This window comes from Colletotrichum abscissum, assembly GCF_030869225.1.
Source record: "Colletotrichum abscissum strain IMI 504890 chromosome Unknown Scaffold_24.1, whole genome shotgun sequence".
Taxonomy (NCBI): domain Eukaryota; kingdom Fungi; phylum Ascomycota; class Sordariomycetes; order Glomerellales; family Glomerellaceae; genus Colletotrichum; species Colletotrichum abscissum.
In genome coordinates this window covers 335,248-781,999 of record NW_026850143.1, presented here as the reverse complement: position 1 = coordinate 781,999, position 446,752 = coordinate 335,248, and the positions used below count along the sequence as shown (strand labels likewise).

General features: G+C 50.9%; 157 protein-coding genes across 157 annotated transcripts, besides 1 other annotated feature; 77 read left to right on the top strand and 80 right to left on the bottom strand.

The window, feature by feature from the left end:
* Positions 1-302: 302 nt before the first annotated feature.
* CABS01_09947 (proline dehydrogenase) lies at positions 303-1,816 on the bottom strand (the record flags this gene model as incomplete). The annotated part of the gene is made up of 2 exons (XM_060543303.1): positions 303-1,104; positions 1,161-1,816. 2 exons carry the CDS (start codon positions 1,814-1,816, stop codon positions 303-305), a joined length of 1,458 nt encoding a protein of 485 aa, XP_060400001.1.
* Positions 1,817-3,081: 1,265 nt separating this feature from the next.
* CABS01_09946 (amino-acid permease inda1) lies at positions 3,082-5,217 on the top strand (the record flags this gene model as incomplete). Its single annotated transcript, XM_060543302.1, has 8 exons — positions 3,082-3,223; positions 3,280-3,350; positions 3,410-3,537; positions 3,603-3,769; positions 3,852-4,034; positions 4,130-4,393; positions 4,501-4,916; positions 4,981-5,217. The coding sequence occupies 8 exons, from the start codon at positions 3,082-3,084 to the stop codon at positions 5,215-5,217; spliced, it is 1,608 nt and encodes a 535-aa protein (XP_060400000.1).
* A 587-nt stretch (positions 5,218-5,804) lies between these two features.
* On the bottom strand, positions 5,805-7,792 carry CABS01_09945 (Alg9-like mannosyltransferase; the record flags this gene model as incomplete). The annotated part of the gene is made up of 4 exons (XM_060543301.1): positions 5,805-6,860; positions 6,914-7,333; positions 7,449-7,650; positions 7,725-7,792. The coding sequence occupies 4 exons, from the start codon at positions 7,790-7,792 to the stop codon at positions 5,805-5,807; spliced, it is 1,746 nt and encodes a 581-aa protein (XP_060399999.1).
* Positions 7,793-9,317: 1,525 nt separating this feature from the next.
* CABS01_09944 (endoplasmic reticulum protein) lies at positions 9,318-10,459 on the top strand (the record flags this gene model as incomplete). The annotated part of the gene is made up of 4 exons (XM_060543300.1): positions 9,318-9,387; positions 9,460-9,475; positions 9,622-9,845; positions 9,906-10,459. The coding sequence occupies 4 exons, from the start codon at positions 9,318-9,320 to the stop codon at positions 10,457-10,459; spliced, it is 864 nt and encodes a 287-aa protein (XP_060399998.1).
* An 828-nt stretch (positions 10,460-11,287) lies between these two features.
* CABS01_09943 (dual specificity phosphatase) lies at positions 11,288-13,227 on the top strand (the record flags this gene model as incomplete). The annotated part of the gene is made up of 2 exons (XM_060543299.1): positions 11,288-11,385; positions 11,454-13,227. 2 exons carry the CDS (start codon positions 11,288-11,290, stop codon positions 13,225-13,227), a joined length of 1,872 nt encoding a protein of 623 aa, XP_060399997.1.
* Positions 13,228-14,223: 996 nt separating this feature from the next.
* On the top strand, positions 14,224-16,131 carry CABS01_09942 (uncharacterized protein; the record flags this gene model as incomplete). The annotated part of the gene is made up of 1 exon (XM_060543298.1): positions 14,224-16,131. One exon carries the CDS (start codon positions 14,224-14,226, stop codon positions 16,129-16,131), a length of 1,908 nt encoding a protein of 635 aa, XP_060399996.1.
* An 817-nt stretch (positions 16,132-16,948) lies between these two features.
* On the top strand, positions 16,949-20,202 carry CABS01_09941 (uncharacterized protein; the record flags this gene model as incomplete). The annotated part of the gene is made up of 2 exons (XM_060543297.1): positions 16,949-20,074; positions 20,155-20,202. The coding sequence occupies 2 exons, from the start codon at positions 16,949-16,951 to the stop codon at positions 20,200-20,202; spliced, it is 3,174 nt and encodes a 1,057-aa protein (XP_060399995.1).
* A 3,009-nt stretch (positions 20,203-23,211) lies between these two features.
* On the top strand, positions 23,212-24,215 carry CABS01_09940 (uncharacterized protein; the record flags this gene model as incomplete). The annotated part of the gene is made up of 2 exons (XM_060543296.1): positions 23,212-23,323; positions 23,413-24,215. 2 exons carry the CDS (start codon positions 23,212-23,214, stop codon positions 24,213-24,215), a joined length of 915 nt encoding a protein of 304 aa, XP_060399994.1.
* Positions 24,216-24,398: 183 nt separating this feature from the next.
* On the bottom strand, positions 24,399-28,581 carry CABS01_09939 (uncharacterized protein; the record flags this gene model as incomplete). The annotated part of the gene is made up of 12 exons (XM_060543295.1): positions 24,399-25,282; positions 25,342-25,466; positions 25,530-25,813; positions 25,867-26,445; positions 26,528-26,636; positions 26,705-27,014; positions 27,079-27,174; positions 27,235-27,387; positions 27,449-27,853; positions 27,941-28,137; positions 28,196-28,335; positions 28,402-28,581. The coding sequence occupies 12 exons, from the start codon at positions 28,579-28,581 to the stop codon at positions 24,399-24,401; spliced, it is 3,462 nt and encodes a 1,153-aa protein (XP_060399993.1).
* Positions 28,582-30,151: 1,570 nt separating this feature from the next.
* On the bottom strand, positions 30,152-31,099 carry CABS01_09938 (uncharacterized protein; the record flags this gene model as incomplete). The annotated part of the gene is made up of 1 exon (XM_060543294.1): positions 30,152-31,099. The coding sequence occupies one exon, from the start codon at positions 31,097-31,099 to the stop codon at positions 30,152-30,154; it is 948 nt and encodes a 315-aa protein (XP_060399992.1).
* A 2,029-nt stretch (positions 31,100-33,128) lies between these two features.
* On the top strand, positions 33,129-34,712 carry CABS01_09937 (uncharacterized protein; the record flags this gene model as incomplete). The annotated part of the gene is made up of 2 exons (XM_060543293.1): positions 33,129-33,747; positions 33,802-34,712. 2 exons carry the CDS (start codon positions 33,129-33,131, stop codon positions 34,710-34,712), a joined length of 1,530 nt encoding a protein of 509 aa, XP_060399991.1.
* Positions 34,713-36,117: 1,405 nt separating this feature from the next.
* On the bottom strand, positions 36,118-37,323 carry CABS01_09936 (uncharacterized protein; the record flags this gene model as incomplete). Its single annotated transcript, XM_060543292.1, has 2 exons — positions 36,118-37,036; positions 37,109-37,323. 2 exons carry the CDS (start codon positions 37,321-37,323, stop codon positions 36,118-36,120), a joined length of 1,134 nt encoding a protein of 377 aa, XP_060399990.1.
* A 1,440-nt stretch (positions 37,324-38,763) lies between these two features.
* CABS01_09935 (uncharacterized protein) lies at positions 38,764-39,632 on the top strand (the record flags this gene model as incomplete). The annotated part of the gene is made up of 2 exons (XM_060543291.1): positions 38,764-38,792; positions 38,849-39,632. The coding sequence occupies 2 exons, from the start codon at positions 38,764-38,766 to the stop codon at positions 39,630-39,632; spliced, it is 813 nt and encodes a 270-aa protein (XP_060399989.1).
* A 712-nt stretch (positions 39,633-40,344) lies between these two features.
* On the top strand, positions 40,345-41,459 carry CABS01_09934 (cytidine and deoxycytidylate deaminase zinc-binding region; the record flags this gene model as incomplete). Its single annotated transcript, XM_060543290.1, has 7 exons — positions 40,345-40,488; positions 40,552-40,583; positions 40,647-40,741; positions 40,797-40,863; positions 40,914-41,011; positions 41,120-41,187; positions 41,247-41,459. 7 exons carry the CDS (start codon positions 40,345-40,347, stop codon positions 41,457-41,459), a joined length of 717 nt encoding a protein of 238 aa, XP_060399988.1.
* A 535-nt stretch (positions 41,460-41,994) lies between these two features.
* On the top strand, positions 41,995-43,055 carry CABS01_09933 (uncharacterized protein; the record flags this gene model as incomplete). Its single annotated transcript, XM_060543289.1, has 2 exons — positions 41,995-42,113; positions 42,164-43,055. 2 exons carry the CDS (start codon positions 41,995-41,997, stop codon positions 43,053-43,055), a joined length of 1,011 nt encoding a protein of 336 aa, XP_060399987.1.
* Positions 43,056-43,734: 679 nt separating this feature from the next.
* CABS01_09932 (uncharacterized protein) lies at positions 43,735-44,704 on the bottom strand (the record flags this gene model as incomplete). The annotated part of the gene is made up of 2 exons (XM_060543288.1): positions 43,735-44,602; positions 44,673-44,704. 2 exons carry the CDS (start codon positions 44,702-44,704, stop codon positions 43,735-43,737), a joined length of 900 nt encoding a protein of 299 aa, XP_060399986.1.
* An 8,456-nt stretch (positions 44,705-53,160) lies between these two features.
* Positions 53,161-54,127, bottom strand: CABS01_09931 (uncharacterized protein; the record flags this gene model as incomplete). The annotated part of the gene is made up of 2 exons (XM_060543287.1): positions 53,161-54,031; positions 54,102-54,127. 2 exons carry the CDS (start codon positions 54,125-54,127, stop codon positions 53,161-53,163), a joined length of 897 nt encoding a protein of 298 aa, XP_060399985.1.
* A 749-nt stretch (positions 54,128-54,876) lies between these two features.
* CABS01_09930 (peptidase family M3) lies at positions 54,877-59,114 on the bottom strand (the record flags this gene model as incomplete). Its single annotated transcript, XM_060543286.1, has 7 exons — positions 54,877-55,147; positions 55,196-57,413; positions 57,612-57,676; positions 57,949-58,032; positions 58,479-58,500; positions 58,605-58,838; positions 58,934-59,114. The coding sequence occupies 7 exons, from the start codon at positions 59,112-59,114 to the stop codon at positions 54,877-54,879; spliced, it is 3,075 nt and encodes a 1,024-aa protein (XP_060399984.1).
* A 1,671-nt stretch (positions 59,115-60,785) lies between these two features.
* On the bottom strand, positions 60,786-61,807 carry CABS01_09929 (methyltransferase domain-containing protein; the record flags this gene model as incomplete). The annotated part of the gene is made up of 2 exons (XM_060543285.1): positions 60,786-61,722; positions 61,794-61,807. 2 exons carry the CDS (start codon positions 61,805-61,807, stop codon positions 60,786-60,788), a joined length of 951 nt encoding a protein of 316 aa, XP_060399983.1.
* Positions 61,808-62,434: 627 nt separating this feature from the next.
* CABS01_09928 (CoA binding domain-containing protein) lies at positions 62,435-63,100 on the top strand (the record flags this gene model as incomplete). Its single annotated transcript, XM_060543284.1, has 2 exons — positions 62,435-62,528; positions 62,727-63,100. The coding sequence occupies 2 exons, from the start codon at positions 62,435-62,437 to the stop codon at positions 63,098-63,100; spliced, it is 468 nt and encodes a 155-aa protein (XP_060399982.1).
* A 2,878-nt stretch (positions 63,101-65,978) lies between these two features.
* On the top strand, positions 65,979-67,204 carry CABS01_09927 (GPR1/FUN34/YaaH-class plasma membrane protein; the record flags this gene model as incomplete). Its single annotated transcript, XM_060543283.1, has 5 exons — positions 65,979-66,286; positions 66,352-66,441; positions 66,509-66,735; positions 66,809-66,993; positions 67,055-67,204. The coding sequence occupies 5 exons, from the start codon at positions 65,979-65,981 to the stop codon at positions 67,202-67,204; spliced, it is 960 nt and encodes a 319-aa protein (XP_060399981.1).
* Positions 67,205-67,618: 414 nt separating this feature from the next.
* CABS01_09926 (uncharacterized protein) lies at positions 67,619-68,584 on the bottom strand (the record flags this gene model as incomplete). The annotated part of the gene is made up of 2 exons (XM_060543282.1): positions 67,619-68,480; positions 68,538-68,584. 2 exons carry the CDS (start codon positions 68,582-68,584, stop codon positions 67,619-67,621), a joined length of 909 nt encoding a protein of 302 aa, XP_060399980.1.
* Positions 68,585-69,708: 1,124 nt separating this feature from the next.
* CABS01_09925 (axe1 cleaves acetyl side chain groups acetyl xylan) lies at positions 69,709-70,553 on the top strand (the record flags this gene model as incomplete). Its single annotated transcript, XM_060543281.1, has 3 exons — positions 69,709-70,159; positions 70,215-70,303; positions 70,365-70,553. The coding sequence occupies 3 exons, from the start codon at positions 69,709-69,711 to the stop codon at positions 70,551-70,553; spliced, it is 729 nt and encodes a 242-aa protein (XP_060399979.1).
* Positions 70,554-71,349: 796 nt separating this feature from the next.
* Positions 71,350-72,282, top strand: CABS01_09924 (uncharacterized protein; the record flags this gene model as incomplete). Its single annotated transcript, XM_060543280.1, has 1 exon — positions 71,350-72,282. The coding sequence occupies one exon, from the start codon at positions 71,350-71,352 to the stop codon at positions 72,280-72,282; it is 933 nt and encodes a 310-aa protein (XP_060399978.1).
* A 794-nt stretch (positions 72,283-73,076) lies between these two features.
* On the top strand, positions 73,077-75,924 carry CABS01_09923 (AT hook domain-containing protein; the record flags this gene model as incomplete). Its single annotated transcript, XM_060543279.1, has 4 exons — positions 73,077-73,250; positions 73,309-73,602; positions 73,652-73,761; positions 73,812-75,924. The coding sequence occupies 4 exons, from the start codon at positions 73,077-73,079 to the stop codon at positions 75,922-75,924; spliced, it is 2,691 nt and encodes an 896-aa protein (XP_060399977.1).
* A 513-nt stretch (positions 75,925-76,437) lies between these two features.
* Positions 76,438-77,349, bottom strand: CABS01_09922 (uncharacterized protein; the record flags this gene model as incomplete). The annotated part of the gene is made up of 1 exon (XM_060543278.1): positions 76,438-77,349. One exon carries the CDS (start codon positions 77,347-77,349, stop codon positions 76,438-76,440), a length of 912 nt encoding a protein of 303 aa, XP_060399976.1.
* Positions 77,350-78,543: 1,194 nt separating this feature from the next.
* CABS01_09921 (uncharacterized protein) lies at positions 78,544-81,269 on the bottom strand (the record flags this gene model as incomplete). Its single annotated transcript, XM_060543277.1, has 6 exons — positions 78,544-78,731; positions 78,821-78,959; positions 79,014-80,636; positions 80,700-80,851; positions 80,923-81,081; positions 81,137-81,269. 6 exons carry the CDS (start codon positions 81,267-81,269, stop codon positions 78,544-78,546), a joined length of 2,394 nt encoding a protein of 797 aa, XP_060399975.1.
* A 987-nt stretch (positions 81,270-82,256) lies between these two features.
* Positions 82,257-83,570, top strand: CABS01_09920 (uncharacterized protein; the record flags this gene model as incomplete). The annotated part of the gene is made up of 1 exon (XM_060543276.1): positions 82,257-83,570. The coding sequence occupies one exon, from the start codon at positions 82,257-82,259 to the stop codon at positions 83,568-83,570; it is 1,314 nt and encodes a 437-aa protein (XP_060399974.1).
* Positions 83,571-83,864: 294 nt separating this feature from the next.
* Positions 83,865-85,848, bottom strand: CABS01_09919 (uncharacterized protein; the record flags this gene model as incomplete). Its single annotated transcript, XM_060543275.1, has 4 exons — positions 83,865-85,290; positions 85,353-85,457; positions 85,522-85,620; positions 85,673-85,848. 4 exons carry the CDS (start codon positions 85,846-85,848, stop codon positions 83,865-83,867), a joined length of 1,806 nt encoding a protein of 601 aa, XP_060399973.1.
* Positions 85,849-87,899: 2,051 nt separating this feature from the next.
* On the top strand, positions 87,900-88,739 carry CABS01_09918 (uncharacterized protein; the record flags this gene model as incomplete). The annotated part of the gene is made up of 3 exons (XM_060543274.1): positions 87,900-88,403; positions 88,472-88,571; positions 88,639-88,739. The coding sequence occupies 3 exons, from the start codon at positions 87,900-87,902 to the stop codon at positions 88,737-88,739; spliced, it is 705 nt and encodes a 234-aa protein (XP_060399972.1).
* A 1,189-nt stretch (positions 88,740-89,928) lies between these two features.
* CABS01_09917 (uncharacterized protein) lies at positions 89,929-92,632 on the bottom strand (the record flags this gene model as incomplete). Its single annotated transcript, XM_060543273.1, has 2 exons — positions 89,929-92,473; positions 92,565-92,632. The coding sequence occupies 2 exons, from the start codon at positions 92,630-92,632 to the stop codon at positions 89,929-89,931; spliced, it is 2,613 nt and encodes an 870-aa protein (XP_060399971.1).
* Positions 92,633-93,515: 883 nt separating this feature from the next.
* CABS01_09916 (uncharacterized protein) lies at positions 93,516-95,014 on the top strand (the record flags this gene model as incomplete). Its single annotated transcript, XM_060543272.1, has 2 exons — positions 93,516-93,742; positions 93,811-95,014. The coding sequence occupies 2 exons, from the start codon at positions 93,516-93,518 to the stop codon at positions 95,012-95,014; spliced, it is 1,431 nt and encodes a 476-aa protein (XP_060399970.1).
* A 540-nt stretch (positions 95,015-95,554) lies between these two features.
* On the bottom strand, positions 95,555-96,730 carry CABS01_09915 (uncharacterized protein; the record flags this gene model as incomplete). The annotated part of the gene is made up of 1 exon (XM_060543271.1): positions 95,555-96,730. One exon carries the CDS (start codon positions 96,728-96,730, stop codon positions 95,555-95,557), a length of 1,176 nt encoding a protein of 391 aa, XP_060399969.1.
* Positions 96,731-97,911: 1,181 nt separating this feature from the next.
* On the bottom strand, positions 97,912-99,649 carry CABS01_09914 (prolyl-tRNA synthetase; the record flags this gene model as incomplete). The annotated part of the gene is made up of 2 exons (XM_060543270.1): positions 97,912-99,160; positions 99,219-99,649. 2 exons carry the CDS (start codon positions 99,647-99,649, stop codon positions 97,912-97,914), a joined length of 1,680 nt encoding a protein of 559 aa, XP_060399968.1.
* Positions 99,650-100,396: 747 nt separating this feature from the next.
* On the top strand, positions 100,397-102,220 carry CABS01_09913 (T-complex protein 1; the record flags this gene model as incomplete). Its single annotated transcript, XM_060543269.1, has 3 exons — positions 100,397-100,484; positions 100,556-100,641; positions 100,694-102,220. The coding sequence occupies 3 exons, from the start codon at positions 100,397-100,399 to the stop codon at positions 102,218-102,220; spliced, it is 1,701 nt and encodes a 566-aa protein (XP_060399967.1).
* Positions 102,221-102,438: 218 nt separating this feature from the next.
* On the bottom strand, positions 102,439-103,608 carry CABS01_09912 (lysine acetyltransferase; the record flags this gene model as incomplete). Its single annotated transcript, XM_060543268.1, has 1 exon — positions 102,439-103,608. One exon carries the CDS (start codon positions 103,606-103,608, stop codon positions 102,439-102,441), a length of 1,170 nt encoding a protein of 389 aa, XP_060399966.1.
* A 1,538-nt stretch (positions 103,609-105,146) lies between these two features.
* Positions 105,147-106,917, bottom strand: CABS01_09911 (uncharacterized protein; the record flags this gene model as incomplete). The annotated part of the gene is made up of 4 exons (XM_060543267.1): positions 105,147-106,119; positions 106,401-106,534; positions 106,619-106,677; positions 106,734-106,917. 4 exons carry the CDS (start codon positions 106,915-106,917, stop codon positions 105,147-105,149), a joined length of 1,350 nt encoding a protein of 449 aa, XP_060399965.1.
* A 2,110-nt stretch (positions 106,918-109,027) lies between these two features.
* Positions 109,028-109,438, bottom strand: CABS01_09910 (uncharacterized protein; the record flags this gene model as incomplete). The annotated part of the gene is made up of 1 exon (XM_060543266.1): positions 109,028-109,438. One exon carries the CDS (start codon positions 109,436-109,438, stop codon positions 109,028-109,030), a length of 411 nt encoding a protein of 136 aa, XP_060399964.1.
* A 354-nt stretch (positions 109,439-109,792) lies between these two features.
* On the top strand, positions 109,793-112,793 carry CABS01_09909 (uncharacterized protein; the record flags this gene model as incomplete). Its single annotated transcript, XM_060543265.1, has 5 exons — positions 109,793-110,072; positions 110,124-110,849; positions 112,447-112,547; positions 112,600-112,665; positions 112,722-112,793. The coding sequence occupies 5 exons, from the start codon at positions 109,793-109,795 to the stop codon at positions 112,791-112,793; spliced, it is 1,245 nt and encodes a 414-aa protein (XP_060399963.1).
* Positions 112,794-114,105: 1,312 nt separating this feature from the next.
* On the bottom strand, positions 114,106-116,247 carry CABS01_09908 (uncharacterized protein; the record flags this gene model as incomplete). Its single annotated transcript, XM_060543264.1, has 1 exon — positions 114,106-116,247. The coding sequence occupies one exon, from the start codon at positions 116,245-116,247 to the stop codon at positions 114,106-114,108; it is 2,142 nt and encodes a 713-aa protein (XP_060399962.1).
* A 606-nt stretch (positions 116,248-116,853) lies between these two features.
* Positions 116,854-118,387, bottom strand: CABS01_09907 (uncharacterized protein; the record flags this gene model as incomplete). Its single annotated transcript, XM_060543263.1, has 2 exons — positions 116,854-117,807; positions 117,869-118,387. The coding sequence occupies 2 exons, from the start codon at positions 118,385-118,387 to the stop codon at positions 116,854-116,856; spliced, it is 1,473 nt and encodes a 490-aa protein (XP_060399961.1).
* Positions 118,388-121,079: 2,692 nt separating this feature from the next.
* CABS01_09906 (cytochrome b-c1 complex subunit Rieske) lies at positions 121,080-122,167 on the bottom strand (the record flags this gene model as incomplete). Its single annotated transcript, XM_060543262.1, has 4 exons — positions 121,080-121,261; positions 121,430-121,580; positions 121,658-121,746; positions 121,888-122,167. 4 exons carry the CDS (start codon positions 122,165-122,167, stop codon positions 121,080-121,082), a joined length of 702 nt encoding a protein of 233 aa, XP_060399960.1.
* Positions 122,168-122,673: 506 nt separating this feature from the next.
* Positions 122,674-126,339, bottom strand: CABS01_09905 (CPSF A subunit region; the record flags this gene model as incomplete). The annotated part of the gene is made up of 3 exons (XM_060543261.1): positions 122,674-122,997; positions 123,049-126,118; positions 126,242-126,339. 3 exons carry the CDS (start codon positions 126,337-126,339, stop codon positions 122,674-122,676), a joined length of 3,492 nt encoding a protein of 1,163 aa, XP_060399959.1.
* Positions 126,340-127,039: 700 nt separating this feature from the next.
* On the bottom strand, positions 127,040-127,750 carry CABS01_09904 (acetyltransferase; the record flags this gene model as incomplete). The annotated part of the gene is made up of 2 exons (XM_060543260.1): positions 127,040-127,299; positions 127,369-127,750. 2 exons carry the CDS (start codon positions 127,748-127,750, stop codon positions 127,040-127,042), a joined length of 642 nt encoding a protein of 213 aa, XP_060399958.1.
* A 950-nt stretch (positions 127,751-128,700) lies between these two features.
* On the bottom strand, positions 128,701-129,343 carry CABS01_09903 (uncharacterized protein; the record flags this gene model as incomplete). The annotated part of the gene is made up of 3 exons (XM_060543259.1): positions 128,701-128,967; positions 129,141-129,227; positions 129,293-129,343. The coding sequence occupies 3 exons, from the start codon at positions 129,341-129,343 to the stop codon at positions 128,701-128,703; spliced, it is 405 nt and encodes a 134-aa protein (XP_060399957.1).
* Positions 129,344-129,545: 202 nt separating this feature from the next.
* CABS01_09902 (uncharacterized protein) lies at positions 129,546-130,616 on the top strand (the record flags this gene model as incomplete). Its single annotated transcript, XM_060543258.1, has 1 exon — positions 129,546-130,616. The coding sequence occupies one exon, from the start codon at positions 129,546-129,548 to the stop codon at positions 130,614-130,616; it is 1,071 nt and encodes a 356-aa protein (XP_060399956.1).
* Positions 130,617-131,072: 456 nt separating this feature from the next.
* Positions 131,073-131,738, bottom strand: CABS01_09901 (uridylate kinase; the record flags this gene model as incomplete). The annotated part of the gene is made up of 3 exons (XM_060543257.1): positions 131,073-131,356; positions 131,423-131,647; positions 131,678-131,738. The coding sequence occupies 3 exons, from the start codon at positions 131,736-131,738 to the stop codon at positions 131,073-131,075; spliced, it is 570 nt and encodes a 189-aa protein (XP_060399955.1).
* A 1,914-nt stretch (positions 131,739-133,652) lies between these two features.
* CABS01_09900 (cytochrome P450) lies at positions 133,653-135,486 on the top strand (the record flags this gene model as incomplete). Its single annotated transcript, XM_060543256.1, has 4 exons — positions 133,653-133,860; positions 134,018-134,217; positions 134,291-135,295; positions 135,361-135,486. 4 exons carry the CDS (start codon positions 133,653-133,655, stop codon positions 135,484-135,486), a joined length of 1,539 nt encoding a protein of 512 aa, XP_060399954.1.
* A 557-nt stretch (positions 135,487-136,043) lies between these two features.
* CABS01_09899 (uncharacterized protein) lies at positions 136,044-136,692 on the top strand (the record flags this gene model as incomplete). The annotated part of the gene is made up of 3 exons (XM_060543255.1): positions 136,044-136,112; positions 136,209-136,352; positions 136,447-136,692. The coding sequence occupies 3 exons, from the start codon at positions 136,044-136,046 to the stop codon at positions 136,690-136,692; spliced, it is 459 nt and encodes a 152-aa protein (XP_060399953.1).
* Positions 136,693-136,872: 180 nt separating this feature from the next.
* On the bottom strand, positions 136,873-138,225 carry CABS01_09898 (uncharacterized protein; the record flags this gene model as incomplete). The annotated part of the gene is made up of 2 exons (XM_060543254.1): positions 136,873-137,395; positions 137,468-138,225. The coding sequence occupies 2 exons, from the start codon at positions 138,223-138,225 to the stop codon at positions 136,873-136,875; spliced, it is 1,281 nt and encodes a 426-aa protein (XP_060399952.1).
* A 1,364-nt stretch (positions 138,226-139,589) lies between these two features.
* On the bottom strand, positions 139,590-141,487 carry CABS01_09897 (uncharacterized protein; the record flags this gene model as incomplete). The annotated part of the gene is made up of 5 exons (XM_060543253.1): positions 139,590-140,128; positions 140,185-140,272; positions 140,329-141,096; positions 141,153-141,287; positions 141,344-141,487. The coding sequence occupies 5 exons, from the start codon at positions 141,485-141,487 to the stop codon at positions 139,590-139,592; spliced, it is 1,674 nt and encodes a 557-aa protein (XP_060399951.1).
* Positions 141,488-144,420: 2,933 nt separating this feature from the next.
* CABS01_09896 (uncharacterized protein) lies at positions 144,421-144,585 on the top strand (the record flags this gene model as incomplete). The annotated part of the gene is made up of 1 exon (XM_060543252.1): positions 144,421-144,585. The coding sequence occupies one exon, from the start codon at positions 144,421-144,423 to the stop codon at positions 144,583-144,585; it is 165 nt and encodes a 54-aa protein (XP_060399950.1).
* Positions 144,586-145,643: 1,058 nt separating this feature from the next.
* Positions 145,644-146,381, top strand: CABS01_09895 (uncharacterized protein; the record flags this gene model as incomplete). The annotated part of the gene is made up of 2 exons (XM_060543251.1): positions 145,644-146,112; positions 146,227-146,381. The coding sequence occupies 2 exons, from the start codon at positions 145,644-145,646 to the stop codon at positions 146,379-146,381; spliced, it is 624 nt and encodes a 207-aa protein (XP_060399949.1).
* Positions 146,382-147,597: 1,216 nt separating this feature from the next.
* Positions 147,598-150,110, top strand: CABS01_09894 (fungal specific transcription factor; the record flags this gene model as incomplete). The annotated part of the gene is made up of 5 exons (XM_060543250.1): positions 147,598-147,743; positions 147,797-147,967; positions 148,036-148,759; positions 148,814-149,065; positions 149,118-150,110. 5 exons carry the CDS (start codon positions 147,598-147,600, stop codon positions 150,108-150,110), a joined length of 2,286 nt encoding a protein of 761 aa, XP_060399948.1.
* Positions 150,111-150,506: 396 nt separating this feature from the next.
* Positions 150,507-152,210, bottom strand: CABS01_09893 (cytochrome P450; the record flags this gene model as incomplete). The annotated part of the gene is made up of 3 exons (XM_060543249.1): positions 150,507-150,829; positions 150,889-151,765; positions 151,842-152,210. 3 exons carry the CDS (start codon positions 152,208-152,210, stop codon positions 150,507-150,509), a joined length of 1,569 nt encoding a protein of 522 aa, XP_060399947.1.
* A 1,262-nt stretch (positions 152,211-153,472) lies between these two features.
* On the top strand, positions 153,473-155,340 carry CABS01_09892 (amino acid permease; the record flags this gene model as incomplete). Its single annotated transcript, XM_060543248.1, has 5 exons — positions 153,473-153,735; positions 153,813-153,898; positions 153,956-154,231; positions 154,296-154,464; positions 154,536-155,340. The coding sequence occupies 5 exons, from the start codon at positions 153,473-153,475 to the stop codon at positions 155,338-155,340; spliced, it is 1,599 nt and encodes a 532-aa protein (XP_060399946.1).
* Positions 155,341-155,832: 492 nt separating this feature from the next.
* Positions 155,833-157,238, bottom strand: CABS01_09891 (homogentisate 1,2-dioxygenase; the record flags this gene model as incomplete). Its single annotated transcript, XM_060543247.1, has 2 exons — positions 155,833-157,090; positions 157,171-157,238. 2 exons carry the CDS (start codon positions 157,236-157,238, stop codon positions 155,833-155,835), a joined length of 1,326 nt encoding a protein of 441 aa, XP_060399945.1.
* An 858-nt stretch (positions 157,239-158,096) lies between these two features.
* CABS01_09890 (fumarylacetoacetase) lies at positions 158,097-159,481 on the bottom strand (the record flags this gene model as incomplete). The annotated part of the gene is made up of 2 exons (XM_060543246.1): positions 158,097-158,440; positions 158,539-159,481. 2 exons carry the CDS (start codon positions 159,479-159,481, stop codon positions 158,097-158,099), a joined length of 1,287 nt encoding a protein of 428 aa, XP_060399944.1.
* A 446-nt stretch (positions 159,482-159,927) lies between these two features.
* Positions 159,928-160,338, top strand: CABS01_09889 (stress responsive A/B barrel domain-containing protein; the record flags this gene model as incomplete). Its single annotated transcript, XM_060543245.1, has 2 exons — positions 159,928-160,032; positions 160,132-160,338. 2 exons carry the CDS (start codon positions 159,928-159,930, stop codon positions 160,336-160,338), a joined length of 312 nt encoding a protein of 103 aa, XP_060399943.1.
* Positions 160,339-161,884: 1,546 nt separating this feature from the next.
* Positions 161,885-163,104, top strand: CABS01_09888 (uncharacterized protein; the record flags this gene model as incomplete). The annotated part of the gene is made up of 3 exons (XM_060543244.1): positions 161,885-162,229; positions 162,389-162,571; positions 162,625-163,104. The coding sequence occupies 3 exons, from the start codon at positions 161,885-161,887 to the stop codon at positions 163,102-163,104; spliced, it is 1,008 nt and encodes a 335-aa protein (XP_060399942.1).
* Positions 163,105-163,858: 754 nt separating this feature from the next.
* On the top strand, positions 163,859-165,928 carry CABS01_09887 (uncharacterized protein; the record flags this gene model as incomplete). Its single annotated transcript, XM_060543243.1, has 1 exon — positions 163,859-165,928. One exon carries the CDS (start codon positions 163,859-163,861, stop codon positions 165,926-165,928), a length of 2,070 nt encoding a protein of 689 aa, XP_060399941.1.
* A 537-nt stretch (positions 165,929-166,465) lies between these two features.
* CABS01_09886 (cyclopropane-fatty-acyl-phospholipid synthase) lies at positions 166,466-168,137 on the bottom strand (the record flags this gene model as incomplete). Its single annotated transcript, XM_060543242.1, has 2 exons — positions 166,466-167,890; positions 168,015-168,137. The coding sequence occupies 2 exons, from the start codon at positions 168,135-168,137 to the stop codon at positions 166,466-166,468; spliced, it is 1,548 nt and encodes a 515-aa protein (XP_060399940.1).
* A 942-nt stretch (positions 168,138-169,079) lies between these two features.
* On the top strand, positions 169,080-169,319 carry CABS01_09885 (uncharacterized protein; the record flags this gene model as incomplete). Its single annotated transcript, XM_060543241.1, has 1 exon — positions 169,080-169,319. One exon carries the CDS (start codon positions 169,080-169,082, stop codon positions 169,317-169,319), a length of 240 nt encoding a protein of 79 aa, XP_060399939.1.
* A 309-nt stretch (positions 169,320-169,628) lies between these two features.
* On the top strand, positions 169,629-170,636 carry CABS01_09884 (threonine dehydratase catabolic; the record flags this gene model as incomplete). Its single annotated transcript, XM_060543240.1, has 1 exon — positions 169,629-170,636. The coding sequence occupies one exon, from the start codon at positions 169,629-169,631 to the stop codon at positions 170,634-170,636; it is 1,008 nt and encodes a 335-aa protein (XP_060399938.1).
* Positions 170,637-170,966: 330 nt separating this feature from the next.
* On the bottom strand, positions 170,967-172,407 carry CABS01_09883 (uncharacterized protein; the record flags this gene model as incomplete). Its single annotated transcript, XM_060543239.1, has 2 exons — positions 170,967-171,420; positions 171,482-172,407. The coding sequence occupies 2 exons, from the start codon at positions 172,405-172,407 to the stop codon at positions 170,967-170,969; spliced, it is 1,380 nt and encodes a 459-aa protein (XP_060399937.1).
* Positions 172,408-172,659: 252 nt separating this feature from the next.
* CABS01_09882 (uncharacterized protein) lies at positions 172,660-173,148 on the top strand (the record flags this gene model as incomplete). The annotated part of the gene is made up of 1 exon (XM_060543238.1): positions 172,660-173,148. The coding sequence occupies one exon, from the start codon at positions 172,660-172,662 to the stop codon at positions 173,146-173,148; it is 489 nt and encodes a 162-aa protein (XP_060399936.1).
* A 1,410-nt stretch (positions 173,149-174,558) lies between these two features.
* CABS01_09881 (RTA1 domain-containing protein) lies at positions 174,559-175,970 on the bottom strand (the record flags this gene model as incomplete). The annotated part of the gene is made up of 4 exons (XM_060543237.1): positions 174,559-174,969; positions 175,099-175,472; positions 175,553-175,688; positions 175,746-175,970. 4 exons carry the CDS (start codon positions 175,968-175,970, stop codon positions 174,559-174,561), a joined length of 1,146 nt encoding a protein of 381 aa, XP_060399935.1.
* A 1,483-nt stretch (positions 175,971-177,453) lies between these two features.
* On the top strand, positions 177,454-179,844 carry CABS01_09880 (ion transporter; the record flags this gene model as incomplete). The annotated part of the gene is made up of 4 exons (XM_060543236.1): positions 177,454-177,590; positions 177,720-177,854; positions 177,952-178,778; positions 178,838-179,844. 4 exons carry the CDS (start codon positions 177,454-177,456, stop codon positions 179,842-179,844), a joined length of 2,106 nt encoding a protein of 701 aa, XP_060399934.1.
* A 3,919-nt stretch (positions 179,845-183,763) lies between these two features.
* Positions 183,764-187,102, bottom strand: CABS01_09879 (importin-beta domain-containing protein; the record flags this gene model as incomplete). The annotated part of the gene is made up of 4 exons (XM_060543235.1): positions 183,764-184,155; positions 184,208-184,335; positions 184,384-186,624; positions 186,765-187,102. 4 exons carry the CDS (start codon positions 187,100-187,102, stop codon positions 183,764-183,766), a joined length of 3,099 nt encoding a protein of 1,032 aa, XP_060399933.1.
* A 2,298-nt stretch (positions 187,103-189,400) lies between these two features.
* CABS01_09878 (RhoGEF domain-containing protein) lies at positions 189,401-194,022 on the bottom strand (the record flags this gene model as incomplete). Its single annotated transcript, XM_060543234.1, has 2 exons — positions 189,401-191,709; positions 191,763-194,022. 2 exons carry the CDS (start codon positions 194,020-194,022, stop codon positions 189,401-189,403), a joined length of 4,569 nt encoding a protein of 1,522 aa, XP_060399932.1.
* Positions 194,023-196,265: 2,243 nt separating this feature from the next.
* On the top strand, positions 196,266-196,931 carry CABS01_09877 (uncharacterized protein; the record flags this gene model as incomplete). The annotated part of the gene is made up of 2 exons (XM_060543233.1): positions 196,266-196,381; positions 196,643-196,931. The coding sequence occupies 2 exons, from the start codon at positions 196,266-196,268 to the stop codon at positions 196,929-196,931; spliced, it is 405 nt and encodes a 134-aa protein (XP_060399931.1).
* Positions 196,932-197,511: 580 nt separating this feature from the next.
* On the bottom strand, positions 197,512-200,460 carry CABS01_09876 (ubiquitin-conjugating enzyme; the record flags this gene model as incomplete). Its single annotated transcript, XM_060543232.1, has 4 exons — positions 197,512-198,788; positions 198,865-199,294; positions 199,344-199,794; positions 199,910-200,460. The coding sequence occupies 4 exons, from the start codon at positions 200,458-200,460 to the stop codon at positions 197,512-197,514; spliced, it is 2,709 nt and encodes a 902-aa protein (XP_060399930.1).
* A 2,039-nt stretch (positions 200,461-202,499) lies between these two features.
* CABS01_09875 (Rad4 transglutaminase-like domain-containing protein) lies at positions 202,500-205,700 on the bottom strand (the record flags this gene model as incomplete). Its single annotated transcript, XM_060543231.1, has 2 exons — positions 202,500-203,346; positions 203,395-205,700. 2 exons carry the CDS (start codon positions 205,698-205,700, stop codon positions 202,500-202,502), a joined length of 3,153 nt encoding a protein of 1,050 aa, XP_060399929.1.
* A 713-nt stretch (positions 205,701-206,413) lies between these two features.
* CABS01_09874 (AN1-like Zinc finger) lies at positions 206,414-207,349 on the top strand (the record flags this gene model as incomplete). The annotated part of the gene is made up of 1 exon (XM_060543230.1): positions 206,414-207,349. One exon carries the CDS (start codon positions 206,414-206,416, stop codon positions 207,347-207,349), a length of 936 nt encoding a protein of 311 aa, XP_060399928.1.
* Positions 207,350-207,545: 196 nt separating this feature from the next.
* Positions 207,546-208,464, bottom strand: CABS01_09873 (uncharacterized protein; the record flags this gene model as incomplete). The annotated part of the gene is made up of 2 exons (XM_060543229.1): positions 207,546-208,230; positions 208,283-208,464. 2 exons carry the CDS (start codon positions 208,462-208,464, stop codon positions 207,546-207,548), a joined length of 867 nt encoding a protein of 288 aa, XP_060399927.1.
* A 129-nt stretch (positions 208,465-208,593) lies between these two features.
* Positions 208,594-208,944, bottom strand: CABS01_09872 (uncharacterized protein; the record flags this gene model as incomplete). Its single annotated transcript, XM_060543228.1, has 1 exon — positions 208,594-208,944. One exon carries the CDS (start codon positions 208,942-208,944, stop codon positions 208,594-208,596), a length of 351 nt encoding a protein of 116 aa, XP_060399926.1.
* Positions 208,945-208,992: 48 nt separating this feature from the next.
* On the top strand, positions 208,993-209,380 carry CABS01_09871 (uncharacterized protein; the record flags this gene model as incomplete). Its single annotated transcript, XM_060543227.1, has 3 exons — positions 208,993-209,040; positions 209,145-209,269; positions 209,335-209,380. 3 exons carry the CDS (start codon positions 208,993-208,995, stop codon positions 209,378-209,380), a joined length of 219 nt encoding a protein of 72 aa, XP_060399925.1.
* Positions 209,381-209,604: 224 nt separating this feature from the next.
* CABS01_09870 (uncharacterized protein) lies at positions 209,605-210,468 on the bottom strand (the record flags this gene model as incomplete). Its single annotated transcript, XM_060543226.1, has 3 exons — positions 209,605-209,892; positions 209,952-210,163; positions 210,228-210,468. The coding sequence occupies 3 exons, from the start codon at positions 210,466-210,468 to the stop codon at positions 209,605-209,607; spliced, it is 741 nt and encodes a 246-aa protein (XP_060399924.1).
* Positions 210,469-210,996: 528 nt separating this feature from the next.
* On the top strand, positions 210,997-212,389 carry CABS01_09869 (uncharacterized protein; the record flags this gene model as incomplete). Its single annotated transcript, XM_060543225.1, has 5 exons — positions 210,997-211,047; positions 211,120-211,170; positions 211,229-211,932; positions 211,997-212,166; positions 212,271-212,389. 5 exons carry the CDS (start codon positions 210,997-210,999, stop codon positions 212,387-212,389), a joined length of 1,095 nt encoding a protein of 364 aa, XP_060399923.1.
* A 712-nt stretch (positions 212,390-213,101) lies between these two features.
* Positions 213,102-213,561, bottom strand: CABS01_09868 (uncharacterized protein; the record flags this gene model as incomplete). Its single annotated transcript, XM_060543224.1, has 2 exons — positions 213,102-213,144; positions 213,356-213,561. The coding sequence occupies 2 exons, from the start codon at positions 213,559-213,561 to the stop codon at positions 213,102-213,104; spliced, it is 249 nt and encodes an 82-aa protein (XP_060399922.1).
* A 275-nt stretch (positions 213,562-213,836) lies between these two features.
* Positions 213,837-215,272, bottom strand: CABS01_09867 (uncharacterized protein; the record flags this gene model as incomplete). The annotated part of the gene is made up of 2 exons (XM_060543223.1): positions 213,837-214,800; positions 214,890-215,272. 2 exons carry the CDS (start codon positions 215,270-215,272, stop codon positions 213,837-213,839), a joined length of 1,347 nt encoding a protein of 448 aa, XP_060399921.1.
* Positions 215,273-215,994: 722 nt separating this feature from the next.
* On the top strand, positions 215,995-217,063 carry CABS01_09866 (thymidylate synthase; the record flags this gene model as incomplete). The annotated part of the gene is made up of 2 exons (XM_060543222.1): positions 215,995-216,146; positions 216,205-217,063. The coding sequence occupies 2 exons, from the start codon at positions 215,995-215,997 to the stop codon at positions 217,061-217,063; spliced, it is 1,011 nt and encodes a 336-aa protein (XP_060399920.1).
* A 1,053-nt stretch (positions 217,064-218,116) lies between these two features.
* CABS01_09865 (centromere binding protein B) lies at positions 218,117-219,358 on the top strand (the record flags this gene model as incomplete). Its single annotated transcript, XM_060543221.1, has 1 exon — positions 218,117-219,358. The coding sequence occupies one exon, from the start codon at positions 218,117-218,119 to the stop codon at positions 219,356-219,358; it is 1,242 nt and encodes a 413-aa protein (XP_060399919.1).
* A 1,618-nt stretch (positions 219,359-220,976) lies between these two features.
* CABS01_09864 (SH3 domain-containing protein) lies at positions 220,977-223,035 on the bottom strand (the record flags this gene model as incomplete). Its single annotated transcript, XM_060543220.1, has 3 exons — positions 220,977-221,903; positions 221,959-222,732; positions 222,877-223,035. The coding sequence occupies 3 exons, from the start codon at positions 223,033-223,035 to the stop codon at positions 220,977-220,979; spliced, it is 1,860 nt and encodes a 619-aa protein (XP_060399918.1).
* Positions 223,036-224,863: 1,828 nt separating this feature from the next.
* Positions 224,864-225,500, bottom strand: CABS01_09863 (uncharacterized protein; the record flags this gene model as incomplete). Its single annotated transcript, XM_060543219.1, has 2 exons — positions 224,864-224,967; positions 225,164-225,500. 2 exons carry the CDS (start codon positions 225,498-225,500, stop codon positions 224,864-224,866), a joined length of 441 nt encoding a protein of 146 aa, XP_060399917.1.
* Positions 225,397-225,716, top strand: CABS01_09862 (uncharacterized protein; the record flags this gene model as incomplete). The annotated part of the gene is made up of 2 exons (XM_060543218.1): positions 225,397-225,432; positions 225,576-225,716. 2 exons carry the CDS (start codon positions 225,397-225,399, stop codon positions 225,714-225,716), a joined length of 177 nt encoding a protein of 58 aa, XP_060399916.1.
* A 1,543-nt stretch (positions 225,717-227,259) lies between these two features.
* On the bottom strand, positions 227,260-227,571 carry CABS01_09861 (uncharacterized protein; the record flags this gene model as incomplete). Its single annotated transcript, XM_060543217.1, has 1 exon — positions 227,260-227,571. The coding sequence occupies one exon, from the start codon at positions 227,569-227,571 to the stop codon at positions 227,260-227,262; it is 312 nt and encodes a 103-aa protein (XP_060399915.1).
* A 4,958-nt stretch (positions 227,572-232,529) lies between these two features.
* Positions 232,530-232,976, top strand: CABS01_09860 (uncharacterized protein; the record flags this gene model as incomplete). The annotated part of the gene is made up of 2 exons (XM_060543216.1): positions 232,530-232,760; positions 232,911-232,976. The coding sequence occupies 2 exons, from the start codon at positions 232,530-232,532 to the stop codon at positions 232,974-232,976; spliced, it is 297 nt and encodes a 98-aa protein (XP_060399914.1).
* Positions 232,977-233,094: 118 nt separating this feature from the next.
* Positions 233,095-234,784, bottom strand: CABS01_09859 (GANP/Nin1/mts3/eIF-3 p25 family protein; the record flags this gene model as incomplete). Its single annotated transcript, XM_060543215.1, has 3 exons — positions 233,095-233,308; positions 233,362-234,631; positions 234,703-234,784. 3 exons carry the CDS (start codon positions 234,782-234,784, stop codon positions 233,095-233,097), a joined length of 1,566 nt encoding a protein of 521 aa, XP_060399913.1.
* Positions 234,785-235,591: 807 nt separating this feature from the next.
* Positions 235,592-237,606, top strand: CABS01_09858 (EAP30/Vps36 family protein; the record flags this gene model as incomplete). The annotated part of the gene is made up of 2 exons (XM_060543214.1): positions 235,592-235,692; positions 235,773-237,606. The coding sequence occupies 2 exons, from the start codon at positions 235,592-235,594 to the stop codon at positions 237,604-237,606; spliced, it is 1,935 nt and encodes a 644-aa protein (XP_060399912.1).
* Positions 237,607-238,047: 441 nt separating this feature from the next.
* On the bottom strand, positions 238,048-239,088 carry CABS01_09857 (uncharacterized protein; the record flags this gene model as incomplete). The annotated part of the gene is made up of 2 exons (XM_060543213.1): positions 238,048-238,759; positions 238,835-239,088. The coding sequence occupies 2 exons, from the start codon at positions 239,086-239,088 to the stop codon at positions 238,048-238,050; spliced, it is 966 nt and encodes a 321-aa protein (XP_060399911.1).
* Positions 239,089-241,440: 2,352 nt separating this feature from the next.
* Positions 241,441-243,638, top strand: CABS01_09856 (prolyl oligopeptidase; the record flags this gene model as incomplete). The annotated part of the gene is made up of 3 exons (XM_060543212.1): positions 241,441-241,932; positions 241,985-242,932; positions 242,991-243,638. The coding sequence occupies 3 exons, from the start codon at positions 241,441-241,443 to the stop codon at positions 243,636-243,638; spliced, it is 2,088 nt and encodes a 695-aa protein (XP_060399910.1).
* A 665-nt stretch (positions 243,639-244,303) lies between these two features.
* On the top strand, positions 244,304-247,100 carry CABS01_09855 (glycosyl hydrolase family 2; the record flags this gene model as incomplete). Its single annotated transcript, XM_060543211.1, has 3 exons — positions 244,304-244,437; positions 244,505-245,952; positions 246,025-247,100. The coding sequence occupies 3 exons, from the start codon at positions 244,304-244,306 to the stop codon at positions 247,098-247,100; spliced, it is 2,658 nt and encodes an 885-aa protein (XP_060399909.1).
* A 167-nt stretch (positions 247,101-247,267) lies between these two features.
* CABS01_09854 (PI31 proteasome regulator) lies at positions 247,268-248,464 on the bottom strand (the record flags this gene model as incomplete). Its single annotated transcript, XM_060543210.1, has 1 exon — positions 247,268-248,464. The coding sequence occupies one exon, from the start codon at positions 248,462-248,464 to the stop codon at positions 247,268-247,270; it is 1,197 nt and encodes a 398-aa protein (XP_060399908.1).
* A 589-nt stretch (positions 248,465-249,053) lies between these two features.
* CABS01_09853 (HORMA domain-containing protein) lies at positions 249,054-249,894 on the top strand (the record flags this gene model as incomplete). Its single annotated transcript, XM_060543209.1, has 2 exons — positions 249,054-249,635; positions 249,694-249,894. 2 exons carry the CDS (start codon positions 249,054-249,056, stop codon positions 249,892-249,894), a joined length of 783 nt encoding a protein of 260 aa, XP_060399907.1.
* Positions 249,895-250,965: 1,071 nt separating this feature from the next.
* On the top strand, positions 250,966-253,234 carry CABS01_09852 (major facilitator superfamily transporter; the record flags this gene model as incomplete). Its single annotated transcript, XM_060543208.1, has 13 exons — positions 250,966-251,115; positions 251,170-251,225; positions 251,281-251,302; positions 251,362-251,441; positions 251,502-251,583; positions 251,636-251,689; positions 251,748-251,978; positions 252,040-252,093; positions 252,165-252,324; positions 252,380-252,470; positions 252,525-252,648; positions 252,700-252,791; positions 252,844-253,234. 13 exons carry the CDS (start codon positions 250,966-250,968, stop codon positions 253,232-253,234), a joined length of 1,587 nt encoding a protein of 528 aa, XP_060399906.1.
* Positions 253,235-254,236: 1,002 nt separating this feature from the next.
* On the top strand, positions 254,237-255,175 carry CABS01_09851 (uncharacterized protein; the record flags this gene model as incomplete). Its single annotated transcript, XM_060543207.1, has 3 exons — positions 254,237-254,267; positions 254,336-254,440; positions 254,622-255,175. The coding sequence occupies 3 exons, from the start codon at positions 254,237-254,239 to the stop codon at positions 255,173-255,175; spliced, it is 690 nt and encodes a 229-aa protein (XP_060399905.1).
* Positions 255,176-255,785: 610 nt separating this feature from the next.
* CABS01_09850 (uncharacterized protein) lies at positions 255,786-257,018 on the bottom strand (the record flags this gene model as incomplete). Its single annotated transcript, XM_060543206.1, has 1 exon — positions 255,786-257,018. The coding sequence occupies one exon, from the start codon at positions 257,016-257,018 to the stop codon at positions 255,786-255,788; it is 1,233 nt and encodes a 410-aa protein (XP_060399904.1).
* A 1,153-nt stretch (positions 257,019-258,171) lies between these two features.
* Positions 258,172-259,442, top strand: CABS01_09849 (DNA-directed RNA polymerase III complex subunit Rpc37; the record flags this gene model as incomplete). The annotated part of the gene is made up of 2 exons (XM_060543205.1): positions 258,172-258,676; positions 258,739-259,442. The coding sequence occupies 2 exons, from the start codon at positions 258,172-258,174 to the stop codon at positions 259,440-259,442; spliced, it is 1,209 nt and encodes a 402-aa protein (XP_060399903.1).
* Positions 259,443-259,896: 454 nt separating this feature from the next.
* Positions 259,897-262,518, bottom strand: CABS01_09848 (topoisomerase II-associated protein PAT1; the record flags this gene model as incomplete). The annotated part of the gene is made up of 2 exons (XM_060543204.1): positions 259,897-260,185; positions 260,237-262,518. 2 exons carry the CDS (start codon positions 262,516-262,518, stop codon positions 259,897-259,899), a joined length of 2,571 nt encoding a protein of 856 aa, XP_060399902.1.
* Positions 262,519-266,315: 3,797 nt separating this feature from the next.
* Positions 266,316-267,871, top strand: CABS01_09847 (glycolipid 2-alpha-mannosyltransferase; the record flags this gene model as incomplete). The annotated part of the gene is made up of 4 exons (XM_060543203.1): positions 266,316-266,366; positions 266,521-267,408; positions 267,462-267,750; positions 267,804-267,871. 4 exons carry the CDS (start codon positions 266,316-266,318, stop codon positions 267,869-267,871), a joined length of 1,296 nt encoding a protein of 431 aa, XP_060399901.1.
* Positions 267,872-268,303: 432 nt separating this feature from the next.
* On the bottom strand, positions 268,304-268,908 carry CABS01_09846 (ribosomal protein S12; the record flags this gene model as incomplete). Its single annotated transcript, XM_060543202.1, has 2 exons — positions 268,304-268,675; positions 268,741-268,908. 2 exons carry the CDS (start codon positions 268,906-268,908, stop codon positions 268,304-268,306), a joined length of 540 nt encoding a protein of 179 aa, XP_060399900.1.
* A 904-nt stretch (positions 268,909-269,812) lies between these two features.
* On the top strand, positions 269,813-271,282 carry CABS01_09845 (acyl-CoA dehydrogenase; the record flags this gene model as incomplete). The annotated part of the gene is made up of 3 exons (XM_060543201.1): positions 269,813-269,925; positions 269,984-270,844; positions 270,916-271,282. The coding sequence occupies 3 exons, from the start codon at positions 269,813-269,815 to the stop codon at positions 271,280-271,282; spliced, it is 1,341 nt and encodes a 446-aa protein (XP_060399899.1).
* Positions 271,283-272,992: 1,710 nt separating this feature from the next.
* CABS01_09844 (uncharacterized protein) lies at positions 272,993-273,421 on the bottom strand (the record flags this gene model as incomplete). The annotated part of the gene is made up of 1 exon (XM_060543200.1): positions 272,993-273,421. One exon carries the CDS (start codon positions 273,419-273,421, stop codon positions 272,993-272,995), a length of 429 nt encoding a protein of 142 aa, XP_060399898.1.
* A 2,471-nt stretch (positions 273,422-275,892) lies between these two features.
* On the top strand, positions 275,893-278,932 carry CABS01_09843 (calcium-independent protein kinase C; the record flags this gene model as incomplete). Its single annotated transcript, XM_060543199.1, has 4 exons — positions 275,893-276,355; positions 276,414-276,680; positions 276,749-277,729; positions 277,788-278,932. 4 exons carry the CDS (start codon positions 275,893-275,895, stop codon positions 278,930-278,932), a joined length of 2,856 nt encoding a protein of 951 aa, XP_060399897.1.
* Positions 278,933-280,284: 1,352 nt separating this feature from the next.
* CABS01_09842 (She9/Mdm33 family protein) lies at positions 280,285-281,820 on the bottom strand (the record flags this gene model as incomplete). The annotated part of the gene is made up of 1 exon (XM_060543198.1): positions 280,285-281,820. The coding sequence occupies one exon, from the start codon at positions 281,818-281,820 to the stop codon at positions 280,285-280,287; it is 1,536 nt and encodes a 511-aa protein (XP_060399896.1).
* Positions 281,821-283,478: 1,658 nt separating this feature from the next.
* Positions 283,479-284,342, top strand: CABS01_09841 (2,3-diketo-5-methylthio-1-phosphopentane phosphatase; the record flags this gene model as incomplete). The annotated part of the gene is made up of 1 exon (XM_060543197.1): positions 283,479-284,342. The coding sequence occupies one exon, from the start codon at positions 283,479-283,481 to the stop codon at positions 284,340-284,342; it is 864 nt and encodes a 287-aa protein (XP_060399895.1).
* A 441-nt stretch (positions 284,343-284,783) lies between these two features.
* Positions 284,784-286,396, bottom strand: CABS01_09840 (major facilitator superfamily transporter; the record flags this gene model as incomplete). Its single annotated transcript, XM_060543196.1, has 2 exons — positions 284,784-285,900; positions 285,966-286,396. The coding sequence occupies 2 exons, from the start codon at positions 286,394-286,396 to the stop codon at positions 284,784-284,786; spliced, it is 1,548 nt and encodes a 515-aa protein (XP_060399894.1).
* A 1,406-nt stretch (positions 286,397-287,802) lies between these two features.
* Positions 287,803-288,277, top strand: CABS01_09839 (translation initiation factor 1A/IF-1; the record flags this gene model as incomplete). Its single annotated transcript, XM_060543195.1, has 2 exons — positions 287,803-288,107; positions 288,178-288,277. The coding sequence occupies 2 exons, from the start codon at positions 287,803-287,805 to the stop codon at positions 288,275-288,277; spliced, it is 405 nt and encodes a 134-aa protein (XP_060399893.1).
* Positions 288,278-288,347: 70 nt separating this feature from the next.
* Positions 288,348-289,769, bottom strand: CABS01_09838 (uncharacterized protein; the record flags this gene model as incomplete). Its single annotated transcript, XM_060543194.1, has 3 exons — positions 288,348-289,241; positions 289,317-289,561; positions 289,619-289,769. The coding sequence occupies 3 exons, from the start codon at positions 289,767-289,769 to the stop codon at positions 288,348-288,350; spliced, it is 1,290 nt and encodes a 429-aa protein (XP_060399892.1).
* Positions 289,770-290,077: 308 nt separating this feature from the next.
* CABS01_09837 (FAD dependent oxidoreductase) lies at positions 290,078-291,384 on the bottom strand (the record flags this gene model as incomplete). The annotated part of the gene is made up of 4 exons (XM_060543193.1): positions 290,078-290,946; positions 291,016-291,113; positions 291,172-291,309; positions 291,359-291,384. The coding sequence occupies 4 exons, from the start codon at positions 291,382-291,384 to the stop codon at positions 290,078-290,080; spliced, it is 1,131 nt and encodes a 376-aa protein (XP_060399891.1).
* An 835-nt stretch (positions 291,385-292,219) lies between these two features.
* On the bottom strand, positions 292,220-292,922 carry CABS01_09836 (thioredoxin; the record flags this gene model as incomplete). The annotated part of the gene is made up of 3 exons (XM_060543192.1): positions 292,220-292,514; positions 292,588-292,692; positions 292,810-292,922. 3 exons carry the CDS (start codon positions 292,920-292,922, stop codon positions 292,220-292,222), a joined length of 513 nt encoding a protein of 170 aa, XP_060399890.1.
* Positions 292,923-293,855: 933 nt separating this feature from the next.
* CABS01_09835 (ankyrin repeat protein) lies at positions 293,856-298,158 on the bottom strand (the record flags this gene model as incomplete). The annotated part of the gene is made up of 5 exons (XM_060543191.1): positions 293,856-296,808; positions 296,899-297,540; positions 297,595-297,852; positions 297,920-298,058; positions 298,122-298,158. 5 exons carry the CDS (start codon positions 298,156-298,158, stop codon positions 293,856-293,858), a joined length of 4,029 nt encoding a protein of 1,342 aa, XP_060399889.1.
* Positions 298,159-299,035: 877 nt separating this feature from the next.
* Positions 299,036-301,028, bottom strand: CABS01_09834 (uncharacterized protein; the record flags this gene model as incomplete). Its single annotated transcript, XM_060543190.1, has 4 exons — positions 299,036-299,821; positions 299,877-299,990; positions 300,048-300,875; positions 300,933-301,028. Coding segments are annotated over 4 exons (1,824 nt in total), but the record flags the coding sequence as incomplete, so codon positions are not given.
* A 1,375-nt stretch (positions 301,029-302,403) lies between these two features.
* On the top strand, positions 302,404-303,620 carry CABS01_09833 (uncharacterized protein; the record flags this gene model as incomplete). Its single annotated transcript, XM_060543189.1, has 3 exons — positions 302,404-302,640; positions 302,711-303,198; positions 303,254-303,620. 3 exons carry the CDS (start codon positions 302,404-302,406, stop codon positions 303,618-303,620), a joined length of 1,092 nt encoding a protein of 363 aa, XP_060399887.1.
* Positions 303,621-305,076: 1,456 nt separating this feature from the next.
* Positions 305,077-306,438, top strand: CABS01_09832 (uncharacterized protein; the record flags this gene model as incomplete). The annotated part of the gene is made up of 1 exon (XM_060543188.1): positions 305,077-306,438. The coding sequence occupies one exon, from the start codon at positions 305,077-305,079 to the stop codon at positions 306,436-306,438; it is 1,362 nt and encodes a 453-aa protein (XP_060399886.1).
* A 1,126-nt stretch (positions 306,439-307,564) lies between these two features.
* CABS01_09831 (endoglucanase B) lies at positions 307,565-309,520 on the top strand (the record flags this gene model as incomplete). Its single annotated transcript, XM_060543187.1, has 3 exons — positions 307,565-308,408; positions 308,486-309,331; positions 309,387-309,520. The coding sequence occupies 3 exons, from the start codon at positions 307,565-307,567 to the stop codon at positions 309,518-309,520; spliced, it is 1,824 nt and encodes a 607-aa protein (XP_060399885.1).
* A 2,593-nt stretch (positions 309,521-312,113) lies between these two features.
* CABS01_09830 (beta-glucosidase) lies at positions 312,114-314,891 on the top strand (the record flags this gene model as incomplete). The annotated part of the gene is made up of 6 exons (XM_060543186.1): positions 312,114-312,216; positions 312,300-312,356; positions 312,659-313,034; positions 313,228-313,301; positions 313,356-313,482; positions 313,610-314,891. The coding sequence occupies 6 exons, from the start codon at positions 312,114-312,116 to the stop codon at positions 314,889-314,891; spliced, it is 2,019 nt and encodes a 672-aa protein (XP_060399884.1).
* Positions 314,892-315,461: 570 nt separating this feature from the next.
* Positions 315,462-316,500, top strand: CABS01_09829 (uncharacterized protein; the record flags this gene model as incomplete). The annotated part of the gene is made up of 2 exons (XM_060543185.1): positions 315,462-315,654; positions 315,722-316,500. 2 exons carry the CDS (start codon positions 315,462-315,464, stop codon positions 316,498-316,500), a joined length of 972 nt encoding a protein of 323 aa, XP_060399883.1.
* Positions 316,501-316,623: 123 nt separating this feature from the next.
* Positions 316,624-318,465, bottom strand: CABS01_09828 (aromatic amino acid aminotransferase; the record flags this gene model as incomplete). Its single annotated transcript, XM_060543184.1, has 3 exons — positions 316,624-317,641; positions 317,696-318,263; positions 318,333-318,465. The coding sequence occupies 3 exons, from the start codon at positions 318,463-318,465 to the stop codon at positions 316,624-316,626; spliced, it is 1,719 nt and encodes a 572-aa protein (XP_060399882.1).
* A 918-nt stretch (positions 318,466-319,383) lies between these two features.
* On the top strand, positions 319,384-320,377 carry CABS01_09826 (L-fuculose-phosphate aldolase; the record flags this gene model as incomplete). The annotated part of the gene is made up of 3 exons (XM_060543182.1): positions 319,384-319,682; positions 319,735-319,816; positions 319,865-320,377. The coding sequence occupies 3 exons, from the start codon at positions 319,384-319,386 to the stop codon at positions 320,375-320,377; spliced, it is 894 nt and encodes a 297-aa protein (XP_060399880.1).
* On the bottom strand, positions 319,898-320,310 carry CABS01_09827 (uncharacterized protein; the record flags this gene model as incomplete). Its single annotated transcript, XM_060543183.1, has 2 exons — positions 319,898-320,185; positions 320,296-320,310. 2 exons carry the CDS (start codon positions 320,308-320,310, stop codon positions 319,898-319,900), a joined length of 303 nt encoding a protein of 100 aa, XP_060399881.1.
* Positions 320,378-323,485: 3,108 nt separating the features above from the next.
* Positions 323,486-325,999, bottom strand: CABS01_09825 (uncharacterized protein; the record flags this gene model as incomplete). The annotated part of the gene is made up of 3 exons (XM_060543181.1): positions 323,486-325,208; positions 325,327-325,636; positions 325,702-325,999. The coding sequence occupies 3 exons, from the start codon at positions 325,997-325,999 to the stop codon at positions 323,486-323,488; spliced, it is 2,331 nt and encodes a 776-aa protein (XP_060399879.1).
* A 1,986-nt stretch (positions 326,000-327,985) lies between these two features.
* On the top strand, positions 327,986-329,564 carry CABS01_09824 (uncharacterized protein; the record flags this gene model as incomplete). Its single annotated transcript, XM_060543180.1, has 3 exons — positions 327,986-328,034; positions 328,091-329,406; positions 329,469-329,564. 3 exons carry the CDS (start codon positions 327,986-327,988, stop codon positions 329,562-329,564), a joined length of 1,461 nt encoding a protein of 486 aa, XP_060399878.1.
* Positions 329,565-329,917: 353 nt separating this feature from the next.
* Positions 329,918-331,997, bottom strand: CABS01_09823 (uncharacterized protein; the record flags this gene model as incomplete). Its single annotated transcript, XM_060543179.1, has 4 exons — positions 329,918-330,784; positions 330,851-331,638; positions 331,709-331,893; positions 331,957-331,997. 4 exons carry the CDS (start codon positions 331,995-331,997, stop codon positions 329,918-329,920), a joined length of 1,881 nt encoding a protein of 626 aa, XP_060399877.1.
* Positions 331,998-332,799: 802 nt separating this feature from the next.
* CABS01_09822 (arginase) lies at positions 332,800-334,098 on the bottom strand (the record flags this gene model as incomplete). The annotated part of the gene is made up of 2 exons (XM_060543178.1): positions 332,800-333,891; positions 333,961-334,098. The coding sequence occupies 2 exons, from the start codon at positions 334,096-334,098 to the stop codon at positions 332,800-332,802; spliced, it is 1,230 nt and encodes a 409-aa protein (XP_060399876.1).
* Positions 334,099-334,871: 773 nt separating this feature from the next.
* CABS01_09821 (flavin containing amine oxidoreductase) lies at positions 334,872-336,372 on the bottom strand (the record flags this gene model as incomplete). The annotated part of the gene is made up of 2 exons (XM_060543177.1): positions 334,872-335,951; positions 336,025-336,372. 2 exons carry the CDS (start codon positions 336,370-336,372, stop codon positions 334,872-334,874), a joined length of 1,428 nt encoding a protein of 475 aa, XP_060399875.1.
* A 495-nt stretch (positions 336,373-336,867) lies between these two features.
* Positions 336,868-338,445, top strand: CABS01_09820 (uncharacterized protein; the record flags this gene model as incomplete). The annotated part of the gene is made up of 5 exons (XM_060543176.1): positions 336,868-337,050; positions 337,119-337,268; positions 337,366-337,440; positions 337,532-337,672; positions 338,416-338,445. 5 exons carry the CDS (start codon positions 336,868-336,870, stop codon positions 338,443-338,445), a joined length of 579 nt encoding a protein of 192 aa, XP_060399874.1.
* Positions 338,446-338,802: 357 nt separating this feature from the next.
* CABS01_09819 (2OG-Fe(II)oxygenase superfamily protein) lies at positions 338,803-340,180 on the top strand (the record flags this gene model as incomplete). The annotated part of the gene is made up of 4 exons (XM_060543175.1): positions 338,803-339,169; positions 339,263-339,586; positions 339,651-339,949; positions 340,088-340,180. The coding sequence occupies 4 exons, from the start codon at positions 338,803-338,805 to the stop codon at positions 340,178-340,180; spliced, it is 1,083 nt and encodes a 360-aa protein (XP_060399873.1).
* Positions 340,181-343,874: 3,694 nt separating this feature from the next.
* CABS01_09818 (pectin lyase) lies at positions 343,875-345,380 on the top strand (the record flags this gene model as incomplete). The annotated part of the gene is made up of 2 exons (XM_060543174.1): positions 343,875-344,399; positions 344,457-345,380. The coding sequence occupies 2 exons, from the start codon at positions 343,875-343,877 to the stop codon at positions 345,378-345,380; spliced, it is 1,449 nt and encodes a 482-aa protein (XP_060399872.1).
* A 1,732-nt stretch (positions 345,381-347,112) lies between these two features.
* CABS01_09817 (uncharacterized protein) lies at positions 347,113-347,506 on the bottom strand (the record flags this gene model as incomplete). The annotated part of the gene is made up of 3 exons (XM_060543173.1): positions 347,113-347,166; positions 347,224-347,385; positions 347,438-347,506. 3 exons carry the CDS (start codon positions 347,504-347,506, stop codon positions 347,113-347,115), a joined length of 285 nt encoding a protein of 94 aa, XP_060399871.1.
* A 4,198-nt stretch (positions 347,507-351,704) lies between these two features.
* Positions 351,705-353,816, bottom strand: CABS01_09816 (HET domain-containing protein; the record flags this gene model as incomplete). The annotated part of the gene is made up of 2 exons (XM_060543172.1): positions 351,705-352,884; positions 352,948-353,816. 2 exons carry the CDS (start codon positions 353,814-353,816, stop codon positions 351,705-351,707), a joined length of 2,049 nt encoding a protein of 682 aa, XP_060399870.1.
* An 814-nt stretch (positions 353,817-354,630) lies between these two features.
* On the top strand, positions 354,631-356,694 carry CABS01_09815 (heterokaryon incompatibility protein; the record flags this gene model as incomplete). The annotated part of the gene is made up of 1 exon (XM_060543171.1): positions 354,631-356,694. One exon carries the CDS (start codon positions 354,631-354,633, stop codon positions 356,692-356,694), a length of 2,064 nt encoding a protein of 687 aa, XP_060399869.1.
* Positions 356,695-356,894: 200 nt separating this feature from the next.
* Positions 356,895-359,898, bottom strand: CABS01_09814 (OPT oligopeptide transporter; the record flags this gene model as incomplete). Its single annotated transcript, XM_060543170.1, has 13 exons — positions 356,895-357,521; positions 357,577-357,686; positions 357,748-357,944; positions 358,016-358,051; positions 358,106-358,221; positions 358,274-358,374; positions 358,441-358,558; positions 358,606-358,854; positions 358,907-359,031; positions 359,083-359,119; positions 359,169-359,242; positions 359,306-359,511; positions 359,564-359,898. The coding sequence occupies 13 exons, from the start codon at positions 359,896-359,898 to the stop codon at positions 356,895-356,897; spliced, it is 2,331 nt and encodes a 776-aa protein (XP_060399868.1).
* Positions 359,899-361,303: 1,405 nt separating this feature from the next.
* CABS01_09813 (protocatechuate 3) lies at positions 361,304-362,476 on the bottom strand (the record flags this gene model as incomplete). Its single annotated transcript, XM_060543169.1, has 3 exons — positions 361,304-361,453; positions 361,515-362,106; positions 362,166-362,476. 3 exons carry the CDS (start codon positions 362,474-362,476, stop codon positions 361,304-361,306), a joined length of 1,053 nt encoding a protein of 350 aa, XP_060399867.1.
* Positions 362,477-365,171: 2,695 nt separating this feature from the next.
* CABS01_09812 (galactose oxidase) lies at positions 365,172-367,627 on the top strand (the record flags this gene model as incomplete). The annotated part of the gene is made up of 5 exons (XM_060543168.1): positions 365,172-366,058; positions 366,137-366,721; positions 366,777-367,059; positions 367,110-367,262; positions 367,313-367,627. The coding sequence occupies 5 exons, from the start codon at positions 365,172-365,174 to the stop codon at positions 367,625-367,627; spliced, it is 2,223 nt and encodes a 740-aa protein (XP_060399866.1).
* Positions 367,628-369,488: 1,861 nt separating this feature from the next.
* CABS01_09811 (uncharacterized protein) lies at positions 369,489-369,863 on the bottom strand (the record flags this gene model as incomplete). Its single annotated transcript, XM_060543167.1, has 1 exon — positions 369,489-369,863. One exon carries the CDS (start codon positions 369,861-369,863, stop codon positions 369,489-369,491), a length of 375 nt encoding a protein of 124 aa, XP_060399865.1.
* Positions 369,864-372,179: 2,316 nt separating this feature from the next.
* Positions 372,180-374,438, top strand: CABS01_09810 (uncharacterized protein; the record flags this gene model as incomplete). The annotated part of the gene is made up of 2 exons (XM_060543166.1): positions 372,180-372,956; positions 373,011-374,438. The coding sequence occupies 2 exons, from the start codon at positions 372,180-372,182 to the stop codon at positions 374,436-374,438; spliced, it is 2,205 nt and encodes a 734-aa protein (XP_060399864.1).
* Positions 374,439-376,421: 1,983 nt separating this feature from the next.
* On the top strand, positions 376,422-377,903 carry CABS01_09809 (uncharacterized protein; the record flags this gene model as incomplete). The annotated part of the gene is made up of 3 exons (XM_060543165.1): positions 376,422-376,839; positions 376,908-377,172; positions 377,255-377,903. The coding sequence occupies 3 exons, from the start codon at positions 376,422-376,424 to the stop codon at positions 377,901-377,903; spliced, it is 1,332 nt and encodes a 443-aa protein (XP_060399863.1).
* Positions 377,904-378,798: 895 nt separating this feature from the next.
* On the top strand, positions 378,799-379,671 carry CABS01_09808 (short-chain dehydrogenase/reductase SDR; the record flags this gene model as incomplete). Its single annotated transcript, XM_060543164.1, has 1 exon — positions 378,799-379,671. The coding sequence occupies one exon, from the start codon at positions 378,799-378,801 to the stop codon at positions 379,669-379,671; it is 873 nt and encodes a 290-aa protein (XP_060399862.1).
* Positions 379,672-380,005: 334 nt separating this feature from the next.
* CABS01_09807 (D-isomer specific 2-hydroxyacid dehydrogenase) lies at positions 380,006-381,147 on the bottom strand (the record flags this gene model as incomplete). The annotated part of the gene is made up of 2 exons (XM_060543163.1): positions 380,006-380,736; positions 380,841-381,147. 2 exons carry the CDS (start codon positions 381,145-381,147, stop codon positions 380,006-380,008), a joined length of 1,038 nt encoding a protein of 345 aa, XP_060399861.1.
* Positions 381,148-387,730: 6,583 nt separating this feature from the next.
* On the top strand, positions 387,731-390,033 carry CABS01_09806 (GMC oxidoreductase; the record flags this gene model as incomplete). Its single annotated transcript, XM_060543162.1, has 8 exons — positions 387,731-387,923; positions 387,982-388,015; positions 388,072-388,333; positions 388,409-388,535; positions 388,599-388,846; positions 388,904-389,117; positions 389,173-389,927; positions 390,001-390,033. 8 exons carry the CDS (start codon positions 387,731-387,733, stop codon positions 390,031-390,033), a joined length of 1,866 nt encoding a protein of 621 aa, XP_060399860.1.
* Positions 390,034-390,571: 538 nt separating this feature from the next.
* On the bottom strand, positions 390,572-390,884 carry CABS01_09805 (uncharacterized protein; the record flags this gene model as incomplete). The annotated part of the gene is made up of 2 exons (XM_060543161.1): positions 390,572-390,805; positions 390,882-390,884. 2 exons carry the CDS (start codon positions 390,882-390,884, stop codon positions 390,572-390,574), a joined length of 237 nt encoding a protein of 78 aa, XP_060399859.1.
* Positions 390,885-392,593: 1,709 nt separating this feature from the next.
* Positions 392,594-393,574, bottom strand: CABS01_09804 (U-box domain-containing protein; the record flags this gene model as incomplete). The annotated part of the gene is made up of 3 exons (XM_060543160.1): positions 392,594-392,767; positions 392,818-393,367; positions 393,486-393,574. The coding sequence occupies 3 exons, from the start codon at positions 393,572-393,574 to the stop codon at positions 392,594-392,596; spliced, it is 813 nt and encodes a 270-aa protein (XP_060399858.1).
* Positions 393,575-394,787: 1,213 nt separating this feature from the next.
* On the bottom strand, positions 394,788-395,945 carry CABS01_09803 (uncharacterized protein; the record flags this gene model as incomplete). The annotated part of the gene is made up of 1 exon (XM_060543159.1): positions 394,788-395,945. The coding sequence occupies one exon, from the start codon at positions 395,943-395,945 to the stop codon at positions 394,788-394,790; it is 1,158 nt and encodes a 385-aa protein (XP_060399857.1).
* Positions 395,946-398,255: 2,310 nt separating this feature from the next.
* On the top strand, positions 398,256-398,504 carry CABS01_09802 (uncharacterized protein; the record flags this gene model as incomplete). Its single annotated transcript, XM_060543158.1, has 1 exon — positions 398,256-398,504. The coding sequence occupies one exon, from the start codon at positions 398,256-398,258 to the stop codon at positions 398,502-398,504; it is 249 nt and encodes an 82-aa protein (XP_060399856.1).
* A 2,940-nt stretch (positions 398,505-401,444) lies between these two features.
* CABS01_09801 (uncharacterized protein) lies at positions 401,445-402,832 on the top strand (the record flags this gene model as incomplete). Its single annotated transcript, XM_060543157.1, has 3 exons — positions 401,445-401,548; positions 401,641-402,134; positions 402,318-402,832. The coding sequence occupies 3 exons, from the start codon at positions 401,445-401,447 to the stop codon at positions 402,830-402,832; spliced, it is 1,113 nt and encodes a 370-aa protein (XP_060399855.1).
* A 377-nt stretch (positions 402,833-403,209) lies between these two features.
* CABS01_09800 (DIE2/ALG10 family protein) lies at positions 403,210-405,665 on the bottom strand (the record flags this gene model as incomplete). Its single annotated transcript, XM_060543156.1, has 6 exons — positions 403,210-403,229; positions 403,280-404,425; positions 404,477-404,614; positions 404,663-405,237; positions 405,292-405,380; positions 405,441-405,665. 6 exons carry the CDS (start codon positions 405,663-405,665, stop codon positions 403,210-403,212), a joined length of 2,193 nt encoding a protein of 730 aa, XP_060399854.1.
* A 577-nt stretch (positions 405,666-406,242) lies between these two features.
* On the bottom strand, positions 406,243-406,975 carry CABS01_09799 (uncharacterized protein; the record flags this gene model as incomplete). The annotated part of the gene is made up of 5 exons (XM_060543155.1): positions 406,243-406,251; positions 406,310-406,366; positions 406,423-406,516; positions 406,727-406,780; positions 406,920-406,975. 5 exons carry the CDS (start codon positions 406,973-406,975, stop codon positions 406,243-406,245), a joined length of 270 nt encoding a protein of 89 aa, XP_060399853.1.
* Positions 406,976-407,380: 405 nt separating this feature from the next.
* Positions 407,381-408,441, top strand: CABS01_09798 (uncharacterized protein; the record flags this gene model as incomplete). Its single annotated transcript, XM_060543154.1, has 2 exons — positions 407,381-407,528; positions 407,585-408,441. The coding sequence occupies 2 exons, from the start codon at positions 407,381-407,383 to the stop codon at positions 408,439-408,441; spliced, it is 1,005 nt and encodes a 334-aa protein (XP_060399852.1).
* Positions 408,442-408,759: 318 nt separating this feature from the next.
* Positions 408,760-410,744, bottom strand: CABS01_09797 (endomembrane protein 70; the record flags this gene model as incomplete). Its single annotated transcript, XM_060543153.1, has 2 exons — positions 408,760-408,827; positions 408,881-410,744. 2 exons carry the CDS (start codon positions 410,742-410,744, stop codon positions 408,760-408,762), a joined length of 1,932 nt encoding a protein of 643 aa, XP_060399851.1.
* Positions 410,745-411,468: 724 nt separating this feature from the next.
* CABS01_09796 (Sas10/Utp3/C1D family protein) lies at positions 411,469-412,563 on the top strand (the record flags this gene model as incomplete). The annotated part of the gene is made up of 1 exon (XM_060543152.1): positions 411,469-412,563. The coding sequence occupies one exon, from the start codon at positions 411,469-411,471 to the stop codon at positions 412,561-412,563; it is 1,095 nt and encodes a 364-aa protein (XP_060399850.1).
* Positions 412,564-413,589: 1,026 nt separating this feature from the next.
* On the top strand, positions 413,590-415,396 carry CABS01_09795 (monooxygenase; the record flags this gene model as incomplete). Its single annotated transcript, XM_060543151.1, has 4 exons — positions 413,590-413,943; positions 414,000-414,337; positions 414,388-414,972; positions 415,027-415,396. Coding segments are annotated over 4 exons (1,647 nt in total), but the record flags the coding sequence as incomplete, so codon positions are not given.
* A 1,436-nt stretch (positions 415,397-416,832) lies between these two features.
* On the top strand, positions 416,833-423,431 carry CABS01_09794 (uncharacterized protein; the record flags this gene model as incomplete). Its single annotated transcript, XM_060543150.1, has 5 exons — positions 416,833-416,860; positions 416,939-417,498; positions 417,561-418,164; positions 418,227-422,713; positions 422,778-423,431. 5 exons carry the CDS (start codon positions 416,833-416,835, stop codon positions 423,429-423,431), a joined length of 6,333 nt encoding a protein of 2,110 aa, XP_060399848.1.
* A 290-nt stretch (positions 423,432-423,721) lies between these two features.
* CABS01_09793 (uncharacterized protein) lies at positions 423,722-424,474 on the bottom strand (the record flags this gene model as incomplete). The annotated part of the gene is made up of 1 exon (XM_060543149.1): positions 423,722-424,474. The coding sequence occupies one exon, from the start codon at positions 424,472-424,474 to the stop codon at positions 423,722-423,724; it is 753 nt and encodes a 250-aa protein (XP_060399847.1).
* Positions 424,475-425,943: 1,469 nt separating this feature from the next.
* CABS01_09792 (uncharacterized protein) lies at positions 425,944-426,747 on the top strand (the record flags this gene model as incomplete). The annotated part of the gene is made up of 1 exon (XM_060543148.1): positions 425,944-426,747. One exon carries the CDS (start codon positions 425,944-425,946, stop codon positions 426,745-426,747), a length of 804 nt encoding a protein of 267 aa, XP_060399846.1.
* Positions 426,748-427,361: 614 nt separating this feature from the next.
* CABS01_09791 (PhoD-like phosphatase) lies at positions 427,362-429,270 on the bottom strand (the record flags this gene model as incomplete). Its single annotated transcript, XM_060543147.1, has 6 exons — positions 427,362-428,251; positions 428,321-428,550; positions 428,612-428,783; positions 428,854-428,979; positions 429,027-429,063; positions 429,121-429,270. 6 exons carry the CDS (start codon positions 429,268-429,270, stop codon positions 427,362-427,364), a joined length of 1,605 nt encoding a protein of 534 aa, XP_060399845.1.
* A 13,299-nt stretch (positions 429,271-442,569) lies between these two features.
* Positions 442,570-442,650: a sequence feature (Short protein (CABS01_09790, KAK1501055.1) was converted to a misc_feature.).
* Positions 442,651-446,752: the final 4,102 nt, after the last annotated feature.

Below are 446,752 nucleotides of genomic sequence, written 5' to 3'. Positions count from 1 at the left end.
GGGGGGGGGCGGGAGGGCAGGACTTTGAGGATGGAAGTAGATATGATTTTACTAGAAGTAAACAGTGACATTCGAGCGGATAAGGCGAGCTCAGCTGTAGTTAGGTAGCTTGTAGAAACTACAAGGCAGCTCAGAAGGTTATGCAGTACTTGTTCACTACCTAGGCTGAGGACTGGTGACTGTAATGCCTGACGTGTTTATAGTGTCGTCAAGTCTTGGCTGGGAGACTTCAAGTATTCTAAATTCCATGCCGCTGCTATTCAATCCATTGGCCACACAGTAACTACTATTGGCAATTTATATCAAGCTGCAAAAACCGACTTCATCCGCCTCCAACATTCGCTCTTCACCGCGGTGTGCTCATCAGTCGTCCTCAACACCGCATCACGGTTCTCCACAGCCCTGCGCAGTAAGTACGCCAAGCATTCACTCATGGTGCCCCAAGTAGAGCACTTGTATACAGCAGGGCTCTCCATTCCTGCACTCTTGGTCTGCAGCAACGAGAAGCTGACTTGGTCCGACATACCGTGAAGCTGGCCAAAGGATATCGGGACGGTGGGCATACCATTCTCGACACGGTCTTGGTGCAGCTTTAGGGAGGCGAAGAGGCTCTCCTTGTTATGGCTGGCCAAGAACAGATCGACTGACGGGAAGACCTTTGATGTGCCAAACTCGCCAATGCTGCGCTTTACAGCCCCTTGGGAGATGTAGTTGTACGCATGATCAGTATCCTCCTTGGTGTCGTGGATCATTGACCTGTTATCGGAGAGGATGTAAGCTCCCCTGACCAGTTTGAGTCCGAGGGTGAACCCGTCCTTGGCAGCTTCGGCGAGGTGGTTCGTGACGTTGTCGGGTGTGTGCTTGAGGTAGGCCTGGTAAGTGTTGTAGATGGATGCAACGCCATCCGTGTTGAAGCGACGCATGAGTTCGAGTGTCACCCTGTCGATGGTCTTCTGGAAGTGTGTTGACTCGGCATCGACGATGATCTTGATACCCTTCTGCTTGCATATCGTCGCTATCTCAGTCAAAGCATCTTGCATCTGCTGTGGCGGTAGTTCATTGTTGGCGAACGAGGTGGTCACGGCACGGCCGGCACCAGTCAGCCTAAGACATGATTAGTATTTCTGACACAAGATTGCATGAGAATTGTCTTGTCTTACTTGATGGCGAGATAATCACCCTGCTCAATCTGCGCAGCAGTCTCAAGGGTACCCTTCTTCCACGACTCAATATCCTCATCAAACCCATCCGCCGACGCACCAACAAGCTTCCCATGCTCGACAGAAGACTGCGTCAAGTGGTCAAACACAGTCTCTTTAGCATACGTGAGAATCACCCCCCTGAACCCCAAATCCTTGAGACTCTGCACAGTCGCCTTGGTCTCCTGCGGCGTCTCGCCGGTACAAAACTGGTCATAAAACGTCTTTCGCAACATCTTGTGTAAGACGGGGTTGCGATCGACGTCGAACAAGATCGTCCGCCCCGGCTTAGCGAGGAAGGATAAGGTTTTGAGTGCGGGGATGAGGAGGAAGCGGTTGGAGGATATTGTGGTAACGAGGAGGGACCGCAGGAGCGTGCCTGTCGGCATGCCGGACAATGGGAACCCATCGACGGCCTTCCTCTTTGTCTTTGTTGGTGTTAGAGCCGGCTTCAACGTCAAAGGAGTTGTGTCATTTATTGCGGCGTGTGGTGAGTTGGCGGCGCCGAGTGACTGTCTTGGCTCTGTCGGTTTCCCGTAGGCGCGCTTATCCGATCTGACGGCTATCGTGGTACCCCACGGTCGCCTGGCGGCGAAGAGTCCCAAAGAGGACTTCATCTTTTGGCGTAGGGGCACGGCCGTGTCTCTGATTGTGGTGTGATGGAGGAGTTGATGGTTGCAGGGCTATGAAGAGAGTACTTTGAATTGTGAAGAGTTATACTCATGGACTTGGTATCTAAGTAGGAGGAAGCGGCACAAGGATTGCTCTAAATGCTCAATCTCTACCGCACCGGATCGTGCCGTTTCGGAGCTATGCCCTTCCAAACACCACCGCAATTAGCCTAGCATACGTCCGATCCCCGGAACCAGATGCATGGTGATCCCAGTGTACAAGCGGCCACGCTTCAGTCTTGGACGCCCATGGCGAAGAGAGTGATTCGCTGACAGTTGACAAACTCTATGCCAGTCCGCAAGTTCGGGCGTCCTCGACGCTCGACGGCCACAACGGCACCAAAGCCAACTGGCTATCGGATACGTGTGTCGTTGGCTGCAGCGAGCGGGCGTAGATAAGCTACGGCTCGTCCGTGAGGGGAAGCGCACGTGGCGTAGGTTACTATTACCCCATCCGGGCAGCACTCAGTACGAGGGACCGGAGACGACTCCGTATCGGACCCACTTACCGGGCACCCCTCCGATACGACCCCACCATCTTTTCAACATCACCCCGAGGGCTCTTATCAGGTCCCCCCGCCTTCCCCTTTTATCATCGGGGCATCGTACTTGATCTGCCGGTATGGCATCTTATCTTCGCTCCGGGCTAAAGACGGACCGAAATAGTTGCGACCTGCAAGTTGTTTTGACGAAGATACTACCCACCATCTTCTGTATTGGAGCAATAATGCTGAAGCAACTTCATGATGGAACTGGCATTTCGTATCAAGAGATTTGCCGGCAACCTCTGGTCTCGAAATGGAGTAGAAGAGACGAGCGATACGACTGCCAAGAAGATTGAGAAGGAGTAGTTCCATGCTCATTGCTCCCATTGATCGAGTTTCAACGCCCGGCGTAAACCCGCGCCCTCAGTGACGTCGATCCCAACTCACCAACAGTCGCTAAGTATCTGCGTAGCAACGCTCTGATACCAACATCCTGAACATTTCCTAGGATTCTGATAAGGATGGCCTTGCCGGTGCACCATTCGAGAATGGGGGGTTGACGCAGTTCAGGGGCACAAAATCGCGTGCAAAGATAAAGTTGCATTCACTCGGGCGAGGATTGAATTGCTTTAAACGGGCGAAAGCCGCGTAGGTTCTGGAGGGCTTTTTCGAGAATATACAGATTAATTGACTTTCAACACAAATACTTCGTAAACATTTTCTAGAATGACTGTAGAAGAGAAGAAGCTCGATGCCAGCGAAGCGGCCGTCCAGCCCACGTCTAGCAATGGCGAGGGCGAGAGCGAGCCACAGCATCGGCAGTTGTCGAGAGCGCTTAAGGGTCGGCATATGCAGATGATTGCGATCGGTATGTCACTCACCACGGAAGCCCTTCAGAGTTTAATCAGATCCCCCTCCTCGCAGGAGGTTCTATCGGTGCAGGTCTCTTCGTCGGGACAGGAGGAGCATTGAGAACGGGAGGACCGGCTGCTCTTGTAAGCATCGCGAGACCAATATTGTCAACCGACTCGAAGAGAAACTAAGTAGTCTGCAGCTCATAGGTTTCATCATCATTGGTTGTATGATGATGTGTACCGTCCAAGCTCTCGGAGAACTTGCAATCATCTACCCAGTCAACGGTGCTTTCTACGAATATGCTGTTCGCTTCATTGATCCGGCCTGGTGAGCTTCTCTTCGACTACATAACCAGATAGAGATCTCTAAGCCAATTTCTGACACCTTGCCAGGGGCTTTGCAATGGGATGGGAGTACTCCATCGGATGGATGGTCACCCTTCCCTTCGAAATCACCGCCGCTGGCATCACAATCGAGTTCTGGAAGAGCAGAGAAGAAGTCAACCCCGGCGTATGGTGCGCCGTCTTCATGTCACTCTTGATCATCATCCAAGTCTTTGGTGTGCGAGGATACGGCGAAGGCAAGGCTCACTTGACTTCATAAAATCTCCCAAATGATCTCTCCCTAACTCTAACTTTCAGTCGAATTCATCCTCGCTATCGTCAAGATCATAGCATGCATCGGCTTCATCATCCTCGGCATTATCATCAACGCCGGCGGCGTACCCACAGACCCTAGAGGCTACATCGGCGCGCAATACTGGCACAACCCAGGCGCCTTCAGGAACGGCTTCCAAGGATTCTGCTCCGTCTTCGTAACCGCCGGTGAGTTCCCCTCTTTCTATCACATCACCGACCCCCAGATCCATGTCAAGTTCTATGATAGTTCGGGCACTCTGAACTAAGCAAACGAATCTCAGCCTTCTCCTTTGGCGGGACCGAAATGGTGGGCCTCGCAGCCGCTGAAGCCAAGAACCCGCGCAAGACCCTCCCGAAAGCTACCCGCCAAGTCTTCTGGCGCATCGCCCTCTTCTACATCCTCAACATCTTCATCATGGGCCTCGTCGTCCCCTCGGACAGCGACGTTCTCCTCGGCGCCAGCGGCGCAAATACCAAGGCATCCCCCTTTGTCCTGGCCGTCCAGCTTGCCGGGATCCAGATCCTCCCTCACGTTATCAACGGCGGTACGTCTAGCATATGCCGCGTCTCTTCCTCATCTTCCTCCTCAACTACCTTTCCTCGTGCATGATCTTGACCCTCCGAGCTGCTGTCTGACACCTGCCAATCGAAGTAATCACCTGCGCCGTCATCTCCGTCGCAAACAGCTGCACCTACGGCTCAACCCGTGTCCTCCAAGCCCTCGCCCAATCCGGCCGCGCCCCCTCCATCTTTGCCAAGATCGACAAGTCCGGCCGGCCCATCTACTGCGTCGCGCTGCAAGTCGCCTTCGGCTTCGTCTCCTTCATCACCGTCGCCGCCGACAGCAAGACCGTCTTCAACTGGCTTCTCGCCGTCACGGGCCTCTCGGGCCAGTTCGCGTACGCGAGCATCATGATTGCGCACATTCGCTTCCGCAAGGCGTGGAGGGTGCAGGGGAGGAGTACCGAAGATATACCATGGAGGTCTGCGCTGGGTGTGGTGGGGAGTTATGTTGGTGTGTTTCTGGTTTGTTGTTCGCTTGCTGCGACGTTTTATTCTTCGCTTTTTGTAAGTCTGCAGATCCCGTTCCCTTTTTCAAGCGTTGTTGACCATGTTACTAATACTTGAATAGCCCGTCGGAGGGAAGCCGAGCGCCAAATCCTTCTTCCAGGGATACCTGGCTGCTCCCATCACCATCTCTCTCTTCTTGTTTTGGAAGGTCTACACCAAAGATTGGGGTTTCGGCGTCGACTTGCACAGCGTTGATCTCGACATGGGAAGGCGGCCCGAGGAGGAGCTTGATGATATCTACGAAGGGACCGAGAAGAAGAAGAGTGTTTGGAAGCGGGGCTTGTCGGTCATCTTTTAGACCAAGTCAATGGCTTCCCTTGATGACGCGCCCGAGATTTCATGTCCAATGTATGATCAGGACGCCTACTGATGCTCGAACTTTTGAAAGGTTGCACAAGAGTGAATGCATGCTTTTGCGCTCTCTATTGACGGGCAGAGGCCTTAGATCTTATTCTGTAAAGCTCTCTACCTAAGGGACCCCATGTGATTTTCTGATAAGGCAATGCCGGCGACCTCTTTGACTAACAACTTTAGACATCATTTGGCTTTGCTTCTCAAGTCTTTATGCTCACAGCATTATCCCGACTCCAAAGTCTGAGAGGCTATGATGTTCAGGCTGTCGCTGCGCCGAACGACAGCGCATGTAGACCATTGTCTTTCTCGATCATCATCAACCTCTAAGCATATCCGCTCTTGATATCTGAAGTAAGTCCTGTGACAAATGTGACTGCATCGCATTCAAGATAGTTGGTCGATGGGCCATATCATCCTTGGTCAAGATCCCTGGCCTGATTGCAAAGGCAGCTCTCCTAGACAGCCTTACGCTTCCCCAAAAGATGGCTTCAGCATCCGCCTTCAGAAGTACAGTCATGATGAAGGGTTACTTCATTTCTTGTGCTTAAGCAGACAGTGACGGCCCCATTTCCGCTTAAATTGCTCTGGGACGAACGGAAGGTTGGGCACGTAGAGTGCTCTGGCCAAAACATGGGTATTCTCCGCATCCAAGAAGGGGATACACTTGACAATCTCCCAGTTTTCTTGATCAGCGATGTAGTCGGGCTCGTTTGGAGGCAGGGGAGCGGTTCGTTCAGGATATTGTGTGTCCACCATGAAGCCACAGAATCTCTGGTCAACGTATTTGCCCATATCCTCTTGGTTTCTGTCGTTCATGCCATTCGTCGGCATCCAGGTACCGCTCCAGAAACCGAATCCAGTGCGAGCCTCGGAGAATTCACCTGGGAGCAAGCCGCTGAACTCTGAGCGAACGAACTTTGCGTGCATATCGCGAGGCAGGAAGTAGGATGACGGGAAGCGATACCATTCCTTGCCGAAGCAGACGTTGTCGCCACGCACACCAAGGCCTTGTTGACCGCTGACGCCAGCTCCGAGAGGCTTGTACAGACTCAACGGGGCAGAGTAGGCAGACCAAATGCCGTACACTCGGGAAAGACTGATATCGAATGACAGAAGCAGGGTGATGGTGACCAAGGACAGCTTGAGCTTGGCAGGGATCTTGCCAATGAGGGTCTTTGGATCGGAGTTGCCGAGCGCAGTAAGAACAATGTGCAATGACATGGCTGCGTTCAAGGCAAGGAAGGGGTACGCAGGGTACATGAAACGCTCCTCCTTGTGAGGTTGAAGAGTGAATATGCCGAGCCACAGATAGAAAGGCGAGATGAAAACCAGTGCACGAAGACCGGTCTGAAATCCCTGGCCAGAGGGAGAAAGGATCTTCTGCAGCAAGAACAGAGGCAGGCAGACGAGCGCAAGCGCGAACCAGATGTTGAAGTTCAGGGTCAGGTTGCGGAAGTAAAAGGTCCAAGGTTCTGTGCCGTACAGTTCAGGGCCGCCGGTCTCCGAGAAGATGTTATACTTGACAATGTTCCAAGCTGCGACCTCGATTTTCTTGTAGAAGAAGGTATTGATAACGCCGTCGAAGAACTAGCTGGTATTAGACAATGATTGATTACGAATGAATCAGTATGCCAACTTACAAGAACGATGAGGCCCGCAACGACACCCCTCACCACGCGCATGATAGCTTCAATCAAGCGGTCCGTATCACTCAAGGCAGCGAAGAGAGCTTCCTCAACGAGGAATGGCGCGCAGAGTGCCGCGGCAAAGGGCCAGCCCACCACCGCACCGACAGCAAACCAAAAGATGCCTTGAGCGGTCTTGAGACCACCCCGCCAGTTCATGAAGGACGAAGCGCCCAGCATAGCCATGTACATGGCAAAGCTGGAGGGCAGATAGGCAGTGCTTGCGTGGAAGTTTCCAGGGCTGAAGACGGTGGCCAGGATGAAGAACAGGCCGATGCGTGCATTGAGGGTGAGACTAATGACACGGAAGAGAAGGGTCTGGCACAAGGCGCAGCCGAAAGCGAGTACGTAGCGGATGAAGAAAAACTCTCCGACCTGGTCATGGTTAGCAATTGGTCGCAAGTAGTATTCTCTAGTACCGCAATGCACTTGCCTTGGTGGACTGTGGCATCAAGCGGCGGATGTTCCCAACAATGGCATGTAGACCAACGTATAGCCAGCTGCGAATCGCGTAGGTGGGGGAGTACTCCCACGTCTGCAGGCCATAGCCATGGGACAGGTAATGGGTCGGTTCATAGTAGTTGAATGTTTCATCGCAGTCTTGTATCGGGGCGAAGAGGGCGGAGATGATGTTGGCGATCAGGAAGCAGTAGAATGCCGAGATGGGCTCGATAGCGAAAGCGCTGGGGGGCCTGTTGAGAGTTTGCTGTTAGTGGAGGGGCATTTTCTAGATGAAAGAAGAGGCAAAGAAAGTCGGGTAACTCACTTCTTTCGAGCATGTCCAGCTTCGGGATGGACGAACTCCCTTGGTCGAGGAGCTGCTTTTGGAGGCATCGTGGCTGCTTGTGGTGTCGAGCAGTGCGCAAATCAACACGGCCGTCTGGTCGATGGACTGAGGTGAAGCCACGAAGCTGCAGCCCTCAACATTTCGAAAAGCTCAGGAGCTTGTGACGCCACAGCTTCCCCAATTGAGCAGGGGTTATGGGAGCAGTGAACGCCTATGAGATTCACACTGTCTAGATGACCGAAGGTTAGCCGGGAAGTACAGTGTGACTAAGCAGGCTAAATGCGGAGAATTCTCATTGGTCAAAGCTTTGTGGACTCGACGGAGCTATCGCCTGCAGCTGTCGCACAGACCAGGCGTGATGATGACGAAAAGAAACAAGCCGATGATTGTGGCTTGACACCAGGCCAGGAAAGTCCGGAGCTAGCGCCAGTGGTGATGAAAGAGTCTCGACTCTTGAGTCTCCTGTCCAAGGCACAGCTGCGTCCCGATATCGACACGTAGGTTAGGTATCTAGGGGATGAGCATTTCGTGCTGCTTTTGTCATAATACCCCTGCCAGATTCAATCGTCATTGGAGGGCGCTCTGGCCATATCATTCCATTTTCATATTATCGACTACACCCTTGAGCGCAGAGACATGCGTGTACCACCAAAATGGCTCTCCCTTCTGCATTGCATGCGCATACTTTCTAGTGGTCCTGGTGTTTGCTGATATTTCCCGTCCTGTTCGGGGCACGGATTTTCTGCCGTCGTCTCATCTTCACACTGACCTGACGGACGGTTGGGTTCTCGCGGTCAGATCTCCTTCCTGTGCCGCCGTTGAAGACGGGATTCCAAAACACTCGAGATAAAGGGAAACATTGAGCTTCTTTGCATATGAGTAGCAGCGCTGATTCGCCCAACACAGTACTCTGTGCGACGCTGGGATGAGACGGAAACAAAAGCCAGAGAGCCCTGTCCTGTCTGTCATTTAAAATCTGGAGCAAATCCCACTCCATCGCCCATGGTCGGAGTGCAGATCTGCCGCTTCTGTGTCCGGGACCCTAGACTGGAATTTGGGGAATTTTGGGTATGTACGAATACGTATTCAACCTGGAAGTTCAAAAATACCTGGTAGCCACACAGAAAATAAGAATAAAAAATAAAAACAAAAAAAGAGGGACCAGCGGCGGGAAGGAAGGAGGGAACCGACCAAAGGGAAGCACGAAGAAGGAAGCAGTGACGCACCGACGCACCGACCACCGCTTTCCTCAGCTGGTCCAGGCTCCATCTTCCCTCCACCCCCTCCGTCTCCTCTGCACTGGACACTTCCATGCACACTGGACCAGCCACTCGAGTCCCCGCCGCCGCATCACTTCAACTTCTTGCGCATTCTGGCCAGCTTTCCCCAAAGTCAACCCAGCATCTGCACCTCCGAGAAACTTCTCACACGACACAAAAACCACCAGCTTACCGTCGCAGCTTTCTCCTCAACTACGACATTGCTACAGAGTACCAATTTCGACTGCTGCATCGAATATTCCACATACATCTGTTCTGCCCTTGAGAGCCGCCGCACTCAGAACACATCACGATGGCTCCCCCTCCGCCTGCCAACGTCCCTTTGACCCAGAGGCTTTTGCTTCTGGCCCAGACCCTGCAATGTATGCTGATTCCCGTCTTTTCGCCTGCATGTCTCTGTCGCTCTAAACAGCTGCTAACATCTTCATCAACAGTCGCTTGGTTCGCCGGGTATGTACAGACCATCCTGATATGACGCCCTCCTCCCTCCCTGCAACCAGACGACCCGAGATATGCACGTGGAGATGACCGATGGGCTCACAATCGACGAAACCAACCTCTATTCTGCAAACGTTGGCTGACAACTCCTGCTGCAGACACTTGTCCCTTATTTTTGCCGTTATCCGTTATGGCTTCTCCTACATCTCCTTCAACTACTACAGCCGGATCGCCCGCTTCAGCTACAGACTCACATTCCTGTCTGCTGCCCTGACCTACGGCATCGTCGTCTACAAGACTCTCCGCGCACGCAGTAAGGCTGGAGCCAAGGCTCCCCAGAGCCCTTTGGCCCTGATTGCCGACGAGAATGTTCAGTATCTTGGTGAGTTTGCATCCTTGCCCTCTTATTGCGGGGGAATCGCTTCTAACCATGCGACCCCAGTCATGTCCCTGGTGTGGCTTCTGTCCCCCCAGTACCCCCTGGCCATGCTCCCTTACGCCATCTACTCGATCTTCCACGTCGCAACGTACACCCGCGCCAACGTGATCCCCACCATCACTCCTCCCAAGCCCATCACGCCTGCTGCTGGTGCTTCCCCCAGCGGCAAGGCCCAGTACGCGAACAACCCGATCGCCGACAAGATTGGCGCTTTCGTCAAGGAGTACTACGATGCCTCCATGTCTGTCGTGTCCTCGCTCGAGATTCTTCTCTGGGTTCGCCTCCTCCTCTCTGCCATCACCTTCCAGCGCCGCTCCTGGATCTTGATTGCCATTTACACCGCTTTCCTCCGTGCTCGCTTCACCCAGAGCACCCACGTCCAGAACTCGCTCGCCCTTCTCGAGTCCCGTGTTGACTCCGCTGTCGGCAACCAGGGCACTCCCCCCGCCGCCCGCCAGGCTTGGGAGACCGTCAAGGGAGGCGCTCGCCAGTTCTACGCCTACACTGACCCCAACCGCTACCTCAGCGGCACCGCTGTCCCCAAGAAGACTTCCTAAGCATTGGCGAAACACGCGAAATGATTTAAAGTCATGAGTTCCTTCAAGGGTGCAATGACAAAATCCTTATTCGAGATGAGGCTGATTGTCTAGCGGCTCCGCCGTTGCGAAGAGCCAGGTTGCAAGCCAACTAGGATGAGAGTATTTCTCGGCAGGGGACGATTACGCAAAGAGGTTTATAACGAGAGTATACGGTCGCAAAGGAAAAGAAATGAGCGGGAGGGTTCATGGCCGGCCAAGGTTCACACGGTGTTTCGCCGGTAATTCAGGTTATTATAGTGTAGGCGAGTTTGGGGCCTGATGGTTTACCGGGTTGCTCTCTGCATCGCACGATGATTTCAGGTTTCCCGTTTGCTCACTGGCTCCGGCCTTTGTTTGTTAGTTTTGATTGAGCAGTAAATCCAAATTCGCATGACTATACAATTTATCTTCATCCTTTCCTTAAATGTTTGTGGTTTGCGGAGCTTGCTAAAGATGCCAACAGCACAAGCTAGCCAAAGGGCTGAGCACATGTTGCCAAGAAGCCGGGGCGGACGACGACACTAGCCACACCCGAAGTGGCGTAGCTCGGCAGCTCTTCCCCGGCTCACCCCACTACGAATGACGTCGCCCTCCCCTGCTCGGAGGCCGACGTCAAGGCTCACTTCCCGCACGCGACCAAGGCGCAGCTACGACACAGTAGACCGTCATGAGGGAGGACGCCTTGGTTAGACTTCCTTCATCGCCCATTTATACTACACGCGCTGCAACAATCCCTATTTTCTTGGCGCCCGTTCGTCCTAAACCTTGCTCCGCTTTCCTGGGTGCATCAATAGATTTGTCTCCATTATGGCCTCTTTACTTCGACAGATCGTTGCGGGACCTCGAGCACGGCACGCCGAGTCGGACTTGGATCTTTGCTATGTTACCAACAACATCATCGCAACGTATGGGGGCACTTCTATACCACACACTATTGCAAAGGGAAAGAGCTAACTCTTTTTAATTTACCCAGATCCGGTCCTTCAGGCACATATCCCCAAAGAGCTTACCGAAACCCGCTCGATCGGCTCGTTACCTTTCTCGACTCGAAGCACAAAGACCAATGGGCGATATGGGAGTTCCGCGCAGAGGGAACGGGGTACCCTGACGAGGAGGTCTACGGCCGAGTACGACATTACCCGTGGCCTGATCACCACCCGCCCCCATTCCGTCTGATTCCTATGATCATGGCCAGCATGCGAAATTGGCTTCAGGGAGGCGATCTCGAGCCGGGTAATGTTGCCGTCAGCGCTTCTGACAAGGCTGCGGAAGGAAATGACAAGAGGGTCGTCGTCGTTCACTGCAAGGCTGGCAAGGGCAGGAGTGGCACAGTATCCTGCAGCTACCTTATCTCCGAGTGCGGCTGGAAGCCCGAAGAAGCTCTCACTAGGTTTACGGAGAGGAGAATGCGGCCCAAGTTTGGAGCGGGCATCTCGATTCCCAGCCAGCTGCGAACGATTACATACGTAGACAGGTGGACTCGAGGTGGGAAGAAGTACGTTGACCGGGCTATTGAGATCATGGAGATCCATGTCTGGGGTCTGCGAAGTGGCGTCAAGTTTGACGTTGAAGGATTTGCCGAGGAGGGAAAGAAGATCAAGGTCTTTCACACATTCAAGAAGAGCGAGAGGATCGTCGTTCAGGGCGATACACCAAGCGGGGGCGGAGTCGGCTCTATGGTATCCGATCTCGCCAGCGTCAGCGTCAAACCTACGGAGAAGGCGCCTGCTGCGGCGCCTTTGTCGGAACCTACCAACACCAACAATGCAAAGAAGAGCAGCTCAGACAAGGATGCTTCGGGGCCTGAGAAGGATGATACTACCCCTACCCGAAGCGAGTCAAAGAAGTTGCGCAATGCGGCGACGACATCCTTGATTCGTACACCCGAGCCGAGCGCGGCTCAGAAGAGAAGCGACACTGATGCTCCGTTGGCGGAGCAGTCACACGCCGAAGCCCAAGCGAAGTCAAATGGTGGCGAAGATGGCGAGCCCGGCGGTATGGCCGTTATTCTCAAGCCAACAGAGCCCATCCACATCCCCAACAGCGACGTCAACATCTCAGTAGAGCGCCGTAACCGTACCTCGTCTTCCATGGGCCTCACAATGGTCACCGCTGTTGCCCATGTCTGGTTCAACGTCTTCTTCGAGGGCAACGGCCCCGAGCAAGATGGCAAGGCTGACGCCAGCGGCGTCTTTGAGATTAGCTGGGATGCTATGGACGGCATCAAGGGGTCTAGCCGCAAAGGTTCCCGCGCCTTTGACAAGATCGCCGTTGTCTGGCGTGTGGCAGATTCGCAGCGGGCCGAAGACGGCGGCGACGAGGTGATTTCACCGACGGCCGGCGAGATCATCAACGAGCCATCGTCTGGGTCGCCCGTTCCGCAGATGCAGGCTGCTGATTGGAAGGGCCATAACAAAGAGGACCCCGTCGCGGAGAAGCACCTCGGGCTGAGGGATGAGAGCCCCGAGAGCGCGGACGTGAGCCGCGCGAGCAGCGTCAAAGACGATGCGGGGGTGTTGGGCGGCGGCAAGGATGGTAATGATACGGACTCAATGGAGGGCGTCAAGACGAGCGGGCCGTTTGGGGAGGAGCAGCTCGATGCTGAAAATGTCGATGTGAAGAAGGTGGAGAGGGAGGTTGGGGAGGGGAGTCTGAATAAGCAAGCGGATCCTGGGCCCGAGTTGCTTGATTCTCCTGACACCGCGAGCGGGACGACGGCGATTGGGAGCACCGAGGTGAAGAAGTGAGCATCTAGAGTGCGGGTTGCGGCGCTTGTGTAGAGCGTTGTTGTTTCATGTATGCATATTCCTGGGTTGTTGATACCATGATGAGGGAAAGGATGGCTATAGACGACTAATTCCATTCACGAACTTCTTCACCGGCCTTGTCCTTGCCATCAAGATTCAAACTCGCAGTGAAATACTAGTTATGCATCAGTCCTTTGTCACGAGGCGCTCTGAATGGAGAACTAAGCTATCAGCACTCATTTATATTACTTTCAATTTCATTTCAAAACTTTTCACTCGAGCGAAGGGCGGTACTCAGTTGGTCTGCCACCTTAAAGCAAATATATGGTACAAGTAAATACTCTAATTGTTTTGATAAACTCAATATTCTCTTTATCCAATGCATTGTGATTTTTCTCTTTTGTAAATTTAGTTTGTTGCTAGAGATGAAAACCTACAAATGCCTACTTGCAGGGATAGAGACTCCCGACTAGCACTTCATGCTTGATTTCTAAGACTGAACGGTCAGGTTGAAGTCTACCTTCGGCCTAGTATCAAGCTGTCAGCGCCGTTTATCTACATCCATTTGAACAGGACTAGATGTTCAACACTTCAGTGGGGATATGAGAGTATGGCACAGATATACTGATCTGACCTCTCTGTGGCGCGATGACAAGCTGGACTTGTATATATTTTCGTAAGGCGACCCGGACTTGAGCTATTTTCACTTCTCAACGAGCTTTGGGGCTGTCACCATGTTGCATGCTCGATGTGCACATTTGCCCCTCCTTTGAAACCAATGAGCGTTCTTTTCCCATCACCACACTTTCGAACGCATCTGCAAACCCCGCCCCAGGCGAGGCTGAGCACAACAGGGGTGTAACAGAGGACTCGGTCGCATCTGATTTCTGCCTAATAATTCCCGTTATCTAACCAAAGTTTCCTGATCCTATCTTCAATAAAGCTAGAGCAGACTTCTCAGTATTCTGCTTTGTCTACCTTACACCAAAGACAGCCATGGACGAAAACACTCGATATACCTATAAGCCTCTTAGAGATGACCAAATTCGTCTGATCAGGTTCCTCGCAGACGAAAGCACCACTGCCATTGACCTGTCAATATTTTCAATCAATCAGTCATTACCTGCGTACCAATCCTTATCGTACTCATGGATGACTGATGGCCTCGCGAGCGACCATGCTCTCATGATAGGAGACCGAAAACTGCCAATCCTCGGTTCAGTGTACTCATTTACGCAGGCGTTACGATCCAAAGGCATTCTTCTTGATGGCACTTGGTGGTGGATCGACTCTATTTGTATCGACCAAAGGAATCTCGAGGAACGAAACCAGCAGGTGCGGCTTATGCAGGAAATCTACCGCCGTGCCCGAAGAGCCATCGTCTGGCTCGGCGAAAAGTCACATGATAGCAATGAGGCCATCAAGTTCATCCGACTTTTGAACAAGGTCAATCTTCAAGGCCACAGCGATGCCGGAATTCGGCCGATCTTGGAACAATATCGAAACCATTACGCATATTGGACTGCACTGAAGAGCTTCTTCCTCCGGAAATGGTGGACGAGAATATGGACGATCCAAGAGTTCGTGATCCCGGAAAGGGTTTCCATGTGGTGTGGAACACAGAGCATCAGCAGAACCGTGATATGCCGGGCTTTGTGGACTGCAGATAAATGTCCCTGGAGCGGCTTCAAGGAGACTCTTGGGTTTAGCTATGGATTCAACCGGAGAAGATTATGGATGCTGTACAAAATCAGCAAGAAGTCGAACAAAGACATCACCATGTCCCTCCCAGCATTGGCTGCTTATTTTTCCCAGTGCGACGCTACCGACGACCGAGACCGATTATACGGGCTGAGGGCCTTGTCTACTGATGGGTTTCTGTTGGAAGTCAGCTATGCACGCAGCGTCGAGGAAGTCTACTTACATTACACACAGGCTTTCATTGACCATCACAAGTCATTGGACATCATATGCTTCGCCTCTGTGTACAGTAGCTCCTTCAGTAACGGCTATTCATCCATGTCTTGGGTGCCCGACTGGCGGCTCGAGATGCATAGCTTGGTAACCCCTCTGATGGCCAGCCAGGGTTCGAGGACTCACATCGGAAACATGAGACCTCCTCTGAGTTTGGAATACAGCGGAGTTCCGGCCGTCTACTCTGCTTCTCGGGACAGAGAGGCTGAGTATAGCTTTCACGAACGAACGCTTACTACAAAAGGAACCTTGATTGACACCATCGATGGGCTAGCTGGGTCCAGGAAGTTTCCCTTTATCCAAAGCTCTCACCAAAACAACTTAAGGTCATCAACAGAGAATTCTGTAGGCTTCAGTAGGCCGATCGAGGTACTTCGAAGAATCTGTAAAACACTCGTCCTGGATCGCAAGAACCGCTATCTGCAATACGCCATGCCTGATGAGGATTTCTTCTACGACTTCATACGACTTTGCAGCCTCCGCATGGAAGATTCACCAGACCTCATAGCACAGGAGTTCCAGGAATGGTTCGACTGGACCCGCCCTCTTCTTATCTGCGGACACACTTTCGAGAGTATCGTGCGCGATACCCTCAACAATGACCCTGAGTTCATCAGCATGGCAGGGCCCCCGCCTAATCAGGCCGAGTTCATTCACGATTCATTTTTTGGAAGGCTTGTAGATACGATTGGGAGAATGTCTTCGCGTCTGATGGTCAGTTGTGATGGACATGTCGGCCTTGTACCGCAAAGGGCGATGAAAGGAGACTTTCTCTGCGTGCTGTTCGGGTGCAGTGTTCCTGTTGTGCTGCGGAGGTTTGACGACACAGATAGTTTTGTTGTTATAGGAGAGTGCTTCGTCGATGGGTACATGGAGGGAGCTGGTGCAGAGCCGGGCTTGGCGTCGGAGAGAACATTCTTGTTGACTTAGGAGTCCATGAGCCTGCGAAAATCAGGTAAGATCTTCATCACATTGTTGCGACCCACAGTTACAAGACACTCAGGGGTCTCGTTGACAAGTAGGCATGCTTCATTGGGGTTTGCTTGAACAAGGTCGACACGAAAGTGTTACTATATTCAGATGTTCGAGCGTGCCTCGCCCGAGTTGCACGAAGAAATGAGTCAACATCCATGATAAGCACAGAATGTGAGCTGCATGTGTTGCGACAAATCGCAGGGAATAGAAGACACACAGCAACCGCAATGGCTGGCCTGTGACCATGATATTTCCAGCACATTTCGGTGAGAATCGTGATGGGGCTGCGTGGTGCGCACTTCGAGGCAGGATTTCCACCACTAACGAACAATTGCAGCGTACATCCTGCATTCTATTGGTCCATTATGCGCCGTGGCTGCTTCTCCAAGGCTGCCACCATGCGAGCGTGGAGAGCCATGTAACAAAGTGGCTGCATCCCGGATCATATGGGTCGATCAGGCTGGCGCTTCAAAGTGTAAAAAGTCCGTCAGGCGAGAGAAGCAGGTTGCCCGATGATACATACAGTCCTCGCTTTGGAAGACTCACCGAAAAGTGATGACTTGGATCGGCAGCCTTGTGTCAAGGATCGATCTGAGTCAAGGCTGTGCGATGTTCACAAGCATAAGAGGCCTATAAAATATGGATACAACCGTCTCTGAAGTCTCGGTGTTCACTCTCAACGTACTTCCATTCAATGTTTCTAGCCAGTCAATCTTTCTTATGATTAGAGACTCGACAACATTATTCTTAAACCAATTCAATTAGTCGCAAAATGAGCAGCATGAGCCCAAACCCTTCGGCTGTCATGGCCAATCCCGGGTCCACAGCCAGAGTCTTCCAGCATCGCCGAGAGCGGCCTTCACTGCCTGATGGTTACATATGGGAAACACAGGGGAAAAAGTTCAGTCCGCGAGACTTACTGCTCAATCCAGTCACTGAAGGGTCTCTACGCTCCGAGTTTGGTCTTGTGTTTTGCCATCGCGGACTCTACGAGCGGGCCTCCAGAATCGTTGAAAACTCATTTGCCGCCATCGACAACGGCATCAGCGAAGGACTGTTCCTCCACGAGATTGACGGATTCGTACCGGAAACCCTCAAGACGGCGGTAGTAGCACATGACAAGATTGCAAGGCGCGTCACGCGCTACGACAAGCCGTGGGGTCATATCTCTCTGCTTGAGAGATACAAGACAGCTCTCGTGACGAGGAACATCGAAAACCTCATTCTTGACCCAAGCAAACCTGGTCAGCCAGAAATGCCAGGCCAGCCAGGCTTGGGACCACCAGACCTTGCTAGCTCATACCTGGACACCAACGAGAAGGTGCTAGCGTTGTTCGACGTGCTCTGGAGAGAAAAGTTTGGCAAAAGAGGCCATACCCTCCAATACGATCTTCGGGACAACGATCTGGCCAATGCGATACCCTATTACTCCTTCCACATCTCCAAGCACGCAAATGGGAGAACGACCACGCCACCACTGGTTCATAGCATGTTTCAATCAGTGATGCTCAAAGGTTATAATGTGGTCTACCGGTCATTTGATCATCTCATCAGGATGGTTGAAGCGGCTTCCTGCGCACAATACGGATACAACTACTTCGAGAAGAAGCAGCTGCCTATGTTTCCCGCGATGGTCATGGTGTTCCACGCTCAGCCGATCATTGACCTTGCAATGGAGTCTGAGCCGATCAACGCCCTTTGGGACAAAAGAAGCTATGAGCACATCTACGACATTGCGATGAAGCAAATAATGTCCTACGTTGGAATAGGGGAGAAGGACAGGCCGTATAATTTCATCCTCGAGATTACGCACAGCGGCCTAGGGCTGGGCTACAAGCGGGAAACAGATGAGGCGAAGAACCCTCTCAACGGTGAGCTGATCAGAGACGAAAAAGTCAAGTTCGAGAGTCGAGTCGATCGAGTCTTGATAGATGTTGCCTTGAAGCTGCGGGACGAGAACTCCAAGCTACTATTCAGCTCGTGCACAAGGCTGCCCGACTACATCAAAGACCAGAAAAACTACAAGGCAAACTGGCAAACGTCACATCTAGAAGCATGGAAAGATCCCAAAGACGAAAGCGGACTCTCAGCGGTCTTGCGAGCTGTCCATGGCGGCCTATATCCACAGTCTGATATTGTAGTTGCCGATGATCCCTTCGCTGAAATTGCCGCACGGTCTTGGATTGATCAAGAGTTTGCGTTGGATCGACGCGAACTACTCAGCGGTATCCCCTATTGCGACTGGCTGAAGAAATCTCGCGGGCGCGGAACCTTTGGTACCGAATATCGGAAGAGAATGGTCGAGTCCGTGAAGAAGCTTAATGCAAGTTTCAAAGCAAATACATACGGAGGAGACTTTCCCGACATGGTCTCAAGTCCCGTACGCCCCGATATTCCCGAAGGTCCACGCGTCACAAATGAAAGCATCGACCAATGGTTGGCAGCGATGAAGGATTCAAGACATACCATGGACACCCAAAGCGCCTATCCAAATTCTAGCATTGGGGAAGAAGGGAACATGAGGGACGACCGCAACGAGGGAGATGACTGGAGTACGAGGGACGACCGGAGTATAAGAGACGGGCAAGACGAGCAGAATGGGTTCGCGATTCAGATTGAAGGCAAAGCAGGCCTTGTATTCAATTTCCCCGGTGATGCAAACCGCGCATTGTCCAAGCTGCGCGAGCAAGGAGTCTCTGGCAGCGCCGACGCCACCACCGCCCAAGACACCTTCACTACCATCACGATAGGTTCCGCTAAATTCAGATTCATCAGCAGGAGCACATCCATCCAACCAATCTTCACGAGAGCAGAGAAAGCAGCATACGAAGGCAACGTTATGCTTCTCAAGAAAATCATCGCCGAAGCTAGGGATATTGAGAGAATGCCCGAGCGTCTGGCGACCGAGCTGGGACTCGCATGCGAGCAGGGCCATCTCGAGGTGATCGAACTGCTTCTGAGTTACATGCCGGACATCAATGTAGAAGGCCGCGATGGCCTTCCTCTGGCCTTGGCTTGCTCCGCAGGACGCGAAAATGCTGTCCGAAAGCTCCTGGATCGTGGTGGCGATGTCAACTTTGCCGTACGACTTTGTGAAGCACCTCTTAGTGCGGCTTGTAGAAGTGGCAACAAAGATATTGTCGAGCTTCTACTCAGGAAAGGTGCCGATCCAACGATTCAGACATTGTTCAACCCGATGGCTCAAGCGGCGAGCAACGGCCATACGCATATCGTCAAGATATTGCTTTCTCACGAAAAACGACGTTCAAAGTCACGTTCTGTGGCAGAGTTCGCCAAGAATGCACTCCATGATGCGTGTTTTTACGGCGAAAGTGGCATTGTCAAGCTGCTTCTTCAAGAAGGTGCAGACATCAACCTCCAAGGTGGTCACGAGGGTAGCCCCCTCCATGCGGCATGTTCCCAGGGTCACATGAAAACCGTCTGCGTTTTACTCGAGAATAAGGCCAATATTGATCTGGAGAGAAACGGTGAGACTGCATTAGGGGTAGCATGTGCTCGGGGTCATTACGCAGTTGCAGAGCTGTTGCTGGCGAGGGGTGCAAGCATTAAAGCCCCAATCAGAAGGTCAGGCATGGTTTACGAACGTCCACTGGAACGAGCATACAAAGCTGGTAACACAAGCATTGTGAAGCTACTGCTAGCGAGAGGGGCCCTGATAGATTTCACCGTGGACACAGAGACAAGGAATACGGAAGTGGCCTTGCTACTGTTACCGACGTGGCGTCCGGCTCAGCCCAGACTTGTTGATTCAAGCCTCTTCGCGTTTCGTCGAAAGCCATTCGAGGTCGGAGTTCCTAAGAAGAAGCCCGTGGCACCGCACCGCGCCGTCAAAAAGCTGCCCGACTGTGGCTGTCTGATATGCTGGATGGATGCTTATGTTGATCCAAGGCAATTTCCTAGGACCCGCCCGATCGATGCAGTTTCTAGACGTGTATTACCGCATCCAACTTTTGACAGGGGAGTAACTCGGACTACTCCTATGACGAGGATAATACCAACTGGTAAGTGTGATATCCCCATATCGGGCCTGCGAACACTTCAAAAGCCATGCACCAAGAAGCTGGCCTTAGAAGTCATCTTATTGCAACAGGCAAGCTATCAGCTATAAGCTGATGCATAATGGCAGGCCAGGAAGTGAGAGGTCCCCCGCGCTTAGCATATCGAAAAGTAGCTGCGGATCCAGCGTCAGAACAAAGACTATCAGAAATGCTATCGGCATCAGGGCCCAGAATTGGGGCACATGAAATTCCCGGACCAAGCCAGGCAAGAACCACGATTCAACAAGGAACGTCAAATGACGTCGTGAGTACTATAAACGAACGAACAACTGCAGAGCACTATTCGACTCATGATCAGAGGCTGCCATTCTATCAAAGTTCAGATAGGAAAACTTTGTCAGGTCCCAGCACTATCCAGGTTCCAAATCGGCCTTTGCATTCGACCCATTCCTCCAACGCAAACAAACCGCTGACTATGAGCGAACAACAATCATCCACAAGCCAACGACATAGAGGGCTAGAGCAGGAATCAGTCAAACAACAGCCATCAAAGCGGATAGGGGGTTTACAAAAGCTATTTGGAAAGAAGGATAAAGACAGATAAGCTCTGGGAATGGTTGAGAAGTCGTTATTCCAACAACATAGCCTCATGTTGAAGTGTTGCCCCCCAAATCCATTTTCCAGTGATTAGTCCTCTATAGATTATTGATAGTACCCCCAAAATGCAATAGAACCTGGCCGCGCAAATACCTAGCAAATACGGCTTACCTAAAGAATAGCTGCGACGAGACTACGCGCTTCAAGGATGGGTTGATTGGGCACACTCGACATTCTTTAGCGTCGGATCTTCTGAATCATCACACTCTACATGTAACGGCCCCAAAATTAGAGACACAAAGGCTTCATCGGCCACGTTCTCGACAACGAGGTTCAAAGCCGCGGTCGGCACGGCCGTGGATCTATGTTGATCGCCTTCCTCAGCTGAGCATTAGGTTTACTTGAAATGATCTGGTATCTTGACGAGACTTTTCGTAATTTTGACAGAAGTCTGGAAGGCGGCGTGACTCCCCAACGAGCCAAACAAGGGCCGTAGAGATGGCTGATGAAAATGAAGGAGTCTGCCCACGGCTCGACCTTGGGAGATAGTTAGATCTATCGGCATGTAAGCCTTTTCCGCTCTCTACTAGCTCTTTTTCATTATTCTTATTATTCTTATTATTCTTATTATTCTTATTATTCTTATTATTCTTATTATTCTTATTATTCTTATTATTCTTATTATTCTTATTATTCTTATTATTCTTATTATTCTTATTATTCTTATTATTCTTATTATTCTTATTATTCTTATTATTCTTATTATTCTTGAATTATATTCTGTGTGGAACTCCTTAGAGCAAAGCAATGGTAAGGCAGGTAGATTGAATATTAGTTGTTAGCCAGTATCCTATTCTATTAACCACCCGGGAAGTTTGCTAGAGAAGTGGTATGCGGCAGCCGTCTCCGGCTTCGCTACCCTTTTGGCCTCTTCGATGACCGTGATAGTCGACACGCAGCCGCTATCCCGAAAGGTCTTATGGATTGTATATGTATCGACGGCCCTCTCGATGCGACGATTCCCTCCCGAGATGGTCACAACATGCTCTCAAGGCTTAAACTGTTTACCCTTCCCCTTCTTCTGCATCGGTACATCGATAACAATGTCGCCCGCAATCATAACACCAAACATCATTATCCTCGCTATACGTTCAATCAATAGGTGCGATGTAGCGAAAACCTGCGATAGATGGCTGTTGTCAGACTTCTATGCTTTAATTACCTCTTCAAGGGACTCGGCCAGTCTCAAACTTGGATCAACCAAACTGTAGGTCGATACTACTCATGAAGACCTCATTCCCATATATCTAAAATCTTCTTTTAGCACATTTGCTGACTAGATGGATTCAGGATCTCAAACATCTGCTACAACAAGGCGAGCAATTACTCAGGGACGCAATTGCGACGCGGAAAGAGCCCCGGTCTTCTCACCATGCTCAAGCAAGAAATGCACGGCCATGATCCCAGCGACCGCTGTTACGGGCATAGCGACGTTATTGATTTCATTGACTATCGATGGGAGCTAGCACAGTTGACCGATTTGATCCTGGCCAGGTTCAGGCTAGCCTTGGGGTCAGCCTTGTCTTTTATGGACGCGTGACAGCTGGCAAACATTTGCAAGTAAGAGAGACAAGGGGTATTACGAGCGGTACTACAACGCGTTCCGACTTCTTGTGGACATGAAGTTCCTACCCGAGCCCACCGAAAGCCAGGGACCCTCTGTTGCCCGTTTCATTCACTACTTGGCCGCAGCCATTGCATGGACACCGAATCTCTCTAACTGTTGGTATCCCTATTACAGGGTAATTAGTTCGAACCGTGGGTTGACGAAGAGATCAATTGAACTATATGAATTTCTGCGTAGGTGTAAAACGGAGGTTCCAACCGTAGGTTGGGCAGGCCGCGATAATCGGAAGTAGGGGCCGTAATTGGCCCCTGCGCGGTCGGCCGTACGCCGAGGTCGAATTGGACTTCCAATCCGACACTAACGCACAAAGAGACGAAGTTGTTAAACGTTTGGTAGACGAGATGCAGAGGTACAAGGGTTTCTACCGGAATGTATGCCTCAATGACAAGGGGATCATCAGCAGGAGAAAAGAGTGGCTGGACAAGATTGGCCGATAGGTTCGTTGGTATATAGCCATATCCGGGGGGATAACCCCTTCATTGGGGCCGTTTTAATCTTAGTTCAGAAATATTCAAACGAGTTGTAACTAACAAAAGAGTGCCTTTGAGACGTTTAACATAGCTTGATTTCTGCAAAGCAAGTTTAGTCGGGCTCGTTCAAATAATTCCCGAGGTCAGGCAAGCGAGCCACCAACAGGTTTCCATGAAAGCTTGATTTTATGGTTCGAAACTTGGGATGTAGATTCAACCAACAAAAGAATTATTTGCAGAAATTATCTGTGCTACGGCCATTATGGTATCGACTGGAGTCCAATTGTGGAAGGTATCACAGGCTCAACCGACTGTCAGAGAAAGTCTGAGAAGCCCGTTGGAGACATTTGTGAGAGTTCAAGCTCTGTTTGGCAGTACGTACCTACCTAGCTTGGTCCCTTGAATGTTATCTTTGTCATTATCCATTGTCTATTGCAAGTGATCAACTGACTGATTGTTCTAGTTTCTTTGGCTATCGCAACACTTATCATGCGGCCCGATGAGATCGACCCATTGAACGGATATGCCCTAATCTTGACAGCTATCATGGGTTTCCTCCCACCAGTGTTCACCCTTATGTTGCTTCATAGCCACGGAGTACGATCGCGTTTCTCGACCGCATTGGTATGTGCAAGCTATTTGCTCAACACCGTGACCTTTTTCGTACTCGTTCGGAACCTCTCGATTTCTACACATGACAGGCTCTTTTTGGATAAAGCCATAGACAGCCTCTTCAGTGCCGAAGCATGTGGCGGTGGCTCGGCTATATCACTTTGCTACCAGCTGACTGGTACGGACCCCGTCGGTTTCCTCTCCGGCTTTTACGACAACAGTTCGTTCGCAAATATCAAGACTGTACCACTCCTATGGATATGGACAACGCTGGTGCTACTCGTGTTGATCACCAGACACCTTGTGGCTACCACACAAAAGAGAAGCGACGCAGTGGGTCAGTTACCGCCTGCCAAGCCCCAAGGTCTTCATCGGAGCAAGCGACCTTCCGGATTTCATGCATTCTTGAGTAAACCGCTGTTCACATGTTTTATACTATCTTTGGCGATAATTCTATTCTTCTTATGCCTTCTGTATCAATACCTGTTGGTAAAAGCTAATGCTCTGATGGATGTGATTGATCAGAAAGGTTGGTCCTTTGGACAAGCCGTAGCCTTGTTGTTCTGGGTGCCACCATTCCTTGATATTCTCCGGTCAATGTATGAGAAGGAAAAGTATGAAAAGGTTCAGAATGCGCATGAAAGCCAGAGCTAGTGGAAAGATCAGGTCAAAGCACTCTTCAATTTAGTACGCTGAGATTCTATTTGCATTTATAAGAGTGATGGAGCTTGTAGCTCAAATTCAATCAAATTTTGTGGACAACCTTTGCGTACAAGTTTAATCGTGGAAAAATTTTCACCTTCAAAAGACAACAACTGCTCAAATATCATCAGTCGTCTAGTCCAACTCCTTGCCAATCTTGTCAAACTCCCGACGCCACTCAGCGACCTTCTCGACCTTCTTGTAGGGGTCAAGGTTCATGGCCTCGCTGTCCACGTACACGCTCTCCCCAAGAGTGAGTTCGCCTCGCCCAACGAAATTGCCCAGTTCAAAGCTCGCATACTTGGAGCTGGCATTAGAACGGCCACCGTCTTCCCAAACTCCAACCTTGAAGGTCGCACCCGGCCGGAAGAAAAAGTTGGACCCTTTGGCGGCGCCACTCCGCGTTCCACTGTTGACAATCTTTGCCGAAGTGTGAGGCTTGTTGGACTCATCCTCTTTGTGAATCTGGGAAGCGTTGTTTCCGTTGCCGCCACTTGGTTTGCTGTTGCTCGAGGTTACCTTCCCGCCGCTGTTGTTGCTGCCGTTCCCGTTGCCACGATCGCGGCAGTCGGCATCCTTCGCGGAACCGTACCCTTGAGATCCGTAGCCCTGAGAGCCATAGCCCTGTGAGCCATAGCCTTGGGAACCATACCCTTTGGGCTGGGAACTGTTGTCCTTGGTTGACACTGAGAAAGACATCCCAGGAACACCAATCTTGAAGCCTTCTTTGGAAGAAGTGGTCTTATCGTTCTGAGGCTCGGGGTTCCTTTCACCTTCTTTGGTAGTGTTCCCACGATAGAAACCGTCTTGGGGAATGATGGCAGCATTCTTGCTACCAATTTCAATGTTCGACGGGAATGGCTGCATGCGCGCCTCGCGAACATCCTCAATGAGAAGGACCAAATGTTTCTTCCAGATCGAGTCGTCCACCTTCTTGTAGAAGTTGAGCTTGCAGCGGCCCGCGGAAAGTTGCGTGTTCGGCACACGAGTAATGACGTGATCAATGTTGGCTTCGTTTGCTGTATGAACTTGGTAAGCCGAATGTCAGAGGTAAGACTAGCAGCATGAATGCACTTACGAGTTCCGTAGAGGTAGAATGGCATGAAAGTATCCGGGTACTTATCGAGGCGATACTTAGAGTTCAATGGGCGGCTAACAACGGTCTTCCCCAACTGAACACAAACGTCTTGGAGGATGATGCCGCTAAAATCGTTAGTGGGATCCATTCCTAACACATAACGGGCCACGAGTTGACATGCTACTTACGACTCTTTTGTCATAATCTGACCATCGAAGTGGCCCTTCTGCTCAATGACATCCTTGGCCATGACCTTGCGCTGAGTCACGAGCAGCATCGGCTCGGTAGGGTTCGACTTCTTCAAAGCAATATACTTGGCCTTCGACTTCTCGTCAAAGCTCACGTTGACTATGAGTTGTTGTCGATGGTTCGCCACATGGAACATAGGCAGGTGGATCAGGAAGATCTCCTCTGTGCCCTGAATGAGGAAGCTGTGGAGATCCGGCGCCGGTGTGTTGCGCTTGCGGACGATCTGCAGATGCAGGTCAGCTACTGACACAAAATGATAGACTTTCAAGAACAAACCTCAGTCTCCTTCGCGACGACATCATAGAAGATGTCGGCGAGTTGATTTGTGAAGTTGCCGTCAGTAGGGAATGGGGACATGACGACGTTTCGCAACACCATCAAGTCTTGTGAACTCTGCTCTAGGCCGAGCCGCTTGACATAGTTTGCCTTACACTCTCCGTACAGTTCGTCTGAGAATTCGGTGGAAGTCAAGAAGAGAGGAATTTTGGTAGGATCGTCGTCTGGGCTGTCAACAGAAAGGGCCTCAATGACTCTCTGCATGAGGTAGTTGGCCTCTTCGATATCATCGTTCAAGCGTCCGTCTTCGTAGCGGAAGTTCAGCGCGAAGGCGTTGATGTTGAGGTCTGAACCCAGACTTCTCAGGAGTTTCATGACCTTTTCGTCGTCCGGTCTGGCTTCGTCTTCGGCAATAATGGAAGCGTTCGTCTTTTTGACAATCTCATCCCTGATACGCTTCTTCTCGGCCTCGATCTTCTCCTCGGTTGCATTCGGCTCAAGCTCAGATGGGAGCATGTTGAAAGGCACACAGACGAAAGGACTTTCAGAGTCTGTCAACGCTGCCCACTCTGCTGACAGCTTCATCGAGTGTGTTAGCATGGAACATGAAAAGACAGCACAACCAATCCTGAGAATGATGGAGAAAGTGACTGAGACATACCCTGCTGCAAGTCCAAGTAACCTCTCCAAGTAAGGCACCATAGCCTTCGGCATCAAGACCAATTGTCCTATTTGACAACCACGTCGAAACTGCAGAGGCACCGGGTTTACTGCAGTGAATATGCATAGTTAGTTTCTTCTCCATTACTGATAGATCTCTTCCAATAGGTAGACTGACCTTCCTTCGACACCGTAGATGCCAATGCTGGTGACCGAGCCTCGCGATAAGTAAGGACTCGTCCAGGTGACCAAGAACCGCATACGATTGTCACGGTAGCAAAGGCCACCAGCGGGATAAGGGATGTAGCCTGCTTTGTGGGGGTCAACAGTAATGGAGTCGGCAAAGCGCATGGCGAACAAATCATCCTGAGTCTGGGCACGAAGTGTCGCATCCGGCACAAAGCCATCGGCCGCACCCATGTCAGTGGGAAGATTCATGACATCTCCTGGCCGATAGTCCTTTGGCAACATGGAGCAGAAATATCCACCTGAAATGAAGTTAGCGCATTCAGTTGCAAACGGAGTCGATTCTCAAAGGCTCGGAACACTTACCCCAGGCAGCGTCGGCATGAACAACGAAAGATAATCCTTTCGCTTGGAATTGCTTGCGCAGGGCTAGAACACCGCTGAGAGAGTCCACGGCACCCTCTTTGAAAGTAAGGTCAGATTTTTATCAACTCAGTGCGTTCCGTTGTCTCTCTCTCTTACCTTCCGTGGAACCTATGATAGCAACCACCGCATAAACGGGCTGTCCTTTGTCAAGATTCTCCTGCAATTTCTTCTCCAACGCGCCCAAATCCAGGCGAGCTCCTGCATCAACTGGAATGCCGATGACATTATCGGAGCCCAAGCCGCTAATTGCTATATTGTTTGAATGCGATCAGTCTCAAATCATTACATTGAAAGAAAGGCAACTACTTACCAGCACCCTTGGGCCAAGAGTAGTGCCTGGTATTCGACAACATGTATTGGCCTGGTAGTTCAAGCCCGAACTCTCGCTCCAACTCATCCTTTCCAGTGGACTGGATGGTGAACTTCTTCATTATATCTGAAAGGAATGCATTGGACACCCCGTGCTCCTGATATAGTCGATCAGGTAGATCAAGAATATCGGATGGCTTCAAGTTGAGCAGATCCCAGGTCGATAGATCAGTGAACAACTTTGTTTCACCCTTGCAAGTCTCAACTTTGAAAGCCTCCGACAGGAAGTTGAGTGCCTCACCATTCCCAAAGGCCTTGCGAAGCGATAGGGGATAGAACTTCAGGTTTCGAGCTGGGAAGGTATGAGTAACCGATATTGTAAGGCGATAGTTGATACATACCGACCCTAGAAATCAGTTGTTAGCGTCTGACAGTGTTGCAGAGACTAAAGGATCTTACCACATGGATTCCAGATTGGCAACGGTGCCGTCACAAGTCACATGGCCCCAGGAAGTAGGCGCTTCAGTGTTGTCCTCCTTAATGTTGTAACCAAAGAGATCGCACAGCTGCTCGCCCACTTCGATCTCTGCCAAGGTCGACAGTGGACTTGCTTCGAACGCGACGTTGTTTGGATTGTAGAGCATCGTCATGAAGTATCCCAGCATTGAAGGCATGGTAAGGTCAGTGCACCTAACTCAATCAGTTCAAGAATGGCGCACTAAGAAGAGGCTAAGCGAAAAGCACTGACATATGAGCTTCATAACGAGGGGACCAGAATGGTATGCTTGACTTGCCCAGGATGTTGGAGGCCTTTCGAACGGCATTCTGGAGTTTGTCCATGGAATTGCGGAAAGCAGGCGTGTTCTGTGTCTTCTCATCGATGAAATTCTGCTTTCATGTTAGCATCATGACCGTTTTGTACTTATCAAGCAGTTGAGTATCTTGGTAACGTACTCCATCTTCAGGGTAGTAACTCTTTCGCGCACTCTCAAGTTCATCTAAAATGATGTTGATGTTCTTCTTGAAGTATGGAAGGTTCTCGGCTTGTGGCCCAATGAAGTACGACGAGATGATCTGATGAGACTCATCCTCGTAGGTGGCCGTGGTATTGTACGCCGTGTTCTTGGAAGTCATGATGGAAGAAGAAGTAAGGTGGTGTTCGATGAGTTTTAGCGGTAAGCTGGGCGCCGTTGTTCACAACTGAAAGCGAAAGCAGAAGCCTTATAAATACATGTACAACTCGGTCTAATAATTCTCCAGTTGCCGCCTTCTGAATCTCGTTGAAACTTCTTTCGACCCTTTTGTGGTTGTACCAATGGGTAGATGGCACTGCATTTCGCAGTTTCGTGATGACGAAACGATATTATGCAGGCTGGCGATCAACGACCGCTTCCGCCTTCTAGGACCTTCATGTATTCACCCATAGCCATGCAAGGTCTTCATCAAATGACTTGACCGGTCAGGCCTTGCATCTCGTATGATGCCACTTTCAATGACCCCTCACGGGAATGCCTTCCACATACTCACCGGTGTTATCTTAGCGAGGTTCCGATCAACTGGAAATTGCCTTTCCGTGAACAAAGCCAACGAAAGACTGTCTGAAATATCGAAGATGTTCGATTCTCATGCATACCGTGCTGCCGTAGAAGGTTAGATTCAGGCGGGTTTTGCTTGAACTCGCAGCGGGAGCATGCGTGTCTCACATAGCCGCCGCCTATCATGGAAGAGACAGGCGACGACGGCAACCCGCTGTATGAGTGAATGATTGCACGACACTGACATGAGCCACTGTATCACTGCCATATTTCTGTGATGAGGAGAATGGTAAGAGATTGTCAATTTATTTTACTTAGACTGAAAAGGGTGGACAGACACCCAATATGGAATACCATTAGCCAAACCTTTATTTTGAGCTCAAAACAGACCAATAAACACGACGAATGAGGAAGCTCTAATATCTCTGGAATGGCCGGCACACTAGACCTGACGAGGGGCGAAAAACGAAGAGACTTTGTTGACTGTACTACTCAGAAGTTAACAAATTCGCAGGGAGTGGTGATAGGTCTGGTCCGATCGGGTATGATCCGGAACTATCACCGTCGGCCCGGGGAGATCGCTCCTAGAGTAGCACTGGGCACACAAACTGCTCGGCTACACCCGCGCACATTAGACCAGATCGAGGTGGTTGCAGCAGAGGAGGGGTTTCAGGCTTGGCAGTCCACCTGTCGACTTTCATCGAGCTTGAGCCTCTCGAATGGAGTTGTACGATTCTGAGACAGCGTAACAGGCCCAGTAGGTATTCCGACGGAAACCGACTGAGCTGCACAAGTGAGGGGTTTGTGATTCACCGGTCGTTTTGCCAATCATGCATCTCATGTATGCACGACTCGTGACGTGGATATCGACCATTGTGCGGGGCAACAATACCAATTAGGTGTCGTGATGATCTCATTCCAGCAGCTTGAACTCCGAATGCTTGCTCGCTTACACGGCTTCTTTGGTACCTGAACGCACATCAGACTGGTTCAGAAAGCGGACATCGGAATGGTACTTATGTGAAAAGTAAACCAGACTATGATTTTGGCTCTATCTATAGGACAGAAGCTATGTACGAAATATCTCTTCGACTCGCTGGCTCAGGTGTAGATTGCAGTTGCGAACTCTAGCCCTTCGAAGGGCACATTCAATTTCGATCAAAGTATTCTTAGTTTGCAGACAGGAAGGCTTTCCACGCATCGATGACTGAACGGTTGGGCGCGGCTATTTCGATGACTTCTTTGCTTGTGGTCGACGCCGGGCATTTGCCTTCCCACAGAGTAACTGGAGCAGCTTTGATCGAGGAGATCACGTTCTTGGACTCTTTTGTTGCTAATACCATAGCGTCCACAAGAGACACATCCCTGTACTCGACGTTGTCCACGGGCTCACCAATTGCCTCCTCCACCCACTGAACAATGTCTCGACCAGTCACATCCGTAGGCCCATTCAGAACATACTTTGCTCCATTATGCCGAGAAGGATCTTGTTTCCACAGCAAATGAGCAGCAAAAGTACCAATGTCGTCAGGGTCTATTGCGCCTACGGGTGCGTCCTTGTCGGCGATGAGCTTCAGGATTCCCTGCTTCTTCGTTTGACGGTATTCTTTGACAAACTCAACCGCACTGTATAGGTGTGCCGCGAAGAAAATGTTTGGCTGTAGGGACGTCCACTTGAGTTCTCTGAATTCTGGCGAACTCAACATGGTCTCAATAGCCCAATGAGTCCGCGGGTAGTAAGCCTCGAAGTCTGGACGAACGTTGGCAGCCGTTGTGGAGATGCGCACAACGTACTGTACGCCGGCCTTTAGTGCGGCGTGGTGGAAGGTCGATTCCTCGGCGAATTGGCTCGGACCGTTGTGTGATGCGATGAAAGCCTTGATGACCTTCTGTTCGCGCAGCCAAGAGGCATTGATATCGACCCAGTTCTTCTCGATCATTGTAACACTAGGGAGACTTGCGAGATGCTGAGCGGCTGACGAATTGATGGAACGTGTAAGAGCAAGGATGCGAGTATCAGGCGAAACATCGCTATTACTCAGAAAACGGGAGAGAGTCTCAACGACACTTCGGCCAGTGTTGCCCGTCGCGCCGGCAATGAGGATTGTAGGAGTCATGATGGTTGTGGATAAAACCTCGAAATATTGCAATTCTCGAAGTTTGCTAGAAAAGAATTTGAGACGAGCTCCTTGACTTGTCCTTTGAATCGATAATTGTAGTTTGTAACGTCACGACACCTGTTAATCATTATACGGCCTTTATATCTAAATTATTGTGAAAAATCCTTGCGGAGATCTGCGCCGCTGCGGAGTTTGCGGACAACCCACCGGGACGTACACAAATCGCCCTTTGTAGAAACCAGACTTTGTCACTAGTCCGCAATCAATTAGTAAGCTCTGCAACGTTATGTCGGCGTCGTGATGGCATCTTTCACCCCAGGCCACGCCTTTGATCGCGTAATTTCAATTATACAATTCCTAAAATCAACTCATTGGTGTTGTGGATAGGGCTGTCAGCAAGACTTTCGTCCCTACCCCCCATTCCCAGGAACACTGCATCTCTATTGCATATGTCGATGCCCAAATTGTGACCAGGAGACTGTCCGCCAGAAGAGCAAGTACTTACTGTAATTTTCAGTTCTGCGAACAAAAATTCGGGTTTCTAGTACCGTAAGCTTAAGTTGATTAGTTCGACAAAAAATAGGACTAGCATCAGCACTCCACGAGAGGCCTGTTACGAGCGTTGCCACATGCTACTCACATAAGCTCCTTTGATAGATCCTTCTGTACTTCTCGCTCGCTTGGTTTCAAGAAGGAACACTCCCTTTCTATGCCCATTTTTGCATGCCATAAATTGTGAGATATCTGAACAAGTAAATGAGGCCGCAGGCGTTGCTGGGAAAGCTACCATGCAGTCTTCCTTTCCTTGAACGAATTGCATGTCTTGATCATATTATATGTTGCGCAGCATGGTGAAATGAATTGAGAAAAAAACTTTTGAAGTCACATTGCTCGCCTAGAGACGAAATCACATATCATTGTTTATATGTTCTGTTGGTTGATTGCGGCGCGCTGAGATGCTCCCGCATTTCCGCGTCTATTTCGCCTTTCCGGCGTGATGCTACAATAGCTTTGCCTGATCATTCCTGCTCTCAAAGGCTCTTCTAAAGGAAGCCGAAGCCGCATAAGTTTGGGCTCTGGTGGTCACCTGATGGCATCGTCCAGGTAGACGTTAGGGGGATCAACATGGCGGGGCTGGTAAACTTACAGCTGTAACGTCGAAATAGCTACGCCACGTTGTGCTACTTGCATCGCGCTCTCCGGTGGCCAATGAGTAGACCATGCTAATGCCCGAGGCAATAAGCTCACGCCCTTTTCTAATGAAAATACCCACTTGTTGTCTGCTTTAACGGACAGGGACAATGCGAGGCAAACAAACAAGCGTGCACGGTGCATCGCAATTGGTAGTCTTAAACTCAACCACGCAGGTTCCAACAGCTTGGTAACCATGCCACAAATCTGACCGTTCAATCTTTGATAGTATAGTGCAGGATTAGGCGTTCGTTGCTGCCCGCAATCAACTCGTCTCCGCGACGACTCTTTCCAAGGAGGTCGCAGATACACTACTCCGTACCGCGTACATAGACAGATCAATTACTGTAACTGGCCTGCCTGGCACCGCTGCTAGCTTCTTACGATTTCCATACAGCCGGCGGGATGGTTGCCGTAATAAGCTTTTTTCGGAAGCTTACACAAACTCTAATCGGTCCCGATTCCTTGCATGCCAGTTTCAACCTTCCTACGGCAACTTTCTCATGGGCAGCAAGGCAGACGTTGACACAGGCGCGAGACACTTCGGCCACAAACAAAAAGCGAAAATTAGTGTCGTCGCAAGGCCGATACACTAACAAGCAGCACTTCCAGGGGGTGGTTCATGATTCAAGGGTGCCTGCCAGGGGCACATCAAAAGCATGTTTCCCGACGAACCCAATCTGATGGGGAAACGAACTCAACCCTTAAGAATGTTCTCGTCCGTACCCTCCCCTCTCTGTCGCGTCCGTGGACGATCACTTCAACCTACGATACGGCAACCTTCCCTGGGGAGTTCGGGATCTCAACACTGTCAAACGTCCCCAAGTAGCTCATGATGAAGGACTCACAGGTTTCCCGCCTGCTCTTTGGCGTCGTGGCATTCGTCATCGCTGCGACGGCCGTCAATATTCCTCAACCTGTCGGACCAGCCCATCAGGAAATCCAGGGACCGATAGTATGGGCAGCTTGTCCCGGGGACATTCGACCTTTCAAAGGCAATAACGCCACATCGGCTCTCCAATGTACAAACTTCTCGGTTCCATTGAACTACAATGACCTTGGGGGTCCTCAAGTTCAGTTGGGAATAGTCAAACTTCCGGCACAGGGGAAGCGCATCGGGAATCTCTTTGTGAATCCCGGCGGGCCTGGAGGGGCAGCGTCGAGCATGGTCGCTCGAATGGCTTCGAAAGGGATTTATATCAGCGACGCGGTACGCCAGTCATTCGACATCATTGGAATGGACCCCAGAGGCGTTGGCTTGAGTACACCGCAGAAGTGTGATACGAATCTGGCTAATCAGCCAAGCGAGTTTGATGCGACTACGCCGGAGGGCTTCCAGAAGCTGTTCAATTACAACAAAGCTGTGGGTGAGTCTTGCCGGGCAATGACCGGTCCACTGTTCGACAACATGGACACGACGTTCGTCGCCAAGGACATGGAGGCTGTCCGTGTGGGTAAGATCTATGGCCTACTAACTTGTCCTGGCTGGAGGAGCTGACAATAGACAGCTACTGGCGGAGAACCCATGAACTATTTCGGAGTGTCATATGGAACACAGCTTGGGGCTCAGTATGCAGCACTGTTCCCCAAGGCAATTCGTGCCATGGCGCTTGATGGGATGTTGCAGCACACTGGATCTTTCGCATCGAACATCATGACACAAGCCACGTCCTTGGACGCCACCATCCAGGCATTCTTCCGGTTCTGCGAAGCTAACGCGACTAATTGCGGAGAGGGAGGACAGGACATCCGACAGACATGGAACAGGATCCTCGAAGTCGCGGGCGCGGGGAACCTCAAGGCGGCCGAGTGCGACGGGACCATCAAAACCGGCTGCTTGCCTGTTGCCACACCAAACAACGTGATAGGCTCTGCACGGTCGACTCTGGAGTTCCCTCAAGACCGGAGAGCATTTGCCGAAATGCTTAAGCTCGGGGCCACCGGGAATGGCTCCTTCTTCACTCCAGGCCTACTTTCCGGTGACATTTTTACCGACTCTCGCTCTTTATCCATTACAAACGTGCAGTGCCAGGACGGACATTTCTTCGCTGCCAAGGATCATGTCGAAGTACAGCGAGTGGCTGATATGACCCGGACTTTCACGACTACACCAGGCATGGGAGAGTTTTGGCATCGGGTGATTGACTGCACCGGGTACCCGGTCAAGATCACGAATCCTCGGACGGCGTTGAATATTAAGGACACGCCGCCCATCTTGCTCGTACATTCGAGATTTGATCCGGCGACGAGCCTGGTGTATGCGGCTGGTATGATGGAGGAGTTTCAAAACGCTACTTTACTTCTCAGAGAAGGATATGGGCATACAAGCTATCTGCTGAAGGGTGATGCCTCACGCGTTGTAGACGACTATTTGATCAATCTCAAGATGCCGGCGCCTGGTACGGTGGTTTCGAGTTAGCTAAGCTGAGTAAAGGGGTAACTAGAAAGTAAATCAAGTTCGACTTAAACAAACAACACCAGTTCCGTCGTGATTTCTTTCGTTGTCAACAAATTTGTTACGCAACTGTAAGAACCTTCTTCCAAGTTTCGATTCATGCGCGAGATTACCTCTACCCTTCATGGAGCATGAATTCTTCGTGCTACAAGAACTGTCCTCTCGGCTGACTACTTTATACTGTTGTAGAAGGGGATGTCATTACCTCAATATTCTCGTGTATCAAGGAGCGCGTGATATGTGGGGCCATGTCAATAACTCTCTTGGCTGGGGAGTAGACTACCGCATTCTGCATAAGATGAACTTTGAGCCAGGTATCACCTCAACTCACTATAGACCCTCATGGGTAACAGATTTCTCGAAGACTTGAGATCATCAAGATAGGCTCATTGTGAAAGGTTCTCGTCTCCAAAGCTCTAGCAGCCTTCGAGATATGCAAAGTGATATATCGAAGTCGAGGGGAAACAACTAGATCTTGATTGCTTCCTTGTGGATAAGATTCGGGTTGTCGCGCGTCGTTACAGTTGATTAGAGCTAAGTCATGAGGAGTTGAGCAAGTCACAAAATGACAAAAAGAGCACGACCTGGATTCGAACCAGGGACTCATGCAACCACCCTGCATCGCTCTGGCCTACGAGCGCTCGTACCTATGGATATCTTCGGAACACATGCAAGAGGAATAGACCATATACTTTCTGCGTGGTATGAGAAGACTCTGTGAGTCACCCATAAAGGACAGACTGATACCTTGGAAGACCGTCTTGACTATCAGGGTTCGCACATCGGCGTGGCACACCTAACTACCTATACGGAAGAGAATGATGTTTTATTACCAAGGCCTATGGAGTAGCGAAAAATCTCTCAACTATATTGCCCCGCTTGCATAGTTTTTGTCTTCGAGTCTCATGGGAAATGCCAGCATCGTTACACCTATGGTGGCCAGAGTCTTCTAGAATTTTGGTAGGTTCATCACGAGGGAAGCCAAGCATTTGTATCTCACAGCCATAGAAGTAAGTAAGAATAGGCTTGTCGAACGATGCAACACACCAAGAGATCCTAGCCTCTCATCCTTGCTGGTCCTGCGGACTCAAACGATTGATATTGTCAACATGTGGTTGCTGATGTATAGCGCACATCTGTTTGATACAATCAACAAGCTAATGGCAATAACTGCCAAATAAAGCAAGTAAATACGTTGTAATATTAATATCAACATAGTCGCAAGTACATAATATACAGAGTATCGTTCAAAGCAGATAGCAAATAGGAAAGGCCTCGCAGCTGATATCCTTCCACGGTCATATCGAATTCTTCGACGCCAGCACCGCCATATAAACAAGTCCCGCACCTGTCTCGTCCAACTTATACATCAAGCTTCACTGATAGGAGGAGCTTGAAGAATCCATTCCCCGATAATCTTGATGGTCTTTTGCGTCTTGATTTTGGCATCCTCAAGCAAAACCGGATCACGTACAATACCGTCCAGGTGCTGATCAAACCCATGGACTGTATCAGGAACCAGAAGCCACCGGTAGCGGCTTCCGTCAGCTCCAGACACCTCGAAGTGGTAAACTTCGTCGTCTAGCACAAGCTCGCCATCACCGACGACTTCAGGCTTTCCAACCTTTGCTGGTGGAGGCGGACGACCCGCAAGCCTGTGAATGAGCCTCTGGCCTTCCTGGGCAAGCATATCCAGCTCGCAGCCGATCATAAAGACTTGCTTGGGCAGAGCCTCCTTGGGCGCGAAAGTAGGACTGAGTAGCGGGTTGCGGCTGTCTTCGCCGGGAATCTTGTAAGCCCAGTCAAACACGGGTGCAATCCCTTGCAAGAAGTCCTTCTCCTTTGCACGGAAGCCTCCGAGCTCAGGCTTGTACTGTCGCGTCGGGGCCTTCTCTTCTCCCGTGATGGAGAGATCAGCCGCCGGGTACAACGGGACGATGCAAGTGAGATGCTTCCTGACTGTCTCGAGTTGCGCGACAGCCAGAGTCAGGTTGCCGCCCGCGGACCAGCCGGCCAGCGATACTCTGGTACGATCCAACGGAAGCGAGTCATCATTGAGCGCGGCGAGGAAGAGCTCCTCGCAATCATGAATCGGCTTGGGGAACGGGTTACCCGGAGCTTTGGCGTAGTTGAGACCAATGACAATTGAGTGGTGCTGCGAAGCATACGTCTGATTCCAATCGTCGTTGTCATTTGGCGTACCGAGCACGAATCCACCCCCATGGATCGTGAAGAGAACTGGCAGCTTGTCTTTGGACGTTTTGTCAAAGCATTTCGGGAAGAAGACCCTGGAACGTGTCAATCTCTACGCCAAAGGCGATGAGGTTTCTCAAAAATTGGGGCGAAATAAAGAAACGCACCTGACGGGTAAGTACGGCCTGCATTCGTACGTCTTCACGATCTCTGGACGGTTCTCAGGCGGGATGACATGTGCTTTGACATCGCGAACGAAGAGCGCGGGCTTCACCAAGAGATTTTGGATCGCAAAGGCCGTAGCGCCGTACCTGACCTTGGAGAGGAGCGGCAGCTCTGGGACGCGATGTGAGTCGTCCGTGGTATTCTGATCTTCGGCCATCGTTGAAGCCAGGCGCGCGGCGACGGGTTGAGTTGAGTTGAGTTGCTTTGGGTGCTCGAGTGTTGCAGCGGATGTTGCGTTGGAAGAAACAGGCGGGGTTGGGATGAGAAGCGTCGCTGGCTGGTGGGAACGGCTCGGTAGTTGTAGTCGCATGCACCTCGGTTTCGCGTTTAGAGGGCCATAGCGAGGTGCAAGCCGAGTACGAAACAAGATACGAAACCTTGTACAACGGTCAACATGATCGGATAATGGGTGCTTAGAGACGTCATGTCTCTAGTTGGTAATGGTTCATAAAATGTAAGCATGTCCCTCAAGTTTGAATTGAGGCGCAATTTGCAGTCAAATCTCATAACGCCTTCAATTGCTGACGGCATCACAAAGCGTCGGGGACATGTGAATAAGTGCCGGCCTTAGTAGCCGAACCCGCACCGCCGGCGGGTCTCCACTTTAGACCGGTAACTCGGGAAACTTCATGAGAGCGACAACAGCACAGTCCTCGACTTATCATGCATTGCCACAACGCACAAACCGTCCCGCATTCAATTTCCAACCAAGTGACACCTCGAACACCCAAAGTCATGATGGCGCAGCTGCGCTCATTCGAACAGCAACTGCATTTTGTGGCAAACCCCTGAAGATTGCAGAATGTCCATCGCCACGAAACAGCAAAAAAGAAAAGAAGAATGAGGCAAAAGGTGAGCTTAGGGGCACTACTATCATGAAGATGGAACAATCTGGAACTTACGGCACGTGATCAAACAGTGGGAATAACCTAGGTGCGGCTGATTGACATACGCACCTCACGCCTCCTTAGGTGAAGTCTAACTGAGTGACAACTTAGCCATCTCAGATCTCTGTGATACCTCGGTAGGTACGCTGGTAGATGGCCTACCAAATTAGTACACTTCTAGTGAGCTACTGTAATGCTTGTTTTCCTGAGATTCAGAGGTTGTGTTGTGAGTTTGGTCTTACAGACCATGGAAGACATGAAACGTGCTGCGTGCAATAGTTTCGGCATTTTAACACCTCAGCCGGAAATAAGAAAGTCCAATAGAAAATTAAGAAATATTTTCATGTTCCGATCTTGCAAGAGGAAATACGGTCTTGTTGGCTCTTTCCCTTTGACGAACGCAAATATTGAGTTGGTCGAACCTCAGGTGTCAAATTCCCAGGCTTCTACCGGGATTTCTCAGTGACCGACTCTTTCTGTTATTCTTCCGGTGCTTATCCCTTCAACAACAGCTCTTTCTTTCATTACATGCAGCTTTGCATCTGACTCATCTTGAGTTTTCTGTGTTCAGAGGCTGCCGAGGGCTGTCAACGAGGTCGGCAAATTCACGCCAGATCCCTGGAACACAGTGGTCCCTTTACCACACCGTCAGCAACATTCTGAGAGACCACCAGAATTTCTCTCACACTTTAGGGAACACAGTGGTCACCATGGTTCGACCTATGCTTGACATGAGAAAGTAAGTGATCTTATCAATTGCCGTAAAGGGTATGGCCATTGATTGTCTGCATACAGAATTCTCAATTCGCCGCAAATCGAATATCATGTCGGCGAAAGCGGCAAGTCATTCTCGGTTCCCAAAGCTGTGATGGAATTCCTCTCTCCAAAGCTTGTGCGTATGCCGCCTTCTGGACAAGGACAGCCCAATTCCGCTTCAATCACTCTGAGAGATATCGACGAGGCTACATTCACTCGACTGGTGGAGTACGCATATCGCCAAGACTACACGGTCCAAGGTCTCAAAGCCCGCTCCTTTGCCTCCGACGAAGTCAGCGTTTTGCCTTCACTCTATGATAAGCTCGAGCGGGGAGATGAGTATTCAGAGAGCAACCCCTTCATCCACGATTCTGGCATGGATTTCCTTCGCGAACTCAAGGGTAGCTACATAATGCTCGACAAATCGATCCACAAAGAAGCTCTCGAGGCAAAGAAACTCCCTGGCCGCTATGTTCGCTTTGACACCCTCAACGCCCACATCGCCCTTTTGAACGTGGCGCACACATACGATATCCATCCTTTGAAGGATCTCTGCAAAGCGCACTTCCGCGAGTGTCTGCTTTTCATGCCTCTCAATAGGTACACCGTGGCTGATCTGCTCACTGTCTGGGATTCTGTTGAGCACATCGCTGACTGCGCTCCCGGCAATGCGATTTGCAACATTATCCTGGATTACTTCGTCGCCACTCTCCCCACTTCGAGACATCATCCGAGATTTCGGGATACACTCGTGCAGGACGAAGCCTTCACCCGCCAACTGCTCGACAAGTTGCCGAATGTAGCTCCTCCAATTGACGACTAAGGGTCATGTGTGTTACAGACTGGAGTCTATGGGGAAAGCTTTGGGACAGCGGGAAATTGTCTTCATCGCGGAGAGGGCTCGACGGATTATTAAGGCTTTTGCTTCGGAGTTTGAGTCGTGGATGACGTCCATAGCGAAATCAAAAAGACAACGAGGTCACAAAATTATTGTCCGGAAGCGTGATGCCGGTTCGTTAACATTTTCCTTTCGGGCCCATCATTTCATTTTGCATCCCTTCGTAGCCTCGGTCCGTGATGTTCTTTGACAGATTGCCTAGTATACGATAATACCAGGAAAGAAGGCACCTCATACCACTCGAAGCCTATATCCGGCGCAAAGCAGCCGACACCGGTATCTCTGGCCGATATCTTCGCCATGTAAGGCAATGCCAAGGAGGTCACCGCAAATCATCAGTGATAAGAAATGGCACTAGCACATATCCATGTCAACGGGGTGGGGTTACTGCGGGGTTGCTCATGGTGATAGCTTCAATGTCCGGCGCGATGTGATCCATGGTTCCAAAATGTCGGGATGATACCGCGTGGCTCTCCACTTTTCCCCGACCACCCTTATCTTTTGAGGGAATTCGCCGACAATGGCACTTTCAAGACTTATGAACGGTGTCGCTATAAAAAGGTGCTGAGCATGTGGGAGTTGATCAGCTTTGCCATCTCATTCCTTGTTGGGCCGCTATCACCTGTCATACCACCAGATGCTCATCTCACAAGTACTATTGGCGCTGGGTGGAGTGAGTTTTGGCTCGGCGCATTTCATAGTTCCCAACGATGACCAGGATATGTCCGGTCTCACGGTCAACTCGATCCCAGCAGCGAAACGAGTCGAGTACATGCAAAAGGTTGAACCGTCTGGGCGCTAGGTTCTTGTCATATGCCGCCGTCCGTTTGCTAATGTTTTCCAGGCGAACGAGGCGCTCTTCCGGCAAAGCGGACCGTAAGTGTCTATTTTCCATGTCGGTTTCAAGTACAGTCCTAGATCTGACTTACATCCTCTCAGTTGCCCCTTTGCCGCATTTGGAACCATCATCGTCAACCACACCAGCGACGAAGTTGTCTGCGAGGGAGCAAATTTCCGAACTGGCGACCCTACTAGTACGTATTGAGAACTATGGTAATTGTAGCTACGACCTACTAAGAAAACTTCCAGTTCACGGAGAGATCTCAGCCATCAACGCATGCACAGCCAAGTTTGCTGAACAGGGCATGACGCCAACGTAAGGCCTGCAATTGACTGTTCATGAACAAGAGCTCACATTTTCGACAGGCAGATCTATGCCGCATGGGGAGAGCTATCAATCTACACGAACGCCGAGTCGTGTCCAATAGTATGTGCTTCAAGTTACCAGGAAGCTGGCATCATCGGTAACTAAAAGGTTCCAGTGCGCGAGTGCAATCCGGTGGGCGGGTTTCAAAGGCAAGTTGACCCCCCATGACTGTTATTCCCGCCGAAAACTAACACCGACTTGTCAGAATACGTTTATGGGACCACCATCCAACACAACTACAACGTCGGCTGGGGTGTCATGACTCTCAGCAGTGTAAGAGCCCCTGGAACAGAAACATATTAGGGGCATTCTTGCTAAACTGACTCATCCAGTACGACGTTTTCCAGCAATCTCGCCAGCTGCCTGGCTGTCAAACGTCCATGATCGGACAGATCCTCACAAACGAGACGGACCCTCTCTTCTCATGGCAGTACAACGCAAGCGCGCCTTGCCCGAACGATTGTTTTCGTGTCCCAAGCGCGACTCGAGGCGGAACGACCTGCTCCAACGTTACTATCTCCCGAAGGGACTATGAGGCGCTGTAGATAGGCAGCGGCTTAAGGACTACAAATAGAGACTCGGAACTTTCATTGGCGATCCGACCTCAGCCACGCTAACAATGATTTCGGTGTCATGGAATCACTTTAATATAGCTCATCAAGTGGGTGGAGAAAAGAAATGTCACTGCTGTTCCTATTCTTCGTTTGGAAAGTATTCTCTACTGAATATATGGAGAATGTTTCTTAGAGATAATGGAGATTACGGATATAATAAGGATGAGAACTAATTATATAGTAGGAATAATAAGTAGTAATAATAAGTAGGTAAGTGAGCATTACAAAACTTTATTGACTAGCAATTGCGAAATATACGTGTATTAGAAGGAAAACAGGCGGAATTTAGTAAGTAAATATCATTACGTGATAAGAGGGACTGAAGCTCTTGACCACGTTCAAATCAGGGAAGAACTTCCGGATACCTCCTTCCACTAATCCACCTATTAGCAGCTCTGCGAGTTCTTAAATCCAGAAAGACTCTTCAAAGTCGACTTGAAACTCCTCCACTTCACCTCCAGCAGTCATGGAACTACCAAAGGCGACTCCCAGTCGGGTTCCGTATTCTCTAGCACAACGATGTGGTCGTCTCCCTAGCCGTTCTACAGCGGCTTCGTTCAACAGAGGTATACCTGATCTTGAAGGGTACGTGACATTCAGTTTCGGTTCTGAACATACCACTGACCATTGGCCAGCGTACTCACCTCACGAGTGGTCACCTTTCGGATCGGTCCAGACCGAAAGCCATTCCAGATCCACGAGAAGCTCGTAGCTTCCCGATCAGTAATCTTCGACCGCATGCTGGCCAATAATATGCGCGAGTCCCTCGAGGGCATTGTCGATATTGAAGACGTTAAGCCAGAGGTATTTACGAGTTTCATCAACTTTGCCTTCTACGGAAACTACGACGTGCCGACGTCGCACAAATTCCGAAAGGCTAAAGACCCAGAGCCCGACAACGCCAAATTGATTCCAGGAGAGACCTACGACTCCCTTCTCGAGCACGTCCTAAAACATGACTTCAGACTATCCAAAAAGCAACCGTATCTACGATATCTGACGCTTTTCATCAACCAAGGAACCCCCGGAAAGCTGTACGGCATGCCGCCCGGGTTGCCGTGGAATAAGGACGAGGAACTCGAGGCAAATTTTGACCTCATGGTCGCGAATCGCCTTTTTGGGGAGATTTGCATGCATCACGTTCAACTCTACATATTCGCCGACAGATACGACATTGCGCAGCTGAGGCAGGTGTGCCTTCACCGTCTCCACAGCTCTCTGACGCGCGCGAGACTCAGCGACGCTGGGTACCAGCTTCTCTTCGGCGTCATCGAGTTCGCGTTCACCAACACAATGCCGGGAGACAAGATCCGAAAGCTGCTGGTTCAGACGTGTGTTGCCGACTTTAGCATGGTGCGCGCGATGCCCACCTTCACCGATCTGCTGCATCGCGTACCTGAGCTGGGGGTTGAAATCATGACTGAGCTCCCCACGTATTGGGAGGAAAGGAAGAAGGCGATCAATGATGTCAATGCAAAGTTTGCATCGGCACAATCGGACGCTACAACGAGCAAAGAAAAATCTTGAAGAGATAGGAACAAGCGCTTCATCGAGTTATACGACTCAACTTGCTTGGAAGAAGGGAAGCAATGGGCAATCGAGGAATGGCGCAATGGTCATTGCAAGTGCTGGGCAGGAGAGGATCTTGCTTTCTAGAAGTTCATCACAGGGAAGAAGGGAAGGCGTTCTTGGGCAGTCGCCTGTTTTTAGAAGCAAGCAAGTTACGAAGCGGCATTCGTTCGAGCAACGACTCGAATATTGAACGTGGATTCTAGATCAAAACAGCCAACTACTCTATTCAACACATCATGGTAGTTCTGAACCATTTACATAGGCAAAATGCATGTTTCTTTTCAGAAGCTCCTTTTATTTGACGGCTCTCCTGTATTCCAGCGTCAAAGGACTCTTCGTGAAAGAATTCTTATGAAATTCGTTCATCCCTTGACCAACTATTTTGATTAAGGAAAAGAATTAATCAAGTTCGTTGAAAGGGAGACTATCTGAGAAATAGGAAACTTCCAAGTCCTTATCCTTACGAAGGACCTCTCTGATCTCATGTTTCCATGGGACGTGTCCGGTGAATGACAACGGCAGTCCCCTCTGAACCGATCTTGCCGCTCTAACGAAGTGTCCGCCGAAATTGCATTGCTTCCCTCTTGATAAAACCCCTTGAATGATTTATGATGTAACCTGGCCCCAAACAGCTCTAGGCGCCTGGTGCCCTTGGCACTAGACCTTGAAGTTCCTCCCAGTAGCTATGGGGAATCTCAAGTAGCAATTCCACAGCGTAGTCCGCGAAGTCGCAGATCAGTTTTCGAACTCCATTTTTCATTGCGAAAATCATATCGCCAATGAGGATTCGTAGAAGTAGCTTGCGAAGTTTGTCCTGTGGTAATGTCTGTGGATGCAAAAAGCGAAGTACAGAGCACACATGATCAACAACCATGCCGTCTCCAACCGCGTTGCACAGCTTTCGGCCAACATCGTTGACGCATAGTTCCTTGAGGTCATCTAGGAGATACCTGTCGGCAAGAATGTAGAGTTCTGCTGGCTCCATGAGGTGGCTCAGTGCGATGTTGACTTTGGAATCCAGTCCCTCCTTTCGGAGGGCCTCCTTTCGGAGGGCCTCCTTCCGGAGGGATCGGCGTCTGCTTGTTGAAGTCATCTCGTTGACGCCATACTTGCAGAAGTGCTTCTTGCAAAATTCAAATACTGAGATGTGTTTCTCCCCTCTCACTGTTATCCAGGACTCTACCCAAGTTCGTAGTGAGGGAGGCTGTTCAACTTTTGCGCCGGCGTCTCCTTCTTCCTCTGAGCCACATTTGGCGTTGGATATGTTGTCAGGATAGGGTATAGGGTAGCGGCCACTGTAGGCATACTCCAAAAGGAGGACAAAGGTGGCAGGTTTGACGTCGTCCCAAACGATCTTGCCCTCGAGGGATTCTTGCATACCGCCAGTAAGCAAGGCTCGAAGAGGCTCTGACAGGTGGACCAAAGCTCCTTCGTGAACACGGAATTCGCGCTTCGAATCGCCATTGCCGATGACGAAAGTAACGACCCGGGAGTCGACGATTCTACAAAATGTTATTAAATATTCAATCTGAAATGGTTTTTTTTTTCGGGCGGAAGGAGATAAGAACTTACTCGTCGATCCTTCTCTTTCGTTTGAGAGACATCAGGACGTTGGGGACCGAAGGTGTGTGTGGATGTAGAGGTGAGAGTCAGGCTGGCCGCGAAAAAGGCCCGTAGATATAGGAGGGAGAGGACAGGGAAAGCAGGAAGTCGCGACTCCCGTATTCAATTACGGATGGAAGGAACTCATTTCAAGCTCTCCATTCTTTCCAAAAGAAATTAGGAGCTGATTCCAGATGCAGATGTACGGTCTAATCCTAACAAGTAACATTCTTCACCTTTGTTGACTTCAATGGTCGATCCTGTAGGACCGGCGCTCCAAGTCTTCTCCGCTCTTCATAGGATTTTTGTGTCTAGAGTAAGTCTGTAACTATCACGGCTTCCAGTAGCGTTGAAAAGTATCATTCACTGGTTAGTGGTAGGAGTGAAACAATGTGAAATAGCTCTAAGGTATCATACCTACACATAAGGTACCTTGCAAGAGAGCCGTCTATAATTATCCACATGAGATGGCAGCTCTTTGTCGGTAGATTCTCAGGTGCGAGGCTACGCTGTTTCACGTCATGACAAAGTCTAGTCACACACTATCACGTAATAGGGATAGTAATCGCACCTCACGAAGTACCCGTCACGTACTAAATCACGTATCTATCTCAGATATCGTATATATAGACCTTTTCTTTTTATCTATTTCTACTTTAATAGTTAAGCCACTTTTACTATACTCTATATACCTATTACTACGTACTATAACTCATAATAATTATAAGCTTAGCTCTTAGTTAAGACCCTATATTATAATAACGTACTTATTAATACGATTCCTATAATCTCTTTAAAATAACCGACTTACTTATACCTACTTTAGCCTAAGCTAAATTAACTAGCTATAATAATTAAATTAAATAGTTTAACGTACTTCGCGCTATAAGTAAGAGCGTCGGGGTCTAAAAATACGTCGACCTAAACGCTCTAAACTCTAACGCATTCCTCGACCCCTCTATAATACTTACTTTACCCTCTAAATTCGGATAATTAATTATAACTTATAATAAAAAAAAACTACGAGCCTACTAAGCCCATTATAAAGCGTTTAAAAACGACTAAAAAAACTAAGAAATCCTCTATTAATAGCTTCTAAATATAACTCTTAGTACGAACTTTTTAACTTTTTTAAATACGAATAACCTATAGGACTAAGTTAGGTTTCTTTTTATAAAACTAGCTATACTACTTACTTTACATAAACAAATCTATCCTTATACTATACCCATAAAAAAGATTTATATACTTAAGAGTATTTAAAAATAATAAGAGCTTAATACTAAATATAAGTAACTTATAGTTTATAAACGTAATATTATTAATACGTATATTAAAGTCCTTACTTAGTAATTAATAAAATTAATTAATGCTATATTATATAAATACGTATTTTAAAAAGTTACTAAGAACGGCGCTAAGTTTAGTATATAGTAAATCGTTAAATATTTAAAATAAGAATTTACGCCCCCCGAACTAGTAATAAGGAATATAGTTCGAGAGGAATATTAATAAGCCCTTAATAAAACGAGGACTAGAATTAACCCCTAACGCTAATATAAAAAGTAATAATTTACTTACTTCTAAGCTAAAACATATAATATTTTAAAAATTAATAAAGAGATCGCTATACTCGACTTCTTAGTTATAGTTAAGTCTAAACTTAACCCTATATAGGGCTAACGTATATATAAGACTTTTAGCAAATTAATAGCTTTTAGAACGTACATAAAGATACTTAAGGAAATTACGTATATATTTAGCTTAGTAACCTAGGATATATATACTAAACGACTTTTAAATTAAAGAGGGGCTTATTTTATTTTTATTAAACGCTCTAACTTAGTTAATAACGTAAATAATAAGGGTAATATTATATACCCTTATAATCGCATATACCCGTAGCGCCTTACGGCGTACTAAAAATTAAAATAAGTACTTATAAACCGAAACGCTAATAAGTTACTAATACGAATACTAAGGAGCTATATAAAGGAAGTCCTCGCTATTATTAAATTAAATAAATAGAAATTACTTTATAATAAACTTAAAAAAGCTAGTTAGTTAAGGAACAATAAAACCCCTAAGAAACCTAGATTTCTAAAAAGATCCTCTAACTAACCTATAACGAGCTTATTAATAAACTAGGACGAGGGCTACGTAGTTACTATACTTATAAAAAGTTAGGACTTAGAGATAAATATAATCTTTAGTACCCCTATAAGTAGCACTTACCCCCTTTCTTAGAGCACGGTAATAAATAGCTATAAAGTAATATATTTAGTTAACGATAAGAGCCTATTTAAACCCGAGAATTACGTATTATTAAGTAATAATAACTACGTTAAATTAAGAACTATTATACTACTTATTACCGCACGCGGTATTCGTATTATAAAAGGCGTTTTAAATAGACCTAAAGGAAAAGGAACCTACGATCTAAAACTTTAGAACGTTACTTATATTAAGGGATTTTATATTAATATAGTCTTAGAAACTTTACTAAATAGAAGCGTACTCTAATACTACGGTTTAGATTATACTTTACGATAGGGAACGTTTTATAAAAGTACTATTAAAAAGTAGCTTATCTAAAAAAATAATCTAGTTTTCTTCAAATATAAGCTCCTCTAATCTTATCCTTCTTTTACAAACCTTAAGCATATCCTATAAAGCCTAGTTAATATTATACTACTAGTTAGCTATAAAAAATTCTAATACTTATATTAACGTACCCGTAAAAGGTTTAATAGCGCGCTCCTTTAGTACTTTAAAATAGGTTATCTCGGACTTAATACTCTTTATTAATTACTATATAAAACTCGAAGTGTGCGTATTAAACCTCTATTATAAGTTAAGTATAAAGTATATATATTATCTAAAACTAAGATAGTAATCTCAAGAGGACTACCCTCGAGAAGAGCCTCACGGCTATAATACTATATATACTAAGATCTCTTCTACTTCGAACTATCTCTAAGTAAATAATAATATATACTTATAGCTTTTAACGAATATAGTAAGTAGCTTAAGAGGTTCCCTTTAAGGACTAAAATAGAAAAAAAAGTGCTTTTTATATTATAAAGCCTCGAGGTAGCGATTCGTTATTAAAAAGGGACTCTAATCTACTTTTTTAAAAATAATAATAAGACCGCCCTCTTAATTATAAACATTAGATATATATATAAGACGTAGTATAGCGAGCTAAGAATCGGAATAGAACTTCTACCTCTATATATAAAAGAACCCGTAAGTAACGCTAAAAAAGTAAGTTAACTCGTAATCGCTAAAGCCTATAAAATGCGCCTTTTTATAAACCTCTTTACGAATTTATAGGATAAAATAGTACTAATAATAATTTTTATTTATAATATTACCCTACGGGAGGCTAATAAAGGAGATTTGCTTATTATAATAGAAATTAATTAGTAAAAGCGGTATTAATACTAGTAATAAACGGGTTACTAAGTACGGGATTCTAAACCGGTTACCCCATATCTCGGTAGTCTCTACGTATATAGCTACTAAGTATACCCTCTTTATAGGGATCGTAAGAGGGGTATATATTAAAAAGAGTTTAAAGTACTTCCCCGCGGGTATATAGGATACTTAATTAGATATATACTAAAAATATATAACTTATATAGGGTCTGGGTGCCCGCGCTTAAGTAGGTGTTTATTATAAAGAATATTAAGTTTAATAAAAAAGTTTTTTATAATTCCGTATACGAGGAGTAAGCTATTGTAGGCGAGTAAATAGATTTAGTAATTTAAGAGATATAAGAACTTTTTAATATTAACAATAAGCTAGTTCGAGTACTCAGGGAAGTAAATTTAGACTTTAGAAATACTAATACTTAAAATAACTCTATAATTAAGGATAGTATTATTATTAAATTTTTAACTATTTAAGACGCTAAGTAACTAATAAACGTACTCTAAGGTGCGGTTAATAAGGCTAAAGAGGCTAATATAGTTTTATTATTATTATTAACCCCTAAGATAACCCCTTTATATAAGCTTAGGGGTAGGGGTAAAAAAGGGGATATAATAATTAGGTTATAAACGGCTCTGCGCAGTCTATAATCCTCTTTATAAGCGCTTATATATACTATAAAGGTTCTCGAGCTTTTAATTCTTAATAGCTCTTAATAAAATACTAAAGTACGCAGTAAACGAGGTACTAATTATAAAAAAGTAATTCTTAACGCTAAAGTCGACGTTAATAAGGAACCCTTATAATAAACTTTTACTATTATATAAGAATAGAGTTTATAAAAACCGCTTTATTAAGTACTAAGTAAAGCTCCGTTAGGTCCTAGATATTTAAACCGGGCCCGTAGACCTTTATAATACTTCGATAGTAATATTTTCGTAACGCTCTTATATTTAAATATAAGGGACAGTAATTACTATAACCGTCTCTAGGACTACTTTTTCTCTATTTTTATACTTAATTAATAAAAAGCTATAGAGGAAAGTAATATAAGATATATAATACTCTATTAAATAGTAAAAGGAGTAGTTTATAGGACTTACTTAGAGCGCTCCGGAGGAGTTTAGAAACTACGACTTATTAAAGTTAATTTCTAAAACTTATTAAAAAAGTTTAGTAATATTAAATATCTCCTACTATAACTATAAAAGCTACTTAAGGATACTATAAATATAGAAATAAAAAAGCTAAGGGATATTAGTATATAAAAAGAGGTTAACCGTAATCCTAAATAAAGGATCTTATTTTTATTAAAATAAGTATATATTTATAAATACGACGTTAATAACGAGGTTAGTAAGGTAAAGGTACGTATATATATAAGGGGGGATATATAACTACTTAACCCTTTATAAAATACGTATACTTCGACGCTTATTATAAAAGCCTTTAGGCTTATAATAATAATAACTACTTAATTCGACCTTAAAATAGACTAGTATAATACTATTAACGTATTCCTTAACGCGCTTTTTAAGAGCGAGAAGCTAATAATTATTAAACTCCTAGAGGGATATAAAGTTATTAATAAAATAAGTAAGCTCTAACGCGCTCTATATAGCCTCTAAAACTTACTAATTCTTTAGTTCTAAACTTTTATTTCTATACTTCGTAATATAAATATAATATATAGTTACGAGGAGATCTATATTTACTAAACCGTAAATAGGAAGGTAATACTAGTGTTTTACGTTAACGACTTTATTATTTTATACTATCGAGACGACTAAAAAGCGGCTTAGGGGATCGTTAATAGTATAAAAAAATATATTAACCTTAAAGAGAATAGACCGATTAATTACTTTCTTAAAGTACGGATTTTATAAAACTATATTACTTATAAAGTTTACCTTATTTATAACGTATATATCGAGCGAGTTACTAAGCGCTTCGACCTTATAGATTTATTATATTTAGTTACCCCTCTTCTTTAAGAAGAGTTTAAACTAAACGAGGGGTAGGTAATAAAAGAAAAAATAAAGAGCTACTAAGAAAAGGTTGGGAGTATACTTTATATAGCTATTATAATTAGACTAGACGTTGCTTTTACTTACTTATAATTATTATGGTTCTTAACTAACCTAAACGTAACTTATATTAAAGTAATTAACTACTATATCTAATATCTTTATATAACGAGATATCTTACGCTTTATTACGGTAGTATATTAAGTACGTAATTATTACTTCTAGCTAGAGATACTAGCTTCGTAAATAATAAGGTAATACAACGATTATCTTAAGGATATATAATATTCCTTTTTAGTAGCCTAATTTAATAAAAATTAGTACGCTAAGTAACGGTTACGACGTTAACTACCGAAGCTAAGCTTCTTTACCTTAAGGAAACCGTAAAAGAGACTATAGCTCTAAAGCGCTTTTTTAAAGATATTACCCTTAACCTAGGAAAAGTATAGTTAGTTAACTATAATAATTAGTAAACGATTCGACTTATTATGGGGAAAGGAAAAAGAATAGCTACTTAACTTTATTATATTAATATATAAAATATATAGCTAAGATAAGAGTACGCTAGAGGTAGCTTCGAGGTTACTTATATATTAATAGAAAATATATTAATAAATAGACTTATTAAAAACCTTTTACGAGCTAAGTTCGAATATTTCTATATACTTCTTAACTTCTACGATATATAAGAAGCTATTATAAATAGCTAAAATAGTTAAAAATAATTAATTTAGGCTACGCTTAAAAAAACTTAATACCCGAAAGTAAACGATAGACGGAACCTAGAGTACGGCCTAGAGGCCTAAAATAAATAAAATAAAAACCTCTTATAGCCCGAAGGCCTAAATTCCTAAAATAACCTTATTTTATAGGGTATACGTATATAAAAATAAGACCTGGGCTTATGCTTACTATTTAAACTCCTAGTTTACGAAATATGCGATTATTAGGAGTATAGCGTTATTAAGGAGGAGGGTTAGTACGCGTACTAAGAAACGTATTTTACGTATTTCGAAGTTTATAAAACTAAGAGTAGCGGGGGTAGCGGGGGGCGCGGGAGCTAGAACGACTATTAAGTTAACGACTTAAAATATAAAAGCGGGCGGCGTAATAAGAGGTTAGTTATAAATAATTACGATAAATATAAAAGAGGACCGGGGGTATAGGTTAAAAAAGTCCTCTATATAAAAGCTAATATAGTTCTTATATAGCTTTTAGTTTTTATTTATTTAGTAAACGATACTACGGAGCTTAGTAATATCTTACTAAAACTATAATTAAAAGTACGCTTCTTAATAATAAAAAAGGATAATATACTTATAAGAGAGGGAGCGCTATTTATAATAGCCTTGGTAAGGGCCTAGGTTATTAGCTATAAAATAACTAGTATATTAATATACCCCTTAGCCAAACGGCTATTAAAATAGCGCGTATACTAGCTACTATTTTTTATAAAATAACGACTATTATCCTTAGGATCGGTATACTAAAGGGCTACTTTAAAATAGGGTAAGTACTAGATCTCCCGTTCTTTAGGAGCCTCTCCCTTAAGCTTTTTAAGGACTAAGTATACGTTAAATAAGCCTAGAATAATAAAAAAAACTATACTTATTACGGGGGGTACTTTTACCTCTCGGTATTCTTTTTTACTTTTTACTACCCTTCTAAAAAGAGCTAGCCTTACGTTTTTTAAACCTTAGAATAATATTAAATATAAACTCCTAAAATAATAAGTATATAATATACCCTTTTTAGAGGGCTTATTATCTAAACTAGTCTTATTTTTATTCTTAAACTCCGAGGGGGGGATAGGTAAAAGCTCGTTAGAGCTCTTATTACTATTATTTACCTTATTATCGCCCTTATTACGGCCGCTAAAAAGAGCCTCGAACTTAATAAAGTCCTTAGTATCTTAATAAATAGCCTCAATATTCTCTTAACTAGGGAAAAAGAGCTTAGTAGCCGGGCCTTAATAAGTAGGTAAGAGGTTACGGGGGGGGGAGACGACTTAGAGGGGCTCGTTAATATTATTACTTATCTAAACTTTTAAAAAACTATATAATACGTATATAAGAAGTATTATAAAAATTATATAAAACTTATTATTATTTCTAAATATATTAAATATTTATATTTAAAATAAAATTAATAAACGATTTAATAGTATAGGCGCGCGCGCGTAGTAAATAGGGGTACTTATAATAATTACGAGAGGTTAAAAAAAAAAAAAATAATAACTAAGTAATATTACGAGAATTTAGATATACGTAAGGTAGCTAAGTAGCCTCGCCCTTAATAATTTATATACTAAAAGTAGTATAATACGCGCTATTCTAAGTTAGGATTTTATTTATTTTAAATAAAGGGATATATTTATAATAAACGCAGTTTAAAAAATACGTATCCCTTGCGCTTATTTTTCCTTTGTTTATATTTAACTAAATTAGGCCTTTATAAGAGTATTTAGAGATTCTATCTTAAGTATAATAGCTCCCTAGCAGTAGTAATTAGGGGGTATATTACGTAATAGGGATAGTAATCGTACCTTACGAAGTGCCCGTTACGTACTAAATCACGTATCTATCTTAGACATCGTGTATATAGACCTTTTCCTTTTGTCTATTTCTACTTTAATAATTAAGCCACTTTTACTACACTCCGTATGCCCATTGCTGCGTGCCATAACTCGTGACACACACACTGCACTGGCGGATGATGAAAAGTGTGAACATTCTTTGATGGACGGTCTGTCTCTTTGGGTTCTTTCCAGTAGAGAAAAGCATTCTTCCTCTGATTACTAGAAGACGACTCAAGGCGTCGCAAGAGAGCTAGTATCGTGATGCAATGATACCCAAGTTGTAGACCCAAATAGCAGTTCGCATCGTGCTAGACCCTCTCTGTAGTGAAGTCGCGACCGCCCTCCGGTAGGATCCTCATCCAGCAAGTTTCCTGGCCTCAAAGACCACATGCATTATCCTTTGCGCCGTCCCCTCACTAGAATCGCAGCAAGCGTTTTCTCTGTTCTCTCTCTGGCTGAGCAGATGCGGAATCTCTAAGCGATGAACTGGGTTTTTGATATAGCGGCTTGCGGTTTCTAGGCTCTAAATGCATGGCCATGAAACGATCACACTCAACCAGGTCCTCTTGAACTTTGGGTGAGCGATTGAGAACCTCAGTATAGATCTCAGGAACTTCTTCCGAGACTTTGATGATGCAGGGAAATTCGAAGGCTCTGTCGAACTCAATGCGCAGGTAGTCAATGAGTACCTCTCGAAATTGGCCATTTGGCAATGTTTTTGGCCAGATGAAGACGATGAGGTCGCAGATGATCTGCGCGAATTCGTCGGTAAATGGATGGCGAACAATCACACGACGTAACTTCTTGATGCATGCATCCATCAGACTGTGAATGATGTACTGATCGCCCAAGATGTAGACTCGAGCATGCAACATGAAGTACTCTCTCGAGTGAATGTGTATAATTTGCAAATCGTCATAGTGCCAGTCATGCATGACGCGATGCCAAGCCGGATCAAGGTCCCCTGGTATGCTCTCTCCATTCTCCGAGTGCCATGCGTAGTAGATTAGGCGATCTTGAAGCGACTCAGCCTTTTCGAACTGGCGCACTCTCTCCTCCTTCTCATCGGCGATGATGAGCTTCTTGGTGTAGGCGAACTCCATCAAGATAGCGAAAATGTCGGAGTCGACGTCAGCCCAGACAACAACGCCCTCCACAGACTCTCTCATTCCATTGGTAACGAGGGCTCGGAGTGGCTTGGAGAGGCGACCGATGACTGCCTCATGAACGTTGTGTTCGACCTTGTCCCAACCGACGATGAACTTGATGATGCGAGACTTGGTGATCCTGTATCATGTTAGCAAATATCTCACTACTGAGCGAAGGGGAAATGAAGTGGCATTTTGGGTCTGCGTACTCGTAATTGGCTTTCTTCTTAGCCATCGTGAGGAGCTTGGTCGCGATGACCAGCTTGTTCAGGTGGTGAGGAATCTCAGGGTGAGAAAAAAAGAGAGAGTGAGATGGGGAAGGTCTATTGGAGATGAGGGACAGGCCCTGAGAGTGGGATTGATTAGAACGCGAAGCAGGTGTAGAGGAAGAACTGGTAGACCCGGAAGGTCTGGAATCGGAAGGATGTGACTCGACCCTCCTTGCCTTCCTCTTCTGGTGCCAGCTCAATTCTTAGCAGCAACGGAAGGAGCACCTTGGGCATGTTGAACGCGTTTTTCTCGTTGAAAGGGGTGACTAAGTGAATTCTCTGAATATTTGTGAGTGAGTACCTATTCACTCGAGACACGAAGCCGCCTACTAACCTGTGATGTATTCAGTACCAAAGGCAAAGAAATGTGCCTACCTACCTCATCTTGTGTGGCAACTGATACATCGCATCAGACACGATATCTGACCTCTCACTCCTAGGCTGTAATGAGGCCAAACTGTCCTTTAAGAAGCCATTTACAGGCAGTTTCCCACCTTGCTTACACATACTTTTGTTTGAACTGACTAGGAAGGTACGAGAATGGGAGGCTAACATCATTGAGGAAAGGTCATCACGCTAGCTTGTGGCTTCAGAATCTTGAAAAGGTATTTTATTTCAGGAGGCGAGCGTCCTCGGGGTGATCACAGTCGCGATCTGGTGCTATTAGATACAATTCTGGCGTCGTCTCGTTATCGTGGCATTACGATCAGGGCCCTTACTGAGGGATGCCCAACTCCTTGTAGAAGGCTTCGGTGCTAGGCTTGCGTCCAAGGAACTGCTCCAGGGTCAACATCTCCTCCTGGCTTCCGCCCTTCTCCAAGACAGTGTGTCTGTAGCGGCGGCCCTCCTTGCCGTTCATGGGATCGGCCTTGAAGACGGAGTAGAACATGTCGGTCGAGTAGACCTCGGATGAGAGATAGCCGTAGTAGCCGGCATCGTAGCCGCCAATCAAATGACCGAAGCAGGCTTGTCCGTTGCCCCAGGTGCTGTATCTGTTAGTATTGTGTACTTTGGAATCTAATGGGGTTTCATACCTCTTCTCTCCCTGAGCTTCTGGGCCCTTGATACCAGCGATCTGGCCGCGAAGCTCGTTGTAGGTTGCTGACAAGTCCAACTTCTTGATGGCCTCGTGGCTCTCAGGGGTATGGACAGTCATGTCAAAGGTACCGAAGTGAAGCTGGCGGAGGTTGAATAGAGCAGCGTTGACGTGCTTGGTGGAGATTTGCTTCTCGATGAGGTCATCGGGAATCTTCTCGCCCGTCTCGTAGTGTTGGGACAGCGCCTTGATAACACTAGGGGTCCAGCACCAGTTCTCCAACATCTGCGATGGTGCCTCGACGAAGTCTCTGACGGTGCTGGTGCCGTGGAACCGGCTGTATGTGCAGCGGCCGGCAAGGTCGTGGATACCATGTCCAAGCTCGTGGAAGAGGGTGACGACCTCGTCGTGCTTGAGAAGTGAGGGCTTCTTGGGCGTGGGCTTGCTGAAGTTGCAGACCAGAGCGGTGGCGGGGTATCTGCGTGAGCCGTTGGCTTGCAAGTAGCCGGGCTGCAAATTGAAGTTGGCGGCGTGACCGTACTTGCCCTGGCGAGGGTGTAGGTCAAGGTACAGGTAGCCAACGAATCCTTCTCCCTCGGAAGCATCATCCCAGACACTGAAAATGATGACATCCTCGTGCCATGCGATATCCTCACCCTTGCCAGTGGGGCTCAAGGCCTTGCGGTCCTCAGGCTTCAGCTCAACAAAGACGAAGCCCAGGAGCTCCTCGAAGATCTTGAGCATGCCAGCAATCGTCGAGGTGATGGGGAAGTACTCAGCGATCTTATTCTCGTCGATACTGTACTCCTTCTCAATCATCAATCGGTCGTAAAACTTGTGATCCCACAGGTAGTAGTTGCCGTCGTTCTCAACGCCGCGGGCGTCAGTGTCGGCCTTCTTGAGCTCCTGGAGGTGCTCGACTTCCTTGGCGCCGCCGGCAGTCAGACGAGAGCGAAGGTCGCCCAAGAAGTCGTTCACAGTCTTGGTGGTCTTGGCCATCTTGTCCTCAATGCGCAGGGCAGCGTGGTTGGGGTAGCCGAGCATGCGGGCAGCCTCATCACGGAGAATGATGGCCTCCTGGAAGAGAGGAACGTTTTGGTTGCACTTATTCTCGTTCTGGATGAAGACCTTGCGTCTCGTCTCGGGGTTCTTGGCGAACTTGAGAGTCGGGAAGAGGTCGGGGTACTTGAAGGAGAGCTTGAGCTTGCCCTCGTTCTCGCCGGTGCCCTTCTCGAGACCATCAAGAACGTCATCTGAAACACCATCGAGCTCCTCCTTTGTGAACCAGATGCCGCCGTTCTCCTCGTTGAGGTTCTTTGTAAACTCGATTTGGATTTGACTGAGACGCTTCTTGATCTCCTTGAAGCGGTCACGCTGGGGCCCAGCGGGGATACCCAGACCCATCTTGATGTAGTTCTTGTAGTCCTTCTCCAGCAACCTCAAGCTCTCGGGGTCCAGGCCCTCCGAGTCTTTGCGCTGGTGGAGAGCCTCAATGAGCTTGTAGACATCCTCCCTCATGTTCACCTCGATCGAGAACTCGTCCATGATGGTATCGGCCTGGGTCGAAGCCTCGCGCAGGGCGGCGTCACTCGAAACATATTGGTAGAAGCCAAGGATACGGGTCGACAGTCCGCTCTCGTTCTCGTCTTTGGCGATGGGCTTCATAACATTCTCAAAGGTGGCCTTGTCGGCGGAGTAGTCGGCAACGAGCTTGTCGAGAAGGGCGCGAGTCTGGTCGCAAATCTTCTTGGAGTCGCCGACGATGGATTCCTTGGTGCCGGTGAAGACGGGGGGCGCCTGGGGCGGCGACTTGTACTTGTCGGGGACAGTCATGGCGGCAGTCACCAAGGGCCGGTATGTCGATAGAGATGGAGTGGCAACGAGGGGTAGCTGGACTGGTTTGAAGCGCAGCTGTGCAAAGAGAGAAGTAATTCTCGGGACTGCTCTTGGGGCCGCCAGGATGAGAGCTGTGAGGAGGAATATGAGGAAGAAGGTAAGGGAAAGGAGGGGACGCTTGGAGGACGCCACGGCTACTGGACGAAACACGGTTCGATCAGTCGGTGAGTTGGGTGCGTCGGGGCGGGGGAGGGGGAGGAGGAGGAGCAGCTGCAGGACCAGGTCTTGGACACGGGGCAGACGCGGATGGATGCAGGTGGAGGTGTCGATGCCGTAAGTTGGTAGGTGACAAGCGAGGTTAAGCGCGAAGGTACATGTAGCTACGCAAAGAGTGGACTGAGAGCGGTGACTTGCAGCAAGCTTCTGGTAGTTGCGGGATGATTTGTGTATGTGTATGTAAGTGGATGAAGGTTAACGTTAATCCTGACGAGTACGGAATGCGACGGGGTCCCCTTCTCTTTCACCTTCCAGTTGGAGATTTCCTGAGCGGGCAGTCGCGGCCTGCCAGGGGAGCTCACGTCGAGCTCCCGGCGCTACGACGTTCCGGGCTGTAACGCCCCACGCTGAAGCAAGCGGGGTCTCGCTGATGTACCAGTACCAACAGGAGCCATGTTCTGCACCTACTATCGCAATTTGATACCAGTCTTCGCATGTGTTTTTGATAAGAACATTAGTACATTCAGGGACTCTGCAGCAATTCTAACATCAAAGGATAGAGGACTTTGGCAAGTGTTGGGACGATTAACTTGAAGGATCTCTACCGGCTGGAACCATTCGGTACCGTAATCCTGCAGGTCCAGGATGCAGGCCACATCGCCTGACTAAAGCGAGCTTACATAAGACGACTGCACCTACCAGATTGTGCGGGGTCCTTTGTTGCTGGGCAGACGGGCCAAGGCCTGGTGCGACATCATGGCTGAGGCCGATGGATCAACATGACTAGATCGCGGAGGCCGTAGCATAGCCGTAAAGCCGCAAGAAATTGTGCTTTGCATTCAGTCTTTTTGGTTCAAAAACACGAGGCAGTGGATGCATCGCGATGTCTGGTCCTTTCGTCCCATCATACGCTTCCAAACAGACACAACCCCTGACCACCTCATAAACATCCATCTTCTGGAAGGTCGCACGCGCGATGATGTTGGTATCATGGTATTTATTTCTTTTGGTATCGGTTCTATTCAGTCCCGTACATGTGTCGTGTGGTCCGGAGCAACGCCTCTGAGGAGGCGGGGGTGAACTCCAGAATACCCAAATTTCCTACAATAGCGAACAACGCAATCGCAACGCAAAAGCAAACGCCATTTCCCATCGTGCCAGCCATGCAAGTATCTCTTTCTTCTCTTTTCGTAAACTGCCTCCGCCTCGTTCCTCTGATCTGTTCGTACAATGCTCGCTCGCTGGATGAATCTAGTTGGCGAGAATGGTTCGGACAAGCTCTGTTGCGCGGGTATCAGTAAACACAGTCTTGGATGCTTGCTATGCAACGAGTTTGCTGAAAGGTGGTGGCTTACCGGTGTAGTTGACCTGGCCAGAACTGGTGTCAACAGCCTTGAGAAGCTCGTCGACCTCCTCGTCGGACATCTTCTCGCCGAGGTTGGTCAGGATGTACTTGAGCTGGCCGACGCCGATGAAGCCCGTCATGTCCTTGTCAAAGACCTGGAAACCGCGGCAGTACTCCTCGGGTTCACCGGGGTCGCGGAAGCCGCCGGGGCGGTTGAGAATGCGCTGGAAGGTCTCAAAGTCGACTGCTCGCGCAAACATCGCTGATCAGTATCGTGTCTCTATGCTGGTGGCATACATCGGTTTTCGATACGCGGGGGACGCAAGGAACAAAACTCACAGTCGCCGCCGACATTCTTCTCGAGGTCGCGAATCTCGGTCAGGGTAGGGTTCTGGCCGCAGGCGCGGAGGAGGTCGCCCAAGCTGTCGATGGCAACACGGCCGTTACCGCGCTTGTCGAACAGGGAGAAGGCCTCCTTGTAGTTGGTAGAAGCCTGAGCGTCGTACTGGTTAGAAGACATTGTGATATGTTTGTGTGGTTGTGTTTTGCGCAAAATTGAAAGGTCGCGGTGTGTGGCAGAGAGCAAGTGACGTTTCGCGGGGTGGTTGTGGAATTATCAAGAATGGGATGTAGAGGTGGAAGATCGGAAAGAAGAACGGTTGCAGGATGAGGAATGTCGTGATGCAGCAGTATGTCGAACGGTCCAGTAGTTTGCCCGGGAAAATTGGCGCTGATCTTCTTTCCTTGGCTAGCTGCGCTGGCAATTGGTGTCCGATCCGTTGTTTGGGTTGCTCCTGTTGGCTGGTGGATGGCGCTGCTGCTGCGCTGGTGGTGGTGGTGGTACTGCTGCTGCCAGCGTCGGGTGCTAGTAGTACTGCGCTGCTGTGTGTTGCCCTTTGCTGCAAGGTTCGCCGCTGAACCAAACCGGCGCTAAGGCTGTTTTTCGTCGGCCATCAAAGGGGTCGAAAGGGGTCGCAAGACTCGAGAGGGGGGTAGGGAAGCCGCTGAATGGCTGGATCGATTTCCTTTGTTTACATTCCGGCTGATGGTGGGAGGGGTGCCGCCGTCCGCGGGGGGAAAACACAACAAAAAAAAAAGCAACAGAGGGGAGGGGGCCCGGATTGGAGGGATAGAGACTCACCATTTTGGTCTGTGTGAGGTGGTATGTGGTATGTACGTGGGGGAAGAGAAAGTAAACAACAGATCAAAAAGCTATTTGCCTTGGGATATCGAACAGGACGAAAAAAGAGACAGAGAAGAGTCGTGATGATGTTTCTTGGAGGTTGCTGTCTGCCAGTCGAAACACTTTATGCTTGCACTTTCCCTTTTCTTCGTCTCCTTCCCCCAGTCTGTCAGTCGGTCACCACCTTCCGCTATCTGTCATGTACCCTCAGGCTCAGTATTATTTTTATCCAATGCATCGAGGGCACACGCACCCAATTGGCCTCGGGTTAGAAGTGTCATGGGCCATGGGCATTCCCAGTCTCCGTTATTCATGCGTTTTGGGCTGGCGGTGGCAGCAGCGGTGTGCACCGGCACCCAAAACTATCGATCGAGGGCCCCTGGAGGCGGTCTACCTATCTTACCGTCTAGGTAGGTAGGTAGGTACGGAGTACGGCAGGAACGACTAAGTGACTGTAAGTGGGTGGTACCTTCCTCCTAAGCACAGTGCGCCTCTGCAACACAAGGCCAAAACTCCTGAAACCTGACGGGGCAACCACCGTCGGGGGCTCCTCTTTCCCAATCTTGCCGGGTTACCACAGCCAATCACGGCTCTCAGATGAGTTGCTGGCCCCCTTGCCCTTTTTGCCCAGTCCCAATGTCCACCTGCCCAATGGTCCACGACTCCATCTTTCAATATTCTGTCATGGTTGGAGACTTGCACAAACGCTATCGACATCTTTCATTGCGGTGAGCCGACACAATCTACAACACCTTACGTCAATATACGGATACGGATATGTCTTTGCACTAAATTCGAATTGTGCCGAACCACGACTACCCAGTCCGTCTAAACTCTCAATCGCCCGAAACTTGCACGTTGCGGTTCGTCTCGACTCTTCAGACTGCCATATCAGGCTCGACCTGCGAGTCAATCCACTTCTGCTTCGGTACAAACAGAGCATTCCTCCATGATCTCTCTCTCTCCTGCGACCTCGTCACATCCTCTCTCTGTAGAGTCCGGAAGCCGTCACTTTCTCTTGGCCAGGATGATAGTCGTTCCCCACACGGCCTCAACCTCAATATCCCGCCACTTATCCCCCGCAGCTTTCCACTCCGGCACCGCTTCCAGCAACCGATCGAACAACAGATCCGCAATGTCCCCTTCCGCCCCGCCCTCCGCTCGGCTCTTCAGCTCCGGGTGCGCGTCTTTCCACCCACGGTACGCGCTGAAAGTGTGCACATAACCTTCAAACTCGCCCAGCTTCATCGTCTTACGTTGCTGCCACGCCGCCCGCGGGTCTTCCGGCTCCATCGCCTCCGTATTCGCATCAGCCCGGGAGGTCTTCCTGTCCGGGTCGTACACGATGCGCTTGACTTTCTCCCACTCCGACTCGGGGGGCACAACCGCCGCCAGGTTATCCCGCAGGATCTGCCGCCCGGGCTTCTCCCAATACGGCCCCATCGTCTCCACCCCGCTGCCGGGTGACGACTCTCCTTCGCCGTAGCAAAAGTGCATAAAGATATCGTTGACAGCCGGGAATCCGACGAGGATGTTGTCCTTGTACCCCCAAAAGGCCAGCGTACCGCCGCTTTTGACCACTCGCGCCAGCTCCGGCCACACTTTATCGTAGTTGAACCAGTGCGCTGCCTGGCCAGCCACCACAAGGTCTACCGAGGCGTCAGCCACGAATGACAGATCCTCAGAGCTGGCCTGACGAAAGGTGATTTTTGAGTCCGAGGTTGAGTCTGCTGCTTGCTTCACCATGCCCGCACTAGGGTCAATGGCGATGACGCGAGCGAAGCTCGGGCTGAGCTCTCGCGAGATGAGACCGTGACCGCAGCCCAGGTCCAGCGCCGTGCCGCTTGTCGACTGAGTGTTGTGATACGCCAGCACCGTCCTGAAGAGTGATGCAGGGTAGGATGGGCGGAAGGCCGCATAGCCTGCGGCCGAAAAGGTTGAACGTCTGCAATCACATGTCAGCTTGAGACCGATGGCATTTGGAATTCTGCTGCCAAGATGAGTTCGCCCACGTACGCAAAAACAGACATCGTTAGCCGTGTAAGGAAGGTAAGCTGTTATAGTGAGGCTGCAAGGTTGCAGTTGCTAGCCCTGGCGAGATTGGTGGGTTGGTTGATGGTCCAATAAAGGCTCAATGATGTGTAATGCGTGTAGTCGCACCCGTCTTCTTTGACCGAAAAGACGGCGGCCATCCTCCATTTTATTTCCATGCTTCTTTCGGGCGGGATCCTCCCGACAATTCAGGGACCACGGCTATTCGGAACAAGACCGTCAAAGAAAACCTGCTATGGTATAATGCCACGAGGGCATTTGAAAGCCTCACAGACTCAATCTCACATATCGAAACCCAAGCCCTGACTAAGATCCCAGAATAAGGCAGGTAGTAGCCGCGGTTCCATGGTATGCATGGCAGACTTACAGTGGCAGGTCGCGTCATCAGCCGTGGCCCGCACGCCTCGGCCGCTCCCCCAAGGGTCCCACTGACGTGCTCGGAGGTCGGAGCTCTCAGCCTGGCCCCTCGAAACTCCATTTGAAGGTCCGAGTCGCCCGCCCGAGGAACCCCTCCATCTCCGTCCCCCTCGCTCTTCAACAACTCCCGTTGCCGCACCTCGAATACACTTTCCACAACTTGGCCCGTCCCGAAACTAGTGCCCGACATGTCGACCGAAGCTACGGCCCGTGTTTTCTTTTCGCAAAAGTTCATTGCGGTGGTGGGTGCCAGCTCGAACCCTGCCAAGTTCGGCAATAAGAGTACGTTGTGTCACCCGCTGCTTATTCCCGCTGGACACTTGCCTCAAGCTTGGTCTAAGCTCAAGGAGCTGCCACTTACTCATTCACTCACTCACACTCATCTCACTTGAATACTCTCACCCTCACTCACACTCTCACTCTCACTCACATCTCTCTCCTGAGATCTCCAACTTCAACCGTCACTAACATCCCTTGTAGTCTTCGCCTGGTACCTGAACCACTCCATCCCCGCCACCCCCATAAACCCGACCGCAAGCACCGTCAACGCCCTCGGGAAAGACCATCCGGCCCTCCCCAACCTCACGGCCCTGCCTCACCCCAAGGACACCGCCGTCTCCATCATCACCCCGCCGCCCGCGACCCTCAAGGTCCTGCAAGAGGCGAAAGAGCTGGGCGTGCCTGCCGTCTGGCTGCAGCCGGGCACCTTTGACGACGCGGTGCTCGAATACGCGCGCGGCGAGGGCGGCTTCGAGGCCGTCGTTGCCGGGTTCGGGGGCGGGACCCGCGGCGGGGAAGGATGGTGTGTTCTCGTTGACGGTGAGAGGGCGATGAAGGCTGCGGGGAAGCTATGATCGGCCTGGAGGTTTGTCCGGTTGACTCGTGATATAAACCGTGGACCGTTCTAGAGTATGGGAATGGAGGGCCTGCTGAACGAGGGGTTCCTGAGATTAGATGCTGTTACGAGATGAATGAATACTAGTTTCCTACCCCAAAAGGGTCACCAGCGACCCCAATGCGAGACTATGGAAGCAAACTACACTTGGGTTCTGTTGATCCATGTACTAGACTCTGCGCTCCAACGAGCCCTTCGTTCATCCTCCATGGATCCCCCATCGTGAGAGATGCCGCGTTGGCGATCTCGTGCCGAGATAGCTCCGTCCTGGTCCGTCTTTAAAGTTGTGACGGGCGCATCTTCTGCATCGTTTGGACCGGCATTCGCTGAAGGTCACACCACCCCTCCATCAACCGTCCAAATTCAAATCTCCAACCCTTCTGATGCATCGACAGGACGATCGCTCTTGGGATATTGGGTTGCTTCATGGTACGGACACAACTGGGCTCGAGATCGAGTCGAGGGCTGTGCTGCCAAGTCTGGGGTAACGGGTAGCGTATAATGCCGGGGCCGCCGCATCTGCCGCCCTCCCCCTCCTTCTCTGCCCCCCGACAACGCCTCCCAATTGAGCCTCAAGTGATTCCATCATGACATGTACATTTATCGACTCTAAGCCTCCACGCCAAGTTCTGTGTCTGGCCGGGTTGCATGGAGCACCAGCCAAGTCCAACTGTCAGGTCTCGGGGTGTTGAACAGTCTTCTCCTCAGACCAACTCAACCCATCTTTTCAGGTCCAGCATCCCATCTCTCCTCGACTCCCAACTTGACTTCTCAAACCCCTTTGTTCATTCTTACTGTCCTTTTCCGTCGCGCCGTGAGTTATGGGGCATCTCAACGAAGTAGGCAATAACTCTGAACATGCAATGATGGAACGCACACGCCTCATCCGCTACCCCGACGCTCCCCATCCCATTGACCCGTCACACCCCCTAGTCCATAGTAAGATAGCGACAAAGTGTGGTGAGGTGTAGAGCTTTCCCCGCAATACCTCTAGCCTGCCCCACACGAGCTGAAGCTTCCCTTCCCCCCTCGTCCTCCATCATAGGTCTCTTCCCCCAAAACTCAAACCAACCAAGCCCAGCTTCCCCTTTTCGGAATACTGAACGACTAACGTACGCTCTTGAGTCTTGACTCTTGACGTGGTAGATCATGGATAGTACTGGACCGGGGGAGGAAAGCAAACGACGGACGTAATTGCCAGGCGCTACTGCAAGACCGGTCAAATAAAACTGTTGTTCGCTCCCGTCAAGCCAAGGAGACTCGCGGCTATCATTCCTTATTCCCAGACTACATCCATGTGCCGCTCAATGCCGGAGTAGGTTGTGTGGTTGTCGCCCATCCACGCTATTCTGCATACCAGAGTCAGAAAACTTCCGTTCCCCCATGTCGTTCATTCGTCCGCCCGTTGATTCGTTGGTCTCCGTTGATATTTGCGGTTCCGCATCCTTACCCCAGCTTTTGCCCAGGTCCTGCCATTGACGAACTCGTTCCGTTCCCACCCCCAACTTCCAACAAGCGCCGCCGCCGGTGGTTCTCCCTTGCCTCCACGCGAGATTGTTCGAGTAAGCCTCAACTGGGGCAAGGTAAGGTATTGACTCGGTCAGAGCCTTAGACATACATGCCCCAGAGGATGCTCCATCCGTCCAGCAGTGGAAACGCCCCAAACCTCAAACTCTCAGTTCTGCATCCGCGCGAACCCTTGACGACTCACCAGTGTGATGTGACGGGAGCTCTGGCAGGCGTGGCAGGCGTGGCAGGTCTTGCCGTTTCCTCTTCTCCTCAGCCCCAAATGTGTTCAACTGAGACATTGACGGGTTGACTCTTCCCATACCGCGTGCCTTCACACCCTCACCTGGGGAAAGGAGACGGAAAGAAAGAGAGACGTTGTTGGTCCAAGACAGGACGCAACGCTCCATGGAAAGCAAGCAAACAAGCATCTTGCCTTCTGCCCCCAGCTTTCTGCCAAAACCATGTTCAAAACCCCAAACGTGCTGTCCCCCCCAATCCGATATTCTCCCCAATGGTCTACCTCCGTACGGATACCTCGTTCGAACCATGCTTCCTGCGGCAGCGAGCTTCCAACGAATCATCCTCGTAGATCCTGCACTATGCCCACCCTCTAGATTGCAGCCAACCCATCCATCCCTTGTCCCGAATCCTGGGGTATCCGTCTGCCGGTCGTCCTAGCCCCAAAGTGGGTTCGGTCGATGTGGAGGAGCCTCTTGCCTTCTTACCCACTTGGCCTCCTCACGGGCGCGTTTGTGTCGTCGGTCGTCGGGCGTTGAGAAAGATCTACCACTAAATAACCCAGTCGTGGTCCTCGCAAGCCCCGGTATTCCGTTTTGACGTGTGGATGATCAGGAAGGTTGGGGGGAGGGGAGGGGAGGGGGCGTGTGAGAGTGGTGATGATGGGAAAAGACTATCCGACTCAACCGTCCTGCCAGCAGGGCTCCCAAGGTGCCAAGATGGCCCCGGTCCGTTGCTAAACCCCCCCAGTCTTTGCTTTTTTACGTCTTGGAAACGCTCTTTAGGGTGTGGATGAGAGACACTGAGAGAGAACGCGAGAGATTGAAAGGAGATGTGTGTGGAGGACTAGACCCGTTACGGCCGGGCTGGACCTTTATACATCTAATGGCCCAGTTCCCTCCTCTCGAAACATCATCTGCGTTCAGTCTTGGTTGTCATTCTTGTCGTCTCTTATTTCCTCCGTTCATCCAAAGAACATAGTGTACCGTTTGTATCATTATCCCTCTCCTCAATCGCTCAGTCAATTCCTTTGATACCCATCTACCTACCTAATCAACCACCACATACGGAAACAAAGCACCACCTTCGCGATGGATAACAAGGAAGACATCCACGAAGTCAACTCCCACTCCCACCACAACGAGCACCGCCGTCCCTCGGACCCCCACCAGCGTGTCGACAGCCACCACCGTCGTGTGCCTAACGGCGGCGGCTACAATGGCGAGTACCCAGAGGACGAGTACATGGCGCCCCATGTGAGCCGCGACGACGCGCTCAGGAGGATGAAGACGGCCGGATCAATCTCCATGTCGCCTGAGCTATTCGAGAAGCTGTATCTGTCGCCGCAGAATAACGTAAAGGGGGATCTGCGCAAGACCTTTGGTAACCCGACTCCGATGTAAGATAATCTAATACCTTGGTCCATGAAGATTGATGAAGGCGTGTTGGCTAACGCCTATACAGCGCCATTGTCGGATTCCTCATCTCATTGACGCCTCTTGCTTGTGACTTGATGGGTTGGAGAGGAGCAGGCGGAAGCGGTGCGGCAGGCATGTAAGTCATCCCACAACACTCCCTTCTCATCAAGACGCCTCTCAAACTCACACGTCTTCCTTCACAGCGGCTCATACTTCTTCTTCGGCGGTCTCCTCATGTTCGTAGGCGGCCTCCTCGAATGGGTCCTCGGCAACACCTTCCCCTCCGTCGTCTTCCTTACCTTCTCCTCGTTCTGGTTCACCTTTGGTGCGACGCTGAACCCTTCCTTTGCCGCCTTCTCGTCATATGCTCCCGCGAACGCGACGTCTGGGGCCGAGGGGCTGACGACGCAAGGTTTCAATGCTAGTTTCGGTCAGTCACTGACTACCTCTTACCCTTCTCCCATATCACTTTGGATTCAAACTGACACGGTGTCAATGAATAGGCTTCATCACCCTCGCGATGGGTATGATCTGCGTTGTCTTCCTCATCTGCTCGCTCCGCACCAACATCGTCTTCTTCCTCATCTTCTTGACGCTCGTTGCTGCTTTCGGGTTGATTACGGCCGCGTATTGGTTCCTTGCCATGGATTATACTAGCAATGCTGCTTACGCCGCAAAATTGCTCCAGGTACGTCTTGAGAGCGTGAGAGGTGTTGAGAAGTAAGACAGTACTGACACCATCTTTTCAGGCTGCCGGTGCTTGCGCCTTCGTGACTTGCGCCGCTGGTTGGTGGCTCATCTTCGCCATCCTCTTGGCTTCGCTCGACTTCCCCTTGGAGCTTCCTGTTGGAGACCTGAGCAGAGTGATTCGGGGCAAGAGTGAAAAGAGCCAAGTTTGAAGGATCTTGCGCAAAATTATGGCAAGAATCGTTTCAGAATGTATGGGTGCTGGCGTAGAAGAGCAAGTTGTGTTAGTCCATGAAGTTATCTTGTCGTCAATATCTAAGCATGGAGGATGACAAAGGCCACACTCTGATGTTTTGAGTCACATGTGATACAATTTTCACGCGTGGAACAGCTGTAGTAATGCATACCAAATATTGTATTGGTGCTAGAAATCCACTTTGTCAGTTTCCAGTGCCCTGGTCTTGAGTTTATGCGAAATGAAGACTGTAATTTACGTCTAGCCCTCTCCGCATTCTTCAGCAAGACCCAGAAATGAATTCAAAAGCAACATCAGGGATTTTCTTAATGGCCGTAAGCAAATCTCCGTTTCATGTAATCCTCGTCCTCCTCGTTGCTTGATGCTGAGCTTAGTCTTCCCATCCCTCAGCTGCCAGTTCGTTAGGACCCTCACTCAACTCTCTCCAGTAGCTGTGGGGAATCTCGTCGAGCAAGTCCAGTCCGAATTCAGGCGTGCTTCTTCGTAGTGCCTTGAACCTCGTACCGGTATCGATCCAAGTCATGTTGGCGAGGAAGTACTGTGAGATAAGCCTCCGTAATGAGTCCCCATGGACTGTCCATGCATAGATGATAGGCACGGATTCGAAAAGTATGGTCTTTAGTTGGAAGGTCCCGGGACACTCCGATAGGAAATTTCGGATCCTAGCCAGGCATATCTCCTTGAGATCTTCGATGGTGTACTTGTCAGCGAGAAAGTAAAGCTGGACGTGGTGCATGTACATTGGCCTCAGGTGTTCAACATCCCGGCAAGCCTTCTCGAACGCCTCAATGCCGGTAAACTTCCTCAGAATAGACTGAGTCTGGTCCATAGGCGATGGCTTCTCATCGCGGCCCTCCCCATAGAAAAACTTGTCATTTACAAAGTGGTGTTGTGAGCCTCTGTGTTCGGTAGCCCAGAAGTATCCCTGCATTGAACGGGGCAAGTTCTTGGGGGCGTCGCCTTCTTCAGGAGCCTCATTCTCCTCAGAAAATGTAGGCGTAGCTTTGGATTCCGGCAGTGTGTAGTCACCTCGGTAGGCGTATTGTGTCAGCAGGACGAAAGTGATAGGGTCAGTATCGTCCCAGATGACCTTGCCCTCCCTGGACTCTTGAAAGCCTCCCGTCAGGAGGGCGCTTAGGGGCGGCGAAAGATTGGCGAAGGGGGCTTCATGAACGGTGTATTCTTTCTTCTCCGGACCGACGATGAACTTGATGTCCCTGGACTGCATTACTCTTGGTCATATGTTAGCAAGACTAGATTGAAGCGGGCAATGGTGGGGTTGCATGTACTCATCCAAGTTCTCGAACGTGTCGAATCGTTTCCGTTTGCCAAGCATATCTGCGATGCGAGGTGTACTTCGCAATTCTGATTGGCGTTTGCGAAGGATACTTGATAAATTTGGCGAGTATGAGATAGGAATAGTAGCAATCTATTTTTGCTCAAGAAGCCTCCTGCTGCACAAAGGTTGCTGGCCGGGAGTTCAGGTTGGCGAGTGGAGGTTTGCAATAGGAGGGTGCAGTGTGGGCGTGGCTGAACGATTTAAAATCTTGATTCCGGCTCCTTCTCTTTTGAGAGGCAAAAAAAGATGACTGGGTCAATAGGAGCTACCGTGGGTGAAAACCTCAGTAGCTCCTTCTCAGATGTCTTCCATTGCAGAATACAACTAATAACATCAAGTTACCAAGCAAGGCAGTACGATACCCAGGTGGACTTAATCCACTCCTGTCGATAACACTGGTAACATCCAAAAATCTTTTCAAGGCCCAAGATCTCAGAATTCAAACTACTGTTACTACTTAAGACCTTTGACTTTCAAGATGCGTAGCTTTACCTTGCCTTGGCCCTTCAAAGAGGAAGTACTCGATTGTTCGATTGTCAAGGACATGGCTCGCTTTGCCCCGAGCGATCAGAAAAAGAAGAGTCTTGTAGCTGGTGTTTGTGATAATGATTTTGGCAAAAGAATATTCCATAAAAGGCTCCCTTCAAGGAGTTATCTTTTTCTTGTTTTGCTACTCCAATAAATGCAACGGGCCGGCCCGCATAAGTCTTTGTTGTTGAACGCTCTCCTGAGCGAATACCTATTACTGTACAAATACTGCCTGAACCTCTTACTCGGATGATTACTGAACATTTTCGACGCCGCAGGTAAGACTCGGCCGAGAAGTTTCGATTTCCAGAGCCGATTCAGGTAAACGTCCGTGCCTGCGGCGACATGCCGGCGTTCGGATCTGCCCCACAGATCTACGAACGGTGGAAGCCAAGTCCGTTAATATAGAATGGCGGGGGGAGTGCGTGGCATCGCCGAGAGCCGGAAAATGTCGACGTTCCCACATGGCCGACTTGCCGGAAAGTCAGGAGAACCCCCTGATTCATCATGTATATAAATCGTCTTCGTCGCCAAGGATTCATGACCCGGCAGCTCACTACTGATGACACTTATTCTTGGCCATACCTTCAGCTATGTCTCTCCTCGCTAAGGCCGTCGTCATTGCTAGCACCTTGCCTGCTCTCGTGCAAGGCAGCAAGATCTCCCTCGCTAGCCGGCAGACCCTCAACACTACTTGCGCTGACATCCACTACTTTGAAGCCCGAGGCACAACTTTGTCATATCCCGGAAGCTTGATCACGGTCATTGACCCGCTCATGGAGACTTTCCCTAACAGCAATTACGAGGATATTGTTTACCCAGCCACGGACGAGTCTGGGAGTGACAGCTACTTTGTTGGAGTTCGCGATGGCGCCAAGCAGATCATCTCTTATGCAGAGGCTTGCCCCGAATCCAAGATCGTCTTGATGGGATATTCTCAGGGCGCCATGGTTATTGGAGATATCCTGGCTGGCGGTGGTGATGGCAATGTCTTGGGCAACTACACCAAGCCTCTGGTTGATGCTCGCACTGTTGGATACCACAGTAAGGCCAACTATAGATTTTGGGTCAAGAGTTACCTGCTGACATCGTTGTCCAGTCGCGGCGATCTTGCTGTACGGCAACCCCCGACACATGCCGAATCAGACCTACAATGTTGGCAACGCTTCTACGTTTGGTGCCACCGGCGTAAGTTTCAACCTTGTTGGGGAAAACCTTGAATGGTTATCGTGACTAACGCTGTCCGCAGAAATATCCTCGTACCGCTGGACAACTTGCTTCCTTCAACGTTTACGCCGACAGAGTCCACGACTACTGTAACTACCGGGACGGAGTATGTGATGCCAGCGGGAGTAATCTCACCGCGCACATGGCTTATCCTTCAGATTACGACACCCAGGCAATTGCTTGGCTGGATTCTAAACTCAAGGCAAACTGAATATTATCTTGGATATTGCAGAAATCTCCTCGCACAGGTGGTTGGCGCGGTGGATGCCTAAAGTAAGCCGTCAATTACTAAAAGAAGAAATCTGCCAGTAATGGTTCCGATCCTTGGAACATGAACACAAGACCATCAATGATCCGCGTTTGGCTATAGGCAGTGACAAACTAGAGTTCTAGAGACTACGTGGATACCTTGCCTTGTCCAACATGGCACAGTGCCCCAAATGCCTACCTTAAGTATTACCTATATTACCTTATGGTCAAGGCACTTTCGTCCCTCCTGTTCTGTTCTTTGAACTACTGGTCTACGTTGTGCAAAGCTCAACCGAGGTCCTCCTAGTTTGCCTGTCTTCTATGGTCTATGAAATAGCGTGAATTCCCTGAATTTTGGAGAATCCCCCTTGGAAGGAAGGCAGACCCCAGAGAGCCTTACGTTCCTTCCATACCTGGACATGGAATCTCAACCATCACCGCCTTCCATAGAAAATTTTCCTCTCCCACTTTACTTAGGTACCTTCGTTCTCCGACTCAACATACACCATCAGGCACCTTGGAATTGATCAATCACGAACTTTCAAAAATTATTTCCCCCCTTCATCTCCACGCCTCCCACAGTTCTTTCACTCCAGCGATTTCGCAGCAAAGCTTTACCTCTGCAGCAACACTATTCTTCGCGATGTCTCTGAAGCGCAAGCGAGACATGAGTCAGTAAGAACCCCTTCAATCCACGTCTCTATTAAGTCAAACTCACGTGAGACTGCAGGATCTTTCGGTCTGGGGCCCTTACATTCATGATCGGCAAAGATCGGGTCAGACATACAGGCCACGAAGTTGTCTTCCTTGGCTTATCCCCATCTTTCGACAACTTCATCAGACAGGGAACCATTGTCCGAGTTGTCCGATTCAACCGCGTCGTCAACAGAAAAATCTCATCCCTCGTGACCTGGCCTCACATTGAGCCAGCTACTTTTGTCAACTTGACGGAGTATGCCTATTCCCGCGACTACACGGCGCCTGCCCTGTCGCAGTCCAATCAGAACGTCACTTCCAACGCCGTCGAGGGAAAGCATGGGAGTAATGATATGCCTGGTCCCGGGAGCGATGCCGGCACCATATACGCAACCGGGATTGCGAGAACCTCGACAGCGAAGAACAGTTCCCAAGTCGAATTGCAGCGCCGCAAACCAAGTGATGGACAGAACACGCAGCAGGCTGAGATTCCGTCATTGTATATGTGGATGAGGAGTGTTTCGCGAGATTCACAGTCTCAGCAGCCTACAAGTGCTCGGTACAAATTCTGCGAGGAGCTTTTCCCCATTCCCTCCGAAGCCGCCCAAGCGACAACTGAAGACTGGCTAGATGACGTCAAGCAACAACATCGGACCGGCTATAAGGAAGTATTCCTCGCATACGCCAAGCTTTATCTGGTTGCAAACAAGTTCTCCATTACTGAACTCAAGAGACTTTGCCTGCACAAACTTCGCCAAAGCCTGCTACATGCTCCCCGCACCGACGAGATGCTGCGGGCCACAACCGACACTATCCGGCACGTTTACTTGAATGTCCAATCTCGAGACGACGATCTCAGAAAATTACTTGTGCATTTCTGCCTGACCGACATGCAGTGGATGATGAGAAACAACAACCTGGACCCAGTGCTGGAGAGTGTCCCAGGCTTCGCCATTGATCTATTCCGCGAGATCTCCCATACTTACTGGACATAGCTCAGAGATGGAGGACCTGCCTGAGATATGGGTGCATGAAGAAGGTAAATTGGGTGATACATTGGTACAATGGCGACAAATGCGTTGTCGATGGTCTCCTGCTGTCCTAATGAGATTTTCTTCATTGGCCATGGCCGGAAACCTGCGAGGCGAAATCAGTCACCCTGGACAAAGCTCGTTTTCCGGGCGAGGGTATCTTGGGAAAAAATACGGGATGAAGATTAATACGGAGAATTTCCAGATCCGAACGACACATCCAATACAAATCGTACTTCGCTACTAGTAAGCTTTCTGGTGCAACGTCTAAAGTGCAACAGTGATGTGGGAGTTGATGACTAACACAGTGTGGCTGAGGGGCAAGTCACAAACCTGACAGGGCAAGATTGAGCCACACCCCGCCGGACCCACCAGCTAGCAACGGAAACAGAGGTTGAATGTAAACAAACGCGATCGGGATGGCCAATACGGTTTGGTGTCTGCCGCACCAAACTCCAAGCTTTTGGTTTGCTCAACTCCGATTCTGTTGCTACACTCCCGCAACCGACAATTGAAAAACATTGCTCCCCTCCATATTTTCTTTCGACCATTCCTACTTTTCGAAGACCGACGCGACCACAGCTCAATCTCTTGTGACCTGATGCATTCTAGTCGCGAATAATATTTCCTCCCTGCGATCGACGCGCCCGTCCTGTACCTCTCTCTTGCGCAGCAGTTCGCGCTCCGGATCGCGACCAGCTTTACCTTGCACAATTCCTGAGCTTCACAGGTGCTACACCGCCCAGAGATAGCCCAGCATGACAGAAAACTTGGCCTTTGAGGGTCTAGTCCCGAATGAATACTTCACACTGGATGGCCGATTGGGCTCCTTTCATCAAGTCTACCCTGCACCAAAGCGTCGTCAATCAGGCGCGACCAAAGGCGGCAAAAACCTTACATGGCCGCACATGAAATACTTGCTGCCAGAAGATGTATGTCTGCAGCCAGAAGAGCTTAGCAAAAGACGACGCGTGTGCTAACTTGCCGCAGCTCGCGAAAGCAGGTTTCGTCTGGCGGCCGTTCCCCGAAAACCCCGATAACGTCGCATGTTTCCTCTGCAACAAATCTCTTGATGGCTGGGAAGAGGGTGATAAGCCCCTCGAAGAGCACTTGAAGCACTCTCCCGAATGCGGGTGGGCCATTGTCGCGGGTATCGAAGCCAACCTCAACGGTCTGTCGTCAGAGGACCCTTCTAGTACTCGAATGATCGCGGCCAGAAAGGCGACTTTTGATGGACGTTGGCCACACGAGGGAAAAAGGGGCTGGAAGAACAAGATCAAACAGGTCAGTCATGGAACTTCGACCTTACCTTCCTCTACTAACTAGTTCTTAGCTTGCCGAAGCAGGATGGAAATACACGCCTTCCCTCGAGTACAATGATATGGCAACCTGCACCTACTGCGAGCTTGCTCTGGACGGTTGGGAACAAAACGACAAGCCCATGTACATCCCCTGAGTGTTGCGTTCGCAAGCATTATCTGACCCAATTACAGGGACGAACACTTCAACCGATCCCCCAACTGCCCGTACTTCGCGTTAGTAAATCAATACGCTTCCACGAGAAAGCCGAAGGGCAAGGCCGCCCGAGGCTCAAAGAACACGTCGAGACTATCCGTACAGTCAGTCGCGACATCGATTTCCGATATCACATCCATAACAGACGTCCCTGCGGAGTTTGATGACAGTGTCTTGACAACGGCCTCCACAATGGGCGGCAAGAAAGGCACCCGTGCCAAAAAGGCCACCACGACAAAAGGCAGAAAGACCAAGGCAAAGAAGGATGAGCCTGTAGAAGTTGTCGAGGATGAGGCCATGCCGGAAGAAGACATTGGGCTACCCCCATCGAAACCTACCCGAGGGCGCAAGCGCACGAGCGACGACGTGGATGATTCGGCGCTCACAGTCTCTGAGGCACCTGCACCAAAGAAGCGTGGAGGACGCGGTCGGCCCAAAGCTGCCGCTGACAGCTCGACCATCGATCAATCACAACAGGACATCAGCATTGCGGATGCGCCGCCGCCGACGAAGGCACCAAAAGGCCGCAAGACTGCACGTGCGTCTGGAACGAAGGGAACACGGAAAGCCTCGGGGACCTCACAAAGGTCAAACGCATCAATGGCGTCCCTGCGAACTGCACCCGGCGCATTCCCCGAGGATGACGATGAGATTACCAGGCAGCTTGAGGCTGACCTGGAGCGTCCGCTGACGGACGATGAAGATATCATGCAAGATTCCGATTCGGAACGAAAGAAAGCTCCTGCCCCCAAGGCAAAGTCAAAGAAGAACCAGTCGGACATGGAGTCTGGTGTCAGCCCTGAGCCGTCAGACAACCACGAGATGTTCGACGCGGAACCGTACGTGGCAGACGAAAAGGATGTTGACGACGAATTGAAGCAACTGGAGGCCGAAATGACTATCGATGAGCCTGAGGTTCTGGAAGTTCCCAAAAAGGGGCGCAAGGCTGCAGCTCCCCGCAAGGTGTCTAAGCAGACCAAGGCTCAGAAGGCCAAGGCCGCGAAAGTGGTCGTCGAAGAAGACGAGCTAGTGGTTCCAGCAGAGCCCAGCCGCCTCGAACAGCCTGCTGATATTGAAGAGGATGAGATCAGCACTGCCACGGTGATCACGACAAAGCCTGCTCGCGCAAGCACTGGGAGGAAACGGGGACGCCCTTCAAAGGCGTCATTGGCGGCGCGTGCATCTATGGAAAGCGCTGGCAAGGTTGAAGAGATAGAAGCTATCGCGCCGGAGCCTGCAGCCGCTGCTGCTGAAGTCGAGCCGGAACCTGAAGCCCAGGCTGAGCCTGAAGCTGAGATCGAGACTGAAGCCGAGGACACGTCAGCGCGTCAGTCTTTTGCTTCGGCACGGCAAACGCCCGCACCAGTGGAGCCTCAAGACGAGCCTGAAGAGGAACACGAGGAGCTGGAGGAACCAGAGCAAGAGCTCCCCGATGAGCTTGCAGACGAGCCGGAAGAGGAAGAAGAGTCCGAGTTGGAGCAAGTAGACGAGCTTGGGCCTGAGCCTGAGTCTGAGGCACCTGAGCCCACACCAAGGAGCGCACTGAAGACGAGCTCCCCGCCACTGCTATCATCGCCTGTTCTCACCTCATCTGCTCGCCGGAGTGTGCAACATCAATCAGGTACTCCACGTATCTCTCCTGCCCAGTCAGCTCGCCAAGCGGCTGTTTCGCCCTCGCCATCTCCGCAGTCCTCAGATGCCGAGAACCAGCCTCCGTCTTCAAGACCTTCCACAACTCAAAAGCGGGTGACACATGCGCCTATTTCATCAACCCCAGCAAGACCTAACTCGCCAACCAAGCGCAAAGCTTTGGCAAGTCTCCAAAGCACCACGCCCTGGAACCCCGTCGATATTGACCTCGTCTTCGGATCCCCTGAAAAGTCGGACAAGAGGAACCCAGTCGACAGGCTCCTTCATAAAGGCAGCGAGCTGACAAGCCCTGAGATGCGCATGACAGTGGAGGAGTGGATTCACCACAACGCCAACCAGGCTGAGTCGAAGCTGCGACAAGAGTGCGAGGCTATGGTTAGCAGGTTCGAGAGCGAGGGGAGCAAGGCAATGAACGTCTTGGAGGGCTTGATTGTAGACTGAGTGTTTGCATAGCGTAGTTTCGTTGGGAGCACCATTCAAGGGTTAATGATTGGACTATGATCATGATACAACAACAGACAACTAGTGTGTGCGCTTATCAACAGGCCCAGTCGGCCGTTGGTAATTGGATTTGTGCAAGGCAGCAAGGTTGAATAATGACACTTTCGACCGCGTTGGGAACAGAAGAGGCAATGATTGGCTCTTGAGCATTTGCACACAAAAGGAGAACTGCAAAGGGGAAGCGTATTGTTCTGACAGGCAATTGTCATTATTATTATTGATTTTTAAATAATGAGGGTGTTTGATCTAATCTATGTTCATTAAGAAATCCCCTCTTGAAAATTGTTGTTTGGAATGTTTCCTCATTCGTCTAATTCATGATCCCAGTGGTATCGTTTCCGGCATGTCAATGTTTCATTACTTGCTCGCTGCACCCACTACTGTCCTTCACTTCATTTTGATGTTGTTTCTTCTTCAACACTATCATGTCGTCATCTCCATGATGAGCATGATCTAGGTGCAGTGCTGAACGCCGTCAGCGTGAGTGTGGCACTCCTGAGGAGCGCTGGAGGTCACAGCGGCAGTGGTGGTAGCGGCGCCAGCGGCAGCGGTAGTCGTAGGCGTGGCCTCGTGGTCGTGGTCCTCCTCCTCAAGTTCGCCGGGGCATCCGACGCCAGGGGCAGCGATGTCGTAGGCCCAGACGTCAATGGCGAAGTACTGCAGCGCGTCGCTGTCGAAGACGGAGTAGGTGGCGTTGTTCTTTGCGAGCTCGAGGGCCTCAGCGAAGTCTTCGGCGTAGTGCTCGACGGCGCCCTCGGAGATGAGGGGAACGTGGAAGACGCGGTGGAGGAGGTCGGTGGCCCAGAAGGTGTTGAGTTTGGAGTTGGCGACGTTGTAGCCCAGGCCGCAGACGGAAGTCAGGGGGCGGCGGATTTCAAAGGAGAGAGGGCAGATGACGGTCTCCTGGGAGGCGTTGGCGCCGCGCCAGTGGCCCGCCCAGCCGGACTGGGTGGCGCAGTTGCGGTCCGGGTCGTCGCAGCGGAAGGTCATGCCGTTCTTGTCGGCGTTGACGACGCGGTCGTACCAGCCTACGGGGGTGGCGGTGGACGAGTTGCCAAAGTACTTGCGGACGTGCTCGGAGCTGTTGCCGAAGCGGAGGATGTGGTCGCGGGCGTGGGCGGCGAGCTGCTGGGCCTCGGCGAGGCCGACCTCGAGCTGTGCGCGGAGGGTCGAGTTGCAGGACTGGTGGATGGGGAAGGTCTTTTGCCAGCCGGCGGACCAGTCGTAGGGGGCTTGCGGAGTGGAGGCCGGGGCCGCGGGGACGGAGACGGTCTCGGAGGTGGAGGTGGCCTGGCGGCGCGCGAGGGGAGTCGCGTCCGCGAGGGCGGAGAGCAGCAGGGCTGCGGAGGCGAGGCTGTACTTCATCTTGACTGGTGTATTTTGAGGCTGAAAAGCTTGAAGATGCTCTGGTGGACGGACTGCTGAAAGCCTTGTTGAATATGAGCTCGAGCTTTGGACTTGGAGCTTAGGAAACAGCTTGAAGATAGGAGCTTGACATTGAAGAATGCGAGGTATGTGATGGTCTTTTATATCTGCAAGCTCGCCATGTGGATGAGAATTTTCTCTGTCGGTCCCATCGCCTCGGGTCTCCAATGGTGCTCGAGAGGCTCTTCGAGATGTCGAGCCAAGACCAGCTAGCCATGCTATGCTTGCTTTATGGGTAGATTCGTTGCTCACGTCCACAAGTAGGCAAAACCTTCCATCCTAGCCAGGTTGCAAAGTCCGTTGGGCATGCGCTACCCCGTCTGGTCCCCCTTCCTCCGAAATCTGCGTTCGTCGCCAGCCATCTCTGCCGCTCGTTGCAGTTGGGTAATCCCTCCATCTTTCCCGGTTCCCCTCTCGTCGTGTGCTCGTCAACAAGCTCCTTTGATGAAAAGGATCCAATATTACGCCAGTGGAGCCCATGTCGTCGGTCACGATTGCCTTCTTAGAACACTCTTGGCCATGCGTGAGGTATTAGTTGGGTGTCGCCAAGACGTGGGCAGCTCTGTGCCAAGCTTACGATCACCTTGATGTTCTCGAGGTCGATTGGCCAATGGACCACACGGCGAATGGCAAGTCTCGGTAGTAGAGACTCGACTCCACGGCTAAGAAGTGCTAAGTCGTGTTGGCTCGTGAATTCGGTGACGTTGGGGCGGACTTTTACAGCTGGAAGCTGAGTCGCCCGGTGGCCATCCGGGTTCTCGGACCCCCGCTCGACTCGGAGGACATCAAGGTGTCGGAACCGGGGTCCGGCATAGACCCGCTTTTTGTTTTGTTTTCGTTCTCTGGTTTCCCGCCCCGCCTCGGTCGTCTGCCCTTCTTGTTTGCCATTGTTGGGCTTTTATTCAGCTTGTGGGCTGCATGCTTGACAACTTTGTCTAACAACTGACAAGTGTAACCCTACATGTTCCTTTCCCCTCCCTCTACACAAGACCAGCCACGCGATGTGATTAAGACACCACTCTCATGGACCGCGGAGACCCCGAGACAGTCCATTGGCACTTCCAGGCGCTTGGTAATACTAGTATTTAAATGGCTACGTTGTGGCATGCGCGAATAGCGTTGGCGGATGTAACTCTATTGCGTAAAGTAGGCGTCAAACACCTGCAGGACCTTGCTTCCGTCGCGGGGGTTCCCGTTGTTCTGTCGTTGGTCGTAGTCCAGGAGCGCGTTTTTCGCCTTCAAAACTTCATGGCTGCGACCGGTCCTTGCCTTGAGGGATTTATGGATTCCTTGAGCAGGGTATGCGACGAGTCCGAACATTGCTAGGCAGGCAGCCGGGTTAGCTTAGACCGAAGACTCTTGCCAAACATGATCTGCTTTAGGTGATATCAGTCAAATTTTCGTTACTTACCAGCTCCTGGCTTGAGAATAAGGCCGAAGGACCCCGTGGCAACTCCCTTTGCTAGACCAAGAGCACCTCCTTCCTTCGCGCCTTTGTAGGGATCGGTGAAGACACCCGTCAGTCCGTCATAGAATCCGGTTCCAAAGGTCTAAGTTCACGTCAGCTGTAGGCTCGGATGATCTCATCTGATAACCAGCTTTACCTTTGCGGCTACAACTCCTCCGCTCTTCCAGTCTTCTACCTTGCCATTGTCTCGTACCTTGTCGCCGTACAGATTGGGAGCGTTGTGAAGGCCTTCTGTGATGGCGAGGGGCATGCTCACAAGGCCGCCCTTGACGATCGCTCCAGACATGGAGGCAAATCCCTTACCCACAGCCATTGCGGCTGCACCACTCGCCGAGCCGGCCTCATTACCAGAAGCCCGAGAACGCTTGTATTCCTTCCATGGATCGATGAAGGTGCCGCCCAGAGCGACGGTGAAGTCGGTGACGGTGCCTAGGAGTGAAGAGGCACCACCGGTGATGGGATCCCATCGTTTCACATCGGTGTCGTATTCCTTCGTTCGCAGAGGCTTCAAGTCAGACATCTTTATCTTCTTCGCAACAATCAGAGACGATGCTGCTTGATTCGACAGTCTCATCCGCTTGACGCCCGTTTTGGACTGCTTCTCAAATAGCCAGGCGGCGCGCTGACCAGAAAGTAGATCGCAGCCGAGATCGCTGGCAGGAATGTTACGATGGAACGATGCTGTGGCGGTATCGACGCCGCGTTCTCGACGCATGACGCTGGCTACTTCTTGGACCGCACGATTTGCTTCGGGCGAAAGACAATACTGAATAGCCTCCACGAGCTTCTGCGTGTGGAGCTCCTTTTGAGGAATCGGTAAGGGTCCTGCTCCTGACTTTGCAATGACCCGGCCCCAAAACGGCTGGTCGCCGAAGAACGGCACGATGATAGTCGGTCTCGCGTTGATCAGGCCACAAGCTGTCGTTCCAGCTCCTCCATGATGCACCACGGCTGACACTCGTTTGAACAGCCACTCGTGTGGGCAATCTCCGAGATAGAACACGCTGTCTGTGTTTGACTTTCCCTCGCCGAGCTTGCTCCATCCTCGCGAGATGATGACACGGATGCCGCAAATACCTGCGGCCTCGAGGATGACGTCTGTCAAACGCCCTGGGTCGTCGATAACGATACTACCGAACCCAACATACAATGGAGGCGGACCGGCTGAAAGAAAGGCGTTCAAGTCGGCAGGTGGCTTGTAGGACGGCTCGTCGCGCATGAAGAAGCCGCAAACGTCAATTTCTGGACCCCAGTCTGCAGGCTTGGGAACCACGGCCGGTGACCAGCAGTATGTGTGCGGGATCTTGAGAAACGTTGTCACGCCTGGACCCATGCTGGCAGGAATCGGCGCGAGCTGGAGATCCTTCCTTCGCCAGTTGTTGATAACATCGCCCAGACCCTGCCAGGTCATCAATTCGACGACTCCATACGACAGCCAATTGGTGACCTGTAGCTCCAGGTCCTTGCTGCGTTGGATGTTTGCTAGTGGGTGAGGGAAAGCACGAGTCGCTGTCCAGGGCATGGTGAACATGATGTGGGCTGGAATGCCGAGGGCTTGCGCACAATGCACATGGGCGAAGCTTGGGGGGTTCGCGATGATGGCGTCGGCTACGAACGGTCGGTTGCTGATGGGATCAGGATCAATGCAGGAACGCCAGCATCCGTGGAGCATTTCACGTATCATTCGTCGTTTCTTCCCCACATCGCCGCCCTTAAGAGACTCCATGGAAGGAATCAGACCAGGATTTCGGACCATGTACTTGGTATTCGTTAGTGGCAAGCGCAGGACATGGAAGATTCAAGGGGAAAACACAAGACTTACCGACATCAAGTCGGCGGGATCTCCGCCAATCGGGAAGAACTCTAAGCCAGAGTCGGTCACGAATTTGGAAAAGGTGTCATGCGTGGCTAGGCGAACCCGATGGCCGTAACGACGGAGAGCTGTGCCAAGTGCTATGAATGGCTGAACGTCACCTGGTTACACTGACATTAGTAGGCAACATCCACAAGTCAAGCTTCACGGTCATTTCCCGTGAGGAACTCACCCCGGCTACCTACAACCTGTATCACGACGTTAAGGAAGGGTACGGGCTTGAGGTTGATGTTCGGCAACGCAGTATCCTCGGCTGCGGGGAAAGGGGGAAGCTGCTCCCACAGTTCCCCTGGGTTCTGCGACTGGAAGTTGATGTTCACATGGCCGTCAGCTGCTTAAAGGTCAGTCTCAAGTACGGAGTATGCAAAGGGGCATGCTATTCTGACACTGTATCGCAGCCTCGCTAGATAACAGCGCACCGGTGGAGTGCAGCTCGTATGGAGGAGGGACGTTGCAGAGAGATTCGGCGTCCTCCATCTCGGCAGTCGCCAAAATTCTTTTCGAGTCCACAATAGACATGTTTTCCGTAATTGGCAAAGTGGCAGTTGCAGCAATGGACAATCAGAGTATGATGCGAAAGGGCGTCGATGAATTTATACGACATCATTGAAGATTCGCGCCGAAAACAGTAGATTTGACGATGGACTTAGGTTTGCGTAAGCGGCGCTGGAGCGGAGTTTTCTCTACATCGCCGGAACGCCGTTTGAGGCTGATGCCGGACCGCAGCATGTTAGTGGCTCGCATTGTACGCGTGTTCGCTCTTTCTCGTTCTTTACAAGCAAAGCTGGTATTGGAATTCCACCGTTTCGGCATTGCCGTTGTTGAGAACCCATCGCGCTGCGAATAATGCGGATAGTGACACGGGTTTCCGAGTTTACGAGGTCCTCGCAATGCTCGGGTTCTAATGATGAATGAGACGAAGTTGCGATGCTTTCGTACTAGTTTCGGGTGACGAATCCCTACTTGGAGACGAACAGCCACATTTTCATCAGCCACATATCGAGAAGAATCAGCCGCCATACAGCAAGTGGCTCGTGCATTGGCCGAGCTCACGTGATGATTCGATGACTGATCATGGATGAGGATGATGCTTAATTCTTTTCTCTCCTTTTGAGGACCTCGGAAGTAATTATCATTGTGCAAGAACCACTAGGTAGAATTCGTGTATCCATAGTACGGAGACCCCACGGACGCGGCTTGGCATGGCATTGACAGCATGACTGACATGACATGACTGACCCTTGGCACGCCAAGTTGGCGTGTAAGACGTTAATCGACAGGGCTGTTTAAGGTTTCGCGGACCAAAACTCTAGGGAATGAGCCGCTAAATATAATCAGACGAAGCAACGCAGGTACCACTCGGGCGGGACGAACACGTCGTTGAGAACCACTTTCACCGTGGTTTCCACGTTGAATAAGGACAATCTCCCAATCTCTCCGCTGGACTGATTGATCAACACACAAACGGTTTATTCGATCTCACTGAATCAGCAAGGCAATCCCATCATGGCCAACGAAGCAACACCAACCGCCATTTTGTGGGACTGGGATCAGTCAGATCTCACACCAGCCGTCGAGGACATGCGACGACTATTGGGCAACGTATCAAATCTTGCCGCCATCAGAGACGTCACACTGCGCGGTGTCAGGGCTGCGAAGGATTCTCAGACCGCGTTACTTGCGAAACGTCTCACTTCAAGCGATAAGGCTACCATCCAATCGTGGATCACTGAGTCCCGCCTGCCGGCTGAACGAACTGAGGCACTCTTACAAGAATCAGAGCTTTCGCTTGCACAAACCACCGCCATTCTGTTATCGCGGCCCCCAGCCCTCAAGACGCTTGAAGTGCAGACGTACGACCGGAACGATCACGACGAATGGACACAATCTCGCCCATCCGGGGATGAGTTCTTGACTCTTTTCAGCCAATTGGTCGCTTCGAACTCTGTTGCTGGCTCTTCTTTCAGCAATGTGGAATCAGTCAAGGTTCTAGTTCCAACCCCTGACGAAGATTCGGCAAACGAGTTCAACTTCTACGTGTACGCTGAGAATATTCTCCCCTTCTTTTACCTTCCGCAAATTCGAACTCTTGAGCTTCATCGAGTGGAAGATGGAGGGAAATCAATTATCTGGCCAACTCCTCATCCGAAGCCATCAGCAGCTACACTAGAAGAGCTGGTTCTAAGCAGATGCCAGCTCTCCGAGGGTAATGTTGGCCAACTCTTGCGAGCTTCCCCGAATCTCAAGACATTCCGTTGCGGATACGTTATCGACGCTGAGTACGCGTCCGACTGGGTAGACTTAGAGGTGCTGAGGAGTTCGCTCGACCCATTGAAGGCATCACTCGAAGAGCTCTCTTTTGCGCTGACGCTCTGGACGTCCACGGCCATCGATTGCGGCGAGGTCGGGCCCTGGGGAATCCGCGGCTCATTCGGGTCACTCAAGGACTTCACGCGACTAACTCGTCTCTCCATCTCTCTGCCGGTACTCCTCGGCTGGGAAACAAAAGGCTCGTCGAAGCTGGCGGATGTGCTCCCCGAGGGCCTCCAGGCTTTGACCATCACTAACGAAATGTTCTTCTGGTGGCACTATCGATGGGACGACCTCGATTGGGAGGAGGATGACCCGGTGGTTCCCATGTGGCAGTCACTTGAGGCCAAAATTGTCGAGTACCTAGAGAGCCGGCCCCGGCACTTGAAGGAACTGAGGTTGGAGATTTCAATGGTTGGCGAAGAGCAACGGGCAGAGGAGCTGAAGGCCAACTTGATCGCCAGGGGATCGGAAGCTGGAGTAACAATTACAGTGGAGTTGAAGCCATAGATATGCAAGCTATTAGAGACCTGTCACTATGAGACTATGATTCTGATACCCAGCTACCTTAAGAGGTTTACGCGTCTGCCTTTTCTTTCTGCATCGACATTCACAAGGGTGTGCCTGAAGCCAACACCACCGGGAATATCACAAGATGGGACAAGTGTTTGAACTAATGAAGTATTTTGGCTGTAGACTAAGTGATATCTCTGGACCAACGAGAAGAAAGAAAGGCTCAAGTTCGCTGGTCATATCTCCCCCGCAACAACCATCGTTATTATTCACGCAACCTCCGCGACACGTCTAGCACGGGCATCCATCACCGCCGCCACAAGCATTGCAATCAGAGTGGTGCTGGAAGTTACAAACAAACACACCAAGACCGCTCGCGCCACCCAAGCAGTTCAAGCACTTGAGCGCAGCAGCCTGGCAATTCGGCAGCACGCCGGGAATCGTCTCAGGCATAGACGGCGTGCTCGGCACAGGAACAGCGCAACCAGCAGCCTCCGTGGCACCAAACTCCTTGTCGCCGACCGTCGCGGCGTTATCCTCTGCCAGACGCCACATGACGAGGTTCGCAATCACGGCGTGGCCGCCGGGACGCGGGTGAAACACCCTTTTGATCTCGTCGCCGATGAAGTCAGAGACCTCAATGTTGTTGCGGCCCCTGAAGGCTGGGTCCGCGGCGCTGTTGTCAGCGAGAGATATGACGAGGCTTGAGTTGCGTTTGCGCGCTTCCGCGATTTGGTCGGCAATGTACTGCTCCATTGATGGCGACGCAGCCGTGCCCTGGCGGACTTCCAGGACGGGTGTCTTTGTGTTAGACTTGGTGGTTTGTCTGCGAGGGAAAGAGCTCCAGATTTGTCCGGCGCGCTTGGAGAGGATGGACAAGAGGCCCAGCTTGCTACTGCGCATCTCCAGAGACGAATCAACGTCGCCAATAGTGGGGGTCGCACGAGGAAGCATCTGGTCGTTGTTGAAAGATGCGACCTCGGGCTCACGTCTCGCGAGGGTGGTATCGTCGTTCTTGCTAGACCACTCGAAGAAGAGAAGACCATCGCGGTTTCCGTTGGGCTCCTTGGTGGCGCCCTCACAGAAACGGCCCTGAAGCACGGAGAAGTACTGGTTGTAGTCGACAAACTCGAACGAGGCACCGGCTCTCCTGACCGCGGCCTCGATGACGTTGTTGACCGCAGTAGTGAGCTCGTTCATCAGCGTCCTGCGCTCAGTGGTGAGCTTCTGCTTGTTGGCGCTGTTGAACCAGAACGACCAGCTGACGTCGTCGCAGGCAGTCGTGGTGTTATCGAAGAAGTTAGCGTAGCCCGTAACGTAAATCTTGCGGCCCGGGTTGATCTTGTTCTTGAGACCAGCGTACAGCTTGTCCAAGTTACCCGGCAGAGTATCGCGGATGAGGTTCAGCGTGGCCTGCATCTCGTCGGGGCAGTTGGCAAATGGGTTCCACTGGAAGATGCAGGCGTTGAGAATGCTGGTGAGGCCGACGTCGTTGCCACCAGCGCTGACGGTGATGATGTCGTAGCCGGTGCCCAGCGCGGAGACCTGGTTGGCAAGGATCTCGGGGGCGGTGGCGCCGGAGCAGGCAAGAAACTCGAATTGAGCAGACTCGGGCATAAGTTCGTGGGATTGCATGTAGGCTGGGTACGACTGGTCGTAACGAGCGCAGGTGGTTGAGCTGTTAGGGTACGGCGAGCCGGAGCCAATGCCAGCGGAGCTATCAAGAACATTGAAGTCAGAATGATGAGTCTCGGTCACACCATTTTGAGGAGAACTCACTAGGAATCGCCAATGGCAGCCCACTTCTTCACCCATGAGAGGTCATAAGGGTCTGCGGGAGCAGGCTGAGCGGTATCCCAGCCCTGATCGCAGAAGCAGGTACCTCTGTTAGATAGGCAGGTTAGTTATCATTGACATTGTTAAATCATATAAAGAGACTTCAACTTACCCTTCACCACACCATGCGCCACCACGATCGGTGCCACATTTTGTGAGGCAAGGTGACTGATCAGGGCAGCTGAAAACACATGTGTCTTGAACAATCTCCCTGGAACAATGTTAGGACTTGTAGAAGACGTGTTATAATATGATGTACTCACTCAGCAAACTTCTGGACCTTGAGGCAACGATGAGGTGCAGTAGAATCTTTCAGGCACTGGTCAAAATTGGCCGTGCTGCACTGATCGATAGCTCCAAAGACCTCCTCGGCCGTTGAGTCGCTCTGAGCAAGTGCGAGCCCGGCAAGGAGCCCGAGGCTCAATGTGTAAGCCTTCATGTTTGGCTAAGAACAAAAAAGAGTGACTTTGAAATCAGAAGCACAGGTTGATGCTGAATGAGTGGAATGGTTTGCTCAAAACCCCAAACAAACCCATCAACGACACGGTGGTGGTTGCATGACTATAACTGCTGTTGCGACATGAACCATTCGCAACTTGTCTCCGCGCCAAGCGGGCTGCAATGTATGATGAATCTGGAACATCTCAAAGTGCCTTAGTCTCTATTCCCTTAATTAACTCTAAGCGTCTTGTCGTGGCGGTGCGTACCGGTGCTCGGGCCGAAGAGCGAGTCAGTGTCGTCAGGTATCGTACGGACAGTCGCCGACTACATACGGAATACGGACATCATAAATGAAGCAAAGGCCCTCGGCAGCCCCGGGCGTATCATATTTCTGCTCGTTATTTCCTTTTACTTTGCTGCCCGCAACAGCGCCGCGGTGGTTGAGATTGACTTTGAGTTTTACGGTTTTACCGCCTTGCCGGCAACCGCGCGCGCCAAGACAAAGGCTGTCACAACATGAGACGAAACTCCTCCGCCCCAAGAGCCAAGGCCACCAAGATACCCGGGCATACCGTCGTTATTACCTGCCCACTGATATGTATACTCGTATATCTAATAAGCTATACTCTTCTTGTCAATCGCTCTGCCCACACGTGGGTTTCGCTCCCAGCGTCGCCTACAACCGCCGCGGGCGCCGACTCTAATTAGCCTTACTGTTCCTTAAACTCTATCTCCCTTAACGTACTAGATCGGTTCCGTCGGGCAAGTATTGCCACTCCGACGCCGGTTTTGGGGGCTATTATTAGTATGGGTTTGACTTCGACCTTTAATCAACCACTGTTTAACTCTATCGTTTTGCATTACTAGAGGATTGCCGCAGTATATATAGACGCTACCCTACCCTCGAATTCCGTACTATTTAACCTTAACCCTTTTTATAAATTACTTATCCTTTCCTCTATTCTACCCTCTCCCTCATTAAAAAATCGCTAAAATCGTAGTTTTTATAATTTATTAATAAGCTAATATTACTATTTAGAAATAAGTAACCTACTTTTATATATAAGTACTAAGAGTCTTATTATTACGGAAATAGTAATAAATATACTAAAGTACTTAAAAAAGCTTTTTAATAAATTTTTAATACTATTTAAAGTAATTATTTTCGAGCTATAAAAAGAAGTTAAGGTACTATATTAATACGGCCCTATTTATTTTACTAATATTAATAATACCTTTTTTAATATAAAATATATTAATAATACTCTATAGCTACGTTATTATATTTTATAAATCGTACTTAATATTAATAAGGATTTTAATATTATTTATTAAATATTTTATTAAAATTATTATTATAAAGTTAGTTTAGTTATTAATATTTTAATAAGTATTTTAACTTAATTTAGAAGCTCTTATAGCTCTTAATTAGAGGTTTTCAAAGAACTTATAATTAAACTTTTCGTTTATTATAAATAAAACTATTATAATTAAAGCTATAATACTACTTATAGATCTTAATAATAAGTAGTTAATAATATAGTTATTTTTTTTTTATAATAAGCTTAAAAAATATTTTAATTTAAATACTAGGTAGGTACTATATTATTTTATTAAAACTATATTCTTATACTTATAACTTAGAAAGAATTAACTTTCTTTAATAATAAGGTACTCAGACCTTTAATCAACGTCAGGCGAACTAATGGCCCTGGCCAACTCTTGCTGGGATTTTGAGAAAGCTGTCAAATTACTGCCAAGAGACAGTTTAGTTTACAAGTCAGTCACAGAGTTCGGAGCAGTCGTTCGTAAGTCCATCTGACAAATAACTTAACTATGTCATGGGCAACTCAGCCCGGTTTCTGAAAGTACCGTGTGTCTCTCTCATGATGCTATAACCATCGTCGCATCATATTGTCACTCTCTTGAACTCCCCCGCGGTTTCGCGTCCATTCATTCCTTACTCGGCCCTCCGCCCTCACACTCTTTTGCTAGTCTATCACTTGAAGTCCTGCTCCAGAATCTGAAGTAGTCTCAAAGTAATCCACGATGTGGTTCAACGCCGGTGGTAGCTGGGGAGCCAGCCTCTCATCACTCTTTTTGCTCTTCACCCTCATCCTCAACGTCGCTGCTCAGACGTTTGGAATTACCCTCGACAAGGCCGCGCGCGACGATGCACAACGTTTCGTTTACTCCGCCAAGCTCACCTTTGAGCAAGACACCGGAACGCTCTTCAGCGACGGTCAGCTTTACGGGCTCGCTCGCGCAGCCTTCAACGAAATGCAGACAAAGTTCAATGCGGATAAAGTCCGCTTCAACAGACAACCCGTCATGATGGCCGCCATGGCCCTCGGCAAAGACGTCTATCTGTCTTCCAACCTGAAGGGTGGGCCCTTCTTGTATACCTATGCGGACTCGCGTCTTAAGCCTCAGGTTGTCGTTGCGCTTGAGCGATGCCAGACTAGTTTGCAGGACGCGGCAAGGCGTGGCACCACCGTTGACAAGCAGCACCGAACCCAGGCCAGCTGCGCCGAAGTTGCTGCTGTCCATCAGGTTAGTCCTACTCTGTCTAGACATGATATCCAATCACCCCGATCAATAACATACTGACGCTTCCTCAGTACTACTTGGACGACGCCGTTACTGAAGCTGCTCGCAACGACCCTCCTCCAACACGCATTGTCGCCTATGGCAAGGCTGGTCAAGACGGTCCCATTGGACGTAAGTCGACTTGTTGACGGAATATGTGAGAGTGGGAAAAAAGATTACTGACTTTCTTCCCTTACAGCTCAAAATGCATGCGGTGGTGGCGATGTTGTGAAGAACGGAGTCCTCACTTGGGGATGTAAACAGTTCATGGCCGATGAGCAGATTACTGTGCCGCGGTAACCGACCAACAACCTCAACTTGAACCTCCCCAATCCCTTCCCTAAGTTTACCACGACTCAAGTCAGCGTCATGTGCCCTGGGCATAAGAAGCCTTGAGAGTCATACAGACCAATCATGGGAGGGAATGGAAGAGATTAGTGTGGTCGCAGCCATTCTGATTGGCTCTGCCATATTCAATAGGCATTAAAGACTTTTCATGCTATCAAGATGTCAGCATAATGTTATTGCAAACATTAATTAGTCTCTGTATAATGTGATTGATCTGAGTTGCATGCGAGAGAAGGGCAATGCCTACAATGCATCAATCGCACTCAACCAAACCAAGTCATGTTGCTTTCAGTGACATCACCTGGCATCACTCAATTTAGAACGCTGTGCTTGTAAAAGCTTGGCTTGGAACGGTCTCCTGCTTGATGTAAACCCCCCCCCCCCCCCCGGCCGGCCCGATAGACCTGCCCACGTGCCGCCCCATGTGCCTATGCATCTTCTCGCCTCCGCCCTACAGTGAACTATCTCCCAGCCACTCTGATTTCTTTGGCTTGCAATTGGCTGCGCTGCATTCCCGCAGATACATTCATTCGCATGACCGAGCCCTCTTCTCCTCCGATCGGGCATACCTCAACGAGGCCAGCATTCACAGCCGTTCCATGCTTCTCCTTTTGCCGTACGTTGAATCACAACAACCCAGAAAAGAGTCTAACATATGTCTAAAAACCGGATTGATCATTTGTATCGCCATTGCAAAACATCGTGGAGTCCAGTACAAGAACGTGATAGCAGCTGACGAAGAGACAAGGTTTGGCGCCCGACTCTTGGAGGGGCAAGCCTTTTGGGCATCCTCACTGGCATCTTGGGCAGATTCGCATGCTGCAATGTGATAAATAAGCAGTCGTGGCAGCTTCGAGTGCTGTTGTTGAAGCGTCGTACGCATTGCTGGCTATGCTGATACATCACCTGGGCCCTTCCATGAATGCACTAGTCAACACCCTCAGCGCCACTCAAGGAGCCGAATCCGTTTCCTTGGAGGCTTCAGCTGCCCTCTCAATCTCTATTTGCACATATGGTCCTCCGTCAACTTGTTACATGTCGATTTCTGCTCTTTTTCAGGCGTTCTTCTTGTTATCTCTGATCTGTGTCGCAAAGCCTTCGATCAAAGTTGTTAACTTCCTAACCTGGCCGCATCTTTCTTTTAGAAGCGGGCTTGACGCGCTTCGTCCAGAGAACGAATGCAGAGCTTCACCCAGCTCGTAGGTCTTGCGTCAGCCAAGACACTCGAAGGCATTCTGACGACGGCTTCCTTGTAGAGGCAATCGTTCCGGAAGCTCCAGCTACACAGGACAGCTCTAAGCATCCCCCCCTCTCTGCCAGTAAGAAGGGCTACCGAAGGGGGTCTCTCGGCCGCGAAGACGATGACTGAAAGAGTCCCTAAGTCGACAAGCGTAAACACCCGCTGCCCTTTCTTGAGAAGTTTGACGATCTCTTCAGAGTCACCCTTGCCCTCGATCCAAGAGGGTTTACCTTCCTGATACCATCTCTTCTCAGGGTCCAAATCTCGTTCATCCGTGAAGAGATGCGAGGCGGATGAGGCGTATCTCAGTCTCCCAATGTGAATGCCAAGAATACGCTCTTCGACCTCCCTGATTGGCATGACGCCTTCGAACCCAACGAGACAGGGGCTGCAACCAAGGAAGGTCCCTGATAGGAAACGATGGACGATGAAAGGTATCCCGACAGCGATGAGGTAGGCAGAAACCGAGCAAATGATAGCCAAAGCTAGCATTGCGGTTGAGATGTTGTTGCTGTCCCCGAGGTCCCGGCGTCCAAATCTGTCGATGGCTTGCCCAAGCCCCACCCAAGGTCTAAAGGAAGATTCATTTCCGGAGTCTGCTACTCGTCTAAACCCTCTGGAGTAATAGGAGTTGAGATTCTCTGAGGCAGCATGGCCTGCTCCCGCAAATACAGCGAAAGGAATCATCAGACCCATGAGTGCGGCACTGCCGAGAACCATGACGCGTATAACAATTTTCTTGGCTCCGCCTTGACCGCCATGTACCTTGATACGCGGGAAGTCTTTCCACCGTATGTTGATTGCATGGCAGCCATCAAGAAAGACAGTTTGATCCTCTTCAGCTACACCCACGACCTCGCATAGGGGTGTGATGTGGTGAACAAGGGTACCGAAGCTATCCTTTTCGCAAAGGCTTGTCCAGATCATGTCGTCCGATGAGTGTCTTGGGATATCACTGGAGAGTCTTTGACGAGGAAGAAGGCTGATGATGCGGTCGATAATCTTGTCGCTGTCATTTTTGAGTGACAGATGGGCCAGCGTTTGGAAGAGGGTGGGCTCGAAGCTCGCATCGCGGTCTCGCTCGATTCGGTAGCGGAGAAGTCCCATTGCAGCGTAGGCCATGTCGGATAGGGAATTTTGGTTCCCGGCGTTCCGCGAACTGAGAGCATGCATTGACAACGGGAGAAGCTCAAGGGGTGTCAGAGTGAGCAGCCCAGCAAAGTGCTCAGCCAGGATTCTGGTGGAATTACCGCCCTCCTTGTCCGTCTGACCTTGGGCTATTCCCCAGCATCTTGATGCCAGTTCAACTTTCCGAAAAGTCTGACGTGAATGTTCTGATGAAGGATTAGTGTTCTCATAGTCCCAGGGGCAAAATAAGATTGAGTTTCCAGGGGCGAGAAGGCCTTCAAGAAAAGTCCACATGCGTTTGCCCCATTCTTCCCGGAAATCCATCGGAGTAGAAGGGTTCGGATAGATGAAAGCTACTTTGCTCGAGCCTCGCACAACGTCACAAAGAGTGTAGATATCGTAGTCGGTGATTCTTTGTCCTTCTATCTCTGATATTTGCCCTGCTTGGACGCGACGTCTGATTCCTCGAATGAAGCATGACTCGTCAAGAAAGATTGCGGCGAAGCCTTCAGTCTCTGCAAGTGCTTGAGCAGCTTTGCGATAGTGTGGTTCTTCTCCCTTGTCCCGCGAACCAATGTGGCTGATGAAGAGATACTTAGGACGCTCAAGTAGGTGATTAGTCTCTATCACTTTCCACACACCATCTGGACTTCTAATGAGGAGCTTTTTGGGGTACTCGAGTCGATTTCGAACGTCCAACTCCCGCCGTCTCTCTTGTCGCGAGCACACGCCTGGAGGACCAGGCTTCATGTCGAGTTCGTTGATAGTGAATTTGGGCCAGTTCCAGTGGTGGCCAACAAATCCCTCATAGCCATCCAGAGGGTTTGAGGTGTGCCAGATCATATTACCTGGCCAGAGCATCAGGATCAAGATGGGCAGTGCGACGAGGAGAGCTCGAAGCAAGGCCACGACATGTCGCCCCTGTGACGTCGACATCAAAGGCTTGATTGCCCACCGAGACAGCTGTACAACCAGCGGCGCATGTCCCCTAAGGGGCTGAGAGAGCCAGTCCCTAGGTGCCGCGTCATTGTCTAGTCGATGGCTGGATGTTTGAACCTCCATCTTCCGTGGGCTGAAGCGTGCAGCGCTGAGGTAATTCACCCATTCTTCTTCTCTGACAGTGGATTGCCGGAGGAAGTTTATGTACTCGTACAAAGGAATCTCAACGGATCCACCACCGTTGGTATCCGCATCATCTTTTGGATTTCCTGGGTCGATTCGCGTCTCCTTGAGGTACGGGTAACGGCAAGCAGGCCGGCGCCCATGAGGGCCCCGAATTCCCAATCGAGTATACCATTTCATCTTCACGCTTGCCAATCTGAGAGGATTACTCTGTCAGCGCCAACGTCACAGAACTTTTTCTCATGAACACTATCAGAACATATGATACGGGATCAGCATCAACTCACGAGTGGGTATCTCCTTCACCATTCTGCTGCTTAATCGCAGAAGCCAAAGCTGTGCCGTTGCTCTCCATATTTGTTGATGTGGCAGTCGACCGTAGTTTTTCGCGTCGAGAGTAAGGAGTTGAGAGCTGAGCCAAACTCCGCCGAGTGAGATTGTCAAGGCCAAATGAGTTTAGACAATGTATACCGAGGAGAAGTTGGTATAGTGATCGAATCTTTCGGGGTAATAGCAGATTCAGAATTCTCTTCGGATGGTCTCGAGCGCCAACCTTTAAATTGTCAGGGATGTAACTGGCAGCGCGTTGCTAATTTTGCCTCGTAGCCTGATCTGAGCCTCAAGGTCTTACCTGCAAGCCGCCTCTGTAGGTACTTAATTAGCATTGCCTCCTCAACCAATTAGTATCGCGATTCCTTGACTCATTCGAATCATTGTATCACTAAAGCGCCATCGAAAAGCGGCAAGCTGCATTTGTGATCGGACACGCCGACCCTAAGCCCAGACATTTTCATCATGGTCTGAGAAGCCGCAGGCGGCAGCACAAGGCGGACGAATCGCTTCGTCGTCTTTGGACAGGTCGCACAGACTGTTGACCTCCCATGCCCGTTCTATTGGGCAGGAGTTTTGGTTATTGGAATGTTTGGCTGATATATCATGCAGGGAGCCTTTCTCGGTCTGCCTTATCTCTTGGCTGGGTGACGGGAGGAGGCACACCGGCCAGACTTCTGACAGATTGATGGCAGACAGAAGCCGGAAGAAATATTGGACTTGCTGGAGGCAGAAATCACTGACCGGCTTTGAAGCAAATCATGCTGTGCGTTTCTGTACAACTCACCGACGGTCTTAAATGGTCCGCCATTGCCCCAGTCCTGTCACTAGATCCTGCCTCAGTGTTCTTTTCCAGATGATTCCATTTACACATTTCCAGTGTCATACCTCCATCAATTTTGCCCCTGATGTCCGTACACGACAAACAAGCGGGGAGCTTCCTGAACTTGGTTCCCACCCACCAAGAACCTACTCCAGCCCCAACAAGCGATGCCGAGGCAAGGCAAACATTATCAGCTGGGCCATCTGAGGCCCAGTGGTTATTCCATAAGGATATCATCATAGGTCTCTATAGGCACACAAACATGAAACAGTTGCAAAAGGAGATGGAGAGCCAGTACATGTTTAAGGCAACGTTAGTCTGCCCGCAGATCCCAGCCGGCCGCTCCTTGGTGCTCAGCTAATTCCACTCTTGGTCTACAGCAAGCGGATGTACGACCGTAGGTTCCGCAAGTGGAATGTCGCCAAGAACCTCAAGCGGCCCGAAAAAGTCAAGATGCTTCGAAATCTGGAAGACAACCCATCGGCCGGGTCTGCGGTATCTCTACTTAGTCAACATGATTGGAACAAGGTTGCGAGATTTCAGAGATTGGAGGTACAGAAGATTCAAAGGATGAAAGAAGTACTGGCAGCAAGTATTGATGCACGCCGTTCTTCAATTACTTCCCCGACACCAGTGCTCATGAAGAGTCCGAGGGATGGTATCCAGCCGAGAACGACGTATCGAATACTCAGAAACGTCGAGATCTGCTGCCAGATTCAACTAGAAGACACAGCCAAACTTGGCTCGTATGGTAACCTCGGTTCCGAAAGCCTTTCGGGGAGAACGCCGAGACTATTCTGGGACAAAGTCAAGCACTCAATCTATTCGAGCAAGAAGGGCACATCTCAACCCTCAACCGACGTAGTCGAGAGTCAAGTTCCAATGACGAATACTTCATACGAGTCGTTTGACTTTGTTTGGGAACTCCTCGCCACACTCTCACCGGTCAACACGGCGTGCTGCATCGAACTTCGACAAACTCTGCTTTCCCAGCTATGGATCACTATTGCCAGCACATTGCACGTCTCTCACCCAGTAGCTGAGCTATGCGGCCTCCTCTATCAATGCACAGAAGCCATCGAGGTAACAGACTCGGCTCTTCTCAAGGCTTGGAACCATTTCGGTCGGAAACTGGGTTATCTTCACCCAACTACCTGCCGGCTCCGCCGATCCATAATCGATATAGCTCGGCGCGGAAGGAGACTTGACGCCGCTGAGAGCATGGCGCAAGACCTATTTGACAAGACATGTTCGAACGGCCTGAATTCATACCTTGCCCGTTCATGCGCTCGCAGCCTGTCCCATGTCCTCATGGCCTTGGGGAGATTCGACGACGCTAGGGTTGTCTGCCAGGCCATTGTCCACTCTACAACCCCAGTCATGGATCCATGTATGTATGATGAGCGTGCGACTCAGGCTATGGAGGACTTGGCCGAGATCGAACTACTGTCTGGTAATGTGCTAGCGAGTCTCTGGAGCCTTCAGTTAGCCAGGACTGCTGCTGAGAGACTTTGGCCGGGAAGTGTGGCATTACAGACAATGGACGAGAAGCTGTCTTTGGGGTGTTACGCCCTCCTTTTGTGAATAAGCTTATTTTACTGGTACCTTGATGGATTGGGCATGGGCCGACCCGCAATTCAATCTACTCAAACACTCGAAAATGTCCCAACTTGCGACTTAATGATTTATGTTCCTAGTCATGTTATTGTTGACTATTCTCTTTTCTCAGAACATCACTCTAAGTTCGTTTTCCCGCGTAATTCTTGACCTTGAAACTATTGCCTCTATCACTATTTTAACCTTTTCTTATCTAGTTTTTGAAATGAGTAATATCTCTAAGGGATGTAGAAATATAGTGATAGAGACATATAGAGGTGGGTACTTTGTAGAGAAGAGAACTACAAATGATAAATAGATTCTCGACTAACATTCTAGTTGAGATCTAGGCTAGGCTTCCCACGTGAAAACGAGGCGCAAGTGAGTCACTGGTTGAACATTTGCAACGAAAACCGATAACAAGCAATATTGAGTGACGTATCCTTTGTATGAGTGGTCCAGCTCGCGGTCTCAAGAAAGAATAGCCTTATACAAGACCTGATGTAAAGCTGTGTCCTGCTATATCGATCAACCATTCTTCCGTCCAGGAACATCATTCACAAAGTTCCCCTGCCCAGTCTTGTTCGCCTTCATCTCCAACCTAGTCTGAAGCCTCCTAGCAGCCTTCTCCGCCTTGTCCAACTGCTTCTGCTTCGTCGATAAGACACTTCGCTGCTCAGCCGACGACAGATGCGCAAGCGCAGAGCGATCGTTGATGCTCAACCGGGAAAGCTGCGTCTCAAAGATAACGTCGCGTTTCTCGGCGCGCGTCAGAGCTTTCGTATCAAACTTTTTGCCGGGCCCGGATGGTGCTGTCAGCTGGAAGCTTGCTTCCGACTCGTCGATACCCGAGGAGCCTTCAGTGACGAGGTTCTCCGAGCTAATAGTGTGGGCGTTGGCGCCGACCCTGTTGCGAGGTCTCGAGGACCCCGGGGCAGAACGGTGGGAGAGCTGTTTGCCAGACGGTAGATGGATCGATCCGCGTTCTTCCAATGCATCTGTAATGGCCCTCTGGGTGTCCTTCCGTCCTTCTGAGGTCTCCTCCTCGTTGTCTGAAAATTGCTCGTAAAAGTCCCTAAACTCTGAATCCTCCGTCGTGACGTCGAAGCGGCAGTGGCCTTTTCCTAGCATATGCTGCTGTACCGCAGTAGCCGTCCGTCGCTGTGTACCGCACTGCAGACACTCGCGATATCCGAAAACGACGAGGTGGAGATACTTCACCAACGCCTCAACGTCGACGATGAGCTTCTCCCTATCTGGGATGAACATTCCATGCGCTTTATGCATGTGCGTAACGTTATCGTCAAGCGACTTCGATGTGGTGTTGCAGAAAATGCATTCTTCCGGGATGAACTCATCATCATCATCGTCATCGACATCGCTCATATCGCCATCAGATGCAGACGAAGACGATGAATCAGATTCCGCTGTGGGGCCGACCTTGTCCGGAGCGGCGGCCGATTGTGTGGAGACGACGACGGCGTGCTGCTCCGCGGTGAGGGGCTCGAGGTCAGCCATGCGCCGTTTGAGATTCGTGACGTGCCATTGGCTTTTTGAGTGGGCGCGACGGGTATCGGGGTTGTCAAAATGGACGGCGCAGGTGCCGCACGAAGTTGCTGAGAGCTTGAAGTGGGAGGAAGCGTTTGAGTGCTCCATGGTGGCGGTTGTGACGTTGGTGGTTGAGGTTGTGGTCGTGCTCTGCATGAGATTCAGATGAGGGTGATGAACAGAGATTTCTTGTTCGTCAAGTAGGTACCTCAGGTCGTGGGGGATGCTTGGTTAAGTAGCTTGATGAGAGACGTTTACTAGAAGTGCTTCGGTAGTGCGACTCTTATGTATCAAAGATGGACCGTCACTTCATAGTTGTCAAAGTAAGGGTATGAACCATTAGGCAAATGGAGCTCATTGTGGCAACGGCCGAGGCTTCTCAATCCATAGCGATATCTCAAACACAATTGGCGAATCAGTGACAGATTACCAAACTACTGCCATCATAATGCCATTCATCAGTCGATGCCGTATAGCCGCGACAAATCCCTTGAGTCAAATTGTGGAGTCCATTAGCTAGCACGTCTCAACTGCAACATCGAAACAACCTGGAATGGTCTTCACCCTGGACGAAGGATTTGCAGCCTGTGCAATTCCTTCGCAAGTAACCGAAGACTGCTGGAGATCTTGGAGGCGGCGTGACTCCCCAACGCTGCAAGAGGAAAGCGATTGGAGGAAGGGGACGAATATGAGTCATACCCCGGGGCCGAGACCTTCCCTGTCGGGATGCGTCGTCGCTGGCAATTGAATGAGCCATCATGAATCGACTCCACTGCGGTCCGAGTTACAGGGGTGAGCTGCTGCCGTGACCGTGCCGAAGTCAATTCCGTGACGCGGCGGACTTGACCTCCGACAATGAGAACACAGTCTTTCGAGGAGCAAATACGTAATTCGAATCGACTTTGTGTTTGCTCACATCTTTGGAGCTACTGACGCACTCAAAGTGAAGTATCGTGGTGAAATGCCAACGAACTGCTCACCACCTAGACTAGACTCCTATTCCTCGCCAAGTTGAAAGCACGGCAAACCTCGTCGCTCTTCAGAGGAGTCTTGTATCGGACGTGATTGCCCGTCTAGAGGCAGGTCGATAGAACGCGGACAACAAGGCTTGAGTACGTGGATTTGTTTCATAAGTTGGTATCGAATCACTTTTCAGCCGTAGCTATCTAACCCCCCTCACGCCCTTTGCTCAGAGAAATCGTCAAATGATCTCTTGCTCTACCCCATCTCTCTAGCAACACATGACATGAATCGAACCTGCCGTATAGGTCTCGTTATTCCGGCCCAAAAAAGCTCAACCTCCCACAACTCCTCTTGATATCATCGCCGCTATTTCTCTAGTAGCTGCGGCCGAACATGGTCCACTTCTGGGCCTTGGCCTCGCACTCGGGGTTGAGGCACTTGGTCTCGCCGGGGACGAGACCGCTCTCGGGCTGCTCAAAGGGAATGCAGAGGGACTTCATGCCCATGCTGGGCTGCTTCTTGCCCTCGGGGAGGGTGGCATTCTCGGGGGGCTCGCTGGTGGTGAGCTCCTTGATGCGGTCCTCGCACTTCATGCCGAGGCAGAAGGGGATGACGACGACGTTCTTGGTGTCGAGGGCAGGAATGACCTTGTCCCACTCAGTCAGGACGAGGCGGTGCTCGCGGAATGACTTCTCGGCCTTGTTGTACATGTCGGACTGGATGGTCTCGAGAAGCTCGGGGACCTTGGTGGAGATCTCGGCAAGGGGGAGGGAGCCCTTCTCGCCAGTGTCACGGCGGGCAGTGGCGACAACCTCGTTAGCGGCATCCTTGGGGCCGAACTCGAGTCTCAGGGGAACACCGCGGAGCTCCCATTCGTTGAACTTCCAGGCGGGAGTGTAACCGTCTCTCAAATCGGACTCGGCGCGAACACCGGCCTTGCGCAGCTCGTTGCGGAGGTCGTCGACCTTGTCCTCCAGCTTCTTTCTGTCCTCGGGGCTGGTCTTGGCAGTGATACCGACAGCGATGAGAACGACCTGGGTCTTGGCGATACGAGGGGGAAGGACGAGACCCTTGTCGTCACCGTGGATCATGACCATGACACCGATAACACGGGTGGACAGACCCCAAGAGTTCTGCCAGACGTGGATCTTCTCACCCTTCTTGTCGGGGTTCTCGACGGTAATGTCGAACATCTTGGAGAAGTTCTGACCCAGGCAGTGGGAAGTAGCACCCTGGATACCACGGCCGTTGGAGGGGATGTAACCTTCGACAGTGGTAGTGTAGTAACCACCGGCGAACTTTTCGTTCTCGGTCTTGGTGCCGCGAACGACCGGGACGGCGAGAAGCTGCTCATAGACACCAGCGTAAAGCTCGAGAATCTCGAGAACCTCCTTGCCGGCAAGCTCCTCGGTAAGATGAGCGGTGTGACCCTCCTGCCACAAGAACTCTCTTGTGCGGAGGAAAGGGGTGGTCTGCTTGGCCTCCCAACGGACGACTGAGTTCCACTGGTTCAGGCGGAAGGGGAGATCGCGATGGCTGCGAATCCACTTGGAGTAGTAAGGGTACATGACGGCCTCGGAGGTAGGACGAACTGCGACGGGGACCTCGAGGTCCTTGTCACCACTGTATATGGGATATCAGTATTGGCCTTGGTGCAATTATCAAGGGAGGGACGACTTACGCCTTGGTGACCCAGGCCAATTCAGGGGCGAAACCCTCGACGTGGTCCTTCTCCTTCTCGAGAGACTTGGAGGAAAGGAACATGGGGAAGCTGGTCTCATCGACACCCATCTCCTCGATTCTCTCGGAGAACCACTTGCGGATAACGGTCCAGATGTACATGGACGCAGGGCGCAGGATAAAGAAACCGGAGATCTCGTTGTAGTACTCGACCATCTCAGCCTTGAGAACAATCTCCTGGTACCAGGCAGAGAAATCCTCGTGCTTCTTGACGGTGATACCCGTGATGTCCTCCTTCTTCTTGCCTCCGACAACGGGGAGAGCAGCCTGCTTGGCGGCCTTTGCAGCCTTTTCAGCAGCCATCTTTGCCTGCTTCTCGGCCTTCTTCAAGGCGCTCTTGGACGGCTCAGCTGGGGCGGTAGCGTCGGCCATGTTTGCGATATTGACTGCAGGTCGCAGAGTCGTCTCGTAAAGCTAGGTAGGGTCTCGTCTTATGGAATTGGCGACGCGTTGACCAGATCGGCCTGAGTCACTGGGAGATTTTGGGCAGAGAAGGCGGTGCGATGCAGCGGAAAAAGTGCCCCGCACTAAAAGTGAGTCGTGTGTCGAGCTGTTGGGTGGGAGCGCAGTGAGGGGTCAATTGGGCTCCAGCCACGGGGTCGGAAGGTGGCCCGGGCTTCTAATCAATTGTGGAGTAGGTATCCCCGGTCTTGTATCCTGAGTCAAGCCACACTGGATGTCACTGCACGGATTTAGAGACGCATGGTGTTATAAATAGATAATTGATGTTGTAGTAAGAGGAAAATGAAGAATGCTGGGGATCATTTCAAAAGCTTTAGTTTTGTTGAATATTCATGAAGCATCAATACTCCACGGATGGGCATGGGCTACCGACTGTACAGATCGTGAGGTAAGGAAGGTATCTTCAAGACCTGAGGTGAGTTGGGGTGGCAGGGGCCCTGCAGACGCGATAAGATAACAAGCACCAGCCACATCCCCGGTTCCTGGAACAACCCCGGCTCCGATAAAAAAGTTGCGTCGAGGGGAGACAAGGCAGGCACAGCACAGAAGCTTCTATTGCTGTCCAGGCACACACCGACCGAAGCTCCTTAAACCACCCCCATACACTACCTCCAAAACCCGCGATCCAACCACAACCGCTGGCAGTGAGGCGCAAAAATGGCTTCCATGTTCGAGCAGTCAGGGAGCGGCACGCTTTTCCTCGGTGGCCAGAAGATTTCCGGCGCCGACATTAGAGACCAGAACGGTATGTCAATATCCCACTCCCCCCCACCGGCCAAATCACAACGAAGCTTCATTTTGCTGACAAACTTGCAGTTCTCGCGACCCAAGCTATCGCAAATGTCGTCAAGAGCTCTTTCGGCCCCAGTGGTCTCGACAAGATGATGGTGGATGATATTGGTGTATGTTAGGTGGCCCCCCTCCCCCCTGGACCCCGCTCACCCCCCGGCGCAGGATGTCACGGTCACGAACGACGGCGCTACCATTCTCAGCTTGTTGGATGTCGAGCACCCGGCGGGCAAGATCTTGGTCGATCTGGCACAACAACAAGACAAGGAGGTCGGCGATGGCACAACCTCTGTTGTCCTCATCGCGGCCGAGTTGCTTCGCCGAGGAAACGAGCTCATGAAGAACCGCATACACCCCACTACTATCATCACCGGTTACCGACTTGCCCTGCGCGAGGCCGTCAAGTACATGAACGAGAACATCAGCATCAAGGTCGAGAACCTCGGACGCGAATCCCTCGTCAACATTGGCAAGACGTCCATGTCCAGCAAGATTATTGGAGCCGACTCTGATTTCTTCGCCAACATGGTCGTCGATGCCATGCTGGCAGTCAAGTCGACAAACGGTCGTAACGAGACGAAATACCCCGTCAAGGCCGTCAACATTCTCAAGGCACACGGCAAGGGCTCCCTCGAGTCCCAGCTGATCAAGGGTTACGCTCTGAACTGCACAGTCGCCTCGCAGGCCATGCCGACAAGAATACAAGATGCCAAGATTGCGGTGTTGGATATGAACCTGCAAAAGGAGCGCATGAAGTTGGGTGTCCAGATCACGGTGGATGACCCTCAACAGTTGGAGCAGATTCGCCAGCGAGAGTCGGGCATGATCCTGGAGAGAGTAGAGATGATCCTCAAGGCGGGTGCCAATGTCATCCTTACCACCAAGGGTATCGATGACATGGTTCTCAAGACCTTTGTCGAGAAGGGTGCCATGGGTGTTCGCAGGTGCAAGAAGGAGGACCTCCGCAGAATCGCCAAGGCGACGGGCGCTACTATGCTCAGCACACTGTCGGACCTCAACGGTGACGAGAAGTTCGAACCCTCATACCTCGGACACGCCGAGGAGGTTGTTCAGGAGCGCATTTCCGACGACGAGTGCATCCTTGTCAAGGGCACTAAGAGCCACTCCTCAGCATCCATCATTCTCCGCGGACCCAACGACTTCACCCTGGACGAGATGGAGCGGTCCATCCACGATTCCCTCAACGCCGTCAAGAGGACGCTCGAGAGCGGCAGCATCGTTCCCGGCGGTGGTTCCGTCGAGACAGCCCTCCACATTTACCTTGAGGAGTTTGCTGGCACCGTCGGCTCCCGCGAGCAGTTGGCCATTGGCGAGTTCGCCCAGTCGCTTCTTGTCATTCCCAAGACTCTGGCCGTCAACGCCGCCAAGGACGCATCAGAGCTTGTCGCCCAGCTGCGTTCCCGGCACGCGCTGTCTCAGCGCATCCAGGAGGGGGAGGCCAACGATGACGAGAAGACGGTCGCGCGCAAAAAGGCCTACAAGAACTACGGTCTCGATCTGGTGCGCGGCAAGGTGATTGACGAGATCAAGGCCGGTGTCCTGGAGCCCACTATCAGCAAGATCAGGCAGCTGAAGAGTGCCGTGGAGGCCTGCATCAGCATCATGCGTATTGATACCCTGATCAAGTTGGACCCCGAGCAGCAGGCCGAGGACGACGGACACGGTCACTGAGGAACGTGAGTGATGATTGGAAAAAAGAATTAAAAGCAAAAATGGGCTGATTGCGGGAGTGTTCAAGGTTAGACGGTTCATAGATGACTTTGCTAATGATACCTCGTCATGCCGGCCTGGATGTCCAGACCTGTGAATATTTTTGAAGTTCCTATTGAATCAACATGTTGCCACTTGTATGAGCCTGCTAATGATATGCAAAATATGTGACCAATCGGTCAGCACCAGCCAAACTTCTCATTGAGCACCCACTCAACCTCTCCTTGGCCATACCACATGAGGCTGGCGATGCTATCATTCTCCCTCTCAATAAACTCATGCGGAATGCCCGCCTTCTCGATCAGCCCCCTCACCCGGGGCTCAGGATTCCACATCTCGACACCGTTCACCTTCCACTCCGACGCCTGCGCCCTCGCCAATCTAAGGAGTGCCTCAATAGCCCCCTGCACATACTCATCTCCGCTCCCTTGCTCGTCCTCAATCGCCAGCCGCAGGATATGCATCGTGTTCCCCTCAGGCTTCTTTAATCCGCCGTAGTAACCCCTTGTCCAGACGGCCCATACCCGCGACCCGTGCTCGCCTACGACCCCGCCACGGACCGTGGGCGTCTGGCCAAAGATGTGCTTGGTCATGTAGTCCTCGCGCATGAGATGCCAGAGCATGGCGTCCAGGTCAGGGATGAGCGAGACGCGGGTCTTGGTGCTCTTCTTCGCGAGCTTCGCGCGAATGAGGCCCTCGTCGACGGAGCACAGCTCTGCCAGTTCGTGATACCCCAACGGCGAGGCCTCAACTTGCACCGCTCCCACCGCTCCCTCTCCCGCTTCCGAGGGCGGCGGCGATGCCTGCGGCGGGAACTCGAGGTGCGTGCTCTCGTACGGATGCCACCCGTGCTTTGCATAAAACTTCTTCCCGATATCAGAATACAGCACCGAGCACGCGACCTCCCCGTCCCGGATATCCCCCCACCGCTCACCGCTCTTCATCTCGGCGCCCTGCCAGCGCGCGAGCTGCGCGCCCACGAGGTTCATCATGACGGAGGCGTACCCGTTGCCGCGGTACGCCGGGTCCGTGAAGACGGAGCCGACGGCGTGGGTGATTGCGTCGACGACGGTGCCGTCCGGCTTCGCGACGAGGACGGTCTTGCGGATGCTCTCGCAGGACGAGAGGATGGGGCGGGCGTCGGGGGGCAGGGTCGGGTCGGTGAGGATCCATTGGGTGATGCCGCCGTTGCGGGAGACGGGGACGGTGGTCATGTAGGATTCGCGGCGGATGTACTCTTGGAGCTCGAGGGCGGCGCCCCAGTTTGCGTAGGTTGAGGTGTAGGTCTTTAGGCGCTCTGCTGGGGTTGGTTGGGTGAGGACCAGGTCTGTTTCGTGGGTTGAGCCCATGATGCCTGTCGTCTCTCTTCTTGATTTTTGGGATTGCCTCGGTGTGGTTTTGTGTCGATTTGTCTCTTTTTCTTCTTGTCTACGGGGCCGAGGTAGGCAAGACAGCTTCTGGGTGTATTATGGTGGGTGGTGTCTTGTTTGTTTCTGGTCAATCACGTCACACCACTCATGAACAAACATGAGAGAGGCAGAAGCAGGCAAGGTAGTTGGAGAATGTGAAAATGGGAGGAAGAGAGTCAGATTCAGCTTCCAGAAGCTGGGGTCGGGAATGGATAAAGTACAAAAGGGACAAAGCGCCGTCTCCTTATCAATTCGGTTCGTGTTCCAGACGGCTTCAGGAAGTACCTTGAGTTTGGCTTGTACTGGCGCGGGCGTTGCGCACAAGACGTGCCCCACCAGACGATGGGAAGCGTTGGCGGGGAAGACCCAGTCAAACCCCAGGTATTCCAGGATCACAGCGCCTCGTTCGAAAGATGTGAGATACGGTACGGATTGGAGGGGGCGTGAGGTCAAGAGCAAGGGGGCTGGATTGGCAAAGACGGCCTAGTGTGAGAGTGAGCTGATGTACAGATAGCCTCGATCGATACACAACGAGCATCCAAAAGCACAAAAAGGACTTCGAAGCCCCCTCTTCTTCCTCTCGTCTTTCCCCTCCGTCTCACCAGGCGCACAGGAATCAGGATACCAAAGATGGTCAGCAGGTCCACAATGCGAAGCGGCTCATTGTGGTAAAAGCCAAGTCTTACGTCACGGGGTAGCGTCTTAGCGGATGTGCTGTGAAGGTGATACAACTGTTGAGAAGTACGGACGAAGGATAGTCGAGGATTAGGGAAATGTACCAGGGAAATCTGGGACACATTTTTAGGTAATTGTTTGTGGCTACGTGCCTATTTAGTCTTCCGCCTGGGCCGGGGAGTGCGCAACGGGCAGGTCTCGCCGGCGGGGTGAAGCAGTCACGGAGGCCGGTGGAAGCCGATGGTAGGCGGGGCCGGAATTGCCCCGGTTGAACGCGGCCGAGACGCCCGCACCTTCCTTTTACCATTTACTAAGTGAACTGTAGATACTTATGCTACATAGTATACTACGACACCGCTAGGGTTGTGAACCGGCTCAGGGCGAGGGATTCCCTTGTCTTGGGAGAGTCGGCTGACTTGGCTGATGTTCTGACAGATGGGTTGTGCGGCCTGTGTCATTGTGGGAAAGTTTGGTGTGTGAGGTGTGAGGTGTATGGTGTTGGTTGCGGTGTTCATGCGCCACCAATGATTGCAGTTTAGTACACAGTAGGCACCCAGCCAGAAGAGTTCCCTTTTCTCTTTTTTTGGGCCACGTTGCAGTCTGATTTGTCCATCTCTCGATCTCTTGCAGAGACTCTGATGTTGTATCTTGTTCCTCTCACAACTCATATCTTCCAATTGACCGGCATCAGCTTCTCATCCTGAACACCCGTATCTTTAGAACATGGCCTTATCTCCCAATCCACGCTCTTAATTAACCTGTATGCACAATAGTTCCTCCCACCGGTGCTCGACATGATAAACTCAACCAAACAAAGTCACCCCTCCACCTTCCAATCCCGTCGCCCCCCTGCTCCGTAACAACCTCACAACCTCACCATGCCCCCTTGCAGCAGCGCACTGCAACGCAGTCTGCCCTCTACCCCCCCATCCAGCCCCAGCCCCAGCCTCGATCTCGGCCCCGGCGCCCAGCAGCGTCTCGCACACCCGCACGTGGCCCCCCTCAGCAGCAGCATGCAGCGCCCTCCCCCCCTTGAACCTGCTCCCTTCGGCGTTGACATCCGCCCCCGCACCTGCAGCGCCTGCAGCTGGCCCCGCCGTAAGGAGCAGCTCGACAAGCCCCGCCCCTCCGCCGTAGCTCGCCGCCTGCAGCGCCGTGAACCCTCGATTCCGACACGCCGGCGCGTTCACCTCTGCCCCCCGCCGCTGAATCAGCATCGCTGCCATCTCCTCGAACCCGCCCTCGCACGCTGCCTGGAGCGCCGTCCGACCTGCCGTCGACGCCGGCGGCGCGTTCACGTCCGCGCCGTGGTCTAGCAGCAGCGCGACGGTGTCGTCTAGCCCCGCGGCACAAGCGCTCTGCAGCGCCGTCATGCCAAAGTACCGCGACGCGGGGACATTGACCTCGGCGCCGTGGGATAGCAGGAGTTTGACGATGGCCAGGTCCGGTTTCCCTGCCGCGATCTGCAGCGCGTTCTTGGCGCCGTTGTTGCCGGGCGTGTCGTTGACTTCCGCGCCGGCTGCGAGGAGCGCCGAGACCACGGCGCCGTGGGAGGCTTCGCAGGCGGCTTGGAGGGCTGTGCGGCCGTAGTAGCCCCGCGGCGGGGCGTTGACGTCTGCTCCTGAGGCGAGGGCTGCGTGGACGGCGGCGAGGTCGCCTTCGCGGGCGGCGACTTGGAGGGGGGTCCAGCAGTCGTCTTCGTCTTGGGAGTCGGTGTCTTCTGTGGGATGCTGCATTTCTGCGGTGATGTCCTTCACTCTATACCTAGCAGGTAGACTAGCTCTCCCCGATTAAGCTGGTGAGGCTGCGGGAAATTGAAGAGAAGCAAGAAGAGTGAGCTCTGTGGGCGAGGGAATCCTTCGACATCTCACCTTCCCCATCAGATAGCTTACGGAAATGCGGCACAATCACGCCCTTCCGCTCATGTCATCGTCAAAAACAGCGATGAACAGCAACCTCTTCAGCATCACTGAATCAAAAGAAATCGACCAAAATAAAAGCTTGCGAAACATCAACGGTGGCTCACATTAATAAACACTATGAAAATGTTGACTAACTAGTCATCAGTCTCAGCCTTCTTCTTGCTCTCACTCTTCTTCTCGGGTTCGCCCTTTTTCGGCTCATTCTTGGACCCCGCCTCGTTCTCATAGCCGCCTCCCTGCTTCTCATATTCCTTTGCTAATTTCGCGCCCTGAGGAATCAGTCAGTTGAACGCTCAAGCCGAAAGTACGGTCAAACCTAGAGCCATGAGGGTTGAGAAAGAGGGGTGATGTACCTTCCACGCGGCCCATTGTCCCTCTCCTCCGCCCGACTTATTAGGTTCTTGCTTGATTTCTGGTCATGGTGTGAGTATTGGCAACTTTCCATGAACTTCTCTCATCCGCTCATACCTTCCTTGATCTCCTCTCTCAACTCAGGGTCAGTGGGCTTTCCCTTGGATGAAGGCATCTTGTGTGATGAGTATGACAGAAATCTCCGAGCCGGGTACAAGTATGAAAGTGAGGTAGTATCACGTAAAACTGGGTAGGATTTCGAGTAAGCAGGAGTGCATGTGCGAGTAAAAGCCTGAAGCATTTCCAACTTTAAATGATATTGAAACTCAATAGCACTTTGAGAACCATGCGAAACAGGGATGAACTAGATGATGCTGCGAACAACCATCGATGACGCCTACAACGCCAGCCACCCGTACGCTCGGTCGGCCCCGTTAGCGGGATCGGGCGACCCACACATAACCTCACGTCCGCGCCGTCCCGAATACTTAACCAAGATTTGCTGTTCCCACCTAAGTACGTATCCCAGGCATACAACTAAAGCTGTTGAGATATTAGTTAGAAGTTCGACGATGGCTTTCTCTCCTATCATTCTCGACGGTACAGTTGTTCAAAGTGCCTCATCAACAATGCAAAAGCTGCCGAGACTGGGATCGTCTTGACTCTATCAAGCGACTTTATGTTTTCGGACTTGCATATTGGAGCTTGTAGCTGATTTCGTTTGACATATCTACTTTAAAACATGTATTGTTGCCTCTGTGATAATCCTTCAAACGCGAGCAATACAAAATATATTGTCTAACGCCTGGACGATGATCGTTTACAGTGACTGAGGCATTACTAGCGTGCCTGGGGTGATTGAATTATTTAGAGTACAGGTACAAGGTCTTGACCGTTCGATGGTGTCAAACCATCACTTCGGGCCATATCTTAGCGTATGATGCCAAAGGGTTAATGACTCCTTCGTAAATCGACTCTCTAAACCGTACGTCTGAGAATACCGGCCTTGGGCCAAATGAACAGTCTAGACAACGCCTAACAACATCCGCAATATTCGGTCCACTTTCACCTAGCACCTTCTTCGCCCAACGCTGGGCAGTAAGCATATCTGTGAGCTCATTAGGTCTGTTGTCCTGGAGATAATCTTTTCGGAAGCGGCAATGGCTGATGTCATGCCCAAATATCAACTCCAAAACTATTACGCCGACAGTAAACAGGTAGTTGCGGGCTGCCTGTTCCGAAATGTTCTTGGTTAACATCGATTCTTCGGAGGGCGAGCTCTCTTCCTTGTCGAGCTCAAATGTGTTTGACAAAAATGGATGGCAGCTCAAGAGCGTCTCATCGTCAACAAGGAAGTAGAAGCTGCTCTTCGTCCAGGAAGAAGGCATCCAAGGCGAGGGGTACGTGTTGAGTAGGGCCGCCGAGATATGGGCTGCTATCTCGAACCGTGACTGCCTCGAAAGGGTTATGTCCGCTTGGTGGTGTGCTTCTAGCAACTCGGTGAGAGACAAAAGCCTCAATTTGCCGGGAACGACACGTCGTAAGTCTGATGAATCTTTATTGAAGACGAGGTGCCTGTCGAATTCGTCATGCAGCACGCCCTCGTTCCATGATGTCTCCTCCAAAAAGGCGCAAAGGTTTTCGATTTTCTGCCTGCTGGACCGTTCGTCATTAGTCCGACAGGGAAGGGAAACCCCGCCATTCTTCATAGCAGCTTCGTTTTCGGACGGTGTGATACATATAGCTGGACTTGGCTCCAAAAACTTGACATTCTTCGTGGGGGTTGATTGGTTTGAGCCAGTAGTTGCAGCCGGTTTAGGTTGAAATCTGTGAGAAACCCTATCAAGGAATGACGGCCTCGATTTGATATATTGTGTCTTTTGCTCCGTAATGCTTTGGATGTGAGATAAAGTCGCCGATCCATGAACAGCTCTGATGTCTGTCGATGTTGTTGGGTTCCGGTCTTTAGTATTTTGAATCATTACCTCATACGCCTTGGGCTTAAGTGAGGAATCCGTGTTGTCCCCAGTTCCCCAAACGAGAACCATGGACAACGTCTCTGGAGAAGAGTCGCCGCATAATCTCAAGTGTGCTTTGTGGCAATTGCAACCTTGATGGCATCTCCAGTGATCTCTCAGTGTTTCATACACCCGGCAAGCGTGTTGTCGAGCGCTCTCCAGACGGCGTACTGGGCTGGAACTCTTTCTCCGATCAGATATCGGCAGAGTGCGCTCACTGAATCCCACCATATCTCGCAGGGTCTGGTTGAGTTGATCAAGCTTTTGCACCTTTCTATGTTTGCCTTTGGATAAGCTCAACTGCAGCCGCTTGCAATACCACTGCATTGGGTTGTGTTGTGCCGTTCCTAGCCAAGGAGCCTGTTCAACGAGGGATCAGTCACAACTATAGAGCTAACGGAATTTGGAAAGAATAACCTTTCCATCTTGAATTTGAAGAATCTTATAGAGCTCCAACATCACCTCGTGCATCCTCTCGATGGTTCGAAGGAAGCGGTCCAGCTCACTTGGGAAACGGTCCTTCAAATGGTCCTCAAGGCTACCGTCCTTCCATCGCACATCGGTGGGGTCTCCTATCAAGGTCATAAGACTCTCATTTTCAGGAATGATAGGGTCGAGAAGTCGAATGAGATTATCATGATATTTCATTCTTTGGTGCCTGATATCGTCGACAAAGTGGATGAAATAATCTCGGAAGTGCCACCAATTGTCCATCGGCTCAAGGGCTGTGTGATAATAATCTATGCAGTTGAGAAGAATTGGGAAGCCACCTAGAACAGCGCCAGCAATCTCGAATCCTGACATGGCGGCGATAAGTGTGCGCTTCTCGCGACAATCATTCCCGTTGGTCACAGGCTTTCAAAACGAGTGGCATCGTAACACTGAGAGATTTATCTTCAATCATCTACTGCGGGGTAATCTGAGTCATCATAAGGCTCTGGAAATGAATACCGAGGAAACGTTGGTCTGGACAAATCAGAATGAAGATGTGCATGGAATCTTGCATACGCGCCCTGATGCACGTTGGTTCCCCTGACTACTCCGGTCCCAACGAAAAGCCCCCTCATGACCTCAATCAACCTTCAATCGTTTCGCAAGTAACGTCTTGAGAACTTAGATCAGTCGGGAAGATTACGAAACTCGAACGCGATTTTGAGAATGGCGGGCCCTGAGATTTCCCAAGCCGCACGCCGCTGCCACGATAGTCTCTCGAGTCTTGCCCAGGAGTTCGAAACGAGCAGAAACACATGGGAGCATGAACTCACAGAAAGAGACTTCGCGCAACTGCTTGAAAGATTCGAGCAATGGGCTGGGAACCTGGGCGCTCTTCGACAGCCGAGCTCCAAGCTATCGCTCGACCATCGCCTACGCGATAGTCTCACAGTCAGAGCCTCCATTTTCAGCATGCTTGAGGACCTGAACGAGTCTGCCAAAATGGGTACGTTCCAGCTTTGTTGTCGTTTCTCAAATGCTAATGCGTGATTTGTAGCTACAGAGATCGTCTCGGGCCGTCGACCTAACAGAGTTATGCCGAAATTGGACATTACTGAGGAAGAACTGGAGGAATTCGATATTTCCTCCAGCAGTTCTGAGTCAGGCGCATCTAATACTTCAAACGGCACTCGGGATAGTCGACACGACAAACCCTCAGAGATACAGAAGCTTCTATCAGCAATCAGGACAAGCCTCAACAGCCTATTCAAAGCTTCTGTGTTCATTCGCAAATTCGCGCCCGAGGACAGACGCCAACGAGCCTCCAGAACGAAGCCTTTCGTAAATACTGCAGATTTGATGTATATCAAAGATAAGTACAGTCTCCTTTGGGAAACCAACGAACCTTTGGCAATACGTCTAGCGGAGGCAAACGCTCGGCGAAGACAATACTTCAGATACCGTCAGCAACATCAAGAAAAGTTGTCTTCCCAGCTAGACGAAAGTCTCATTGGAAGAAGACACGCCCACTTATCGACCGAGCCCAAGCCACTTGACGGAGAACCCCTACGACAAGGGTCAATCGTGTCTGGTTTATCCAAGCCCAGCATTCTAGCGGAGACTGAAGCAACAGAATTTGTGAGAAACAAAGCGTCAGAGGCTCAATTCTTCGCGCTCTCAAGCCCAGAGCCTGCTTTGTCGGTCTTCTCGATGGCGACCACAGTTGTGGAAGCTTCTGATACAGAGCTTCAATTTCCGCCGATACCCGATGAGGGGCAGAAGAGTGATTCGTTCTTGTGTCCATACTGCTTAGAAGTTGTTCTCTGGCAAACGAAAAACAAAGAAGTGCAATGGCGGCAAGTGCACGGAGCCCGATCCGTTAAAATCGTTACTGATGTTCAAATAGAAAACACATTATCCATGACTTGGAGCCATACCTGTGTCTTGACCAAAACTGTACCTTGGATACCTTCAATTCGGCCCATACCTGGTTTGAGCACGAGCTATTGGCCCATCGTACGATTTGGGAATGTCCATTGTGCGCCAACACGGTTCAAAACTCCGAGGATATGCAAAAACACATGCATAACTGTCATGAAAGCGATGTAGTGGCCAGTCAACTTTCGTCGCTTATTAGCCAATGCAAGCGACCAGCGAGGCAAATTTTGGCCAGCGATTGCCCATTCTGTGACGAGGAGTGGGCTATCGCCGAGCCGCATGCCGAGTCGCTTACGCAGACTGACATTGAGGACGAAATTGAGAATGCTGACGTTTATGTCGATGCAGATTCATTTCGAAAACATGTTGGTCATCATCTTGTACAGCTTTCTCTTTTTTCTCTCCCACGACTTTACCTAGGCGAAGTCGAAGGTTTGAACAGTGCAGGCGCTGTCCCTGACGGTGAGAGATATTCCCAAGAGAATAACCCGTTTCGACTAGGCCAAGATCGTCCATCGCGCGGGTGGCAAGTCCTGATCAAGAGAATGGGCACCCTGGCTGTTATCTCCTTATTTCTCGGTCTACATCACAAGCAAAGGCGTGGCAATGTTTACCCCGATGAGTTGGCTTTCGTCACCTTCGAGTCATTACCGCCCAGCCACAAAGACAAAGGAGATGGATGGTTCATTGTCCACAACCCTACCATCCCGAAGATGTTTGACCTCACTCTCCTACACACGGCTGAATTGGATCACGCAATTGCCAATGTGTGTTTTAGTCTGCAAGGACATTACGTCGGAATATGCAGCAATCATATGTTTCAAGTTCTCAATATTGGAACCGAAGAAGTCGTCTGCAGCCTGCACTCTGAAGACATAAGAGAGCTGAGCATTAAGGGTGATGATTGGTATACGTATTACTGGGACGCCTGTTTCCATCCGAACGACAATTTCTTCATTACGTGCTCAGACGACAGACTGATCCGGGTTAGTCCGTTCGAACGTCCATAAGTGCGCCTTCCCCATCACGACGCTTATCTAACGCCTTATAGGTACTTGACATTGAGTCAAGAAGTGTCATCCAAACACTTGGCGGGCATGGAAAAAGGGTCTACAAGGTAGAAATTTCAAAAAATGGCAAGATTCTTGCTTCTGGGAGTGTAGATTGTACGGTTCGACTCTGGAGCACCACTACCTGGGAATGTCTACACATTCTTGAATTATCAGGGAGTGTGACAGGGGTAGCATTCTCAAACCAAAGTGACTTTCTCGTTGCTTCCGCTCTCGGAGACTTCGCGCGAGTATGGAAAACGGACACGGTAATAAACGTTGAAGAACCTTTTGAACAAGGCCAGACCCAAGCCAACACTTGGACGTGCTACGGCCATTCGGACCCTATCTATGACGTTAGATTCTCTTCTGACGACAGATACGTGATTACAGCATCGTCGGATCAATCTGCCAAGACTTTTCCGGCTGTAAGCCAACAATGCGACGACTCGTCAAAATCCCTGAAGTGTCTCAACACATTAGAGGGCCACTCGGTATGTTAAACCGTTGGCATTCGACTTGATTGGAAATTGACCACGTATTTAGGACATTGTATTTGGCGTAGAAGTTATGTCCAATGGATGGGTTGTGACTGCCAGCAAGGATAGGAGCGTACGATTCTGGGACATAGAAACGGGCAGATCAATTGCCAGACTGACCGCGCATAGCGACGCGGTCATCGCAACGGCTATAGGACCGAGCACGGCGACTGGCTTTATGTTTGCTACTGCTTCGAGTGATTACAAATGGCGCTTATGGTCTCTTTCTCTCACTAGACCTGTCGCCTCAATGTTACCAGGTTAAACTTGGACAGGCCTAGAGTATGACGTTCTTGGATGATTTTCTCCAATGCACCATTATGCTGTCATCTATAAACCAGTCTTGTTGAATATGGGCCATTTCTTGAAACAAAATCATTCGTAGCTATTACTCAAACTACAGTTTGCCAACACCATGACCCATCAGACAAACAGTCCAGGATTCAGCGATGCGGCGATTATATCGAAGTGTCATTCCACCAATCTGTCTACGTCACTTCAACTATTTCATAGTTTTGTTTGTTTATGCACGCAAAAATACAGATAGTTGGTGCTTGCTGTCCTCTGTTCCATTTTGTAACACATTGTCCTGGACAGACCAGGCAGGAACGACGTTAATGAGAACTTGCAACAGATGATTTCCCTATGCCAGACGATCACTGTTAATTTTAGCGGGACACCAGATCATGAGTCTGTAAGAATATTCTGTTCATATTATTAGGAAGGTTTCGAGGGCTGGAGGCTAATCCTTCGGCAATGTTTAACACAAGCTTGCATATGACATCACGAGGATGAGAACTCGTTGAGACGTATACAGCATGTGCTGTCGCATCTACACTCCCTTCCATTAGCCCATGTCATCTCCCCGAAATGCCGCACCATATGGCTTGAAACTTACTTGTCATGCCTCCTGCACACCTGGACCCAAGTGATTCTTCTCGAAGCCAAGTAAAGCGTTCAGCTGCCGTTGAGTGTCAGTGCCGTTCTACGGGGGCGCTGAGTAGACATGTACCATTTTAGAGCCCGGACGCTCACCAACATTTTCGATGGTCACTGTGATGAGCCCCTCAACTTTGTCATCCTTTGTGTTTTGATAGCCTGCCAAAGAGTATTGGAAAATTACGGACGTTGCGGACAAATTTCCAGTAGACGGCTGAGCCTTACGTAGCCTAAACATATTCCAGTACAACAAATAAGTTTGAGCAAAATATGCTGATTTTCATGTGCTTTTCAGTATGTTCAGCTTTAATATACTGTATGCCTCAAGTTTTCCGGGATGAGTCCCTGCCGAGGCCATCAAGGTATCACTCATGACGGGAAAAGATTACGTACAAATGGTGAGGTCTTCACCTCAAGCTACTGCTTCTTTTCTCCTACCAAGTTGTTTCATAGCATCTATGTACGGCATTATACCAATTCCCCAAGTCCCTTTCCTGTTTCCGAGTCCGAGCCCCCTTTGTACCATCATGAAGCCCACCACCAGCAACCATCATAATCGATCCTTACATCCCTCTCAATGAATGGAAACAGCCGCAAACTCCTCAATCCCTTCAACAGCCTCCCCGTCCATGATACCATACACGTACGCCGCACCCACAATCCTCCTCATCCCCTCCCTCTCACCACTCTTCCTCAACACGAACGGCGCGTTGCACCCCTTCATAACCCACACCTCGTCGCCCGCCTCGCTCCCCTCCGGCACCATGGCAACATACTTGCCGCCCTTGGCCAACACCAAATCCAGCGCCGCACGCATCGGGAAGATGCGGTTAATCAGCACCTGCGCCGCTGCCTCCAGAGCCTCGTTGGCTTCCTGCGCGGTGCAGCCGGACATCATGATCTCCTTTCGCAGGATATCCCGCTCCGGCCGCGCGGCGTCGAGGTCGTCCTCCTCAACGGCGGTGCAGAAGCGCCACGCCAGCTTCAGCGTCGTGGCCGGGATCTCGTCCTCTTCGCTTCCCTCTCCCTCCGTGCGGAAGAAAGTCAGCGCGCGGAGGATGGCCTCGAGGCCGGTCTCGCCTGTCGGGTACTTTGAGTCCTCGAAGCCGGGGATGTTGGACAGCAATTGCGAGAGCGTCACCATGTCGCGCTTCACCCACAGGGACGGGTGATCAGCATGCAAATGCGCCGCGCGTGGGACGCCGCTCATGTGCTCAATTGTGTCGACCTTGATACCCTTGAGAAGCAACTCGTCCTCCTCGGCATTCGGATCGAACCCGAAATCAAAGTCTGTCTCGCCCGCGGCCTCGGACTCAGCTGCGTCCGCGACCGTCATGCGCCGCCAGGGTCGACGGAAGTCAGGCAGCCAAGAAGGGAAGTTCGCCGTCGCGCCGTTGTGCTTCTCGGCGATGCCGGCGTGGTCGAGGAGTTCTTCGCTGAAGGGCTCGTGGAGCAGGGTGCGGCCGAAGCGGAGGGCCGTCTGCTCAAAGGTGGCGGAGTAATCCGGGCGGAACTCTTCTCTGTCGCCGTCGAGGGCGAGACCAAGGAGCGCGAAGTAGAGGTCGCGCGGGTCCGTTGCGTCGACTTCGCGGAAAGACATGAGGAGGTTGAGGAGGTCTGTTGAGCGCTTCCCGCCGTCGTCTTCGTCGTCATCTTCTGATTCCCATTCGCCTTCGTCGCCATCGGCTCCCTCTTCGTGGTCGTGGTCGTGGTCGTGGTCGCAGTCATCGCCGTGTTCATGGCCATGATCGTGATCGTGGTGGTCATCATCATCATGTCCATCACCACCACAACATCCACCACCATGCTCGTGCCCCCCCTCATGCTCATGAGACCTTGTGTTTCCCCTCATAGCACCAAGCTGATAAAACCGTAACCTCTGCGCCATATTCGCCATCAACTCCGCCGCGCTCTCAATCTCCTCCCCCTTGGCATCCACCAACGGCCAGGGCGGGTTCTCCGGCTCCTCGAGCGCAATCGTTCCAGGCCACAGCTGCGACCAGTTCACCGTCTTCTCACCACACATCATCATCACGTCCCGTGCCAGGATAAACTCCTGCACGATCCATACCCTGCGGAACCAAGCGCGGTTCCAGAACCGCGAGACGCTCAACCACTTGTCGGCGCCTACCGGAGGCAGCTCCGCACCAGCACCAGTCGGCGCATCGGGGATCGGTGCACCTAAAAGGTCCTCTGCGAATGCGCGCGCGCCGGCGTTCAGCGGATCGGGGATGTGGACGCGCCAGTACCGCTCGATAAGCTCCATTGCCTCGCTGCTGCCGTCGGCTTCTTCACCGAGGTAGGCGAGCACCCTCTGCGCGCTGAGATAGATGTCGTGCATGAGCATGATCTGCGTCTCCTTCTCCTTGCCGTCGGCTTGGTTGATGCACAGCGCATCCGCCCAGACGAGGCGGGTTCGGTCTTCGAGGCGCACGCGCTTCAGGCAGAGGTACAGGCTTTCCGTGATGGGAATCTTTGCGCCGGCAGAGGTGGTGATGTGGTGGGGTTTCTCGTTGGAACCCCAGACGTAGGAGATGGCTTCATATGAGTCGGCTGATTCGGGCAGCTCGTGCTCGTGTTTGCTTGCCTCTTCGACGTAGCTGTCGATGGGGCGGGTGATGAGATCGCCTTGGAGGGCGTCGTCGAAGCGGCCTGCTGCAAGGGAGAGGAGGCGGAAGTCCCGCTCCCCGAGGGGAGTGTATTTATACTCGGACATCATGAAGCAGGGGGGCGCAAATTTGTGACGCGCTCTCTTTCTTCAAGTTTGGTGAGTACGAATGTGTGGGTGTTGAAATACAAAGTTTTGGTGGTGACTTGGTGAATGAGAAAAAATCAGAGTTTGGCGGCGTTTTTGGGGATTGTGGAGTGAGATTGGAGCTGAGATCCAGGAAAACGCCTGCATGAAAATGTCCACATCTGAAAGATTGGATTCTCATTGGCAGCGACCGCTGATCCAGGAACCACGATCGAGAATGGGTTTTAATTTGGCATTGTTGCTTTGCACTGACACATGAATTTGGCGAATTTCATTACAATAATGGCGCTCTTCAAGCTTGACTACAGCTTTATCACTCTCCAGCTAGAACGGTTGAACTTGAAATCAACTTCTTGGCTTCACATTCTCGAGTATTAGAGTAACTCGATGAATTTGACAGAGTGAACATAATTATCTCACGGATTTTGAAACAAAGCAAATTGATTCATCAGTCATCTTACGTCTAACAACCCGGAGCTGTCATCCCAACATCGATAGCATTCTCGTCTTCTTCAACACATTCACATCTTCCCTCTCACTAGCCAACACCATCCTTTGCTCAACCCCTCAAAGTCCCAAAGCAGAGTTGAAAGCATCAGCAGCAGCCTGCCCCTTCAGCCCCTTAGAAGCCGCCTCGCCCTGCTGACAAGCCGCAACAGCAGCCTCATCCGCTTGACACCGGCTCTCCAACTGCCCGCAAATGAACCCCGAAATCACACCAATGTTCAACGCACTGCCGTGCTCAAAGTCGCCAGCGGGGGCAAACGAAGCCTCCTTGCGCCCATCAAGACCCTCAGCAAACTCAATACTCGGGTCCTGGCACTCGCCAAACTCAAACGCCTGGCGACCCTTCAACAGCGCCGTCGTCGCGATCCTCATCCTCCTCGCACCGCGCGCGTTCAGACCCGACGCGCGGCGGAGCTTCGTCTGCGACGAGGCCGCGAGGCAGTCGTCTTCCTGCGCGTCGCAGTCTGAGACGGAGATGTCACCTGATCCAGAGTTCGCGGCGTTTGCGCAGGCGTTGTGCTGGACTGCGCAGGAGCGCTGGAGGGCCGCGCCGGCGTTGAGGAAGGTTGCGCCGTTGACGGAGAAGGGCTTGTCTGCCGACGGATCCGAGGTCACAGGCGGGGCGGGGCCGCCGAGGGTGCCGGTGAAGGTTTGGACGTTTGTCGTGCCTGTGGCTGCGTCGGCGGTGCTGTTGTTGGCGTTGGCGTCGGCATTGTTGTTGTTCTTGTTCTTGTTCTTGGACTGGCGACGGGTCATCTCGGAAGCGGAGGCGCCGGTGCCCTTAAAATCGCGCTGGGAGAGGATGGTACGGCTCAGGACGCTTTTGTTGCGCGAGCGGCTTGCTTTACCGGTTGAGTTGGCTCCGCCGGATTTGGCGTTGCCGGCACCTCCAGCAACAGCGGCATCAATCTCCTCTGGGGTGGCGTCCTTGACAATGAGGTTCTGGCTAAAGATGCATCCCTCCGTATCATTGGCATCGTCGCAGGTGTTACCGGCTCCGGTGTTATCGTTGACCTGTCTACACATTAATCTTCTTATCCTATGAGCTTGCACCGTATCGTTGGAAACGACTTACATCACCAGGCTCGAAGGTACCAGCATCAAGCGCAAGCTGCGGATCAGCCCCGATAGCAGAAAGCTGCTTAGCAAGCTCAAGTGTAATAGCCTTATTCGTCTTAGCTGCCCCATCCGAAGCCGGATCCTGATGCTGGCTCAGCGCCGCAATCTCGGGGTTCGCGGCCGTCTCGCTGCACAGCACGCTCTTGAGCCCGACTTTGCCCGTGTTACGCTCCACGGCGCGGAAGACGAGCGCGCTCGCCATGCCGTCGACGTCGCCCGCCGCCTTGGCCGTGGTGAAGGCCGAGTCGGCCGTCGTCTGGTGCAGGCAGTCGAGGTTGGTCACGTCGCCCGCGCCCGCGGCGGCGGCGGCGTTGCCGAGGAGCCCAAAGACTGCGTCTTGGATGTTGTTTGGGTTGTCTTGTTTGAGGAGGGCGTTGACGGCGCGGAGGTACTTCTCGTGGGAGTGTTCTTGGGGCACTTCTGCGGAGGCGAACGCGACGAGGGCCGCGAGGGCGGTGGAGGTTTGGAACTTCATTGTTACGAAAGGTTTCGAAAGTAGACTCTCGTTTTCAGGTTTTGTTCGAGAAGGTAGAGTGTATACTAAAGATCTAAAATGTTCAAAAGAAGGGCCGGCCCAAGAGAACACTAAATGGACAAAGAGCCTAGAAGAAATGAAAAGAATGAAGATTTGATAGAGATACAGAAAGTTTCCAGAACTGAAACGAAAGAGAAGGAAAACGGTGATGGCTTGAAAGACAGAAAACAATATCTCTCTTCAACCGTTGAGCAAGAAGGACATGCGCCGAGTTATATACAACATACTCGCGGCAACCCCATCATCTACACCAGGGGAGGGGTGGACAAGTCTCAGAGCCCACCAACATCTTGGGTTCGTCTCATGGCCGCGACGTTGAATCCTTCCCCTGAGGAACCCGCTTGGGAAAACCAACGCGTCGATCAACGCAACGTTGGTACGGTTGACTCTGCCGGGCTCGATGATGCGGCCTTGCTTGGCAGAATCGTCAACAAGAGAACCCAGAACGGAGGCGCTGGGGTGGAGTAAGGGGAACCGTCGGCTGGACTGCCCTCCGATATGGTTTGGCCACGACAGTGAATAGACTGGGGATAGGAGACGTGGCGACCGTTCGACGTGTGCGAGCCAAGAGTTCATCCCGTTCCGGAGAGACGGGGCGGCGTGCCATGCGGCTCATGGTCCATGGTAGTGTACGGCTCGATCTGTTTCGGGAACTGGGCCGAGACTCGAGTAGGACTGTTGCGTAGAGATGACGGGACTGTCGAAGAGAATTGGCAAGGGTAGAGGAGATAAGAATAACCGGGCCTCATTCTCTGCGACGGTCTTGGTGGAGGCAACTCAACGAATGCTATTGATATTGCTGACCAGGTCTCGATCCGACTCAAGCTGGAGGATGCGCTCGAGCACATCGGCCGTCGTGATAGAATTTCTCCCTCTGCCGAAAACCGCATGACCAAATCCATCACTCGATGAATTTCGGTACCGCACTTCCGAACAACCTCACTCGGCATCTGCCTCTGCCATAACCAATATCAAACTCAAAAGGAGCCTCATCGCCAGATCGTCGTCCAAGAGATGGTCCCGGCTGCCCCCAATCGGCCTCCACCGACCCCCTGTCCTTGGAGGGGGATGCTGAAGTTGAGCAGAGTTTGAGGATCTTGCAAATCAGACGGCACCCGTCGCGGAACAGCGTCTCATCCACTCTTTTCCTGCCGTCTTTCTGCGTGGCCTCATTGGCTCGACCACGTTCTGTTTGGCAGAGGTGTGGGGACTCGGAGCCACAGGGGCATGGGCCGGGGGTAACGGGCCCCCTCCTCCAACTTCAACCTGCCAACTTCTTCAACTTCTGTTGTTGTGAACCTTGCTCGCTTGCCAAGGTGATGAATTGTTATTGTTCTCTCGTCCAAGTCGGACTTTGCGACACCAAGATCGATCAACCACCTGCCGTCCCATGTTTTATCGTGGCCTGAACTTTGGCCGGCGCCTAGATCTGCCTTAGCTTAGTACTCTTTGCTATTAGACGGCATCATTGCCGGATGTTCTGTCCGATTAATGCCCAGCGAAAAGTGTCATCTCATCAAGCCGGCAAAATACGTCGATCTGTTTATGCCACCTGCTCTCAAGGTTCAACCGGACCAGAGTCAATGACCGATGGCGGCACCCGTGCCTTTGAAAGTTCGAATATGAAGCGGCCTTCCCTTTGCCTCGATTTCTAACTCCTGGGCTGTATACGACTTTAAGCGTCTGGCGAGAGAACCACCTCGTCGTATCTACCTCTTGAGCCATGATGCAAAACATGAATGCAGACGAATTTCCCTCTCCGCCGTCATGCCTTGTCAGTCCTTGCCGTGGTCACCGCATACCACAATAAAAGCCCAGCGTGAGCTTCCAGGTCAATGATCAGACAGTCATCCCACCCTCAACTGAGGGCAAGGCATTATTTATTATGCGCCGTACGATTTCCCGTCTCCGAAAATGCCCAGACCGCTATCTGCCGAAAAGGTGTGGCACCCATCCACGCGGGAACCGACTGTGCTATGTGATAACAGTCTCGATAGTGGGATGCCGGCTCTCAAACCAGTCACACCCGGGATCCTCGCTCCGAACCAACGCTGACTTGTCACATGAACACGGCCCAGTCTGATCGACCCCCCGTCACATTTGTTCCGAACCGTAAAATATCCAAACTCTCATAAGAAGAAGACCTCCGGGCTCCGGCCGGTCATTTGACGACTGCGACGTCGTCCACTTGATGCCGTCTCTGAATTTCGGTGCCGGGATATTGGTATTTCGAATCATGGTTTCGTGATTATTTCGGTGCCTCGGCTTCTTCTCTGATATCAGTTACCTGCAACATCACATTTACCTGGCCAACACCTGCATGTTGTAAAGTTGCGAAGACTTGCTTGTTCCTGGACGCTCATTGACTTTTGTACATTTGGCATTATTGCCCTAGGGACACGTCTAAGAAAAAAGAAAATGGACACCTCTCTCTCGTCTTGTAGGAACCCAAACCAGCACCAGCTCGGTCTCCGATGCAAAAGAAAATGTTGTTCTAGTAGTTTGTTGTTGCCATCATTTCGGCCAAAAGCCCTCCCGCTTCCCTCGAAGGAGTGGAGGGGGGTTTCTGACCTCCTTTCGTACTCTCTCTCCCGCTGCCGTTCGTCTTAAATACTCATACAGGTGATCCCGCTTAACCAATGACCAGCTTGCCCTCCTCGGGGAAGTCGTACTCGGGGATCTCGAGGTTGAGGGGAGCGGGTCCCTTTCTGATACGGCCGGAAATATCGTAGTGGGAGCCGTGGCAGGGGCAGAACCAACCGCCAAAGTCACCGGCCTCGCCAATGGGGACACATCCCAAGTGTGTGCAGACACCTAGGAGACGAATTATTAGCTCACGTGCGCCGATTCGGGGGTTGTGTTTTGGTATGCGGTTGCTGAAGAGACTTTCGATCCTTCATCTCCAGCACTAACTGGCTGCCGAAAGGCCGCAATATCTCGCCACCAAAACAATTGAATCGATTGTCGTCAAAAGATACGTACCCAACATGATGAGCCATTCGGGGGTCTTGACACGGTCGTCGTCCTTCTGGGGGTCACGGAGGGAGGAAACGGAGACCTTGTTGGCCTCGTCGATCTCGGACTGGGTGCGGTGGCGGATGAAGACGGGCTTGCCTCTCCACTTGATAATGACCTGTCGTCCAGAAATATCAGTACGGCCGTCTCAATGTTGCGTGCCGCCGCTCGGCTTTTTCAATCGGGCCAACTCACGTTCTTGCCCTCGGGGATGGTGCTGAGGTCAACCTCAACCTTGGCCATGGCCAAAACGTCGGCGGAAGCGGACATGTTGACGAGGAATTCTGCAATTGACACCGGTCCGTCAGCCATTGTTTCTTTTTGGTACTGTTTCCCGTCCATTCCGTGATCCCATGCCGTATTTCGAAATCTCGATTTCGGTGTCTGTGGTTTTCCTCGGGGCTACGGATGGAAGTATTCCCTACCCTGGACGGTGGACTTCGCGCCGGCGGCGGTGATGGCGCCCATGGTGCCGACCATGAAGTATCCGAAAAGCTGGTTGGTGCCGGCAGAGCCCTTGCTCATGTACTTGCTGAAGTCGGGGATGCTGCTGCCCTTCTGGGCGCCCTTGAAGGGGCTCGAGTAGCTCGTGGCGGTCGAGTCGTTCCGGGCGGCCGAGGTGCTGAGCGCGCGCGCAGCCGTCGACGGGCTGGTGCGCGCGATTTGCCGCAGGCAGGTGCGGGAAACGTGTGCGAGGGGCGCCATCTCGTAAATCGGAGGAGGAGAGGAGAGGGTTTGCGGCGGCAAGAGGTTGTTGCGAAATGCAATTGGGGAGAGGGATGACGTTTAGTAGGAGAGCGTCTTTTTTCGTGATGCCCGTGGTTTGAGGATTGCCGAAAGCTTTCTGGCTGGTCGCCTCAGGCAGAAGGTTCTGAAATTGGTGCTTGTTGATTGGTTGGTGGGTGCAGCTGGGACCCGGCCCTTTCCGGAGTGGCACGAGTGATGACTGCGACGATGTGGATAGATGCAAATCCCCCATTAGGAAGATCAACATGGAGACAAATTTCTATCTTGTTCATCCCCAGATAGTGGATTACGATTTGTATGTCTTCCACAACATCAATTTGTGAGGCAAGAGGATAGAACCTCTGCCACCACCCAGGAAATGTCTTGCTTTGCACTGTCTTTACTTTTAGCCGTGGGCGTCATTCATTTCAGGTCCATTCGCCCAACTCCATGTTTCTAAATATCCTACATCATCCTATGCTGCTTTAATGCATGCGCTTCAACTCTTCTACCAAGTTGCGCATATTCTCAACCGTCGGCCCAAGTCCTGCAACGACGGCCTCCTGTTTAGCCTCATCCAAGTCTAAAAACCGCTCAATCAGCTCCCCATCGACAAAGCGGAAGGGCGCATCTGCCGCGCGCTTTGCGTTCCGGAAACCTCGCCATGACATAAATGAGAGCCCGGCACCCGGCGCATTGTCAGCTTGACCCAGTGTCTTGACCACTCCGGCCAAGTTCTCTTGAAATTGCAATAGTAGACTTTGGTGCTCTGGCCTGATGTCGGCAAAGACATACACCGATCCTTCAACCTAGGCAAATGTTAGCAACCGTTTAGCATGGCCGGGTGAAAGTCCACTTACTGTTGCGAGGAACGCCTTTGGCACGATCGGGTCGTTCCCATTCGGAACAATGTCGAGTGATCGAATCTTGTTCACTTGCTCTCCGAGGTGGAATTCACTAATGACTTCCATCTGCTTCTGGTCATGCTCTGTCGGCGCGTTGGGGTTCCTCCGTAGTACCATGAGATTGCCTTGCGCATCGGACTCGAGCCACGAATGCTCTTCCAAGTGACATACTGACGTGGCCCAAATGTACTGAAAGTGACGAGCGCGCTCTACAAGCTTGGCTTTGTCCCCATCTTGTGCCGGGATGAACTCGACTAGGGTCATCGACTGCATGAGATCGGCGACCCCAATCATGTTGCCATTGACATCAATGTCAACCGGGAATGTTGAAGGGCGGAAAGTAGCCAGCTTGCGGAGTGCTCCAGATGTGCTCGACTCTTCGGCGTAGTCGTAGACCACTACCGTCTTGCTTAATCCAGCGACAATCTTGTCGCCCATCACTCCAAGACTGCGACACGCGCCCTTAAGCGCGTGGCTGACTATCAAATAGGGGTTCTTGTCAGAATCAACGCCTAACACCAGAATCCGACCCTTGATATCGCTGTTCTCATCAACCTCCGGGTCTGCCAGATAACTTGTTCCGATAATGAATCGTTCGGCAGGCTGCCCCATACTGTCGGGCAACTCTGCTCTGATGACGCTTTCGACCATTTCGGCTGATGTGGAGCCATCCAGGTGGAATGCCTTGCCAACAACGCCAAGAACCACCTCGTCGACCAGCTGGAATGAGCTTGATACCGCCTCTTCATTGTTGATGAGTTCTCTTCGAATGGTGCCTATGCCAAAAGCACGGAGTGCTGGCGAATAAGCCACTCTTCGAACCGTCTCGCGTAGAGGAAGGGGGTTGACATGCGTTCTCCTTTCCGCATCGATGTGGGCGATCCGTACGTTACGATCCGTGGCGAGGAAGATGGCATCTGGGAAGGCTTCAGAGTCGAAGGGGGCGATATAGGTCACGTCTTCTGCAGTTGCCGCCGAGTAGATGATTCTTCCTTCTGAGCTGTAGATCAGACTAGAGTGCTCGGTCGTAGCAAATACATTGTTGATGCCTTCGTCGTCTGGTCTTGGAAGAACGTGTAGCCCAGCTTGTTTGCTACCCAAGGTGACGCTTTTGCGACTTGACAAGGAGAAGTCATCTTTCGACACGTTGAACGACACAACCTGACCATCTTCCATAGCGACGAACAGCGTTGGGCCGAGAAGGTGTGGTGGGTGCAATTGCACAAGAACCATGTCTCTAGGAACCGAGACGCTGTCATCGGTTTGCTTGATGGTTTCACCCTGAAGGGCGTTGAGCGTGCGGAGGTCAATTATGGACACAGAACCCGTTGCCCAGAAACCTACCACGCCAACATGGTCGAGATCGCTGGCTGCATGTACGCAAGAAATTTGGTCTTCCTCGCCCCCAACGCCGCGGCCCAAGATTTGCTCTTGAGCTGCCAAGTTATCGACCAAGTTCAATGATACCAGAGAGGTGCCGTTGATAGACAGCAAAACCCATTTGCTGTTGGCAGAGGCATTGACAATGGTCTTGCCATCTGGTACCGACCAACTGTTCAGAGTAACGCCGCTCTCCAGATCGAGCAGAGTCACGATTGCTGCGGTGACCTGAAGTAATTGACCACTGGGCAATGTTTTTGCGATTAGAGTAGGCTGGTCCAGATTGAGCCCGTGAAACTCAAACACTTCTTCAATACCACCCTCGGCATCAAAGCTGAAAACTCTGGTTTCCGTCATGAAGGAAACCACGAGAGTGTCAACTTTTTCAGAGCCGTGCGACTGTAGACTGAAGAGACCTCGGGCATCCTGCAGGTCTTCCAGAACACCAATATCTTCCAGTCCGACACTGCTTCGAATACTCCGTAGACTGCCGTTTTGATGGACACCACAGCCGGCGACGATGCGAGCTTGGCCTGACGAGAAGGCGTTGCCAATCTGGCTGTCTCCAGCGTTTCCCAAATCCATGATGGCGAAGTCGAGAATAGGTGCAATGTTGGGAATGGTCTGCACAAGCTTCGTCGACAATTCTTCGAGATTCACCTGTAGTAGTTGCGAGTCGCCGTAGTGAGAGCCCAGGAAAAGCATGCCGTCTCCCATATACACTAGACACGATGCGCGAGACGTTACTCCAAGTGTTCTGACAGTCATTCCGAGAACAACAACACCCTCGGTCTCAATCGTCAGAAGGTGAAGATTGCCATAGTCATCAGAAAGGAAAAAGTTTGTGTCATCATAGGCAGCCCATGCCACGAATATGGCGGGACTTGCCATTGGACTTTCCACGACAGACTGCGTCAAGGTATCGACGTAAACCAGTAGAGTTTCGCCAACTACAATCAAGCCACCCAGTTGTGCCTTGGCCGCTGAAGTGTCCCTTTTGTGGTATCGCTTAACTTCATCCTCGATGATGTTCACAGGAATGAGGATACGGGCATAAGGATCCTTGATCTCGATGTCGAGGTCTCTATTGCGTTCTGGATCGAACCTCGAGACAGCTGTGTTCTTATCGTCCGTCATAAGTCTGTATATGGCGAGTCGCGCGTCCTCTTTATCGATCTTGGACTGGTACAAGAAGGCAACGGTGGGATGACCAGTCTCGGTGGGCACAAAGATGCTCGCCTTCATGAAGAGCTCGGAGAGGCGGACTTGTTCCCATGCATCGTCAAGGCGAGCGAGCTGTCCTTTCCTAGTTCCCAAGCGCATGACGTTCATGACACCCTCCCATAAGTGCATAGCCATGAACCTGCCTGTCGGATCGACTAGGCACTTGTCCTGGCTCTGAGCTTCGCGCATGTGAGGCTCGGCGGTATCCTCGACGACCTGCTCCGTGTGTAGCCTCTGTGTGGCAGAGTCCCATCTCGCCGTAAAGTATTGAAATCGATCGGTACCGACGAAGAGCAGGTCAGCTTTACTGTCCCTGGGTCGCAGGCGCTGGAGGAGGAGGATGGTGCCGTAGACTGCGGCAGAGCCGAGCAAGTACATATCGGTGGGCGTGATGCGCCATACTTCGAGTCTGTTTGATCGTCTTGGAGCTTGTCAGTATGAGGCGATAAAAGTCCAAGTTCGCCTCTCTTCTTGGGTACGGCAAGCTGAAAATGGGTAAAAGGTGAAGGTAGGGAGGGGCAGTACGGCAGGGGAGCAGACTCACGCTACCACCAAGCTCTCGCTTTCATCTTCCTCAGACAGGCGTATCCTGATGGCCTGGCGTATGCTGCTTGGTCTATGGATGGGCGCGATATACGACATGGTGCCGGTCTGTGAGGTGTGAGCTGCAGCTATGTCAGGTAGGAGCTCTGATCCCACGCGATGGCAGCCATGGACAAAAGAGACGTCGTGGGGGAAGAGTTTCGATTCAGTCGGTGCTCTTCCTGACGTCGGAGTTTAGCAGTGCAGGTCCGGGCCCCTCCAAAGCAGCAGTGAACGGCAGGTTCGATTTCATCATCAATTCCAGCGCTGACAGCGAGAGGGAGGTGGGGCCGTGAGCTTCGGCAGCCCGTAGGTGCAGGGGCCACATGCCGCCCGACCTTCCAATGTCTGTCACCGCAGTCCTGCACCTCACTAAAAAGAACTTTGGGCAACCTGAGATGGAAGACGGGAGTCTGGCGAGGTGTTTCTTATGTAATCCACACTGTCCGGCTACCCGGACAAAGTATCGAGCCGGACAGTGAACTTCACAGTGTTTCCGCCGACGAGAGGTCCCTGCACGTTCTATCGGGGAGGCCCAGCAGGGCTGCAGTGTGCATTTGTTTCTTCAGAACAGCAAATTAATACCTTAAACTACGGATGTGTCGCTCTCCGGCCAACCTTGCCTATCAAACGACCCTCTTCGGACTTTATCATAATTCCATAAGATCACAATCAGGAAGAACTCAATCTCGAGCCGCCGTTGGTTCATCCCCTCCATCTGAGATGTCCAATATCGGATATTCACCGTTCGACCGGCCGCTCATGGACATCGTCGATTGGGAAGCTCCCAGAGCATCGCCCAGTTGATGTGAGGCTGCTCCAAGCCATACTGGCTAAAGTCAATCAGGTACTCATCGATATCCTTGAACCCAACCTTTTGGTACAGATGATGGCCAGCTCTTGAAGACTCGAGATAGGCCGGAACGCCCAATCGAACAGCTTCCTGCACTATGGGTGTCATCAACTGCCACCCTGCTCCACGTCTTTGGTGCTTTGGGTCCGTCACCAAGATATGCAGATCTGTCGTCTGCGTTAGCTGTCATTCACAACCGCCACACACGCATCAAACGTGCCATATCCACCACTTACAGACGACCTTCTTGCCACCCATCAAACGCTGGCGCATCTCGTCCAAGCCATGGAACAGTTTGTTACACGCCTCCTCGTTACAGCCAGGTCCCCAGACACGTGGTTTTGGCACCGGCAACCCCTCCGCGTACGCATTCCACTTGCTCCAAGCAATGATCGCCTCGTCGCCAGAGAGATCCGTGTCCACCGCTTTGTGGAAGCGCACGGTTGTGTCCTCTCGAAACTGTTTGGCCAGTTCTTCAGCTCGAATCCCCATGATATCCTCCGGCATGGGTCCGGGGAATAGGACTGGATCAAGTGGGCTCCCCGAGAACGCCAGTTTCTCGATCTCGGCGCACCGCCGAAGATCACTCTCCAACACCGGCTGAATTTCGATTGGCATGTTTTCTGAATGTGCTGCGCTTCCGAATAGTCTTTATTGAAGGTTGAGCGACGTACTCGAACTTTTTGTCGCGGAGAAGACTTCACCTTTACTTGTACACCTGTACAGACCATGCCGGGTGCCTATTATGCGGGGTTCTTCGGCGTGGGGTCCCTATCCAGGTCTCGGCTCGGAAACCAATCGGTCTGACTCATCAAAGGATTCGTGTTGTTTTTCGTCACCCTATAGATCAGTCTCTCGGTGACCGTCTAGGAAGCTCGTCATCGAGGGATCGTTTCCTGCATGCATCATGCGCAAAATGGGACATCTCAACAAGAATACGCAAGGTGGCAAACTGTCAGAATTTGTCATTTCTGGCAGCTGCAGAAGGGATATGCAACGCTTATATGCAACTCCATTTTAGCCTCAAGGTTTGTCCTTAGCACCCTTGAAGACTTATTTCACCGGGGAAATGTTGAAGCCATGATCGCTCATGTGACAGTGAGAGGCTATTAGATGGGACCGGCGGCGTGCTATTTCTCACCAGAAGGACAGCACATGGTCTGATTAAACACTGGATTCATGGTTCGTCGTTTATGGATCATGGATGACGGTTGACATGTTCATGCTAAGCTAATGAAGCTTTGATTCTTAGGCAGGGACCGGAAAGCTATGTCCATCAAGCAGCTATGTCGTTTTCGTGTCGTGGACCCAGACGTTGACCACCAAATTTACGTACGGAGCTATCCAGCCATGATAGTAGAGCCTCATTCAAGGAGTTTGCGGGGACGTCCCGCCGACGTCAAAAAGTTCGGATATTCTTGATGCACAACCAATGGGCTTGGAAAGCGGAGAGATCTTGTCGGCCGGGGATGAGGAGGCGCAGCGATACATGCGCCCATCACCAGATTCATCGGCAGCATTCGTCAAAATCGTTCAAAATCGTATGTCCACGAAACACGTCCGAGCATTCACCTTGCGTCCCCGGTCGACTGGCATTGGCCACATTTCGACAACAGCTTGGTGTCTCTTGTCGTTCGTCTCAAGTATGTGGCACTTGACGGCTGCGTCCCGGAGTGTCTCCTCTTGAGGCCCTTGAGAGCCTCCCCGAGCTCCACAGGCCTCGATGTCGTCGCCGCTGTCGACATGGTGCGGTCCGTTTCATGGCTCCTGCAGCCCAGCTGTCGCCGCGGCGCCAGGACCTCATCCCTGTTGCATCGGGACCTTGCCTTCCCTTCCTGCACCGAGTTGCGCGCACGGGTCAGGGGTTTCTTAGCCACAGAAGCTTAATCCTCCTTTCGGCCGCCGGTTCACGATCGTTTAGCTGTCTTGTACCTGTCAGACTGTCAAAAGTGGGTAATGGCTGCAGACCAGTACTTCCCGGCCGAGAATCACGGACGTCAACACAGACCTTTGTGGTCTGTATCCAGAGGATCCTTGCGTCGGGGACGCAGATGCTGGAGTCGCGAAGGCTGCTTCCCAGCCTGGAGACAGCGTTCTCAGGTTGTGAGCTACTGCAAGCTCAAGGATCGTTAACTTCCTCACGGTACGGATGTGTCTCACGGTTTCACGTTCCAGGCGCAGACGGGAGCCAACGAAGGTCCATCCTCCCATCTTGGTCCTGGATGTGATCTGGGCTTCAATCACCACAGACTGGTTGACCAAAGCTTATAAAACTGTTCGGTATCCCACCGGAAGAGAACGTCTTTTTGGAGCATCAGACAAGGATCTTAAGAACAATAGCTTGGTTATTCCCAAAGCCTCAATACTTTCTTCGAAAACCTTCAGACCCTTCGTCTGTTATCTTCACATCAAAATGGTTACCATGCGCCTGACCCTTGCTCTCTTCGCCCAGGCGGCCATCATTACTGCCGTACCTCTCCAGCCTATCCGAATCATCCAGATCGAGGAGAGAGCTGCAGGTGATCTTGACACCATTGAGCGTGCTCTGGCTCCCGTCTCCGAATCACTTGCCAACGTCGATGCTGCAGTCCTCTCTTTGGATGGAGGCCCAGTCACGGCAAACAACCTCCTCATCTTCTCTCAGCAAGCTCAGGTGGCTACCGACCAGGCCACAGTCGACATACAGTCTGCGGGTGACCTTAGTGCCTTCAGAGCTGCCAGGCTTCGCCGCACTACCGACGCTCTCATCGATCAGACGACTGTCACTGTCAACGACCTAGTCTCCCGCAAGCCTGTTCTTGACAACCTTGGCGTCAGTGGTGTTGCATTGGAGTCCCTCCAGAGGCAGAAGATTTCCAGCATGGCATTGACTGCCGCGCTTGAGGAAAAGGTTCCCAGAGTCGGGCAGAGAATCGCAGCTGAGGGCAGGGCTCAGATCGAGTCCGTGATGGATCAGGCAATCGCAATCTACTCTGAGCCCGCCGTCGCTGCTGTCCCGGCTGTTGCTCCTCCTCCTGCTACGCCTGCCAACCCCAACGCCATCCCTATCGCAGTTCCTCCTGCCGCTGCTCCTCCTGCCGCTGCTGTTCCTGCACCCCCGGCCGCTGTCCCTGCTCCTCCTGCAGCTGCTCCGGCCCCTCCTGCAGCTGCTCCGGCCCCTCCTGCTGCCGCGCCAGCATGGCCCGATCAAGCTCCTCAACCTCCTGCCGCCGCCGTCCCGGCTGCTGACCCCAACGGTGCTGTTCCTCAGGCTGGAACTCCTGCTCCCGTTGCGGCTCCTCAGCCGGCGCCCGCAGTCGCTGCTCCTCCCGCTGTTGCCCCCGCTCCTGCTCCTGCGGTCCCCGTCGCTACAGTTCCCCTGGTAGCCCCCGTTCCGCCTCCCCAGATCACACCTGTTTCCGGCCGCAAGGCCCTCAAGGACAAGAAGAAGAAGGCGTCAAGAATCAACGCGGTTGAGGTCGAGGGCGAGACTGCTGAGCAGTAAGCGCATCTATCAGTGATGATTATGAATTGGAGTTTCAAGGTACCACAGGCGCAGGAATTGGATTGAATGGGTTTACTTCAGAATGCTATAATATCATCAAAAATAGAATGATCTAATGCATATTAATGCACATCACAAATGTTTGCTTGAGAAAGCATATTCATCACTCAGTGAAAGCCTCATAGAGTCATAGACCAATTGCGCGTGGTCTCGACTCTCCCAGCCCTGCCACCCTAGACAAACTAGCTATACGTGAAAGTAAGCTAAGAGCGCAGGGAAGTGCAAGATTGAGACTGAGCGTACATAAAGTTCGATGCCATTGACTGGGCAGATGCTACCCTGCTGCAAAACACGACTCTGCAGATCACAACAGCGCCATACATAAAACACACAAACAATTTCAATTGTGCAGCAGCAGAAGCAGCAGCGCGGCGCTAATGCAGGAGCTCAGCGACGCTAGAGATTATCGTGACTAGTTCCTCGCGGATTTTCGCGACGGATGGCTCCGCGTCGACGACGGTCAGCTTTTTTGCGTTTGCGGAAGTCGTCTACCACAAGGGAGGTTGTGGTTTCGAAGGTGAGGAAGCGGTTTCGGATTGCTTGCACCTGGTCGTCGAATCGGCCGCGGGGGAGGAGACGATGGAAGCTTGTTTCTGGAGAGCATTGCAGTGCGAGGAGGGGGGTTATGGGGCCGATGAGGGCTTGGAGTTGCGTTGATTGTTCTATTGATCTTGGGAGTCCTTTTGGTTTGGGTTTGGGTCACCTTCTGTGTTGGAGATTCCCGGGGGGTTGCAGAAGCAGCTTACCATCTAAAATGAACACTCTTGTGCCACCCTCCATCAACTTTGTGATTCGGTCTTTGAGAATAGCCATTGTGATTTCAATCGGACCTATTGTGCCTGCAAGCATGTTTGCTCTGATGATGTCTGCGTCGGGGCCTTCTTCCCCGCGTTCCATCTCCTCGCGGAGGACGTCGCCGATGCTGATGTGCGAGAGGTTGAATTTCTGAGAGAGGAGGCGGCATTGCGTGGCTTTGCCTGAGCAAGGTCGGCCTAGTATGCTGATCACGACAGGCACTGGGTTATTTGGTTCCGGTTGATGTTTTTCATGTGGTTCTTCCATAGTGTAGGTATCGTATGGGTTGGAGTTTCAGGGTAACATATTATTGATATTGAAAAGCTGAGAAAGCATCATCGCATCGAAAAAAAGACTACGAAAATTTGCAATTTGACGAATTGAAATCATCAAGGTTGTGGGGTTAATTCTTGATCAAAGAGGTTCAATTAAGGTTGTGTTGGTTTTCGTTTCTGTTGGTTTGGTGTTTTGTTGGTTCTCTCGTTTCGCGTGATGCAAATACCCATGCTTGCCACCTCTGGCCGGGCAGAACACGATTGAATATCATCTGGTTCAAGTCATATTCAATTTGGAGATGTGGCCCAAGCTATTTTGTCATTTCTTGTTGTCTCTTTCACGAGTTCCTTGATTTGTGTGGTTCAATGTCACCACACAGGAGGGTAGATGTTTGCTGGTGCAACCTCAAGTGAGGTTCGGGAGTTGACAAGATGACGGGGGTTTCCTAGGCGAACAACTGGGATGTCCGCTGCTCGCAGTGGTTGATGCAACGTGGGGGTTCGAATATTTCCCCTTCTGGGATCCCGCGGGCCCTCGGTTCCTCCTCGAACCACGGGAACCTCAAAACAACGGGCAGTCAAAAACTCGAGTCCCCTCTTATCGCCAACCACGCATGAACCGGCCCATAATTAAGGCTTGTGTTAAGTGCAGGTTAGGCGCCAGTTGAATATGTGTTTCAACGACGAATAATCGTGATGGGTAAACGGCATCAGGCTCTGTTGCGTTGATGCCTAGGGAGGGATGATTACTTAAGCTCTAAGGTGACGGTCGGGAGAAATCCGAAGGCCCGGGAGCAGGCTAGCGCACGGATACAACATTCACAATAGTGTCGTTTTTTGTTTTTTTCATAAAAGATATCACCGACAGAACATTGCTTTTGTACGCCCCGGGAATGAAACTCGAACGTTGGAAACCGAGCACGATCAGCTGAGTGAGATCGAGCCCAATCAACCATTTTCCTGGACAAATACCCCTCAAATGAACAATGGGATTACCCAGTGGTCACAATACCAAGCATGTAATCTGGCCTGAGGTCCACGTCATCTGGACTTTTGAACTCCAAAGTCCCCTTTCCTTGGCCGGAGATCCATCTTGGACGGAGTTCCAGACCTCGTCATAACGCCGGTCCACGATGCTTTACATATGCAACAGGACTAGATGGGAATAAGTTCGAACTCTTGGCTACACACACCAACTCCAAAGTACTCCAAAGTTCTCCAAATCACTTCAATATCATTGGAGATGAGTACGCAGCCCCGTTTGCCCCCGTATCCTCCTCACCGGTTGAAAAAGGGGGCAAAAGGAAAGGAAGGAAAAAGCAAACCAGATTGTACGGTTTACCAGAAACGAACAATATGACGCCGAGTGGCTTTTTCCCGACACTTTTGCTGAATCCCCGATGGGGCCCTTGGCTGTCGTGACCCTTGACTGCATCCGGGGTCCCGGTCCAACGAGGGTCCCTTTCACTCCTTATCAATTATCTCATCGTCAAAGCTCAACGCTCAACTGCCGTTCAGCCCCTTTCCCGAGAACAGCCAGCTGAGCTCCCAGCCCAGGGAAAAAATTAACGGGATACGGGATCGGCACGCACGACTCGACCTGACATTTCCCTTTCCCTCCCTTCCCACCCCAGTTCTTCAAAGCGCCACTGCCCACTATGAGGCCCTCGCGCCCAAGCGAGATGATGGCATGCCATCAGATTCATAAAATCCCACGAGGACCGTAGGCCCCGGTACCGAAGCTAGACAGGCCCCCTTCGAAGCGCTCTTTAAAGTTCCTGAGCCGCCGTCCCGGGACTACTACATCTCAGGGCCAGTTCCCAATCCCACATGTTGATCACCTTCCCTTTTACTCCTTCATACATCGCACTCTTCTCATACTAAGAAGGACTTGCGACTGACAAAGATGGGTCTCATTTCACAACTGTACAGCCTTCGTTGGCTCTTTGCGGCGATCTTGGTAGCTGTGTACGTCGGCCAGAAGATCAGGACGTATAATCGACTCCGAGCGTTCAAGGGCCCGGTCCTGTGCGGCTGGACGGAGGCGTGGCATGCCTGGGCGATTCTGACTTTCAAGTCTCACCTGAAGTACGATGAAGTATGCAGGAAATACGGTGAGCCTCTCTTCCTTCCCATCCGTTAGGGTTTCTACCCCAAGTCCTCTTCACCGTCTTCTTCCTTACAAGCGTCGTGATCGGCCATGCTGCCAAGTTCACGACATGGCCCGAGCTGAACATGAAGGAAAGCCCAATGCTGAACCCATCCTCTTAGGGACGATCGCTCGCGTCGGGCCGAACGACCTGATCACTTCTTCGCCCGAGCTTCTCGTCTACATGAGCGGCATCCGGTCGCCGTACACGCGAACGGAGTGGTACTACCGCGCGTGCCGGCACATGTCAGAGAACGATCATGTCTTTAGTGAGATGGACGAAGAGAAGCACAGGGTGCTGAGGCAACGGATGGGAGCCGGGGTACGTTTTTGACGATCTTCACTTACCTAGTCTGATACGGACCATGCCAGTACTGACGAAACCACCATCAAAGTATTCTGGAAAAGAGAACTTGGCGCTGGAGGACTCGGTCGACACACACGTGTCGGAGCTGGTTCAGCTCATCCGGTCAAAGTACATGTCCACAGAGTTCGCGGCGCGACCCATGGACCTGGCCATGAAGATGCAGTACCTCACGCTCGACGTCATCAGCAACATCAGCTACGGCAAGCCCTTTGGCGACCTGCGCGCCGACGAAGACATGTTCGGCGTCGCCGAGTCAGCCGAAGTCGGCATGACAATCTTTACGTACAAGATCGGCCTCGGCCTCTACAAGATCCTGCAGAAGCCCATCGTGGCACGCCTCCTCGGCCCCAAGGAGACGGACGCCTCGGGTTTCGGCCGCATGTTCGCCAATGGCCGCGCCATCATTAAGGAGCGCCTGGCGCGCGACACGGAGAAGCGGTCCGATATGATTGCGTCGTTCATTCGGCACGGCCTCAGCGAGGACGAGATCCTCTCCGAGACGACGCTGCAGATGATTGCCGGGTCCGACACCACCGCCGCGTCGCTGCGCATCATCATGCTCTACCTCCTCACCCATGCCCGCGTCTACGCGAAGCTCCAGGCTGAGATTGACGCGTACGTCAGGGACGGGCAGGTTGGGTCTCGGCCGTCGGGCATCGTCTCGGACACGGAGAACAGGCGGATGCCGTACCTGCAGGCCGTTATCAAGGAGGGCATGCGTGTGCATCCGCCCGTGACGAACATGGATCCCAAGCGGGTGCCGGACGGAGGCGACACGGTTGTCGTGAACGGCGAGTCGGTGTTCTTGCCCGGCGGGACAAACATCAATGCCGCGGCGTGGCCGATGCACCTAAGCAAGGAGATTTTTGGCGAGGACGCGGACGAGTTCCGGCCTGAGCGGTGGTTGCTGGAGGAGGACGAGAGGCGGTTGGTGAATATGCATCGGGTGCATGAGCTCATCTTTGGATATGGAAAGTATCAGTGCCTCGGCCGGCCCATTGCGATGATGGAGATTGGCAAGACCATTTTTGAGGTAAGCCGAGCATGGCATCCCTTCGCGCACCTTCTGAATGACCTGTGAGCTAACATATCGAACAGCTAATGCGCAACTTTGACTGGTGTCTTGCGAGGCCTGACACACCTTGGAAGGAAGCGAACCACGCCGGCGTCTTCACCCACAACGATATGTGGGTGCTCGCTTCCGAACGTCCACAGTTTCAATGAGTCAATCTCGTGTTCAATGGGTATTGGGGTGACGGAGTCTAGGAGTAGGTCAAAGAGATCCAAATAAACGGACTCGGTAATGGGAACATTGGGATTCGGGGAAACAGAACCCTAGATGGCTGGCTAAGTCTATTGTCGTTTGGCTGGCGCGCGTTTGGGGTTTGGAGCTGTGTGTTTCCGGACTAATTGACGGCCGGCGGAATTCAGTTTGATAGATCGTAGCTGCGGTGCAGCCCGGGGTTCAGTGCCCAGCCTAGCCGATCGCGGTCTGACAGCCGCCGGGTGGCTTAAGCGATGGTGAGGGATGTTTATGCAGTCAGCAGATAACCACCAATGGGCATTTATCTGTTAACCCACATGAAATCGTATATAAGCCTAGGCATTCCCCTCAATGATTACAGATATCCATCTTACGATACTATCTTCAAGAGACTTGATAGTGTCAGGCTCAACTATCCATACAAGAATTCCCAGCACGAGAGGGCCCCTTTCGACCAAAAGCGCCAAATCTGTCAAATTCCACCACGGAACCTATATTTAGCTCAAGAACCGTAGCCATGGGTCAAACACAAAGTATCTCGGCAGAGATTGAAATCCAGGCCCCGCCGTCGGCCGTGAGATCAGTGGTAAGGAACCTGTGAGATAGAGCGGACCCGAAGCGCGTTTCGGACAAATGATGGAAACTTCCATGAAAGCTCTGTGCTGACTTTGCGTCTAATTAGTTTCTGGAGTTCAGCAAATACAAGCAGTGGAGCCAGAAGTGGACTATCGAGCCGACTGAGCCGGGCAAGGATCCCTCGGAGCTCAAGGATGGCGATAAGATCAAGGTTGGCATGGGAGGCATGGCGTTCAGTCCAGTCATTGTGGTAAGGAGTTCTCAGTTCTTCTCCGCTAGATGGGTTTTGCTATCTACAGTATGGTAGTTGTGATTGAGTTAACCGACTTTCTTTGAATAACTAGGAAAACACAAGTGAGACGCTCCATTGGGTGGGGTCAGTTCCGCTCTTGTTCACTGGCAAACATGAGTTTTGGTTCAATCCGAGTGAGCAAAACTCTGGAGGCACCAGGTTCATCCAGGTCGAGGAGATTCGTGGCCTTTTGGCGTTTATTATGGCACCAATATGGGGGTTCAGACAGAAAGTTCTTTTCGGATGGAACCAGTTCAATGAAGATCTGAAGAAAGAAGTCGAGAGTCGCCCGTTCTGAGATGTCACCTGTCTCGATCGCTGACTTTCATTAAGTACTTGAAGAGGCATGAGAGGGACAAGTTCAAGGTTGGCCAGAAGCTCTAAACATGACTGAAATGAACTTTTGGTAAATGAAAGGCTATTTTCTCAAAGCAATTCACATCCAAGCTTGAGTAAGAAGGCGCATTTTCTACACCAATCAAACTCTTTGTCGCCAACTGTAGTGCTCCTTCGGATCTCTCAGTAAGTCCCTCATATCCTGCACCTGCTTCGCTCGTGGACCCTTCTCCAGCAGGAATTGCTCCTTAGCAAGCCTAGCATACTCGAGAGCCTCCTTTTCCATTCCCAAGGAGTTATAATTCAACGCAGCAAGTCTGAAAGCATCCGACCCGTGAGACTGGTCAAGCTGCTCTTGCCGGTAGAGCGAAATGAGCTCCTCAATCATCTCCTCGTCGACCTTTGCACCGTTCCAGTGACTCATTTGCTGCTCGATTTGCCACATTTTACCGAGACGTTGATCAGAAGAGCGGATGAAGGCCTCGGAGAGACTGCATTGCTGACAGGTACAGCCGAAGCCCCAGTTGCGCTGAGCTCGATCTTGTCGGACGGCGCGGGAGCTGAGGGAGTCGACGTAGGAAATTGTGAGTTCCTCGCCGGGCTGAATGTCTTTTATGGCGTGTGTGTAGTGCCGCATATCTGAGTCGTCGATGTAGAAGGCAACGCTGGGCTGTGTTAGCTACATGGAATGACATAATATGTAGCTCATGAGCCACAAGGGGATTTGGGTCACTCACTTTGGCCTACAATCGTGATTGTAACGCGAGACTTCTGGGTAGTTCCCAAAGTGATGACCATCTCTGATCCCAAGGCCAAGCTCAAATGAGTTGGTGTGCATGATATCGTGCACCTTGTGTCCCGTAGATTGATGCTCGCGAGACTGACCCATCTGTGCCATGAAAGCCTTTCGAGTATCCCGCGGAAGCTTTCCGGCGGCAACATCAAGCAGACGGTACTGATTCTCCAGATCAATATCATCAACGAACCTGCGGTGCACAACAACAGCCGGCGGATGAGCCATGATCCGCTGCCCGCGCCGAATGTGCTGGTTCGCAATAACACCCAGCCCCTTGCCGGGCATCTCCACCACGCGGAACAGCTCGCTGTCGCCCTCACCCTTGATCGACTCCTTTGCAAAAGCCGCTAGATGAGACGCCTCTTCGGCGTTGTACGCCGTGCTCACGAGGACGATGCCGCGGCCATTGGCGAAGGATGGCCGCGAGTAGGCGCAGTACGCTCCCGCGCAGGAGTGAGGGCCTTGCCAGCCTTCATCCGAACGCCAAATGTCCTTCTTGGGCGGCTTCGCTGTCCGATTTCCGGCGAGATTGTCCAGGGCAGGCGACCCTCCAGAGGTCAAGATTGTGGGTTTGCTGCAGGCGAGTTGGGAGTCTGGGAGAAGCGGGCTTGCGGCGCATGATTCGAATAAGGGGACTTGGGTCTTGAAGCCTAGTGTTTGGCCAAAGGCCAGGCCTGCGAGAAGCATGCGTATACTCATTTTGATAGTCGTTGGTTTTGTTTTTGATGATTTTGGTAAGAAGAGAAAGTTCGGTCTGATGTATTTTCGCATCACTGTAGAGTAGAAAGCTCGGGAGGACCCTCGATGGCCGTTTTTGATGTTTCAAGGGCGCGTTTCAAGATCGCCGCACCAAGGTCCGTGGGTCGCATGCAAGTTCTGAGCTTGTTGCACACCTTAAACGCGAAGAACTCCTGGGGATGTGGGGCCTAATTGATTATTTTCCTCATTTGTTATAGCTAAATCAGTGATTTTGCTCTTACTTGCTGCCGATGTTCATGTAAGTTGATGGAGGCATCTTACATGCGCGGCTACGTTGACAAGTTTGTATACATCATCAAGTTGAGGTACGAAGTAATGTTGGGGAGGAAACACAATTTGGGCATGGTCGCTACAGTAATCAGAAGTTCCAATAAATTACCTGGTAGAACTTGTCAAGTTGTCGTCAAGAAGAAATAAGCGGCCTTTTCCAGAAGTGTTTTGCTGACCGCTCTGTAAGTGGCCGTCAACCGTCATCACCAAGTGGTCTAGAAATGGGACGTGCCGTAGCTCAGACTCCGTGCTATCAGTCATATTCATTGCAGCACGGGTACTAACCATCATCTTCTTCTAAATTTACTAAGTTTTTGATGAAGATTTCATTGAATTTGTCTGAACAGAAGCAGTCTGTAACACAGAGAAGCTCATCCGCGTCATCTCGAATCTGGGCCTTGATTTCGACAACATAGTAACTGCCAGTTCTGCTTCTATAAGATTGAGTACGTTGCAACTTAATCTTCCCGCACTCACTATATGGTGTATAGGCGGGAGTGATAATCATATCGCCGGCTTGGGAGATGGACAACATGTTGAGACTTAGGTACTTAGTCAGAAAAGACACGGAGAAGATAAAAAGTTTGAAGGTTGAGGGAAGTTATGGGTTGGGAGTTCTTACTGTTGAGGTCCACGAGCCCGGCACACGGTTTCGGAACAGTATTGGTCGGGTTCTTACGCTTGACGAATATGGGTTGATACCTGGTCGACAATCACTTCCTGAGACATCCAGAGAGATGATTCCCGAAGTAGCATTGTAACAACTGCATCGATTGGACCACTAATATACCACATCTGGATACACGAATCTCCAAGTTGGATCCGGTTCTGTGGCTTCACGGACGGCATGCATACTTCAATATCGTGTGAGGTCAGGTTGATGTATTCATCAATTGTTGCTAACAAACTCTCAGAAGCCACGAGTCGTGGGCAACCAACTGAGAGGGTAAACTAGGTACTAAGAATTATTTACGTCGCATCACGCATTATCATCCAACGTTTTCATGCCTCTCCTCCCGTTTCATTATCCAACTTCAAGGAGCGGGGGTGGCAGCAGGCAAGCAGGCGCAAGCACTGCTAGCCTGAGCAACCTTATCCTCCTTGGCGCAGTTCTGCACCGCGTGCGCGGGAAGAACGCTAGCATCCTTGACAGGCTTGCTCAGAAACGACTTGCAGAAAGCCTGCGACTCCTCGAGACGGCCAGGGACGGAAGTGGCGCGGAACGAGCGCAGGCAGTTGTCGGCGTTGCAGACGGGGGCCTTGGGGCAGTCCTTGCCGGTCAGCTTGACAACGAAGGCGCCGCGCTCGATGGTGTTGATGAAGATGTAGCCCGAGGGGAAGTAGGCGTACGAGGACCAGGTGCCGACGAAGCCGACGTAGCCGCCGCCCTCGAAGTCGTCGTCCTCGGGGTAGATGTCGAAGTAGGCAGCCTCGCAGACGCCGGCGCCGGTGGGGTCGGTGGGGATGGAGGTGCCGTCGAGGACGCGGAGGCCGGCGCCGTAGTGGGATTGGTAGATGTAGTTGTCGATGACGTACTGGTTGTGGTCGATGGCCTTGGTGGGGTGCTTGAACTCTGTAATATTGTTAGTCTTCCGTTGTGCGCTGGGATAGGTTGTTTGTGATACGCACCTCCGGTCTGCTTGGGGTTCTCAAGGTCTCTGATGTCCCAGATGAAAGTGACGGGGTATCCGTCTCCGCCAGGGCCGTTGCCACGAACCTGTAGGATCAAAGTTTAGCTTTTGCTGATATTTAGTATGATGCAATTTAACGTACCTCATCGAGCTCGTCGTCGAGGACAAGGAACTCCTGGTTGTTCACATCAAGGACCCAACCCTGGTGAGTGTAGGAAGCACCCTCGTACGAGATGCGGGAGATGATGTTAGTGACGTTGGCCTTGTCGGTAACGTCGTAGATGGTGAGAGTATCCTCGTTGTAGCCGTAGCAGATGTCACGGCCCTGGTAGCGCTTATCGGGCCCACGGTAGACCAAGCACTGAGCGTCGTGGACGTATCCATCGTCCTTGGCGCAACCCAGAGAGACAGGGTTAGAAGGGTCCGTCAGGTCGAAGAAGTTTAGACCGGCGGCGCAAAGAGGGTCGGTACGGGGCGCGGCACCAACGGCGACACCGTAGTTGAGCTCCTCGTTGATGACAACGTTGTGAGCACGGCCCAGGGGCAGGAGGGCGTTGAAGTGACCGGTCAAGTCAGCCTTGGCGTCAAAGACAACGGGGTTGGCGGGGTCAATGTTCAAGAGCTTCTTCATGTCGAAGATCTGAATGCCGTGGCCAACGGCCTCGGAGCCAATGACCATGTAGTGCTTGTAGGAGCGAATCTCGCGCCACTCGGAGGGCGCCGAGTATTGGGGCAAGCGGCCGAGATAGACGAGCTTGCCGTCCGAGAGGATCTCGGCGAAAGCGGTACCCTCATACTGGCCGATGGCGACGAACTCACGACCATCGTCGTTGGTCCATCCCCACGAGGAAGAGCCCTCAGCAAGGGGTCCACCGAGGGCAGCGTGGCTGACAAAGGAGTACAAGTCGGCCTAGAATGTGTTACTCGAACGTCGATGCAAGAGCCATGTTTCTGGTGGGAACTTACGTTGTGACACCTGAAGGTGTTGTTCCTGTCTCCAACGACAGCCTCGGCCCAACCGTTTACACAGGGGGTGTAGCCCAGCTCGGGCCAGACCTCACTGTTGTAGGCACCAGCTTCTCTCTGGCGAGCGAACTCGGCCTGGTGTTCTTCATCAGTCCCAGTTCCTGTCGTGATCGTTAGAGTTTTGAGCTTACCTTCTTAGCAGCGATGACTTGTTCGTGGACCTTGCCAGAGTCGTAGAACTCAGCCGAGATGGCATCGTTCATCTGGATCTCCTTGGCCATCGCCGAGGCGGCGAGGACGGCAAGGGAGCCGAGGTAGGATGAAGCGCGGACCATGGTGCCTGATGTCCAACGCAAACACTCTGAGCGTGTTTTGCGTAATTGAAAGGGAGGATTGGACTGAGATGAGCGAGGGAGGTGGATTGGAGGCTAGATTCCCTTGGAGATCAAGACGAACTGTTTCGATGAGAGGTGGGCATGGTTCTGGATTTATATCCTGACCCATTAGTATGGACGGACCATAGTAACCAAAGTACCAATTGTGTCTGCTAGTCATTACTTCCTGTCATGGAAGCTTGATATGCAGTCATGTCGGGATGCCTGCTCGCGCCTGGGACTGCTGGAGTCCATCGATCTGGGCATTGTCTCGGCAGTACCAGGGGGACGTGAGTTGGTTCAGCAAATGTTCCTCGTGGAATTGCAACCATGGGAAAGTCGGATGCGACCAAGACATGCCAGGCTCACTGCACCGCAACATGTACTAGGCCATGTTGCCGGATGCAAGACAGACGGGCGGTGCAAACAACAGCAACGGTTGCCGGCCAGTCACAAACGGCGGCAGGGTAACATCGCACAGTGGGGAGCACTCCGTACAAGTGAGGTACCCAACTATCCACAGACGTAGCAGTGAGCGATAATTAACAAGTAATTCCGGACAACGGTTCTGCTCAATTGGCCACCCGCTGGAGTGTTCTTGGAGGCTCTTGGCGGGGATCCCGAAAGGGCAGGTCCCGGGATTAGTATGGCCTTGGCGGACAACGGTCCGGGGAAGCTTCGCAGTCACGGCGCAGGAATAGCGGGACTTGGAAGTCCACTTCTCCGGGATGGCCTCCTTTTCCTTGGGCCGCTTCATTTTGGTCTCTCTTGATGTCCTTCGGAGCTGGCAGCGTATACGAGGTACGCAATTACTTGTCTGCGCGATAAATGTCGCAAGTTGTCTCTTGGCCATCCAGAGATAGGAGTCTTTCCATCCCCACGCGCGTTGTTCTTGCCAGTGGCAGTTTCAACCAAACGGAGGGATTGAGCGCAGTCAGACTCAAGTTGAATATCTAATGTCATGACTGACTGTTCTGTTGCGACCAACATTGAGCTTCCACTCCGGATCTACGGATGAGTTGGGGTCTGGGGGCATGCTCAACTGCATGCGACCTCACCTCATCAAGCCCATGACGACAGCTCCCGCGTGGAGCCCCTAGGTGGCCGAGGCGTCCGAAGACTCTCCTTACGAAGCGCAGGACGGCACAAGAATGAAAGCGGTGATGAGGCTCGCGGCAGCAAAAGTTCTTTTGGTGCGCGATGCATCGGTGCCAAGACTGATAGAAGTGGACCAAGTACCTGAATCAAACAGGACGTCAGCACCTATTGGTTGGATAGAGACATGTTGATAGGCAACTGCCAAGCAAACAAGCGGCCGGTCCGTCTTGTCTCTCAGGCTGCCTTGTCCAGCAAAGAAGTTGGATACGATGGAAGGCCAGAGCTAGCCGTCGATGGCGTTGCTTTTCCTGACATGGGGCGCGATGGTTTCCCTGTCGTAGAACGGCTTTCGAGACAAAATGTCTAGGTCACAGCCCGTGGGAGATTACCAGGAAGCGCGCCAAAGTGTTAGTTAGAGGTAACCCGTATTAACTTTCTTTGATCGTCGACTGCCGTCTACGGATAGAAGCTCGGTGGGAATAAGCGACGACACCCGAACTCTATCTAAAAGTTAAAAGAGTTTATTTCCCCTTCAGGTACCTCCTGGCGCCTGCATCTGCAAAGTCAACAGGGATCGTATCAAGCCCCAGTGTGAATGGTTCCCCAAATCTCCACCTCCAAATTGGCTTCCATCGGCTCTTTTGCCTCACCTCCATCCATAATTGCCATTTTCTTACTCGGACTCGGGTCAGCAATGCAATGTTTACCCGTTTGATAGCTGCATGGAATGACGGGCTGGGAACGAGGCTAGGGAGCGTTGGGTTGAATCGACAGAGCCTGAATAAGAATGACTGAATCGACAGCTGAAGCGCACAGGCGAGGAAGACTTTACCCACTGGTCTGACTAAGAATACCTACGAGACAGTCAAACAAGCTGTCAGAACTGTCAGCATATGATCGTTACGCATTTGAGTCTTGACTATTTCCCATGCAGTTAACCATTGGTGCTGCTAGATTGCCACTGCCCCGATTGCTTCCCTTGAGCTGCTTCCCTGCGATTAAAAGAGGGCAACTTCTCGCTCGCTCGATTCGTAATGACTGACCCGACATCCTCACTATCTCCCCCGCTTTAACTGTCCAAGCCTCGCTAGACTTGAAATGGCAGGAGACCAGAACCATTACTTTGGACCAACATCACCAAGCCTACAGCCGATTCGATGTCTCCACCTCCACAAGTCATCCAACATCCATGATTCTCGTTTTATTTTTGAAGGTACTTTCGTATTCACAATCATACCCTATCAGCCAAGACTTCAGTCTCCAATTGTTGCGTTGGTCCATCCAGGTTCCTTTCTCTCGGGTCTGCTGTTGGAGTCCTCTTGAGCCAGCTAACAATGAGGGAATGCAACCTCCCGAAATTGACGTTAGTGCTCGTTGTCTTCACGACAGTCGAGCGTGCCGAGGTGGGCAGAATACCTGATCAAAGCCAAGAGTCTAGCAGCTCTCCAAAACAGCAATTCTCCCGCCGGCCCACACGTTGACCAGACGAAGAAAGCTGGTCGATGACGATAGATGAGAACGGCAAGACGTGATCAGTCTACGTTTCCCAGAATTTTCTGTGCGCAAAATGTTGTCTTCAGATCCAAAAGATTCTAAAGAATTCACTCTTCTTACAGGACTCGGGCTTACTCGACCGTTTTGCGTACTCGTGCTTGTGCATGGTAAATATCAGCGAGTGGCATTTGACATAGTCCACATTGGAGTCTTCCCGACTTGAGCCGCTCAGGAACTGTTGTACTCTGTACTCTGTAGGTAGCTTCCTCTCCTGATCAGCAACTCGCAATGATTCGCACTAGATGCCTGTTCGTTCTGTTGCATCCATGCACATGTGCATCTCGCGTGGCTGCACATGGTCAGTCTACAGACGCATGGGTATGCGGGACGGGAACAGCATGAACGTCTCCTCATTCCGCGCGGCTTCCGTCGCTTCAGCTCCATTCTCCCCCCTTGGGCTGATGTAACTGCAGCATTCTGCCTAGACCGTCGTTCTTAGACCTAGAAGCAGAGGGTGGACTCATGGGCCCAAAGAACGGATGATCGATCGGCATGGATGCGATTCGGTCCCTTGGCAGGGGCTGATCTGGGAGCTTTGAACGCAGATTTGACCGCCTGTCATCAGGTGCTCGAGGTGTATGACCCGGGCTTTGATCCAAACAGACGGAATGGAGGAATTGTGAGAAAACCAATGTTGGTTGGCGATTATTGCCGGGTTTGCTGTTTTTGAAGCCATTCCTTGGTACTTGCAACGTAGAGCCTTGCGATCCAGTAAGTAGATGTTGGTATTGTGATGATCACACGTCCCTTCAAGGCAACCAGCGACTCCCTGTGTACCTACCGTAAATAAACTGCAACAAAGACCAACGTCATCGCAAGAGACAACTCCGGAGCTGAATTCGCACTAAGTACTGGGAGGCGCAGAAATGGTTGCTTGCATACCTGTGCCATGTCAGGAAGTTGAGAGAAAAAATGCCTTAGTTCTGATGGGGCTATCACATCACTACAAACACAATACGATCTCGTATTCGAAGGTTGAATGCTTGTTATTACTTCTTGAACTTGTGCTCGAGGTCACACTCATAGATGTCCCGACTCCCGAGCGTTATCATTCCATGATTGCTTGCTCGATACGAGATCCATTACGGCGGCTGAGATTCGAGGGAGCGAAGAAGATGGGAACTTCTGATCTTTAAGTGCCAAAACCGGTTGATGCGATCAATTGAGCTCTTTGTCTCTTTGTGGTATTCAATGATCGTGAGCACCGACCTCGCCGCGTCGTCTTTGCAAACAGTTTCTGAATAACACTGGCAGCAGAGTGGTCTGATGACTCTGGTCCCATTTTCCTTTGTACGATCTTTTCGTGCTACCACTGAGCCAGTCATCTAGATGGGCAGAGGAAAGACTCATAAACAAGACTCACGACCCATTGGAACCAGTCTTAGTTTCATGCTTCATCGAGAACACGCTCTCTTCCATATTTTAATCCCTCGAGTCGGTACACCTTTTTGCACGTAATAACACAATGTACGGCTCTACTCTCCCCCTGATCATCTGCGCCCTTGCCGTAGGCCTAGCCACAGCCCACGCAGTCCCAATTGATACGACCATTGATCCGAGATCTCTCGATGAGCAAGGAAGAGAGAAACAGCCCTGGGCAGCCCACGACGTCCAATGTCACAACGAAGCCGACTTCCCGGGCCACGCCGATATCAACCCCAGCATGCAATGGGAAGCTTCGTTGAGTTTCTGCGCCAGCGACCAGGGCAAACGGATCTTCACGACGTACCATGACCCGGCGGAGAACCATTATCCGGTTGTTTTCAGGTCGCGCTACAGGTGGAAGGATAGCTGGAAAATCAACTACGACTTTTACGTTCAGTGGGTGGCTGGCTGCAGAACCGCGTTCGGTGCGCAGAGGGTCGATGATCCTTTGCTTAGCAAAGACGGAAAGCCGTCCTGTGCATCCATCATGAATGACAATTTCAAGAAGTGTAAGTCAACTCAGGCTACGACGCTATTGGATTTCAACCGTTTTAAGCAAACGAGCAAAGTCGAAATCAATCGCTACAATATCTGGCACTGAGCTAATCTTGCGCAATGTTCAGGCAACAACGGCGGCGTTGGCGGTGCAACCCAAGTCGGCTGTCTTCTCTACACTTTTAACGGTGGGAAAGGCGATAATCTACTCACGGTGGCCGAACTTGAACAACGCAAGATCTACGACAACAAGTACAGCATTACGAGGGGACCAGAACCCTGAGTCAGACGTAGATTTTCTCATCACCTGAAGACTTGGCACGGTTTGTGCTGGAGAGGGAACAGTTAGGACAGGTGTCGTGGTCGTGGGATGATATGGCGCTACTTGCAGGCTCTGCGCTACAGATGTGGTGTCTCTTATTCTATAATTCTCAAGTCAGTCTAATCCCAGGCAGCTATGTTGAGGCTCTTCATCAATTGCATAGCTTTTATGTTTCAATTCGTTCCAGGACGGTCAATACTTCTGTGGTTTGTTACAACTTCTCCCTCCCCAAGAGGATGCATCTTCACGTGAGGTAGAAATCCACCGCCCTTGGAACAAACCTGAGGCGTGCGTTGCATTTCAGATGATTCCATGCCCTGAAGACATTAGATAGTGCAGGCTAAAATTTGCTTTCGTTTCCTGGCCCCCTCTGACGCTCAATTTAAGAGTTTCACTCATCTATTATTACTGCGTCCTTTTCTAAACGTGGGCCACAGAAGTTCCGAGTATGAGTCTCGATCAGCGACATTGAAATCGGCTTTTTGGATCAGGTAATCTTGACCTGTTGATGGGATTAGACTAGACATTGCTCGATTTTCCGTTCTTGCGACACGCTTTGAGTTTACTCAATTGAGCTCAATATAGCTGATCACAGTTGTTGAGGAATTTACGTAATATCTCAATTGTGGCTTGAAGTCCTGAAGTTATAGAAATTGCGTCGTTGTGAAGAACCAAGACCAAATGCGATTGGTAGCCTGCAGCTTATGACTTCGGAACCGTTCCGTGGCAACTCGATAGGTGAGTGAAACCACTGGAGTAAGTAGTGTGGTGTGCAACAGTGTAAAGTAACTGTGAGCCCCTCAGCCCAAACTCGCTGTCCAATTCATACACGCCTATTCAATTATTCTCATTGAAAAACAAAATTTCCTAAGTCTCTAAAGTCTCTGGAGTCGCGCACAACAGACGGAGGATGTCACTGAGTAATTGCTGCAATATTGGTGGCTCATCAAACCCCACGAAGCAAGGCGGGTGCGGGTAGCACATGCGGGGAAATGTGCCGGAGGCCGGATCCCAGTCGGTATTCGGGGGTAGCACACTTCGTACTTAACCCCCACTCTTCCCCAGCCTGTCGAGTCGCGGTGCAGCGCAACTTCTTTGAACTCTAACGGTGGCCAACCTCCTGGCCAGATATTCTGTCGTTTCTACGACTCGTCTCGCACTCCACAAACTCTTCAAGATGACAGTAGAAGACGAGGACTTTGACCTGTCAGGTAATGAAGAAGCGCAGTCTCCCAAGGCAACATCGGGGGCGCGCAGGAGGTCGGTGGCTGGCTCGACACATCCCACGAGGTCTAAGCGTGCCAAATATGCAGCCGCTGCTTGGTGAGTGAAACCAAGTCTCAGGATTTCATAAGTGGAAGCTCACCATGAAATAGCACCGAGTGCAAGAAACGGAAACTCAAGTGCATCAGATTAGAAAATGAGGAAGAATGCCAGAGATGCATGTCAGGCGGCGTTTCATGCACCTTCGGCCCAGCTCCTTCGCAAGATGGCGCGACTGGTGTCAGGGAAAGGGTCAGAAGTAGGAGAAAGTCGAGGCAAAATAGGTCAGTACGCCCTCTTGTTCAAGTATGCTTGAAATGCCTTGTTTTAAGTGCTAATTCGCACCCAACAGCCAGCCAAGTACTGATCTCCGGAGCGAGCTCTCCATGCTCAGAGAGCAGGTGGCTACCCTCGCAAATACCGTAGGAAAGCTGGCCTCGGACAAGAGCCGTCAGGGAATGTCAGCCTCCCCAGGATCCCAGCAACAAATGTCTCTTCACGACAACTCTTCTGTACAGGGAGAACAAGAACCGAAGCAACCACAATTTGTGGGACCCACCAGATCAGCGTTTAGTCTCAAGGTTGCCGAAACGTCATTAACGAGGATGGGGATCTCAGCCCAGGATCCGGTCACGGCAGCGGTCAGCGAGTCTCTTGCACCGACCCGATACCCGACCCCCGAACAATCTGAACCCCCGCAGTGGGCACCTGGAACAGATATCCTTCTCACTATGCCACTTGAGGAATTCGTGAGACTTCTTGAAGTTTTTGAGGAAGAGGTTGAGATAGTCTACCCCTTTATCGACACGCGTGAGATGATTTCGAAAGCAGCAGATATTCGTGCGTACGTGGAAGCAAATACAGATTGCATGGCACCTGGCACCATGACAGGCGGGAGTGTAGACATCAAAGATGTCATACTCGCAAAAGTAGCTATAGCCATAAGCATGGTGGTCGAGGCGCATGGCAAGAACTTATCAAGCAGCAAGCTGGTTGAACCTGTCAAACATCTGATCTACCAGCTTACGCTCGATGCGGAGGCTGACCTCAAAGTCATTCAAATAATGGCTATGATTGTAAGTCCGACAGACCCGTGGTTTTGGTAGTCGAAGCGGCTGACACTATGAAAGAGTATCTACTACTTCTTCTCAGACGAGGAGTTACTCGCATGGAGAAACATTGGCATCGCAGCGCGAGCATCTCTGGAGATGGGCTTACATCAGAATCTGAGTCTCACAGACAATTTTCCAGACCCCAAGACGCGGAGTCTCGCAGTGCGGGTGTTCTGGTGCGTTTATGTATTGGATCGTCGCTGGAGTTTCGGAACCAGTCTATCATTTGCCCTGTTTGACCGAGATATCGATCCAAACTTGCCTGAGCCAGTGAGTAACCCTACAATTTCGTAAGAAGCTACTTTGCTAACCTGAGTTCCAGTCTGAAGATTTCCAATACCTTCGTTGTTTGATAGGTTACGGGCGTTTATGCTCCAAGGCATGGGACGCTCTGCCTCCATTCAGCGCACCATCTCAGTCTATTCCAAAAGACACGGTTGCGTTCCTTGACTTTACAGCGCAAACTTGGCTCAACTCAATACCCCCTGATCTTCAACTACGACATCCGCAACATGGCAGTATACCGACAGCTCAGCCCCGATCCATCCGCCGGCTACGAGCCCTCTTGTACCTGCGGGGCAATCACATAAGAACTCTGATACACCGACATCATGTCATCAGCTCTGCAAGCATCGAAGCTGATGTCGAGAAGGCACGTCTTGTCGTGGATATTGCTATCGATAGTATATCCGTCTTGGTTCATCTGAGCGAAACGAGCGATATCTACGAACGGCAGCAGAGCGCGTTCAACTATTTCCTGTTGAGTTCTCTGGCGGTCATCTTTCTTGCCGTCTGTCATGGCACCAGAATATTTGCCGAGCCATGCAGAGACAGCTTCCTCGCCGCGGTGGAGCTCGTCAAGTGTTTCTCTCGCCAGGGAACAGCCAGTCGCAGACTTTGGAAGAGCATACGGGGTCTCTTGCCCCTAGCTCATCGCATCGGGCTCCGCGGTGATGAAATCGCTGGTGGCCGACGTGCTGATGCAGGCGCGCAACAATCTTTGAACATCATCTCCAGTTCTTCTCACCCCATGGACACTGTGATTGAGGAAGAAAATCCCACGTCGGCTGTTGGTTTGGACTCGGAGTTTGCCCCGATGCCATCGGTACAACCCACGGGTATGAGTGCAGAGTTCGGTGCTGGAGCTCCAGATGCATTTGCTCTCAGCAACGACTTGATGTTCCTCTTCGACGCGTTTGGGCAGACGGAGGATATATGGGCAAATGGGATGCAGGACTGCGTGGGTGGCAACGAGCAGCAGCAACCATTGTCTGGAGAGGAGGAGATTTCACGTCACTTTTGGGGTTTGATTTAGACTGCTCTTATGGAATCGACCAAGGACATTTTTCAGCACAAGTCTTTGTAAATGTAAAATTACGGCTACTCGTCGCAACCTCTGGCAAAAATGGGTCGCAAGATTGCATTATCAGTGAGCAGGACAGCAAGGAACGAAAGCGTTGAGCCTTGGAATTTCGGGGTCTTCTAACGTATGGTAAAGCGTCCTCAACTGAGTCAAGTCACCCTTCGCTCACATTAGGGTGCCAAGGATGTAGAAATATATCTTGATCTTGAAATAAATCTTGCATTTGGTATTCATCCCCTGTTTAATTGGAAACTTCCTGTCAAGCTCACCTCCTCTAACCTCCCCTCCCATTCACATCAAGTACTTTCATCTACACCATCGCCCATCAACAATCCAAAAGCGCACCCATTAGACCTTCTCTTCGGTCGCCTTTAGCACATCACTCAATGTGCTAGTATCGCGAGGCACAAATCTCGCCTTGTACGGCCTAGGCATCGCTACAAGGGAAGTAGGATCGGCGTTGCCAGAAACGGGATGGTGGTCCACATCGTCGTGCTTCTCAATCTTGAAGCTATTGAGAAGTCTCATGTAGACGAGGTAGAGCTCGCGGTTGGCTAACAAAGAGCCAGCGCACATGCGGTAGCCGACGCCGTATGTGAACAACGGCGCGTCAGGTTGCTCGAACCACCGCTCGGGGCGGAAGACCTCGGGGTCGGTCCACACTTCAGAGTCTATGGGGTGTTAGTGGAGTACTTGAAAATTGAGGCTCAAGGTGAAGTATATGTCTTACCCATGTTGCAAGCCCACGCGTTGAGGAAGATGACTGATCCTTTGGGGATGACGGTCTGTCCGTAAGGAACATCACGAACCGAAGCTCGGGGAAGAGCAAGGCGAAGGACAGTGTAGTATCTCAAGGATTCTCGCACCAAGGCCACGATGTACTTGCACTGTTGGTCGTCCTCGGCGTCGCAGAGAGGTTGCTTCTCGCTGTAGAATTCTCTAATTGCGGCCGCAGCCTTGTCTTGGATGTCTGGGCGCTGAGAAAGCATGGCGATGAACCAAGCCACCTGGGTCGTGATGGTGTCGAGTCCTCCTGACAGCATTGTCAAGCTGATGGAGGTCAGCTCCGCCTGGTTCAGCTTCGCATCCTTATCCATGATGACGTTGGCCTGGATACAGGGCTTGTGAGTGCCGTTCGCCATGCGCTCATCCAGACCTCTGTTCAGGGCGGTCAAGTAGACATCGCGTCTACTACGCATCTCTCGTGCCTTGGCGGAGTGCATGTTGATGGGGTTAATGCGCAGGAGAGGGATGTAGTCCTGAAGGTTGCCCGTAGTTGAACGGAAGCGGCTAATCTCCTCTTCGACGTGAGTGATCTCCTTGAAGAGGTTGTCCTTCTGACTGCTCATGCGAGTACCCCAGTTTAGAGTCAAGGCAAGGGACAATGACAGGCGTTGAATCATTGGCATGGGATCAACGGGAGCCTGTCCAGCCTTTCCATATTCGTAAAGCTCCTTAATGAAGTCTCGCGATTCGACATCGAGATGCGGCACATAGGTGGCTACTGAGGGTCGGTTCAAGGCTGAAGCAGCGCCTTTGCGGCGACGCTTAAGAGAGTCGCTGTAGGGAGATGTACCGATGGTCGTTCCAGCCGTATCTGAGAGAACCTGAAGTCCTTCAATCAGCCTCATTGCCAAGATATTGGTCTAAAACACCATGCTATGTCATCATCTGCTTACATACCTTGTGGAAAGTGTAAAACTCTGGGCGAGAACTGAGTGCCTGAGCATTCTGTCCGAAGAGAGCCCTGGCCGCAGAAGCAGAGTTCACGACAACAACAGGAACATTGCCCAGTTGGATCTGGTAGACAGAGCCAAACTTCTTGGCCCATTTACGGTACTGCTCAGCCGCGTTGACTCGGATATCCCACAAGTTGCCGATGAGTGGCAGCCCTCCAGGACCGTCTAGCTTTGCTATCCTGGCCTTGGAGCGAATAAATTCATTTGCAATGACGTAGATGAGGGGTAGGAGGAGAATTGAGATGGCAGTCGACTGTAGAGCATGGTCGAATATTCTTTGCTTCAAAGCAAAGATGGCGGTTGAGATGGCCATGGCGTCGAATCAAGATGTTTCTGTGCTCCAACGTGTTGTAGACGATGAATTGTGTTGTAAATCTGATCCATTACTCGAATTCGCTAGCTAACCACCACCTCCATGATATACGGACAGACCCAGCTCGCCGTGCTTACCCGGCTTCAGAGCCGCTCTCTGAGAATCAGAAGCTTTCCTGCCGGGTCCCGTCGGTACTGTCCTTCCTGGCAAACCACCATCTGGAAACAGACCTCTCGGAACTGGTTTATTACGAAGTACACTAATTCCCCGCGTTCCCCACCCCCAGGTCGCTTTGCAGATGCAGCCAAGGGTATGACCCCCGCACGGAACGTCGGGATGGCTTGCAGAGAATGCGGGGTGCGTTCCGAGCGGAAGCTATGGGGTTCCGAGTAGCAAGCAGTGTCGTTCCCGAACCTTTCCCTGGACTTTGAGACCTCTCCAGGCCCGATAATATGGCATGAGCAGGCATTGCCTTGCTTGAAAGTTGAATGCCAAACGTGGCTTGGACTTATTCCCCTATTTTCTCAACTACAACTAGATACGGCAGACAGACGTGTCAAAGGTAAGAGTAAAGATATCGCAGCGGTTCCTTATCTTTCGCCATGAGTCAGACAGTGAACAAAGACACGTTCAGCAGATATGGTGATTCTCTCTACAAGGATGGCCGGCATCATCACAAATGACCAATCAGGTGACCAAGTACACCTACCTTACTCCTCATAGGTGTCCAACACTTCTGCAACATCAGGACCTTGCCTCTCGTCGATCACGGAGGGGGCTGCTTATTGTTGTTTACTGAGTCTGTGAGGCGTGTTGCATTTGGTGACCCCCAAACTCCCAACTGCCCTCTCTCGGAATGCGGAAATCGCCCATGCTCCAGTATCTCGCTTCTCGACGAGAACGGTCAAGCGCCGCCACCGGGCATTGTCACCAATTCCTCAGCCCTGAACGCGATTCCCATCCAACTAGAAACACCAAGAGCCTGTTAAGATCAAAGCATTAGCAATAGTTATTCTGCTAGGCATTGTGCCGCTGCTGCCGCATCATCAAAGCCAGACTGGCGCTGATAGTTCGCGCTGGGTAATCCCAATCCCCGACATACCCGCGTGACTATCAGTTTGTCACATCCCCTTACTCCTCAAAATTCTGCATCCGCCGTGCCCGGTACCCCAATTCCGTGTTCCGGACTCGAAAAGAAATAAGAAAGAAAGCAAACAAAGTTGTGTAGGAAACACTCAACAACAAGAAGCGATTCAGACAGAATGGCTCGAAACTCCATCATGGATCAGAACGAAACAAAGACCGACGACCAGCTCAAGGCAGTTGAGAGCATCCCCGGCTATCTAGTCCTTTCCGATGAAGAACGGCTCGCGCAACTCGGCCATCAGCAGGAGCTGAAGCGGCAATTCTCTCTGACAACCTTGGGGGCATTATGCCTATGTCTTATGGCAACATGGGAAGCACTTTCCACTGTCATTGCTCAAGCACTCGTGAATGGCGGTGCGCCATGCCTATTCTACAACTTGTGAGTTTATTTAGCCACTCTATTCTGTGTCTGTCACGCAGTGGAGAACTTCCAAGTCGTCGAACATGGGTTGACAGTCTGCTCAGTGTTCTTTCCTTTCTGTGCTCTGTGTGCATAGCATCATCTCTTGGCGAGATTGCGTCCATCTATCCTACTGCAGGAGGTAAGCTTCTCTGAAACCCTGGCCTCTACCTTCTCAAAGCTAATTACTCCATTCTAGGTCAGTATCATTGGGTCGCCGCCTTGTGTCCCCCTCGTAGCCGATCACTCGCAGCCTTCACGACCGGCTGGATCTCCGTGGGCGGCCTCATTGTCTTCTGTGCATCAGCGGCGTTTGCAGCTGGCCTGCAGACCCAGTCCTTGATCGTCATCAACGACGACTCTTACATACCGGCACGATGGCAGGGCATGTTGTTCTACTGGGCTGTGCTCCTATACTCAGCGGCGCTCAACATCTGGGGATCAAAGATGCTGCCCCACGCAAACATGATCTCAGGTGAGGAAGACAAGAAGAATAAACCTTAAATCAATTTACGCGAACCTTCGCTAACAATGCCAAGGTATTCTCCACGTTGTGGGCTTCATAGTCATACTGGTGGTTCTTGGCGTTATGGCTCCCAAAAATACCGCGTCCTTCGTCTTCACCGAAGTCGTCAATAGTAGCGGCTGGGAAAATGATGGAGTGTCGTGGCTCGTGGGCTTGATTAGCGCGGTGTATCCTTTCCTTGGGTAAGTTTCCTCTATAAACTATCTTTCCATCTAAGATCCCCTCAATGGGTTGCTGACTTGGTTCACAAAAGGTACGATGCTGCTTGTCATATGGCCGAGGAGATCCCCAACGCCCCACGTAATGTCCCCATTGCTATGGTCGGAAGCGTAACTGTGAATGGCCTGATGGGCTTCATTTACTGCACAGTCCTCCTGTTCTCGACAGGGTCACTGGAGTCCCTCTTGACTACACCAACCGGCTTCCCCTTCATGCAGATTTACCTCGATGTCACCAGATCTCGGGCTGGGGCGACAGTGCTCTCGCTCCTGGTGATCTTGATCGCAATTGCTGCAACAGTAGGCGGCATTACCTCCGCTTCCCGCACGCTCTGGGCCTTCGCTAGAGACAGAGCTGTTCCATTCGACTCGCATTTCAGTTACGTCAACAAGAAACTTCAGGTCCCAGTAACTTCAATAGTCTTTGTTACTGTGGCCCAGATCCTTCTCGGCTTTCTCTACTTGGCCAACACTACTGCTTTCAATGCAGTCTTATCTATGGCGATTATCGGCATCTATCTTTCCTACAGTATTCCTATTGCTTATATGTTGTTCGTCGGCAGGGGCAAGCTCACTCGCAAGGAGTACGGGCCTTTCAGGTTGGGCCCGGTTTTGGGTCCGGTCTTGAATGCGATCAGTCTTGTCTGGATGACTGTTGTCATCATTTTCAGCACGTTCCCTTCATCACAACCGGTCACTGCCCAAAACATGAACTATTCTACTGTTGTCATGGCAGGCTGGTTAGTCTTCGGTCTTGCTTATTATTTCATCCGAGGCCGGGCAAAGTTTGAGGTTCCAATTGTAGTATCGGATATTGTGGAAGGAGTTCGGGACAATTGAGCGTTAAGGTCGGTCCAGGGAGCTGTCACCTCATGATTAATTACTGTCTTTTATACGGCCAATTTGTTCCAACCTTCTGCGCTACTATCAAAGCATCGTCGGGAGGATTGGCTTGGAGACCTCTGTAGTGCCGTACGTCCTTGGCCAACGTATATGTGTGTTCAATTGAGATTGGATTCTAGCCATGTACTCCCTTATCTGGTTGTAAGTATGGTGAAATACATGCGCTTTCAGCCAGTATTATACGAAGCATAAGTGAATACGTCACATCATCTTAGTGTTGAACAACTTCCAATCTGTTTCTCCGAAGAAAAGAAACTTAGAGCTCATGCGAACTAATAAAGGCACAAACAAGTGACGAGATCGCTTGAAAACACTTGCCTTACACAACGTATCGATGCAAGGTGCTATCTCCTCAACCTCTTGATACAATATGTTTCATATATAGTTGCCCTAATGATACGAATTCCAACCCGCTTATGACAGTACACATTACTCCGGCCTTTTGAAGTGGGACACCAGTCCCGTCCAACTATCTTCGCTGTATCCTTTCTGAACCTTCTGGCATGTCTCCAAGCCCCAATCCGTCACTCCAATCATCAGAGAGCTCTCAAACATGAAAGCCATACTTCCCTCGCCGATCTTCTGCGGCTTTAACTCGGCATGTGACGCCCTCTCAAACGTGCTAGCATCAGGGCCATGGGCAGACATGACGTTATGCAGACTTGCTCCAGCAGGCTGAAAGCCGCCACCAGTCTTTGCGTCATAGTCGCCGCAGATGAGGCCCATGAACTCAGACATGGTGTTTCGGTGGTACCATGGAGGGCGGAAGGTGTCTTCCTGCACAAGCCAACGAGGCGGGAAGATGACAAAGTCGGCCACAGCCGTGCCTGGGTGGTCTGACGGGCCAGTGAGAACCGTATAGATGGATGGATCCGGGTGGTCAAATGAGATGCTGCCTATGACGGAGAAGCGCCCAAGATCGTACTTGTATGGGTAATATTGTCCATGCCAGGCCACAACATCGAATGGCGTGTGGTTCTGTGTTGCGATAAAGAAATCTCCGTTGAACTTATTGACAATGGACCACTGACTTGCGTCCTCATCAAAGGCTGCCGTCGGAACTTGGAAGTCCCGTGCGTTGGCCAAACAGTTGGAACCGATAGGGCCTAATTCCGGGAGTACAAAATGACCTTGGTAGAGCTCAAGGATGTATCCTCGGACTGGTCCGTTAGGTAGGTTGACTTGGTATCTGATACCGCGTGGAATGACGGCAATTTCGTTGGGACGAACTAGCAGGTTGCCCAGCTCGGTCTTGATGTCAAGCACACCATGCTGGAGGACAATCAACATATCTCCGTCAGAAGAGTACATGGCCATGTTGGAATCCATGCTTCGACCAGCAGCAAAAATGAAGATCCCGAGACCCGTCTTCATGCTGGGATCCCCGGCGCCACCGACTGGTCTGAGGCCGCTGATCCAATCTGTCTCATGGTTGATGTCAAACGGATCCCAGCGCAACTGATTCGGGATTTGGTGAAGTTTGCCTCCGGAGTCAGGTCTGTTCTGCCTCAACGGCTCGAACGTAGAGTGTGCGGCCGCTGGAATGATACGATAAAGCCAAGTCTGAAGGTTTTCATGACGAGGTGCTGTGAACGCAGTGCCGGATAGCTTCTCGGCATACAAGCCGTATGGCGCTTTTTGTGGAGAATTGGCACCGATAGGAAGAGCCCCTTTGATCGCTTCTGATCTAGATGATTGTTGGTCAACACCAGGTTGACGAAATAATGGAGTTCGGCACTAGTACTAATTCAAGAAGCCTGAACTTACTCATGAAGAGACCCAAATCCATTGAGATACTCGTACTTCTCCTCAGTGGAGAAATTGGTCACAGGCATGGTTGTATGCTGGATGAGGAACGTAGTCCCGAAACACAGTTATAGTCGTGAAGATTGATAAGGTAGGCAATGAACGTATCCTGAAAGCATGCCTCAATTGTTTGGTATGAAACAGCGCTTATCATCTCCCTCGAATGCAAATCTTATGTAGTATAAGAAGCCTTGGTTATCTAAATGTTTGGGGTGGCACGTGTGATTGGGATGCGCACATTGGGACAGCACCGCTGCAGTCGAAGCGACCAACCCCGCGTTGCAGTGATCCGAAGGGAAAGGCAAATGAGACATGATGGAACCAATGCTACGGAACTAACTGTCACGGAAAATTACTTTCACTGCAAGATGCAGTGTTTGAAGTCAATTCGTGCGTCCACTCGGAACTGCGGAACACAAACAGTTCCGAATAAGTTGCGGCTCATGAACACGGCAACGTTCAGGGCGTGGACATCTAGAGGAGGGGAGATACGATTACATCAGATCTCAGCTAGACCTTGAGCTTCTATCAGCTAAGTGACTCAGCTGTTGCATAACGCCAAGGAAGCCCCAAGCCCGCCAAATGTCTGCAGTTGTGGAATAATGCAATAGCTCATTGGCCACCTTCTCGGAATGGACTCGTCATGCAGCCATAATTTTCGAAGTTCAGTTTCCCTTGATGACCAGTTTTGAAGAAAATACATCCAGTATTAGAATCTGCAAAATACCAGTTGGTTGTGCCTGTCCATCACTGTTCGATAAAAATGAGCAAGATATAGCATCTTAAACAGCCGCACTTCCCAGCTGTGGTATTATGTGACTTTGATGGCATGATTTATTGACTATGTAACTCTAAAATCGCCAATTTTTCATAGGCCTCTCATTGCTTTACATTGCAATTGGAGGCAGTATTTGGCCAACACACTCTCCAAACCCAACTAATTGACCATCCTGTTCGCCAGCCCAGCCTCGAATAACTACCGTATCGCCGTCTTGGATGAATTTCCGCTCTTGCCCGCCATTCAGCTTGATTGGGACTTTGCCTCCTTGAGATTGCTCCAGCAAGCTTCCCTGCGTCCCTGCTTGGTCCCCTGAAATGGTACCAGATCCGAGAAGGTCTCCAGCACGAAGATTACAGCCAGAGATTGAGTGATGAGCCACCATCTGCGGCCAGGACCAGAGAAGATTCTTGGCAGATGTGCGAGTAACAGTTGTTTCCTCGCCTTCTGAAGCTGCATCGTGTAGAAAAGCGTGCTTAGATTAGCCTGGTTTTTTTTCTAACGCAGCACATTTGCCATATGTGTATGGTAGTCGGGAGGTTCCAACTTACGAGCAAGAGTCACTTCTAACTTGATGTCAAGAACGTTGTCAGACCGATCTTCTTGGAGATACTTCTGCAATTGGGTTTCGTTTTCTAGCCCTTTCGTTCTGAATGGCTCGAGTGCGTCCGCAAGCACGACCCAGGCGCTAATCGTGGTTCCGAAATTCTTCGCGTTGAACGGACCAAGGGGTACATATTCCCATTGCTGAATATCTCTTGCACTCCAGTCGTTCATCAAGACGTAGCCGAAGATGTGCTCGTCGGCATCTTTGACAGACACCGGGCTACCAAGGTCGTTCGGCTTGCTTATAAACATGCCCATCTCGAGTTCAATGTCGAGGCGCGCACATGGCCGGAAAACGGGCTCGGTTGCGCCAGGGGCCGGCAGCGCCTGCCCCCAAGGCCGTCTAAGAGGAGTTCCAGAGACAACGACTGAGCTTGCACGACCGTGGTAGGCAACGGGCAAATGGCTGTAATTCGGCTGAAGGGCGTTGGCTGGTCCACGGAACAGAACACCGACGTTGTGAGCGTGGTTTCTGCCCGCAAAAAAGTCTGTGTAGTCTCCAATGGCGAACGGGAGGTGCATAGACACCTCAGAAATGGGCCTCAAAGCCGCCTTTTTGAGGGGTTCATTGTCCTTCAACACGTCTGGATGAGCTGTGTCGTTGAGAAATATGTCCTGAAGGTATGAACGGACGGCGCGATGCACCGGTCGGCCAAGCTCGGCAAAGGCATTTAGGGTGGGCTGTGAGAACGTTTTTGCATGCTCGGCAGACACATTTGCTGCTTTACTGAAACCTCCGCCCGTAGCAAAAGCATCAAGGTCGAGGATGTGTTCTCCGATGGCGATAGCGGGTCTGTGTAATTGCTTATCTTTGCTCGAAATCACCCCGAAAGGAATGTTCAGCAGCGAAAAGTGCGACCGGGGTGGGATGGGGAGCCAAGACTTCATCTTGCGCAATTAGACGTGGAAAGTCTCCAGCAATTCTGTTGAATGAACACCTTAGTAATTCGAGCTTGTTTGATCCCGTGTATTAACATGCTTCTATTTACATTTCCATGATCGCCCTGACAGCCATCGAAATGGTGGGTTCCGAGAATCCGAAATTTGGTTCCGACGGCTCGGAATGCAAACAACCCCCTCATTCAATCACGAATCTGCCGCTGCCGGCGGTTCAGGGATCTTCGGCAATGGAAGTTTCTCGGCTTCTGTGTTATCTGTCCGAGTGTAAAAACACCCGACAAGAAAGTTGATCTGCGGGAAGGTTGGGTCTGCCAAGTTCCAGTCTTAACGTCAGCTATTGATCGAATTACACGATAGTTACCACAACACAACGACACCAAATTGCCTCGTGACTTTTGATACTCTAGAAAACCCAAGTCATTAACTTCACGGAAATGTCTGAACAAATTACGCGAATCACTCTTTTCAAGATCCCAGACGAGGAGAATCAAAATAAAGTATTGTCGCTCTATCAGCAGATGCCCCAAAAGGCCTTGAAAGTGAGTATAACCACCTGGGCTGTTGTTTACGGAGTCAATTTCCATCTGGCTAGCACTGTTTCGATATCGTATCATGAACTCTGAGCTCACAAGTTGTAGGATGGCAAGCCGTACATCATCTCAGTGAAGGCCGGCCTAGCTGTTGCTGATCAAAGGGCCCAAGGGTTCACGATTGCGGCTATCTCTACATTTTCATCAAAAGAAGACATGGACTACTATGACAACGGCTGCGCAGCACATCAAGAGCTGAAGGGAGTTGCTAAGGGTGCTCACCAGGGCTTTGCCATGGTATTTTTCAAGGGTTAAGTGACAAACAAACTCAGTTGCCATCAACTATAGCCTAGAAAATATTCAGTGATCCGAACTTTTAACATTGTGGCTGAGTTTCAAACAGATCAAAGGAGACCAATGACTTGTAGTCATATTCAGGTGTGATCTCAACCGAGAGTGTATTTCATGATCCCCTGCCTCCCGTCGTATGTGCAGTACATCTGATAGTACTATGTCACTTGAAGATGGAAGAGCACAATGTGCATAAAAAACTGAGAGCAACAATGCCATTCTTCTGATATTATAATTAGAAGTTCAACTCCAAACCCATACAATGCCGTATAAGGACGGTGCGGAAAATGGCGACTAGGCTTTGTATCCCATCGAGTGCTGCAAGGCGACAGTACATCCGAGTGCGGGAGAAGAACTAAACAGGCGTTATTCCGATTAATTTCCATTATATCCGCAAATCAAAAATTTCATATCTTAGAGAATTTGGAGAAAAGCTGGAGACCATTGTACTGTCGCCTTGTAGCACTCGATGGGATACGTCGAATGAGATTTCTTCGGGGACTTCGACAAAGTAAATCATAATTGAATGAAATATGCATAATAACTCCAGCGTATCACAAGAACTTAGAGTTCCGTCTCATTCAAATGAAACCTGCATCAAACTAAGATTCTCCGACAGTTACTCACTCACTCCTCATGCTTCCTCACTTCGATAGCCCAATGCACGCAAAGACATGCTCGGGTTGCTCCTGGAAGTCAATCTGCGTCATTTGTATTCGACTTTCTTAGAAAGTCATTAAGTACAGTTCCTTTGGACTGAAGGGAAGTTTCTCACTTACGCTTGAACAGCTGATGCCACTGGGTTCTCCATTGATGAGCGTCTTCTCTCAGCCGATCCAGAATGGAGGCCAAAGTTGAACCACTTCAGTTGGTATCTCACCAAAAGCTTCCGCCAGTGTTGTAATTGCAGGGTGCATTTGCAAACCTTCTCAAACAAGACACCAACAGCTTTTCAGAGTTCTTGTTAGTGGTAACCCACGGATCTTGAGACATAGTCTTGATTGCTAGATCTGGCTAATTTTAGAGGCCTTATGGTTGGTGTCGGGCATTTATCCCATTCCAACAATGACGGTAGCCCCCAAACAAACATGGCAAGGTGGCAAGCGCCTACGTGTTTCCAACAGTATGTTGGCTATCAGGATACGTGCCTCTCACTTTGCGCACGAATCACAGCCAGAACAAGATGTGGAGAACCTGAGGCCGCTCGTGCCTGCTCCCTCCAACGTCCATCTGCACAAAACGCCTCGCCATGGACATTGAAAGATTTGACCTAAGTTCTCCCAAGAGACATTACGACTCCTCGAGCATTACCTCCCGTCGCGTATCGATACACATACTTCTTGAGTTGTGTATACTTGGTTCGGCGCATCCCCTATTTTCCTCCTCACTCTGATATAGATAGAGCTTGCTCCTCAGCCCGGGCGTCTCGACATATTGATCATCGTTCCCCGGGTAGCCTCTCCGCCGTGTGTTCGGATGGCATGGACAAAACTCGATGGATCTGTCAAATATGCGCCTATCCATCTACGCGGTCTTATATGGAGGGCCAATGTTAGAGGACATCGAAACTGGCGAAGTCGTTAATCCTCCGGAATTGGAAGATTTCGGCGACTTGGAGGACAATTCGAGATGGCTCACAGAAGCCCGTTTACTTTGCGATCCTGACGACGAGTTTGGGAACCTCCTTCCAAACTACGCACAAAGGCTTATACATCAGTTGCCAGGATTTGACGATTTACCTCACACATGTGATATTCGGCCGAGATCTCAAGCTTCAGATATCGAGGTTCATGTTGCTGAAGCAAATGAAGCGCTCAAGCTCCTCAGAGTTGACCCTGACGGTGGCCGACAGCATGTCAGTCTTCATCTTAGCGAGGGGTAAACATGTGATGACCGGATCTACGCTGCTGTCCACGCCGAATGCTTGGACATCGCTGAGCGAGTATTCGCGTCCTCAACGCTATCACATGTGCGAGATCTGCATGGTTTGTGGACAGCTCTAAGATGAAGACAGAGCATCAGTTCCAAATGCTCAAGCTCGTCGGGTTATTTTCCCCAAGTAAACTACACTCTCAGCCGCAACGACTATCATGTGCCTCAATCCACCGTGGCTGGTGAGCCAACCTGGGAGGAAGAAGACTTCTCCGGGCTGCATTGGCCTGGTCCTTATCCTTCTACTCTATCTACTCTATACTATGTAAGTGCATGTCGTGCTGTCTGCATCATCGCTGGTCATTGACATGTACATAGACTCTCACTAGTAGCCCCTTGGAAATCGAAGAACTGACGAGCTGCCTGCTCCAAAATCTACGCACCGGCCGATCCGAAGTCACTCGAACCAAAAAAGGTACCATGCTTACCGACAACCTTTCCAAGCTGCCGACCGAGATTCTCGATAACATTCTCGCGGCTATGGGGCGTGACATGCCTCCCGAGTCATCCCACCAGTTACCCCAGAGATTATGGAAGGATCAACTCAAGGCAGGTTCCCGCGGTCTTCTACCCTGGCTGTGGGATATTGACCCAGCTTGTGTCGACGCAAAAGACTCTGAGCTCTGTCCCGGTGGTGAGTCCTTCGAATGGGACTGGAGCTGTTGGTGCGGCAGCTCAGTCGGGGCGTCGACTAAGGGGTTCTCCCAAATGTACCTGACACTGTCAGGGCCACACCCGGTGTCAATGGTCCTCAAGGCAAACCAACTATGGCAGGGATTGGCTATCATATTGATTTAGCCCATGTACCTGGTGGTCTACACAACCGACGTCGCATATGGCAGCTGCTCGAAGAGATGTTCGTCGGTGATACACTACCATAGCCAGCTAGACAACGCTGCCGCTAAGCCTGCTGGTCGCGCATGGAGACGCAACAGCAGGGCGTTCCCTTGTGCTGGGACAAGACTGGAAACCTTCTGGCCCGTCCGATCTGGCTTCCTTCCATCGAATTTGGATACTCGGATAATCCAACAAGTGAGGGCCATCCCATGTTTTTGAAGAGGCTTGGGGGCGGGGTGTATAGGAGACGCGGCAAGGCGAGACCTCAGTACTGGCAGCGACGAGAAGTGGAATAGAAGCATGGTAACGAGACTGATGAGACTGAACAGCAAGGCGGTACTGGGACTCCGGCAGCGACTATTGAAGAAATCTATGCCGTCCTTCGAAAGTTGGGATACCCAGTCTGATATGCCAGAGCAGTACGAGCGGATGCCTTGCCCTCGGCAGACGAGTGCGTGTTGAAATCCTTTCCACGACAGATAGAGCCCGTCTATTACTGGCTGGAAGTGAACAACCAATGAAATCCCTCTTATGCGATCAACGTTCATGGTGCAGGCTGCCTCTCTGAACCACCTCTTCTTCAACACACTCATGCCCTTGGGAGCCTTTTAATCCTCGCTCAAACCTGTCCGTCGTACAAAAGTGTTTAGTTTCAAGCAAAAGCCTAGTAAAGACAGGAGTTTATGTCTTCATTACACCGCCGTATAGCGCAAACATGTTCACTCACGCCCCCCTCAATGAAAGTCGCCGAGAAATCAGGCTCGTCAGAATCCGCCCCCCGCCCAACGAACAAGTCAGCGCCAAGAAGACGATCGCACTTGAAATCAAACACGCCTCGCTAGACGAGCCGGGACTGTCATACGCGGCACTCTCGTACGTGTGGGGGAGCGCCACCGACACGGCGCCGATTGAGATCGAAGGTGCCTCTTTCAGCGTCACCTTGAACCTTCATGCCGCGCTCCAGCAACTGCAAATGAACTCGGTCGACTCCTGGTTCTGGATAGACGCGCTCTGCATTGAACAGGCCAACCTAGAGGAGAAGAGCTGGCAGATCGGTACTATGCGGGATATCTTCAGCGGCGCCGACATGGTCTACGTGTGGTTGGGCCCCGGAACCGAAAACAGTGATTTAGCTATGGACTTTATTTCCCGGACTGGAACCACACTCAATAAGTGCGACGCTGTAGACTTGAGGTCGAAATTCAGGGATAATCAAGAGGTCAAGTTATACATCCAAGAGCGCTTCTCTACCCAGGGCGAGGCAATCAATCCTACCGAGTCAATGACGACCATCGAGGAAGCTTATAGAACGACAGAAGACTCCACACCAAAGGAAAAATCAGAAATCGAGGAAAGAGAATGCCTGATAAGATTTAGGCTGGCCGTATACGACATCTTCTGTGACTTTTTCGGACACCGTTCACGACGAATAAGCGAGGCGATTCGTGATCTCCTTGACCGAGAGTACTGGCAACGCATCTGGATCATTCAAGAAGTAGTACTCGCGCGGAACACCTCTGTTGTAGTTGCTGGAAATAGAAGCGTCTTGTTGGATATTTTCGACGCTGCTCTCAGGATATTGTGGGATCATCGGGGTGCAGTCCATCTCGACCATCCATCCTGGACCAGGTTTACTTTACCGATATCAGGAGCGCTCAGAGGATTGAAGTCTCTGGGAGTGCGGTACCAACGTCGACGAGGTGTTCGCGTAAGGCTGGAGAACATCTTATGGGAGCTGACCGTCGCCCCGGAGCGGCCTCATTACTCTGCCACGGACCCGAGAGATATTCTTTTCGGATTACTTGGCATACTCGAAGAAAACGAGAAACAAAGCTCCCGAGTAGACTACTCGCTTTCCAAGGAGGATGTCTTTGTCAATATTACGACCACTATACTTGATTCTCCTGGTGGCGGGCCCTCCCGCTTTCGTCTCGATTCCACAGTCCCAGAAGACCGAAATGGCACGCTCCCGACATGGGTGCCAGACTGGCAAGTCATTGGCCAATACGGTGTGTCCACATGGCCGATTAGCTACAGCCATGAATTTGAAGCAGCGGCACAGAGAAAGCAGCGACGGAAAGCTTCCGACTGCCTGGTAATACACGACGGCAGAACTAGCATACTCCAGGAAGGATGTTACGTCGATAAAGTCACGGAAGTGATGGCTCCTCCCGTATGGGAGCAGGTCGATGTCTACACTGCGCCCACGTTGAAAAGGCCCGATGACTGGTTCCTTTCGGTCATTGAATTCGCCGGTCTTGGGCCGGAGCCTGACCCTGAAGAAGACCACATTTGGCGTATACTCAGGCGCGCCGATTACCGGAAGATCAAGGACAATCATCGCTACACAATCACTGCGGAAGTCACCGACCTTTGGCGGAGAATCATGCGAGTCCAGGCTCTAGATGCGGCGACGTTGACCACAGAAGAGACGGTGTTCATTATTGCAGACACTCGAAGCCGCAGCCCCTCGAGATCCCATGAATACATCAGTGTAACTGACGAGGATCTGAGCAGATTTGCGCAAGATGCGCGAAGATATTTGGGCGCGACCAATAGGAACCGCACGCTGTTCAAGACCGCAAAAGGGAGGGTTGGTCTCGGGCACGTTGGAGTCGAGGTAGACGATGTGGTGACGCTGATTTGGGGGGCATCTTGTCCCATTGTCTTGAAGGAACGGTCTGAAGGGCACTTTTACTTCGGGGGGGACGCATACCTAGACGGCATGATGTTCGGTGAATTCCTTCAGACTGAGCCCGCAGAGGTGGAGTTTAGGATATTTTGATGGGAGGTGCCAGCTGAGCGCATACATATCAACACTGACAACGCAACACGAGATAGGTAGCAACATCAGCTTGTAACTTTTTGTCTCATTAACATCAACAACATGTCGACATTCGTGAACACCTTTCCTCCCCTATATCTAGAAACCCGGTAACGAAACCGGGACTCTAGCACTGGAGCACTGTGGGAGGGTTCAGAACCATCCCGCGCGTCTCTTTCTCTCTCTCTCTCTCTCTCTCTATCTAGCCTGTGTATGGGATCAAAAACTTTTATAAGAAAGCCCCGACCTCCAAAATATGACAACGTAAAAGCCCGTTCTCCTCCACCCCGCCCCATCTTCTTGTTTTGCCATCCCCCGGCCCCAGGAGCCAGATGAGAGAAAAGATAGAAAAACCTTGGTCGGGTCGCCGCGGGAGGACAAAAGGGGAGGGGGAGGAAAATCATTCATTTCCATTCATGGACACATACAGCCATTTTCCTCACACTCTTACACCCTCGCACATAAAAAAGTGGAGGGTGCGTCGCGTGATTTCTACAATTACGTCGACCGGGGGAAGACAGCCTTGCCAGCAGCCTTGGCGGCGGCGAGGGCGCCAGACAGGCCAAACTGGGAAGAGAAGCCGTCGATGCGGTGGGTGGCGTTGAGGTTCTTGACGACGACCATCTGGAAGCAGGTGGCGCTGCCCTGGCGGGAGGCGATGACGGACCAGGCGAGGAAGAGCTCCCAGATGCGGTACCACTTCTGGCCGTACTTTGCGTGGACGGTCTCGGAGTTGCCGAGCCAGTTGCGGTACCAGCGCCAGAGGGTGCCAGAGTAGTGGACGCCGACGGTGTCGATGCTCTTGATCTCCCAGCCGGCGCTCTCGAGGCAGCCGACGTAGTTGGCGAGCGGGGTGGAGGCGTCGGCGCCAGGGAAGATGTGCTTGTTGAGGTAGAGACCCCAGATGAAGTCCTCGTACTGCCAGGCCTTGCGGAGACCGGAGAGCTGGACGTACATGGCGCCGTCGTCCTCGAGCATGTCGTAGCACTGGCGGAAGAAGGTGGTGAGTCTGCGGATACCGACGTGCTCGCCCATCTCGAGCTGGGAGATCTTGTTGAACTTCTTGGTGGGGATGTCGCGGTAGTCCATGCAGAGGATCTGGCTCTGGCTCTCGGGGATGCCGGCGCGGCGGAGGCCGTCGTTACCCCAGGCGGCCTGGTTGCTGGCGATGGTGGCACCGGTGACCTTGGCTCCGTAGTTGACACTGGCGAACTTGGCGAGGGTGCCCCATCCGCAGCCGATATCGAGCATGGTCTCGCCCTCCTTCAAGCCGAGCTTCTCGCAAACGACGGCCATCTTGTTGTCCTGCATCTCCTCGAGGGTCTCCTCGCGGCTGAGGTCGGAGAAGAGACCACTGGTGTAGACCATGCGGGGACCGAGGAAGTAGGAGTAGTGGTCGTTACCCTTGTCGTAGGTGGGCTTGATCTGGTCCTCATCCTGCTGGCGGGAGTGGAAGATGACATCGGGAGCGAACTCGAGGAAGATGAAGCGGAACAGGGAGTAGGTGAAGGCAAAGTTGGACCAGTCGTGGCGGTACTCGAGGGCGTCGAGGAGGTCGCCGTTGATGTCGACGAGGCCCTCGGTGTAGAGCTCAGCGAAATTCTGAATGGGGATCTTGTTGCGGCCGCTGTACTGCTTGCGGTCCTCCTCGTTCTTGAAGGTGAGGTAGTGCTCGACGGGGCGGCCGGGGAGCTTGGCCTTGTCGTTGATGCGGGGAGAGAACCTCGAGGAGACGGTCCAGAAGGCGATCAGGAGGGGGACGACGAAGAGGATGAAGAAGAAGATGAAGGTCTTGAGACCGCCGCCGAAGATGCGGGTGACCCAGAGAGGGACACCGGCGAGGACAGCTCCGAGGATCCAGTTGGAGAAGGATTCATTGCCAGGGCCCTCGGCAGGCAGAGGAGGGTTGTTGATGGTGGGGTACTGGACAGGAGAAGGTCAGCTTTGGGTCAGAGACGCAGGGAGGCAAGAAATTGAGCTTGTCTGTGATTGCTCGCAGTCGATTGAGTCAATCCGCGGGATAGGGGTTTTGGTAGAAAGTCCTTACGTTGGTGGTCTTGACACCGCAGTCCTCGCCAGTGCTGAACGTGGAGGGCTTCGCGGCAGGGGTCGCGATGAAGGTGATGTCACCCTCAAGCTGCGCGCCGTCCTTGCGCTTTTCGTCAGCCATGATGGACGATGTAAGCTGATGGTGCTTAAGTTAGAAGGGAAAGCTCCGCGGTTTCGATTTTTGTCGCGCGCAGCTTCGTTCTCTAACCGCGTATCGGGATACAAAGGAGGAAAGGTGGTTGGAGATGTAGTTGGAGACACCGCCTGTGGAAAAGGTGTGGACAGATTTAAAGCTGGAGCTGTTTCCGACGCGGGTCGCGACCACCAACAGAATTTGGGGGGGCCCTGGGCCCTTTTCGGGGGGGGCTACGGGGGCCTACGGGGGGTGGTAACGGGGTGGTTTACTTGGCTTCTAGCAGCGTTTCTGTCTTGGCCTAACCGCATTGTGTGTTTCTCGGACGCCGCTGGGTCCGCTTTTGTGGGCAATTTTATGCAGGGGCGCTGATAAAAGAGGGCAACGTCGCACACAACTGGCTGAAGTGGCCCTGGCAATCCCAAGGACCCCTGCGGGCAATGCACCGCCAAGTCAGTTGAGGCCACGAAGTCACCAACTGTCAGGAAAGAATTCACGAAAAAAAGTCTTCACCGCCCGGAGGCCGGAGGGGTATATCGTATCGGTGGCTCTTCTGGCCTTTCTAGACCGTCCAGTCCTCCAAGGTCTCGACATTCCCCAGATCTTGGTTGAGACTTTGATAGCCAGCCACACACAGCGTTGCACAGAACGGTAGACCGCAGAACCTAACCATCCAATTTCACCCTTCCGGGTTGTGGGTTTAGATAGCCCGGGCCTTAACAGGACCTATCCATGTTGCGTCTTGAAATGATGATGGCCACGTTGAGCCAATCAGACAATGTCAATTTGCGAAATCAGCCAGGCCAGAATGAGCGGTGATGGGATTCAATCATAAGGTAGCGAAATGACGCCTCATTGTAATTGTGCCGTTCAAATATGCATCTTGTTTTTTGCATGACAGTAAATGCTGAATCCGATTTCGGCCGAGTAATGGCACGAGCTCAGGGTCCAAGGAACCTTATCTCAAGGTGCCCTGCCTTATCAATAGCCCAGATTGCTCCGGATCCGATCCGGGGTTCATCCGGGTTCCCGGGTCCCGGGACGGCGTTAGTGGATACATCTAACGGCATTGTGGGCCCCGCCGTTGCCGACCCAAGTCGCACTCGAACAACAATAAGTCCGGCCCGGTTCCGAGCCATCGTTACACTGCAGACGGTGCTGGGACTTTAGTCGGAAGGATCCGGCGCCTTGCATCACTAAACGGTAAATGGTACTCAAGCCAATCAGGAATGCAGCCTTTTGAGTGGGTCGTCCGTCATCAACAGGGCGTACGGAGTACCTTAACAGATCCAAAGTACCATAGTCCCTGATTCGTACATCTCCAAGACGTCCTCAGAGTGTTCTATAAAGTACTTGCGTAGATACATCGTTTACAACCGGGTTTGGTTTTACATCTTCAGCTCGGTCTACAGTACCATACTACCGTGGTCCAACATTTCCAATCGCTCAAATTCGGAATCTCCATCACCACACACCACCATGTCCCTCTCAATCCACGAAGTAGCAGCCAGCGCAGTCCAAGCCAGGTCCCGCATCGCCTCCCACATCTACACAACCCCCCTCCTCCCAGCCCGCACAACAGGCCGCGACGCCAACGCCCGCGTCCTCTTCAAAGCAGAAAACTTCCAGCTCACAGGCTCCTTCAAGCTCCGCGGCGCAACCTCCAAAATCTCCGCATCCCAAGCCACCGGCTCCGACTCCCACAACAACACCGAAAAGCTCATCACAGCATCCTCGGGAAACCACGGCATCGGCGCCGCCCACGCAGCTCACGCCCTAAACCGCTCCCTCACCGTCGTCCTCCCAGAAACGGTCTTCCCCGCCAAACTCGCCAAAATCAAGTCCCTCGGCGCGACCGTCATCCTCCACGGCGCAGAAACAGGTCTCGCGGAGCAACACGCCCAACACCTCGCCGCCTCGGAGGGTTACACCTACATCTCGCCCTACAACGACCCCCTCGTCGTCGCAGGCCAGGGCACAATCGCTCTCGAGATCCTAGAACAGTGCGCCGCGCAGGGAATCCGCCCGCTCGACAACGTTTTCGTCGCCATGGGCGGCGGGGGACTCATCAGCGGCATCGGGTCCGTTCTCAAGGCATTCGCTCCGCACGTGAGGATCTACGGCGTCGCGGCGATGAATTCGCAGGCTCTTGCGGAGTCTATCCGTGCCGGGAAGGTTGTGGAGACGGAGCATTTGCCTACGCTTGCTGAGGCGGTGGCGGGCGGGATGGACGAGGACTCGATTACGCTGCCGCTTGCGAGGGAAGTGGTGGATCGAGTTGTTGGTTGTAGCGAGGAGGAAATTGCGGACGCGATGAGGAGAATCGCGGTGGAGGAGAACATGGTTGTCGAGGGGGCTGCTGCGTTGGCGTTGGCAGGGTTTGAGAAGGTTAAGGAGGATGTCGAAGGCCAGACGAGTGTTGTTTTGCTTTGTGGGGGAAACGTTGATCAGGGGGTTATGAAGAAGATTGTATATGGGCTGGACTAGCAAGGGTAATCTGGATCTGTGCTGTGTGGACTCTATCTCTTTATAGCTGCTGAACTGCTTCATAGGCATGGTAAGTGTCGAGAGTTTTATAGAACTGGGCTCAAGATAGCAGCCATGGGCTAGGCAGGACAGAGCTAACAGCATGTTAGATTTCCAGAAGAGAAATATCAAATGATGTGATACGAATTATTTACGTATTAGGAGCATCGCAACTCCGAGTCTACAAGGGCCAATTTTGTCCCTCCTTGATGATGTCAAGATATATCCAAAACTCCAAGACACCAGAGCCTGACCAACCAACCCACCCAAACCTCCTGACCTCATACCATCTTACATCCACATGAGATTCCGGCTCTGCCTCCGGTTCTGCTGCCACAACGGCCTCTCCTCAGATCCATCAGCCCGTTGGCCCGCATTCGTCGCCCCAGCGCCAGCGCCGTAAGGGCTCCCATCCGTACCCGAACTGGTCGCTCTGTGTCCCCCTTCACCCCCACGCCCAACAGCGTCATTATACCCTCTGGAAAACTCCTCCATCTCGCCGTGGTGCGTGAGCGGGGTGTCGTCCCCCGTCGACCGGGACGCGCCGGACGCAGAGGCGCCGCTGGCGGGGTTATATCCTCCGTGGGGGGCGGACGACGGCGGGCTGTTGGCGGATCGGCCTCCGCTGATGGAGGTGGTGTTGCCGTGGGCGCCTGGCATCATGGATGGGTGGCCGTAGCCTGCCTGGTCGAACATCACCTCGCCGCCGGGCACGGGTGTGAAGTCCTTTTGGTTGGTTTGGGGGCTGCGGAGAAGTTAGTTTCGTTGACTTGGTGATTATGGTCATGGACAGGTTTTGGACTTACACATAAGTGGGACCTTTGCCAGCGCCAGGACCGAGACGCTTGTTGCCACGCTTGCGCTTGCGCATCCAGAGTGCTACTGAGACGAGGGCGACGAATACAGCGCAGCCGCCGATAACACCACCGATAATGCCCCCGTTACGTCTCAGTCCTGCCGCGGCAGCCTCGGCGTTTACTGGAGGAGCGCTGCTAGTGGCTGCTGGCGCAGACGAGGTTGATGACTCTGATGACGTTGTGGAGGTCGTTGACGATGAGCTGGTCGTGGAGCTGGTGGTTGAGCTCGAAGAGCTTGAAGTCGTAGAAGAACTGCTCGACGAGCTTGAGCTGCTGGAGGAAGAGCTACTCGATGAAGCGGTCTCCTGTCTCGTGACGAGGCCTGAGATGTGCGTGATGGCCACCGTGGTGCTGAGTCCTGAAGCAGTAGCAGCAACAGTCGTACCCTGACTTGTCGTGCCGCATCCATACTGGTAAGCACCGCCATCGAAACTATTGCGGTAGCAGACATTAGAGCCCTGGCAAGTGAAGATGTACGGATCCGAAGCGGTTTGAGTGGGGCTGTTCTCGTCGACACAGCTCGTGTAGACACCCGTCGTACAGGCGGCGCCGTTCGGGCAGCAGCCGATGGCCGAGACGGAAGCGTCCATGGCGCAGTGGGAACCAGCAGAGCATGTCGCCGGCAGATTTGGGTCACCGCCGAGGTACCCGCAGACTGTATTGGTGCTGTCATCCTGCCTCCTCATGATACCCAGCCATGGCGCCGGTGTTGCCAGCGGCCAGCTACGGACGTCCAATGTGCGGTAGGCGATGTGAACTTGAGCATGTTCTGTTTGACGGGGGAGAGCGCCGGCTTCGGTCAGGGCGAAGATATTCGAGAGAAGCAGTATCGCGGCCGTGTGCGGTAGCCGCGCGAAGCAGTCGTTCAATAACATCTTGGTGTTGTAGGAAACTCTGCGAGACGACCTTTTTCTCCTAGCTCGGCCCTTCCTGGGACTTTCCTTCCTTTTCCCTGTTCCGAAAAATTACCTCCGCTGAAGACTAGGATGAGTTATGACGAGAGTTGTTGCTCAATGGTATCCATATAATTGATAACAGAGCAAAGAGACAAAAGAGACTAGGAGAAGAAGACGTGAAATCTAGAGTGATGAGTAAAAGGGTACTAGGATAGGCAAAAAAGGAAAGGAATGAGAAGGAAGAAACCGATGCTGGTGAGGGATTGGGCGACGGAGTGTAATTTAGATCGGAACAGGGACCTCTGGAGGGTGGAGGAGGGGGGTGTTCATCCTCCGGGCCCCCGGGGGGCGACGCCAACGAGGCTGACGTTGATTGGGGAGCTGTGTTTCAAGGATCCTCCGATCGTGAGCATACCAAGATTCGACTCTCTCACTGGAGAAAAGAAGGGAAGGGGGAGGGGCTGCCGGCCCCTCCTGGGCCCCAAATGCAACAAGAAAGCATGCCTTACCGTCGTACAACAGCCCGCAGATTCGCACCGCTCGGGGCGTTACCGGGGGTCTGAAGATCTCTTGGGATCATTCATACATTGGGGTCTTTGGAGGGGAACGTTTCTGCCGTGTACCGTGGCGATGAGAGACAAGCGCCCGCCCGGGACCAGTCCGTGCGGATCTGAGAACCGCGCAGGCAGCAGAAAGGCGAGGGAGGCTCGGTGCCGGTGAGAGTGCGAGGTGAGGCTAGTGAGTTCGAGCTACGGATGCTACGTAAGAAAAGAAGGATTGGCAGACGGAAGCTAAGAAGAAGGGAAGCCAGGAACAGGCGGAAAGCTTTGGGAACTTTTTTCGCTCGCAATTTGCTTCTACCCACCTACCGGCCGAGCGAGTCGCTCATGCTTTCGACTGGCCTGACCTGAGCTGGTCTGAGTATGATCCTGATTGCTTGATGGGGGGGAACAACAAGACATGACGAGAAGCCCGATTGTGATTCGTGAAAGAGTGATCGTCCCGTCGGGCTCGCTTGCCGCTCGCCGTGTCCGGCTGCAGACTTCTGTGCATGGCTCCCGTGGCCTCTGCAGGAGGTGATACAGATCATACAGACACCAGACAGCGGCTGGCCCCCAAGATGCCAAAGCTGTTGTTTCTCCTCTAGTGGAACTTTGAAGTTGTACCTCAGCCCGCCCCTCCCTCTCTCTTTCTCGTCACCATTGTCTGGAACGATCTTGGGGGCAGCCGTTGGTCTTCCTTCCACGGCCCTTTGTTCTCTCGAGGGTCGCCCAACTTGTCAAACTTGCATGTTGGTTTGGCCGTTCAAGTTCAAGTAGACAGGGATGAGAGAATAAATGATGGAAGAAGTCATTCGATGGGGGATATTGAAGGAGTTGGGGACCCAACGGGGGAAATGGAGCTGGATCGTTGGATCGTTGGAAGGAAGTGGGTTTGGGCCAGAGAGCAGGGGCCATTGAGGCGCGTTTGTCCTCGCTTGTTTGCGCTGCCTCCACCAAGCCAGATCCTCCGGACATTACATCGCTTATTTGCACTGTTTTGGATAATGATATATGCAGTATAATCACAGTAGCACAGTGTCTTGTGATCGCAGGCTGGCGGCAGTCATGGTGCTTTTTTTAACACGCGCTAATTCCCGCGCCAGGTGGATCCCCGTGGCGATGCTGTCGAATCGTCAAATCAGATAGCTTCCATATTACCTAATCAGGGTCTTACGGTACGTACACACACCACGACATTTGAACTTGCCGCAGCAGCATCATCATCCAAACCTGAAGTGCGATGAACTTATCACAATCCCCCAAAGTCTTCACCTGCGATTATTCGCGCAAGAACCAGAGAACAGATGTGCCGACATACTGCACACGCAGTCCATTCCATTCATGCATGCATGTCAGAAGCAACGCTGTGTTGTTTCATGACGACATTCCCAAGAGTCCGATTGGTGTCAGCACGAACTAGGCACCTGAGGTAAGGTAAGAAGCTTGTTCTCGGACACATCAAAGGTCCATCTAAACTGCCAAAACGCCCGAGCTATTCTACGCTACACTTATTTTACACATGATGCCACAATCCAGGGCAAGGCAAGCAGGTACCTTGGCTCGGAACAGTGGCAGTCATGTTCCCCCTCTAAACATGATGGCTTCCCCTAGCGCCAGTCCTGTCATTGCTGTCATATCCATCCGCCGCCAACGGCCTCTCCTCCATAGCAACATAGTCACCCTCATCACTATCCACCTCCAAGCCCGCCGCCTTTTCCTTCTTCTTCTTCTGCTCCCTCGCCGCCTTCTTGGCCAGCTTGGACTCCCTCTTGGCAGCCTTCCTCTCCAGCTTCACCTGCTTCTTCTCCTGCCTCGACAGCCGAGGGAACTCGCTGTTGTCGCCCCTGAGCACGATACCCGGATGCACAGCGTTGAGCAGCACGAGCGCGAGCACCATCGGCAGTGCGTCGAGCCCGAACGCGTAGTTCTCGTTTGTCAGAATCGGGTTGTCCATGTTCGCCCCCGGTCCGAACTCGACCAACCGAAAGATGATCCGGATCTCCGCGAAGAAAAAGTGTCAGCTCGGTCCGTTCATCCCGTCTTCTTGTCAAACATGTTCTGTCATACAGGGGTGGGGGGATAAGGAGGTGCAGGTTGCAAAGACAACTAAGAAAAGAAAAGAACTCACAATGATGAGAACCAACACCACAAACATCACCAACACCATGGCCCCGATCCGTTTCAAGTTGAGGTTGAATCTCTGTGCCCGCCTCATCTTGACGTAGAAGCGACCCATGAGCCCGCAAAAGACGATAATGAAAGCGAGCTGCAGCCCGCACCCAATCATATACACCTGCTTGCCGGTCCGCAGGATGGGGTCGTCCGATGCGACCTCCGTGTTGGACATCATCGCGCCGCCCGCCCCTTGCACCAGGAAGCAGACGACGTCCATGGTGACAAAGATTTTGGTGAGGGCCGTCGCTTTGATGCGGAACACGCGCTGGTCGGGCAGGACGAAGTAGACGAGTCTGGCGGAGAGCATGTAGGCGAATGCATTGATCCCTGGACGGCGTCAGCTTTCTAGCTTGGACTTTGGCTTCTCGTCACGCAGATGTGATACGGAGTCATGTAGTGAAACTAACATAGTGGAGCGAGTAGGAACAAGAGCTGCCCGCCAATCTGGTAACCAATCTGCTGTTGGTCCCTGGCGCCCAGGGACCGGAGAATGAAAGCTATCAGTTCCCACGACGCGCCGACGCAAAGAACCCAGCAGAATCTCTGTCTCGGCGTTAGTTTTGAAGCTATTTGGACTGAAGGACAAGCAGCATCGTGTACCTTTCTGTAAAGAATGGCTTGGGCAATGTGCGCTACAAACGACATGCCAAAGAGAACGGCAAACGCGACGTTGCCTCCAAAGCTGGGATCAAAGGCGTAGTACGAGTTGCAGGCGTCGATTGGGACGTGTCCATACTTGCCCGGGACTGCCGTTGTGCATGATGGCAACGATTCGGACGAAGTTACGCTCGCGGTAGACGCACTGGTAGATGTTGGTGTAGCCATGGATTGTCTACAGTGATTTGTGTGTGTTGAAGCTTGTCATCTGAATTCGTCCGAACTCACGTCCGAAGTCGTAGATGTTAAATCCAATTCCCCCAACAAAGCGTTTGCTCTCCGACATGGCAGACATTCATCAGGAAATGCAGGATGAGGCTCAGCTCTGGGACTTTGGTATTGGGTTTACTCGTCAAATACAGCGCCGCGCCGCGTCACTGGACGAAAAAAGCCCCCCGAATCCTTCGATAAGCTAGGCAGCCAGCCCATTGGATTCGGGTAGAGCACCAAAGTCCCGGTTCGATGGGGCGCAAATGCCAAAGTTCTTAAGCTCAGCCAGCCTTATGACTGATAGCGTTCCGCAAGTCGGCGGCTGGCTCATCCTCCACCGTGACGCGGCTCTGTTGAAGCTGCTGCATCTCTAGGGCTGAAGTAGGTACACGGCGAAGCTCAATACGTGCATAAGGCGTCTTGATAGATACTAGATGACGATCGATGTGTATGTAGATCGAAAGCAAAGACAAGCCTCTTTGGTGGGTACGTCTGAAAGCTCACTTGCCTATTCTGAAATTTCTCTGGCTCGCGAGTGGACGACCGGAAGCCAGGTGTGGCCTGGTGAGAGAAGGGTCCATCGTGAATGCCACGAAAACGTAACGTAAATGGAGGAATGGATGCCGTAATGAGCTTGGCATCGACTGCCGTTTGTGAATATGAGACATTCACTTGGCACTGTGAACTGCAGCAAGATCTTGGGTCATGTCCCCATTACGTGGGTTCGTATGAAGAAAAATCTCACTGTGAGACTCCAAAGAAATGAAGCCATTGACAAGCTCAAGCGGTTATCGTCACAAAATGTGTGATGTTCCTGGCGCATCTTTTGTATTCTTAACATGGAAGGAAGCCGCTGACCTAAGGGACAGAGGTACTATGTACTGACGCTAGACTCAAACAGACGGAAACACCTGCACGGGCCAATGGCTGTCGGTTGATCCGACCCCGCGCAGGTCTCCACCAAAGTTCCTCGTTTCCAGTAAAAACAGGGTCCACTTTACCCCTGTTCTGCGCCGCAAAGACCTCCCGTTGCACTCCACTTTGGCACTGGTTGGAGACGGGAAGCTCAGCTATCTTCGTCCTCGGCCGACCGCTTCTCAGCATCCTGTTTTTTCTCTCTCTCTCTGTTGACCGCCTCCGTCTCGCGCTTTGCACCGTGGCTGAGTTGGGATCTTCTACTTGCTGCTGCATGTCGTTGCCGTTGCTCGTTTGCTTCCGCAGCTGCAAGTGAGAAATCACGCGGCATATCTTCCCGAGTACCTGATAACCAGATCAATCAGAGCGTGCTGACCACTTGGCGACCCTGAATTGCTGACCACCGCAGAAAAGGAGGCATCTTTTCTCACGGCTACCCCCATTGGCCAATCCGAGTTGCGTTCCTCTGCTGCAGGATCGCGTTGCATACACACGAAAGAAAGGCACCGAGTAAGCACCAGCCAAGATGCCTATCCGCGTCAAGTCCAAGAAAATGCCAAAGTCCCGGGACATGAGCCCCGTGTCCATGCACTTTGACACGTTTGAGCTGCCCGACATTGACACGGACGATACCTTCCGCGAGGTCGTCAAGAAGCTCTCCGTGTAAGTTTTGCGCCCCTTCGTCTCATAGGCATTTCCCCCGTTGAGAGCCCCGATGCTCTCCCACCGCCCGCCGCCCCTGGACGCAAAACGGTTGACCGAGTTTTTGCTGACTTGACGGATCCGGTCTAGATACTTCACCGATGTCATTGTTCTGCCGAGCACCTTTGAGCAGCTACGTACCACCCAGGCCGGTGAGCCGTTGCGAGTCTTGGTCGATCATTTGAATGCGACCTGCACCAACCGGGCCATCGTCAACGCCCTGCTGTAAGTCAATCTCCCATGCCTCTCATTTACTGTATTCTCCCAAGAGGGTGAAGCGGTAAAACGACCGCACACCGGCTCAGTCTCTAACACATTCCAGCGCCCTAAAATGGCACTATGCCGTCGACGAGGCCGAGTCCAACAAAGGCCTCTGCGAAGCCCGCGCCAACGCCTGTGAGATTGTCGCTTGGCGCTTCCTCACCCGCCTCTCGGAGCGCGAGGCTGTCGATTTCTGCCTCTACGAGATCCCCGACCCCAAGGAGCCGGCCACACCGCCGCCCAACGCGGATCTCGAGAGCAATGAAAACTCCCCTCTGCTCTCCGGCGGCAGCTGGTCCAACCGCAGCGGCAGCCGCCGCGCCTCCGTCCGCCCGGGAAGCAGCGCCAAGCGCTACCAGCTCTTGTCCTCACTCTCCAGGCTCACCATGAGCATGCACGCCGACCAGGACGAGGAAGAGGAGGACGACCCGACCTCGCCCTTCACCAACCTCAACGCTCTCGAGATCGCCGCCGTCGCCGACGCCAAGCGCTTCCTCAGCCAGCACGTTGTGCAGAAGATTGTCACGGGCATCTGGAACGGCGACATCATCTTCTGGGACAGCCTCTCGGTCCACGCCGAGAAGAAGCCCCGCTTCTACAACGCCCACACGACTGACATCTTTTCCCGCCTGCGCGTGCCAAAGTACCTCAAGTTCTGGGAGGCCTTCTTCTTCTTCATCTTCCTGTGCCTGTACTACTCCGTCCTCGTCACCCAGAACACCGAACGCATCACCCACAACGAAATCGTCCTGTACGTCTGGCTCGCTGCCTTCCTCTACGATGAGCTCAGCGAGTGGGCCGATGCCGGAACCATCTTCTATGCCACGGACATTTGGAACCTGTTTGACATGATCATGATAGGCATCGGTATCACCTTTGCCGTTCTGCGTAAGCAAGCCCCTTCCCTCGTCATCTCCTCCCTACAACGAGCTAACACTTTATGACAGGCGTTATCGGTATTGCCAACCACGACATGAAGATGACCGACACTGCCTTCAACGTCTTTGCTCTGGAGGCTCTCTTCATGGTCCCGCGCGTGTTCTCTCTCCTCAGCTTGTCGCCCTACTGGGGAACCCTCATCCCGTGCCTGAAAGAAATGAGCAAGGATTTCATCAAGTTCATGGTCCTCGTCGTCATCATCTACCTCGGCTTCCTCACCACCTTCTCCCTCATCGGCCAGGACGCCTACACCTTTTCCCACATGACCATGATCCTCACAAAGATCTTCTTCGGCTCCTCCTACGTCGGCATCGAAATCATGGACGACATCGACAAGGTCTTTGGCCCCCCTCTCATGATCATGTTCATCATCCTCTCCTCCTTCCTCCTCATGGGCTCCCTGACCGGTATGCTCTCCAACTCCTTCTCCCGCGTAATCACCCACGCCCGCGAGGAGTACCTCTACGTCTACAGCGTCTACGTCCTCGAGGCCTCGACCAGCAACCGCCTCACCCACTTCTACCCGCCCTTCAACCTCATCGCCCTCGTCATCTTCCGCCCCCTCCGCCTCTTCCTCCCTTCAGACGACAAGTTTCGCCACAGCCGCATCATCCTCCTCAAGGCCACCCACCTCCCCATCGTCGGCATGATCCAGCTCTACGAGAGCATCCGCAGCCGCGTACACTCGGACGAGTACGCCGGCTTCAAGGGACCCCGAGGTCTCACCGGCGCCACGAAGCAGCGCTCCCTCGGCGTCTTCCAGGCGAACCGCCCGTCGTCGGGATACCGCGCGGGAGGAAGATCCCCGCGCCCCGCGGAGCGCGACAATCACCCCTCGTCGCACCACTCGTCGCGCCCGCAGACCCGCGCCGCGGAAGCCGACGACATGGACGCGCCGTCCGTGGTCGAGGTGCGCATCTCGGAGCTCACTGACAAGATTGATAAGCTCACTGCGCTCGTCGAGGCTCTGCAGTCGCAGACGCAGCCTGGTACCTCCCCCTCCGCCTCCTCTTGAAAGCTGGACTGCGATGGTCCATCCGTCTTGGTCTAGACAGGTAATGTTCGACCTTGCCCGAATTGGCCACTTTTCATCTTTGGCTTGATGTCAGGATGGTGTGTCTTACGCGCGCGTGTGCGTCTGTGTATGTGTGTATGTGTCTCGTCGATCAGTGAGAATCTTGGTTGGATATATCTGCATTGCCCGGTGCATCTTCGGTGCTTGTCTTTCTGTTTTTTGGTTTTTGTTTTCAGCTCGATGTGCATATGCATTTTGCTCTTTTCTGGATGAGATGAAAGTATGTGAGACTTGGATGTAGTCATGCTGATGCTAATGTTTTCTCGTGATCATTGGACGTCTTTTGAGTTGGTTGTTAGTTGGCCCTTGCAGTGATAAGCGAGCAACTTGTTAATTTTGGGTGAATCATGTTTTGAGTAGCGCTGGTGTTGTAGTACGTTAGCGAATCAAATTTGGTCTTGCTATGATTTTACATCAATAACATGCATCTTCTTCTTAGACGTGACGTGCCAGAATCTAAATCTGGTTGCACTCAACATTTGCGGTATTAGCTTGCCTGTAAGCGGAGGCACGAAGGGAATTGCAGACACATCTCCTTCGATTTTGAAGAAATGGGACCACTGGACACGATGAAGATAGACAGTAGTCCACCATGCAGAACCTTCCTCCCAGAGAAAAGCCTCGTTTTCCACCATTCCTGAAAAACCTCGAGTCCATGAATTCAAGAAGTGAGGTTCGAGAAAGGGTATAGCGAAGCCACCCCCACCATCCACAGCCACAACCCAAAAATTTACCCCGCCAACGCCACCCAAACCAGCACAGAAAAAGAAAGAACGAAAAAAGGGTTCCAAGCTGCGGTGTGCTCCATCAACCAAAAGGTTGGACTCAAAAAATGCAAAAATAGAGGTTTGCACCTCGTAATGTGACAAGAGTGGGATTCGAACCCACGCCAATTACTTGACTAGCACCTGAAGCTAGCGCCTTAGACCGCTCGGCCATCTTGCCTTGATGGATTGTTGTCATTCTCTATCCGGTGAGGGCTCAAGTTGTGTGGGCGGGTGGGTGGCCGGGCAAGAGGTAGTGGGGCGGGTGTGTCATGCGTGGGCGTCGTTGTCCCAGTCAGGAAGAGAGCCCTTGGGCAGGTATTGTAGACGTCGGATTTGCGGGCAGGAAAACGGTCTCTACCGAGTGGCACGAGCGTTTTGGATTCGAAGAAGTGAGCGTTTTTCCAATTGGAGTCGGTATCCGGCCGGGTTCAGTGCCGATCTTCGGGCCCCGCATCGCCGTTGGATCGGACCAAACTCCGACGTCCTTGGCACCTGGCTGACTTCAAGTCAATGCCAAATGTTGAAGTCTATGGCTGAGGTTAACATTCTTTATTTGCGCTTCGTTAATTTCATGTGTTTGTCGACGCCACAAGGTCATTCCTGCACCTTACTTAGAGTTTCAATAACGGCCAGGCGGTAGTGGGCGGTGATACCTCGACGGAAGATCTCGATCCTCGCAGCCATGAAGATGAGTAGGTATAGCAATTCAAATCTCTCAGAGGCCACCCTATACACCTTTGACTTCGTTTACTTGCTGATTTGCCTCTATGTGGCGCAAGAGCTTGTCAATGTCCGCGCAGCCATCCTGAACTTTGGAACACCTCAGAGAGCCCGACTCTGATCAAACCTCTCATGTGATGAGAATCGCCCCCGCCCTCATTTTAGACTTCCAAAACAATGTGTTTGTTCTTCGGAGAAATGCGTATATACACGAGTATCTTTCATATGCATTGCTTTCCTAGGCCGCAGGGTGCGATTGTGTCACTGAAGCCTCTACCCTCGTGATGTCAAATCATAAGGTGCGCTTGTTCAACCCGCGAGATCAATCCGGAACCATCTGAATCATGACCAACATGTAGAAACCACACAGCGTGATGACGGGAGATGCTTCTTCAATGTATCGAAGCTAGCGGACATACCGCCCCTCATGTTTGAGGCAGTTTCAAGCAAACGTTCCTCTTCAATCTATGTCCCGTGACATCTATTCTCGCATTTCTCTCTCTCATTGAGATAGCAAAACTCCATTCAGAACCGAGAATGGCCATGGAAATGCGTATATAGTATGGACAAGTGCACTAGAGCTCCTGTTAGGTAACCCACTCTATACCGGCAAGGACAAAGGAACCCAGGTCTGATATAATTCATCGTCGCCGATGCCGGCGTACCAGACATCGAAACGGGCCATCGTCATGTGCTTGGTCTCACTGTCAGATGGAAGGTAGGCCAAGCTGAGCATGTGAGGCGGCCAGTATGATCTAAGTCACCAACGATCGCTCCATGAGATATCGATAGCTTCGTCACCAGGGCAGTGCCAAGCTTACACCAACGGCAGTGCTGATCAAGTGCCTCCCTCGGTTCTGTCGATACAAGAGGTGTCGTCCAATACACCGATCCCACCTCCTCGGCAAGTCAATCTCATTTACAGAAGACGCATCTAATCCCCACGCCCGCCACCGCAATCTTAGTATAAGCGATAGAGTCTATACCTCCTTTATCTTTTTCCTATACGTATATACATGGTCGCAGTGCACCTTGAGCAGCGCCCACCTAAGATCGAGGCCAGCCATTGTTTCGGGCCCGGGGCAGAATCCGCCATCAAACAAAAGCCGAGCGGATTTGGTGCGAAGTCCTGCGTTGGCGTAAACACAGCTCTGCTATACATACTTCACTAAGAAGGTAAATCACCGACCCCCATTCAAGTACTTCATCATCCTGCGTCCCCTAGATATACGCATCTCAATACACCCAAACCAACAGCCAGAGACCAGGAAAACCCCGCAGAATCCGCCCTTGTAACGCCACAGTATAAATCTCAAGTCTGATCCCAGGCTCAGGCTGGGCCCCTCCCTCATCGGCACCAGCAACGTGCAACAACAAGCCGCCGGATACAGCATCTTTGGCTCTTGCCCTTCTTCCTCTCAGGACATTCCATTTATATACCTGCCCGAGTCGCCTATTGAAGTCTTTGTCTACCAAATTTTCAACCAATGCTCAAGTACCCAGATCTAAGACTAGAACCCAAGAGATGAAAGAATCACACTACAAACCTCAAGCGGGCAGACTGTATACGAAACCGAGGCAGTTGTACGAGGCGGAGTAAAGACGTAAGCCCGAAATCAGCTCAATGAAGTTCACTTCGCCAGATCCTACTCATCTTCGTTACCATTTCTCAACTGCCGTGCAGTTCCCTCTTCGCGATCCTTCAAAAATACAGCAAGACTAACTCACAGCCAGCCATCAGAAACGAGACACAAAGACACCAAGAATGGTATCAAATGCAATCAATACTTTGTCTAACATTATATCTACGACAGCGTTGCGCCATTACCCACCATGATCCTAAGCTAATCATGCCGGACTCGCACAGCGCCCACAGCCACTGACTGACAATAGCCACAGCCAAAACGTATCGCTAATCTTTTTTTCTTCGCCTTCCTCACGGCGACTTGCCATCCGTCTTCTAGTGGTTGTTGTGGCGTCTATCTACAAAGGGTGGTTTCGTTCCAATTCGTTTGTCCGTTCCGAGGCCTCCGTGTTTTCCCGTCTTTTTTTCTTTTTGGTGCAGTCTCCCTTCATCGCGCCAAACGCGGAGGTGCTTTCCATCCAACTATATAAAGTCGGTCTGCTATTTATATATCGCCGTGTTCAAAAGCCGACAACAAGAGGGTTTGGCAACTTTCCGCGGTTGAGAGCATTCGTCGCGCGCATTAAGAGTATAACTTTCTTCGCAAATACCGCTTCCGAGCGGATTTCGGCGGCAACCGCAGCAGAACCGATTCCGTGGTCCTCCATCCATGATCCTCAGGAGTAGGCGTCGTCTCATCTTCACTGTCCGTCTCGTCTTCGCTGTCCGGCTCGGCCGCAGCGCTTTCCTACTGGCCGGCAGCGCTAGCCAGCTCGTTAAGCTTTCCTCGCTCCTCCTCGGTGAGCATGCCGTACCACTCCTGGAAGTTGGCCACGTTCTCGCGCGCCGCGCGCATGAAGAACTCGGTCAGGTACGCCTGCGTCTCGTCGTCGCGTTGGCGGGCACCCGAGCCTTCGATGAAGGACATCAGATCCGCTTTGGTGCCGCCCAGGCTAAGGTCGAGCGTCTCGGGCTCATCCTCCCATCCGTCGTCTTCGTTCTCCTCATCGGCGAACTCTGCGGCGGCGGCTACTGCTGCAGCATTTGCGGCGGCGTTGGCTCCAGACGCGGAAAGAAGCTCCTCGATGAGAACCTTGAGAATCTTCAAGGAGGCAGGAATGACGGTGTATTGGTCAGGGTCTGCTTGTGATGTTAGCAATCAGGCATTCCACTCATTCAGCAGTCTACTCACTGGCTTTGGCGCGTGAGCGCGTCATGATTCTGCCATCGTTGTTGCTGTTCACGATGAGGTCGCCCTTCACCATTGTCTGGGCGAGACGGGGATCGTTCAGAGAGTAAAGCTTGGACAAAGCAATAACACTGCAGAACGTTAGTACTGGTTTACAAGGCTGATCTTGAGACACTTACTTTTGGCGAATCTCATCATAGCCTGCGAAGCTGACTGAATTCTCAAGCCATTTGCTCAGAACAACCTGCAAACCGGTGTTTCCATGGATCTGGATCTGGCTGAGAAATTCGACAACATCACTAGCGCCGACGAGGGACAGACGAGCAAAGACAAGGATCAGAGACTGGATGAAAGGAGCAGCCTCAGCCGACGCCAATCTGGTAGCGACAGCTTGCAACAGCTGAGGTAAAAAGGGGCCAAGACGCTCCTGTCCGGCCTTCTCGACGAGCTCTGCCGCGAGTCCGCCAACTTCGGAAGCAGAGTTGTCCTCGACAGAAGGTCCCAACAAGCGGTCAATGATATGGAGGCAGACTTCCAGACCCGAGCGGTTGTTCTCGTCGTGCCAGCCAAAGACTTGGTGGTGGTCATGCATCAGGAGGTACTTGACAGACTCAGCACCAGGACGAAGGACCTCGCCCTCATTCGACTCCATCAGCAGACGGTTCAGCTTAGGAAGCGTGGCGGCGACGAAACCAGCAGGCAGGGGCTCGGAGCCGTGCTCGACAAGCGCGGTAAGCAATTCGGTAGCAACGGTGACGAGGGGATCATCCTGGGTGACGTTGGCGGTGTTGAAGGCCGCAGTAAGTGTGGGCAGAATCTTGGCGCAAAGCGCAGTGTAGGAAGCGGTATCGGACAGGGCACGAACAATCTCCTCAAAGGCTTCGCAAATCAACATAGTAGCCTGGAAGTTGGAAGCGCCAAGCTTGGCAACCATGAAGAGAAGGTCGACGGAAGGGACATCCTGGGAGAGGACAATTCTGGTGTCCATGTTGATGGCTGCACGCAGAGACTCAGCAAGAGTAACAAGGAGCTCGTCGGCATCCTCCATCTCTTCGGGGTCCTTGTTCTGCATGTACTGCGCAATAGCGTTGATGATGGGAACTTGGCGGTCAGAAGTGACCCTGCCGGAGCGGATGAAGCCCTCGACGGCCTTGATGCAGGCGACTTGAACAACCTCGGACTCTTCGGAGGTGATGCATTGGATAATACGGTCGAAGAGAGCGGGAGGGGTCTGGAAACCACGGGCAAGGGTACCTCCAACGAGGTAGCCTCGGGCTCTCAGGAGGGGCTGCTCGTTTTGGTTGACAGCGTAATCGACCAGGCCGAGGTAGGCCTCGGACAACGCCTCGGGGATGGGCTTCTCCATATCCTGGAAGTCGCTCAGGAGCATGTTGAAAAGGTAAAGTGACGCCTCCTGGCTTCTCCACGTGGACCCATCGCCGGGGAAAAGAGTCTTGGTGTAGCCAAACAGGCCCTCGACTGCCTTTTCGCTATACCACTCGCCAAGCTTAATGAGCAGGTCGCCGGATGCCGTGCGCGCAGTGTAGTTTGCCGTAACGCTAGTCTCCTCGGCAAGGTACAGAGAGCAGTCGATATCCCACAACTCCTCCTCCTCGCGGCTGATGCGAGAGTATCCGACAACCATCTTCATGACGTCGACCATCCAGGGGGTCTCCCCTGCCGAAGCGTGGGCAGACAGCTGGGCCTCGAGCTCGGCCTGGACGGGCGGCGCGCGGAAACACTGGTTGAGGAAGTCCAGCTCCTCGAGAATCAAAAAGTCCAGAGTGTACGGCAGGCTGTCCGAGTCCTCGAGACGGCCCTGGGCCTCGTGTCCTATGTAGAGGTCCTCATGGGGCTTCTGCAAGAGGGAGAGCTCCTCCCAGACGGCAGTAAAGAGGCTCGTGCTGTGCGGCAGGAGCAGGTGCGGGAAGACAGACTTGACCTTCAATAGAGTCTTGACCACCTGCAGCTTGAGTGCAATAATGTGGTTCCAGCTCGGGGGCTGGCCGTTGCTCGTGAGCTCGCCAGCGGCTTCGGGGAGGCGGGACTTGAGCACCTGGGCGAAAAAGGGGTACCAGTCCTTGAGCGCCTCCTCGGCGAAGCCCCTGACTTCCTTCATATGGTCCTCCTTGATGATATCCATGAGGTCGAAGCACGATCGGAAGACTGAGATGGCGAGGGCGCGCAGATTGGGTTTCCGGTTCTCGTTGAGGGCGACTTCGGTGACTGCCTTGACAATATCCCGCGCCATGGTGAAGAATTGGTCCTCACTCAAGCTCTCATCAATAATGTCGCCCAGGACTCGCAGGGCGCCGTGAAGTTGGACGTCGGTGCTCGTGGGGATGACGCCCAGGACGGTAGGCAATAGGCTGGGCCATCGCTCGGGGAAGTCGGCCGACGCAATCTTGCCGATAGCATAGCTAGAGATGGGGAGAAAAGCACAAGTCAGCAAGGCGGTTGTTCTCTCTTTGGGGTTTCCTGTAGACGACGAGTGGGTTCGAGATGCTTCGGGCGATGTCGAATTGGGAACTCCTAGGCAGAGACGAGCGCACCACCATACCTAGCAGCAACCTTGACAGGTCTCTTGTCCTCATCGCTGAGGGCGATCTCGAGCAGAGTATTCCGCAGCTGCTCGCGTGACGCATCGGAAATGTCGACGGGGGGCTCAGCAAAGTCCCTGTCCTCTGTGTTCCAGTTCTTCTCAATAAAGAGGCGCAGAGTGCTGAGGGCGGCCTGGCGGATTGCCACGTCGATGGAGTTGTGGTTGGCGATGTTGGCCAGCGATGTAGGGAAGGCCGGGTTCGCGCGAGCGTGCTTGAGCTCGATCTCGGCCTGCTGGCGGGGACCCTGATCGGAGCTCTGGGTGTTGGCCAGCAGCGAAACCAGCTGGTCCTCCATGTTTTGGGCGCGGTTTCGAGGGTTCGTGACTGTATGTGTGTATGTGTGTTATAACCCGTGCTTCACACGCTCTTGGGTATGATGGTTGCGACGGTCGGGAGCGACGTGCGTGTGTCCGTCGTTGGACTGCGTCGGGCTTCTCGTTGTGGGTTGTTATGCGCCGGGTCGGTGGTCTTTCGTCCCCAGGAGATTCGGAGGCGAAAAGGAAAGCAGGTGAAATGCTTAGCGCGACCCCCACGGGATATTGTCCAGGAAGGAGAGAATGAAGAAAGAGAGGTGCGGTGTAGAGCAGGGGGTCCTGTGGCTGACTCAACCCAAGGTAGACGGGTAAGGGAAGAGAAGGCGGTGGGTTTGGGGAAAGAGACTAAAAAGTGGTGGTCGTGAGGAAGAGTGGACTCCGTGGGTTATGTGAGAGTGTGAGGAAGGAGAGGTGTCGTGGGAGTAGGTAGATTGTGTGTGTGCGATGGCGGGCGGTGGTGGCGGTGGTGGTGGTGGTTCTCTGGCGATGTTTCTTACTTTCTTTTTGGCGGGGTGGTTTGGTTTACCGTTGACCTTAGCTAGGAGTGGAGCCTTGGGACGTGCCACAGCCCACTTGCACGTTTCTCAGGCACTCTCACAGGCCAGACGTTTCTACAAAGTATCCGTACGTCCAGGGCAGTAAAGGTCCAGGGTGCCTGCCTGCCTTTGGAGGGGTTGTTTACAGGTACTTGGCGCAAAGTACCTCCTCACAGGCTTCTGTCTTGTTTGGTACCCAAGGTAGGCACGAATAGAAGAAAACAAGTGGTGAGAGCAGGACAGTCGGCCAGCAGCAGACGGAACAGCCCACCATTGAAACGAAACCCCCGACCAGCGCCAGAGCCAACGCCGCACCTCTTGCTCGCTACTGCTAGTGGAACCCGGTGCCCGCAAAAAGAGGGAGGCACCCGACGGAGAGAGAGAACTTGGAAGGAGGGGTTCGCTCGGCAATTTTCAGAATGGCAGGCACCACACCACACCACACCACGCTACAAGATACTTACCTTCCCATGGAACCAATCTTGCAAGTTCAAAGTGCGAAAAAAACACAGGTAAACATAATAAAGGGAAGGGCACGGGCCGTCTTGCGCCTTTAGCAAACCCTACTTTCCCCAACTCGAGCAGTGCTTAGGTAATTACACCGTAAGTAGGTGCAAACATTGGATGCCACCAAGCACTCGAAATGTCCCAATTCTTCACGAGGGATGCCACTAGGGTACCTCAAATGCACTCTAGGGAAGGTAGCGCGGGGTCGGACCGCAATGTAAGAGTATCTTTAGTCGGAGGTCTGGGCGGTGTACCACGTCTGGCCTTCTTTGTACCCAAGCACCTCAACTTATGGCATTTCAGCCAGCCCAATGTCTCAAAAGAGCAGACGGGAAAGAAACAAGAAACATCCGTTCACCGTCTTCCGATCCGTAACCTTGGGACAGCGGTTGGTACGACGGTGGAAAAAAAAAAAAAAAGGGTCCATCCTCTCAGCCCAAAGGACGATTCCACCCTAAGCTTGGGCTTCACAGCATTAGATTTTGCCAAGAATCATCATCTCCCCCTCTACTTGCCAAGAGGGCGTCACTTCTCACATTTCCTCCCCCTCAATCCTCACTCCTCACACTCCTCACGTAATGCTCACAAGTTTTTTGATCTTGATGCTTTCGATTCAACCCACTCGATCCGGGACACGCACTCACTCACACTTCTCTCAGTCTTCTCTCGATACCTACAACATCTAGACCGCTGCAGACCCCTATTCCCCTCCACACACCAACCAGAAAAAAAAGAACATCCCACATCCCACATTCCGTTCCTTCATTCAATCCCATCCAACCCATCCGCCAAAAAGCCCAAGAGTCCAGTGTCCCTATTCCATCCCGTTCCATTCAATCCCCATCCCCGTCCCTAAACTGTCCGTAATCTATCCCGTCCATCTTGCCTTGTCTGCCTGATGCCCACCTGCCTGCTCAGACGCAACTAGACGGGCAAAGGAAAAAAGAAATATAGAGGTCCGCATCAAACCCGTTTCTCAGGCTTGGTCTCGAATGTCGGGCCTCTTTTTTTGCATATACCAGTGAATTAAACCAGTAAGCAAGTTGTAGTAATGGTACACCCCGTACCTGTTAAAGAAAACCAAGGACTCGCTCGCAACGCAACTAATCCGCAAGAAAATGAACGCCGCAAGCCCCCTGTCCAGTCTTATACACACTCTTTTCTCGTTCTCTCTCTGTACCGTGAAGTACCGCATCGCAATTCTGACACCAATCTTGATCTCGGTCAGATGTTTCTTCAGTCGGCACCCTTCATGACCGTCCGCAGACTGACAATCTCCCTCTTCAGCCGCGCGTTCTCCTTCTTCACCCTCGCCGTCTCCTCGCTGTGTTCACGTAGGCTTCGGATGAGCTCTTCCTTGTCTTCTCGGCCCTTGCCCTTGAGCGCCTTGACAATCTTGCCCAACTCGCTGTTGAACTTTTCGTACATGAGCTCGTTCTCGGCCGTCGATTCTCTGTACAGCTGATCAATGCTCTTGACTTTTGTCTCGGATGCTCTCAGCGTGCTCTCCATGTCGCGTTGGATCGCCGTCTGTCGGTCCGTCAGCTCCGACATCATCGTCGGTATCCGTTCCTCGAGCGTCTTGACCGAAGCTGTCAGCTTGCGCAGGTCCAGCGTGTTGGTGCGTCCACCGAGACCAGAGTTGACTCGTGACATCTCTTCGGCAATCTTGGACAGCTCCGACTGAAGTGATGCGTCGACATCCTCAACCGCCTTCTTCTCCGTCTGCAGCCGCTCCCGGAGCTTCTGTGGCGACTGTAGGCGGAGCTTGCCGCTTCCCGGTGGCTTGCCAGGACTCGTAGATGGTCTGGGGATTGAGTCGGTCGATTGAGAGACTGGGCCTATCGGGCGAGTCGGTCTGAGTGTTGGGATATTGGAAGTGGACAGGCCTCTAGCATGTCCCTTTGGTGTACGGCTGGGAGTATTTTCGCGATCGGGGGGCGCTGGCGGTGACGAGAACAACGCTTCAGGCGACATGGGGTTCTCCTTTTGGCGCGGCGAGATCATGCGAGGAGACCGCAGGCTCTGGGATGTCGGGCTTATCGGTATCCTAGATGGCGAGGGTATCCGGGGCGTCGAGTTGAACTTTTCTGAAGTCTGCTTGTTGATGCGCAACGGCATCATCGCTTCCTCAATCTTCTCCCTGGGGTCCGTGATCGTTGCCGCCTCCATAAGGCTTCGCAGATCAGATAGAGAGCTACGCCGCTTCTTCTTTGATGACTTGACAGGAGGCGTTGACTCGACGTCGGGCTCACCGATCGTCTCCAGGCGCATGTCAGGCCGTTGCGAGCTGCTCGGTCTGGGAAGCTCGTCAAAAGCACCAGCAATCGGTGGTCTGTCTCTTGAGCCGGGTCTTCTCAGCTTGTTAGGCCCCGGTTGTGTCCCCGAGTCGATTGACCTTGCCCGTGACGATGTCATCTTGGATAGACTAGAACTCGAGGCTGCATCTGCAGAGGCAGGGTGCCGACCATGTTTGCTGAGCGTGCGCCAAACGGATGGCCGCTCCGAGTCGTTCTTGCTGTTCTGCCGCAGCAAAGTGTCGAACCCGAATTTGCGTCTGATTGAAGACGTATTTGAAGTCAGCGATCCCGAATGCGACTTGCCGCTACGAGAGTTCATAGACTCGAAGGCTTGTTGAACAGTCAGGTTGACGCCGAACCCGGCATCGTCAAAGATTCTATCGCAGTCTTCGACAAGACGGTCCAGCAGGTTGATGTAGGCTTGCGCTGTACCATCCGAAACGAGAAGTTCTGCAAACGAAACCGTCAGAATGCCTCTGTCGCCATCATTGCCACAGCCATCAAGCAAGTCGGCAAGCAACTTGATCAGAGCCGTGAACGCCCTTTGGTTTTGTGGCGCCATCTCCTTGAAGATGAAGTTGACAAAGTCGGCAAAGTTTCCTGGTACTTGTCGGTTCATACGCTCCAGCAATGTATCCAAGGTCTGCTTCGTCATAATTGGACCCATCTGCTCGCCCCAAGCGATGCGAATGAACTTCTCAAAGGCAACAAATATCACATCCGCGCTACACTCGGACGAGGCGTCGAGATCAAACGGACTCTCAATCAGCCGGTTGTAGAGATCATTGACCAGGAGTTCGTCGGCAAGGGATCGGTTCAGCAGCATCCGCCCGATGATACTACCTTTGCGGGCCTGGAGACTGGCGACGTATCCTGTAAAGGTCTGCTCGAGCCGTACGAGGGGGTTCTCGGGGCGGTCGTCGCCGCCCATTTTGATCCCGTCTTTGCCCCTGGCCGAGCCGTAGATGGACCCTGCTTCACTATTTGCTCGTGAAATTGGTGGAGGGAACACATTCGTCACGGGCGTTCTGCTGTGCTTAGGCGGGCTATGTGCTTCAGTGTTGGTTGAGCCACCCCAGATGCTGGAGAAGAGTCCCTTCACTGGGGAAGAAGCAAGGAACGACCTTGTCTTCTCTGCCCTCGTCATGAGCGGCAGGCCTTTAAGAATCTTGGTGTAGTATGATACCAACGCGGGTGCGAGTCGCATATTTGACACGCTGAACTGCGTGCCCAGTAATTGAATGACTGTGCTTCACGTTAGCGTTTCGCTTCTATCTGGCAGATATGAATCATCTTACTCCGTCGTGTAAGCGTCGGCAAGAAGTCGTCCAGCGCTACATCGTCTGTGAACTGTTTGCCGTTCAAGCCAGCAGTCACCATCTTCACTTTCTTCAGGTCGCCGCTGTTGACGTTGACCGTGATTTCAACGCCGTAATGTCCAATCGGCGCGCCCTTGGTGCCCTTTTCGTGGTCAATGACGATGCGAATGGGTGCAGGCTCCCTCCGGCCATCAATGAGCTGGTCGGCGCCCTCCTGGAAGACGGCAGCGAAAAAGCCGAGGTTATTATCCGACATTCTGATAGAACGAAGGGTCCACGAAGGGTCCTCGCGCTCCTTTTCCGAGAACCGACCCTCCACACGGGCCTTTACAATGTCTTCCGTCCACTTTGATGCTCTCGTAAAGGTCTCCTCCAGCAAGAAGCACCGCGACGTGACAGCGGTGCCCGTCACCCACTCTCCTGCATGCGCTCCCTTCATCTCCTGGGTTGAAGTCATCCAAATAAGCTTGCCATCTGTCGATTCAGTGAAGCGCACGTCTGCCAGATTATGCCAGCCTGTGAATGCAAGCTCGTAGGTCGGCTGGCCACCGGCGGCATTCGTCATGGACAAGAGAAGACCCGCTGCTGAAGGCTTGTCGATTTCGCGCAACAGGTCCTTGCCAATCATTGGCTTCGGGCCTAGCTTCTTCAAAATGACCAGGCAATCTGAAAACAAGACGAAAATACCGGCGCGCTCCGCCGCCTCCGGGGGATCAAGCACACGGTAGGGTGCGGGGAGCTCCACAAAGTCGGCTGCGAGGATGAGTCTTCCTTGGGGCTCGAGGTCGAGGGGCCAACTCTCAACCATGTTGCGCAGGCGGTTCGTCACTTGTGGCTTATCTGGGATAGGCTCATCCATGGAGCAGATGTTTGTAATGATGTCGCGGGCTTTGAGCATCGATTGCAGCGCGGGATGTGTCATGGGAAGACAGCTCACAATCTGGTCGATGAGCAGACTGTATCGGGGAAGACGCTGAACGGGTTCGATGAGAATTGAGCGAACAGTCTGCTCGCCCGTCTGCAGAACCCGTTGACGGAAGCTCGACTGCTGGTCCAGGAACGAGTTGAGAAGCGTGGGGAAGTGCTGGCTGGCGCGAATGTACTCCTGGTAGCAGTCTGTGAATTTTGGGAACCATTCGAGGAATACCCTCGCGATCGCCAGTGCGCCTGTGGGATCCTTCATCTTGGATGGCGACCCCAGCCTGGATCCCGTCAGTGCAACCGTCGTCACCTCCATATCCCTGACGGCCTCCTCCTCGGTGTCGTCCATAATCTTGCGCAGCTCCTCCATGAAGGCAGAGTTGACCTGTAATATCCTATCCGCCGACCGTGGGAAAAGCTTCTCGAGCTCTTCTTCGGAGGGGCTCAGGCTGCTCGGGTCACGCTGTTTCGCAGATTGTCTAAAGTCGTCGGCGATGTGCTTCACCAGCTCATTCAGCTTCAGCACGTATCTCTCCTCCGTGTCGACCAGCTCCCCGAGCTTCATTCTCAGATCCACCTTTTGATCCTTGGAGAAGGACTTGCTGCGATTCAGCGATGTCGGCTTGGAAGGCGCCCGCCGTAATCTGGAGGTGGGTAGGAAGAGAGGCTCGCCGAGCAGCTTCACCAGTGATGTGTATCCTCCATATTGCCGTAGAGTTGGGTCCAGGAACTCGTCGTCATCCTCGGGCGCGTCGTCGAGATCTTCGGGTTGCAGCGGCACAATGGAGCCGGGAGGCAGGACAAAGTCGACGTCCACGTTGCTCAGGTGTTGGGTCTGCAGGGCGGTCTGTAACGTCTCGAGAACTTCGACGGTGTTTTCGCTCTTGATCATGTTCTTGGCGAGGTCAGCAGCGTGCTGCTCGCCAAAGAGGGCCGGCCCACTCCCCGGGCGGCGCCCCCTTGTGGTCGGGTATGTGTTCTTGAGGTGGTTCTTGACGACCTCGGGCAGCTCCTGGAAGTACTTGTACAGGCCAAAGGCGAGGCCTCGGTAGATCTCGTCGCCCTGCCATTCGCGCGGCAGGTGGTTGACGACGGCGTAGAAGGGCGAGTTGGGTTGGATGGTCAGGCGCGGGAACGACTGATAGCCAGCGGGGCTGTAGACGTGGATCTGGACGCGGGAGCTGTTGAGGGTGTAGTTGGCAGTAGTAGAGGCGCCGTGGAAGATGAGGACAGGCAGGTGTCCGAGGAGGGGGTCGGAGGCATGGTATAGAGTGAGCTGCTCTGCGGACAGAGCCAGCTCCTCGGTGACACGAACCATTGTCGGGGCTGGCGATGCGGTCGATCGGTCGGTCGGTCGCGTGGGCTCGTTCAATGGGCCAAGGTCATTGCTGACTGGGCGCTGACCGAAAGACGCAAGGCAAAGGAAAGTTAAGAGCCGTAAGGGGTGTAGGAAGTCGGTAAACGAGTGTATCGGTTTCGGTGTCCTGTGGTGTGTGTGCGTGTAGTGTGTGTGCGTGTGTGTCGACCGCGTCAGGCGCAATGTGGTGGTGGTCGAGCCGAGTCGAGTGGCGGTCGAGTCGATGACTGAAGGCCAAGGGTAGCACCGGGCGTTCGCGATGCGACTGTCGACAAAATGGAAATAAGGCTTTCGACGTGCCGGCCAAGGGAAGAAAAAAAGAATCAGGGGGTAAAAGAGCGTGAGGAAAAAAGTTGGCAAATTGCCAGGTTGGCTAGCGCGGCCAAAGTTGGATAGATGAAGATTGCAAGCGCAGCGATAATTACCTATCGTGTGGTGGGAGTGGTGGTGGTGGTGCTGTCGGTGTCGGTGTGAGTTGGCTGGCGTTGAGCGCAGCCGGGGTCGAGTCGAGTCCGTGGGTTTGGTTGACCTTGGGACTTGGAGAAAGCAGCGGGCAGCAACGGGGGACCTCAGCAACGGCAGCAGCAACAGAGCCCCAGGTATACAGCGACAGCGACAGCGACAGCAGCGGTGGGGATCCGTCAGATAGGTAAAGTAGGCAATGTCAAGTAAGGTAAGGAACTCCGTAAGGTAGCAGTGTATCCGTAGTATGGAGGTTAAGGCCTGGATGAACCGGGCTGGGGGGCGGTCTGTAGTCCGTGGGGCGCTGTATGCTGTGTGTGTTGTTGTTTGTTGTGATTGCGATGGAGCTGCAAGCAAGAGAGGTGAAGCCCAATCCAAGGTTGATGGAGTGTAATACCGTAAGGCAGAGGGGTCCTGGTCGGGGTCAGGAAGAAGGCTCCATCAATGATTAAACAGCAGCACCGCAACGATGAGATCCTGGTTCAATCTGGCTGCCCTCTCTGGCAACTTTGTTGAACCCTTTGTTGACCCTCAACTTCTGAAGCAGGCCAAAGACGCAGTGAAACAAGAAAACCAGCCTCTTGTCCTCCGTCAGCTTCCTAGTGGTTGTGTCCTTTTTTTTTTCTCTTCCTGACTAGGTTTTCTTGGGCTGGCTTCCCTCTGTGCCTCTTCACCGACACTCCCATGCAGATGCAAGTAAGTGGACGAGAACAAAGAGGGTTAGAAATGTGACGGGGGGCGAGAGAGCGGGAGAGGGAGGATGACGAAAACGCCAGACAAGGGGAGGGAATTAAGCGACGAACGCCTCAGTCCTGGACTCGGGCTAGACTCTTTACCTTGTCGATGAGAGAACACACTGATAATTCCATGATCTCTATGGACAACAACAGTACATCAACAAACCATATAATATCCGGACTAAAAAGTCAAAAAAAGAAAAGAGTCCTAGACGACGGAATAAACACCCACTATTGACTGGGAGTCGCGTGCTATGCCGACCACCTTGGATCTATTGGCTGACTTAAATTAAGATGCCTATGGTACTTACTTCTACTGTCTATCTACATCTTGAATGTTCCAACATGCATCTTACCGCAAGTCCGTGATAGAGAATTTTTCATCAATTGCTTGTGTGACTGGATGCTCGCAAATCAGCAAGATGCAGGTGCAGGCAGGTTCGGACTTTCAGCATCGCATCGCTCCTCCCCTCTCTCGCTTTCCACCAGAAAAAAAGTGGTCTCGAAACGTCAACATAAACAGATCCAACGCGCCCCGCCCATCGCCCACGACGCGTCCACTCAGAGCTGTCAAAAGGTGCACTCAGGTTCCCCACCCGTAACCTTGCCGGACCAGCAACAGCCGCACTAAAACAAGGCACTCGGGCCCACGGTACGTACACGTAGGTATCGAAAAAGCTCGGATACTCGATTCTGCCCAATCATGCATCTTTCGATCTCTCAGCCCCACTAGATCCCCTGCCAAAGTCGATGCAGCCAATGACGAAAGCTCCCCATGAACCCCTCCTCCTTCCTCCCATGAATCCCGTCGCATTCCGTCCAATCTAATCGGCTCTCCGTCCCAAAATCTCCAAAAGACGTCTCTTTTCCCACCCCGCACCGATTACGCGACTGCTGATTCGACCTCACATCCTCATATCAAAGTTTCACCGGGCTTTCACATCTCACTCCATCAACAACGTCGTATTTCCCATAGAAACATCATACCTCGATACTCAAAAAAACATGTCTACCCAAGACCCCGGTATCCCCTTGACCCATGCCCCAGACGCCAGAGGCTACAAGCTCATGGAGCTGCCCCCCGACCTAGAAGCCCTGCTCACTGCCGAAGATGCTCCGGTGTAAGTCAACCCACTTCACCCTCCGTCCATCACTCAACCCCCCCGGCCGTGCCTCAGTCCACCTTGAGCCTCAACACGACATCTCACTTCACCTCACCTTACTTAAACCATATTTCCCTTCTCCATGTCTCACTTACCTTCATCGTATAACCATTCCCTTACATCCATCCCCTCATCTACAATCCACGTCACCTCTCTCACTCACTCATCACTCATTTACTGGCTATCTCACTCACTTGCTCACTCACTAACACACAACAGCATAACCCTCACCTCAACCCCAACAACAGCCCTCCTAAAAACCCCAGACAAAACCTACAAACTCCTCCAGAAAAACACGTCAAACTCTCTCATCCTCCTCGCCCCTCACTCCACCGCACCCTCACCGAATTCCTCGGACGACAGTATCCCCGTCACCGGCCTAGCCGCCATCGCCACCATCCACGAAACCATCGAGCTCGTCGCCCAGACCGAGCCGCAGACGATATCAAATCTCAAAAACACTGGAAGCAAGGGGAAATGGCACGAGAAATTTGGTCGGGGGCGGTGAAAATCCTGGACATACACACACTTACATTTACACGCGCACATCGTATATCGTATATCTCACTGATCGATTCCTTTACGATTCACACAAGACTTGGTAAACTCTCTGCTTTTTAAGTACCTGGAGCGTGGGATGCTCCATAGTTCACACACCCACGTTCCACATTCCATGTATCTGCTTCACGAAAAAAAAAACCCATTTTTATCAACGGGAGACTTCATTGATGGTATCTCAAATAATGTAGACCATGCTGGCATGGCACTCGCTTCCACCCTCCCCCTCCCATATGAGTGCCTCGATCGATGCTAGAGTAATGAGATGGAGATATCCTCCAACGCTGTGCTAAATGTCATCCGGTAATCACCCTGATGAAAACAGCCTGAAAAGTAAAGAAAGTAATAGGAAAAGGAAAACGCAAGATGACAAACTCGTATCCTGCCTTCCACGAACCAAACAAGACCACGCTTCCTCGTTCATGTGATGTGGTAATGACCACCCAACAATGCTAACTTCCCATCGCTTCATCGTCGTGTAAAAAAAATTGTGTACAAGCAGAATTAGGAAGAACCCCGGAAGACGGCAATCAGTCCATCTTGATAGGATGATCTCTGCTTCCTCCGGGAATACCATTCGCCCCGCCACGGTAAAAATCACGGTGAAGAGCAAGCTGTCGTTGAAATTCGTGACCTGCGTCTATAGCCCTTTGGGCTGCTCGACTCACGGGTGCCGGATGCTGAACTTGGGACCCATCTCGATTCGTTTTGCCGGCCACAAACTCTGCAAGTCCGCAATTGGGGTGGGCTAAAAATTGAGCTGCAGTCATTTTGGCGCTGGCCTGTTGCGCGGGCTCTTCAGGTCGTTGCGGTTGCTCCCCGGCCTTCTCATCAATGTTCTGTCTCGCCAGGATGTCGGGAAGCCGCTGTGCATTCCTATCGCAAAACTTATGCCTCTTCAACTCTCTAGGCTCTCCGTACTCTGGACCCCATCCCTCTTCAAAACCCAAGTAGTTAGGATTATTGAGTCTGGCCTGGCCGGGTGGCGCGATGGCCTGCACTACCTGATTCACAGGCTGAGGAGCGATTATCGGCGGGTGAGGCGCAATCATCGGCACTGCTTGGGCTGCGGGCTGGTAAAGCACGCGAGGCGGGTTAGGATTATGAAACACCGCTGGCCGACCTTGTTGAACCGCTGGCGGCGGTGGTACTGGGGATGGTTGCAAGTAGGGAAATCTGGGATGTTGCGCATTTGGGAAAGCGGCTCCAATGATTGGGCGGTGCTGCTGATTGAGCATCGGGTTGGGATTATGGCCCTGAGGATATTGAGCCTGTACCGGACCCCTTTGCAACTGCTGATTCGCGACTCCAGCAGCAACATTTGCCGGCGGAACCATCGCATGAGCCTGTGGCTGTGGCATCATCGGCTGAGGTTGAAAAGGCCCGACCGCGTTTGCGGGAGGCATGCCAACAACTCGATTCATCCCGGGTGGGACAATCTGGGCCTGAGGATTTTGCGGTGGAAGCTGTTGTCCGTAGGCAGCTCGCAGTGCTGGGGGGTTCTTGGAGACTGCCGATGCCAGTTTTCCCGAGTTGACTTTGAGAAGGTCTTCCTTTGCCTTCATCGAGGGGTGTCGCTCAAGAATATCTTGACGGGCTTTTGCCTCGGCCTGTTGCACTTCCTCATTGTGGCGTGTGTTGACATCGTCAAAGAGGGGACAATTGCCCTTCTGTCCACCTCTTGCCTGGTCGTCAAAGTGGGCGTAGTCGCATGACTTGGAACAAACGTAACACTGGACGTTCCTACATCCACGCTTTGTACAGGTCATCTTGTTGCACCCTGATTCTTTGACAAACGCCATGCCACCTGGGTTGGATGTCAGTATCATGTGCAATCTAATCAATTGTCTTGGTTCAGTTGCCAAAGAAGCAAGGATACTCACACTTGTTGCACTTGCGGATGAGCGCACTGGACATGGCCTCCTCAATTTGACGCCGAGCACCTTCTGCGCTGTCTCCAGCAGCTTCATCACATGTTCTGGGTATATGGGTCTCTTCTCTGCAAAGCCGGCAGCTGACCACCTGGCAGTCGGGATTCTCGCACTTGAACTCCTTGTTGATATCGACCGGTGGATACTCTGCGGCATAAGGGCAGAAAGGACAGGTCTCTAGGCCGTCAATGCCAGCCATGCGGAGATTAGCCTCGGATTCGATGCGATCCAGGGCTTGACTAAGTTGGTCATTGATGAACTTGGAGCGTTCTTTGTGAGCGAAACCAGAATCGCATCCATCTATGGACATGCAGGTAATCTCATACTTTGAGAGGCCAACCACTGTTTCAGCGTTGCGGCGTGCACATTCGAGACAGAAGAACTTGAAAGGGTTAGCAAAAGTCTGAAAGAATGGAGCGTCATAAGCTTACATGGTTCCCATTCTCGCAACGGACCATGCGATTGAGAGCGAACTCGCTATAACAGCAGCCACAGTCCGTAAAACTGCCAGTCGCCTTTGCTATCTCAAAGTTGGCAGCTTCTCTGGCAGCCTCGAATCTAGCTGCATCGAGCCTGTTACGGGTAACTCTCAGCACTCGCCGGGCGGCCACCAGTTCTTCCAAAACTCTCTTTTCTTCGTGAGTCGCCGTTTGGAGAAGTTGGTCCATTTTCTGACCCGCGAATATACGATCCGATGGTGGGGTTGGTCTCTTCTTGAGCGCAAAGCCGTAAGGGAGACCTTCTTGGACACCGTTCTTCAGATCCTCAAGAGCTTTATCGACGGCAAGGTACGTAGGCAGCAGTTTGCAGGCATTGTCGTAAAAGATCTTCATGACGCACTTCTGGATAACTTGAGGGAAATCATGCTTCAGAATCTCCTCCCTACGTCCAGTGTCAGTCTCATCTGTATAATGAGCATATAGCAGCAAGGTAGTGGCCAACTTTGATGGCCTTAACCGTGGAAGCTGGGCCAAGGAAAGGAATGAACTAGACTTACGACCTGGAGATGTACTGCTTTCTCGTTTCACGCTCTCGGCCAGGGTGAGCATAGAGGCGGAGGATGTTTTCCTTCTCAACATCTTCATCTTCCTCATCATCTTCAGCCGATCCTTCACGCTTCCGCTTAAGACTTTTCTGGCGGCGGGATGCTTTGGGGTACGATCCGCCTTTCTCGGTGGAACCCAAAATGGTGTCGATAGTTTGATCGGCGTTATGGTTGACCTTGGCGGCTGTCTCCTCCAGGTACTGAAGGCATATGTCTGGGAAGACGCTGAGAACTGTAGCCGCACAGGCGCGTTTGTCGTGGTAGACTTGCTCCATTGCTGCGCTAGGAGGCTCTTTCAACCGATGATGTATCACAAGTCCATGAGCGAGAACAGTTTTGACGTGTTGCGCGACCCTTGGCAGAAATCTAGAACTCCTTCGGGCAACAATGTCGTTTGAGGCGCGAGCGATTGGTTGATGTGCCTGGACTCTTCGAAGTCGACTATGCTTTTCATGATCAGCAATCTTTCCACTTTGACACCATTTACTCAGCAAGGCAAACATGATAGGCAAGCTAGAAAAGTAGCGTTGAAATTGGACCAAAAACCAGCCCAACAGGCTCATTGTAGAGAAATGAGTACAGCACAGCCGAATGAACAGGAATCTTGTTGGTAAACGTGAGCTCGCCGATGGAGGCGCATGAAGGGTAATAGAGGGAAGCGAGAAATGAGCCCAACACACTTGCATTGAATATCGGGAGCCACTTACACCTTGCCTGCGAAATTCCTCGGTGCGTCCGCCCATAAAGCTTGTGAATGAGTCCCCGGGAGTGTATGGGAAGGATTGGGCCAAGTAGGAAGGAAGGTTCAGGGTAAATGAGCAACCAAAGAGGCTATTCGCGAAGAATAGCACAAAATGGAAGCGCCACCAAGCCCCGAAATGAGAAGGAGGAGAAAATTGACAACAAAGTGCAGCCTACTTACCTGCGGACAGGAGATGCCACTGCGGACCTTTTCGTCTTGGATTTGCCTCCTTGACGCGAAACGAAGGAGGTGTGATCTAACGGTGATGGTCCGACCGAGACTCGATGTTCGGAAGAAAATCGATATTCGCCGTAGGAGGTGAGGTGATGAAATATGGGACTGCGCCGAGCAATGGGACGGGAAGTGGGAGGTAGAAGGGTAAAAGACGGGAGGGTTGAAGGTGAGAGAGAGAGAGAGAGAGGCGGTAGCGGATCGAGGTGGGTGGTGAGATGCCGTCCTTGACGTCCTTGACGATAGGCAGGTACGGGCAAGACCAGAACCGTCGTGCCTTGCGCCTTCCCGAGGACCCGTTTGGTTCGAAAAGGTGTTTTTGTTTTCTTCTTCTTTTTCTTTTGCTTACTTCTCTCTCGTCTTTCTTCTATTTGACCCCTCTTCCGTTTTTGCCTTCCAGAGGCGAACGTTCTCGCCAAACACCTGTGTGCATGTGGCTCATGAAAATAAGTAAACAAAATTCACCTCTAGGATGCTCCAATATCGAAGGAAAGAGTAACCTGGAGCCTCACAGCCTTCTAAACGGCCTTCACCTTCTCATCTGCCTACTAGAAGAAAAGAAATCCTCACCGTCGATCGATAGCCTGGGAATCGCCTGACCCCGTCTGACCGGACGATTTTACCCCTCGCTCCCGGTGCGCTTCGCCTTGCCGCGCTTCTTTCGCTGCCTGTCTCACCTCACCTAATGGTATTTTCTAAATTTTTCCGTTCTAGCCCTGACGCTGAATTACAAGGCTTCGATAAAACGGCGACACGCAACTTGGCGCCCACGAAGTCGCGATTCGCATTGTCGGTCAAAGGTGAAAGGGGAGCATGAGGTGACGTTAGGAAAATCATCTGGACCTGACTTAAACCGATCGGTGGATCGTCAGATGGCCCCGGGAAGTTGGACAGCACCCACCCCCGGCCTCTCTTTAGCGCGAAATCCTCAGCAGGGGAGGTCCTGGGAGGTGGCTCGAACGGGGGCGCATTCCCATGCCGAAGGTGTCATTGGGTGCCTCTTGTCTCACTTACTGTCACTGACATGGCGACCGCTAGTATCAATGAGTACTTTGAGTGGACAGACGGATAGACGACGATGGTCGATGACCATATGCTTCTTGGGATGCGGAAGGTTTCACATTCGTACTATGGTATCTTCTATCAAATACAGACTATTGCCGATTCCTCTTCTGATTTCATGATGTATCAGGCTGTGAATGCAGTTACTTCACACGCTGACACCTTCTCTTCTATTGGATGCAATGTCCACTTCTCAAAGTGATCAGGTGCTCTTGACTTGACCGTACATACACTAGCAGAGTCGCAGAATCAAACCCTTCTAGTCGGGCCAGCGCATCTCGGCATACGAGCTGAAGAAGGAATAATCCTCCATTGGTGGCGATAGCTAATAATGCCCCCATCTATGCATCTTGCGACGAATAAGGATGGTGGCACACCTACTGTACTACAGCCGCCTGCCAGCTGCCCAGTTTTGTCCACGACTCTCAAATCCCGACGCACAGTGATGAAAATCCTCAAGCGGTTTCCCGTCTTGCATGATCTCCTTCGAGCCCAGACGCAGATGCACTACTCGTAATCATCGTCCGAGGCCACGAAATCGTCATCGTCGTCCTCATCCTCATCTTCACTCTCAGATACGGGCCTTAGCCGGCGCCTAGATGATCGCCTCGCCACTGCCTTCTTCTTGGGCTTCGGTCTGGCTTTCACTGGTGCAGGAAGAGGCTCGGGTTCGGGTGAGCCTTCCATCTGATCCTCTGCATTTTCCGCGTCTTCCGCGCCATCCGAGCCGTTGCCAGCATGCGGTTTCTGATCATGGCCGTGATCCACTTGCAGGGCGTCATCCATGTCTTCATCTTCGTCGTTCTCATCCACCACTGGGAAGAAGCCAGAGGTGAACCTCTTGGGTTGTTCAACCTCTTCTTCGTCGTGCCCTTCGGGGAAGAAGCCGCCTGCCATCTCTTCTTCTCTCATCTGCATAGCTTCGGCGTCCACCTGGTTCTTGTCTCCTTCTTCCTCGGCGTGAGCATCTTTGGTAGCCTTGGCCGCCCCGTGTTTCTGGAAAACAGGAACACTGTCGTCGACATGACCATAGTCCTGGCGAATACGCTCCACGATCCTGAGACCTTTCAAGAACTTGCTCCACATACTCAGCGCTGCTTTGCGGCGCTTCTCGTCCTCTTTGCGCGCTCTCTCTGCCTCGTCTTTGCGAATTTCTTCCATAACCTGGTCGTGATACTCCTCGGCGATGACAACGCCTTGAATGACGGGGACGGCCATTCGATTGCCAAACTCAAAGCCCACAACGGCTTCGGCGTAGTCGATCCCGAGCCTCTTACAGACCTTGACGGCTCCTCGGAACGGGACGTGTGCGGCGCCTTCGGGACACATGTGCTCGGCAAAGAGATCGATGTTACTGGGATGTGTTAGCATTTGAATCCATTCAATGAGCACGCAGACATACCCGTAATTGTTCTTCGGGATGACTCCATCTGTTATAGGCGGCGGAATAATCCAGTCCGTTTGCTCAAAGCTGTACAATCCTTGAAGAACCTTTTCGCCGCTCGCAGCCTCGGCCTCGGCGATCTCTCGTCTCCTGTTGGTCGTAGCCGCGCGATATGGCACCCTCTTCAGGGGCATCTCGCCAGGTTTGGGTGCCCTGCCTTGCTTGTGCCATGTCTCTGCGCTCTTGACGTTGACCACGTCCTTCCTCGAGTAGACCGGTTCTGGAGAGAATTCTCCGCCCTTCCCCTTGTGGAGAAAAGTCTTGACTGGCTTTGCTGTAGGTAGCAGGGCCTCCTCGCGCTTCATGTGACGCTCGAGACAGAACTCTTTAGACTGCTTGTAGTACGCCATAGTTTCGCTACCTTCCTTGACCTCTTTCTTCTCCGGCTGGGCGGGTTTAAGATCTGTCGAGTCCTCAACGTCGTCCTCCTCGGTGAGCGGATGCTTTTGACTGCCCTTGACATAGCCCTTCGTAGCTGACTTGAACCAGTCGAATTGGTCGTATCGTTTTACCTTCCCGTGCCTGTTGTAAATCGGTACCTTTTCCAGTGGCATTCTCGCCCCTTTTGTACGACCTGGCCACAGTTGCTTTCGCAAATAACGAACCGTTACGTCCTTGGCTGTGCCATCCGGAGAGAATCCAACAACATATGCCATGACTTGTTTCGCTTTCTCTGCCTTTCCTCCACGCGGCTCCAGAGACTCTACCAGTTCTCGATTAGTACCGACAATGTTCTTGACGATTGGATCCGCTGGCAGATATTTCTTCGTCACCGGCGAAAGCACTTCCGTCCAATAATGTGGAAATTCCAAGTCCTTGTCAAACTTTTTCGACCTCGGGGCTGACTTTCGTGGGGTCACTGCCAACTCTACGACCGACGCGTCATCGCTATCCGGATGCTCCAAGCCAAGCTCATCATCCGAGTCATCTATCTCAATGACGGCGTTCTTGCTACTGGCTTGTCTCGCTCCAGTTTTTCGTCCAGAGGTTGTTTTTGGTGCCTGCTTCGATGTCTTCTTCACCGGAATATTCTTAGTCGTCGTCTTCGCGCCCCTTTTCGCTTTACCGCGTGTGCCATCTGCTGCCTCACTCGCTTCGTCACTGCTTTTTGGTGCCGAAGTTGCAGTCTGTTCCGTCTCAGGATCTGCCTCCTCCAACTTCGTCCAGCCGAAGCCAACTGGCTGGAGATTCGCGACCATCCGTGCCTGCAACCCCAAGGCCCTCAAAAGCGCGGTGAAAAGTTGCGATCCCACATCTCGGCTTCCTGTGCAGTCCTGAGCGCATTTCCGAAACCCTTCAAGTCCATTAATCCGCTCTCCAAACTTTTCGTCATCTTTCCCTTCCTTCTCCCAGGCTTTTCGTAACCGACCAAGTCGTTCAGGCGGCATGTATCCCCACTTTCGGATCCCGGGTGCCGTGACGCGGAAGCGTTGCCTCCACCACGCCGCGAGAGCCCTCATAAGTCTGAACAGTGGATCGCCGTGGCTCATGTCGACAGCACCTGCCTCCAGCCTTTCAGCGGCAGCGCCCCAATCCCGAGAGTCGTCGTTTTCGGTCTTCTTTCCTTTGCCCTTTCCTCTGGTCTTCTTCGCTGGTTTGGCCACCTTCGTCGGTGTTTGCTTCGGCCTGGTGACTAAGCCGCTGGTCCTTCTCCATCGCTCTACTTCTTCCCACAGACGAGGCGGAACATGAGACATCATGATCGCCTGGACTTCCTGGTCGGATATCCATGAGTTCCTAATGGCATTGTGCCACAGAAGGTACTGGACGTGAATGCAGTGCGTCAAATTGCGAACCTTCTTTTCACGCTTCGTAGGTCCCTTCTTATCGCCGTAGGGATCAGTCATCGCGGTACCAAGCCCGGCGTCAAGGGTGAGCTGCAGGTCTTTAGAAGTAGTCGGCGCTACTGCCAAGGTGGCTCTCGGGGCAGGAACATCCTCAAACTCGATGTCGTCGTTATCGTCATCTTCAGAAACTTCCTCCACCTTGTGACCGTTTGCAAGAGGCACATCCTCGAAATCGCCGTCAGATAAATCGCTCAAGGAACTGGTCTCGTCACTGTCGCTGATGGTATCAAGCGCAGCGCGGCCGACCTTGGATGACTCAGACGTGGTGGTAGCATCTAAATCGTCGTACAACGTCGGCTTTCTGCGGCCGGAGCTGGCGGGAGTCTTTCCTTGCCCTTTCGCTACCTGTTGGCGTTTTGGGGTCTGCTTGACCGGCGACTCCTCGCGCAACCGCTTTCGCGGTACATAAGGAGGCATTATGTCGCGTTGGTGTCAGGAAAGAAACATGGTCGTAGTTCAGAAGCGCAAGCTCTGAGAAGCTTTGCAGGGGAGATGCGACAGGACCGTTAACAACGTCATTGATTCGCGAGAAACGCGCAGGTACGTGACCCACTTTAGGGGTCCGGGGACCCGCTAGATCGGATCCGATTAAATACTGGGTCACATCCGGGGATCGCCTGGGTCGCCCCTCCATTAGCTCCGGCTCTTCGCCGTTATTTCCATGTCTCTCAAGGAGAGCAGTTTGGATGACCAATATCCACAGAGACGTTTGACTTCCCTCGGCATACTGCGGAAGCTTTATTGACTTTGTGATCCAGCATGCCAAACTAGCTCACATCATTGTAAAATTGCGACTTTGGTTAGTGAGCCGTGGCCCATTATGGATCTTACCCTTTCAGGCTGCAAGTGGCCACGCACACGCTGTACTTGGCGCCAACTCCCAGCGGTTGCCCCGCTGACAGCGACCCGTGGATTGAGTCAACTTAACTGAGCGAAACCCGCCAACTGGCGCCTTCCAGACCCTTCCGCCGCTATTTCTCATCAACCCGACATCGCCATCTCCGTTACTGCCACTCTCAGCCTCGTGCCACCCACTGCGCCCACCTTGAGGTCTACGCAAGCTCAATAAATCTCCGAAGACTGTTCAATATTATAGATAAATAGACAAAGAAGCCAAAAACGTCATCGCAATGGCATCCTCATCCACCCCCGAAGAGACGAGCTACGTCAAGATGGACGAATCCAAAGACGGCTTCGACGAGACCCTCGTCGGCAAACACTGCGAATACGAATACTGTAACCAGCTCGACTTCCTCCCCTTCTTCTGCCAAAGCTGCAAACACACATTTTGCCTCGACCACCGGTCCGAAACTACACACAAGTGCGCCAACGCCGGCGCCTGGGCCGAACGCCGGCGAAAGGCGGAGCTTGCGAAACCCTCCTACGGCCAAGGCCGCCAACTGCGCGATACCGTCACCCAGAAGCCCTGCGCATCACCGACCTGCAAGACCACCATCGGCACCTCGCTAGTGACTGGCGTCCACTGCCCGGGCTGCAATCGCGACTACTGCCTCAAGCACCGCCTGAAGGAGGACCACGACTGCAAGAACCTCGTTCCGCTAGGCGCGCGGCCGGGGTCGCAGATCGACGTTGCGGCGAGGACGAAGAGCGCATTCGACAAGTTAAAGGCTTGGGGATCTGCAAAGAAGGAACAAGCTGGCAGGGCCCTCCCGAAACCGAAACCCACATCCGCATCTGCGCGCCTGATCGCTGTGAACAATCTTAAGAAGACGGCAAAGGGCGACGATAAGCTCGCGCAAGAGAAGAGAGTCTACCTATACGTCGAAGCAGAAGTCGCAACCGCAAAAGCAAAGTTCCCCAAGGGAGAGTTTTTCTTCTCCAAGGACTGGGTGGTGGGTAGGGTGCTGGACGAAGCCGCGAAACGGTTACAGGTGGAGAACCTCAACAACCGATCATCGAATGAGCAAGACAAACTACGGGTGTTTCACGTGGAGGGAGGACGGCTTCTAGAGTTTAACGAAAAGGTTGGAGCTTCGCTTGTCAGCGGCAACACTGTAGTACTGCTCCGCGGTGTTGGGCCGCCGCCTGATCTCATGGAGGTTTAGCGAATGATGATGACTTGATGAATATGTTCATAGTGGCATTTTCCGTATATACCCTCAATTACACACCACACGCCGCCAAATCAAGGGCCGTGCCAATCGCTTCCCTTCATGCCATGTTCTGTGAATTGGAGATTTCCTTAATGCGCCGAGCCAAATCCGATTGAGTTGTGATCCAAATCATCCTTAAACGCCACGCCTACAGTTCCTTTTCCTTTGGTCTCTTCGCCAATAGGTCTTCACGACCGGTGGCTGGTGCGTTGCCAACGAACTCCTTACCACCGTACGACTCAAAGCCCTTGTGAAAGATCCACTCCACGGCGTTCTCGACCGGCTCGTCGAAAAGGCTAGGCAAGAAGGGTACGACAGCGAGGCCGAGACCAATGGGGCCCCAGGTCCTTATCTTCGGGTTCTTTGCGTTCTTGAGAGCTCGGCCAGAGTACCTCACGACGCTGTGGATGGTGAAAGCCGGAAGACCCATGCTGGCAATGCTCTGGAAGATACCTCGCTGGATCATGACTGTCCTGTAATCGTCCAGCGGCGCGACCTTGCCACCCGGAACCACTTCGCTGGGGTGCGTCGCATCTGACACGGCATCCGGCAGTCCCGTGATCTTTGCTTGCCGTGCCGTAAGCTGGAGGTGCGGGTTGAGGACGCGCTGGTTAGCCCAGTACGCCTTGTAGCCTTCGTAACTGACATCGCCGAGGATGTAGAGCCACGAGATTCCGTAGGCGGTGCGGACGAGACCGGGATGCGCGACGGGCCGGAAGGATTCGCCAATATCAGAGGTGTAGGCGACGTATCGATGGGCGGACATCATGATGGTGCGGATTCGTGTCACGTAGGCGGCATAACGGACGTTGGATTCGGTGGACTCGGGCGCACTGTCGCAAGTCAACTCAGCACTCTAGTTCAGTCGCAACGGTCGGCACTCACTACCCGTCCACCAGCTCGTCGAAGAAGTTATCCTCTCTGTCTGACTTGTCAACTATTTTTTGCAGCGCCGCTGGCAGCTTCTCACGTGCCGGCAGCTTGTTGGGGTCGAACGTCTTGGCGCCATCTTCCTTTGGCGACTCTTTCGGTTGTTCCGGTGTCTTGTCCTGGCTTCTTCCCCACATGTTGTGTGCTTTTGGTGTTGATGTACGGATTACTTCGTCTGAATCTGAGCTATTACCACCCAGGTTCGCTTTTCGGAGGCTGGCAGCTTTATGTGTGCATGGATGGCGGCAGTGCTGGGGGAGGGGAGCCTAAAGGGTAATGTAGTCGCCCTGCGCCAGCGCGCGCCGGAAACGCCCGCGGCATGAATCTTCTGATGTCGGTTGTGACGTCGGCTGCTGCTTGGTTAAGAAAGGTGCATCGGGAGCTTCAGCCACCGAGTGCACTTGCATAAACTTATCCGTCTGTGGCGCAGCAGCGATACGGAGGTACATGTTGGTGGCTGGAAATCCCCGCTCTCCCGATACTGGCCAGAGGCTCAGAGCCGAAACTGAGGGCCTGACAATCCAGGCATTAGATTCTCCAGCTTCCGAACGAATTTCGAGCTCCGAGTATCGACATCCACGACGAATCTCATCCATCTCCAATTGCCTCCACCCCATCGAACCAATTCACCCCCGAAGGCTCGCAAACCCCCTAATACCGACAAAATGGTTCAGATGTACACTATCGCCGGCCGCCAGATTGGCTCCCACTACGTATGTCGCTATCCCGAGCGCGCCTCTCTGCCTCCGCTGCTCCCTGCAACTCCCGAACCCGGCCCCCGAGCATCATCCCAAGGCTAACCTCTCTTTCCGCGCAGCTGGCCATGGGCGTCCTCGCGACCCTCTTCGGCGGCGCTTCCTACGGCCTCAGCGGCAGCAAGCCCAAGGCTACTGCCACTCCCCCCATCAACGCATCTAGCTCCGACGAGGCCGACTTCATCAAGTGCGTCATTTCCCCCTGGTCGGACAGGAATCCCTTCCCCATTTGCTGACGAGGAGACGTAACAGGAAGTTCTTGGACAGCGCGGACAAGGACGAGAAGGCGAAACACTAGACGGGCGATATTCCGGGCGAAGTCAATGGTCTGTTTGCGACCTAGTGTATTCATAGAGGGTTTGGTTGATGGGAATGAAGACATTTTCTGACCAGCAAAAACGCGACGACGACATGTACCGCGAGGGTGACTCGGAAGTCGATATCAGTACGCAATTTTTCACGATCTTTATCCAGCAACAATTGGTCTGGACGCAAGACGGATGATCCAATTGATAGGAGGGATTACCAGGGGACCAATCTGAACTCGTCGTCTTCAAACTCCCAAAACGTTCCCGAGGCAATGACGCCCTTTTCTGACTCTAATAATCGTACAAAGACTTCAGCTCCATCCACCGGTTCTTTGGTGCCGCGAAACCCGTTGAAAGCTGTCTTGCAATGCCCGGGGCTAGTTGCCCAGAAGACGACTTTGTCATCGGACGACCTTCGTTCTTCGGCCAGGTGGAATTGCAGGGTCAGCATGTTCAACGCAGCTTTTGCCATGCAATAGTTGATGGAGGCTGCTGGCGGAAGCTGTGTGTTGTGTGAGACAAGTCTGTTACCGAAAAGTGCGGAAAGTGATATGTGCTTACCTCCCCATTTGCTGTTCTTGTCATGCTGCCTCGAGCACTCGAGGTCATGATGACGCGAGGATATTCGGATTTGCGAAGAAGCGGGAGGAATGCTTGAGTGACGATGAGATTCGAAGTGACACAGTTTGCAAGCACAGAGTTGGTCGCGGACCGGACATCGGGGAGGTTAAGTGATTCTGAGACGGTGACTCTGGCGGCGTTATTGATCAGGACTACCATCATTAGCTGCCCGGATTCGCAGTGAGAAGATAGGTAGTAATTCACCATCTAGTTTACCATACTTCTCTTCAACGATGGTTGCAGCGGCGATAATGCTTCCGTCATCCTCAATGTCGAATGGGAGTACGTCTAAGGCTTCTTTGATACCAATGTCTCTCCATTTGCGAATCGCTTTTTCGCCAGACTCATGTGTGCGACATCCGACGAGGATGGTGAAGTTGCTAAGTCGACCGGCGATCGCCTGAACAATACCAAACCCGATTCCTCTGTTTGCGCCAGTGACAAGAATGATAGCCATGGTAACTGTACTGAAATACAAAATGCTTGGCGCCAGAAACCTCCCAACAGACTCTACAATTGCTTTTATATCATCACGCCGTGCTTTATGCCGAAGCTCGCTGCGAGTCGATCACCGGACTTAGTAAGTCGTATGGTCATAAACCCGATGTTGGCGCCGGGATGGCGGAGCATGCTGTGTAAGCCCGACACGGCGCCAGTAAACTCTACCCACATCGTCCGAGCCCGTTTCGGCCCCAGTCACGGCAATGTCCCGTGCCGGAGCTCATGGCAGGCCGATTCATCAGTAGACGCGGAGACTGATCCGAACCTTTTGCGGTTTATGTCTCAGCTGAAAGTAACGGAATACTATTACTAAGAGAGGGAAGGCAAATTGTAGGGATTTTCAGGTGTTTGCTGCAAACGTGCTTCCCGGTTCAATCGGGGCCGTAGGGGTTAGTAATTTAGCTCAGCCAAGTAGTGTCAATGATAACCAACTCACCAGAAACAACATCCAAGAGAATATGTGTGCAAACAGAGCATCTTCATCATGACAACCATTGAAGAGAAGAATATCAAGTCTGTTGCGACTCCACTCGAGGTAAGAATATCCTTTACGGCTCGTAATGAGAGTCAACGATCTACTCAGATCTACATGCTCACTGCCGAGTAGATAGGCGATCGTCTCAGTCCGACGCCAGCATCACGTCCCAGCTCAAATAAGGTGAGAACCTCATGTTCCGTTAGAATCTTTCCTGAGTTGCTAAAGAGATATTTTGCAGGCGGGCATCTCAATCATCCAATACGACCCCGCTCTTACGTCCATAATCGGCCCAAGGCCAACTCATGCCCTCCTCCTATCCTCCCTAGACGCCTCAGCCAACGCCTTTTTCCACCGCGGATGCGTATACATCCCCTCCCGAAAAGAGCTATGGACGACCTCCGCCCCACTCGCAGCAACTGACCCTACGCGGCCCCCCACGATCCTCATGTCAAAGGTCAACGTCGAGCCCAGCAAGACCAACGACATGCTCGCCGTAAAATGGGCCAAGATGCGCCCGCCTCCAACCATGCCCATGCCGGCGGGCGGCTGCTTAGTCGGAGAAGACGTCGCCGTGTGGTGTTCCCAAGGAAACATGGCCTCGCAGACGGGCGGCGTGCTCACGATGCAGGCGGGCAGGCACCCGCAGCGCGTGGCGTCCGGCTACTACGGCCACGACTTCAACTCCCCGCACAGCGCGGCCGTCTCGCCGCTGGACAACGGCATCTGGTTCACGGACCCGTGCTGCGGGCACGAGCAGGACTTTAGGGCGCGTCCTCAGCTGCCGCCGCAGGTGTATCGGTGCGAGCCGAAGACGGGCGAGGTGAGGGCCATGGCGGATGGGTTCAAGCGGCCGACGGGGATTGCGATTGACGAGGAGTTTGAGACGGTGTATGTTGCGGATGCTGGTGGTGTGCGTGTTGATGGGAGTCTTGACTTGACTGAGTGAGTTCTTTGTTTCCTTGTTTCCTCGTCTTATTCCCCTTCAGCTCTGACTAAGGTATTTTAGACCGCGGAGTATCTACGCTTTTGACATTGTGAATCGAAGTGGTTCCGTCTTCCTGGCGAATAGGCGGCTGTTCGCCCTGGCTAGGAGAGGTGCTCCCATGCACCTCATGTGCGAGGATGGTAATGTGTGGGCGGCCTGTAGCGACGGCATTGAGATTTGGAGTAATGGCGGTTCATTACTTGGCGCAATTCTAGTTCCAGGCAAGTTTGACCGCTCTGAATCTGAGATTTCATTTTGTGTGCTCCTAAGGATGCTAACATGGCCTCTCTGGCAGGTGGTGTCATGAGCTTCTGTCGCGGGCCAGATGACACGGTATTTATCTGTGCCGAACAGAGGTTGTGGAGGCTCCAGCTGTCTGGTGATCATTCAGTTGCTAGCCCAGAGTTGCTTTGAGCTACAGTGATATAACTATGAAGACTGACATGAGGGTATGGCTATCAAAAGTCTTCCTGATAACCACGCTTACTTTCAATGGGGTGAGGAAGTTGTCGGAAGCATGGGTGTACAGTGGGCCTAGAAAGTAAGGTGGAATTCATGTAGCATCGTAAGACAATTCTTTACTCGGCCCGGAGTGTCTTCAAATCGATAAGCGAGGCACTTGGCTGCAAGATAGTAGGCTGGGAGATGGGGAAGATCCTGAATATCCACGACTGCCTTTGGAAGTCGATGTGACCGCAGCGAAACCTCAACCTAAACCAAGCACAATAATATTCATCGGTTCTCTGGGAGTACTCAAAACTAGACGTATTGAACCTGCTCACGCTGCTTCTTGAGTAATACAGTCATATGAAAGCTGGTAGTTTACGCATACGTGGGAGCCTGCCAGCACGACTGATCTCTTCTTCTCATCGTTGTACGTTTACCCTTGAACAGACGCACCATGTTATGAATAAAATAGGATTTGAGCTGCCTGCAAGACAATAAAGAAGGTAACAGCTGATTTGTGCTTCCTGGGCACGTTTAAGAAAAAATGATATTCACATGGTGGCACAATCTAGTCGTTGTGAGGGACTAGATTTCAGCTCTATCCCGAGGTTTTCTTCATACAAGATCGCAGTGTATTAGACGGCTTAAAGATTCCTCACTTTGACGACACAAGCCAGTTTTAGCGTTTGACGTGGCGGGCGTACTTGTGTAAAGGGCTCGCTCTAGACGGTCAGCATAGCTAGATTGGGAGATATTGAAGACTGGAATCGATTATAAAAGTATGTCCTTAGTAACTATGTAAATGTTAGGGGAGGCAGTTGTCACGTCATAGAACAATATCAATCTCCTTTTTATCATGAAATATTTTCTTATCGCAATCAATTGCATACCTCTCTTCATGTAGGTACTATCCAATAGAGAGTATATGCTTACCCTGTTTGAACGTATCGTATCGTATCCCAGCTCCTAGCCCAATGACCCAAAGGGTATGGAGGCTCATGCTGCAAACCTCGAGAAACTTCAACAAGTGCGGGAGTCGTCGGTGGCGTAGTTGTTTGCGTCAGTGTTACGAATAATAGACGCACGAGGAGCAAACCCACAACCAATATGATGGACTTTCCGTTCCAGAACAAGCACATACGACCACACCCATCGGAAAATTCGGGATCCCGTCCGCTCTCCCATAGACAAGCCGATGAGGGCCAGATTAGTAGTTGAGTCGGTGACGATCAGCGAATACCTGGTGATGTATGTTTTTGATTTTTTTCGTTTTCATTGCCAAATCTGATGGTGGGCGACGCTGATAAAAAGACCACTGTGGGTCGGCGAACTCGACAACCAGTTGGAATGTAAGCCTCAAGGCCTGGAACTATTGTATTCGTATCAATAAGGACTATCTCCATCTGAACGTACTCTAAAAACCTCCTTGTCCAGTCGTATCTAGCCGTCTACACACACCGAACTCCTGCAACATCTGCCCAACGACAACCATGCCCCCTATCGCAGGAGTAAAGCAAATCGCTGCTCCAATGATGACATAGAGATAGAACGACGTCTCAATGATGCGGAAATACTTTGCAACCAGCCAGTCTATCGCCCGCTGCATGAACGTCGCCCTATCAAGAGCATACGCTATCGCGTCGTTCGCACGAATCTTGTAAACGCCGTGAATCTCAGAGGGAAACACAGTGAGCATCCTGATGACCGGACCCATGACGATGCCAAAGATGAGCCAACTGAGAATCCAAACTTGCTGGTAGATAGTGCTGTGCCCGGGGCTGAACCCAGTCACGCCCGCGACGAGGATGGCCGGCATTAGGAGAAGTACCGTCGTGACGGCAAAGTACGACGCATGAGCCGCTTGAGAGGGCCAAAAGGTCCGCAACGGCTCCTTGATGCTGTCGAGGTCGACGCTGGCAACCATGCCGGAGAACCTGCCCCCCAACCTCTTCGCCTTGTCGAGGTCGGGGGTATGGACGAGGTAGATACAGTTGTACTCTGGCGTGACAAGGAGCGCAATGAGATTGACGAGAGACATGAACGCATACGGCGCCACAGTCACGCCGAAGGCGGCATAGCCATACCGCTGGAGCTGGTCGCCCTGCGTGCGGTAGACGGTCGTCACGCCCCACGCGGCTTGGCCCAGGGCGAACAACGCCTTGGGGATGTTGTACGTGCTGCCCAGCTGGATGTTGGAGCGGTCGAGGTGGGCGGCCCCCGAGCCGGGAGGCGGCATCAGGGGCGTGCCTACGGGCACCTCGACCAAGATGAAGCCCTTGGGCAGGACGCAGGTCCCGTGGATGGTCCGGGAAGAGTGCACCCACCGACCAGCGCCGCGAAAGCGAGAGCGATACCATTGGGGGGTGGGGATATCGTACCTTTCAGCATGAACAAAGTTAGTCACAAGAAAATGCGTATTGATTTGAAATGCCTCAATATTCTAAAGCGGATTCTGTTCAACACTTACCAGCTTCGCGCCCTCTCAAAGTTCATCCGCCTCAAGGACGTTTCTATCCACGAGACCTTGGACCTCTCCGTCTCGTCGACGACCATGCATAGCGCCCCGGCCCTGATAGCCCGACTGAGCTCGTCGCGCCTAACCGTGCCGGCGTGGGAGAGGAGCCAGCGGGCGGCGCGCAGGGAGCCGGTGCTGGGTAGAAAGAGGGCCGTCAGGACGGTGAAGCAGGTCTCGAGGATGGATTCGCCGGGACGGCTGGGGAGGGTGAGGGCGTGGACGAAGTAGTTTGTTGCGTAAAAGATGACAAAGTCGGTCCAGATGGGAGGCGTACAAATGAGTCTTGGGTCGCCATGGTTGACGGTTCCCGGCGGTACGGTGATGGTGATGTTCATCGTCGGCCCTGAGGTTTTGTAGAATACAGACGCATCTCCGTGAAAGTGCAACTTGAGCAGACTGCTTAATTGAAAGATATGCCAAAGGAAACGGAGAGGCGGTAAATGACCGAGTAGAGGTTTCGAGGCCCTGGACACCGAGGTCCCGTATACAGAGCGTCTACGTCAGTTAAGAAGAAAGCTCAGCTCTCTTCAGAGACAACTCGAAGTATCGAAGTCTTTGCCAATATAGGTGAACGTTATAAGTCGACAGAGCTCATCTGTCCGTGTATCTTGTAAACCCGTCACGCCAGGCAGTGACCTGTGAGGGGGGAGGGGAGAACACATCGTCACCGAGTAAGTCTCAAGCAAATGGACATGACAAAATCCCGAATTCCCATCACACATGAACGTCAGGGGCGAATAGGAAAGATCCGACGGCTGAGTCTACCGAGATGATGTTGAAACGACTTCTCAGCTCAGACTCGTCGGATTGGCTGCTCCCATTCGCCCAAAGTTCAGCAGAGATGGAACAAGCTCCGGCGCATAGAGATGCTGCAGCCGGCAAGACCCTTGCTCCCCGGCAGGGCTTATCTTATCAGTTGCGAGCTCCCTTAGTCAGCAGAAATGCACTTTAATCAGACGCGTCAAGACGCGTCTTCCGCGGGGCATTCCATTTCGAGGAGACATCTCACTCTAGAGAAACCACAGAAACTTGCTTTTCCAACATCTTGGACGCAACAATGGCACCAGCAGCTGTCGAATCCACAAACATGTCTGTTCCCGAGAACCCTACGAAGCAGAATGGCGCTTCCTCTGCCAAGCGCCACGAGGAATACCAGTACCTCGATCTCGTTCGCGAGATCCTCGAGGAGGGCGAGCACCGTCCGGACAGGTAAGTAGAAGGAAAGCAACCAAAAGTAACGAGCACCATGAGCTGACACAGTTGACAGAACTGGCACCGGCACCTACTCAATCTTCGCCCCGACTCCTCTTAAGTTCTCCCTCAACAAGAACGGCGAGCCCCTCCTGCCCCTCCTCACAACCAAGCGTGTCTTCCTCCGCGCAGTCATTGCCGAACTCCTGTGGTTCGTCGAGGGCAACACATCATCGCTCGCCCTGAGCGAAGCCGGCGTCAAGATCTGGGACGGAAACGGATCGCGCGAGTTCCTGGACAGCGTCGGCCTCTCCCACCGCGAAGTCGGCGACCTCGGCCCCGTGTACGGCTTTCAATGGCGCCACTTTGGCGCCGAGTACGTCGACTCCAAGACGGATTACACGGGCCAGGGCGTTGACCAACTGGCCGAGGTCATCCACAAGCTCAAGACGAACCCCTACGACCGCCGCATCCTCCTTAGCGCCTGGAACCCAGCGGATCTGAAGAAGATGGCGCTCCCGCCGTGCCACATGTTTGCGCAGTTTTACGTCTCGTACCCGCGAGCCCGCGGCGCCACGCCCGCAAACGAGGAGAAGCCAAAGGGCCACCTCCATTGCCAGTTGTACCAGCGGTCTTGCGACATGGGACTCGGCGTGCCCTTCAACATTGCCAGCTACGCGCTCCTGACGCACATGATTGCGCGGGCGTGCGACCTGGTACCGGGAAGCCTCACGCACGTCATGGGCGACGCGCACGTCTACGCGGACCACGTGGACGCGCTCAAGGTGCAGCTGGAGCGGGAGCCAAGAGACTTCCCGCTGCTGGAGATCAGCAACAGGGAGCCGGGGTGCAGCATTGACGGGTGGAAGGTTGAGGACTTTGTGGTCAAGGGGTATGAGCCGCATAAGACGATTGCCATGAAGATGTCTGTGTGAAAGCGACGAGGTCTATGCGTTGCGGCGGGGGAAGGGGGATGACAGTTGTTGTTTTTTGTTTTACTCTTTAGGGAGGGAGGAGGGGTCTGATTTTTGGCCCTTTGGTTGGCTCGGCATTGGGAGTTGGGATCGGAACTTGCATTAATGAAGTGCGACGGTGACACCCTCAGCATGTGGCATGAATATGAGGGAGAAGCTGTCAGCATTGAAGGAAAAGTAGGTAGCGTATTTTCTTGTCCAAGGTAAATAGACTTGTGGGAATATCAGCCAGCATTGAATGGCTTGCTTGCTTGACGGAACAACTGGCCATTTCTGTGGTGACTGAAGTACATTGGAATTGATTCACGTCGGATCATCAACTTCGTTTACTGGCATTACGCCGAATGCCATGTCGGATTCAACAGAGTGATCCAATTGCAAAACGGATATGAAACTTATCCGTAAATGACAGCTGCGAGTTGATGCAACCCACGCAGAGAAGCTTGGGCCAGCCACCCCAAACGAAATGTCCGGGCCAAAGATAGGTACTTTGTAAGGTATGGGTAGCAGAGGGTAATTGGTGGTACCAGGAGTAGCTACCTTAGCTCATTGGATGCATAAACAAGTGACATGCAACCTTGGCGGATCTCCCTCGAACCGCATGTGCTGGCTGAATAAGCCGTGCTACAATCCTAATTCGTACGGCCCTCGCTTCGCTTGCAGCTAAACACTTGCGCTTTCCCACATTTTCCCTCTCCCAGCTTGCTCCCTCCTCTTCCTTAACCAAAACTCCCCCCCCTTCAACCACTTCGTACACGGATACAACGATTCTCCCAAACCACACCACGACACCCAGACCACCACTGGCGGCCCCCTCGGCCCCCCCTTCATCCGATTAAACACCCTCCCCCCGCGTCTTGCACATATTCACATTACCTCAATACACGGGCTTTTGTCCACCGAGCGAAACCCCCGTTCGTCGCAAATCGCGGTTTTCGGTGGTGGTGGACGCGCGCGTCGAGCATCGGGAGGATAGTCACCAAAACGGAAAAGAGAGAAGTTCCTTCATCCACCATGTCGGACCACGACCACACCCAAGACGTACACCACGACGCCGCCCACGAACTCCACCACCCCTCACAACAACCCGACGTCCTCCCCGGCGGCCCGGATCCGGACGTCACCGGCAGCCCCGTCGGCGGCACACCCAAGGAGCGTCACTCCCTCACCCTCGACCAACGACGCGCCCTCCGCCGCTGGGCCAATGCCCAGACAATCCGCCCCAGCCACAAGGCCTGCATCGACTGGTTCTACGCCCAGTATGGCCAGCACATTTCCCAGTCCACCGTCTCCCACTCCCTGAGTCCCAAATACTCCCGCCTCGATGGCGACAACCCCCAGCTGAGCGGCAGTCGCCTGCGCTTCGGCAATTGGCCCGACGTCGAGAAGCTCGTCCTGCGATGGTACCAGCAGGTCCAGGCCACCGGCCGCCACCCGACCAACGAGGAGCTCGGCGAGAAGGCCAAAGCAATCTTCACCGCCCTCCCGCGCTACAAGGACGAGACGCCCCCCGAGTTCTCCCCCGGCTGGATCCACCGCTTCAAGAAACGCTACGGCCTGCTCATACGCCGCCAGCGCCGCCACGGCGACGGCGGCATCAACCCGGCCGAAGACATCGCCTACCTCGCCGACTGCGTGCCTCGCCTCATGGCCCTCTCCGCCGAAACCTCCCCCGCCGCCATCCGCGAAGCCATCCTCCGCGCCCTCGGCGTCGAAGCGAGCCTCCAAGTCTGCGCCCTCGTCCGCGACGAGGTCCTCCGCCGCCTGAGCGCCGGCGGAACCGCGACGACGAATCCCATGTCCCCGACCTCGGCCGTCCAACATACCCCCGACCCGCACAGCGCCGACACAAGCCTCGTCGGCCCGCCGCCGCCACCACCCCCGCCGGGAAGCGACACGCCCATGTACGGCGACGAGGACCCGGACATTGTCCTGCAGAACGCGCTGCGCCAGCTGCAGCAGGAGGAGGCCGAGGCCGAGGCGACGGCGGCCGCGGCGAGAGAGGAGCGCGAGCAGCGGGAGCGCGCGCAGGGGACCGCTGCGGCGGCACTTGCGACGCCCGCCGTGCAGAGGGTCGTGTCTGCGTCGAACCGGTTCATGCCGTCTACGCCGGAGCTGAACCTGACGCCCATCAAGAACGACGACCCGGTCTCGGCCAACGAGAGGCCGCTGCGGTGCCCGTTCTGTGTGAACCAGCGTATGCTTAGGACGATTAAGGAGGCTGTCGAGCATATGTCTACGCACGTTGTTGTCTAGGGAGATTCGATTGCAGAAGACTGGGAAGGGTATTGAAGGTATGGTAAGGGTTTAGCGAAAGGGAGCAGAGTGATTATCAAACGGAAAACGGAAACCTCCCCAGCGAGGGATATTCCAGTAGTTGGTAATCCATATTTCGGGTTTGCCGACGTATATCAGAAGGATTATTAGAAGGCGATGGACCAGTCACCACTTTCACAAAACGAAAAAAGGCTTTTTGCTGTCGGATATGGGAATGCAGGTATCAAGGGAGGAAAAAGCACAGTCACGTTGCGCGTGTGTAGTTGTGTATATAGGTGTATGAGTGCCGGGGGCCTGAGGGAGTTGCTACTTTTTGTAACCTATTCTTGCACAAGGTACCTTAATGATGAATCTTATGAACGCCATTTACTCTTCGACATAAGGTACCATGCAGCTAGTCTAGCTAACATTACCTGCCATCTACCTGTATCTTGGGACTCGTCCTGTCCCAATCACCTAATCACAACACGCAAAAAGACGAGAAGCCCAGCCCCCTACAAGAGGGGCCCACGAAAAGATCCTTCCAGGCCCATACCGACCTCTGCCGTCATGCGAAATGAAGCAAGGATGTTTTTTTTACAACAAGAAACGGGACTCGAGCCCGTGATCCGTAGGTGCGGCGCAACTCAGAAACAGAGATGACCTTCTCCGCTACACTACGGGCCTTGGTGATGGCATGAGGTATTGCTATTCATTATAGAGGGTATCGAGGGAGCGAATGAGAGGTTGGAATATGCTGGAGACGGGTAGGTTCTGATAAATATTCATCAGTGGGGCGAGGCGCGGACAGCAGGTTGTTTGGATACACGTCTGTGGCTCGTGCACATGGTTCACATCCTCCCTCACGCGTATCAAGATTAGGTAGGACTCATTGAACAGGCTCGTCTTGATTCATCTCTGGCTAAAACACGGGTATAGGGCCCGTCCCTTGCCCATCTGTCCGAACCTCATCCTCATTCGTCCTCACGTTCGTTCGCTCATCATCAGAACCCCCAGAACCGGTCTTCCTTCCCGTGCACTTCGCCCGAGTTCTGAGGACCAGGCCACCGAGGGGAATGCCAGTTGAGAAAGGGTCTCGTGCTAAAATAAAAAGAATTGTGACAGCTCAAGTCAGCCGTCTAACCAATGAACGCCCGCCAATGTCCTCTCTCCGTGGTTCTCGTGGTGGAAACAAATCCGTCTTGCGTCTGTTTGAGAAACTCTTGGACAGATATAAACCCTCGAGGGCTGTATCAATACTTCTTTTTCCCCATCATCAACGTCAATAACCATCAAAAAGAAAATCGTAAGTGGGGACCCTTTCGAGGGCCAAAGAAGTTTAAGAGAAAGAAAAGGGAGCGTAGCCGCTTGCGCGAAGGAGAGTCGATCCACTGGCGCATCATGGTCGTATATCGAGTCCAGCTACTAAGAGAAAACAATATAGAAGTGAAAAATCAGCCATCGCCTGTGTAATAAGACAGTAGATAGCAACGCGTCGCGTGCGCTGGGAATCATGAAGTGAGAATGCAATGGCGGGTGGGGGGTATGCTTTTGTCTCTCAAGTAGTCGTGAAAACCATCTAGGAAAAAGTCCGAGCTGAGTAGCACCTTGTCGAGCCTTAGACCTGCTCGACGTAGAGGAGGAGCTTCTCGTTCCTTTGCAAGGCGTAGTCCAAGTCGTTGTCGCTCATGAGGTTGGGCTTGTCGCCGGTGGGTTCGTCCTTGTAGAAGAGCTGGACTTCCTCGCCTACTGGGATCTTGAGCCTGTCCACAATCTTGTCGTACAGCTGCTGGAAGGAAATGTCTGTCGCAACCCGGATCGCGATGAGATCGCCGTTGAAGTAGAGCTTGATCTTCATGGCTTGAACTTGACCCTGGCCGATGGCAGGAGAAGGCTGTGACTGCGACAGAGATGACGGCTGCCGGTTCATTCCGGGCTGGCCCATCGCTCGTTGCTGAGCACCGTAACCATTGCCATTCAAGTTATTCTTGGAGGATTGTCGTGAAGCCGCATCTGCTGGTGATTCGTTCGATGAAGGCTGCGAGCCGCCCGATAGTCGGTATTCGTCGCTCGGCGCATTGGGGTCCATCTCGTAGTCGCCTTCTCTGGGGGCGAAGAATTGCTTGACGAGGGTACACCTTGCAATGTAGGCAGGCTGCGCGAGGAGGTTCTTAACGTAGGCATCTAGGTTGTGTAGCCGGCCTTCCGTGATTTGATCTGTCACATAGTTTACTGGACCAGGCATGTAGGGGAGTGTACGCTTTTGCGTGCCGGTGTTTCCTGCCTCGGCCGGGAACTCGGTGAGCAAGGCAATCTGGAAGTCGTAAAAGTCCTCGTAGTATCTGGACAGTTCCCAGTGACGGCCATCCTCCAGCACTGCTTCAATGACGAACCAGTACTTGTCTTCCGCAAAACAATACCTCGGAATACGGGCTGAGATGGGAGCGTAAAGCTGCGACGCTGGTTTGGCGTAGGGACTGGGTTGAGCAGCTTGCTGAGAGTTGCGTGATTGCTGGTAGCTAGCTTGTTGCTGCTGCTGCTGCTGCTGTGTGGCATGCGTTAGCCTCAAGGTTTCCATGATAGAACGAGGAGAAACGTACATAGTTGGCACCGTTCTGTGAACTGGTGCGCCCGCCCTGTTGAAGACTCATGCGTTCCATTCCTTGCTCGATGGAGCCCTGTTGCGGTGCACCGTTGTCGAACTTGCCCAGTGTGATGCTGCTGTTCTTGTAGTCGGCCGCCATCTTCTTCCATTCTTCGACCTTGGGGATGCCGGCCTTCTTGATTGCCCCGGAGGCGTCTCCGACAGCGGTGTCCGTCGCCATATCGCGTATTTCGACAAAAGATACGGGTATCAAGCCGGGTCCTCCCAATCTGCCGATAGGCTTGGCGACAAACCATTCGGGGTTTGATTGAGCAATGACGATGATGGCCTCACCAGCCTTAGCCTCCAGCTCGTCGGCGCGCTCTGCAACAAAGTCGTACATGACGATACCATAGACCATCGCGCCGGACCTGCTGCCGGACCTAGACATACGCTGCGTCGGCTGAGTTGCGGGTGGTGATTGCATTGCGCCGGGAGGCGGCGCAGCCTCGGCATAGCCGGAATCGTGATCGGGGTTCTTGGAAATTGTCGGAGACATGGTTGGTGGCCGGGGCATAGCACCGTCAGACTGGCCACTATCTCTTTCGGTTCGGCCTAATGCTTGGAAAAAGGCTACAGGTACGAGGCCGCGGGCGTCGGGCAGTGCTGGGTTGCAGGCTTCGTACCAGTCGGGGTCGTTCTCTCTGCCGATGACGTGGAAGAAGTCGCCGCGCGAAAAGCTCAGCTCTTGGTTGGACTGGGCTTCATAATCGTATAGGGCTCGGATAACCTGGTAGGTGGATTCCAGCGGTCAGCATACGGAGTAAATGCGATTGCGTAGTTGTCAGCTTTCCCCCCACCATACGCATACGCGCGTGGTGGAGGCCAAGGCGCATGGGGCAGCATGGGGATTGAGGCATCTATCAGCACATACCTTCTTTGGGGGGACAATAGCAACAGCAGACTTGGGGGCAATGTTGACTTTGGCATTATCCTTTTCGCCCTTGATGGACCGACGGAGGGCCTGCATAAGGTGAGGGACTGTCAGTAAGTGATCGGAAAACCGATTTCTGGACATTGATTCGCGATTCATCGTGGGTATGAGCATGGGCGCATGCGGGGTTGTTCATATACGGCGGAAAGTGGGAGAAAGGGGGCGCAAAATGTCGCAAAAGGGCTGAGGGCAGAGATACAGAGAGGTAGAAACAGAGCGCAGGCAAGATTGTGCACCGGTTTCTTTTTGGGGAGGATGTGAAGTTGTGAGAAGGAATCGCAAGAACACAAGAGTGGTGTTTGGTGTTTGGTATTGGTGGTGGTGGTGACATGCGCGCGCACACGACTGGGTTTCTGGAAAGAGGGAGAGAAACTATTGATAGGGGTGGGAAGAGGGGGAAGAAGATGGATGGAAATGCGATGCAAGAAGCAGAGAGAGAAAGAGAGAGAGAGGATTGCACAACAGCAGATACCAGGAGGCAGGAGTGTGGAGGATGACGAACCTTCATCTTGTGTGACGCTCCCTCACTTTGGGGAGGAGAGGACAGCTGCAGATTCTGGCAAGAATTAAGTGCGATGCTGTTGCGAAAAGGAAGTTGAAGTGGGAGTGGTGACGGGGGGCCCTGTTGCACCACACGGGAAAGTATGAAGTGGTGGTTAGGTACTGAGTGACTGACTGACTACTGACTGATGTTAGGCAGGTGCAGGCAGGTCAGGTCAGGTCAGGTCGAGAGAGGGAAGATAGGGATAATTGGGTGGGAAATGCTCCTTCCGCCAGGCAAGGCAAGGCAAAGTAAGGAAGGCAAGGCGTGATTGGGCGCAAACCAGGGGGTCTTCGTAGGGGGTGGGCGTGGATTGCGTGGATCAGTGTGCAACTATAAGCGACACTGCGACAAGACGAGACCCAAATGTCGATGTCTGTTGAAGGTGCAAAGTAAGTGGTGCAAGTATGAGCGTTGCAATTCCAGTTGCTGTTGCTGTTGTGGTTCGTGTGTGTATACCGGGCGGGATTCTCTCCAAGAGATGAAGGAGGAGAGGTGTTGCTAGTTGGGTTTGAGTTGAGAGTGTTGTTCCTTCCACTGATGGCTTGTTTTCTTTTTTTTTTTTTTCCCTTTTTTTTTCTTCCCTTCGACAGAGGGAAGGAGAGAGGGGGAGGGAATTGATTGATTGGGACTGGTAGGTTACCGGGACCAGGCTGATGCCAGTGCGAACGGGAAGGAAGGAGGGGCGATGATGACTGGGTCGCACTTTCCCTTCGGATTGCGTTCCTTACTTGAGTCGTGGGGGAGGTGCGGTTTGGAAGGCACGGAGTGGTGGTGGTGGTGGTGCTTGCCGTGGACCGTTGGGCTTTCTCTGGAAAGGAAAGCGACGGGCTGAGAAATGGTGCGGCAGGCGGAAAGATCGACGGGTAAAAGTCGTTGGTTCCTTCTTGAGAATGTTCTTTATCCTCCCCAAGGTCTTCTTGTTCGACGTCGTCGGCCTCGGTGTTTGGCGTAGGTTTCCTTTCCTTGCCTTTCCTTTCTCTTTTCTTACACAGCTCCTTTCTGCTCTGTCCGTGCGACTTTTCGATCTTTCTCTCGCCTGCCCGTTTGTGTGTGTCTCTCCAATACGCTTTTACCACGCGATCAGTTTCGACAATGTCCTTCCGAGTTTTCCGCTTCGTTTTTTTTTTTATTTTCTTACTTCACACGGAGCAAAAAGAAGAAAAGAAAAATCGTTTCCACTGGATATCGGGCTGGCGCAGTACTTCGTGGGATTGTCTCTCCTCTGCTTTCTTATTCGGACTCGGAAGACGGCTGTATCCTTCTCTCTTTCTCGGCCTCCGAAACAGGGTGACCCGCGACTCAACTCGGGCTACACGGTACTCGGCGGGGTCGCAGGGGTCGGATGTGAGGTTGGCAGATGCACAACTTCTCGTCGTTCCTCGATCAATGACTGTCGTCCAAGACTCCAAACTTGAGCTTTTCGAATGCGCGACCAAGTGCAAAGATTGCGCTGAAGTGCGGCGTGCGGCGGACTTGCTGCGAGTGACCTGGAGGGTTGAGAGGAGGTGAGGGAAGCGACTCGAGAGAAAGCGGCGCGGACGGACGAGGGTAGAAAAGGCTCGTTCGCCCAACCAAGCATCTGCCCAAGGTGCCTGGGTACCCCGTACTCACTACCACCTACTTTACTCACTTTACATTACGGAGCGCTGCGGCACACACACACACACACACACACATACACACTATGACCACACTCCAACGCCCGGGATGGACTCCCATGGCCCAAATCCCACCAGACCAGACGAATCGAGGGGGAGACGGTTGGAGAGGGCTTGACTGGTGGGACTCGCCGACGAGGGTCGCCGACACCCCGGTCTGTACCCGTCTGTCCAGTCTGCCCACTGGGCGTGGGTGGGTAAATTGCGCTAGGGTTACGGGTGGGTGTCCTGCCCTCCAACGAGGGTGTCAACTTGCAGATGGCTATGGATGGTGGCATGCGTCTCGCCACGGGAGTATGTGGGCAAAGGCCCTCGTGCGCCGTGTCTGTCACCTTGTGTGCCGCGCCGCCTGCCTTTCGCATGCTCTGCTGCCAGGCTATGCGAGACACTGCTACTGACCATCAACCGTGCTTCAAGTTCATGGATGCCATCCATAGGAGAATGTTTCTTCTTCAACCTTCGTCTACATTTGTTACAGCCTTTGGCGCACCAAGTCTCCGACAACCGTCACTTGGCAGTACACTTACACCATCACAGCTAGAACAGCAGCCACCGTCAGAGATCGCTCCGTCTGGTAACGCAGCAACAGCAAGTTCGGGAGGCACCCGGTGACAGTTGACTGACAGACCAGTCCGAAGACATCGAAGCCGTCGCCCACGAGCACAGAGACTAAAACCGTCTTACGTACGGACCGGGCATTGCGCGAAACCACAGCGGGCGTGGTGGCCCAGCAGCAGCAACCCTCAGATGGAAAGCTTAAATCACCCCCCAAAAGTCTGCCATGGAGATAGCAGTCGGGAAATGTCACGAGAGCCGATTCTACACCATACAGTCCTCCTTCCACTCAACGGAACCACAGAGAGCCAGCTCTCGGTACGTTGGACGTCCAGTTGTCAACGTCCGATGGATCCCTTTGGTCGCATTCTTTGTGCGGCATAGTCATTTCAGGGCCCAGGGACAAGCAGCTCGAGTGCCAGTCGCAGCTTGCAGCTGCGTGTCTCGCCCTTCTGCTCCCTAAGCCTCATGCTGGAGGCAGCCACCGGCTCTGAGCCGAAGCACCATACCTAGCTCGAATCTCTGGACGACAGTGAAGGGTCGCGACAGGCCAGCTATAGCAGCACAAGACTCGGTGCGTAGTGCCTATGACGACGGCACTGGATTTCATCCAAGGGCGCTAGAGCAGCTAGCGATGGGGATACAAGACAGCTACCAGTCAGCGAGCATGACTTTTACCCTTCGACGACAAACTAGAATCCACCTTCTTTCTCAGCTATCGTCCGAGACGCCCTCGTTTAGCGTATAGCTGTCAGCTTTCCAATAGTCTTGTCCTTCTCTACAGCTTACCGCAAGAAGGGCTGGAGCTGTTCAACCATCAACAAGCCAATCTGCCGCAGCAGTCGACATCGCACAGCGAGAAGCCTGGCTAGCGGTTGGGCCGCTTGCCGTCAATACTGTCATACCCTGGACCCCATCCCCTGAGGGCATCCTCCCCGCGGTTGCTCAGCCTTTGCCACTGTCTCCCTGGGCGCGCACATGGCAAAACCTCCACTCAAACACAGACCTTTTTTGGATTTTCGCAAACACCCCTCCTCAAGCCAGATTGAGCTTTGCACGCCCCCATGCGAAACATCAGTTTACAACCAATGACAAGAGCAAAGAGCTTTTGACACTTGCTTTTGCATGAACTGACCTCGCTCTTGAACAGCTTATCCCGTCTCTGGCAGAGTTGGATGAGCTCCCCCGGATGGCAGTGCGACGCAGGGGACTGGTCAAGAGATGGAAACTCATGGCGGCACCTTATCGATTAACGCAAAGACTCCTTCGCTCCCTTGTGATCCCGAGCAATGCAGGAAGAAGGGGTATCCTGTGCCCCCCATCTATCGGCCACACTCTAGCAGAGTTCTTCCTTTTTCTCAATCAGGGACAGCTCACTTGAACAAATGCCTCTTGGTTAGGACCCCTGTACGCGGCGGGCCCGGACGGTAATTATCTCTTTGGGACCCATTGAGTTCCAGCCTAATAAGTTCAACGGCCTGGACGCCACTTCGGCCTCAACCCAACCTACGGTCGAGCCCTGTCACACGGAATCTTTCCCCGGCCACCAGGCCGAGACAACACGGCCTATCCGTACCTTAGACCTCTCCGGTATAACGTGAGATTGCGGCGTCTACCTGTACGGCCTGTTGTTGTCGCGATTGGTGTCATCGGAAGAGCTGCACTTCTACGGCCAGGCGGTAGGCTTATAAGTCTTGCGCAGACTACGACGTTGTCACAGATCTCATCGGTTGCCATGCGGCTTTCGGGCGGCCTGGAACGCTGCGGATGACGCAGCATATCCCACCAAAAGGTGCTAGCAAGCAATTGCATGGCAAATATCCCGACGTTTATTACAAGGGTCTCGTGGATCCAGTGCGATCCACGCCAAGCTGGCATCGCGAATCTTTTTGATATCGTCTGTTGACACTGGTCATGCGGACATCGACAGGCCAATATGGGTAATGGCACACATTCGACTCCTTATGCGCATTCCAACCCTTCTTACAATGGCCTCCACCGTCGAGACGGCTCAAAACCTAATCGGCTTTTTGTCTGAACGACATGGCGATCTTGCCCTACCGTTAGAGGTTCAAAGCCTGCGGAGTGAGGATACACTGGTCTTCACGCTAGCAAAATACGCTTGCGAGGATTCAAAAGTCTAGGCCAGGCCAGAATGCGTCTTAGCCAATTGATCAGCAAGGAATGGAGGACCAGCTTACGCGCCGACGCGTCGGTTCAGGCTTCCTCAATTTGGCGCGCGCATCCACAAAAACAGTCCTGCAGCCATTGTCAACCAAGTGAACCAACAATGTCGAATCGCATTCCGCCGCTTTCAAAGTGCAATTTCTTCCGTTGGTGCCGTCAGATACCTACCGGCCCTTTCTGCGAACTACATGTCAGGGCCAGCGCCGTTGTACCTTGCATAGACGTTGCCCATGCACGCCTCATCAGAATGACTTCATCTACCGGCTTCCCTGGCACCGCTACTCTTCCCAATCCGTCCCAGGTTTCCGACGCCTCGAATAGATTGCTACGTTCTCCATTCCCCCACCCGTGGTGCTCTTGATGGCGCCTTGGTCTTGTCCAGGTCCCAGGTGCGCTAAATGGCTGTTGCAGAGAGAAACCCCGCCAACGACCCATTTCAGTGGGACGGTTCAGGAACGGTATCCTGGCCCCTTCTTGGCCTTTCCACTGCCTGACGGATGTGGCAGGGCTGGCTGGAGAAAAGCTGGATGCTTTTTAACCGCATCTCTCTGCCGCTGATGTCGATCGCTACCGGTGTTAGTTTCTGTACAGCATTCACGGAACGCGGCTGGCGCTCGAGTAGACGCGGATCGAGTTGACGTTGCAGGGGCTCATTTGGGATTACCAAGCCTACGGTACGGACACTCTGCACTGCAACTTGCGCCGGCCCCATTTGGCTCTTACACCAATGCTTGGTAACCCAAAGCAGCAGCATATAGAAGCACTTTAATGGGCGTGACGTAGGACGGAATATTGGCAGCAGAGCCGCGTCTTCTGCCGACCCCACGGCACCATATCCCCCGTTCTCATGCGCACCGATACACAGTTGATCAAGTTGGCCTGACATGTCTCCCGACTATGCTACTTGTCATCGACTCTAGAAGCTTCTCAGATTCACAGCTCCCGGTAAATCGCATCTGCAACAGCGCGTCGTACGTCCAGTGCCATCCATGGCATGCGAAACCCGCTGATATCCAAGCAAGACAATGCGCCAGGCATGTCAAGCCCGATAGCGAGACTCGCATTCCAAATACCCCGGGTCACGTTAACCCACACTTTTGCATTTATCTTGGCTACTACTACTCTACTGAGCTTGCGGAGCAAGGTCTAGCTTTAACCTCGTGCCGCAGTTGTGTTCGGATCCAGCCCGTCCCGTTCGTGGGCACGACACAACTTGAAACTCGACGTCCCATGTCGCCTGAAACGGGGCAGAGAACGGCATCATCACCAATGAAAGGCCAGGAAAACGCACCCATTCTTTGCGACTTAAAGTGCTTTCAGAGTTCCAAATAGGACGGAGAGGAACCCTGGCCCGTCCCTGGTTGATGATCTTCAAGTCAGGGTTGCCTCACATCGGGATGCCCTGGCCAGAAAGTGAGACCTGTCAGCCCCAATCGCGGGGTGAGTGAGAGAAACGGAAGTGCAGTACCATATTCCGGGGCATCAAATACGTAGCGTTGACCCTGAACGCCCAACTAGAATGGCTCATTGGGCCAAGAATCGAATGCCCTGTTGAGATGACGGGCGATCACTTACGGTGACGATGTCTCTAGTCTGCTTCTACTATCATGAGTCGTCGGTTGCGCCAACAGTACCAGAGTGAACGGGCAGACTCAGTAGAACAAGCTGTATTCGGCCAATGGACGCCAATCGTTCTCTCGTCAGTGCCTTAAAAAAGCAATTTCGGAAAGACAGGCTACACCTCTTCACCACCCATACTTACACCTCGAAATCAGGCCGAAACAATCACAGAAAGACAGCCGGCATGCAAAGTCCCGTTCACACCATTCCGTAGCGCCGATCTTCCGCCGCCGACTCGCGGGCTCTAGGAAGGACACCAAGTGCCACTGCCGTTCGGTGGTCGACTCTTGGTAGCGAACGGCTGACTTGGCGCAGGGAGAAGGGATCTCTCGCATGGCCTTGGTCCACGATGCAACACCAGACCACCAGGACGCGTCCTCCTCGGCCCTTGCAGAAGGCGCTCTTCTTTTAGTCTTTGTCGGCCTTCCTCGGAGTGGCAAACCGTGGCGGCTCTTCCCGCGGGACACCACTGTCCCCGGTCAAATCAGGTATTTTGGACTCGGATTCGGCACACGGCAGACGGTCTTGCGGGCCAATGAGTTGTACGGACCAACGGTCTGCCCGTCCAGAAATAGCATGCGCAGTCCCCTTTGACGACCAAGCATAGTATAAGGTAGCTGGGGTTACAGATTGCTCTCGCAACCCTGCTCTCAGTTGAAGAGGTCGCCACTGCTCGAGTGGCTTCACAGAGCATTGCATTTTCAAGAGGCCCGGTATGCGATTTGAGACCTGCCGTCTATGTGAAGTATCACTCGGCTGCCTTTCGCTTGACGTATCCCGAACAGGATTTGTCGTGGTTTATACGCGTGTACGAGCATCCAGTGAAGAAGATCTGCCGCCTCCTCAACGAGGATCTAAGCCAGCTCGGCCATGCTGATGATACTTGTCGATTTCTGGTGACGTCTTCCGCAAGCCCGGTCTCTATCATGCCAAGCAAGAGATTGCAAAATCTCTCCTCCACCAATACAGAGCAGTACCGCGAGATATGTAAAGTTGTCTTACACCACCAATAGGACCTTCTTCGGCGCTCTACTCTCAGGCGTGAAGCTTCACCGAAACTCAATCCAGAATATACTGTAACAAGCACCCCTATCACCTTGTTGTTTCCATTCGGCCCCTTCCACCTAGCTTAAAAGCTTGCTCATACGATGCTGTAGCTTCTTGGCCTTTTACCTTTTTTTGTTTTCCCATGCAGCTAATATCATCCATTACTCCCTCGATGTGCCTGACCATCTAAGCCCGGGATGAATGGCGTGGTGAGATGGGTGGACAGACGCCCGGGACCCCGTGCGGGTTGTGCGTGCGTCTGCAAGTGCACGGCCGGGGGATGTCATACCGCGCGAGGGGATTTCTGCTTCGAGCTGTTGTTTTCTTTGACCCAACGAGAAGCCGCAGGGAGAAGAAACAATATCCGAGGGGGGAAAGCTCGAGAGATTGAGAGATAAGAGCAGAGTTTGGCCTCATGATTGTGTGGATTTCCAACATCTTACCGCTCTTGCTATCGTAAGCTTACACCATGGGCTCCAGCACGGCCCGCCCCTGGACCATCTCCAATGAACGTCCTTTCCCTTTCTCTCTTTTCGAACGGGAATGAGATGCCCGTGGTTCGCCTGAACCTCTGTTATCACGCCCGGTTCGGATGAGTTTATCCCGTCTGCAGCTAGTTGTACTTGGAGACGTCTATGCGAGAGTCGCGGGGGTCTAGGCCAAATTCGTGGAGGAACTCGGCGGAGGTGGAAGTATGCAGGCAGGTCAGTAGGTAGGTAGGGTAGGTAGCCTATCTTCCTCGGCCCTGATCGGGCAGTTGGTAATGTGCGAGCATGCTGGAGGTCGAGGTTAAGGTTGAACTTGAGCCTTGTTCGTCTTTCCGGCGTCACGGTCCCGTGATGCTTTGTGAAACTTTTACTAGACTGTGATACTGTCAGGCTTTCCTTCATGAACTAGGCTATGACGACACGGGGGGGGGGGGGGGGTGGGTGTGTGTGGTGGTGTGTGTTTTTTTTTCTGTTTTGTGTGCTTCGTGCGCGTGTTGTGGTTTTGTGTTTTTTTTTTATTGGTTTGAGGGGGTGTGTCTGGGTGTTTGCGGTGGTGATGGGGGGGGGGGGGGGGGGGGGGGGGGGGGGGGGGGGGGGGGGGGAGCGCTGTGGTGCATTGTTTCCTGACATCGCAGTCTCCATGCCCTAGCCAGAAGTAAAATCACGAGTACTCTTTACGGGCTTGCATATGGTACAAACCATCCCTTCAGAAGTGACCTTCTCTAACCCGTTTCCTTCCAGTCACCCGTATTACGTCCATCCAACAAAGAGAACAATATTAAGGATCAGGCCTGCTCCTCGTCTTCAAGCAAAACCTCTCTGTTGGTGTACTAAGATCATACCTGCAGTATGGATAGGACGAGATTTCTATCCTCCCCAGCCTCCGATTTTGCGAATCTTGTGGCGATAGAGGCGAGTGAGTGGTGACGAGGACCTCCTGCAGATCTTTCCAGCATACAAATCTACAGCGCCAGCACCCGTCCGTCTGCTCATGGCAAAGTAGTAGAAACCGCAGGAAGAATAGTCATGATTCACCCCGCCACACGCTGTTTCGGAGGCGGTGAACGTTGTTCAGGTGATCTCGACGAGAGCTTGGCCGATATGCATGGAACACGAAGCCACGAGATGTCAAGTCTTCTTACAACACGCGGGCTGTTGGGATTTGGATAGCGCCGACTGGTCATGGATGAACGAGATCCATCAACTCTGCTTTCGCTGCGGCCATACCCTATACAGCCAATGGTAGAAAAGCACCGAGGTCAAGATGGCGATTGCCATAAGACATATGAGAACCGTCGTTCAAGCCACCAAGAACGAAAAACAAGGGCCATATTGCACGGCATAAAAAAAGTAGCAAATGTATGGCATGAATTTCATAAGGTCTACAGACCGGACTGCTGCCAGGCTACAAAAGGCAGCCTGCAATATTTCCATTAAAGCTGAGTGACGTATATGCAAACGTCCCGAACAAACTCCAGTCGCCATCTAGCCGTCATGGAGATAGATTCCATGTATTTTCCGCTCGAACGCCATCCTGTTGCCTCTGCTAAGGCAGGGCGAACGGGTATCATGCCTATAAAGCCCCCAGAGCCCAAGACCAGCACCAAGCCGGTAACGTCGGTCGTCATCAGCGGCGGAGCCACTGTTGCGCAAGCATCGCACCCCTCATCCGGCGCTGTCTTCGAGAGAAACAACCGAAGATGTCCCCGCTGCGTGGAGCTGTGCGTAAGCGTCAATGCCATCAGAGGGGGGCGGGCAGCGAGGTAGAAAGCGATAATTCGTAAGCTCGTAACCAAGAACTGGTATTAGACGTCTTCGAAGGGCGCAAGTAATGCAGGGTAAAATGACACGCCAATGTTGTGAAACTGTCGGTAGGAAAACAAGAGAAGAAAGAGGAAACGAGGAGGAATGAGTCCACAGATCAAAGCCTGTGGACTTTGAAGAGAGAACCGGAGGGAGGAGTGGAAGCAAGACCTCGCGAGTGGCTTTGGGGTCGGCGGTAGGAGTGGTTAGAAGTTGTGTAGAGCAATTTGTGATGAGAACAGAGATGACGAGGAATTCATATCTGTCCTTTGATGTCAACCTTGCGGAAAGCCTCGCTTCTGGCGGAGTCGAAGAGGGCTCCGGCTTTGCCGGTCAAGAGAGCAATAGACTCTTGTCGTTCCTCGAGCAGATGCTGACCATTGTAGTCGACAATGAATTGAGCCGCATCAACGTCGGACTCGAAGCCGAGTTCCTCCGTGATGAACCGTAACTTTACGTCTGGCTTGTATCTATGTCCAAGTTAGTAAGGTGATGCCAAACTATGGTCAGAGATTGAACTTACGCTTTGCAAATGTTGCACAGAGCAGCTAGGCGCTCACGAACGACGAACATGTCCATGAGGTACGCACCCATGTTAGGGGTGTCCAGGTAAAGCTGGAAGAACTTGTGGTAGTTACCCAAGGCGAGAGCGGACCGCACCTGGAGCGCATGCTTGATGGGTCGCTCCTCCTTCTCTGCTGTGGTTAGATCTGCCAAGGCATCATTCAGGCCGGTACGGTTGGCAGTGTGAATAAAGTACAAAATGCGATATGCCTTGAACTCGATGGGGTTTCCTTTCAGTCCCTTTGCGTACAGAGTACGCAGCTGGGTTTGGCACTGATTATACTCACCAAGGTCCCCCTTCTCCAACGCAATACGAGCGTGGAGTTCGTAAACGGTGACTGTGAAGTCGTTCTTGATCCGCTGCACTGTCAGATCTTGCCGCATGGATTTCAGCTGGTCGCAGATGTAAGAGTAGTTGCCCTCCTTCTTCCACTTCTTCTTCAGGAGATCCATCGTCTTGTGAAGGACGCGCTCGGGCCGAACCATGGAGGCCACGGGAGGAGCGGTCAGACGCAGGTAGCGCTTCTCCAAAGTTTCGCTGGTGCCGACGACGGGTCCATCAGAGGGCGGAGGGCTAGGCGATCGGTACGAGGATTTGTAGCCGCCATCGAAGCGGCGTTGACGTTTCTCCAACTGCTTCTGGAACTTACTTGACTTGGGCAGTGGCTCATCGAGGTTGGCGCGTTTGTCGGGGGAGGCGAAGGTGATTCGGTCTTCCAGTGCGTTGGATCGGTTGCTGTTAGTAGTACGCCAAGGCACGGCAGAAGACTTTTCATCCGGGGTAAAATCAGACGACTTTCTCTTCTTGGGGTTGGCAGACATTGAACCATCATATCGCGATGCAAATGGAGATGAGACGTTCATAGCGGAGTTGAGCTGGGACTGGCGCTCGTTTCGGATCAGATCGGAGGGAAATGGCATCTTCTCCCAGTCGGTTGACTCGAGAGTGCCGTTCTCCATGTGCTGGGAAATGGTCTCCTTCAACTTGGCTTCAATCTCGGGGCGTGGCACGGAGGGGTCCATGTTGTGAGGCAGGAAAGACCGTTGGACGTAATCGCGGACGGAGGGTGGCCATTCAACCTTTCGTGGAGCCGGGGCAGGAGCAACAGGAGCAGCTTGGTCGAAGGGAGCAGCCAAGGGAGGCGGCGAAGTACTGTAGGCAGGTGCAGCGGGTGGGGGAGGATACTGGCCGAAGCTTTGTCGAGCCTGGACTGCGGTGTATGCTGGATCTAGAAAGAGAAAAAAATAGGATTAGTAAATCAGATCAGAACACAGTCAGTCTGAGAGGAGGAAAACTCACTGGGAGGGTAAGCATAGTTGGCGGGAGGTGCTCCGTAGGCAATGCCTGGAGGCGGTGCCGGAGGCCAGCTAGTGGGCATCATTGTGAGAGCTGTGAGGATCGATCTTGAATATTTCTGGATCGAAAATTAGTCTTGATCGGTCAGAACAAGTATATCTATCGATCTTTCGTGGTTGAGGCCGACTGAAAAAGGCGTGGAAATGTCGAACAGTCGAAGACGCGGTGGTGGTGGTGGTGGAAGGGGGGAAAGATCAAGTGAGGTTGGGAAGAAGCCGTGAAAGGTGAGGGCGGTAACAAAATGACGGTGGCCCGTGTGCGGGATTTCAGGTAATAATAGTGGGGATCCGAGCCAAACAGTGCCCTTGTGCCTTGTGGCCAGAACCTTTGGTTGTCACTGGCACAGGAGTGCCACCTCGATGATTACCTAATGCATCATGCCTAGGTGCACCACTGCACCCTGATGCACACCGCTAGCAACAAAAGGGGACTATCGCTATAGTGGGTCGGCGACATCCCACCTTCAATGTCCAGTTCCCCCTCCACTCGACCGTTGCTTCTCCGTGGGGCAGTTGTGTTACGAGAGAGATAAACTGACGCCTGGCATAGGAGCTGTTGGTTGAGTTCCTTCAGCCCCAACAACGATCAACTGAACTTTGTTTGGTGTCTCAAAACCTGTGGAGTTCTCCTCTTCTACCCTCGAATCATGCGCAATCCTTGAAATAGCTGCGAACCCGGCTTCCGATCCCCTCCTCGAACCAGCCCGAGACTGTTCCTGACGTATGCGACAAACCGCGGCCAATAGCCCCTGCCATACTTTGACACCTCCCAACCAAACCCCAGTTCTGCGCGAGCTTCAATATCCTCAGTACGCTCGTGAATAATATGACGGATGTTTCTAAAACAAATCGACCTCACGACCGCTCTCCGGCCTTCCTACCTACCGGATGAAGTCTTGTTGTTCGTCCAGGACAACGTCGGGCTCTATGAAGGGTAAATACGACGAGGCTTGAACCCCATCCTACGCTTCTCACCATGTACCAGTACACTAATTAGCTCTCCTCTTTGTCTAGGAAGTTCAAATTACCTCAACAGCAAAATGGTCAGGTGTACTTGACGTCCCACCGAATCTGCTACGTCGACAAGGACGAGCCGCGCAAGCACTCCGTTGCCCTAGATCTGAAAGACATTGATCGATATGAGTTCTACGCGGGGTTCCTGAAATCTTCTGCGAAGATCACCCTGATTCCCAAGCCAATAAAACGCTCGTCGCTCCAGACTAGAGCGTCTGCGATATCTACACCTGGGAGAAATGGCGCAGGGTCACCAGCTCGAGCCGATGGTCCCTACCGACCGCCGCCCGAACCAGCAAGCGCAGCAACCTGGGTTTGCACCATCTGCAGCTTCTCCAACCCGGTCCCGTCAAACTTTGACCCAACTACGGCAAACATACACACCCCGCTGCCACCATGTCTTGCTTGCGGCATCAAGCCGACGTTGGCGCACGTTTTGAAGGCTTCTATATCGAATGCGACCAGCCGCGCCCCGCCGGCCACCCCTTCGAGCCCAACAGTCAGCTCGCCCCTCGCGATGCGCCCTCGGTCGACCTCCAACAGGCCCGACGACAACGCGGGGCCTCCGCCTCCCTGGCCAGCGGCCTCGAACATCAACGGCGGCGCCCCACCGAAGCCATCAGATCCAAGCGCGACGTTCCAATGCCCTCGATGCACGTTCTCAAATCACCCGTCCCTGCTGTCATGCGAGATGTGCGGGGCACCCCTCATATCGCAAGATCTGCCCCAAGCAGTCGTCACCCAGGTGCAGACGCAAAGGACAGAGTCTCCAGGCCCGGTCCTCACGACGTCCTCGCCTGGCCAGGATACCGCCGAGAACATCAAAATTTCCTTCCGCGGAGGCGGAGAGAAGATATTCTACGAGCGGCTCAAGGGCGCGTTGACACAGCGCAAGTGGCTTCTGCAGGGCGCGCCGCCGGTACCCAAGAGCAATCGCACGATAGACGACAACGGCGCACTCGTACGCGCACCCGCGGCGGTCCCCGAACGTCCCAAGGGCGTGGGTATCGCGGGTCTGGAGCAGCGCGGGCTCGACATGCGCAAGAACAACGAGGTGATGATTGGCAGCGCGTTCGAGGACCTGGACGCCCTAATGGCCTCCGCCAAGGAGATTGTGGCCCTGGCGGAGAGGTTTGCGCGACAGAATGGCGGGACGGGCGCCGAGGCCAACGCTCTGCTAGCCGAATCGGCCAGCCAGCTCGGTCTCGTGACGACCAAGGATATTGTAGGCGGGAGCAGCTCCGAGACGCTGTATCTGTCCGAGTTGTCGAGGAATCTTGCAGAGTTCCTCACAGACGACGCGCGGGGTGTTTTAAAAAAGGCGGGCGGGATCATCAACTTGGTTGACCTGTGGGCCATGTTCAACCGCGCCCGGGGCGGCGTCGAGCTCGTGAGCCCCATGGACTTCGAAAAGGCCTCGCAGATGTGGGAGTCACTCAGACTGCCCGTCCGGCTGCGAAAGTTCAAGAGCGGTGTGCTTGTCGTACAGAGTAGCGATCGCACCGACGAGACCACCATCAGGGCGCTGGTGTCCTGGCTGGACGACTTGCACGAGTTCCCGCCGGACAAGGAGCTGGCGTGGGACTGGCGACAGTTTGGCCGCGGGGTGACGGCGCGGGATGCGGCGGAGCGCTTCGGCTGGAGCATTGGCGTGGCGGAGGAGGAGCTGGAGATGGCTGAGGAAAGGGGCGTGGTCTGTCGCGAGGACGGCATCGAGGGGCTCAAGTTCTGGAAGAATTACATTGATGTTGGCGATGTGAAGCACCGCCGGCGCAGGAAGCATCGCGAAGAGGACGAGGTCATGAAGGCGCTTAGAGAGAGTGGGTTGATGTGACATTGCGGAAAGCTAGCTGTTGTGTGTGACACTGAATCCTGAATATATATCTATCTCGTGCTAGGGTCGACCTGGCTGGCGCGATTTGCAGACGATTAGAGCGCGCATTACTATTCTACAAGTGTGTCTTTGTGTGTGTGTTGATGTGTACGTGTGTGTGCTTTGGGGGTTTCTCCCGGTCTGTCGTCTCTATGTCAGATGCCCAGTTTCCTTGAACCCGGCGGCCTGGGTTGATACCGCCTCCCAATGTCTTGAACCCATCTAATGCCAAAAAAAAGAAGAAACCCGGAAACGCCGCCCCATGTGAACCAATGCCAAAGAGGGAGGTTCTCAATAAACATAAAAACAAGTCATCTGGCCACCCGTCAGGCAGCTCTTGATCGGGAAAACCACATTCCAAAGAGGTAAAAGGGGGACGCAGGCTCATGTACTCGGATCCTTTCACTTCTCCGCCCTCTCCATGAGACTCAACCTCACCTTGCGGTTCACGACTCCACCAACACCATACGCCGGGATAATACGGCAGATTCTCGCCATGGTGCTGATACCCCAATTCTTGGCCACAGACTGCCACCGGTTCTGCCACGACACAGGGGTAGCAGCGGCGTTGGGCCGGTTATACACGTCCAACCCGAGTAGATGCAGCGGCGTGCTGGCGAGCTGCACCATGGCCGGCGCGGCGAACTGCACGACGGTCAACCCGCTCACCTTCTTCCTCATCTCCTCGCCCATCCGCTCGTTCAGCCAGGGGCCCAGTCTCGGCGGGACGTTGAAGCTCGCGAAGATGGTCATGCAGTCGCGCAGCGTGAAGAGCGCGTAGGTGAGCATCGGTACGGGGCGGGGCGTGGCGCCGGGGGGGCCGAACATGCGCGCAAAGACTTGGTCTTTGTACATGCAGATGCCGATGTTTGCGGTGCTCGAGGCGGCGAATTTGGCGGTGCCCGAAGTCACGGACGAGGCTGGCGTGTTGTGGACGGTGGAGGAGGCGGTGTCGAGGGTGTTTGCCGTGAGGTAGGTGCCGCCGTAGAGGGCGAAGATGAGGGCGAAGGGTTTGGAGAAGACGACGGCGTGGGGGCGGAGGAGGAGTTCTTTCAGGCAGGAGCGGACGCATTCGCCTAGGGGACGGCGGCCGGAGGCGTTTTCCATGATGGAGCTATTCGAGAGTCAGTTTCTGGAGTACACTTCACGGTGTGGGAGAGTTGGAAAGAGAGGGAAGAGTGCTGCTTACCGGTCAATGATGGAGACCAGGGGCGCGACCAAGGTGCCGGCGCACGCTGCGCTGAAGAAGTCGGCTCCGAGGCGGAAGCCCAGGTTCTTGGTGTTCCATTCTGACTTTGCCTCGCCCATTTTGGACTCCATGTCGACTTTTTGGGCCAGCGCCAGCGGGCTTGGGGGGTTGATCTTGAGGTCTGGCGTGACTGGTGCGGATGCGGCTGCGGCGGCGGCGGCAAGCCCTTGTGGTCTTGAGTCTCGTTCCGCCATGCGGGCGCAGTTGTATGTGTGTGTGTGTTGGAGCTTTGAAGAAGTTGGAGGCTGAAGCTCTCGCGATGCTTCGGTTGGGTTTCCTGGTAGTCGATTTCGCAGGCGGCGGGGGGGTGACAGCGATTGCGCTGGACCGGGTGGTTTCCCGACGTTCGGTTTGCGACGGGTGATGTCAATAGACGGGTTCGGGGTTGGAGGAGGTGACGTATCGGCGTGGGTGACGTCGCGAAGGTCGGAGTTTTGGGGAAGCTAAGGAAGCTCTCCAAGGACGGGACGACACACACGAATGGGATGAAAGAGGTTCCCTTTTGGGGGGGAATTGACCTCGAGAGGAAGGATGAGGCGGGGGAAAAAACCAAAGGTAATGGGGGAAAGTGGTCTACTAGAAGATGGGAGAGAGAACAAGGGAAGACCAGGACGAAAAAGGACAAGAGCTACGGTAGAGCTACACTATGGACACAAATCCCATGGGCAAAGAAGAGAGTAGAAAACAAGACCAGCCCGGGACGCAGCTTTTTTGCGACCTTTGTGCCGGGCACGACGCGCCCAATTATGGCCGTCTCGAGGAGCTCAGAGTCAGACAAGCGACCCCGGGACGGGACGGGACCGTAGTCCGTGGCAGAGAGGAAAAAACAGCAGAGCCCTGGACTGGCAGAGTGCCATGGGATAAAATAAAGTGGACTACCGCAAGGTATTCCGTATCACATCCATGGTGCTACGGATGAGGGTGGACGAATGGTTGCTCGAAAATTTCAGCTTACTGGAGACCGAAGTCGGAGATAGTCGGTACGATGGGGCCCGAGGAATGTCCACAGGTATCTACCTCTACTTCGTACCTTTACCTTGGCTAAAAGTCAAGTAATCATAAAGTAGGTAGGTACTTACAGGTAGACATTGTTTTGACACCTCAAGATAAGATACTTTGCCTTGGGTAACTTTGCAAGACATGCCATACAAATTTCTGGCTTGTTACCAGTTCGTGTGTACGGAGTACAATGTGGCATTTTTCTTCAATGTCTCCATCGCAGGAACCCATCCCGAGCCACTGTAAATAATGGGGGTCCTTTGGGGGGTTGGCGCACTTTTGGAGAGCTGGGGCCCTGGGGGATGTGAGTCGGACTCGGGAAACATGGGACGGGACCAGTGAACACCAAGGGAGACGCCTGTTTTGGTGATTGGTGGGGGTTACACGGGATCACTCGCTTGGTGGAGGCTCCTGTTGACGGGGACCAGTGCCTTCAAGTGATTGACCAAGTGAATGGTCCACGAACACCGTCCGCGTTGGCTGAGTCCTGAGTCCTGAGTCCTGACTTAGGTATGAACATGTGGGCAGCCCAGAAATCGCATGATGGCATGACTTTGAGTGTCGAGAGTGTTTGTTCGCTTCGGACATGCACCTAAAATGACCAAACGAGAGAAGACGCCCGCCTAGAGGCATCTCCAAGAGTGGGTCCCCTCGTCGGCTACTCTCCCGTTGGCCGTCCGGTTTCCTTCCGGGGGAGCGACACTGACCCACCCGACCTCGGGGCTCTGGGATTGGATGATTGGGATTCGCGCTACGTACCCGACCCGACCAGTGGGTCCCACGACCTGCTGAGTACCTTAGGTACGTTTCGCAGCTTAGCTAAGCTTTCGCTCAAGAAGCCGGGGGGCCGCGTGGTTGGAGTACGTACCCATTTCTGTACCTTTCCTTTCCTCTTGGCGCATGTCTCTCCAGCAAGTCTGGATACTTACGCAGTATTAATAAAGTGCTCCGGGACCCAGAGGCCATTCAATACGAATCAATAAGCTTGAAAGAAGCTACAAAAAGTCATGGTCTGAAAATACCCAAGATCGATTTCACACATAATTGCGTGCTTGCTTACCTACGACCCTATTTACCTAACTCTAAGTATACGAACACAGATACGTTAGGCCAAACAGGCACCAGCATCGGCAGCGCAGCGCACATCCCATACCATCCAATTCGTCCCTAGGTCTACTTCCAGAGCCGGCTAAGATATTCGCCGTCTCCAAAACCGCCCCGAGGCCCAAGCAGGAAGGTAAGTGGAAGGTAAGCAATCGGACAAATTCGAGGGACCTTTGGAAGCTTAACGTGTCGACCTACAAGGGCTGTCGCGTCCCTGGAGACAGCATGCGTCACCCTCATTCGTACGTCTGGTCAAACTGCTGCCTTTTTTCAACTGCGTCTGATCCTCTCGCAGCAAAGTGTCAGCACCATAGTTTCCATTGTTTCAATTGACTTCATCTCACCGTCTCGATACCATCGCATTGTGTTTCGTCCCCCAATTGTGAATACCATCTACATTCCAAATCCACCACCTTTCGCGGTGTCCACCCATTCTCTCCAACATGCGCGTGGCAAAGGAATTCACCCCCGAGGTGCTCCTGAGCGCACCCCGCCGCGGCGCCGCCGTCCCGAGCCCGGACGGCAAGCTCATCCTCTACACCCAATCCACCCACAGCTTCGACGACAACAAGACCCTCAAGGAGGTCCGCCTCATGCACGTTGAGTCCGGCGCCTCCGATCAGCTCACCGACGACGACAAGGTACACGACGCCCTGTGGCTGCCTGGCACAGCGAGCGACATCGTCTACTTGAAATCCGGCGACAAGGGCACCACCCAGATCTGGATCGCCAACGGCGCCGAGCCGGCCAAGGAGCATTACGTCGCTGCAGAGTATGATGCGCCCATCAGCGCGCTCAAGGTCAAGGCGCTGGGTGATGGGAGTGTCGGCTTCGTCGTTGCTGGGCTGGTAGGGCCCGACGGGTCTCTGTTCAATGACAAGACCGAGGAGAAGAGGTCCACCGGGCGAATCTTTGACGATTACCACATGAGGCGTGTAAGTTGGGGGATGTAAATCGGTGACATATTCGTGACTAATATCGTGTTAGTGGAACGAACTGATCAAACCTCACAAATACGCCCTCTGGTACTCGACTCTCGTCAACGCGCACGGCAAATGGGGCGTCGCAGGCGAGCTCCAAAACGCCATCAAGGGAAGCCGTCTCGAGGCGCCGTCGGGCATGTACGACGTCAGCGACCCGACGGACGCGTTCGACGTCAGTGAGAAAGGCATCACCTTCATCGCAGAGGACACCGGGCTGAAGCCGGAGGACGCGGGCGCCTCCCACGTCTACTACGTCCCGCTCACGTCGTTCTCGGCCGCGGCGAGTGCCAAGCCCAGGCCGCTCGTCATGGGCATATCGGAGGCCAAGGCGTATTACTCCAACGTGAGGTTCTCGCCCGACGGCGCCAAGATTGCATTCTTGCACGAGCCGCTCGACAACCCCGCGGACGCGAGGTTGTACATGGGCCACACGGCGTCCTTTGGCGCTTACGATGTGCACAAGATGATCTTTGGCAACGGGCCGAGCTTGCCGCCCAAGGGGTTCGAGTTCGCGGGCAGCTCTGATGCCATCTTTTTGCAGACGGAAGACTGCGGACGGGTGAAGCTGTCGCACGTGGAGCTCCGTCACGATGCAGAGGCGACGACACTGACGTCGAGCGGCGTCGTCTCGGCTTTCTACCCTCTCAAGGAGGGCAGCTATGACAAGGTCCTGGTGACGAGCAATAGTTTCCTTGACAGCAGCCTGTGGCAGATTATCGACGTCTCGTTGAAAACGGCGCCAAAGACTGTGTCGTCGGCTACGAAACACGGCGCAAAGTACGGGTTGTCTCACAGCATGGTCTCTGAGTTTTGGTACGAGGGCGAAGGCGACAACATTGTGCACTCCTTCATCATCAAGCCGGCAAATTTTGACAAGACCAAGAAGTACCCTTGGATTCTCTTACCTCACGGTGGGCCGGAATCGTCTTGGACGGATTCATGGTCGACAAGGGTTAGCCAGTCCCCTCTTTCGTCTCGTATACTCACCCTCAACTAACACCTGAAATCAGTGGAACATGGCCCTTTGGGCCCAACAAGGCTACGTCCTCATCGCGCCAAACATAGCAGGCAGCACAGGCTACGGCGTCGACTTCACAGCCCGCATCTACCGCTCCTGGGGCGGCGCTCCCTTCCAAGACCTCGTCCGCCTCATGGACCACCTGCAACAAGTCCCCTACCTCGACCAGGACCGCGCCGTCGTCGCGGGCGCCTCGTACGGCGGGTACATGATCTCCTGGATGAACGGACACGACCTGATCCGCCGCTTCGCCTGCTCCATCTGGCACGACGGGATTTTCAGTCTGCCTGTGTTCATGCTGCAGAGCGACGTCGTCGACGGCGGGCCCGACTTCGGGGGGCCGCCCTTTCTGTGGGATAATGCCGAGGAAATGGAGCGGTGGAACCCGGCGCGGCCGGAGCTGTTGCGGAATTGGAGGCACGCGCCGCCGACGTTGATCATTCACAGCGAGAAGGATTACAGGTGTCCTATCACGGAGGGGATTGCTGCGTACAATACGCTCATGTGCCAGGGCGTCAAGACGAGGTTCTTGACGTTTGATGATGAGTGTCATTGGGTGCTGAACCCTGAGAACTCAATGGTTTGGCACAAGACTGTTTTTGACTGGATGGCGAGGTTTACCGGGGAGCGCAGGGTTTGAAGGGGATGTTTGTGAAATGGGAGTGCAGCTTATATACGATGAAGATATCGGGTGAGAGGCAGTCAGCAACAATGAATAGAACAAAGTGACAAAGTACCAAGATATCAGATGAGATGGCTTTTCTCATCCAAATATCTTCATCCATAACTTGGACTCTTCGACCTTGAAGTTGTAAGTGCAGTTGGTGATCGGGCACATATACCCCCGAGACCCCCAACCAAGCCATCGGGACTTCAAATCGCCGCATCAGAGGTCAAAAGTGGATCTCACGGGGGACTTTAAACCTCCGTCTCTTCCACCAATTAACCGGACATTTCAGCAGTACTACGGTAGCCCGTTCATTAACTCGGCCCCGGACGGTGCTACCCCGAGCTCAGTCGCGACGCCGTAGCCCAATCGGCTGACTTCAAGCTCCTCAAAATGTGGGGGGTTTTGTCTGCGTGCCCCCCGGATGGCGACCCCGATTTCCCCGGTCTTCAGCCGGGCTCGTGTAAGAGGGAACATCGTAGCTTTGCGAGTTTTATATATAAGAGTGCGCAACATTACGTCGTTTCCCCTTTTAGTTTCACGATGTCTCAGTGATCTTGTTTGCAGGCGCAGTATACCAGACTGGAAGGGTTTACTACATCTTACATGGTAGAAACCTTTGAATTCCAACATCCAAGATGACATCCCTCATCTGGTATGAGCTCAGCAAAGGCTGGACGTTCAAACAGCAAGATGACGCCTCGGAGGAGGCATGGCTCCCTGTGCCTAGTATTCCCAGCCAAGTCCACGTCGCTCTGCTGGCAAACAAGAAGTAAATCCGCCCCCTCGCCTCGTACACTTACAGCCGGAAACAAGACGAACCTGACATCCAAACACAGAATCCCAGACCCCTTCCTGGACATGAACGAACTCGCCGTCCAATGGGTCGCGGAAAAGACCTGGATCTACCGCCTCGCCTTCCCAACACCGCCAGACTTCACCACGCCCGCAGCAGAAGCAGAAGCAGAGGTGCCAGGCACCACGGTAGTAACAGACCTCGTCTTCGAAGGCCTGGACACCTTCGCAACCGTCAACCTAAATGGCACGCAAATCCTCACCTCGGACAACATGTTCCTCTCCCACCGCGTAAACGTCACGCAGCACCTCAAGACAGACGGTGACCGCACCAACCTCTTGGAAATCGTCTTCGACTCGGCTCTCCTCCGCGGGAGACAGCTCGTCGAGGACCACGCCCACGAGCACCGTTTCATCGCCCGGCAGACGGAGCAGGGCCGGATCCCCGTCCGGAAAGCGCAGTATCACTGGGGCTGGGACTGGGGTCCAATCCTCGTTACCGCAGGAATCTGGAAGCCTGTGTACTTGGAGCGGTATGTTGCGCGGATCGATGATGTTTGGGTCAAGAGCGAGGTGAGTCCGGATTTGGGGAGCGTGTCGGGGCAGGTTATCGTCAAGACCCAGGGGTCCGGCGCGGATGAGGTCGCGGTGGTGTTCAGCCTCGGAGACGAGGTTGTTTTGGAGAAGCGTATGGTCGTTGCGGAGGACGGGACGGCAAAGGCAGACTTTTGCCTTGAGCAGCCGAAGCTGTGGTATCCCCTCAACAACGGCCCGCAGACGCTCTACACAATCACGACGACCCTCCACCGCGCCTCAGACGTCTCAAATCAAGGGCAACTGCTAGCAGCACACACCCAAAGAACAGGCTTCCGCCGCGCGCAACTCGTCCAAGAACCCGACGCCCTCGGCAGATCCTTCTACTTCCGCATCAACAACACCGACGTCTTCGCCGGCGGCTCCTGCTGGATCCCGGCAGACAGCTTCCACGCGACCATCCCGCCCTCGCGGTACCGCGCCTGGGCCGCGCAGCTCGTCGCCTCGAACCAGAACATGTTGAGGATATGGGGCGGCGGCGTCTACGAGTCTTCGGTATTGATGGAGGCGTGCGACGAGCTGGGTGTGCTCGTCTGGCACGATTTCTGCTTCGCGTGCGGGAGTTATCCGACGTACCCTAGTTTCCTGGCCAGCGTCGAGGCGGAGGCGCGGCAGAATTTGGCGAGGTTGAGGCGCCATCCTAGTATCGTGATTTGGGCGGGGAATAACGAGGACTATCAGGTGCAGGAGAGGTACAAGCTCGAGTACCGGTTCGAGGAGGATAAGGACCCGGAGTCGTGGTTGAGGTCCGGGTTTCCGGCGAGGTATTTGTACGAGTATTTGTTGCCCAAGATTGTGGAGGAGGAGAGCCCGCATGCGGCGTATCATCCGAGTAGTCCGTGGGGTGATGGGAAGCCTACGGCTGATCCGACGGTTGGAGATATCCATCAGTGGAATAGTAAGTCTTTTCTTTTCCTACCCCTTTTTCGTGGAACAACTCGGATCGAAATGACCAACACAACCGAACCAGTCTGGCACGGCGCAATGAACAAATACCAAGAATCCCACCTCTTGACCGGCCGCTTCGTCTCCGAGTTCGGCATGGAAGGCTACCCGCACCTGACCACCACCACCGCAATGCTCACCTCGACCGCCCAGCGCCGCCCGGGCTCCATGGCTCTCGACTTCCGCAACAAAGCCTACGACCACGAGCGGCGGATGATGACGTACATTGTCGAGAACTTCCGCGTGAGGTACGACCTCGAGTGGTTCACCTACCTCACGCAGCTGATGCAGGCCGAGACCATGACTTTCGCGTACAAGGCCTGGCGACGGGATTGGGGCACGCCCGGGAAGAGGGGGTGCGGCGGCGCGCTGGTGTGGCAGCTGAATGATTGCTGGCCGACGGTGAGCTGGGCGATTGTGGATTACTGGCTTGTGAGGAAGCCTGCTTTTTATGCGATTGGGAGGGCGTTGAGGGGGGTTGATGTCGGGGTTGGGAGGAGGGTTGACGAGTGGACGAAGTGTCATGCTGATCCGACGCTCGCGGCGAGGGGCACGGAGTTTGACGTGTGGATTGCGAGTGCGAAGACTGATGCTGTTGCCGGGGAGCTTGTGGTGAGGTTCATCTCTATTGAGACGGGTGAGGAGATTAGAGACAGGATTGAGAAGAAGGTTGTTGCGGAGGGGAACGCCACAACGGAGGTTATTGAGAAGCATAAAATTGAGGCCTTGAGGGAGAAGTTGGGGGATGCGAGTGTACCATTTCATCCAGAGGAGGATGATCCGTTCGTTATCCATGCGACGCTATTTGTTGATGGGAATGCTGTGGCGGAAGATACGGCGTGGCCGCAGCCGTTGAAGTATATCGACTTTTCGGACCGCAGGGTGCGTGTGGAGGTGAGGGATGGGAAGCTGGTTGTCTCTGCAGAGAGGCCGGTCAAGGGGTTTATCATTCAGGAAGAGCGCTGGATGAAGCTGAGTGATAATGGGTTCGATGTGGTGCCGGGTGAGGAAAGGGTCGTGTGTGTAGAGGGTTACGATGTGCAGAAGTTGCGGTGGACGTATTTGGGCGCACCCGAGGCGTCTTTAGGACTGTCTGCATAGACTCTAGCGTATTGGCGATAGTTCAAGATGATCACTGAATGAAAGGAGTATGGAAGAGGGGAATTGATTCAAATTTGGTCATTTTGTCATGTCTCATTACGGGCGTACAATTACAGCTACTCAAGACAGACTGAATGAATTATCAATCTTCCCGAAAGCGCCATTGGTTAGATGATGTCTCCTCCGAAGCCTCCACCAAACCCTCCCCCGAACCCACCAGAGCCTCCAAAGGGGTTTCCGCGTCCCCCGCCGTGTCTTGGCATACCACCGGGACCCAGGGGGTCCCATCTAGCACCCGGCGGTGCTTGGGGGTCGTAGCCGCCACCTCCCTGGGCACCCGGCCCTCCGAAAAGGGGGTCATCAAATGTCGGGTGCATTCCGCCGCCGCCTCCAGGTCGGGGGAGACCGCCGCCACCGATGAAAGATGCTCTCAGCGGGTCATTGGGACCAAGACCAGGGGGGTTGAGGTCGTCGTGGCCAATATTGTAGGGTGATCGACCGGGAACCCCCAGTGGGCGAGGGGGTCTATTGATTTCATACTCGTCTTCAAATCCGGGCGGTGGGAAGTCTCCGGCAGGAATGGGTCGTCTGGGAGGCTGGGCGAGAGGATCATTGACCGGGTATGGGCGCGCGGGATCAGGCAGGTCACCGGGTGCTGGCCGTCCAGGACGACCGGCCTGGGCACGGCCTTCTCTCTGTGCGTTCTCGGCTGCGTCCCTGTCGTCAGGTGACTCTTCATAGCCTTCAACTTGCAACTTGGGAATGAGCTTTTGGATAATCTCCGTCTTGAACTGATCAATCAGCTTGGTGACGGCAGACTCTGATGCGAAAGCTTCCTTGAGCTTCTCGACTAGGTCTCTCCTGTCTTCGGAGCCGTCCTCGGTGAGTGTGATGCGCAAAGGCAGCTTTGCGTTATTGATGACGTCCTTTGTCGTAATTTCAAATCTGTGGATGACATCGTGGCCGACGGCGAGCCCGCTGATCTCGACTTTGCCGCCAACTTTGCTAATTCGAATAATGGACGTCATGGACGACTGCTTGTGGGCGTAGACAAAGCGGAGAGAGCCGTAGCCGGCGTTCCATGATGCTGGTAGACGCGGGGCGAGGCTTTGGACTTCTTCTTCTGCGGTGGGTGTTAACTGGGGTCCTGGAGCACGGTTATCAAGGACAGTTGCCATACCTATCCTCTTCTCCTCGTCAAAGCCCAGAAGACGGAACTTGAGGGACGCCATGCAGGCATGCGTAAGAAGGGCAGGGAGCTCATAGCCGCTGCTAATGTCGGAGGTGGTGTCGCCTTTGGGGTGGGTAGGCAGGGCTTCTGCCATTTGTTGCAGCACAGACTGCGAGGTGAGTGGATTCGCCATGGCGGGGATGTGCTGATGAGGGGTTGATTTCTGAGCTCTACGTCTTTGTGTTTGTAAATGGTGAGGTTCGAAGAGAGGTTTGGGAGAAGCTTCAACGCTTATGTAGACTGTGAATGGGGCTTAGACAGTGTTGGGCTTCGTTGTTTGATCTTGGGTTGGGCTTCACAGACGGATGCTGAGCGATGGACAAAGTGTAGAAACGTCCTGGGGACAGGAGGGAGCTAAGCCCAAGCTTTGGGTCGCAGCTGGGGGTTGGAGGGGTTCGCAGAGTGGCGTCAGAGACTCGCTGCCTTCAGCCCTACAAGTGGACCAGCCCCGCATCGTCACAACCAATCGCCGGCGGCCTCCCTGCTGCCTAGACAAGCCAGGCAATATCACGTGCATTACTAAGTCATGTGACATGGCGTGGAGGTCGCATCGTTCCCCGTCGCGTTCCGTCCATCACCGCCGCGACTCTTATCTTTCCCTGCGCTCCACCGAAACCCATACCTTCGTATGTACGAGACTGAGCTCTTATCTCGATCTATCGTCGAAGAAATATTCGTCTAGCGGGAAAGCGTGATCCTCCTTAATCGATTCATCAGAAGCCATGTCTTCCAGTTCTGGGCTACCAGACTCGGCTTCCGCACCACCAGTGGCTATCCCACGGCCGCAGGCAAACACTATCCTAACTTCGTTTACAACATTCCTCACACTCACGATACATACGATACTGTACTACAGGCGCCTTTACCCACAACAGACCTTTCTCATGACCAAAGCCCATAACCTGCCAGTACCCCAGTCCCGCCATCCAGCCCTCTGCGAATGGATCAACTCGGCACTGGCTGCGATACAGGACCAGCTTGCACTTGGCACCGTCTCAAAAGTCTGTGTTGTTATTCATGCCGCAGAGACAATGGCTGTCGTCGAGAGATGGGTCTTTGACGTCACCAACTTCCCGGTCTGGGCTACGGGCAAGGGCAAGGAGAAGCTCGGCCAGGCACAGAGGTTCCAGCGACGTGAGGAAGACGACGATGACGGCTCGGTGAACTGGGTTGATGTGAACGAGGCGTACAGAGGAGCCCTCAGACGTCTAGCCTATGCTGCCGAGATGAAGGGGCCATTGCCAGAGGGATGTACCTTTACCATGGCCGTGGAACTACGAGACGAAGCGCCCGCGCCGATAGGGGTAGGCATCACATCTCCTAACTCCTTGCCAGCTTGATGTGTTCTGACATTCGGTACAGCACCCTCAACCTTGGATTCCTTCTGAACCCGCGCTTCAGCCCGCCTCAAAGATGAACCCGGTACCAGGCCCAAGCATCGGAGGGGCCTCTACCACACCACTTCGCTCCGTCGAAGCTGGTCCACTCTTCTTCGAGTGTTGGATCGAAGAAAGCAGGCCTCCAACTTCGCCATCTTCTACTCAAGATTCTTACTTTTCATGAAGATATGACCACTTCGCTTTCTTTCCCGATGCCGTGCTTAGTTGAAAGTCAACGTCGATGCGGTAACACTGGATCAACGACGTCAAGTTTGCCGCCCTCTCTTGAAGTAACACGGGCCGCCAAAACTCGCAACACGACTCTGCTGCCAAGTTCAGCGAATGACAGTTCAGACTATTTTTGAAGACATCGAAAGCCCCTCAGACTTGACAGTCACAGACTCCAACGCTTGCGGGAGAGGTAGACTTGGCCACCCGGGAGCTATTACGCTGTCAACTTGTCAACTCAGCGTACAGCCCCTTACAGACCCCCTCCTGACAATTAGGGCAAGGGAGGTGAAAGGTCTTCCAATAGTCACAGGCGTGACGCCTTGTTGCTAGTAGAAGGGCCTGCGAGCTGAACACTTGCTTGATCGCGCATTAAGCCTTGAGCGTCGGGCTCTCGCCGACACGAACATGCAAGAAGCCGCAAGGAGTAATGCATTGCGGTGGAATTGCGACAGAAGAACTACATGTCCAATAACCACAAAATGCGGCCACGGGGCATGTGTGTGGAGAGTCGCCGGTCCTTATCTGGCCGTGGTTTGCGTTGGGCGTATCACGTCTTCTCCCCTGTCAATGTCGCAAGGTTGCCGGCAACGCCCCTCTGGATTTCGGCACAAATAGCCGGCGCTACTTTGACTGACGGACAGTCTCCGACTGAAAACCACGAAGGACTCTCGAATGAGCCAAATTCCATACAATACAGATACAGAGCTGAGGTGTAATCCTCGAACCCTTTATGGATAGCATGCAACGTCGTGAATCGTAGTCAACCCCCTTCAGTCCGAGGTCGTCGGCATGCTCCACCAGCACACCACACCACGCGGAGCACGTCTTCGCCTCTGACTTTGATATCATCATGGAGGATTCGCGGCTCTTTGCCGCAGGAAATTCTTGATGGCTCGTATAAGTACATCAGCAAGTGATAGTCAGATTTCATCCTTGACGCGAAGTGGGATTTGCTTTCGTAGACTCTGCTTCTAAAAAGACGTGAAGGTTTTGCAGCTTGTCATTCGACTGTAAGAGAACCAATATGGGCGTTCCAGAGCAAACCCCAATCCCAGTCGCGGCCCAGCTGCCACCGGCCCAGCAAAGTCGCATCAACTCTGGATCCGAAGGTGTTCTTACCCCGATCGCGAGCAATCCAAAGGATGATATTGATCCCAAAGACGAGAGGGCTTTCGTAGGTTTCCGGCATGATATATATATCCAACGCAGTTACTGAACTGGTGCACAGCTTTGGCGCCTGGACTTGTTCTTCCTGACAATTGGTTTCTTGGGTTACATGTTTAAGTGAGTGTGAACTGAGCTGCCGCCAAGTAGACTGAAAGCTAACACCCTTTGATAGATACATTGATCAGACAAATATCGTATGAGATCCGTTTTCATGCCGTCTGGCAACTGAAAGTACTGACCCGACGTGTTATAGAGCAATGCATATGTGTCAGGAATGAAGGAGGACCTCAATCTTCTGGGGAATGAACTCAACTATTTTACTACATTCTTCAAGTGAGCAAATGATTTCCACTCTATATTATAGAGGCGTTCTAACAAAGATGTTGTGTGCAGCATCGGGTACATGATTATGCTGTATCCCTCATGCATCATCATATCCCACTTTGGCCCCTCGAAATGGCTGCCAGCATGTGAAGTCAGTTTTTACAGAGGCCCCTCAAGTAGCGGCTTACTAACTGACATCATAGCTCATCTGGGGCATCCTCACCTGCTGCCTCTCACTTGTCACCAGCGCGAAACAGGTATAACGTCACAATCCCGAACCACCGCCACTAAACACCATCTCTGATTTCTAACCAGGTCTACGGCCTTCGTTTCCTCATCGGCTTCTTTGAGGGCACAGCTTGGCCAGGCTACTTTACCCTCATTAGCCAGTGGTACATGCCCCACGAGGTCGCCCTACGCATGAGTCTGTACAACATTGCTCAGCCGGCCGGGGCGATGCTTTCGGGCGCGATGCAAGGGGCGCTTTCAACAAATTTTGAGGGTCTACATGGACGTTCTGGCTGGCGCTGGGCATTCATCATCAATGTAAGTCACAGCGGAAATCTTGTAGCTGGCACTCAGTTCTACTGGTCTGACCTCTTTCTAGGGTGTTTGTACCATAGCCGTAGCTCTCGCTGCGTTCTTCATTCTTCCCGGCTACGTGAGTACTTTCGAGCCCCTAATTGGATTCTCATGAGGTACCGAAAACAGTATTGCTAACCGATGAAAAAGCCCGAACGCCCAAATCCCCTGGCAAAGTTCTACTTGAAGCCGAAGCATATTGAGATTGCCCTCGCCCGTGCTCGCAGGGTCGGTCGCAAGCCACAAATTGGCATCACGATCAAGTCTTTCGTGCGATGTTTCAGCTTCTGGCAACTTTGGGCATTTGCTAGTGAGTGCTGAATTGAAATAATCTCGAGTACCTATACTGACATTGTGCACCACAGTCGCGTGGCCCATTGGCGGTAATTTTACGCCAGCCAGTTACTTCAACTTGTGGCTCAAGTCTTTGAAGAACGCAGATGGATCGGTCAAATAGTAAGTACTCGCCTTACTCTTTGAACTAAAAGAACGTGCTGATCGTTCCTCCAGCTCTGTTGCCATGCTCAACTACCTGCCCATCATCGGCCAAGCCGTCCAACTCGTGGCAGAGCTGCTCTTCAGTGGCCTCAGCGACTACTTTGGAGTTCGACTGCCATTCTTACTTCTGCATTCGGTAATTATCTTGAATCTTTAGACTTCATCCTGCTTGGCTAATATCACGCAGGTCATCAACATCACTTCACAGATCATCCTCATCATAAGACCCAGTAATCAACAAGCCTATATGGCCGGCTGGTACATGAACTACATCGGAGCGTAAGTCAAACCTGAACCAAGGCCCCATGATTACCACTCTAAATCTCTTCAGTGTCTCCACGATGCTGCTATGCTCCTGGGCATCAGCCCACCTCCAAGGCGAGCCCGAGGTGCGCACCGTCCTCTTCGCCAGCGGAACTGTCCTCGCCTACATCATGAGCGCTTTCATCCCCATCGCCGCGTTCCCGGCATCCGAGGCCCCACACTGGCGCATCGGCGCCAAGCTGTATCTTGCCTTTGCATTGGTTTCGGCCGTCATTTTTGTTGGGATTCACTTTGCTTTCAAGTGGGAGGAGAAGAAGAAGGCGAAGGAGGCGGTCAAGGAAGAGTCGACTGGCGAGCCGGATAATGCGCATTCGGGTGTCAAGTCTGTGGATATTGGGGAGAATGACAGTGCTGTTGCTGGCAACGAGGGTTTTGGGAAGTTCCAAGACAAGCCTTGATTGCTGAGGAGTACAGGAGCCGGAGTGTAGCTCAGAAATGATGAAGGACTTTTGATGCTCGGTCTACTGAAGTTAGAAGCTAGCACTCAAATGGCCGAAAACAAAATAGGGGGACAGATTCTCCTCTGTACCGAAAACTTCCCATAAGAGCACCCAGGTACATCCCATTCAACGTCGCAGTATTGGGGTGATATAGTACACGAGAACCTCCCTGGCACCAGTCCTATCCCTTGTTGCTGACATTCTTTCAACCTCTCTACTGTCTAGAGTATTATTGTGATTGAACTATATCCAGAAAGAATCTACAAGTTCCATAGTTCCATCTAAGCTTCATGCAAAGCAGTTCAGACTACTTTCCCCCTTAACCCCCGGCCATTCGACTCTAAACGGCACAAAGACATTCATCTCTCTGCTTCGGCGTAAGGGGAAAGATCCTTTGTCGCGGTGAAGACAACATGTTCCTTCCACTTTACTCTCAGCGTTGAAACGGGCCTCCCAGACACTCAGTTTTCAAGCCCAAATTCCTTAGATCTCATATGACGAAGACTTATATACAATACTTTGGCTCTCCAGTGCATTCATTCTCCCACAGGCTGCAACTCGTATTTATACCTAACATCAGAAGTGAAGGGCAACCCGCCGGATTTGAAATAGAAAGATTGAGGTCTTAAGGCCGGGTGCCATGGCTTAACTTTTATGATCCAGACTTGTATTGTCTACTCAGTCGTTTCAATGACCGCCCTAAGACCTTGACCTTACATCCACAGAGGACTTTCTCCAGATATTGATAGTTCCAGGACTGCAATAGCCCGAAATGCTACAACACGGGCTTGCCGCTATACCAAATCAATTCCTGCGCCCATCAATATCTTGGGTGACGGTACTTTCTGTGTTAAGGATGCCACTCATACGACGTGTTGGGTACAAATACTTGCGTCTTTGGGCAGACAGGTCTAGTAGTACCTTATCGAAGAACGCTGTGGATCATCGCCATCCACGAAAATGGACGCAAAGATCTCAGGTATCATCGTCCGTAAGTTGGCTTAGTCACAGTAATCGCAAAACATTTTCAGATGCCTGACTCTTGACAATAGTCGGGAGGCCCTAGCCGTCTTCGGTCCAAGATACTGGAAGCTATCAACCCTGAAATCCTTGCCATGCTGCAGGGTGAGAGATTCAGTCTGGAATCTCACCTTTGGGTGAAAAGTACGAATATCCAACCGATAGCTCTTGCCCTTGGGCAGTGTATCTTCATGTTATCTGCAACTAGAATGGTACTGCCGGTATATATGCTGGCCAGTCGCAGCTCCTCGAAAGACGCATCAAAGAGCACACAAGAGAGCGAATTCGCTTCCAGCAGAGACTTAAGCCGAGCGAAACATCGGAGACCATAAAAAGCTGCCCTCCAGCCATGTGGCCTTTTGGGTTCTGAGGAGAACACACAATGCCTGGCTCAAGTTTGCACAGCTGCCAAGACAGCCCGCCACCGAGACTGAAAAAGATCGACAACAGCTACTCTTGACCATTTTCGAAGAGTACGCCGCCCTCATCTTCCGGACACTGCCGCCGAGCGAGCAAGCTTTGAGGCTGCCTCCAGATTGTGAAGTCCAGCCTCATTCGTGGGCCGGGCTCAACATCTGTGACCCCCTGGACCAGCTGATAAACGGTCCGAGGTCGTACGCGAAGAGCTCCAAAAATAGCAAAATGGGGAGACTTGGACTCCAACTCTATGAAGAGTTCTGGAGGCATGTGGACATCTCGAAAGGCGATTTAGAGACTATTCCCATCGTCTGCGGGGAGTGCAGGAATGCATCGACTGGTCTGCTAGACGAGGAGCCCCTGTTTGAAGTGCCATCAGGCGCTTACCTAGCCATGTCGAAGCACTGCAGCAAATGCAGCCGAGGGCACATTCATGTGCCAAGGGATCAGTCCCGCCCCTGAAAGACCTTCGATTCCGCCAAGAGGACGTATCTCAGATCAAGAAGTCAGCTTCCAGCCGACGTAGTCGATCTCACATTGATGACATTCTACGAACTTGTACTGTGGATTCAGGCGCACGGAATTCAGGCCATGCCCTCGGAGAGAAAATGCAACCTCCCAGCGCGAGCCGAAGACATTAGGAGGAGCCTGTTGGGCGCTCAAGACGCAAAACGGACACTGAGCTCTGGGAATGAAGAAAATAAGGCGGCTGGTTCTGAGCGCGATCACAAAGTTGTACTGCCACAATGGATGCTCAAGGTATCTTGGAGGCAATGAGAAACTAGCGAGATATCGCACGATTTAGATGATAGACTTGACAATACATTCACCGAGTGGTCTTCGTCTGCAAAGACCAAGAAACATCAGCCAATCAGCCTGTGGCGGTTATATCATTGCCCCTCCATCTCAAATTACCGGACATCTGGAATTATCTGTCAGCCTTGATCACTTGGATCCTATCGCCCCATCTTGTCCACGGCTCAGTTGAAAGCCAGCTTGTTATCTGCGGGACAAATTCAAGAACACAGACATTGATTTCTTCAAGCTGTCTTAAATTATGAAAGCAGTCGCTTCACTTCCCGTCGTTCTTGTGCCGCGACCGGGGTGAAAAGTAGTCAATCTCACTCTCTGGAATAACCTCTATGATCCTCGAATGATCCCGCCCCCGACCCTCAAAGTACTCCCTAAGATCATATTGCCGCGAAGGCCTGCCGCGAAAATGCTCCCATCGACTACTTCCCGCCTGTGGCTGATGGTTCGGACGACGCTGATGTTTCCCAATAGTAGCGGCGTCGCTCTTTGGGTGACTGTGTCTATGCTCGCTGATTACCGAATTACTGCGTCTCGGCACATCCATCCCCCGTCTCGTCGCCTGATTGCCCCTGTTGCTGCTGGTGCTCGTAGAGGAGGAAGAACTCGAGCTTCTTTCGTTGTGTTTCTTGGATCGATCGTGATGTGGTGTCCTCACAGGGACGGGTACAGGAGCTCTCCTGACCGGAGCAGGACTTCGTCTCATCGGAATCGGACTCCGCCTCACAGGCCCAGATCCCCAACTCATACGCCTCCTGGCTCCTCCACCGCCGCCACCCTCTCCACCAGGAGGCCGTCGCGGAGGCCGGACGTCAACAATCTGCGCTGGCCCATCACCCTGGAAGATTTGCTTCACCATCATGCGCGTATAAGTCACCTCCCTTTCCGTCCGCCTCGCCATGATCCGCATGACCTCGTCCCCGAGCTTCTTCACATCATCCTTGATCTGCCACCAAATAAACCGGTGCGCAAAGTCGCACTTGTAAATAGCACTCCAGTCCGCGAAGCTATTTTGCTCCCCGTGCTTCTCGAAATCGTCCCGGACCTTCTCGTCGAGATCCGCCTCGCCCCACGACGCACCGTTGTGGATGGCCTCGGCGCGGTACCCGCTCGCGATTAGGAACGGCCGCTCGAGCTCTTTGAAGGTGCGCCAGAGGTCGCGGAGGGTGAGGTAGTGGAGGGGCAGCGTCTGCTCCGCGTAGGATAGTGCTGAGCGGGCTTCGTGGCTGGCGTCTCTGTCGCTCAGGTTGAAGATGCGCTGGCGCAGCTTCGTTTTTGTGCGGATCTCTCGAGACTGGTGCCGGAGGGCTTGTCGCTCTTCGCAGAGTTGTTGTCTGAGGTTTCCTAGAGAATCTCGTATTTCGTTTGGGGCAGATCTTATCGTGGCAACGAAGTTGGCGTAAAGGGCTATCAAGTTGAGAGTGGTGAGGGCGAAGGAGAGAATGCCCGTCACGAAAGATACCCAGTTCAGTGAGTTTGGGACTTCGGCCGCCATCTGGGGCTATCGATGGCTTCCATGCAAGGTCATAATGATGCTGGGTCACATTTCTGCAAAGTTCACCCAACGGGCTGTACTCGAATCTTAAAGTAGATCAGGAAGCGTGAAGCTGGGTTGCGTGTAAGTCTTCATGTGGTTGCTAGTGTCTCTCATCAGCGCTACTTTAATATTAGCCCGAACCAGTTTAGATGGCGACATAGCGTTGCCAGTTGTCCAAGGATCGCGAGCTATCCATTAACTAAAAGTCAGGATTTAACCCGTTGATTCGTTTGTAGGGCTCAACCCATGAGAAGTAGACTGCATGAACTGCATCCCTCTCATAAGGCCGGCGCGTTATGTCCAGTCGCCACGACCCAACCTCACCACAACAGATCAGCGCAACACCTTCGACAGCAAAGCAAGGGTGTGCTTGCAATAAAGTCACAAGCCAATGCACCGGCTGATACGGGTATGAACCTGTTATCCATAGCCAATGTGACTGACGTCCAATTTTGGACGTCCAGCACTGGAAGCACAAGGTGTCGTGCCGGGGAGTAGGGACTAGAGAGGTCCTTCAGACCATTCACGCGGCAGATGACCCCATAGTGTTGAGTCTGCCCTACAATATTCCAGAGAGTCCCTACAATATTCCAGAGAGTCCCTACAATATTCCAGAGAGTTTGAATCTGCAGCATTGGTGATAAACCAAATGCGAAGGCGATGTAACGGCTGCTGCTCTTTCCTGCTGTTGTTGGTCACAGAGCCACTTTGGTGGAATCGAGGTATGGTTCTCCAGCTAAGTCGTTCCCAGGCAAATTGAGTTCCGTCCATCTAAGGATTGGTGCACTCCGATGGGTTCATCAGATTCTTGTCTTGTTTTACATTGAAACAAATACTGGCAAGGAGAGTCATGATCTTAAAGCACCTCAGGTCAACTTGTGTTTCTCCGAGGGAACGAAGGTGTAGTCAAAGAAAGGAGCTACAAGAAGGTCGTCCCCCACCTCGGACAAGGGTGAGCTACAGCACTCTTATCGATAAGCGCTGACGTCCATCCCGCCGTGGGGTAAGGACTCACCGGCGCAATCCAAAAATTTCCCGACCTCAAACCACACATCTCGGGCGAACAAGAGTCACGAATTGACCTTGTCCAATTCACACCAACACCACAACAATGACCGCCCCAACAGCAACAATGGAGCCCGAGATCGACGAATCCTTCGACCCAGACCCCGTCGTCGCCTCCTACGACGTCTTCTTCAACCCCTCCCTCCCGCAGGGACGCAAGCTCTGGGTCCTCCAGCAGCCCAACCGCACCGACCCGCGCACCACCGCCCCGACCGAGATGCGCCTCAAGGGCCGCTCCGGCATGGTCGAGGTCGACGTGCCCCTCGACTACACTCAATCCTACGACAAGGAGAAGGGCATGAAGTGGGGCCGTCAGCTCAAGGCCAGTCTCGAGTCCAAGAACGGCGGCACACACGGCCTGTCTGGCGGCTTCGGTGTCGGCGCGCCGCCGCCTAGACAGAAGAGACGCGGCGACGTCGATTTGGAGGATGACTTGTACCTCGAGTGGCCCGAGGCGGTGCGCCAGGACAAGGTCCTCCGCACGCAGACGCTCGGCGGTCAATGTCCCGACCATAAGGAGGTTCAGTACATGATTGGCGTCTTCCAAGGAAGTGAGTCTCGCTTCCCTTTTTCATGTTCTTCCAGTCCACTAACCACAACTGCCCCTATTCAGAGGACCTCCACCTCACCCCCGTGACGAACCTCGTCCACCTCCGCCCCCAACTCCACCACGTCGACGCCGTAGCCCAACAAGAGCGCAACGCCTCCGCCGCAGCGGCCAAGGAATCTGCCGCGGCAGCAGGCGGACCCGGGGGAGCAGGCGGCGCGGGCCCGCAATCGGCCGCCGCGCGCGCGATCCACATGACCATCAAGACGACCCAGGACGGCGCCACCGCAAAGAGCGAAACCATGGCCGACCGCCTCCGCTCCGTCCAGATGGAGAACTGGCGCAAGCTAAAGTACACGGACGAGGACAACGAGGCGGCCTGGGAGATTTACCAGGAGAGTCTCATCATGCGCGCTCCCGGAGAGAAGCCTGCGCCCCTAGCCGACGAAGAGGACGAGGAAAAGAAGAAGAAGGCCGCCATTGACGGGGCCGAGGAGGAGAGGCCCGTGGTGGATCTGGCTGACAAGGTTGCGAGGTTGGAGACTAAATGGGGCGACGACGAGCTCTTGGAGGCTGTCAGCGGTATCAAGAAGCCAAAGCTCCCGACCAAGGCGGAAATGGACGCTGAGGCGGCAGCTGTGGCCGCTGCTCAAGCGCAGGCGCGCAAAGTGAAGCCCAAGGCCCGGGGTGCTGTGGCCGCACGGCGTGGAGGCAAAGCAAGAGCTGCGCCTGCGCCTGCGCAAGCATCCTCAAGCATGGATCTCACATAAGGGACAGTCAGTCTACTCGACAGAGGGTTCGATTTGCATAGCTCAGGCGTTACGGTGTTATAGAAGGGTCACTCAGAGAAGATGAGACTTTGCTTAAACTTCAAATGCAGATTTTCTTTTGCTCTAACTAGCAAGACTGGTCTCGACCCACCCCTGATACTCATATGGCGGCGCCATCTCATAGAGTCGTGTGCGTATTCTACACAAGATATGTTTGTGCATATTGCCACGGGACAAGCCATCGTCGCATGTTGAAGCCTCCATCAAACTGTAGTCCCAGTACTACAGCTCAGCAGCGGCCCCAAAGCCCTCAAAAAATCACGGGCCATGCGTCATAAGACCCTTTATATCCCAAGCATCCCAACGCGTTTCTTCAGTCAATTGTAATGCGCTCCAACCGCGAATGACGCAATGAACGCCGCGATTGCACGTTCTCTTCCACTAATACATCCCCTTACTGAAGCAATTCGACATCCAAACCAATGGAGTGCATGAAGAGGTTGACAGTGGCCAACCGAGTAGTTGCCATGGCGCCCGGGAGCGTCTTTGCGTGCGCGACGGTGTCGAGGACGCGGTCCTTGACAGCAAGGACCAGGCGTTGCTGCTGCTCAGGGTTGGCACTGACACCAACCGCAGCGAGGAGCTGCCAAACCACAACATCTTCTCCGGTGTTGACGCTTCCGGGGAAGATGTGGTGGAGGGTGGGCTCAAGCTTGTTGAAGAACATGTTGAAGGTTTGTTCCCTGCGAGATTGTTAGTAACTGTGAGTGCTGACTAGATGTTGCTTGACTTACCACTCAGCCCACAGCTGAGGGCTACCTCCGCCACCTTGCTTCAGAAGCTCGGCTCGGCTCAGAATGAGAGTCAGCATTGAGCAGCCAACCCGAGTCTTGGCAATGAGATCAATGTTCAACTTGGTGCTAATAAGACCAAGAACGCCCGTCACAATGTCCAACTCCGTCTCGTTGAAGTAAGCAAACAGGCTCGGCATGACGGCTGCCGAGAAAAGCTCAATGCTCTCACGCATAGCAGCATTGAGGCTGACTTCGCCGTCGGTGGTCTGAGCTCCATAAACCACATCAAGCTGGTCCAGGTGGATAATGATCATGGTCAAAATCGTGGTGCGCTGTTCGAAGCTGATGTGGCGGAAGACGCGGGGAATGGCCTTCTTGCCCTTGGGGAAGGACAGGAATGCAATGAAGGGGTGGAGGGTAGTAGCGCCAATAGGCTCATGAACCTTGAGATCGTTCCAGAGCTGGGCATTGTAGGCTTGAGCCGTCTCCAACCACTCTTGGTGCTTAGCATGGAACTCTTCGTCGTTTCCATTTGTAGGAGGAGGGGGAATGAAGCGGGCGTGGTCTTCCATCTTCATGATGGTGTTATAGACCTTCTCAATGTTTCGCAGGATAGCCTTGCGATCCAGACTGTTCGACTCGCCATGGCGCTTGCCGTTACCAGGACGGTTGGCATCTCCACTGCTGTCAGTTCGCTTGATGTTCAGGAGGGGCTTGGGCGTCTTCGCATTGCTGAAGGAAATCTTTCCGAGACTACCAGCGATGACCAGCTGGGGGTTCTTCGGCTTGTTCTTGGCAGCCTCGACAGCACGTTGAACTTGCTGCTCCATTCGCTGAACATGGTTTTCTGCCGCCCGTCCCTGTCTTCTCATGTTGCCCTGGCGGCTGCCGGTTTGGAAGAGGTAGGTTTGAGCAAAGTTGTTCAACGGCTGGTTGGGGTTCTGACGCTGGCCGCCACGGATCTGGCTAAGGACCTGGTAGTAGAAATCCTCAGTTAACGAATCATCGTTGGTGTTATCAATAGGGTTGCCAGTGGCCGAGACCAGTTGCTGCAGCTGGATGCGGGTAACGAAATTCTTGTCTTGAGGTGTCATAAGGCCATTATCCTTGGACAAGAGCCAAATCTTGTGATTGCGCTTAGCACGTTTGGTTTCTTGATCAAGGTAAGCGGCCTTCTCGTCCTCTGACAGGTGCGCAAGATGCTGCTGCTGTTGCTGCTGCTGCTGATTGGCGGATGGAACACGTCCCATGGAACCTTGCGAACGGTGTCCTTGGTGGCCGTGGGCCTGGTGATGAGCTTGAGGGCCATGAGCACCAAGCCGTGCGGCATCACCTGAGAGTCTGTTCGGGTTCTGAAGAATTTGAGTCGGCTGCGAGGGCGGGGCTTGGGAGTGAGGAGGCTGAGCAAGCGGGCTGGGAGTTCCTTGAACAGGCGGAGTCGGCTTGGAGGTAATAGACTGAGGTCTCTGCAGAATCTGTACGGGATGTCCATGGCCAGGATGCTGTTGAGGCTGGCCACCACGCTGTTGATGATGTTCAACACCATGGAAGGACTGCTGTTGGGCAGGCTCGGGCCGTCCGTAGCCGTACTCAGGCCCTGGGTAGCCCTGAGGAGGCGGCGCAGATTCCGAGAAAGCTGGCTGAGGGGTTCGTTGGGTGGCTTGCTCTCGCATTGCCTTCTCCACCTCTTCCAAACTCATGACCTTCCTGCTGGCGGACGGGACAGCCTGCGGCTTCGGGGAAGGCTCGGGGATAGCGGTCTTCTTGGAAGGCATGCCCCAAAGCGACGCGTCAACGTGCAGGTCGGGAATGGGTTCCGCATCCTTGTACTTCTCATAGCCAGTGCGAACAGGTCTGGGGGCCTGCTGGCTCTGGGGGTAGTAGTATTGCTGCGGATGTTGGGCTTGCTGATAATGCTGCTGAACGGGCGCAGGAGCGGGAGCAGGCTTTGCGGCAGGAACTTGGCGGCTGTAGCGAACCTGCTCCTCTTCGATGGCGTCAGACACCTTTGCTGTTTGGCCAAAGAAGTCGAAGTCCTTTCCGACAGGGGCATTCGAGATGGTAGTCGGGCCACCACCTCCGAATGTGTCGTCGTTGAAAGCATCGCCGCTCTCCTCGAGTTGGTCGCCTAGTCCATCATACGTATCATCGAATTCGACAGCGTCGTCGTCCTCGGCATCGCCGCGCGAAAGGCCGGCGAAAGGATCGTGAGTCTGAGAGAAGCCTGGCGCCGCCGTGTTATGGCCAGCAGGGCGTGTAGGGTCGAAGCCGAAAAAAGACATGTTGAACAACTAGTCCGTCTTCGTTTCAAATAAGAGAAATAGCTGTATACTAGGTCGTGGTCAGCATCGGAGTTGGGTCTCTGACGAAGTGAGGCAAATAGATGCTGAGGAAGAGATGTTGGAAATAGTAAGGCAGGGTGAGAGAAGGGAGAAGAAGGCCAAGGACTGAGATGGGCCTGAAAAGCTCAAGAAGGGAAAGAGTGAGTGGTCCCTCCCGCTTCATAGGATCATCGTAGCTAAAGTGGTGTGGCAAGGAAGCTGCCCGGCATCTCTCTCGCCTTGATGAGTTCAGGCAGTGGCCGTAGCTGCCGCTGTAGAGACCGTATGGTGCAGAAATCGTGACAAGAGGTCTCCAGTAATTCTCAATCAAGATCAAAAATACAAGAGAGTTTGTGCGACTTACCACTAAGAGAACGAGAGATCTGTGGATTTAGGTGTAGCAGCTCGCAAAACTATCATGATGTCGTCAAAGACAAGTACCAAAACTGAGAGCAAAGCGACAAGGCATAAACAGGGGTGCTTTGGCCGGGTCTGCTCAGTGAATTGACATCCAGAGACAAGGTATTCACCAGAGCACAAGGTTGAACACAATGCGCCAGGTGAGATTCGGAGCGTGAAAGGAAGCAAAAAGAGTCGCGTCGCTGAGGTTGGGTTGCGATGGCCAAAGTGGTGATGCACCATTCGCATCCGTGGGGAGGAATTGAGGCTCGAGAGCCTTGGGACCCCACTACATGGCTCACTCCGAGCCAATGAGCGAGCTTGGGCAGCTTAGCAGGAAGGACTTGAGTCACGTGATGGGTTAGTCATACGCCGGCTGCTTGGGGGATGGCCTGGAGATAGCCCCTCTCGTCATCGTGGCCTGTATTTGCTCGCCGAATGTGGATAGAGGGGTCCTAGCAAGGGTTCTGGATGAGTGACACCCATCATCAACTGCACCCTGCTTTCTAGGTGATGCAATCACAATTGTCCGGGCCGGTTTTATTCTGTGGTGTGTCTGGATTTGTCCTAATGTGTAGGAATCTTAAATTTGGGAGGATTACAGTCCGCCGCACACTGATGGCTGCTGTCAATATCTCTTGAATTAACCTGAAAACTGAGTATATCTCCAGCCTTGTCTAAGATGCTGCCTTGAGGCATCCTGTGAACAGTATTCATCTGTTTTATACTGACTATTCACCTGGTCTTACTCATGATGATGTCCACATCTTGATATTGTATTGTAGATAAAATTAAGCTGGATTCATCGCGACAACTGAGAGGTCAGGTTTATAAATTGCTTTCATTGTAAGGCTATCTTCAATATCCCGTGAGCAAATCGGATAGCTCAATCCAGTCGGCAATCTATCTTTATGTTGTCTGGTGTCCGAAAAACATTTACTAAGTTTTAGTGACAGAGCAGGAGCTCATAGCATGATTTTTAGTACTTCAATTGTGAAGCACGGAGGCTCACGACAATAACCAAATATCACTGAAGGCCTCAACTGTTGCATCGACTCATCTTGATACCTAGCTGTGCTGTTTAGTCGACTCCCTTGACTCAGCCATCAAACATCGATCAGAAGTCGGTGGGTCACGCACAATTCCGAGCTCTCTTCTCACAGTTGAGCACATCGATGAGCGATACCGATCAGAGTCAGTTGGAACGTAGGGCTCTTGTGACGCCAGACAGGAATCTACAGCCCAGCCAGGCTCATCTGGGCGGCAAGCCTACCAAGCAAGCACAAGGAAGCCACATTTTGACAGGTTCATCCCGTTTGGTGATCCCGAATCTACTCGACTAGAATAGACGGTCGAACATGGTGGCTGGCTGTCTCTCGAGAATGCTCCATGTACCAAATAAGGCATCTGGTTACAGATTTGATGCTGCGGGCATAAGAGCACGACCAGCAAAGCGCTCTGTGCCCTACATTGTGGTGTTCTGATCTTCCGGACAGTCCGCTGTCAACGGTGCATCATGTACCCTTCGGGATGATTGTACATCTCTTGAAGAAGATCAGGCAGTCGCATGAACTGGTTTGGTTGAATGTTTCCGTATGCAAGAGCAAAGCCGAACGCGAGCACATGCTGACAACTGAATACCTATGGTATTGCTACGTCGTTGTTTGCAGACGAAAGAGTCGGTTGCAGCATTTGAGCTGAGCTCTCGGCACGAGCTTTTGGGGGCAAAAGGCACGGCGATCTTTGCTGCACGGCACCGGGCGGGATACGAGCGGCAAGCAGCTAAAGGGCACGGAAGCCACACGAGCCTAACAACAGAGCCAATTTGGCGTTATCGAAATGTGTTCCATTGATTCGATGCTGAAAAAGTCGCCAAGAGCCGGGTGAGAATTCCACGATCCGACACTATTGAGGATGAGGTACTTTTCTCCTGGACTCCCGCAAGAATCGCGACTCGCACGGTATTAGTAGGCCCATCGTTGTGTGGAATCTTTAGATAAAATAAAACATGTCCAGACATAGAACTCGGCGTATCTGCACAATGGACTAATATACACGAGGCAGCTAGATCTGCCAGGGGCAATCAAAATGGAAATGTGTACATGTCCATCGCAGAAGAAAGCACAGGGGGTTGAGAAGCTCTGGAACGCAGGGCAGAAGGGATGACAGTGAGTTTCAGACATGATGATTATCTTTTCTGGGGTATCAACCATGTGTGTAAGCAGTACCTGCTCTAGTCCATAATACGTGGTAGCGTCTCTAAGTCTACCATTGCTGGATGGCAGGGTTAAGTTGGATGGCACGGAGAGATTTCCCGCCCATTGGGTCCCGTCGCTCAGCCAGTGTCAAATGGGGTTCCGACTTCCAGCACCAGCTTCCAAATGGAAGAGAAAGCTCACCCTCTGACCCCTGGTCTACGGACCTGACTCCCAGGGCTGACGGCAGGCCGCTGAAGCAGATTCCGACAGTGGCCACGTTCCCTGTCCCCGATCGTATGGAGACAGGATGCCCAAGAGCTGGGAACGGGTACGCGGCAGCCCTCTGCAGCGAAGAGAGGTACGTGGAGGATACTTAGTTGTCAAAAGCATGCCATGCCCAGAATGCATGTCTCGTGTACTTTGTATCGTCTGCATCCGCGATTCTGTGGTGATACCTATTCGACCTCTCCCTGCTATCGTCCATATGTTGCTCTGCATCAGCATTTTGAAAAATGCCCAGAAAGAGCCATGTCGACTTTCGCACGTAATTATACATCCTCGTTTCTGCATGGGGTTCGTAAGAAAAATATATGGGTGAATGCAGCTGTTGAGTTCAGGTCTGCTTCCATCAATCTCAGTCGCGAGAAGTGGGAGATACCTCGAGCTGGAAGCAGAAGTAGAGATTCATACAAAGTTCCGCGTAAAGATACTTCTATATGCCCCCTGGCTGCTCTTTTTGAGTTGTAAACCTCCTGGGAGCAGGCCAGTTGTCGCCCCACCCCCTTTATTCCACCTCGCGGTACTTCCTGCTAGCGCTCCCTTTTCTCGGGGTGGACGCACCGCGTACGCTGCATTCGTACCTCCTAACCCTGTGAGATTCCTTCAGGTCCCCCAAATCCAGTGGGATGCGTGGCTGCTAGCGCGCTCCTGGTACTCCAGCTCCTCTGAACATTTTCCTGAAGCCATCCTTTTCTCTCAGGCGGTCGACTCGTACGAATACGTATCCCTTCCTGTGCACCTCTTTTCTATTTTTTCCCTCTCCTTCCCAGTCGCCCTTGTTCATCTCTGGGGAAGAACGGGATTTCTCTTATTCTTCCATTCTGCTTCATCCTCTTTCAACCGACCCAGGCTTCCATCCAAGGCCTGAATACACCGGTCAAGATGGCGACAGGCTCAGCACGCTATGTGCGATACATTCTCTTCGCCTTCTTCGTAAGTTGATCCCCAGCTACCATTCTGCGCGAGCGCAGTCAGCTCTGATCCCTAGACGCGCGGCACAATACCTTTCGCATCTCGACGACATTTCCGTCATGCACACGTCAAAGAAACTTCATGACCCCGTGCTTACATCTACCTTCTCGCGCAGGGTCTCGCCGTTTTCTACTTCATTTCCCACTCTAGCTACGAGGGCGTAAGGCTTCAGGATGGCTCTTTCAGCAAACCCGGTGGTGCTTCAGCCGGCGGCCAGCAGCAGCAACAAGGCGAGAACAAAGAGGGCGAGAAGCCCAAGCAGCCCGCTCATTCCGAAACCAAGAGCCCCAAGGTCGGCGAGGCATACAACCCCAAGGACTGGCCCATGGCCATGACCCCGAACGAGCCTGGTTGGGATGAGCTCTCTGGCATTGCAGACGGCCCGCGCATGAATGCCACCTTCGTCACCCTCGCCCGTAATTCCGATATCTGGGACATTGCCCGCTCCATCCGTCAGGTTGAGGACCGATTCAACCGCCGCTACAACTACGACTGGGTCTTCCTGAATGACAAGCCTTTCGATGCCACCTTCAAGAAGGTCACCACCTCCCTTGTTTCCGGCAAGACTCACTACGGCGAAATCCCCAAGGAACACTGGTCTTTCCCTGAGCACATTGACCAGGAGAAGGCCCGCAAGGTTCGCGAGGACATGGCCCAGCGCAAGATCATCTACGGCGACTCTGTGAGCTACCGCCACATGTGCCGTTTCGAGTCTGGTTTCTTCTTCCGTCAGCCGGCCATGATGAACTACGACTACTACTGGCGTGTTGAGCCCTCCATTGAGCTCTTCTGCGATATCCACTACGATCCGTTCCGCTTCATGAAGGAGAACAACAAGAAGTACAGCTTCGTTCTGAGCTTGTACGAGTACGTCGAGACCATCCCCACTCTCTGGGACAGCACCAAGAAGTTCATCAAGAACCACCCCGAGCACATTGCCGAGGGCAACTCCATGGGCTTTCTCAGTGACGACGGTGGTGACTCTTACAACCACTGCCATTTCGTAAGTTGGCCGACGAAGAGACCTTTGCCAGTGACATTACTGACTGAGACTAGTGGTCCAACTTTGAAGTTGGTGACCTCAACTGGCTCCGCTCAAAGGCCTACATCGACTACTTTGAGTCCCTCGACCAGGATGGTGGTTTCTTCTACGAGCGTTGGGGTGACGCGCCTGTGCACTCCATCGCCGCCGGTCTCATGCTGCCGAAGGACCAGATTCATTTCTTCAACGATATCGCCTACTACCATGTTCCCTTCACCCACTGCCCCACTGGCGAGAAGGTTCGTCTCGACAGACGCTGCCACTGCAACCCCAAGGACAACTTTGACTGGAAGGGCTACTCTTGTAAGTTGGCTGTGATCATGACCTCTTCGCAAACACCACTAACAATGAATCAGGCACGAGCCGCTACTTCGAGATCAACGGTTTGGACAAGCCTGAGGGTTACGAGAACCAGCAGGACTAGAGCAAATCGGGGGCGTGATAAAAGAGTGGCATGTAACAACAAATTCCAGAACTGGCCTTGGGTAAGGCCACCAATTGAGTTTACCTGCATCGATGAGAGGCACTGGTCAGGCACATGGGTACCAACTGTGGAGTGGCGTAAATGGTTCTGCAAGACTTGGACACGTTTTTTGCTGTGTAGATATAGGCAAATGGAAGGGTCCATCTGGTGTTTGTCCAGCTTTGACTTGAACTTCTTGAACATGTTTGAATATTGTGAAATCTCTTTTGGTATTTTGTACATTGTAATAGTACACGTCTTGATATGTCTTATGGTGTCTAATAGTCGTACACCACAACAAGGGCAAAAGTACCCTTCCGCTCTGAATCCCTTCCACAGCGCCCATCCATGCGTCTTCCACTCATATCATCTTCCAAACTCAAGACCTCCAATTTAAGAAACTGTAGCCTTCTTGGGCTTCATCGTACCGTACTTGGACCGGGAAGTAGCACGGTTCGCCACGCCTCCGAGATCGAGGGCGCCACGGACGAGATGGTACCGCACACCGGGACAATCCTGACTGCGGCCGCCGCGGACGAGAACGACGCTGTGCTGCTGGATGTTGTGGCCCTCGCCGGGGACGTAGGCGGTGACGTGGCGACCGTTGGAGAGGCGGACACGAGCGGTCTTGCGCTGGCCAGAGTTGGGCTTCTTGGGGCGGGTGATGCCGACCTTGAGGCAGACGCCCTTGAGGGCGGGAGCGTTGATCTCGGACAGGGCGGGGGAGACGGCGTGACGGGCGCGCTTGCCCTTCTTATGGCAGCCCTGCGAGATTGGGAGAGTTAGTTAAGTGCATCGTGTAGAGAGGGAGGCAGGGAGGGAGGACGGACTCTCAGGACCTGCATGATGGTGGCATTTTGTACGGGCGTCGAGGAGAAGGATCGGATCAGGGGGGTGGTGATGGTGCTCGCAGTCGGTGTGAGTATGGAGGCGGCGCGAGGGAAGGCCGCTGGCCTCATCGCCGGGGCGAAAAGGGATCTGAGGAGTGTGCTGGCCATGTCGGGCAAATGGTGTCGAGTGTATTCGGCGTCCAATTGCTGTCGTCACAATCTAGAAGCTATCGTCGCGACTGGGCACCCAGGTGTGCATTCGAATCCCTGGAAGCTGGATTTTTTGCTTACCTAAGGCACTTGGCTATCGCAGGGGGTTCAACTTGAATGATAATCGACGCCTCAGGCCAGAGGAGCGCATTCCGTCCCCCGGACCCACTTCCGTCCTTTTGCGACTCGGACCACGGACGGCATCGGCTTAGGTGACTCGCACTGGGCGGCTTTAGAGGCGCATCACATGCCCGTTGCAAGAATTCAGGTCCTGACGTAAGCGACTCTAGCGTCACCGTGTCACCCGTAGAACCCCAAGAAACCCCCCCTGGCACGTCGCCCATCTGGGTGCTACGCCGTCGGCTTTCCCCCAGACTTGGAGCAAAACTGGGGACTTTGGGACAGTGTTGGCCCCCCAGTGTCCCCCCGCTGCGGGATGGATATCCTCGGCTGAAGCGGGCGCTGTGTCTGTTCGCCAGCCGCCAGGTACCGTGGCTCCGAATGGCTTTGAGGTTCACGGTCTAGGGCGCACCGCATGTTTGACTTATTTTGTGTGGCCTACTCTACTCTACCTACACAATACTCCTGACTTGCTCTCCTGTCTACGATTAATCTCATCTTACCGTCTCACCCTTTATTTCGGGAAACCGTTCAACGCCAATTGACCGTTTCCGTCCGGGCGTTTGCCTTCTCTCTGTTAGCTAGCACACCGCACGGCCGAGCGAGACCATAAGTAGCCGAGGAGTTCCCACGATCCCCAGATCTTCCCGCACCTCCGGAGTTCTCCTTACCCTGTTTTCTCTTTGCTGTTGCCGACTTGCCTGAGTGATCTCGAGACTATATACACATCACATCGTATACCATGTCGTCGATTTCTAGGGCCGTTCGCCCTGCTCTGAGAGGAAGCCGTGGTGTTGCTGCCCTTGCGAGGGTGAGGACTTGCACACCGGGCAGAGCGCTCTCGCCACTCCAGCAGTAAGTACTCAGTCTTTCCGCAGACTCTAGCCATGATACTGAAACATTCCCCTTCCAGGACCGCAAGACCCCTTTCCACCACCCAGCGCCGCCGTAATGCCGACCACTTTGACATCGCCGACATCCCCCCGACGCCCATCACCCACCTCTCCGAGGTCGAGGCCGCGATGCAGGAGGCGGTGAGCAAGTTCGCCAACGACGTGATCGCGCCCAAGGTGCGCGAGATGGACGAGGCGGAGAACATGGACCCGGCCATCGTGGAGCAGCTGTTCGAGCAGGGGCTCATGGGCGTCGAGATCCCCGAGGAGTACGGCGGCGCGGGCATGAACTTCACGAGCGCCATCATCGGCATCGAGGAGCTCGCGCGCGTCGACCCCAGCGTCAGCGTCCTCGTCGACGTCCACAACACCCTCGTCAACACGGCCATCATCAAGTGGGGCAGCAGCCAGCTCAAGAAGCGCTTCCTGCCCAAGCTCGCCACCAGCACCGTCGGCAGCTTCTGTCTGAGCGAGCCCGTCAGTGGTTCTGATGCGTTTGCGCTGGCGACCAAGGCGACCAAGACGGAGAGCGGGTACAAGATTAGCGGTTCCAAGATGTGGATTACCAACTCCAAGGAGGCCGACTTTTTCATCGTGTTTGCCAACCTGGACCCGTCCAAGGGGTACAAGGGCATCACGGCGTTCATTGTCGAGAAGGATGCCAAGGGGTTCTCCATCGCAAAGAAGGAGAAGAAGCTGGGTATCAAGGCCAGCAGCACGTGCGTCATCAACTTTGACGACGTCGAGATCCCCAAGGAGAACCTCCTCGGCGAGGAGGGCGCCGGTTACAAGTACGCCATTGGTCTCCTGAACGAGGGTCGTATCGGTATCGCGGCTCAGATGACTGGTCTCGCTCTCGGTTCCTGGGAGAACGCCGTCAGGTAAGACCCCCCTCCCCCCCCTAGGTTATTCCTCTCTCTTTGTAAAATTTCAGACTAACCCCCTTTTCAAGATACGTCTGGAACGACCGCAAGCAGTTCGGCCAGCTCGTCGGCGAGTTCCAGGGCATGCAGCACCAGATCGCGCAGTCCTACACCGAGATCGCCGCCGCCCGCGCGCTGGTCTACAACGCGGCGCGCAAGAAGGAGGCGGGCGAGAACTTTGTCATGGACGCCGCCATGGCCAAGCTGTACGCCAGCCAGGTCGCCGGCCGCGTCAGCGGCCTCGCCATCGAGTGGATGGGCGGCATGGGTTTCGTCCGCGACGGCCCCGCCGAGAAGTTTTGGCGCGACAGCAAGATCGGCGCCATCTACGAGGGCACGAGCAACATCCAGCTCAACACTATCGCCAAGCTGTTGCAGAAGGAGTATACCGCATAGAGAGGGCGGTAGACGCGTTTTGAGAGAATGGCGAAGAAAGAAGGTATCAAAGTTGCAAAGCTTTTTCCTTGGGAGTCGTGTAGGTTACTAGATGGCGTCTTTTGTTAGTAAAAGCGACACGATTCGGTGTTGGGGCGCATTGCCTCGCGAATGATGATTCGTTAGATGCTACATGAAATCTCATGTGAAAAGTCCCCAGGGCCTCATTGCGAAGTTGCGCCGCCTGCGTGATTCGAGTCTTGGCATACCGCGATGCCTCTACCCGCTTCGTAGGACTTTGAGCCGCCTTAATTACTTCATGGCGTCAACATTGAGGGGGATTTTCGACAGGTGCTCTGAGTCGACCAGTGCTATTGATGGTTGGTATCTGTGGCCTAATCATGACAATGGCCAGAGGGCATTGTCAAGTGGAAGTAACTTGAGTCACGTTCGGCAAAATACTAGTCTGCCAAGGGCTTCTGCTCCAGGCTGGTGAAGTAGGGCCTATATTGGGTAGCGTCTGGCAGATCAAGTTGCAAATTCCTACCAACGAAGATGCAAGCTGGCATGATGTCATCCTAGGGACCTACTCTTCACATAAGAACTCCAGTGTGCAAAGTCTAGGCGACTATGAATTTTATAGTCTGCATTTCATACCTCGTACTTCATACTCCAAATCGATGCGGAACCGACTTTAGGCAATTCCTTTGGCAGGGGTCATTTCATGAAGTTCAAACCAAATCGCCAGATGAAATGAATGGCCGACATTTTGTGGAAGCCAGGAGTCGTTGACGTTGACATAATTCATTCATCCCATTTTAGACGTCCAATGTGTAAGTGCCGCGTTGTCCTGCATGAGCTCAACAGCACCTTACACGCTTCGCATCAAACTTTAGACCAGAACACAGACGCCAATTAACAGTACACAGACCAAGGGGAATTTGACTGGAATGTGATTCGAGGAAGGCATTTACGAAAAATACCCAAACCACTACGCGATGACATGTCCGAGCGGTCATGATTGGCTTCGTCGCATCTCGATGATCTGAATAGCGACGATGAGAGGCATGAGCGAGAGAGAGTTGATCGGCTTGAGCCGCAACCTTCCAAGCCATTACTGATCCGAGGTCGGGATAGAGATACGGATACAGTAACGGATTAAGTACAATATCCCACCTCCTCTCGGTAGGTTTCTCTGGCATTACGCGGACCGGGTGGGTTGGGGGAAGGGCCACCTTGGACGGCGGCCGCGGAGCGAGGGTGGGTCGAAACGGTTCCGCGACGTCAAGCCCTCGAAGTTGGCGGGTTGGAATTACGTGTTCTCCCACCCCCTCGGATAAGTCCTAGTGGTTGTTGTCACTTGTGTTTCCATGGCTGGCATTAACCTCTTGAGTATGCATATGGCGGCTCAACGTGCTCCAGTGTGTTTGGTTCAGCTGAGCCGCGTGTAGTGGTTGGCAGTGAGTGAGCTGCTTGGTTGGTAAGTTCGTTTCAGGTAAGCGTTACAGATGACATGCTGAGCCGTGGTTTGGAAGTTCCGTTGATCTTGTTTATGATTGGGACAAGAACGATAGGATGAGAGGTGACTTTTGAGGAAGTAACAGGCGGTGACCCGGATTCGGGGTTGATGGGCTAGCTATCCACATTTTCCTCGTCCGGAAGAGGTAGGTCAACTGTTGTCAGTTCGTATTCAGAAAAAGGGGACCCGCGTGTTTGATTATTTATCGAAGTTCATCGGAGGTGTGGGTGAGAGATCGTGTGTGTGCGTGTGTGTGGAATCTGGGGGAAGATTTGTGGTGTTAGTGCCTGGAGTAGAGGGCTGAGGACTTGGCCGTCGGTGTGGCGCGGCGTTGGGCCGGAAAGGCCGGCCGGCAGCTGTGTGGTGGCGGTAGGGGCATTTTGGCGAGACCTCTCCGGCAGAGGTGTCAGCCGGGAGGCTAAGTCGGCCGGTGGTAAAAAAACCCCCAAATCGCGAGGTGGGCGGTGGTGTATAGAGCTCTGTGGCGATGGCGTTGGCGAGGAGGCCTCTTGTATTGAGGAATCTGTCAGATGCTTGAGACGTTTGCTGGTGGTGGAGAAGAGCATGACGGGCATCTCTGGTGTATACTGAGAGGTAGAATGGTGAATATGGAACATTGGCATGTGCTCGGTATCGTTCATGGGATTATCGGCTTTTAGAAGCAACTTGGATGAATCCTGCGTAGTCAGCGTGAACCTGGGATCATGCGTCCCATTGTACTTACTGTACGAAAAGTAAATAAAACAGACTAGAGCAGGGCTAGACGTAGAGACGGAAGACGGGAGACCTAGGGCTGCATCATCAGATCATGGCAAGGTGACGGGCAGCGCGTGTGTGAAGTGTGATTTGTGCGTGGTGGTCGTGATGGGGGATCGGGCGATGATGCAGCTGCTGCAAGCCCGGCGACTGCGAGGATGGGCCGTGTTGGGAAAACTGGGCCGATAAACTCCCCGAGACTTGGAGATGGTGGTACAGGTACCGTCCGCTTTATACAATGCCATACAGTATCCGTGCCTCCATAAAGCAAGATTAGTGCTTCAGCTGGGCGGTAGAACCTTATCAACACTGACCGCCAGGCAATGTGTATAAGTGACCATGACGTTGCGTCTCCTTGATGTATGGCCCATCGGCGAGAAACTGGGCTCATCGGAGTTCGTCTGGAGAGACAGACAAGAGTGTGGTGAAGTGTATATGTGACGAGAGAGAGGTACTGTGTGGATATATCTGAGAGTGGGTGTACAAAGGTACATTGTCCATTGTATCATCAGCTTAAAGTGACAAGAGCGAGTCTGAACCCGGGAAAGCAAAATGATTGGCGCAGAGCAGAAATGAATCTTCACCACGGTGAAACATTACGGTACGGTGTACCTAGGAAAAAAGTCCTAGGAAAGCCTTGGAGCCCCACGTCCGATCCAGGACTTTTTGCAGGTCGCTTGCTCTGCGAGTTTTTGTCTTCCCCTCTGTGAATCATCAGGGCGCCGCCACAAGTTGTTGAATTGTTTCATTGCCTGCCAACTATTTGGCTGGTGACACCGAGATGCCTGAGATGGGACGAAGAGAAGGCGACCGGTGTGGAAGAAACGGAACAGTCCAGCTGAGCTTTGCTGCCCTATGCGCCCATCTTCCCTGCTTTGCAAGTTGCGAGTGAGCTCGCCAGCCAGTGCGGCCTTTTCATTATCGCCTGGAATACGACATCAAACTTGTGCCATCCTAGAGCAGCTGGCCCTGATTCTAGCCTCTAGGTACATAGGTATGCAGTTGCAGGTAGGCTGTAGCAGTGTAGGCAGGTATCCGCGCTGGCCTTACCTTACGGATACTGGGCATGGATACCCGCATGGGAGAGGGACAAACCTGGTAAGCGCACCCGCAACGAGTGTTGTTGGGCATCAGAGGAAATGGGGATGATGAGACGCCGATGGATCCCCCCGAGGATGGTCGAAATAACATTGCGGATATCTTTGATGATCTTTTGGCCTTAGCTACTGACCCTCGGACCTGTGGGATTGCAGTGGCACGAGTGGTAAATGATGGGAATATGAGGGCAGGCAAAGTAAGGTGCCTTAATTGCAATAATCGTCTGAATGATAAGGTACCTTGTTTTTAGCTCGCCTGCCATCTTCACATCGAGTTACAGAGTTGCCTCGTCCGTGCCGGGTGCTTTCGTAACACCCCTCCATCACGGCAGGAAGCACCTCAGGCAAGGCAGGACTCGCTGAGGTCGTCCCCCTCCCTCCCCTCCAAAAGAGGTACGTACCCAATACCTCAGGTAAGGTACCTTACCTACCTTAGGTAGCAGTAGGTATTTCCCAATTCCCGTGCACTCAGAGCGGGCAGCCCAAAGGCAGGCCGCAGCTCGGGGATTCAGGACTTTGAAGTGAAGGTCGAGGAATACTTTGTGTTGCAAGTATCTTTCCGACCTGAGACACACAAAAAATACATCTTTCCCGGTACCCCGTCCTCTTCCGCTGCCCACCGTCTCCTCGTCCTCCCTCACCCACCTCCACTCTGCCCGCCTGCGCACTGGCGGCCGCGAGAGAAAGAGAGAGAGCGACCCCTCCCGAGAAACCCCCCGTCTTTGCGTCCCGTCCTGCTCCAAAACCCACTGACGACATCCTTCACCAACAGCCCAACCTGCGAAAAAACAACACCACCTCACGACTCGAGGGCTGGCTGCACCCACCGATCTTGTGTCGTGACAGTTCCGACAGACCGATCCTCCCGCCGTGCCAACCTACCCCGAGCCCCTCCGGCGCCGAATCTCCGGTATTCATCCATACGCATACTTCGCTACTGAACCTCGTACCCATCTCTTACCTACCTACCTCGCTCTCGATCACCCTCATCCTCTCTCTCCTCGCGTCGTATCCTATCAATACCATACCTCGCACCCACTACCTCGCCCACCACCTGCGCGATATTGCGGTGACCACAACAGAGCGGGCGAGAGAATCTGCGTACACTACACCTGAACGCATCAGTCCCTCAACTAGGGCTCTTCTTGAAATCTCAAGTAGCTTCAAAGCTCATTCTTTTCCCCTCCAACCAAAAAAAATATCAACATCAACACAACACATAGTTCCCGCGCGTGGAGTCGCGCAACCCCACCGTCACAATGAACGACGAAGATGCCATCCAAAATATCCTCAAAAAGATTGAGCGCGAAAAGGCTCTCCTCAACGCCGCCAATGCTATGAGAGCCCAGACAAACAACGAGGCCGTGCGATCACGACTCGATTCCCAGATGCGCGATGGTCGTCGAAACCTGCAATTCTTCGAAGAGAAGCTTCGCGAGGCACAGCTCCGTCGGGGTATGGACAACATGTCCATGGGATCCCCCTCCGGTGACGGTAGACCTCTGAGCGGCGACGTTGAGGATGCGCCCGCCCCTCCCCCCAAGGATGCGAATGCCTGGGCAGAGCGTGGCGGTTATGGTGCCGGGAGCGCAACGTCGGGCGGCAATGTCCAGTACAGCCAGATTGGCGGCCACGCCGACCTGATGCCTCCCCGCCATCCTTATGCCAATCCAGGCCCCTCTTCCTCCATCCCTAAGCCGCGCCCCAACTTCACCAAGCTTGGTGCGCATTACCCCCGAAACCTTTTCAACCAACTTGAGTTGCTGATTATCCGCTGCAGATCTTATCAAATATGATACCCCCTATCTCGGCCCTCGTATTCAGCTCATGCTGTCGCAGATTCAGTTCAAGCTCAACGTGGAGGAGCAGTATCTCAAGGGAATCGAGAAGATGGTTCAGCTATACGGCATGGAAGGAGATCGCAAGAGCAAGGCTGATGCTGCCGCTAGAAGAGTTGAGAGCAAGCAGAAAATTCTTTTGTTGAAGCAGGCTATGAAGCGCTACGAGGAGTTGCACATCGACATGGATACATCTGATGCCCAGGATGGTACGTTTTGGAGCTTTTATGCTCGCGGAAAGCTATCTCGTCGGACTGCTCCTGCTAACACTTCCTAGATGACTCTATCAATATGCCTAATCTCCGCAAGCCCCTGTCTGGCCAGCTCACCATTCGTGTCGGACAAATCAAGGACGTTGATCACGCATCCATGAGTCGCTTTAGCCGAGGACCCGAGACTTTCATCGCCGTCAAGGTCGAAGACAACGTCGTCGCCCGCACGAGAGTGACCAGAACCGACAAGTGGGAAGCCGAGTACCATACTCTTGAAGTCGACAAGGCGAACGAAATCGAACTTACAGTGTATGATAAGCCTGGCGAGCATGCCATTCCTATTGCCATGCTCTGGGTCAGAATCTCCGACATCGCCGAGGAAATGAGAAGAAAGAGGATCGAAGCAGAGATCAACAGCTCTGGGTGGGTGTCGGCCGACCGTATGGGTGCTCCGCCGGCGCAATTCCCAATGAACCCTCAACAGCAGCAGCAGTCAATGGGTGGTCCTCCCCCCTCTCCTGGCGTTGGAGGACAACAAGGTCAACAAGGACAGCCTCCCATGGCGAACCCTCCGATCGCTCAGCAGCCCATCGACGGCTGGTTCAACCTCGAGCCTGCTGGTCAGATTCAACTCTCCTTGGGATTCCTCAAGCAAAACAACGCTCGCCGCCCCGTCAACTTGCAAGGTCTCGGCCGTGTGGGTGCTGTTCGTCAGCGCAAGGAGGAGGTTCACGAGATGTACGGACACAAGTTTGTCCAACACCAGTTCTACAACATCATGCGCTGCGCTCTTTGCGGAGACTTCCTCAAGTATTCGACAGGCATGCAGTGCGAGGACTGCAAGTACACTTGCCACACTAAATGTTACTCTAGCGTTGTCACCAAATGTATCAGTAAGAGTAACGCTGAAACTGATCCGGACGAAGAGAAGATCAATCACCGCATCCCCCACAGATTCCAGGCCTTCTCAAACATGACAGCCAACTGGTGTTGCCACTGCGGTTACATTTTGCCTTTTGGCAAGAAGAACTGCAGGAAATGTGCGGGTAAGTTTGCGAGAAGTACCAAACGGGCAAACTAAAGACAAAGCTGACTTTTGAATAGAATGTGGCCTCACAGCACACGCGGCATGCGTACACCTTGTTCCTGACTTCTGTGGAATGTCAATGGCCGTGGCGAACCAGATTTTGGAGGGTATCAAGTCTACTAGAATGATCTCCAAGAATAAGACTTCCACGTCTTTGAGCGATCGGACGCTGCGGCAGAAGCCGACAAGCCCAACTAGCACTATCGGCTCTCCTCATAGTGGAGGCCAGCCGTATGCTGGAGGGTCACCGGAGGCAACTGAGGCTGCCAAGTTGATGTACCAACAGCAGCAGCAGCAGTCTCCGCCTGGCCAGCGACCAATGCACCCTGATCGCACTTCTTCAAGCACGGCAGCGGCGGCGGCAGCGACGGCGGCGATGAGCGGATCAATGGCTTCACAGCAAAAGCCTCAGTCTCAGGACTACTCAAGTTACGGTGGACGGCCTGGTTACCCGGCTCAGGCAGAGCAACCAGACTCGTACAACAGCGGCGGACCCAAGTACAACCCGGCAGACTACGCGCAAGTCAACCAGCAAGCTGGATACGGCCAACATCCTCCTGCGCAACAGCAACAACAGCAGCGACCTGTTCAGCAGCAGCCGCCGCAGCAGCAACAGCCTCCCCCTCAGCAGTACCAGCAGCCTCCCCAACAGCAAATGTACCAGCAATCGCCCGTCTCCTCGCCTAAGCTGCAGGAGCCACCTCAAATCTCACCCATTGCATCAACTGGGGGTGTTCCTAGCTCTGGCGCTGGACGTAAGCCGTTGCCTTCCGCCACCGATCCTGGAACTGGTCAACGTATCGGCCTCGACCATTTCAACTTCCTGGCTGTGCTTGGCAAGGGTAACTTCGGAAAGGTCATGCTTGCGGAAACGAAGCGATCCAAGAGGCTTTATGCTATCAAGGTGTTGAAGAAGGAGTTCATCATTGAGAATGACGAAGTGGAGAGCATTCGCTCCGAGAAGAGAGTATTCCTTATCGCCAACCGGGAGAGGCACCCATTCTTGACCAACCTTCACGCATGTTTCCAGACTGAGACCCGTGTGTACTTCGTTATGGAGTACATTAGCGGTGGTGATCTCATGCTGCACATTCAGCGAGGCCAGTTTGGCACTAAGCGAGCGCAGTACGTAACCCCTCGTCCATTTTCGCCAAGACATTGACTGACCAAATCCTAGGTTCTACGCCGCCGAGGTTTGCTTGGCGCTCAAGTACTTCCACGAGAACGGTGTCATCTACCGTGATCTGAAGCTTGACAACATCCTTTTGACCTTGGACGGACACATCAAGATTGCTGATTACGGTCTTTGCAAGGAAGACATGTGGTTCGGCTCGACTACTAGCACCTTCTGCGGCACTCCAGAGTTTATGGCACCCGAGGTATATTGATTCACCTTTCTTTACAAGACTCCCGCTGACTGTTGGTCCAGATCTTACTCGACAAGAAGTACGGCCGTGCCGTTGATTGGTGGGCATTTGGTGTCTTGATATACCAGATGCTTCTCCAGCAATCACCCTTCCGAGGAGAGGACGAGGACGAAATTTACGATGCCATTCTTGCTGACGAGCCTCTGTACCCCATCCACATGCCCAGAGACTCCGTATCGATCCTTCAGAAGCTCCTGACCAGAGAGCCCGACCAGCGTCTTGGAAGCGGTCCCACGGACGCGCAGGAGATCATGAACCAACCGTTCTTTAGGAACATCAACTGGGATGATATCTACCACAAGCGCGTTGCGCCGCCTTTCATGCCGCAGATTAAGAGCGCGACCGATACCAGCAACTTCGATTCTGAGTTCACAAGCGTTACACCTGTCCTGACCCCTGTCCAATCAGGTATGTATATCTTCGTTGTCATGACGGATATATCAGCAGCTAACCAGACTATAGTCTTGTCGCAAGCCATGCAAGAAGAGTTCCGTGGTTTCTCTTACACTGCCGACTTTGACTAGAGTCATGATGGAAACTAGATTGAAAATGAGCCCTGGATGTTGCTGGATCCTTTCAGTGACGTCTTCGATGAGGGTGAGAAGGAGGGAGAATGCCGAGCGGGTACAGCGTGGATAAGCGCCAGCTCTATGTGTGCCATATAGGCATGTCCAGCACGAGCGATGCTTGTTGATGCTGCGTGAAGACGCTGCGCGTCGTCGGGGGTTGTGACGATAAACCGCAGGCGGAAAAAACGAAGTGACGGGCGAACACGATATATGAAGCAAAAAGTAGTATGGCCCCGACTGTTCACCAGTGAACATTGGAAAAAGGGGCCAAGTCGGCGGAACCGTGACTAGAGGTATATCAGCGAGGTTTTGCGCCACCCCTGCCGCAGCTTCTTTAATAGACGGAACATTCAGCGGATGACAAGATTGCTCGCCCCGTGTGTCCTGAGGATCGACGTGGTTGTTTTTTGTGCCAATATCGAAGAGGATGTTTCCCCCATGCTCTCTCTATATGGTATCATATTGTACAGATGTATTTACAATCACGTTCTAGTGGTGATGTGATGTTCTTTCTTTCTTCATGTCCTCCTCACCAGCAGCAATGCCAGAGCTGCCGCGAACGTCGCCCCAGCGGCAGCGCCCTCGAGAGCCAAGATGGACGCATCGCGCATGCGGAGATCGATGCGGCGCTCGCTGTACAAATCGGCGATTTTCGCCTTTAGGAGCTCCGGGTCGGCGAGGAGCTCGCGCCATGATTCGCGCCATGATTTCGCCTCGGGGACCTGCGTCTCCAAGACCTCGAGCGCACTCGCGACCTCGCGCTCCATCTCGTGCTGGACGGCCGGCTCCTCGACCTTGGCTGCCAGAAGCTCCTCTGCTTCCTCTACTGATGTGGGTTCCGCCGCGGCCAGTGGCGTCTCTTCCTCTGCTGCCACAACGGGTGTTGTCGTCCCTGTCGCCGCCATTGTGGACGCCATGTACGCGGCTACATCATCAGCCGTGGCGGCATCCTCGTACGCCTCCCTCTGCGCCAACGCGGCCTTGAGCCCAGCCAACTCGGCCGTCACGCCCTCGAGCACGGCTTTCTCTTCTTCGACGACGCCGCGTACCAGACGTCTGCGCTTCCACGGCTCCGCGACGAACTGTAAGACGATGAAGAGGAGCACGTTGACGCCCATCAGGCCCCATGTTCCCCAGGTCGACGCGCGCCGGATGCGGTCGGACCAGATCTGTTCCTCGTGGTAACGCTTCAGGATCCCCGCGTTGAGCTGCTGGCCCAGGGCTTGCTCCGCGTGTTCTGCGTCGGTCAAGGCTTCGGACGCGGCGGCGACTTCTTGTTCGAGGGAGTGGTCTTGGCGGTAGAGCTGGGTGAAGCGTTCGAGGTCGGTGGGCGACCACATTTCCTTGCGCGCGAGGAGGGTCGTGACTTCGCGCTGGGTCGTCGCGCGTTTGGCGTTTGTGGTTTTGTAGGTTGTCCGGGCGGTGCGGACGAGGTCTTGGGCCTGGGCGAGGCGGGTTTCGAGGAGGGCGTTTTGGCGTTTGATTTCCTCGATGGGGGCGTAGCCGGTCAGGGTGTTTAGGGTCGTCGAGGCGGTTAGGAGGCGGGTTTGGGCTGTGTCCATTAGGTGGGAGAGTTTTTCGGAGAGGGCTGGGGGGAGGGCGGTGTAGATTTTTGTTGCAGTGTCTGGGAGGGGGTCGTCGGGGGATCGGTTTTTGGGGGTGTCGGGTTTGGGCGAGGAGGAGGAGGAGGAGGGGCTCGTGGTGGTGTCTTTGTCTGGTGTCGAGGACGAGGACGAGGAAGAGGACGAAGATGAGTCGGGAGCTGTGGAGGAGCTTGAAGTGGCTGCATCCGAGCTCTGGGTCGACGGGTCGCTGCTCGTCGTCGAGGAGGTCGAGGTCGGAGAAGCTTGCTTTGGCTCTTCCTTCGGCGGCGGGGGGGCGAAGATCGGTGGCAGATCCGAGTAGAACCGTCGAGAGGGGGGCGGCGACGACGACGACAATGTGAGGTTATGGCGCGGAGGTGGCGGAGCCGCGAGGGTCCTCCATCGTGAGAGGTGTGCCGTTCCGAGGCGGGCGTGGACTAGGCGCGACGCCGGCCTGGCGATGGAGTGCATCCTCTCCCGTTGAAGGTTTGTCGGAATACGACGATGGTGGACAGAGTAAGCCGAGCTTCTCTGTTCCTTTCCTCGACGGTGAAAGAAAGGACGGGAGAGAAAGCGGCCCAATTGGCGGGTTTGGGGGATGGGCCGAGGGTGGTTCAGAACGCACGGGGAAGCCGGGTCGGCGGACGGAGGGCGGGAGGGATTTTGGAGAGAGAGGTTCAAAAGTTTGGACGAGGAGTAAGGTAAGGCAAGGTGGTTAGCTGCGGTCTTCTGGGGCGGAGCGAGTGGGCTTTTTCGGGGCTGGACTCGGCGTCGTGTTGAGCGCACCGGGCGGGTCTGGCGCTGGTTTTCTGCCGGGAGAGGTTCAATTGGGGGTTTGGAGATGTTTCACCGCCTGCCGTTCAGGATGTAGAGGCTCCCGTCGGGCCGGTGCCGGGGTTGAAGGTGTGGAAAGTGGGGCGGTAGAAGGGCGAAGAAGACTGACGGCCCGGCATGTCTACCGAGTCGATTTGCACTGCTTTTGACTGAGGATCTGTTTAGCAATAGACTCATGACGAGTAACTTTTCAAATTGGCTTGGAATCAGCCTTTCATCCGACATAATTCGAGTTGACCATCATGATAGTCTACGTGTTAGTCGAAGAACTCGTTTACATGACCTTGGCCGGTTTCTACGAAGAAGGCTCGTTGCTTCATGTTTGGTTTAGTACTTTGTAGATAAGCCTCGAGATAAAAGTGCAAGGCAAAGAAGAGTATTGAGATGAGATTGGGCGAGCTTTGACTACAAGTCCGGTCTTTCTATTACTTTTTCTTACTCTTTTTTTACTGGACAATATCTGCCATTTAGCTCATTGACTAGAAATCATGCCTTATTCTGAAAGTATCCTTGAGGTTTCTGCACCACCCGCACGTGTCGTTACCCGCAACTAAGAATGGCCCTCGACTTGGAGACTAGCCCACCAAGCACTCGCCTACCTATAACGCACTGAAGCAACTGCTACATTTACCCGGGCAGAGGCCGCTAGAGATGCGCTGTAAGGCCAACCAATTGCAAAGCAATCTGCGCTCTCAGGGTCCATTGGTCGCGCGCTGACTCGTTGCAAGGGTCCGCCAAAGCGACGGTCGGATAAGAGGGGCGGATGTCGTCACTGGAGCGGGACTAACGGTAGATTTTCCCTCTTGCTCGGACAAGTTTACTAGACAGTGGAAAGTATTGCCTAGTGTTGGGAACTTGGGAAGAGTCTTACTCGCTGTATTCCAGCTTGATTCAAGGATGGACCATATTGGTAGTAAGAAAGACCAATAGGTACAGGCAGTAGGAGGCGCGGAGTATCTCGATTCGAAGCCTCCGGCTAGATATGTACCGTGCTGTTCCACGTTGAGCATTGATGGATTTTTCTCAATCTGCATGTAAGGTACTCGCGCATGCAAGGATCTGTAAACTGAACTAAATCTGTTGGTGACCCTCCGAGCCTTTTGGTTTTACCCCTCCCCCTCCATCCAAATTTCCAGTTCCTCAAACCCTCCAAGACAGGAACACACACACACACACACTTCTCGCCCACCCACGCACCCTACTGAGAAGCATTCACTTGTATTCTCACCATCCTTCCAAGAACCGCACTCTTTGACATTTGTCTACTACACCGACACATTCAAGACCATCAAAAAATGGGCTCCCACGTCAGCGAAACCCCGGCCCTGGCCACGAACCCAAACTTCATCTTCTTCACCGACTTTGACGGCACAATCACCCTCGAAGACTCCAACGACTTCCTCACAGACAACGTGGGCTACGGCTACGAGAACCGCCGCGCGGGCAACGTTCTCGTCCTCGAGGGCAAGAAGCACTTCCGCGACAGCTTCCAGGAGATGATGGACTCGGTCAAGCTCCCCTTTGACCAGTGCATCGAGTACCTCAAGAAGAACGTCAAGCTCGACCCCGTCTTCAAGGAGTTCTACACCTGGTGCCGCGCCAACAACGTCCCCGTCGTGATTATCTCCGGCGGCATGCGGCCTATTATCCGCGCGCTGCTCGTGCAGTGGCTCGGCGAGGAGGAAGTCGATGGGCATATCCAGATTGTGAGCAACCAGGTTGCGCCGCGCGAGGGCAAGGCGAGTATCAACGAGGAAGGAGGGTGGCAGATTGTCTACCATGACGACAGCATCCACGGACACGACAAGTCGATTGAGCTGCGCAAGTACTCGTCGCTGCCCGAGCGGCCCGTCATGTTTTATGCTGGTGATGGTGTCTCTGATTTGTCTGCTGCGCGCGAGACGGATTTGTTGTTTGCCAAGCGCGATAAAGGTGAGACTCATTTTACCCCGCCCCCGCCATCGTTCATTCTGTTTGTTGCGACATCGGCTCTTCATGGGACGTCACTGACAGGATTGATAGATCTCGTCGCCTACTGCGAAAAGGAGGGCATCTCCTTTGTCACCTTTAACGACTTCTCCGATATCCTGTCCACGGTTAAGCAGATTGTTGAGGGCAAGCTCAGCGTCAAGGACGCCGCGCGGGGACGTATCCACTAGATAACGAACGAAACATGGATCGAGGGACATATACAGAAATACAAGAGGTATTTCTAGAAAGGAAGAGAACAGAGGCGGTATAGATACAAATAAAGCGAGGACGGGAGAACAGAGATCTTCCTTTTCTGACACTAGATATAGACATAGACTGGGTCTACGGGGTATATAATGAGCAATGCCACACTCTTGCGTTTGATTATGTTTTACATATGTACAGCTTTTATGATATTGACGCAATGCCAGTATGTATCAAATATCCCCTATCCGGATTGAATTCATACTCTTACTCATCCAGTCTATCACTAAAACCAATTTCCAAAGTACTTGGAAGCCTGGGATCTTTCCTACCATCCCAGCCATATAATTGGTGGTATTTGGCCAGACACTCTTATTTTTTGGTCGTTGGGATGTACCCCATTTACCACGACTTCTGTGAAGCACTCATACGCTCCTCTTCCTGTCATGCGGCACACCATACCACGAAGCCATCATCAAGGCAAACAGCCCAATCGCAATCGGATGCAATACCCAAGGCCCAGCAGCCTGCGCAACCATACCCGTGGTAAACGGCGCCACCGCGCCCCCGGAGCTTCCAAACGCACTAATCACCCCCATCCCATTCACCCTCTCCGTCCTCGTCATCCCTCTCATAAACACGGCCGCCGCACACGGGTAAATCGGCCCCAGCAACAACCCGACAATCGCGACCGACACGGCGGGGCCGACGACGTTGGGCACCAGCCACACGAGCAGCTGGAAGACCGCCGCGCCGACGGTGGCGAGGAACACGAACAGCTTCTCGCCGACGCGGTGGGCCGGGTGCGAGAGGCAGAGCCGGCCGATGGTGATGCCCGCCCAGAAGCCGGCCGTGACGTAGCCCACGGATTCCGGGTTGCCGTTGCGCGTCGCGATGAGGAAGGAGATGACCCAGCCCGAGATGGAGACCTCGGCGCCCTGGTAGGCGAAGACGAAGAGGGCGCCCAGGAGGACGATGCGAATTTTGAGGGCGGTGAACATGCTGAGGAGCTGTGAGGAGGACGAGTTCGCTGCTGCTGCTGCGGCCTCGGCGGCGGGCGTAGGTTGGGCGCCGCCGGCGGGGAGGTCCCGCTCGTAGTGCCAGAACGTGTAGGTCGAGAACACGCCGTTGAAGATGGCGAGGCCGAGGGGGATAAAGTAATACGTGCTCCAGCGCGCCTTCGCAGCCGTGACGAGGGCGGTAGCAATCAGAGGTCCGACGGTGCCGCCGGCCCCGTAGGCGCCGTGCATGAAACCCAGGGCGGTGGTGGCGTTGCGGAGGGAGCCGCAGAAGACGTTGTTGACGGCGAGGGTGATGGACATGCCGAAGCCGATGAGGAAGAAGGAGACGACGACGACAGGGAAGGGGGCCTGGGCGAGGATGGGCGCGTAGGCGATTGTGATGATGGATTGGGCGAGGGCGAGGAGGCGGGCGCGGCCGAGCTTGAGGCGTAGGGATTCGAGGAAGACTGCGCCGAAGATGAAGCCGAAGGCGTTGCCTATGAAGATTAGGGACACGATTGCGTAGCCAATGTCGTAGTGTCTGATGTGGTGTTAGTCTGTCGTTCTCACGGACTCGCTGGGCGTGCTTAGGTATGGGGGACTCACTTCTCCATGTAGGGGATCAAGGCGCCTGGCGCGCTGTCGTTGAGCCCGTTGCCAAAATTCATGAGGCACGACGCGGCCATGCGGTAACGGTTCATGTGCGGGTCTGTGATGCTCTGCAGGACGTCAAAGGCCGTCGGCGTCGAGGGCCGGCTCATCTCGATATCGCTTCCGGAGCCGGGTGTCCGGGACGGCGATTGTGCCCGGGAAGGACCGGCGCTGCCCCGCGGTGTCCCGGTCCTGCTCTTGTTGTTGTAGTTGGCTGCGGCGGTGTCGATGCGGGCGAGCTCAATGGAGGAGCCGTCACGGTGGTGTGGTGCGCCCGGGTAGGTTCGCGGGACGGCCTTGGCGGGGGCGGCGGGGAGGAGGGGAGGGTGGGCGTCTAGGTCGCGGGATTCGACCTCGACGAGGGTCTTGAACATTGAGGCCTCCATGTTTGGGATCTAGGAGGGAGGGACTTGGCGGTGTTGTGTTCAGGGTTCTGGCGGGAACACGCTGGCCAAGGCCTTGGTTGAGGGGAGTGAGAGTGGAAAGTTGACAATGTGGAAGGGTGTAAAGGTTCATGTATCTGTGGGAGGAGCTAGAAAGATAAGTGAGTCACCGAGGTACCTCAGTCAGGTAGTGAAAGCTTTTACAAATACGGCAGGTAATCCGGTTAAAAGGCTAACGGGCCACCTGAGGAGGTAGCAAAAGTATACAGTAATGGAAAATCTCACGATAGTAGCAGCCACCGTGGATCCTTGACAGAACTGTTCAACTTTCCGAGAGCGTCATGGCGTGTAAGGTGTGCGGGCCTCCCTGACCCTTTCACCTTGCGGGTCGGAGGGGTTCATTATCTCAAGCCTATGAACAAGAAGCATATGCAGGGTTCAGATAGTCCTGCATGCTTCCCCACCTGGCTTTGAAAGAAAAGACGGGAAAAAAATCCTTCAAGGCTCGTGAGAGGAAAGCAGATGGGGTCCCGGTCTTGTGGACTTGCAGCCTGTGTACTCTGGCCGGCGAGCTGGAGTTGGTCTAGCCTCCTTGATGGCATTCGATAAATATCCCCGGTTGGAAACGCAGACATGTGGGGGACGGGCCGATTGCAATTGGGGATGGATTCGAGACGGTGTGAAAGCAGACGGGCTGCTGCAGCGATACGAATGCAAGACTTGTTGGTGACGACGACTGTTTTCTATCCACTTGGAAACATTGAGTCCGTATCATGAGCGAGCTGTTGTGTCACGAGCAATGATTGATCAGCGTCAGTGGCTAGAGCAAGGTGAGCACTAGGTATGGGAGGTTGGGGAGGGAAGGAAAATGGTTTCCAGATTCTAGTCTCGACTGATCGCGGGTCGCGGACCCGAGACCGCGTGGGAAAACGCAAGTTAGCGCAGCCAGGTGGTCGGTGTTCCAGTCCCCGGGGCGCGGAGAAGCTCCGCCGGCAGAAGCTCGGTTCGTTTGCGCCGGTTGAAGATGCCGGTGTTTTGCCATGCCTATACCCCGTAGCCCTTCTGATGCCTGGAGTGATACCAAATACATTGATTACATTTTCTTAAGTCTCAATGACTTAGTATTGTCTAGTTGGATGTTTCAATTCGTTTCCAAGTCTGGTGGTTGGATTGACTTAATTCTTCTTAATGGCTCTTGAGAGGAAGAACCTGAGCTTTCAAGTGCCCGGAGTACGTACTCCACAAAGTAAACATCACCCCGCCTCCATCCTCCAAAAAAAAAAATAAAAAAATCCCTAGATGGAAAATTTACCCCACCATCGTCACTCACCACCAGAAAAGAAAAAAAAGTTCCCTGATCCCATCATCTTGCTCAATCTCGAACATCGTGCCAGCCAGCCATAAACCCAATGGGCAAACCAAAGCGCTCCGCCCTTCAGGCGGCTGAAGACACTCTGACCCCTCCGGCAACCTTGGAAAAGAACCAGGCCATCGTGCGCGTCGTCAAGGCCGAGGGCAACAACCTCTATGCCTGCGAGCTGCCCAACAAGAAGGACTTTATCCTCGAGCTCGCCCAACGTTTCCGCAACACGATATGGATCAAGCGCGGCGGCTTCGTCTTGGCCGAGAGATACGAGGAGAACGACGGGCGTGTCATGGGCGAAATCATCAACGTCGTTCGCGACGAGAAGGCCTGGCGCAAGCAAGCTTACTGGTGAGCTTTTCCACACTATGTGCAGACGTACGTGCGTCTTCACTTCGATTGCTGACTGATGAAATGCCAGGCCCAAGGAGTTTGTCAAGACCAACACGTACGAAGACAGCGACGAAGAAGAGTCCAATGTGGGCAAGATGCCGCCATCCGATTCCGAGGACGACTACTGATGCGAAATGCGACTTTTTACATGACTTGAATGTTTGCCCCTGTTCAAGCACCACCACCACTGCCACCGCATCACCGCTTCTTCGACTCCGGCTTTTCGGCCGGCGCACCTTCATCCGCCGTGCCGAGCCACGTAGCCGCCACGGTGACCGCCATCACGCCAACGACAACCTCCGAACTCAAGTCCGTGCTGGGGTAGACGTTCCACGCCCACTCCTGCGCCGCCCAGAGGATATACACCACGTAAAAGGGGAGACCGCTGCGCCAGAGGAGGTACGGAGTCGACCAGGCTAGATAGGCGTAGAACTGGTAATGGAGAGACCGGGCAAAGAGGAGGCCCATGACGTTGGCCGAGAGGATCGTGGTTAGGATGTAGCGCGGCGTCACCCGGCTGGCCACCTGGGCCTCCTCCAGCGCCGAGAAGGGGGACTTGCCCCGCAGCATCGCCGGGAGGAGGGACGACAAGGGTCTCTGCGTGGGTGTGAGCCACCGCGTCAAGGCGAAGACGAGCAGAGCCGTCGCGTGGAGTCCTAGTAGTGCAATTGAAAAGGGCTTGCTGAGGAACGTCTCCTCGCCCACGAAGCGCCAATTGACCGTCCACTTGAAGAAGAATTGCCGTGACAGCTCAAATGCACGACCGAGGTACCCCTTGGCGTTATTCGAGACAAAGGGGATCCCAATGACGATTTGCACCTGTGCCATGAGCCATGCCGCGCGAAGACTTCCACCGAAGCCGCGTCCGAGGAAGAGCACGATTCCCACGGCGGGGAGGACGAGTAGCAGTGACATTTTGATTCCCAAGCCCCAGCTGTATAGGATCGCGCCCGGTGTCCATAGTCGCTTCTGGAAGAAGAAGATTGCGAGCCAGAGGAAGAGGGTCGCGAAGCAGTCGTTGAAGCAGCGCAGAACAAAGACGCTGTGGAGGCGCTTCGAGAGGATCAGGAGCGGGAAGATGTAGGGCGGGACCTGGTGACGGGAGAGAATCGTCAGCATTCAATTGTCTAGCTACCCGTAGTTCTGGAGCAGAAGCAGATGGCGTACCTTTGCTTGCCAGTAGCAGGCCATTACAGCGGCAAGAGTCGCCAGATATAGGATTGCAAACAGCTGCTGGGCCAGGAAGATGTCCTTGCCCTCGTCGGTGAGGTAGTATAGGCCCGTGTATGTGTACACGTGGGCGGCAGGGTATACGAGAGGTCCGGTGCCGCCTTTGATCTTGGTATAGTCGCGTTCGCCCGATACATATTGGGAGACCTGTTCCATGTAGGCTACCCAGTCAATTTCGGTATCTACAATGCCACAATCAGTACTCTGTCACTTTCTTTCTGGAGTTGTTCGCCGCTCACAGGGGATCTTCCAGATGATGAGTCCACAGAGGACGGCATCCAGCGCAAGAAGGACGGGTGGTATGGCTTTGGAGAGTGCGTGACGGCCATTGGCAACATCCAGCACAAAGCGAGACGCTTGCACGTAAATCGGGGGCGCTGGTTCGGCCATGGTGAGGCTTCACGGGCTGAATTGCGCAGGTTCGGAAAGCTTGGTGATGTACAGGGGAGCTTCTGAAAGCTGTCGCGAACGGCAGGTGGAGGTTGCACTCGTGGCTGCAGGGTCCAAGTTGCACGGTGCCGCCTTTGCCATCTTGGGGACAGGTCACACTGTGGTGTAAGAAGCAACTATTGTCAGATGGCTTTGGTTTGTCAATGTCCGCTTACTGTTTATTATTGCTTCTTCCAATTCTTAATTCCGCTTCATTTAAACCAATTGCCATTCAAAAACTCAAATCCAACCTCAATATGCAAAAAAAGCTACAATTTGCTCGGTCGGTCCCAGGAAAAGAGCTTGGGCTCAGTAGCCAGATTCTCCCCCTTCTCCGCCCGGATCTTGTTCACCAACTCAACAACACCCTCAGCCGTGCCATAGGACCCCTGGTATCCCCATCCAGCATGGCCATAATGATGCACAATCGGCGTGCCATCCGCCAACGTCGTCTTGTCAATCTCGAGCCTGAGCCCGCCCTCGCGGTACGGCCGCAGACCGACGCCGTGGCGGATGATGCTCAGCGCCTCGATACCCTTGCCGCCCGTCAAGCTGGGACACAGCTCGACGCACCGCTTCATGATGCGGATCGCAATGTTGGGGTCCGGGTTGGCGTCCCAGTTGCCCTTGTCGTACGTCCCGCCCAGGATCGTTCCGCCGCCCGCCGCTCGCGTCATCATGTAACACACCTCTGTCGGCCCGTCGTCCGTGCCGGAGATGGTGGCCATCGGCTCGACCTCGTTGCGCACGACGACAACCTGCCCGCGCGCGGGGATGACCTTTTTGTCCTCCACGCCGCCCAGCTTGCACGCCAGAAGCCCGGCGCTGTTGACGATGATGTCGGCGGGTTTGCCCGAGTGGTGCAGCGCCGTCAGCTCGTTGACGTGGGCTACGTCGCCGCGCTTGAAAACGACGCCGTTCTTGCAGCACTGGCCTACAAGGTACGGCAGGTAGAGCGCCGTGTTGATGCAGACCGAGGTGAACTCGGAGCCGGAGTAGGCGTTGGGCGGCAGCTCGTCCTTTGGGAGCTCTCGGTAGTCCGGGAGGACGTTGCGGTACCACGGGTCGACGGCGTAGAGCGCGTCGTAGGGGTTGCCGCCGGCCTCCATGTCCTTCTTGCGTCTGAAGACGCGGCTCTCTGGACATTAAGGTCAGTATTCTAGGGGTTTTATGCACGGTGGCAGCATTTCAGGCTATGGATACACACTTTGAAAGTGAATGCCGGCCTCGGGGACCTCGGCGGCCAAACGGTTCAGCTCAGGCCACGTCCTGCGTTCCCATCTGCTGTCAAGCTCTAGGGCCATGCTGTGAATCTAGCTTTAGTTCCATGTTCCCTCGCGTTGAGGGTGGTGCGTGATCTTACGGCAGCATGTTGGCGCCAGCCCACGGCGAGGTGTACTCGATATCATAGTCGCCTGGCATGTGCTTGGAGATTACGGTTATGGAGTTGCCTTTGCTCTTCGATAACAGCAGGGCGGCGGTCAGGCCTGAGACACCAGCGCTGGACACGGTGAGTGATTGGACATTGAGATGATTTGCTGTCTGCTTACCCGAGCACAACAATGTTGTTGGTCATTATGAAATGTCTGGGTCGCGATTCAAGCTATCAACTCTAGATGCTCCGATTGTCTTTCAAGCAAAGTCGGTGAGTCGGAGAGGTGTATATATAAGTAAGTACTTCTGTGAAGGTATTGTTGGTTACAAGCTCCTTTATCTTTGAACGTAATTGGGTAAATTAGATTTGCTCAGCTTTAAAGGATTTCAGATCGATCAAGAGAGTGAACACGAAGCTTTAAGCATGTCGACCAACGCCTTTTGGTGACTTATGTCTGCATAGACACACTATCGCGCCATGTTTATCTCCCAATTGACACCATGTTGTCGATTCAGGGCGCCCCCCTTCCCGCGGACAAGTGTCCCCGCCCACGCCGAGCCGAAAACCGGCGCGGGGCCCATCGGTCAGGAACTTTCCTACGGCTTTTTTTTTCTTTTCTTAATCTTTGAGTCACCTCCCGGTCATAAAGCGGAAACCGACCGCCAAGAGCCGGTGAATGCCGTCGCGTGTCCGCTATCCTTGTGTCAGATTAGTGATCATTCAAATAGACAGGCTGCCGCACTTCAAATAATGAGATGTTTTACGCAACCATATCGGAGGCTGATCCTCAAGGACAAGCTCCACTGCAGTACAATTATAAATAAGAAGAAAATCCTTGAGAAAAAAGCAGCAACGACGTTTGCGTAAGGTAATCATCTCATTATGCTGGGCGACAACATGATTCTCAGCCTGGATAAAGTCTGTAGATATAATTTTGTTTTATTTTCCTTGTTTGGTATCTTGAACTGTGGACAAGCTCTACACGGAATAGCTGTCTTCCTTTCTGCCCCCCTCTTGATGCAAGTATGTCTATTCCCTACTCCTGCTTCGCCTCAGTTGATTCGGCGGGCTTCTCGGCGGCGGCGGCGGCGGCCTTCTCAGCCGCCTCCGCCTCCTTGGCCGTTTCCTCCTTATGTCCGGCGGCGATAGTGGCGATGGTCTTCTCAAGGGCAACGGGGTTGGCACCGACGATTTCCTGAGCCTTGTTGCCGTCCTTGAAGAACATGAAGGTAGGCATGGCACGGATGCCGAGTTCTTGGCTCACGTCGGGGACCTCGTCGACATCAATCTTGACAAAGTGAATGTCCTTGAAGTCCTCGTTGTTGGAGTGTCTGTGGGCAAGGTAGGGTAATCAGCGAGCGGTCCACGTAGCATTGTTGGTCATTTCGAGTATTTGAGGCTTACTTGAGCAGAAGGGGCGCGATAGCCTTGCAGGGACCGCACCAGGTGGCAAAGCAGTCAAGAAGAACAAGTCTGTTGTTCTTGAGGGTCTCCTTCCATTCCTCGGCGCTGAATCACGGACAAAGTGGTCAGTATTTTGTACAATATTATTGCACATCTCGGTTGCGCGTGGAGCGTGCAGATTGAAGGCGAGATAGCGACGTGCATGGGGCTAGTTGGACTTACTTGCGGACGTTGTGGACAACCATGTTGGGCGATGTAGAGTGGAAGGTTCGGTATGTTGATGCAAGTGAAGATGTCACGATGCGTTGTAAAGGGCGGAAGAGTCTGGTAGACATGTGGGATGGAAGGAGGGGCACTCTGGCGGTGACGCGGGAGGAAATAAACTATATACCTCGGAGGGGGGAATCAACGCGTGTGGTTGGGCAAGCAATGGGCGTCTGTCTGATTGTGTAATGCAGAAGTCAACGGTAGCAGACCTGAGAAGCGGGAAGGAGAGCTCGGATTTGGTGCTTCCCAGTTGTGTGGAATGCGCGTTACCGGTAAGGTGCGGTAGTAGCATGGTAGGTAGTGACATGGACGCTGCTAGTAAATTTCCTTCTTGATTTGTCAGGGGTACAGGGGATCGATGACGCGAGTTGCGTTCATCCGCGGGGCACCCGATACGTATATACTTGTGTTTACGTAGTAGTTCCCATACAATCACAAGTACTGACTCGGGTCTGTTTCCTGTCGGTACGGTACCCCTTCGGGTCGCTCGCTGTCCCTTCCATTTTCTTCCCCTGCTGTAGGTAATACCTAAGGCGAGGAGGTAACGGCTCGGCCGTCGCGTGGCAGTCAGCTCGGCTGTCGCTACCCGTGATGATTTCATGATGCACCTGCCAGATTGCCTTCAAACACCGATAGGGCTTTAATTACGAATTGTTTCTTTTGGCCCAATACCTTGCTGATTAACCCAAGCTCGGGCTTCCATTCTGAGAGAACGGCGATTACTCGGTGACCTATCGCCCCCAAATAATTCAGCGGTGCCCTCTTCTGAGGCTGAATAATCCTTGCTGCTACCGGGTCCCTCTGCAGATCCAACCGTGCAACGCCCTACTCCTGCATGACAAGTCGCATCGTACGGCGCAGTGACGACAAACATCCAACGGACTCCAGAGCCTCGGATCACAATCAAACCCACAAAGTCACATTGGGAATCCCTGTCGAATCTTTTCAACTTTCAAGTCTCCCAGTCCAACACTGGAGGGACACAACCTTGACTGCATAACTCATCCAACATCGTTCAATACTTCCTCGATCTCTACCTGGCCCATCTGCCTAGCGAGAGAGCGAGGACTGCCCTCCATACATGCGATGCCGAGCCCTCTCGCAAAATGAATACACAGGCTGGCCAACTCCCATTCGATATCTGACATGGTGCCTCGCTGTGGTACTAGTGCCTTGCATCGCTGGTCTGGATTAGCACCCTTCTCCAAAAGCAGTCTCACAACCTCTAGACTACCGGATGCTGTTGCTGCCATGAGAGGAGTAATTCCAGAGCCATCTTGCTTATTGATATCGACAGCTCCAGAAACCCCCAACTGAACTAGAGAGGGCTTACCCCAGAAACATGCCAGCAGGAAAAAGTCCTTGGCTGCTAAAGTAGGGTCGTTCTGAAGTTTGCTAGCGGCTTGTGCCAGCCAGTAGCTGAACCGGTCGTCCATTGCAACCACTATTGCTGTCGCCTCGACAAACCGCCGACGGGAAATAAAAATTCCTCTGGCCGAAAGTAGTTCGAGAAGTTGTGTGGCGTCTTCGAAGGAGAAACCAAAGATCGGAAAAAGTCTGAATCCTTCAAAGAGCTTGCCCCGGGAAGCCACAACGTTTCTTAAGGTTTTCAAGCAGGATTCTTTCAACTCAGATCCCATGTTGCTGTCGTAGTATGTCGATAAACCTTCTACCAGAACCTCGCGGGGGTACGCTATGCTATTGATGAACGCCGCTGCAGTTTCTGAGTCTCCTAGGGCGCAGCTGAAGGCAAGACCCTTGCCCTGGTCCAAGGCCCCCATGGCACCTAGCTCACGAATGCTGCAGCGATCACCCCGATAGGAAGCTTCTATCAAACCCGCAGACAAGTCAAGGCCGATGGCGGCGTCGGAAGAAAGATGTCTCAAAACCACCGTTCGGCAACGCGGGTAGCCCAGTTCTGTCGCCCGAACCAACACTTCTTTGAGAACCCGTGGCAAATCTTCAACTGCCTGGGGCCTGCGGTCGATCAGAAGTGCCAAGGATTCATGGCATCCTTTTTCCGCAGCTTCCAAAAACTCCTTGCCACAGATGGTTAGGCCTCTGTTCAGGAGAGGTTCCAGGAACTTGGGTCGTCTGAGAGCGGTTACAGTGAGAGAATAATATCTCGCTCGTGCTTCATGCTCTGGCAACTTGATTTGTACTTGCGTATGGAGAAGTTGCTGGAACACCTTCCAGTTTTCTTCTGAAACTGTGCGCTCCAGAAAATTGAGCAGATGTAATGTTGCATGATCGGTATTCTCAAGAATCCAATGAGCTTGCTCATCTCTACGGGACGCACAGTGATAAAGGAGGTCGCATCCATATGCATCCAGCTCTCCTGCGACGCTCGTTCCCGACTCCAACAAACCTCGCGTAGCAGCCGGAGAGCCTTTCAACGTGGACCAATGAGCAAAACAACGACCGGCGCAATCACCGAAATGGGGATGTTGCTTTCCACTACCGGCAAAGAACTTTCCATCGACATACAAGTACCACCAAGCACTGAAGTATGGTTTAGAAGAGTCGCAGATAGAACGGACAGCATCATGTATATCAGACGTAGATTTGAAAACTTCGTCGCCCCCAAGGTGTGACGCCCACTCCGTCGAGGCGTAGACATAAAAGCTTTTCGCCCAGCCTGGTAAATTGGCTAACAGAATCTCGTTTGACTTTACGCGTTCTTCTTCTGTCATGGGACGCTGCGGCCTTACGGGCAAGCCCTCGAGCTGAATGAAGCCGATGCAAGTTCTCGCTAGGCTGAAATTGGCCAGTTCAAGGTCGACTCTGTGGATCGGTTGCTTTTCAACGAGGTTTGTTCCACGAGAAAGAAGGAAATCTCGCGCCGTTTGGTGGACCAGAAAGACAGTTGAGTCCATAATCCGAATGAAGAACCCCCCCAGTTCTTTGATGGTGTGCTCAGCATTGGGCTCGAGCTCCCTGCTCAAAGCCTCGAGCGAGATCGTGTTTTCTTCGAAACTGAGGGCCACATTCAGCTCATCGAGCTTTAGTGGACGCTTGGCAGCCAGCACCATACTTAACAGCTTGTAAGACGCTTTGGGGTCGACGAATGCTGCTAAGGCGCTCTCGTAGAGCTGATCTAGGTCGCCCGGTAACGACTCCAATGACCGTTCAATCGAGCTGAGTTTTCGTGACTGAAGCCGTTCAATGGCATCAAAAACCAAAGAAACCCAGAGAAACGTCCTATCGGCTCCCTCAGTCAGGATCTTGGCGACCAGAGAGCTGGCTTCTGTGGACAGAAATGAGGATTTCTTGAGCTCTCGCACTCGATGCTCAATCATTTTCTCCACATCAGCAGAGAGCGCCGGCGACTCATCTTCCCCCCGAAGTCGAATGGAGAGCAAGTTGCGGAAGCGGCTCTCTATGCTGGGCCATGGTCGGCTCGTGACGAGGAATTTCAGATTGCCGACAGAACTCAGGGAACCGTTGGCTGAGATTGCGGTGACGAGCTGACTGATGAAACGATTCCTCGACTGATCTGAGCATTCATCCAGGGCGTCGATGATACATATGACTTTGCGCTTGCTGAGGCGACTCACGGCTTCGCAGAGAATAGCCCAGAGTGCTTCGACGTCTTTGGTGAAAGAGAGGATGTCCTTGCTGCAGTAATCTTCCATCGCTGCCTGTACTAGGTTCGGGGCAGCGACGAATAGTTGATGCAAGAGGACGCAGAGAGCTTGGTGCGAAGATCGGCGACTATCGATGCCAGCTTTGAAGAAGAACGAACAGACGATGGGCCGGCTGCTCTCATCATTTAGCGTGTCTACAAGGAAGCTGGATAGGACTGATTTGCCACATCCAGGATTCGCCGTCACCCAGAGAAGAGAAGAGGCAGAACCTCGTTCCCAGTTGACAAATTTTGGATGTCGAAGGAACCATTTACAGGTTCCAGGGACGGGTTTGTCGATACCAAGCCTCTGGCTTTCGTAATCTCCACTGGTTGCATGAAGACTTCGCAAGCAGTCTGCGATTGAATCAGCGTCCGCAATCTCATCATCCAACGCACAGAAGGGCCGACATAATTACTCGCCTTTCTCCTGCTCTGAGAGATCTTCCAAACGCAGGGCTCTGGATTTCCCCATGCGCAGAGTCACGAATTCACCAGACTCAATTTCCATCATCTTCTTGGCACATGCTGTGACGTATTTCTCTGTTGCTGCTTCTCGTAGATGGCGTTCCGTATTCGTGCGGACCATGCCCATCAACTTGTGGTTTCCCAGGTCCACGCCTCCAAGTTCGGGGACGCTGTAGCGAAATAGGAGACTGTCTTTCAACATTTCCTTATGTGACCCCCTGAACCGATTCCAGGTTTCCTCGGTTTCAGTGACTAGCTTGGTCAGTGTTCTCGCTAGGTGTATAAGGTTCCCCCTGAGAGGAACCGACGGCTTGGTGCCCGTCCCGATACTGATTAAGAAAGCCTCCCTATCCGGCCACTGGTCTCGAGCTTCTTGACGGACTTGGAAAATGGGGTTGTTGCTTTTCAATGCTCCGTCTAGATAACCGGCATTGCCACGACGGTATTCTTTAAAGTACGTTGTGGCAGCTGATGTGGCGCGGAGGGCTTCCCACAGCTGAAACTGTTTGGAGTGTTTGTCGATTTCTTGCCTCGTTTCATACGAGCGCAGCAAAAGCAGCTCATTGTCATCTGTCTGGACCGTGGTAACGAACCTTTTCCATTGTCAGCTCAAGCTCTCGGCGGGTGTGAGTCTCGCATCCTCTTACACCTTGCCGAAACCGTCCTCAGTAAAGTTACTGAGGGGTGTCTTGTCGCTGCCCGTCCGCGCTTTGATGATTTCTTTGACAACACTTTCCAACTTGGATGAATCGTAGCGTTCACTAGCGGAGAAGAAGTCGACACCACGGCTGAAGGCGTTGTATTTCCATCGCTTCGGCTTGAAAATTGTTTTTGCAAGACGAATGTACGCCTCTTCACATTCGTCGACCGTCATGCGAAGACATCCTAGCATTATAGCAATAATGCTATGGGAAACACCCGTCAGACTGCACGATTCTGAGTCATCTAGATAGGTGCAGACTCTATGCTCACCCGCCAGTACTTGTACCCCCGATGAGATCGAAGACTTGCCAAGGTTGAAGCTGGCTATTGGGATCACGATCTTGATTCACATGACGCATCAAATCTTTCAGAATCAAGATGGAGGAGAGCCCGCGGATACCCCCGCCATCTATCATGGCGCGTATATTAGTCGATAATCATAGGGATAACTGGTATGAACTGGAAAACTTACCCAAAGAGAGAAGCCGGACAGGCCTTTCATTGTCCATCTTTGCCTGGTTGCACCACAGATTGAGCAGCAAGAGTAGGACAACGGTCACCTGCGTCTAAAAAAGGTTGGGACTGCGCTCGTCATACATACCTTCAAGCCCTTTCAAGAGGGGCCCAAGAAGGCCACTTGAACACCTCGTGACCGCATGAAAATGGACCATTTCTGGGAAAGACAAACCAATCATGGCGAGGCTTCAAAGCCAACGAGCGTATGCGCTCGTCTATGAGAGGCGGATCATACCACCACCCGCACTAGGCGCGGGCCGTTAGACGAGTCGAGAGGGTGTGAATCGGAGGCCTGCACGATGTTGCCTTGACGTTGTAGTGGAGACTCATCTCAGGTTAGACGTACGCCATTGGATTACAGGGGTTGGTCAAGAGGCAGATCAATGGGGGTGGCTAAGCGCCGAGACATTTCGGGCGCCTAGGTTGCCCTGTTAAGAAGACGCATTAGTCAATTTCTGGCGTTGAGAGCTCAGGACCAAGTAGGTTGGATGGCAGGAAAATTCCCCGATCTTCTTCACTCCTTGGTCCAGCTTTGCAGGCAAACACAGAAGGGCCGTCCGTGGCTAACGGGATCTAGTGTGCGGCCCGGTCCCAAGTCCCGCTACGGTATCGACCCACAAAGGCCCGGACCGGGGTTGCACGGGTGCCGCTCAATTGGGTCACGACTGTGGAGAGCAATCATCAACAATATCTAGGCTAAGCATTTGTGCCCAAGAGCCGTGTGCAGTTCTTTCATAGTGTCCGTTGAATTAGCTATGCCTATGGCGTCTGAGTACAAATTAGGGTCTAGTGATTATGGTGTCTACAAACAGGTAATTATGAAAAGAAACGAGTCTCCTGTATCCTTGTGCCCCCTTTTAAGTACCCGATCTAACCGAAAATAATTGTCATTCCCATACTCCCGGCAACCTCCCTCCACGCTTCAGCGCCCGTATTGCAGCCGCCGTTGGGGTTTCCCGACGTCGCAGCAGCCCACTGATGAAGGACAACTGCACGAGCTCTCTCGATATTGATCATGCCCTGCCTACGTTCGATTTCAATGAAGGCGTACCTTGCGAGGCCCCGGTCCTGATCCGTGATAGCTTCGCAGGCTGCTACGAACAAAGGCCAGAGGAGTGCATTGACCGGTCCACCAGATGCGATGACCGCAACGCAGTTCTCTAGGGTAAGATGGCAGTTTTCCTGAACCGCAGGATGGTCGACTGGGTGGTCGTGGATCGACCGGTTAAGGTATACCAAAGCACCGTGACGATATGCCATGGAGTTGTGGACCATGGCGCGGAACGCACCCTGGGAATCTGAATCACAAAAGGGCTCAAAGTCCTCGTCTGACTGCACTGGAGGTGCCCAATCTTGGAGAGCCTTTTGGACTGCTTTGACCGTGGATTCGTACTCCATCAGAAGAACGGCGGCTTTGGCTGGTTGGTTGTTGGAGACTGCGCCGTCCAAGTCCCCTTTCAGGGATTTGAGAGTGCTGAGACGGTAAAGAACTGGCCACAGATTGCCAGTCATACCGAGAAGTGGATCAACGGGGCCGTTTTGAGCCGACTTGGACGAAGGTGATGCCATGGAGTAGACATGCTCGGTTGCAGGTACAGTAGAGACTGGACTACGTCCTAGAGAAAGGGCAGTGATCACGTCGTAAAATTGGAAAGCCTTTTCGTTAAATTAGTCTTGGCTCCAGAGAGACCTTGGAAGTCAGCACACGTACCTTTTCAAGAAACAAGATACTGCGTGTCTTCTTGGACATCGGAATCGAACTCAGCACAAGGAAGGCACTTCTCAGGTGCTCAAGAACCATATTGGTTGCTCCTGTTAAGGTGAGCTTTTACTAGTTAGCATTGATCTTTCCATGAAGGACTGTTGAGGGAAAAATGCTCACGGATTCGTAGTACACGAGCAGCATGGTTGCCGCCAAAACCTCTTCCTGTCGGCAGTTCTGCTGCACAAGTTGAAAAACACCCTCAGCAGCAAGAACTCTGTAGTTTGAAGAATGCTTGGAGTCTTGCACGCCCATATACTCAAGATGTCCCTTGGCGAAGGCACACATGGCGTGCAGGACGGGCGAGTTATCGGAGCATAGAGGCAGAATGAAACCCTGAAAAAGATTGTCTGGCTCTTCCGTGAAGACGATCAAATGGGAAAGAACACTAGAGAAATGATGAATGAGTTTCCTTTCGTGGGCGCAGTCTGTAAGGTTTGAGAATGACGGTTGCGGTATTTCGAGGCCAGACAGCAGAGACGCGATGTCGATGGTGCTGGACTGGGATAACTCTGCGTTAAGCGGGACAAAGTCGAACCGTGAGCTACTCAGTGAATCGCTCTCTCGATCAAAATTTGCGAGCTGATCAACTGGCTTGTCACAGAAGTCGAATTGGCTGAAGCTGGCCCATTCTGGTGTCTCAGGGGGTGAGTGACTTGATGTAGAGTGAGCATCCCTTGGAGGTTCAGTGAAGCCGCCATCCGAGACAGTCTCTAAAGATCGTCTCGATTTAAAGTGTTGCGTTGGAGAAACACTACGGGGAGTCTTCGAGGCTATCCCGTTGGCATGTTTGCTGCGACGTGGCTCGACAGGGTTGTAGATGCACTCCAACCCTCTCTCAGTGCAGCGTGTGCATCGAGGCTTCCGCTCGCAGCACTTTTTTCTCGCTTCTTTGCTGGGAAGGTGTGAGCAGCTACCAATCAGCCGAGGCATGAGATCACCTACCAACTAGAGCAACCTATATGTCGACACTGTCAGCTATATGTTCCATCCCGTCTTCGGTACCCGTGCGACTACGTACCTGTCCTTGCTCTCTTCTTCCTGATCTTTGGAGGCATAGGCTTTGTAAAGAGCAGCATGCTGTATGATGTGAGGATGATTTCTTGTTGGAAGAGAAGTCAATCATAGATGTATTGATGAGAGTGTGTCTTGTATTCAAACACAGCCGTCGGAAAGTGGCGCAGCTCGAGCTGACCTCAAGCACAATTTAAAGTATCTGCCTTCGTGGAAGATGGCGGAAGAGTGTGGTGCGTAAGCGATGGCAATAACCTTCTTCGAAAAGTCTTCTATGCGAACCTCACCGGTAAAAGGATCTGCAGGAAATCGCGTGCCGATATTATTGCCATGTGGGAAACATGTGGCCAAGATGCATCATGCAGGAAGAAGCGGCCCAATTCGGATTGCTTGATCTCTACCCCGCCAATTTCAGAAGACGAGGCGTACCTGTACGACTACGTTGTGAGGTTAAAGCAGGTGTAACTTGACGTTTCAGAGTCTTGTAGACAAGGATGTGATATTAACCGCTTCTCTTGCTCCGGCAAATATCCCCTCGGGGCGCCCGTCAAGCTGAAAAGTTACGATCATTACCCTCATTGGTATTGAGGCACGCAAGATGACGGCCACTCAACCCTTGCTGGGAAGGTGTGCCCGCAGGAGGGGAAAGGATTCCTCGATCGGTTGCCTAAACCTCTTTCTAGAAGACGTCCATGCTTACACAAAAGGTCAAAGAGTCGTCTGACCAACCTCTGTTGGCTGCCACTCAACCTGCAAGATTCTGGGTATAATGGTCTCGCTATTCCCTTCCTGTCTCCAAGGTTGTATGTAACTTGTCTAGCGCAAAACTGCCAGACACGCGTGAACCATCTCTCGTGTGATCCAACATGCATGGGCATGGATCTGGAGGGACATGGTATACGTTTTAGGGACGTCAACAAGGCCTCAGGCAACTGTGCGACTGTATAATCGAGTAGAGAAGGCGTGAAAAGATTCTCATTTGAAGGCCGCAGGCGGGGAAAGATATATCCCACCGGCTTCAACGGTGGTGATACGACCTTGCAGTGATGGCAATGATGACAATCACCGGGGAACCAATCAAGCCGTTGAGCGGACAAAAGCTGGGGAAATAGGCGCATGTTCTAGGCGATCATTCATGTCTACCCCAGCTTTCACCCCACAAACCGGTATTAGTCCAAGCCCTCCGCAATGCTCATTGGCGCGCGTCGAATCCTGATGCCAGCCACAAATCCAAGATGTGGCTCGGAAGGGAACCATTGGAGCGCAAGAGAAGGATCCGGAAATGGTGTCTACGTAACAGATTCAGCTTTCTGCAGTAAGAAGGGGGGGGCGTAGCGGGCGTTCTATGTTCCTGACTGCGCCCGTCGCGCATCAAAAAGTGTATAAGACAAATGTGGAGGCCGTAATGTGAAAGCTTTGACCCTGCGAAGTTGCATATGCGCCTGCAACCCAAGGCGCCGCGATGGCCATCGTTTACTTCGAGACAAGCTGGGCCATCTTGAGCACTATCGGCGTGGCCAACACACTTTTTGGCTTCATCATTGCTGGCATCACGGCCTTTTCGCCCGTATCACTTATACCCATTATTGTTTCTGTCGCAGGCTCTATCGCAAATGGGTTATGTTATTACAGCTTCTATGCAGACTACCCCATCTTGAATACGGCGGTTGCGTCTGGTGTTGCGGATGTCATGTGGATGGTACGCCGCGTTTGCATTTTCTTTTTAGTAAAGGCTCATATGGATAGACTTCAATCTAATTTAACTTCAGATTCAAGAAGCAGGCATTTCATTCTACAGTTATGCTATTCTCACCCGCGTTCTGCGCAGCCGCGACCGTATCATTTTCATGACTCTTTTCTGGATAGTGATAGGGGCCATCTTTGTTCTCAGGATGATGATACTGGTTTCCCGGGTGAAGATACTCGTGAACGGAGAGTCTGATCTAATGCCGACCATCAACGGTCTCCATGTTGGCTACTTCTCATCCTTAGCTGTGCTTGAGTGTCTCAGCGCTTTCTTCCTCCTGCGCAAGTTTGCGGCGGCAAAGTCAATATCGCAAGGGGCATCAATCGCGCCGACTCTCTTCCAGCATTTGATGCGAAGCACAGAGATCCGCCTTGCCATCCTGGCATTAATCGGAGTCACGAGAGCAGTCACCTACTTTTTCCAGCCCGCAGTTCAGCAAGCCCGGACAGTGGCAGGCCAGATCGACAGATTTGTTTACACACTTGAGTGTATGTTTCCGGTGATGATCTTGTAAGCTTTACTGTTCATTGACTTAGTTGATTTGAAGGACTAATTTCCGTTGCAGCATTGACATCCTGGCATCCCGTCTTGTGCATGAGCAAACGACTCATGAGAATTCTTCTTTTCGGCTTGCGAATAGGCGAAACTCAAGTCAAGAGCGTCTGCCTTCAGCTGGAGACAATGGTACACAAGTCGCCTCCGTATGGAGCGGTGGAAAGAGGGTGAATTTACAGGTTCGAAGGGAGTCCGGAACAAGCCGATCGTCGCTCTTCCCGCCAGAGAACGTAAGCGACGGCTCCGACAGGAGTACCCGCGATTTTGGCATGATTGATTGTACTATCACCTCAGGGATCACTAAAACAATTGAGATCAAGGTCGAAAACAGTGCTCGCAAGCGGTCACAAGATGCTGCAGAGACGGGCTCTACCTGAAATATTCTCGAGCCTCATAATATAATCACTCTAATGTTGAGCTTGATGTTTCCTCTTCAGCCTACCTCAAGGTGAGACTATTATTACCTCGACAAAAATTTCCGTTGCTTTCAGAAGCAAGGTTCAGGCAGCGAAAGCGAAGCAGCGAGCTTGCAGCTGGACTACGAATATGACATCTAGGCTCTAACAATATCAACCTCAACTACGGAAGCCCACAAACGTCCACCGAATAGAGAATGAGAGCGACTCTGATCACGACAACTATGGATGGATCCACCTTGATAATCGACTCGGTTTGATTGTAATCAAGCGTGCAAAATACTTTGAGAGGCGTTGGCTCTCCACATCCACCTACGCGCACCCTTGAGCCTCGAAAAACAATGTGGCAGTCGTGATTTTGACTTAGAAGCAGAAGTATGAATACTTCTATGATATAAACAGGGCCTTCATCGAAGGCTCTGATGCTGCAACGCCACGATCAAATTTCATTTCCAACCCCCAATGTCTCGTTGGTGATCAAGGCAGGGTAGAGACACAACATCGCCAAGCCTCATTGATTGACCTTTGAGGCTGCCGATGACAAAACCGAGATGGTCTCACCGAAATCGAGAGACTCAAGAGGGGTGACAAGAATCCATGGTTACATTGCAGCTCAGGTTTTGCTAAACGGGCCCATGATCTACCTACTCGGCCTTCTTCTACATCCTACCAAGGCGTTCGGGTTCAAGTCATAGTATGTGCCATGTAAACTGGCTAGACACATGGGAGGAAATGCTACTGGCCTTGCATTGTAAACAATTTTCCGGCGTCTATCCCGAGACTGAAACGATTCGTCATGAGGCAATGACTGTAGGGGACGAGCTCTGGCAATTGAGGTGGCTGGAGTGGGCAAGGCAGGTAAATATGTGACAACTGGTCACATGAGGGTACCTCTAATGTCGGTTATTAACAAGGTCCAGTATTTTTTGTGTTCAAGTGGGTAGAGAAATAGACTTGAGCATATTCCGTGAAAAAAAGCTTCCCAAGATCTGCAGCGTGCCCTTCGCTGCTGGTCTGCCGAGACCAATACCGTCGCCTCTTCCGCATATCTGTGCGACCTCGTGGTACCCGCAGTAACGGTAGGATCCGATTGACGCGGTTGGTCATTGCAAGTTTTATCCGCACCCGGCGTAGTGCAGGTGGACGGAGAAATACTTATGTTACACCAGCATCTACTTGTGGTATAACATTTCTATCAGATAGAATCGTGCAGGCTCTAGTCGTACGATGGACAATGCTAAAAGTTACAATCAAAATTGTATATATTACGCAGGGAAATATACTATATCAATAGTCTTTGGACTCGTAACTCAACATCACACTACTTTCAGTTTATCAGATCAACTTGCGAATGCCATCACTCTTTCGAGAACAATCGCACTGGAAACACTCCATCACTGGAAAATACTTCTTCATGATGACGAATCCCCACAGCTGGTGTTTGAAGCACGCTCTGCTGCTTTCTTCGGTCCTTCTTTGCAGTTTCGGCACGGTTCAAGCTGACAACCCTATTGTTCAAACGTCCTACACTGCGGATCCTGCTCCTCTGGTTGTCAACGACCGAGTCTATCTTTTTACTGGCCACGACGAGGATGGCTCAACAAACTTCGACATGAGAGAGTGGCTTCTCTTCTCCTCGGCGGACATGGTCAACTGGCAACATCATGGCAGCCCCATGAATATCAGCGCATTTTCTTGGGCCAGTGCCAATGCCTGGGCCGGCCAGGTCATCGGCCGGAATGGGAAGTACTACTTCTACGTTCCGGTGACCAGTCACGAGGGGCTCATGTCCATCGGCGTTGGTGTCAGCGACAGTGTCACTGGCCCATTTGTCGATGCTATCGGTGGCCCTCTTCTCGCCAATGGCCAAATCGACCCGACCGTGTTCATTGACGATGACGGACAAGCCTACATGTTCTGGGGCAACCCGGATCTGTGGTATGTCAAGCTCAACGAAGACATGATCTCATACGGCGGCGAAATTACAAAGGTCGAGCTTACGGTCGTTGGGTTCGGCGCTCGGAATGACACCACAGGGCGTCCTACAGCCTTTGAAGAAGGTCCCTGGGCCTACAAACGAGGAGATCTCTACTACATGATCTATGCAGCTGTTTGTTGCCAGGAGGATATTCGTTACAGCACGGGACCTACCATCACAGGGCCATGGACTTATCAAGGCATTGTCATGCCCTCGGAGGGCGGCAGCTTTACAAACCATCCTGGTGTAGTTGATTTCAGCGACATCTCATACTTCTTCTACCACAACGGCGCTTTACCAGGTGGAGGTGGGTTTGCTCGATCTGTTGCGGTCGAGAGCTTTCGCTACCTGTCCAATGGATCTATCCCAGAGATGAAGATGACTACCGAAGGCCCGGCTCAAAGAAAGGGCGTAAACGCTTTTGAAAGACAAGAGGCAGAATTGATTGCTTGGTCTCAGGGCATTGAAGTGGAAGTCTGCAGCGAAGGTGGTATGGCTGTTGGCTTCATCAACGATGGCGACTACATCAAAGTCAAGGGCGTCGAATTCGGAAACGGAGCGGCAAAGTTTACTGCTAATGTATCATCCGCAACCGCCGGTGGTCACATTGAGATACGCCTTGACAGCTTTGATGGGACCCTCATCGGCACGTGCGCTGTTACGGGCACTGGTGGATGGCAATCATGGATGACCGTGACATGCCCTATCACCGGCGCTGAAGGTAGTCATGATCTCTACTTCAGCTTTACTGGAGAGGGAACCGACTATCTGTTGAACTTTGACTGGTGGCAGTTTGAGTAACAGAGCCGAGCACCGCTGTCTCACCTGCTTGCCAAGTGACATCAGTCAGCAGAGGCTCTACCCCGGCTACTCTTCATGAGCTTCCCTTCCTCCTACTATACCTGGATACTATATACACACCTAAGTTATTCAAAATATTGATTATTTTTTTTCGCCCTAGGGCTAGTACTCCGTAAGAGCATATACACTATGCTAATAGCTTAAAGTACTAATGAGTATATAATACTTGTAAAAGCCTAATGAGTTATGCTTAGATTAAGTACGGGTCGACGTCTATACCTGTTCTATATTATAGCTATTAAATATTAATAAATCGCGCTCCATTTCATTTTAAAGTGATAAGAAGAAGGATGTACTAATGGTGAGCTTTTAGGGTAGACCTTAGATTTATTTATTTAGGTATAGAGTTATAGTACTAGAAGAATTATCTAAAAAGGATGAGATTAAGTTATGTATTGTCATAACTAAAGTTTGTTCTTAAGTTTAGATTATATAGTTAGGTTTTTGATATTAGTTACGAATATTAATTAATAGAACGACTATAGTTATTGAAAACGATTGATTATTTTGATAATAAATTTAAGAAGATTAATATTAATCTCGGTATCAATTAGTTGAACATCATGACTACAATTCTATTAGAACTCTATTATAAACCTTCAAACCTTTACTGAATTTTGTTTTTCTTTGATAATAAGGTATCTAGGGGCTAGGAAGATCGTGTTAGCACGAAGACTCCCGGCGATGTAGACCCACTACTTTAACACGCTCGGCAGATCTATATCCTCCGCAGACATGTCGCCATGTCAGGGTTCGTGGACTAAATCTAGGATCTGCTCGGCACATCTGCCACCGGGGCGTAGGCGGGGTAGCTCCGCGTAAGAAGGTCACGAGGACTACTAGCCCAGAATATTGCCGGTTGACAGAGCTGCTATTCGAGCCATCTGGATACATAAACTTGAGATATTCTCATTCGGTCTCTTCTTACCACCCTCGCATGAAGGAATAAAGAGGCTATAGCGAAGGCCAGCTGACTCCAGGCTTGAAATCTTACCCCAGTTTCGGATACCGATCTACAATCGAGTCGATTAGCCTCGGGTCTCCCCCTCTTCATGGAGCGGAAACCATGGCGCGGCTTCAGGGTCTTTGTGCTACTTTGTTATGGTTCTATCAGGTTAACAACGTGATCTCTCAATGTTCAGGAGATTTTCAACCCATCTCAGCATCTGAGTTTACTGCTCAGCTTCAGCCCGGATGGAATTTAGGGAACACCCTCGATGCTTTCCCGAATGAAGACAGCTGGAACAACGTACCAGTGGTTGCAGGAACCTTTGATGATGTGAAGGCTTTCGGTTTCAACAGCGTCCGCATCCCAGGTATGTTCTTGACAGCCAGCCCTCCTGTAGGGCGACACCCGCCTCTTGTTAGCATATGCTTAAAGACACCATGTACCTTATTAATCATAACAGTCACTTGGATGAACCATTTCATCGGCTTTTCAGACCAGGGAGACTCTCCTGATTGGACAGTAGATCCTGAATGGCTCCAACGAGTTGCTAACGTCGTCGACATGGCCACGTCTCGGGACCTCTATGTCATCATTAATGTTCACCACGACTCGCACTTTTGGGCGGATCTGACAGTAGCAAACGCTAATTATAGCATGATAGAGGAGAAGTTCTACAGGCTCTGGTACCAGATTGGTACCAAACTCGCCTGTACCCCATCCCTCGTGGCATTTGAGCCACTTAATGAGGCTCCTGGAGACACAGCCGAGATTGCGGCCGAGCAGAACAAGCTGAATAACATATTTCTTCAAGCAATCAACGACGCCGGCGGATTTAATTCAAAGCGTGTCGTTACACTAAGTGGGCCCGGTCAGGATATCGTTCGGACAAGCCTCTGGTTTGAGCCGCCTGACTCGAAGTACACGAATCCGTGGGCCCTCCAAGTGCATTACTACAACCCTTGTAAGTCATCGCCGGTCTGCCCCTTTATTTGTGTACTATGCCACAAAGGCAAGCACTGTCTGACATGGATCAACTAGATGATTTTACGTCAGCCGCATGGGGCAAAACCATATGGGGCTCTAGCGTCGACCTTTCCGCATTCGAGACCGATTTTAGTCGGCTCCGCGACAACTTCACTGACGTCCCGATTGTTGTTGGCGAGTGGCTCGTGAGTCCGGTACATTCGGAGCCTGCAGCACGATGGAGATACTACGATATCATCGGACGGCTCTCCAGAAAATACGACTTTGCTCCAATTGTGTGGGATACCGGCAACGATCTCTTGGACCGCAGTTCACACACCTGGTACGACGTAACCGGCCTCAACCTTCATTTCAATGCTTTAGCTGGCAATCTCAACGCTCTTCCCGACTCAACCCTGGACACTACGGCGATTAGCCAATTCAGCTCGGCGTTTGTTTTTCACAAGGTCGGAACCGCTGTCGAGAGCGTATCCCTCTCCTTCACATTCAACGGAGACTCCGTCAAGTCCATTACCACGGCGGACGGGGCCAGCCTCACGCTGAATTCGGACTACACCGTCGACGAGACTGATATCACGCTATCTGTATCATTCCTGTCCCACTACTTCGATGTTGCCGGTCCTCCGGGCATCAAGACCACGTTGTTGGTTTCTTTTGCCAGCGCGCCGAGCATCCCGATCCAAGTCGTGCAGTGGGATACGCCCACGCTCCCATTGTCCAGCACTACGGCGACTTCGGCTAGTAACATCGACGGAGAAGTGAATTGGAACAGCGTCGGGAAGCCCGCGACGGTAGCAGCTTTCAAGAGCGATGGCACACCGTTAATGGACGAATGGACTGTGGTGTTGCCGCCTCTGCAGCGGGGGAGAACAACACTTGGCAGTGGTTGGGGCTGGAGTTGTGAGTTCTCTGACTCGAAGCACGTTCCGTCCAGGAAGTCTACTAACTTCAGTAGGGGGCCAGCAGGGAGTCACAATTGCTACGGCTGCTGTATCCGCCGCCATTCAATCGGGAATGACAACAACCTTTATGCTGGAGTCGTACCCTCGCGTTCTGGGCAACTATGCTAACTTCACTTTGTACGTTTGACAGAACTACTATCGGGCTTCTTACTCTTGTTATCAAATGGAAGAGAGAAACAAGAGCTTCGTAAATCTTCTTAGTGGTACATCATGGATGACAGCACATAGCCAAGGCAACCGAGGTCCTCGTATGATGGATTACGGTTTCTCAATTCAATGGACTCGACTAGATCATAGATCCAGTTCCAAGTGAACATTCTGTATCTCAGCACCCATGTCATCTGCCTGCTAGTAGTGGACGATTTGTAGGTTTCTTCTGCACTGCGCAAGCGTCCGTCCAAGGTTTCCTACCTCATTCACCTACATATGCCCACGATTCTATTGTCTGAAAATATGTGAAGGCTAAACCGTACCTTTCAAATTTTCTCTCCGACTGTTACATTCAGATATGCCTAAATTTTCATGGCACTGTTACATACATCAATACGTACGTGGAATGGATGACTGCAACATTGAGTCTCATATCCTACGGAACATAGAGCTGCCCGAACTTTCAGCTGTGGGTCACCTTCCCCCTTTCACAATGCCTTAAGTTGAATGCTCGCATCCCAATCTGGGAACGATCCTTCCCAGTTGCTGGAAGTTCGGCGCAGGAGGCCGACCTCAATGAGTACGTCTGTCAGGGTCCTGAGGCAATCGAAACTGCGTAAATGACCGGCGCTGTACCAAAACCGCCAAGAAAGATGTGAAGCGAGGAGATGGTGTCGCCGTTAAAGCTTTTGAAGTGCCTGATACTGGCCGTCAAACTTAGCAGGGCTTCTCAAAGCTGCGAGTTTCCTTCGGGTGCCTCGCCCACCCCTGAACCGATAAATACGTACGCTGCTAGCTAGAGAACCACGCCTCGGACTCTTTCGTCCCGATCATAGAATCAGAAGAACCCAGCGAGATTAAGCAGCAATCTTTTCACACCCTCTTCCCTGCAGATTGGAGCGGGGAAGGTGGGATGTATGAAGGTGATGACAGGTATATGAGTCTCAGCTGACAGGTTTCGTGGATTATTTACCCCGAGAAAGCGGGATCTTGGGCATTGGGAATTTATTTCAAGGGATTTGAAGCTGGGGAAAAGCGGGACAAGGGGTGCGATGTGACAGGCCAACGGACAGGTGCGATTCGGACGTTGTCTTAAGGGCAAGGCACATGAGAGCCGGGAGTGTATCCAGTAGAGATGGGAATTCGGCCCTATAATAATGCACTAAACGTTAAGATATTTCAGTGACGCTGTTCGTCTCAACTGCCTTCTACTTCTAATTAGACAGAATATGTTTGTAATATATGTAAAGAAAAGCACGAACTGGGCTGGTTAAGTATAACCTATAAATTTTAGATTCCGTTCTTTAACAGTTTAATATCGTATAAAATCATAATTTAAAAAGTTTCTTAATTAACTTATTAAGATATCTAAATAAAAGAATATAAGTAAAGTTTTAAAAAGAGAAAAAGAATTATAAAAAGGCATTAATAATAAGATAACTTAATATTTAATATATTAACGTGGTTATATAAAGATAGTTTAATAAGCTCATTCCATAGTTAAATAGGAATTTTATAAAAATAATTAGTTAATCAATTAAAAATAAGAGCGTATACTTAGAATACTTTTATTTATTTATATTAAAATACATAATCTCTTAGGCTAAGTAAAGGTAAAGCATGTTAATTCTTTAGAGCCCTATATTATTAGACTAATTCGTTATGCTATATAATTAACTATTTTAAAATATTAGTCTTATTATGTATATACTTTTTAAACTTATATATATTAAATAGTAATCATAGCTATTAAGTTAATTAACTTTTAATATAGAAATAGATATAGATTATAGAATATATAAGTTAATTTTAATATAATAATAAATAACTTTTTTAACTATTAGTTAAAAACTACTCTTTGAAATATAATCGGAAGGTAAGCATCCTTCCTTACTAAATAGCTTGCTCATTAGCTACACTATTAATATTGACAAATTACTTATGAGGTATTCTTTGATAAGATTAACTCTGTGTAAGTACCGGTATATAACATTCTCTGGTTACGTATATCAGACAAAGACAGACCGGCCTAACTTATCATAAGTAGGGTGGTGAGCGACCTGTCCTATGTGACTTATGGCTTACTGGAGGGAGGAGAGGTCAGCTGCCCGAAAGGACCAAGCAAAGCCCGCCGCAGCAGCGCCCAGGGTCCTCAAAGCAGCCAAGGCATAACGAGGTGGCAACATCGGCCGCAAGGCGACCTACGATGAGTCGAATCTATACAGGTCAAGGTTGGAGTTTGTGGGGAGGATGCGCGTTAAGCTGTGCCGCCTGGCTATTTTACTGCTTTGGCGCCCGCAGTTTCAACACCTGCAGAATAGCGTAGAGGGACCCTTGGTTCCTGTGTCATGCATGTGTCATGGCACGCAGTGTTAGAAATACGTCACCTACCGCCCGACTTCGGGCGGAGATGTCTTCTCGGGGCAAGTACGGCCGATATGATCCATGAATAAGGAAGACTTACAAGAGCGATGACTGTACTGACGAACCTCTATATGAAAGGCTCGCAGGCGGCATAGATAGCCTCATTAATCAAACCGAACATCTTGTAGTCTATACTCTTCACAAGTATGATGTTTGACGGCTTACTTCTGTATGCCATCACGGCGGCAGCCACGGTCATTCAGTCCGATGCCCACTTTTATGGGGAGAGCCCGCCTGTCTACCCAGCTCGTACGCCTGGACCAGCATTCATAGGTTTTCTATGCTAATCAGGAGGATCTTAGCCAATATGACGGGGGCTGGAGATTGGGCAGACGCTTATGGGAAAGCCAAAGCTCTCATTGCGGAGATGAGTCTCGACGAGAAAGTGAGTATGTTGCGAGGCAGTATCGCAACAGCCTAAACATCAGAAGCGAGATCCGAGAAAACATCTAACTGATTACCGTAGTCCAATTTGACATACGGTGTCTCTATCACACATAATGGATGCTCCGGTAACATTCCAGGCGTTTCTCGCCTTGGATTTCCGGGTCTTTGTCTCCAAGATGCCGGAAACGGTGTTCGAGGCACTGACATGGTGAACAGCTATCCCGCGGGCATGAATGTTGGCGCAAGGTCAGAAAGCCCCTTCACGATTCTGAGAGATGCTGACCGGACCAGCTGGAACAAAAAGCTTACCAAGCTGAGAGGTCATTACCTTGGAGGAGAGTTCCGCACCAAAGGCGTGAACGTGGCTTTAGGGCCTGGTACAACATCCTGACGTCGGATCTTAAGACTGGCGCTGACTCGATAATAGCCGTTGGACCGTTGGGTAGGGTAGCTCTTGGCGGTCGGAATTGGGAGGTGTTTTCCAACGACCCTTACCTCTGCGGTTCGCTCGCAGCCGAGACCATCACTGGCATTCAGGAGCAAGGGGTCATGGCGAGCGTCAAGCATTTCATTGGCAACGAACAGGAGACAAATAGAAGGCCCCTCGAGGGGTCCGAACCCCCGGTCGAGGCGGTGTCGTCTAACATTGACGACAAGACCCTCCACGAGCTTTATCTCTGGTGTGTATAGCTGCTGTAATTTCCCCCACCATTTCAGAAACTGACTAGGAATGAAGGCCATTCCAGGATGCCATGAAGGCTGGTGCGGCGAATGTAATGTGCAGGTATAAACCGACGCTAATCCTTGGTGTGTTTCAAGTTAATTTGAATCCAGTTACAACCGTGTAAACAACTCGTATGCCTGCGCGAACAGTAAGCTACTCAATGGGGTGCTCAAGACGGAACTCGGATTTCAGGGCTTCACCGTCAGTGACTGGGATGCCCAGCGTATGTTGAACCCGTTCCCCTTACTTAAAAACCGCTGACTTTGAAAAGACTCAGGAGTCGCGAGTGCTCTCGCCGGCCTCGACATGGCCATGCCTGGTTCCGTATATTGGGGCGCCAATCTTACCACAGCAATCCAGAATGGCTCTGTGCCGGAATCACGATTGGATGACATGGCTACAAGGTAAGCTAGTCCGGATCTCTGTGTTTGAGCTTGAGCCAACACTCAATAGAATCGTTGCATCGTGGTATTATTTAAGTCAAAACGAAGGTTACCCAGAACCAGGCATTGGGATACCATTCGAAATCAGAGGGCCACATAAGCGAATCAATGCCAGAGACCCCAATGCGGTTCCGGTTCTCTTCCAGGGGGCAACCGAAGGGCACGTACTCGTGAAGAATCTAGATGCTCTGCCATTGAAGGGGCCGCAAGTTGTGTCAGTCTTTGGTTATTCCGCCACTACCTATCAGGCCTGGGGTCCCGTGCAGGGGATGGACATGCTCAAGTGGCTTCTTGGACAGACTAATGCGAATCTGACGGAGCTTCTGCTCGCCTCCCGCTCTCAGGATCTGAGATCATCGGCCATCGCGATGAACGGCACCATCTTCACGGGCGGCGGCTCAGGCTCGACCACTCCAGGCTGGATATATAGCCCGCTAGACGCGCTGACGCAGCGCGCCATGAAGGATGGTACGGATCTGCTTTGGGACACGGTCAGCCCAGCCCCGTCCGTGTCCGAATCCGACGCTTGTCTGGTGTTCATCAACGCCTGGGCCACGGAGACACTGGACAGATCCGCGCTCTACGACGATTACTCGGACGGGCTCGTCAATTCGGTGGCGGACCAGTGCAGCAACACCATCGTCGTCATTCACAACGCAGGCATCCGCCTCGTGGACGGGTTCGTCGACCATCCAAATGTCACCGCCATCATCTACGCTCATCTACCCGGCCAAAGCTCCGGAGAGGCCACCATAGCCCTGCTATATGGCGACGAGAACTTCTCGGGGAAGCTGCCTTATACCGTCGCCCGGCAGCCAAGCGACTATGGCGACCTCCTCGATCCGGACCTACCGGAGGGCAGTTTCACGCTCTTCCCGCAAAGTGATTTCGATGAGGGTACAACCATCGACTATCGCGCCTTTGACGCGTTCAACATCACGCCACGGTACGAGTTCGGCTTCGGGATGTCGTACACAACGTTCGAGTACGCCGACCTGTCGATTTCCTGCCGGGATGGACTGTCTCACGATGAATATCCTTCGGGGCCTATTGAGCAGGGTGGCCATCTTGACCTCTGGGACAACCTCGGCGATGTCCAATTCCGTATCAAGAATACTGGCGGTGTCGCTGGCCAGGAAATTAGCCAGCTTTATCTCGACGGGACGGACAGCCTCAAACACTTACGCGGATTTGAGAAAGTAGCTTTGGAGCCGGGACAGACTGAGACGGTGACGTTGTCGTTGACGCGGAGAGACTTGAGCGAGTGGGACACTGTTAGCCAGAACTGGAAGCTGCGGACTGGGAGGATCAGGTTATGGGTGGGGGCCAGCTCTAGGGATATCCGATTGGAAGGTTTCTTGGAGTTGTAGAGTGTACACAGCAGTAGCCAATCCAATTAACTTCTGTATACTTGGGCCCGGGCTGAGTCTATGATGGAAACGTAGTCCTACGGCACGAAGATTTGATGTTCCCCAACCTCGTTAGCCATGCGAGGATGGAGTCTGCCGGAGTCGCTCCGCTTTTGGAGGGTTGAGGGAAAGCAAGCTCTGAATGTATATACATCTGCAAACCCACCTTTTTGACACGGTACATGTTCATGTACTCGGAGTTGCCTTCTCTTTTTGCAAGACCTGCCAATAATACCATCGATCTGGACTAGCCGTTCCGATGAGACGACCGAGATTAGATGTACTTTTGACTTGCTACAGGCTTGTCTCAAGACAAGCATCCTTACAATGAGTAACACGCCCTTCAGGTATTTCCAGTCCACACCTTTCATTTCTGCGCTGAGAGAGCCACAAGGTTCGCAGGCACTGCCGCGAGAACTTACCGTATAACACTGGGGTATTCTTGCGCGTAATGTTATTAATTACCGGTACATCCCCTCGCCTTCTTGTCTATGGTTCTAGCTGGTGTCAACAGCTCCACCAGGCACCATCATGTCAGAAGCCGCCAATGTTCTTGTAGTGGGTTGCGGTGCGGTCGGCACCATGTGTGCCTATGCCCTGCACAAATCCAAGGCGGCCACCGTCACGGGAGTTTTCCGCTCGAACTTTGAGGAGGTGCAGCGTCTAGGACTCTGTATCAGAAGCGTCGACCACGGAACGGTATTAGACTGGAAGCCTCATCACGGTAAGAGTTCAGCAGTGTACCCGTTAGATTATCATGAAGACCTAAATACCGGTTGCGCGGCGTCTAGTGGAAAGGAACATATCGGACGCGGCAAGGCACGGCCCGTTCGACTACGTTCTTGTGGCGATGAAAAGCCTGCCCGACATCTATTCTATCCCGGATCTTATTGCCTTGGCCGTCACGCCGGGCCGGACATCCATCGTGCTCGTCCAGAACGGAATCGACATAGAATGGCCCTTCGTCGACGCGTTCCCTGAAAATGTCGTGCTCTCGGGTGTCACTATGATCGGGTGCGAGCTCAATGGCCGCGAGGTCCTGCACAATGATCCAGACAAGCTGCACCTCGCCCCCTTTCCGAGCCCAGGTCTTCACCGGCGGAGGCAGGAGGACGCGTGCAGCACCTTTGCGGCACTCTACGCGCTCGGTGGCGTTGCCTGCGAGATCCACGAAGACATTGTGCGGCGACGATGGATGAAGCTCGTGTGGAATGCCTCGTTCAACCCAGTGTGCGCCATCACTGGACTGGACTCTGGTGCGGTCCAAGCCGCCGGGTACATCGACACCTTGGTACGTCCAGTTATGGATGAGGTCGTAGCTATCGCGGAGGCCGCTGGTTATGGGCTCCAGCCCGGTATTCAGGATGAGATGATTTCGTTCACACCTGAAGCGATTGGACTCAAACCGAGCATGCAAGTTGACGCGATGATGGACAGGCCGATGGAGGTGGAGGTTATTCTTGGCAACCCGCTGCGGATCGCGCAGGAGCTAAAAGTTGAGGCCCCGGTCTTGACGATCCTATGTAATCTTCTTCGCGCCAGACAGTGGAAGTACAAACAACGAACATGAGTTGATGACATGACTCAAGATGAGTTATTTTTGAACGAGAATTAGCAATTCAAGGCCAATCGGTGTTGCATCACGTTTGAGACCTACTTTCCATTGTTTCTCGCTATGGGTTTGCTTCTTGTCTTACCATCTGTGCACAACCTCTCGATCAAAGCTGGTATCGTCATATCCGGCTTCGTACATCTGTCTGGTCAGGTCCTCCTCGTGTAAGATTTCATTGATGACCTTGGCGTCAGTAATGGCCCAATAACTTTCGCAGGCCTCTGCGAATGCTCGCGACTTGGCCTCTAGGATGCTCTCCTCCACCGCTGCGAAGCAGAAGCGGAAGAAAACGTACCCCAGGTCCCTCTTGATGGTTTGGTTGGCTGCAAAATCCCCGCCCGGGACGACCAGTATGCGATATGGGTGCTGGGTGCAGTAAACCCACAGCCCCTGCATTAATCGGCGCGGGTTGATAGAGGTTAGCGGGTGACTGCCGATGTTCACCTTGACCCAGATAAACATGCCACCCGCGGGCCGCTGGAACGAGAACATCTCAGTCTGAACTCCGCCTATCCCCAAGAACCTATTCTCTTCCAAGATTGCAGCCATCTTCTCCATCCGGCGTTGATAGGTGAATCGCAAGCCCTCAAGCCAATTAATCCAGCCGCCCACCCCCCAGCCGCCGGGTTTCTGCACCGAAATCGCGGTCTCAGCGGGGCCGTCCCTACCGAAATCACCAATCAACTGCGTGACGATGGCCTGCACGAAGCCGGAGGGTTGCTGGGTGGTGCCGTCCGTGATCCTAAAGAGCTTCTCGCACACACTCGGCTGCGCTGTGACCCATCCAAGCCTGCAACCGGGCGCGACGGTCTTGGAGAAGGAGTCGAGTCGTATGACGCGGCCGTCATTATCAAGGCTCAAAAAGCTCGGGACGAGCTCGTCGAGGAAAGCGTAGCCTGTCGACTTGCCCCGCAGGTCGTGTACGCAGTAGTTATGGTTCGGGTCTTTAGGGAAGTTGGGCGTGGTGGATGTTGATGGATAGTACAGGTTCCAGTACGGGTCGTCTTCGACGATGACGAGGTCGAACCGCGAGCAGATATCATAGATTTCCCTCCGCCGTGGCAGAGAAAGTACTCCGGATGTCGGGTTTTGGCCGGTTCTGGTTCCCTGTTAGCTAGTCGTCATAGGATGAGGTCGCCGGCAGCATGCTCACGGAACAAGATAAACAACATGTGGCCTCTTCCCTAATTCGCAATCCCAAGTCTCAAGGACATGGCAGAGACTTCCCGTACCATATGCCAGCATTCCCTCGGTGTCCATTTTGACCGGTACGATGTTCACATCCTTGGGCTTGAGCTGAGCGATTGGAGGCCCATACACAAATTCTTCCACGATCAAGCCCTCGCGATTCCGCGCATCACCAGAAGTTTTATCCCAAGGATTGAATAAGAGTTCAAAGACCTTGAAAAGCCCATCCGCCGATCCACCATTGACGATAATGTCAGCGCCGCCGTCATACGGAATGTTCGGGTGGTAGATAGTAGTGGTAAGCTTCCTCAACCAGGCATAGAGCGGGGGAAAGCCCGAGGCGCTTCCGTATTGGAGCGCGGTGGTCAAGTCAACGTTGCGGACGGACCCCAGCTCGTCCCCGCGTCGAGGGATGCGTAGTTGGGGTGTCTGGCCCCCTGCCGCCTCAGAATATTTCGAGGGACCAAGTGAGTCCGGGTTGGATAGCGAAAGATCCACGTTGTTGAAAGGGAAGTAACTTGGACTGGGGAGGCCTGAAGATTACAGTCAACACTCTGCACCATTTTGGTACACATAGGCACATCATTGCCGCCGAGACATACCACCGGCCAAATTTCCCATCTCTGGTATCCGAAGATACTTGTAGTACTCCTTGAGTACATTCGGCGCCCTCTTCTTTGACGCTTGGGAGAAGTGATGCTCGAGATCTGTGGGTTTAGGGCGTGCGGACGACATGGTTTGTTTGCGAAGATGGCCAATGAAGCTGGGCTGTGTGACTTGTCCCTCAATAATGTGTCTGGATTTTCAGGCGTTGCTTCTTATAGCAGAGCTGGCAGGCTAGCCATGAACAGCCAACCAGGCCGCAATGGTCAGCCAGACGCCGCTTCCCTTAGCGGGCCTTACCCATCGTTGTTCCTGGAAGACCATGCGGATTTCTTCTTCCTCTGGCCTGGCGGCGCTGTTGTGAGATTGGAGGTGGCTGGCTGGCGCTAGCCGTTGGCGCTTTGATTTGGTCGAGCAGTTGTGGAGATCGTTCGCAGTTGACTTCCCTTAGCAGTACAGATATTTCGCACCTGGGTTCGCCCCCAGACGGCAGTTATCTCCTAGTGAAATGGCCAGCTCCGGTTGTGAAGACGACAGGGACCAGGAAGCTGTACTTTGAGACCCACTGACACACAAGGGTCACCGTCCAAATCAAACAGCTCTCATCTTCGTCAAATGCTATGCCACTTTGCACTTATGGTACATTCTTATGGGGAATGTTGATTCGTGGGTTTCAGACGTATTGTTGCGTGTGTAAATCGACCCCGGAATCATGGACAGGCTGTTATGGCTCGGAGATACTTGCCCGAATTCCAGACCTGCGAATGTCCTCATTCGTTTGAATGGGCACCGATGCGATTTGAAACTAGTCAGATAACACGTTCGAAAGCTTTGAAGAGGTATTCATAACCTCCTCATGGTCTTTCGTGCCTGCATGGGATGAGTTCTCGTATAGTACATGAACTTTCGACCTTCTCGAATCGCCATCTGCCCTCCTTTGCACATCATCGGCACACCAGCCTTAGACTTGCTCATTCTAGCTCGATAGCTAACATGGCGCAGACGGTCACAACAACAAGAATTGCCTCACGAGTACCACTGACTTCCAGGATGTCCACCACCTTGGATGAGGATGCTCAAGTTGTTCGGAAGTCCGTCGGACTGCGCCGCGTGGATGCCACATTCATGAATGGCCTCTCAACTCTCAATGGAGAGGGTGCTACCATCGGACGAGGCTTTCCAATTGAAGGTATCCCGACATTTGTGGATCCCTACAAGGCACGGCAATGGGCATTGGAGCATATGGCTGGAGCTTTTAGGGTCATGGCACGGAAAGGTTACCTCGAGGGTACTGCCGGACACATATCTGTCCGGGATCCCGTCGACCCTGACACATTCTGGATCAACCCGTAATTATCTAGGACTCCGGCCGCGGCGTACATGTCGCTGATTTCTGCACAGTGTAGCCCGACATTTTGCAATGATGAGAGTTAGCGACCTTGTTCAGGTAAATATGAATGGAGAGGTCATAGGTGGAAACAAGGTGAGAGGCCTTATTGATCTATGGAAATGCCTTGCTAATTCAGCACAGGCTTGTATTAATAATGCCGGCTTCACTATTCATTCAGCTCTCCACGCCGCCCGACCAGACGTGAACGCTGCCTGCCATTTCCACAGTATCCACGGGAAGGCCTGGTCTTGCTTCAACCGACCCCTGGAGATGCTGAACCAGGATGCCTGCACCTTTTACAATGACCATGCTGTTTACGATACATTCGGCGGTATCGCTTTTGAAGGTGAAGAAGGCAGGCGAATCGCAGGTGCTCTGGGCGATAAACGGTGCGCGATTCTCAAGAATCATGGGCTTCTGACGACAGGGAGCACTGTCGACGAGGCAGCGTTCCTCTTCACGCTAATGGAGAATACCTGTCGGGCACAGTTGCTCGCCGAGGCTGCCTCGGCTTCTGGGATTCGAAAGCACATATGTCCTCATGAAGAGGCAGAGTACACATACAGACTCACAACGCCAGAATCCATGTGGTTGGAATTCCAACCCGACTACGAATACGAGTTGCAGGAATCGGGTGGGAGCTTGTTGAATTAGGAAATACAAGGACTCTCAGCGCTTCACATTTGCTCTCGCTCATGTTCCATGCTTTTCGCAGGATAATCTAGCGTACTAGGCATCCGTCAACTTGCCGCTGTTTATTCCTTCGTGATTTTTCGACCAGGCACAAATACTGAAAAGCAGTTCGGGTAGTCAGACACAGCCGATATTAGTGTGGTATGCAAATTATCAAAGATCAGGCCGTGAACAGTCCCTCTGTCACGGAATAGAATGGTATCAGCACTCGCTGGGCATTCTGCCACGTACCTTCTCGCGTGGATCTTACATTCGTTCAGTACGTAGACTGCTCTCTTTTTTGCGCTCGAGATGGGTTCGCAGAAGCCACTTTTAGCCCACAAACGCCCATTGCTGTGTACCATAACTCGTGACACTCTGAGCGTGTTCTCCCTCCAGCCTGTACTGGGAGATGGGTCCCTATATGCCATCCGACTGCAGTAATACACAGTAATTGAAGCTGAGGATATTCTTAGCTTGTTGCCTCGGAATGACCCGTACTGGATACATTGTTGCTGCTAAGGAGATAATGTGCCTTCCCAGAGCCAAGTACTGAGTGCATCATCCAAGATAAGACCGGACCAGAGGCACATCGCTGGAGTCTTGGAAACCCCGCATGCTGTGTGCTGCCCTTCTTTGACATCTCTAGCTGCCTGGAATGCAGCTCTGCGCCACTGGCAGCATTGGTCTATGTCGCCTCCATCCCTTCAATTTCAAGTTCCGATTTGAAGTTCCGATTGTGATAGATGTATAGCTTGAATACTTGCAGCCATCAACCCCGAGGTGATGCACTTTACAACATCTTCTTCCTCGTGCCGACGCTCGTTTGTGTGATCAATGTATTCTTCGGCTCCCCGAGATCATTAAAATTCTTATTCTCCCAATTCATTGAAAAGATCGTTACCTCCGACCAAATGCATAAAACTCCAGACCCCGGCTTTGGGATCGCCATATTAACCAACAAATTAGTACTTGAAGGGTAAACTACAAACTGGCTGCGCACCAGATACGACAGAAACAGCCCCCCAACATGTCCAGCCCAAGGTGATCGGCGGCTCCATCGGCACTGAGCTCTTGCTCACTGAGATGGGGCCGTTGTCTCTCTTCCTGTGATGCCGCATCTGGGTCATTCTCGTTATTTGGCCACGTAATGTATGCGTGGCTAGGATGTATGCCTATCCTCCCACCCGCGGCTCCATTTTCGAGCTTGCGAGCTGTTACCTACGTCTACCTGACTCTGGGCTTTCCTATGGGCTGGGCATTCCCCCTTGCCGCAACGATGCTAGTTTGTGTTGCGTACAGCGCTGTGGCGACCGCCATGTAGTACTGGAATCTCAGGATCAACCCGGCCGCGTGGATAGCTGTATGCGTGGTGGTCTGTATCTTTTCAATGTGTTCTTCGTTAGGTGAGGACCTGTTAATTTGCCTCGGCAGAGTACGCTCATCCTCACTTTCCATTACCTTACAGGTAATTAGGCGAATCCGAATTTTGCATTGCGTCAGCCAAGATCATTCTTATTATCTGCCTTGTCCTGCTTACCCTGATCATCATTTGTGGGACAAAAAACTCACATCACGATGACTAAGGCTTCCGCCATCAGGGCAACGGGAGCGTGATGACCCCTTAGTATACAGATGGGGCCACGGGCTGTTTCCTAGGTCTGTACTCATTCTTTACGTGGCCTTTACGATCGCCGGCGCCGGATTGCGCTAGCGTACAGTGAGAGCCAGAACTCGGGCAGGGCAATCCTGCTGGTGGCCAAGCTTATCTTCTACCATTCGTAGGGTTCTACGGCGTACATCATCGGTGTCCTGGCCGTCGGCTTCGTCTGCGGCGCCACGGACCCCCCGAAAATGAGCGCTATCAATTCTGCACGAGGTACCAAAGTTCCCCCAACCCCCTACTGCGACACGCAACCACTTCAGGATTGATAGATCAGTGCCGACCGGCCGCCAGACGGCCGCGCTTGTGCCCAGTCATATGAATTAGATATGGGGTTCATAATTCAATTTTCCTTATCTTTCGCCCTATTTTTGACAAATATTTAATAGATTTAGGTGATTCCCTGTTACGGAAGTTAGTAATAATTTGTATATAATGCTATTGGCTGAACTTTTGGGTCGGGGCCCATTTTAATTCCCGAGGTCCGGATCTGAGCGGTCCCTTTTTATTTTCCACCTTCGACATATAACAGGTATTTTTTACGCCTATCTTACTGGGGAGTATTGTATCAAATATATGACGGTTACAAATAAACATTTCATTATTAGATTCTCTAAAAACCATGTATTTAATTGCTGGCTTGATTGTTATTATTGATTGATTTTCATAGGTATAGGCACTGCCAGACGGCCAAGCGCTCAATAAATTACTAACCTGCATCAAGGAGGGTGTGCCTATATACTTCTCCGCCATCGTTAGCCTTTACTCGCTGCGTCAAATTCCTCGAGTAGTCAAACCTGGCTGCGAATGTCCTGTTTTGGTTTGTGGACCTCGCCACTACGTGTGTCGCCGCGTACACCGGTGCATGCCTGTTGTCTATGTTAGCCGGTACCGTGCTGGCACCGCCCAAGGCCTGCCCGACTAAGCTCCCTTATACAGGCTCCTTGATGCCTTTCTGCCCATTTCTTGCGATTTTTCTAGGCTGCGCTGGCGTTCTATTTGCCAGATCCCGATACACTCGTCGCCTTCAATCTTCAGGGGTTCAAAGAATATGGTAGCAACCGAGGAAAGGGGAACACCCGCGTGTAGTGGGGCTGTGCTCACTCGAATAGGCTCTGCCGACCGTAGAGTCTGTACCTGTTTAACTGGCTTTCATTACTTAGAAGACGTGTCCAAATCTGTACATCTGGGAGACCTCGTATTGCAAGATTCTCCCATGTTAATTTCCCTATTCGCCTTATCTCAGTGAGTCTTTTCCTTGTCTTCCACTACTTCAGCGCGTCTAGGATCACATTGCCTGCTTGCGTTGTGGGCCGTGACATCCATCTCCCCAAAACCGCTTTGACGAGTGACATGGGGTTATCATGGGTCACGCGAAGGAACCATGTGGGAAATATTCGGCAGAGGTTCGATTTCGCTAACCAACTCTACTCAATGTGAATAGCCACAGGGCCGCTAAGGCTGTTATCGTCGGAGCTGTCACCAACAAAAATCTCATATCCACCTGAGTCAACTCTGTACTCTCCTTCCAACCAGTAACCCAGTTCAGCAACGCGAATTTCAACTCCAACATCAATCGATGAACCGGAAGGCACATCAACCTTCGAAAATCCAATCAGTCTCTTTACTGGAAGCGACAGAGGGGCAACCTGCTGCCTGAAGTACACCTGAACAACTTGCTTCCCATCTACAGACCCGGTGTTGGAGACGGTCACACTTAATTTGATAGCATCGGTCTTGCCATAAGTCGTCTTGTCGAGACTAGGACTGCTGAGGTTGAAAGTAGTGTAACTGAGTCCGTGACCAAAGGGGTAAAGATAGTTGTGTGAGAGATACGGGAATTGAATAGCCCCTGCAGCCTGCCAGTCACTGGGTTCGTGGTTGTAGTAAACCGGATTAACCTCTGAATAGGCAGGGAATGAGATGGTGAGTTTGCCGCTGGGGTTTGTTTTCCCAATCAAGATATCGGCTAGCGCGCGTCCTGAAAACTCGCCGCCGAGGAAGGTGTGCAAGATGGCTTGGGAATCCTGAGCAACGCCCGACAGCTCGAACGCCTGACCACCGCTAATGACGATGATAGTGGGGACACCAGATCCAATCACAGCGCTCAATAGATCCCCCTGAAGTCCAGGAAATTTCAGAGACGCATGAGTGAGTCCTTCTCCATCTGTTCGCTCATTGACAAGACTGTCCTCGTAGCCCACCGCGACAGAACCAATGACAACGATAGCTATGCCTGCGTCCTTAGCCGCTGCGACGGCCTCGTCAATACTTGAGTTCTCTTCCGAAGTAATTTCAACGCCTTTGACATGTTTGACGTTGTCGGAACCAAGGGTCGCCGTAATTGCATCCAAGAAAGTGAGGTTTCCATTCTCGGCATTTGTCCATGCAGCATAGGTGCCAGTATTGACAACATCAGCAAGAGGACCCAAAACAGCCACTTTCTGGTTTGCAGATAGAGGAAGTATGCCATCATTCTTGAGCAGAACAATGGATTCGCTCGTGATGCGCTCGTTGGCTTCCAGGTGCTCCTCGGACCTCAGTACCTCAGTCAGGGCAGTGGTGTTCGCCGAGAGGTCCCTGTCGAAGAGGCCCAATTCAAACTTCAGGTTGAGAAGACGCGACACTGCCTCGTTCACATTTCCAGCCACGCCCTCAACTGTTTGATTGCCGGAGAGAGACTCGAAGGCCGTGGGAAATCGGATCGCAAGTTCGAGTTCCACGCCAGCCTCCAAGGATTGAATTCCGGCGTCATTGAGCGTGCTGGCCGTCTTGTGGGTGTCGTAAAGCATGACAATGGCGTCCGCGTCAGATACTATAACGCCATTATACCCGAGTTGTTGGCGGAGTAGATCTTGTAATAGGAATTTGTGCTGGTGGGCGGGGACGCCATCGATGGTGGCATAAGACGGCATCAGCGAGGCCGGAGTGACCTTCTGGAGAACATTGATGTATGGGAGCGCTAGAATATTGTAAATGTGGTTCTTGCCGCCAAGGATTGAGCCCTGGTTAACGCCACCAGTAGATGTACCAAAGACGTAGTGTTTGATCGTAGTGGCTACTTTCATGAATCCGTCGGAGTCCTTTTCTTGGACGGTACCGATGTAGGCCGCGGCAAGTTCACCGTTCATCCAGGGGTCTTCGCCGTACCTTTTAACAATCAGCCAGGGGATCTTCGGAGAGCTTCTTCAAAAAGGGAATCAAAACAAAAGAGAATAAGGTGAAAGATAATAGAAAATAACGCAAAGAAAACGGGCTATGCACTCACATTTCACCAACGCGACCGTTTCTCGGATCACGCGCAACGTCTACCTCAGGTGAGAGTACCCACGTGATTCCACACGCATGAAGCTCATCCCTCAGCGCTGCGGCAACAGTGGTATAGAGAGGTAGGTCCCAGGCCATTGCCATCGTCAGGGTTGCCGGGAACAGGGTAGTGCCACGCAGTGTCGGGCCATTGACCGCATCTCCAATGTGAACGAAAGGGATGCCGAGCCGGTGTTCCTTCTTGGAGGCGACGATGAGATCCGATAGGACAGGGACCGCATCTTTAGCGTAGTTGAGGTATGAACCGGGAGCTTGTTCATCTTCAAGTTAGCTTGCTTTTTGTTGAAACGGGTCACGGAGGGCAGGAATCGCTTACAGATGGTTCCGTTGTGCAGCTTTGCTCTGTCCAGATATTGGGCAGCATCGTAGGTACTGTTCTGCCCAAGGATTCCGCCGACGCCCCCCATTTGAGCGATCTTTTCGTCCCAACACATGTAAGACAGGAGGTCAGCCACACGGTCAGAAAGGTCTGCCTTCGGGTTCTTGTAGACCGCATCTTCTGGTACTTCTAGCTGACAGTTGGCCCCATCGACTTCGGTCCCAGCAGCCGAGGCAATACGTCCCGAAACAAAGGCCACAACTAGGGCATGAAACAAAATGCTGCATTTAGCCATTTTTGTGGCAAAGGCTCTAGCGCGTTGAAGTTTTCCGTGGAGATGTATCGGCGCAGTGTTGAGAGTTTGCGTAGATTCATCGGTTGAAGACGAGGTTTTGTGACCTTTTAATACAGACTGAGCTGTAGTCCAGTGATTGTTGAATCACTCCATCTTCTCAATATTGTATGACGGCTCACTGTAGTCCCTCTTTCGGACTTGAAAAAGCAACATCCGAGGTATCCCATAATTCCCCGCGTTGAGACACTGGCACAGAGATGGATTTTGCGGGGAGCCAAGGAGAAAGGGGGATTTCCGTCCCTGACTTCTCGGTCAAGCAATTTCCGACAACTTACGTGGATGCTCATCATGGCTTAGTGTTCCTGCAAGCAAAGTGTTTTCGTTGATAGTGCCATGTTTGGTTACATCCAGGGCAACCAAACGTAGACGAGCCGACGGGCTTCGGGTCATCTTTTGCGACAAAATCGAATGAAGAAAAAAGACTTCGCAAACCATGACGCCTCAGACAAAGCGATAGCCTGGGGTAGCATACCCCAAGTGCTCTGCGATCTTACTGAGTACCCCCTGCGCGTGGGGGCAAGCACAATGTTGCGGTTCGCGTGACTATTGTGTACGGAATAGGGGGTAACAGTGCTAGGGAGGTCATACCGAAGCTTTTCCTTTTTGCCATAGTTGGTTGTCTGCTCTGATCCGCTCGCAACACAAGAATACCGAGGATATCTTATGGGAATAAACCGTAAACCATACCCCTCCCCCCTAACAAGAGTTATAAAACTCTTTACTGTAGCTAAGTCTTATATGTATTTTAAATTTTTTTAGTTAAAAGCAATTTCATTACGATTATCTGAAGGTCATGATTGAATTCTCCGAAATATTTAACCCAAGGACATATTTAATATTTCAAATAATAATGACAATACCATGATTGAAGGGAAATTTATCAACGCTTTACAAGTAAAGCTACTAATTTATAATTTACCCCCTCAGGCGTCTGGCTTGACACGGTAAATAGTACAATGCGTGTTTAGTCAAGTCGTATTATGCGGAAACTAGCTTGCATCGCTAGTTAGGAACACTGCCTACGGCGGCCAGAGAAGTGGCATACCGACCTTACGTAAGGCGGAGTGCCGCGCCGGCAGAAGTCGGCCGGCCTCGGAGATTCTTGCTAATACGGACGCCGCTGGCTAGAATTGTGTCTCCACCCACCCCCCGCATATTCTGGGAGGTAAAACTCTGATTATCTAAGGAGCCCCCATCTCCAAGGACCAATCAGACACACGTTCATATGCGTTTACTAGGTACATTCGCAGCCCATTTGAAGTGGAGGCTAACCCCTGCTATGGGAAATTCCGCCTCTGTTTAGCCCCTAAACCACATACGGCAGTGTGGCTTTCTGAACTCACTTTCTTATCAAGTCAGCGGTGACAACCTCTATTACGGCCGCTTGGTTTGCCAACAGACAGCCCTCGCTGGCACCCTGGCATTCAGTCGTCATGAAATATTGTCAATCGGGTAAATCAGCACCGAATGATGAGAATCCAAGGAACTTAGCGTCGGGCTCGGCATATCTGGTAGACAAGGCTCGACAGTGCACTCAAGAACATTGGCTACTATCGCCATCAACTCCCCCGAAGCCAGCTGTCAGAAGGTCTTGCTATTCCGGGGAAATGCGATTCTTGGGCGGATCCGGGGACTTCTCCATGGGGAAAATGCATCTTCAGGCATGTGCTAAGCCATATTCACTCCAGTACGTTCGGGAGAACGTTGCCCGGAAAACGGGTGCGCGGTCTGTTTGGGACAAAATGGAATCCTCACAGGTTTAGACTGCTGCACTGGAGACACGCTAAAGTGATCATGCTGATGTCGAGTAACTGGTTGTCACTAGTCTCGAGGTGCTGCATACGGGCTGGTATATAATTCTTCCCCGACGCTTGTGTCTACATGTCTTGTCTGTCCCATTTTCAGTGATTATTCAGAGCTATCAACATGGGGAAGCTGATCACCATCTTTTCTGGGGCCTTTCTGGCCATAGGCGGTAAGTTGTCTTAGCTTTGACTTCTATTGTCTGTCATGTCTTGACACTCCACTCAGGATTCCTCTTTGGCTACGACAGTGGTATCATTTCCTCCACACTGGCCCAGGAGCACTTTATCGAATATTTCGGCGGTTCGATATCCGACTCGGAGGCCGGTGGCATCGTTTCCTCCTTCACGGGAGGAGCGATTATCGGGTGTCTTGTCGTATCATTTCTTGCAGATGCCCTCGGACGACGGTTGACAGTATTCACCGGTTCCGTTACAGCCATTTTCGGATGCGCCCTTCAAGCTGGGGCGACGACTGTCCCCATGCTTATCGCCGGACGTCTCATCGCAGGCCTCGCCGTCGGAATCCTTAGCGCTGTGACACCCATGTACTGCTCGGAGATCGCTCAGGCCGACATCAGAGGAGCGCTATCTGGGCTGCTGCACTGGATGCTGAGCTGGGGCTTCTTTGTCGCCCAATGGCTCGGATACGGCTGCTCACACGTCGACAGCCACTTCCAGTGGCGATTCCCGCTCGCTTTTCAGGTAGCCCCCGCGTTCTTGATGGCTGTCGGCATCTGGTTCCTCTCAGAGTCTCCCCGATGGCTTATCGAAAAGGAGCGGTATGAGGAGGCCCGGCTGGTGTTGAAGAGGTTGCACGGAAATGGAGACAATGATGATTTTCTCGAAGCCGAGTACCAAGAGATCCACGACACCATCATCGCGGACCGTTCTGTCAATGCAGTTCATTGGAAAGCTTTGTTCACACGACCGTCGTGGCGTCGTCGGCTTCTGCTAGGGTGTGGTGTTCAGGCGTTCGGCCAACTCAGCGGTGTGAACGTCATCAACTACTACGGACCTCGTATCTACGAATCTCTTGGAATCGACAACCAGACCTCGTTGATGATTATTGGAATCAGCGGCTCTCTTTCAATTGTGTGGTGCAGTATTGGACTGTGGGCTCTCGAGCGGATCGGGCGCGTGAAACCTCTCATTTTCAGCGCTGTCGGCTGCGGTCTGGCCTTGGTCGTCAACGCCGTACTGTCCAAGTATCTGCCAACGGAGAACGGTAACCAGCTCAGGGCAATGGTTGCCATGAACTTCGTATTCTCGTTCTTTTTCACCATGACTGGAATCATCTCTTGGGTCTACCCTGCGGAGATTTTCCCAATCGAGATCCGCGCAAAGGGCAATGCCATCGCGACATTGATGAACTGGTCATTGAACTTGGTTTTCGCCCAGGTGTCGCCTCTCGCATTTACTGCGGTAGGGTTTCGGTACTTCTTTGCCTTTTTCGTCTTCAATCTCTGTGCCGCGTTGAGCTATGGATTATTCTATCCCGAAACCGCTGGTCGGACACTTGAGCAGATGGACATACTCTTTGGTGTAAGTTGTCCAAGAATTCTTTTTGTACTTCATTTCGAACGGGCGCGGGCTAACTGGAGTAGGACGCGACCGTTGCTCCCGCTGGGAAAGAGTCGGGACCCACATCTTGGCATGGAGAAGGGCGAGAGGACGTGTCGGAGACCAAGCCAGAGAAATAGCGGTCAGAAGCTTCCGCCAATATTGGGTATGGAAATGATCGGTCGGTTGTTGAAAGCTCAATCAAAGACGTGACTGGATAGGTGGATGGTGATGAAGCTTTGCTTCAAGCGATTCACATACCCATTCCAGTTGGTGGCCGCGGATTATATGTTGGCGAACACCCCCTGTAACTGTCGAGCCACTTGCATCCCAGCCTGTGAGTTTTTGCGATCAAGCTCTGTCATATATTACCAGAAGGGACAGCGTCTGGGTTATCGCAAGCGGCTAAGCGTGGCTATTGAAAACACGAAACCAAACAAGACGCCATAGAATCAATCAGTCAGGTTAGGTGGGAGGACTTTGGATCGCGTAATTACACAGCAATGATATCCTCGCCCAAAGTAACATACACATCCACCCAACTGACGTTGTCGGCGTCCCTATCCTGCGTCTCCGCCATCTTCTCCCAGATAAGCTGAATCAAGGCGCATTGCTTATCGATATTGGCAAGATTGTATTGCTTGACTTGTTCCCACCATTCCATGCATGAGGGCCGTTTCGAAGGTGTTGCTTCGCATGAAGCAATAAACATGGGCCACGTAATCGGCGCCATCCTATTCGACGACACGAGTTCAGGACGAAGTTTGAAGTCTTCCATGGCGCGCATGTGTTCCAGTACAAGATCTACTTCCTCGACAAGATCAACAGCAGTAAAACATTGAATCCGCCGATAGTAGTATATGAGAGCGGCATGATACCAAGCACATGTATGGTGGTTCAGTACCTCTCTCATCAGATCGTCGCCTGCCGGAGCCAAAGCTAGTTCGCCATCTGCGGAGCTCCACGAGAGCAGCCGTTCCCCTAGCGCTTCGCAGGCTTCAAGGAGATCCTCTGGAGGGTGCTTTTGTTCCTGGCCGCGGTACCAAGCCAATTGCTCCGCATATCGACATGTGTCTTGGATAGCTGCTGCAATGGCTGGTGAGATGCCATACATGTACTCATAGCAGGATGCAGACTCTATCGCAAGATCCTCGGAGGGCTTGTCTTCGGTCTCGGAAGCGGTCCATAGTGTTGAAGAGTTCCGAAAGGATGTTGTTCGAGCCATGAGACCTAGAAAGGCAGCGATTTCATGGAGCTGCCGTGTAGCTGCACCAAGGACTGTCCACCGGCTGCGAGACCTTCGCAATTCCTTGGTTGCCCCGAGGTGCACAACGTAATCATCGCCAGCTCCGGAGATGACCTATCGGGCATCAGTGTCATTGAATTGTGCGAAACAACGCGGAAGGGATTTGTGTCTAAGACTTACTCCAATGGTAATGAGTGACAGCACAGCCATTAGTATCAGCCTGTAAAGAGGTCTTGGTGCGTGGGATGCAACGGAAGATCTCAAGAGGCAAATAGCATGGTATCTATGATGGGCACCCATCTGCTTGTACTTATCGGAAGCTTTGTTGCAGTTCCATCGGTGGAAGGCAGCTGAAGCTATTATTGAATGGTAGAGGGCTGTCTGAACCACATCAATAGCTTCCGTCCCTCCTGATGCGTGCGACTTGGCTCCTTCGAGTGCGGAAGGAAAGTAAAGTTCACGGTAAGGGTTGTTGGTATGGACAATAGGCTGCAGAAGGTCTGCGACATGCAGGCCGTAATGATGTATCAAGACGTCAACTTCATTGTCGTGTGAAAAGGTGAATCGAACATGCTGCAGCAACGGAAGACATTCCAAGGGATGCCCCACAAGATTTGTAGCGGCGGCAGCGTCTCCAGTTGGACTGTGAGGGTTGCTGGACCGTGATGAGGAGGACGTTGTAGAAGCGGTAGTTTCAGATACGCTCTCCTCCAAAGGGTCTTGGTTCAAGGGAACGGGGGACTCATCAGAGTACGCAGGGAGCGGACTCTCTTGTTGGCTCTCCAGCACCACTGAGAGGACCCGAGGGGGTACTAGTGACACATTTGCGTGCTCAGGTGTTCTGACGAGACCCGGGAAGGTAGAGAAGGGGTCTTGTGCAGACGCAACACCTAGGGCGACATCATTGTCGAGGTCCAGGAGGAAACGCTTGATTTGCCCCATGTGATATCGATGACTATTACCACGATCTGATGGGTTGTCAGCCAACAGGCCCCCTAGACGGTGCCCTTTCAAAATAGGGTAAGGTCAATCAAGTACCATTTCCAATTCTTCTTCGGCCTTGGCCGCTGTGTTTAGAGGGCGTCTCGGGCTCCACAACGGGGTCTGTCATCCACTTGAGCTTGATGTCGTAGCCACCGCATACGCTGCCTCTCAGTTCGCAGTTCTGGCAGCCTGACGGTCGCTCATCGCATCGAATCTTTCGTGCTTTGCAAGTCCAGCAACTGAGCCGGTGGTGAGCACAGGCGTATTTCGTAACAGCGAGGACTTGGGCACTTCAAACATACCCCGTAAATGTGATGGATCGCCGTTTCGGTACGGAGTGCATAGCGGACGGTCACTTTTGGCAGCAATTCGCTTTTGTTCAGCAGCGTGTCAAAGGTTGGGCATTGGAACTCGCACGGGACAATGGATGCAGGTGTTGTCATCGGCGACCTATTAGTTGCCTTACTAATCCATACCTAGCCCGCCTAAGGCATTTGAACCTGCGTCAGATTGATTTACAAAATTTCCAGCTAATTGCCTCCCTACCCTGATTGATTAGGTCGGCACCACGGAATCTAAGGTACCACGTAATGATAGATGTGGGATGGATGGTGGTCTCGGTGGAAAAAGCTCTACTAGAGCTAGGTACGTGCGCCTACCTATTTGGATACTAGGCCGGCTCGGACCTACCTGCCTTACACGACAGACTCGCAACATATCTGGAAAGCGGGGCAAACTTTTCCTATCATACCATGTGGCATGCAGGGTTGTGGCTTGTCCCTGACCGATCGCCTAGCTCTATGTAGTAAACTTAGCCTGAGCAGGGGCAGGGGTATGGGAAAAGCTGACGTAACAACCCAACTTCTGGGGACAACCGTTTGAGCAACTTCAACCACTGCAAGACGCCTGTGTTACGGTCGAATGGGGCTAGAACACTACATACGGCCCAGCCGGCCCTGAACTGCTCAGAGCACGTTACACTGACGTGCTAATTTGCGACGTAAACAAAAGGACACCCGCGAGCCTTCGACGTCTGATTCTCACAGGCCAAGCATCAACTTCGACAGGCTGTGAAATGTCTATTGTTTGTGGAAATCTTCCCGGGATAACGCCCTGGGCAGCTTTCTCTCACTACCTATGATATCTCACAATTCGTCCTTTTCATTGCCATGAATTGGTGTGTTAAACTGCTTCGTCCATGACTCGATTCTTAGCGGCTTCTCCAATCCTCGCTCTTCCATACCCTTCAATACCACGGTGGAGAGCATTTCGTAGATGACTTGTGCTGCTGCAAGTGCTGTTTCTTCGCCTCTGCCGTCGAAGGCGGGACAAACCTCAACAACCTCCGCGCCAACGATATTGAGCCCCCCCACGCCTCGAATGATCTGAAGCAGCTCCCTGGTGGTCCAACCCCCAGGCTCTGGTGTCCCCGTGCCCGGGGCGAGGCCGGGGTCGATGACGTCGATATCAACTGACATGTAGACGGGTATCTCAGTACCCATTCGCTTCATTATACCGTCAATGATCCCTTGCGCGCCGACTAAGTCTATGTCATCTGCCTCGATCCTCATGAAACCCTGCCGCGAGTCGTCTTCGTAGTCACTGAAATCATCCCCAGCTAGCCTGCTGCGAAGACCACAGTGAACCGAGCTTCCATTGCGGATCAGCCCCTCGAAACTGGCAATCCAGAACATAGTACCGTGAGTGAAATCGGACTGGGGGGCCTCCTGGCCTGTCGTCCAGGTGCTGGGGTATTTGTTCGGATGCAGAGTGTCCATGTGAGCGTCAAAGTGAAGCACCGCGATAGGCTCCTGGTATGCTTTGCGCAGCGCCCGCAAGGCGGGGAGAGCTACGCTGTGGTCGCCGCCCAGAGTGAGGAGGACGGGCTTCTTGTCCGGATTCGTCGCGGGTCGCGAAAGCAGCTCATGGTAACCGAGCGTCATCTGGTGTAGCGCCAGCTTGTTGTCGAACGGGGTGATTGGGATGTCGCCGCAGTCGAGGACCTTTGCCCAGGAGCTGTATGGGTTGATACCGGCGCGGTGATTGAAGCCCCGGAAGGACGTCTGGCGCGCCGACGCGGCGCGAATTGCTCTTGGACCAAATCTGGCACCGGGGCGGTAGCTCACGGCCGTATCGAAAGGCGCGCCAATGATGCCCACATCAAAGAGCTCGTCTGGATTGGTCAAGCATTTGACATGTTGCAAATGGGCAAACGTGGAAATGCCGGAAAACGGCCACTGCCGGCAGGTAAGTTAGTTAGCCATCTGCGCCTTTTTGTCATGGAATGGCGCGCCAAGGTCTCGTACATCTGTGTCCCATTTCTCATGCAACTTTTTCAATCTCTCAACGTCGGTGTCCGAAGATGTATCGGCGTGGTGCTCGTGTGCCTGGGCATGCCCATTGAACAGTAGCAGGACAAGCAGTATGGCTCTGAACAATCGCATGATTGCCATTCGATGTATCGCTCCAATCCACTAGGATTGGCTTGAATGATAGGTGAACAAGAGAGAGAAGAGAACTAGATCGCTGGCGGAAGAAGAGCTGGTGAGAGTTAGGAGTGGGCAAGGCCGGCTTTTTCAAGTCCTGCTGGAAGACGATGTATCCACCGGGTCTCCGTAGCTAGATGTAGGCAGCGTGTTGAATCTGGGACTACTAAGGTGGTTCAATTAAAGATCTGTACATCTATCATTCTCACCTTGATCCACTGAGGCCTTCTATACGTTGATTGGGTTATATGGAGTCGAAGGGCTCCGGAAATGAGGAGAAGTATCGGATTACTACAGCTACCCTTCTCTCTCTCCAAGGACGGAAGAAGAGGTATGAGCAACCTTACTTTGCGCTGGAGTTGCTGTGGTACTATTCTAATCGTCGTTGCTTGGTTCCATGAGCATATGTACACAAGCCGGCTATCCGTTCACACATGTGTGGTCCTACTCAGAGCTCATGTCGTTCTGGAATATTTACGCAAGAGGTCCTGGAAGTACAACCATCCGATGCAAGACTATCTCAGGTTTGTGATGATGTCCGTTTCTTCCAACTATTGATATTCTATGGCCACTTTTACCTAGTCGCCGCTGCTCTCAAGAGCTGTGGTTAGAGCCTTTCCGCCTTTTCGCAAATATTCTGGTATTCCTAACGGAAAGACCAATGGCCCAGAACCATTCGACACAATGAGAAGATTAAAGACCAGCCAGTCGGATTGAGAACACCGAGCAGCCTATAGCCTCGTATCTTGCAGACGGAAATCTTCCAAAGCCTGTGCTGCACCACGCTCTCCGCTCTGGAGTGCCCCCTCCATATATCCCCGCCATTCCTCAGCCAGCTCGGTTCCGATGAAGTAAATTGCACCAAACTTCTCCTGAATCATCTCGCCATCGAGACTTGAGCCTATGACCCCGGGTGGGGTTGCGGCCACTGGGCAGCCCCAGCCGGCCCAGCGGTCCTCCACCCACTCGGAGGTGATGGTATCTAAGAGCTCCGTCTCGACTGCCGCGTGTCCTACGCCAAATAGGGAGCCCAGCTGCTTGAGCACAGTCTTTCGACGATCCTCGCCGCTCAGGCATGCCCACTTTCGCCCAGGAGCGGACGTAATGAAGCACGTCAGCGCGTAGTTGCCGGCATGGTCAACTGAAGTATCGCGACAGTGGTTCAAAGGACCTCGGAAGCTCTGTGCCAAACCACACGAGCCTCGTCGTCGCCAAAAGGGGCTCTTGAACAAGCAGATGTACTTCAGGTAGAAACCATATCTCGAAGCCGTGACATACATGTGTTTCAGCGGCGGTAGCGGTGGGCTGTATGTGATGTTCTTGTACGACGGCCCGGGGATACTGATAATGACTTTTTGCGCCTTGAAGACCTGACCTCGGCTCGCCGTGACAGTACAAAGGTTCGACGAGTTTTGAGTCACCGTGTTGACCGCGGTATTGAGATGGATGGTTCCGGTAGGTAGCATCTTGGAGATTCCAATGGCGATGGCCTGCGTACCCTCCTCCAGGCGGAGATATTGGGCGCCGTGCTTGCCGTCGTACCTCAAATTGATGATACCCAGCCCACCACGAGCGATCTCCAGAAAGGAGAGCGCCGAGACCTCGTTGGGATCCTGGCCGAGCGTGCCGCGGCACCAAAGCCTGGCGGTGTTCAGGGCGCGAGTACCGGCCCCGGCATCGCGACAGAATTGCTCGAATGTGATGCCATCGAGCCGGGCGCGCTCTGGTTGACGGTATGATGCTGGGTCCAAGGACGCCGCCTCTACAACATCTCGAATTGCGGTGATGTTGTCAACTTCTGACGCTGAGAACTGCGGGCCGTCAGACGGCGGAGCTCAGGCTCCGGCGGGACAAAGAAAGGCAAGGAGGCATGTATGTACGTACGTTGGGCATGGCGCCAAAAGGGAAGAAATGGCACGTCCCGTCTTCGTCTTCGCTTGCCACCAGTCCCTGGTTCGCTTGCAAGACGGGCGTTAGGCCGAACTCTTGGCAGTAGTTCCAAACACGCGCCTGGTTGCTATCATTGAGCCATGCAGCACCCATCTCCTGCACGCCCTTCCCATCCGACCGCTGCACAGATCTTGTCTTGCCCCCGACGCAGTTCCGAGCCTCGAGAACGGCAATAGTTCGACCGCCTTTCTGTAGGTCTACGGCGGCCTGGAGGCCGCTGAGACCAGCTCCTATGATGATAACATCCAGAACATCTGACATTGCGATTGACACAACCTTCATATTGCTGTAGATGAGACAGGGTAGTGCGATCGAGCCACCATATACATGAACAAAGTTCAGCCAGGCCGGAGGAGTGACTTCCGAGCCGCCTGAGGGTTTCTGGTCAGAGAGAAAAGATATGTAGAAGACACCGGCCCGAAACTAGGATGCCATGTAATGCAGGGTGGAATGGGTGGCTGGCAGGGAGCTTGGCAATTTGGCAAGTCTCTCCGAACGCACTTGTCCACTCTTCTCGTTACGGCCCAGGTCTTGTAAAAGTTTGAAGATAGACTTTTCAAGAAGGCAATACAGTCCGAGGGCAATTTTACTTATCCTCCGGCCTAACGGAGACTGATGATAAGCGGGTGAAGACATTTCTACCTCGCATTCTGCGGCATCTCTTGCCTACAACAGCGCTTTTGATACCAAGAGTAGGATCGACCTTGGAGCCCTCTTCTCTTTCAAATATCCACACTTGACTATCAATCGAGCCGTTTGACCCAGACCCTTGTTGCCATGCCCTATACATTGAGCAACAGGCGTGTCCTCGTCACTGGTGGCAGCCGAGGGCTGGGGGCGCGTATATGCCAAAAGTTTGCACGAGAAGGCGCTCATGTGATGGTCAACTACGTTTCCAACGAGACTAGAGCTCGCCAGGTCGTGGACAAGGTGCAGAGTTTTGGAGTGAAGGCATTCATGGTTCAGGGAGTATTCTTCCCCCCGTTATTTCGAAAATCCTGCCCCGTATTAACCCAATTCATGCATAGGACGCGGGAAATGCCGACCACAATGCTCGCATCGTCAAGGAAACGGTGGAGAAGCTAGGCGGGCTGGATATCATTGTGGCTAACGCCGGATGGACGAGGCTCAGCGACTTTGGCGATCTGAACGCATTGTGCTTGGAAGAGTGGAACAAGGTCTTCTATTCTCTCGTCGAATCTTGTGGTCTTTCACGAAGCATCTTCACTGACAGGGTAGTAGTGTTACGCAACCAATGCTCTTTGTCATCTACAGCTCATGCAGGCCGCCGGACCTATCTTTAACGCCAATTCAGAAGGTGGCGTGTATTTGATTACATCTTCCATAGCGGTAAGCCAAGCCTTATGCCAGCCCCCGTCGCGGTAATCTCCTATCGTCTTGCTTGGCCATTGGCTTACTTGCTTGCCCGTTCTCATCTCAGGGTTCCACGCAGAGCGGAAGTAGCATGGCGTATGCGGTCAGCAAAGCAGCGGGCCTGCATCTGATGAAATGCATCGCCGCGACGCAAGGTCCCAAACTGCGGATGAATGCCATCTTACCCGGTCAGCTCTTGACAGAATGGGTACGCATGCCCTTGAAAGGCTTTCCTGGTGCGTCTCTGGTTTCTAACCTGTTTCTTCAGGGCTTGCAATTTACGGAAGAGCAAATTGCTCAGGAGCAAAACGACTCTGTTTTGAAACACGAGGTTTGCCTTTCTTCCATCAGTACATGTTCGGACACGAGGTCTTACACACTGTGACAGACGTACCTAAGCGATTGCGCTGATGTGTACGTTTGGGTTGCGAAGAACACCTCTATGACTGGTCAAGAGATAACCGTAGATGCTGGTCTTACTCTCTCATGGAGTTCTGCTATTTGACCTTGACAGGCTGGGGGGAGTTGGGGCAGAGGTTTCAGGTAGTAATCACTAGCATAACTCAATACCAAGGCAAACAAATCTCCGGTCATTGAGAATTTCCTTAACAAGCACAAATGACTATGTGCTGTAGATGAGCCGAGCTGTCCATTCCATAATACCTCAACACCAATCAGTGTATCATTTAGTGCATAGAGTTACACAATGGAGCTTTCCATGATGCCTTGTAGGCATAACCTAAGCGCATGCGTAAGGCTTCTTACTGCGACAATAGAAATACTGTAGAGACTGTCCGTTCTCTCACAGGTGCTTTTGTATTGGCGCCGCTGTAATCGTGCCAATCGCAATTTGTTTACGTAGTCTGTAAATTGGCCCTTTGTAATTGCCTCAAAAGCCACCTCCCATCAAGCTAGCGTCTCTGGAATCCTGACTGATATTCATTTGGCTAGGAGCACGTCGCCGGAGAGTCCTGCCTCTGAGAACCACCTCGCTATGAATTGCCCTACTGATGTAAAAGTAGTGGAGCACCAAAGGTACGCGGGGCTGCGCTGAAATGGCGCCCGCATAAGCAAGCAAAATGCCGCTCGATATACTGTAGACTTCAACAGGCATCACAAATTTCACCGCAGTAGGAACCGTCGCTCCATGCCTTCGGAGGCGCTTGCCATCCTCGATCCACCGATCAGATCCCCATTGACAAGCCCGACAGGGGCTCTTGGGGATGTCTACTTCACAGAGGAAATAAAGTATTTTATTCAACTAATACGCACACTAATTGTTTTCTTGAGAAAGCCCCATTTGCGAAGTTGTGAATCTTTTAAATCCATCTTTCAACCATGGGTTACAACGACTGGGATAACGATAACGAGCCGGCCGTGGACCGTGACCACGACTGGCGTGCGGTACCGGGCGATTTCGACACGATACCTGTGATCGATGTTGCCGGTATTAGAAGTGATCATTTCGATGAGAGACGCAAGATTGCTGCCCAGATTAGGGACGCTTGCGTGCGAGTCGGGTTTTTCTACATTCAAAACCATGGCATTAACGACGATGTTATTCAAGGCGTGTTCAAGGCGGCAGAGACTTTTTTCGCGCTGCCATTTGAGCAGAAAATGGAAGTATTCATCGATAATAGTCCAAATTTCCGGGGCTACACTCCCATCGGGGGTTCGGGGAAGCCTGGACCGGACGGACGAGGAAGTGAGTCTGGCCTCCCACCCCTCTGCGTCCCATCAGCATGTCGATAGGTGACCTACCCTTAGTGTCTGCATTGGCTCACTTGTGTGCATAAAGATCTGAACGAGGCGTTCGAATGGGGCCATGATTCGAAGCTGAACGATGATCCCAACGATGCTTGCGACGACCCGTATATGAAGGGCCGCAACCGATGGCCACGGGAGCCCGCTGACTTCGAGGACCAGCTATCTACTTACTATCGAGAATTGCGGGCCTTTTGCCGTCTGTTGGCCAGGTCTGTCGCGCTGTCACTAGGTCTAGACGAGGACTATTTTTCCTCCTGTACATCTCACCCCGGTTGCGCCAGCGTCCTGGCCCATTACCCGCCTCAAGAACGAGGCGCCGCGGCCCGCGGTCTGGATGCCCATACCGATTCTGAATGTCAGCTCACACGCCCTCCTACATAAAGTTGTTGGAGAAGATGCGCTGACGATTGTGACATTAGTCTTCACGATTCTTGCACCAGGACCCGTCCGCGCTCTGGAGGTCGCGAATAAAGCCGGGGAGTGGATATCAGCTCCGCCTAAGCCCGGAACCTTCATAGTCAACGTCGGTGACCAGCTTCAAGCCTTCACCAACAACCTCTACATCTCGACTCGTCACCGAGTCATGAACTACACTGGACAAGAGCGATACGCCATCCCCTTCTTTTTCTCAACAAACTTCGAGACCGTCATCAAACCAATCCCGGAACTACTTACCGGAGACCAGGTAGCCAGAAACCAGCAGGTCTCGGCTGGACAGGTGAGCTAAGCTTATCTTTATGTTTAATCGTCCTGGAAATGACGGCATATGCTTCTGGCTTTGTCATTTTCGCCATTATATGAGTGAACTGCCCCAAGTATTCTGACTGTGTGGTTATTTACTTATTCTCAATATCAGATGTATAAGGAAAACATGACCTCTCTCCACCGAATCGCGTCAGCGGTCCCAGACTTCGCCAAGTATCGTAAGGAGGAGGCAACCACGGTATAGATGAGCAGAAATGCTTTCAGCGTGGCGGGTGGTTCTTTGTATGCCTCACTTGGACGTTGGAGCCAGTCTTGGCTGGGCAAAGACCATTCAGCGGGGTCAAATATATAAAGCACAACTATGAAAGCTTTTGTGACCTCGAATTCCATGCTTTTCGGAAAGGTGAGGTTCTTTGCCTTGTTCATCTGACTACCCTCATGCTGCTTGGTGAAAATTGTTCTCCAGGACGATCAGTGGTCGATTTCCACGAGGACCCCAGCAGAGCCTCCCATGCCAAGCCCACAATGACTGCACACTTCATGATTCATGCCCCCTTCAGGCAATAATGAATTCAAAATCAGCGGAATAGTTTGTATAGTATCATGGCGCGTTCGGATTGGTAATTCTGATCATGATGCCATGGAACCCTTATCTGACGATGACGTGTCAACAGGGGCAAGCGCTGCGGCGCCGCAACATAGCCGGGTTGTTTCTTGATACCGAAATGCTACCTGAACCAAGCATGATCTGCAGGCCTTCGTCATACTACCAGAGTCAGCCCGAGATCAATCGGATCTTCCATAAGGGCCCAAACCTAGGTCGGTGTATATACTAAGCTTCGTGCTCGGTGGCGGGACCGCTGCCCAACATTCAAAGGCACGTTGCACAAGGACCGCTGGCGACGAGACTCGCAGTGTCGTTTCACCTTTCTCAAATTCCGCTTCGAAAGAACAATTGAGCAACCCAACCCCTTTCATACAGGGACTGCGTGGTGTAGAGCGTAAAGGCCGGGTTCCGCCAAAGGATTTCTTGCGATCGAAGAAGAAACCCCCCATTTCTAGCCACGCTACCTAATACCTGATGCGGTTTCTCAGTCGCACTCACGCCTTCCAAATCCTGGCCGATCACAGGGGCTAGACATTCCTCGACAGAAGATGCCGTGGCATTCGACGAGGAAATTGCAAACCAAGGGAGTAGATAAGCACGGGGTCGCATGTTGAGTTCAGAACAGGCTAGGGTGAATGGAAACGATCGGAGGCGTCCCGCCTGATCGAAAACGCGTATCCCCATAATAATAATAAACAGACAGGAATATGCCAATAGGCAGACGAAGAAGAAGATTCAAACTGCAGTTTACGGTTCATAGTTTTTATTTCTCCCTGTCCAAGCCTTGGCTGTCATTCAAGATTCAAGCTTCGACGCCAAACTGCAGAGCTCGCCCACGCTCCCCTGAGACTTGATTTGACTTCGACAACCCGCACAAACTACACAAGGGGTGCCCTATGGTTCTGCAATGATTACAGGGCTCCTAAAAAGGCTATGTCACTAAATTCCACTTGAAGTGGTGAATTTTCTTCTCAGATTAGCTTGCTCAATTTCATCCCTTTTTTCCAGACAGCGGTGCAACTGGGCTTTTCCCTCACCTCTGCCGGGACTTTCTTTTGTTCGGTTCTTTTCTTTGGCAACGTTATGGAGATACCTTGCTACTTACCATGGCAGCGCTGTCATACCAGCTTTTACTAGTCCGTTTAGCACTTGCTTCAAGGTGTGTCAGGTGCATGTTCCCTGGCCTCGAGCCAGAAGGTCGAGTGAGCAGCTAGTAGACTGACCGACTGGCATAATGATATGTCGAGAATTATTGGTTAGAGAGCAGACAGCAACTTTTCCTACTGGTTAGTGACGAATTCTTAAGGTTAAGATGAGTTTACTTACTGAAACCCGGCGCGGCACCTGAAGAGTAGAGCAAGAACCTTGAATTTATAGCTGCCTAGATCCCGAAGCGCCTCCTTCTCGCCTTGACCTACTTTGAGTCTAAATTAGCAAGGGTGGATCTTGTGTACATTCTCAGGTATGAGCTGCACGAGTCGGCGGCATTCGTATTCATGTTCAGCGGGCTCAAACCATTAGCGGCATGCCCCACGCGCCTGAGATGGTGTTGGAGCAGGATAACGTTAAGATTGTGTAGAGCGATGTTACGTGTCTTGACCTGGGCACGTTATGTGCGCGATGGGTGAGAAAGAAGGTTCAGCTACGAGCTGGCTTTTGGCTTGAGTGATTTGACAGGTAACGAGCAACATCATGCGGAAAGGCAATTGTTGGAAGAAGTACGATCGCTTCATCATTGTGAATGCGAGTATCAGGGGTCTAGCACTGTCCTACTGGAGTGACAGCCGCTGGTTAGACTCATTTGGTCTGAAATTTTCCGCCATGACAGATGTAGTTTTGGGTGTGATCTTGACTCTTACCTCGCGCTTCTTCGGCAGCAGTGCTACGACTTCTATCCCACTACCTTGATCCCCCGCTGCATTTACGATTGTGTCTTCATCTAACATGCCCCTCTAGTTCCATCAGATTTTGGAGCATGCCGCTTCACTCTTGATCTGATGATACCTGTACTGCTGTGCCGCAGTTCCAACTTCGTGCGTTAACATCTACGGTCTCATTCACTCGTATAGTGATAATGGGAGCCAAGCTGAGGTGACCCGTTAAGCTTAAGTCCATCCAAGTATCGTTGACTTTGTATTCCCCCCAAAAGTCTTTTCTACACCTTTACCTAATTTAATGGAACACAGCAAAGGCTGTGTACATCTGCTAGAAACGCTTCCATTGCTTCACCATCCTGCGAGTTATGGTGTGCTAACCGCTGCGTCACGCTGAATGGCCACGCCGTTTGGTTCGGTTATACGGAAGGCTGGCTTTGTGGGCCTTTTGTTTTCCGGCGTCTTTCTCTACTCATATGATTCATCCTCAGAATAGCTCACCAATTCGTCTCTGCCAGAAAAATCAGCCAAACATACGAATCCACAGCACATCACACTTCCGAGCCTTCAATATGCCGCTAAACCCCACTTCGCCGCCTCCGTCGAAGGTGAGATATTTTGTACGGATAATTACGGCAGGGCTATCAACAGGCCAACTGCAATGGAAATCAGCAGACGTACCAAGGCATCTTTGGTACCAGCCCCCTTGGCATCATGTCACCCACGGCAAACTCAATATGCTCCATCTCCCTTTTTCTTTCCCCTGCATCGGTAGGGTTTTTATCCCCGTACTATACTCCACCAGCAACACCATGATTTGACCTTCTCGCTTCTGGGCCCATAGCTCACGAGTCCCTGTGAGTTGAGCAGCTCCCTCCTTCTTAGATAAAAGCTTCAGAGTTAGAGTAATTTGTATCAACTTCATTGAAGCTGATGCTACGGCTCCTACTCTCGGCGATAACACCCGAGAAGGAATCATGATTGCGTTGGTCCATACGGATTGGGAAATCTGGCCGCAGCAGAGAGTTCCAGGCTGGTCTATTTTTCCTCTCTCTCAAATGGGAGGATCCTGAATATATTGGTCTAGTGCGCCAGAACGGGGGCTCTGCCAGCTATGGCGAGTAGGAAACTTGACATCGGGATTTTTGATTACATTCAGATATTGTCTCTCTTTCTTCGACTTGGTTCACTAGACAATCCCCCATGTTTGGTGGATCAATTGTGCTCTGGGCTCTATGCCCCTTAATTTATCGGACTCTGTCCGATTCTTACTGTTTGAATTCATTGAAATACGATGGAGATTCACGATGGATTGCCCAAGTGTTCTCGGGGTCATGATCCCAATCCTTCATTTTTGGTGTCAATTTTAGCTTCGACCGAAATTCGCGCCGGCGTGACCGCATCTTTCCTTTATTGACTTCATCCAGTGTTTCTCTTCTATTTCCCCTACCGCTATCATGCGTTTCTCAGCATCTGTCATCCTTGCCACCGCTGTCGCCAGCACGACCTCTGCTCAGAAAGTTGTCGGCGCGGCTTACGGCTTTGCCACTGGCGTCACTGGAGGTGGTAGCGCCTCCGCTGCTACCCCATCCTCTGCTGAAGAGTTGGCTGAATGGCTTTCCGATAACACCGCCCGCACCATCGTCATCGACAAAGAGTACAACTTTACCGGTAAGTCGGCTTCAGGAGCTGGGTGCGACCGCAAGAGCTGCAGCTCCGCGAAAGGTGGACAATTGTTTCTTGGAGACCTGTCTTGCGGAACTAGTGATAACGTCGTCGCTACTGTTACTTACGACGTTGCTGGTACCGAGCCTCTGGTTGTCGGAAGCAACAAGAGTATCATCGGCTCCAACGGCAAGGGAGTTCTCATTGGTAAGGGACTCCGCATTCAGAAGAACGCCAAGAACGTCATCATCCAGGGTATCACTATCACCAACCTTAATCCTGGTGTTGTTTGGGGAGGTGATGCCATCGATCTTCAGGTAAGGCACCAGCAGATTTCTCAAAATGTTCTATGTTAGTTGCTAACAGTTTGGTAGGGAGGCAATGATGGTGTCTGGATCGATCACAACAAGATCTCCCTCATCGGCCGCCAGTTCATCGTCAGCCACTACGACGGCTCCCGCGTTACTATCTCCAATAATGAGTTCGACGGTATCACCACTACCTCTGCCTCCTGCAACGGCAACCACTACTGGACCATGATGCTCAATGGTAACGGCGACCAAATGACCCTCGATCGCAACTACTTCCACGACGTGTCCGGCCGCTCTCCTAAGCTCGGCGAGAAGGGAACTTTCCAAGCGACCAATAATCTGTTTTCTGACATGAAGGGCCACGCTTTTGAACTCTACTCTGGCACCGTTTCCCTCATCGAGGGCAATGCTTTTGAGTCTGTTAATACTCCCTACGACGGCGAGTTATACTCTAACAGCTTTAACGTCCCTGACGCCTCTTCCGCCAGCTCTTGTATCTCCTCTATCGGCCGTGCGTGCCAGGTCAACAGCCTTGATTCCTCCTGCGGTACATGGAAGTCTCTCAAGGAGACCACCGCTCTGTCTACCTTCTCTAAGCTCAAGGATTATCTCGTCAAACCAATTGCTGCCACCGGCGTCTCCACGCTGGTCAAGGGCAGTGCCGGACCTGCCAACGTCGGCTCCTCCACAGCTGTCGCTGAAAAAGCCTCCACTGAGACTGAGACTGCGACCAAGAGCAACGCTGCTGCAGCTACCCTTGCTGCCTCCGAGACTATTACCAAAGAGACCGCCACTGAGGAGCCCGCCGCCGCGGAGTCCAGTTTGTCGACTGTTACTGCTCAGGCTTGGGGCCAGTGCGGCGGCAGCGGCTGGCGTGGTGCCACCACTTGCGCCGCCGGAACTTCCTGCGTCTTCCAGAATGAGTGGTACTCTCAATGTGTTAGCTCCGCCGCCAGACGTAGCATGAAGTCTCTCCGTCGTATTTAATTCAGCGCATTAGATATGCAGCCTAAATATTCTGTCAAGCCACTTGGCCTTTTGTAAATAGGAACGAAAATTGTACATCATGTTGATCACCATCCTCTATTCAGTGATCGGTTCGGTCACGAACATGCATCAAATTGCCTAATTTAACTCGTTTCACGTTGCCGATAACTCGTCACTTCGCTCTGCCCCATCGACTACCTATTATTGTAAGGCCAAGCACCATATGGATGGTTTGCAGGCCTGTCATGAGAAACGCGGAGACTCACTCAGACTACCTTAGCAGAAGTCTGGCCATCTCCGCACGAGCCCACCGGCAGCAGGGCGTGAACTTTGAAGATCTCGTTGGATGAATCAACAGGAACAGAGCTTTACAGTCTGCCGGGCTTCCAATGACCAGCATGCGGTTGCACGCAGTTGAGGAGGTAGGCCAGCGAACACAGCTCTAGTATTTCAGCAACAAAGCTGATTACATGACGAAAGTGAGCTAATAGGAGACGTTTTGATCCTTGCCCGTGCCGTCCTAGCCCACCGAAGCAACGTATTGCTCCCTGCCGGTCGCTGCCATGGCGGCTTCGTTCGTGGTTGTTGTGACCACACTTTTGCCCCCATTCCTAGAGCGCCACCCCGTTGGTGACTCGGACGACTGTTTGAAAGCTAGCAAGTACACTTCTCGAGGAGCGGTGTGGCAATCGCTAGATCCACGCAGGAATATGTAGCAGAGCGTGGCTTGGAAGCCGCTGTTGGGCGTCGCTCATTACCGCATCGGAACCTAGATGCTTCTGGCTCTCTGCTGACAGTCACGCTGAACACTACTTGAACGTGGTCTTCCTTCCCGTGTCAAAAGGTCAGACATTTGGTGCAGACAAGGGACGGCTTGAGCAGATCATTGTCTTAGGGTACCTTACTCAGAGCGTGTCACCCGAAGCAGCGCCAACTCTCAGCGCGCAACGTGGACCGGCTAGGACCGCACTTGCCAACTCGCACGATAGAGCAAATAGTCAGGGATAGTACACGTTTTCGGAGCCCTCAGTTCCGAACTGTGTCAATTATGCGGGGTTCGAGGCATACTGCTCGCCTACCTTGCAGCTTGTTTCGCCCAGCTGCAGGCCATATCCGGTCACTGCAGAGTTGTCTGCAGCGTATCGCGCGAGAGCCACAGAGAAGGACTGGAATAACCCACACACACGAGATGTGACTTTGTGCCGTGCCCCCTAGATGCAGCGCAGCTACGGCGCCTAAGCTCCGTGAAAGCATTGGCAGGTGCTAGTGGAATAACCCACACACACAAGATGTGACTTTGTGCCGTGCCCCCTAGATGCAGCGCAGCTACGGCGCCTAAGCTCCGTGAAAGCATTGGCAGGTGCTAACACCCCTGAATTCATGACAGATATCCTTTGAGCCTTTGACCCTGACATTTTCAAACTGTGTGCTGTTTACCGAGAATACTGATAATGCCGTAATTTGGTTCAGATTAAAGTGAGGCCCCTCGACGGGTGTAAGTCCGAAAACTTATGTGCCTATGTCACCATCGAAGCAGTAAGAACCTGGTATTTTCTCACATAGTACAAAGCTTGCAAAAAAGTTATCTCATGCGAGCGAGGGGGTATATGTCTAAATTTCCTCTAACTGACTTGTGGTTTTCTTAACGTCAACCCTTCTTGAGAGGACAAGAAGCCTTGCCAACGAATTTCGCGATGACCCCCACGAAAACTGATTTGATAGTCCGATGAATCTATTTGGGGCATCCCGTTCCGAAGCCAGTGATAGTATCACAGCAATCAGCATCCTAATGAATCCAGTAAGCGATGTCGCTAGTGAAAGATAGTTGTATGTATGTGCTTACACAAGTTGCGGAGACGGGCGTATTGGTGCCCTGCTTCATGACATTGCTGCAGTAATTTGCCTTGTCCTTGCTACACCAGATTTCGTTGTTCCGATTCTGATTCTGGCAGGATTCGTTGCCCTTGCCCCAGCAACAGTTTTCCTTTTTGCCTTTGACGTCGCACTGTCATTCGTGAGCTACCGTTCTACCAATTGGATAGTAATGGGACACATACAGTAGCAGCAAGAGTAGTTTGGATAGCCATGGCCGAAAGGATAGCGCTGATGGCGATGGAATACTGCATTTTGAATGATGAAGAGTCTTTTGCAATTTGTTGCCGCTGTAATGGTAGATAAGGGAAGTGGTGAAGCTTGAGTCTCAAAGGTTCGAATGGGTGAGGTATGAGCAAAGGAAGGCTTACAAGAATGAGCGATTGCCGCCACCTTTTATAATGGTCATTCGTAACAATCTAGAGGAGGCACAGCACAAATTTCCAATTCAGTAACGAAAGAAAGGTTTCCGAGTCATTAGAACCTTGGCACCGACTCCTGAAACCTTGTCCATCCGTATAGGACGTTAGATGACTCGATGAGCTAGAAATATTCTCCAAGGCAGGTAGACATTCTGCTATAGTTGTGGATACAAACAAGACTTTATCTACATCCTGAAAGCTGTTAATCCTGCTCATAATTCAATGGAGAGAGACTCGGGTTCGGTTCGACTAGAAAATGTCCCAGGGCAAGAATCGGCTTAATCCATAAACTTAGACTACTCCTATCCCCGTAGGTGCTCAGAGAATGGTTTACTCACAGATCCAGCTTCTGCTTGGGGAATGTCTTTTCTATTCTGGAAAGACATTTTGAAAATCATGCCCGTTGACTTTCGTCTTTTCCATGGAGCAGAGCATTCGAAAGCTGATATTTCCGCTGCCATTCCTGGGCTTGTACCACGGGAGGTGGATCTTGTGGCTATGATGTAGGATCATATTTGCTTTGACCAAATAATTAGTGTCATCCTCTGTCTGCGCTTGGGTGCTCGCTAGGTTCTGCGAAAAGATCTGGAACAGATTATTAAACTTTGAAGACGACCTATCCTGATAGACTTCCCTGCTGTACATCTTTTCATACAGACCCCTTAATCTGGTGCCGTAGTTTCAGTGACGGACCGGCCTCTTTCACTCGTGGTACGTGCTGTGATGAGCATTTTCCGAACTGGAGCTGGGCCGAGACAACGAAACCTGCTGATACTGATGGACCCGAAATCACAGAATGCCCGGGGAAACTTAACCCCAGAACTATGATGAACCAGAATCAAAGTCACCTGACTCGCTAGGAGATATTCTTAGATGAACTGTTCTGAAAGCAATGAATCCCAACTCCCCACATAATTTACTACGAACCTCAATCTAAGAGGCTGGCGATAACCATGCTGTCTGCCGGCAACATGGCACACAGTGACTGAGCTTGTCGCATTTACCACTTGATATGCCTACCAAAAGCGTTGCTGTTCGTAGCACTTTCTGCTGCCTTGAGATACAACATTGTTTTTTACGCATCGAGCTAAGCTACCTGGGGCCCATGTGGTCATCTCTCGTTCACGACCTTGCCTCTCAATCAAAAAGGCGCAATGTTAACACACGCACAAGCAACGAAACAAGACGCGCAGGTTTGCGCCTTAGCTACCCGTTCCGAAGATATCACGGCGCATGACCATTGACCTGTGCCCAATGGCCGCCAAAGCCATCTCTTAGAGTGACCCTTCGGCCTAATAGGGCAGAAAAGCTTCATAAGCCCGACAAGTGGCTTGTTGGTCATCCCAGGAGGCTCGGCATGGTAACGATCAATACCTGACACTCGGCCCATGTTGCGTAGCCTCCTTCCGAGACGTACATTTGCAGCCTTTTGCCCTCCATGATCGCGAATGGGCCAGAAGGCTCAGAGATTGGACGGATAGACAGATCCAACCCCCAGCCCAGCCGGGCATCCCACAGACATGAGCTACTATAACAGGGGTTCCGGCCGAGGATAGTCATTCTGTGCTCGTTATAGCGAGTGGTGTGTCTAGGCCTTCAGGTTTCGCAAACGAGCGCGTATTAGGGTTGAGCATTAATGGACGGCCGGTCGGCGTTTCCGAAGACGTATCAGGCCAAGCACATCATCTATTCGTTGCCCATGATTGAAGCTATACTTATTCTGGGCGTCATGTCCGACGCGCTCCAGGCGGTCATCGTTACCCTGTTCTAGTGCTGCGAAGTTGAATCCTCGTATTGTAGCGACGCGGCCCTGAGGCCTCGAGAAGAACCCTTTCTTGTTCACATTCTCGATGTTTGAGAATCTAAGAATTACCGAGACGGCGCCTTCTAACATCGAGTAATGGCTCTAATGGCCTGTTTATGCATAGCCAGTGGCATCCGGACGATCAGAGCAGAGATCCGTGCAAAGATGAAAACCATTGCCTATCACCTATTTCACAAAATCAGCCATATATTCGGGCTTATTTTAAATCTAAGAAGGGCTACGAAAAAGATCTTTGCTAACGTCCTGACATAGAGGGCTAGCACCTTCAAGGAAGGCGTCCAAATCTCTGTACCTTGTATGTTAGTACTCATGAGGTTAGACAGACTCCCATCGCAGCTTCTAGCACAACGTATAACCAGCGAATATAGCTTTCACATCATCGTAGTTAGGACAGCATCGGGCAAATCGACTTTCTTGTAGAACGAATTGCTTCATTTGGTTGACCGGGTGGCTGTTACTTGAAGAATGGGTTTTCCCTATACTATTTCATACGGCATATCTCTTCTTTCCTCAAACACTATCCGCAATAATATAACGATCAAACTAGATTTCTATTTATTACCGTTCCGCTTCCGATCGAATTTCACGTGTTTCCTTAGATCTAGCACTTACTATCGACTACATTAACAAACTCCCCGTCTTCTGGAATCTCAACATAACTCAACCACCGCGCCTATCGCCCAAAGGATTCGTGGCAGTAGCCTGCAAAGTCTATAACCCTCTTAGCTTCTATAAGGGCTACAATATCATCCTATTCTTTGTATTCGCCGGCGTCCTGATCGGATTCACTCTTGGTCGTTTCCAGTACCTTAGCTTGAACGTCTTTCATAACGGCTCTACCCCTAGAGAGTACTTTGCGTACCAGTACGGCTACCAAAAGGCTGGGCTACTCATCCATTTCGGCGCAATTTTTCCCATCGGGTTTTTAGCATATTTCCAATTTCTACCAGTTATTCAACATACAATAACCCCAGGCCATTGATTGCATAGATACATCATTTTGTTACTCTCGCTAAGGTACTGGGCATTATTGGCGCCTTGATGATAGCGAGAGGCTCTTTCATAGGTGGACTTGACATTCAGGCAGCTGTCGGGCTTCTCAGCATTCATTTCATCGGGGTTCTTGTGGCCGCATACGCCAAGACCAAGAGACTCCGAATCGGCCTACACAGGGCATGGATGCTTCGAGCATGGTTCCACATCAGCTCAACATTCCACCTTACCCTCTAAAAAAATGAAAACCTCTCATTATTTTAGGTTAAAAGGCAGAATCTATCATCAAAGTCCGAATCATTTTGATCTCGGCTACGGCTATCATCAGCAACATTGGCACGTACTATGCCGCGCAACCTTACGACCAGATCCTATCCATAATCGGCGATACAAACCAGACTTTTTAACTCTATCCAGACTATACGACGTACTTCCCCGGCATAAGTCCGAGTTAACAAGCCGTGATACATGCCAATTCGAAGTCTCTATCTGCTACTGAGGCTGCTGTCGCCGCGGGTACGTCGCTTAGTATGGTATTGTGACTTGCATTGGTAATCCATGTGGCTGGTGTTAAGATCTTCGTAAGCCGTCGGTCACGATAATGACGATATGTCTGCGATTACTGATCTATTCATAGCTCAAGCTTACATCCGCTGAGGCTAATAGGCTACGTAATGTTTCATTCAACAGACAAATGGAGGCAGGGATGAAGCCAACAGAAATAACACCGGTAGGGCTGTCGAGTGCGAAGGCCGAACTAGCCGAAGATTCTTTATAGTAGAAGGCTCAATACGGCCCTGGTCAACGTTAGGACTTGAAGTTCTCTGTAGAGTGAGTTGTCGATCAGACTTTAAGAGGGATATCAGCATCTTGAAGCAAGTGTCGTATAGTCACCATAGGAGCATCGACATAGGTGAAAGAGGCCGGTTGTCTATTGGAAGTAGGAAATAGGCACAAAGCTCGCTCTGAAATAGAGGGTGCAAGTGAGGTGAACCTCGGTGATTATGTAACCGAGGTCACGTGACGTACGGTGAGGCCTTGGAAGGTTGAAGCCATCACGACAGCAAGGAAAACGGAGCAAAATTGAACTTTAAGGTGGGTTAAGAAAGTGACCAGCTCGCTTATCATATACATTATATAGAGACTACTACTTGAAAATCTATTTGTGACATAAGAGCATGGGCTCCGTCTCTACTCAGTGAAAAATGGGTGTCATACTATAACCACGTTCCGCGTCTCAAAGTTGATTCCCAGCTTATTGTCTCCCCAGGTAGCATAATCTATACGTAGTTTTCCAAGGCGTCGGTACGAGCCATCGCCCGTGGGTATAATGACGATACCTTCTTGATGCATGTGGAGCTTGGCCCCAGGCTTCTCGTGCATTTGGGTCATTTGAAACAGCATAAACCAGCTGAGTGTTGCATTCGACGCCTCCCTTGCGCTTTCTGTGGTATCAAACTTCATTTCGGAGACAGCTCCGGGAATACCCTTCAGGTGTAACTTCACCTTCGTCTCTGTGTGACAGTCCACAGGACCTATGGTCTTGAATAATCCTTCCATCTTTAAAGAGCCGGTAAGAACTTCGCCGTATGGGTCCTCGCCTTTTGGTGTAATTACACAATCCAGAACCCTCGAGAGGCTCGCAATCGTCACCTCAAGACCATTATCGCCCATTAAGTTGCCGAAGCTCTGCTGCGAAATTGGCCCATTGAGAGATGCCCAAGACCAAGATGGTGCTTGGTAATGCGTGGCAGCTTGATCAGGTTCAGTGCACTCCCATGACAATCCTTCAATCATCGCCTTGCGCCAAAGTCCAGCGACGTACTGATCGTTGATCTGACCTGCAATCATTCTCGCGATACCTGATATAGCGGGAAGCTTGTCCGTGCCACGGGTAAGTTTCCGTAAAGAATACTCGGTCACAAGCTCTGTCCACTCGGTAGAAGCTCGTAGGGCGCGCTCGTCTTCCTCGACGGTGTCCCAGTCTTTTCTGGCGTCGCTGTAGCGCCCTGAGAATTTCGTTCCATCTTGGCACAAAAAGTACGCGTTGCACTCAAACGACATCTGCTGTGAACCGAAATGGACAAGACGCGGCGCAAGCCAACGCTCCTGCAGAGTCCAGCCTCTCTTCGAGAGAGGCTCATCCCACACATAGTCCTCGCTACTGAGGTAGCAAGCCTGCGTGCGAGGTATTGCGCAAACATAGAGAGTGGCAGTCATACCGGCAGCAGTGGATGTACAACTTGCATAGGGGGGTGTTTCGGGCGGACCCAAGAAGCCTACACCATTATCACTTGATTTCAAGACAGAAAACACGATGTAAGCATTCGAGTAAACATCGCCCATCGTGGAAGCTTCCCTGCTCCAGTCTGCGATATCGTCTTGAACGATGCTGTGAGATGTCAGCTCATTGTGTTCTAGATAATGGTATTATTGTAGACTGAAAAGCACTCACCAGAGCGCATCAATCCAGAGATAGCGTATTCCCAATTTGCGCGTCATGGTGACAGCATCTTGGAATGTCTGGGGCATAGTCGCAGTAATGATGCCCTCCTTGTGTTCCTCAAGGCTCGCCATGGTGGTCCTGAAATGATCTTTTCCTTGACCCCACATGTAACTCAAAGCGGCGTATTTCCCGCATGCATCCCGAGCCTCGTATAACTTGATGTAGGTTTGCTTGTCATCGATGCCCACATCGAGAACCCTCGTCGGCAAGCACCTCTCGCCTACACAGCACCTGAGTTGGACATGCTCTCGGTCGCAGTCTCTCAGCCATTTCCCAACTTGGTCGGATATTGAGTCAACTGTTGGGTTTTTCCTCAAGCATCGTCCAGTGATCGAAGCGCTCAATGGATCGCTGTCATCTGAAACGCACAGTCTGAAAGCACTGATCAGACGGATGGAATTGTGTTCAGCGTCGAATGATATGACCAGGATGTTTTCTGTGTCCTGGGAGTATTTGACAAGTCGCATGTTCCAAACTGATCCGTCCTCAAGGTACTTGCTGATGTGTTCATCTTTCTTATCTTGCTCGCTCAATTGGGTAAGCCAGCTCTTGAAGATATGAGCGCCGTGAAGAACCGCGGCGCAGATAGCGCAATCTTTTGAGGCGTCCAGAAGGTCTTCGAAAGTTCGGTGGAATTGAATGCCAAATTGTGACACCTCTTCTTCTCTCCAAGAACCCCAAAGTTGCAGCAAACTCAAGGTGGGTCGAAAAATAGATCCTTTATTCAGGATGTATTTATCTGGGTATGCGGGGATGTTGAGTAGGTCGATAGCTAAGCAGGTACTGCACAGCGACATACCAGCACCGTCCTCGGCCATTGTTGTTTGATCGAGCACAGGCCGTTGTAGCAAGTGAATAGCACACGCCGAACCATAGTTCAGAGTAAGAGCGCAATATATCCTAGTAAGGAGTGAGGGGTAAACGGAATGTGGTTTAACCATCATCCATCCAGCTTGCTTACTTAGGACTAGCTCCTACATTGAATCTCACCATCAGCATCCTTGCCTTCAAGCCTTCTTGATCCTTCCACTATTGAGAATTATTTTGGGACGACCAAGGTAGAAACTACAAGCATTATCGGTTTCAAGCAGCCTGTTGGATTGACTACTCCAGCTGGATAAAGGGATGGTAGAAATGCATTGAACGATATGCAACGAAAAAAAAAAAAAACGGTGATGTTAGGTAAACACAAGATAGAGCTACGCTCGGACCAGGATAGGCAGAAAAGCCTCAATTACCTTAAGCACAATAATCACCCTTTGTTGTGTTTTGATGAATGAGCCCCAGTAGTCTTGCATTGAATCGACATTGCTGGAGTTGCGGACGGCTATCTACCCAAGGTTTTGTTATGTACAAGGTCGCGATCCAAATGGGCTTACTATTGCATGGTTCTTTCTCATTCGAACCAATTGTGTTGCGAGATAGCCCCTCATTGTTCTTCGATGGGGCTGTGCCGAATGTCAGACTCTTTCACACTGGGCAGTGTCGTAAGCATGGCACTTGATCTGGGGAGCGAATCAACAAATCACATCTAATCGTGTCCCCCGGTAGCGCGAGCCAAGGCTAAATACCGCAAAGACCGCGTCTGGGGCAAGTGAAGGATGCGTAGTGGCCAGCCCTCTTTCTCTCACAATGGCAACTCATAGATCAACAGAAACTACCACATTCAGTTACTACCCGCTCAACGAAGATCGGAACGAGATCCGGGTCCTCAACCTACAGACGATTGAACGACCACCTCTTGCCAAGCTTCGGGATGAGCCACCTGAATGGCATGGCCTTGTCCATTGTACGATTGACCACGTTTCACTCGACGCACATCTGCCAGACTATAGAGCTTGGTCGTCACAAACGCCGCAGCTGTCTCGGAGAAACAGCGATGAGCGATGGCGACGGTTCTCGAATGAGCGATATCGGTCATTGAGCCCGACAAGAGTAAGCTCACCGTTCGAGAGGCCACGTGCGCATCATCGCTATCATCGATTTTCATGGGGTGACTACGGAGCCCTGAGCTACACTTGGGGGGACCAGACTGTGAAAGTGCCGATCATCATGAATGGCCAGGTTGTGCTTGTCGGTCAAAGCTTAGAGGCAGCTCTGCGAGCCTTGTCCTCAGATCCAGATTATATTGATGGTCTGAAAATTTGGGCCGATGCAATCTGTATCAACCAGAGGGACCTGGCCGAGCGCAATCGTCAAGTGAAGCGCATGCGTCAAATCTATGGAAGAGCGCTCATTGTCTCCATCTGGCTAGGCGACATACCCAACGACTCTATTTCCGACATGGCTCAGCTCCACGAACTGATAGTCAAGTCACAAGACAAAGCTGCAGCATCTGAGGTGTTGGAAGTAGCAATGACGGACCCAGAGAAGAAAGAAACCATACGCAGGGCCATCGATGTAGTTGTCAAGAAGACATACTGGTCTCGGATTTGGGTAATTCAGGAGAAATGCCTGGGTCCCTTCAACCCTTCTATTCTTTTCGGGACGTTCCGCATGGGCTTGGTGCCGTTTCATAACTTTCTCCAAGGTGTCACGAACATCCATGGCGCTGTAAGGGCTCGTGAGAAAGTGTGGCGAATCTTGAAGTTGGTGGAGTTAGTAAATGCGTCTCAAGAGCGTGTTCGCCGCGGTCGAGCTCAGACCAATGAAGAGCGTAGGCAAGATCAAGACGACCTTGGACTGCTCTTGATGATTGGGAGGATGGCAGGCTCACTCGACTTGAGAGATCGTCTGTACGGATTAATGGGGATGATACCGGAATATGTGGCCAAATTGATTGAGCCGGACTATAAGAAGAAGGTAGAAGATGTGTTCTCGGATTTTGCCAGCGCGCTTATCACTGACTTCGAATCTTTCGACATAGTGCTGACTGGGACGACGGAATCTACTCTGAAGCTTCCTTCCTGGGTGCCAGATTTGACATCTCCATGGGATCCTTATCTCTGGGGAACAGACTGTAATGCCAGTTGGGGACAGAAAGCCAAGTTCAGGGTGGAACATGACGGGAAGGTTCTTACCACTAGCGGATATCTCGTTGATGTGGTCGAAGGCTTGGCTCCTTTCTTGGGTTGGAAACACGGCGGTCTCGGTGTCTGGCAAGATGCCGTTCAGCCAGCATCTGTTAAGATGCCGAACGATCCCAAGGCGGCAATCGTACGGACCCTTCATCGAGCTGCAACATACAACTGCGATTCAGGAACAACGATTCTCGATATTCCTTGGCTTGAGAGCCTGAGCCCCGACGACCCAGACATCCTGGCGCTGGAAAAGCGTGGATGGGGCAAAGTTCTCAAACACGCCAATCTCAACGACTTGACACAGTTTCGCAAGCAGGTCAATGACAATTTCCAACCTTGGGGTCGGCGATTCGAGTCCTTCTTCCCACGGGTGCAAGATGTTGGAGATTGCGTGGACCCTAAGCCTTTCTTGGAATCACTTGACAAGCATATTGGAATCGTATATCCGGTCTTCACCACAGGAAAGGGGCTTTTTGGCACCGCAATTCTTCAGCAAATTCGGAAGGGAGACTCGATATTTATTATACCGGGCTGCTCAGCGCCCATTGTCATGCGACAGAACAATGGCCAATGGCAAGTCATTTCACAGTGCTTTGTGGATGGCCTCATGTGTGGGGAGATGAAGACGGCAGTGGGTGTCAATGGCTGCGAACTGACAGAAATCCGAATAAGCTAGATAAGGAATGAACTTCAGATCTAACCCCAGTTCATTACACGTATTTGGTACCTTATTCAGCTTCAATTGGTGTCCTGCTAGCTTGAGGTGTTTGCATTCCCGAGCCGGATCTCCAGTTGAGGCCGAGGGTAAGACCTGATTGCTTTTGCTGTAGCTTCATAGAGTTTTGAGTATCAAGTCTTTCTTTCTGTGCCTTTGAACTAGCCCTTTAAGGCAAAGCACCTCTCAATATTTTCCGCATTATTTCCCCACCAGTGCGCCATTACTGCTCCGGTTGTACCAAGGAAAATGAAGATGAACAAGAGGTTAGCATTGAAGCCAGTGTCCAAAGCTGCGCCACTGATATATGCCCATTTGTTCCAGAAAGCGCGACGATAACGGTAGAGGTAGAAGTTGAAGAAGGTCCCGACAAGGAAAGTTGTAAAGGGCCCAGTGCTAAGATTTCCGTGGAAAGTTGCCGCGCTAGCAAAGAAGATCGTGGAGTTCCAAAGGTCGAAACGGGCTTTTGGAAACTTCTTGTGAAGAAGCCAGATAATGATCGGTGCTATCGCGCCAGCAGGGAAGCCGTAGAGTACAGGCTTGAAGAAGGAGGATGCGAAGAGCTTCTTTGGCCCAACAAGTGCATACTGGATACCGGCGGTATTGTAGCTCTTGAACTCTTGGCCAGTCCATTGTCCTTGAGGATCCGCGACTCGACCGCTCACGTAGTCAAATTTGGACGCAATGACCCAACGCATGACGCCGTAGTTGATAGGGAGAGCTATCATATTTGCGATGATTTGGACCCCAATCACGTCGCGTGGAGGAATATGGAGGTAGTGCCCAATCTAGGTTTCGTGTTAGCGTCCCTTTGATCAAGTAGTTATTGAGAAGAACACTTACCTTTTGGTCTTCTAGAACAATACGAGCATCGTACCAGACGTTGCCAGAAATAATGCGATAGGCTAGCTGGCCAAGGGGATGGCGCGACGAGCCCTTCGCGTCGATCATGTCTATAGCCGCCGTCAGCCATATGTGCCTTGACACACCATGTTATAATATCCTTGGACTAACAGCCGTAGATAAGTTCATTGAAGAACCCAACCTTGATCGAATATCCAGACATCGCATAAACCAGGCTCATGGGCAGCATAGCAGCGCCGCCGAAACCCAGAGCGACGAAGTATGTCCAAGTCGGCATCCAAACAGACTTTGTGGCGACAATAACGAGCAAAATGCCAATGGGAATAATGGTCAACAAAACCCATTCCCTTATTGATGGTGTTTAGCCAAAGTTTTACTGGATATCTTGCGTGGAGAGTCCCGAGGGATATGAACTTACCAGAGAGTGAGGCTCGGATACTGTTGGATGATACGACTAAATAATTAAAGTCAGCAAATAGCTCCAAGCATCTGGACAAGATTAACCAACCTCAATCTATCTTGATGATACTCTCCCTCTGCTTTTCTTGCTTTCCAGATCTTGACTACTTTGGGGCCCAGGAATAGGCCACACCAAACAAAGGAGGAAATGTACGATGCGTACCACTTTGTTGGATTAACAGTTTTGTATGCAAACAATGCTCGAAAGGTCACTCACCATGAAGATTTCCCATGTGTACTGAGCCCCAGAGTACGCCAGACCAACCTCGTGGTAAGCTGTTTCATTGACATGCTGAACACCGCTCGAGTCCGTGTAGACTAGATCCTAGCTGTCAGCACTCACAACGAATCGTTTACATGACTCTCAATTGATTGCTGCCTTACTTAAAGATTCAAATGGATAAGAGGAGCCGTTCTTTTGGAACACACCATTCGACATAATGTCGTACGTAGGAGACCCCCATAAGTTGCCAAAGTAAGCAACGGGAATCAAAATCCATGTCTTGTGAATAGTAAGTACAGAACATCCCAAAGAGGCACAGAACCTACTGTGATAACAAAGCCAACGAAGATAGTCACTTGAACACTGTAAGGATAAGTAATGACGGTGGAGGTGATGTTAGACCAATTGAGCGTGATGTTGAGGAGCCCAATCCCTCCACGGCCGGCGCCGAGGAAGTTGACAGTGTGATTTCGACTCGCGAACCAGCATAGAGGAGCAAGGGCAGCGACGAAAGGAAAAAGGTACTCGGGGAGAAATTGCCAGAGAAATGTGCCCAATAGAATCCACCAGAACACCTTGATGATATTGTTAACATGGTACAGGATTGGCTGACGATTCTTTACTCACTCTCATCTGTTTCTGGGAAACGCTTTTGTGTAACTCAGACTTCCCTTGCATGCTCCTATACAATGTGACCTGTTGGAGAGACAAAGGGAAGATGAATTCGGGATCATCAATCAGAATCTTCCGAACTTTGGCTTGTCAGAGAGTATCATCAACAGCACAGGGTGATTTGGTCTTACCCATTGCGGCGAATGAAAACCCCAGTAGAGAGGCACCCTGATTGCTCTTAGTGTTCAAACTTCAAGCCATGATCGTTCAATCTCACCCATCCAAAAAAGAGTGCAACAGCTGGATTCATTGTGATACCGTAATACAGTGCTGCATTGGTTGGCAGGTAAGCTATTCATTGATATTAGTTGGAGCTGGAGGAGGGCGCGGCGGAATTCGTCATAAGTAACGTACTTGCCCACTGGCCTTGACTGCCCGCGTTGGCAGCAATACCGATAATTGCATGTTCTTTGATGGAGAATGGCCCAGGGTTGAGGGAGAAGGAAAAGCGTCCGAGGGGCACCGTATAAGCAGGTAGAATACGTGCCAATAGCCGACCAAGCGGAGCAGAGGCTAAAATGACGAAGAATACAGGGAATGGAGCTGTTGTAGTTCGAAAACTGTTTGTTATCAGTAACACACTAGGCTGCATAACAAAGATGGGCACTTTACTATGAAAGCTGCGAAACAACACTTCCGGTTGTGCAAAAGATCGCAGAAAGAAGGATTGCGCGGAAGGTGAGCACTGGCAAAGTGGGGTCGTCTTCGAATCCGACAACGTTGCGTACAAGCTCTGGGATATTAACGAACTCTTCAGATTTGAAGTCGTACTCAGGCTCTGAGTCTTCGGTGGACCCTCTCTTGGGTCCGTCTGAGCCATCGTCGATACCTCCAAGAAATACCTTTTCCGACGTCTCGAAAACAGAATCAACAACAACCTTCGGGTTGGTTGACTCTTTTGAGTCGTTCAGAAGGGCATTATCCTTTTCGTCACGTGGTTGAGACATGGTTAGATGCTAGTATCACGGAACTCGAAATGTAAGTAGGGTTCGCAATGTGACGCTTGCGACAAGTATAAGTAAAGCGATCAAACCCCCGCCGATTGTTCACAGGGAGGGAGCAGCATGCAATTGCGGATCTTCGTGATGTGCTTGCGAACAGCGTTGTTGCGTTGCCACCTCGGTAATGCAAACCCTCTTCCAGTCGGGAATAGCTTATCGACGCCTTTTATTGGAAGTTTCCCAAGGCTTATTGGAGGTTAATCTAAATTCGGGATAGACTACACGGAGGACTATCCTCCAAAACTTGAAACGGTACCTTCTAGACCAGTGATTCCCTTGAGCATGCTACTTGCCACAAGGGTACAAACTAATCCCAGCAGACGTTGAAGGTGATGTTGGTTGCAGGTGGTCTAGCGTCGGCTAATACACCCTGGTGATTCTACCGACCGGCATCGGGAATAAGAGGAATGGATGAAAGATGTTGATGCTGCATGCGAGGCCTGCATTATCTGATCGCGTTATCAAGGCGCAATGCAGGTGGAGTATGTCGAGATCGACCAGTGGAAGCGGAGGAGACCCGACACCTCCTCCTCAGGTTTGATAAGAACGCATCGCAGACGTATGCAGCAACTGAGAACATAACCTTGAAGACGTGGTAGCGCGGGCAGTTCTGACTTTCGAGGCAGTACGCCCGGTCTCCCGCCCTTGGCGCATGAGATAGTCTTGCTGTAGCTCTGCGGTTAGATATCGTTCCTTCATCACCTGCTGTGGGAACGAGCTTTGCAACGCGAAGATAGCTTGTCAAGTGAGACCATCGGACGAGATCCGATAGCGTCTAGTGCATCTTCAATGTAACGTGATCTACTGAGACGTTGCTAACAATGGCGAAGAAGATAGCTATTAGATAGCTTAATCCCACTCCTGCCTGCAAATATCTGTCGACAGCTTGCCCCATGATCTCGTGCTTCGATATGATTGAGGTCGTAGTCCTATATCAAAGCCTAAAAGTCCAGCTACAGTTGGGGAGAAGCGATGTTGTAGCCAAAAACCTGTGGTCAAGTATCGCTCCAAGATGTATAGCGACCATACCCCATTGCTCAAAATCGATAGAGGTCTGTGTAACTCAGAACTAAGTCTCTTCAGATGTTCCATCTATGGTAGCGAGAGGCCACGCCTCGAAGGATCATTGTCTTGCGGCAGGAATATCTCGTGCGGTGAATTAACTCATGGAATTGAATATTGTAGACCTCGAATTCTGCGTGATCGTTCACAACTATGCGTAAAAGTGCCAACCTGAATCTCTTTATATGTGCTTGGGTATCTATGTTTCTAAACTTAAAGCAGCTTCTGTGCATCTACAAGTGGTTCCAGCAGATGTTACATTGAACGACATGATTAATCTAGAACATGTCTAAGACGTGTAGCCATCAGCCCTATCGACTGCGGTTGCCTGGGCCAACTTCGCGTCATCCACACTAACAGTAGGAAGGTATCCTTGAGGGTTGACACCACCTCCAGTGATGGCCAGTCCATCGGCAGTCGAGTTGACACCAATCGTAATCTATCACTTCACATTAGCACATTTTTGGACTTCACATTCATTTGGCAAGTCATCCACTCACATATCCAACTAGACCATCCTCAATGTTGTCAGTCAACTGGCTGACGCTGATGACAGCACTGTACCCGTCGGCGCTGGCATCAGAGTACAGCGAGTCCTCCACGTTGGTAGTACGGTTCAACGTCGTAAGGTGCTCACTGTACGGGCTGACAGCATACACTTGGCTCAGGAGGTCCTCCTCAAAGAAAAGCTGTCCGATGTGCTGCACCTTGCTCGCGGAGTAGGACGTGCCGTTCGCAATGTTGGTCTGGGCAGTGACGTGAATATGAGTCGTTCTGGTGATGTAGTATCCGGGGAATTTCGTTAGGAACTCCACGACACCGTTCTGGTCGGTCGTCTGGATCCCGCGCAGGAACGTCTCGTCGTCGGTGGTGCCGTCTGTCCTTTTGGACCAGTTGTCCAGGAGCTCTGCGGTGTTGGGGTCGATTCCGGTGAAAGAGGAGTACGAGCCGGTTGCGTTGCAGTTCCAAATCGTGAGGGCTGTGCCGACGAGGGGTTCGCATGTCTCGATGTCGATCACGCCCATGTCGAGATAGAAGTCGATACCTCCCTGCGTCTCACGCAGATCGTGACGATGAATTTCTCCATCGACGCTGTCGCAAAGTCAGTCCCCGCATCAACCTCAAAATCGAACCCGTCGTAGTTGACTAACCCATAGGGTCCCCAGACGGTGTCAGGGGCCAGGACGCAAGTGTCGTTCTGGATGGTGGTGTACTGCAGCGAGTTCCGGGACATCAGGTCTCGGGTATCGACATGGCCGTTTTGAATTCGGCGGGTTTGCAGACGAGCCGCTCGCTTCGCAAACATTTCTGCCTTGCGCTTCTCAATCGCCGCGGCGCACTTGTCGGTGCTTCGGCCAATGAGCTTTGCTTCATGCTTTGCCTGTTCGGCAGTGAGCTTCTCTGGGTGAGCGAGGGTGGTCCCTGCGGCCAAGGCAAAGAGGAACAAGTCGGTGAACAGCATGTTGAAGATAACTATAGTAAAGCGAGGGTTCTGATGAATGAGAGCCAAGTCGTGTTTAGACTGTGCGATGAGGGTGATGTCCTAAACTCAGCATCTTCTTCCGAGGATTCCATCATCTCTTATACTGCAATGCCTTCGCTCGATTATTTCCATATTCTATTGTCCATCACCACTTTTAGCATTGCTCGGGGTTCTGTAGCCATCCGCTAATCAAGTTCTCCTTAATGGCTTACGTTGCAAAGGCTCTGATTGGAACGGCCCCTTGCGCTGCTGACGTCCACATCTACGTTGTCGGCCGGGAAGTGGGAGAGTTTGTGGAGTTGAGGCTCTAAAGAGGAGCATAGCGACCGCAGTCGCCACGGATGCCGAGGTCTTGGCTACGGACTACCCGCTGGATTTCTAGCTTGCACTCGTACATACTATTGGTCGTAAGACAGAATGATGGGTATTGGTGTAGAGCTGGTACTCAATTTAGGGCTGAGCTCTTTAGCATGTTGGTTTTATAACGGGTATTAAGGATCTTCGCCTCCTTTCCGCGGCGGCTGTGCACCGGCATACGCGTAGAATCGCGGAATATCTCCATCTTTACCCGTTTAGGCAAGTTCTCGGCGACCACCATATCGGGTTTCGATGTAATGAACTGCAAGTCTTCTGGAACTTCGGACTTTGCCCGAGCTTGCGGAAGAAGTAATTACTAAACACTGTATTTTTCAACACAGAGGTTCTAGACCTTGGAGGACTAGGAATCGGGACGAGAGAGCAATTGTAACCCTAAAAGAACCCTTGAAACTTGATGAATCGAGAACGAGCATGGCTGGATTGGCTCTGCGCGCTATCTACCGAGATTGTTACTTGGTTATTATGCCTCACCGGGCACGAGTTTGGTTTGACCGCGTCGATTACGTTCAGAACAAACATGAATCGTCGAGCCCGAAGTCGTGGAAGCCGTCATCTTCGAAGGGGCGGATCAGGCATCTTGATATTAAGGGAGAAGAATGCTTACGAAGAGATGGCCATGAAATGCACCCGTCAATATCACGCATGCACGATGAACTATTTTGATCCTCTGGAGTAGGTATGCTACATGGACTGCTAGTGACGTAGTGTGGACTACTTGTGGCGCATCACGGCTCCCACCTCCTTAACGCGTCATGTTCAGGGAGGTGGGCGTCGCGAAGTGGGATGTCGAAACGATTGACTAATACAGAGTCGACCAAGAAATGCATGAGGACTTTCACATTCAAGAAAAGAATGCCGACTCCCATCAACAAATCTTGAGAATGGTGGACGTCCTCTCTCGTGTTTTCTGGTCGACACAGCTCAGCGGAAAATTACCTTCAACCCGCTGGGCCCGCTCAGACATGCAACCCAACAGACGAACCGTCCCAAACTGCATGTACACATTCACTCCGATCGTCAGACTCAACAAACTCAAGCACATTAGATGAATTCGGAGAAAACCTTGATCATAGACATGATGCATCACGGAAAAGAACGAGGATCATTTACCTCCCTAAAGTCGAGACTTCCTTCCCCAGATCGTTCTAGAGCCAGTGCCACCAACAAACCAGGAAATTAAGAGGGCCGTGAGAGGAAGGGTCGCCTAGGAGGCTAAGTCTGCTAAGCTTGCTAAGTGAGCGACCTGAGACACGGTAGAAGTGATCAGCTTTGGCTGGTCGCAACCTTCTTTTTAGACTTAATTTGGGTTAGTTGGGTCTGCAATTTTGTAATGAGTCGGGAATGCGACCGGCCACGTTCTTGGTGGGATGAGGTAAGCTTAAATGAATTTCCGCAAGAGAGTTTCTGCTCTGCAATTGTGATGACTTATGCACTCAGAAACCTTCTTTATTACAGATTACCAATGAACATTGGCTGGCCTGATGCCGTGAAGATGATTCCTCTGTCTCCTCCAGCTTCAATCCACACCAGTTCCTCATCTGACCTCAATGGAACTGAAGCATCCCAATAAGGGTCCCGCCAAAGACGCTTCTCTATTTTCCCATCGGCAAACCAAAATAGCCTTGACAAGGATAATTGTAGTCCAGCCACAAAACTTCTGTCTTCTTAAAACTCAAGGTCAGTCTAACTCGACTGGATAGTGAGGCCAGACCCCGCTATGACACTTCAACTCTTGGCAGGCGACCTAAACCCAAATCAACCATCGTCAGCGTCTCTGCTTTGCCAAAACTGGCCTGCCTGAGCAAAGCCAAGTAGTTTCGCCGTTCCCAACGTAGGACACCAGCTCTGGGGCACTCGCTCATGATTTTGCTTATGGTAGAACCGTCACTCTTACAGTCTATCCCGAAGTAGTAAGCGGAGAACGGGGAATGAGGTGGTGCTCGACCGACGACCGTCCCATGTCGAACACAGCCTGATGTCTGTGTGTGCCCGTCGACGGCGGCAGCGCTGTGGGTTTTTGTGAGCGGCCAATCAGGTTAATGTTCTGTTTTAGAGTCCTAAAGGTAGTTCAGGTCGGTCGACGCGAGGATATCGTGATTATCTAGGTGTTAAGTAGGTCCAACTTGTATATGAAGCGTTCAAACATCCCATGTAGTGGCTGATCACTCTCTCATCCTACCTACTCAGGCAACTCTGAGCAGGAGCTCCATTTCTTCTCAGACCATTTTTTTCTAATTCGTCATCCATTAGGACCAAGTCATTCGTTATTTCCTAGTATCATCTACACTCATTCACAATGCAACTCCCACCGAGAGCAGTGTCCCTCGCGGCACTTCTCCTCCCCCTCTTCGTATCAGCACAAGACGCAGACAACACCCTCAACGTCTATCAAATGCCCGCCGAAGAGCCCGCGCCCTCGGGCCAAGTCCACATGGGTTGCTACCAAGAACGCACCCGCGGCACCGCCCTCATTGCAACAGACCAGGCCGGCACCACTGACGTCTCCACCTCGCAGGGCACCCGCTCCGACAAGATGAGCCCGTCGACCTGCAGCACGTACTGCTCCCAGTTCAAGTCCAAAATGTACGGCCTCTCCCGCGGCACCGACTGCATCTGTGGCAACGCCCTGCGCGCAAACACCCAGGTGGCCCCGCTGAGCCAGTGCAACACCGCTTGCCGCGGCGACGACGGCGCTTTCTGCGGCGGCGTCAACTACGTCAACGTCTACGGCCCGGAGACGATGATGACGGCCGCGGCGTCCCCATCCAAGGCCCAGCACATTGGGTGCCAGCGCATGCCCGCGCGCGGCGACCCCTTGGTCGAGTACCCCAAGCTTCGCTCTGTGCAAATGACGGTGCAAATGTGCCAGGACCACTGCGGGCTGTACCAAAGCAAGTACTTTGGTCTCGGCGGCGCCGGGCGGGATTGTTTCTGCGGCGACGTGCCGAGCGATCGCGGCAACAGTGGAAGCAGCTTTTGTAAGACGGCGTGCGCGGGCGACAAGGGCGCATTCTGCGGCGGTGGGACGGGGGCGGCCGGGTATTACAACTTGTACCAGCTTGACTTTTCCCAGTTCCAGAGCATCGGACAATGGAGCGCCCTGGTCAAGTTCCCGGTGGTACCGGTTGCCGTGGCTTTGTTGCCCAAGACCGGGGAGTTGCTGGCGTGGTCTTCTGGTTGGAGGTTAGTTTTATGTTTTCCTTTGCGTAACTGCCGAAAGTTTGATTTGTTGATCAAGGTGGACGAACTAACGACGACCAGAAACCGCTGGACCTTCCCCGGCAACGGAAAAACGTATACGTCGATTTACAACCCGTCCAGCAAGGAAGTCACTGAGGCCCTAGTCGAAAACACCCAGCATGATATGTTTTGCCCGGGTATCTCCATGGACGCTGATGGCCACATCATTGTTAGCGGAGGCTCCACTGCCGCCAAGACGAGTATCTTTGATGAAGAAACTAATTCTTGGGCTGCCACTGGCGACCTGAAGATCCCTCGTGGATACCAGTCGAGCACGCTTACTTCTGACAACAAGGTCTTCACCATCGGTGGCTCGTTCCGTGGTGGTGCTCAAGGGAAGCACGGTGAAATTTACGACACTGTAAGCAAGGAGTGGAAGAAGCTCGATGGGTGCTCGGTGACGCCCATGTTGACCCAAGATACCCGTGGCTCTTTCCGGGCCGATAGCCACGCGTGGCTTCACGCGTGGAAGGATGGATATGTGTTCCAGGCCGGCCCTAGCAAGGCGATGAACTGGTACTCCACGCGGGACTCGGGAAGCGTCAAGGGTGCTGGAAACCGAGGAAGTGACAGCGATGCCATGTGCGGTGTCAATGTCATGTACGAGTAAGTGTTGTCCATCCCCCCATCGCCAAGTCTGGTCGCTGACAAAAACTCTCAGCGCTGTTGCCGGAAAGATTCTCACCGTAGGAGGTGCTCCTCGCTACGACGGCGTTGCGTCAACCGCCAACGCCCATGTCCTTACCATTGGTGAGGCTGGCGGTGCTGTAGAGATTGAGAAGCTTGAGAGCGCCAAGTACAACCGCGGATTCGCCAATGGTGTCGTCCTTCCCGATGGCAAGGTCTTCATTGTTGGTGGTCAGAGCCGTACTGTACTCTTCTCGGACGCCAACCCGCAACTTTTCCCCGAAATGTGGGATCCTGCTACCAAGAAGTTCACTACGGTCAGTTCATTGCGAAAGCTTGCAAGGCTACAGTGCTGACTTCCTCCTAGCTCAAGTCACACACCACCCCCCGTAACTACCACTCGGTAGCCCTTCTTATGCCTGACGCGACCATCTTCTCTGGCGGCGGTGGTCTTTGCAACGGATGTACCGCCAACCACTTTGACGGACAGTTCTTCTCGCCGCCCTATCTCTTTGAAGCTGTAAGAAACGTTGGCCTGCACGGTGAACCACAATGCTAACTTGGCTCCAGGACGGGCAAACTCTTGCCAAGCGCCCCGTCGTTTCCGACCTCTCAATCTCAGAGTGTAAGGCCGGCGACAGCTTCACCATTACTATGGATGAGGCGGCGAACTACACCTTCTCGATGATTAGGATGGGCACTTCGACACACGCGGTCAACACCGACCAGAGACGTTGCCCTCTGGAGGCTCAGGCCAACGATAATCAGTACACGGTGACTGTTCCCGGAGACGCCGGTATCGCACTCCCTGGCTACTGGATGTTGTTTGCTGTCAACGAAGCTGGCGTTCCGAGCGTTGCTAAGACTTTCAGAGTCGCAGTGTGAAAAGGGTGAACAACCGCTCGATTTCTGCAATGGGAGTTAGGAGTACGATACTTGACCGTATAGCGTCCATATGCTTGAACATATTACTACTTACCTTAATATCTATAATGGTAATTGACAATGATCTTTCCGATAATGTCCAGTATCAACATACAGAAGAGCGAAGAACGTTTCTTGCCCTGCTGGGGTCGGTCGAAACGCCGAAAGAAAATCGGAGGCACCAGAGGACAAACCCACCGCGGGCAACAGCCGTGGAGGGCCGATCCTGGGCCCCGCACAAGCCTCGATCGGATGTTGCTTCGTTTCTGCAGATCCGTTCTGTGCACGAAACGGCATCCGTTGGTAATCAAACTCCTCAAGATGTTCGATGCCCAGGCGAGAAATCCATACGCGGGGCCGAGACTTCGACATGCTGACATGTAAGAAAGGCCGGATCGGGTTTGCGTGACAGCAGGCATTGATGAGGTCTCCGACAGATAGGTGGCTCGACGCATTCTGGAGAGCGAAGCACTTGGATGTCTCGGCCAAGAACGCGGGTGCGGCTCAGCTAGGGTCCCAGCAACACGAAGCCAAGCATGCGTAAGGCGCGGGGAGGAATGCAGGAAACCCGCAATCCTTCAAGTCAGCGTGGTACTGCGTAAGAGTCCCCACCTCAACGCTGACTGAGGCCCGGAGACATGCATTTTTGGGGTATCATTCAGATTGTTGATGGCGCCGAGTCAGTGCTCAGTGCTCACAAGCTTGACAGATGGGCTTGTCAGGATTCGAAGCTGAGTTGTGGCCTCAGTGCGGACCGCCTGAATGCCTCTTACAGGAATAATCGCCTGCCTATTTCTTTTTGAAGGCCGTCGCTAGGTGCCAAAGCCGGCAAAGTTGGAGCATGCCACTGAAGTGATCGCTAATCCAACTTATTGCGTCCGTAGGGGCTCATTCAAGTAAAAAAAAAAAAAAAAAAAAAAAAAAAAAAGAAGAAGAAGATGCCAGGGACACAATGGGAGTGAGTGAACCCTTAATGGGACGTCCTTGTCCGTATCCGTTGCAAAATGTGCGCGCCTTGCCACCGTTGGACGTCGCCTCCAAGTGGGCAGGATCTCTATCCTGTACGGTAAGAGACCCGTTTATCAGGCATTGCTTGTGATGCAGGGAAACAGAGAATGTGATACACTTTGCGCAGGTGAAAGGGTCCCTCGAATCGGCCGTGTGGGCTTGGCCAACACATGGCGCGTGCGGCTGGGATTTGACTCGTGCGATGCATCTTGAGAAGGAATTGATTGTGTGCTTGTATCTGTACTGGATGTCGCCCTTGGGACGTTGGAGAGTTGGACTTGGAGGGGAAGCAGAAGGTGGAGGGGCGCAGCCGGCGGCCAATCATGAATAGCTGGCGAGGGATTGTCAGCTTGACTAGCCAGGCGGAGCGAAGATACGTACCTTATCCGTATCAGCCTGCGCCCCAGAGCATCAGGTCGGGTTCACCTCGGGCGGGCATGTTGCATGGTGGGGTCAATCGGGCAGCTGAAGCAATTCAGCCATGGAAAAGCGCTGCACGCAGCACCACCGCCGCACTACGATCATCCCAGACCTGACCTGGCCCCAAACACTGCTGTCATTGTTCGTAGGCCAAAGTGGGCTGCTCTTCTGGAGCTAGCTCGCTGCTCCGGCGCATCTGAATGCTGATGACTTTGTATGAGCTACCGCCAGTCTAGACTGCTGGATATTGATTGTCTGGAATCTTGGCGTTGCGTTGTCTACTGGTCAACATAGGCGAGTCGCGTGGTGCCGGATTTTGTTGACTGAACAGAGATTGAGCTTGATTCCGTTGCTAGGGCGAGAGCGACCGACCCAGGCCATCAATCACCCAAATCTAGGGTGGTTGTCGCACGTTGGGGTGACACGGGCCTATCAGCCGTTGCAGAGGGCCATATTCCTGGCTGGTCTTGACATCACCGGCCAGGATGGTGGACGCTTCGATGTGACCTTGGTTTCCCAGCACATAGGCGCAGGCATTGGAATAGGAATTACTGGCACACTGGGTCTCGAATGGGGATAGGTTGGCACGCTGGCTGATCTCGGAGACAGACTCGAAAGCGGTTGACGTGTCGCATTGTGTCAGACGAATAGGCTTGCGGGCGGGAGCCAAAGAGATGACAGCGCTGAGTGACTTGCGCAAAACATGCGTTGCAGGAGAACACGGGGCGACGTGGAAGACGGGCTGCCGTTGGCGCTTCCGTCCGGTCATTGCGTCGAGTGTTTTCGAGAAATTTTGCGAAACAGCAAGACACAACGGTCAGCGACCATATCGAGCACGAGTATGGTGTATGACAGCCGCTAAGCTTCTTCCCGGCGCTATCCACTACTATGAGGTGGTGTGGTAAACTTGACTATAGGGATTGTACTTGCCGGGTGCTTGGAGTCCCAACTTTTTCCCAGCTTGAACTGTTCGGGTGCGACTGGGTTGAAGCCTGGTAAGGCGGTGGTGTGGGAGGTGTTGGTGCGGAACAAGGTGCGTGTTCGCAGACAGTAGACGCAATGGACGGACTGGTGTTGGGATGGGATGGGATGGTCCAAAGATGGTGTGCATGTCGTTGCTTAATGCGCTCGGTGGGTGTCGTCAACGTGCACCCGTCTTGTCTATGCGCACGAAATGAGGCTGATGGACGATATACTGTCTGCTCGCGATGTATCGACACTCTTTGAAGTCTTGCTTGATAAATTCCATGCAACGATTCGAAACATGGCGGAAGGAGTGGGTGTTGAAGTGACAACCGGCCAACTGTCACTCTCGGAGTCCGATATCAAGGGTCTGGCCGATGAAGAAAGGCGAATCAGAATGCCATGGGGCGCCAACTGTGACCTCATTAGCCTCATGTATTCGTGTGCGGGTTGTTCTGTTTTTAATTTTACCTTTTTCTCGTACATGATACAGCAGCATCTCCCGACTGCAACGTCTCTGACCGTCCAACAGGCCCATGACGGACCGCCATTTTCACAGGTCACTGGCGTGCGATTGGGCTTCAAACAAGCTGTTCCAGATACCCTCAAAGGTGGGATTCAAAGAAAGACATTCGCGACACTGGTCTCCGTGGAAGGTAAGAAAGTTGAACTGCAATGAGGTGCGCAAGAGGTGGCAGGCAAAGCCCCTGGGCCCCACCAGTGGCTCTTTCCAAGAACAGGGTGCGTCCCGCGCTGCGGGAAAGCGCTACTACGTAAACGCAGCTTCCCCCACTGCTATCCACCCACACGAGTCTTCTGATCCAATCAGATGACTCAACTCATGGAAGGCACCGGGGGGGTTCTAGACCAGGTCACCAGCATCGCCTGGTCCGTCGTGTTCCTTCCTCCCCAAATCCCAGTCCACCAAAGTCAACCAACCAGTTCCAGCCTGGTCCTTTTCTCTCTTTTTTTCTTTCTCTCTCTCCTCGGCCCTGACTCTTGGATACCAACTTCGCTTTCCCATTTTGAGTATCCCCAGCCTGCGCAATTCACTTGTTTCTGCTTCTCCCATGTTCATGCTGCACTGCACTTCTTGTTCAGCTTCTTGACCGGGGTCAAGCACTCTTCCTGCCCCCCCCCCCCCCCCCCCCCCCCCCCCCCCCCCCCCCCTCCCCCCTCCCCCCCCCCCCCCCCCCCCCCCTCCCCCCCCCCCCCCCCCCCCCCCCCCCCCCCCCCCCCCCCCCCCCCCACCCCCCCCTCCCCCCCCCCCCCCCCCCCCCCTCCCATTTTGCATTCTCTTATCAGCCAAGCTCCCGCCGTTCGTCTGCTTTCTCCCACGAACCTCTGGTCCCCTCTGCAGATACCTACCTACGCCTTCGAATCCCCGGGCGACCAAGACCTGACGCCCATCCGCTGTTCGTCCCGCACCTAGCGTCTGCTTCCTGCATACGTCCTACAAAGTCCTATTTCCTAGATACGGATACCTTCTGTTAACGACCCTTTACGAACTTGACGAAACGAAACCAACTTCTTCGCATCTCATCTAAGCTCAGCTCTGCGTGCAAGCGCGCTGACGCAAGCTGGTGTGGCGAAGACAGACTGCCGCCGTCAATACGAGCAGCACACCACCAACTATCCGTACGCACACTGCGCTACCTCCGCACACTGCGGCGACTCCATCCTACTCGGACCCAATTCCTCGACACAGCCTCCCAGCGAACGTCTATTCTCACATCCCGCAAGGGGGGAAAAAGCTGCTGTTCGACCCCTCCACCACTATCGACCTCAAATTCCTCTTCTCCGATCCTACTATTGCACACTACCCTGTCCACAAGACGACTGTCCGACCCGCCCAAGCTTCGCCAAGATTGTTGACATTCGCCTGTTCCCGATAGCTGATAATCCGCGAAACGTCGAAGCACACAAGTCGAGTCTCTACGTTACTTCTACCGATTGAGGGTTTCTATGCCTAACGCCCTGAACATTTTCGTCAACACGTCTACCCCCGATCTTTCATATCGTAACTAGGTTAAGCGAATGATCACGAAAGTCGAATAACAAGGGTCCCTCTCTTTGATACATCACCCCGGCGACCAAGTCGCCGGCGTACCCAACCGCCGCAATGGAGCAATCCGCGGAAATATTGACGGCGGCGCATGAGATATACGCACGGATGGGCGGTTCAACTGGGGATACTGCCACGAGACCTGCCTCATACAAGGCCATTGGTATTTCCTTGGCTGTAGCCTCCGGCGCATTTATCGGGACCTCCTTCGTCATCAAGAAAGTCGGTCTTTTGAAGGCCAACGAGAAATACAATGAAGCTCCCGGTGAGGGCTATGGCTACCTCAAGAACGCCTGGTGGTGGACTGGCATGACCCTGATGATTTTCGGCGAGATCTGCAACTTCGTCGCATATGCCTTCACCGACGCCATCCTCGTTACCCCGCTAGGCGCCTTATCCGTTGTTCTGACTGCCATTCTATCCGCCATCTTCCTCAAGGAACGCTTGAGTATGGTGGGCAAAGTCGCATGTTTCCTCTGCATTGTTGGCTCTGTCGTCATTGTCATGAATGCGCCCGAGAATTCTGCCGTTGCCAACATTCAACAGATGCAAAGCTATGTCATTCAGCCCGGGTTCCTGTCCTATGCCGGCGTCATCCTCGTCGGCAGCGCCATTACCGCGTGGTACGCAGGGCCGAGATGGGGCAACAAGAATATGCTGGTCTATATCTCCATCTGCAGTTGGGTTGGAGGTTTGAGTGTTGTAGCAACGCAGGGTTTGGGTGCGGCAATCGTGGCCCAAGCAGGCGGCGAGGCTCAGTTCAACAAATGGTTCACCTATGTTCTGCTGGTCTTCGTCATTGGCACTTTGCTGACAGAGATCATTTACTTGAACGTGAGACATCTGTTTCCACATGGCTGAGAAACGCAAGGCTGATTGAAATCACAGAAAGCATTGAATCTTTTTAACGCCGCCCTCGTCACACCAACATACTACGTTTACTTCACCAGCACGACCATCATTACTTCGGCAGTGCTCTTTAGAGGTTTCAAGGGCACTCCCACTGCTATTATTACTGTGGTCAACGGCTTCTTGACCATCTGCGCCGGTGTTGTGCTACTCCAACTTTCCAAGTCAGCCAAGGATGTGCCCGACACCGCAGTCTTTGCCGGAGATCTTAACCAGATTCACACCATCGCCGAACAAGAACAACCCGAGACCGAGCCCAAGGCAGACGCTATCCGTGGAGCTGCTGCGATCGTGCGTCGCTTCTCCTCCGCCAGACAGAAGATGGAAGAGGCCGAGTTCAAGCGATTACAGGAAGAGAAGATGCGAGAGTCGCTGGAGCCTGTGAGCGAAGATGGCCAGCCCGTTTACGAATGGGACGGGATTCGAAGGAGGAGAACTATGACGGTTGGAAGTCGAAGCACCAGAGGAACGATACGATCGCCTTATCCTCTCTCGCAAGCCGGTATCCCTCACACACCGACTGTCATCCCTCCCGCTTCTCCCCAGGCCCATCCGCCTCTCGGCATGTCTCATTTCCCCACTGAAGAGGAGCTTGCAGAGCACGATCGGCCTTCTTCTCCCGGTATGCTTTCAAGCATTGCAGGTACCATCCGAGAGCGAGCACGTAGTGTTCTGTCGCCGAACCAGCCCCAGTTTCAGGATCCAAGGGTTCAGAGCCCAATGCATCCAGTTCCCTTGACAGAAATCGCCGTTTCCACGATCAAATCAGACGATGACCAGGCACCGTACTACGGCAAGAGCAGAGAGCATGTGTACGGGCTTCCAGCCGGTGAACATGGCGGCTTGGAATATGCCGGTGCTGCCGGCGTGTATGACCAGCGTGCTGTGTCGCAAGGTAGTGGCTTTAGCGGCACCAGCTCGCATCTCGCACCTACTCCACCACCACATTCAGCGAAGAGACAGTTCTCCTTCTCCAACGTCTTCAAGAGACATCACGCTGATTCACCGCATCACGAGGACGATCACCAGCAGCAACATCCGCAGCTTCGACCAACCAGCCGCTATGGCCTTGGTTCACGGGGTTACTCTAGTCCGCAAGTCAAGAACGCTACTGAAGAGGAGCGACTTGGTCTTGTAAAGGGAGACTCTCGCTCAATGCCTGCCTTGCAACGCTATGATGATGAGGATGATGAGGAGGACTCGTTCAATGACGACAAGTTGAGGCATGTGGACTCGAGCCCGAGCCCACCGCAGGCCTCGAGATACGGACGCGGTATCACAACGCCGCCTAGGAGAGGAAGTGATGGACGTGATACGGACTTTGAGTCTGAAGCACCCACGCCGCCTCCTCATCGGTCACAGCCTGGCGGTGGCGGTGGCGGTGGCCGCCCTAACGCATTCCTCTGAGCGTATGATTAGCATGATTTTGGATTGATTCAACGCCGAATATGACATGACGTGGAAGGCTTTCTGCTTGGATGCCTCGGGTGTTCTTCACCTCTGTAAAAGTAATGGACGAGTGGGTACATGTTAGCATTGGGAGAGGCCGTGTCCTCATGATATGGGTAGACCATGGGAGGTCAACTGTAGATGGGAGAGAACAGGCTCAGTAGCCTTGAACATGAGCAAGGCCATTGTTGGCTCATCAATACTTATATAAAACACAAATACAAACACGTCAAGCAAACATCCTTGGCACCGACTTGCCATCAATGTCAGTGCTTGCAGACTGGGCAACTTTTCTCGGTGAACACATACAACCACGACGGTCGACTTGAGCGGAACGAGTGCCTACTCTCCTACCTCTTAACTCCTCAACCGTGTTGGGCCGCAGGGTATAGAAGCATAGCACCCTTGAAGAGTATAGCCAAAAAGTCAAAAGAGTTCACCCCCCCCGGTGGCGAATGGGGACTACATCTCTGGTGCTCATGCTGGGACTCGAACACGGGACCTCTGAGCCTTCACCGATTAGGCTGTTGGTGGACTTCAACCACTCCACCACCCAGCCAGTTTTGACCTGACCCCCGAGGGGCGCCTGCTGGCTGGTGACTGGAAAGGAAGGAAGGGGGTATATATGGGCTTGTGGTTGTTGTGTTTTGGGATTGGAGGGATACGGGCGAAGGGGTTTACGTGATGGTTGGCATCACTTGTGAAAGGTGCGGTCCAGCCAGTGCCTTCCCAGATTATGCCTCTAAAAGCTATTCGCAGTCTCGCATAACGCGGTATAATCTTGAGAATGATCTCTACTTTCGGTTTGAGCTTTGTCTTCGGTCTTAGATTACCTTAGATACCTACTTAGCTTCAAGGGGACTAAAGGTCCATCGCCAGCAGATTGCCCCTGCTGGAAGGTAGGGCAGAAAGACCTTCCTTTATGAGTCTGGGCAAATATTCGATATACCTACTTTATGTGAGCGTGGCGCAAGCCACAAACATACGCCAAGACCGACTCAGTGCAACTCGAGATATCGAGCTTGGTGGAAAGGTCTTTGTACTGAAGCAGCACTACTCCTATTGACAAGTCCAAGTGAATGAAGTTGTAGATAGTGGAATAGATGCTCAAAGATACTGTCAGGAATCTGCCTTGAATCATGTAACCTGGCGTTGTTACATTTGTATTGTTGCCATGGCACATGGGTGAATTCGGACATTCTTCTTCTGCAAAATCATCTATTGCATGCGACTAGACTGTCACAGATGTCGGATCTTAAGCACTTAGGTTGCATTTGCCAAAACCGAAAGCAAAAATTATGTCTTCGAGCTCACCTAAGATACCTTGGGGCAGAGGGTAAAGAGCGCAGCTAGATGCCTTGGTTACGCAACCAATAAATAATGTATCTGATGACTCCCTGCAAATAACGCTGCTCCGGTTCATGTTTAAGAAGTGAGCTGTACTATGAGATATTACGTGAATTACCTCACGCGTTGATAGGGTGCGTCTATAGCTATTCTAGATCATTAATAGTCGTATTCGCCATGTCAAGAGAAAGAATCAGGGACATATTCTGTGCGGTTGCTGCTGCTGTAGGAAGGAGCATTTGTAGTTTCTGACCTCACTCCTTCCTTCTAATATTCTGCGTAGCCAAATTGACCGCCTCGCTTAGCTTTTGGCTTACTTACCTGCTCCGACTCTTTCCACAATGCCTTCCATTCTTTGAGGTTCTCACCAAGATTTCCTCTCCCTTTCCTACGCACAATCCCCCCTTTTCTTTCTTTCTTTCCAGGCACCTCAAACCTGGAAATTTCTTCCTTGCGTTTCTCAATAAACGCTGGCATAGAATCCCCTTTACTTTATCTTGCCTTTCTCATTCTTCGCAGCAATATCGCTGCCTCCGTTTCGTCAATTCGACAATCTCCTTCACACAAGTTCACTATCCTGGTCCGTCGGCAAAGATGGTAGCCTTTGGTCTTGCATCTGCCCCACCCAACGGCAAAACGGTCATGATGAGCATCTTCTTGCTCATTTCGGTCCTCCTCTTTGGTATTGTTACTGCCGAGAAGCACGTTAAGCGCGTCACTTCCGTCGACTTCAACTGGGACCCCGAGAACCCTCCCCTCTGGACCATCCGCCCTGAGGATCGTGACGAGTTCCTGGCTACCGGCAACATCTCCAGCCTCATCAAGCGCAACGGTGTGACTCCTTGTGAGGATCACTCGCACCCCGCCGTTCTCTACTACCAGTACTACGAGAAGGACTGCCCGGCTCCCATCAAGTTCCATCCCGACACCTACAAGTATCCCGGAACTTGCATTGGTTGGGATCGAGCTGGTTGGCCGGAGGACAATGCCTGTGGCGCTCTCTGTCAATACCGTGAGTTGAATTACCCTGCTGAATCAAGACTCCTGAGCCGGCTAGCTGCTAACATTTTCATCGCCTAGGCACCTATTTCGAATGGGCGCAGGAGAGCCCATACCCCATGTCTGAATGTCATCATCCCGTCGGATGCAGCTTGTCTTCGACTGACTCAACCTCCGTCGGATGGTCGGCTTCTCTCACTGGCAAAATCGGAAAGATGTGGAAGCTAGGTGCTTCTGGAAGTTGGAGCTGGACTACGAGCACTGCTACTGGACGCTCCTTCTCAGTCACCTTGTTAAAGGGCGAGTGCGGATACTTCACCTTCGTCCCGGTCAAGAAGGTCATGTGGTGAGTCTTAGAATAATCAATCTAGCAGTCACCTCAAGAATGTCATCAATGAAGTCAAAAAGCTAACGACTCTGCTCTTTAGCGGCACCTACTCTTCAGCTGAGACATACCCGAACGCCATTTACGACTACTATCTATGCCGTGCGGAGAAGGGACCGAACAACACGCCCAACATCTGCGATTCCCAGCCCTGGTCGATCAAGAACAGCGGCAATGCCAAGGATCCCAATGCCATGATCCCTGATGGCACCGTCCTCTTCGTCTACACCGACTGTCGCACCCGCCTTCCCCTGCCAAAGGAGTACCAGGACCCCGTCTATGCCAGCCCTGGCGTTTCTCTCCACCCTGACACCATCGACAGCATCCAACAGGGCTGGGTCTGGAACACATGCTACTTCTGGGACATGAAGGTCAAGGGCGAGCGTGCCGTCTTCATCCGCGGCTCGGGCTTCAAGGACGAGAAGATTGGCGACAATGGCGAGATTTTGCGCAAGGTTGTCGAGGCCTGTTCCAGCAAGGCTGGTGGCACGTTCAAGAACCACAAGTTCACATGGTACGACAATGGCAAACCGGATGATTCGGCCAAGAAGCGTGGCGCCGCGTGGCTCTTTGAAGGTGATGTGCCTGAGAAGATTCGACCGGGCTGTATCGGTGAAGCTCTCATGCAAATGGGTGCTGCCACTCAGGATCAGTGCATTGGTGACACAATGAAGGCGCAGGCTTTTAATTAGGTCTGGGGCATGCCGAGATCGTTACCAGACATGATGAAGAAGGTTGAACTTTGAGGAGAGATGAAGATACCTCCATACGTCATTCTATCGAGATGATACAGCTATCGAGCTAAGAATAACATCTTGAGCAGAAACGACCACTTTTTCCAAGACCATTTTATCCACCAGGTGAAACTACTACACGTGATTTCCTCCCAGTCAATGTTTGGTCGTGTTATTGCCAACACTACCACATTCCTCGTTGTAGATACTGCATATCCAAAGTGTAGTTGATGTCAGCTTGTCCGCGGATATACGGACCAGAAGTCCGTATAGCCGAATCCGAAAAGTCATTCAAGCCCGGGAAGCATGAACGATACCAGGCACAATCACAATAAACGTGAACAGCGAGCTTATTCTGCTTCAAAATGCTTGAAAGCCCCTTTCTACCACGGAACCTTGTCCACAGGCTCGCTGTAGTAAAGAGAGCAGATTCCCAGCCCAAAGACATGGTTCTGACAGCAGAGGAGGACAGATGAGATATGGTGTGTGCGTAATACATCTCTCCTCACACTCTGAGAGTTCAACCTAAAGTTTGGGTGATGACACTCATTGCCAGATGTTATTGGTCAATGGAAGCTTCCCTTGTCTTCATTTGGGAAATAGACGCGCCGCTGGGTAAACTCGTCTGATATCCCAAGCAAAAGCTTCAGACAAACTTCGACGAGTTGGGCATCTTACCTCCTTCGCGTTTAAAGCGAGACCGAGCTTCCGAGTCCTGAAGCGGGCCTGTTTAAATGGCCATAGCTCCGCGAGGTGTCTCTTCTACAAAGCTTCCATGTGAGAGGATCTACACAGCTCTCTCGGGTTTTCATATCTAGCAAGAAGACCGATACCCAATTAAAACACCATAGCCATGGCATTGGACGCACTCCCAATCATAGTCATTATCGGCGGCGGCGGGATCGGCTTAGCAACAGCCCATCGCCTCGGCGCAGGCCACCACATCCTCTTCGCGAGTCGCTCCCCGTCCACCGTCTCCGCCGGCGCCGAGTCCCTCAAACAAGCAGGCCACAAAGTCACGGCGCGGCAAGTCGACGTGACATCCTACGAATCCGTCGCCTCCCTCGCGAAAACGGCCTCGTCCCTGGGCGGGGCTATCGAGACGGTCGTCTTGACCTCGGCACTCAGCCCAACGATGGGATCGGCAGAGATGATTCTCGCTGTTGATGTTGTCGGCACGGCAAACGTGATTGAAGTGTTTGGGAAAGAGGTCGAGATGCCGTACGGCTCGTCGGTCGTTTGCGTGGGAAGTATGGGCCAGCACATGATCCCGCCCCTCTCGCCGGACCTCGAACGACACCTCGCGACCGCGCCGCGGACATCCCTCCTCGAGAACAAGGAACTCCATGAGCTTATCGCGGGCGTCAGCGCCACGGCGTACTGCATCGCGAAAAAGGCGAATAGTCTACGCGTTCAGGCGGCTGCTGCGTCTGAGGCGTACGCGGGGAGAGGTGTGCGGGTGAATCTTGTCGCGCCGGGGATGACGGAGACCAAGATGCTGGCGGCGGAGATGGAGGGGTCGAGCGGGGCGGGGATACGGGAGATGATGAAGGCGCATCCTTTCAAGAGGGCTGCGACGGTGGAAGAGGTTGCGGATGCGGTTGGGTTTGTTGCGGGGTGTCGGTATGTTAACGGGACGGATGTGTTGGTTGATGGGGGGTGGTTGGCGAAGTTGAGGTGGGGTGAGGGACCGATTGTGGAGGAGATGAAGAAGCATATGGCGTAGGGATAGATAATGCTGATGTGATGCTTTGAAGATAGGTAACGATCTTCCTGGAGATCGATAGTTGGTGTAAGTTAACAGAACGAGACTTTTCCTCAATCTTAGACTTTGTTTTCATGATCACTGGCTAGGACCCTTGGACAGCAGTCCAGTTCGATCGATGACATGTGAGCGATACTTCATCACCGTTCATATACAACCGAGCAAAAGTACGATGCCGTGGTCCAAAGACTTTGAAACAGAACTTCATTTTGTTCAATTAATCCAATATGTAACTCCTTGGTTTTCCGTGGTTATACTACAATCCAGGCCCCATTTTCATAATTTCGTATCCTCGTTACAGACGGCTCTTGTTGATCAGATGGGCATTGACAGGCGTGACGGCCTTGCCGGTGCTCGCAAAGGAGAGAATGTTCTCCATACCAAGCCTCTCGAAACCCATGTGGGCATCCAGAGAAGCACCGGCGTTGTGCGACAGAACCTCGACGTTCCTCATCTTGATTAGCTCCTTGTTCACATGAGGTTCATTGTAGTGCACGTCCAAGCCAACAGCCGAGAGGTGTCCGCTCTTGAGCGCGGCAACAAGCGGCTCCTCCTCAATGAGCTTTCCACGCGCAATGTTAATGAGCTTGGCGCCCTTCTTCATCTTGGCAATCGCAGCAGCGTCCAGGAGCGTCTTGCCCGCAAAAGGCGTCGCCGTCAACACGCAGTCGGCCGTGGCGAGCAGCTCGTTCATGTCCTTGATGTACGTCGCATTGGAAGACTTTTCGAGATCGGCGGGCATGCGGACGACGTCGTTGTAGAGGATCTTCATGTCAAAGGACTTGTGAGCCTTTTCGGCGATGCGGCGGCCAATCTTGCCGAAGCCGATGATGCCCAGGCTGAAGCCGTTGGGGTTGCGCGAGACGGCGCCGAGGTTCTTGTTGGCGTCGACGAATTGGTCTGGGTCGCCTGAGCGGGCGGCGGCGGAGGACCAGGAGAAGAGGCGGAAGGTGGAGAGGATGAGCCAGATTGCGCCGTCGGCGACGGATTCTGTGCATGCTGCGGCGGCGTTGCAGTAGATGATGCCTGTGCAGTAGAACTCTGGTCAGCTTCTGGCTCATGGTTCAATTGAGGCGTCAAGAACCCTCAACATGGTCTTCTTCTGGCGCTGGTGTCGTGGGGGTACCAACCTCGGCTCGCGAGAGTCTCTGTGTCAACCCAGTCAAAACCGGCGCCGGCGCTGGCGTACACCTTGCATGAAGAGGGCAGAAGCGAGATCAGTTCCTTGTCCCAGTTGCCCATCTCGCCTCCCGTGTTCCAGAAGGGGCGGTAGATGGCGAAGAAGTCGCCAAACCTCTTGTCCTTTAGTGCTTGGATGAACTCGGCGCGCGGCATGCTGTATGACCGGCGGATGTCGAACTTTGAGGTGAATTCCTTGTAGAGGTCATGGTTCCACTTGATGTCGTCGCCGAGCTGGAGAACAATTGGCTTGGCCATTTTGACTGCTTGTATCCGTACCTCTGTTGTGCTAGTGGTTTGTTGGTTTGAGCCTGGTACTGTCGCGAGTGAAAGGGAGAAATCGTGAGTTGAAGAGACGAGAACTGGAGGAAGCAGTCGAGCGGGATGATCAGTCAATTGAATGAATTGAGCTTTCTAGAGCTCGGTGAGCTCTCCGCAGTGATGTATAAATCAGACGAGTCGTGCGGTCGGAATGTCTTGCTTTGGTTGCTCTGCATGATAATCAGCAGGCCCCGATTGGGTTTGAACATGTTTTTGTTGGGTTTGGGCCGGCGATATTTGCCATATTCGGAGAGCTTTGGGGTAGCTCTTCCGACTCCCGGCAGTAATCCTAGCGCTAAGTGGAACGGCCTGCAACGCCTACGTCGAGCTACTGGAGGCTCTGAAGCTAATGCTCCTCCCCGCCCCCCGCAAATAGCCCGCAACGGCTCCATAACCCGCGGGGAATTTCAAGCTGTGACGTCCCCAGTTGCTCCATTTGCCGGTTGGTCCAAGGACGGTCAACAGCCCCGAACCCCGCCAAGCCCGAGCACCACCGCGACTTAGGGTTCGGACTCGGTACGGATGCCCCCCATCGTCCATCCGCCTGCCTTGGTTCACCGCCTGTGTTGACTTTCCGAACCTCCGTTTGCCTAGGCTGAGAGATCGTGGGAAGTTCGCTAGTAGCCTGGTGGTAATTGAACTCCATCCGGCGAGTAGTCCGATCAACTGATAGTTTGGGAATCGCCACGATGACGTTGAATGAGGACAAGGCATGATTGCAGATAAATGCATCAGAGATCTGTCGGAGAATTGAAGAGAACTTTAGTCAAGTGTGATGTACTAGTAACTGTTAGCCTGTTGCTTGCCTCCAAGATCAGGTTCAAATATCAGGTTCAAATGGTTATCGATCTTGCCATTTTTCTTGTTCTGCATCGAGGCCATTTTGCAGAGTCTTGGGGCATATGTTTGGGTCACCTAGACAACCATTGTGCTGCAATCTTCTCCAAATATGGAGGATGGAGTGCCCCAAGCCTTCAAATGTATTTGGTCGAAAACCTCGTAAGTCTGTTCGTCGGGCCTTGTCGCAATGGCATTGATTTCGGTGTGGGCTGACGTCCTCAAGACAAAAAGGCGGAACAAGCGAGTTCCAGATGCAATAACTGCCAATTCTTCGCTGAACTGTGATCGTGAACGGATTCAATCAAGAGAGCGGAACACAGTAGACAGTGGCTAGACAAATAAGTACAAATACCCATGCATGACTTATCTTATCCGCCAATACTAAGGTAAGGTACAGTAGGTTAGCTCGTAATTCACGTACAGGTTCAGGCGAGGATTGCCAAAATTACAACAGAAAAACAATCGAAACCAGGGCTGGTGATCACTTACTTTATAATTCACAACCCTGCCCGGACTTGATTCACTTGACCAGCGCGCCCCTCAGTCAACCCGGACTCTGAATTCATAGGAGTATTTGTTCATTTAACCACTCACCCACCTCGCGCACAGCTTGACCTGACCTCGCCGAACTAGACGGGCTCTGCTGTGTTGGTGACAGGAACGAAGATTAGACCCCTTAAGTACCTAGTGCCTGTGGTAAGTCATAGGCTGGTACGTCACGTGGACAGCCGTCTCAGTGGAAGGAGGGACGCAGCTGCGGGAAGGTGCTGGCTGGGCTGTGTATACTCCCGGCCAAAAAGAGATCCGGCAGGTATATTTACCTTACTCTCTCTTACTGCACCTGCCCAAGCGTCATATATCCAGCAAGGTAGGTTAGGAATTTTCCCGGGGGATGATCTTGAGATAGCAAACCCTATCAACTTCCAAAACGCCGTCAGGTGAAATTGCGAACATGTAAAAGACCCCCCGATCCATTATTAAACTTTGGTGAATTAGCATTGCCTGCTCGCTTTGATGTACACATATTGGTTAAGGCAGTAAGATGGCATAGACCGACGAACAGATCAATCGTAAGAGGAGCCTAGTCAACATTTTGTTTTGCCGTGTCCTCTAGCCACATCATTTTATGTTCAAAGCTGTAAAATCTGTCGTTCAATGATCTCTCAGCGCTAGTATAGCGGAAACAGAACTATCATCATCCAAAGTGCCAACTTAGGATAGCCTCATACATTTTGCGGCAATAATAAGTCTTCCTTAGTCTCTCTGACATTCAAGATTATTAGACCAAGGTCCCAAGCCTCCCGATCACCGCGCAAATGCTGTTTGGTGCTGGCGACTAAAAATGATGGAGAGGTGAATATGGCCGCCCGCACGAGCCTTGGTCGTGCATACTCCTACCTCAGTAAAGCCAACTTGAGCAATAGGTATTGCGACACCCGCGCAGGCCGAAATCAGGCTTGGTGACACTCTCAAGTCGGCACTGGTTTTGGACCTTAGAGGCCGGCAGTCGTATCCCGACGATCAAGCTTCCGGGCGCCATGACTATCAGCGTTGCAGTCGCTAGGTGAAATTAAGTTGCGGAGAGCATCATGGCTACCAATTCTGTGACCATTGCGCGGCTCGCCTTCGACATGATATCGTGATGAGACACACCAGCATCGCGCTAGGCCAGAACTCTGTATTTTTCTGACTGTAAGAGATGTCTGAGGGATAGTATATGCCAAATGGATCTGGGTGCGTGGAAGGACAACTCAAGCTAGTTCATCCGCCCCAAACTGATGGAAGTAACAAGATTCATCTTGAAGGCTTACCAGCAGAAGAAAAAGAATAGCTCCAAGCTTCCTAGCCGACGAAGCCCGAGGCAAGTCTTACCTCCTCTCGACCAGCCAGAGTACGCCGCTAGAGTGCGGCGCACCACATCAGTAATCACATACAAGCTGTGCTTTCATGAGGTCCATAGGTTGGGCTGAATGCTGAAAGCCATGCCCCCTCCTTTGCTCTTTTATCTCTTATACATCACTTACACATCACGGCGAGTTCCTTTTTGGGAAAGTCTGTGAACCTACGTGTAACCGATGGGCCCCGGCAGCCCCGCGGTTCCGGCAATGCTTCGGGTCCACCTGCGGCATCCGCTCGTAGGCCGAGCTCCGGCGCTTAGGTTCCATAATTGAAACTCTGAGAAAGATACTATTACGAGGGCCTAGAATTTGAGGTCATTCCTTAGGATCATGGAATTACAGTTGTACGGCTTCGTATGTTCTAAGACTTTCCTAAATCTGACTAGCAGGAAACAGTACTCCCTTGTTCAATCAACATTAGAAACTTGAAGGGGCTTCTAACTGGGCAGAACATGCGGGGGCTGAGCAACCCTCAAACTGCTGCGCAATCCAATGTCCTTGCTGCGCAGGCCAAGTCTGTCGCAGAATACCCCTATTCTTTGTAGAAGGGGCTTTCTCGATGCCTTTGCCTAGGGAGTTGGCCAGTGGCTTCCTGTCTTTTGGGACGACCTGAACAAGATAATTCTCGGCAAAGCATTTTTTGCTACTTACCTAGACTCAAGACTCAAGAGATGTCATTGATTAACGAAGCGGAGACTTTCCTTACGTGACCTCATTGCGCCTGTTAAATGGAGACAACATTAAATCCCGAACCCACCGGGCCGCAGCCTGCAAGCTCCAGTTTCAAATGACATCAAATCCTCTGCCAACATGACAGCAGATTGTGGCAGTACGGAGTACTCCATATATCAGCCATCAATACTTGATCTTGGCGAACCAGTGGGATTGCGTCCAGAAGGGTGTCGGCCGATCCGGCAGTTGCGGCTCCTGCGAGGTCACGCTGCAAAAAGGGGAATGTTGCAGGAGACCCTCAATCAAGGCAACTAATGTCCGCGTCCGCGTCTCTTGGGAGCCTTGGCTTGCGACCGCGACAATAGAAGGTCGAGCTATGATAGTCCCTTGCATGCGATAGATTGAACCAGCTTCTCGGGTTGCCTCACATGTCGCGCTTGTTTTTATAGGCTTGATTTGTGATACTGCCCCAGTTATCGACTCCATTGGCCGCCTGATTTAGGGTTTAGAGGCTTCAGATGAACGAGTCTTGACAGGCATCTTCATGTCATGCATGCCAGAACACTGGATACTGAGTTGCCCGAGTAACCTGTTTGCAGTGATGCTTTGACCACCCTCGTCAGCTTCAGCCAGGTCGGCAGGTCGCCGACTTAGCTTGAGTGAAAGGTGAAACTCGCACCAAGTCGCACGTTTGGAAGTCAGTCATCTTGGTCACTGGAGCCTCGTAAGTTCATCCAAACTGTTTCTAGACTTCTATCGAGAAATCGAATTCTCATCACGAGCTTTTTAGACACCGAACTAAAGTCTTAGAAAAGTCCATGTGTCAAACAACCTTCATTATAGTTTACCGTCCCGACCTGCAGGTCTAGAATGTATTTGGAAGAGTTGAAGCATCTTCTAACTCTTGTCCTATGATTCATCGCAAAACACTCTTGATATGTCTATGTAATCAAGCCAAATTCGAGTCTCAGCGAGATTGGTTTGCTCAACGAGACGAGCCTGCAAATCACCGTGTAATGTGGGACAGATGGGCCTGAACGGTCGTGGTATGCCGTAAACTTGACAGCAGTAGATGGAAGGTTAGGTCAGGTCGGCTTTGACGGCGCTGAATATTGGTCGACAAGCAAGCCTGGGCCGTTTTAATGCCTCGGCTCAAAACGTGGCAACTAACATAAGCGACAAAGTTTAGTCCCCCATACGTGCCGTTGGAAGCTCAAAGTGCTTTTTGGGGGCGTTGTAGAGTAGGTAGCTTGCGAATGACGCTTAGAACATTCCAAGCCAACGACTCGCTGTATTAGGCCAAGTGGATGTAACCCCTAGCTACGCAAATGACAGGGCTTGAGAGGAAGTTGTATTCGTACGTGCGAGGGGAGGGTGGCATGCAGCAAGACGATCTAGTGAAGGTTGCATAATCCCATCGACCACATCGCGGGGGTGGCCAACTTCACATGTGCTACCCGTTTTGTGGCGTCAATCACCGACTGTCATTTTGCGGCGAGACAGACAAGATGATCAGTAAACCGCGTTGTGAGCTAGTCGTTGTGAATCGCGAGAACACGCGCACCAATACCCTAGCGCCATCGGTTTAGCGGATCGGTGCTGCGCCATGTCTCAAATGCGTCCATTTCACTAGGTAAAATAGAAGAAGACTAACCAGCCGTTGGACGAACAGACAGTCGTATATCCGCGATGGTGCTCACGTCTCAATGGGGCTCGCATGTACCTATTGTCTCCTCGACCTTCTCTACAGATTCGATGTAGCGGGTTGCTTACAGACACTGGCGCGCCAATCGTAAAAGGTAACCTAAGCGAGAAGCCACCCACCTCTTCCAAGCCTCAATAGATGTCATTCATCTACTAAGAATACACACATGACTTGAACAAGGCAAGTTTAACTGCGAATAGTTTGCGATATGTCTTAGGAGCTGTGCTATCGAAACACACGGCATTTGAGATTCGCTGGTGGCCGTGAGGCAGTGTCAGACACCAAAGAGGCAGGTTAGTAAATACAATGACTTACAAGTTGTGGAGTACAGAGTAGTGGGAAAGAAAAATGTCTCTTGCCGCTCGCGCCGGCACCCTGCCGACTCTGGGGACGTGTGTAAAGGAGGGACGGAATCGAGAGGGATGCTGGGATGCACAAGACTGGGGCTCCTTGCATCTGAATCGCGGAACCAGGGTTGTCTGGGGTGCCGCGCATCCTTTTTAGGGATTGTATTCGGCGATGGGACGAATCTGGATACCGGCGATCATCCCCGATCGCCATGGGCTACTGTAGCGTACATCAAGACCTTACGAGACAACCGAGGGTCACTTTACAGCCTCTTGGCTCAATCAACCCTAAAAGACTGTATCGTCGCCTTTGAGCTCAGCTGAGATAGTTGGTCAGCGTGACTAGACGAGCTACCGCGCGGGGCCAAATTGACGCTTTTGTTCGACGTTTCGACCAGTATGAACCTTAAATGATTCAGTAACCATGCATCGGCACATTTCTCGCAACCGCTTCCTAGCTGCAATCTCCGGATGACCTGTCCCAGAAACCGGTTCTACTCCACTTGGCCTGTCAACCACGTGTGGCAGTTACAGCTGTTGTTGCTGAGCAAGCAATCGCTAACACGCTGCAGATATTGCGCCACCCAAGACAGCTCAGATAGAGCCAGGGATGTTGTGTGCATTTATCCGACCCTGCCCTTGCCCCCCTCCTTTCCCCTGATGCTCTTCCCGTAACCCCTTGTCTTTCTTTTGTCCATTCTACTGGAGCAAGTACGGATCCGTAGGTGTTATTCGGTCTGGGCCAATATGTCGTCGTTTAACGCGAGCAGCGCTTGTCTCTCGGCTGCCTTGTTTCCCCTGACCGTTGTGGGGAAGAGAGTTCACAATCGGCAGGTAAGACCGGCAGCATCAATAGCAGGCAAATTCGAAGTCTTGGAGGGTCGTTATCAGACGAAGTAGTCCCATCTTTAGGGGACTGTTAAATCATATATCGGGTCGTCCCGAGTCGAGGTACAATTCTGCAACATCTTGCGTCTCTACTCACTCGTTACACCTTTGTACATACGCACAAACACTCGTTCCTTTGCTCTTAAAGTCCCACTCAGACACTAGTCACCATGGCGTACGTCGTGAAGATGACTGTGGCTGTGGCAGCAATGCCGCTCCTCGGAGCGCTTGCTCGTCCGTCCTCTCCTTCAGTCTGTCTCAAGCGACAGAACGACACAAATTTGCTGCCGAGCTACGACTACATTGTTGTTGGCGCCGGTGCCAGTGGACTTACTGTTGCTAACCGCCTTTCGGAAGACCCTGGTAAGTGGCAGAACACTCTAAAGCGTCAATCAACGAATCAATAACTGACTTGGCATAGCCGTAACTGTTCTTGTTATCGAGGCTGGTGATCTGTGAGATTGCCCAAATGGACTAACAAAATTTTCATGTTCTGACGTATGACTTCTAGTGACGCGGGCGAGGATTACGTTAAGATCCCTGGATTGGCTGGCGGCGCCGTTGGAACCAAGTACGACTGGAACACGACCTACGCCGCAAACGACGCCCTTGGAGGCCGGTCTGTCTCGATTCCCCAGGGAAGAGTTGTTGGAGGTTCAACTAAGCTTAATCGCATGGTATTCGACCGGGGCTCAAAGTCTGATTACGATCGTTGGGAAAGCCTCGGAGCCACAGGATGGAACTGGGATTCTTTGCTTCCTTATTTCAAGAAGGTAAGTGCTTGTGTCCCCTAGTGGAAATCGTGAAGGTAAATCGTGTTGGTAATCTAACTCTATTTCACCCTACAGAACGAGAAGTTCACACCCCCGAAGGCCGACATCGTCTCTGAGTGGGGCGTCCAGGTTGATGATGCTGCTCACGGCACCGATGGGTTGATGCAGGTCACCTACTCGCCTTTCTTCTGGCCTACAACTAGTTGCGTTTCTCCTACTCAAAACCATCGTAATGTCTAGGGACACGATCTAACCTCCTGAATAGAGTTCATGATCGACGCTGTTAAGGAGCTTGGGATCACCGTTGCGAAGGACCAGGCCAACGGTAGCCCGATTGGAGGTTACTTCTGCCCTCACAACCAGGACCCGACTTCCTCCACTCGTTCCTCCGCCAGAGAGGCTTATTACGATAACTTCACTGGACGCAAGAACCTCCACCTTCTCACCGGACGCCAGGTTACCAAGGTTGTCACCAGCGGTTCAGGGGATGCTATTAAGGCTACGGGCGTTGAGGTGAGTTAAGGCTGCTCAGCCTTTCAAATGGAATTATCCAGCTGATGTTGTGTTCAGTTTGCCGCCAGCAAGGGCGCTCAGGCGCAAACTGCCACCGCTGCCAAGGAAGTCATCCTGGCTGCTGGAGCTCTGCACTCGCCCCAGATTCTTCAGGTTTCCGGCATTGGCGACCCGGCTCTGCACACCAGCATCAACGTCCCTACTGTTGTCGATCTCCCCGCCGTCGGCCAGAACCTCCACGACCACGTGATGCTGACTGTTGTTAACACCAGTATGAAACTTCTAATCTGAGATTGTCCTGACGCCAGCTGACTTGAAACCCCTAGTTAACACCACTCTGCCCGTCGGCTCTCTGCTCCAAAGCAACGCCACCTTCGCCGCCGAGGCTAGAGCCCAGTACGACAGCCAGAAGAACGGCCCTCTCAGCTCTCCCACCGGCGACTTCCTCACTTTCCTCCCGCTCTCGACATACTCCAAGGCTGTCGATACCCTCAGCTCCGAGGCGTCCGCCCAGGATGGAACCACTTTCTTGCCTTCAGGCGCCCCCGCTGAGGTGGTCAAGGGATACCAGGCACAACAGAAGGTCCTCAACGAACGTCTCACCGCCACCGACTCTGCACTCCTCGAGTTGATTTGGGCCGATGGTGTTGTTGTTCTCGGTCTTCAGCACCCCTACTCCCGTGGCTCCCTCAAGGCTGCTTCCTCCAGCACTTTCGATGCTCCCACCGCCGACTCCGCGTTCCTGAAGAACCCCCTCGATGTTTCTTTCTTGGTCGAGGGTGTCAAGTTCGCTCGCACCATCGCCGGCACCGAAGCCGTCAAGCCCCTTCAGCCCTTCGAGGTCGTTCCTGGCGCTAACGTTACCACTGACGCTGCCATCACCGACTTCGTTCGCCAACAGAGTGGTACTTTATTCCATCCCGTTGGTACCTGCAAGTTGGGCGCCAGAGAGGAGGGTGGTGTCGTTGATGCCAGCCTGAAGGTCTATGGTATCAGCGGACTCCGCGTTGTTGACGCTAGCATCATGCCTCTTGTTCCTGCCACTCACATTATGACTACAGTCTATGCTGTTGCTGAGAAGGTAAGCTCTAGTTAACATCATCAAGCGCTTCTGAGCCGTACCTGAGGTCGTCCGCTAACAATTCTGATTTTAGGCTGCCGACATTATCAAGGGCACGACCGCATAGAGGGAATGATGATCATGAAGCACGCTTATTTTCAAGGGGCGGAATTCAGTTTACCCCGGCCCATGTACATGCAACCCAAAATAGCATTTAGCAAGATTTAGCTCTTTTATGTCGATACAAAACCACGGGTTTTATGAACCAGCCTCGAGGTGATTCTCTTGAGCGAACTTGTTGTTCCTCCTCTCAAGTCATAAATCTGGCTTGTGTGTCTCACCTCGCACTATCCAATGACATTGGAACAACATGTAGATCTCTTTTACGATGACATGATTTCATTACGAGAAGATGAGCTCAAATTCAACAAATATCTACGTAGCTTGATTTTGTGGTGCACCTCCTGCAATGATGGCCGACATTAATGCGCTGTATTTAACAAACTGAATAGGCTTCAAGTGTAGCTAAGAATCAAGATAACCATGTAGTTCTGAGCAAGCTTAGACGATGGATTTTGGGTCAGGCAAGAACGATGGAAGCATATTATATACTTTAATCAACCAGAACGATTAAATCCAGCATTGACTCCTTGAGCAGGAGCATGTTAGTTGATATCGGCCCGCCTGACTTTCTTTATCGACTTGACAGACAATCGGCATCCCGCTACGAGAAGATCTTCGGCGCAATTAGCCCACCTCAAAGCGCTTATTCCATATCGTTCTTCAACTTTGAGCCAAGACCTGACCTGAAGAGGACAAGTGCCTTCGATCACAAGCTCTTCCGCAGACTCGGGGCGTTCTTCCTCGCTCCCTCTGATTCGCATTTTCTTCTGTTTGGCCTTACAATTTGAGGTGATCTCAGGCCATGGAACTTAGTGTAAGTCCTGTGTCCTCCCTTGGCCGGGTTCGACCTACCATGCATATCTTGAGATCTCCAGTGCCTGAAACTTCGCTGATGACGAAAAAATGGCGATAGGCTCGCTGGGGTAGGCCATCAATGAATCCCTTGGGCAATGCTTCGGGGGGCTTCAAGATGCATCCCACATATTCAGGATTCAAATCATTTTTCGGCTTGTTCTCGACTTTCACTCACTCCGAATTATGATCATTGCCCTCGTGTACGTTTGTGTTGGTAACCATAGCAGTATCATGTTGGCTCACGGATTGAGACAATGTTGTCGGTTGCGTTGTGCGATGCTCGTTCTTGGATGAAACGCCAAATCGATTAGATGTCGGGATTATGGGTAGAGGTGGCATGGCTGACACAAATAAAGACTCTGTTTCAATATGGTGAAGGAAGTTATCGCTGGTTGGCTGGCTACAATCTCAAATCGAAGTAGCAGTCGCGGTACGTGTCAATGTTCTACTCTGGTCTAGATCAATGTGGTTTCGAAAACAGATTTCAAGAACATTTTGACGGAAAAAGCACCCGCACAGCTTGGTGTGATTGTCTCCCAACCTTGGCGGCTTAGGCTACTTTCGTAACCCAGGAAATACGCAGGAAAGGTCTGATGGCTACTGTCACTTGTGTATCTTATTGGACGGCAACAGGCCGTGGGCGGAAGACTGCATCGCCTGATGCCAAACCGAGACGGCCAGTCTTTTGGTGCTCTAATTGGATGAGCGAGGTCAGAAGAAGCCAGAGTCTCGCTCAGTCTGGGCAAAACTTCTGTTTTCAAGATGTTGACTCCATCCAATTCTACTCTGGCACTGTAGGAGAAGATAGAGGAAAAGAAGGACCTGAGGAGTCAAACAAAAGAGAAGGCTGGCTGTGGGCGAGAAGATAGACATCGCATCTGTAGCGCCCCTTTACATACTTCTCTCCCCCCTGCCCAAGTACATATCCGTGTTCGACCCGGAAGCCTCACGATGATTCACACAAGTGGCAAAACGGGCGTGCTGATCCAGTGCCATGCTCTCACATGCCTACCTCTATATCGGGATATCTTGCTTTTCGTAATAACGGCCTACGAGCTTGATTGCTGTGGAGGAATGCAACTTGACCGCTGCATCACCCGCAGTACAGGCGTTTTACACGACAGAAGTTCAACCTTGAGAGCGGGATTATTGTCTCATCAAACCTAAAGAGTGAGTAACTTTCACAGAGGAGCTTTCAGTTCAAGCCTTGAATGCATGTAGCAGTCAATCAACGCAGCTAAATTCGCGTTGACTGATTGTAGCGACGGACAATACTGGGGAGCACTACTCTTAACCTTGACGCGATGATCAAGGCTAGTCCAAAGATTTCATGCTAGTCGTTTCTGTTGAAGCTTTCAGGGTTGAGTGGCCCGTAAGACGAATACCATCAACATCCTAGCAGCCAGAGCTCCGTCAGAAACTGCTTTCAGGTGCTGTCATGCGTTAAGACTAGTCTATTTACAAATAATCACAGCATCTAAGCCAGGTTGCATTCTTGTTCCCTTCTAGACTTTAGGAGCGGGGTTGTGTATGTATTGATGGAGCTCCTGAGAAAAGCTTCCCCGAGGTCTATAGTCGCTGAGTAGCGATTGTGAAGTCGTATTCAACTCGGTATTCTTCGCGCCCAACGAGACCATGAACGCCGTGCTATGCAATTGATTGAAATCAGAGGGTGCCGCCAACATATTTGCAAGCTCAACTCCGTGAGACTACCAGTCCACTGCCCAGCCATTCTCCTCGAGAAACTCTTCACAGGCTTGTCTCAGGCCAAGATTAGGCCTCAACTCGGATGGCAGTAGGGGCTCGCGTGTGAGGGGATCGCTGGGGTGACGACGGAGATGTTCCATGATTGATGCCCTCTCGTAAGACTTTCCAGTCTTTGTCTGTGAGCGTGTTAGTAGGCAGCAAGCAAGCAGCAAGTAGACTAACTCACCAGTACAGGATCGACCATAATGCCGAAGCTGATGTCATCGATGGCCCACTCCGGAACCTCACGTCTCTTCTCCTCGGCAGAGCGACTCTTCTCAAAGGTGCTTCTCAGTATCTCGATCTTTTGCTCCCATTCAGCCTCAATCTCTCTCTTTTCCCCGTCGTCCATTGCGTTCGTAAGGGCTTGTTCACGTTCTTTCTCCATCAGCTCAATGACTTCGTTTTCGAGGTGTCGTGCTTCCCGTGTTCGCCGCTTCTCCATCCAATCCCATCTATCCTTCTTCGCGCGCAACACTTGAGCGGTGATGGCCGCCAGTGACTTATCGCCGGTCTGTACGCAAAGCTGGTGGGCCTTTTGTGCATTCGTGAGGGCCGAATCGTAGTCCTTGAGGGCGAGCTGGGCTTGGGAGAGGTAGTAGTGGGCCTTGAGGTTGTCGGTTGTAAGTCCGAGACACGATTCACAGTCGGACACAACCGAATCCCATATCTCGAGCTTGAGGCGTGCCATTGCGCGGTTGGTGTATAGAGCGGGGTTCTTCGGGTCGGCAATGATGCTATAATAGGCCAAGAATTAGCTTCTCAGTCGATACGATTGCCATGTCTAGCTGTCTGGAATACATAGCAGGTGGATCAGGCTGGGGCTGGCTCTGGATTCGTTTAGGTGAAGCTTACGCCTTGGAATACAGGGCCTCCGCGCCAGCATAGTCGCCCTGCTGGAAGTGGCGATTGCCTTCTTCCTTGAGCTGTATTGACCTCGACATTATGCTGTTGTTCCCTTTGCAATGTGTAGTTGTAGTTCGGAGGGTACAGTCCCAGTCCAATATTGAAGGATTGGAACTAGTAAGCGGAGGAGACGGTTCAGCGGCGGGCTGGAAGAACAGGTATTCAGTCGTATTATAAAGATGCAAAGTAGACGCCGAATGCAACGGTGCAACCTTGGCGAGTCTCGCCGTTCAATCAGAAGTCAGCCCAATAGTTGTCTGTCGAGGCTCAGAACACCGAGACAGAAGGCTGCGCAGAAGCCAAGGAGGGTGACCTTCAATGCGTACTGAGGCGTACGGACTGCAGTCAGGGAAATTGGTTCGGTGATGAGGAGACAGGTATCCGGCTCGGTGAATGGTGTGGAGGAGAAGCCGTTGGGCACACCGGCTGCTGCAGCTCAGCCTCGGGGCGTCAATATGGTGTGCCAGTGGAAGATTCAGTACCCTCCGACGTTGCTGCTGCTGCTGCAGTACTTGGTCGCTGCTGTCACCACTCCAGTGGACGTTGAACGCGGGACCCCCGCCAACCCGCGCCGATGGGTTGGACGTGGATTCCAAGGGTCGCTTTCTCCGCCGACCCCACCTTCGCCCGGGACTTGCGGCTGTCATTACCTTCTCGAATCTTCCGCTTAGAAATGGGTGGCTGAGCCTAGGCCGATGCTCGTCCGACCACGTGATGTGGCTCAACAGCCTGCAAGTGTCACTCGGGCCCGCGAACTCGGCCGGAAGTGGGCCCTCCCATACATCGGCACGGAGATCTTCAAGTTCAAGTGCCTTATCCTTACGGGATCTTCTCCGTACCTTACCTACTATCGATACCTAAGTGCAATTCTCGACTAGTCCTCCGACAGTAACGGCAGTAGCCCTTTTTCTTCAATTGACACACAACACAGTTCACACGACCAAGCCCCCCACATTTTGCGTGCAATTTCTCGTCAACTACAAATCGGCCCTGCTCCTGCTATTCGCTATTATGGCTGAGTCTAGTATGAAAGCACGGACAGCCCACGAAGTGGGCATATGGAAACTATGCCGCAACAAATCAAGCCCCTAGTCAGCCATTTCTAGCCGAGCAACAAGAAAGAGCGTCTCGTCATCTTCCATTAATATTACCATTAGGCCCTTTGTAGCAATTATCCCTCTCCACCGATGCTATGGTCCTTCAGACTTCAAGCGGCTGATCCTGATCTCACAAACACGTCCCCAGATGCTCTCAGTTCTTAAACTGGAGGTGTAGTGGCCATCTGAATCCTTTTTTAATGTTCCTAATCTCTCCACCCTCCATGAACAACATGAAGAACAGCCACAGTCCACGGGCAATTGTTATAGCAGCGACAACAATCGCTACGATCTGGCCAACAGATAGTGCTCGACCGCCTTCTAGTTTGAATACGCCTTTTTTGTCTCCGATCGATATCTCCGCTGCGGCCATTGCAGCAACCATGAAAAGTCCGTAAACGATGTACATGAGCGATACCGTTGTTGGGTATGGGGCAAATTTCATGTCCTGCGAGTGTGCTCCAAGCCAAGCTCGAAGTCTGCCTCGCCAAGTCGAGACCTCGTTGTGGTCTTCGCCCAAAGATGGGTGCGTTATGCCCTTGAGAGTGTCCCTTGGGTTCTTCTCGGCTTTGTGAAAGATCTGTGTATTCATGAGCGCATGAAAGCTACTCTGAATGTAGACAACACATCTGAATGTGTAGTATAACCAAAACACGCTTGGTTCGTCTCTCTTGAAATCGATTGACAGGTCGTCGTTGTAGGAGAAGTTCCGTAGCTTTCCCCACCAAAACACTTGGATAGATTTGCAGTTGTCATCCGGAGTTAGGGAAGTATCGGAGAGTGTACCGAGAAATCCTCGAACTAATATGGGTATGAGCACCATGCTCATGGCCTGGCAGAAGATCACTATGCCGACTTGCCACCTGGATGCGAGTGTCTGTTTGTTGATGAGGATGATCGAAAGAGCCATGTTCTGCGAGTCGAGAATCATGGCACCTAGGATTGCACTCGCCGGGGTGAGCATGCTGCGCTTTTTCTCACTTTGGATCAGTTGAACAAGTACAGCAATAGCCAACGAGAAGTGTGTGATGATAAGGCCAGCGCCGATTTCCTTTGCACCAGTGACCTTTGAGTGGAATGTGCCAGCCAAGGCAATGAAGAAGATGACGAATTCTTGTGCCCAGACAGCTATGCGGATGCCATATCCTCCTATATCGGCATCAATCCCAGCTCGGCAAGGCGGTTTTGTAAAGGTGTCTTTTCCAAAGCCCTTTTCGAGATCGAAAATAATTGGGATAGTAATTATCCCAAAAATGCCGACAGATATGGGTGCGATCAAGTACTGGAAGAGTAGAAGCGATTGACGGGTCATCTTTTTGTGAAAGAAGAAATGGAAGAAAGATTCTATGCCTAGATAGACGATCTGAAAGGTGAGAAATATAGCCAAGATGGCCAGTCTACCTGGCGTTGCGATGCCCATTGTGTTGGGAGTGCTCAGAAGCACGTTTCACAATTCGTCGGTTCTGGATTGTAGATGTTGAGTTTTCTATTCAAAAAACCAGTCAACGAAGCTTTTATGAATATTTGGGAGGGAAGCCAAATTGTGGCTTGAGAGCCTTACCATGGAGCTCAAGGGAGGATTTGAAGAGGTGCAGCTGACACACCCTCCTGGATGGCCAATCCTACTTATAGCAGTTGTAAAGTGAGACTTGTGCAAGGCAGACCAATTGGGTCGTTTGCCACGATCCAGAGGGATGTGGCCGTGAGATCAGCGTGCAACCCTAAGGACACATCTCTGTTGTCTCGGTGTAGCCTCACAAGCCTCATGTCACTCCCTCAGTGCCTCACTCCCAGGCTGCCTGTGGCATTAGGCATCGAACAAAAGTTGTCTTTCTAGTTGTTACTATCGAAAGGCTCCCTTTTGCGACGGGAAAGGAGATAGAAAACTCTGGAAAACAAAAAGAAAAATCAATATCTCAATCTTTCATTTTTAGGAGTACAATTCACTAAGGCAATCTTGAACTTTTTGGACGGTTCTGCATTGATGAGAAGTAGAAATAGGCAAGTCCGTGTTCGTTTAAGAACTTGGCTGATACTTCAGTCTATCATGTCACATTTTTCTGCCTTATTACATTGCTCTTTACACTCTTGTTTAACTACTGAAGGTACGGGAGCTTTGATAGGCCCTCTTCCTAGAAAGGTTTTCTGCTACTTATAGATTTTATAACACTAGAGAATTTGGTCAAGTACTTGGAGCTTAACTTAATGGGTTATACCTCTTGGTCCATCGGTCAATAATACTGTGTAACACCAAGATGAGTTGCTTGACACGCCATTATCTTGTTGTGTTCTGCTGATCTTCCCACGCAGCAGTTATGTAGACCGACAATCCCAGAGCTGCCATCTGCCATATCGCGGACTGGATGCTTGAGTGGGCTCTTGTCTTGGTGAAGCCACCCGGGGTATCTCTCCTCCCGTTTATCAGTTCACGGTTCAGCAAGATGACCTCTCTTCTTGGGAATTCATTCTGACCAGAGTGCTTGGCTCCCCGGCCTCGGACCGCTCCGGACCGAAGTGTGGAACTATCTTGCAATCGACAGCATTGTCCCATGGGCACCATTACGACCGCCGAAGTTGAAGCCCGTCTCAGCTCCGCCACCCCCAACAGCTCAATAAAGGCTTCAGAGTCACGGTAAGTCATTCTCGGAGATTCTTCGTTCAGTTGATGTGATCTGTCATAGCGCTGAGCTGTCACGGCCCAAAAGAACTTGGTCCCCGAGTGAGTCTTTGTCTTGACTTTTTAGAGTTGGACCCCTAGATATTACTTACGAGATTGAGTCCCTGCATCCTGTGGGATAAACGCCTTATGCTAGCCTTCGATGGAATCTCCCACCTGTCAAAATCTCCTTAGTAGCCCACCGGGTTATTGACAGCTGCATGGCCATAGGGCCGTCCCGCCCGGGTCCCACATCCGTGATTATAGCCGATGGGATATCTCGACCCTGCATCGAAAGAGTTGATACATCACTTTGACAACGAGTTTTCTCTCGTTTCCTACTGTTTGATGGCGTGTGTAGACATTCTTCATCTCCACCAAGGGTCAAAGACCTTTTGGTCTTTGTCATTCTCCTAAGGCCATGGTGCATTTCTGACTGTCTGAGATACCACCCTTCACATTGTATCCCATCAATTTGAGCGAGAATTTACTGATCAAGTCGTACGGTAGTCTGGATGTGATCATGCTGGCCGGTGGCTGCGTCTTGGCGGCATCTCAAGTTCCATCAGGCAGTTGACGAGGCCGACATTCCGTTCGAGGTGTCAAGGTCGTGAGGGGGCGCTTTCAAACCTCATTATCGGAACGACTGAATCTAGCAAGAACACGAGTCATTGCTGCGGAGGCCTACTCTCTGGTGCTCCATGAAGTGTGTCTGGATACTGATCTCGTACTGTCGTGGAGAGTCAGACTGAGCCTCACGCTGCCTTTGTGAAATCTATAAAGACGGACTCTTTCCATCCTCAGTCGAGAAGTTTCAGACATCAACACATCATCCTCTGATCTCACAATCCAAACAACCTTCAACAACTCGACACCAATTCTCCAATCAAGGAACCCCATCCAAACCATCAGTAAGCGGTTTCCTCTCATCATCCAAAAGCCCCAAGAACTAACTCGAGCACAGAAATGAAGACCTCCGCCATCATCGCCGTCGCCGCCCAGGCCGCCGCCGTCTTTGCCAACTGCAGCGTCCAGGTCCTCGACGCCAACAACTTCCAGATCGGCACCGCCTGCATCCCCAAGGGTGGCCAGGGCTCCGTCCGCTACAACGGCGGCAACTACTTCATCACCGCCACCTCCAGCTGCGGCCTTGGCTTCATCAGCACTCAGACCCACCCCGCTGGCTGGCAGCTCAAGCTTCTCGGCAACTGCTAAGTTGCATATACCGAGTTACACGACAGGTAGTGCCGGGCTGTGCCTTGAGGACGAATTTGGCACAGCTTTGATGGCTAAGGGAGAAGCCAACGATTGGCGAGAAAAAGGGGAGGTTTTACAGAGAGTGGCAATACGAAGGATAGATAGTCCTTACTTGGGTAGACTACGACTCTCAATGCTCATCGAACTACCTGCCAGTATCTGCTCCTTCTTCCTTGAACACAAGTGAACATGTGTGGGTGAATGTGGGTCGAAAACCAACATCATTGGGGGTATTAAAAGTGAAACAGTGTCCTGACCGTTCTACGTGCTATGCATGAAGGACAATGTGACCATATGAGTACTGAAGTAGGCTCAGTCGGTTTGACATCCACCAGTACGATTATGAGAACTACATGCCATAATTCCTCTTTTGAAGGTATCTTGCTGCTCCTGATATGCCAAGGACTCAACATGTCAACGCTTCTTCTTTGCGTCTCTGGATTTAGTGGAGTTGTCTAACAAATCCCGTCCCAATTTCATATTACCTAGTGTCTTGATAAATCGACTTTGCCTTCAAGCGAGGTAACATGTACCTAGGATTTTGCCGACCCTGGGCGAGAAGTCATATTCAGGAGCTCTGAGATGTTCACTATGTCTGAAACTATTCCTTTTGTTGTGTATCAAATTAAGGTAGGTATCACAAAACGGCAAAAGTTAGTTGATTGGGAACAATTAATTCCATATTTCTTTCTCCCATTCGGTTCTATTACATCTTTCATTTCTAGAGAATTTCGAACAAGAGAGAAAAGAAATTGAAAACAGAGCGAATAAATTCAGAGAATAGCTGAGAATGGATGTATTGTCATTGTTCCTCAATTCCTTGATGGGTTATCGTCTTGCGAGGTTGGAATGTAGTCATTGGCTGGGGTCAGACCCCCCGAGAGTTGAAACCTCTGACATCTACACCATTCTTCAGGCGCTCTTTCTAGTGTTGACTTGATTTATGGAGAGTAGACTCAAGCTGTGCGAATGAATCGTTTCTCTAGACTAAGTCTTCTTCCGGTATCTTATTTGCCATGCCACCAGCCGTAGATCTTTGAGGTGTTGTCACGTATTTTAAAGTGCCGGGAGGTGGCTTAGTGTGTGGCTTGCATCCCGCCTGAACAACCCCACAAAACCCCGCAAGTTTCCAAAGCAGTTGAAGATGGTTATCGCTAGATAAGATGGGATCGGAAGAAACCTGGAGAGACACCGGATGAGACGCTCTAAGAGGGGAAGTCCCGGCAGGCCGGCGCTGACTCGGTCAAGAGAGGGGTTGAACGGAAACCCATCGGGCTTGGTATTACGGGAAGTATGGCAGAGGAAGTGCAAGGCGGGGGACGGTCGTACGATCGTGCTCACAATAAGGATTCTGTTTGCTGACATCGGGACCAACCGCCGTCTGAGATGGAATGGGTCTGAACATGGAAAATAGGCGACGAACGGCTGCAAGCTGAAGCTGAATCGAGGGGTAAAGTCGAGACCGACAAGTCAGAGTAGGTGGGTGTTACAACAGGTCGGCGACTTCAGATGAGAAGACCAATGAAACCCTCCTCCCAAGGCGACGGGCCTCTTTTGGTTGTAAGGTTACAGTTTTGCTTCTGTTACTGCGAACAAGAGAGTGCATCTTCACTCTGACGTCGCCTTGATGCTACAGTACCTGATATTCCGTACCAAAACTTGACCCAAGGGGCCAAGGATAGCGGGGGTAGTACGCCTCGTGACGCTTGGCGAACGAGGTTACACCAGGCGCTGCGGTAGGAGAAAGGCTTTGCAGGTGTGCCGACTACGGATACGTTATAAGGACCTCAAGGTGAGAGGCAGCGCACCGTCCAAGACTAGGTAGCAGCGTCAAGGATTCCCGGAGCAAACATAGCGCGCCGCAAGCGATCTGTCATTCGTGTTGACAAGCTGAGCTATCTCGGGGCGAGCGAACGGGTTCCTAAGGGACACCCGATTAACCGAGTACCAATGTGTGCCAACCAAGGAGACCAGGCGCGAAGTGCAGAAATGTGGCTGCACGTGGAAATCCTGCGCAGCTGTGCCGCTGCGTAGTCTGCGTCTCTCCTGGCGTTTCGGTTCCAGATCTGCGTGACGCTGATGAGCCTTACCCAGGCCCCAGCGAATAGGACAAGGTCTGAATCAAACGGGCTTTGAATTATCAGATCATGTACAAACAGCAAGGAGCAGGCACCGAAGCATCTAAGTTCATGGTTTGTGATTTGTGTGGGGATAGCCTTTCGACAAGAAAAACTAACGTTTTTGGAGGGAAAGGATTCAGGCTTTCGAGTGACAGATAGCGCCGGATGCTTTCGAGAAGCAAGCTTCCCATAGGTACCTAGATCCGGGGTGATGTTACCCAAGACGACCAAGACGCGAAGTTTGTCCAGTCAACTAAATAGGTACTCCGTACGGATATGTCACGGCATATTTCGGATAGAAGAAGATTGGGGATGCAGACAGACCTGAGGACTGAGAGAAATGACTGACGGATGGAAAGAGGTGAAGATGATTGACCTCGGATAAGATAAGATAAGCGGCGGATGTGAGTGGACGAAGGAAACGCCGGCCCTCGAGGAGGTCTTCATTCCTGCCCCGACTTTTCCAAGAAGCCGAGACCCCACAAGGTCGGCGTTGGTCGGTACATGTGGATACGTAACTCTCTTCCCCTCACGCCGGGACAGGACCCGAGGGGAAAAGTCTCGAGACTCTGTAACCAAGTCTCTAAATGGACCTATGGCGCGCCGGTAATTACTCACAAGTGGACCCAAGCCCGTGCACGCCAGTCGGTCGCAAGGTCCAACTTCCGGATTCCGGGATTGGCCGAACGGGGGAAAGGGCAGTCCTGCGGCTCGACCTTACTATGTAGAGACTACAGACTGTAAGACTCGAGTGCGTGAGTGTTCCCCTCCTTCACTCATGTGCCTCTCATCTGCCATCACCATTCCTTTTCCAGCCGACCCTTCCACTCGCCCCCTGGCTCTCCCACCCCTCCCACCCACATCCAGTTTGGCGGGCCACAAGTGAGTCGACGTCAGGATTTATCTCACACAAACCTGCATCCGATGCCTACCGGTACTCGACCACCCTCCCCCACTGCGACTTGACTCGACAGCCAGAGCCAGAGACCAGGGCACACGCGAAGCACTCCGACGCACGCCGCTTTCTTCCCGACATACAGCACCATCCCGCAGCGAAGACTCAGTCAGCCAACTTCCCCATCCCATCCATCCCGCCCGTATCGCGCCTGTGCTGCAAGCCTGCACCTCTACGCCGATCACTCATCCGAGTCCACCCCAAGGCGCTTCCACGATCGAAATACCGCGCGCAGGATCGAGACTGCCTCTTCACCCCGCCAAACACCATATATCACCCACGATAACGACCCTTCTGTTACCGTCACCCCTCGTTCCCCTGAGCGACGTTTCTACATACACACTGACGAGCCCACAATCAACGGAATCCCGATTTTGAGTGCCCCTCTCGCCTCGCTGCGGCTCCTCATTTCTCTTCCCCGTACGAAACCGTGTTGCAGCGCAAGCTTGGACGTCTTGCCCCAGGATCGACCCGGCTCGGGCACGGATGACAGCATAAACCCCAGCAACCTATGTAGAGGGATATCATACCGGAGAATAGGGGTCCCCAACCGAAGCGCTTGCTTTTTTACCCTTTCGTCGGCGGAACCTCCCCGTTACCTCTTACGTCAAAACACGGCAATCTCCTCACTCTTCTGCAACGACACACGCACGACCGGGTGCGGCTTCGATCTGCATACTACGAATACAACCACAGTACGGCAAAGGCGACCGATGACATCGCGGTCCGACGCATCCACGATGCCTTCCCAACGACCTTTCTTCCTCTCCACCTTCTTCAACTCCTTTAGACAACAGTCTCCTTCGGCGACGGCGCTATCATCGCAGCAACCGAATAAGCATACCACGCAAACATCATCGTCATCGTACGCCACACAGTCCGCTGCTTCAGCGCCACGAGCCATTTCCTCGAATACATCAACAAGTAGCGGCGGAAACAACGTCAACGCCAACTCGACGACCCGTTCGACATCGGGAGTCGTGAACCAATACCCACTTCACTCCCCGCGGGGTGGCATCCCCATTCCCGGTAGCGCCAACCGACGGCGCGGAAGCGACAGCAGCAGTGAAGGATTCCGCGATGTATTAGGTGCCGATAAATGGTACATCGGAGGGCGGACTGCTGGCGGCGAGGAAAAGTTCTTCAAGCTGGGCGTTGCCAGGAGGGTGCGCAGTAACGACGGCCTGAGTCTGGATCGACTGAGTTTATAGAAGTGAAGGACGGCGGCGACGGCGACGATGATGACGACGGATGACGGCGAAACTGGTGATCCTAAGAATGATCAGACATGACGAAGGCTTTTAAACATGAAATGGGTATATAGGCGGAACTTGGGAAATCGGCATCATCAATGAGCCCCCTTTAACGATACATCGATGGGAACATATCGAACAAATCCTCAGAATCCTGAGGCCACTGGCGTTTTGGAAGGATTATGAATTTTCTTTTCTGAAACAAATAGCAACCTGAAAAAGGCTTAGAGCACACGTGAGAGTGCAAGAGAAAAGCATCAAGTTGAGCAAAACAAATGGACAAGTCACTTTCTACATTTCTTCTACCTCGGTTGTTGTCCACAAAACTGTATTGACTAGCCTCGAGGAGGCGATTCTTTTACGCAGGGCAGTGATCCATCTACCACATGAACCGCTGCATCCGACCATTTTCCAATACTCTGCCATCCTCTGCCCTCCATAGGTATGGCTTGGCAAGGAATATGTACATGGTGATCAAGTTGACAAGCACGAACCAGAGAGTCTCTAGCACAAGTCGCACATCAAACTTCTTTCCGAACCTGACCAACGAGCCCAGGATGGGCAACTTCTCGGCCTTTGAGAGGACCGGATGTGTGGCAGCGTGGTCGTGGAGTCTCCACGCCGGGACGAGAATGCGCCAGAAGACCCAGGGGAGGATGAAGTAGCGCGGCTCGACGAGGGGTGCCGTCATTAGCGAGAGGGTCGTCGCGAGGAGGAGGAGGATTGCGGTCGATGAGGCGGTAGGCTCTGTGGTGTAGGATGTCTGGTCTGCGAGGGTGATGATGGCGTAGGGGTTGTGGCGGTCCTTGGGTTCTTTTCCTTCTGCGGCAGGGACGGCCTCGGATTCGTCCAGAGGCTCTGTTGCAGAGGGCTTTTCTTCGCGGTAGGGGCTTGCGGTGCTAAAGGGGTTATTCTGCCATGGTCCGGGACGGAGCGCGGTGTACCGCCCCGAGCAATCTGCGGTGTGGTCTGAGAGGAAACCGCCTTGGCCGCAGCCGGCGAGTGCGTCCCAGCATAACCAGCGGGCGAGGGCGTAGGGGATGATGAGGCAGTAGCGGAACAGGCCCGGGCGGCGGATGGTGTAGCGGAAGATGTAGAACATATAGTGTCTGTTATCTGCGAGGGTGAAGGGGTGAATGATGGTGTTGAATCTGACGACGAGCAGGGTCAGAAGGAGGAGGGCGGGCGTTAGGAGGAGGTGGTAGAGTTTGGAACCGATGACTTTCTGGAGGGTGGTGAGGATGATGGAGGTTGAGGGGGTGGTTGCTGAATCGAGTTGCTCGGTAGAGTCTTGAGTTTGGAGTTTCTGTTTCTTTGAAGAGCTACCTTGAGCAGGTCCGCTGAGAGCGTGCTTGCGGCCGTGTGTGCTGCTATCGGAGTCTGCGCCCTTGACTGTGCTCGTCTTGAAGGTGGTACGGTAGAGACCGTGAACGAAACGGAGGACCCCAATGGCGGAAGGTAGGAAGAGCGGGAAAGAGAAGAATGCGAATAGAGGCCAGATGTAGAGCATTTGGGCGAGGTGGATTGTCGCGACATGGTTGGATTTGTCGCCTGGCGATATGTTAGTCCTTGTATCCACTAGAGTTTTATGAGGAAACATACCGAGCACCACGCCGCCGTTCCAGGCAACGAAGCCGGCGAAGAGGGCCATGATGGTGATATGCGGATAGACCTTCTTCAGTACGCGAAGAGGATTGGCTAGAGCAGCGATGCCGATGCTCAGGGCGGAGAAGAATAAGTCTGGCAGTGTCAGTAGAATTCCTTCCAGCCGTGTTTCAGTAGACTCACCATCTGGCCATGCAGTGTTGAGAGGCGGATCATGGACATCCCCAACAGAGTATCTCCACCCGTAGAACTTCACAACCTCGCCGAGTGTCGTCATGCTGGGCTTAGCCACCGGATCAGGACGGAGGGCCTTGACAGCGGCGACAGCCTCCAAGCCGCCCATATACACGACAACCCAAAATACATTGGTCTGTCTCATGACAAGAGTCAAGACGCCGAGGACGATAGTGATCCAGTCACTCAAGAAAGAACTGCGCTCCTCACGGACGCGGTGGAGGTGGTGATAGTAGGCAATAAGGACTGACAGAGTCGAGACGACGTCGGTGTAGTACAGACCCGAGAAGAAGAAGAGAACAGGAAAGAGGGCAATGTTCCAGCCAAGGTGAATCGCGTGAAAGGAGAGCACTGCTGGGGGTGCTGGGGACTTGGCGTCGGGGCGGCGAGTCTCGAGGAGGTGGCGGCAGTGAGTCGCGAGGATGCCGACGCCGAGAATGGCGATGATGTTGACGCCACGGAGATCGAGGACGGAGCAGTCGGGTCTCATCATCACCTGAAGGTAGTATTTGGATAGAATGTACCTGGAGATTTGTTAGCTGGGTGTGGTGATGGGTCCAATGAGAATGGCGGCTTACAAGCCAGGAGGAGTGGTAATCTTGTCATCCCACTCGTCCCATCTTCCTTGACAGAACTTCTGGGCTTGAGGAATATGAAAGATCTCATCCTATTTTTTTTGTTAGTATGGTGGGATGGTATCGATCTTACATATGGAAACTGAGCTCACCAGGTATGGCTTGTCGACTTGGGCCATGACATTGCTGCACCAGATCCAGCCGAGGATGAAGATGATGATGTACGACACGCGCATGAGCACATCGTAAATCTTGTTTGTCTTGGGCCCCGAGGGGTTGGGATTGGGCATCTTGGGGGTGATGACCCATAGTAGAGAGTAGAGAACGACGACGGACAGGATGTTGAGTCCGTCGACGAAGGCTTCGACGGCCTTCATCTTCAATGTGAGCTGCCCAGAGGGCAGACGAGATTGAGGTGGCTGGCTGTGGGGTTGTGTTGGTTCCGTTGGATGTAATCACTCAAGGTGTGGAAAGAGGCCAAGAAGGAATTGAACTGAAATGAGTGTCAGAAAACAAGGTGAATGGGGCTTCGCCTGGGGATACAATGAGTGTTGGGAGCAGTAGCAAATGATCTCTTACACAGACAAGTGAGGTGGAAGAAAGTGAACAGTTCATCATTTGGCGAAGATGCAGCAATTACGCGTCTTCGCACTGTTTGCGCACGGCCTTTAACTTAAGCTACTCGCTGAAGAAAGGGGCAGTTCAGCTCCCTGACAAAACTACTTTTACCAATGTTGTGTTTTGAGATGATGCGTAGAAGATACATAACACAGAATAGTTGCGTTGACTAAGTTCTCGAATCACTGCCTTATTCAAACACATCAAAGTCAAAGAGTCTATTGTATCTTTTATACAAGCCCCGAAGGGTGGACATCCCTCCATCCCAACACCTCATTCAACCATGCTCACCACATTTTCAGCATTAGAAAAGCATAGCCAAGTTATGAAAGGCATTTAGAATGGCTGTTTGTCTAATGTTAGCATGTTGCCTTGGTGGTATTCGATCTTGAGGAAAGCTCACGTTGTCAGACGCAGGGGGAACCTCCTTGAGGAACTTGGGGCCAACAATGGGGATCTTCTATAGAGGGTGTTAGTTCTCAGGTGAATCCACTTCGGAGACGCAGTCTGCCTTACAACAAGGATGTCGTTCTGAATTCTCGGGATGCCGGAGGTGTAGAAGAGGGCGGCAACACCGGCGGCAGCGCCGAAACCTGCAGCGCGGGTTCCGCTAGTATCATAGGTTAGCTAATCCGTTCCGAATCTTCCAATTGTGTTCAACTCTGTCTTATGACGGTATCCGATAACTCCTCGTCGCCTCATGTCATCGTCTGTAACGTTCATGTCGGCGGAACAGTGGCAACGGCAATAAGGGTTTCTTGGGCCGAGAGTCGGAATCGTGATACTGAATGCCGTGCGAAGAGTCTAAGGGGCAACTCACAGCTTAACGACGGAGGCAATGGTCCAGCCACCAACGTTGGGGATTGTGTTGTACCTAGATCCAATCAGTCAGCCCACTGCTCTTTCGGTCCATTGCTCATCGCATGGAGTTTGTCTCGCGGTGTCGGGAATTCGGAGGCGCTTGAGCAGCCGTAGTCGAGAGGGATCAATCGTATGGGTATCGTAAGACGTACTTGGGGCCGAACTTGCTGCGGAAGGCAGGGTACAGAGTACCGACGCGAGCCTGCATTGTGACTTTTGTCAATATTTTGTCATGTCTGAGTGGCCTCAGAAGCGTGGAGCAAGAGCGTGGAAGCTCAGGTAGCGGTTTGGCTTACGGGGGAAGGCATCTTGAATGTGGTGGTCGTGCGAACGAACTGTGGGGTGTTCAATTGCAGATGCAAAAGAGTGAGGTCGTGAAAGAATGGTGATGTTGCGCGAGTTTCTTAGCGGGAAAAGCCGGCCGGATTTCCAATGCGCCTCAGGCTACAGGCTGGGAGAGAACATTGAATCCCGGAGCCAATGGGCGTGCTGCCTCTGGTGGGCCCACAGTACGGTCTAGCGGAGCTCAACTCAGCCTTGCACCCAAATCCTCTCCTTCACACCACCAGCTAGACCAGCGATCTTGGCTGATCGACAACTTTTGACCACAGCCATGGACAAGATTATTGACGTGCGCTTTGAGCGCGTTGAGAAAGCCCTTGCAGTTCTGATTGAGTCGGTTTCCAAATATCATCCCCACGCCAAGCAGGCATTGGACCTCCACGAAGCAGACCATGACCTCACAAAAGGCCTCGACGAGGGTAAGCTTACCTCCGACACAAGCTGCCAGGCTCCCATGCTAATTCCACGATCACAGTTCAAATCCATCAAAACAACAATCTTCGCCTGCAGCAACTCCGAGCAACGACTACCTCCCTCGACACACAAATCAGAGAGACGCTCTCCAGTCTAGCAACAACACGGAAGGACATCACCACGACCCAAATCACCGTCCACCCCGAAGGACCCAACTACCCCGTGAAATATGACGAGCTCCTCAACTATGCCCGCCGTATCAGTAAAACCACTATCCCGCCCGCCGCCCTCACAAACGGCGGCCTCACCGCCGGTGGAGGCTCTCCCGGCCCAGACCCGAACGCAAGCATGACCACCAACCCAAACACCCCCGGCGCAAACGGCCTCCAGAGCCAGCCCGTAAGCGCCGCTCCGACACCTAGCCAGAGCCAGACTCCAGGCCCCTCGGGCGGAGCAAACGGCAGCCCCGTCGGCGGATCGCAGGACCTCCTCCCAGGAACGCAGCAAACGACCGCGACCTCGCTACCCGACGGCCTGCGCAACCACCTCAACCCTCACTTCAACGCGACGTTCGTGCCCTGGCCGAGCGAGGGTATGATCCGCGGCGGCGCCATGGCCATGTATCAAAACCTCGCGGACTCGGGCACCGATCCCCGCGGCTACGATCCGCAGCAGATTGCCGAGGCGAAGCGGAAAGAGGAGGAGGAGCGCAAGGTCCGCGAGGAGCAGGAGAAGGCCGAGATTGAGAGGAAGAACCGGGAGTACGCGGAGAAGATGGAGAAGATTCGCCGCGAGCAGCAGGAGGCGTACCGGCGCGACAGTGTGGCTGCTGGCGCTGGTGCCGGCGCCTCCTCGGCTGGCAAGAGCAAGCAGTTCCAGTTTACAAGTCTCATGGACGATGACGACGACGACGAGTAGCTAACGAGCCACTCTACGGGGAATGTTGTACAACGTAATTCACACAAGACAAATCAAATGAAGAGAACTGTACATGCGCTGTTGTTTTACTCAAAGCTGGAGGCAGCTCGCTCCCGTCTACCAATCCCTGCCGTCTACCATCTAACAAGAACATCATTTTTTTGAACCTCATGACCAACCACGCTCTGCTTCTAGGCCAAAGCGTGTCATCAGAACTACAATGCAACGCTCGGGGGACGAGAGTGAGTATTCGTACAGAAACGTTGATACAATAGCATGAACCTGTCGCCGCATGTTAACGCCCGAATGCAATGCCATTTAATCAATCTTGATGGAGGCGTAAATCTTCCTGACGAACCACCAACTTGCGAAGTAGCCAATGGACCCTGCGAAGCAACGTTAGTATGAGTCAAAGCTGAGGGGCGGCAGGCAAGCTTACCAGTAAGAATGAAGAACAAGAAGGAGATCAGAGCACTGTAGCCGACGTAGAGGACGGTACCCGCCAGGTTGCTCAAGTTCAGCTTGGTGAACAGGTACAAAAGGCAGTTGAGGAAGATGTAGCCACCACTCATACCCGCAGCAAGGAATGATCGCCACTGCCAGTTGTAGTTCTCGGCGCAGAGCAAGAAGTACACCATGAGAATGGTGACGGCAGCAGTTGTAACGATCATGAGACCGTACGAGAGGAACAGGAAGCCGAACATGTAATAGATACGGCTGAACCAGACGGAGCTCATGATGAAGTAGAGTTCGACAAAGATGGCACCAAAGGGCAGGAGACCGACAATGAGCATGCTGGGAATCGGTCTGAGATAGGAGGTGGCAGGAGGAATCTGGCGAGGAATTTGGTTGGTCTTGACAGGCGCCTCAATGGGAGATGCGCGGAAACCCATCCAGGATCCGGCGAACGACAGAGGCACCGACAGGATGAACCAGATGGCAATGATGACCAGCATGGTAGTGAAGGGCACGGCGCCGGAAGACTGCTTCGCCCAGAGGAAGAGATCGAGGAAGAAGAAGGCACCAAATACGATGCTTGGCACCAGAATCGGAGTCAGCGCAATGTTCATCTTCCACTTCTCGCCCTGCAGCGATTTGTAAGTTCTCGCCGAGATGTAACCGCCCACAAAGCCCAAGATGGTGTAAAGAAGCAGGATGATTGTTCCGAGGGATCCACGGTTAGAGGGCGACAAGAAGCCGAGAAGGGCGAAGCAGATGGTGAAGCCCGTCATGACAAAAAGCTGAACACCGTTTCCGAGCAGGACCGAGAGCAGAAGAGGGTTCGAAGGGTTGCGGAAGACGTCTCCGTGGACTAACTTCCATCCCGAATCCTCCTGTACGCCATCTTCTAGCGCCGAAGTACCAGAGAGGTCATCCAAGTTGATCTGGTCAAGGCGGTTGTACCTCGCGATATCCTTCTTCAGAGCTCTGACGAGAATAGACATTACGGTAAGGATCAGAATGATGACGATAATTGCGGTGTCAACGAGCCAGAACCAGTGGATCTTGGGATCGAATACGTGCAGGTACTTGTCCCAACGGGTAGCCCAAGCTGTCTTGGACTCGATCCAGAACACCGAGTACGAGAACTTGACCTCCTTCTCAGTGCCGTCTTCCTCGAAGATGATGGGCTCCATCTGGTTATTGCAGTCGAGCAGACCCGGGTAGGCGCGCGAGCTCGGCTCGACAACGACACCGACGACGCGCAACTGCGACTGATCGCCGTTGACGGCGTGGTATTCAACGTTGATGTCGTAGTGATTGTTGAAGATGACGTTGCCGTTCTCGTCCTCGCCGCCCATCAAGAACCCAGGGTTGTAGAAAGTTGTGTTCGTAAAGTCATCGTAGATCTGCTGTCCGGCGGGCAGGCCGTCCACAAGCCAGTTCAAGCTGTAGCCCTGCTCGATGCGGCGCTTGACAAAACCGACGGCCGCCGGGGGGTATTTCTGGATGCAAAGCGGCTTGCACTTCTCGTCGTTCTTCATGCGCAGCTCGAATGGCGAGGTCATGATGCGATCTCCGAAGAGAATACTGCCCAGGCTCTCCGATACATACTCAGGACGGGGTTCGGGCTCGCAGAACTTGAAGCCAGGATGGTAGTAGTCGTAGGAAACAATTGAGTGCAGTCGAGAATCGGAGGGAGAGGCGACCGGCTTAATGCTGTTCACGTAGAGAGGAACGACGTCGCCCTTCTTGTAAGAGGTAGGCGCAACACCTGGCAAGTAGAAGGCGGAAGCGAGCTGTGGAATAGCCAGCAAAGAGGCCACGAGCGCCGACGAAGGCGCCATGTCTCGTAGTTGCATCGTGTCGAGATGTTAGAGCTCTGCCCAAAAGTTGCGATCAGTCTTGATACTTTGCGAATGAGAAGATGGTGGCCAAAGGCAAAGTAGCGTGAAACATGAAACCGATGGGAATAGCTACCCCGATGGATGGATCGCGATTACGTACCCTTGGTTCTCGGTAAGGTCCAGGTAGCGCAAAGCGGCTTATAGCCGGTGGATCATCCGGGTTCCGTCTGCACCTGGATGATGGTGGTAAAAGCGGTTCGTCAAGAACACGACGAGCTCGCGGTGATGTTTGTGCAAGAAGCAGAGTTGCTCTGTGGTGGACAGATGGCCAATTGCCTTTGTTGTGTCAGGTCCGGGAGCTTCGTATATCATTTACAGGAGCTCCTACTGCCTCTCGAACAACTGTCCCAAATGTGGCTTAGTCACCATGCACCCCTGCAGCTCAGCTCCTGAAGTACATACACATAGGTACCTTCAATCACACCCGACTGGACCAGCCGGAACATTGTCTGTCCGGGGTCTTTCGGCAGCCCGGTACCTTGGGCCTGAGGAACCCAGCCATACCTAGGTAAGGTACGTAGCGGAGACCGGTGGTCGGGGTCCACAAGGTCCGATGCACCGGTCCCCGCAATAGCGCAGATCAGTTTAGCAGTTGCAAAAAAAAAATCCTGCACCACGCTCTTGTTCCGTTGCGATCTCAAGTCTTCAACGAACAACATACAGCATCGCCAGATTCAAAATGGCGGCACCAAGCACCCTTCCAGCGCTGCTGGATTCTTTGACGCAGTCATTGACGACATCACTCGACGCGGCACCAAAAGGCTCCATTGCGCCGCCTCAAAATGGAATTTCACTTCTCGATACCAAGAATGAGCTTCTTGCTTCCTACCTGCAAAATCTGGTCTTCTTGATCCTTCTGAAGTTGCGCAACGCCAATAAGCAATCCAGCGACGACGACAATGCCGGCGGGACTATGGAGACGGTTGTCAAGAAGCTGGTCGAACTCCGACTGTACCTCGAGAAGGGTGTTCGGCCCCTTGAAGACAAGCTGCGTTACCAGATCGAGAAGATTCTTCGCGCCGCGGACGACGCCGAACGGAACACCCAAGCAGTCAAGGCCGCGCAAGGTGCAGGCTCTGACGACTCCGACGACTCTGCTTCTGACGGAGAATCCGGCAGCGACGAAGAGGAGGAGGAGGAGATGAAGGCAGCCCACCTTCAAGCTCGGCCAGATGCCTTTGTCAGACCCGCCGCTGCCTCCTCTGCTGTTGCAACCGCGGCGAAGAATGGAGTCTACCGACCCCCGAGAATTGCGCCTACCATCATGCCCTCTGAGCGCAAAGAGAAGTCTGATCGCCGCCCACTCAAGTCTCACACCATGGACGAGTTCATCGAGCACGAGCTGTCGACTGCTCCCATCGCCGAGCCCAGTATCGGAACGACTATTGTCAATGGTGGTCGCAGGATGAAGACGGCCGCGGACCGCAAGACGGAAGACGAGCGTCGCGAATACGAAGAAGCCAACTTTACTCGTCTCCCCACGTCGAGCAAGAAGGCAAAGAAGGAGGAGGCTATGCGTACCGGCAACGGCAAGCGTATGCAATTCGGCGGAGAGGAGTGGAGAGACCTCGGCGAAGGCGTCGACCGAATCAACAGACTCACGGCCCGCAAGAGCGGTGGCGGCAGCAGCCGCGACATCCTCGACAAGAGCCGGAAGCGCGGCCGGGACACCGCGGACGGACCAAGGGGCAGTGGCCAAGTCGAGATGGGCGAGAGATTCCAGAAGAAGGCCAAGATGTTGGAGGCGGGCAGACGCGACAGAGGCAAGCGATAGACGGAGATACCCACGATATACACGGAGCAGCAGCAGCATTAGCAGCGGCCATCACAAAAAGCTGTGCCGAGGTTCTAGGAGCCAATTCATTCCCGGTTCGTCCAACTTTAAAAAAAGGAATGAATCACCTCATCGTGTTCGTGTCTGTGTGTCATGTGTGTGAGATGCGCTTCAAGCGTGTTCCTGGATTTTTCAACTTGGTGCTGAACCAGGCTGGCAGCGCTAAGGCAGGCCGGGAAAAGGCGGAAGGGGATCCGATCGGCCACTGATCTCCAAAATCCCCGACGAGAAAAATGCCTCTTTAGCTCTAGACTGCCACGACGGCCCAACCAGCTTCACTGACCAAGGCCTTGGTTCTCCCTTGGTTCTCGGACTATGCACCAAGGCCCTGCCATGTTTAGCCAGTCCGACCTTGATTCCCATGTCAATTTCTCTTCATCTTTACCCTTCACACAGACGCTGTATCTGTAAGGTATACTTCGTACACAGAGTTTCTGTCATGGCATTGGGTCGTCCTTTTATCCCGCAAGAAATACTGCGTGGTTTTCCCAACGACTGGACCGGATGACGGCCCAAGCCCCCCCCTGAACTGTCCCTGTATGTGTCCAATTAGGGAGACATCTGGCGAGACTGAGCCAAACCCTCGTCTTCACATGCTTCAATGCGGGCGTTTCAATGGGTTCCCTAGCGTTCTTGGTGACGTCAATTGTCGATAATCGGGTGGGCCTGTTCGCCGGTCGTCTCAGTCTCACCTCACCTTACAGGCTCACCTTGGCAGCAGCTACCTACTCACTGCCTACCAGCAGCAGCGGCAGCGGCAGTACTAGCACCAGGGGAAATGGGAAGGAGAGCTCACATGCCAGCTACCTGCCCAGAGCTCCCGAAGCTCCCTAGGCTCATCACTCATCCACAGATAGCAAAAGTAAGTAGTTCGGAGAGTACCTACTCCGTTTGACACATAGGGTTTAATACAGCTTCGTGCCCTCTCCCTTCCTTCGCATCGCAGTTCATCGCGATCAACACCTTTTGCTTCACTCCAACACACACACCCAGCTGTACCAACTGCTGTACACCTGCTCCCCAACACCACCGATTCCCTCCAAGGCTTGCGGCCTACTTGCCACGATGCCGTCCGAATCTCGTGTAGAGAATCCCTTCTTCCACCCCTTCCTCTTCGTCTTCCAGATATGGCAATGGTTCGCCAATAAAATCTTCTCGCCCACCCCTCCCGAGCCCAGCACTCGCCTCAGTCGACCCAAGGTTGCTGTCATTGGAGCTGGTATCACTGGTGTTACTTCCGCCGCGCACTGCATTGGCCATGGTTTTGATGTGGTTATCTTCGAGGCCGGTGGCCGCGAGAACCTCGGTGGTATCTGGAGTGTACGTCGCCCATTGAAGCCCAACACCCCCATGCTTGTTACTAACGAATCATACAGAAAGTGAACAACTCGTCCAGTCTTCAAATCCACTCCATGATGTTCCGCTTCCACCCCTCGGTCAAGTGGGAACGCGGGTATCCCGACAGACAGCAGATCCTAAGCCAGGTAAAGCAGCTTTGGCAGAGATATGGACTTGAGACACGTACCAAGTTCAACACACCCGTGGAAAAGGTCTACCAGGATGAGAAGGGCAGATGGGTCGTCAACAACACTGCGAATGGCCACTTCGAAGGCGTCATCGCCGCTGTTGGTACCTGTGGAGAGCCCAAGATGCCCCAGCTCCCGGGCATGGAGAAGTTCAAGGGCAGCATCTACCACTCCAGCCAGCTTACTGGGTATGTATGTTCCCCACCTTTGGCCCCAAGCTTGCTAACTAAACTCGCAGCAAGAACGCCAAGGGTAAGAAGCTCGTCGTCATCGGAGGTGGTGCCAGCGCCGTTGAAGCTCTGGAGTTTGCTGTGGATGAGGAAGCTGAGAAGACTTCCATTCTGTCTCGCAGCGACAAGTGGATCATCCCTCGCAATCCCATCGTGAACATGCTTCTTGCTATGAACATCCTCGGTCAAGAGACTCGTCTCTCTTGGATCCCGGAGACGCTGCTTCGCAAGTTTTTCTACCGAGACCTGCAAGACATCGCACCGTACGACAAGGGCATCTACATGGATACGCCAATGGTAAATAGCCATGTCATGGAGACCATCCGGTCCGGCCACGCCGAGTGGGTTCGCTGCGATATTGAGGGCTTCACGGCGGAAGGTGTAATTGTCAACAGACGCGCTCAAGGTGTACCCAAGGGCGGCCCTGGCAGAAGACAGGTCATCCCGGCCGATATCATCGTCATGGCCACTGGATTCAAGCGCCCGTCCCTGGAATTCTTGCCTGATGACTGCTTCAACGAGCCGTACTCGCCCCCCAACTGGTATATCCAGACTTTCCCTCCAAACCACCCGTCTATCTCAGCTATCAACTGGTAAGCATCTTGCTCATGGCTCCTGCGAATGAACTTGGCTCTAACAATTTACAGCACGTACGTTGCTGCTATCGGCACAGTCGGAAACTGGCACATCGGCATCTATACCAGGATCCTTCTGATGTTCCTCATTGATCCATTGACAAGACCCCATCCCTTCTGGATGAAGGCCTGGATCGAAATGACCAAGCTTCTGAAATCTGCGTCGCCCACCGGTGCTTTCGACTTCTTCACTTATCTCGAGCTCATCTGGTGGTTCGCCTTCAGTGTTACCTTCAACCCATTCCGCTGGAAGTGGGCATTCTTCGTCTTTTTCGGATTGGGCTTCATGCTTCCTAAGCGCGTCGTTGAGGTTGAGAGTCGGATTCGCAACGGAATGGGTTTCCATGAGGATGTCGGACGCGATGTAGGACACAGCATTTAGAAAAATGCCAAGCGTGCTCCGATTCGCGACTGAGTAACAGCCGACAAGGAGCTCTTTGAAGTTAGTCCTCACATGGTCACCTGGGCGTTGGTGTTTCACCAAAGCCCTGGAGAGAGTCTGCAAGCAAAATGCATCGTGTACGATAACTGGCATGGATTAACGAGACTTTCGAAATGAGACATCGCTGCTAGCTTAGGTTCCTCATCATTCACTCCATACTAAACCAACCAAAATTGTCTGACACGCTGCGCATCCCACCAGTGTCCGCTGTGGAACATGTCTATCAGGACGAGGGCTCGATTGATCCCAAAGCTGCAGAGCTCCTAGCACGTTGGGCCCTTGGGGATTCTGCAGCCGAGTCCTCAGCACTATGGGACGTTTTCGTGTCCCTCGGTTCGGGGGTTGAGCCACAAAAGTCAAAGAGAACCAATCGCTGACCACATCCTTAGACCTAGTTTCACGCAACGAAGCTCTTCCGCCCTGCGTGTGGATCACCGGTAGAGACACGGTCCCCGGACTTCCAGCTCGGGCTAGCATCGCATCCGGCAAGTCCGCTTCAGTCGGCCGTGAAAACGCCACATTTCCGTTTTGAGAAGCATCACATATCAGCAACTTTCAGCTCTCGTACAGGCATTCCAACTCTGCGGTGCTGAGTTTCAATAGTCACAACACCTGCAAGCCTCGTAGCTTTCTTTTCTGCCAATGGGTACGATCTTCACGAGTTTGTGGAGATGATTCTAAACTTCATCCGCTCGCGGGTTAGCTCTGCAAAGGTTACACATCTCTAACAGCCGGAGGCACCGACGACCCATCAGATAGAAGTGCCGGTTCGAACGGTCGCATCGCCAAACGTCGCTCACTTCTGTAAGCGGGGAATGCCATTTTGAGAACCCGTCATCGAGGCCAGCCAGCCACAAAGGTGATAACGTTTTCACAGCACAACTATTTTCACATTAACATGCATTTCTGAAGCTCCCGCTGCATACACCAACCATCTGTTCGGGAAGAGGGGTTGTCCGTTCATCGAGACATGATTCGGATTATCAAACATCTCATTCCCCCTCCTTCAGCGCAGACTTGACTGTCTTAGGACACATCTTTCTTGCGTAACATCCCATTGGCTCTAGGAACGAAGCTCAGTCGGCAGACCGAGGTGAACTTCACCATGCCCTTGGTGCCATTCTGCGATGCGAGCATCTTGAGGGAATTGCGTTAAATTTCTTGGGCCACTCATGGTCAACCTGGGGACGCCCGTGTCTCACACGAGCAATATGATCTTCAGCCCTTGTAAAAACTCGGGATACCCGTTGACCTCATCCATGCTGGTGTACGAAAAGAAGACGCTTTTCGGGATCCCTTGATACTAGTCAAGCTGCTTATAAGTTGAAGCAATATTCCCATAAACTTGGGAAAGCTTCACGACTGCCCATCTGAGAATGCTTGGATTCCGCAGAAACCCATTGAGTGTGTTTACTTTCCCCTCGTTCCACTGCCAACATTACCCCATGAATAATCCCCGCTGAAGTGTACATCTTCAAACAGGTCGTAGGAAGCCCTCGAACTCCTCATCTATCTTGTCGGTCAGCTCAGACAGCCGGTCTATCGACGACGTACCAACAGTAGCAGACACAAAGATGTCCGTCTACGCAACTTCCAATCAGGGCTCTTTGGCCCGAAACTCCATCAAGCAGGAGTCCAGCGACGTACACATTGACGAAGTTAACGTCAGCGACGCTTCAAGGTCGTCGTCTATCAGCTTGGACGCCTTGACCATGGTCGCCTCCAACGACGGCCACATGTCATACCGCGTCGTGCGTGTCATTGACACAGCCAGACGTATCCAGAAGAAGCTCGTCCGCGAGGTCGAGGAAGTCACCCACAATCACTTCCAGACCATCGATCTAGACGCTTACCTGGCATACATCTCCGATGAGCGTCTGACACACATGCCTCCCAAGGGCAGTCAGTGGGATCGCGTCCTGAAGTCGGCCGAGTTCTTCGGTCTTCAGCTGGACGAATACTCGCGCCATATCCAGTCCTTCATCGAGGGCTGCTCGCTTGTGCGCGACACAGCGTTGGCTACTTGCTACCTATTGCTTGAGGTAAATAAAACAGTCTTACAACTCCCCGGCTACAATGCCGACGCTGACAATTCCCCAACCAGCTCGGACACGATCAAGCACAGGCACTAGAGCCCACCTTCAATGCTCTATATGAGCTTGGCTTAGTGCTCGGCCACGCCATCAGACTCAACGGCATGTTCACCGCAAGCGATGCCATCCGCTACGAGCTGAGTCGCATCTTTGATAGCATGCTCAAGCTCGTCGGTGATGTTGCCCTCTACTATCGCTCCCGGATCAACAGCATCTACAGCGGTTCGGTGACGATTGACTTTGACGCCCAGTTCGGCTCACAGATCACCAGGATCTGGACCCAGCGAGAGAACCTCTTCAACCACATGTGGCAGTACAAACTCGGTTCCAAGAACCGCCGACTAGACATCACCACACTTCGTCGTCACTTGCTCCCTACACGGGAATCAGCAAAGTCTCATGTGTATGGGCGTGTTGCCGATCGCAAGTTGCGTGTCGATGGGACATGCGAGTGGCTTTCGCATGACTTGCATGACTTCCTCAGCAGTGATGACAAGATCTTTACTGTTACTGGCGGAGAGGGCTGCGGCAAAAGTATGCTTGCCGCATGGGTACGGGAGAGGCTGGAACGCCCGATCAACCGTGTCCAGTATGAGACTATCTCTTACACATTCTGTAAGTTCTCTCGGTGTTTATACGCTCCGCGAGTGATGCATGAGCTGATATTTGGGCCCTAGCAACCGATATCCCTTCGGAGACAACCCCCATCGCCTTCCTCAAGAGCCTCTTGTCTCAGCTCCTCGAGATTAACGTTGGTGACGTCGCTCTCTTTGAGAAGCTCGAAGCCATCTTTGATCATGCTTCGCCCTACCACAACAGCGCAAAGCTAGAGAGTGACCTATGGGAGGCCCTCGACTCGAGCTTATCTTCAATTAACAGTAAGAAGGTCAATCTCAGCATCATCATCGACGGTCTCGATGAGGTCTCAGGTGGCGCTACCAAGGCAGGGGAGCTTCACAAGCGCCTCCACGCCAGCATAGGAAAGCTTCCCAGGACCCAAGCAGTGACATTCTCACGGCCCATCTCACACCTTGGCGGCAGCGGTTGCAAGCACGTAGTCGTTACCCCTGATCACGTTCGGGACGACATTGAGCTTTATCTCGCCAACAGACTTGGGCGAAGCTGCTGCTTTGTGGCACAGAGCGAACAGGCAAGAAGGGACTTGCTTTGCCAGCTTGCGGACCAGGCCAAGGGCTCGTTTCTATTTGCCTACCTTGCCAGAAGGCTTTTCTCCGCAGTCTCGGACTTTGGAGTCTTCAGAGGCATCATCGCTGGCTGCAAATCCGATGTCAAAGCCGTCATTGGAGAGTTGATGAAGAAGGTCAACCTCAAGGAGGAGTACGGCGAGAGCAAGACCTACAACCTATTCACGTTCATGGTCACCGCCCAGCGCCCGCTCACACTCGGTGAGATGACAGACCTCCTGGGAGTCTCGTTGTCGACACGCACTGTTTCTTCTGGTGCTGATGTCAAGGGGCCTGTAAGCAACACCCAAGGCCTTGTGGTGATCCGCCACGGCACTCTGCGATTCAAGCACTCCACCATCAGGAAGTACGTCCAGAGCCTTTGCGGCTCAACCCTCATGTCTCTTCACGACTCCCACCGCCACCTCACCATGGCCCTCCTTCTCTTTGCCAAGACTAAGTTCAGCAATTATACTTGTGAGCCGTCGATGGAACTGGTTGCCGAGGAGACTTTCCATGAGTGCTTCCAAGCGTACCACATCGTCAGCTACATGGTGCGCCACTGGGTTTCCCATTTCCGCTCATCGTCACTTTGCGGCCAAAACGGCACCATCACCTTGACTTCCGAGTTCAAGGATGTTTTTCCCGACTCCATCTTCTTCACCATGCTGGAATGGCACTACTGGCAAACACAGTACGCCATCAAGGAGACCATTGAGATGCACAGCTTGAGTCTCCGGATCCGTTCTACTTGTTTCGGCGAGAAGAACCGATCATACCTCCAAAGTCTCATCATCCTCGGAAGTCTGCACCGGAGTCAGTCTGAGCATGCTTTCGCGGCCGAGTTCTTTTACAAGGCTTCGCATCTTGGGCAGACTATCCTTTACAAGTTCAGCCCTCTCGTGGTTTCATGCACGAACCTGTTCCTCACTTGCACCGAGACTCTCACCTTCACCAAGCGCACTCAAACGGTTACGCACCGTGAAGAGATGATCAAGTTCATGATTGAGATCTCCAAGAGCAAGCAGGGAGCCCGCAGTGATGCCGTCATCAAATGGTATGAGGCGCTCGCTAAACTCTACATCGATATCAAGGAAGAAGAGCTTGCGATGTCTATCTACAGCGAACTTCATATCATAATTACCGCCCGTTTCGGCAAGGGCTCGAAGAAGGAGGGGTCAATTGCCGAAGCCATCTCAGGCATGACCGTCGTTCTGAAGGCTAGCGACAAGAAGATCCACAACCATAGCCAGTGGCACTCGCTCTTGTTCGACACTGCGGACGACTTGTCGTTCACCGACGTCCGTCGCATCAAGATTCTCATCAGCCTAGCTGTTGAGTATGAGTCCAAGGGCCACCTAATTCAAGCCGAGAGGCTATACATCAGCCTCTGGCGGGGCATTCTCGAAGTCTGCCGTACTAGCAAGGTGACAATCGAGCTTCACATTCAGAAGATCAACATTGCCATCGAGTACATCAACTTCCTCAAGCGCGTCAAGCGAACGGAGGAGGCTTGCAACATCATGATTTGCGTCTGGGCCGAGTACGAGAACCAGTCCTTTGAGTCCGAGATTATTATGATTCGCCTCAGGGAACTTGGTATTCTTGCGAAGTCTTTCGGCATCCTCAGCGTATCCATGTCCATCCTCAAGAAAGTCTGGGGCTGGTTCAAGGAGAGGAAGACTGTCGAGAGCGAAGAGGCTCAATCCACTACCACAATCATCACCGAGGTCGTCGAGGAGATCACCGAGACCTATGTCGAGACCAAGACGACCACCACAGTCGTTGAGACCGTCACCAGGGAGATCTGGGAGACCAACTATCAACGGTGCCGTGGTCGCAAGGCCGATAGAAATTTCTTCAAGTCTTGCTTGGCGATGGTCAACCTCTATCTCAAGCTTGAGAATTGGGCTGAAGCCGAGGTCGTGATTCGCCAGTCTCTCGAAGTCACTTGGAAGGGCGTCTTGTCAGTCGACTCCAAGTTGACCATCGAGGGCGAGTTCATCTCCGAGCGCATACTTGTCGCACAGCGTCTTGCTCTCTGCTATCATCGTCAAAGGCAATTCGAGAAGGCGGATGCGATCTATCTCCGGATCTACAACGCCTGTTTCTCGACCCTCAAGGCTGACAATGTGTTGATCTTCGAGGCGGCTGAGGCCCTGGTTCAGTTCTATGAAGACTTCCACCGTCACGAGAAGGTCATTGACATCTACGTCAAGCTCCTGCAGCATTACCGTAAACATTTGTCATCTGGTCACAGCCTGCAAGTTAGTATTCTCTACAAGCTCGCTGCTGTCTACCACAAACTTGGCCGCAGAGAAGCTTATGACTGCTACGGCGAAATCGTCACCATCTTCTCCAAGGACGGGTGCTGCCATGGAAGTGCACTAGATGCAGCCATCATCGTCCTGAACCACTATCACGCTGAGAAGCGCTGGGCTGAGCTGCAGAAGATTTGCGTCACGCTCTGGGCCACGTTTGTTCATCACAGTCGTGAGATCAAGTTCACGCAGGAGATCGTCGAGCTCATTTACGAGCGATACCGATATGTCCTTGAGTTCCACGCCAAGGTCGAGTTCTCGGTTCGCTACAAGCTCACGATTGAGTATCGCGAGACCGCGACCAAGGTCTTTGGCGCCAATGCTGCCATCGTCATCAAGGCTTTGATCGCTCTGGCGGAGCTGTGTGAGACTTCCGAGGAGCACTACCACGAGTCCATTACCATCTACGAGGAGGTTATCAAGAAGACTACGACCACCAACGTTATCTCAGAGACCACCGTCAGGACGATCAAGAAGCGTCTATCGAAGCTCTACGTGACTGTCATCACAACCAACAAGGTGACAACCACCACAACCATCGATCGTGCGATCGGAGTCAGTCTTGAGATATACGCCCAACTCAAGATTGAATTCGGCTGGTGGCACGAGAAGACTCTGTCCAAACTCAAGGAAGTTGTCTTGCTGTACAAGAAGATTGGTAACAAGGAGGCTCACTCCTCCATCGCCCAGCTTCTACAGGTTTCTATCATTGAGATCATCACTACTGTCAAGATCTCTATGAACCTCCATGCGTCAGCCAAGACGCTGGCGTCCATTTACCTGTCTGCGGGCATGGTCCACTATGGCCAGGATCTTCTCCGACAGCTGCGATACCTGCTTCTCTTCCCTGGATTCGAAGGCGGAGAGAAGGATGTCAACATCAAGATCTCCGGCCAGTCGAGCAAGGTATACCTGGTATTCTTGATCTCGTTTGAGCAGGCTCTCAACGGAGATGCCAAGGTACGGTACAGCTTCTCTGAGCTGATGGCAGATGTGCTCCTCGAGACAGTTCTCTACGAGCAGTACATGTCTGTTATGGCTACGTGCACCGATTCGACAAGGATCGAGACGATCATTGAGCCAGCAGCCCGCCTCCGCTTCGTCTGGCAGTCCCGTGGCCGCAACGGTTTCGTGGACGTGCTTGACAAGAAGCTCTTCGCCCTGTTCACCTCGCGTTACTTCAAGTCTTCAAGCTCCCAAGACGACAGGAATGCCAGATTCGCCTTCTACGTCGCGCTTCTCAACGAGATCGGCGGTGGCATTGCCGATAGGGGTACTGTCGACTTTGGTCTGGTGTCTTGCAAGGCCGCCTACACTGCTGTCAGAAGACTCATGGTTGAGGAGAAGGACTTTGTCAGAGCTCAGAAGGTCGCGCAATGTGGATTTGACTTTGCGCAATCCCAGCGATTCTATCACCAGCGCAACTGCTACGTTTGGGGCTTTCGTTTCGCCGAGGTCCTGGCTGGCATCCGCGTAGACACGTGGAAGTCCGCCGGCAAGCAACAGCAGGATGAGCTGCTTTCCATCAGCCGCAACATCTTGCAACATGTGTTGACGGTCTTGAGAGACGATAAGGTCGAGTTTACTAGCCTTCGCTTCGAGGACATTTCCGGACTTGTTCGCCTCCTTGGCGAGCAGAAGAACTGGGCAGAACTTGAGGTAAGTTTTATACAGTCTTCAACGACTAACAGCTTTGTGCTCTGTACTAACTGTTCCTTTCCAGAGCCTTCTTACCTCGCTTTGGCGATCCAGAGAGGTCCAACGCAACTGTGGCGTGTGGTCTCCTGATATCGTGCTGACAATCGGCTCCCTGTTGGTCAACGCGCACGAGCTTGCGGGTCACCTAGACCAAGCCATCACCCTCTGCGAAACTATCTACTACAACGTTCGTCAGTCTCGTGGTGGCTTGGATTCTTCCGCATTCTACTTCTCGAACCGCCTAGCCTACCTCCTGCGCCACGCCAAGCGCCTTCGCGATGCTGGACGTGTGCATCTGGATGTTGTGTGCGATCTTGACGAGCACCTTTCCGCAAGTCAAGGCGCGGATAAGGATGAGCGTCTTCGTGCCGCGGCTGACATGCATCTCGACGGCATGCGACGATGTGGCTGGGCCACCCGCGGTGACGTGAGAAACACAGGTGAGATCCTCGAGAGACTGAGAGGATATGGTAAGCTCAACGTGCCGTCCATTGAGAATTGGTCGGCAGCGGATGAGAAGAAGGAGACGAGCCTTGTGTGGCCCGAGACGATCAAGTGGGATCTCGGTAAGCCTGAGACTGAGGTCCAGGCGCCGAAGAAGAGAGATTTGTTGTCTCCGGCCAAGGAGCGATGGAGTCGCTTGGGATTCAGGCGGCTCGGGTCCGAGGTGGCGCACTAAATTTGGAGCTGAGATCTTCTAATTTGGATTATTCTGCGGGTATGTCGAGAGCATGAAGGAGTTTCTGGGGAAGTTTACACATCGATCAACACTGGATCACGTCACGTTTCTTTGAGTCATGTTTCCTTAGGTCTATTTAAATCAACGCTGTCTAAAACGCTAATACCGCAATTGATTCGATCAATATGTTTATTTATTTATACGCGGACGATGGCTGTAACGATTCTACATATTTCTGGACAACTGGATTCTGGGGCTAGTGTAAGGTAAACCATGATCCATTCGATGCATCATACCCCAATATCCAGGTTTTGATCCAATATCCTCGTTTGAATGTATCGTTCCAAAGTCTTTCCAATACTCTCGGAGCCCTCGCGTTCGAATTCGAATTCATGAGCATACGAGCCGTCATTCTTCTCTGTTCCGTAACCCACCCCATGAACGCCATCTTGTAGAGTCAGCCCCGCAGCCAAAAGCGTGCCCTCAAATTCCCAGAGGTTCAACTCCTTGTCAGTGTCGAATACTGGATTATCGGCGTTCATTTCTAGGTGGGCCCTGAAAGCCTCCGTGTATCGATCGACCCAATCGTCATAGGCCTTGTACCATGTCTTGGGATATCTCTCTAAGAGGTCGTCGTCTTCGACAGGCTCGCCGCAGAATTCGGGATTCGCGGGCCAGTTCCAGACGTACCACAGGAAATTTGTCCCAAAGTCCTCCCAAATGCAGTATTTATATCCTGGTAAAGAAGGCCCGTACTCTGGTAGAGCTTCTGATTGGTCGCCTGGCTTCAAGGGATTCTCTTCATGAGCCTGCACCGACCTCGATTCTGTCCGTGACTGCTCGGTTGAATTTTGCTCCTCCGTTGGAGACAGAGGCTCGTCTCCGACCTGGGCGACTGGGACTTGTGGCTCGACATGTACTGTTTGTGGCTCGTTGACCGACTCCTGATCCTCCGTCTGGGACAGGGATGCGGACGTAGGCTGGATGGCTGATGGTTCCTCTGGCTTTACTTGCGCTGTCGTGTTGGCAGGGAGTGACTTCATCTCCTCCTTCAGGCGGACTTCGAGAGAGTCACCTGAGAGCTCAATAATAAGGCCATAGGGGGTAGTAATAGAAAAATAGATTTCAAAATTAGAATGTTCAGCGAGTGCTAGTAGTGCTTTAATAGATTTGAATAGAGGAGACATTGTAAAGTATTGATGACTTGATGGAGTTCTGAAGAAATGAGATGTTGATTAGCTTCAACAAATGACTGATCTGTCGAGAGATAATTCACATATTATTATCGTGAGAATAGGGGAATGAGGCCGCCCGTTGCTGTGCTAAAGACGCCTGGCAGCAGTCAGAGCCCACAGGTGACCCAGGCAGGTAAAGTAGGCAGCATTGTCATCCATGCTTATTATGACACTTTTTCCACTTGCAGGGGGTGACGGCCAGAAGACCTAACCAACAGACCTAAACAACAGACCAAACCAACACCGATTGAGATATCAAAATAACTGGAGTGAGCGCATCCCAATTTTAGGAATTTCCGAGCGCTTAGGGTGGAATACAGGAGCCATGGGTTTCCGGGTCCGCTCCCAGCGCCTACGTGCGATGAAATGCCTGAAACCATAAGCACCAACTGGCGAGGAACTAGCAGAGCATTGCTCACAACAGGCCCTTCCAATCAGTCTACAAACCTACCTGTACCGAAAGACGCCAGCGCTTATAGTAAATTGGTATCACGCCGTAGATAAAGCTCACCGTGACTTGCACACTTGAACATGCAAAGGTAAAGGGACCGATACCTCTTCCATACTTACTTTACTAGGTAGTTCATGCTGTTTGCAGGTCTTATCCCGCCAACTGCTGGATAGCATCAGTGCACCGTCTTCAGCCGTTCTCTAAGTCTATTTGGCATCGATATTCGCCTCTACCATTATTACAGTAATATAGCTTTACTCCGGAGTTATTCATAGGCGGATCCAAGTAAAACATGGTCGGACTGTATGTTTGCGTACGCCGTCTAGCAGTTGATGGGATGACCCGGTCTATGGAGCGAAGTCGTCAGTGTTGAACGTGGTCTTCAACGTAAAGCACTTGAGGCGCCTTCGCAACAGGCACTGGTAAAGTCGGGAGCAAGAGAGGTAGTAGATGCTCGGCGACGGCGACAACGCGCGGATGTAAGCGCTTAAAGAATCGGCCGATGGTTGGAATGCCCTGAAGTCGATCTTTAAGCGCTTGGAAATTTCCCAAAGGTGAGGCGGCCTCCGCAGCTGGGTTGGGACCTTTAGAGGTTGTTAGTTGGGTCTCTTGTTCTGGCCTTGAGTCTTTTACCCCCTGTAAATGAAAAAAGTGAAATAATACTACCTCTGACTGTTCGCGCTGACACAGCCACGGCCTCAGCCCCAGTTTCCTAGATACTAACTAATACAGCCAGTATTCCTCAGCCAGTTTGTTGCTCAGACGATCCGCAACCCTTCATTTTCAGAACTTCATCACATCCGCACCCTTCACTTTTCACCTTTCAATGGCTCCTTTCATCGCATCCATTAAGGCGTTATTAGCACTTACTGAACACTCCAATTTTGATGTTCACTTTTCTATCACTACCCCCTATGGCCTTGTTCTTAAACTATCAGGCGACTCTCTTCAAGTTCGCTTGGCGGAGGACGAAGACCTGCTGTCTGACACCCCTACGGCACTGGCCGAGTCCCAACTTCCAGTCACTCAGGCCCTCCCCGAGCCCCTATTTAAGGTAGAGGAGGAAGATTCCGTCCATGAGCCGCCAGCAGATACGCCTTTGCTCCAAATACACAAAGAGGGACCCTCGGGGTCGGAAGATCAACTAGAATCTGAATCTCAATCGAACGAACGGCCAGAACCCCAGGAGAAACACGGATCTTCCCTGCCAGGATACAAATACTCCATTTGGCCAGACTACGGAACCAATTTCATGTGGTGCACCTATGGGTGGCCCGCGAACCCTGAAGGCGGCGACAATATCGACGACGACGACTTGAAAGAGAGATATCCCGAAGCGTGGTTTAACGCTTATACGGATTGGTGGAAGCAGTATACTGAAGCTTTCATAGCCCAGGGGCTTGATCAGGGTCACGATAATCCACTGTTCAAAACTGCCGAGGAAGAAAATGTTTGGAACATGGAAGGCGCGCTGTTGGCTACATGGCTGGCACTGCAAGACGGTGTGCACGCGGTCAATTATGCGCCTGAGAATGTGGACCGTTACAAGTTCGATTTTGAGCGCGACAGCATCGAGAAGACTTTGGGAAACTTTCTTCAATCCATAAAGCTGGATCAAAGACCATTGTAGGCGGCAGCTGGGCCATGAAACTCCATTAACTTGGTTATGCAACCGCTCAGTATGTAAAATTATATCAATCATCATTGGGATGTGGTACATATACGTTCTGTTGCGAAGAAGAATACAGAAATCATGGATTCAGACGATGACCATAGAAATCATCCCTACCACAGAATGCAATAAATCTGTGAAAATCCTCCGCCGCATCAATACCGATCAACTTAGCCAAAGCCACAGCTGGACCTTAAGCTTCCCATAACACATGCACTGTTGATTCAAATATATGAGTGAATGCGACAGTGAGCAGTTTTACATGTATATTCTTTGTACCGCGGGAAAAAACTTTCAACACTAGATAGGTGTAGGTAGGGGCTTTCAAAATAGATTGGATATCTCAATGCCACCTTGTTTTTACGTAGGTAAGGCTCGCAGACGTAGTATTATTGGCCGTAACATGAACGCCTGCTCGAAAAGTACTGTCAACGTCGTCTGCAGCATTGCTATTGGGTTCTCTAACCCACATGGAACTACTTCTGTGGCTTTTCGGAATGGCCACGGGTACCTGCGCAGAGCACCACTCCGCTCTTGCGTGAGCTAATAGATGTCTATTGAAACTGGTCTTCCTAGCCTAGCTTCGAACTCTCAAACACGAACCATTCTCCAGTGTTAGTGTCATTGGTCAAGTTAGTCTGCTTCGTGACGCCGCCTTTCAGGTTCCCAAACTCCACGCTGCCTCCACCAACGGGGCGCCGTAGCTTGTTCTCCCCAGCGAGGACCGTGAAATTTGCCAGCGCGATCTCGAGTCCGTTCCTCGTGGCGTAAGTGGGCAACCCAAAGAAGGTAGCGTTGACTGCGTCGTAGTCGATGGTCATCTCAAAGTAGCCGCGGTAGTAGTACTCCTGCCACTGCAGCTCTGGGTTCGCAGCGGTCATCCAAGCGCTTCTGTTAAGAGCTTTCTCCTGGGTGATATTTTGACCTGCCGATGAAGGCGAGGTGACGGCTGTGCCGGCGAACTCAACCCCGATGGAACCGGCCCCAGTCTCCGAATTGTAGTCCTTTTCGCCAAGCCAGACAAGGTCACTGACCCACGATGCATGACTATCGCCGGCCAAAAACACTGTGTTGTCGATGCTGTTATCGTAGAGCGTCTTGAGCGTCCGGTTTCGGTTAGCAGCGTAACCGTCCCACTGGTCGTAGTTGAACGGGTTCTTGGGTCCATTGGAGATGCTCTGGTTAATCTTGCTGAAGACTACCTGGTTACCAACGACACGCCATCGTGTTGTGGAGGCTGACTCTATGAGCTGACGGTAGAACCAGTTTTCTTGGCGAGAGCCCATCAGTGAGCGGCTGGTATCATCACTAATAGTATGAACGTAGCCTGTGTTCCAGTATAGGTCGGTGATGGAGCGATCGTAGTTGCGGGTATCGAGCATGATGAGATTGAAGAGGTCGCCGAACTGGAAGCTACGCCAGATGCGTAGGTTGTCGTCCATATCAACCTGACGGAGGGGCACTTGTGGGAGCAGGCAATGTCAGCGTGGACAGCTGGGAGATTTTGTGTCGTGAGGCAGTTAGGACTCACTCCATTCGAAGTATGCGCGCACAGCATTCATCTTGCGCGCTTCCACAGATATGCCGTCGTCTTTGATAAATGACTGTTCGGTGTTGTTCATTGCTGCGGAGCCGTCTCGGTAGGGGTTGTCCATCACCTCGTGGTCATCCCAGACAGTTATCCAGGGGAACTTTTGATGGCTAGCGCGAAGGTCAGGGTCGCTGCGGTACTGGGCAAGGCGTCGTCGGTAATCGTAGAGCCTAAGGGTGACCTGAATCAGTCATGAATCGTTCAATAGATAGGCGTTAAGATTTTACGCACGTATGACATGAGCGATTGGGCTCGGGGACGCGACCCATGGAGTTTCCCCATCCTAAGCCACCGACGGGATACTCGCCGTTCCCATACTCGTAAATATAATCGTCGAGGTGGACGATATAGTCCACGGAGTCTTTCCGCTCGGGATTCCCGTAGGCATTAAAGAATCCGAATGCTAATGCAAACACATTAGCTTGGATAACATAACTACATTGTTTTAACATGTAGTTCAGCGAATAGCTCACGGTAGTTGGCACAGCTATAGACAGCTAGCTTAATTGCCCGTCTCACTTTGGTACCCGACTCCGGCAGGGTTCGAGTTCTGCCGACAGGGGACTTGACATCGGAATTGCAGACATTGAACTGGTAATCTGCTTAGCGTTAGATCACGTCTTTCGGCCTAGGTTGCTGAACCAACAGTAAATCGTGAATGGCTTGAGAGCCTTTGCTTCAACCTGTGGTAGAGTAAGTGATTGGAGCTTTGGGCGTCTACGTAATACGCGTCAACTAACCTTGACGGTGAAGTCAACATCCGAACTCGTATAAGCCGTCCCTGACTTAATCGGTTGCCCATCCATGGATGCAGACCTCCCGATCTTCCAGTCAACGCAGATTGGCGACTTGCTTGCCTTGACGAAGACGTCGTTGTCATGAGCGTACATTGGGGCGGTGCCCTCAACAGTCACGTTGCTGCGACGCGGCGTTGGGAACTTGTTGACCCCGTTCACCTAGGTATGTTAGATCGTAGTGACTTCTTACAAGCAGCGTCCCGAGAGGACCGAGTATCCATTGATGGAAGGTGATTGGTATCCACAAAGCAGATGAGTCTGAGCGTATATGGTACGGGTTGACAATCTATGCTGGACTCCGGTAATCCGAAGTCCCAGGCCTAGATACCGCACTTGGTCAGAAGTCTTGCCGGGAGGGGCTGTTCTCGCTCGCTGTCGGATTGGAAGTCTAATTCGACCGCGGCATACGGCCGACTGCGCAGGGGCTAATTAGGGGCCTTATTTACGATTATCATAGCTAGCCTAACCTACGGTTAGAACCTCCTTTTTATACTTATTACGTAGATATTTATATAGTTTAATTAATCTTTTCGTTAATTACGGTTCGAATTAACTACCCTATAATAGGGATATTAATACTAATTAGTAATTAAATTCTATTATTATAAATTAGTAAGGTATTTTATTATATAAAAAAAACGACTTTTTAATACTATACGGGATAAGAAATTTATATTAATTAATTTTATAAAAATAAATAAAAAAGGAGGCGATTTTTAAATATTATATAGAATTAAATAATCGTAGCTCTTTATTACTTATAAAAGGTTAATATTTATTATATTAAACTATATTAATTAATAAAACTATTTAAATAATTAGATTTTTATTATTATTTTAAATAGCTTTTTTATTAAATAACTTTTTTATAGCCGGCTTATAATTAGAAATTAAGTAGTTAAATTAATAAAACAAAATACTTATATAGTAACTACTTACTTAATTAATTAGTATAATAAGCGAGCTTAATAATATAATATAAAAAAGTATTATATAATTAAAAAAAGGGATTTTTAAATATAAATATTTTTAATTAATATAATAAGAAGCGTATAGGAGTTATTAAACTAAGAGATTTATAATATATAAAAAAGTTTATTATTATAAAGATTTTATAAGTACGATTTTAAGCTCGTAATTTAAATAACCTTTTTATAATTTTTTTAATTACTTTTTAAATATTATTTAAAAATATAATATAAGGGACGGTTTAATAAGGGAGGAGGGGATTTAGAAGTCCTAATAGTATTAAGTTAAGAGTATTATAAATCTTAAAAATTAATTTAAAAAAAAGGTAATTACTTTAAAGTAGTCCTATAACCTCTTAATAAAGTTATTATTAACTTAAAAAAAGGCTAAAAAGACGAGGATTTAAGAAAAAGAAAAGAATGTTTTAAAAAACTATTAAAAAGAATTTTTTTATACTAACTCCCGGTACGAGATTACTAATTTTAAAAAATTAACTAAGTAATAAAAAGGATCGTTAGTAAACGATAATTATTTAATTATAATTAAGTTATAAAAAAGACTATTTAAAAAATATAAAATAGAGTATTAAGAGGTTATAAAAAACGAGATTTTTAAAGTATTTATATTACGGCTAGCTAGTTATAATAAGTATATTAGTAAAAGTTAAGGCTGCGAGTACTAAGTAAATAGTATCGTAGTTATAAATAGCTTTTTTAAAGCTATATTTATAAGTCGTAAGGTAAGTAAGGCTTCGGTAATTAATTATAAGCTCGTTAAAAGGGGTTCTTAATAAAAATAGCTAAAAGCGATTATAAGATTTAATACTAAGTTAATTACTAAAGAAGCTATAGGAAGTCTATCCTTAAGCCTAGCTTAAGTTTATACTATATATAAGTCTATTTATAAATATATTTTTTATTAATAATTACTCTTATTCGTTAGGTAATTGCTTAGTAAATATTAATAAGCGATTATTTAGAGTAATTATAGTAATTACTTTATTACGTAATTACTACTTTTTATTTATACGTAACTTATTTATAGTTCTTCTATTTTATAAAAGTTATTTTATATTCTCGTATTTTTATATATATAATATACTATAGCCGTTATAAGCTTGCGGGGCGGGCCCTAGTCTTAGTTATATATATTAAGTTATAATATTAAGTCTCCTTTTTAAAAGTCTTATTTTTATAAACTTATAAGTAAGTTATTATAGCCTAGGTTAGGGCTCGTTAAGTAATTCTTTTGAAAATGCTAAGATATCCGCTAGATCTTTAATATATTATTAACTAAAGCTTATTTTTAAAATTAAAGAGCGAGGATTCGAAATTATAATACCTTATTTATTTTATTATTCGTTGGGGCGAAGATATAAGATACTAGAGGGTAAATTAAGGTATTATAAGTATATACGTCGTAGTCGTTCTTATAATGCGATTACTAATACTATATACGATCGTAAGTTTCTTTTTTTTTATATTAATATTTTTTATATTAATTATGTTTATAATAGATCGTTTTTTGTTTAAAGCTAATAGGCTAGAATATAAAAAAGAGGTAGAGGAGCTTTTTTTTTAAAAACGGGTAGAGGCCTTACGTTATACATAAGCTAAAATAGATTAATTTTTATTAAAATTAGATCGTTTTTTTAAAAAAAAAAGGATAGTATTTAAAAAAGAAAAGGCAATTCCTAATCCTTTTAATATTATTAATAAGGATAAGTTAGTTACTGCGCGAGAGGCGTAGTTTAGTAATATTTTTAAAGTAATCGACTAGGATACTATAATAGCTAAGAGTTCTAATTTTAATTTTAATTTTAATATTTTAAAAAGGATTCCTAAGAGTTCTAGAGGTTCGTAATAAGTTCTTATATATTTTTTTTATATTCATAGTTTTTCTATTTAATTAGAAATTCCCGTGTTTTATTCCTAATTTTATAGTTAATAATTTGTTTAACTTCGTACTCTAGTTAGTTTAGTTTAATAATAATATAATCTTTCGTATATAAACCTCTTAGTATAGGTTCGAGTAATAAGATATAAAAAACGGGATAGTATCGTATCGTATTTAGTAGCCTTAATTCGTAATTAATTAGTAAGACTTTTTTAATAATTTTAAAAGGTCTAAGCTTTTTATAATCTAATTTATTACTTAGTTTTTTTATTTTAATATTATAATAGAAGAGATAGGCGCTATCCCCTTTTTTTAAAAATAGTCCTCTAATTTTTAATCTATCCGCATTTCTTTTTATACGTTATTATATAAACTCGAGGTCTAGTAAGGCTTATTTATAAATTTCCTTAAGCTTACTTACGTTTACTATAGTTTTTATAGCTTATAGTCCTTATCGTACTTCTCTATATACTATTAGCTAAAATCCGTAGTTAAAATAAAATAGAGATTTTTTTATATTTTTATTAACTATACTATTATATACGAACTAGGTTATTAATAAAAGTACTACTTAATTATCTTAGTCGTAGTTTATATAATAACAGAGGTATATCTCGAAAATCTAGTTAATCCTTTTTATCTATTTATCGGTTTATAAATAAAATAATATTAATAGTTTATAGTCTATACTAAGTTACGAAATTAGAGATTTTTAAAATTTTAAAATAAATAGCTTATTTTTATTAGAAATAATTTTTTTTAGTAAGCCGTAGTTCGAGAGTATAACCTTAATAAATATATATACTAAGTCTTTTACTATACTTAATTCTTTATAAAGAATAAAGTACGCGAACTTAATAAGTCGATCGACTATAACTAAGATACTATCGTACTATACTTTAGTAAATAGTTCTCTAAACTTTAGTAATTTAATAATAAAGGCCTATATAATTAATTACTATACTTCCGTTAGTAATTATAATAGTTATAGCTCGTTATAAAGCTTATATAAACTATTCTTACTTTTCTTATAAGTTACGCAGTCCTTAATTACTTTTATAATTTTAGTACGTATAGCGGATTTATTATAATACTAACGAATCCGTTTTTATATTTTAATAATTCCTTAGTAACTATGTACCGGTATATTATAAATTTCTATAATAAGCTTAGGGATTATCTTTTTAATTAAGCTAGTATTAATCCTTTTAGTTATTATAAAAAGCTTCGTAGTTAGTATAAAGTTACCGTCTTTTTTCTACTTAAGAATAACTTATGTTTTTTTAAGGACCGCGACTTCGTAATTAGGTCTTTTACTAAGAGCGTCTACTCTACTATTTTCTAAACCTTTTTAATAAATAATTTAGAAATTATACTTAAATAGGAATTCGCTCTATCTAACTTATTATTTATTTAGATTCTTATTCGTTATAAAGTTTACGAAGTTCTTATAATCTATATAAACTATAACTTCGTACTTAGTTCTAGATAACTATAATCTTTATTCTTAAAACGCTTCGATAATTATTATTAGTTCCTTATTATAAATTTACTAATTCAATTCTACTCCGTAAAATACTTTAAAAAAGAAGTAATATAAGTAAAACTTTTTTTATTCGTCTCGTTATCCTAGAACCGCTCCTATAGTAAAATCTAAAATATTAATCTCGATTTTAAAAAGTTTTCAAAGGTCTAGAATTATAATAACTAATTTAAAAACGACTATATTCTTAATTTTAATAAATACTTTTTTATACTTAAGATCCTAAACAAATAGGGTATCTTTTCGTATTAAGTTATTAAAAAGTCTAACTACGTTAATATAATCCTTAAGGAATTATTAATAAAAATTAATAAATCCTAAAAATCCTTATATATCCTTAACGTTCTATAGTATAGGCTAGTTCCTAACTACTTCTACCTTTAATACTTATATATAAATCTATCTTAATATAATAATATATTTTAAAAAATCTACTTTTTATATATAGAACTCATATTTAGAGGGTTCGGTATATAACTTAGTATCTTAGAGTTTTTAAAATACTATATAAATATACTTTTTATATATTTTAAAGTTAGGGGAGAAGATAAGAATATTATTAATATAAATAATAATAAAAATATTAACGTACTCCCAGAGTACGTAGTTAACTATTATTTAAAAAGTTACTAAAGTATTAATAAGTCCGAAGGGTATAACGAGGTACTTAAAGAGTCCTCTACGAGTTCAAAATACCGTCTTCTATTTATCTCTTTTTTTAATTCGAATCTAGTTAAATACTTTTTTAAGATCTATAATAATAAACTAGTTAGCTCTGTAAAATAGGTCTCTAAGCTTAGTAATAAGCAATAAGGGATAATAGTTCTTTTTTATAATTTTATTAAGTCTTTTATAGTCGATAATAAGTTTTAATTTTCTACCCTTTTTTAGTATAAAGAATAAGGGGAATCCTATAAGAGAATTTAATAGTTAAATATATCCTTTTTTAAGTTTTTTATTAATATATTCGTTAAGATACTCTTATTTTTTTTAATTTATTAAGTATATTAGATAAAACTTAGGTTACGCTCTTTCTTTAAACTTAATCTTTATATCCTAGCTATTATATTTTAATAATCCTATTTCTTTAGGTTTTATAAATAATTTCGTATATATCCAGTACTCCTTAAGTATAGTTTAGAGTCGTTATAATCCTCGATCGTTATTACTACGTACGAACTTCTTAAAGCTTTTTACTATTTTAATAAAAGCTATGTATTATACTTATTTTCGTTCTTTAGGAGTTACTAAAAATCTATTTAAACCCTTTTTTTTCTTAGGTTATTTAGTAATTAAATTTTCTTAAAAGACCTAGTTAGTAGTCCAATCTATCTATAAGTTATACTTTCGTAATTACGAAATTCCTAAGATAACGTTAATATCTCTAATCTCTATAATATTATACTATAATTATTCTAACTAGTTATTAATATATATTAAGAAGTATACGGTCTCTTAATTAATATATCCGCAGTTATAGTTAACTCGTTCTTTTTTTACTATTTATAATTAATACGAATTATCTTTTTATACCTATAATAAATTAAGTTTATTTACTATTTTTAATAAGATATAGGTTTTTTATACGCCGCTATTAATAATAGCGTTTAATCCTCGTTTATAAATATCGAGGTTAACTTATAAATATATATCGTTATGTTATTTAGTTATATATAAGAACTTTTTTTCTATTTTTACTTCTCGTCGTTTTTTTATAATTAGCTTTTTTAGTTTTTTAATATACGCTTCTTTTATTAAGTACCTTACTTACGTAGTTCTTATTATTCTCTCTATACCTTAGCTTTTTTAATATAATAGACTTAATATTAGTCGTATTTATAATCTTCCTATTTTATATATTCGCTATTAAGGTATTTTATAAAAAAGCTAGGGTCTAAGCTAAATATTACTTTATTATTATCGTCGAAGCTTAGTAATATCTAACTAGGTAGTTAGTCCTCTATATAAATATCCTTAATAAGCCTACTATTACGTCTTTATAAATAAAAACGGCTATCTTATTTATATACGAAGTACTAAAAATATTTATTATCTAAGTACTCTACTTAAAACAATTCCTTATAAAAGGGATCTTTAGGGTTAAATAAAGAGTGGTTTTTATCTATATAGGGGGTTATTACGACCTTCTTACGTTCTCTAGTTCTATAAAACTAAACGGTTTAGTTATTTTTAAATAAATAAATATATTTATACTATAGTTCGTTATCGTCCTTTTTAGAGCTAGTATTATTAATACTAAGTAGTACCTTATAATCGATCTCTATCTAAGTACGTTATTAAGTAACGTTATAAGGTTTATCTAAATCGTAAAGTAATTCTATTTTATTAAAGTAGAAAGAACTAGTTCCTATTTTAATATCTTTTTTTTTTTAAAGTTAAAGTTAATTTTTCTTTTTTTTATAACTTTAAAATTAAAAATCGGTCTCTTAATTACTTCGATCTTATTTTTATATAAGAGTTCTTCAAGCTATTTTTTAACTTTATAAATAAATTTTCTATTACCGTCTACCTTTCGTATTATATAAATAGATTTAATTAGGATTTTATCTAAATCGAGTTCCTTTTTAAACTTAATAAGTTATTTTTAGTTTATATAGTTTCGTCGTGCTATATAAATAAGGCTACTTATAATTTTTTTTTTATTAGGTCCTCTTTTTTTAAATTTAAGGAGTTACTCTTTTATATTAGCTAGGAGTTTTTATTTAATTTATCCTTTAAAAAGGTAAAATATATCCCTCGTAATAAGGTCCGTTTTAACTTTTTTTTTTATATTTTTATAGATTTAGAAAAATATAGTAATATATTTAATATTATTCTTTTTAAGAATATAGGGTTTATAAGTAGGTATTTTTTCTTTTTTTATTATTATTACTAAGGTTTTAATAAGAAGTAAGGTAAATCGTTCGCTATCTTTAGGTTATTTTAGGTACTATCCTATTTATTCTTTACTATCTTAGTAAGTAAGATAGTTATTATCGTAGTAAGCTATCTATAAAAGTTATTTATAGGGGACTTCCTTATTTATAATATTAGCTCGTTTTTTTAGAATAGGTTAGTATTAAATATGCTTAGGTTATTAGTAGTCTCTAGCTATATATCCTAGCTTATTATAATTATAGTATTTAAAGTCCTTCTTTTATTAGGGTTTTTCGCGTTTAGTAATACTAAGGTCTATAAGTCCTCCGTATTATTTATAAAACGTACTTTATTATTATTAATTTCTTAGGTTATTTTAATAGTTCCCTAGTAACTTACTATAATTTTAATATTTTTTATTAGAGTTAGTTTAAGGGCGTCGTACCTCCCCCTTTTTTTTACGTCGTTTATATAATTAAGTATTAATCTTAATAATAAGTTCGGCATACTATAAAAATTCTATTAGTATTTTTATTTTACTAAGTTCGTCCTTAACTTTATTTTTTAATCCTTAGTAAAATAAAAAAATACGGGTTTTTTTAATAAAATTAAGTCGTACTACGAGTTTTCTAAACTTAGTAGCGTAGTACGAGGCAGACTTAGTCTATTAAAAGTTAGCTAAGTCTTTTTTAGCTTATCGCTTTTTATTAAGGTCCTAAAATAAGGATTCGAGGGCGCTTTAAAATCCTATTATACTACTAAAAATGTTCGCAGTTTTTTCCTTATAATAGGGTAAATAACCGTTATTATTAAAGAATTCTTTTTAAAAGGGTTCGAACTACTCTAAGGCTCGTTTTTTAAAAAAGGTTACTACGTAAATAACTTATTTAGTTTTATTATAGAAATTAGTAACGTAGAACGTTTAGTAAGTTCTAATCTAAATTAAGAATCCTTTAAGGCGTTTAGTAGTTCTATTAAAAGTAATAAGTATATTAAGCTTAAGTTTCTCTTATCTATTTATAAGAGTTTTAATAATACTAGTAGCGGCTTAGAGGGTTCTAACTTTTTATTTTAGGTCGTTTACTTCTCTCTTTTTAATTCTTAAGTTAGTTATAGCTTCGTTAACTATATTCTAAAGGGTAGTAATATTTTCGTTATTCTTAGTTAAAGTTATAGCTATTTAAGTAGAGTTATTATTAAAAAGCTCTGCAAGTTCCTTATTCTACTTATTACTTTTCTTAATAGTACGTCGCATTTTCTTATAATTTACTTTTTTAAAAACTATATTACTATCGAAGTTATAGGTAATATTAAGTATCTCGTTATCCTCGACCCTAGTTAGCTCGCTAGCTAAGTTAATAGGTTACTTAGAGTTAGATAAAGGGGTACTTAGGGTCTTAGAAAATATCGTTATTTATTTTTATTACTTAGTAAGTTTCGTAAGGTTAACTTACTAAATAAGAGTAATTAAAGTATTATAGCTAGCTAGTCGTAGTAAGTATATTAATAGAAGTTAAGGCTATAAGTATTAAGTAAATAGTATCGTAATTATAAATAGCTTTTCTAAAGCTATATTTATAAATCGTAAAGTAAGTAAGGCTTTAGTAATTAATTATAAGCTCGTTAAAAGGGGTTTTTAATAAAAATAGCTAAAAGTAATTATAAAATCTAATACTAAGTTAATTACTAAAAAAGCTATAGGAAGTCTATCCTTAAGCCTAGCTTAAGTTTATATTATATATAAGTCTATTTATAAATATATTTTTTATTAATAATTACTCTTATTTATTAAGTAATTACTTAGTAAATACTAATAAGCGATTACTTAGAGTAATTATAATAATTACTTTATTGCGTAATTATTATTTTTTATTTATACGTAACTTATTTATAGTTTTTCTATTCTATAAGAGTTACTTTATATTCTTATATTTTTATATATATAGTATGCCGTAGCTATCGTAAGCCTACGGGGCGGGCCCTAGTCTTGGTTATGTATATTAGGTCGTAACAATTTAACCCTATTATATATAAATAATAAGTAAGTATTTTTAAAAAGTTTTTAAAGTTTATAATTTTATAAAAAAAAAGGGCTTAACTTTATTAATTATATTAAACGGCTTATATAGTTTTTAATAGCTTGTATAGCTTTTTTTAGAGCTACTTAGTATTTATTTTTAATTATTTTTATAAAATATTACCTTAAAAGAGGTAGATTAAGAAAAGAAGCTATTTAAAAATTATAAAAAATATGAGGTTTAAGAAGTTAAAAGTATATAAAATAGCGGAAATTAATAATTAATAAAAATCCCGAGACTAATTATTATATCGTCCTATAATAATATAAACGTTTATTATTATTATTAAAAAAAGGAATTATTAAAATTTACTTTTTTATACTAAATAAAAAGGAGGATTTTAATAAATACGATAGTTAGTAATTTAAAAAGGTAATAATAATTATTAAAAATAATAAAAACGAGAGTAGTAGTAAGATAGTAAGAAAAAGTGGGAATTTCTTAGACTTTAATAAATTTATTAAGTAATAAAAGTACGGATTTATTATAATTAATATATAGATTAAATGTATTTTTATTAAAATTAAATACGCTAATAATTATTAATATAAGTATAAATTAGAGTATAGCTTTTAGCGAGTTAGGGTAAAAAAAAAGAGGATAAAACCCGATTTTAAATAGAATCTTACTTCTTTATAAATAAGTAAATATTAACTTAAACTATTAAGGAACGTAAATATATAAAATTATAAATTAGCTTAATAATAAGTAAATTAACGTAATATTAATTTATTTAACTAAGGTTTATAAAGAAAAGGGGTTATAGGGGTAATTTTTATTTTATAAAATCGTAAATAACCTTAGTTATTAACTAAATAAATAGTTCGTAAGCGTAAGTTTAGGAATTATAAAAGTAGTTAATAGATTTTTTTATAAACGAGGGGTATTATTAACGTAGTTATAATTATAAGAACTATATAAAATCTTAGTAATAATAATTATAAAGGAGGAATTTATATTATAAAACTAAGTATAAGTCGATAGGGCGTATAATTACTTTAACGAATTTAAAAAAAAAGTTAATAACGTAGATTTCTTTTTTATAATTATTAATAATAATTTATTATTATAAAAAGATATATAGAAATAAAATATAATATTAAAAATATAATAATTAACGATTCTACCTTTTTTAATTTATAGCTCGTTACTATTATTAATACGAAATTCGGTACTAATTAGTTAATAAAAAAAAAATAACCCGAAGTTATTAATAATACGTAGTAACGTAGGGATCGTATATAAATACTAAAAATATAGTAATAAATACGAAGTAATTTATAAACTTTAAAAAGATCTTTTTAAAAAAGAAATTATATTTTAGAGAGAAGTATAAAATCTTATAAAAACCCCTAATAATATTTTATAATTATTACGAAAAAGTCGGAATTAGGGAATATTAATATTATTTAGTAATTAATATTATACTTATAAGTAAAGCCTCTAATTATTATTATAAAGCGGTACGTAATTTTAATTAAAACGACTTTTTTAGTATTATTAACGTAATCCGAAGCCGCTTTAAAATTTATAATAAGAACTTAAAGCTCTTATTTAAGTTATAAGCGATTTTCTTTATATTTATAGTTAGGATAATAGAGGGTAAATTATAAATAAAGATTTTTAAAAAGCTTATTAATTAAATTAATAAGCTAGTAAAAACTTAGCTAAATAAGGGAATTAATGAGTAGAAAGTTAAATATTTTTATATTATAGTTTAGTATATATTAGAGGTAAAAATAACCTTATACTAAGTATTTAAAAACTATAAAATATTTTATTTAAAACTAAGATTTAGTTTTAATATTAAAATAAGAATACTATATTAAACTTATTTTTAAATATATAACGGCCCTTATTAATAATATTAAGTTAATCGAACGTATAATAAAAAAAAAAAAGAGGCTAGATATAGTAATTACTAATAGGGAGGCCTAGATTAATTAAATAAGCCGAGATTTAATTTATAAATAAGGTAATAAAAGAAATAATACTATATTTATAAAAAAAAATAGATATTAATTAAGTAACTACTCTAAGAAAGAGCGTATTAAATTATGTAAATAATATAAAAAGTCGAGAATAATAAATAGTAAAACTAACCCTTATTAATTTAACTAATTCTTTATTATATATAAAAGTAGATTTAGGAATACGGAACTTAGTAATAGTAGCTAAAGTAGTAGCTTAAAATATTCGCCCTTTATAAAAAATTTAGAAAATAAAAAAGATCTTACCCCCTATATTAATAAATTAAATTATAACGAAATTAATAATATTAACTACTTTTTTTTATTCTGTTAGTTTTTAAAAAATATACGAGGCTAAATAAATAGAGGGTAGTAAAAGCTCTTAATAAGTAGGCTTTTTTTTATAAATAATAAAAAAAAGTCCCTTAGATAATAGGAATTAATATACGGGCGTCGCAAATTAATATACGGGCGTCGCTCTTATATAAGCGTCGCTATTTTACTTTTTAATTAGTCTAAAAAAAATTATTAATATAATTAGATTTTACTAAATACTTATAAAATATCCTAAGCTTTTATTCCTTTACTCCCTTTATACTTAGGTTATATTATTAAGCCTCGAAGTTTAATTTATAATATTTATTTATAATAGCGTTTATAATTAAAATTAAAAACGTTCTCTAAGACTAATTTTAAAATAATACCCCTACTAAGAGACTTCCTTTTTTATAAAAACGACTATTAATTAATTATAACTTCTTATTATTATCTAACTAATTATTATTATCTCTTTTTTTAAAAAGTAGCCGCCCTAATGTTAGCTAATTTTATAAAATTAATAATTTTAAAAAATAATACGATTTTATTATTAAGCTCTTAGCTAATATATCATAAAATACGCAACCTTTTATAAATAATTATTTTAATATAGAGCTTATATTATACTTTATTTATTATTTTTTTAAGCAAATAATAAAAACCTAGCGGACTACTTTTTTACGACTTTTTTTTAAAATATAACCCCTCTCTCCTTAATAAATAGTTTTAATAACTTTTTTATTTTATAATAGAGTAGTTTAGTAATACTCTTTAGCTTATTAAATAAGTTATTAAAACTAATTAATAACTAATAACGGTATTATTTTAATAATAAAAATATATCCGTTAATAATAATAAATATAGGGTCCCTAAGTTAACTTATTATCTTATTTACCCTTTTAGCTATTTTTTATTTAAAATAAAGCGTCTTTTTAAATTATAACTTCTTATTATATTCTAAATAACCGATCTTTTTCTTTTTTTGTAACTTAAATCCTAAACTTATTAATTCTTAATAATTTAAAATAAACTTATAATACCCTTTTTAACTAAGTTAATAACTTTATAAAAACTAATAAATTTAGTATTATAAAGTAAAATAAATATAAAACTTAAGGCTGGATTATTTAATATACTTTTTAATATAATTAGTTTAATAAGCCTAGGCTTATAAAAAGTACTAATATTTAATAATATAAGTTTTAAAAATACGATTATAAATAATAAATTATTACTAAGGCTTAAGAAGAGGATAAGTAGTTATTACGTTATTATTTAGACCCCTAGTATAAATAATATAATTATAGCCCTAGTTTTAAAACTTTTACGTACCCTTTATATTATAAGCTTATTAAAATAGTTAAAGATATTATTAAAACTATAAATTAATAAGTTAGGATTCGGGCTCGGGATATATATATTATTATTTAAAAATAGTTCCTAGAGTCCTTATTTACTTAGTAAGATATTTATAATACTAAGGCTCGTATAAACTAAAAAAAACTAATTAAATACTTATTAACTATAGCGTTAATTAAGCTATTTAATAAGTAAAATATCCTATATATAGTAAAATAAGTAAATAACGAGCTAAACTACCTTATTAACCTTATTTAGACCTTTTTTTACTATTTTTAAATATAGAAGCGATTCTTTAAAATAATTAGCTTCGATAATATTTATAATACTGATTACTTTAAGCTCCTTCTTTTTTAAGTTACTAAGTAGACTTATTTTAGATTTATTTATAACGCTACGTTCGGCCTTATTAATAATAAAAAACTAAAGGGTTTCCGATTTTTTTTAATAAATATTCGCTAACTTATAAATTAATACTTAGTCCATTACTTTATTATTATTATTATAAATTATAATAAGTAAATAAAAGCTATATTAAATAAGTAGTTCCCGGACGTTTATTAATAACTCTATATTTATTATATTAACTTTAACGTTATACTTAGGGCTAAATAAAAATAAATTAAGGACCGTAACTATAATAATAATAATAATAGATTTAATAATAAAGAATATTAGTTATTAATATAAGTAATAGCTATGCTAAATAATAAAAATAAGGCCTATATTAATATACTTATTAATAAACCCCCCTTTTATATATATTATAAAGTCCTTATAATATAAAAACTTATTATTTTTATTAAAACTAAGTATATTTTTAAAAAAGCCTAGACTAAGCTCTATAAAGAGTTTAATAACTAATACCTAATTTTCTAATACCTCTATATAATATACCTATTTTTAAAAATATAATAAGCCCGTTATTTTATTTAAAAATACTAAAACTTTAGTACTTATATTACCTTTAGTACTAAGTTAAGTAATAATAATATTAAAGGTTATTTCTTAAATAATCTTAATTACTTATATTAACTTATTAACGTTATATAAGATATAATTAGTAATTAAAAGCTATATTTTTACTAAGCTTATATAAAAAATAAAGTACTTATAGGCTAGGAGTATATAAGTACTCGTTTTAAGTATTTAAGTAAACTTTGAATAATATTTTTTTTAAAATATTTTATTTTAATTAGAATATAAAGCTAGTTTATGAAAAAAAGTAATACTATTTAGTAAGAGGCTATTCTTAAAACCCTTTAAATCCTATAGTTTAAACTATATTATTTTAATTAAGCTAAGTATTTTATATTATTATAAAATCTATTTTAAAATATTAAATTTAGCTATTTTTAATAAATAAGAAGTATACCCTTAGTAATATTTTTAAGAGACGTTTTTTTTAAATCTATATTACTAAATCCTTAACCTTAAGATCATTATATCCCTTTATAATAAGTTAAAAAATATAGTATAGCTTATTTTATTATAATTAGCCTTATTTAAAAAAAGCTAGTTAGCTAATTAAGCTCGTATTATTTATAATAATTAAAGTATTAGTAATAAAAAGTAAGGCCGCTTATTTAAGAATAAAAATAAGTTAACGCTAGCTAAGCTTATAAAAAAAATAAATTAGTTAAGTTAAAGCTAAATATTAAGCTTATTTTAGTAATAAATAAGGAGCTAGTTTAGCGTTTTTAATAAGGGGAGGATAATAGGGAATTATATAAATAAATAGCCGATATAACTTAGTATTTAAAAAAAATAAAGCTAATAAAAAGTAATTTATAATAATAATAAATTATTATAACTACGTTAAAAGAAGTAGTTAGGTAAACGTTATTATAATTTACTCTTTATATATTTTAAATATATAATAAAAAAAAGCTTTACCTATTTAAGATTTATAAAAACTTAGATTACTAACTTATTTAAGATTTATAAATCTTAAATAAATAATATAATAGTTCTAAACGAGTACGTAAATTATAATAGTATTTTTATTTTTAGAAATTTTAAACTAGAGCTTAGGTTAAAAAGGATAATAAGAATAGTTATATTAATATAGTTACTTTCATTACTTTTATAAAGAGGTACTATTTTTTTAAACTAATTAAAAAGTAGAATAGCGACGCTTATATAAAAGTAATACCTATATATTAATTTACGACGCCCGTATATTAATTCCTAAGATAATAAATATAAAAGTAGCTAAAAGGGCAAATTTAATAGGGCTAAAGCCTATTTTCTTAATACTTAAAAAAAAGACGCTATTTTTTTTAATATTTTAAAAAAAAAATACTAAGTAAATTTAAGAATAATTAGAAGGGTCTTTTTTATATTACTTAGATTATTTAAATACTAAGCTCGTATAAGTATTTTATATAAGCGAAAAATACGGCCTAAATAATTTTTAAAAAGTTATCTTAAATGCTAAGGTATTATAATAGTTAACAAGAAGAAAAGGGTAATTCTAAGTATTATAAAAGATTATATTAATAATATTTAATATATTAATAGCAGGTATTATAAGAATTAACTTCGGCCTAGGTAAGGAAATCGTTACCCTAAGTATAGTAAAAGTAAAAACGTATTTCGGAATAATAACTTTTTATATTTTACTTATTAATACCCTATTTTTCTTATATTTAAAAAATATAGATCGACTAAATATTATATTTAATAATATAAGGAATAGAATTTTTAATAATAAGTATTTTAAAATAGTTGAACGATAATAGGGGTATGCGTTTATAAAGCTTATTAATAATACGAAGTTAATTAATTAATTAATAAAAAGTGAGCTTAGATAACTATACTAGAGATTTAGGTACTCGTTAGTTACGAAGCTATAAAACTTTTTAAAGTAATTAAGTAATAATAATATCGAAATAAGGGCGCTAAAATAATTAATAAAAGTATATTATTAATACTAAATAAATATATAAAACCTATATAAATTTAAATTTAAATTACGTAATAAGCTTAACTTTAATTAAGAAATCGTTATTAATATTTTTTACTTAAATAGTTAACTAATCCTATATATAATTAACGTAGCTATATCTTTTTAAATAGGGTAATTTTTTTAGAATTTATAAGTAAAAATAGTATAAGTAGCCCTATAAAGGGAATAGATTAATATATACTAAAGACCGCTAAATAATATTAAAACCGATATTAATATTAGTTTTAAATTAGTAAAATTTAAAAAAAATACGATAGTATATAGTATATAACTAAAAGTCGTACTTATTAAAGCGTACTATAGTATTAAAAAGATAGAAAGGGTATATTAGTAATTAAAAAGGGCGTTTAAAATTATTAAAAAAGAAAATCCGGATTTTATTAATAACGAATACTTCTAAATAGTACTTAAATATTATAATAATATTATAGGGCCTAACGGGCTTATATTAATATTATTAATATTTAGAATATATTTAAAAACGACTTTAGCTTTATTACTATTACTAAATATAAATTAATAAGCCTAAGTAATTAAAAAAGTAATATAAGTATTACGTAAAATAAGTATAAAAAAGTAAGTTAATAAAGTAATTATTATAAGTAATAAGCCCGAAATAGGGGGTAATTTAGATATATTATTAAATTCGGATATACGAGTATAGTGCGAAATTACTTAATAATAAGCTAAATTGTATAAGTTAATTTTTATTAATAAGCGCTTTTATATAGTTACGAGAGATTATAACTAACTACTTAAAGTATTAATTATAATAATTAAACCGTATTATATAGATTTTAATAAGGTAATTTTTAATTTATAAAAAGAAGAAGAGCTAGGGGAAACTATATAACTTATAATAAAAATATAGGAAATTATCCTTAATAAAATCGTCGTAGTAGTATTAATAAATAATAAAAAAAAGGAAATTATTAAAAGGGTATTAATATTATTAACGAGACGTTATAAAAGACTATAACGGTAAGCCCTAATATAATAATTTATTATTAACGACGAAGTAATTAATACTTTTTATATAATAAAAAAAAAGCTAATTTCGAACTAATAATTAAACTATATAAAAAAGGCATAATTATAATTATTAAAAAGCTATATAAGGGATTAGATCTTATTGAAATAAATACTTTTTATAATTAAGGGGTCTATTAATTTATCCTCTATAACTTAGAGAAGTATATAAACTTTTATATATTTAAATTACGAATAGTTTATAAAATTTAAAAAAAAGGAATACCCTAGTTATATAAGAAGTTTAAATACGTAATTTAGGGATATAGTAACGTTAAAAAAGTAATACTACTTATATAATTACTTATTATATAGCGCTATAGCTAACGATTAATAATAGTATTAATAATATTATTATAAAAAAAGGGATATAAGATTTAGAGCTATAATATTACCTAGGCTTATACTTAATTAGCTACGGGGCTTATAAAAAAATCCTAGCTTATTTATTAAAAAAAATAGTTAGTAAGTACTTAGAAAGTACGATTATTAAAGTACTTAAGCTATTATATAGGCTTATAAAATCGAGTACTTATTAATAGGCTACTTATTACGATTTTTATA